Source organism: Balearica regulorum, chromosome 10 (assembly GCF_011004875.1).
Source record: "Balearica regulorum gibbericeps isolate bBalReg1 chromosome 10, bBalReg1.pri, whole genome shotgun sequence".
In the NCBI taxonomy this organism is placed as follows: domain Eukaryota; kingdom Metazoa; phylum Chordata; class Aves; order Gruiformes; family Gruidae; genus Balearica; species Balearica regulorum.
Genome location: NC_046193.1, coordinates 9,636,139 through 10,185,081, shown reverse-complemented (window position 1 = coordinate 10,185,081; position 548,943 = coordinate 9,636,139). Strand labels below are relative to the sequence as shown.

At 35.9% G+C, this 548,943-nt stretch overlaps 3 protein-coding genes and 1 long non-coding RNA gene across 24 annotated transcripts; 2 read left to right on the top strand and 2 right to left on the bottom strand.

Annotated features, from left to right (window-relative positions):
* The first annotated feature begins 4,241 nt into the window (after positions 1 to 4,241).
* Positions 4,242 to 36,312, top strand: TASOR (transcription activation suppressor). 6 transcript variants are annotated; one of them, XR_012837021.1, is made up of 24 exons: positions 4,242 to 4,762; positions 12,010 to 12,155; positions 13,282 to 13,374; positions 13,728 to 13,800; positions 15,167 to 15,258; positions 15,610 to 15,768; positions 17,068 to 17,195; positions 17,864 to 17,895; positions 18,591 to 18,696; positions 19,104 to 19,207; positions 19,319 to 19,422; positions 19,641 to 19,713; positions 19,850 to 19,924; positions 21,571 to 22,287; positions 24,076 to 24,518; positions 26,966 to 27,110; positions 31,200 to 32,020; positions 32,736 to 32,858; positions 33,428 to 33,587; positions 34,211 to 34,319; positions 34,496 to 34,674; positions 34,762 to 34,920; positions 35,285 to 35,478; positions 35,554 to 36,312. XR_012837021.1 is itself a non-coding variant. In XM_075762010.1 (23 exons), the coding sequence occupies exons 1-23, from the start codon at positions 4,405 to 4,407 to the stop codon at positions 36,114 to 36,116; spliced, it is 5,070 nt and encodes a 1,689-aa protein (XP_075618125.1). In that variant the 5' UTR covers positions 4,242 to 4,404; the 3' UTR covers positions 36,117 to 36,312. The 6 variants fall into 6 exon arrangements, 5 of the variants coding, with proteins under 5 accessions (XP_075618125.1, XP_075618127.1, XP_075618126.1 ...); XM_075762010.1 differs by lacking the exon at positions 35,285 to 35,478 and having other exon boundaries at positions 19,850 to 19,909; positions 31,077 to 32,020; XM_075762012.1 differs by lacking the exon at positions 35,285 to 35,478 and having other exon boundaries at positions 24,340 to 24,518; positions 31,077 to 32,020.
* Positions 36,313 to 36,459: 147 nt separating this feature from the next.
* Positions 36,460 to 61,313, bottom strand: CCDC66 (coiled-coil domain containing 66). 3 transcript variants are annotated; one of them, XM_075762014.1, is made up of 20 exons: positions 61,197 to 61,313; positions 59,859 to 59,923; positions 57,542 to 57,564; positions 56,330 to 56,747; positions 55,890 to 56,025; positions 55,621 to 55,724; positions 54,491 to 54,615; positions 53,502 to 53,678; positions 52,548 to 52,679; positions 49,662 to 49,915; positions 49,109 to 49,193; positions 48,192 to 48,353; positions 46,538 to 46,685; positions 45,965 to 46,087; positions 44,186 to 44,664; positions 43,628 to 43,665; positions 43,069 to 43,355; positions 42,461 to 42,588; positions 38,498 to 38,582; positions 36,460 to 37,840 (listed from the first exon to the last, which is right to left on the bottom strand). In XM_075762014.1, the coding sequence occupies exons 1-19, from the start codon at positions 61,205 to 61,207 to the stop codon at positions 38,499 to 38,501; spliced, it is 2,979 nt and encodes a 992-aa protein (XP_075618129.1). In that variant the 5' UTR covers positions 61,208 to 61,313; the 3' UTR covers positions 36,460 to 37,840; position 38,498. The 3 variants fall into 3 exon arrangements, with proteins under 3 accessions (XP_075618129.1, XP_075618131.1, XP_075618132.1); XM_075762016.1 differs by lacking the exon at positions 36,460 to 37,840 and adding an exon at positions 38,194 to 38,374; XM_075762017.1 differs by lacking the exons at positions 36,460 to 37,840; positions 52,548 to 52,679 and having other exon boundaries at positions 38,194 to 38,582.
* Positions 61,314 to 86,344: 25,031 nt separating this feature from the next.
* Positions 86,345 to 97,413, bottom strand: LOC142603145 (uncharacterized). The gene is made up of 3 exons (XR_012837020.1): positions 97,053 to 97,413; positions 92,724 to 92,797; positions 86,345 to 86,433 (listed from the first exon to the last, which is right to left on the bottom strand). It is a non-coding gene; the product is annotated as an uncharacterized LOC142603145 (long non-coding RNA).
* Positions 95,166 to 538,589, top strand: ERC2 (ELKS/RAB6-interacting/CAST family member 2). Of its 14 annotated transcripts, none has more exons than XM_075761996.1 (21): positions 95,166 to 95,438; positions 111,692 to 112,491; positions 166,945 to 166,968; positions 167,591 to 168,007; positions 212,433 to 212,507; positions 223,982 to 224,137; positions 230,173 to 230,340; positions 266,408 to 266,575; positions 294,249 to 294,386; positions 301,883 to 302,023; positions 302,569 to 302,709; positions 306,149 to 306,184; positions 311,803 to 311,832; positions 312,673 to 312,866; positions 317,999 to 318,010; positions 331,684 to 331,819; positions 372,229 to 372,389; positions 448,635 to 448,782; positions 466,433 to 466,567; positions 482,261 to 482,326; positions 538,453 to 538,589. In XM_075761996.1, exons 2-20 carry the CDS (start codon positions 111,835 to 111,837, stop codon positions 482,285 to 482,287), a joined length of 2,964 nt encoding a protein of 987 aa, XP_075618111.1. In that variant the 5' UTR covers positions 95,166 to 95,438; positions 111,692 to 111,834; the 3' UTR covers positions 482,288 to 482,326; positions 538,453 to 538,589. The 14 variants fall into 14 exon arrangements, with proteins under 14 accessions (XP_075618111.1, XP_075618110.1, XP_075618113.1 ...); XM_075761995.1 differs by having other exon boundaries at positions 331,684 to 331,823; positions 372,233 to 372,389; XM_075761998.1 differs by lacking the exon at positions 166,945 to 166,968 and having other exon boundaries at positions 331,684 to 331,823; positions 372,233 to 372,389.
* The last annotated feature ends 10,354 nt before the right edge of the window (positions 538,590 to 548,943 follow it).

Here is a 548,943-nt window from a genome sequence, read left to right as displayed (position 1 = left end):
CAGTACCAGGGAGTCACTTGGCAGAATCTTGGTAAAAGATAGGCCCAAAAGTGAACTCCAAGGTAGAGAAGGTATTTCTCAGTCGTGACTCCTATTCAGCATGACCACCCTGAACCAGGGATACTGCCTTAGGAATGCCTCCACAATAGCAGGAAGCGGGTTTCTTGAGGTTTCACAGAAACTTTAGAGTTTGAAAGATCTATCGGAATGTTTAGATGACAGTTTAATCAACTGCTGTTTTTGAAACTGATGTTTTATGCTGACACTGTCTGGCACGTAGATTTTGGGAATCAAGACTGACTGTTAACAGAGGCAGAAACTGAGTTCTATATATATATATGGAAGAAGATTTGTTTCCATTGAATATGGGGGTTCAGTTCCAGAACAGATAGTTCTTCCATATTTAATGCTTACTCATGAATACCGATTTTAAAATACTGTAATCTGTTCTACAAGTTGCTGCTGCCATCTACTGGAAATAATTGTGTATTTTTAGAGCTGATTTGATTACTTTAAGTTGTACATATTTTAAGATTTTATAGGTATTCATAATTATAAAATGAAAAACTCCGTATTTTAAGAAATACAAGTAGATCTTTTCATACTTTCACCTGTGGATCACAAATTTGTTAGAAAAAAATACTAGGTGAATTTCTGCTATTAATCCCTGCTTTTACAGGGACAAGTCGAGACTGCTTCCCCAATGTGCCTCACCTTTTACTATCAATAGGCATACTTTCTCCATGGTTGGTAAATGATGCTAAAGCTCTTTCCAAGTGTGTAAATTCAGTTTTATCTCTGAATTTTCTGAAGGTGCCTCTCTTTGCATGGTCTATGAAGAAGGTTAAATTATACAGTTCTCCTGTCTTTGATCTCCTGGCACCTAAAATTTAGTCAGTATGAATGCTGACTTCCTCAAAATTAGCACTTAAACATTTGAAGAAATGAGATGTGTTTTACATCACTAGAGTAATTTCTGGAAAGTGAAATAGTAATTCCTAGTTATTTAAATTAAACTGTAACAATATGCTCAGACTAAATAATATTTTGCATTTCTAAATTTGCTTTCATAAAAGAATACTGAGGTAACATCTGGAGCAAGCACCCAAGTTTGTTCCTTGAGCATGGAGTCCTATGCAACCCTCCCTTATAAATGTCTTTTATTTGTGGCTATTAATCTGAACTAAATCTGTATTACTAATGTATTACATATCATCTGATTTCAGAATCAAAGGGATCTGCAGCTGCTTTGTACTTGGGTGGGAAACCGCTTGGTGCAAGTCAGGGAGTCGTGGTTGAATGCTTGGCAAATATCAGAAACCACAGAAACCAGAAAGGTGACAGATTTTACAACCTTTTTTTACTTAAAACTATTCAACTATTCTCTTCTTATGGCGATTTTCAGTGAAGTTTTGTTTTGTGAACTGGGATTCTTGCTACCTATATCTGTCAGGATGTAAGATTCATAGTGGTGCAGTGATCCAGAATTGTTACATCATTTATCAAGTAGTACTTAGTAATTTTTATGATGATCTTTACCAGTCTTACGTTAATACATAAAATAATTTTGCACAACTGCAAAGATGTATCTTTTAAAAGCAAGTGGTACATTAGGAAAACATCTTTTTATGTTTGGGAAATGAGCTAGACTTCATACATTGTTTGGGTTTGTTATGATACACGCTTATGATGTTTATACTTCTCGTTATTGAACACATCTAAATACATTGTAAATATATGCTTTAGCATATTTTCCAGTATTCATTGAGAGAGAAAGTGATAGTAAGCATACTTCTCACAGTATACAGCAGTTTCCCACCCTATTGCCTTTTCTTTGTAGTTGTTTCTTTAATGCTTGTTGAATTTACCGGAATGGCTCTATAGTTGATTCATACCAAGTGGCTCTATTCCAGAATTACTGGAATACAGTGAAGATATGTAATTTAGACTCAATGTTTCTTCTGAAGTCTTTGAAATCTTACTGTCATATGGTTATTCACTGTCTGTGGATAGGTCTTCATCTAATGTGAACAGTAAGTCAATAGAGCTATGGTAATTCAAGCATAGAAATAAATGTCATGTGTATACATATACATGCAAAAATTATGTTTTCCTAAAGAAAAAAAAATCATATATACTTACTACATCTATACACATTAACTTCCTGGCTACTGGAAGACCTCATTTTCTTTTGAAAATTCTTTTACCCTGCCCAAAGCATAGATACATTTTTCTGGATTTTTTTTGGAATGAGAACATAGTTGGAAGGACCCACATTAAATAAATGTGAACCCATTTCTGGAAGAAATTTGTCTTACCTAACTTTAAAACACCAGTAAAAGAAATCCCACAGTGTCCCCAAAGAATTTCTTCCTGTACTTAACTCCTATTGCTAGACAGTTTTTTCTAACATTTAACCTAAATCTCCTTTGATACAACTTAAACCTTATCCCAGTCACCAAGGACATAGAGAATATTTCCTCTTCTCCCTTCTAGATAAAACACCACAATTTTTCCAGTTTTTCATACAATGCTTTAGATTCACGCAGCACAAAAGACTCATTAGGTATGTTCCCAGAAATTACAGCAAAGAGGGCTATGTGTAAAATGAGAGTGATGACACCAACTTAGCTCTGTAGTGTTTACTGCTCATTTGTGAATGCAGGCAAGCCAGATATAATCAAATCCAAACACTGATCAACTGAACTAGTTGTATATTGAAGATGTACAGAGTCTGGAAGTGATTTTCACAGCTTTGCCAACTCAAACTTAATAAAACAGGTTGACATGTTTGGAGGTGTATAATGGATCAACACAGACTTAAATAAGACTAGATTGGTATTTCCGTTTTTTTCTTTTATACAGAAATTCTATTTGAGCGAGGTAAAGCACAGCAAAATTATTCTGATAGTCTATCAACTCAGCTGTAATATTCTCTTTACCACCACTGAATCCTCGCAGAGGCAGGACATCATATTCTAAGGGAGACGGTCTTAATTTATCCATAGGTTGAACACTGCATTTGTGCGCTGCGGTAATAACCGCTCGCTAATTGAACACCATGCTTCTGCAATTAGATGTATGTTTGGTGTTATGTTTCTGTAATTTATGTAAATTATAGTTACAGATACTACTTACCCTATTTAAACTTGGCTGGCTCCCCAAAGACTTGTAAGAAGAAACTAATAATTATTGGCTTATCTTCTTTTAACACCCTGGAGGCTACCGTTAGCACCAGACCATTTGTGAGTTGGTAGGTTACTTGTATTTTCTGACTTACAGGTAATCTAAAAAGACATCAATAAAATAAAACAGCTAGGTTAAAGTATTTGTTCTTTGCATAGGAAAAACTTTGCATTTAAGCTCGGTAGCTGCTTCTGAGGTGCTTTATCAATGCAACTTTTTGTTCTTGGGAGTTGGTCGAGATGACTTCGTAAGTAGGTGGGCTGCTCTGGCAGGAGAGGAGCGCATGTGCCCTCTTCAGCTGGATCCTGATCTGCCCGCTCAGCCTCCTGCCGGAAGCAGCCCTTGACCCGACTGCTCCCGGGGTTCGTGCCTGGACAAGGGTAAGCCTGCTTACCCTTACGGTAAGCGTGCTTCCAGGGAGACTATTCTAAACCAGTGTGCCCGTTACTCCACTGCAGAAACGATGGGCCTGCCATCTGCTAGCTGTAGATCGAAGCATGTGGCGTTATCTCGAAGTGAAATTCTCTGTCCCTCCTCCCCACGGCGTGCCTGCCCGCCGCACCCCCTCCTGCCCCGTGCCGGCAGAACGCGGCCGTGGGACCCGCGCCAGAAGGGGCGACGGACAGCGGGACCTGCCTCGCCCAGTGCTCCCTCGGCCACTCCGGGACCTCGCTTCGGGCCTGTCTCCGGAGACGGAAGAAGGAGCTGCCGGTTCTCCGCGCCCACACCGCTGGTAGGAGGGAAGCGGGAAACGAGCGAGCTGCCTCTTTCGTCCCATCCGGGGCAGACTGCGGGCGGAGGGACCTTTCTCAGGCGCCGCCGACGGCCCGGGGCCTCGCCCGGCTGGCGGTGGTGGGGGCTGTGCAATCACTCTAAACGCTTCTCCGCACCCTCCGCAGCTCGCTCCCCCACGAGCCCCGGAGGCAGCTGTGGCGGCGCCCTCTATTTATAACTTCTGCCGCGAGCGGATTGGCTAAGCCGGGCTGGCTCCGGTCCCGCCCCATTTCTGTGCGCTGCCGCCATGTTAGAGAGCGGGGAGGGGGCGGCTGGGCTGCCATAAAGCGAGCGGACGGAGGGGGAGCAATAGCGGCAGCGGGCGGTGCATGGCGCTGGAGAAGGGGTAGTGTGGTGGGGCAGGAAGAGAAGGCGCGGGCTATCGCGCTCGCTTCTCGGCGATAGGAGCGAAGGGCGGATGCCGTGATCCCCAGTGGTGGCGAGATGGAGTCTGAGCAGCATCAGCGGACGGAGAGGACCAGCGCGGGCCTTCTCGGGGTGGAGAGTAATAGAGCAGGAGCCGCTGAGGACACCACACAAAATGGCGGACGCTCTGAGAGCAGTAGCACTGAGGAGGCGCTGCTGGTGGCTGCTGTTGCTGCAGAGGACAAGGTCCCCCCAAACCTCAGCATCACTAGCAGCAGCCAGCGCAGGAGCAGCATCTCAACGGCAAATGAACAACAACAGCAGCAGCAGCCGCCCAGCGGTGTGTCGGGGGGGCCTCCCCCTCTCCCTAAGCCCCCAGAAGACCTGCCTGTTAGGAGGAACTTTCAGATCCCCAGGAAGAGCAGAGAAAAGAAAGGTTGTTCCTTCCCTTTTCCTCCCTTCTTTCCCTCAATCCCCTCTTCATCTTATTCATTAGGCAGGCTCTTTATGCACCTCACACAACTGCATGCAAAATCCTGCGGGTGTGGAGGCTGTGGCATGGCTCGGACTAGCAAGGCTGCTGGGGATAAGATTTTTAGTGTCAGGCTTTTACATTTTTTCCTCTCCCTACCCCTCCCTCTTTTTCGTTTTTATTTTGTCACAAGGAGCAGGAAAAAAACCCAAAACTCGGCTTGAATTTCAGACTGTTGCTTTAAAAGGATGGAAAAGCTGGATACAATCAGGGTGGGCTTGAGTGTTGATCCTGGTTCTGCTTCTGGAGATGCAGTCGCATGCAGAGAAGATGGTTCTCTGGGACACGGACATGCAGAGAAGATGGTTTGCTTTTCTCTTCCGCCTGACCTCCTTGCTGCAGGAGAGAGGTGTAATCCTGTTTAGGGTAGAGTAGCAAACACTGTGCAGAGTTATCCTTCACTGATGATACGCAGAAGACTTCTTATCTAGTGAAAGTTCCTTACTTTGCAGGGAGGAAGTGAGCATCCCACGTTCACATGCCTTGCCTTGGAAGCGTTCCTCTTCCAGGTGTCCAGGGCTTGGGGTTTTTTTTTGGTTTTCAAGTAACTCTTTCTTTGAAAGCCTCTGGAATTTCTTGCTTTTCATGAGACTCCATTGGCTTCTGCTTATCTTTGATTTTATTACGTGGCGTTGAAGACATGTCTTATTTCCTCCCTGAAACTTACTTTGGTTCTTGACCTTTTGCAGCATGAGGTCGTTAACTTAGCATGTATCACAATAATACCCATTTCCATAGGCTTCTAGTTCCTCAGAGAAGAGTCTAACATCTAACTTCTTGAAATGCTTTCTTCTGTAAGGAAGAGATGAAGGTAGGTTTATTTCATTATCCAGTGTTTCCCTTTTCCCTCCTTCCATTTTTGGCAGTAATGTCCCTTTTTGCATTTTTTTCCCCTTTCTTTTCCATTGCCACCCCTGACGGGGGATGCAAGTCTGGCAGAGAGTCATTGTAAAAAAGACCAAGTTGATTTGGAGGGAGAAAAACCACCAGTCTCTTAATCTTCTGACAGAAAAATGTCTGGATAAATGGTGCTTCTTGCACTTCCATATGGCTGACCCAAGTGTGGTTACTTTTGAATGCCTTTAAATGTATCTCAGAAATCTTTACTACTTAACCACAGACATTTGAAGTTTCTCTAGCGTTTGGTTCCAATGTGAATGGAAACCTGCGAAATACCTTTCTGGGTCATCTCTTCATTTGCCTGTGCAGAACCATCTCCTATGGTGTGTAAAACGCTTTAGAATATACAGTTCAAACATCAGGCTTCTGTGGCTTCTAGGGTAGAAGGGGAAGCCATTCTTGCCCTATTTCTAAAATTCACGTACTAATGTCAAGGTCATTTGACCCATTCTTAAGGGCTTACTTTTTAGTGTACTTGGTTTTTTTTCTTTCCCTTTCAGCTTACAGAAAGCTTCTTGGACACTTTAATCATACTGGCGACTTACCGTTTCCAAAATTCTCAAAACAGACTTTTCTCCGTTCTGTCCATGTTGTTTTGCCGTCTTGTAGTTGCTTATCATCGCTGGTCTTACACCATGCGATACCGTAACGCAAAGTGCTGTGAGAGAGCATGCCATAGGCAAGACCAGCCAAAGTGAGCTAGCATAAAAACTGCCAACGTGATCTTTGAGGACAACCAAATTGCCATTGGAATTGGTATTGGCATTTGAGAAACGATGCAATTAAATCAGTTCTGGAACTAAACCAGAAGATTAGCTGCGCATTGATCGTCTGACACTGTAGTGGCATATGCTTACAACATGCTTAGTACCAGCTCAAATACCTCTCATTAAATTACAAAATAATTAAAATACTATCTGTCCCTCTCAGAAGAGCTCTTTTGACTAGATTCTAAATTCTAACATGAAACAATACACATGGAAGTTTCCTCCATCCTTCCTTGCGTTGGAATTGTCCTTGTTTTGCTCTTTAAATCTCCATTTTATTCCTGGACATACCACTCTGAGAGACACCTGCTGTCTTGAGTACAAAGACCAATCTGTCTTGTACAAACTATAAAATTGGTATTTGGGTGGGGTTTGGGTGGTTTTTTGGAGGTTTGTTTTCGGGTTTTTTAGCACCAAAAATGTGTTCTGGGAACAATTTTATACTGTGGAGCAATTAAAAAATTGAATCTGCAAAACAAAAGTGTAAGGGAGAAAAAGCCTACAAAACTGAAGATTTTAGCTACTTATTTAGCCTTTCTGGAATTTACCTCCACCTCCATTTGAAGACTAATAAGGGACTGAAAGTCAGCAGAAAGAACCTTGTTAATATGGAGAAATGCGTCTGGAGGAAACATACTTCTTGAAACTAACTGTGGTTAGTTGTCACAGAGAATCTTTCTTCCGACTTCCTTTTTTTTTTTCCTAGCAGAAGAATTCAGGAAACCAAACTGTAAAAAAAAAAAAAAGTTTGGCTTGTGGGATTTATTTCTTTTAGTGTGTGCGTGCATTTGTTTTCCTAATTAAAACTGTTTTGAAAGCTTCTATTTTCTTGGTACATACAGTTTAGTAATGGTGTATGCTCTCTTGACCAGCTGATCTTTTTTTTTTTTTTTTTTTAAAAAAATCTTACTACTTTAGCCAGTTACGGCCTCTTCTAATTTGATTGCCAGATCTTCAGATGTCCAAGTCCACCTGAAACTTCAAAGATCCTTGTATAATAGGATGAGGAAAACAAATTTTCCAGATAAAGCACTGAAAGGGCATTTTTTGACTTACTGAACTCTGTGAGTGGTCCTCATACCAAAAGGCTATTCCAAAGAATGCTTAAATAGCACCAGTGACTTAAGGGGTTGCTTGTTGGTAAAGGTTTGACATTTATTTCTGTAGTCTACCAGATTAACGAACGACTGCTGTTTCTCAGGCTGGCTGGGGGATAAAGGTCTTGCTTTTGTCCACGGAAGTCTTAGCAATACTTGTTTGGAGGTCTACATTGTCCCTTTTCTACTTAATAGTATTTGATGTTTCGTTTTGCCTTGTCTTTTGTCGTCTTATTTTCCATGTCTTTGGTAGAGATGCGTATCGGCCGTTTGCTATTTGCTATTTCTACATGGGGATTTTATTAAGCAATCCTTGAACTTGGCAAACACTTAGATCTTTTGAGAGCAGAAGACATTTTGGGCTGAAAAAAAAATCACATAAGTAACAAGTTATGGTTCATTAGCACCACAGGTTTTTGGTCTTAGTCTTAAAAACTGAAGACTTACAGAAAATTATGCTTCTTGATAGAGCTTTTGTAGCAGGAGTGCTTGTTTGTGAAGAGTGCTAGCATTCTGCCAACTTATCTGATAATGAAACAATTTACTTCATTTGGAAGTTAGATCAGGATCCTTTGAAGATAATGTTTCTTGTCTTCCACTTCTTCACATTCTGACTTAAGAACAAAAGAAAAAAACCCAAACTAATCCAAACCAGCTAACTTCAGTCTCAGTTTTCTCAAGTTGAAGCATCAGACAGCTGTAAAAGAGAAACTTAAAGCCCATGAGGAATTACATGGATCTGACCATCCAGTCTAATGTCTGTTCCTAGAGATATTATATTAGCTAATCTTAGTTTCCACCTAAAAATACATATGTTCCAGTATACTGGGTAGAAACTAAACAAAACCAGTATTTATTTACTTATTTTTACTTCTGTAAAACAAGCCAGCAGAAACCACAATAATTGACTTGTTATACTGCAAGTTAGTCCTTACACAAATGACAGTTTCGTTTATACGGGTCCAATAAAGCTGCAGCACACCCACATCAGGTTTGTCTAGTGAGCCTGAAAAATACATATGCACACACTGCTGGTCTGTGAAATGAGGTAGGACTGGAGATAAGCTTAACAATCTCATCCTTTGCCTGTGAACATAGGATTTGGTGACTGCTATAGAAGGTCTAGTTTAGTGCTTTTCAGGTTTTTTTTCTTGCTTCTGAATTCCTTTGTTAAGTGAGGTACAGGCCCTTCTATAGTGACCTTAACACAAGATAGCAGCACCAGTGCTTAGATGGCAAATTGAAAAGTCTTGCATTGTTAGTTAACTCAGTAGGTAATGTTTCAGGTTTTTAGAAAGAGCCTGAAGACTGAAGTGCCTCAAGTTCTGGAATATCTGCAAAAGTGGATTAGCGCCTGTCGTGAAGCATATGATTAGTGTGTTTGAAGAGTCATCCTTGAACAAGGGGAAAAAAGCTGATGCTACACACTTAAATTATTTGACTGTTGCACATGGTAATTTACCTGAAATTCAAAACTAAGTGACTTTTTTTTCCTTGCTCCCTCCGTCATTTGGCAACTCAAAAATGGAAATCAATAGATAAAAAAATTAGCAGGCTGCCCTGAATAATAAATGCTTAGTGGGTGCTGTGTAGTTCTCAGACTAAATGGATTGTCTGCCACTACTGTATATGAAAAGATGTTGGACAGACAGGATAAAATTTTGTGTTTATAAGTACTTTTCAAAACATAAATAATGTGTTAGGATTATACATTCAACAAATTTCACTCTCGTTCCTTTTTCTCAGTCAATGGATGACAGCTGATCATGAAGCCAATCGCTCTTAATTTATGCATGAAGTAAACTAAGGCAAGATTATATGTGTTCTTCACTGTCTATTGAGTGGGCAGTGCACATCAAAGGAATAGAAATTTATTTACCATGAAGTTTTTGGATTATTAAGTATTTTCCTACTAAAAGGAAGATGTAAGGTCTTGTTCTTGGACTAGGTAGATCAGTTAGGTAGAATCAGTCTTGTTTTAATGTTATGGATGTTCTCAAACTGAAAAATTGCAATCTCAGAAGTGACTTTTGTGGCCAAGTACTTATACAAAGGTAGCAACAGTGCTTCTAGCTTCAGCAGTATCTCTGGTGAACTTAGATGATGTTTGGGGTGTATGTTTGGTGAAGTACAAGAAAGTATATACATTATTGAATAATAAGTAACAGTAGTAGCAAAATGTACTTTCAGTCCTCTGCTAAGAAATTGAAGGAAAAAATCTCAACAATCTTTTAAAAAAAATCTCTCATTTGCTGTATTCCATAATTTAAAGCATTAGGTAGAGCTCTTCTCTAAATCTGCTGAGAGCTAATTGTAAAGTACTTTCTGTAGGTTCTCCCTACCTAAAGAATAGGGAGACCTGCTGTTCTTGAGCAGCTCTGTCTCAGCTCGCTCATCAGAACGTTTCACAAAGTAGGAAATGTTTAAACACAAGTGGGAATGTAGTTGACAATGTTTGAATGAATGACAGGATCTTAATTGATGTAATAATATGCCTGGTCCTAGATTTGCATCTGAGAAGTAGGCAAGACATTGTGCATAGTTTGTGGTCACTTCATAGCTAGTCCTGTGGAGTTTTCAACTTGCCTGGACTCAAGACGGAAGAAGTAAGCTGGACTTGACTGAGCATGCGTTTCTAGGCGGAAGGAGGGAGAATGGGTGAGGTGCAGTAGTGACTGTTAAGGAAACAGGGAAATTTGGACAAGTAGCTGGTAATGTTCTGAAGAGGAGCAGTCAATACCTGAAACTCATGCACTACAACACTAGGGTTTAATAACTCCTTGTCAGAAAGATCGGAGGTGTTTGGGGATGGGATGGGACAGGTGCTTTTCCAGTGTGTGTTTATCTCTCCTAGGCTTGTTTTATATTTTATTAGTAAGTTTCTCCCTTCAGTACAAGCACATTCAGTCTTAGTAAAACTAAGTTGAGAATTTCATTCACTTCCAATTGTCTTTCCTCCCATGTTGCTGTCAGCCTTTCAAGAATGAAGGCGTTGTTACTTAAAAGGAGGTTATATAACAACAGTTTCTTAATCACTTTCATAACTTCCACTCTTAAAAAATCACTTACTCATTGTTGTTGATGTTGGAATCATTGCTTTAGTTTGCAGATGTGGTATTACATTATAAAGTGTGTGTGTGTAAATGCAGCTTTTACTAGATAACACAGTTCAGTTTTCATTTAGAACATTTGTTTTATATTGAGGCTAATGCAATAAATATTTCCTGCAAATGAGGAAAAGATTACTATCTAAATCTGCTACCATATTATTTCATGAAGTTGGAGATATACTGTAAAGATGTAATTAATTTAATTTGCTGTTAGAATAATGGTAGACTTTCTTTTATGTGAGACTAGTACTATTGTAATTCATTCCTAACTATTGTAACTTTAGCGATTTTAGGTGGTGGTGGTTTGGGGGTTTGTTTTGCTGGAGAAAAATAGGCCCTCCTACAAAAAAAGCAAAAGCAGTCTCAGAAATATCTGTTGGGAATCCTTTCTGTCTGAAGTTTGCCAATACCACAAAAATACTGCACTTTTTGTGAGTATTTTAAAAGTTACCCCAGGGAGAAAACCACTTGCTTTACTGAGCTAGTTCAGTTCCCCCAGGAGTATTATTTTCCTAGACATTACTCTCAAAATCTGCGCTCAGATTCGCTGCTGGCCCACTCTCGCCTTGATCTTGTGATGAGTTTGTCACTGTCAGTACCAAAACACAACTAAAGAAGCTTGGGTGAAGAACTTAGGCAAAGATTTGCTCAGGTCAATTTGTACAACAGATGAAGGGCTTTTCTTTTAAAGCAGTTATTGTAAGGGATAAGATCATAAAGCATGAACACATGCAGTGTGTTTTTTTTAATAATAGCTTATTGGACTTCTTAAGACAGTATTGAATTTATTCATATTTAGCCTAATTACCATAAGCAAACAAAGAAAAAACCCCGTAACGGTTCTAGAGAGAGACTTAAGCTATGAAACTGTTGTTGAGGTTTTTATTAGAACAATTTGTTCCTAGTTCTTAATTAAAAGAGCTAATTAGTTTAATTAAAATTCTAAGAGTTTAATTACAGTGCTTTGGAATACATATACATTTTCAAAGCCTATATTGGGATTTGAGGTGCTTCCCTTATTAACTTCTGAGAACTAGTTGTTCAAGAGTATACCAAAAAAGCAAAAAGAAATGTGATTTTTTTTTTTTAACATGCTATAATTCTAAGCAACTTTTAACTTTCTACCGTAAGTTCCATCTTTTTCAAATATTGTAGGTGTTTGTATTCTACATAGAACTATGAACCATTCGTCTTTATGCACAAACTGGCAATGAACTGGAAAATTTTGAATTTTTTTCGGATGTGTATTGGCGCTTATTATTTTTTCTCTTTTATAGCACTCTTTCAGCCAGTAGCTGTAGGCTCTCGAGAATTTGAGGATGTTGTGAAGATTCTGCATTCATCTTACCTGGAACCAAGTTCAGCATCCAATTTTAATTACAAGAGAGCCAGCTTAGTTCATAGTGAACTGTTGGAAAAGGAAGTGAGTATATTTGTGACTTCTCTTTATGAATAAGGTACAAGTCGGGATTAACGGGATTTTTTTCTGAGTTGAGAGGCAAAAACCTGGAGATTATTTTCTACTTATGTGCTTGATATTTATTTGCAAATTCACATGCCCCAAAACATAAGCAGCTATTTTTCAGTCGAGTTTATAAAATCTTACCTGCCAGATACTCAAAAAAGACAAAAGGAAAATTTATATTTGGTACCGCTTGTCTCTGTGCATTTTTAGTTTTCAAAAAGTTTCTTAATTTTTATGTATTTTTAATAAGCTGGAAAGAGTTACAATGTCTTATTGGAAAGGCTTGATGCTTCGTGTGAATCTTAAGATTGAAATATTTTTCTAGTACTGTGTATTACATCGTCTCTGTAATTTTGTTGTTTTCTGAGAAGTACCTGAAAGAGTTGATTACTTGAGCTAGTAAGTGGAGCAGCTTGGATGAAGCACTTCTGTACCTTACCTGTTGTCTCTTAAATCCAGCCTTGGCTTGCTTTCATAACTGTGAAATAAATTTTCAGTGCCAAAAAGCTTCACTTACAGAGTAATAGAATGTATAATTGTTTTGCTGTAATTATTATCTTGAAACTGTAAGGTAGACTCAATAGCAGAAAAAAGAAATGCTTCAATAACATTTATGATTGATGGTTATAGCTAAGGAGTATTGCAACCAATGAAAACTACCTCTGTAGCAGTGAGGTGCAACTGCAAAAGTACATGCACAATGTAAGAGAGAATGGTCTGTTTCCTAAGATGAGAAAAAGGCTTATTTCTGGAATTTCAAAGATGATGTGGAAGGCATTAAGCTGGATGCTTCTAGATAGTTATACTACAAATATAACACTAAAACATTACTGCACAGGTTTGTTTGAAGAGTGTCTCTTCCTTCAAAGAAATAAATCTTTGGACAGATTAAGCCAATGATATTTCCCCTGGGTACAGTGTTTTTGAAATTTAATTTTAGCATACCAGAGTCTCGTTTGAATTATCTTTTGATTATTTTTGTACACTTGGATCTGCTAACATAGATAGGGCCTTAAAACATTGACACTTGAATGTGACAGCAGTAATGTGTCTACACGTGTTAAGAACTTTTCTGAAATAATAGTTCACAGAAAAACGCAGAGAGCTGAAATTTGATGGTCGCCTAGAAAAAGAGCTTTCTGAAACCTATGCATTTCTGATGGTTGATCGACCTCAGGTAAGAAACCAAAACTGCATATAGAATGCTTTGTCGTCTTTTTTCAATTAAGAGTTGTTTGGGTTTGGGGTTTTTTTTAAGATACTGGTGAGTCTGTGTAACTGCTTCATACTGAGTGTTTGACTTGCACAGTTCAACAGTCTGTGTAGGAATTCAGATAGTCTTCTTTATTCAAATATTCAAATAGTCTTACCTCTGGGTGGTGGTGTTTGCAAGGGCTTTGCGGGGGGCGGATTGTTTTTGGGTTTCTTCAGCTCAATCAAAATTCTGTAACTGTTGTTTCTTACTGTTTGTTCTGTTCATATTCTGGCTTTCTTGATAGACTTGCTTAAAAAAATGTCTGTTCTCTTCAGGTCCAAAGCATATGCGAGAAAGGGCTGCAGGTGGGCCATTCCAAAATAACAATTCTCGGCAGCCCTTCCATGGGTAACTATCTTTTGATTATATGTGCTGGTATTATTCAGTATGAGTTGGTAGATAATGTGATAGAGTTGTGTAAACTTTCAGTCCTTTTTCTGTATTTACTGCAGGAACATCACAGCTAGGTATTTTTAGCAAAGTAGATTGACATCAGAACATTATTTCATAACTCTGTTTTTGACTAGTTCATTTGAATTCTTTTCACAAAGGGAAGACCTAATTCTCATTTTGGCTTAGGTCAAACCAATATATTGTGTCTTCCCAGTATAAATCAGAGGCCAAAGAACTAGTGTAATCTATGGCTGTGTGCCTCTCTGTGTTAATACATACATATATGTAAATGCAGCCAGAAATACCTATTAGAAATGGTAGCTCAGCTATCAGTAGATAGAACTAAAGTTCTGGAATCCCCAATCCAAGAAGAGCATAGAGAAACTGAAGACTTGGAAGAGCCACGAGGTGTTAAGAGATTTAGAAGTGCAGGATGCAAAGTTCCTTTTGCAAAACTTTTCAAATAGAAAATTGAGAAATAATTTTGTCATCCTCTGTAAGAGTAACATGATACAGAGGTTCCAATATGAGTGTTGAAAGCAGAACAGATCAAGGGTGGGGAAAACAAAGCTATATGAGCATATAACTTTTTACTGTTTCAGCCAATAAAGATTTTGGACCAGTTTATCCAAGCAGTTAAATACAGAGTTGGAATGAGAGGAACCTAAGCAAAATGGATGCTCTTCTGAGTACCTGACTTAATTTACACTTATTTGATCTGAGGTAGTCAGCTAGACCAACAAGTGACAGTGTGTGTTTGAGGCCTCAAATCTATGAAATTATGGTTGAAATGTTGAAAAGGAAGAAATTATTTTACCTTTCTATTTGAGTGTCAGTTCATGATTCCAAACCAGTAAATTTTTGTCAACAGTGTAGGATGAAAGATTGCTGAGGATGCCAGTGTTTTCCTGCCTTATTTCTCAATCATACCTTCACTGCTTATCTCCACATTGTGCAACGGGACATTGTACAGAAGGACGTCAGCTGTTTAAATAGCCACCTGAAAGCAGTATCTGTATAGCCTTTGGGCAGGGCTTGTCCTCTTGGTCACAATGCTTTCAGTAATATGGGTGTGCTCCATTCAGACTGAGCTAGTGTCCCTGCTCTGCTTCATACTGCAGTTGGTGCAAGTAAACAGTTATCCTGCTGTCTTGAAGTTGCAAATTGTGAACATGCCCTTACACCTTTCTCTGATTATATTGCAGAAAGATTGTTGTATGTTTATTGTTTGGTATACATTGAGCTTTAATCCCATGAAATGCTTCTTAAACTTCTAATAACATTCAGCATAATATGTGGGGTTTTTTTATACTCTTCTCAGGTGTATATATCTCCAGGTATGCTGATTTATTGCAGCCTAATCCTCTAGAAAGTGGAGCAACAGGAGATGTGATTGTTTTTAAAATAATAAAGGTAAATTTTATCTTGTTTATTCTTGAAGGATTATATTGCTTACTGTTAAAATAAAGATAGTTTTAACCTAATTTATTGAACTTCCATTTACACAATTATCTGCTTATAGAGAAACTAGAACCCTAACAGGTTTAAAATCCAATGTTGACACTGAGCTTAAATAAAGCATAATAAATTTTTATAAAAGGTGAAAATGTCTTGTTTTCTTTGGAAGTTATGAAAATAATGTACTTCTATAAACGGCTTTTTTAATGGCCTGTTTTCATTTCCCTGCTCTTACTTTGGTATTTGAAACAATTCTCCAGTTTTCAGGAAAAAGCTTATGGTTGCAATTCTTCTGCTTTATTACAGGGAAAAATGAAAAGCATATATGACCACATTGGTATGAAAGCAATGGAATCAACAGTAAAGAGTGTGTTAGATCCAACACCAAAGCATGAGTGTCATGTTTCAAAGAATGCAAATAAAGTCACCTCCTTGTTGGCTTATCGAGCCTACGAGCTTACGCAGGTAGAGGAAAGTTGAGCATGCATTAACTTCTTGTTATATGAGAACTTTATGAACAGAACTTTTGAAATTATGGAGATAAAATCACTGAAGATATAACAAATACCGAGCATGCCCTGTAAAACTGCAGTCTGGGGTGTGCTTAGCAGTACCTCACAGATGCCTGTATTAGAAATTACAGAACTACATGTCAGCCCCTCCTGTTGTTCCCTTATATATACCTGGACCTGATGGGGATCTCCTTCAGAGTAGGATGTAGGTGGAATAGGAAATAGCTAGGAATGTATATGGGGACTGGAATGTAGGCTGGGGAGGAGAGGAGATAAAATGTGGAGTTTGAAGTGTAAAGTAGAACTGGCTAGTGGGCATTGCGAGACCCCTAAAGGGGAAAACATTGGCTAGGAGAGAATAGCTTCCCCCCCCCCCCCCCCTTGCTTTTTTCCCCTCCTTTGTTTCCCTTACCAAACTCTCAGGTTTGTAGATGGTGAGGGAGGAGAGAATGGAATCAGTTCCAGGCATCTCTGTTCCTCCAGCTGTTCCATCCCTGTTACTGCAGTAATCTGTTGCAGTCAGATTATTCCATCAAGTCCGTAGATTGCAGGATACTTACTTGAAAGCATTCTCTTCAGTATTACAACTTCTTTTGACTTCTCTAAATCAGAGCTGGGCACTGGATCAGATGGCTAGAAAATGAATGTATGTTTCATTTCTCATTACAAACTTGCCTAATTAACATTTTTCTTTAACATGAGAATTTTGTGACTGAAATAAGGATGGACTCCAGAACTCATAGTAATATTTACTTTCCTCGGTGACATTTTTTTGGTTTTGTTAATTGTCCCTTACCTCATCAAGAATATACTTTCAAATAAATGTTGCAAAATTATTCTTTCATTCTTGTTTAACTTATGAAGTAGTGTCCATCCTGTCAGTGTTTGATAAAGGAGGGAGAAGGAGGTGAAAAAATGACCTTAATGTTATAAAGTATATATGAGAATGGCACTTAAAAGCTTCCTTATTTTAGGTATAAGCTTTGAAGAAATAGGCTGTTGGTCAAAGGAACGTAAATGTGATTTATTATAGTAATTTATAACTTGCCTTATATACCATGTAATGTTTGGCATAATTCGGTTTCAAACAAACTCTTTATTTAAATTAACTACTCATGAGGTATATTTTTTAAGCTATTCCTGTGAATCAGAGTACACTTTTCAGTGAAGGAAGGTGATGGATTGTTAGTATATTTGTAAAATATGGTTTACCAGACTTTTAATTGAACATTGCATTCACTTCTTTTTCTAGTACTATTTTTATGAATATGGCTTTGATGAGATAAGGCGAAGGCCAAGACATGTTTGTCCTTATGCTGTGGTTTCGTTTACTTACAAAGATGAAACGGTGCAAGTACCAAAATTTTCGCCCTCATCAAGGTAAGCTAGGAAATGAGTTTTGGAAAGACTGCATGCAGTGTGAAGAATTCATAGCTCTTGGCAATAGCTTAGAATTGATTTAGGTGAACAGTGCTGAAATTAATGAACATGTCACAGGGACTTAGCATAATAAATACTTCTAATGCAAAGCAAGATGCGACAAAATTGGTTTTATGCAACCAGCTGGCCCCTGTAGGAAGCAGTTCTGCTCTTTTCACCTACTCACCTTCTGCTGAGGTGGATTCCCTGTATAAAGTGATTTTTCACTGCTTAACTGAGGAAATTCACAGACATAAAAATGTTCACAGCATTATCTTGCTTGATATTCTAAAAAAGATGTTCTGTGTACTTTGTCACTGAGTTCTTCACTAGTTTCATCTTATTGCTTGTGGAGAGAGTATCTCTGAATGGGTAGTGGATTGCAGATACAATATGATACCTTTGCTGATAGGAAGGCATCCAGATGTGGGGACTGTACTATATAACGCTAAAAATAGTTATCAAGATACTTAAAGTAGCACAAGATGCTGCAGGAGTGATAGCTTGAGGTTAGAGAGTGAATTATCAGTGTTGCTATTTTGTTAGACTGATAATATATCCTTAACGTAAAATTTAGTAGTCAGAAGTTTCTGTCTCAACCTAGTCATTATGTCTTGTCTTTTTGTTAGATCAAACAGCTTCAACACAGATAGAAGTTCAGGTAAGAATGATTTAAAGTTTACTGCTTTTACAATACAGACATGGAAAGTTTTGGACTTTTTTTCCGTATGTAGTTTTACTTATCTTTAACTGGAATGATTGCTTAGTTATGCATACCTGAGTTTTATCCTGTACCATACTGATTGTAGGCATTTCTTCCTCATATTGGATGATTGAACAGACCCCTTAATGTGTATCTTCTTTTACTAGAACTGAACAAAATCAAACATGTTTTTTCCTCTCCCTTCTACTTATAGCATAGTAAGAACTTATTTTCTGTTCCCAAATCTGCTGTTCAATGGCACTTCAAATAATATGATCCTCTGTCCTGCTTTTCTTTTGAACCACATTCAAGCAAAATATTAATATGTATGAAAGTGATTGACAACTAAGGTAAGGAAAGAGGGTATCATTCCACAGATGCTGGCATCAAGGACATGCTTATATAGACAGGTACAGGTAACATACTGACCTCCTTTACTCTGCTCAGAGCAGGTCAAAACACGATAGGATTGTAAACACCCTTTCTGTTACCTTTTAACTTACTATTTAAATTATTACTGTCTGGTCTGGTAATAGTATGAAATTTTCCCCAACTGCTTTTGGTGGAGATTCAGCAGCCTCTTTATTGCCATTTTGTTTCAGTCCCACCTAGCAAGTGGTTTCACTTAGTCTTCTTTCTCCATCTTAATTTAGATAAATCTAGCTATACATTATGGAGAGGGCAGCTTTGGAATAAAGGCAAACTTTTATGCCATGTTTCCTTGAAATCAGCAGCACGTCCTTTCCTTCCTTGCAAGCTGTGAGTATTACCATTTAAAGAGTAAGTTGTGTTAAATCTCCTTCTAATAGAGGTTGGTGAAGCTTGGATATATTCAGATGAAAATTTAAAATACACATTGATGAGACACTTTAAATGTGTCAAGCTAGACTCTTGAGTCATGCATGTCCAGAGCCGCTTTTAGTTCATGCACACAACTCTGTCAGCATGTCTGGTTGGTTGGTTGGTTTGGGTTGGTGGTTTTTTTTTTCCTTTGAAGTGACACATGCTCCTTTGCAGGAATAAACAGTGGCTCACTTCAGTCCAAGGAACTGATTTTTAAGAGCGTGTATTTGATAGTTCTTATTTGGTCAATGAGGGTAGGACTATGGGGTGGGGGGGAAAAAGACATCTTTATTTTTTTTTTTCTCCCTCTCCCCACCCTTCAGTCCTGAGAAGCTTGAGGTTGACAAAGTTGTGAGCATGGATCAATTGAAGAAAAAAATGTCACCAGCGTTGTTCTATAAAGAAACTTACCTAGGAGCAAGAGAAGGTAATTAGTTCTAGCTTAATTTTTTAAAATTCAGAATTTTAACAAGTTTTCTGAATCACAATTTTGTTTCTGTTTTTCTTACCTTCTCTTTCTACCCTTGTATCACGTCAGTGTTGAAGAATGGCATGTACTGTAGCCTTTATGAAGTTGTGGAGAAGTCCCGTTCTGGTACTCACTTGGAGGGTTTACTTCAAAAACTGGAGAAAGAGAAACTTGTGAGTTTCCTGTTTCTAAAAATTATATTACTAACTAGTAGTTGAGGTGTACTACAAGATCCATGATCTCGCTGGAATTCCTTAGTTGGCATATTCTTAAGTATTGTATCAGGGCACTTCTCTATCCATGATGGAATTTACCTTGCAGACAGTAAGAGTTATTCATAGTGAGTAAATGTCTTTGTTTGAAATGGTATGCTTTTTTTGCTTGAAAACAGGTTCTTGTGAAACCACTTCTGGACAGAGGATTTCTTTTTCTTCTTTCTCCTTGGCAAATGATGTCCCCTTATGGTATGCATACTTTTTTTGGGTTTGTTGTTTTTGAGTTGGTTTTGGGTTTGTTTGTTTTTAAAGGGAGTTGAGTTTTTCAATACTTTTGAAGCATAGTGTACGACTTCTCAACTGATGTTATTTTCTTGTGTTCTAGACCACCAAACTGGACGGCCCCGCGTGCTACATGCATTGTTTCTGTTTCCAGAACCTAGAGGTGTAATGAGCTCAAGTAAGTTTGTTCACTGTTGAGTATGTGCTTATTTAAATGTAGTTTATTCTGTTGAAGACTTTGTAGTCTTTTTTTTTGTAGTTGTAGACTTTGTAGTGTTACAACCTGCCTGTCTAAACTAGGAATAACAGTTTGCATTGGTTGTGGTGATGATGTTCAAAAAGCGTTTTCGTCACAAAAGTAATTATCACACTGCGCGTTTTAGGTTTAGTTGTTCATGTTTTAGAAATTTTGTTCAAACATCTTGATCGTGTATTCTAGTAGAACTGAGCATCAGTATTCCAAGAGATCTATGCATTAGTAATAACATTGCACTTCAGAGGTTTGAAGGTTTTCTTTAATCATCATATCATTAAGGACAAAACATCTGAAAGTCTTTAATGTACCTGTAACTATCTCCTTTTTTTGCATTGAAATACGCACCAAAAACTGAGTAAATGAGCAAAGAAAATATCGGTACACTCAGGTAGTAAAAAATGACTGAAAGGACTTGACTTTAGTAGAACTTTAATGCTTTGGGACAAGACTTTAATCTTTTGCAGTTGAAATTTGCCATAAGTAGTGCTAGCAGCAGAGTGCAGTCCTTTTTGGCCTACTGTGAGTTAGAAGTGATACTGTCAAAACATAGCTCTTCCCAGGCAATTCCCTTTTACAAAGAAGTTCTTGTCCTAAGTCTTGGCAGCTTCATAGATTCTTGCCTCTGTATTTCTTATTTTAATAACCCCATTATGTTTTTTTTATTTAAGTAACAATTGTGAACATTCAATCAGTTCTAGATTGGGTAAGAGGAGATATGATATAAAATAACACATTTAAAGTGCGTGCATGCCAGTTCCTTAAAATACTCCAGTTCTTGCTGCTGTGACATTTCAGAGATTTGTGAGCTCCAGTTTCTGTCAAACACATGGTTAATCACTGGTTTGAGACTTCAGAGGTGCTTAAATGGTTGAATGGAGAAAAGTTTCAGTCTGTGATTGGAAGGGGGGAAGAATGTGAATAAACAAATAAAATCAAAGAATGTGATTAGGGCTTCCTTGAGCTGCTGTTTCAAGGATGTGGTAAAAGGACCTAACAGCTTCCCAGGACAGGGAAGTCCTGCTCTTGACACATGCTCTGTTGCAGCTCTTCGATTTAGTGAGTTGTATTGCTTTGCAAAGGACTGTAAAAAAAACTCTGTAGGTTTCTGCTGGGGTTACTAAGCTGAATAATTTTATAAGGGTCCAGTGAGTTTAGAAGCAGCATAATGAATGCATCAGGATTGCATAGGAATGCTTCCTCTGTTCTTCAAGGGAGCTGTTAGGGTGCTGCTCAGTAAACCTTAGTATGTCTTTGAAGTGGCCTTCTTCTAGAAGGGTCAGTAGAGAGGCTTAAATGGCAATGATATGTGTATCTAGGATACAGGTTACCACAAAATTATGAAAATGAGCAATTTCTCATGACTATGACTAGGTTGACATTTAAGTAGACTTTAAAGCTGATTACTTCACAAAAAAAGTTCTTTCCTGGCTTTTGGGTCATTTCTCCACAGTCATTCCAAACTGTATTTCACCAAATATGTATAATACAGAATATTGCTAACTAGTCATCATTTATTTATAGCATTATGATTTGATTTTAATTGTAAATTCCCTTTTCTCCTATGGCAGCACACAAAAGTGTTCCATTTGGAACACAGAAAAATTCAACTACCATGGTATTGCACGACAATCAGGAAATCATTCCAGAATTCACAAAGTTTATTCAGTCTCTACATTTTGCTTTAATCCAGTCTCGTAAAGACGCTACTGCAGATTTCAATGCTGTTGTGGAAAAGTATATAAATGAGTATTTGAAAAGATGCTGTAGTGGCTCTGGAAAATATAGAGAATTTGTATTGTATCGGTATGAATCACGGTTGGATGACAAAAAATTTCTTTATTCTGCTCCAAAAAATAAATCTCATATTGACAGCTCCTTGCAAAACTATATTTTTGGTTGTGAGGCATATCAACTACCTGTTTCTAGAGCTAAGGAATTGATGGAGGGAAATCGGAAACTTCAACAGTTCAGTCCCATCTCAGATTATGAAGCCACAGAAGAAGACTCTGATTTTGCCAATGCAAAAAGCAGGAAAAGAAACTGCGCACAATATGAACCCACTGCTGCCAAGCGAAAACTGCCTCATTCTGGAGATTATGATCCCGATAGACTCAAAGAACTTATTAACTTAATCCAGTGTAGGAAAAAAAATGTAGGTGGAGATTCTGATTCTGAAGACCCTAGACATAAAAGTGGTCTGAAAAGGAAGCTGGAAAAACAGTCTGAAAATTTGCGGAAATACTTAAAAATGAGTGAATCTTCAGAGAATAGTTGTCAGTATGAAGGTAAGAAAGTCTTTGTTGAGAGATCCTCTTTAAACATTGTAATTCAAAGCACACTTAACTTTTAATCTTTTAAGATTGAATATTTTTTGCATACTGTGGATATTTTAATGCATGGTGGTTCATTTAAATATTTGCCCGAGATCTATCAATAGAGATGAAGCTTATTTTTATGTAGGTTGCCTCTTTCTAGGAGACAAGTTGTCATGGAAGCTTCTTTTTGTTCTCCCTCTTTGGAAAGAAGGCAGACTTCCAAACAGGTTGCTTAGCTGTGGAACTGTCCAGAGATTTTCTAATATAGAGTACTAAGCAGACGTGATATCGTAATGTCTTTTGCAGAGTTTGATTTTAGGCATTGCTGTAATTCTTTATGGTTCCAATACCCTGTATGATACCTAATCAATTTAGCTTGAAGGCGAGATTTAAACTTCTAAGCATGAGCACAGTTAAGTTTTGAAATAGCCAGTAATGTGTGTAGTGGGACAGGGGAAACAACTTCATAGTATTAAGGGTGAATTATTCTGTACATGAAATTATGTACATCGAAACGTCAAATAATTATCACAGGTGTTTTCTGATACTTACTTAAGATCTGCCAAAAAACCCCCTTTGATTTCTGTTTCCCTGACCGACCCTTTTCTCAGGGCAATGATATAGGCCTCCTTCAGCAGCGGGAAAATTGGGGAGAAGAGTGGCACAAAGAAGAGGGGGGTTTACATCAAGCACCAGTCATTCTCATGTACATGAATCACTTTGGAAGATGAAGTGGCTGATCTTAGGAATAAGTTTCCCTTTTGAGAGGGAGAAAAGATGCTGGCATGTGTGAATGGAGGAGACAGAGGGCAGGCTACATGCTAGATCTTGGCATTCCTGCTTGGAAGTCTGTGAACCTTCAGGTTCTTTTTACATTGATTATTAATGTAAAATATGTTAATGCATTTCTACCTGGCTGTAATCAGAACAGTATCTGTTTAAATTTTGACTGAACTCCTTAATGGGTACCAAAACAGCAACATCTATTTATGGTTTGATTTCCATGTTTTTCTACAGCCCTAAAAGTAATTTGTTTGTCTTGCAAAAAATCTTACCTAAAATATTCTGAGCTTACATATCTATAAACATGATTACATTTTTATTAGTCAAACAGCATTTAAACAGTTCCATATTTCCATATATGATAAATGAGTTAGGGGTTCATCAGATACTTAAAGTAGTTCCTTGGCCAGTCTCTTCCCAAGAAGAATAAATACCTATGGTATTTACTCATCTGGGGAGATGAGTAGAAGAACAATAATCCTGTTCTAAAGTTACATTTAGTATAAATACGCATGGTAAAGTTTTAGAATTGTGCTTAGTCTAAGATAACTTCTGACATTAAGATACTTACCAGCTTCTGGAGCAACAGTGATAGGGTGGAGAGAAGTAAATATTTTGCTCAAACTAATCTTTTTCTCTTGGCAAGCGATGGAGAATTTTACAAGGTTTCAATAAAATACATATATCATAGTATGTGACTTCTATTAAAACATAAAATAGTGTGGTATTGAGTGAGCTAAAAAATGTAATTATTTATCTCAAAGAGACTATTAGCTTTAGAAACTGCCCTTTTATCAATATCTACCTGTTTAATATTTTTTGTTAAGAAAATAAATGTACTGTATGAATTGATGTTAAAGAGTAAGACTGTGGGTATGTGGCAGTTGTTTGGGGGGTGTGTGCTGGTTTTGCTTTTTTTTTTTTTTTAAAAAACTTAGTAATGGATTACTTTTCCCCTCTTCCCCCTTTTCTAAGGGGGCAGAACCTCGGATTCGCCACACTCTGTTTTCTCAGTTAATACTGGTCTTGGTGGACATGATACTGACTTGAGGCAGCAAGATGTATCCAGCCCTGCTGTTACTGACACACATGGCCTCATTAAACTGCTTTTAGAAACGCTAGCTAGTGCAGGACACTTGGATTCATCGTTGGCACGATCTGTAAATCAAGCTTTAGGACTAAGCACTGATGAAATTGAAGAGGATATGAGACAAAAATATGAATATGAATCCATTCAAGCACAGGACAAAGATGATCATGAGCTTCCTAATACTGCTCAGGCTGAAAATGTTAACTTCAAGGACCCACAGAGCCCAGTGATACTGGAAGCTGATGCAGCGTGTTTACCCTACCCTGTTGATGTTGATCTACGGCTTTCAGCTAATGAAGTAGGCCTTGAACACACGCTACGTTTAAAAGTAAGTGAAACTGGCATGTAGGTAGATGATGATAATAAATGTACTATTTTCATGAATATGAGACTGAATAAAAAACCATTCTATTTCTTTACATAGGTAAACATAGATAAGAAGCTTTTCTGTTTGGTAGGAGCGTATACTGAAATTTTCTTAACTCTAAGTTGTGTATTCCAGGTTCTTTATGTCTACTCGTTCTGTAATAAAATTTTAATTAAGAATACCCGAAAGATGGAAAGCAGCCATGGTCGGTCTTCCTCGCTAGCTTTATGTTGTGTCATATGCAGCTGCTCCAGCAATAGGCAGCAAAACTGCTGTCATTCTTTTGCGGAGTGCTGTATATGAGGGTGGTTTTTCATGTTTGCTGAGACCAAAGCCTTGCATTTGTTTTTTGTCGCTTGTAGGAAAAAAGATACTTTGTTCTGGCTGTCACCTTGCTTATGGTGGTGGGATTTTTCAGCAATCTGTGAAGTTGTTGCATGGAATAAGTGTAGTGTTCCTGTAACGGTTTGCATCCTGTTTTCAATCTTCCTCTTCCTTCAGGGGTGATTCTTGGTCTGGCTAGGTTGTTGGGGTTTGCTGAACCTGAAACGCAGCGAGGAGAGAGTTGAGAGTTCCTCATCATATTATTGTCTAGCTCTTACTCTTCCCGAAAGTAGGTTTTAAGGCGATAGTTGCTGTTCCATATGAACTCTGTCTTAACAATGGTTGCAGGTCAGGCCATGAATGATTGTGTACTACTTGGTCTTTAACCTTATAGACCTGATAAGTGGTTGGGATATGACAGCTTATCATGATTGTGAAGTTCCATCTCAGGCACAGAAACAAGCCTTTTTTCACCAGGCTTGTCCCAGATCTAAGTTGAGACAATCTCTTTCAAAGTGTCTGCAGCCAGAATTCTTCCCTCTTCTCCCCCCAAATGCAAAGCAAAACCAAATATATCAGTTGTAGGCTGTATAATTTCAAGACATTTTTCAGCCTGTTGCTTTCTTGTCATAAGTAAGAAAGTGAAAGAAGTCACATTGCAATCTGTATTTGATATTTAGATTTGGTTGGAGGTATCTTAAACAAGAATGTTTATCCACAGGTGATCGATAGCTAGCGTAGAGAAGCAGAATGAGAGCTGTTTCCTTTTAATGATAGCTGTCTGTCTTGTGTTGATAGATTGGCAAAACTAAGTTGATTGTCTCTGGAAATGAAATATTCTTTATGGGTTCTGGACTATTATCTTAAAAACAAACAAAAAAAACCCCAATGGCATCAGCTTATCGCAGCTGACTGTTTCTGTGTGTGAGCTAGTGACCTCTTCTAGCAACAATATCTCAGGGTTAACAAAGTGATTCGTACTGCTTTACAATCATCGAGCATCCTTTTGCTCTAATTGTACTGCTCCAGTTTTGGGAATCGGTCTTGGTCCAGCCTCTTCAAAGTGTATTCTCTCTCTTACTTAATAGTAGCAGGCATTTTATAGGGCAGGAAAACTCCCCTCACTTTCGTGCACAAGTGAGGATCCTGCAATCCTCATCTTTCGATCTGGTACTGTGGAAAAGATGATGGGCTTGTTTCGCAGTGTCTGAGTGAGAAAGCATTAAGAAATATGCATAGTGGGAAGATCTTAAATACTCTATGGATATTGAAGATGGTTGGGGAATTGGCTGTATTTAGTTTTGGCGGGAGCAAAGTTGAAAAATTCTGAGCACTTAAACACACGCCTGGCTCTCTTTATGTGCCCTCTTGGTGCAGTGGTGTCTGTGTTCCATGCATACTTTTCATGACAGCCCGTAACTGGCAGAACGCCCTTTGAAGAAGGCTCTTGTGCTTAGGGTTCAGAGTGCCCCAGCTGCTTGCTCCATCACATGGCTCTACAGAGTGGTTGGTCTGTGGTCTCTGTTATTGAAACTTCTACACAAAGCCCAGTTTCCAAGTCATGGAGCAGGAAAGAGTTTGTTGTACCTGTAACCTCAGTGCTGTTTTGCTTCTAACCATCTGGAATGTGAGATGAAATTGGATTGTTCCAGGGCTTAATGCTAGTTGCAGGCAGTTCCTCAGTAGTGGCAACATCTCATGGCTTTAGTCAGCTGTCAAGACAACAGCCTGAAAAAGGCTAAGAAGCAGGCAGTTTTCCTAATTTTTTCCTCTCTTTGCCTTCTTTCCTCCCTGCCCCACCCACCTTCTGTACTCTAAGGCATGTGCTCAGGACTGCCTTATTTACTTAATGATAGACCATCAGCAAAGACATCTGTCTCAGAAATTATCAAACAGGTCAATTAAATATATAAGTACCTCATGCAAACATTTCCATGTTTGACTTGACTTGATTGACAGCAAAATTGCCAATATGCTGGTGAACTCAGGTGCGTTCTTACCATCAGTTGTTCAGAATGTAAAAGCTTGATAGCTACCAAAAAAAAAAAAAAAGTTTTGAGCTGACAATTTTTGTTGTTTTTTAGGAAGCAAGCACTGGAAGTGTAAGTAGTTTTGAAGACTACAGTCCCTGTCCTAGTACACCTATAGAACCTGTTTATCGCAGGCAACATTCCAACTCAACTAATACAGGAGAAGTTGGAATGCACTGGAAACTTATTCCAATTACAGGTAAGATGGGTTTAACTCCTATGTTGCTACAAATAGTGAATGAAAACATGTTCTAAAGGTTTGTGTCTTTCATAGATCCCATCCTTGGGTCAGATATTGGTACACAAGCATATTTATATATAGCCTATGCAGTTGCTTCTGATACTTGATTAATACAGAAATCTGCTGGGTTAAAAACAGATCCTGGTGGAGAATATTGCTTTGGGTACATACTGACATAATTAGAAATGTGAATGCTTGAGTATTTATCTGGTGAGGTACATAACTGTTTTGAATTCAGTGTTTGAAGTTGCTAGGTTCTGCTGAAAGATTGGACAGGTAGATAATTGCAACTAGTAATCCAGACGAGTAATGAATAATGTGTTCTCCTTATAGTAAGTAGTCTACTTCCAGCAGAAGAGCTTGGTGCAATAAGTGCTTCAGTCTTTGTCCTTATCTGAACATTTAAATCTTAAATAATCTTACAGAAGCAGCTGCTTGTTCTACTCGATGAGTCAACAGTGTCAAGTCTTGGAAGAGCATAAAAGCATGGATCTGAAGGATGTGGAAACTGGGCTGTAGGAATAGTCATCTAAGAGCTCTAGATTGAAGGCTACAAATCAAGTCATTGTATGAGTAAATGCAGATAGAATTTAACTGCGTTCTCTGAGTAGAAACTTACTGATTTCTGATCATGTTCCAGGAGTGCTGGAATCTGTCTCTTGTACACTTCTGATATCCATCCAGTCGTGTAGTTCAGCAGCTCTTTTTTGTTTGGCTGAGAAGGGAGGAGGGCAGGCGAAACAGGTTTCCTGTCACAGTATCCATAGGCCTTTCAACAAAATGACAGGGTAGTTCTGGATAACATTTTCCACACTTTCTTTAAGGGCCAAACGTCAAAAATATGTTCTGAAAGTTTGCTAAGTTACAGAGTATGGAGACTGAAGTTGTTTGGATAGGACTTTTTCTTTTACTCCTGGAGGAAGTGGATGCTGTGTATATAGACAAAGATATGGTTGCTGAGATAACTAGTTAAATGGATGATTAAGCATCTAAAAACTGTAATACGTCATAGTTGCTGAATGTGGGAGTTCAAGGTTTGTCAATTGACACATTGCAGTGTCATCTGTGAGACTACAAATCTTACTAGGAAAAAAAATTCTCTGAAGTGTTGTGGGAGGGAGAAGTGCTGTTCTCTAGAGATGAAAGATTGTCTTGAACATCACTGGATTTCTTGAGTTCCTGTGAGGTCATTTCTTCAAATTAGCTCTTGCTGCAATAAGTATTGACTAGCTCTGCAATATAGTCATGTAAAGGGGGCTATATAAATACCAAGAAACTCTACAAATGGTAACTGTTGCAGTCCCTCAGGAGGATCAGCTGTAAAAACATGGAAGTAAACAAGTGAGAAGAGTAGGTGGGATGGTTTGTGTGCGTCATTATGGTCTGAACTACTGAGCAGCTTGTATTCTCACCCGGTATTGAATTTTCATCAGAAAGTTAGATCAGTAATACACTATTCAGCAAGTGGACTCACTTTATTGAAGTACATCAAGTCAGAGGAGTCTCTAATGTGTTGGGCTACTGGCATGCGATTTTTAGTGGGCATATCTTCCTGTATAGTATCTTCTAGAGGGCTTTGAAATTTTATTCTAGGGAATTAAGATCAATTCAGTAATACAAAATTTAAAGGAAGCTTTGCTCTTTTCTGAAACTGCTTTCTAAATCTGATGGTTTCTCCATGTCTCTCATTTTTGTAGTAAGGTAGCTGTAGAAAGGAATTCAGAGAGCATCAATCTTTCTTTTTTTACAATTGCAGGAAGGCAAATTAGCAATATAATATTTATTCTTTTTAAACAAAAATATATTTTACTTTTGACACAGGGATCGTGTTCAGCTAAACTTACTTTAAGAACTTAACTCTTCGTAGTTTGTGACTTGAGGAGTGGGAGGTTTGTCTTGCTTCTTACCTGACAACGTCAGAAAGTGTTGGAGACAGTTGTTCATAGGTCTTCAACTCATCTGGACTGCTTCTGTATCATGTTCTTGTTCGGTTCTTCATGATTACATAATGTCAACTTCAGACAATGGTAAGCAAATGTGAGTCTTAGTTTTGAAAGCTACCTTCGGCACATGTGTGCCTTAACAAACCCATCCTAACTCAGTTCTGGTTTGAATTTGAGACTTTTCTTTGGTTTTAGACATTAAGCGCAAACATGGTGTTTGCTCTTGCTTATTCTTCCTTCTCTTCTAAGAGAAGATTAATGCATTAATAGACATTCTTAAGTGATGGCTTTTGATGACAAGTCATTTTGGATATGAAGAAACAGTATGTTCTAGGCTTTGTCAGGTGGTGTTTGAATTTCTGATTTCAAAATCTACCCAGGAATCCTCTTTCTGGAGTCACTGTAGAAGGACCTCTCTTAAGCAGTTTAGAATTTGACTTAATCTGCAAGGATAACTACTTCAGCAGCTCTTAAACAGCTGTTCTTTCTAAGATTGCTTTCAGGCAGTTCTCTCTTTCTTTCTTTGATATATCCAGTTACAAAGTGTTACCAACAAAGAGTATGTTTGAAATCATAAAACATGCTTTAATAGTTGTCGAATGTTTGTTTATTTGGATTTCGCTCCTTGCTCATGCATTTGTTTTTTGTGAAGACTTGTGACCCAAAGGTGTAGATCTATGAAGGATGCCACCTTCAGAGAATTCTATTTAAATAAGGGTAACTTTAGTTTAAATCATCCTTTTACTTTATTTTTTAATTCTGATTTTTTACACGTTAGAAAATATTTTGGGTTTCATATTCAGCAGTATATCTTTCTGTTTAAATTCTGCTTAATGTTTTTTAATAAAAAATCTTTAGCAAAAAGAAAGGCTTTTGTTTTTTAAAACAAAGTTTCTTTCTTTCTGGAAAAACCTTTGAAGAATAACCTAATCAGTTCTTAATCATATAGATCTTTTTTCCTAATACAGTTGTTACAGAAACTTTGCATGAAATCAGGATGAGTGGATTGGTTTTGGTTTTTTTCCAGTAACCTTAGGAGTTGAAATTTTACAAAAGTGACACATTCCAAAAGAATAGTAACTTTTAGAAACTGTCTATACTATTTTGATTATTGCTTCTGTTAGTTGCAAGCAGAAAAACAGATTTCTGGATTAGCTTTAACAATAATACAACACTTAAAGAAAGAAAGAAAAAACCCAAACCCAAAACTCTCAAACAAAATCAACAAAGAAATCCTCCTTTGAAGTATTTACAGAACAGGTATATACTGAAATACCTCTATGTATCTGAAATGTCTGTGTATACATATCATTAATTGCAACAAAGTGTCAAATTTGGTTTAAAAACAAAACCATAGTTTTGAATATGGATGGTGAAGAAACTGAGTGCTGCAGAAATGATCTGAGGTTTGGATTAGGAGAGGCTTTCAGCACTCCTTGCAACATGACTGATTCTGTGTATCAATAATTACCATAAGACTTATGTCCAACCTTTTAAAGCAAAAAACCTTCTGTTCTCAATTGCGAGGTCAGACATGGAGCTTGCAATTCGCAGTCTAACTCCACAACATAGTGTGTGGCTAAAATAAGCTTTTGAAAGTCTGAGGCTTGTCAGGTAGTAGCAAATGACAATATTTGAGTAATTTGTCACTCTGCTTGATTTCTACTTTGATTTTTTTTTTTTTTTTTTTTTTTTTTTTTTTTTGTAATGATGGCAGTTCTTGCTATGCTTAATCAGATGTTATCCCTGGGAAAATTACTTGTGTTCTGCTTTTTGGGCAAACTCTGGCTTTATTGTTTTGCCATCTTAGGACCTATGAAATTTTTTGTGCTCTGTACACTTGAGTCTTTGGATTTAAGTTGACTGGTGGGGGGACACACAACAGTAATGCTGGTTTAAAACTGTGTTGTGGAAGTTTTAATGTATCAGTTGTGTTACGACTTTCAACATGAGATGATGGTGATTAACTCTTCCTATATAGGTCTGAAATCACCAGAAGAGCCACTGGTGTATTTACCGCCAAAGGATGCCTTTCCTAATGACCCCCGGGTAATACATAGACAGAGAAGTTCTGATTATCAGTTTCCATACTCTCCATTTTCAGACACACAAAAGGGGACAGCAGAAGATGGACTTTGTACAAGACAAGTGGAGAAACTTGAAGATGAGTGTGGGCTAGCAGATCACCCTTTTACAACTAAGCATTCCATTAGTGCAATAATAGAGACTACATTATTAGAAGAATATAATCTCTTTGCAAGAAAGATTCAAGAAATTTTGCAGCAAAAGAATATTGCTTATGTTAGTGGTGTGTCCACACCAGTCTTCTCTGCCCGAGAGAGGATGATGAGACTTTCTGAGTACATCTGTTTACAGGCATCAGAGATTTCTGTCCAAGAATATATAGAGTCACTGAGTGAGAAGTTGAATAGTGTTATTTTGTCCTCTTCGTGCATTAGGCATACTCCACCCATTTATTCCAGTCCTGAATCGGCAGAAGTGGTTACTAATGCTGCACTGAATCCTCCACCCGACACGTTACCTGTTTGCAGGGACTCTGACGCGTCATTGTTACCAGAGCCATTGTGTAATAACGTGGTGGAAGATGTGGATTCTAATGAGCAACGTTCATCAAGCTTACCCTTAGTGAAGGAGGAAATAGATCTTGGGAATGCAAAAACAGAAGATATGTTGACATTGGATCAAACCTCTTGCAGTGGTGATCTGAGGGAGCCACCAGAAAAGACACAGAAATCCCCAGAGAACTTAAACATTTCAACCCAACCAGCCCTTTCTGATTTTATAAGCCAGTTAAAACCTGAAGTATTTAACAGTTTGGTCAAAATTATTAAAGATGTGCAGAAAAACACTGTGAAATTTTATATTCATGAAGAGGAGGAAAGCATTCTCTGCAAAGAAATTAAGGTAAATATGTTCTAGTTCAACCTCTCTATAGTGTTAAAATAGAACAGAGTGCCTTTCAAATCAGAATGTGTAAAACTGGACTTGCAAACATAAGGTAGTCTGAAACTTGTTTCAAAAAAGAGTGAATGATGAAAGTAGGCTGTCCTGTCCCATTTCTTTGAGCTTCTGAGGTAGTCTTGCTTATATTTAGCTGTTAGATAAGACTCTTTCTTATAGTTGGAAAGCAGAACAGGCTGTAGTTTGGTTCTTTCTGAAGATACTGCTGGGGGCAGCCTTACGGAAAAAAGATATCAAGGGCAAAACTGTGATAGCTTACCATCTGAGAGAGAACATGGAAAGTCGATGCGTGTGGGTTGGGGTTTTATTTTTCCTTCCCCTCCGGGAAATGGTACAGGTAACTCTTGCGGATTACTGGTCTTCTGTATTTAAATGTAGAAGATGAAAGTTGAAAGTAAAATAACAAAAACTTCTGGCTTTACTTGAAAACTCGTGCAGTTTTGATAGGCGGTCAGTTGGCCATTTATGTGCAATTCTGTAAGAAGGACTGACTTGCTACAACAGCCTATTTCTGTGTTCCTGCATCCTTCCAATGAACGTATCAGAAAGACAAGGAAACCGGTCTGTCGGAGATTCATTTGGGTGGAAAAGTTACTGTGGGGACTGTTTTGGCCGAACTACCTATTCACTTCACCATCTTCTCTTTCTGTGATGTTAGGAGTACCTTACAAAGTTAGGTAATACAGAGTGCCATCCGGAACAGTTCCTTAAGAGAAGAGCTGCTTTAGATAAACTGTTGATAATTATTCAAAACGAAGACATCGCCAACCTCATCCATAAGGTATTTCAGATACGTAAATGTGTACTATAGAAAGCTACTGCTAAAACATAGCGAGATGAGCTCACTTTGAGTAAGGCTACTTTCTCCTAACAACACAGCATTTAAAAGAGGTCCTGTGCTCTTTTGCCATTTGAGGAAGCAAAGATGGTTGTGGTCAATAGCTAGTCTTGTCACATCATATACCTGTAACTTCTGCCACCTCCACATATGTGCTAATGCAGAGTTATTCTTAGTAGTTGTGAAGGTGTACAGAGGCCCGAGTGGTTCTGCTTCAGTGATGCTCTACTGGCAAGTGAAGGCAGCTGCTGGATTCCCTTAGGTACCCCTCACAGCTGTGGTTTATGAAGCTGTGCTGGACAGAAAGTGAAATTATTCTAAGTGCTCAACTTCCATTGTCTCATTCCTGTAACATTTCTGAGAGAGCACCTCCCAGGCAAGAGAAAAAATAGTAATTCTTTGAAAATGTGTTTTGAAGTTTGATATTTGGTATTAATAAGCAGGAAAGTTCTGTCGTGGTTTTTTTCCCCATGATGTTTGGCATACCTCTGATGTGTAATGTTTCTAAACAGATACCTGGCTTAGTAACTTTGAAGAGGCTTTCTTGTGTCAGCTTTGCGGGTGTCGACAGTTTGGATGATGTGAAAAATCACACTTACAATGAATTGTTTGTGTCTGGTGGTTTTGTTGTGTCAGATGAATCTGTCCTTAACCCAGAGGCCATCACCACAGGTAAGTGTGATGCTTCCTGAAGCTTTAAACACAGACAAAAAAAGCCTAATATTTTAGTATATGAGAGAGATGCCGTACTCGTTGCAGTGAAGAATCAAGTCTTTTAATTTTTGTGAGGTTTTTTGGAGAACTTCAGCTAATTTGGGTCTGTCTCTTATGTCAGTGGCCTGTTTGGGGAACATGTGAACTTGGAACTAAGTTTGTGTTAGATTGTGTAGTTACGCATGTGGAACCTTTTATTCCTTACTACTCGATCCACAAATCCGCTAGGAAAAAAATACTGAAAAAGTACATTCTTTCACTTGTTCTTTATTTGAAATTGAATAGTTAATGAAGTTACTAGTCTTCTAAATGGGTATTTTAGCAAGGCAGACCCCGTAGGACTGAATTCAGCGTCTGCATAAGTAGATAGCACTGTTAGGCATCCGACCCACAAAAAAGCAGCTTGGTTGTGGAATGATGTTGGCTGATCAGGTAGGAAGAAACCCCAAAGAACTAGGCCAGTGTTCACCGTTGTGTCACTGCTTTGATGAAAACTGAAAGAAGCTTTATGTATATACTAAAGCAGTATCTTCAGTGTTCATACTGCAAAATTTAACTTCTATTCAATATCTCCAAAACAGATAAACTAAAACAGTTCTTAAAGTTTCTGGAGGATCTCAATACCCCAGATGGAAAATGGCAGTGGAAAGTCCACTGTAAGATACAAAAAAAACTTAAAGAGCTGGGGAGGTAAGTCGTGTTCTTCAAATACCAGTTGTCAAAATGCTTCAGCTTTAATTACGCTTTCCAAAGCCCAGTGAAGGAAAACTCACTCTTATGTTTGTCTTTTGACTTACTTGATTTAGGGTCAGTCTAAATGTTAGAATGATCTTTCTAATAGTGTGCTTTTTTCCCCCCCATTACAGAATGAATGCTAATGCCCTGAGTCTGCTGACCCTTCTGAATACCTATCAAAAGCAGCACTTGGTTGAGATTCTGTCTTATCATAACTGTGATTCTCAAACTCGAAATGCCCCAGAATTAGACTGCCTTATCAGGCTTCAGGCTCAAAACATACAGCAGAGACATGTTGTCTTCTTAACAGGTAAACCCAAAGTTTATGAACACTTCTCTCCCCCTTTTGGTAAGTGCTAAATAAATATTAATACAAATTCTCCTTTTATGTATTTAGAAAAGAATCTCAAAACACTTTCAAATTACATCGATAACGGAATAGTGGTTGCTACTGTTGATGACTTTATGCAAAATTTTAAAATTCTTGTTGGGTATCACAACTCTGTTACTGAAGAAAACAGCCTTCCTCCCTCTGATGCTCCCAAAAGACAATCAGGTAACATGAATGCACTTACACTGTCTTTAGTTAATTAGATGTGTGGGGTGGAGGTCCTTTATTCTTGTAAGTGAACACTACAGATGGCAAGGAAAACCCAACTCTCAAGCTACTCTTTTTCTTCTTTAAATGCTGGGGAAAAAGCAGCTGGGATGGAGCACCAAAGGAGATCTTAAATACAGAGTTGTAGCCTAACATGGTGTTTGAGAAAGTCAGATGTACGCCAAAGTGGTGTAACAGTCTGTTTTCAGGAGAAGGATAAACTTAATGATAGGTTTTAGAAAGCGTAACAGAAGGACTGAGATGTCAGTAATTGTACTCCTTTAATTGTCTGATCAAATACTCACCTGCTGTGTAACTTTAGATGCTGTTTTGACATTAACCCCTTTGGAGCTGGGAGTTGGGATTTCCCAACACTAAACATGAACACAATGCGCAGAAGCTTTTAGCATCGGAATAACTGGACACTCACAGAGGGTTAAGTGTGTATGTTGAGTAAGTGAACAAGAGTGGCAGAAGACCAAGACTTAAGTGATATTGGACTTACAGACCTGAAGCGTGAGTAGCGCATAGCTTTTCTAACAAAAGTTTGTATTTCAATAGAATAGGATTTTCTCTTTTTTCTTAATGTAGTTCTTGTAGAAAGCGATGAAAAGGATGAGGAGGACATGTCTCTGGATTCAGGGGATGAAACATCACAAATAGAAATCTGCAGTGATGCCTCTAAGTATGATACTCATTTGGAAGCTTTGCAGACAGAGGCCAAGGGCTCACATGGAGTAGATGCAAAAGCAAGCTGCTTATCAGTTACAGAGGTATCTCCTGAAGCACAAATTGGCTTGATGGAAGAGACTTCTAAAACTGACTTGGAAGAGATACAACCAATTACTTCAGTTTCTACAACATGCTCTGCTGAAGGAGAAAAACAGAGTTCAGTTGAACAAGCTCCTTTCAATAACTTCCAAGTTTATAGCAGACAATTAAACATGTCCCACCAGTTCAGTCACTTTAACGTACTCACTCACCAGACTTTTCTGGGAACAACATACCCCATTTCTTCTGCAAGTCAAAACCAAGAAGGAGGCAATTATTTTCTATCTGCCTACAGTCAGAGCATGGATACAGAAAAGTCATTGTCGCCTGGTGGTTGGGATATAAATTGTGATTCTTCCAGGCCATATTCAAACCAGAAATAAACTCCCAAGTCTCTTTTTATAAGTTGCTGTGGACTTTTCTGTTTCTAAAATGGTGGATTAACAATTTCTATTTTATTCTGGAACAAAATGTTTCTTGTCCTTTATCTCAAATGTTTTCTTGTCTTATTTAAATCCTGATGACCTGTACCTGTTGGAAGCATCTGAAAATTGAAATAAATATATATATTTTTTAACATTTACTGTACTTGAATTATCTTGTTTGTTGGCACTTTTAAGTTTCTACATTTGTATTTGACCTGTACCTGGCCTTCAGTTTGAGGTCTGTTTTAATGTAAAACTGAATGTTTGCCTAAAATGTGAAATGGCGAGGTTTTTTTTTTAAACTGTTAAGAGTATCTGAATCACTTTTCTTTACATAAATATCAAAACTTATGTATTTATTTGACATTTGACACAACTTTTGTACAAATGTTTTTACATAGCTCTAAGGCAGTGCAGTTATTTTAATGACTATATACTGGATTTTGGCTAAATACCTCAATTAGAGTAACCAATGGTGCAGTTCCATTACAAAAATCAAATAAACTCTTAATGCACAAGGGATTTGCTAACACCTTGTATTGTCTGTGGTTTTTATATTGTTTTCAAAGTATGTGAGAAACATACCCAAACTTTATTTCATGAATAGCAATTATCTTTGCATTTAATTTTGATACTGCATGCTTATTACAGCACCATCGGAGTGATCTTACAACTTTGTCTTGCCACTGTAATTACTGTAATGGCAGAAGGACAAACCTGATTTTAATGAGTGTGGTGGTTCAATTTGTATTACAAAAACCTCAGTCCTCTCCCACTGTAGTGTAATAATTACTGGTCCTTTCCTTTTTTATTTTATTTGTTTTTAAACTGGCATTGTCCTAAGTACAGAGTTTTATCTGTGTCTCTATCTTGCCCTTTTTAATTTCACATCTGCTGTGTTATAAACTTATTTTTCCCCAGCCAGTCTCTCTTACATCATCATCAGACTTGGGCTCCTGGAGAACAGCAGCTGATGGTGAAGAGCTGTGGCGTCTCAAGACTTAGCCTTGCCATCACACTGCTGGCTCTGCACGTACTGATACTTGACTCGTACGGTTACTGCTTTTGTCTTTAGGTTGTCCAAAGTCATATGTTTAGGGGGTTTTTGTCCCGTTTGTAACTTGATTTTAGTGCTTTTATGTTGGATGTGTGGTTTCATACCAGATGACAGTGGTTGAAATGACATGACTCTAAACTCACAAAATCAGTTAGGACAAATGTTACTGGTTAAAAAAGGGGAGCTTTTGAAAAAAAACAAACAGAATCCGTAGACTTTTCCCTAAAGTTGAATGTTCTTCTATGAACAGTTGTTTGATTTATTTGTTTAAATTAAGAACAAACCACTACTAGAGTAGTGTAGCAGTTGTTGCCTTCCCCCCAAACATGGCAAATCTTTTTAATTTTTTAACTCCCTTATACTGACAAACCGTAATGGATTTTGTGGCAAATGCTTCTACCAGCTTCACTGCCAAATGCAGGTTCTGACCTATGGCACGACTTGGCATCCAAGCAAGAGGAAAACGCGCCTCTCTTCCCTTCCCTTCCCTGCTGCTGAGAGGTGCCTTCAGAGTCAGGTTATGGCTAAGGACAGTTGCTGCTGGGAGGACACTGGGGCTGAGGTTTATCACATGATACCACAGAACAACTACCATGAACTCAGGTTATGCGTCTTCTGCAGAGATCTAGAAGAGAAACAGTTTTACTCCAGATTATCCTATCTTTTGAAGACTAAAAGCAGATTAATCTAAAGTAAACATTTAATGCTGATTGGACACATTGAATATGGATCTGTTAGGACCTTGTTGGTAAGAAAACTTCCTTAAACTGAGTTCTATGGCCTTGTTAAGTGCTGCTATCCTGTTTTAATTGAGAGGCGGGAAAGTTTATAGCCAGCACTTCTGTGGTCTTAAAATCTCTGATTACCTGAGTTAATACAGATTATCTAAACCTAAAAGCTGTCTGAATAGTTAAGTACAAGCAGTTTCATATAGTTAAAAATACCAACAGAGTCTTCTCAAGCCATTCAGAATCCACATTAATCTTTTATTTATCAAAATACATACACTGAGCTCTACACAACCCCATGTAACGTTTTCATACTATGTTTTGGTGGTTTGTATTAAATGGACATATGTCTTCAGGCCAGCACTGAAGACCATTCTAAACAGACACCATCATTAGTTTAATGTATCTTCAATGTGAAAAGCAACATGACCCTGTAATTATCGAAAGCCACATAATTTAAATTTTTCATTAAAAAAAAAAGTTCATAATTAATTACAGTAGCAAACAAAGTGCTGTGCCTTTACATTTTAAGAATTCAAGACATTAATATATACCTCAAAATGGCGAAATAAAGTTCTCGTCTTGAGCTGTAGCAGGAATCAGAGCAGTCTCCAACTCCTTCTGCTTCTGCAGGAGGCCCTGAAATAAACAGGAGTATAAATGTGAATGTTCTGTCTTCCTCATGCAGCCTGTCACTGCTTCATACTTTAAAACAACTAACTTGTTAAAGCTCAATGCTTTTTAAATACACAACTTTAAATAAAGCAGTACAACGTAATACAGTCAATGGAGAGGGACCTCAACATTTCCTGTCTTCTGCAAAAGACCTGAAGTGTGACTGAAGCAGAAGCCAGTTTCCAGGGATGACTGTGCAGAGGAAAAAGGATTTATATTTTTTTTTTTCCATTCTATCATTATCTAACTTGCTCATTCCTCTGTGCGTTATTACTACGGTTGTGGCATTCCGGCATATTCTTGTACAAAGCAAAACCTTGATGGGTGGCAGCTTTTAGTCTTAACACAACTTTTACTCTAAGATAAAGGACAGCATTACTCTTTGAACTAGAGCACTGGCCAGTGCTTTAGGATATGCATATGTACTTTCAAAAGGGAAAAGGTTCCTGCTTTGTTAATGGCTCTCATAAGTACTAGACAATAGAGAAATTAAAAATGTAATAAACTCTTGGAAGTGTATCCTTGGCTATGTGACAAGTAATATGTGATATAGCTGTGTCAGGTACATTCATAAATTTGAACTCTTTTTACTGTAATTAATAGGATTTTATATACCGATACATCTGGCCCCTTGGTGTCTAGCCATTGCAGATCTGTCAGAAGTAATTTGGTACAAAGGAAGGTTGTTTACCCCCAAAAAAAACAAACCAAAAAAAACAGCAAACCAACCAAAAAAAACCCCCCAAAAACTACAATGGTATTTTTCCTTCAGTGTTACAAGCTCTTTCTCGATGGTCCAGATTACAGGCTGTTGGCACAGCTCTGTACAGGCTGTGGAACTGGCTTCAGTGAGCAAAGCAGCCTGTTTGTTAGACTTAACTGCATCCCTCCAAAAGCAGCAGCTGCCTGCTTTCAGTCACTTGGTGACTTGCTTTTAACTAATCAACAGTATCTGCTATTTCAGTCCCTTTGTCAATAATTACTTTCATAGAGTGGTGTGGGTGGTTTTTTTTGCATTTAGTAGCAAGTTACAAAAGGTTATAAATTGCCTTAAATCAACACAGAGCTGAGGTGAGAAACAAGCAAGTAACACTGAAAGCTGGAACAAAGGCTATCAATCACAAGATTTGCAAAGGTCATAAAAAGGGCCAAGAGAAAAGTAACGTGAAGTATCTGTGTAGGCACAAGTAGTGAGGTCTGTCTTTGCGTGTCCTTGGACAGCCTACTGGCAGCTGGCAAGATCACTCAGCCCTTGTAGGCTACAACCTGCTGGCAAGTGGTTTTACTGCCTGAGTAAAAGATGCTCTGGTATGCACTGAGTGTATCTGGGGATTTTTGTCCTTTTTCTTAAACTTTGGCCCTTCTTTTTCACAAATACTTGGCTCACTTTGCTGGATAAATAAACTTAAGCTTACTCCACCGACTCTTTCGATTTCAGTAAGGAAATTATGAGTTCACATTACTGCTCTCACCTGAAATACAGGAAGAGAGTTGCTGCCTTGTAACAAATGCACTGACAGAATCGTCCCCCCCCCGCCCTGGCACAGGGGGCGCTCAGCTGCCCTCTGTTTTCACTGGTCTCTTCACGGGTCAGCCAGTTCAGCTAGACTGTTACTGAAGCAGCCTGACGGCCCTGATCTGTTGCTCTGGTTGTGGTGTATTTCCAAAGGCTAAAGACTGGGCAAACATGCTATGAAGCGCCCCCCCCCCCCCCCCCCCCCCCCCCGACAAAAGAAGGCTAAAGAATGGCCAAGTATGTTGTGAATATGTGTATAGTCTGAAACTGTCAATCCAAAACAGATATGCATGTAAATATAATTTTTTAAAAAAACAAGACTAGATTATCTTCTAAAATAGAACAGTAACCTCTGCTCTCTAAATTATATTTAAAACAATTGCATTACTCTTCCTTTCTCAATTAAATAACTGATGCAAAACAGGTATCACCTGTAGGAGTATACAATATGTAGGTATACAAGATAGACCTAAGTTCAACAGTTAATGTCCTAAATACATCTGCAGCTGGTAAGGTATATAAAACTTTACATGTTTTAAGTTAATTCTCTTCCAGAACCAAGGTCCATTGAAAGACTGACCTTAATGTTAATTTTTAGCCACTGTTAAGACCTGAATATATTAAAAAAAGCATCAAAAACATCTCTAACCTCCTGTCTCTTACATTTGCCAACATGGATATTGTCACCTTAAACCTCTTTAAATATCCATGGCTTTTGTTCACCTCAGTGAGCACAAGGATCAAATTGTGCTTTGAAGCTGGCTTCATTCTTAATCAAAATACCACTGGCAAATAAAGCCTGAATAAAAAAATACTTAAATATCTACAACTGTTAACAAAAATGTTAATGAGCATTGAGGAAGACCAGATCCAGTCAACCTATTTGGAACCATTAGAAACTGGCAACCTTTCAGTGTTCTTGGGTCACAACTTTTCTTAGTAACTTGGGGAGAGCCATGACCCTTTGTTTGCACAAGGAACTTGGCTACTACTGAAGCACCATGTCTGCATGGCAGAATTTCTGTCTTTCTAAAGCACAGCAGGTAAGTAATAGCGTTAACTAGCAGTTTTGTTGTACTTAAGTCTGTAAGATTTTCCTCCCTTTATTTTGATAATTTATGAAATTTTTCTCCCTTAACGCAAAGGAAAATAAATAGTGCTGCTGCTTAGCATTAAAGTACTTTTAGTACGGCGCCATTCAAAAACAAGGGAAGATACTGATACATGTTTATCTTTAGTGCTCTTCAAGAACAGAATGCAAACCTAAAAGTAAATGTGGGTTGTTTTTTTTTTTGTCTTGCAGTCCCCTGTCAGGACATTTAGAAGCACAAAAGGAAACTGCGTGTGATTGTCCAGATCTGCGGTTTGAATCTGCTATGGGCCACACCCTGTTGCCAGCAGGTAGAGTATCAAATTCACTCGTGTTTTAATAACTAGATGCCTGACAGTATTTTTCCTGGTATTCTGACTCCAGTCAGGAAAATATGTAACTTCATAGTTACCAGCTATAATTTTTTGTGCTTCTTTAATTTATGGCAATGTGGATCCTTAAAGACAGACTCACGATACTCAAAGTCCTTCTGGCAATCCTCAGATCTAATAATTACCAGTAATTTACTACAACTAGAACAATGTATACGAACGTACACAGGCTTCTGTCTCAGGAGCTCTTGTGTATGAAGTATTAAACTAAATTTCATTTTATATTCATTTACTAAATCTGGGTGATTGACAAATCCTGAATTTTACTTCTATGTGTTAACACAATAATAGCTATCTCGGAAGGATTTCATAAGCGTTCACACTTCAAATTTGCAAATTGCAGTATTTTTCCAGGACTGATACGTGACTATCACCCCACTAACTTCTGCACCAACCACACTGCTCTGTCATGACTGGCTTACCCCTGACATGCAGAAGTGAATTTTCATTAACAAGGGTTCTAGTGTTTTGTTAAAATACTATTCTTTTCCCCCTTGAAATTGAAACATTCTTACTACAAGCAACCCTAACTATCAACACCTGGAAACTAAATAAAGCCATTCCTCTTGGTTTCAAGTTTCCTCAGGTACTCCACTATTTCATAGCTAATCTAAAGACTAAGGAGTCCATAGTCTCTCTCCAGGGACAGTCCAAAGGTGGAAGTAATGCATGAAAAGCAAAATTAGTAAGAGGGAACAAAAGTAGAGGACAGGGCCCAAAACTTATCATATATGATGGAAACAGTAATTAAAGACTAATGCTTATGACTGTGTAATAGTTTCCAATGTTTGTTTTGACTTTAGTATATATAACATACATGTTTATCCAGTAACTTTTTGCTTACCTGGCGTAATTCTGACAATCCTTTGAGAATTGCTTGTTGTCTCTCTCTGATTTTAACCACATCAGGATTTAGAAGAGGATCTCTAACATGATCAGAGCTAAAAATCTGTCGTGGCGTTTGGTAAGAATCTAGAAGTAAATGTATATCGCATCAGTTCACAATATTCTTTATCAATTTTGTTTTAATTTTGAAGCAGTAGATTTTCACAGCATGTGAAAATCAGGTTTTGGTTGCTATCAGATTGTGATCACTATTTTAAAGTCAAACAAGGCTTACATTCCTAAACTCCAATCTATATACAGTAATACTGGAGAAGTGCAATCATACATCATTAAAAGTAAACAGACAGAAAAGACAGATAAAAGAATAAGAAATTTTGTTGCTTTTTTGATTTTTTTAAAAAACTTTTTCTGTGGGTTTTTTTTTTTTTTTTCAGTACAGAGTATAATTTGGTTGCATAGGCTTTCTGTACAGTGCTGTGAACACATGGGTTACTGTAAAATTCAGTCAAACCAGATACCAAATAGAATAAATTGTAGCACTTTGAACTAAATCACTGTAATATTTCTTCTCTTCTACATGAATCAGTTCACAATACATTTCAGTACCATTAAACTGTCGATACTGTGGGTCATGTGTTGAAGGTCTAGTCACTGGTGCATCTGGATCAAGATAATATACTTCATTTGTTCGAACATACGGAATAAATTGTGAAGAGGGAGGTCTTCCAGCTTCCGTAACGGGAGGAGAGGAGCTCCTCTGCTGTGTATCTGTCTTGATGTTTTTCTCTCTTCTACTATTGTTGTTATGCACCAGGAAACTGGGAGCATGTATCTGTTTTTGTTGTACTTGGTGTAATCTGTTCTTAACTGCTGGAACAGGTGGTGATTCAGATCTGTATGAAACAATTTCAGTTAAAAAAACCCAACCCAAACAATACTAAGTAATGTGATTAATTTTCTCAAGTAGTAGAGATAATCCTCAGAGGACAGGACTTTTCCTCATTTATTCTACTTTTATACCTGCAGTTCATCTGGTCTTGTGTTATTTTTCATAGTAGACAATTAGATGCATCTAAATTCTTTTAAAAAATTACAAGTCAGGAAAGAAAAGCATGTCTATTTCACTATTGTTTATACATTTCATTAACGCAGAGTATTGACGTACCTTTCTTCATTCAAATGATTCTTATGTAGTTGTTCTTCCTAGAAGAAAACCAAGAGAGTCAAAAACCATGGAGCTTTTTATTTTACTTTTATATTAAAAGCTTTTGTTTTTCTATAAGTTTGTTCTGAAATGCCAAAAAGACTATTTGACCTGAGTTCAGGAGAAAGGTGTTTATCAAAGATTAGCATTAGAGACTTGTGGTGTCTATGAACTAAATGAAACAAATTACAGGAGGATTTGACAAAAAAGAGCAAGTCAATGATGTCATTCTATCCTACACACTGCTTTCAATCAAGCTTCCTGTTTACAAAATAAATCAATAAATGAAAAAGAATAAAAACTTTGGAAGACTGAAATAACAGTAAAAGCTAATTCACAAAATATTAATATATTCTTCTGATTATGAAGAATGAAACAATGCTGGAATACCATTCTTTGCACAAAGGATGGTAATAGGAAAATTCTCAGTGCTTGAATTAGAGATGAATTCCCGTCCAGGCAAAACTGTGGAGGAAGGGTCTTAAAAATACGCATCATTGTTAGAGACCAAATAGTTACCTTTCTGACTCTGTGTCCCTTATTCTTCATATTTATTTCTTCGTGAGGTGAAGGAGACCTGTCTGAATAACCACCCTTTTTTGGGCATAGATTCCCAGGAGTATTTCTTTCTACTAACTGAAGCAGCTCCATTTGTCGTCTTACTTTGTTTTCCTCCCTTTGTCTCTGTAGCTGTTTAGGGTATCTTTCTGATGCTGGAATGTATCTTTTCCCTGGCTTGTTTATGTTCCAGTCAGGTCTTTTGCTGTATTTTTCTGAAGGTTTACTTTGTCTCTCTTTTCTTGCATACTGTTCATATAGATCACTGTAAATGCCACCAGTCTCTCTTCCTGAAATTTTATTTTTATCTATATACTGCATTTCCTTCTGGTCTTTTTTGCTGTTAGAGGTTTCTTTATATTCTATGGAAATATCAGGCGATCCACAACACACAGTTCTTTCCTCAGCTGACTCAGTGTATGCTGACGTATTAAAGTCATCTAAAAAAAAAAATCATATTTTAACTCCAAGTCTAAGGTATTCAAGTTACTTGTTTGACTTTTGTATGTGTATCAACCTACTATTACTGATGTTATTCAAAAATTGGTTGTCACAGTTTTATAATGTTTTTTAATCTTTTTGGAAGATAGATACCCTTAATAAGGGGTAAAGCAAACTTAATAAGGAGGAGGAAAAAAAAGACTGGAGAACAAAGGCAAGTCACTGTAAAGCAAAATTCATATAAAATGAAGCTACATTATTTTAAAATGTAGAATTCTATTTCTGTCATGGTACTCAAAGGTAAAATGCAAAACACAGCTTCTGTTTAGTTTTACCCCATGCCAATGTTTTGCTCATATTCACAGCACTGCTAGGAATAACTTACTTTCCTAATCCTTGACTTCCAATGTAAATATTTTGTTCAATTTTTAAACTACTAACAATCCAGCTTCTTTCTTTACTAAGGAGCATACACAAAAACATTATTTAATTTGTAAACTCTCCAAATTCACAATAAAATTTCTACCAGCACTGTCAAAACTAAAAATATTAATTATTGCTCAAAGAAATAGAAATAAAGCTTCTACTTCACAAGCGATAAAAAGCTAATAAGTTTCTAAATACAAGGCATAAAGTGACTGTAAGCTCCACTAAATCTGCTCATTCACACCTTATCTACAACATTAATAACTGCAGACTAAGTTTGAGCTGGGTTTTTTAACGATGCGATACAAAATTAAGATAAAGACTGGAAAATATTCTATCTAGATTGACCCACAATTCTGTCTGGGTATTTAGCAAGAATTGTAGAAAGCTTTTCTAAATATTTGAATGTAAGCTCTAATTTTCTAATAAGTCTAGTTTTCTAATTCCAGAATTATTGCCAGTGTTTCTGCCAATACGTTCAAGGATTCATGAGGAACCCAGCCCTACTCGACACCAAACCACATTATGTAAACCTGTGAACATTCAGACTGAAGACTACTACAAAGACATGTTTAAATGCCTTAACAAATTTAGTCCTACGTGGCCTGTGATCATGACTCTAAGTCAACACTACATTTCAGACTGGGTGATTTGATCTGTAACTGGTAAGTAACAGCTATATAGACATAATGTTTATTTAGATTATAGTGATATATTGCAATATTCCAACATACCTTTGTCTGTCCAAGTATTTATTTCTAGTTTTATTCCATTCTGAATGACAATGATTTGGCTTATTGCTGTTTCACAAATATGGTGTTCTACTGTCTTTCTTAAGGTACATCAGAGTAATTTAATTAAAGGGCTGCATACCTGTCTGTACAGCAGTGTCTTTCCGAGGAGAAGTCTGCTGATCAATGTGGCTCTTAATGTCATCACAACAATTATGACTCTGATGTGAAATGTCAGTATTACAATTTTCAAATTCTGTATCACCTAAAAAGAAGTAAGTAAAATTGTTCAATTTAGTAACGTAAGTTCTATTTAAACCATGCTATCAAGTTATCAGACTACTGTGGTTTAGAACTCAAAGCAAGACTGATAACAATGGTTCAGATCCTAATACTCTCCCTTTTTCAATGGAAATCTAATCGACAGCACATAGGTCTGAATGTTCCCTATGCATTCCTGATTAGATCTTTGTATTTCTTCCTTTATGTAATATAGTATTTGAAGCTTACTAAAATACAATATTCTCCATATCAGTTAACACTGATACTTGTTTGGAAGGCTCTTTAAATAAGCTGAAATGAAATTTGGTTCATGAAGGAGCAATTCCTGACCCAAATGCAGAAGGGGAAAAAAACCCAAAACAAAACCCACCACCAACTTGCATGCAAACACCAAAGGAATAGGCACACTGAGTATAAAAAGACTTGTACTTGCCACCACCAAGATTCTTCTGAAGATTTGAAATGTCATGTCCCTTCTGAGCCAAATCTCGAATGCGCTGTTCTTGTTTTAATCTCAGTGCTAATTCTTGAGCTTTCTGCATTGTCTGATAAAGCTCATTTGTTTTAAGAGTCACTAGTTCCTTTTAAAAAAAAAGCAAATATATGTGATCATTTATTTTGAGAATAAAATTAATAGGATTATTTAATCTCCATATAATCCTCAAGGTTTACATACATTCTTGTTTTGGTTAAAGCCTTTTTTTAAAAAATAAAAACTAAACTAGTTGAGTAGATGCAATATATAACATATAATTTTTATGACTATAAATTCAGAACCTCTGCTGTGCTGATGAAAGATGGTCAATCCTAGCGTTAAAAAGCGAGCACCTATACCCTCAAAGTTAGTTGGATATTTATCTCCTTTCTAATAAATTCATCTTTTCCTAAATGCCATCTGATTTCAGCCATCTATGACTTCCTGTACAGTGTGGTTTAATGAAAGAAAAGAAGCCTAAATAAAAATAATTAAAATCCTATCTTCTTCCTACTTCCACAGAAAGGAGACAGCAGAAGCCTCCCTAACAATGGCAGAACATCCCTAAATATGAGGGTTACAGTTTCCAGACTCAGCAGGTTGAAGGTGTAGGAGACTGAGCCAAGGAAAATCTCCTTTCCAAACTGCTATTACCATCTCATCCCCACTTCCTACTGCATTTGCAGGTGGAGAGAAGAATAACTCATAGCATGACATGTTTTGAAGGAACTGAGCTTATTACAGAGAAAGATGACTTTCCCTACTTTTTACCAGTTTGTTCTATCATCTACAGGCAGATGCTATATGTTTCTGTCCAGAAAATGCAGGGAAATCAAGGATCCATATTTCTGCAGGTTTTAGAGGGTGTGTTTTTGGAATCCCCCTGTCTTATGACATCATGGAATTCTGCTACTATTCCAGATATGAAGCAAACAGTAATAGCTGCTACTGTGCTGAAAGGAAGAATAAAACATCAGACAAGGCTTTTAACCTTCTAAAGACTCTTCTTCAGGTAAGAATGTATACAAATGCTAAATTTGTACTTACCAAAGGTCAAAATGTTACTTTTGGTTTAACCTTATATGAAAGGAGCATGTAAAGCTCAGCAATAGTTACAGAGGAGAAAGCTCTACAACACGAATTACTTTTAAAATTACTTTTCCAGAATATATTCTGAAAAGTCTTTAATCGAGAGTGAAAGCACATCCAGTCAGATAAAGTTCATGGTACTGACACATCTTAAAAGCATCAAGTTACCAACAACAACAACTGGATCACATACTTTGAGGTATTTTTTTTTAATTTAAAATTTGCACTTAAAAATGCCTGTTTCTGCATTATTTAAAACTACAATTCCAGATTTGCCAGTTCTTAACCTTTCTCTTCCTGAAAAGGCCCTTGTCCAAAAAAAGAAACCTGCCTTAAACTTGTATGGTGTTACAAGTTTGTTAATTGAGGAAACAGATTTTGGTTTCAAATGTCTAGATTTCAGATAGTTTTCATTTTCAAAATGATGACACAACACCATTTTGAAGGTGAAGAACAAGAACCATTTTCCTCAAACCCAGTATTATTACAGACCATCTGCAGTAAAGAAAATGCAAAACCACACCTCCTTTTGTTTTTGTTTCAGCATATCTTCTTCAAACTGTTTCTGCATTTGTTCTTTTTCTCGTGCTAGGCGCTGTTCTTCCTCTTGTTCTTCCCATTTTCTCCGCTCTTCCTCCAGTTGTTTCTTCTTCCGTTTTTCTTCTACCTGAGCCATTATTGCTTTCTAGAAATATCAGAAAAAAAGGAAAATTAAAAGATATAAAATTCAAGCTATTATAAGCTATTTATTCAGATACTTCCATATACACGTATAATAACTGGATTTGGAATTGGATTTAGTGGGGGAGGAGCCACCAGCCCAATAAAGCAGTTTGAAATACTCAGAGACAAACAGAAGTAGCTTTCTATGCTTTCGAAAATGCTTTTATTTTTCTTGTAAAGAAATGATAGTCTGATTTTTACCTTACGTACTGTAAGCTAGTATTTTGACCTAGCAGAAGAACAGTTTGACCAGAAAAAGCTCGTTACGTTTATACTTCTTTACACTGTGCCAGAGACATCATCATGCAGATACACCTTCAGTTAGCATGCCACAGCAGTAATGTAAATGACAGTAAAGCAGATAAAAATTTAAAGATTCATGGAGTGGGTACCTGTAAGTATCAGTCCTCTTGATGACAATGGAGACTGAAGAAAAATGCACACAAACCTACTAGAGCTCTAAAGACTGCCCCGTATGGTTTTTGATGCAAGAATTCAGTTACAAAAATGCAATCATCTCTGCACAAATATTAGAACAAAACAGTTGAGTCTGACTGACTGAAACACTGTTAAGCAACTGTAAACATGTAATCTGAAGCATAAAAGTCAAGTACCTCACTGGATTTCTGGTATTAAATCTCAGGCTTTGTTCATGTGACAGCACTACCTTTCATCCTTTCTTCTCATTAAAATAGTGTTAGTAAAACAGAAGTCTACCTGATGTTCTAACTGTTTCTGCCGCCGCCTGTCTCTCTCTTCAATCTGTGCAGGGTCCAGGAGAGCTGTCATTGAACGGAGAAAACTATGAACAAAGAAAAATGTAAATGTTTTTAATCATAAGGAAATAATCCAAAAGCCTTTCTTAATTAGGATCTAGTGGAAGGTGTCCCTGCCCATGGCAGGATGGTAGGAACTAGATGATCTTTGAGGTCCCTTCCAATTCAAACTATTCTATGATTTCAAGTAATATTTTCATATTGAGGTTATCCCATTGTATTAATTTACAATTATGAAATTGATTTTACTAAGGAACAAAGTAAGGTTATTTGCAGTTAAGTTTTATTAACAAACAATTGAAGCACTTGTGTCTTCAAAAGTGAAACAACAGGTATTTTTGAAAAAAGCAAAAGCCAAATGAGTAAGATCCAAAGATGAGATTTAAAGCATCTTACTCAATTTTAGTTTTTTGGTTTTTTTTTTCAATTTCTGAGGAGATATCAGAAACATACTGGCTGGGAAGATGGTTAGCCTTACTACAAAGCTCACTCACCTAACTTTCTGACTCTGTTCCAAAGCACTGCTTTTAGCAGCTTTTTCTGCATTTCCCACCTTTGAGGGCATGAGGTTGCCTAAAGCTGCAGGTGAAAAAGGGTGAATAAAAGCAGTCAGCTCCTTAGGGTCAGGTGACAGGCAAAGACTTTCAGGCTGCTTTTTGTACATTCCATTTAAGGGGTGTTGTGCATTAGCATTAAGGTGGTTCTTTAAAGAATCAAAATGCATTGCCCATCTGTCATGCTCTTCAGCCTAAATAAATATGAAGCAACAAAAAAAAAAAAAAAGGAAATGTGCTCAATTACACTGTTTCTATAAAGTACTGTTAACAAAACAGACAATACACATTTTGTAAAATAGGAACATTTGAAAAGCTCTGTTATGGTGCTACAATACAGACAGTAGTTAATGCCCTAAATGGGAAAACAGAAGTCTCTCTACTGCTTAAGATGCAAGCCAGATCAGAAATGATATTGCTATCCATATACTTGGTCAGCAAAAACATATTGCTACTATATTTCGGGGGAAAAAAAAACAACCAAAAATTAGAAAGTAAAAAAAAAAAAAAAAAAAAAGGAAAAATAAAAAGTTTAACATGGATTCCGACTTTTTGGTACTGCTTTTTCAATTTATATTACTATTTCATTCCATAATTTTTCTAATAGTACTGGGAACTGCTTGAGAGGTCAGTACCCTGTCCACTCTGCCATTATCTCCTCCTGTTGTGTACATATTCTCCCTCTAGTAAAATGAACAAGTGGCATCTTTTACACTGTTCTACATTCACCCCCTCTGTTTTACTTCTGGATGGTAGCAGAATTAATGTGCTTTGGGCAGAGATACTAATATCTAACTTCCTATTTTCAAATAGACAGGCCCATTATAAAATAAACCTTCTTTCAAAATCCCTTCCACCCACAGCAGCCACCACTGCTATCCTAGCAAAGTACCTAAAACTTTTGTAGAGGTAACATACTGGGTTTAAGTCTCTCTTCTTAACCACCCAGGCTTATCTTTTTGGCTCCGTGTTGGCAATTAAGACATTCCAATATATCACTAATAAAATATTTTTACCTATGGGGCCTTTGTTTTTGTTATAGGTACTGAGAAGGTTTTCTCTTCTGACTAATCCCTGGAGGGAATGGAGAATGGCTGCCTCAAAACTTGCATTCTGCAGGAAAAAACCTAACGTAATCTAATCGACTTTCTGGGAGGCTTTTCCTTAAACAAAAAAATCTCTGCTGTCAGAAAAGTTTCACACCTATTTTAAAAGAAGCAACAAAATCACAGTCCAAATAATGAGAATCCATATTATTCTTCCTTCTGTTCCCTGAGTTTTGTTCCCTTTGAATACTCTGTGATGTAGAAGCAGATCAGAGTAGTTGGAAAATCTACTTTATTCTTATGCAAGTCTGTGGTGCAATATGCAGAAGGGTTGAGAGTATAACACAAGACCTGAAAAAAAAAGATGTTGAAAACGAGATTAAGTGCACATTAACTTCCTTTCAAAAAGAGGCTGGAAGTGAGATTGTTAGGTTACTCACTGGTAACTGCAACCATCCCCACAGCACAGCTATCGAATTAAAAAACAAGGCAGCTAATGAAGGAACCTTTCACAGCTGTGTTCCCTTCACAGTTACAAAGCTCAATTTACAACCGAAATTTGATCCCTGCAACAACTCAGGAAATGAAAAGACTTGTGTTGTGAGTAGGTATGTAACCAACCTTGGTGACAAGGGGTTTTTTGGAGGGTAGGTAGGAAAGCTCTTTTCTAGTATTACAAACTCGTGAATTAAAATGAAGAATTTCTGTCCAGGAATTGTGCAATTGCTGTAAATGCTTCAGTAGCCTTTTAATCCAGAAGGCCACAGACTATAAACATTCATATCAATCAAGTTTTGGTAACCAAGATTCTTGTTACTGATAACATAGAACATCCCATGATGTGAATACATCTCATGCATGGTGAAAGATATAATCCTGGGGTTAAAGCTATGTACAGTAATTTGGAAATCTGGATTCTAGCAATAGTACAATCTCACTGCGTGTTTTTTCACTTCAAAAGACAAAGAGTCTTTGGAAGAGCGTGTCAGTATCAGGCCGCGTAAGAATGCAGAGTATTCCACTGACCTTAAAACTACTAATAGTAATATGTAAAGGAAAGGAGTCAGCTTCTATATGAAGAACCTCCAGGAGTAAAAGATATATTCACCAAATTGGCCAATAGTGACAGCATTAAAAGTCTCTCCAGCTATTCTACCTGCAAAGCAGGTCATTGGCCACAGTTTCCTTTTAGATCCAGCATAAGAGACCTACATTCAACAGCCTGGAAAAACTGAAGGGTGAAAAGGTAAGGCTATTTTCTTCAACACTTTTTGGAGTAGAAGTGTTTAAAAGGGTTTTGTAAGAGTATTAAAATAGTATTTCGAGAAGCAGGATTTGAACACCACTGTGATACACTGTATTTGTCTGTAATAATTTTCCCTCTCTTATCTGCTTCTGTAGTTTACAGGAAATTTCTTTCTACCAAGCATCTAGCCAGTGTCTCTACAACACCTTCCAAACCCTAGTGCTTTCGCACAATTGTGGAAAAGAAAAAAAAGTATAGTCATATCACTGTCTTCATTCCTGCAGGAAGCACTCTAACACATCACACCAGACACATGGTAGTAGAGTCTGTTCTCTGCCACTGAAATACTGGAACAGCTACTGGCTGAATGTTCAATTAGATGGCCCTATGGACATAGGGTGAAAGCCTGGACCTGCTGCAGGTAACTACCTCTTTGTTGCTATTTCATTAGGTCTACAACTTCATCTTTTCTTAGAACAAAAATGGAGAGAAAAACTTCTCTTATTGCAAAACATCCCTCTAAACCACAGATACCTTTGATAAATTAAAGTTTTCTTCTATTTTTTGTAGCTTAGCTTCTTCCTTCTGTTTGTCCAGCTCTTCAGGGCACTTCTTCTGTTGCTCAGGCTTCAAAGCACTAAAAGGTCGTTCCTGTGGCACAGCTTCCTGAAATAAGGTAAGTGCTAGTCTCTTCCTTGTACAAAAAATTCAATACCTTGTCTAGCCACATAATGGACTTGGCAGAAAACTTTGCCTTCAGTTGCTAGGCATCACTGGGCTGTTCTCTTGTGCAAAAAAAGGAGTGCAAGTTTCTAACTGTAGCTAGTGTCTGACTGCTCCATACAAATACTTCAGTTGTTAGAAAGAAACTGAATGAGCCAGTCTTTGAACGCTATTCTAACTATCACTCCCTCACTCAAAAACCCCCTTATTTATATGTATCATGAATAAAAATCCCTTCCTCCTTCCTATGGTTCACTGCTCAGTCTGTGTTCCAGGGAGATTCAGCACCATGATCTAATTAGTAGTGATCTGTCTCAAATTCTAGATACTATCTTCATTCTTCTGTTCCTGCTTCTTAATGGGTATCTGTATTATTTAACAAACTCCAGTGGCACTGAGAACTTCCAATACTATCTGACAAAAAACACTCTTCAATCAGCATCTACTAGCAATACCTCAAAAAGTACTTCTCAAACCTTCTGCCATGAATACATTTTTTTAGTCTTCTATTTCTGATAGGTTCCTACTTCTCTATTTCTTTAACACTTACTTAAAAGTGAAATAACACTTCAGCTCACACCTCTAGTACTTGTTCTTCACATTTGTCTTGAAAATGCTCAGTCTACAAAGCATCAACATTTTGATAAACATAAATTCAGACACGATTCTCTAGATAGAGCAAAAGATCTACTGAAGATATAGCTGTTGCCAATAAATAAGTAAAAAAAACCCCAACCACCACCTGCATGTAATTTAAAGTCTTACCCCTAAAACAAAGGGCGTACAATTGACAGCTGGTAAGTCAGAAGAACTGAAATCAGAAGATTGCCCAGCTGGAGCACTTGAAACATTCAGTGGAACTTGATTAGGCTCTGTGGTTAAAGCAGTTGTACAGACCCGGTTTTCCTCAGCAGTAATAATTGAGGCAGCTGGAAACATTATCTGCAAATAAAGTGACCACTGTTGTTTAAGATTCGATTTACTTAGCTCACCTGGTTTGTTTGTATTAAATAACCTTTAACATATAATAAACAAGTAAATTATACTTCTAGAAGCTGCTATTCATTAAAACTTCAGCCAAAGCTTGTAACTAAGCATCTCATATCCAGTATTTCTTAATTATGTACACTGAAACAAATTCTCATGGGGCAGAGTGGTAACTTTTCTAGGAATGCTGAATATGCCACAAAAAAAGCAATTTGCTTTTGCTGTAATAACTGATAGCAGGTACAACCCTAACTTCTGTTTAAAAGTAATCAATTTCACTAGAGAAGCAGTCTCATCTGAGTATAATATATTAATCTGACACAGCATTTTCAGAGCGACAGCTGACTTTTTAAAAGGCAGGTTACAAAAAAGTCAAATGGCTGTGCTTATTATGTAAGCAATCAAATACATGTGAGAGGTCATGAACAAGGTAAATAATTATATAACCAGGAATTTCATTTGAGACTTCCTCAAAATAGAACTGAAAAAGACTTATACCTTTTAGTTAGGAATCAGCATGGAAGGACAGGAATAGGTTGTTCATACTACAAAGATCTTAATTTGTGAAGCTACAAATTGAAGCAATAGGTATGCGTGAAACACGGAGTTGCAGCAATTCATGCCATGAAAGACCTTTAAGTGACCACTGAGACTGAATTCTACTAGATTTGTGTAGAAAAGAAAATATTGTATGAATTAGAAGTTGAACAGTTCTAGAACAGTGCTGTGGAAACTGTGTGCTTTTTAGTGTTTATTGATAGCCTTACCTTATCTGAGTCAGCTGTTTCCATGTTCTTTTTATGGGCTTTATTATTGCCAGGTTTTGCCCAGAAATAACCCACCTCTCCCTCCAAAGTTTCTTTCAGTTTCTTCTTCAGCGCTACCTGTTCATCTTCAAAAAAACCAAACTCTAGTAAGAGTTCCTAATACAGACGTGTAGCTGTTTGTTTTTTGGGTTTTTTTGTGTTTGGTTTTTTTTTTTTAAAGCAGCAATGCATGCCTACCCTGTAGTTTTGATTGTAAAATGGACTACAAAAGCAAGTCACCATTGTCTAACCAATCAGTGTAAACATGACTTTGCTCTTAAGAGGATGGCAGCTGAGTCTCTGCCCAGAGATGTAAAGGTAATCGGGGAATCTCTCAGAGAAGACTACAAAACACTGCAGGCTTAACAAGTCCCAGGGGAAGAGGGAAAACTAACAGAAATAACCAAGTATATAAATTCTCTCCATTTTATTATACCAGTCTTGGACTACAGCAATATTATTAAAACCAATGGAGCTATACATGGAAGCTACTGACAACACAGAATCAAACCCTGAAATCATATGGTCTACACCCAATTTGAAAACGAACTACAACACTCCCGCATGTGAATCATAAAAAGCTTAATTCATCAGAAAGAATTTACTATTGCCCTAAACATTTTTACTTTTCAAGAGATTCCCCTTGGTTGGTGATGGGGCAGGACTGAAACCTGTTTCAAGTTCAAATTGCAGTTTGATACATTTGGTCATGCTTGTAGATTAGGGTGACACTTTTCCCATTAAAAAATAAACAAATTTATTAATGATAATTGCTATCAACTACTGGCAGAATATGACAAAATCAGTAGCAAGCAACTCCTAAAATATGAAGCATAACTGAATATATTTATTTGTGATAGTATTTATTTGGTTAAGAAGCATTTTTGCAAGAATTTATACATAATCTTTGCATAAAATTTTGAAATTAAAGAATCTTTATCAGTCTTGGAGACTAATAAAACTATGTACTTTCCAATTTGTAGCAACTGCGCAGATGTAAGTAAATTTAAAAGATCGTAAGGAATGCAAAGTTTCTTGACATCCTGAGTGTAATAAATTAATTAAAAATATATTCTGTATATCATAAGTACCTAATTCCTTCTTCCATTGGGTCTTTCTAAATTCTAGTAAGGCTTTCGCCCCTTCTCTTTCACCCAAGGTACTAAACATGTCAGCAGGTTTCCAGGAATCCTTTCTAGAAAAAAGGAGGGAAAAAAAATTACCTAAAAAGCTAATCTGTTAATTTTAAAGGTTAACTTTTAAATTAGCATTTATAAAGATTCTTCCTGTGATTAAGAACTACAATATGAATCTTTATTGGAGACACAATTTTTGTAGACAATAACACAGATCTACGTACACAACTTTCTGTCCTGGCTGCAGATATGCTTCTTGTTTCCTGCTTGAATCAGAGTTAGCTTCATCTGGAACAGACGAAACTTCACAAGCTTTTTGGAGCAATGCTATCATGTTTTCCTCTGATGCCTCATTAGTAGCTGTGGTAGAATATAAATATATATATATATATAAAAAAAATACATATATGACCACTAAACTTTCTTCAGCATTGAGTAAATACTTTGAGAACAGCAGAAACTTGGAAATTGCCCACTATTTAACAAAACTGTTTTCAGCCCTGCTTGCACAGTTAAGGCACCTAAGTTACAACTTCATAGGGTATTTTTAGAATGGTACACTTAAAATAAATACTTATTTTCAGGTAAGAGCTCAGACTTTGGCACTCTAATTGCTATTATTATTATTGGTGGCAAAGAGCTGATCACCTCCATAGTATCTTACCCATTTCCTCTTGCTTTTCATTATGAGTCTCAGAGATGCTTCTAGTTCCTTCTTTTACAGTCATCAAAACCTGTTGAAGCTGTTCTTGTGTTAAACACACCAAGCTTCTTAGGTCTTCAGCTGATACACGTGGGTTTTGAGGTTTTTGTATAGTTTTTTTAACAACATTAGGATTCTCTGAATCAGGATATCCATTTGTGCTATCTCTTTGGAAAATCAAAGAGTGATCTTTAGTTGTGGCTTCCTGTGAGGAGTGTTTAGTAACTTGCAGTTTTTCACCTTTTGTCATTGATAAGCTTGATTCACTCCTTGGCTTTAAGTTTTCCTGCTTGATACAAGCATTTTGTGTTGACCTCAGAACATGCCCAGTATGCCTTATTCTCAATGCCTGTTTAGGTGCTCTGGCTTTATTACCCATCTGTTAAAGCAATAAGATTTTATTATATATTAACTAGAGAAATAAAATTGCATGGGTAACAAATGAGAACAATTGAAGCAACAAGTAAAGTAAATGTCATTGTTCTTCTCTGTTACATCAGTAGAAACTAATGAAATATCTTCATGAGCACTAGGAATACCTTGGAAGAGAATACAGCACCTAAATTTGAATACTTAAAAATGACAGTATGAAAAATAACTTTATGTAGCATAACATTTAGAAGAATTAATAAACATTCATTCTGCCTGCCTTTTCATGTTTCTGAAGCCTGGCTTCAAACAGGTCTATGTGTTCACCATACAGTCAGTATTATTTCAATCTTGATTTTTCCATTCTGTACTAAAGTTTTATCCTTTTCAAGGTCCTTGCTTGTAATTATCTCCTATGTATTGATACCTTTTCTGCTTTCTCTCCTTCTCATTCTAGTTTACTCAAAGACAAACTATATGACTAAATTAGAACTTAAACATGCTTCAGATCACTAATTTACCAGAATCCCTTTAAGATCTCTAAAAGATCTGATTTAGATGATTCCTTGCCATGCTCTAAGTTCTTGGCAAAGTAAAATAAAGCATTTACAAAGGTAAAAGTAGTCATAGAACTTTTAATTCATCCTTTTTAACAGCTATTATGAACCTGAGAAATACATTTAATAAATATCATTGATTACAAGTATTTAGACAGTTCAAATAAGTTCTCAAATTTCTGTGTTAACAAATTAACTACTTAATTTGTGTGCTCTAACAAAAAAAAAAAATCGTTTTTCCACTTACCTTCATTGCAGGCTTTGATTTTTCTTTTGGGAAACAAACACAAACATATGAGAGAAGTATTTAACAGCAACTTCCTCCTGAAAAACAATCTTGAGAAATTAGTAAACTGTTATATTCATCTGATTTTTGTAACGCAGGGGGAAAGTACTTTCTCCATAACATCTGCTCCAATTATATTATTTTTTTTTATTTCAGTATACACACATTAAAAGTACATTGGAAAAAGATATTTTCCAGGAACTATTTCCAGTTTTATATAGATCTAATAAAATTATTGTGCCAGTCTGATCCTCCCCTACTAATCATTCTGTTTCCCAGAGTGCCCTGTGGTAATGGCTTATTTTTGTTTGTTTATTGTGACTTTTCAGTTTGCTTTCTGTGTCACATTCTTCCAGGATAGTCCTTGCATCCAACCCCATCTTACTATATGATGTTATCTGTATCCATAGCTGACAGCCTAAAGAAACAATACTTACATAATCACACCATCTATTATTGTTCCCCTTACCTATGCCCTGAAATACTCTTCAGTTGTGTAACCCAGATCCTAGAGGATGCATAGAGGTGTAGTTGTCTCAAAAATAATACAAAGTACTATGTTTAATACTAATAAAGATTATAATACTGATTAATAGAAGGAATGTGGTACCTAACACAAGAAATCCTGCATATATGGCTAATGGAAAAGGGGGAGAAAACAGTAGAGATGATATCTTAGTGGAATACATCTGTTGGAAATAAAGCTTCTTCAGCTGCACTACGCAATTTTTGCTCTGGCAGTGGTTGTTGCATATTTTGCACTGGTAGGACCTATACACTTTTTTGCATTACTAATTAAAGACACTGGAGAACACTAACTGTTCTTAAAGTCTGCAAACCACGCTATTAGCAGTTTCCAACCTAGATGAACTTCTTAAAACTTGGGAGTATCTCAGCTGTTATCCTGCAGAGACAGGCATTAAATCTTGAACCATCTTGATAATATTTCAGTAGTGAAGGTGTTCTGCAGCCACATTTATCACTGGGTTCTCAAGCATTCAACCCTCATTTGAGTAAGTAAAAGTCACTTTTTGACTGAATATTCAGAAATTAAATAAAGTGGGATTTTATGTGCTGTGTGAACCCAACTTCTCTGTGGAAAGGTGAAAAAAACATAAATATGGTCTTTGCCATCACAGTGGGGAAGGTACATAATGTGGAACTCCAAAGTGCTGCTTACAGGTTGTTTTCTTTGGGTTTTTTCCTGTGTAAAACAGAAACAACTATCCCAAGTAGCAGCTTAAGCTACTACAGAATAATCCTACTTTAGCCCCCTAAGACTGTGAATGGTATTTGACAGTGCAGAAAACTGAAATTCAGAAGTAATACAATGTGATGCAATTTTTGACACAGTTCAAGGAAGTGCTATTTATATCAGTTGTACAAACACGTTAGTTCCTGGAGAAGACTGCTTGTTCAAGGCTAGTTCAAAGTCAAAGGTAATGCTTTATCTTAGAGCACTCTGGAATGTACATTGTCCCTATCCAGCAAACGATGCTAACTATCATTGGAAAAAGTGAAAGCTGTAGCATTGCTGTTTCAGAGGTGCTGCAAGGTTTTGTTTCCAATAGACTGGTATTCCTTACTGACTCAAAATACCTCGTAATGCCTCATTAGACAGATGTCTGGTAAATGCAGAAAATTAAATACAATTTAGAGGGCATTAAACGGAGAATTTCTGTAACCTGACTGCTATGTAGAACAGTTAGGGGAAGTGGACTTGTGTTTGTATACAAACATATGTCTGACAAATCACAAAAATAGAATTTGTTAATGCTTAATTATGAACATATACTGGAAAAGTCTATGGTAATAATGAGAGCTGGCCAAAATAAACTGCTTATTGACAATTATAAACTGCCAAATACCAAAGCTGCTTTAAAGTCAGAAATGTGACTGTAATGATGCAATTTTGTGTAAATTAATCAGCGCATTATTAGGCCTTTTTCCTTGGTAAATAAGGTGCTATAGAGTTACAGAAATTATGAAGTTATGCCAGTCAATATCTAATAGTACTTTTTTAATGAATGGAGAGACAAGCTGTAAGAGTCAAGACTAGTTGCCTGCTGTTCAGCAGTGGACAACTACTCAGAAGTTCAGTATCAACCTACTGTTTAGCATCAAGCTGGTGAGTAAGAGGACTTGTAAATAACAATGCACAAATATTCTTCCTAATCTGAAAAATATTTCAGTAAAGGTGTGTTTCATTTTGCTTGGATCTTAAGTAATCTTTAAAGCTTCTTGAAGTTAAACTTCAGATAAATAAATAAATAAATACCAGAAGCAGCTAAAATTAGCCTAGGCTTTCCATCCAGCACTTCAGTTTCAAGCTTCAGTCCGTCTCTGTAAAATGAGAGAGAGAGAAGAAGGGAATCTGAAATACTAAGTAACCTGATAATGGTAAGATTTTTACAGTGATACAATTGTACTTAATTATAACATTGTAATTACTGTTGGTTCAGATGCCCTTTCATACCCCAAGCTTCCCACATTTGGGAGAAGTTACTTAATATGAAGAAATCACCAGGTCTTGAAGAGGGTGTATTTTTATTATTGATAGTGGAAAATTTGGATTTGCATGTTACAAAGTAAATCTTCACACTGAAGTTGCCACTCTCTATTGTTATACATAGCAATATGTCTGCCTCAAGAATTTAATTATCCAACAATATAAACTGTGTGCTACCAAAAACACTAAACAAGTGTCCCTGAATGCCAGCGCAGATCACAAAGAGGGGCTGTATTCTGAAAACAGTTTTTAATTGTGCTTCCATGCAAAGTAGTCCACATTTTAGTGGACACTTTTCTTTCTTCCATGCATGAATTTGAGAAAATCTAATATAAATACTAATGTTCAAAATAACGCTTATCTTCAACTTGCCTTTCATTTAAAAAAAAACCCAAAAAATTAACACATCTAAAGCTTACACTTAACTTTCTAAATAACAGGACAGCACAGGAGCACCCGAAGCTGTAATTCTAGACATTCCGGTGGCATACGGCAGCTAAGCCGAGCCCAGCACCTATTCTTCTTTGCAGACGCTTTGTGTGGGCAGGAGGCGGCGAGACAGGATGTAGCGAACGCGGGGGGCGGCGGGGCCACGGAGGGGTTCGAGTCCCGGCGCAGGCACCGAGGAGCGGGCACACGGGCGCCGCTCGCCCTCGCTCCTTGCCGGCGCGCCGAGGGGGGGCTTCCCTGACTAAAGGGAACGCGACCGGCCGGGTCTGAAAGCCGTACACCTCGCTCACGCCCACGGATGGTACAGGCGGTCCCCTCACCGCTGGAACAGGGTGGTGCGGGTATCTCATCCCCCTAAGCCGCTTTGCAGAGCCCTCCCGAGCCCCCCCAGGAGGAGCGGCTGTCCACCCTCGCCTTTGTCAGGCAGGTCGCTCCCCTCACACGCGCCTCGCCGCGAGGCACTAAGCGCATTAACGCTGCCGCGCCGCGCGACTCCCCTCAGAGCAGCAGCACCGTCCCGCTGCGCAGAGCAAGGCCGGCGAGTTCCCGGGCCGTGAGGGGCTGGGGCCGTCCCTCCCCGGACAGGGCCACGTCCCAGCCGCTGGGAGCAGCTCTCGCTGCCAGCCCAGCGAGTCCCTTCCTCCTCTCCCTCCTTACCCCAGATTCATGGCTCTGCCCAGCTGCGAGGGGGCGGCAGAGGCTGGGCAGGCGGACAGGAGCTGCGCGCACCGCCCGCTCCCTGCCTGCCTCCCTCCCTGTGTACAGCGGTTGCCAGCCCCGCGCAAGGAGCCGGGAGGCGATAGGCTTCCCGCGAAGCGGCGGGTTTGCCAATGGGCTTCTCGCACACTGCGGGGTCCACCGCAGCGAGGCGTTGTGGGGGATGGAGTCCCGCGCCCAGGAGATTTCGCGTAAATCCGGTGCTGCCAACAGTCTCGCCGAGGCCGCACGGCAGTTACAGGGGGATTATCCTCGGCGCTCGAGCGGTGGCGGAGGGAGGCGGGGAGGGAGAGAAGATGGGTGCGCTACGGTGCGTGGGGAAGGACAGGGGCCCGGCTGAGCCGCGTCCGAACCGGCGTCTGCCTCCGGAGCGGCCCCTTTTCCTGAGAGAGTGGCTACTTCTCGCTCGTCTTCTCTTTCTTCTTTGTTTTTTTTTTTTTTTTATTCCCCCTCTGGTGTGGTTTTGACAAAGCAAGCAAGGTAGCGAAGAGGGCCATGTGACTGAAGATAGGGGAAGAAATGGCTGTCGGCGGCAGGCGGGTGTCTGCTCGAGCCGGGCGAGCTTCACCCGCCCGCCGGGTGTCCTGGCGCCGTGTGGGGAGCGGCGGCCTCGGAATCTCGTCAGGAGCGGAGAGATGGAAAGCGGAAAGTAGCTGAGGAGGGACAGACTCGGCCGGGACAGCCGGCTTGGCGGCAGTGCGCCGGTGTCCGGGCTGGCGCATCGGGAGTGCGGGGTGGGGTGTCTCCGGCAGCGAACCTCTTCGGGCGTGCTCTGCCGGGGTGCTGGCGAGGGCCGTCTGCTCGGGGGGTGTTTTTCATCAACTTCTGCTGTCTGTAACCGGTCGTTCTACTCGGTAGACTCTTTGGGGCTTGATTCGCTTTGGGCTACTTCAGTGGTTTCTGCGTGACGGTCCTGCTGAACTTGGTGATCCAGCCCTTTGGTTCCCGGCCCGCGCTCTGGGTGCTGGCGGGTGGCCGCGGTCCTTTCGTGACGTTCTCGAGAAGCGTTTTAGGAGCTGAATATTAAGCACCGTCCAGTCTGTCGTTTCGTTGGTATAGCTTCTTGAATAACGGGACATGTAAACATGCAAATTAAATGAAGCCAAGTTTTGCCTCATTTTTAGAAAAAACATCTTCGGTTCATATAAGGAGGATTTGGCTGTGTTGAGTATAGTCAGATTCAGTAAAATGCTTCAGAGCCCGTTTAGATCTTGAATAGGGGAATCTAATTAGCGTATAATAATTAAAAAAAAAAAAAAAAAAAAATAACAACTTGGCAATACTTGAGTCAGGCCCCACAAACTCAGGCTTCGCCTGTCTCATGCTCCAGTACAAAAGAAAACAATTAATAAAATAGTTGGAATGCAGAAGCAGGATAAGAGAAGCCGTAAATTAGGGAATAGTCCTTGGGTATGAACTAGAAAAGACACAAAGTTTGAGGCAACCTGATAAAGGGAGGCCCAACATGCCAACAAGCCTGGGACCATCTGGGCAGGATGGATAACAAGGTTGCTGAGCTTGCAAAACGGGGATAATGAAGAAGAGGTCACCCAACTCTGTACACTGAAGAAGAGGAGAAAGAGGAAGATTTGAGGAGGACGACCCCTGACGACCACCTGAGAAAGAAACTGCGCAGGCGTATCAGGACATTAGCATATATTCAGGAGTTCCCGGAATAATAATGAATATGTATTAAATGTATCAGAAACCTAATGAATATGTAAACTCTTTTGTAATATAAATCACGAACAATTTGTTTCTTGTCGAGACGCACGTTCGTGGAAATATCCCGGTGCGACTCCCAGCGCTGCAATAAAGGATACCTGCTTAATAGTCACATTGGCTATTGAGTGAATTTTCTTTGATTCAGATTGGCGACCCAGATGGGACCCTCTCTGCCCGGCTGCAGGACCCATTGAGATTGGGACTCTCTTGGGTACCCCCGGGGATTTCTCCGGAGAGACTCCTCTCCTCAATCGGATCACTGCGGGGGCAGACAAGGACCATCTATTGAAAGGTATTCTTTAAAGTATTTTGTTTTTATTTTTATTTGTTTAAGTAACTGTCTGGAGGTATTGGTTGTTTAGGAGTTTAACAGTTACTACTCTGTTTTTGGAACCGGTTGTTTGGTGGCTCCCCGTAGGTCGTTACGTTATAACGCAGGGTTGAGCGTATGCGGGACTGCTAGCGTCTTATTCGCATACATTGGGACAGTAACTGACTGGAGGTATTGGTTGTTTAGGAGTTTAACAGTTACTGTTACACACACACACGCACTTGTAACTGTCTGGAGGTATTGGTTGTTTAGGAGTTTAACAGTTACTGTCACACACACACGCACTTGTAACTGTCTGGAGGTATTGGTTGTCTAGGAGTTTAACAGTTACTGTTACACACACACACGCACTTGAAAACTAACTGTCTGGAGGTATTGGTTGTTTAGGAGCTGAACAGTTACAGTTTCAAGAATTTTCTTTTTTTTTTTTCCTTTCTTTTCTTTCTCAAGTATAACTTGAGGTGTTTGAATTTGTGTGAGTGTGTGAGACGTACAATCACGTACGAAGCGAGTGTGGAGTCCGGATCCGCGGTTCTGTTATCCCGCGAGGGAAACAGCCGGAGAAGGACGAAGCGAATGATTAATGATACTCTTGTGGGTAATTATTTAGATTAATAGTAGCATTGACATGTAAGTTTGGATGTCCTTTATTGCTGTGTTAAAAGATTAACTAAAAATCCGAATGATGCAGCCCCTGAAGTAGAATTGTTGATAAATGTGGGAATCAGAATATTGCTTTTGACACCCCAAAAATATTGTGAATCAATAATCATTTTTGAATGTTTATGGTATAAACAGAAATTGTGAATTCAATCTGGGACAGACATAGAGTGTGCTAAGTGTAAAGTGTGAACCCCTTGAGAAAAAGGAGTGTGCTACCGAAATAGTAAAGATTGTTTGTGGTTGGCGAGATAGTAAAATGGGAAGTAATCAGAGTGGAGAAGTTTTAAAAAACAGCCCAAGAATAAGAATTTGGAATATAATACAATGTTACAATTGATGTTGTTTTGTAGAAGGAAGTTAGAAAAGAACAACCAGAAAATGAAAGAGCGGAGACAGGCAGGGAGAGACAGGGAAAGAGAGGGTAACCTGAGAGCTGCACTGCAGGAAGCGTCAGCAAACTAACTTCAAGGGAGGACGGCAATACCAAGGGGGAGAGGCAGGGCCCCTCCAGCACAAAATACCAGTAATACCTTAGGAGATCATCAGTGTGCATATTGTAAAGAACTGGGACATTGAAAATGGGATTATCAGAAATTTAAGGACCGTTTTAGGGGTCCTGTTCCTACCAGTGCAGAGGTTCTGGAGGAGGCACGATAAGCAGCTCCCTTTCAACCTCAGTTCCCCTGAACTAGGTCCTGAAGGGGACCGGGGGAAACCTCCCCAGCAGAACCCCTGGCTACAGTAGAGCTGGGAAAAAGGAAAATAGATTTTCTTGCAAATACCGGGGCAACTTATTCTGTTAAATACTTATCAAAGAAAACTGAGCGATGATACAGTAAACATTGTGAGTGCCACAGGGAAAGCGAAACAGTGTGCCTTCTCCATCCTTTAAATTTTAAGCTCGGAAAACAATGGATAACTCACCAATTTTTATATATGCCTGAATGTCCTATACCACTCTTGGGACGGCACCTATTGAGTAAATTGGAAATGCATATCACCTTTAAAGATGGAAAAGTTCAATTATTAATCCCTGAATCTAAAGCCATTGAGGCAAGAGTTTTTATGTTGCAGGAGCAACCTAAGACTAACAAAGGAATTCCCGAGGAGGTGAAGAATACAGTGACATTTTTGACACGGGCTAATGAGGTCCCGGGTAGATCCAGAAGAGCGAAACCCATAAGAATTATCCTTAAACCTGGAACAAATCTGGTAAGACAAAATAATACCCATTAAAAATAGAGGCCAAAAAGGAATTTAAAAGGTTAATATTCAACTTTATAGAATACGGGTTGCTCATATAATGTAAATCAGAGTATAATACCCCAATTTTACCGGTGAAGAAACCGGATGGGAAGAATTATCAGCTGGTACAGGACCAAATTTGGTTTACCGTACTGGACCTGAAGGATGCATTTTTCTGTCTGCCCTTGGCAGCAGAGAGTCAGAAGCTGTTTGCTTTTGAATGGGAAAATCCTGAAACAGGCAGGAAAACACAATTAACTTGGACGGTGTTACCTCTAGGACTTAAGAATAGCCCTACTATTTTTGGGAACCAGTTGGTCCGAGAACTCGAAACATGGACTCCTCCATCTCAGACAGGGACTTTATTATAATATGTGGATGATTTACTAGTGGCTACAACTACTAAGGAGGACTGCGCCCAATGGACAGTGAGCTTGTTAAATTTTCTAGGATTGAGTGGATACAAAGTTTCCCAGCAAAAGGCCCAAGTGATTCAGCAACAAGTCACTTACCTCGGATTTGAGATCTCGGGAGGACAAAGAGAACTCGGTAAAGGTCGAAAAGAAGCTATTTGCCGCACACCATTGCCGGGAACAGCGAAAGAACTTAGGACCTTTTTAGGTATGACAGGATGGTGCAGATTATAGATATATAATTATGGACTCTTAGTAAAACCGTTGTATCAATTACTAAAAGATAATCAGTTAAAGTTGACCTGGACAGGAGAAGCAAAAAGAGCCTTTGAACAACTGAAAACAGAACTGATGAGAGCACCGGCTTTAGGTCTTCCTGACGTGTGTAAACCCTTCTGGCTATTTTCTCATGAGAGGCAAGGAATAGCCTTAGGGGTGCTGGCTCAGCAACTAGGCCCTTATAAAAGAGCAGTAGCTTACCTTTCTAAGCAATTGGATGAAGTAAGCAAAGGGTGGCCTGGATGTCTACGAGCAGTAGCTGCAGTTATCCTGAATGTACAGGAAGCACGCAAATTTACAATGGGCCAGAAAATTACAGTAATGGTGTCTCATACAGTTTCAGCCGTGTTAGAACAAAAAGGAGGACACTGGCTTTCCCCCTCTAGATTTCTGAAATACCAAGCAATACTAGTGGAACAAGATGATATAACTATAGTCATCACTAACATTGTGAACCCAGCTTCTTTTCTTAGTGGGGAAATCTCGGAGCCGGTGGTCCAAGACTGTTTAAAAACGATAGAAGCGGTATATTCCAGCCGTCCCGATCTAAAAGAGGAGCCGCTCCACGATGCCGAGGACTCCTGGTATACAGACAGAAGCAGCTTTGTGAAACACGGAGAATGCCAAGCGGGATATGCTGTGACCACTACCCAAAAGGTAATAGAAGCAAAATCATTACCTCCAGGGACATCAGCACAAAAGGCTGAAATCATTGCCCTAACCCGAGCGTTAGAGCTGGCAAGAGGGAAGAAGATTAATATCTGAACAGACTCAAAGTATGCCTTTGGAGTTGTACATGCCCATGGTGCTATCTGGAAGGGGACTTCTCTCTGCTCAAGGAAAATATATTAAACATGCAAAAGAAATTCTAAAGTTATTAGAAGCCGTAAATCTTCCAGAAAAAGTAGCTATTATGCATTGTAAAGGGCACCAAAAAGGTAACACCGACCAAGAGATTGGCAATAAATTGGCAGACTCAGAGGCTAGAAAGGCAGCAGAAAAGGGTAAAGTGATGGCAGCCTTAATTCCAGATGGTAAACTTCAAATTCCAAATTCTGATTTGGAGCCAGATAAGTATTCCAAAGAAGATAAAAAATTAATCAATGATTTAGAAGGTAACAAAGGAAAAGATGGATGGTTTTATGTTCCAGATGGACAAATAATAGTACCCTCTAATTTGTTATGGAAATTAGTTTTAGATGAACATAAGAAAACACATTGGGGTACAGATGCTTTATATAAACAATTAAACCAGAAGCTAGTAAGTTGAAATTTGTACACTAGTGTGAAACAAGTAACCCAAAGGTGCGAAATTTGTTTAAAGAATAACCCGAATACCTCAAACAAGATTCAGATGGGTGTAATAGGAAAAGGTAATAGTCACAGACAGTTAAATATAATCGAACAGACTGTTCTAGCAACACGAGTTAGAGGATTAGATCAACCCATACATCCTTTTAAACCCGGAGACTGGGTTTATGTTAAGAATTTCACAGGTAGACCATTGGAAGAGAAGTGGAATGGACCATTTCAAGTGCCTGAGCCATGTCAGTCAGGTAGAAGGATGGAATCAAAATCTACACTTCTCTCTAGTCCAAAACATCACTCAGATGCCTAAATATTCCAGCCATGGAATATCCTTAATAGGAGTTCCGCTTCCATCTAATGTCTCCTGGACAAATCCGGTTTATTGGGCAAACACCACCCTTAGAAAAGATTCCCAGTCCAAATGGAACCAGGAATGGAAGGTAGACGTGATGATAGCGAATTATACCTCAAGTAATAGTTGTTTAGTAAGTTCAGGAAAGGGCACCTTTGTAGGAGAATATTCAATTATAACAAGTCCATTTTTAAATATGACATTGATTGATCCTGTTTTTCAAAAGTTGAACTATACTGGACTCCCGGTCCCATTAGGAACGGGATGGTATTGGCTATGTGGTACATTGGCTATGAAGATATTGCCCCTAGGATGGAAAGGAGCTTGTACTCTTGGAGCTTTAGTTCCTAACATTACTATCGTTGACAAACTATACCCACAGGATGAAAGATAAAGAAAACTCATAACGCTATAGCAGATAGGTTTACTAAGTTCCATAGTTTTGCAAGGTGGTTTCTCCCATGGCTAGGGGTAAGTGAACTAGAAAAACTATAGTGAACATTTCAGCAGTAATAGAAAACATTGAGAACAAAACCATTGATGCAATACAGGCCTTGCAAATTGAAATAACTAGTCTGTCAAAAGAAGTGATTCAAAACCGAATGGCCCTTGATTTATTATTAGCTTCACAAGGTGGTGTTTGTGCAACCATAAATATAAGCTGTTGTATGTACATAGACCAAAGCGGTAGAATCTCCACAGATTTAGACGAAATCCGTAGAAAGAAGATACCTCATGGGGTTTTGAAGAAATTTGGCACAAGTTAACTTCCTGGCTACCTAATTCGACCTGGCTCCGGCAGCTATTTGGTTTTGTCCTGCTTATAGGACTGATGATAATCCTGACTTGTATATTAATACAATGTGCATTTTGGTGTAGTAAGCGAACTTCAGGAGAATACGAGAACTGGAAACAAAATAAGATAAGACACGCAGTAGAGTCAGGGAAATACTTTAAGAGAACATCGCAAAAAGAGAATGTATTGTAGGCCTTCTTGCGAAAGAATTCGCAACTTTAATGAAAAGGGGGGAATGAATAGGGGAATCTAATTAGCGTATAATAATTAAAAAAAAAAAAAAAAAAAAATAACAACTTGGCAATACTTGAGTCAGGCCCCACAAACTCAGGCTTCGCCTGTCTCATGCTCCAGTACAAAAGAAAACAATTAATAAAATAGTTGGAATGCAGAAGCAGGATAAGAGAAGCCGTAAATTAGGGAATAGTCCTTGGGTATGAACTAGAAAAGACACAAAGTTTGAGGCAACCTGATAAAGGGAGGCCCAACATGCCAACAAGCCTGGGACCATCTGGGCAGGATGGATAACAAGGTTGCTGAGCTTGCAAAACGGGGATAATGAAGAAGAGGTCACCCAACTCTGTACACTGAAGAAGAGGAGAAAGAGGAAGATTTGAGGAGGACGACCCCTGACGACCACCTGAGAAAGAAACTGCGCAGGCGTATCAGGACATTAGCATATATTCAGGAGTTCCCGGAATAATAATGAATATGTATTAAATGTATCAGAAACCTAATGAATATGTAAACTCTTTTGTAATATAAATCACGAACAATTTGTTTCTTGTCGAGACGCACGTTCGTGGAAATATCCCGGTGCGACTCCCAGCGCTGCAATAAAGGATACCTGCTTAATAGTCACATTGGCTATTGAGTGAATTTTCTTTGATTCAATCTTTTACTATTCAAGATGGCATTTAAGCTTATCCTTAAAGCCAAATGCTTACTGAAATCCTTCATTTTAAAGGACGTTAAGACCTTAAGATTTGTCTTCAATAGCGTTGCTTCTAGATGTAGTTAATTTTCTCTGGCCAAAGGAACCATATATATCGGGTGGATCCTGTAGTGCTTACTCCAGCTGACAGTAATAAAAGTTCTGCCCTTTTGAGACTACAGAAAACAAATAAGCAATAATAGAGGCTGAGTTTTTAATGTGTATACAAAATCTGCTCTCTGCCTTACTAGCTGAACTGCTTTGTTTGTCTTTATATAAAATTAACATGTCAGTAATCAGACAAAATTATGTCTTTTTTCAAATACTGTTTTGCAGCTGTTTATGTGGTATTTACTGATTGATACATCAGCTAATGAGTCTTTGAAACTTTAATTTAGGGGTGAGAACAAGGGAGGAAAAGAAAAGAAAACCTGAAGTTTTTCTCAGTAATGCACTACATATGAAGTCCCATGAAGCACAGAACATACAACATACATTGTTGATAATTGCTGCCTTTTTTTGGCTGCGTTATATCAGTGTCTCTGAATCTCTTACTCACTGAATCTCCCTGGGATGTCATCAAGAATAACCTCTGAACGTTGTCTCACTAATATATTGTAAGATCATCATTAAATTCAGGAATGAAAACTTGATAAAAGTGAGATGAAAAACCGAAAGAACACATACTTAACAAAGTCTATTGAACAGTGCTTTCCCACAACAACATTGAAATCGGGTTCTTATACATCAGGAAGGGCGTTGTCTTCTTAATTTGGATGAAAACATTTTGAACAGGCACCATGTGTCTCTGTACTGTCCAAGAATAGCAATTTTTGTAGCGTTCCATACAGCTACTTTAGATTTTCTTTCATTACTAACCCAGTCCTAGAAATACTGCTTTAAGCTATACCCTTGTAACTAATGCAATTTCTTTTTTATTTAATGGAGATCTAGTAGTTTTGTTTTTTTTTTCCCCAGATACTTGAGTTAGTATTCATATGTCTTAACTTTTCAGTGCACATTTTTTTTTTTTTTTTTGGTGGGGTCTCTCTTGGTATTCATAATCCCTTCAATTAATTTAACAGTGTTTATATACCAAATAACTTATGTTCTGTTTACTGCCCTGAAAACACTCAAAGTAAGGTGTTAAAAAAACCTTTAATCTTACTCTACTTCTTTCACCATCCTGCTTCTCCCAAAATTTAATTCATTGAAATGCAGCATTACCATAGAGAGACTAAATCCTAGTTTCCTGTAGACAATCACCTCTTTGCTGAAGGAGATGCAGAAGACAAGCATTTTCTTCTTCCTAGTCAGCTTGTAGCATTACAGTCTGTCTCTCAAAACATCACCTTCCAACTCAAGATATTGTCTGATTGAGTCTGTAATAAACAGCTCTTCACTTTCATGAATTTCGAGTCCCTGATTTCATCCCAACTCTATCTATCTGGTCACTATGTGATAAGAGCTGCAAGAGAATGTTGGTTTTTGATATGCAGGGCATGACTAGCTATGCAATCTTCACTGGTAATTTCCTTCTCATTTACTCATCTCATTTTTTTCTGGACCGGTCATGGCCAAGCAAAAGAAAGGGAGAGTGGGCGCTAAATCATTCTTCATGATTTTAAAATATCTATTTCATCCTATGCTTCACAATAGGTGTCCAAAATTAATAGATTTCTATTATACTTGCAGAATTTTAAATAATATAGCCAGCCAGACCTGTCTTCTGATTTTTGTTTGAGACAGCAGGTGGCAATATAGTTTCAAGCATCTCTCCAAAAGTTTAACTTTTTCATACAGAAAATCATCTTACAAGGACTCTAAACCCAATGTTTTTTCTGAAACAACAAGTTTCACGGTCCATTTGGATTTCTTTTTATTTTAATATTTTATAAATAAAACATCAAGTGTTTTGCTAGATAAGTGTGAAAACAGGTTCTTATAAAAAGCTGATAGTAGTTGATCAAATACTGCTATCTGTAAATAGAAGGGATTTTTAAATTATGTACCTGCTGATCTACTGTACAGCCTGCTCTTTTAACAAGATGATCCACAGAAATGGTAAGGTTGTTCTTCTGTTCATAGTGAACCTTTCCTGAGCTGTCCAGGATGATAGCAGTGTTAAGATAAAATAGTCCTTTTAATGCAAATCACAGAGGTTTCAGGACTTGGAAAAAAACAGTACTATTCTGTTCTTTGACTACAAATTCTGTTCTTTGACTAAAACTATCTAGAAAACATGTTCTATACATATGAAACTGGAGGTTGCAGAAGGGGATAGGGTTGAGGGTTACAACATGCAGTCTTAATAGATAATTAATCACAAGTCTGTTTCAAAAAGCCACCCTAGTATTAAAGAGCAAGGGTGTTGGCTGTAACATTATGGGGGAGTGGAATGCTTTCAAGGTAACAGGATAAACCTGTCCCCTATATTCTATATGTAATTTTGTTCTATATTTAATGCTGTTTGTAAATGAATACTCATGAAATGTTATGGAGAATTCATACATGACAATAGATTACAGGAAGGCTATAATACAATTGTACTGCTACATCACTATTCAGTTTTGATAGCTGCAGAAAATTGATCACTTTTTTGTTTAGGTTATACCAGTTCTACAGTAGACGTTTACAGAATCAAGAGTTAATCATGTGCTAATCACTGTGGTTTGGTAAAACTGTATGTACTTATTTTTGGTATCATTAACAAAAAAATTGAGAATTGGGGAAGTTGGAACAAAGTCACCTTTTAGCCCTCTGAATTCATCCTTCATCCGTACTTCCCAATTATATTGTTGTGCCGGTTTGCTCCTTGTTTTCAGAACTCTTGCCTCCATGCATGGGAACATTTGCATAACTTTTAGTCATTGAGATTATTGCTACCCTTTCTGACTTACAGGGAGAAATAAAAAAATTTTGCATTGCTGTATATGAAGGTCTGGTTAAGAGTCATTAAATTTTAGGGGTTTTTTAAAACCATTTTTAACCCAAATATTACACCTTATTTGCACAAAATAAATGTCCAAGGGTAGGAGAGGCTTGAGGATGAAAAAAGTAAGGTTTGGTTAGTCTAAATGAAGACATTTACTCATTCATTTACTTGTTCAAAAAGAAAAATACCATATATTTGATCCTGTTGTAGGGCAAAGGAATGTATCGAATGGCCTGTTAATTCACCAAAATTGTATCTTTAAGAGACTTTTATTTACATTCTGCCCTGGGATGCACATTTCATTCTCAAGTAAATGCTTTTATATGCACCATGAGACAAAAATTTGGCTTCCTCACTACATAGAACTTGAGCACATCTACTGTTCCGTAAGACTCAAATGGAAGAAAAAAGTAAAACACGTTTAAGTGAATTTTGTCAGTGAACGAGGATTTAACTGGAATGTACCTTTGCTCTTAGTTTGACTAGTAGTCTTATTGTAAATTCAATACATACAGCATATAAGTATCTCTACTCCTTTTCCTCTAATTTTAAATTATCTTGTTGAATTGAACAGGCTGTTGCCCTTTGGTAAGTCTTTTTATATCAGAAGCAGAAATGGTTTGGCTTGCATTAACAGATACACCATAGATGAAGTTGGCCAAAAAAATTTTGTGTACTACTTTATCAAATGCCTGAAAGACTTGCTATTTTTGAAGGGTCATGTTTTGTTAAGTGCAAGATTTTTATATAATTCAATGCAAATTAGCAGATTGTAACTTGTGTAAAAGGACTTCTGACACTGTAAAAAAATTATTGCTTCCATTAATGCACACTTGGTTTTGTATTATCATGAAGGCCAGATAAGTTCCTTTTTTTTTTCTTTTTTTTTTTTTTCTGTCCTTTCAAACTACCTTGGAAATTTTCTCCTGAAATACCATGTGTCATTTTCACATTAGGAGGCAGAATTCTAAAAATATCCAGTGTCCCTTAACTGAACCACAGTTTCACAAGGAGAGCATATGTAATGCTTATATATTGTGAGAAGAACTGTATCAAAGTATTTATTTATCAAAGCTGGAAAGGAGAATTACTCTGTCCCACAGCAGGACAGTTATCTATCTCATACTGAAACTACATTGTACACTAATGCTGATAGTACAAATTTTAAGGCAGTCTAATTACTTGTAGCCTATAAATTGACATACTTTCTTAAATGAGCAAGGAAATATAGGTATCTAGTGTACCTGCTATAATTTAAAATGGGGTTTTTTTTAAGAACCAATAAAGGAATCTTTGAAGATAAATCCTGCTCTGGTACACATTTTTTTTCACCTTTCAATATTTGTTACTATTTTAAATCATGGAAACCTTTCAACTTTAAGACAATTACTCTATTTTATTTGAGGAGTTTTAACATAGGTTGCATCGGATAGTAAAACTCCAGCCTTAACTTGTGGTTTTATCTTCCCTGTATCTTTTCACTAGATAGGAAATTAATTGCCTCCCCTGATATACGTTTTTGAAATATGTGACTATGGAATCTACATATTATCATTAGGCATTTTTTTATTTTGGACAGGACGCTTTAGCCATGCATTCCAAACTCTATGTGGATAATACATCTATTCATGACATGTCCCATTGTATGGACTATATTCTAACTTGCCATTCTTATCTGCAGAATTTCATGTGAATATTAGAATCCAACATAATGGGCATGATAGGAGTTGATGTAAAATATCTGAAGAAATCTAAAGACTACGTTTCCTATTATGGCTTGCCCAAAGATGTTACTTAAAGTGCTTATGCTTTTTGGAAGGAGAATAGAGGAGACAATACTTATTTCTATAGTGCAAGACTGTTGGAATGCTTGCAGGAAAAGAGTTACCAGGTTCTATTTAATTTCTAGATAAATTAATCACCATCATTCCTAAGTCCTTGACTTATAATTCCAGAGGACTGAATAAAAATGCTTTCAGGCTACATGCATCTCTCCTAAGCATCATGAAACACCATACAAAGCACTTCAATCACTCATTAATTAAACTTTCTAATAGCCTGTATAAGCAAGGTAAGAAGATGAGATTTCAGTGGGAGGTAGGTGTTATGAAAGTCCCATCAGGTATCTGTCTTGATCTCCAGACACATAAATACCATTAATATCTGTTTTTAAGTGACTTAAGAGAACAAGTCCCATTGATTTTTTTCAATCACTCATGAAAACCCCACTCTGAATTGTTATGCTTGTTTTCTAGGTGGATAAATGGATTGGCACAATGATTAAATTCAGCATCGTTAGTGATAGCTCCTAGAACAATGGGGGTTTGGCTTGAGACTGAGTTTGTAAATGCATTGACAATACAAATGCAGCTGAGAGGGTCCCCCAAGAATACATTTCCTTGGGACTTGCATATGGAATGCAGGCAGATTTGTTCTTGACATTGTTGCTGTGCGGGGGAGTATTTTTTAAATAGTTGAATACACTGCAAGTGTTGTTTAAGTCCATTAATCTCTGGGTTTTAACTTAGTTTTGGGGGGAGGGGATTCCCAAACCTTTTCAGAAGAACATAATGTTCATAGAAAGTGTATCCTTTTACCCTACAGTGACAAACAGAAATCATCATCCTTCCTCTTAATACTTGTATGTCGTTTCTGGGATACCCCGCCATTGCAGATACAGTAAAGTAAATCAGGTAAAGTAAATACACCTCCAGGTGTATTTAATTTTTCTTAATGAAATTTAGTAGTTTGAACTATAGAGAAGCCGTGTGTACAGGTGAGTAAACAGCAAATCCCTGTGGAGTGCTCTACAGAGGAGCATTGAAACAAAGATCACTGCTGAAGAACAGCAGTGCCTAAAGCTTGAAGATGTCTTACATGCCACCAGACAGGTTCAAATTCATACTCAGTTTCCAGGTCTTCAGAAGTTAAATGGGAAACCTAAACAGTTTTGGCCTTGCCTCCAGTACATTTTAGGGAGCATAAATTAAAGTTTTTACACTTGTTTTATTGATTGCTTCATGGAAAAGTAAACCGAGGAAAAGTAACATATCAACTTTATGCAATCAAATGCCAGCATGAGATGGTGTTAATCTTTAGCTAGCATACTTGACGATTAATGAAATGAACGTATGAACTGCATGCCAAATAAACTGACTGTTGAAATCAAACAAAATCTTTCTTTCAAGAAAATCAGTTACTTTTTGGCACTCCACTGGATACAAGACTGCATGTTCTGATTTAAAAATAGTATTCCAAACAAGAGCTTACGTGATAGCCATAAATTAGAGTTTATATCTGATATACACTAAGAAATTTTAAACACTAGAATATTTCTAAAATATATTCCTATGTAGCAGAGGAATGCAGTTTCTGAAACCTGCCTTTGTGACCAAGAAATGTGCAGAGCATACATACAATACTTTTGTTCTCAGTGTGGGGTATTACACATTTCCTCCCTTCATATTTATGGATTTAAATGATAGCTATGCTTGTGATTGTGTTAATAGGCATTGTCTTTGTATAACTTGTTACCTTGCAATGATTATTATGTGGAAGATTGGTACTTTTATGTTCTGAAATTTAGGCACAGTTTAGACCACCAAGAAGCACATAAAGAATGTAAAGAAAAAGAAAGTATGTGCTTACTGCATAAGCATTACTGAACAACATTAAAGCAGGAAGACAAACTTGGGAGTAAATCACCCAAATTTATGTAAATTGAAGCCTACGGTAGTCTTTTCCTTTTGTAACCTTCAACTCCCATCAGTTTGATTGGGTTGCAGCCAAATTCATGGGTGGCAAAAATGGCTGTTGCTCCAATGGAGTTGCACTGTATCAGAAAAACAGTGAATCTTACTTTCCTATTGAGATAAACTCTTTAATTAGCTTCTTGGGCTTTATACCATTTGCCATAAATATTTGTGAAGTATTTTCTATATCCAGGTATCTCATGCACACCTATGAATATTAACCTTTGCATGCACCGTTGTTTGTAGGAGTTGTTCAGAGTTATACTTAACTGAATATTCCAGCAGCCTCTTTTGGAAGAAACATTATTTGAAGTGTCAAAAAGACAAGTGTACTTGCTGCATATTTGTTGTCTACGCATGGCAGGTGGGACTTTGAAATTGCACATAGCTATACAAGGTTCTTATCACAGTCATTTCCTGTCCTGTTTCTTCACTTGGCAGTCTTAAATGAAAAAAAAAATCTCAAATACATCACAAAATTTATTTCAAAGTTTATCTGACTAAAAAAAAAGATTTGTGTAGTGTTATACTTACCATAGAAGTGGTACAAAGTGTAGAAATAGAACAGAGTGCATAGTAAGGCAAAAGGTTATCAAGCAAAGAATGGATTGTGATCTAAGTTAAGTACCTGAGTGGCTGCAGATTTTTACCAGGTTTTCTTTCTACATTCTTACTAGCAAAGAAACAAAACCTCATGGTACTATACTGTAATATACAGTGACTGTCAAAACACAAGAGAGTTGGGTCATATTTCTTACAAATATATTCCCCATCAAATGATGGGGAAGGATAAAGCTTGCATCAAAGTAACTGTTTTCTGGTAAAAATATTACAATTTTAATTACATAACATATGTAGCATCAAGTTTGGAATGTTTTTAAAAGTGAAATTACTAATGATCAGCCTATTAAGTGAGGATGGACTAGTGTTTCTTCTGAAGGATGTATCGTCTTTTTTTCCTAAAAATGTGTTTTGATATAGTTTATAATAAAACACTATAAAAGCAAAGATTACCACTTAACATTTCATTCTTGTCAGAAAAGCATCTCCTGCAAAATACTTACAAATGAGCCTCTTACTTCTCAAGCCTTGACTGAAATGCATTATGTAGAAATCTGACAACAGTTCAGCAGAATTTGCTTGCAGAGAATTCAAAAGAGTCTTCGATGTCTAGGCAGAAATTCACTGTACAGCAGGGAGTTCAGGTAGGTTCTCTGCATTTTATCAGCCCATGTCATGTTTAATTGAGATGTGGTAAGCATCTCAGGATTATCCTTTGACAGCTAAGAGGTTTTGCTCCAGGTTAATAAGCCTGATTTTTTCCCTTCCATTTTTCCCCTTAATAAAAATCCAATAGGGTCTCAAATCTTTTATTACTTTTCTCTAGGAGTCTTCTTTTGGATAGATATAACATGTTGCACCAATGCATACTTCAACTTCGTGCATAGTAACTGTCCCATGTGAACTGACTAGGTTCCACCAAATAGCAGAAGCATTTAATGTAATAATATCTCACAGTAGATATAAAATAAATATCTGATGTGAGGACCGCAGAAACTGTCCTCATAAGAAATCAATCAGTATGGATTTGAATATACACTAATGAAAGCTAAATTGAATCAATCAAAACCTTAGCAAGAAATAGCAGAAAATAACCACCAAATAATTAAAACAGTAATGATGTTTATTTTACTTGCTATCAAAGATGAATGATCATCATAAAGCAAGGAAAAACTGTAGTAAATCAAACACTTATAAAATAAACCTATATTATACTTTAAAATCTCAAAATGTCATCTTGAAGAGGCTGAAAGAATGGAGAAAAGGGGAAGAAAGTTAAGTCCTCTGCATACCAAAAATGGATCAAGCCACTGATTTTTTCTGAGCAAGCACTTGAAAGGTATGCAGATACATTTCTCCCCTTCTTTCTTCTTCTATATACATAATACTTTTAAAGTGCAACTTATCTTTAGAAGAAAATGTCCATAAATTGTTAGAAAACCCTAGGATAAAACCAACTATGTCAATTAAATAGGGAATGTATATCAGAGCTTGGGCAAATCATCATGCAGAGGATATACTAGGAGAAAGCACTGAAGCAATCAAACCAGCTGCAGAAATATAAAAGGAAATTACAGCTTTAGCAAATGAAAGTTAGTAATTATATTTCCATCAGTTTGTATTATATTGTTTGTCTTTTTGGGATAAGATTTAACTTACTCAGAATCTGAACCATTTTGATTTCTAGAACTGAGGCAAAGGGACTATTCAGAAGAAACCCCAAGGGAAAGAAAAAGCCTACGTTCATGTTGTAATGGATCATATCTGAAAAGTGAAAAGTATGTTCTGAGTTTCTGGGGCTTGTTGTGTTGAATTTTTAAAACCAAATTTTCAGGGATTTTAGTGTAAACTTAATACTGAGTTTTTTAGCTGCCTCGACTTGGGAAGTGAGGGGAGTTATGAAGGTGCTTATTTCTTTACAGGAAATAAATGCAGCTCTGTAGTATCAGAAAAATAATAGACATAGCAATAATAAACAGGAAAATAATAGACATAGCAATAATAAATGAACATCCTGAATAGCAGCATTAGTTAGAAATTGTGTGGCATTGAGAAATCAGCTATAGGTTGATTTTTACCTTCAAATGAAATAATGGAAGTATAAACAGGAGAGGAAATGATTGTCATTTATCTTGCTTTAAGATAAATATATTCATTTCTATAAATGGATATCTTATGTATCCATTTATTGTAAACTGGGAAGTGTTACTAAAGGAGACTATGCTGTCTTTTATGACATGACATTATCACAGGATGACAACATGTTAAAAATCCTTTTTTCTTCAAAACTATGTTTTGTATACTTTATCCAATTTTTTCTGATTGGGGGGACTACAGAAATGTTATATATGTTAAAATAGCCAGTGAGGGCACAGTAAATACAACTATTACACTTTATTGTAACATGACTTAGGAAAAATAGTTAATATACCATTGTGTTATTTAGGGAATATGTGATTGTTTTGTGTATTTAGAAGTTTTGTTAGGATGATCGATCTAGATTACAGCACTTTTGTGTGATGGGGAAGAGCAGCACATCCATGGGCCAGAGGCAGATACGAACAAGTGAACATCTCTACAACCATTTTCAAGGTGCTTTTGTGTTTTTGCTACTGTGATTAGGAAAAATCTGAGTGGACTATCAGCAGACTGAATATAAAGATACTTGTGCTGATGGATAAATAGTAGGATTTTCTACCAACTTCCCTTAACTGCTTTTTTCTTTCTACACTGTAAACAATGCTATTTTCGTAGGCATTTCCATATTCTCTTGTCCTTCCCCGTATCAGTATCTGGTTTCTTCCCAAAATTTCAGCACATTCTCTTTTCCTTCACCCTTGAGCTGTACATATGATTGGATTCATGCTTATGTTTGGGGGGGAAGTGATGCATTGTTGCAAACTTCACTTTCTGCATTATCTAGAGTAAGAAGAGTATGAAGGAAAAACTTACATGTCTCGTTAGCCCAATTTTATATTTGGTCCCATGGGTTTTCATTTGGTTGATCATTTATTTCTTTATGGTTGTTGATGAGAATATTTAACCCTAAATATAAGGGGAAAAAAAGAGATATGCTTGTCTTTTTTCCTTGCCATTTTGATAGTCTCTCTAACTGTATGAAGAATTTTGTTGGGGAAGTAGAATTTTATGTATATTTTCCAAAGACATTGATTAAACATTACGTGTTACACATGATGGCGAATCAGTCCCTCAATTATACAATGTCATAAATGCTCCCAAATGGAAAGTTTTGCCTTCCCTCCTCAGAATTTCACAGTTGTAATTACAGTTGGCAATAGGGGAAATTTCATAGATTTATAAGCTCTGCCCTAACAGTTCCATTTCCAGAAATTCCTAGGATTTCTTTCATATTTTGTGCAGTACTTCATAAATCTTTGACTAAATGGTGCATAAAAAAAGTTAACCAAAGCATTGAATTCCCCCCCCCCCCCCGCATTTAACAATAAAAAGGCTTTCAGAATTGGAAATGTTCTGCTTTTATCCTTATGTTGGTTTTAACCTGTCCAATCCATGGGTATAGTTGAAATGAAAATGCAGCGTAATGGATGGAGATTTAACAAAAAAGAAAAGGATGACCTAGGCTGATGTAATGCTTTCTCTCATCTTTTGTACGAGTCTTCCCTTTTGTCAAATTTTCTGAGCAAAGCTCTTACAATTATAGCTTGCTTCTTAAACCATGTTGGGCTTGAACTTGGATATATTTCAAAATAATTTTAATAAATCTCAGCAAATGCTACCTGCTGAATATTGTCATTTTTCATATATGCTTTAGAATTTCTGAAGATGTAAATTCATTTAGATGTAATCCTTATCAGTCCTGGAAGAGAGTGTTCATTATATGTGACAATAATTGTTTTGCAGAAAATTGGGAAAACAGCTTGGATCTCTTTAATGGTTTATGATTCAGTCCCACTTCATGAGTAAGCTTTGCCAACTGTTTTGTTTCTACCGTGAAAGCTTTATATATATGGGGGTGTGTGTATACACAGACACATATTAAAAATATATATATGAGGTTGTTCTTGTAAGTATACATACACAAAAATCTCTATGAGTATATACTGTATTTCTTTTCTGTTCATTCTTAAAGCTTCGTACTGTTGAATTAGATAAGCTTGAACAGAACATATTGGGACACTAGTAATTCAGGATATTCCTTTTGAACAGGCAAAGGAGCTTTATTAAGAAAAGGAGATAAAAATGTTGTGCCATAGCTTTCAAAAATGTTGTTCAGTGCTTCAAAGAAAAAGACACTTATCTAGCTACTACAAGATGAGACTGAACTTGTGATGACAAGCGTGACAACAAATCATCATGTTGCTTACTGTAGCTCAAGTCAGTCTGGTCTTCCTTCTGCAGTGATTTTTCTATACTACTGCAATGCAAGTGTACATCTGATAGTGTTCCTGTATTATATTCTGGAACAAATGAAATCTGCCAGCATTTATTCCAGTATCTACAAGAAATTGCTTCATACTTCTGCACATGTTTACAGGTTATAAAAAATTGTCAGTTTCTGAAAGGGTGTTCTGTAATGTTATGTCATACCTAGTGTTTTTAATTGAGTATGCTTTTACAACATGGTAATTCAGAAGCATACATTAGTGGATCACAGTAGTAAGTATGAGTCAAATTCTGTCACTTTTATGCACATTAAATGAAAAATAAATTGGGTTTAATGAGATTATTGCCAGACCAATGGAAGTGTCTAAGGAGTATCAGTAAAGTTGCAAAGGAGGAGGCTGTAACACCGACACAGTAATGACTATTTCTGTTTCTAACAGTGGTTAAAAATATTTTCCCTGAAATTTTGTATGATTAATCTTAGCCAAATGTGTGTGTGTGCGCGCGCTTTTTGACTTGTATTTAGGGAGTTAAAATACAGAGCTAGATAGGTCATGTGCTACTACTATGCTGTCAGAAATGCCCAAATAGAATGCCCAAAGATAGTCTGTGAAACAGCCCTATGGTGAAAAGCTAAACCACATTAATTGCTATGCCAGAATAATTGGGGTGCAACATTTTCCCTCCCTACTTTGCTTTTCCATTTGCAAAATAGGGCAGTATTATTAAACCATTTGGTAGGATTTTTCTTCAAATATGTTAGATTATGCTCTAAATGGCATCTCACTTTCATAGCATGTACATTCCTTTCATTTCCAGTAACAGACAAAAATGCAGTTTCATCTCATCTCTATGGCTACATGGTGTTACACAACAAGGCTTCTGGAAAACTGTGAGAGGTGGGCTTTTTTTTTTTTTCTTTTTCATTTTATCAAGGTAAATAAATGCTTTTGTTCAGTCTTGGGGGGATGCAAAATACTGAAAATAATAGTATAAGAAAGGCTACATGGTTCTTTGTGTGTATAGTATATAATATTTCATAAACGCTTTGTCTAACTGGCAACTTGAAGTACTGAAGCTTTGCACAAAAGCTATTTGGAAAGGGATTACTTACCCAGCCTTCCTATACAAACGTCACCCCTGATAGCTACTGCATAGAAGGGGTTAACACCTGTGGTCCGTATGTTGTTTATTCACTTCCATTTTTTCTTTCTAAAAAAAAGTTATTTATTTTATTGTGTTTTCTTCTTTCATGCTAAGGAAATTAACAACTTAGAGCACTTAAGATCTTATTGAATGACCTTTGTATACTTGCAAAGTTTGAATAAGCCAAGTAACATCACCATGGAATTAAACTAAACTTTTAAACCACTTGAGATCATGGAGATCATAAAATGCTTACACATTTGAATCTTGGTTTGGTGAATGAAAAGAAGATATCTGTGACACTTAGACCTGATTGTCACATGTGAAAAATAAAAACAAAAGGAGAAAATAGGGACAGTGGGACAGTTGGCTGCCTAAAGGGCAGAAGTTGCATCAGCAACTGATTTATGAGAGTTTTAAGCTCAAAAAATATCTTATGGGTGTCTCAGAAATGGAGCTATTTTTTCCTTCGTAATAAGCATGATACGGATTGTGGCAATGAAGACTTTCTACTCCCTCTTTCCATCTGTGTTCTACATCCATCTGTCATACTTTATCCCTGTTTAGATTGAAAATGTTCTGGATTTGTGGCAGTGTTTGTATTTACAAACCAAACAACCAATAGGCTGATTGCAACAGAAGCTGTGAGACCTACTGATATAATCACTTGGCAATAGGACCCCTGCTACAAGTAAGAGGCCATTTTTGTTATTGGAGTTGCTAAATTCTGGCATCTAATGCTTATCACATTACAGCTAAGAAAAAACATGGTTGCTCTCTACTGTCCTTAGGACACACCACTTCTGAATAATAACAGATCATCCAAGGGATGGCTGGAAACAACTGACATCTGAGTGAACAGATTGATAATACTGTTTAAAATATAAGACTTGGACTAATCAATAGAGGGGTTTTTCCTCAGATGACAAAGTCAAATGTCTAATTGTTACTGTATATGCAGGTTCTATAGTCTTTGCTGAGTCTTTAATTTGTTACAAACTGGATATGTACAGAAGGGAAAAAAACAAGGAAAATGATTTATCACTCTCATTTCAATTTTTTTATTCAGTACCATCTTGAATATTATTATAGAGGTCAGATAAGAACAAGGGGTTTACTTCTCACAGAGAGGCTCTTTTCCCCATATACTTAAGGATTTTTTACTAAAATGACACAAACCTTTATTTTAGATATAAAAATGCTAGTCCACAGTATACTGTTAATTTACCCAGTGAACTGCATGACAGCACTCTCTAGATAAGAATTGTTCCTTTTTCCTAGAGAGAGATGTATTTAATATAAACAGTAATTTAGATATATACTTACACGAATTATGACTCATAAACAGGTTGGAAATGTAAATAAATAAATTAGGAAATTTAAAAATAGCTCAGAAGTATACTTACTCTTTTTGTAAAAAGACTATGATTATATCAGTAGAGCAGCAGAGGGCAACATGGCTATTACATGAATCTGCACTCTGAAATGGCACCTTTTTTCTTTTTCTTTTTTTAAAGCTCTGGTTTCTAGTATCTGAACTTTCAACTAGAAAGACTGTAGCCTGATACTGTTAGGACATGAGAAACTCTCTCATACAACTAAGCCAATATTTTTCACTATGGTGAAAGAAAGAAGCTCCTTGGCTATGTTAAAAGATTCGATGGAGAGCTTATCCCTTCATTTACTGCTATTCTTTTCTGGGTGTCAGTACAAGTATTTCATGCTGTCACATGTGGAGCTGGACTGAGAACTGATCGGACCAAATATTTTATGCAGGGGAAAAAAGAGGGAGGAGAAACAGGGGCGTAATTTTCAGTGGATCACTTTCTTCATTTTCACCGTATAACCATATAAATAGTTATGCTGTCATAATGGAAAAAACTCTGGTGCAGCACCATATATGAATTGGTAGATCACTGAATAGATGGATAGCAAGGAATGCTAAACCTGGCATTGCTTCTGAAGTAATACATATCAGATTATGCACTCATTTCTGTCATTGTGGTACAGATTTTTTTTCCCCCCCCGATAACTTTGATAAGATGAAGTCTGGAAATGTCCCATAAAGCAAGAGTTGAAATATAGACCAGGCAGAGCAAAGACCAGCTAATGCTCATACTGGGAGACCAAGAAGAGACTGCATCGAAACTCAGATCTGCAGCATCACTGCACCTTATACGAAGAAGCAGTTCCTCCAAAGAAGTAGCTACTTCCCTGCTGATGCTGTTGTCAGATGACAGAAGAATGTGGTATGAACATTTTAAAAAAACCTCAAACCTTATCTGGAAAAGAGGCTATAGCTTCAGGAAAAAGCTAAATACTTATAATCTATTTATTTAGGTATAAATGAAATTGTTCCTGTTCACTGGTATGATGAAGCTTATTTTCTTAAAAGAGCTCCACTTACAAAAAATATGCAATTTTTGCATAGTAAATGAAGTGTCAATGTGTTTTTCACTTCATTTGAACAGTCATAAACTGTCATACTATTTTCAGAGACAATCTTTATTTAGTTTAAAATCTGTATTAATTTTATCATGACAAAATAAGCAATCTCCACCCATGCTATTCATCTAATCTGAATGGCATGTGAAGTTAATTGGCAGTGGGCTGTATGTGAGGCACATTTATTCCCCCCTAACAGTCTGCATTCAGCACAGCACTTCCACCACCATCACTTCCAACAAAAGTAACACCTTCTGATAAATTAATGGCTGAGATTCACTTAGTCTATTTTCTATAACAAAAATCTACAGCAGCATATAGAAATGGAAATGTTTCAGACAATTTAAAATTTTTTTATAGTTTCCCTTCAAATCACAGCATAAAAAGAATGTGTCTTATGAAAAGAGGGGACAAAATGTTAAGAGATTCAGAATTTTAAATGAATGAAACTTCAGTTTATGTTTCTGTAATAACAAATAGCACTGCTACTGCTAGAATAGCTAGAAACAGTTAATCTAGTTTTTGAGCACAGGAAATGTGCAGCCTTGGGGGTACCGGTCCACCTTGGGTTCTACTACAAGAAGTAAATAGCAATCTCAGGGATACTACTGTACCCTAAATTCCATTAAAACTGACTGCAAGAGGTGATCAGTGTAGGGATCGTCTTGTACTTAAAGTGCTGATCGTTGCTGGAATTGGACTAATAAAGACTAGTCCATCAGTAACTCAGTAGCTTTCACTTGTTCTTCTGATATCTATTTCATAACCACAACCATAATGCCATTGCAATATGGTTTTTTTTTCCTTCTACAAATAAAAATTCTGATTATTGCAGTACTTTATTCTGGTCTTTCCCCCACCTCCCTCATTCATTTCTTCTTTAGTTTATTTTGTTCTACTTGCATGCATCTTAGTCATTTCTATGCTTCTGAAAGTGTTCTACTTTCCAAGCTGATCTGCAAAAAAGCATCTCATGCTAATTAATATGGATGGGTTCGGTGACCACAGTTTAAATTTCAAATAGCAACGTACAGATCTTAACTATTTTCTGTTTTATGTAAGAACTGTGTGATTTTTGGAACACCTCAGTTTGAGCTTCAGTAGCATACAGAATTTGTCTTTTAATAACTTAGTGTAGGAGAACTACAGTACCCCGACCGTCTGCTTTATGCTGAACTCCCTGAAGCAGCCAAATTTGTTTTCTAGAACATGCTGCACATGCTGGGTGCTGATTGCAAGTATTATCTTAAGAGAATCACTTCTCAATATTTAAGAAAATTAGTCTTCTTTTAAAGGCATTTTTTTGTGCTTTTATATTCCTGCTGGCTTCATCACACCAGGAGGTAACTGACAAATAGCATCATTCAATTCCATAGCTGCCTTTGCTGCTGCATTGTGTTTATCAAACGAATTGGGAGGAAGAAGAGGACTATGAGAAATCAACAACCTGCAGCTTCTCAAGAAATAAAAAAGTCTAGAACAAAGAATGTAACTTCACAACAAAAAGAAAACCTGTACTATAGTGCAACCAGAGTGGTTTGTCTGTGTAACAAGATGGGAGCAGTGTTTGAGAAGGACCTGAAACAAAGATTCATAGCTTTGGGACACTCCAACGTCCTGCTTTTTACAGAGAACTCACAAAAAAATGAACACAGGTAGGAGCCCTGAAAGAAAGAGTAAGCAGAATATCTGTGATTGGGTATTTTTCCTTACCTTTTGTATTAGTAGGCATATGATATGAAAATTCAATAATGAGTGTGCTAAACAGCCAGTATTAGAGGTCTTGATGATCTAGTGGTTTATGTGCAAACAACCTGAACTCACCTTATATTCCTGCTGCTATGCCAAACTAAATCCTTTTTAAGCCTGATCTTCTTTCTTCACTTCTATTCCTTATAATACATTGTGGATCACCATAATCTCTGCTCTGTAACAAGAACACAGAAGTAAAGAGCCATTTCACTCAACTAATATAATTGTTAACTATTATAAATGGAATAAGGGTCGACTTCCAAAATACTTTGCTTTCTCGTTATGCTCCTGTGTTCCTATTTTTTCCTCATTAAAGGCAACACAGTAGTTTTGCTCAGATTTCCTTTTATTTCTAAATTAACCCTTCTGTCAAGCACAGGCCATAGTGCTGTTTAGGATCCTAAACAGGCAACTGTACTTAAACATCAAAAACATGAATCCCATTAACTGCATGAAAGAAGCAGGCAAAATATTTCCTGTGAGATAAGGTTTGTGCAGAGAGGTAATATGTTTTCTTAGACCAATTGCTGTAGCTGCAAAATATTTCTACTCATTTCCAGATGTACTCCTCTTCACAGCTGCCTGGTCAAGGTATTAAAAAAAAAAAGAAATGCAGTAAATAAAAATATATTTTGGAAAATCCAAAGTACATTTAAATAAGGAGGAGAGAAGTGTAAGTACATATAAATAAGAAGCAGAGAAATGTTATTAAAAATACTGCTGTTGTAACTACTGCCACCTCTTTTATCCCAGTATCTCTCTGGTTCCTCTATTCATATTAAAGATGGTCATATACAGTTCTCATACAACACTAGTAGCACAGTCTGCTCAGGGATCAAGAAATCATAGTCTGTGTTGTAGTCTGATCTTTCATGGTTTATAAAAATCTTTTTTAATTGAGCTATACTTCAGTGATTAATGCATTTATCCTCCCCTTCACAGCGGCTGCTGCTGCTGTAACATATGGTTTGCCTGTCTGCCTTTTGCTATACATACTTGCTTTCCAATTGCCCTAAGGATTTCAGAATAAATTCAGTACTACATGGCAAAATACTCCTTCATCCCAACATGAAAAATCTCATGATTTGTAGTTCACTCATATATAGGTGTTTTACATCCTGAAGGAACAAGAAATAGTTTTAGTGCATTGGTATTAAGCTGTATTTGTGAGGTTTTCTATTGCTTTCCTCTTACCTTCTCTACGGCTGATACATTTATAGAACTTTTGCACAGATATTTCTTCCTCTAGCTAGTAATTTCACTGAAGAATTTTACCAATACTTCTATTTGTTTCTATCACCTGATTTTTCTGGGAGTTCTGAATCTGCTCCTCAACATTTCTGTATGGCTTCAGCACAGATGATGGTTTTCTTCTGCTTTTTTTCATATTTGCCAAAGGAATACTGTGCTACTCACTGCTAATGGATTGACAAAAGTGTACATGTTTCTTCATTCTTAAAGGTGAAGGAAGGATAGAGCAACAGCTGTTTATAGGCATAATTTTTGCTTCCTATGTGTTTTAAGGCTTTTGTCATCTTTCAGCAGCTTCAAATAGGTTTTCTTCCTAAGATTAAGTCTAAACGATAAAAAAAGAAAAAATATGTGGCAATTTATACTACTACTACTATGATATATTTAATCCATATCCAGAATTGGTTGGAAACAAAATTATTAGTTATTTCCACTAAGTTTTAAAGTTTGATGTTTTCCTGGTTTTTCCCTTTTTTGTTGCTGCTGTTGGTGTTTTTTTGTTGTTTTGGGGGTTTTTTGTTTTGTTTGTTGGAGTAGTTGGGGTTTTTTTTTACTCCCCCCAGTAAAGTCAATTAAACAATGAGAAAGCCCACAAAAATGGAAAAAGGAGATTAGGCATAGTCACACATGTTTTTTTCCCCTCTAAACAATACTTTATCAAGTGATAACAAATTAAAAAAAAATAATCCTTGAATTTGCAAGAACCATGTTATGAGAGCCACCTTCTCCCTCATTGCACAGTCACACCTCGGCCATATTCAGGCTTGCAAATTGCATATGCTGAGATTTGCAGTCCACTAGAAATAGATGTGCCAGACTGACAAGGCGGAATTCCTGTACCTTAGCAGCCATTTTGTACCTATTTGTAGGGAAATGTTATATAATGTCAAGCTGACAATTAGAAAACATTTCTCTCTATTTTAACTTGTAAGCCCTCTCCTGTTGTCTTTTTTTCTATATAGCTTGATAAAGAAATAAAAAGTCATCAGTTCAATTTAATGTACATGTCCATTATTGTTATATATGTAAATTCTTCTGTTACAATACATGGTTGTGTTTCCATTACTGAAATCACAAATTGCTCTTAGTCAGAAAGATAGTCAACAAACTATACTAGTGGAATAGGATGTAAAAGTGGGATTGGGACAATAAAGAAAGCAGAAACTCTTAGGAGAGGAATGCAAAAAAAGACAATACTAAGTTGATCCCTGGATCGAAATGCCCCTAAGGAAGGCATTTCATCTGCAGTCATCAATACTGAAGTACGCTTTTTTTAAGGTGTATTTCAAGTTCTGAGGAGAACGTACTCATTAGATGCTTCTGTAGACAGCAGAAAAGAATACCTTCAGAATCAACCAGATGATAGAAAGAATTTCACCTACAGTTACATTTATGCTAGTAAATTGAACAGGTTCAGGAAGCACTTCCTGGCGCTGGAACTTAACTGTTAAATTAGAACAGTACCTATGATGTTTTGGACTAGATGATAGACTCCCTCCCAGTTCTCAGGCATGTTTTGGAAGTTGGCATAAGTTTATGTTCCCAGTAAGAAATCGTCATGGCAGTATCCTATTTTGGGAGCTGAGTGAGTCTAGTGGCATGAATCCAGATAATTATAAACCATTTCTTCTTTATGCCAGAGAGTGGTTCTCGATAACTTTAATTAAATGTGCCAGCATACATGTAGTTTACAGGACTGGTTCTAAATGGTAAAAATGGAAAAAAAAAAAAAAAAAAAAAAGACAGAAAAAGACCATTATCTTTTTTAGTTCTAGAATTGGTAAGATAAATGGACATAACCACTTGAAGTTAGATCCTCGAGTAGTGACCAAGTTTTACTCAAATGTGGGAGAAGTCCTGATATTTCATAAAGTCAGGGTGGTAGATGATTATCATAGAAATACTGATAGATATTTAATTATAGCAACATAAAAGGATACTTTCAAGTCTATATTTAACCTTTCTGTAAAGGTTAAACTTTAAAGACCAGAACATAGTGAAGTATTCAGAATGGCATGTGCTATTCTGTTTTGCAGCACTGACAAGAATCTTGATGACAAAAGTGAAATCCAATGGTTATGAGATCTTTTTATAAGAAGTTATCACTATAACACTAAGAATATGGGACAATAAAGTTAAGACTACTTCTGAAGATTATGGCGTATATGACAACTCTCTGGTTACCAAAATGTTGGCTTCCTTTCTATCTGGCCTTAGGTTCTACATTAAGCAAAAAAATATATTGGTACAGATAAAAATCTAATATCCTTGTGTTCTCTAGATGTTTTTTTACGTAGTATAACTTTGTGTATAACAAATACATCTGCTGAGAAAAGATGATGTACTGGGGGTGAACAGTCCTACAATCCTGATTTTGTTTGTACCTGCCAACTTCACCGTAGTGGCTGAGATCATAAGTAGGGAAGGAGATATCAGCTTCCTGCAACTGGAGAATTGAGAGGGGAACCTCAGTTGCCTTCAGATGAAGTGGCTCATGTTGAAACCAGTAAATACAAGTTTTAGTATCTAGTTGCACTTTTCAGGAATAAGGTGGGCATTTAAAAGCTTAAGCTTTGCTGAAAAGTCATTTGGACTTTAGCTCTGAATTGTCTAAACTGATTTAAAAAAATTAACCAGCATCTAAGAGTTTACTAGTCAGTGCTCATTTAGCAGCAGCTCTAGTATAGTCACATGTACAATAGTGGTAGCAGTAATACTTTTCAGAGAATAGATCCAACCAGGTAAATAAAGAACCATTGATAAAATTTTAGGTCTTAAAATATTAAACCTAATTCAAGATATTTTAAGCTAGATCTACTAAATACTGTTAGGGGCCACTTGAGTTTGAATTGTTCTAAGAAATATTTTTAGGTCTCTGAAATATATTGCACAGTTGATGTAAAAGCCTATTAAAAGCCCTATTTTGAGATGTGGCAGCTAAAGAACTTCTGGGAGCTGGGTATTTTTACTATTAAATAATTTTGCTATTTTTGCTCTATTTGCAAGAATGAAATTAACAGCACGTGCCAGAGTAGCTTGATTTCTATTCTGAATAGATTAGCAATGCGGTATATAATAAATTGCTTAAATTACGCAATTACAAAAAAGAATATACTTTCCTTGTTTGCTTTTGCATAATAATGCATTATAATGAATTCCACAATAGCGTATTGTGCATTCATGTATATCCAAGTAATGTTTTTCCATCCTCTGTAAAGTATGTGTCACTGTTAGATTAAAAATAAATAAATTATACTAATCATTTTGAAAACCAAGACAGCAGACTTTGATTAGTGATCTGTCATGAGGAAAGTAAAGAAGGAAACTAACATTTGGTGGAAACTATTTTATGATTCAATTTGACAGATATCTCTGTAGGTGGAGATCTGAACTGATAAAGTGGAAACAGAGCAGTCCTATAAATTACTGACTGACAGGTGCAACACCTCCATTGACTAGACTAATAGGACCTCATTCTGAAATCAACAGTTAAACAATTTTGTTTCAATTATTTTCTTTGGAGGTTTTTTGTTTGCTTGTTTTGGGTCAAGTGCTCACCCCAAGTCTGATCACCACATCATGGTAAATGCAACATTTTTTTTTTTTTTTCTGGAACCTTCAGTGTAAATCATGCAGAATTTAGGGTTGGATTTTTTCCTCTTTTCTTCCAGAGATATCAGCATACTCCATGTGAAAGTACTTTTCTTGCACAGTTCCATTAATTTTCTTCTTTCTGGACCTTACCAGTTAGGAAGAACTTGCACTATGAAAGTAACTTTCTTATTTGATCCTTGCTGCCAATTAGGTATTAATATGAATAAAGAGCACCAACATCCATCAAGACTTACTTTCTCTTCCAAAAAATACGTATATCACTTAAACTTTTTCTTTGAATATTATTTAAACAATGTATCATGGTAATATCTTGTAATAGTGATTTCTACTGGACAATTATAAATTTAAAAGTGCTTGTGAATGCAATAAACAGTTAAATTTTATCAAGGAGATTACTGTCACATTTATTTGCTTTGTACCGCAACATAGCATAAACAGAATTACTGATTCCATTTCTTAATAATAGTCTAATGTAGCATTATCCCATGTATTTCTGTTTTTTACCATCAAAACACAGGGGCTGACCTGCATGATCATCTCTTATTTCTGCTTCAGAAGCTCCCATGCTTCTAGTAATTTTCATGTCTTTGTGTTGTTTCTATTTGTGCTGTATTTTTGTTAGAAAGTAATTCAGTTTTTCATATATTAATGTAATACCAGAATTATTTTTTACAATTTTTAAATTTTAATTTTTAATTAAAAAGTAGACTGTTACATCATGTTCTTGACTTGGCTTCTGTAATAGAAAATGAAAGCTGAAAGCAACTCTGCCACTAGGGAAGCATGGATGAATACATCAGGGCCAGGTTCAATGGAATAAAGCTAAAATGGATTTTTCTTCAGTTTTTAAAGCACACACCTGCAGTTGCTTGCTCTGAATTATGAAGCAGCAGTGACTGAGCTCCATTTCTATTTGTATTTCTGTTTTTTAAAAATGAAGCACTAAACAGCATACATCTTCACCAAAACATGAAAGGGAGCTAGCTGCTGCTGAAGTGTTATTACCACAGGTAAGAAGAGAAGAGAGCTGGGAAGGATAAAGGGAAGCATGGGAACAGAAGACAATCAGTAACACTATATGTTTTCTAATGTTATTTTGAATTATTTATACATAGAATAACGAAACAGAAAAATTATGATAAGAGAATGTTTTATGCTTTCCTGTTTCCGAAATCAATATAGCCTAGGCTGAGGAAAATGGCAGATTTTAAAACCTGTATTTCATATGTACTTGAATTGTTTAGGGCCTAACTTACTCTCATTTAAATAAAAAAGAATTTTTCATTAACTTCAGTGGGGGTTTTACAGCTCTTGATGTATAAGTAAAAAGAACTATGAATATGCTGCATTTTTAAGGCAGAAAGCTTTTCAGTAAACAAACAAAAGTACGCTAGCCAAAAATGCATCTGAAGGTAGAAACTGTTGAAAAGTGCAAACCTTAGATACAGCATCACATGACACTTGTATTATAAATACTGGTTTAAGTTTTACAACAGACTGCTTCTCTCTAACAGTTGGCTGAAAGATATGTCTAGTAGTCAATGCATTGGAACCTCTCATAACAAAAACAAAAAGAAAAAAAAGTGCTAGCTTACTCACATGATCTGGCTTTCTCCTTTTTATGCTTAATGGTGCACACCTGCATCATGACACCAAAGACAACACAGATGTTCCTGTGATTAGACAAAAATGAGAACTTTCATCAGCTGCAAAGAAGTCAGTCTTAAATACATACCATTGTTATTATCCTACCCTTTGGGTTTGGATTCCAGCATTGTTTTGAATGTAAGGAATGAATATTATTGAAGGGTTTGGATTATGTGACCCTGAGGTTGTTTGCATGGATGTTGTTTTTATAATAAGTAGATTAGCTGTATAAATTCTGATTATTTTTCCCCCTCCGACCCTTTATTTCAACTGCACATTTTCTTAACAACTCTTTTTGAATACAATATGGCAAAATATTTTTTTTCCTAAAGCTCTGCACCAAATGGTCTTGTCCATAGAGGGTATATTCTGTTCTTTGGCACTAGTAATACTAACAGTCTCCCTGCAGATGGTCTACAGCTCCAAGATGGTTTATGATTAATTCTGCCACAAACTTTATTGAATGACAGCAAGCTTAATACATTGCAATATTGTTGCAATCTTATGGTAACTCTGTAGCGTCTTCCCCCAGTGATTATTCTTGAATAAGAAGAGTTTTAGGCAACTGGTCTGCTGTCAGAATGATCCTGGCTTTTGTAGGCTATCACAAGGCCTGTAACCTTTGCCAGTGAATGAGTCACAAAAGGATAAAGCAGAACCTGATGTTCCTGTCTTTTCATATAGACAGGGATGGGGTGATTGTTTAAAAAAACTGTCAGCAGCTGACACCACTTAGAACAAAAGTTCTGTCTTCATTAACAGTACTGAGACAGAATTGGTATTAGCAATACTGACACAGGTCTGCAAGATATTCTTACTGCACACCGAATCCAAATTAAGCACTAAACTTTTGAAAATGGACACATGTGCTTTGAAGGATTCAGTGCAGTGACCCGCATTTTATAGTGTTTATCCATTTTCTTACAGATGCAGACTTGCTAACTCTTCAAGAGCACAAGAGTACTTTCTGTTTGCTTTTTAGATCAAGTGAAATTATTTGTATACAAAACCATGTCCCTTCTTGTCAATTTCTCCAGGAACAGATTTTCTCTGTCATAACTTCCATGGTTTTGTAACTATTTTAACAGAAATGTCCTCAAGAAAATATGCAGGTTTGAAAAGGAACTGAGGTTTGCATTTTAATCATGGTTTGTCCCATTACTTTGAACCCGGAAAAAATATTTGCCCTATATTGTAATTATAGCTGAAGTAGGTATAGTAAGAGTATGTCCCTTTCTTGGGGAAATAAAACTTGTTATACTTTTACTGTAAACTGCATCCTAGCATTGTTTTCAATATTTGCATCTCTGAATAAATATTCATGACAACAAACTATTTCAACTGGCTTTGGATAATTCATACACAGCAATGAAGGGATTATGTTCATTTTAAACATGATTGGTTGAAATCAATTTCCTTTGACATAGTTTTTAATAGAAATTCCATAAAAGCTGTTCTTATTGATAATGTTTAATAGTGGCATGTATATGTGCATATGTAAGCAAGAGAGGAATAAAATACAGATTATAGTAAAATAACTACAGATCTGATGCGTTTCTTAAAAACATTGTTACAGCAAAGAGGTTGAGAAGGGGCAGATAAAATACATTTGCGAAATTCTGTGTAGGGTAAGGTATGAATTTGGATTGAAGCTAAGGACTGAGGGTGATCAGTTATGATTGTATCAAGAACAATTAAACTAAAAAAAAAATTTGAGAAGGGAGAAAAATAGAAGAGGAAAAAAAACTTCATTACCTAGGATGAGGAGAAGTCAGTGATATTTATAGGTTTCCCCTCACTCCCCTTAATACAAAACTAAATAAATAAAATCTCAGGAGTAATTTTTAACGCAGTGTACAGTTTTCTGATGAAAAAAGGCTTTGCATAACAACTCATCTCCTGCTTTTTTTTCCCTGCATACTATTTTTTTTAACACAAGCAAATATGGATGTCATTTTAATTTACTTTTACACTTAAGGCAAAACAGATTTAGATTCCCCCCCCCCCCCCCCCCCCCCCCCCCCCCCCCCCCCCCCCCCCCGTGTATGTATGCACATATAGTAGTGGATTTTAGATATCGTGTTCTTAAGCACCTGGCTTTGAACATTTTTGGCCTTCAGTGAACAGGGACAGGAAAGCAATTTTTCCTTTGCAGTTTTACGCAGATATAGGTGTATTTTTAGGCTATTTCACAATGAGTAACACACTTTCCTTTCAGACGTCTACTGGGTGGGGACTGGAACCCATAGGTTTGCAATGAATGGACAGTGTCTACGCTCCGAGAAATCCATGGGGTTGCAGTGTGTGTGCTGCTGCCGGTACTCTCCGCTGGCTGTCAGAGCTTGCTGCTGCCCCCGGCGGCAGGCCGCTCGGCGCTGATGAAGCCCCAGCTCCTCGGGAATGCTGGGAATGTTGAGTCAGGGACTGGCAACCCAGACAGCCGGGCTCGCAGCTGACTGAGGGAGACCCGCTGAGGGACAGAAAGACGAGGGACAGGAGCACACAAGCCTCCCCCGACTGCAGCGGGTTCCTTCTCTTCCTCCTCTGATAGGCGTTCGGTTGCTCCGGCTCTCCCTGCTGCCTCCTTCCTCAGCGCAAGAGATGTCAGCTAAACGTGATGTTGTAAAATCCATGTGAGGACGAAAGACAGATGCAATGATTTGAAAGGTGAGAAGCTTAAACAAGAATATGGCTGTAATACAGTACTGTATATTTATTGTGATTAAGGAAATTGCTATATATTGCTTTCTACAACTGTCTGGTAGCTGAAACTGGAAATGAATTTGCAGAACAGTCTTTTTATACTGCTGTAGAAATACATTGTAATAAATGGGACCAAGTGCACATCTTATTCTGGTAACAGAGTGCCTCTCCCTACAGAATCATCAACCAGAAACCTCTCTTGCAATTTCTATTAAAAGCAGCCATAGGAGTCTCATTTTTTGTGCCCATGTTTAAAAATATTATTGTTGTTAAAGTTTTCTAGAACAGAATTGATGAGCTTTGGAAATTCCTAGCTTTATACCTAAATACTGGTTAATGTTTGGTGTTTTAAAAATTGTGTCATGAAAAAGGTGAGAGATTTCTATTCCCTTCTAGTGGCTGGCAAATGGAAACCAGAAACTAACAGGATATTATTTTGCAGTTATATAATTAATGAATACTCACTGGGGACCCTCATTTATGATGCTGTGTGATTTTTTTTTTTTTTTAAAAGATCATTTTAGGTTTGGCAAGAGTGATGCATATGATAAAATCCATGCACATATTAATCAAGGATATATATTTTGCTGAGAGCATGAAGTAGTAATGTAATGAGGAAGGAATATATATATTTTTTATTAGTGTGTGATTGATTTCTAGGCGGCTACCTGCTAAGCCTTGTGATGGATGGATGGATGGGAATCTACTCCCTTAGCAGCGAACTGATATTTCCCTTTTGATGGACACAGCAACCGACCACTTGCATTGGCAGATACAAGCTCGTTGCAAATAAGCACGGCCAATAAGTGCAGTCAAGAGGAGGGCAAAGCCTACTTGTCAGGGTTAGTTTTCTGGTTGGCTTTTTAAATCAGTGGTTTCACGTAACTATTTGTTTGGGATTTGTTTTTATTTCCGATTCTCGTGCCCCCATCCCTCATGTGCATGTCCAGGGCGGCCACCTCGTACGCAACCCCTTCCCGGCAGCTCCACCGAGAGCAGGCCCTTCTCCGGCTCCCCCCCTCCTTCGAAGGGCGGGGAAGGGGGGGAAGGTCCCCCCCTCCATCAAGGCGCTCCTCCGCTGGCACTTCCATTTCCCTGTGCCGAAGTCGGGGACGGAAAAGATCCTCCGTCTCATGCCTGCCACCACCCCCGCCAGCCTCCTCGCCGCCCTGCTCTGAGGGAGGATGCTGTGCAGATCCGTTACCGCCCTCCTCCCACCTCAGGAAATCGTACAACTCCACAGCGTTGATTCAGCTACTCTTTCCAGGGCGCGGGGAGATACCTCCTGCGGCCCTACGGTTGGTCGCTTTCCAGCCCCAGAGGCAGGGGTCAACTTGGGACTGTCCTCTGAGTCTTCTCGTCAGCGAGGAGTGAGGAAGCCCGACCACCTTCCTGGACCAGCTTCCCCCACAGACGGCTGTGTCAGAGCAGCGCGCTCGCCCCACACCTGCGTCTCTACAGGAACCCCCAAAGCAATTATTTTGCCAAAGGAGGTTTCCTTGAATTCTCTTAATAGAAAGGACACCACCCGCCCCACCGCTGCTGTTGCTGCTCGGGCGAAAGACACCCTCTATGTACCTCGGTGCGGACCGACCCTCCCGGCCGTACCAGCCGCGCGCGGGGAGCAGAAAACCAGGCAGGCTCGCTTTTCGCTGGCACTCACTGCGGGCGGGACGGCAGCGCCGCTTCGCCCCTCCCTCCTTGGCGGGCGGGGCGGGAACGCCCCAGCTCGCTTAGCTACTAGAGGGCGGAGGTCGGCGCGTGCTGCCTGCCGCTCGCGGAGCCCGGCGGGCGCTGTCCACCTTTCCACAGGAGCCCGCGTTCGAGGGGCGAGGTTCCTTCACCGCCCGCTTCTCAGTGCCCTGCGGCCGCTTCGTGGGGTCAGGTGTTTTGCCATCTTGCTTAGCTCCTAGTGCTGGCTGGTATTTTCTTTACCAGTTCTGTGGAGGAGTAAAGGCTCTTGTAGTACCTGTCCCTTCATGGTCTCATCTACTTGAGCAGTGCATTTCCCAATTTCTTCCTTTCCCTGGATATGAAGAGGAAAAGGTCCCTTTTTAGGGTCTATTTTTGCACACTGGGAGTGTGTAATGGTAAGTTTCTCCAGTTCCCTTAAGGAATATGTTTCTGTGAGAAAAGCATTGTTACTTTTTTTTTTTTTGATGTGAGAAACTTACAGTGTAAGTCTTGGCTTTGTGGATGACTGTGTTAAGGGGTGTGTGTGAAAAGAGCTCTTTCCACATCTATTCAGTGCTTTAAAAGAAGCCTTTCCATTACTATAATTTTTGTTTGAAAGCTCTGTGCAAAATGGTTTTCAAAGGGATCAAGGTGAGTTAGCAATTTTGTTTTTCCTAGAGGAAACTGAGGGGGGGAAGGAGTGACTTTCTGTCCTGTGAGTCAAAGGAACATAAGCGGTGGACTTGGTGGTGTTAGGTTTACTGTTGGACTGAATGATCTGAAAGGTCTTTTCCAACCTAAATCATTCTATGATTTCTTTTTCCAAAGGAGTAATGAGATAATGGCAGTCCCTGAGATTTATGGCTTCACAGCTCAGGTAGAAACTAGATATTTAAACTAGGGAGAAACAGTGCTGTATCTCTTAAAAGTGCACTCAGAGTGGAGGGGGATCTTCCAGTTAAGAATGGAAACATTTCTTATTTGTTGGGGTTTTTTTTGTAGTGCTAGTCCATTTGTACTATGTCTTCAAATAGACTTTTTTTTTGCACCACTAAAATTTCAAATGCAAAGGGAAGGAGATAAAGTTTTGCTAGTGAAAGAGAGAGCAAGTATGTGGACTGTCCTCTTTGTCTTTCTCTCAGAAATGCCATTTGTTTACTTGAGAGTAGATGGTAAAAATACTGCTAGAAAACAGTCAGAGTAAATAATTTTGAAGGGTAGTGCTGAGGACTGAAAGGTTGTTTCTGTGTTGGAGACAGTATTTTTAGACAGGTTTGGAGGAAACTTGGCTGCTGTTACCTTTAAATAGCTCCTATTTTAATCCTGCTCAGTTGGTGGTGTACCTAGGCTGATATGCTGTCTTCCAGAATGTGGAAGATGATACTGTCTTATTTTTTCCTTCTTTACTCTAGCATTGAGATCATGTGCTCTGACTTTCTAATTGTGTGGATTTTTTTTCTTCCTATACCATGAAGTTGGTTATATGAATAGAAAGTATCTTCTGTCCTGAACTAAGATGCAACCCTTTTTCCAGTAGGTAGAGGATTCAGTTACTGAAATGGCTTCCTCCTTCCCAACCATGAAGGAGAAAGTCAGCATGCAGAGGCATCTTTTGTTCTTTCCCATCCTACTGTGTGGAATGGAGTTCCTTACCTTAGAAATTGTGTGTGTTTCTTCTTCCTGAGCATTGACCTCCTTTTACCTTCTGTTAGTATTTGAATGCCTTAGTATACTCATTATACTTACAATACTCTCTCTTGTGGTTAAGCTGCATTTGGAGGAGACCCACCTTGCCACCTCTTCTATTCTGTGGGTAGTTCTTCATCTCCCCAGATTTACTGGTAGTCAAATTCTGGGTCAAATTCTGCTTAGTGGTAGTGTAAGATATAATTATCCAGGCCAGTCACCCCTGTTATTTCTTGCCTGCTCTGAAGGCTGTAGAAAAGTGGTAAGGGAAGGGGTGGCCCATATTCTTAGCAGCTAAATATCAAGTGAGCACATTCAGCCATCTTAGAATGTCAAATATACCTGATATTTAGAGAATTAGCTATTCAGCATGCATGTTTTCATAAAAGACTACTCAAGGTGATTTTCTTGCTTTAGAAAGATGACTCTTGCAGACCTTTGAAGGATGGCTAACAGAAAAGAATGGGTTCACACCACAGAAAGGGTGAGGCAACCAGGCTGTGTATCACTTCCAAAGACAACATATGTTCTCCCACCTGTATATCTTATGATGTTTATTATATTTTTATCCACTATGATGCATTTGTTATCTTCTCCATTTAATTTAGTTTGTAGGATGTCCAGGATATATATGGAGATGGTTAGTCAGATCCACCTAGAAAATACTGAACTGTAATACTGAACTTTTTTTTGTGTGTGCAATGTGACTGCTCTTTTATTTGTGAGATTCTGTTTGTTTTCTCCACTTTTAGGATTGCTTTAAAATATTTTTGCAATGTAAGTTTTAGTTTTTGAGAGGTCTTATATGTACTTAGCAATGATGAGGTTGCTTCAAGTTATTTATTTTGCAACATTAATATTAGCTTATATTTTCTACAAAGTTTTTGCAAAAGGACAAGAGTTAATTTAAAGCAAAATGAGATTATAACTTTGTTTCTGAGCTTTCCTTTGATCAACTGTGATCCTCAAAAAAAAAAAAAATTACCTAAATGAACTGCATAGTGCTGCTTCTGGGTGATTTAAGAAAATGCAAAGGCAGATCAGCAGAAACATCAGTTAAATCTTTTTCTGGAGCACTTGGTATTTAATTGGTCACCTTTTTTGTTATGTAATGCATTTTATAAAGAAACAATCTTTTTGAAATAAAGTGACATGGATTTATGTTGGTTTGTTACTGCTTGCATGTAAGGTGTGACCAAAAAAAAATTTCCTTGGAGAGTGGTTGTGAACTACTTGTGGGGTCCAGGAAAGTTTGTAAGCATAGATATCCAATGTTTGTTTCTGTATGAAAATGGTAATGGTTTTGATGGATTAACATTGGTAGTGTAGTATTGAAGTAGTGTGGTTGCTTTCTCGGCTGTTCATCTCGGGGAGTTCTTATGATTCATTTAGTGATAGCAGCTATTCCAATGCATAGCTTTGGAATATCTTAAATAGCCAAATTTTGTTTTGGAGTAGCTGCAACAATTAGGAACACCAATCTCATCTCCTTTCAGAGACAGTCTGTCAGGTGCTGAGCTCTGATAAAGGAGAGAACAGTAGCAAAGATGTTTTAGCACTTCTGAATAAGGCTCTATTACTGTCACACTATTTTTGTTCACAGAAACCTGGAATTCCTTCACAATATTAGAAGTATAGACTTAGAGATGGACAGTTTACATGATCGGAAGGTTGTATATCCCTATGACCTCCTTAATTTGTAATGATAATAATGAGGGAGAACTGTAGTGTCAGAATTTCTGTTCTAGGATGGCAGATGGAATGTGTCTAAGAATTTGAGATATACCTCAGAGTTTCAAGTTGTGACTGGGTGTGTGGGTGCCTTTGTTTTGGATGTTTAGCAAAGCCTAAGCTTTTCTGAGAAGTTTTAAGATTAGGTTTTTGAAAGGGGATATTGATTCTAGACTATCTCTTCTAAACTGCCTTAGAAACTCATTCTTGAAGGCTGACATTCATTGTAAATGCTTCAGAGTAGTTAACGTGGTTTCCTCAATGACCAATGTACTTTATTAGTTAAAGTATCCCACTTTCAACAACTACTGTCTCTTTTTTTTTTTAAGCTTCTCACTGCTTGTCATGCTGATTATCCTATCCTTCTAACTGAAGTCACAGTGCAGATGTAGAATCTAGCAGCTAAATTCTATAGAAATGGAAAATTATGAGAGATTTATTTTAGAGTTAAATCACTTAAATATCCTCTCAAATTGTGTGGGGAAATACCAAGGAATGGTGAAAGGAATAAAAAGATCAGTGAAAAAAATAGTATAAGTATGTGTAAAAATTATGTGCTGCAGTTACTGGGATAACTGAAGTTGATGTGGGAAGTCACTAAAGAAAGCAATGTCTATAATGATTGCAGAGCTGGATATATAATGTGCAATTTATTTCAAAGGAAGTGAAAGGAATGTAACAAAAAGTCTCTGCCATTCCTGAACTTAGTCCAACAGATCACACGTTGCACAGGGCACTGGTAATATGTGGGACAGTTTCCCTCCAAGTAAATAGCTTGGATCACTTAAGATGAATGCTGACTTATTGGTCATATTATTCTACTGACTTTGAGAGGCTAACAGAACACACTTTGGTGACTTCATTCCAATTCCTAATGGAGATTTATTGTGTCCATACTCATGGCTACACTATTTGGCATCCATTTGGATTGTCTCATTGCAAAAATAACGAATTGAATGGACTTGGAGACCACAGTACTTGAATTCTCAGGAACTGATTTCTGTTTGTCAATTATGGGTTGAATCCTGTTGGAGATTGTGCTGATGCTTCTTCAGCTTTCAGTATTGTTAACTAAGCACTCTTCCTGGTCAGTAAAATTAATTTACTGGTAATCTGCTAAGATACATATTTCATTATGTCTATGGTATGTGCAATGTCTGAATAATTTAATAACCTTATAAAACAGCTTAGGTCTGTGTTATTTCTGTGACAGTGTGGACTGACATACGGTTTTCTGTAGAGCATTCTTTTCCTCTGTATTGCTGTTGAACTACAATTCTTGCCACTTTGAACAATTCAGATTAGTGGACAAATATGACATGGTAAAGCATAGTTGGTCTTTTTGTTGACTGATGTCAACTAATAGTGCAAGAATGAGTACTCTCAGGTGCTTCTCTGGAAGACAGTCTGCTGTGTAAAGGATGTTTATTTTTGATGGCTAAATATTGGCAGTCATGACAAACCTGGGTTTTCATTTATGATGTGTCTTTTTCAGAGACCTCACTTGAAATCTGCCTAGACAATTTGTTTTTCCTTAAAGCATTTACAATAACATCTGTCATCAATTTCAAATGTTCACATCAGATGCCCATAAGGACTTATAAATTGCACTTGTAAGTTGGCATGATTGTGCTCAGCTAAGATGAGTTTGTGTCAGCGCAAAGGTGGAAGATTGGGTTGTGCTATCAAGTTGTTAATAACCAACAACTTGAGGTTGGGGAACACTCTTCAACATTTTCTGTGAATAAATAAATAAAAAGGTAATTCCAGAAGTGCAGTGCTTTCTAATGGTTCCAGGGTGCTGATTATATACTGGATTGAGAGGTAATCCACTAAATCATTTGCATTGCTTACAGAGCCTGTAAGTTCCTTGGAGATCTTTGATCTAAACTGGCTGAGGCACAGCCAGTTTCTTTTTTTAGCATGATCCTAAAACATGTGCATACCCTTATATCCTAGTGAAGAGAACAGAAAGGAGACATGTTCTGCACATTTTTGAAGTTTGATGGCTTCAAAGCATGCTGAATACACAAATGTATGCTTTTTGTTTTATCATTTGAGTATGTATATTACTACATTTGAATCCAAGAAATGTAAAATGCATACTGGATATTCAGGGTTGCTAAATTGTAAATATGGTAATATTTAAGCATTCTAAGAAAATTCTGGAAGTTACACAGGTAGTCTTAATAGCTGATCCTATGACTATTTTGTTGATTTCTTGTGAGAATGGAAGCTTTGTAGCAAAACCAAAAAAATATAGCTTTATGCTGGAAATATATAAGCCTGTGTTTAACAACATTCATGTGAATGTTATTAACAGCCTTAGTGAATTCAATTGAAAATACTCCATTGTGTAGAAGTATCTCTAATTTCTAAGATAGGCTTATGAGTTTTAAATGCATTTTAAAATGAAAAGTATTACATTAATGTAAATGACAGAATATTCTTAAACATACTTAATGTGAAAATAGACAAATTTACAGGTCTTATTACAAATTCAGTCAATTTCCTTTTACATTATTTTAAGTTCTTAGGTTTTATTCCTAAAACAAATTATTGCAGTCTTTAATGTGTGCGTTTCATAAATGTATGTGTTATTAGGTAAACAGCCGTATGATTCAAAGAGTGTTGGTAGGAATGTTGACAATATAGATGTTTGCTGTTGCAGGAACATGTGTAACAAGGTTTGTTGTTATTCTACCTTTGTGGCCTTATTTGAAAAATATTGCTTATTTTGGCATTATCAAAACATTTCTGATGCATCAGAAGTGTGACTTTTCCTATTGCAGACATAACTTTTAAGGAAATATGTTTAATATCATATTTTTCTTCTGTCATTCCTGAGTATTTAACCCACTCTATTCTGTGTCTTTTATTGTTAATCTCTTATAACCTTATTTGCTTATTTGCAAGGGGAAAGACAGATAATAGATGTCATACAGAGTGCTTACAAAAAGCTTTGTTTGAAGTGATGTCTTTAGTATAAACACACATATAAAACCATATTTTTATAAAGGATAACTTTTATGAATCTCTTATTTGTACTACTTTTGAAGATCATGGGGTTTTTAATACCTGAATTCTAAGAGCCTTTTCTGCAAGGTCTAAAGAATCACAACATCTCTCTTACCATATTGGTTTCTTGTTCCCAAATTTTTGGAGTGATCCTTGACTTATCTTCCCTTATTGCATAATGATGTAACAGTTGATGTAACAAACTTCTGCAATAATATTTGTCTTCCTAAGTGAGTGTTACTTGCTCTCACAGTGGACTGTGTTAGTCCAGAGTATGTGAATGGAAAAAATAAATGCACATAATTATTATGTAAGAAAAATAAAGGTTTCTGTCAGAAGCACAACTCGGTGTCATTAGCATGCATACAATTTAAAGAGTTAACTTTTTCAATTAATCCTCACCTCCCTCACATTTGATTGAAGAATTTAGACCATAATTTGCTTTGTCAAGGGTTCAGTTTTCCTTGCTCATAAACAAGGCAGAAGAAATGTAGACTAGGCGATAAATTGGCAATTTCATATTGCTAATGTGAATCAACCTGCTTGTTTCACTGTTTATTGTGTACAACTTGGATGCTCCATGAGCAAAAGAAATGAGATTGTAGCTAAGAAAAAGCAGCTTGGCTACTTAAATCATAATATACATATATTTTGACTTAAAATTTTTGTTAGTTTTCTTCCTTTACCCTACTATTTTCTTTAGCTTTTAAAAGTAACTAAAAAATGGAAATTCAAGCTGAACTACATCCTCATTTGATTCTTTACATATGTTTTTAATGAAATATATGTGTAGTATTGCTAGGAAAAAAATTCTTTAATACGTCTGGAATTGTCTCTTGTGTCCCTCTTGAAGTTACTGATGGTCTGTAAAGAAACTTTAAAAGCCTAAAAAATTAGGCTTTTATCATTGTCATGTATAAATAAGAATTAGCATATTGCTTAAAAGGGAAAGAAAGGTAGCATTTCTTGCCATTTTAAATTTAGAAATAATAGAAAAGACAAGACTGGTCTTCTAGTTTTTGCTAAAAAACTTCCAAGTTTTCTTAGATCATGTTTATTTTTAAGCTCTAACTTCTCAATTGAAACAGAAAGATAATTCAATCTATAATAAAGACAGTGTTTCTGTAAACTGTTAAATAGTCATGCAAGTTCGGTAGATTTTGGCAAAAGCAAAGCAAAATTGTGCTACTCATTAGGCATAATTTTTAAGTAATCCTGAAGAATGCTGTATATTTTTACATTTTAATATTTTCCCCAAAGGATACTATTATAGTAAAAATTTAAGACAATTTTTTATTGTTGTTTAATAGTCATTAAGCTAAAAATACTATTTGTCTGCTAAGTGCCTTAGAATAATCTTCCACAAAAGACTGGCGTTCATAAATGCAGGCTTGCATTGATAAATGAGATTTCTTGTTGAGAAAGAATAGGAGGCAAGTGATTAACAGTTGCAGGATGGAAGGCACAATGAATACAGACTAGGATACAGAATTTAGCACACAAGACATCTGCATACCTGTAAAGACTAAAATATTAGACATTCTTTCTCAGGAAAGACAAAAGCTTGCCAAGCCTTTAGAAATACCTGTGTATCTAGAGAAGGTCATTATGGTGCTGGAAAGTTGAGAAGACTAAAAAAGCTGAAGAGGTGCAGACAGAGTTTTAGAATGTATGTGTTTCTATCCCTTATTACTATTATTAGATAGTTTTTGTTGGGGTAAGAGAGTATTTAATACTTTAAGATTTAATTTATTTTAATAAAATCCTTACTGTTTGCCAGAATATGTGTTTATGGAACAGAACTTTGAGTTTCCTTCCTTTTGTGGTGCCTCAAATTACAGGGAAGATGAGTCCTGGCAGAGAATATGGGAGCACTATCTTCTACATATCTTATTTCTTCTATTTTGTTGCTTTTGAGGACCTGTATAGTACTAAACAGTTTTAGACAGTTTGGAAGCCATTGAGTATTTTAAAAATCAGATTGATAATTTCTGCACTTAACTGTCACGATGTATTATTTGGGGAGGATAGCTGTAAGGAAGGGGTTCCCTTAAAGCTTTTGGTAGCATTGCAGATGTTTGAGCTCTTGGCTGAATGTTAATATTGGCAAGTAGCTGTGCAAAGCCATTATGTATTTGGCTAATATCCAAACTTACTGCTGACTAGGTGAATCTGGCCAGAGGAGGAGACACAAACTCTAAATTAGCCCTGAGCTTTCTAAGCATAATTGTCAGGATTGATTTTTTTTTTAAACCTCTGCTCCTCATCTGTATTTTGGTGGCTGTTCTGGCCTATGAAGATGGTGTAAATGGTCAACATGTGAGATGTATTGACACAAAGTCAGAAAGTAGCTCCATGTTCAAATACTGGTTATCAGTTGATGATAAACAGTAATGCTGACCCTTATTAAACTAATAGTGTGCCCTAGTCTGGGGGGGGGGGGGGGGGGAATAATCAAAACCCCTCCAACAAACAAACAAAACCAAACGCAAACTCCAAAAATCAGGAGAAGGAAGAAATTGGGTCTCTTTATCCTTCACTAAAAATGTTTGGCTGCTGTTAGTAATAAAGAATGATTGCTGATACTTTAGGTTTAGTAGTCAATGAGCTTCCTGAGCATAGTCTGAATATTTACTCATATTTTCTGTTATGGGAATATCTCATGAGGAAAGGTTTGCTACATTCTGTTGTCTCTGGCTCTATATCTAGTTACTGAATTTTTTCTACTTTTCTCGGTGTCTTACAGCACAGTGTGATTTGAGATTTTTTTTTTTTTAAATGAAGTTGTTAAATCTGTTGTGGAATTAGCTACATTGTGTGCTGTCTAGCACCTGCTTGTTAGTGAAACCTCTAATGTGAAACTGTTGAGAACTCTGTGTACTGTGGCTACATGCAGAATTGGTAGCAAAGTTCAACCTGTTACCTGTTTTCAATGGTTTGAAATATCTGATCTAAGACTGCTGGGCTGCTTAGGCCCAAACATTTCACAGGACAGACATGGAGTGTAACAACATATTGTGAATTTTTTTTCTGAACTGAATGAAGGAAGAACTTAATATTTTCATTAAAATCAATTCAGACACCACAGGCTTTGGTTTGGCAAGATCTAGTTTCCATTTTTTCTGAACCGTCGTGATTCAAAGAGCTCAGGAAACAGGCAAGATAGCCCCCAGTCTGTTCTGAGGCTAAACTACAATGCCTCTACAGGTTTTTTGGACTTCTTATGAAAAGATTGACAGACAAAATGCAGAAAAATCTCACTTGCTTTAAACTTGGTTATACTCATTTATTTAAATAGCTTAACAAAATTAATTTGGGGGGGGGCAGGGTAAGAGTATGTAACCAGTGAAAACCAGAAGTTACAGGGTTCTGTGACGATAGTATTTCAAGAAAACTGTAATGATGTAAAATGTACAGGTAATGCATTTAGAAAGTAAATGGAGACAGACCTTCCATTAGCATCATATTAGAATCCTATGTTTTAAATCTTTATAAAAATAGTTAAAAGGCAAATAAAATGGGATGTCAGACATAAGTGATGTGGATAATGTGAACCCATGATGTTATTGTCTGCAGAGTGCAGATGATATGAGGCAGAAATGTGGAAAATAAGTTAAGCCTAAGTTAGAACAGCCACCAGGAAGTATTTTAGCGTGAAATAGACTATTTCTTATTTGCTATGGGATTTTCAAGGCTGATGAGAGCATGGGGAGGGAGGAAGTATCTAGTGTGAAGTAGATGAGCATCTGTTTTTTCTAGTACTATTAAGTTGATTTGGATTTTAAAACTCAAAATAACCTTTTATGGGAATATGCATGCAGTGGGTCTGCAGTCTGTCCCAGACCAGACTGAATGAATCTGTGTGACTTACTGTCTCAGGAAAGTTTTTAGGGACATACAACCTTCATGACTTGTAATGGAGCTCCTTTGTGCTTGCTACTGCAACATCTGCAGCTTCTGGGCTTCTGTCAAGAGGGAGGTTTGGTCTCTTTTGGTTCTGGGTATGCCATTCTTGTCTATACAGCTCTCCTATCCACTCCGGTAATATGAGATTCTTATGTTTCTGCTTGATTCTATTTATCTTTCTTTCTACCCCTCGCACTATGGTGCATAAGGGTTATGCTTTAGTTCAGCAAAACCATCCTTGAAATATTAGGTGAAAAACAATTGCTTTGGAGTAATAATTTTTCTCTTCATAAATTAAAATAGCAATGTAAAATCAATTCTGTTTTCAGGATATAATCATCTATATTTCACCTGCATGCTCTAAGTTCGAGTAGAATGGCTCTGTGTCAGCAGGTTCTATGGCAAGATGGGAGAAGGTATCTCCTATTTTTTTTTCTCCAGGCAGTAGATGATAATCTGTATGGCAATTGTTGAGGCCCTGAGGCTGATGTTGTTTCTTCATGCCTCCAATTCCTGATGTGTTGAGACACACAGTAAATCTTCCTGAAGCTAGGAAGGCTCCACGTATAAGCAGTAAAGAGTAGAAAATTACATAGGTACCTTTCTCTCCTTTTCCTTAAAACAATGGTACATGGCTTCTACTGTGTCTGAGACTTTCACAGCTGTAAAGAAAGGCTCAAGGTTTATGCTTTCCATGTGTACACCTCCAAAAAGCACACTTTCACATGTTTTCCTTTTCTCAAGGTGTTTGAAGAAAGTCAGTCTGCATAATTTGGGTTGTAGAAGGTAATGAATTGCAAATGAGAACAGAGATAAACTGTAAGAGTTTCTTTAAATCAGGATTTTCAGCTTTTGATATGAGTGCTATCACTAGTAACCCATGAAAGTAAGAAAACCAAGCATATTGTCAGTGTGCTTGCACTTTCTACATAGAGGTCTCAATCTTGATTAGAATATTTTTAGGGGGGAAAATAAAAATAATTGAAAATGCTGTGGAGATAATATTTCTTTAGTTAGTGGTGTCTTACTTCTCTCTTCCTGTTTTCAGAATTTTCACAGGCATACGAAAATTATAAATTATAAATAAGTATGTGAACATGACTATTAAAGTAAAGGAGTAGTCCACAGAGAAGTTAGCGCCTCTTTGGATGAGGGATGATGATTCCCTTTTTCAGTAGGTCTCAATGGTAAGCATTGAGGTGCTAAGCAAAGTAAAAGTTTTACCTGCTTTGAGATGACAACTTTTCAAAACCTTACACAAGTAGAGAAAAGATGACAGATTACAACTGATAAACTCTAAAAGGCAAAACAAGTACTTAAAAATACATACCAGAGACATAAACAAAAGGCTAAGTAGGATATTAAGTGACTCAAAGAAAGCATAAATTACTTATTTATCAGACTGTGGCAATGGAAAGGAAAAACAGTATTGATGAGATAAGGGTAACCTGCACCCATGTTTTTAAGGATCAACAAATCTGCACCAACCTCTACCACCTGGCCATGTATCAAGTCTGCTGTATCTAAAAACATTTGATTGTATCCGGTTTAAATTGCCATTGACAGTTTGTGCTAGCAATCTTAGTTTTTCACCAGGCCAGTGTTTGTGTTTTGTGTGGGTTTGTTTCGGATTTTTTTGTGGGGTGTGTGTGGATTGGTTGGTTTGTTTGTTAAGTGGGGGAGAATTGTGTCAGTCCAGAAGGCAGTTGCTTTTGCTCAGGATCTGCCATGAGCCAGTAGAAGGAAAATGATTTTCATACCCAATATCATGCGAGATGCTCTTTGAAGGAGCTACAGAACTCTTTCAGGAAACTAGAAATATACAAGGATGGATTTCTCAGAGTGCATCGAGTGATGTTATTTGACTGGAGGATGGCTGGCACTGGAGAATTAGGATAAGTAATTGCATTGCCCCCAGTCACTGTGAGATATGGTTTTTATTGATCAATGCATTGAAGTTGAGATGGCAGAAAAGCTGCACCATTTTTCTGTGGAACAAGCTGTGGGTCATCTCTTGAATGCTGGATGACAACTGAAAAGAGGGGCAGATTTGGATACTCATGATAAAATATCAAAATTTGCAAATGCAAATCAGCAAGTTACATCTGGTTCATTTAAATCTGTGTGCCTTGGGGCTGAATTCTGGAAGCTTTAAGAGGTTTTCATGGCTCAAGAATTGGATCAGGCTTTTGCTTCTAGAATTACAAATATTCATGTTGTTTTATGAGTGATCCTGAAGTAGGAAAGAGTTGCTAGAATGTAATTTTGTATCTATGGCTTCCTAAATAGTTTAAAACCTACACTTTCTCATTGAAGTAGGTACCCTAATTTTGCTTTAAGCATAGCCAAATTGTTTGTGCATGGGAAAAGTGGTAGTGTTCTATGACAGAATTACTGGTCTTGTTAATATAGTTTGTATGGAATGATGTTATGTTAGCTTGTTTGATCCATTTTGCCAAGGGCACTGTTTGCATTGAAATGAATTACTTTTAATGGCACAGCAAGGGTGCAATACAGAGTTTTGTGTTTCCAAATTATCCATGTTGAATAAATACCATGCTCTTAGTGGCATTGTCATCAACATTTCAGTGTAGTGTAGTGCTGTGCCTTCCACTTCTGAATCTTGTGATTCTTGACATGAGACTCTTGTGACCTCTTGGAAAAGAGGTGAAAAGTCACAAGAATGACCACTGTTGTATAATAGTAGTTGAAACATCTCAGCTAATTCAGATGCATACTGGTAATTCAAATGAAACAAAAAAGCTTTAGATTATGCTGGCTGTTAAACTTGCTTGGTGTACGCTGTTTTCATCACTACTTAGAATTCATATAAGCAATGTGGTGTATGAGTGTGTGGGATAATGAGGGGTCAGTGGAGAACCAGACACGCTTCTTGTTTGCTGACATCATTAGTATCTGTAATGTTTTATGCTAATATTGTTCTAGGATTTAATATACCAGAGCTTATTGATAAATATGACATCAAATCATCTTTCTGCCTGTCCCTGCATCAACACTATTTTCACAGCAAATGTAGAACAGATGTTTTAAAATACTGGAAATAATGTATCTATAGGTAATGCAGATGCCTTGAGGGTATGGTTAAAGACTACCGGATTTGACTGAGTCCAACTTTTGTTCTTCTTCTAGTTAGCTTTGAAATAAATGGTACTAGATCTGGTTAGTGGCCACCAATTTAATTAATACCACAAAGTTATTGAAATGGTCAGACTTGTTTAAAAAAAATTCAGTAGGCCTACCTAAAGTCCTACTGTATGTTGATATTTATGCTATGTAAATTTAATAAACTTACTTGAAACTTGGTAGGTGTATAACGATAGTATTGAAGAATTTGAAAACAGAGCATTGTTCCACATCTGTCTGTTTGGCTAAATAAATTACAAGGATAGTTCTATCAAAGTAGTAATACGATATCCACAGGAAATAAAGAAAAATGTATTTCACAAACACTCCTTTTTCTAAATGAAAATCTAGATTATTGTCATGCAGCCTTTTCCTGAGAAGCTTATTAACAACAAATATTAGGAAGCTAGTACTTCATTGAACAAATAATACTGTGTTGTAAGACATTATAATTGTTTAGAAGGAAATATTCACTCAAATTAGTTAACTTTTCTTATTAAAATGTTTTTACTGATTACAGTCGAACTATTAGAAACACTGTTTCCTTGATCTCTCTTTCCTATTCAAAAGCCTCTTTGTTAATCCAAACAAAAATTAAAACCCTTGCCTATTTCCTTGTTCTGTCTTAATCTAATATTATTACTGAATTGCTACTTTTATATTGTCTTTTGAAAATGTAATTTTGAAAATACCTTAGTTTGGGTAGTTCTTAATGTCAACAGCAGCTTTTTTTTATATAATTCCACATGGTCAGTCATTTAAGTCCTTTAACATATCAAATAAGGTATGTTTTTGGGCCTATGTTCTTATTGTAATGTGTTAAATTCAAAATGTCAAGATATTTTCTAGCAAGAAAGAAATGAACAGATTTTTCTTCTGAATGGAATTAGTTTGAAAATACATTTTTAACAAGTCATCCTAAATACAAAATGTATGGTAAATCTTATTGTAAAAGCAACTACTCTAGGAAATGGGTTACTTTACAAGCATCATATATCAGAAAATGAACTTACTTTCCAAGAGGAAAACTTACTGAATTTTATAATATCTTTTTTCAGGTCTCTGACTTTGGAACAATAGATTTTTGCCTACTGGAAGAATGCAGTGAAACTGCCAATATTTCTAGCCGGAATTATAAATTTAATATTCAACTTTAGCATTACTAATTTGTTACTAAATAGTACCTCAAAGTAGAAGAACAATGTATGGAAGTGCAAGAACAATCAGCAACTTAGAAGGAAGTCCCTCCAGGTCTCCTCGTTTGCCAAGATCTCCTCGCCTGGGCCATAGGCGAACAAATAGTGGAGGAGGAGGAGGAACAGGTAAGACGTTATCAATGGAGAATATCCAGTCCCTTAATGCAGCCTATGCAACATCTGGACCAATGTATCTGAGTGACCATGAAGGTGTAGCTTCTACTACTTTCCCAAAGGGCACAATGACTCTTGGAAGGGCTACAAATCGAGCTGTGTATGGTGGTCGAGTCACAGCTATGGGGAGCAGTCCGAATATTGCTTCTGCTGGACTTTCGCACACAGATGTCCTTTCTTATACTGATCAGCATGGAGGTCTGACCACATCTTCACACCATCACCACCATCAGGTTCCTTCTATGCTGAGACAGGTTAGAGATAGTACCATGTTAGACCTGCAGGCTCAGCTTAAGGAACTACAGAGGGAGAATGATCTTCTCAGAAAAGAACTAGACATTAAGGACAGCAAGCTGGGATCCTCCATGAATAGCATCAAAACTTTCTGGAGTCCTGAGCTAAAGAAAGAAAGAGTATTGAGGAAAGAAGAAGCAGCCCGAATGTCAGTTCTTAAAGAACAAATGAGAGTTTCCCATGAAGAAAATCAGGTAAGTAATTCTGGAAGTTTATTTCTGTTGACTTACAGCTAAGTACCTGATGTTTTGCTTATGGTACTGTATCCTATGCTGGAACAAGTTTGACATTTACAACAAGAATTTTATGTCTTGATCCATCTGCCTCTGGCTGCTAAACAGTAGGAAAGCGCATTAATAAGAATCTGAATGCAGGTTATAATTTTCTTCATGCATCATTCTTTCACGTTATAGCTGAAGAGAATGATTGTTTTTCACTACCCTTTTTCTTATTTTTGAAACTTTCTCTAGTGCTTTTTTGCAGCAACAGTCTAAATACACTTAGCAACCTTTTCCGAAGAGGTAAAGGAGGCACCTATGCAAAAGCATAAACAAACATCCAGAGGCATATTTTGTATGAGCCGTGTAGGGATTTAGCTGTTCATTTCTTTTAAGTTGAAAGAAAATATGATATGAAATCTGCATATGCAACCTTCTGTAATTCTAAGTTACAGAATGAAGTTGTGTTTTCAGCAACGTTTGAGATCTGTGTCTTAGAAAAAGAGTATCTTGTAAATACCTATTTCAAATACTTCTATTCACAACATAACATTCTTTTCCCAAAGTTAAAATACTTCAGTCTTCTTATAATCTGGATGAATAAAGCTATAAGATAAAGCTTTGAGACTCTATGCCGTTTCACAAAGCTATACGGAACATTGGCACAGAATAGATCAAAAAAATTCTCTTATTGCTGTCTCCACACACTTTTTGGCTGCTGGGCTTATTTAAAGCTGCTCCTTTTTATACCATCTGTTAAGTTCCCCAGACAAAAACATAATCCTGTGTTTCTCTCACTTCCAGATTCCCAATCTAAACTTCTTTGCTGGCAGGCAGCAACAACTGAATTTTTTTTTTTAATTTACTTCCAAGTTTGTGATCATCAGGGCTTACCACCAGACTTTGCAGCTCTTAGGCATGTCATGAACCTAAGTATCTATGGAACTAACAAGCCTGATAGCAGTTACATCAGTGGGAAACTGACTGGGTCTTCATCAGGAATTTAATACAGTGAATTAATTTATTATTTTCTAGTATAACTTGTGTATCTAGATTGACAGTAATAGTTACTGAATATTTATTTATAGTAGGTGCACTAGGATGCTGCTAGAACTAATATTGTCAAAAACATGTTTGGAGGTTCTGCTATTCAAAAGCCTTATTGTTTAGATGTTCTAATGGTGATAGTTGGTGTCACCTTAGCAGTACAAGGAATATTATAATACACTGTTCTGGTAGCCTTTCTAAAGGAAATGTCACATTAGTATCTTGTCTTGGCATTTTGAATCTGAACCTGGTATTTAGATACTTTTGTCACCTGCCAAAGTGGTTATGTATTTGGCTATTTTTTCTAGAAGCTATTCCCCCCATCTTGAGGGAAAGTAAATTAGTAACTCCATTACAAGTCCTCCTATTCTCTCATTTCATAGAACATTATCTCTCTTTAACAAGAGCTCTTATTTTCTTGTAAGGGCAAACCTAACAAAATAGAAAAAGAATGTATTTTATCTATATATTCAACATGAATTCTTACCCTATAATAAAATAACAAAGACTGAGTAGACCAGTATTGCATTGCTAGCAATGTCCAAAAGTTCATAGAATAGACCTAGTATTCAGTAATATCTCCACCAAGCTCTCTTTATGATCCAGGTACAGTTTGTGTGCTTAATAACTCTCAATGGACTTTTCTTTGAATTAAGCCAGTTGCTTTTGGACCAATGTAAAATTCTAGTGTCCACAGCTTAACAAGTCATGTGAAGAAACAGTGCTTTTCCTTTGTTTTTGCACCAGACTTTGGCTGCTTTTGCTAGGATTTCCTGTTCCTTGTACTGGAAGAAACATTAAATAGTTGATGTCTGGTATAGGTGGCACTGAGACTGGTAATTTTATAGGACATCATCATCACATCTCTCCCTTCAGCTCTTTTCCAGATAGGAGAATCTTAGCATGTGTGATAGTTCCTTTCATGAAACTGTGACATTTCTTTGATTCTTCTCTAAATCTTTTTCAGACCTATAACTCTTTTTTTGAGGTGAGGAGACCAAAATGGCTCAGTCTTTCATAATACAGGTGTAAAATGGATTATGCATTGATGTTATAGTGTTTGTCCTTTTATTCTGTACGTCTCCCCCAACAATTCCCAACACTCAATTTGCTTGTTTGGTTTTTCTACTGCTACTGAGTACTGAACTAATATTTTAATGGGAATATTTATCATAGCTGAAGAATCTCACCAGTGGTTATAATCAGTTTAGATTAAAGCTTGTTACACATGAAGGTAGGATTATTTTCACTTGTGTGTAACTTCACACTTATCTCCCTGAATTTCATCTGCTGGCCCTTGCCTAGTTCCTTAGTCTTGTAAAATCCTTTTTTACATTTGGCTTTTGTCTTTACTGCCTTGAATAACCTAATATCATGAGGAAAATGTCATCTTACTGTTCACCCTGCTCTCTGGGTTGCTTAGGATATGTCAGACAGCACAAAGCCCAGCCACAGGTTCCATCAAAACTCCTCGGGGGCCTTCTGTTGGTGTTATGACTTGACCATGTGTTTCTGCTATTTCGTCTCTTGTAATCAAATATTTATGCATGAAAGGACTATCCTTCTTATGTAATTGCTGCTTAGTTTTCTTGTAAGCATTTGGAGAAGAGCCTTTGTGAAGGAATGGCTTTGGAAGACCAAGCTGGCTGTGTCAGCTAGTTTGTCAGTCTTACTTACCCACACGGCAATTGATTCTTTCAAATAACTAATTTCAATTAAAATTATAAAAAAGCTATAATTTTAAAGAAAAAAGTGATGCGATTTATCACATCTATACTAAAAAGTGATAGATCTATCCTGGTATGTCTGAGGGTTAGTGGCTTAGGAAACTTCCTTTCTTAAACACTGAGATATTTCTTACTGAAACACTAAAAACTATTTTCAGATTGGCTGTGGATGATGAAGTAGACCTTGAATGGGGTCCTTAGTCTCAGCCAACTTTGGGAACTCCCAGGAGACTAGAGAAGGGCAAAACTAACTGCCTGCCAAAAAAAAAAAAAAGTGAATTAGTAGTTAAATATTTTTATTGTGGCTTCTGGAAAAATATTGTGAGAACAATCAAAGAAAATTATTTGTAAACAGTATTAATTTTTTTAAAAAAATTAATTCTAAGATAAGGAATATGGGGAAAAATATAAAAAAGACTGACATTCTTGGCAATTCATAGTGTTAAACAAATCTGATTTTCTTGGATGACAGGAAAACAGGGTTTACACATAAGGAAAAAACAGTAGTAACAATGACATTAGGAAAACTATGTTGACTTGGAAGATTTTGATTAGCAAGCTGGTGGGAAGCATATGAGATGACATTGCTATTATATGGATGCCTATCTGATTGGAAGACTCTGTCAAAGTGTAATTATCAATGATTCATGGTGAAATTGGAAAGATGTCTAGTAGCATCTGGTAGGGATCTGTCATATGTTTGAGTCTTTCATCAATGTTTTGAATGATGGATAGGTATTACGCACCCAGATAATGTCAAGCTGGGAGGGTTAAAATCATGCTGGAAAATAGGATTATAAATGAAAACAAATTTGGCAAATTGAAGAAATAGCCTGAAAAAGTTGGATGTATTTCAACAAAAAACTAATAAAAAATTAAGCCTTTTGGAAACAGAGACCCAGAAAGAAATTTATGGACAGTAACTTGGACATTCCTGATCTTCTTTTGAAGATTATTTTACTTTTGAAAATGTATACTTTGAGCACCTTTTCTTTGATATTACAACCCAAAGTTAGTTGTCTTTCTAGTCATCTCTTTTAGTCTTTGACATATTTTCTCACAGCACGTATTAATATTATGGCATATATGGATTGATTATATACATCAGGGCAGGAAATACTCCAAATGTTTTTAAATAGTTAAAGTGGTTTTTCATCTTGGAATCATCGATTTGCAATTTCTCAATCAGAGATTTTGCATTCCCCAGCCCCAGGTAGATAGTTGTTCTCTCTAAGATGTTAGAAAGAAATTCTTTACTGTGAGAGTGGTGAGGCACTGGAACAGGTTGCCCAGAGAGGTTGTGGATGCCCCATCCCTGGAAGTGTTTAAGACCAGGTTGGATGAGGCTTTGGGCAACGCGGTCGAGTGGAGGGTGTCCCTGCCTGCAGCAGGGGGGTTGGAACTAGATGATCTTTAAGGTCCCTTCCAACCCAAACCATTCTGTGATTCTGTGAATATTGCTTGAATGTATTTTATAGAAGAGTTAATGTAGAAGGTTTCAAAGGAGAGCTGGAGGCTGGGGTGGAAAGAACTGGGAGGACACAAGAAATTACTCAGCAGTATTCATTCCCAGCATTGTTTCCTCTCTGGGGCGGGGCAGGGGAGAGCGGGGCGAGGTGGGAGAACTAGCTTATCCCTGTGTGGTCCTAAGATAACATATTAATGTTTATCAGTTGACATGCTGCTTTTATGACATTGCAATAACTGAATTAGATTTACTGTGACATTTTAAAAATCAATTGTAAACTGAGTTGCACAAAATAGTACCTCTTTTGCCTACTTATAAATAGAATTATTTAATACTACATAATTAATATAAAATGAACCACTGCGTGCAGTGAACAGTGGTGCTCTCTTTCATTCATGATATGGTTGTATGTTGTTGGAAATAAATGGTGAGTTTGAGCCTTCTTTTTTTTTCCTTACAGAAAAGGAGGTAATTTTAATTTGCTTAATGTGTTCTTTGAAAACATTTTATAAGTTTTGATCTTCTTTTGAAGTTTCGTTCCTGTCCTGATACTAGAGGAGTTTGCTTCTGATTAATGAGATGAAGAGAAAGGATGAAAAGGATAGTGAACTGTTCCTCTGAGAGGCTCATAGTTTCGAATACAAAATTGTATCTGTAGCAATATGAATAACTTATAGATGCTGCAATTAAGAGAACAGAGCTGCTAAAATAATCAGGAGATAAGGGTATGCATATTCATGAAGTCAGAACTGTGAGTAGCTATTCAGTGTTATTTCACATGCTCTTCATTTTTACTTTGATTCATGACAAATATTGAAGTAGAACAATACACTAAGAAAAATATTCTGAAAGTTGTTTTCCTTCTTTGTATTAATTAAACCATTCCTAGTAAAACTTTGATTAGGATTTTTGTAATGTATACATTCTTAAAAAAAAACCAAAACAAAACCAAAAAACCCAAACCAAAATTCAAACCAAACATACCATACACTTATTTTGCTTTCTGATGCATTGCATGTCATACCAAGAATGTTTTAGTCACCTTTCTGCCTTGTAAAAGAAAAGGAAGCAAGTGCTGTAATTTAATGTGCTGTAGCTTTGCTAGCTTATCTGGGAACTAGTCAGTGGAGTTAAAAAAATTTTAAAATTGTATATATTATTTATATATACATGTAAAACTATATATAGTTGGGAAATATTATTTATTAATATAGCCATATTTTCCTAATAACAATTTGTTATTATTTATTGTTATTAAATATGCATGCATCTTTAAAGAAGCTCACTGCTTCTTAACTTTACCCAGTGGTTTCTATGGCTGGGATCGACCCTGCCTGTTTCCAAACTGAACAGTTCATTGCTTAGACCCTGCTGGCATCCTCTAAATGCAAGTCAAATGAAGTTGAAGATCTGTTATCTCCTCACTCTGTCCACTTCTGAGACTATTCTTCATCTTTTTTTGAGATATTTTGTTTGTTCATTGAAATTCTGGAGGTTTGATTCTAGTGGAATATATAGGGAGTTGCTAGGAACTGGGTCTTCACTTTGAGTTCCCAGATAAGTATTTATTCCTTGCTATGCATCAAAGTATACACTTGATTAGTGGCTGGAATGGTGGCCTCCCCATTGTTCCTAAATACCAGAGATGGTCAGGGGAGTTTTTTGGAGTATAAATACCTTTCAGCTTGTCTCATTGTCTCTATGCAAATGTGTGCAACGCTACAGATTTTGAAGCTTATTGTGAATATTTCTGAAGTACAAGGTTACTCACAAAAGGTAAACTAGTAAACTGAGAAATGGAAATGTTCTGTCTGTGTTTTACTATGCTTCCTGAGATGTTATAACATTAATAAATTAATAAGAATTTAAAAAAATACCTGATTTTTTTTACTAAATACGTCTTGTTTCAAGAAAAAAGCAATCAACATAAATATTTTCAACTCAAATTTGTAATATAGTATGTATGACCAGTGAAAGTCTATTTTAAGGTATTTTAAAGCCAGTAGGTCTAGCATATTCATTCACTTTATTTTCTGTTTTTCACTGTACTGTTGTTTCCCGCTTTCTTCACCTTTTTTTAATACTTCTGTCTTAAGAGCTGCATGCATACTTGTTGTTTTTAACTTTGTTTTGGATGCTTTCATTGTTTTCTTCATTTATATTCATGTACATTGATGGAAATTTAGGTAAGTGCAAAATATTTCTTTACATTTTTTAAATGAGCTATAATGATTAAGCATTTAAATGTGTGGAATAGATTAAACTTTCATTATAGAGCAAAACTTTATTATCTGAAGATGAAGGTATAACGAAACAAAAGTATATCAGTAACTTTTTCTCTAATTTGAAAATAAAAATGTTTCTGTCAAATGGGAAGAGGCTAAAATAGCAAGACACATCTGCTGAGGAATGATGGTATATAAGTGGTGTGACAGAGGGAATAAGCTATACTAGAAGGGTATGTGTTGTATTTTATGCTGCTGTTATTGATAATGAGGAAAGGCTACTAGCCCTGTGGTGGGGAGTGGAAAGAGCTAAGGAGGTGGTCATAATACTGTAGATACTGCTTCCTCAAAATTTCCTTGGATAACACAAAAGTGTTTAAGGGAGAATGAGGAATGTAATTATTTTTAACTTTTTCCTTTTTTTTAACTGTGGGGTTTTTAAATCTGAAAAAGCTTGGTAAGTACTGAGCTAGAAAAAGAATAAGGGGGATGTGTCCCTGTAAGTGTGCAAGTACTTGCTTAGTCTTGAGTGAAGCTTTTTGGTGGTATTCTCATTTAGATAATAATATGCATATATAGTAGAAACTAATACTCTATGCTGTATGAAAATTATATCACATGTTAATGGTCATTCGGAAAGGAGAGTAATAATTATATCCTTTTGTGCATTTTTGAGATACAAAGAGATCTGTGGAAAGTAAATGTTGATTTTATGTTCTGTTCCCCCCAGTATTTGAAAAAAGAGCATGGATTTTAGTCTCTAGGATCTGCTGTGTATAACCAGCTGAAGGAGTGCATTATTATATTTCAAACAAAAGGTACTTTATTCATCATGTTAGAAACTAAAATTTGTTGAAAAAGTGATTTAAACTTAAAATAACATGAACAAAAGACTTTAGTCAGTTAGGTCACTTTTTTGGTGATTTTTCTTTTTTTTTTTAATGTGGAATATAGGTCATTCTCAATTTATGCCAGTGCCAAAGTGCTAGCATTTAAAAAAAAAAAAGTTACTTCAATTGTGTTTTGAAGTCTTAGAATGAATGTCAATGAGCGTTCTTTATAAAGAAGCATAAACAAGGCCAGTCATGTTTTAAGGAAAGATGGATTGACTCTATAGCAGAAACAGCATTCCAGTAAAAGGTGTTTGGAACTGTGTAATGCTGTGTGACCCAGAACTGTGATCTCATCAGTTTTGAACATACTCATATCCTTAGCTAACATTTGATGGTACATCCCTGAGATACTACAAAAAGTGCTGCTGCTTATGTTGTCGGGTTTTTGCCCTGTATGGTGATCATCTGTTGCATTTAAAATATCGCATGAGGAGTTTTCTGAAAGGCTATAGGGTTATTAGTTGATACTTTAGCTGAATTTAATAATTTCATCCTGCTTGTTAAATTTCACTTACAACTTCAGATGGATACTGCATTCTACGTTCCTCATGCTGATATGTTTTTGAAGCGTGGTTCTGCTGTTCAACAGTGATTGTTGTGTTGCTGTGTGGGTAAAATTCTTTGTGCCAGGATTCTGACAGAGTATCAGAGATGACCAGTTCAAAAAAATATAGATCTAGCAGAGAATAGGTTGGGATAAAGCTACCTTTAAGTTATCGTTGCTTTATGCTTGTAGCACTGATTGAAGGTGTTTGCTCAGTAGATACTGGTAAGCCTCAGCTCAAGCATGGCAGCTGCTGGTTTTGCTGCCTCCTGCATTAAATAAGGGATCAGTCCCGAGCAGGCATTCTAATAGAGTACTTCATACTCTCAGGATGACATAAAGTAGATGGGGACAGAGGTAATTGTTTTGTATATAAACTATTTCAAGTTTCATTACTATTGGGAGGTATTGGATACATCACATGAATAGTAAACTAACTGATAATGCTGGAACTTATTTTGAAAGCAAGGCTTACAAAGCAAAATACAATCTTCTGGAGAACTTAACTAAACACTTAATCTCATGAATAATACAGTTTCTCACAGATATTGTAGATAATACATCGAACATTATCGTTGCTGAACTGTCCCTGCAGTTTGTGGGTTTTTTTTTAAAAAGTTTATTTCTCTGTTAGCTTCTGTAAACTGGTTTCTTTCCTGCCTTTAAACCTTGAGGTTTGAAGTTAAAAAATAATGCTGGAAATGACACTTAAGAATTTTCAATTATCTGAAGTGGGGGAGAGAAAGGGGAGAAAGTACTGAAAAAGAGTAATTTCTTTCTCACTATACATTTTTAGTCTTTACTGTTTCAGAGATTTTTCCCTCATTTTGGTCCTTTCATCTTGAATTTCCTGAGAGTTGTCCCCACTTTATCTACCAGGTAATCAATAATGCCATATTCTATTAGCCTGCAATAGAAACTCCACCCTCTAGGCTATTTCTGAAAAACACAAACCTTTTGGTTGTGCTGCAAAGCATTACTTTTATTTATTATATAATTTAAAGATAAACTTGCATGACACTTCCTAACCTTTCTCCTTTCTGTTATGTTTCTGAGTTCATAGATGCATTTCATATTGCTGTGTTGGGATTGGGGGAAACTTATGATGGTGACTTAACCTGTTGGCCACTGATTAAATTTTCTTCTGAATTGTTGCATATCTGGCAGTTATGGTTTGTTAACATCATGCAGAGTCAGATTCTGACTTTACCTGTTGTTTGCCCTGTTCAAGGTGTTTAACATTCCTGACTATAGAACTGTGTATTTCCCTGGTGCCAGTCAGTCAGTTGTAAAAGCTGTCAGTTGTAAGATATGATTTACTACTTATGTTTATTGCTAGAATATCTGTCAGTTGAGTTAGCAAAGAAACTAGCATTCAGGAGCCCTTATTATATTTTTATAGAGAATAGCTTTGGTTCAAATTGGATTGCTTGTAGCAGGAGCAAATAACTCTTTTGAATTTAGTAATTTTAGAATATTTGGCCTGTGGGATGGGGAAATTGTATTTACTTTTTGAATTTCCTTAAGCATCTGCCACAGTATAGTTATTCTTCTTACTCTTGGTGTTTGAAGATGATATACAAAGCTAACAAAATACATGTGAAAAGAAGGCAGTAGATTTCATGTGAAGTGCTCTTCGAACCCTGAAGGGAAAAGAATAAATGATCCTTTTGCTAAAAGGAAAATCCTGAGGCAAATAAATGTAAATATGTCAGTGTTAGAGACTCAGAGAACTCTGAGGTCTCATAGGGTAATCTCTATTCCAGTTCCATCTAGAATTGAATGAAAGTGTGAGATCACCACCACATCACAATTCTGTAGAAGAAAAGCAAAGGTCAGCAGGAAATAGAGAAAAAACGTAAAACACATTGGGATGCAGCTTCAGAGGAGCCTGAAACAAGGTTGTCTTTTTGCACAGACTCAAATTTTCCATTTAATCGACTACAGTATTAATTGTACAGAGTACCATTGTCACTGCAGAATCTGTGTTTGAATTCAAAGAAAAACAACACAGAAAGAGGCAGGGGGTTGTGCTTTGAAAATTAAATACTTCCCATGTATTTTGTTTTAAATCATGTGTAAACTGGTGTTGTATAGCTCTTTCAATTTGTAAGTAGAAAGTCTGAAAGAATAGTCCTGTTAGTGTGAACTTTTGTCTGTGTGATATTAACTCCAGATAGCTAATGGTTACTGATAAAGCACAATGTTCATAACTAATTAAATGAAGAAATGCCTAAATATCATGGTATAGTATTTCTGCTGGATACAGTAGGAGGTGAAATCGTGGGTTGCTATTTAAATTTTGTACCAAAGCATTAATAAAATGTTACAATCCAAAATTGAAAAGACTGTTTGAAATCAGCAGATCTGTGATAAAAGCCAACTGGTTGTTGAAATATATATGTAATTATACACACATATACATACAGATATAAAATTATATGTATCTTGAGATATTCAGAATGTTTTGCGCTCAGGATACTACCAAATTCCTTCCCTGTGTCAAGAGTTTCCACTGTTCTGAGTGAGAAATGAAGCTCTATCTCTTTGAATTTTAGGGGAAACCAAAATTCCCAATTGCTCTTTATTTTACAACCAAAATTGTATTTCTTCCCATGTGACTCTGAAAATGTACCTACTTGTCAGCACAGCTCTCTGGGATATGGAGTATATGTTACCTACGTAAAAACTATTTAAAATAAAAGTTTGTATTGAGTTTGAGGTTAACCTAAATACATCTAGGTGCGCATTATATTGTCTTATTTGTTTTGATAGGTATTGTAAAAAACCTGAAGTGAACCCACAACTATCTTATATTTCTGGAGATCGTTAATACTGTCATGAAAATTACAATATACCACTGGAATGATATTACAGTATTCTGGAAATCTGTAATTCTTCCTACAAAACTTGTGTTCAGAAAGACATTGTGTTGTATGCTGGTATAAGTTTTATTAGGAAGTTTATCAGAAACTTGAGAGATTTGTCATAATTATTTAATCATTGGTTAACAATAACTGCTTAGACAACCATCGCCTTTTGTGGATAAAATGTATTTATTTTCGTTTTATATTATGATTATTTTAGTCTGTTTATTGCTCTATTTATAAACTATACTTAAACCTCATATATTCTTAATTTGATTGAAATGTGGAAATGAATGAGCTGCATAATTGCATAACTGTGTGAATAATCTAGTACTTTCCTTACACTAGAGAGAGATTTGGTCTTCTGACTCCCTAGTGGAGTTAAGGAAGGGAGGAGGGAACTGTAGAGTAGAAAGCACAAAAATTGCTTAAGAAAGCAAACCCAGGCATTTTTCATCCTGTTCAGGTAGCTCTTCCCCTGAAGAGGGAGAGCTGTCAGAATGAGAACTTGAACAATTAGACAAGAATGTTCATGATAGGCTATTCCATCTGAATACACTGCATTATCCTGACTTCAGAACTGCAAAATGAATAAGCAGTGCCTGTCTAGCAAAGTCCAAGAAAAAATATTCCTAAATAATATTTTAGATAAGAGTTTGTTTTCTTAAATAAGTATATAGGTATAACCATAAAACATGAATTGAAGCCACCAGTAATAAACATTTTAGGTTAAATAGGTAGGCCATTGTCCTTTTCAGAACTCAAGTCTCGTATAAAGCAGTGCTTCACTGTGTAGAGAAGTGGTGCCATCAATGGTTAAGCATAATATGGAATAGCAGAAGGAAAATTTTGCAAATTTGCAAGAAAACAAAATTATCTTTAGGAATATATTTTTCCATACTTGTTTCAGCTAGAAAGTTTTTTTTTTTTCATGTCACAGTGGTCTCAGATGAAAGTGGTAGCTTGATCCAGTTGGAAACTGAATTTGAAAACCTGTGGTTCCAAAATCTCTTCTAGGTGTTCATTTCCCAAGTGTGTTCAATTGAGTAATTTTGTTTCTGAATATGCAAGGTGGAATCTACTCTTTATCTGATATCTTTGAACTAAACTTTTGTCATAACTCAGGGGTAAAATATATTTTAAAAACTGGTCCCATATTTATTAACTTAAGAATTTGATGACAAATTGTGTTATAGTGTTGTTACTAATATTTCAGATATTTTGACACATCTGAAAAAAGAAAAAAAAGTAGAGAAGTAGTTTGGAAATAAGGCATCTTTGCCTTACACCAAATTAATCCCGACTTCTATTATTATTCTGTGTGGGTGTGTTTTTCCCCCCCTGCCTTTCTATCCCTCCAAATCTTCTTTCTCTGCATTTGCTGCATGTATCTGCCAGTTTTGGAGAATGGCATTCTTGTCCAGATGGTATTGTTTGTTCAGGATTACTTTTTCAGTCCTCCAGTGGGTACTAGATAATTGAAAATTTCTGAAACTCAACATTATGACTTTTTTGAACGAAGTCCCATCATGTGTAGAGTTTCCATCTTTACATTCTGATGAAGGTTTACTCTTAGTAGCTTTCAGAGCATTCTTTTGTCCTTTTGGACATCCATTAGGAATGGGTGATTCAGCTTGTAGTTTTGCTTAGAGAATGTTTCACTTATTTAGTTTATTTCTTACTCTTCGCCTGGTGGGTTGTGACTGTATTTCTTCACTATTTTAATACCCAAACCTGAAAGTGTATCTGCTTTGATAAATGTGTGTGGTTTAATGTCTTCTGACCTTTGCCATCTCATTCTTTTTCTGCAGGACTTTGGATGTTAGTGGGAGGGGTCAGAGAGCACTTGCAATGTCACTTTATTTTTGTGCTAACCAGCAATCTTGCTCATTCTTCTCCTGCTGCTTTTCCCAATACTTGTCATTAGAATTTGTATGTCTGCAAAATGTGCTACATTAGCGACAAAAGACTTGGGTTTCTTTCTGTGGGTTAATTTTCAGCTGGATCACTTCCCTGACTGCTCACATCTAGTCATGTGCAGGTGTAAAGCAGGTAGAGAGTTGAGTGGCCAAGAGTAGGAGACGAAGGTGGGATCTTGAATTCTGGCAGCAGCTCAGATTCTGCTGCTGAGCCTCTGTGCTACTGAGGCTTGACTGCCTTTTAGCACATAAGTTTCTTGAAAGAAAGCTTGAATATCTGTACTATACTGCAGTCTTTGTTTCAGACATACCTCAATGGATAGAGAGAATTATAGACTACCTTAGGTATTTCGTACTTGCATACTTCCATCATGAGAAAATGGTGAATACTGATATTCTTGTGACTGCAGTGTACAACGCAATTTGCCATTGAATTACATTCTCTTTGGCAGGTCATTAGTGTGTTTTAGCTCTGATGTAGTCTTTGGAGTTTGCCCTGAACACTTTATTTTCAAATGTCTGTAAATATTTTTTATTCTATCTTGATATAATCTGAAGGGTTAGATTTTTTTCAGTGATTTGATTAAGATAAGTCTTTCCCTACTATCATTGGAATGCTTGGGTGTTTTTCTTTTTTAAGATCTTGGGTTAACAGTGTCTACAACAAATTTAATTCTTTCAGCTTTAGAGGTTTATTTTCTTCATACATTGTTTTCTAGAACTAAGTAATTATCTGTTTTTAATAATTATCTTAACAGATGAGGAATTCTGTGCAGAAACAAACAGTTTTTAATAAAAAAAATTCTAGTAAATATATTTTGATATGAAGTATGTATACTCTTCCTCTCATTTATTGCTTAAATCATTTTCACCAGATGGTAGAAAATTCTGGAAAACACAAAACAGGGCTTGCTGCTGTTCTTGTTTTTAATTCAGCTCACAAAAGGCTACTGGGTGGATTATGTGTGATCAAGAAGAGTGAGTCAATTTGTATAAACTCCTTATTTATACCAGTTCCAGATCTTACAGATTCAGTATTATCCTGCCCTTTTCTGTTGTGCTGTTCAGCTGTGATTGTGCATTTTCTTTGACTCCTAAATTTAAAGTCTACAGAATCTTGAGGTAGTAATACCGCACTCTAGAGCATGGCTACTCACCTGCTTTTCCCAGACTGAACAAGCTCAAGCATATAAATACCAAAAGAATAACTGTGTTTCCTCTGCATTGATGCTTTCAATAGTGTGGTCATTAAAAGCAATGTTTCCTTCTGTTTCACTGTGCAGGAGATAAAACTGTACCAGGCATCAGTCACATTTGGGAGGATAAAAAGCTTAGGTGTGAGGAGTTGTGAAAAAAAGCAAGGTTTCAAAGTTCCACAGACATTTGTTCTTCCCTTTTCCTATATAACTTAGCTCCATGAGTAAGTACGTGGAGTGCTGCACTGCAGGATCAGTTAACTGAAACAAGCAATTATTTGCAAACATAGATGTGGACATAATGGAGGACTTTGTAAATATTTCTAAGCCATTATAATGAGCATAACAATTGATAAACTGCTGTTCAAATTTAAAAGGGCTACTTCTTCCCATTGGCAAACGGTTGTCTAATCAAAGTGCATTTACACTGCTTTCTTTATAATTCAGGAAAGAAGAACATCCCTTTTCTGATAATCTGGAGCAAGTCCTGCTGAGTCAGAGTGAATTTGCCTTATCTAACAAATGAATATGAGAAAATAGATTATATCTGTTCAAGTTGTTTAACTTGCTGCTTATAGCATGAATTCACAGATATACATAGATTATTTAAATACTGAAATCAGGCTTTTCTTTTGTGTCAGGAAAAACTTAACATCTGCATATAGATGGAGTAAGAAAGACTTTGATATAAATTCTAGAACACCGCCCCCTTCTCCCCAAACACTCCAAAAGACAGTAACTGGTCTATAAAAAAAACCCATGACTTGAGATATTCCTTTCTTTTGTTTTGAATACTATGAAGTGTAATTGTTTAATGAAGGCTCTAAACAGTATGCAGCAGATGAATGCTTCTATTATAAAATTATTCTGAAATTTTGAAATTTTAGATGTGAAACAAGAAAACCCAAACCAAATCAGTTAAGAAATAGTTTCCTTTTGAGATTAAGAAATGGTTCTGGTTTTGTGTGTGAATTTTGTATTTCCGACAGTTATTATAGGAGAATAGAGAGGGTGGATATTCTTGTGTCATCTGCAGAGGCAAGCAATGAACATCTATATGAAATGACTTTCTAGAGTTCTAAACCAGATTTTGCTGTTTTATCTTTCATCAAAACAGTAATCCAAAGAAAAGATTTGTGATTAATAGCAACTTTAGATCAGTACATTTGCAACTGTTAGATACGTAAAAGTGGTGCAGACCATACCATTAAAAGAGAACTTCATAATTCAGCATGGCTAACTTAATTGATTATTTTATAGAGTCACTTTCTTTTGCTTTTCTATTAAATTTTAGCTAGAAGTTGATTTTTTTTTTTTAGCCCAATATGTATCACAACTCTGCTACTCTGTAAGCAAAACACTGGGTAAATTGTTGTTCAGGTTTTTTCCAGAAAAAGGATTTCCTGTAATACCAAATTTGGATGAAGGTTTATTTCAAATAGGCCATTAGTTTCTTTTGTATTTCAAGAAATTATACTGGAAAATTTACTTCTGCTTCCATGAACTCATGTAAAACAAATGAAAGAAGAAAATAGGTGGGAATTCAGGAGAACTGAGCAGTGGCTTTGGCAGATTCCATAGTAATGCTCAACAATTCTAGTATCACTTATAATAGTGTACAAAGATAGGTAACTGTACATGCTTCTGCAGTTCACAATGCCATTTACCAAACTGACAGATAAGAATCTTAAGGAAAATAGAGCAGTCTGTGATAAATGCTATAAAGAACAAGTATACACCCGCACATTTGCAGTACTTGTATTTTAAAATTCTGCCTCTGCACACCTATGTTGTTGAACTTTGCATTTCAAATTGATAATTCTTGTATATGAAGCAATTGTTGTGATCTGCCTACATGTTATTGAGATGATGTAGGTTTTTTTCTTTTAATATCTTTGAGTGTTCTGAAACGTGGTTTCTTTTGCTTCAGCAGTCTACCCTCCAAATTGACTAGTATCCAAGCAATGAGCTAAGTAATTCTGAACATAGTCTTACAGGTTTCTGTAGTGCTATTCTATTGTAGCTTACATTTTCTTTTAAGCTGGGCAAAACGTGAATGATGCAGCAAACTAAAAGGCTTTAGTAATGTTTCATATTGAAAGTGGACTCTTTCAGTTCTTTGTACAGGAATCTTTAGTACAGCAACAGCTAAATTATTTAAAGTATTTATGAAACAAATGTTTCAGATGATATCTGTATTTCTGAAAATTATGATGGCTTAATTCTAGGAACAAAACACCCTGTACAGCAGCTAAAGAGGTTCATGCTCTGTTGAGTATGGGCAGCTGGAAGTACTCACAGAATAAATGTGCTCTTTCTTGGTTTTAGCCTGTTGGTGGATCTAGTGTAAATCTTGAAGTTCTGAAACTCTGTCAAAGGTTTCATAGCTTCTAAGCATATGAATTCCATTCCTGCATTGCTTTTGAATATGGATCTCTGCCATCAAATCACTTAATTTGCCTTCATCAATCACAGAAAAGTATTTTTATACTTTAGTGACTGAGGCTTTGATTTTTCTAGTGTGAAATACCACATCAGCCTTACATCAGCTCAGAGTATGATTCCCACTATTTTAGTTGCATGGATTCTTGCAGTGCTGTAAAGGATTTCATGATTAAATATCAGTGAAACTGAAGCCAAATCTGACCTTTAAGACTACTATAAATTTTACAAAATAAATATTCCCATTAATCTTTTACTAATATTATCCTGTTTGAAAGTTCAAAATTTAACTCTTTATAGTCATTGATTACCAAAGTATAAACCTGGAGGCTTCATAGCAGTAGAACACAAGAACAGTGATTGTGCCTACAAGAAATACTTTTCTTGGTGTATCTGATTCCTTACTGTTAATTTCAATTTTTTTCAGCTGTAGCTGATGATTTTGAATCATTCTGTAGAGTAGTTCAGTGCCTTCAAAGTGGAACTGTGAAAAGATGCACTTTCAGATCCCCCTTCTGCAGCGTCTGTCAGTTCTAGTTCCTAACTCTGTGCACTTGGTAGTGAACCCAGTTAATTTTTTTTAAATGATCTTTAATGGCAGTCATAAAATTAAGGAAAGATGGTGGCTACTGATGCCATCTGGTAGGGGAAAAACAGATTGAGACAAACAGCCCAACCATTTCTCTCACAGGATGCACATGGGGGGGAAAAGATTCTGCTGATGAATCACACCATTCTATGATTCTAATCAGATTCACAGGATCAATTTTGAATAGGTAAGGAAGTCTGGCTATTGCATAATATCTGTACTTCATAGATAATATGCCCTATTTGGCATCAGACCTACAGTCTCTTAATAAAGAATATTAATTTCAACCTAGATGTCATTTGACGTTCTTTTAGTCTTCTGGTTAGCCCACAGACTATTGATGGATACTGTGCTTGATAAGCTATGTCTGCCACTTTTCCAAGTTCTTGTTTAAATCTAATTAACCAGGTTGACTTAGAACAATTGTGGATTTGCTCTGATTTATATGCTGTCCCTTTCCTTCTGTGCAAGGAACATGGAACAGAAGAATAGTTTTGCTGCAACCTCAAAAGCTTATTTAGATTTTAGTTCACTTTTAATTTTAATAAAATAACATCTTAATGTTGAATGAGTAGATTGTTTTCCCTTCAGAACTTTGGGCCAATAAGTTTCTCTTAACTGAAGATGAGAAACCAAGACCTGAAAGGGAAACTGCTGTAAAAAGATAAACTACCTTGCAAAAATTTAATGCAACAAAATGATATTTATTAAAATGTCTATTAACAGTAGCAATAAGAAAATTTGCATTTAAGAGTGCATAATGCATAGCTAGTAAAGTAATTAACAACTAGAAAATGTAATATTCATCACTAATTTGATTTTTAATGACTTTGATCATTATCAGACCTACCTTTTCATAGAATAGCTAAACAAGTTATGAAAAAAGTATTTAATGCTCTTAAAATACATATTTCTGTTTAGGCTGCTGTTCAAACAGTTCCATGCTGTCCCTACTGTATCAAAAGGCATACATTTTGGGAAGTTTTTGATTCTTTCTGATTCTTTGTGTTTAGGAGACTGTTTATAGTCTACTCTTTTAGTTTAGCATTGCCTGTGTTAAAAACCAGAGCTTATTTGTGCTTTCAGTTACTTAAGCCTCCAAATGTTCAATAGCACAGATACAGTGTACTCTAAATTCCCTGGCAACCATTAATATTCCATCTGTAGTTGCATCTTGGTACATGTTATGACCTGAGCCATGTTCAAGTTATGCTGGCTTTCTTCTGACTTATACCTTGTACCTGATTTTTTCATGGATCAAGAATAAAAAATATACCTAAAAGTAATAACCCCCTACCAAGCTCACTTCATAGTTGTTTTTAAACAACTTAGGTGTGGACCATGTTCTCTATCTTTTAAATTAAATATTGTCTTCAAAATATAAATACAGGTGATCTGTAGGATACATGATAAAAGCAAGAATTTACCAACTAATTTTTAGGCACCCAACACTTCTCTATATATTTTTGTCTTTATTCTTGTGTGTAAAATCCATAATAATTAGTTGTTCAGGGACCAGGAATTCCCCACCTATTGTCAGCACAATACCTCTTCAATAGATGAGTCATACTTCCTTTTTATTATGTTCTTTCTGGTCCTATGAAATTTGCATGCATGGTTGCACAGTGGCAAAGCTTTACTGTATTTCCTTAATGACAAGTGTCTTCCTTTTCCCTTTAACAGCTTTATTAATTAATAACTCAATAAAATAATTCTAATTTTTTCCTAATATCTTAATGGAGTTGTGTCTTTACCAGCACATAAACAGTATACCTACTCTCTCAATAAGTAGTATGGAATATCCTATTACACTGTGTGATTTCTGACAGATACAGGTCAGATTTGCCTGGGCAGTAGGGGGAATTTTTAACCATATGGCTATGATTATAAACTGTGACAAAGAATGTCTTGCACTGTTTTTCTTTTTCTGTATGCAAGATAGGGCCCTCCGGTGGGTTGACCCTGGCTGGGGGCCAGGTGCCCACCAGAGCTGCTCTATCACTCCCCCTCCTTCACTAGACCAGGGAGAAAAGCTATAATGAAATGCTTGTGGGTAGACATAAGGACAGTGAGAGATCACTTACTGATTATCGTCATGACAAAATGGACTGAACTTAGAGAGGAAATTAATATAATTTATTACCAAGCAGAACAGAGCAGAGCAATGAGAAATAAAAGCAAATCTTATACCGCCTCTCTCCATCCCTCCCATCTTTCTGGGCTTAACTTCATTCCTGGTTTCAACCTCTCCCCCCCCCTCAGTGGCACAGGGGGATGGGGGTTATGGTCAGTTCATCACATGTTGTTTCTGCCACTTCATTCTCAGGGGCAGGACTCCCCTGCTGCAGTGTGGGGCCCTTCTCATGGGAGACAGTCCTTCACAAACTTCTCCAACGTGAGTCTCTCCCATGGGATGCAGACCTTCAGGACCAGAGACTGCTCCAGGGTGGGTCCCCCACGGGGTCACAAGTCCTGCCAGCAAACCTGCTCCAGCATGGGCTCCTTTCTCCATGGATCCACAGGTCCTGCCAGGAGCTTGCTCCAGCGTGGGCTTCCCACGGGCCACAGCCTCCTTCAGGTGTCTCCATCTGCTCCAACGTGGGGTCCTCCATGGGCCACAGGTGGAATCTCTACACCCCCTCATCCTTCTTCCATGGGCCATAGGGGGACAACCTGCCTCACCATGGTCTTCACTATGGGCTGCAGGGGGATCTCTGCTCTGGTGCCTGGAGCACCTCCTGCCCCTCCTTCTGCACTGACCTTGGTGTCTGCAGAGTTTCTTACATCTTCTCACTCCTCTCTCCGGCTGCGAAAGCTCCCTAACTTGTTTTTTTTCCTTCTTAAATATGTTATCACAGAAGCGCTGATTGGCTTGGCCTTGGCCAGCGGCGGGTCCGTCCTGGAACTGGCAGGCATTGGCTCTATCAGACACAGGGGAAGCTTCTAGCAGCTTCTCACAGAAGCCACCCCTGTAGCCCCCTCCCGCTGCCAAAACCTTGCCATGCAAACCCAATACAGGCCCTTAGGACCACAATGCTCAACCCTAACAAAAATTTGAAGGCAGAGAGGACCCTCTGCCCATTTCTCTTTTAGGATAAAAGCTGCAGTGTACCTTTTATTAGAAATGTTTTCTTACAAGCTTTTGCAGCTCAGCAATGCCTAGGTACAAAATATGCACAGCTCCTCTTTTCCAATCAGTTTCAAGACCCAGCTATTGCAAACCTATGCGTATCCAGTTTTCATGGCTAGAGGAAGTCTCTGTTGTCTAGGGTTCTGATGGGTATATTTAGCAAGCAGTGAACACATGAATGTTCAGCATTCAACACATGAATGGATATAATTTAACATATCAACTTACTATGGCTGCTTATTTCTAATGGAAATTCACAAAGCAAGTAAAATGGGAAACTTTTCCCACAAATGAACTACTGTTACCTTTTTTGGCTTTCTCTTTAGACACCGAGACGTAACAATTTAAAAATGGTTGCAAGAACAGACCATCTGTTGACATTTTCAATATGTTGATAGGAGAGGAATGTTTTACTTCAAATTTTTTAATCTTAATCAGATAAAGGCTATTTTTCTTTGACTAACTCTTTAGTTATGCCTGAGCATAACTAGCTTTCCCCTTGATCATTCCATCAATATCAATACATACACAAAATGTCTGGAATAGCTGCTGCTTTAGTGTATTGGATGTCTTTTCACATCCCTTAAAGCATATCTGTTCCACTTCATGGTGAGCTTTTGTGTTTTGTAAGCTGAAACATGAATATGTTAATGATATGTCACTCATGCTTTATTATTTGCAATGAAATGGTCCAAAACAATAAGATATGTTTTCTGATACTTCTCAGAATATCATAGAAGTACATTTCAGATGTCTGTTCACCGAAATCCAGTTTTACATTGGCTGTTTTGATTCTTAGATGTCTATAATGCTCTTTGCTTCCATTAGATGGTTGGCAGCCTTTGGCAATTCCAGGATCCTTCTTTGTGAGACTAAAAATATCTTGTCACATAAAAGTAGTTTGAAGACTGACTGCTGTGTCATTTATTGGGGAAACTAACAATCTGGGTAGTTTGGTTTTTTGTTTGGTTGCCCCCAGCCCCGTCTTGTGTAACATACTATTATTCTCTAAACTGTTATGAGATGGAATATCTTGTTTTGTTGAAACTTTAAATATTTTCAAATTTTGTGTAAGAATGCTAAATAGTGGGTTGTGCTTGAGTGGCTGCTGTATCAAGCAGCTGTAGAAAGTGAAGATAGGAGCTTTACATTTTTTTGTAAGAAAATACACATCTATTCCCTTTGGAACTGAGCAAGTATACAAAGCAGTATTCACATTATGAAATGTGCAGATCTAAAATCATCTTCCTAGGGAGGATCAGTGAACGCTTTGAGGCATCAATGACACTGACTATGTAGTCAGGCCCATGGCATCTTCTAAAGTAGCCTGTAAAATGAACAGTTTCTCTGGAATTGAACTTCTCAGTAAAAACAGCATCTGCAGAAGTTATTCATACATCTAAATATGCAAACATTTTAAAATTAAGTCTGAGGTAATAGAAAATATCTGAACAACATATAATCTGAAGTAATTCCTGAAAAGCATGTCTTGAGGTTAGGAAATAAGTTCATCCGAAGTTACCCTGTTTCTTGTTTCCAGGTTTACATTTGGAAGTAACTGGAGTATTTTAAAGATGATCCTATCCGTGGTTTAGAAAAAGAAAAAAAAAAAAAGGAAGGTACAGATAAGCACTTTCTATGAAGACAAATCAAATTTCTACTCACAACCCTGTAACTGTAGTTTTATTTTTTAAAACAAGAATTTAAAGGATTTAACTCAATGTTCTGCACTTTAAAATTTGCATAATTTTTCTGAGAAAACTTTGAATTAATCAACTAAAGCAAAATCTATAGACTTAAAAATTATAATATTTGAGTATTTTCTGGTTGTTAATTTAACAGAGAAAACAGAAAAGGATTTGAAAACTATTGCTTAGTACAACTTTCTACCTGTGCATGCAGGTATAGAGTTTTATACAGAGGAAGAATAAACTAATATTGCAAATTTAAAGCAATGTGAGAAAAATAAATTGTCTATGCTTATATATAGTACATTCATCAATAGCATAACTGGAAAACATAAAACTATTTCTGAAACCTAACTGAAATGTTGTTGGTAAGAAAAAACAAACCCACCAAAAACTTGTGGGGAGAGTAAATTTTATTCCTCTGTGTTTGAAACAGAGGAATTTCTTGGCCTACCTCATGGCAGAGTGTGAAATAAAATATTCAAACAAGCCATATTTTTTTAATTAAAATATTCAGTTAGTGTTTTGTCAGTGGAGCAATGGGATAAGGCATTTGAAGGGGGGAGAAAAGATATAGCTGGCATACAGAAACAGCCAGAACTACTGTTTCAGGATTTGGTACAAACTCAAAGAGGTTTTCCTTAGCTCTTACTTGTTTTCTTAAGTGCCATACGTATAGGCCATTTCTTTGTTGTATTATCAGATTTTACCAAATCTGTCTTTTGGCAGATCAGTTAAGTAGACCGATTCTTGAAGAGATTAACTCAAATTGCTAAAATCATGTTGTTAATGACTTTTCAATGTTGTGGATTAGATGGGAAGCACTGCAGTTAGGTAAAATGATGGTTACAAGTAAATGTAGCACCACATCTGACCTCAGTACTAGTGCAGGAAAAGCTGGTGAGGATACACTGATGAAAAACTTGATATCCTAAATGCCTAGTTTGTACTTTCAGAGAGATGCCAAGAAAGCATAGTTATCTTGATTAATGCCAGCCTCAGGTGTACTGGAGACAGAAGCAAACTCTAGGCACACCTGAGGGGAATATTAATTAGCACTAGCATACCTACTGTTCTGTCTTGAGTACTTAATTGCTTTAGCCCAGATGAGAAAAGTTATTCATAAAAGAGAATTTAATGACTGTATTAGAAAAATGGTTGTGAATATGAACATAAATTAATCCCTAGAGTAACTTGCTCTATAACATGAGATAGGGAATGTTTCTGCAAATTTAGCTTTATATTTCACATACTAATTTAACTTTATTTTTACAAAATATTAATGCAGTTTGATTTATTTTTTTAAATGCATAACTGACTCCTTCCAACATATTAGAGTAGTATTAAAATATTCATTCAAACACTTCGTTAGGTGTAGAGAGAGGTGTGTATTTGATGGGTCAAATCCCATGGCCCTAACCTTCTGTTGGGTGAGGTCATGTCTGCCACTAAGAAATGTTATCACCCAAGCTTTTATTGTCTTTCAGCTGCCAGCTTTACTGTGCTGCTGAAGCACATGCATGCTTGGCTGCTTTTGCTGGTGTCTCTCCGCAAGGAGAGACATTGCATTGGCAAAGGTACTGTGCGTGGTGGGTAAGAGCCCAGAGCTTACAGCTGCTGACATTGCTTTATTACTGGAGTGTGTCCAGGCTGGCATTTTGCCAGCAGCTGAATGTCAGCTTGAGGGTTTGTGTCATTTGTGAAGGTGGTTTCAGTGGAAGGAATGGATTTTGCCTGCCTCATTTTGAGATATTCTGGATATTGCAGAGGCATGGCAAAAAGGAGGCAATATCTTATGACCAAAATTGGCAGTATACAACCCATCTGAAATCCAAAAAATATTGAGTGGCCATTTTGAACAGTTACTTTAAAATTGTTCATAATTTTTAAAAATTTAATTAAGCAATGAAACTTTTTTCATTAGGAATACTCTGTTACAGATGTATGCCTAAAACTGAATTTACTATGCCCTGAGACTACTTATATCATTCTTACTGTGCACAGAAGCTGGTGACATAAATGTACATATGGTTGAGGAAAAATGTGGCTGTCATCATTGAATGAGTGTGCGTTGAGAGATGAGGGCTCTGACTTAAAAAATTAAATGAAACTATAAATATATTCTAATAAAAAAAGTGAATTGAAAAATTGTGAACATCATTTGGTAATTTCTAAATACCTTTTGTAACTGCTGCTTGTATTTTGGTAAAAGAAAAACCCTAGTCTAATAGCACATAGTAGGGTAACTTCTGAGTAGATCTGGAATGCGAACGTAGTCTTCATACTAAATACAGTAAGAAAGCAGGAGTGTATGAAGGCTCTGGCTTTTCATTCCTTGAATTGGAGTGAATGCTACTCATACAATGCCACTGTTGGCAATGTATTTTGATATATCTTTTCTTCAGATAGAAAAGAATGTTCATTTTAAAATTAGTTTGTGCTTTGAAGGGAGATGGTGGAAAATGCCTGGGGAAATTGGGAGCAGATCTCACCAACTTTAGCTATTGAATTTGTGCTGTGAAACTCTTTTAAGGTCTTGCAAAATCCCATCCTAAAGGAAAACATCAGTTTTGAAGAAGAGATGCAATACGTACTTTATAGCACTTAACCTTTCACAGTCATGAAAATGTAGCAGTGTAGTAACCAGGAGGAAGAAAGTTGCTAATTGATTGCATGTTATATATTAGTAATGCTCATTCACTTGCTGTTAAAATAATACTGAGAAAGTATGACCCAATTCTCCTTTTATCAATAAAAATTAAAACCTTCTGGAAAATTATCTGTACAAGACCTGAGTATTTATTGGAGTGTTTGTTTATAGATCTCTCTCTTTAAAAGCTTTTCTATTGGTATTCTGAATCATCCTATAAAAACAATTTTGTAGGACTTTGTATTTTCTGTTTAAAGATATATAAAGGCATACTCTGTTTCTTTATATATATAAAGGACTTTCCATACATCAAGGAAGCATATTCATATTTTTATGTTTTAGTATATGGGAAAGTGCTTTAATATTTCAGTTTAGTGTAGTGGCAATGGCATATTTGGAAAGCTTATTCTTTGTCAACAGTCCAATTCATAAAATAGTCTACTGAAAAACATATGTTTTAGTTCTATGAAAATATGAAGTATGATATCACATCCATGTTATATCAGTTGAATCAATGAATGTCTCAAAAAACCTTTTACTCCTGTAAATAATACTGTATTTTCTCCACAAATACCTAAAAACCCTTTCCTGATGAGATTTTTTTTTTTTAAAATACACGTGTTAACTTTTTATTAAAATGCAGTGATTTTGGTGGTTATGCAGCAAGAACAGGGAAAAAATGGTATGAGTGCCTCAGAAGTTAGAAATGGAGTTGTTTATTAATTTATGGTGTTTGCTCCATGCTGTAAAACATGTTTAATAATATATTGGCCCAAGAGGAAACTATTCAGACTCTACAATGGTAAAGCGGCTGGAGAGTTAAATGCTCCTTTAGCTTTTACTTCATAGATTATGATCGAATTCATAGATTCATGTTTCTCTGTGACAAAATTGAAATGGAGCATTTTCAACTTCCGGTGCCAATTTTTGATGTGCCAAATCTAACTACCTTCAGTCCTTTGCTTTCCAGAAAACTACCATCTGCTTCACAATTAATTGTAAAGAGTTGAAGTCTTGCAATTAAAATTGGCATTTCAACGATAGTACTGTATTATTTTTATTGAATGTTTATTTATTTAACAAAGTGGTAGTCAGATTTGCCAATCAGTACCCCATTGTGTAATGTGATCTAAAGCCCATAGGAAAGGACAGCTGTTAAGAAGTATTTAGATTTTCTTGGACAGATTAGAAAAAAAATATTTTTGGCAAATTAAGATTTTTTTTGTTACATTTATTGCTGTGTTTTTGATGTGATGACATCATCAACTTCCAGTATCATATTCAAAGATAGTTACTAGTTGGTTTTTCTCTATCTTCTCTTTTGCCTAGGTTGTTCTGTATGTATGCAGGTGTAAAAAGAAAAAAAAATTGGTGTCTCCATTATGTTTGTGCTCAAACTTGCTAACTTCTATCTTGACTATTGCATATTCACTGCTCTGTCTCAGCTCCCATCTTGCTTTCCCAGTTGTCTTTTTATGCCTCTTTCTAGGTCAAACTCATTTCCACACCTGCCATATTATTTCCCCCTAGGCTTATTACTTCTCAGTGAACTCTTTTTTTTTTTATATGCATTTCTGTATATCCTTTCAGTGTTGCTTCTATCTGTAAGCCCGTCCTATAGTTAATATTTCTTCTTATTATCTATTTTTCCCACTTCATGTGCCTTTTGCCAGCTAATGACAATTTTCCAGTTTCAGTTCCTTAATAATATTTTCTCAGTGCTTTCTTCTAGCTCTGTCATGCTTTTTGCCTCACAGATGTTTTAGCATGGTTTTTGTGCCTGAGATTGCCTATACAGTTGGACAATATATCTTTGTACAGATCTAAATAAATATTAGGGTTTACTTGAATGAATTGTAACTATTGCTTCTGTCATCTTCTTTCTATTGCTATCACTTTCCCTGTGAATTGCAGTGTAGGAGCGTTTGCAAAACCAAGCTTCTGTAAGTGAAGGAGTGTAAAGTATTTGATATGACTCCTGGTCTCTCTTGTCTTAATTTTTGTTTTGCTAACTTAAGATTTTACTAGACATTTGTATGAGGAGGGAGGGAAGAATATAATTGTGCTGGTTTTGGCTGGGATAGAGTTAATTTTCTTCACAGTAGCTGGTATGGGGCTATGTTTTGGATTTGTGCTGAAAACAGGTTTTTATTATTGCTGAGCAGTTCTTACACGGATCCAAGGCCTTTTCTGCTCCTCGCACCACCCCACCAGCGAGTAGCTGGGAGTGCACAAGGAGTTGGGAGGGGACACAGCCGGGACAGCTGACCCCGACTGACCAAAGGGATATCCCATACCATATGATGTAATGCTCAGCATATAAAGCTGGGGGAAGAAGGAGGAAGAGGGGGGATATTTGGAGTGATGGCATTTGTCTTCCTGTCACCATTACGCATGATGGAGCCATGCTGAACACCTGCCTGCCCATGGGAAGTGGGGCACAAATTCCTTGTTTTGCTTTGTTCGTGTGCGCGGCTTTTGCTTTACCTGTTAAACTGTCTTGATCTCAACCCACGAGTTTTTTCATTTGACTCTTCTGATTCTGTCCCTCGTCCCACTGGAGGGAGTGAGTGGCTGTGTGGTGCTTAACTGCTGGCTGGGGCACAACAATCATGGTCTGGGAATGATGGTAGAGGTAGGCTGTGCTTCATCTGCAGTTTAAAAATAATTATTATGAGCCAACATAAGTGTGTTACTGAATGTTGAGAGAAATAGTATGACAGCAGAAAGGAAAAATATGAAACAGATGTACCATATGTTACTGTGCATTTGTTTTCTATAATAAAACCATGGAGCATGCAATAACAAATATTCATTAAAAAAAGGAAATTTTATTTCTTTTTGCAAGGGTTGGGGAAAGCTCCAAATTTATATTTCAGCTCAATTCAGAGGCACTATCTCTATGCTTGAGCATAGTGGTTACTGTATTATAATCACTGATGATGATTTTTTTGCACTTTTTTTCTATATGCTTTTTCGCAGTTGGGAAGGGCCTAAAATGGGCCTCAAATGCCTTGAAGAGCTGTAATAAACATTATTTCAACAAGAAGGGACATGCTTCTAGGTGCAGAATTTGTGGCCAAATGTACATGTATCCCAGGCTATATAGGTGTTCCTAGGGAAATAATGGGTTTTAGAAGGCCTGTATGGCTATTATGCACTGGAAAGTGGATGCATTTGCTAAGATTTCCCTGCCGTTTCTGGCTCTTTAGAAGAGCTTCACTTATTTAATGCTCATGTTGTAATTGCACGTGAATATCCCAATATGCAAAGTGATCTTGAAGTTCATTCAATGTTTAGCTTGATAGCCAAGAGAACTTCACTCTGACATGAAATAAAAATAATCTTTGCAACATGTTACAAAGTACTTGTTTTTATGGACAGTAAGATTGATACCATTATAACTCTAAGAATTTCCTATATAGATCGCTTCAATTCAGTGGCTAGTTTATTTGATCATGTAAGTTTATTATAGCAAATTTAATCAAGTTTTCACTGCTTGTAGTAGAAAATAAGGAGTAGTGGAATACAGTCAAGATGATCCAAAGCAGGAAGAGGAAATTAATTTTTTCACTAACTATGAGCAAACCTTGCTTCGTTTGAGATTTAATGAACCTTGTGATTATTTTTTGGGTGTTTTATTTTTGTGAATGAATTCAGATTGGCAGGACAGTGCATTTAATCAGAACTGAGAGGGACTGATCTGTTATTTGATGCTGCTCTGTAGCTACTTTATGTAGTATTGTAGAAGCAACAGAAAGTACTTCACAGGCTTTTTTGAGGTCATGGAATTCAGTTAAAGAATTGCTTTTCTCAACCTTTATTCTAGTCATATGAAATCTTATTTTCAAATAAAGGCATAAAACCTTATCCAAATTGGCAAAACTTAATACCTGTCAATGACATATATTCTTCATGTTGTTATTGCTACAATTTATTTCTGTAAAATTTCCAATTTCCTGCTAAAAGCAATGAGATTAGAGTAAAATTCAACTTTGAATTTTTGAACATAGGAAATTTGAATGATAGTCTTACGGTAGGTGTTCTGCAGTACCTCCACGTCAGAGATAATTTTTACAAAAAGTGAGCAAAAGGGAGTCTATCTTTTCTGTTAAGAGCATTTACCGAAAGTGGCGTCAAAGCTTCTGTATTGAATAGACTAAAATGTCAGCCTTTGATATGTATGTTTTGATGGATAAAAATGAGGCCATTATAGCAACCCCCTTAGGAGCCACAAGGGGTCCTTCATTTGTTATCTAAGGAGTTCTGAATTTTGGTGTGCTTAAAAGATTTTCATTATGTGTGCTTCTTATTTGTGTACACACAAGTTATGGTGTCTAGCTGCTGTGCTGATTGGCACAGTAAAATAAATAGAAAAGAAAAAAACCTAGTTTTATAATACTGAATTAATTTCCTATATTGCTTCTGGCCACTTAAGATCAGCTGTGATTTCTGCTCTGAACCTTGTTTTTTGTTGGGTTCATGTGCTTTTTGATCTGCATTGTGAGACCTAACATCTTTTATTGCCAAGTATAAAGCTTGTAACGGCTTCTCCTGCCTATTAGTTCCTATTGTTACCTAACAATGAGTTGAGCGCCTATGGCTTTGCTATTTCACCAAAGGTTACTGGTATTCCAGTTATTTCAACTGTTACTGCTAGGTAAGCAACTGAGACCCATCATCTAGGAAAGAAGAAAAACAAAAAAAAGAGAGAAAACTGGTTTTTGTTTCGTTTGGGTTGGTTTTTTTGGTGGTGGTTTTGTTTGTCCTTCAGAAAACTGTTCACTGACATTATTCTGGCATAATGTTTCAAGAGAGGATTGTTACACCATGTAGGTATCTAGTCTTCCTATGCAGATGGGCAGAAGAATTTTTTTTTTCTAAAATATTTGAAAATATTTTATTTTGAAGAATCCTATGTTGGGGAATACCTTTGGGGGGTTCTTGAGACTTCACAGGTCTCCTATCAATCTCCCTATCTCACTTCTGAGAAAGTTAGATAATGAATTGCATTTACAGACAGAAAGGCTCCTGATATTTTTACTTGAGAACCATTTTTTCATATTTAGTAATGACAACTTGAGATTTCACTTTCACCAGTGATGAAGTGGTCAGGAGCAGTATAAAAGACAAATACAGTTTCTCTGTGCCTGAAAGATCTATGCATATCCTTACTTTTTCAGTTAAAATTAATATTTCTGTCCTGTTAAACTATTTTCCCTCTGGGTGTAGTATCTTATGAATAGCTGATTCCTCCATGGACAGTGTGATTGAAAGCTTTGTGGTATCATCTGTTGACACTCTTCTCTCAGTGTATTTGGTATGGGACAGACATAATCTAATGCAGGAGGTAGGTGAATAAATGGAAAAAAAAATGAAATCACATTCAGTCTTTCAGTTCTTATTTAGGGAAAATCACTGTGAAAAAGATGCAATGAATGGGCTTGCATTAGAATTTTTTGTCATTGTTACCATGTTGCTGTAGTCTTTAATAGGAAATGTGTGAGAAAACTTTAGTTGATATTTTGAAGAAGTAGGATTAAATTTCCAGTTAATTTAATAAATTATTTTCCTAACTTATTAAAAAAAAACCCTTTCATTTGTATTTCACTATTAAGATGTTACACATTTCTATTGTTTACCACCTGTGGAAACACATGACTAGCATATATTGTTAACACATTCTAAAATTAGTTTAGTATATGTGCAATTGTAAAGTACCAATAAATTCAGATGTAACTCATGTGCAGCTTTAATACTGAGTTAGGAAATTTGCATGCAGTATTAGCTTAAAAATGACAGGCAAATAACTTAGTTCATTTTAGAAACTTGCAAATTATTCCAAAGTGTTAGTGTATTTCAACTAAGGTGTAATAGATGTACCATATTTTGATAAATATAGAAGGCAGGTACACTGTGACATTTAAACAATTGTAGTGTGTCGCATTTTCAGTAACAGACTTGCAGTATAGGCTGCAAGAAGAAAATTATTTGTTTGCCTTCCAATAATATTGCTAAGAGATTACAATTAAAACTGAGGCTTGCTTGTGAGAGTAGTTGGGCAAAATAGTTTAGGTCTCAGTTGAAATAAAGGATAAAAACATACAAATGGTGAAAGATAACATAGAAAGATGGGCAGGGAAGAGCTAGTTTTGTATTCAAACTCATCCAGCCTCTCATAGTTACAGGTAAACATCTATTAGAGATTTGGTATGGAATAGTCCCAAGAGAATATAATGTGCTGTTTCTTAAATGTGTTATTTTTTAATGTGGAGTGCTCTGTGGGTCAAGTGTTGTCCCTGCAGCTCTTTAATCATTTAAGGCCATAACCGAGTACCTCAGTACCTGCAGGAGCCTGGAGAGGAGAGGACTGTATAGGACCTATACAAAACCCCTTTATTGGAGAATTCTCCTCTGCAAGCTATTGTCTGCTAAGTAACAATGGAGCAATTTAAGAGATGCTAAAAGAAGTGAAAAGTAAGCCTGGCTCTATTGATTATAGATTCACAGGTGTAGTTCTCGCTTAGGTGACACACCGAAAAATGGGCTGCTATTGTACTCGTTAACTGTAGGTGGCAGGAGAGTTGACAAATATCTACGTACCCTTGCAGATAATTGTTCTTACTCTACTATCAGATAATTCATTGGTTCTGTGGCAACCTGATCATAGCAAATTATTTTGTATAACCAGTTGTCTTTACTATACAAAAGAAACTGTCTAATTTTAGTTGGAGACATAGAAAAGAATTATACCTTATGGCCAGTCAATGTACTGTAAATTCCTGGCCTCTTTGTCCATGGTCAACTAGTATGCTAAGTTTTGAAAACAGTGGTGTAGAGAGATTTAAAAATACTTATTGTTATTATCTTTCATGTTATGATATGAGCAATGTTCCGTGGCAAAAATTCCACAAAATATGGAAAACTCCAATTAACTCCATAAACCTACAGTTTTTCTACCAGATTGAATGTAGGAGTAACCGTATTCCCCCAGTCATTAGAGTCCAAACCTGATAGAAACTGTTTTGTTCATGCTTATTTGTATCATATTATTCAATCACCCTTGTGTTTGTGTATGCTAAGGAGTCACCGATTACCGAGATACTAATGATATAGTTGGTATAGTCATATAGTATTTTGAAAAGCTTTTTCAGAGTCAACTGTCAAAGGTTCTTAAAAGAACTAATCTGATGTGAAATGAAAATTCCTTCATGTGCATTAATCACTTGTAGAATAACTCTCATGGAATAATAACAGGTTGAAATAAATCAGGAGGATTGCTTATGGAGTCCAAAAGGGATCTTGTCAGTTCAACATATTACTTACATGAAAAAGGGAGCAAAGAGTATGGTGACATCTTTTGTTGATGTTCTTAATCTGACTAGAAAGAGTTGCAGGAGTGTACTGAATGAATGTATAATACAACTGTAAATTAAATTCAATCCTAATAAGTGAGAAGTGGTGTGCCTGAGGGAAAAACAATCGTAAATTTACGTAGGCAATGATGCTTACTGGGCTATTAGCACACAGAAAAGAAGTTTTGGGGTTATAATAAATTTTCTACTGAAATGTCAGTTTGCTCAGTACAGTCAAAATTTTAAAAAAAAAATTGAGGAAAAAGGAATGACACACAAACTAGAGAACATTGCAGTGACAGTTATGTTTTGTAGCTCATCTATGTCCTGAGTTATCTGCAAGTTCAGATCCCCTTCATCTCAAAAAGGATATGGTGAAACTAGAGAAGGTACTACTAAGGAAGGAAGGGTAAACAAAAATATGGAAGGTCTACTAAGGCTGGAAAAGGGATGACAAAAGTGGGATGTAATAGAAATCTGCAAGACTTTGAGCAGCATGGGAAAAAAGTGGGAAATAATTAATATTTCATATTCTCATAAAATGAGAATTGGGAAATACCAGATGAAGGTAGCATGATCAGAATTAGCAAAAAGACTTTTAAACAAAAAATGTAGAGTTAAGCTGGTAGCTCATTGCTGCAGGACTTTGACTTCTACAAATTGAAAAAGTCATTAGATAGATTTATAAGGGTCTTTCAAGGGCTGTTAAGCACATAGATCCCCTATCTGGACCTAGAATTCCTTGAGCTGAAGACCACTGGAAACTGCGGCCCCCTCTGCTTCTGTCTCTCATACTCTTCCCTAGGCATCCAGTATGGGCTGGCTGTTGATCCAGTACAAAAACATCCTACACTGTCTCAGTGTAGGAGCCCCACTGTTGCTTGCCCTTGTTCAAAAGGTGGTTCAAAGATCCCTTTTTTTTTTCTTTTTGTTTGTTGGATATGTAAGACATTTTCTCACTAGATCACGCAATCACAATCTTCTCTACAAAAGCACAGAAAAAAGAAAGCTTTTAGGTTGTATTTGAACTACATTTAAACTGTGGTTACCCTTCCCTGTCCGTAAATTTAAAAGATGAATCACCTGTGCAGACTGTATTCCAAACCTCTCACTGATCTTAATAAGAACAGAGTGATCATACACATAAATAAGGTCATCAATGAATGGTGACATCTTCTGGGCATATACCTCAGTCTGTGTTGCAGACATTCTTTCATCCTGGTTCTCTCCACCAGGAATTCTGTCTCTAAATCAAGAGGAAGAAGTGCCAGAAGGACATCTCTATCTGGAGCCATGCACACAGTGAAACTAAATTAATTGTCAGCACATTTACAGCAGATACTCCTTGTTCACAGGCAAATTGTGTTAACTCGCTTCATAAAAGCTGTTCAAATGCTAAAAAATTTCAATCCCTAAACAAGAGTTGCCACTATCAAATATATGCTTAATATCAAAACTATCAAGTTGATCAGTTAAGGATATTTTAGGAGACTGTACATTTGGGTTTAATAAAGGTTACATTTTATTAGGGAAAATAAAAATGTTGAGGTATGCCATCAGGTCAGGATTATTCTGACCTTTATAGACAAAGCTTTCTTGAAGTGGATACCAGCTATCTTATAAAGCACTTATGTGTGTCCAGTGTCTTGGATTTTAAGTACCAGAAATTATTCAGATTTAACATATGACTTTGAATTAAGAAAGTAATGCCCTGTTCAGAGGAAGGAAGACTGTCAAAAGGGGTTTTAAGTTTAAAATGGAAAGGCCAAAAATGCTTCCTTTCTCTGTAACTTCTAAATAAGCACATTTTGATGTTTCTTTCTTATGTAATGTAAATTTGGATTTTTCTGCTTCCCAATGAGGAGTAAGAGCCAGCAAAAATATCGATATTCTGAACAGTTTAATTAGCCTAAGCTATTGCAGATATTGACATTATTTCTTACTGAAAAAAAATTGAATATTGGCGGGTGAAAGTGTGCTATATTTGGGTAATATTTATAACTAGCTACAGTGCATTCATTTATTTATTGAATAGTTTTATCAGATGCTTGCAATGAATCAGGCTTCAGGACCAGAAAAACGTATCTCTGCATCAGTAATAACATAGTCTTCTGGTATTTTATCTCATACAATTGAATTTTAACACAATAAAAACTACAAGCACACTTTCTTTTGTAGGTAAGTACATAGTTATCAAACTTTTGTCACTGGGATAACTTTCAGCACAGTTTCATGTTGAACAAACTTTAAAAATATGAATTTAGTATAGAAGAATACACAAATGAAGTTGCATAGTAATTCTGAGTAGAGCGGCTTGATTACTAGGGTTTATTCTTAAACTCTTAGTTAAACTTAACAAATTTAGCTGAACAGAGCTCTAACACCAGGTTCCTGAGATGTCGTGTCAGACTACCCAAGTGAGAAATTATCAACTTGTTGCCCTCAACTTATAGACTGTTGCATTTTGTTTCTAGATATTATAAGGAAAAAAGGTGATAAAAGCTTCTGCAGAACAAAATATTAATGTAAAGTCTATTAGGTTACAAAAGTAATTAAAAAAGTAATTAAATGTATAATTTTTCTTTGTTTCCTGATATGTCTGGAGCCATTTTCTCCTTGATTCTATTTTGTGGTAGTTAAAAATAAATGATCCAGCTGGCTTAAGACTTCTCACTGGGCAGGTAAACAGTTGGTGTTACTCTCCAAGGAGGTCAGGATATTTTGCATTTCATCATTTCTGGAATTTATCTTCTATGGCCCAGCTTGATTAAACGTCCTGTGGCACTAGAGAAAAAAGAAGCAATGGTCTTAAAAGAAGAAAAATATTTTTTGACTAATTAAAGTTTAGGACTGTGCAAATTTAACTTCTTCTTCCCCCCCCCCCCCCCCCAAATACTTCTTGTGCTGAACAGAATACAGACTAATCACAGAAGAATACTTGCTTGGAAATATAAATTATTTAATTATTTTATTTGGCAATTTTACTTGCGATAAAGAGGTGAAAGGTCTAAAAAATCAGAGAGCTTTAAGCTCATAGACAACAAAGCATTGTGAACTTGATGTGGGTGTGAAAGCCACAAAAAATATTTTTCCTTGAGGGTTATTTTTCCTTCTTTTTGCAATTGAAGAGAACCAGCAGACCCCTACAGTGATGACAGCATCTCCAGTTACCCTTCTGAAAGGAATTTTTTTGACCAGTGCACTATGTGGGTATCCTTCTACTATTTCGTCTCTGAAATAACTTTCAATTTCCCCCATGCAAGTATAAGTAGATTACACTATAACATATAGACAGCTTCTAGGATTTGAGTGAATTGAGAGATGAAAAGGAACGAGGCTAAATCAGATACATTTTTGCATTTTACTGTAACTAACAAGGTTTTCATATGTAAATGTGCATACAAGGAAAGGGTGTGGGTTTTTTTTGCAATGCATAGCCTTTGTCTTTGAAAGTAATCAATAAAAACAGTGCTTGAGAGATTTTTCTAGAATTTGCTCTGTCGATAAGAATTCATTGTGATGAACAGTTTTGGAACACAGAGGAAAATGGAATGGTTATTGACATCATTGTACCCACATAGTTGATTCTTATTGAATATCGATAGCACTTAATCAGGATTTCTATAGACTGTTTATCAAAGGGAGAAAAATCCTCTCTAAAAAGTATAATAAGTTTTACTAAGGTTTTGCCAGAGTGCAATATTATGGTACACTTTTCTATAAAGGCTTTTTTCATGTTCTCAAAAGTTTCAGAGTAAAAATGGCCTACACTTTTTTCTTTTAGTAGACAAAATTAAATATCTAGGACTGAACTTGTGTTCCCAATATGACTGGGAATATTACAGAGAGGATCTATGTGACAGATGAATCATGGTAGCTGCTCAAGGTATTTCAGTAAGATGACAGTTTGCAGAGGGGAAAAAAACAAACCCCAAAGAGTACCTTTGACATGGCTTGAATAGATCGAATGTGCTGGGTTTTTTGTTAGAAGTGATACCAAGCAGTTCATTATTCCATTGAATTTTGAATTGAGTAAAGTTATTAAAGTATGAAATAGACCTTTGAGCTGCAGCTGTTTGGTTCCTTGCTGCAGACATCAATAAGGTCGGTATGTCATGTTTGTGAGTAAAATTACAGTTTTAAAACTGTAACTTTTCTTGTCATCTTGGGGTTGTTTGCTTTTTTTAATAGAATAAGGGAAATTAATGATAATACAGAGGAATTGAAGCAAGAAGAGAAGTAAAAGCATTGTAGAATTATATCCTGGTTTGTCTTAGATTTAAGACAAAATACTCTTCAAGTCAGCTTAAGACTTGACAAAAGGTGTGTTCCATTGGCCACCTCTGTGCTTTTCTGTGATCATTTGATGTCTCTATCAGATACAGAAATTGATCATATGAAAAAAAAAATAAAGCCTGCAATGGAGTCTTCTGGCTGTCGTTCTGGCAAGTGTTCCTATTAGAGATAAAAGGTAGTGTAACACGTTTTAAGCTCTATTTTATTCTCACTTCTAGGACTTCTCATCTCTCTCTTCTGAACTCTCTGATCACACTTTTTGAAGCCTACTCCTTTTCTCCTCTGTCTTTGAACACACTGGCCATTCTGCTTTTTGCACCTCTACCTCGTTGACTGACAGTTCCATATCATTAAGCGGCATCATTTCTGAAGAAAGGGTCTTAATTTTTTTCTTGTGTTAGAAAAAACCTTCTAATAAATGTGCATAGGATGGCTTCCTATTGTTACTAGCAACTTTATCTTCCCCCTGTGGAGTAAATTGGAAATAATTAGCCTGTGATCATTAATCCATTTGTTGGTTTCAGCAGCAACTTGATCTACAGGTTGCAATTAAAAATGTCTACTCCGAAGTACAAAAGCACAGTGTTATGTTTAATGTTGGTTTCTCTGTGCATCTCTAATAAAACATGTCAGTTGATTTGGAATAATACCGTTTTGTTAAGTAACTATTCTGTTGTCTCACGCATTTTCAATATAGAGCTATACAAGCTTGCCTTCTTGGGCTAATAGAATTCTGACTGTAAAGAGACTTAGACAATATTTACAGAATTAAACTAGCTTTCCCCCTGCCGCCTCCTTGTTTTTCAGGGGTTCTTTTTGCTTGATTTGGGTTTGTTTTGTTATAGTGACTGATACAAGTTCTCACTTATGGTGAATTATGTCCTCTAGAACTTCCTTTGGATTGGGCTTTCTGATCCCCTGAGTAGCATAAAGGTATAATTCAAAGAATTCTGGTGCATATTTTACACCTCAAGGAGCATCTGCATTACTGTACACTTCCTAGAAGGTGACATAAATGCATTTACTTCTTTATAGATTGAGTGAGAAGGCATACTGGAAATTATAGGAGCTGTAGCATGTGGCATAGTGGAGAGCAATTCCCCTGTGATTAATTCTTTGCTGCTACTAGTGATCTCATCTGTACAGTATCAGAATGTATCAGAGCAGGGCCTCTTCCAATTCTTAGTGTGTTTAGATGGCCCTAAATTAGAGAACTGTAATTCAACATTTTATTTCTTCTGGCAGTAGTGCAGTTGTTTGAAATATTAGAAATATTTCTGTGCAATCAGTGCACATAAAACTGTTCAAGAATAGTGGAATAAACTATTTCTGTTACTAGGAACGTGGTGTGAAAATATCACCTTGTAGAATGGTGATTCTCTTGTTTATTAGAGAAGGAATTTTAAATTAAGGGCTTGGAATCATCTTTTCTGGATTTGATGTGAGAACAAGTAAGTATTGCTGATAGTGATAGCTGGGCTAAGAGAAGACATTATAAAGACTAGTTTGGAATATGGGAAAAAGACTAATGCATCATATTGCTTGTCACACTCTTCCTTTAGTTGTAGTGCTCTTTTTTTTTTTTTTTTTTTTATTGCCATATAGGCTATGGGGTGGTGGGGTGGGAAGGGGAGCACTTGTGATTTCAGCAGATTTCCACCTGCTTTGCACTTAAGGATCAACAAACGGCAGCCAGAGCAGGAACAGAATGAAGCTTTATCTCCCTTAGCCTTTATTTAGAAAAGTATATCCCATAACCTCTATATAGAAATTAATTTACCTTTTGATTATTTTCATTTGTATTTTCAATACTGTCTTCAGTTGACCAGATTATTGTGTAAGTAGCTTGTACTGAAAAAAAGTATATTTTTCCCTAGAATTCTCCTAAAATTCTAGTGTGGAGTCTGAATGATATCTGACATAAGAATAATTTATCGTGCAATAATTAAGTGATATAAGAACATGAATGAAGTGCAGGACTGAACCTAGGTAGTCTGCCTTCTGGGAGATTAACTACAGCAATGTGTGAGTTACGAGTTTGCTAGTTTATTTTCAGTCTTTTATGAAAGTCAAGATAGAAATTATAATCAGTGTTGTGAAACAGAACTCAGAAAACACTCTAATCCTTCAAAGGAAGAAAAACATTTCTGTTTTCCTTGAGAAACATTTTGTATGGGCACACCTGTCTCACTAAATAATAATTGCCAATGCAATCTTTGAACACATGTAGAGCAGAAACATTAAAACTTGAAAATCTTTGTAACACCACAGAACAAGCATAATAAAGGATCATGAAGCTTTCTGTTTAAATCAAATGTCTAATGAAAGTTGGTAGATTAGTTGCATTCAGTCATGAAGTTTAATTCACTTTTATATAGTTATATTTATCTTAGAAGTGAAGTTAAAAGCGTGTGTAGCACAGCAAAGAAGACTGTGTTTCTCTGATGTTTATAATTGTTACTTGATGTTTTGCTTTCAACCTAATGATCTCAGTGGAGTTTCTCTCTCTCTAAAGGTTAAACTCTGAAAAAGGTATGGTTTTAATTCCCCATACAGGGATATTGTTATGTGTGTACAGTGGTTCACTGCAAAGCAGTGACAATGCATCCCATCACTTTGGGTTTTTGTGAAGTGGATGTAGTGATATTTATTTAAATACTGAATAATAGGTCACTTTGTCTATCAGATTGTGAAAGACCTTTAGACACACTGGGGTCCATTATGCAGTATGTTTTGCCTATCATAGCTGACATTTATTGTACATTTAAATTGCTTCAGAAATGGCTATAAGGGGTTTTAAACTATTTTCCAACATGATAGAATAATTTTTTCCTGCTCATTTTTGTTTTCTATTTATTTTTACTAGTCATCATGTCTGTGTGTGTACTTGAGGAAGTAACAGCCCCCCTACCCACAATAACACAGATGTTCAAGATTTTGCTACTATATGAGTTCTACTGAAAATACAACACTGTGGGAAACAGTAAGGTTAAAGGAAAGCTGCAACTGGAAAATGTGTTGAGCAAAGACGGATATAAGAGTGAGAACTTGTTGCAAATGTGTATCTAGAGAATATGTGAATGAGAAGGGAGGAATCGGAGGTAGATTCAAGCAAAATAGAAAGCTGTAATGCCTGTTCATATGGTTAATATGCTCCATCTCTTGTGTGCTGATCAAGAGTAAGATAAAATGATTCTGTTATAAAAATGCATCTGAGCAAGAATTAAAAAATAGAAAGATATAATGTTACATAATTTCTTAAAAAGTTGAAAGAGCCCATATATTTTATTAAATTATTGAAAGAAGCTGACAGCTGAGCAGGATGCATGGAGTGTTTTGGCTGACAACCTGAGTATTGATTCTGTACTCTCACCGCCTTTTATACAGCATGGAACAAATCCTCTCTGGTCATACAGTGCAAAAACAGGGGATTAAGGGAGGATGTGTTGAAGGGGATATTCATTCTGATCACAAATCTGTACTTAAACTGCAATGAGTTTGCATTATATAGCCAGCAGATGTGTAAGCATGTGATTTGAGGAAAAAACCCCACCCTAGCAGTTACAACTAAATAATCCTTTTGTACTCCAAGGTGGCTCTAAAATGCCTTACCCACCCCACAGATCTTGTGGTGGTGTTATCTGCAATGTGGGGTAGTGGAAAGGAAATCAGTAGTAGTGGTGCGCTTGTGGAGCTTGCGTTGCTTTTTGTGAATATAAGGCTTGGAGCACAGACCAGATCCTGAAATCACTTTACCTTTTCTTGCCTTAATCGTTGTTTTGTTTTGTGTCCAGTTGAAAAGTGATTGCAGAGCTTTAATAACTCCTTTTTTAATAGCTGTATAAATGGAATAGTCTTACAGCATGCTTACCTAAAAGCAGTTTGAGAAATAAGGAAAAAGCATGATACAGTAGACTGTTGGACTCTTGGCAGAAAAGAAGATAGTGCTAACAATTTAAAATTCAACACTGTGGAATGCATTTGGCCCCAAATGACCCTTAGTACTTGTTTGTTTAGTTGGAGTTGGCATCAAAAGGCTCTCTGGAGGCTTTTGGGCACTTCTTGAGTTTGAACCACTACTAAATAGGAGACCATATGGATACACTACTATTTCAGCACTGTAGTAATTAAGATTACGGTATGTACTTGGAGGAAAAAGAATCCATCAGCATACAAGAAAAGAAAAGTGGTGATGAGTGGGAACATCATAGCTGTAAAGAATCTTCAAGTAGTTCAAAATGGAATATTTGCTGCATTCAGTAGCTACCCTGTAGTGGTTTAATAGTGGATCTGTAGTCTTCGCTGAGAAATTTCTTGCTGTTTGTGGGTTAGTTTCAAAATCATACCATTAGTTTGATATATTTTTTTTCCTACAGAAATATACAACAGATTTTATAGATCATTTAAAGAATGTAAGTCAGTAGTACTTTAAGTTTTAAGTCCTAAATACTTAACTGCTTAATTAAAAGTCAAGTAAGCATTTTGTGCAGTAGCGTTGAATGATGGTTACCGAGACATACTGATTTACCAATTCTTTGATGTATGCAGCTGTACTATTTTTGTAATTGCTGCTTAGGAATGAAAGTCATCCCATTTTAAAACATGCAAGTAAACAGTGCATTTGACTGTTAGTGTTTGCAGTGCAAACAGTGTGATTGTATTCAGCATTGACTGACCAGGGTTAGTGTAACCAGGGGAATGAAATAATTTCTAGCTTAGAAATATTGTGGTTCTGTGTCAGAACTTGGAACAGAGTTAACTTGATTTATTATTAAGTGTGAACTGTAAGTCAGGGTTTAGTTTTGAAAAACTTCTATGGGGAGAAAATAACCCAAACATTTTTTTTTTCTTCACTGTAGCTTTATACATAGTTTTGGGAAAAAATAGCAGCTCTTTTTGATTAGTGAGAGGTCAGCCCGTGAGTTAAGGTTTTAAACTTAAGAATTAAAGGAAAGTTACAGACTAGTAATGCTTTGATGTAAATTTAAACAATATTGTTGTTTAGGGATCCTCTGATCTTCATTTAAGTAATTCTTGAGAGACTACTTGGCTAGGCACTTGGAGTGCTCCAAATTAGAGGGCATTTTGCTACTGAATTTTAAGTTCAGTTGTGTCTCATGTTTGCTTTTTAATGATTATCCTTTGCAAGGCAATCCAGTTTCAGACTCAGGGTTGAATTTTGAGTTTCTACAGATACATCTGTGTATTATATATTGAGGAATATATGTTTGGATTTTATTTATGGCTTAGACTGTTAACTTTATTTTTCCATACTTACAACTTCTAATTCTTATATAAATTTAGTTTGTTTATTTTAGGAATGTGACCATGGCATTTCCTTTGTGTTTTTGTGCTTGTTAATAATTTTCTGCAGGATATGGATTTAGTGCCATCTTGTGGGAAAACGTAATAACTGCAGATTTTATGACAATGTACTGGATTCATTTAGGCCATGAACAAGATACTCCTATTAAATCTGACAAGAATAAATATAGCTTTAACAAAGCTTATTGTGAAACCAAAGTCTTCCAACTTATGAAAGCATATTTTTGTGAACTGCATAGACCTTTTGAGCCCCAAATGTTGTCTCCTTGATGATTTTTCTTTCCTGCTGATCTGTACTTCAGTAACTTAGGATGAAATATCTTTCCAGCTGGTAGTCTTGCTTTGTGATGCATCATTTTTCTCTGTTGGATCTAACTGAGCGCTGTTTTGATGGGAGCTACTGAAATCTCTATATTGATTTTTTTTTTTTTTAACTGTAGCAGAACACGTAGTTCTTTTCAAATTTGTTTCAATGGGAAATGATTATGTATTATGGTTAATCAACTCACAGTACTATTCCTAGTGGAGAAAAAAATTGGAAGCTGAAGAGTGGTCTTTTATATATTTTTTCCTGATTAAAATATAGCAGGGAGAGGTTGAAATTGGAACTTGATTTGTCACTTTTGTATTTCTGGCTTACTAAAAGCTATGCTTGAAATTGTCATGCGAATAACATATGATTTTTCTAGTGCATTATAAGAATATAGCTAGTAAGTTTCAAAATCAAGAGGTGGAGAGAATAAGGTCATATAAAATGTTGATGCCCCACTCCCACAGGTGTCAGTGATGCTATGCATTTGTCTCGTGTGTCAGTGAAGATTTCCTGTATAGAAACTTCAAGCACCCATTTTGCATGTAAATTAATCATGTATGCTTGCAATGCAGTGCTGAGGTTTTGTCTAGTATTCTATCTTTCCTATTCTGTGTCTTTCAATATAGTGTAAAGTAATTGCTGGAATCTTTTTGACAAATTGAAAAGCTATATCAAGCTGTTACATTTTCCTATATTGGTTCTTTGATATGATATGCAAAATGTTAACTTACAGTATGTGCCATATTAGGTCAGCTGAGAAACAAACACATGCTATATATTATGGAAGTAATTATGTTAATATTTCTAATGTAATTCACATCATTCAGTGTTATACTGATAATAGCAACCACATCTATTTCAGTCTGTTATGACCTTATTATTGGAAACACTATTAGACACCTTTATAGTTTTCCTTTATGTGCTTTCTCGTTGATAGCTTTAGCAGAACCTGTACTATGCCCACAGAAATTCCTGTCCTCAGATTTTATTTTAATTTTTTTAAGTGTAAGAAGTGGGATGTTTTTCTTTGGAGGCAGACTGCAAAATAGGAAGCCCAGTTCACACAATTTTTATCTAGTAAAAAGATTGGTTTTATTTTTATTTTTTCAAATAGTGAGTTTTCTACCAGAAGCCCCTAAACTTTATAGCAAAAGATCAAGCAGATAAAGGGAGCGACTGAAGATCAAATACTACAGGTTTTCTAGTGTCTGAAATGTGACCTTATTTACTCTCAATACTTTCATTTTCTAAGTAATTTCTTGACTCAGTGCCTCAAGAAGGAATTCCTTTAATGTAGCTGAACCTCAGTTTTTGAAAAATAAGAAAATAGTAGGCCTTTTTAGCATCCAAGACTTTTGGTATTATTTTGACTGAATCAGCAAGCTGGACAATATATTCTCTCTTTTTGGACAGTAGAAGCTACTTGCCAAATATTTTTTTTTTTTTTTGGCTTATCAGGCTTTTTAAAAGCGGGCAATCAGAAACAATGCATTCTCAACTTCCTCTTCATTAACTGAAGTTTGCACAGTGGTTCATACTGAACTGGTGTTACTGACTATAATCTCATGGATATACCAGGAAGAAGGCAAATATAACTTCACAGATTTTTCAAACAGGCGCATTTCAGCGGTACGTGACCTCAGAAGCAGGAACAGAGCTCAGGTCCCTATGACAAATGCAAATTTTAATTCACATACACTCTGATTTTTTAAATAAATATTCCCCGTATATGCTTTTGGCTTTCATTTCTGGGAGTGCTGTGATCACTGCTAAACCTAATTTCTTCTCAAGCCCCAAAACAGCATTGAAGAATGCTGATCCTATGGCATTCTACAGCTATTGGAAAAAAACAACAACCAAACAAAAACCCCAAACCAATTATGCACTCCCTAGAGTTTTCCTGAGAAAGAAAATTGCACTCCAGCAGATCAGTAATCTCTGCTGAAATATGACAGGGCATATGCTGCTGATCCATGAAGGACATAGTATGTGATTTCACTGTAAGGGGAGTTCTGCATTTTTTCTTAAAGAAACCAAACAAACAACTCCAAAATAACCCCACAAAACCAAACCACAGTTCTGCCCTCTCCCAACATTTGATTAATCAATTTCTTTATTGATGACATAAATTTGTAACTGATTTTAGGGAATAAAAAAAATTAAAACTTGTAGATATGGTGAGACTGTGACAAATAACATCTTAATCATTTTTGAGAAACATTTGTTACATGTTGACAGGTTTGAAGACTGGGGAATGGTCAGTAGCCTTTCCTATTGAAAGTTCATTTTGTACCTCTGCTGCTTTGCTCATTGGTTTGACAAGGCTGACAACAGGAAAGAATCTCTTCATAGCCTCTTCTTACACTGTATAATTTCTGGTGCCTGAAGAAGTCCATGTCTATTGCTCATCTCTTCTGAGTAATAAGCAGTAAACTGATATAGTACAGTTAATAGCATTTCATGGCAGCTGTCATGTATTGACAGTATGAATTACTATAATTTCACTATGTACAATATTTAGTATAGGAAGTGCTCATGGAAACTCTGAAGTATTGAGTATTTTGGTGTTAGAAGGGTTGTTTTTGTAGTAGCACTGTCATCCATAGGTGAAGGCTGATGATCTTCCTGCTCTTTATTGGAGGGTACAGTCACAATGGTTCAGAACATCCCCTGTTCCGAGCTATTGCAGAGGTATTTAAAATCCCAGTATGTTTGGGACCAAATACTGTTTAGAATTGAGCCCTAGCATCAGGGATGACTGAAGTACTAGAGTGCTACTCAAAGGAAGTAAACCTTGGGTTAAGGCTTTGAGAGGTTGAAATTTTTAATGACAGCCATGAAAGATGTCAGATCATTCTATGTAAATACTTTTTTTTGCTTATAAAAAAAGATATCCAGAGATATTTGAAATACCAATATCCTTGAAAATTGCGTGAATGTTTGCTCACTTGTTCTTAGTTATTTGGCTCTTAGAATTCCTATTTAAGGCTTCTGAAATGCTATTATAAAGCTGAATCTGTTATTTCCCATTAACATGCTCAATTATACATGATCTTAATTTGACAATGTTCTGGATTGTCATTAATGTTCTAAGTAATCTTCCTTTGACATTTTTGTGGCAGAGAAGTAATGTGGTATCATCTTCTTGAATTTTTAATGTACCATCTATATATTGCACAAAAGTTATTTTCTAAGATTTATATATTTTTCTCAAATAATTTGTTGGAGGTTACTCAACGTTTTTCTTTAGGCAATTATTTAATGGAAGCAGTTGTAATTGTTGGCAATCCAAAATATTTAGTATTATATTTGCAAAGCTCAAAAACAAGTGATTGACCTAAAAGAATTTTCTATTTAAGCAACAGGTTAAGGCCTTTCTGAGAAAGACTGTGTGCACTGGGCTTATTCAAAGGCATGCAGATGAGAGCTGATTAATGCGTAACACTGCAAAATGGTAAAATACCACAAAAGTATACTGCTGGTTTTCTAGGTGAAAATGTTAGAATGGAAACACTAGAAACAATTTACCTTAAAGGATAATAAGAATAATTTTAGTAGTGACTTTGATGAATGAGACACATGAAATAGACCAGACATAATTAAAAGCATTAAGGCCACACTTGTTTGATCTTGCTGGTAGAAAAAAAACAGGTTTCTTTTGGCTCTTAAACAAGATGTAAAGCAGAGGTGCTGACCGCTTATAATCATTAATGAACCCATATGGACTTTCATAAAAAGAGGTTTGTTAAAATTTAGTGTGTTGGCTAAATTCCATTTGATTTACTTGCTTACTCTGGGTATGGCACTTTTCATGTTCTGGGCATTAAATAAATAATAACCCACTAATTATAAACATAAGAAAAGAAGAAGATAATGCAATCTTGATAGAGGCAGATAATGTAAAAGCTTGACTTTAAACATCACTATGCTGGAAGAAATCTACTTCGTTTATGGAAACTTGAACTTGTTAGAAATCAGGGAGGATTTTTTTTATTTCCTCCATTTTTTGGTTAAAATAGAAACAAAATTTCAATCAGATCTAAATACACAGTGCAGAGTTTTGTTAATGAACAACACTTCAGACTTTTTAAAAAATTTTTTTTCACAAAACTTTAAGAGCTTTGTGTGGGTCTGCAAGTATCTTCTCTGAATAGAACATACTGAAAATACTGGATAATTTATTGCAAATTGTTACCTTCTGAAAGTGAGTGATTATTACTTCAGTAGTACATTTATGATGTTGAGTTAAATATTTTTTGATGGAAAAGTTTTAATAGCAGAGAAGGCAATCCTAAAACCAAAGGCTTCCAGAAGTACCAGACAGTGCATCAGCAGAATTGGAGACTTACTGCTCTGTTTAGATAAAGGGCTGAGGAGATAACTGGAAATCTGCTATTTTGTGAGAAGAGAGCTAGGAACGATTTGATGTTTTGCTTTTTGTTTTTCTTTTCATCTTGTACCTCTTCGTTAACAGTGGGGTTTAGGGGTGGGGCTCTGGCAGGGGTGGAATTTTCTTTATTCTTTGGAGAAGAACTTGAGTGCTTTTGCAGTCTCCTAGACTTCTGCTGTGATGATGTGAAGCTTTGGGGATTCCATTCTGTGACTGCAGTTACTCCTGGCATTAGCTGTAGGATTGAGATTCTGGTTATCTGTGGTAAACCATAGGCAGTCAGAATATAAATTGAAAGGATTACTTATGTAGAGCCTAGGTGATGTGAGGAATCTTGTGTGGGGAGGGTAAAGGTTTATGGTCCCAAATTGTCTAAAAGCTTCCTTTTGTGAACCTTAAGTGCTTCAGTCCCCAAAAAGAGTGGAAATGATTTATCCTGGCAAGAAAAGAGTATCAGAGAAACTGCAGTGCATTAGGGGATGGAGGATTTCTCACAGTATATAGTTTCTTTATCTGATGAGAACAGTTTTTAAATAGGAATACCTAAGATTTATCTTTGAGTGTCCAGGACTGCTAAAACTTGCATTATTCTTACCTGGGTAGCCAATGTTACAGACAGAAATTTTTTTGGGAAAAAAAACACAACCTGCTTTTCTTAAGCTAACACTGATTTTCATGTTATTTTGTGTTTTCTTCCCAGTAAGTTGTAAAAAGTATCTTGAAACAGATTCTTGCAGACGTGTTCAAATACGTGCAAATTTGTCTTACAGGTGATTTTCAGTTTACTAAAATACTATTTAGACATTCTGGCATTGCTCAGCCCTAAAAACATAATAGCAGCATTTTTCCAAAGGGAAGAGGGGAAAAAGGGAGGCCACAATTTTGTCATAACAGTATAATTGGTCTGTTTAAAAATTGTAATAGTGCCAGTAATTATCACCTAAATATCAAGCCTTGTATTTTGCTATGATACTGATGACTTACATGTTTTAATAAAGCTTTTTTTAGTAACTAAAGAACTTGATGTGGGCATTTTTTGTGAATGTGTATCTTTGCAGGTTACTACTCTCAAGGCTTGCTTTGACTTCTTGCATTTCTAAAAGTCCCTTCATCTTGGCCTTCTTGTTCTTATGATTACAAGCTACAAGATGTGACCCATGAGTATTAAAGTGATTTTTATCAATAGGAGAAAATATATAGGTTAATTAATTTCTAGGTTAAAGGAATTGATGACGAAGGTTGTATTGAATTTTTGCTTTTGAGATACTGACTACTTTATGCAAGGTACACCATAAATGAATTCCTATTAGTAAATATAAACTGAGGTAAAATGTACTTTCTCTCCACAGAGATAGGTTTTCTATGTTCTGACTTTGATTAGAGCTGGTTGAATACTAGAAATCCTTCATTGAATAAATAATTCAACAAATAGTATTCAGCTAGCTTACTTCAGGAAAAAAAAAAGGAAGTATTGCATTTTAGAGGCAAGGTGAATTTGAAAGACCTACAATGAGATCACACAGCACAGAAAGCATTGGCTATGCTGGAGAAATGTAGTGGAAGAAAGAAGGAAGGGATTATAGGGAGAGAAATTGCAGACATACAATTAGTTTTTTCTACCCCCAAATACTCCAAATTAACAAATGAACTTCAGTGCTTTAGAGACGGATTTGTGGTACTGTAGATTTCTATTATGAAGAAATATTATTTGACAGAATGACAAACTGTATCTGTGATAGCAGGCCTACTTAGAGCAAAGGGCAAAGCAAAGAAATGAAAAATGACATCTCTCAGCCCACAGCAAACCAGGGAATTGGGAAAGAAATATATTTACAGATTGTGTCTTAAGAATTAGGTGCCAAACTGCTATGAAACTTGCAATACTAAAACATTTTAGCCTACAGTTACCCCTCAGTTATAAATGGAGATGCATTTTTATACAATGACCTCAAGTCTTTAGGTGATACTTTCTTTCCTATCTTATTTGTTTTTCACTGAAATATTTGTGCGAGATGACTCAGAGAATCTGACTCAATAGTAATGAAGTCTGATAGTTCAGATTAAATATAATATCTGTATAAAGAAATACAGATTTAAATGTACGTGACAAGGTTCTTTAACTTGCAAAGCACAGTATTAAGGGTAAGCTTTATTTGACAAGGCACCAAATTTAAAAACATAAGGAAAGAAAAATTAAGCCAGTAAACAAGAATTCTTCCTTTTCAAACACATGGTTCTACCAGCAAACAGTGTTATACAGAAGTTGTTTTATGTCTGTTGCACCTCCAGAATTTTTATTGCTGAAAATGCATTGTGTGCGTGGTCTGAATTTTCTGTGATTGCTCACAAATTACATCTGTCTTCTCCTTTCATCTCTTTCTGTCAGGTCTGTCTTATTCAAGCAAAATTCTTGTCAACTGATCCTCAGTGGTGTTGTTTGGATGCCAGAATTATAAATTACATTAGACAGATGAGCAAATAAATGGGAGAATCCATTTCTTAATTTGTGCTGATGAAGAAAATATCTCCAATTCCCTTTTTGTTTTTTTATTGCAGAAGGAAATAAAGATTTGCACATTTGTCCTTAATATTTAGTTATAAATATTTATAAGTATAATGCTCATACTTGCTTCAGTAGTATAACTAAAGTTAACATACAAATTGGTTAAGATGCAGTTCATAAGAAAGCTTTTTTCCTCGTATATTTGCCACTGTCAAGAGACTAGACTATATCAACTGATGCAGCCCTGTAAATTCTATATTTATATCCCAAGACACAGGGTGTTTTAGTTAGTACATTTTATTCCTTTCATTGCATGCACCATAGAGATAATGTGATCATGCAAGGCTCCTTATTAGGATATCCCATCCCATCACGAAGTTAGCTGCAGAGACTGCTTAAAACAATCATCCATAGTTTGAAGAATAAATTCAGAAAAATACTGTGTTAGACCATGCCTTTTCAAAGGCTATAACAGACCACAAATGACTGACAAAATCCTTTATCACTTCTATGTGCATTAATAAAAGGGAAAAAAGCAGGAGTATATTGACATGTTCAGTTTGGTTTGATTTCCAGCTCTCTTAGAAGTCTGTCATGACTACATCCTGATGTGCTCTCATGTATTTCCATAGTTCCAGCTGCCTGGTGTAAGGTAAGGCACTTCAGCCTTACCTCACATCCCACTTTGTAGTGTGGGATGTCTGTTTGCTGGACCTGTTCTCTTCCTTCTAAACTTGCAGGGTTTTGTTGTCAGTTGGTTTTCACTTTGTCAGATTGGACTATCACATTATATGGAAATTCTGACATTGAGAGGACAGAGACTGTTATCACAGTAGTTATTACTTCTCAATTGTTGTAAACCCAGGTAAGAGGGTCCCAGAAGACAAAGCTAATACATTTTCCATTGTGTTTGGAGTGGGAAAGAAACAGGAGAACCAGGAGCTAAAAATGGAGCTGTGAGAGACAGGAGCTAGAAGTCAATGAAAAGACAGTGGGGGATGAGAGGGAGAATTAGGGCATTAGGTGGGGAAAATAACATTCAAGTCCAATAAAGTAGCTATAGCTCTTTTGGGATAAAGCACCAAAATATCAAATCATCTTGGCTAGATACAGAAATAGTTGTTTGAAATCTACTGGATGATCTTGCCGTCACCCCCTTTACTCATAGTGCTGTACCGAATTATTTAGAGCAGAAACTGTCAACATACTTGGAAACCTTCAGCAGCTCTGGTGTGCAAATTTGAGTGATTCCTGTCTGAGGGATTAGCTTGTTAAATTATCACTACATTAAATAAAGCTACAAGCAATTTGTATATGGATGGATGTATTTTTCAAAATCCATCACTTGATGATAGCGTAAGACCACTTTCTGCCATCAAATCCTTCAGGTTGGCTTTCCCAGTCAGACAGCCACAGATATAATTTATTTCTTTCTTGACCTTACACAAGGTTTGTCACTTCCTTCCATGTTAGCAGCAGGTAATTTTTTACATGTCAGTATATTGGATTCTTCAACATGTTCTTTGCTTTTGGTGCCAGAGTGATGGTGCAAAGTACAAGAAGCTGTGTACTTCTGTAGGTGGACTAGCAATTTTAAATCAATGAGTCTCCTTGTGATTTTCTTTTCCTCCACTGTTCACCATTTATCTAAGGCTTTGGGATGCTCTGAAAGTGCTTATGTGCTCTGGCCTAAGGCATACTGTGGCAGGACAGTTCTCTGTAGGCAATTCCTTTGGGAATACCCAGTTAGCACAGATTAGAGGAACCTCCTTGTATAGAATGTGAATTGGAATCCAGGAAGGGCCATTAATTGATCTTCCTTTCATAGTTTTGTTTCAGTTTATGGGGAAACAGTTTAAAACCCTGCACTATTCTTAATTCAGAGAAAGACTATTGGAACCTCCTGTGTAGTTCCATGGATTGCCTTTTGGAGTTGGGCTATAGAAAAGTAATGGAAAAGTTTTGAAAGAATGATTTATCTATTACCAAGAAATTGGCATGGAAATATTTCTGGTCAACTGGTCTGTTTTTAATAGACATTATGAAAAATATGATAGATACTGCATGGGTTTTTTTAATCCCATAAAGTTCTATGTCTATGTAATGACAGCAGTGTGACACATATTCACAGCACTCCTACATTCCTCCCCCACTGCAATTAATTATACAATTTCTTCCCACCCTCACAACACTTGTTCATTCCTTTTCTTAGCTAGCTGCAGAAAAAAAATCTGTGCCAGCACTAGTCTAAATTTGGTCCATCATATTCAAAGAGACTTCGAAGTCTTGAAGGTGTACAAAAAAGGATTCTCTTATGTCAAAGTAGCAGTAGTCTGCCACAGTTGAGGCTGTTAGTTTTAACATAAATATTGAGAAGCAGCCACAACTACTGTTGTGCTCAGTGACAAACATGGTTATGGGTGGAACCTAAGAACTGCATAAATAGGTTGCTGTGGGACAGAAAAAGAAGTTATCTCATTTATCTTAACCAGAATTGCTGTTTGAGTTCTGATTTCTAATTATTTGTGTGTTGATCCAACAGTTTTGGCTTTTACAGCTTGCGTTCAGAAGGGCTGTATGTTAGCAATGTGTATGTTGTTTGCTTTTATTTTTGTCTTACAACATTTTAAATATTTTAGAAATGAGTTTCCCTTTGTTTAGCTAGTGTTAAAGGCATATAGGCATTTAGTGTACAGGGACTGCTTGACTTTTAGAAACCATTCATTTGTAAATAGTTTTTAGTATCAAGGAATAAATATTGTCTAATTTAACACAAGGTGGATGTATCTTAAATCATTCAGATTGGAGAAAACAATTATTTTCTTTTGACTATTTCTAGACTACTGGTAGTTGCTGAATATTGCTGTTGCTTAGTAGTCAACTAACTTTGGAATGCAGAGGATTTAGTTTACTGTGCTTATGCAAAGTAAATTTTATATGTGTGTTATTTCAGCCAGCCATTTTTGTCAAGAATGTATAGATACGAGCTTCATTCTTCACATAAATGCCCTGGGACTGAAACTATGGCTAAATGCTGATGTGGATGCCAACTTGAAAATTAATTAATTAAAAGGGAAATTTCTTTGTATAATGTTGAATGAAATTTTATTTGATCAAAAGCATTTCACTTAGAAAAATTCTAACTCCATTAAAAAAAAGACAATTTAAAAGAGTATGAAAAAGTTTAAATCTGTAAATTTCTAACTTGCTTCTTGAATTCTTCTGAGCTTTTGAGAAGTGCTATTTGCCAAGCTTGATGCAAAGTTATGAATAGTTTTAAATGGATACAAATATATTTTTCCATAATTACTCGTGAAAATTTTAAACCAAAAACTTGGTTTAAGCTCTAACCAAGGCTTCCTTTCATAACAGGAAAAACAAGTAAAGATGCATCAGATAGGTTAGTTATGATTCCAAGTCTGAAGTTGTAAAAAATGAAGCTGTTTCCCTAAATTATAAGATCAAATGAAAATTTTTATATAAATTTTATTTTTTATTTAATTGTGATATTTTAAGTTTTTGTCACATTTGCAACACACAATTTCCTTTGAAGCCTTTGAATAAAAATGTATTTTTGTAAATGGAAGCTGTGAGTCTCATGCATAATTGCTTTCTGTCAGAAGCTGGGGTTTAAGCACCACCCCCTCCTACTCTCCCCAACCAGTAACAACAACAAAACCTGAACAGAAAAAAAAAAAACCCTCTTCCTTCAGCTTCAAGATAGAAACGTGTATTATGAATTCTTAAATACTTTAAAAAAAATCCCTTACCAGTCGTGCCACTGAAACAAACGAGTGTAATTTTAATGCAACATCATCAGCTAAGCTAAAATGCTCTCAAAGATGAGAATGGAGATACTCCAATGTATTCTTTGAGGTGTCTGTCACATTTTTTTTTCTGATAATTTACTTTTTTTTAAAAAGTGAAATGATACTTTTACCTGATCCCTTGCCTTTTCCATATCAATAGCCATATATTGGAGAATGCAATGTAACATGAAGGTGGTTTCTGGGTGTCTTTTTCCTTTTCTTTTTAATACTCTTGAATCAGGATTTCATCCATATTTCTGCTCTAATGCTAGTGAAGGAAAATGTTTTCCTGTATGAAGGAAACTAGTAATCTCTTTAGTAAAAGCTGAATTATTTTTAATTCAGTAATTTCAAGCATCTATTCTCCTCTGACTTTGTGTTACAAAGCTACAAAGGATTAGAGAATACACTAAGTCTATATTTTCTTACGCAAGATGTCATTTAGTTTGGAATCATCGCAAAACCACTGTATTGGCTGGTTAAGGTTATCTACCAAATCACGCCCCTATGATTTTGCATAGTGGAAAAAGCATTTAAAAAGAAATGGATTTGATTCTGTTTACTTTGCAGAATTACTGCCTTCCCATCTTTTCATTAATTCACTCAAGATAATAATTGAATATCATTTCTGTACTATTTGAAAATTTGACTGGGATTTATGCACTGAATTTCTGTGCTAAAACTGTCAGTCTTGGGGTCATAAAGACTCAGTATATTAGTAGATTTAAAGTGGGAAAATTGCTACATCTAGAGGAGTTTTAAGGTTTTTTTGGAGTTTTTAAGTTTATATAAATAATTAATAAGATTATGAGATTGAGAACAGATCAGAATTACCATTAAATAAAAGCAGAGCTGTAAAGGAGTAGTCTACATTTGTATGCTCTTAACTGAGTGTGTGACTAATAAAATGTAAATATTAAGAGAATTAAGATCTGCATGTTAATTACAACACTGCTATTTAATGATAGAACAGATTCAAAGTGTCTAACTGTACAGAATTCTACCACTGGCAATATTTTTTCCATTTGAAATAACTGATAAAACATATTATTTCAAAAGGTTATTTTCTTAAGGTTTTGCTTTTTTCAGGTATTTTAAATTATTGTCACAAATCGACAGCTTTTAGAAGTAATTGTGCTAAACATGAAGGTAGTAGCAAATGAAAGGAAAAGCCTCCCATACTGAGTTCATGTGTTGTTTTGTGTGTGTGTGTGTGTGGTTTTTTTTTTGTCTGGTGGTTTTTTTTGGTGTGCGTGATTTGTTGTTTTTGTTTGTGTGTGTGTTGGGGTTTTTTTTGATCTGTGTTTTTCTTGTTTGGTAGTTGTTTTTTTTTTTAGTGTAGGGTTTTTTTCTTTTTAGAATGTGGAGTTGCAGAATGGCCATTATTGCAAAAAAGTTTGGTGCCATGCATTTAAGTCCTATAATTCCTGTAATTAAATGTCTTCTGGAACAGACTGTGTGGGTATTCAGGAGTTCATATTTCCATAAATTCAGTATACTGTGTAGGCAGAGAGTAGAAGGAAAAAAAAATAAGAAGCAAGCCAAATTGTCAGAAAGAAAATTAATCTGAAATGAAGATAATAAACCATAGTAATTTAGGATAATTGTCTGTTCCAACTGCAACATGGGCAAAGTCCTTTTTTGGTTTGTTTCATGTTGAATAAGGAGTGCAAGATTTACCTCTTGAAGAGAGAAGGGCCCCTGTACTCAGATGTAGCACAAATATTTTGGGGCGAGTCACTAGGTTTTGAAAAGCCTTAAAGTGTGAAAGAACAGTAAGATTAAAATAGGAATGTTGTTATTCACTGTGCGATTAATTATTTCAAATACATTTTACTTTGTCACATCTATTGATTACAGTCTGTCTATAGGTTTATATATTTGGGTACTGTGAAGTTGTTGGTGCCTTTCTGTATAACTCAATAAAATTATTTTTTCTGTTGAAGGTACTTTTTTTGTTGAATTCAGTTCTTTCTGTTGAATCTCCTTTGCTTGCATCTGACCTTTATTTATGTTGATTTTGCTTCATTTTTTCATTTACCATGCTGTTCAGTTTTTGGATGCCAGGAGAACAAAGGTTTGTCCACTATTTGCAGTCAATTTATTTTTCAAAATTCAGTATTGCTTATTGTGTTTTTTGTTTGCTTGTTAGAGATACAGTAATCCTGTTTACTAAACACATTCATAGCTTTAGTTGCCAAAAGAAAAACAACCAACCAACCAGCCCCAACTCAGCCCCTCCCCAAAGCCCCCTTCAATTATAGTGAGTGCTTTGATTAACTTTATAAACAACAGTACTGTTGAGCACCATGAAGGGCAGAATTACCTTTAGTCTATGAAGTAATTTAGAAAACATGGAATACTGAGTCTTTCAGCTTTATAGGTACATATTGACTGTACTAATGGATGTGTCACTGCCTAGTCTTTGGGTTTGTTCGTTTACCTTTCTTTGCTATTTATTTTATCTGTAGCTGACACTATTTTTTGTGTTGTCTTTTTTTTTCTAGAAGCACTTGAAAGATATCATTACCAATAGTCATATGCATTTGCTGCTTTATAAGGTCATTTGATATACTTTCATCATTGATTCTAATGAATTTTTGTAACAGCGTACAACAAAAGTTTAATCAAAGACTAATGCTACAGTCAGATCCTAAATTTATTTTTTTGTCTGTCTTTTCTTCTTTTCTTTATTGCAGCATCTGCAAATGACAATCCAGGCGCTTCAAGATGAGCTTAGAACCCAGAGAGACCTTAATCATCTTCTCCAGCAAGAAAGTGGAAACCGAGGGGCTGAGCATTTTACTATTGAGCTCACAGAGGAAAATTTTCGAAGACTTCAAGCAGAACATGATAGACAAGCTAAAGAGCTTTTCCTATTGAGAAAAACACTAGAAGAAATGGAGCTTAGGATTGAAACACAAAAGCAAACACTAAATGCCAGAGATGAATCAATAAAAAAGCTTCTGGAAATGTTGCAAAGTAAGGGTTTGCCTTCTAAAGGAATGGAAGATGACAATGAGAGAACTCGAAGGATGGCAGAGGCTGAATCTCAGGTTAATCATTTAGAAGTGATTTTAGATCAGAAGGAGAAGGAAAACATGCATCTTAGAGAGGTAAGGAAAAGCACATTTTTTTGTTTAAAAGATATTGTCAAAGTACTTGCTGTTTTAGAAATACTCTTTAGAGTATCTAAGAGTTTTCTTTTTCTGCTCTCATTTTTTCTTAAAACAAACAAAACCCACAAAGAAATACACAAACCAAACCATGCATTTGTTTTACATCGGTAATAAATATACAGCAGGACATTTGAAAGTAAGTATAACAAATTATGGAAGAAAAGTAACTTTATTTGGGGCTTGTTGTCTCTGACATTGCTTTGTGTAGTTTCTGTATTCTGTTTTCTTTGTATTTTGACAAATCAGTGTTTGGCAAATGAAGACTAGAACTACTGAAGAAGGAATTAACACCTGCTGCTGTAAACAAAATAGTCATGAATGCATGATACTTTTGATTTTTTTTATACCCCTTGTGTTTGAAGTAGGTGTTTTAAAATGTTTTGCCTTTCATATAAACAAAGGCTTATGCCTATGTGTATTTCTAATGTATTTTCATGTGTGCTGCAACTTTTTGGGTAAATATACCACATAATGTTGCCGCATTAAAACACTGGGGTGATGACTGCACTGTACTTTGAGAGATTCTTAATTTGATTCCAATCCCACCTGCACCAGCTGCCCACATCACTTGTGAACGCATTTTTGGGACTGGATTTGGGATAATTGAATTAGTACAGTTGAAAGGAAATCTGGCCTGGTGTCAAGCCCATCTGCCCCTCTACATTCCAGCAGCCCGTCAGCATTATCATGTGACTGGTGTCAGGCAAACAAGACAGTGAAAGACCCTGTTGCTTCCTGCTAAGAATGGTGAAAATTGCAGGGAGATCAAGTACAAGGTACCCACGTTAAGAGAAATCAGAACAAACAGGTCTGTTTCCTTAAACTTGGCAACGGTGTAGTCTGATTTAACTTCCAGTCTAGTGAAAACACCAATTTGCCTGGGAAATCAAAGCATGGATCAGAATAGTACAAAAGCATAGAAAACTATTATTGGCTCCTGTATATCCCTAAACATATGAATGCTAGAGATTAAGAACAGCTATTTACATCTATGGATGTTGTCGAAATGTTTTCTTTGCTACTGACAATTTCTTTTATATTTAGCTTATGGCTACTTTAGTTTTCTTTTTTTTTCTCCTTTTTTTTTGTGTGTTTTCTCTAACCTAGAATATGTATTGAGGACTCAGTGGTACCTGGGGCCTATCTGAAGCTTGGAAACTGGAAAATTTGCAAGGCACAATGATACATTTCAGTAAAGGTTTTTTTTTTTTTTTTTTGGTGACAGTATGGATCCTGAATATTTTCACAGGCAGAATTTTAATTAAAAAGTAATTCCACCCATTAATGAAGTCTGAAAGTCAATGGATTCTGAAAGAAGTTGCATAAGGAATTAACAATACTGAGTCTTTGATGAGGGAGGATTGTGGGAGAAGTTCTATAAACTAGCAGACAGGTTTCTGGATTTAATCTGCTATTCTCATAGTACGTACAGTCTGCTTCAGATGGATGATTTGCTATTTATTATTTGTTTTGTTATGTGATTGTTTGTATTTCACCTGTTGTACCAGTATGATTGAGTTTGTGAATCCTAATTTGGGTATGTATTGGACTTGAATAAATTTACAGCAGAAATTTGAAGAAAGTTTCTAATTAGCACAGTACTTGAGAGCAGTGAGAGAAATAGAACTAGAGGATGGAAAGTAGATAAAACATAAGCTTCCAAGTAAAGTCCATGGGCATCCAATTAATTGATTAGTCTAAGAAATGCTGAAAGGAGATCATATTGCTGCTTGTAGACTGTGCATGTTTCTCCTATATTTATACAGAATTAGTTTTATGTTTCAGAGTTCCCCCTGGATTACCCTCAGGGAGGCCAGGAAAAAAATGTTTCTCCCTTAATGTATATGAGGATATAGAAGTTGTCTTTCCTCTGGGCTACTGCAAGTATAGAATGGAGTTTACTGGAGTTTCTGCTTAGACATGCTGATATGCCTTGGTAACTAGTCAAGGTTTAAAAATTCACTAGGTTTGCTGTCTGGAATCTGCCCATGTCAGATTGGCAGGAACTATCTAGTAATTTGTAGATTTTGGCTAACAATTTCCTTGCTATTATGAGAATTCAAAGTTTTGGGTGAAGTCTGTGTCTCTGGCTCTTTTCTTTTTGCACATGGTATTTATGGGTTTTGAGTTTTTTATTTGCCTGCAGATTTCAAGATTTTGTAGGGAGCTTGGAAGTGTGATGTGTAGGGTGTATGAACTCCTTAAACCTAAATGTTTAGTAGGTGCCTGCTTGTTTTTCCAGGAATCTGGATTTGATTGTTCAAGTGAGCTCTTGGAATATGTTCTGATGTTCAAATTTTTACTTTTGCTGCCTTGTTATGGGAAGTTGTCTGCATGCTTTGAGGGAATATCAGATATTCTGTATAGTTTTATCTATTTGTTAGAAGTCCAAATGGATCAACTTCTGATCTTCACGTGTAGCTTGGTAAGTCCTTGCAGTGCTTATTTGAATTGCTGTCACTGCATGTAGTCTTCATCCTCCACAATACAGTTTGCCAACATGATAAAAGAGAAATTACCATGTTGAATCATCTGCAGTAGTCTCCTCAGTGGATTGATTTTTTTTTAACCAGTGTTTGTAAGTTTTCATCCTAACTGTGTAAATGACCTTGCTGAGTTACTGGATATTTTTTTCTCTATGCTTTAAAAGTAAACTGGAACTTGGATACATTTTTAATGAATTCAATTCATGGGTTATTTAGTATTCACTCAAATTGTGTCAGTCTTTCTATATCTTTAACAAAATCTTTGTCATTTTAGAACTTAATCTAAAATATTCTGCTTTCTGTATTTTTCCAGGTTAGAGTATAGAGCTTATGTGTTGACTATATTTCTGAGAAACTAATATATTGTCATGTGTAACATACTGTTTGATCAAATCCTGAACACTTGTTTCTGGTTTTTAATTAGTTTTTCCATTTGACTTTCTGACACTGCACTTGAAACAAGTTAAGGAAGATAAACTTCGTTGTAGTAGCAAATTAAGTTATTCAATGAACAGAGTTTTCTAGTGTGTCAATTTGCCCTTACAATGATAGATGGTCAATGCAGTCTCCAGCAGAAAGAGCGCTATCTATGAAAAAAGCTGAACATGGTGGAAATGAGATTAAATGTGGAAAAAATAACTGAAGACTACTGATTTTCTGCAGCTTCAATGCTATATTAAAAAACTTACATAGATCAACTTCTCATAAGCTATGCTGTTGGTATTTACTTTAAAAATACTTTCAATCTGAAGTTTCTCAGTTCTTGAAATGTAATTGTGTACCATTGTGTTACCTTTTAAATCTTAGCTGGAGAAAGGACAAGTCTTTTATGTATTTTGTTGAGCTTTTGAACATGTTTTCCACAAACACAACCATATTTTTCTCCCTTATGCTGTTCCTTTCTTAGTTCTTTCAAATAGTGCCAAAGCTGGAATCTGTCTTCTCTCTTGTTCATTCACAGTCTTTTAGATCTCTCAACATGGTGGAATAGAAAGCTAATGGATGAGAAGAAATTGATTTTGTTGTTAATAATCACTGGTGGGTGGAATTTTTATCAAATCAGAGAATTAAACTAACATGCTATGAGAGAAACTGAACCAACTGGTCATGAAACATTGGCAATTAAGGACACCCTCTTCTACACACTCATGTCTCCAATGGTTGTCAATTTTATCTCCTGAACATGCATGCCTCTGAGCTCTGATCGTACTAGGAATTGAATAGTAAGGGATATGTTCTTTGTTATTCCGGTCCTGCTTTTGTCTAGCTAGTAATTTTTTCAAAGTTGACTTATCTAGGTAGAGAGAAATAACTTTCTTCTTGTCCTTCAGTCTCTACCACTTTCTTAAGCCATTGATTTTTTTTTCTTTTGTTGCTGTAGCAGAATTTCACAATATAACTGCCTTCAAGGATCAGGAATTTCTTCAGACCTTAGATTATATTTCTGGGAGATATACAGGTAAGCAACATACAAAGAGCTAGTGTACCAGAGGCACAGGAATAACTCTGGAAAGTAAAACAACCCTTTTTTTTTTTTTTTTTCTTTGCTTTTATATTTTTAGCAGTTTTGGACTGACTTTGGCATATTAACCACCTGGCCCTCAAAGATTGTACCTTTCTCCAGTGTACAGTCTACTACATCTTTAAACTTTGTTTCAAGGAGTATAACTTATGATGATAGGTTTACTCAAGTTTTGTGTTTGATGGTCTTAGGAATGGCAAATTTGAGGCTTATTGTACAGGAGGGGGAGGAGGACACTTCAGTTGAAGTTGGATTCCTGCTCTTCTACAGGAATAGCAAAGAATGGCAGTGTCAGTAGGGTTCATTAAAATGTTGGGAAATAAGCTATGCAAAAAATGTGATTAGACTTCTTTCCATGTATTAAGGAATTTAAAACATAGACAATAAGCTTTCACAAGGATAGTTAGATTCCCAGCTTTGTGATAGTTACAACAAAAATTTCCTTAGTTGCTGATTCACAAAGCAAGTAAAAAAAAAAAAAACCCAAACCACCTCTGAATAGCAATAAGTATGAGTATGTTTCTGCTTTGGTTTTGGAGATGTAGCCTGTTGAGGAGAGAAGGTTGAGCTCTTTTCCATGGTTTCTGAGAACTACTGCCCAGTTTGCACTCAGTTTTCCATTACTGAGTTAGCCTGAATTCTGTGTCTGTAACTAACTAACCTCACTCAAATATTTTTCTTAATGTTTTTCAAAGGTAGCTAAATCTTATTGATATTTTCTGAGACAAAATGAAATAGCATTTGCTTTGATAAGGGAATAATGTATCCCGTATTCTTTGCAAATACACACACACACACACACACACATAAGAAAAAGGACATTTTTGGGCTGGGCAGTTTCCCTGTAAGTATGTTAATGGTTGAAAATCTGTCTTGAAGCCATAATGTCATACCATGGCATTCTTCATGTTCAGAATTAAATATCATGAAGATCACTAAATATACATTCTTGTCAGAAAACACAAGATGTCTGCCTTAAAGTTCTTAAATTAGTTATCACATGTCTATTCTAAAATTTTAAATAAACATTTTTTTTCAATATAACTTTGGGAGAACTGTAGGTAATATGGGAATTTTATCATGTGGAAATCTATCACAGATGTTTGGTATTACTTTTTTAAACATAGTGACCACACATTATTTACCCTAAGTACCATTAAGTATTTTTTTATTATTGCTATTAAAAACTTGCCTTAGGCGAAGTCCCACTAAATCTCTAGTAAAGTCAAATGTTAAAATTCCAGCAAGTATTTTATTATATATACATACACATATATTACACATGCCCTTTCTATATAACATACAATTTCACTAAAACAGAATCTGAGATTGTATACAGTTTTATATACACATTTTAACTATTTTGCATGTATTTTTAAAATAATGTTGTTGCACATAATTTAAAGCTACAGCTTTTTTATATTTAGTAGAAAGAAGAACAGCACAGCTTCTTTATTATAATTTTAAGTGTACTTTTAAACTTTCAAGGGTTTTTAAAAACTTGCTCTATCTTTGAACTCAGCTTGGTCAAATAACGAAGGCTGCTGATAGGATTTGAACTGCCATCATGAATTAGTTATTACATGTTTTTAAAGTTATTAATGGAGCAAAGTTCCTTCTTCCACTGTGAACAGAACAGATGCCTTGCAGACTTTTGGTGTTTACTGTAAATGTCTTACACTGGAGCCACTAGTAATTTACTAAGGAAATGCTTTATCGACACCAAACGTTTCTTCCCTGAAGTTAGTTGTACAGATTAACAACCATTCTAGACTGAACCTCTTTATTAGGTTCATTACTGCCTCTTTCCTTTTATTTCTTCTGGCTGAGTGCAAAATATTAATCTAATCATTTGCTATAAAGACAATTACTTTCTATCAAAATATCAATAGTGATATGTGTTTTTAAGGTGACCTCTTAAGTATACAGAAGGACTTTGCAATGTTGGCAGTCACTCCAGACACGAGAAAGTAGACAGAACCTGATTATGCTCTAGAGAACAGTTATTACTTCTAACATAGCCCATTCACATTTTGTTATGCCCCATGATATTCTTGCTAGGGTGCTTGGTTGCAATAGTTTCTGTAAGTCCATGTAGAGGATTAGAAAGCTTTGTTCATTTAGAAATTAGTTTCTTTAAAGACAGGATTGCTCTCCATGACAACATCACCAGTAGTTTGGAATCTAGAATATCAGAAAAGTGTCAGTTTCAAACTAACATGTCTCAGAGTAGCAACTAAATACATTATTTTAGTAAGAGAGAAAAACCAGATTCATTAATAAGCTGGGTTTCCTATGCCTTTAAATATGTGGAGGTGGTAAGTGTTGATCCTGCCAGCATTCCTTGGAAGTGTATCCTTTAGAAGGTAATCTGGGGACTATCTTGAATTGCTGTAAAACTAGTATTGTCCCCAGATGTGGAAATACTATCTTTGCATGGCTGTTTGCTCAGTTCACACACTTAAAACTTTCAGGCTGCATGTAAACATTTTAGAGACTAGTCAATAATGAAACAGAGAAATGTTCAATTTTCATTTCTGTCGTAGGTTTTGTTTCCTTTCATCTTCTCCCTAATATCTTTTAAAGTCTGTTCTGTAAACACGCTGCTACTCATCTTTGTGGCAGTAACTTCATTATAATGTAATTAATTTTTCTCTAGCTTCGTCTTGTCTTTGTTCATATAAATGAAAGTAGCTTGCATATGTGACTCACAGATTTGACATGTTGATGTATTTTCACAGAAAGAATCAGAACTAAATTTACAGTAAAGAGGGGAGTTGATTGCCTGTATATATTTTTCTGCTTTAGACTCTCTCCTAAGTGCAAGATGATGTACCCAGAGTAGTTAAGCCATGGAACAGATTGCCCAGCGTTGCTGAGAAACCCTATTGGGATGAGGAGATACAAGACACAGATTGTAAATCCCACAAAATTTATGCTCATAGCACAGTTTATTATGCTTAGAAGTGCATTTGAAAGTCATTTGGGCATATTATGCACCATCTTCAACATTTATCTTAGAATTATTTTTATTTAATAATTCTGTTCCCATTAGATAATCCATAGCTAAGACTTTTCTTAGAACAGTCATTAGAAAAAGAAAAAACTGGTCAGAGAGAATGTGGAAATTTGCCACTCCTACTGAAATGGAACTAGACTGAGAGCGATCAGGCATGTCCATAGTCACTCTGCACAATGTAACACCTAGGCAGTGCTATTTGATAGAAGCCATGTTTCGTAATCACCTGATCCATTCAGGGAGAAGTCCTGCAATCCTTAGCACAAATACAGGGTGGGTGGAAAATGGATTGAGAGCAGCCCTGAGGAGGACTTGGGTGTTGGTGGACAAGAAGCTCAGCATGACCCAGCAATGTGCGCTTGCAGCCCAGAAAGCCAGCCATATCCTGGGCTGCATCAAAAGAAGCGTGACCAGCAGGTCACGGGAGAGGATTCTTCCCCTTTGCTGTCATGAGACCACACCTGGAGTACTGCATCCAGCTCTGGGGCTCCTAATGTAAGAAGGACATGGACCTGTTGGTGCAAGTCCAGAGGAGGGCCACAAAGATGATTGAAGGGCTGGAGCACCTCTTCTATGAACACAGGCTGAGAGAGTTGGGGTTGTTCAGCCTGGAGAAGAGAAGGCTCTGGGGAGACCTTAGAGCAGCCTTCCAGTACCTAAAGGGGCTACAGGAAAGCTGGAGAAGGACTGTTTACAAGGGCAAGTAGTAATGGCCTTAAGCTGAAGGAGGATAGATATAGATTAGATCTTAGGAAGAAATTCTTCACTGTGAGGGTGGTGAGGCACTGCAATAGGTTGCCCAGAGCTGCTGTGGATTCCCCCTTCCTGGAAGGGTTCAAGGCCAGGTTGGATGGGGCTTTAGGCAACCTAGTCTAGTGGAGGGTGTCCCTGCCCATGGCAGGGGAGTTGGAACTAGATGGGCTTTAACGTCCCTTCCCATCCAAACTACTCTATGGTTCTAAATCATATTTCTATCTTCTCAGAGCCTCTAAAAAAAAATAAAATGAGTGGTACTATGTTGTTCATATATAATGAAAATAAATAGAAGGGGAGAAAACAAACATCACTCAAGATTAAAAAACAAATACAGAAATCCAAGCAAAGCACCGAATTATTTAAGATGTAGTTTTATTGTATACTTAGCTCATCATAAATAATGATTACCACTTGCATCTCCTGGGATCAGTCAACTCAAAATTAAGGAAATACTTCACAGAAGAGCATGAATGTATCTTCCAGAACTTCAGCACTCTAAATATAACAAAAATATTGATCTGCCCACTGAACTGTGTTGCTGATAATGTTTGCATACCTCACAATTTATTTTTAACAAATTATCTCTTACTATTTTTTAGTGTAAAACTCCTCTTCTATAGATGAGGAAAATGAAGCAAAAAGTCAGTCAGCAAACTGCCCAGGTCTCAGAAACCAGAGAAAAGGATCTGTATGAGTTTCATGTGCATTCCCTGACCATTGCTAGTCATTTCAGTCCACAATACAAACGGAACTGGAGTTGTTAAAAACCGAGTGTCTTTACTCAAAGATTTGAATTTAAAATAGAAGAAAATATTTTAACATACTAATGTGTTAAACAGGTTTTGTTTAAAACATGAGCTACTAGAAACTGCTGTAAGCAACTATGGTCAAATCACTTTAAGGAGGAGACAGCTGGAAATGAACAGACTTAGCAAAAGGGTAGTTCTGATAGTTGTGTGAAGAGTAGACTCTGGGTAAGAAAGAGGATTTTCAATTGTTAATTTAAGATCAGCTGAGTGCTTGGGGTGGAAGAGTTGCCCTTAGATGTAAGATTTCTAGTACAAGCACTGCTCCTTGCAAGCACCCTGTTTCAGGCCAGCCAGACCTGGAGACTTTATCAGATTACCAGTTCTGCCTAGTGCAAAGCAGTTGGTGTTTTGTGTATTTTGAAAATTTAAGGGGATCAATTAAATTCCAGGTGTGTGCAAGAGTGTACATCCTTAACATCTGATAACTTTTTGTTGCATCACAAGCTGTCTCTTGAGGGGAAGACCTAATGTTCTGAAGTGCTATTTTCTATTTTTCTTCTATTATTTACTGTCTTTTATAGTCTTGTAAGATGATGCTGGCCTGTTTTCTAGTAAAAGGAGTGTAGGTCTGATAACATAGCATTAATGCAGGTTCTAAGCTATTCTTTATATATATATAAAAGTTTTTCAGGATGAGGTCAAAGAATTAAGGCTTCAGTCAAGTAGGTCCTTACTCATGTGCTGAATTAGTGCTCATACTTCTCAAAGCAATAAACTTAATTAAACCACATCTCTCTAATCTTCTGCTTACACTGGACACATGCTCAAATGTGTCCCATTTTTGCTGAGTCCTACCTGCATTGTACCTCGTATTGAGGTACAACTGACTGAGTCTACTGGGGTTTTTTTAGCTTCCTTCAGGACAGTAGCTGTTGGACAATGTTTAAGTCAGGATATAAGATACCATATCATTAGTTAATATGATCTCTTATGGCAGATGCTGTCTTCCTACTTAAAAACATTACAAAGAAATTAAGGCCATACTACTGAGCAAGAGTTAGAGTAACAGTCATGTTGGGTGCACTTACTGCAATTTAAAATTAGTGACCTTCAGCCAGCAGGCATAAGGAATTGCAAACATGCTTATGAGGTGGATCTCAAACCTGAGCCAACATTTTTAGTCTGGATATATTGTCTTGTAACACCCTAGAAGGGAAATTTTAAACTATGTGTAGCAACATGAGCTTTGCCTTTGTATATGCATGGCCTATCTCAGTAATAAAAGAAGTGTATTATAGGCAGTAGAATATGGCTAATAATGTAAACTCTTCCTGAAGTTTCACCTGAAACTCAGTTTGATGAAGGAAAAGTTTTAATGCTAGATTAAACCATTTAACAAAAGAAGACTTCTGATTTAGTGAACAGATGTAAATTTCTTGTTGAAACAGTCTGACCCCTTTCTTCAGAAGGAACATATAGTCTTTGATCTAGAGGACCTGGAATTTCGCTAGTCACTAATTAGCTGATAATATCCTAATTTTATAGATGTATTTATTGGCTTGTGAGATAACCTTGACTATAGGTCAATTTTTTTTACATTGACAGCTTGAGCCTGATAGTCCAACATGATTATAGAGCTCTCAATATATTTGCAAATATAAAATTTGATAATGACTATCAGTATATCCTATCTCACTGTAAAGATTTGGTTAAAATATTGATGAATACCCCCTATGTGCTCTGAAAGACATATCCACCAACATTATGGATATGTTTGAAAGTACTGAGGACCAAATCCTGTTTGTGGTTTTTTGTGAGTCAAATGAGGTCAGTGGGATTAATCGAGTGACTTGAGGTGAATAGGATTAGATTTGAAAGAATAAATGAATCCAGACTTTGTTACTGCTTGGTAGCTGCTTGGTTACGCTGGCTGGAAGGAAGTAGTTCACTGTAGCTTTTCTGTAGATGGAGCTGACTTCTTCACCTGCTTAGCTTATCTCCATTTAGCAACACATATGTCATCAAGCTCATGTAAAAGTATGTTGGTTTCTCTTCAGATTATGTTCTTCTCCCTGAAGCATAAAGCTTTAAAAAACATCAGACAAGACCACTCAGATTTTTTAGAGCCATTTATGTATGATGAATATATTTAGAATAGTTACTGGTTCTATGTGTTCCTGTGACTGTTTCCAAGATTAAGGACAGTATTAATATAGGCAGTTATATGAACTCAGGGGACTACTTACTATAATGCATATCTGTAGGGTTTGGGCCATTGCCTGTTCCTTCCACTTTCATACAAAAGAGTCGAGCAATATTCCTGCTGGTCTATTAATAACACTTCATACTTGTAGAAGGAAATGAAGTGATAAATAGAAACGATATGCGATCTAGGGAAGTGTGAATCAGACATGTTTCCCTAATTACTGAAAGAGGAGTGCATATGCAACATGTTATTATAGACCATAAAGAATTATCGATTTTTTTGGGGATGTAGAAAGACAAAACTGTAGTGTTTCCTACTCTGTAGACTCAGGAGGTATAAAGGGCATATCTACTATCGTATTTATTGCTCTGCTTTTTACACTATTTACTTAAATTTATTCTTTTTAAATACACATTTGTGGTCTCTCCTAGACACTTACGATACTGGAAGATTTTGTATGTAGTCCAAGTTTCATTGATATAGTTCAGAAGAAGAAAAATAGTCTAATAATTGACATAGAGAAAAATGCTTAGCCAACTTACTGCTATACTTGGTAATTGCAAGCAGGTTCTTTTTAGTGGTGTATCACTGAGTTCTGGCTAATGTATTCCTCCATTAACAAAATTCTTATGCTGCTGTTGCTCTGCTATGTTGGCAATCTGATTCCTAATTCACTTCAAACAGCATTTCTTGTGAAAGTATTCCAAATAGGGTTAGTAAAGGGACATCTTATTAAAGGCAATGTGCTTCACACACTATTCTCCTTTAAAATCTGCATTTACAGAATGCATTATTTTCATCTGTTAATAGATGATTAGCTGCTAGATATATATTTCTTTAGTCACACTGCTTTAATTGACTTTGACTCTTGACTTCTTTTATTTCCTGGAGTATAAATCTATTTACAAGAATATGTGGATCTCAGGTTTTAGATTTATAACAATGAATTTTAGCTAAAAGATGTGGTTTTCTTTGGCTCATTATTTGACTCAAATGTTGGGAAAAAAATTCTCTTAACATGCTATCTTTAAAAGGAGAACTTGAGTAATTTCTAAGTTTGTGATACCTTTCCTGCAAATAGTGAGTTAATTAAATTTCTTTTTCATTATCAGCTGAATTTTTACAAGGTTTATTAACTAAAGCAGTGGCCTTCAGATGCTGAACAAGAAATAGTACACTGTTTACTAGATATCTGAAAGTATTGGGGGGAAAAATGTGTTATTAACTTGTGCCCTTATTTGCCACATAACTTTTTGTAACTATTGATCATATTCAGATGATATTTTAAGGTTAAAGCTTAACTGAGTTCAGGTTTCTCTTGAAGTGAAATTGCTTAATTCCAAATGTATATAACCCATAAGAATTAGTTTGTTCTGCAGGATCATTTTTTACAAGAAACAAGTGTTTGGTAATGAAGTCATGCATTTTCTGTGGTAGTTATATGCAGAATGATTCAAATTATGGTTCAAATGGTTCGGTTGTGTCTGTCTTTAAAGTGTGATACTTGATGTTTCTTCACCAGTCATTAACAACATATCCCACTTGTGAGGGAGCTGAAGTGCCATACTTCAAAAAAGAAGTATGTTTGTGCCAACAAAAAAAGAAAAGATGTGTTGTTTCTGCCATGCTTCCAAAGCATGACCTACTAAACTAAGTTTATAGATCTGGCTAATGTAGAAGAGGTTTTAGTCACTTTTATCATGTTAAATGACCAAATAACCAATGACATGTTAGGCAAGCAGTACATATTAAAATTTCTATTAGAAATTACTCTACAGCTATTATGATTATGCTATTATTTTGCAGCATTATTGATGCTAAAAGAAAGGTTGTGTGAAACTTTTAATGAATTCCTAGAGGAAGTGTTGTATGAAAACTGGAGGCATGGAGAAACTTGGTGTATTCTATTTTCATATATCCTCTTGTCAAGGAGTGGAGAATTTAAAAAAGCCACATGTTAGGCCAAGAGTAGAGCATATTTTTGTTTGATTTGTTTGCTTTTTCAGAGTTCTTTCCTTTTGAAGTTAGCAATTGGTTTATAATCTACTGCCATGTAACTTGCTAACTAGAGAGTACTTTGTGGTTCACTTTTCTGTTAGCTTCTGATTCTGCAATCATACCTTTCTTTTAAGATGCTTGTGTAAACTGTTGATCAAAATCTAATTATATAAAAACAAAGATGTGAAAAAGTATCTCCTGAATAGTTCTAATGTTGGCATTTTGAATTACAATGGGAACACGATAGTCCTTATCTCATTAAAACATCAGTGCAACTGTGCACATGCTTGTATGAATAATCCCAGTGAATATTGTATAAAATTGCATAGCATAGGGAACAATATTAATCAAAGATCTAATCTCTCTTCTCCTTATATCACAAACCACTCCCCACTCATGGAGATTTGTAATGAGAACTGAGAAAAGTTAGTAGTGTACTTTAATACCCGGCACCATTCCCAAACATCGCTTCTCCATTTACATACACCTTGCTTTGTTTCCTCTGGAGTAGTTAGACTTCTGCAGATGTGTGTTTTTATGGATATGCACTGTGAGGTTTATGAAGATACAGGCTTCCAGGTATACACAATTCATTCAGAGTTGGAGGTCATAGACTTTCAAATTATGCTTGTCACTTAAGAATGTCCTATGAGTAGTTGTGGCCTTGAAGTGAGATACTAGAATCTGCAGCAGGAGTAGTGTATTAGAGGTGAGAAACTTTGTCATTCTACAGTTTCAAATGTAGTATCTCCTCAAAAAAAAAAAAAAAAAAAAAAAGGGTGGTGGTGCTGGAGAAGGGTGCCTAGATAATTCCTCTAAAATCAGCTGGCACATAGCTTGATCGGTTCACATCCTACATCTAAAGGAGGTGGGGTTATTTTGGTCACTAGATGGCACTCTTGAATGAGGATTGATTTTCATTGTGATTTTTCACAGATGATCGTGCCCTATAGGTTGTTTTTCATTGCTCATTTTACAATGATAGAATTAAAAGGAGGACTACCTTCATTTAAAGTCGATGGAAAGACAATTTCACAGAGATTTTATGGTAGTCTGTAAACTTAATGCAGTTTAGAATAGCTGCATCTAGGAATCAAAGCAAGGAGACTAAAAAGTATAGTGCAGCTCTCAACAGAAAATACAAAATCAGGCATTCAGCCTGAAGGAGTTAGTGGAATTCGGTCCCAATGTGTTAGTCAAGGTTTGTAATTTACTTTAATTTAGAAAAGTAAAAGAGCAAACTAAGATGTCATCTTCCTCTTTTGAATGGATTGGAGTTTCACCATGATATGTGCTCTCATTCCCTTACTGCCGTAACACGTCTCTACACTGCTACTATGTGATTGGGACCTGAAGGGTGGATGGTGGGAGAATATCTCAAGTCATGCTGACATGCCTTGCTGCATTTCAAGATAGGCTTGTAATACTTAGCTTACTCAGAAGGGTTTTTTGCCTTTTGTAATGGCATGGTAACACATAACCATACCGAAGAAGCCAAAGGCTGCAGATGTATAGCTGTATAGCCCATCACATAGTTTTTGATGTATTTTGGATCCTCTGACATGAAAGCCGATATATAGTTATAACTTTCAGGAATATATGAAATACTTCCTATAATTACTTCATTATGAAAAATAAAGTACCTGTCATTAGATGAGAAGGCTATGTAAATATAATAAAATTAAATAATAAGATGCAACAAGATTTTTAAAAAGCTGATTTCTTATTATCTCTGGTAGGAATTGTAAATCTAAATCTTCCATTCAAAATTTAATCTCTTATCTGCATGAGATATTCATTATTCCTTTATTATCTTTGTGTAGTAAATAATACTTAAATTACTGTGTTTCTTGAGGAAAAAATAGCTGGGACTTACTCAAAACAGCAAAAAAGATGCATTGTTTCTGTTAAAAAATGTAAATAAAGTTCAAATGAAGGCTCTCTTAGATCACACAACAGGTCTTTGTAAATTTTTAGTTTTAAAATTTATAATCTACTCAAAATACAGGGGACTTTCAAGATGAAACTAATAGCATAGAATATATGCAAGACATTAAAAGAATTTCAGAACCAGATCCTATAACAAGAGAGACAGAACATGTTAAGCAGTTAGTGATTATTTGTGGGGGAGGAAAAAAACAGAACAAGGAAATAAGCAGAAAAAAGGTGAATCAGATTTTTTTTGTACCCTTCCACCATCAAGATTTTTTGGCCAAACTGCTAGGCGTTAAGAGAACTTTCAGCGTTTCTAAATGCATCTCTTTACTCCTTAATATTTTCAGTACTTTACTTTGTTTAGTGCAGAAGCCTCTATTCTGTAATGTGGTTAAAACTAAACCTCATCTAAAACCCAGGAAAGTAAGTAACATAAAAAACCCAAACAAACTAATTTTAAATTATGTGACAGCCTTCTTTCTTATGTCAGTATACACAGAACACTGGAGCAATAGGAATAGGGATTGCCTCAAACTTTTTTCTTTCTTTTTTCTTTTAAACCTGTGGTGAGCAAGGTAGTAAAGCAACAGTTTAGTCATCTTTTCAATACTGCTGTAGAGGGTCCAATTACATCTTTTTGAAAGAAAAGTTTACTGTTAAATGTCTGACAATTATAATTTAATAATCTTTTATAGTGAAATACAATATAATTATTATGAGCTGGTCAAGTGTATAGGCAAAGTATGATAGCATATTAGGGAACCACTTATGGTTATTCCAAACTTTAGCAAGTTTTTAGCAAGATCTTGAGTTCAAGCAGCACCAAAGAGCGCTACTGCATCTTGCAGTGTAAAGCTACTACTGAGACACAGGGGCACCCTCATGGCTCCCATATTCCTTGTTTCAAAACTGTGTTGAAGAAGCTACTATCCAAAAGAAGAATGTTTTCAGTGAGAAAGCATATTAATATTCTACCTCTTAAGACTCATAGGCTCTATCATTTGTGATGAATTCATCTGTCCTAAATGAGTAATTCAACTTTTTACTATTTACATTTTTACAAGTGATTGTGGACGTGTCAGATAGATGAGAACACCCAGTATACTGCCTGCTCAGTTGTTGCCTTTGCTGTCATCTATTAAACATTCATTTTGATGAAGAATTGCAGTATCCATACTGATAATTCCATAAGATGTAGCTTTCATTCTTCACTTTGTTGGGTTTTTTTGCCTCATGTAGAAGATGCTTTTGGAGGTTTTTGTAGCTTGAACAAATAGCATAATGGTGAACGCACTTGTGTTGGGGATTTTTTCTGATTTTGTAATGCAGTTACACATACATGCCACAAACAACTTTTTCCTTTTATAGAGCTCTCTCAGGAAAGCTTTCTCACAAAGGAAGTAGAATCTATATTCTGTTTAAAAGTATACCATTTTAGCACAGGGGGAAGGATTTTTATTGCAGATGCATTGTTATTCCCAACAAAAAAGTTGGTCTATTTCAGAGCATTGATGGAATGAACACCTGCATATTTTAGAGTCAGAACAATCACTTTGTTGTGAATTATTCCTGACTCACTTGGAGAGAGTCATTTTCAGCTCTCGACTTGAAAAAGGCATATTTTCACATAGGAGTACATCTGGCAGACAAAAGATTTTCTGCTGATAACAAATCTCAGAAACCATTATCAATATAATGTTACCCTTCAGCATCTCAACAGTATTATGAGTGTTTACAGAGGTCTTGGCAGTGCTTACATCCCATATGCATCATTAAGTCATAGCATGACTGGCCAGAAAAAAGGAAATCTTACCAAGATATTGGGAACAGGTAAACATATTCCCTCCTGTGCATTTTTCTTATCTCAAAAAAAAAAAAAAAAAAAAAAAAAAAGGTTCATTTTGACACCAACTCAGATGATAGAATTTATGAAAAGAATACTGGACATCAGGATGGTGAGACAGAGCTTCTGGAAGGATTCCAAATCAGGGCTACTTTAATTTGTTTCCATTGAGCCTTTCAGCAGGAGGGGTTTCTTGTCTCTGTCACATGTAGTTGGAAGTCTGGTGCCACATGCAAACTTGTTCTTCAATTTATTAGCCATTTTTTTCTAAATAGTTTGCATTCCAGAAAAGTCTAAAAATATTAGTTTCAATCTCCAGAAAACCTGGGTGTTTTTTTGTGTCTGATGGAAAAATAGAGAGTTAGAATGTTGCATAAAAGTTCCTGTCCTTTTGCTCCTTTGGAAACAAGGAAAAAACATTATTAAAAGATGAGTATTCCCAGTGTATGAATTTATGGTGGTTGAGCTTCACAGGAATCTTTGATTCAATTTAACATTGTGGAGTGTTAACTAATGTAAAATGTACTTGAGTATTTCCTACAATCTCTTCCTGCTAGAATCGTTGGGCAGTATGACAGTGATAAACTCCATAAATAATGGGAAGTGTAGGCTGTGTAATTACAAATGCTAGCAAGCAGGATTTGGAACTGGTATGTACATCACCATGTTGTGATATTTGTGAAATGCTTACCAGTTATTTAAAACATGCTGACAGTCTTAGCAGAAACTGTCCAGGGAAGAGAAGCGAAAGAACTACCTTGATATATTTAGTTTGCCAGTTGTGGGGGTTATCCATCTGTGGATTCATTGCAAACCAGAATATCAGAGTTCTTGGGCCTATGGCTGGTCAGAGATCTCTAAGGGATGGTTTTCTGAGTCAGTGGTCAGGTTAACTAATACCTGCATTCCTATCATTGCAATTATTGTGGCCAAAGCAGCGCTTGAGCTAGCATCTCCTGCATTGACATGACCTTAAGATTTCCACAGCTGTTTCAGCTGGCTATAGAGGCCATGTTCAGTAATCCCATAAATCAGATTTCTTGACTCTGCAGGACAGATCCATTTGACACCTGTCTTCTCTCCTTATGTTTAGTAGCATACTTTTTGGATAGATATTTACTATAGAAAAGTCAAATTTAGACATTTTGAGCATGAAGGAATTTACAAATAAAGCTTGTTATGTCAGATTGGAAAAGGTTTTGTACATGATTTGAATAATTACATTTGCCATTGTGATAGCTAAATTTACTTGACTGTATTCCCTCCAGGTAAAAATTATTTATTGTAAACTTGGCAGTCATTAGCATTTCTAGTCCTTCAATAGACTGCTGCATCTTAAGGTTGCAGTGACTCACATATTTATGGAAGAGCTGCAAGAATTCTTTTTCCACATGAATGCCCTCCCCTCCTTTTGCTGATCTGAGTTTAATATTCCAACTCTAATGTATTGAAGTCCTTTGTCTCCCATCCCTTTGATAGTGGAATTACTTTAGCAATAACAGTATCAGCCAGTATCAGGGTGAAAACAATTGAGAGTTCTGTCCCACTTTGGTACTCTATTTCATCATGAGGTGATCTTGATGAAGCTATACTCAAAAGTTTTGCCCAAGATAGTTTCAGAATTCCACATTTAATAAGGTAATATGCTAACCTATATTCCTTCTGAGACACATTCAAATTATGAAGAAATTATATGTCACTTCTTAGATATCAGAAGAGCCTTGTTATTTGAAGGTTGTGAAGCTCTACTTCCCTAAATGGTTGGTGCTGTTGAGATAAAAAATTTGACAGTCTCTCTGAATAAGGCTTTTCTATGAATTATCTGGCTCTGAACATGTTTAGAACTTTTCCAAGTGTTACATGCTGCTTGGGATTCACAGGGAAACGTGCAAGGACAAGCAACTGAAAAAAGGAAAGTTTACCAGCATATCTGTCTTCTGGGTTTCTTTGAGATGCTTTGACCCTGTATGTATTCTACTTCCTGCTCCCCTCTCCTTATCACTTCTACTCTCATCTGTACTCAGAGCATAGAAAGAAGGTCATGCCTTGTTCTTGCATCTTTTCTACTGTGAGTGTGGCGAGGATGCATGTGCAGACTAAATAGCAGCTGTTAATGACTCTGTTGTAGGTGTATAAAGCACATGAGTAGCCTTGTGGGACTGGTTGGCTGTCACACCTGTCTGGCTACACAGCTCGGACTTCAGTTACTTCCCAACCTCCAATCTAAAAAGCAATTACTTGGGAATGATGGCTACACAACTATTATACAAACACAAACAGAAACAACAGAATCAATGTAACATACAGAACACAGATTTGAACGTATCTTTTTCAAGTGAATTTCCTGGCTATAGGGTTATTAATAATAATTACTTTTTCTTTTATTTCTTTCCTCTAGACCTGAAAAGTCCTACCTTCAGTTTCAGGAGTGTACCCAGATATTTTTGGGGTTGACAATTCCCATCCTCAAGAAAGGAAAATTAATTTGTTTCTATATCAGTCTTCAGCTCATAAAAATACAAGGCACCCCTTTCCTACTTCCCCTTAATATTTCTGTACATTCATGTACATACATTAAGCTGAAGGAGGGTAGATTTAGATTAGATATTAGGCAGAATTTTTTTTATGATGTGTGTGGTGAGGCACTGGAACAGATTGCCTAGAGAGATTATGGTAGCCACATCCCTGGAAGTGTTCAAGGCCAGGTTGGATGGGGCTTTGGGCAACCTGGTCTAGTGGAGCATGTCCCTTCCAACCCAAACCATTCTATGATTCTAGTTTTTGTCACTGTAGTTTATTTAAACACCATCAAATTACATGCAAAATCTGCTACATATTAACTTTGTGTATTTGTTGTGTATGATAATTTGCATATTTGCTTTTCCGGACACTTCACAATTGCAAAGGTTTCTGTTATCCTTAAGCTGAAACTCAGGAATAACTAATAGGATAAAGACTGTGACAGATATTAGGTTATAAGTGAGAAACATTTTTCACTAATAATTTCAAATACTGACAGAGATAAGTTATTTCACAAATCTCTGTTAAAGAAACCTTTTCTAATGTAAGAAGACTGCTTTTTGTGCAGCCCCTTGATGTTTTTGGCTTATTACATAGACTTCATCCATAGAGGAAGAATCTTGATTCAAACTTCAGAAATGCTATTCTGAAGTGCAGTGGGAAGTCTGCTAATACACTTGTTGCAGTCATAGTGTGCCTTAACTGCAGATTGTTAACTCACCTGCTCTCTGGATCATAGACATAGAGATGTGGATATTTTCATTTTATGTTCATTTACATTTAGTTTCAGAACCACCAGTAAGAACTTATGCATATGTATTTTAACTTTTGGTCTTTGTCAGAAGTATATTTGCATGAGTCTTAAAGTAATACAGTTTAAGGCAGCATTAGGGTTCCCTCATGTTTCTCCTTTGCAGTAGGATATGAGTAGATTTTTATTTGTGAAGTGCTATTATATTAGTATTTGTAACTACTTCAATTTTATGATAATTAGTAATTTGATTTTCAAGTTGGTATAATAGTTCTGAGGTGCTTTGCAGTTTAGGCATTTTCAGAATAGTAGCAAAAATTATTATTGATAGAACTTCTGCTCAGCACTGTAGAGAATGAACATACTTCCCTTTTAGTTAACCAGATAAAAACTGAAAAATCAGATCTTTTTTACATGAAACATCCACTATTGAAGTAAATGCAACTATGACTAAAATATTGATATTCTTTTTGTCAGAGGATTTTCTCATTAAAAATATTTTCTCAATAGTAAGATATTCTTTATGCTTAATGTTAAGTATGCTGTCCCTCACCGTGGCTTTGCAATTGAATAGGAGTTGTTAACAGATACTAACTAACCTTTTTAAAAATTCAGTGTAAATAATATACCATGTGTAGCATTTTATATAATGTGATATTTGTGGTATTAATGGATCTGTAAAAATGTTTTGGGTGATGATTTGTATTAGTTCTTTTGCATGATAGGAACACTATTTGAATGCCTTATAAAAAAGATGGAATCTGAAGACAGCCAAATGTTCTTTTAAAGATATTTTAGGCAATCATTTCATTTTTTTTCTGCAATGTAAATTCAAACTCTGATTTCTTTTATCTGTAAAGGTTTTCTACTGATTCTCAGAAAATGATAGTGCATGTGCTTCTGTCGCATTCTTTTCCATGTTTACAAATGCAAAAGTAATTTTTCTTTAGTGACACAGTAAAATTTAAATGGCAGAAAGAAGAAAGTGGTTGATTTTTTTGTTTGTTTAATTTAGGATGGTAGAGGTTTTTTCTCTATAGGGTACCTATTTTGTATGCAGAAATAAAATTAGACTGTCTATATTTTGCACTAATTCTGCATTTTGCATGTCTTCAGAGCTCTAGACATCTAAATTGTTCTTTCCACCCTTCAAGATTTGAACCACTACACATCCAGATTCTTGGTGTAAAATAAAAATAAATTCAAAAATTGATATTTACTGTGGTGAACAGACAATGCATATATATAGCATGTTGAAACTGTGCATACTCTCTTATAGAACGCCTTGCAGCTGTGGACATATACTTAATATTTTTTCCAGTGCTTTCTTGAGTGAACAATCTATCAAAATTTTGCTAGGAAAAGGAAGTATCTTGAAAAGTTTTCATTATGTTCTCAGCTGCATTAAATCAGTGGTATTAAAAGAATGGATTTATGCACTCTGGTACCTGAACAAAGTAATCTGTAATAGGATTCTTTCACTGTGATGACAGAATTGCAAATTATTATGAACAGCGTAAGATATTAAGTAAGAGACATTTTGTATTTCTCTTTGCTAGCAAGTTCCTGAAGGACGTAAGATTTTAGATCTTGTCACACTCGAGGACAGTCTCACCTAAACTGGAAAACAGCAAGATAAAAAAGGAGGAAATAGATGGGTAAAGAACAAAGCTCCTTGGGATTGTCAGGGACTGGCTTGGAATCTCTTGCAAAGAAACTGAGTTAACGATTGACCTTGGGGGAAGGAATGAAAATAATGAGGTGTCATTAATTTTTCATAATTGCCAACACTATAGGTGATAACTGGAAGCAATATATTGTTTTGTCTTGAAAACACCCTTCAAAAGCAGTTTTAGATGCCATTATAGCATAACAGACAAGCATAAAATTAGTGTGCTTATATAAGAATCTGTTAATCTTGTCTAATTTAATGCACTGAGAAATCAAGACTAACTGTTGTGGGGTTTATTTTGTTGTTTGGGGTTTTTTAATTTTTTTTTTTTAAATGAGCAATTAATTCTATCACTTGTTAATGGAGGAAAGTCTGTCCAGCATGTCTTAAGTGTTATGATAAAATAACTCTGAAGTAAAGGATGGTTTGAAACTTTTTTTTAACACATGGGCTGTAACAGTGCAGGCTATGATTTTTTAATTTTTTTTAAGTGAACCATCTGTTCATGTACTATTGCTGAATAATGAGAAAAAGGATAGAAATAGAGGAAAGGCAAAAATATCTGAAGGTAACAGAAGTCTTCTACTGCAGCTTGGACAGTGGCATGTAAAAAATACAAGCTCTTCACTGACTCTTAGACTGTGTTGACATTAGCATAATAGGGAAGCATAACAAGAATAGCTTTAGAGAGCTAAACAGGTGGTACTGAGGATATTTTGGGGAATTTATGCTAGATTTTTTTCTTTTTTTTTTTTTTGAAATTTCCCCCCCATCTCTGCTCTTTTCTTCCAAGAGAAAGAAAAGTTGCTTTTATGTTTTTGCTCAAATATTCACAGTGTGCTAGATGTTGAAGGAAAATATAATTTGACAAGAACTTGGAAGTGAAGGTACTCATTATATGTGAAACTTGTGCTAAAAAACTTTCAAAGAATGTTCAGTTATAATTTAATCAGAGAAATTTTCAGAAAATTATAGAATATCTTAAGTTGGGAGGGACCCATAAGGATCATTGAGTCAAGCTCCCTGCTCCTCACAGGACTACCTAACACTAAAACATATTACTAAGAGTGTTATCCAGACACTTGAACTCTGACAGGCTTGGTGCCATGACTAGATCCTTGGGGTCTCTGTTCCAGTGACTGACTGCCCTCTTAGTGAAGAACCTTTTCCTAATGTTCAAGTTGAACTTCCTCTGATGTAGCTTCATGCCATTTCATGAATGTTCAGTTAGGTTCTTAAATCTTTTTTTTCATTCTAGAAAACTCTTTAATAGCGGAGTATCTCTCTTTCTGTTAAATGTCTGTTTCTCCTTTTGCTCTCTCTACTCTCTTTCCACTCAAAGCAGGCAGATTTTAAAGTATTTTAAAGATTTTTTTTTCCATATTACTAAAGTAATGTTATAAGAGAACAGTCACGTACTCAGAAATTATGCAGCTTTTATACTGGTTTTATACTGGTTTTCTGTAGAACCTCTAATGCCTTTGTCTTTACAGAGTATATGCTGTGTTTCCACAAGACAAAACTCTTAATGTAAAAAAAATAGACAGCGCTCAGTTGTTCTATACTGGGATTAGGTAGTCAATCAGTGGGGGTTCTTTTGGGAGAACTTCTATGTCATTTTCTCTAGAAACTGGAAGAACGTGTATTGAATGAAGCTGGATAAGAAAAGAAATAGTGGTATTATAGATGAAAGGGGTTATACGTGACTTCAGATACAATGCTTCTTCCTGGCTCTGCCACTGTTTCTTCTTATTGCTGGCCCAGTTGTTTCAGACAGAGCTTTTGCAAATATCTGCTTATTTGTTTGTGATTTTCTGGATTATCATCTTTCAGATCCTAAGAATTCTGCAAATGCTAAGTGTTTAGAATTGCAGTTGAAGTCATTGGAAGTTGCAGATAATTTATTGTTGGGGAGGAAATGATCAGTCATCCAGTGATTGGGGCATCTCACACTTTGTATGGTGTGAACAGCTCATAAATGAGAATCACAGACCTGACTTAACAGCAAATAAAAACATTAGTTAGGAATCGGTGAAGGGTATTTTTTCTGAAGTAGCCACATAAATAGTGGAGAATAAATATGTAACTCTTCAGAATAAAATTCAAAATGTAGCAGTAATTTACACTTTGATTAAATTACATGTCAAAAAACTTTTAAGGGCCTGTTCATTAACAAAGGAGTGGTTTTTATTTTGTTTTTGAGAGAAATATAAAGATCAAAACTATAAAAGTTATGGTCTTTAATAAGTTTAAGACACATCGTGCTAGAGAAAATCTGATGGTTTTACAGAACTGTCTCTGTAGTCCATTAGGCTGTAGTATTGCTCTTTCATAATTGCTATTACTATAATACGTTGTTTAGTTCATGCACACCATGTTTAGTCAATAAACCAACATTCAGAGCATGTGGAAAGTTCATTTTCCAGAGGTTTTGGAAAAATCTAATTAGATGAGATAATGTAGTGTTACGGTAATGCAAAAGCTAAAGTATAAAATACATTCACTTGTAATCTGAGCTCTACCTAGACTGCTTTCTGTTAAATGTTTTCTGTTGGAAATTACTTGCATTAAAAATGCAGCAGTGCTTTCTGATGAAGGAAACCCCTTTGTATGATGCTGTTCTTGTTACAATTTTAGTTAACAAAGTCTTGAAAAAAAAATTTATTTCATAACTTAGAACGTTCAAGACTCTTTGTTTTCATGTAATGTTACCAGTGCAGTGGTCAGAGAAGTAGAAGAGATGTATTTGTTCCAGATCTTGCTTGGTTTCTTTGAATAGGCTCTGCTGGTATTTCAGGACACTTGAAACTTAATAGGATAGGCTCTTTAATTTCTTTATGGTTGGTCTTGCAGGACTCAGGACACTGAGTAAAATTTGAGAAATTAATTTGAAAAAAAATAAAGCCATCACAAGATACGTTCAGGGCCTGGACCTTTGAAGCCCGGTCAGCTTTATATGTATTCATGTGAAAGTACAGCATTTATGCTTAGATAATGTGCAAATCTCCTACCATGTGCAAAAACAGGAGAGAGAGTTGTCTTTGTCATAGCTCAGTATACCACTAGACTCTAGTCCTCAAAGCTCTACTAAAATGGTACATGCTTGTTACACAGCAGCTCAGGATTTTCCAGAAGTACTGGAGTGAAAACTTACTAGCTTTATAACAGCTTGACAGAAGTTCTGCATTCATGGGAGTGTCATATTTCCCAGAGGAATATTTGAAAGTTGGATGAACAATAATCTAATAGGATTTTTTTGGGTGTGTGATAGTGTTTTCCTAATATAATAAATTCACTCCCTAAGAAAATGAGAGGGAGTAATATTTATGTAGGAAGGCACTCTTTTCGGTGATGTTTAAAATTATAGTGACTGCCCTTTATCCAAGCCTGAGTCATTGCCCACTTCATAATTTTGATGCCTCTCTGGAAGACAGGTACGTGCAAGCTTCCAAAAAGTTAATAAAATAATAAAAGGATTATTGGCAGTGATGATGTTATATTAAACAGTCTTGGAACAAGGGTTGAAACTGAATCACCTGGCTAGCTGTAGAAACTAGTATGTCCTCTGTGTACTCTAGTGAATCTGGACTGATTTCTGCTCAAGGAAGAGCTTTCAGCAGAAGAGGTGCAATATGCTATCCAGCATTCTAGGGTGCTTTCAGAAGGGATTTTTCAGTCTTAGCAGAGGTAATCAGTAGATGTGTCTTTTAGTTGCTCAAGAATTTAAGGAGTGGGTGTAATGTACTCTGAACATCCTTATTAAACTGAGTTCTAAGTTCCAAGAGGAAGACAAAGAACATTCTTTAGTTCAGGCAGATCTTAATTTTGAGCAAAACATTTTGTATCTTAGTGCAGACAGTATTAGAGGCACTTCTGAACATGTGCAGAAAGGAAGTGATAGACATCTGCAGTACCTCCCACTGTTGCAAGGAAGTTTTCATGTAAATGTTTTGGTTCTAAGTACCTATATATACAAATTACAACTAAAACTCAGAAAGCCTTACTTTCGAAATATCCCACCTTCCAGCCATGAGAATATTCAGATCATTTAGTTCAGATTTGAATTTCTCTGATTCTGAAGGGTCACAGGACTTTGAATAGTAAGAGAAGCCTGCGAGGTTATTTGTATATGTTGTGTTATCTAGAAAATAATTTGCCTACTCTTTCCATTTATTGCGGCTGTGTATGACTTGTTCTTCCTCTGTTGTTTAGTCCTTACATTGGGGCAGTGTCTCTTCTCAAGCTAGAAGGTTCTGGTTTACTGTCACCTGGATCCATATTTAATGACCTTATAGAGCTAATCTAATAATAGAAGTACGGATCCTGCTTTTTCATCAGCTAGTATTTGTAGATAAAGTAAACTTTAAAAATTTAGATAAGTAAATGTAAATAATGACTAACAACCAAACATGGATATAAACATCTATATTTAGATGTTTAATTGAGCATAACCATGCTGATGCTTGCTTAAACAGTGTGCCTACAAAACTTTGTGTGCAAGTATAGCAAACGTGTAACTAAGTATGAGGAAAACCTACGGCAAGAGTAAGGCTGGAGAGTGTTGAGTAATTTAAGGTAAAAATCATCCAGATGAATTGTAATTTTTTTTTCTTTAAAAAAAACCAAACACTTAGGCCCCCAAGAAATTCAGAGTCAATGCATAAGCAAAACCCCAATGTGTTAAATCTTATCTTTAATTCTAACTTGTAAAGTATTGTTTATTGTGAATAAATCATTACAAACTAATTGTTAACTATCAGATAAGCTATGTTAATTCAGAGTATTTCCAAGAATGGATTTTGAAAGCTATTCTGTTGTAAAAGAAATTTTGTAGCATTCATATTGCTCAAAAAAAAAAAAAAAAAAAAGATATTGAGATTCAGGACTCATTCCTATAGATAGGAAAGGGAACCAACATGTCCCTTTTGTAGTGAAATTTTGAACCATGTTCAGTTCTATTTTCTTAGCAAAAAACCCTCATTAACTTGATCATTGCTCATTTTGTGAAACATTCATTGATTAATTACAATGAACCCCATAAATTGGTACTTATTCTGTATATAGGGATTTTTCTGTATGCATACATCTGCAGATGGGGAGAGCATCAGGGTGTAGCAGAAGAACTAAAGGGGGGCCTTCAGGGTGGCCCGCTTCTTCCGCTGAACACAGGGTACTGGTCATGACTGCACCACAGAAGTCCTACAAGCCTTTCTGTGGTAAGTTTGCTACAGTGAATTAATTATTTCAGTTACACTCATATTTACATTTGTGATCACAGAACTAAAAACTTGTGCATGTATCTTGGAATATTTTTTCCTAATTTTTCATTTAAATTTACTTTATAATTATATTTCAATTTCTATGTTTATCTTTTGTTTTAAGGGGTTGGATAGTGATACGAGCTACAAATCAATTTAGGGTTCTTTTTTTCCTTTTCCTGTCTTGCAGATACTTATCATCTGGTAGGAAATGCATTGCGTACAAGAAGGGTCAGAAAAAGAAATTGATGATCCCAGCCTGAAAGGCTAAATTGAGGCAGGTAATGATACAGTTCCTTGGTTTGTAATTCTTCCCATTTGATATGAAGACTATATAGTAGCTGTGTCTTAGAATGCATGATACATATTAATGAAGCAAACTACAGAATCACAATCCTTTTACCTAGTTGCTCTGTAAAAAAAAATTAAAGCACCATTGTACTATTCTTTCTCTTAGATCACCCCTGTGATGAGATCATCCAGTGTACCACCATTTTCCTCCTAGAAAACATGGACGATAGGAGGATCAGAAGCTGCCTGTGAAAAAAAAGGATTATGTTGCACTCATTTTTTTTTTTCTTTAGAAATATCTCCTCATGTTGTAAACTGTTATAAAGAAACTGCTATCATCCAAAATTGCAATAAGATGAAGAGCTTACAATAAAAGTATATAAAACGTAGTTACTTTAAAGTATGTTTTTATTACAAATGCAAAGAAACTTTGGCGTGATTTTTTTCATAAAATGATACATATCCAAAACTGTGCTTACAGAGGTACGGTATGGAGGACTTGAACAATGAAAGAGACAAGTGCATATATGTGACCTAACTTATAAAGATGTTCTATTTGTATGTTTGCTACTAAATGTAAATAACATCCATTTTCTTTTTATTACCTCTAAATATAGTGAACCTGATGTAAGATACCTCATAGTATCTTCTTCCATTCTGTTATGCTTAACAGAATTGTGTATGATTTCATCTGCAACGACTTTACTACAGAGTGATGTCATTGATTAGTATTACATTTGACTTGCACTGATGTAAATAAGGAAAGAGTCAAACTATTGGTTCATAGAGACCTACTGACTGCTGAAGTTCAGCCTTGAAATTCTGTCTTCTAAATAATGGCACACAGCAATATCCAAATAGTAAATGAATAATGTATGTAAAGGGAGCTTTTAGCATGCTGAGATACTGACTATGGACCTGTTATTGAAGAGGTTTCTGTTAGGTAGGAGTTGCTGCCAAGAATTTTTGACATTTGTGGAATAAGTCCATCAATTGGCAGGATATGTGAATAAGTGATTTTGGAAATGCAGGTTATGTGGTAAGACATAGGGGCCTAGAAAATCTGCTAGACTGTACTGGGAGAGTCCAGAGAGAGCTGTAAATAACTAGGTAGTATTTAACTGAGAAGCAATGGTGTAAGTAAACTATGAAATAAATTGTTTCTGTAATATGTCAACAGAATTATGTAGTTGGCAAGTTTCCACCAGGTGACTTTTTATACTGTCTAGGTTTCAGTTCTTACTCTACACAGTTTCTCTCTTCTTTGTCTAGTTAGCCTACATCTTATAGATTTTAACCCTTAAACTATTTATAACTCTTTGTTTTGAATTATCTTATGCCAAAATGTCTTTATGTACAAGCTTTGTTATCTGATGTCAGCAGAGCTTGGATAATAGTTGTTAATAGTCTATTGCTATATTTAGTTAAGGAAAATCTATCAATTCATAGAGTTGCTAAGCAAACTATTAGAATTTTTTTTGTCATTTATTTGACAGTATTGTACACTGAGAGCTTCTAAACACACGGTAAGTAGCTAATTAAAAATATGGAAGATATATGAATGGCATTTATACACAGACTGAAGATTTGGCATGTTCAGTCAGTAGCCTGCACTTAAACCTCAGTGACAGAAATATAAGATTCAGGCTCCCTGGTGATTTACGGAAGGCCTAGACTAAATTCCCTGCAGGGAGGTTTGGGAAGGTATAGAAAGTAAACTATTATGTTTGAAAGGATTGGTAGGACTGACCTTGTCTAAGCCTATAAAAACTTGATATGAAATAAATGTGAAATGCAACATCTCAGGCAGTATTAAGATAAAGAAGAGTTGCAAGAAATGAACCAGAGAGAATGGACTAAATCAGGTTGCTATGCTCACTCTGTAGTGTGAAGGTAGTATGAAAAATAATAGTCAGTGTGAGTTATGGAATCCCTAAAGAGAAGTGTCAGCATTAACAGATGCTTAACTCCCAACAGGGAAGTATCAGAAGAAAATCGGATGGATTGAAGGATGGATAAAGCATAAGTGCTTTCAAGCAAGGGTTGATACCCTATTGCAACCTCAGAGCATAGAAGTTTTATATTAACATTATAATCAATAAGTTAATAATGTTCATATTTATGTTCTAATAACTAGGCTTAAGACTGAATGATGAAACAAAAGTATTTCATCTGCTTAAATATAGTGGTCTATATAGTGGAAACTTGGCAACAAGTAATGTAAAGCAAATGTTGAGTGAAATTTTACTCCATCTGCGTTGTAGTTTTCACTTGGTTAGCACCTTTTACTCAGCTATTTCAGAGAGCTATACATTATTATACATACATTAATAAATACATTATTCAGTGAGATGTATTATATTTTGAAACTAATTTGTAAATAAAAGGCAGGAAAAGGATGGTTCTCCTTTGTCATCATACATATTATATAGTCTGTGTGTTGACACACAGACTAAGGTTTGCTCTTTTTTCTATTCTGAGTGTTAGGTCATAGAACATTATAAAAAAAAATCATTTGGTATGTGCTTATCTACAAATCTTTATTATACTAATTTTATCAACAATATAGACTCTGAGTTGATAATGCATTTATTATGTGATAAATAGAGATCAGGAATTTTTCAGATTTGCTTTTCTTGTTATGGCTAGGGATTCTAAGCAACAGATTGAGTTTTCCAAAGATTATTGCTCTTTTTAAGTCAAACTATACAAATGCAAATCTCCATAGCAACACTGTAGATTCTTTTGCTAACTTGTGCTCTTGCAAATTTGCTTGTCAAACTGAAGGTAGTTTCACAGTTGTATAAAACCAGTCTATGTCATGTAGTTAGAATGTCGAAATAAGATCAACAATTTTAATGGCCATTTTGCTTAGAGTAGCATATACTGTATATCCTTTCTCACTATCATTGCAGGTATTTTATATGCTTGGCTCATTTGTGTTCTAAAGTGTTCTAAAGGGGAATTTTAGCTAGTAGTTGTACTACATGGCATATGTTCAGTTTAAGACAAACGTGTTGGAGAAACAGCTTATTGACTGAGGCAACTTTAACATGATTCTTTTAGTATGTTGAGAATTCTGTTTCTATTCTACAAATCTCTGTTGACTAATAAGAAAACCAGCATTTACCTATCATGGGAATTACTAGCAAAATGACCTGTGCCAATTGACTCAAAATGGCATAAAAATAATTGCTCCAGCTCAGAAATATTTTAATAAATAATGAGTTGGAAATGGTCATCCAACTCGTGTAAGTAAATAACCTGAATCAGTTATCGTGTAAAGGTATATATTGCTATTAATACCATGATTCTGTGGCTAAGTTAGATTTGATGTTGGCCGGTAATCCTAAAATGACTTGCTTTATCAGTTCAGAATGAATCTCAGTTTTGTGATAAAGGGAAACCATCGAAGACATCCTTTTCAATGTCAGAGAGACCTTCAGAGGAGGTTACCACTGCTCTCTGTACCCATGGGTGAGAGCAAGAATGGAACAAAACAGATAGATGTTGCAGGGCGATTAGTGTGACACAGCTTAGCCTCCCATGGTGCCAGACTTCCCTGACACCACTGGGAAGCAGTAAAGTGTATCTCCTATGCTGCTCAGAGACTATTAAGCTGAAGAGAAGCACTGTGTGTGCTTTCCTCATCTCAGGAGGAGGCAGCACTGTGGATTCTAAAAATTGTGAGTCCTGATTACTGCTGTCATATAAGGTATCCTTAATGGACTATCTATACATTGTCTTTCGCTTTGGTAAAGAAACGGTTCTTGAGTGGAACTTATGGGGCTGTGCAATCATTAGATTGGGCAGATGATGTAACTCCATGCGTAACACTGAATGTGCATAGTGACCTACCTTCACACCTTAAAATGAGAAGTGGATCTACTGCATGATCAAAATGCTGTTGGCATGGCTTAGTGACAGCATGTACCTGCTTATGTGTGGGAAACATCTGTTTTTTTATTCATTAAATAGATGTGCATTTGGTCATATGATCAGTGATGGGCTGCAAGTTTTTCAGGAAAATGGTAGCAGTGTGCAGGCTGGCATAACTGTCCAGTAGGCAGAAAGGAAGAGACTGTGGGCTGAATAAATTGTTCTGGTTTCCTACATATACTGGGAAGTTTCCCACTCTTGATGATTAAAAATGCTCATTTTGTGGAATAACTACTGCTATTCTGATGCTGATGTCTATACTGAAGATAGTGTGAAACTTACACAGTTGTATAAAGGTCCACGTAGATGTCTATTCAATAGTGCTGCTGACCAATATGTGCAAGTCTTGCATAGTAAAAGCTATGTGTTACTGGTGCATAGTAAACTGGGAAAAATAATATCAGATTACTAAATCATGCTGTAGCTGGATCTAGTCAATGTTACGTGATGACTTGACATTCGGAAACCATTTTTTGTCTTGATTTATAGATAGATCTCATTGAACTGGACTGGAGGGCCAAAGGCAAAAAGTTTAAGTTGAGACTTTTAATGGCTATAACCCGTCTACTTCTAATATATTCTTCAGTTCATCTGTGGGACAGAGATCTCATGAATATGCATATGCAGTTAACTGATGAGCAGAAACAAATCTATGAGGAGCAGTGCATTTAGTAAGATATAGGTAGTAAATCTTTTAGTTTTCTGAAAGTTTCTTGTATTTGACAAACCATCTTAATTTCTTCATGTCTTTTTAACTGTTTTTATAATTTGTAGGGTTTATTTATTTATTTATTTTTAAATTAGGCTATGAAGCTTTTAGTAAAAACAGTTACTAGAACGTACCTTGGAAGGAAATTAAACCTAACCTATGGATGACCTGATAGAAAATTACTGTTATATTGTTTGCAGTTAAACATTTATACCTTGCTGTTTGTGATATGCAAATATATTTGTGTATACCATCCTTCTCTGTACAGGGTCACAAGATAGCAGAAGTTGGTGTAGGGGACTGAATTACAACTGCTGCAGAAACTATGATCAGGACTTTACTGGCATGTATGTGTAATGGTTACTTTTTTCCACTAGTTTACATTTACGTTATGAGATGGGTCAACAGCTAAGTTTATCATACTCTTCTGATTTCCACAGACATAATTTTGGAAAAGTTATTCAACAAAGCATTATGTCACTGTGTTCTAATAATGTTTTTGCTTAACTTTCTTTGTATGTAGATGGTGGTGCTGTTCTTGCAGTCATTTTGACATCTTTATGATATGATCTTTCACAGCAGAATAGTTTATGTTTTACTCTATTTAAGACTATACTGTACTTGAAAAGTCTAGTTTCAGACCAATCAATTTCTTTCTGGTGTGAATCTGTTGAAGGCAATTCTACTTTAGTAAACTATGTTGTTGCAATTCTTTGCTTAGTATCCAAATACTTTACATAGTAGGCAGCTGGATATTTAGGCTTAAACATTGCAGTAGCAAGAGTAATAAAACATACTAGCTTTTGCAAATTGTGGTCCCAAATGTTGGGGGTGTTTTTGTTTAAGGTGGTTCTGAGAAGAGGTATAGTTTTAATGGACACAAGGGTTTAATTAAACTACACAACCCCATTTAAAATCTCAGTTCATATATTGCAGAAGATATCCAGGACTTTTTAGGAAGTGCCTAAACCAGAGCCCAAAAGGGTTGATGGCATCTTGCCTATACATGCCATATTTGCCTTAGACTAGGTAAGTCAAGCTCTAATTGCAATGTACAAGCAATAGTAGGTGGCTTAAGTGGCTAGGGGACTCAGTGTCTTTCAATGTGTGTTCCTGAACTACAGTATGCGAAAGCAGATAATGATTGCTAAAAATGAAAATGTTACTAAGGTGTAAGGGAAAAAAAGGTAATGGATGCATTTAGATGCATCAGTGTTGGGACCCCATTGTGAATCATGAATTATGCAAACCTAACTGAAGTCAGTCTATTCACTCAAGCTTGTTGAAGTAATGGGCAGAGCAGGCAGTTGCCATGATGATGATCTGCCTGTCCTTGTCTATGCTGAGAAACTGAGAGTCATCTAAACCTGAAAGCCTTCCAGTGTCTCCAGCTGTGTAGCGAAGGGTTCAGAATGTTGAGTGGCTCCCTTCTTGTGACAATGATTTTTGCCTCAGCATCTCCTTGAAACTCTAAAAGGAGTGTTTCCTTTGCTTGTTCAGATATATTTTGCTCCCCAAAGCATGAGAGGAACAGGAAGGTGAATGGGACTTCTCAAGAGAAAGGAGAAATGGTAAGGAAGAGAAAGCTGCTGCTTCTAGGGTGGGAACTGAGGTCCCTGCAGCACCTCCAGGCTGGACATGAGCATTACATTGTCCTGTGCTCCACATAAGAGAAAATGAGATCTTCTGAGGAAAGGTGGTCTGGATAAGAGCAGAAGAGAGCATTAAACCTTTGCCCTTGACTGTTACTCTCTTTCAATTCCTTTCTTCTCCCTAAACATCTCCTAAAACAAGTATCACTCTGAGAAGCCTTGAGCTGACTCTGGTATTATTTTGAAACAAAGATGACATAAAATGTTTAAAAACCAGTAATTCCAAGTTTTTGATTTTGAAAATATAGACATAGAAATCAGATAATATCTAGCATGTAATTTTTTTCTCAGTATATTAAAGGACTTTTTATTTGTTGAAAATATACCTGTTGTCTTCAGCCCTTCTGTGAATCTGGCTCCAAAAGTTACCAAAACAAAACAAACCCTATGGTTATACTGAGGTAAGTTTAGTGTCTAAAAATCTAAAAAATAGAAAGCATTAGATAACTCTGGTTTGTCATTGCTACCACTTCTGTTTGTAACATGGTGGGATTTTTTTTTTTACTATATGTGGTAATGTGTTCTGTACAGAATTTGGTATCCTACGTCATCATGTAGTTTTTCTCCACCTGTCTGTTTTCCAGTCTTACCCTGTTTATATCATCACATGGATTCCCAAAGTCCTGAAAATTCTCCTTTAGTGTCTGATTTTAATAACAACTGATAATACCAGTAATTTCAGTGGAGATTCTTTTGATTTACATCTTTAGAGAAAACTAAGCATTTAGATATTTATGATATCTATGCATTCAGCATTTATTTTAAGTACTGACGCACAGCAAAATGTTTTTAATCTGTGCCTTGGCCCCTGGGCTAGAGATATTCAGGTTCAGCATATAGTTACAGAAAAGATGCAGTCTCTAAACTGTGTAAGAAAGTGGTGTCTTGCTGCTTATATTGCCCTGAGGTAAGGAAAAGGAATAAAACAAGGACTTTTTTTGCTTTTCTTTAAAAAAAAAAAAAAAAAAAAGGTATCTGGGAGGGGAAGTGGCATTGTTTTGAAGAGACAACATCAGATATTTTTAGCTCTGTCATAATTTTAATGCAGATAAGGATCTGTAGCATCTTTTATGCAGTGAGAAAACTTTTTTCTGATCATATTTTCAGTTAAGGGGTGGGGTTTTTTGTCCTCATAAAAAGGGAAGACTGAAAGAGGAAACTTGAACAGATGGATTCAAGTAACCAAGCAACACTTTGTTTCCCAGGCCATGAAAAAATAATTGGAGCAGGTGCTAACTGGATTTTCTCTTTTTTTTTTTTTTTTTTTTTAAATTATCGTGAGCCGATGTATGAACTTCTGTTTAACAGACTCTTGACAGACTTCATAGAATGATAAATATTCATCTGGGTGATAATTACTTGTACAGGTTGCTTACTGTGTGACTTGAATGGTTCTTTTCTGTAGTTATGGTAGTGCATAGTATAGGCGGCAAGCAATACATCACAACTAGTTTTTGTAGATGACACTGGTGCTGTTTGCTTCACTGCAATATTCTCATATACAATAACTCTATATTACAATATTCTGATTTAAGTGTATTCCTGTAATGATGCATTCAGGCTCTTCTGCAGAATATAAGTTTCAGAGTAAAATGAGGTTCTGCATTCTCAAATGTTTAGACACTACCCTCTACCTCTTCCCTGCTGAGAAAGAATGACTTGGTTGGCGTGTCTCAACTACAGGTAGATCTGCGTTGAATTTGTGGGTTTGGTTTAGTTTCTGGCAGATGCAAAATAGGATTTTTTTTAAAAGGTCAATGCAAAATACTTTTTCTCCTTTTATTTTGGTGTGTGTTGTGAATCTTTTTTTTTTTTTTGGCAAGCATAAAATTTAGATATAGGTTAAAAAGCATGATTCTTTAAGAGTTGCATTCTAATTGTTTGTTCTGCAAAAGATCAAAGACAATGGAAAATAAAAGCTATTTCAAATATTTTTTCCCAAACATTTCATTTAACACTTTGAAAAATTTTGATTGCATTAGACTTCTAAAGTGTTTTAAAGATAGTTGAAAGAAGTATATTTCTGTTTTCTTAAATGTTGCTTACAAGCTTTTTCTTAAAACAGAAAACACCCATCCCCCCAAAAAAAAACCCCCAACACCCAAATTGTATGAAAAACTGTCCATCTCTTATCCAGAATTGGGTTAGTGCTGTCATGTCCCTCTCTGTCATATATTTGCATAACCTAACAGCTGTATAGAATTTCTATTAATCAATGATCGTTCTTACTACTGTCATCCATACAAATATGTACACTTATTTATTTCAAAATAATATTATGTTGCACACTCAAATTTTATGTAGTGGAAAAAGAGAATGAAAGAATATTAATGTTTATATGATATATTGTTAAACACGCACCCACACACCCACCCCCAGTTTCTATGGGTATGGAATATAGTGCTTAGGCAACCCTTTTGTGCATTAATTTGATCCAGCAATCCAACAGTTTTACCAGCACATATATTAACTGCTTGGGCATGTAGGGATCAAATTTGTCTGAATATCTAGGTGAGATGATTTTGTTAATTAAGAGCTTTGACATTCTGTTACATGACAACGTGATAACTGTAATCTTTATGTTATAAAATAATGATGTCTGATTATTCATCTACCAATATCTCCAAGTCCTCCTCTGTATGGCTGCTCTCAATCCATTCATCCATAACCCAGCCTGTATTGATACCAGGGGTTGCCTCGACCCATGTACAGGACCTTGCACTTGGCCTTGTTGAACTTCATGAGGTTCACACAGGCCCACTTTTCCTGCCCATCAAAGTCTGTCTGGATGGCATCCCTTCCCTCCAGTGTTATGAGCTGCACTGCTCAGCTTGGTGTCATCTGCAAACTTGCTGAGGGTGAACACAACTCCACTGTCTGTCATTGATCAAGATATTAAATAGTATTGGTCCCAATACGGACCCCTGAGGGACACCACAAAACTTTGTTTGCATTTAAAAAATAGTTGCTATAACAAAGAGCCAAGGAACTTACACATTTGAAGTCTTATTAGCTCTGATGTTTGTTGGCTTTGCTGATTAAGGCCTGATGTTTAAATATTAAATAGCCTAAACCAGCAGTAATTTTAAATGCATGTAAGTAAAACCCACCCGTATTTAGAATAACACTTCCTGGAGAATTAGGAAGCTGAAAATCAAAACCATAAATGATTTTAGCTAGTGATTTCTTTGAGCGAACGTGAAGACAAGACAGACAGTAAGGGATTCACTAAGAGGTAGTCCACAAAGATAATAACAAAGCAGTATAGCCATTAATAACAAGTATGGATATTAGTAGATACACCTATGAAACTATGCTTTTCAAAATTGAAGTCCCATGCTAATCAATTTAAAACATTACTGCAACACGGGGATGTGCATCACACAGAGAATGTCAACACTTTCCCTGGTTGGCTCAGGCTGTTGGCGGTGATACTCTGATCAAGGATTGATGTTTTATCAATGTGAAGTTTATAAAAGCAATTTCTATGAGAAAAGGTGAACAGCATGTTTGAAGTTCACGGTATATTAACATCAGCTAATACATTAGTCAGTAAACTTAGGAGATCTGTCCAGCAAGTGTGTGAAATATGTAGTACTTCTGGCTCTGAGTAGTTGAGTTTCACTCTGGTTTTGGCACATTATTTTGCTTCCATTTAAGAAGTAACATTTAAATTGTTTTTTCATATCCATTCAGTCTGAAGAGGAGCACAGATGCAGAATAGAAGTTAAAAAAAATCACTGGGTGTGTGCATAGCTTGGAAGGTGGGGAAGGCACTAAAATAGATATTCCCATTGTCTTTTTGCTTTTCTAGAACAGAACTCTTACATTTCAACTGTTTAAGGAAACTAGCAGGATGTTAGTTACTTGAATATAAGAACTCCTAATAAAAAACACTGTTTTCTTCTGCTTATGTGAACTGACCCATAGAAATACCACAGACGCTGTATGTTGACACTGCTTATAACATCGTATCTCACAGTAGTGTACGTGCTTTAAAATGTGGAGGTTTTTTATGAAGAGCGGAGCTGGCACACAGCAGCATCTCTGTTGTGTGTTCTGGATCTTAGGATCATATTTGGTAACCTTTGCTGTGACTTTACACTTTTAAGCTTTGCCTGTCTACTTCTGATGGCAGGATAGGGAAGTCGACTCTTAGTTATGCCCTAAGGTGGAATCTCATTATTACTCCGTGGTTAGTATTGTGTTACACTTATTGTAAAACTGATGTGATATTTCTTTCTTTTTCAACCTCATTAAAAAAAATATTTTATGTGTTCAAACTTCTGAGGAGGAAGGAAGGAGTAAACAGTTTTGGGGAGTAGAAGTAAATCTTTAAAATATTTGATTTATTGGATAAGAATTTTTTAAACACTATGGATTGCATAAAGGATTTGTTATGATAAGGATTTTACATTATTAGAATTTTAAGATGTGATTTTAAAAAAATTTCTAAAATTTTCTAAAAAAAACCCCAAAGCCCCCACAAACAAAACACACTCAAATAAAAATGTCTAAAAATCTTGGTTTATAACTCCCAACTATGTTTCATTCATGTATCCTAAAGTAAATTAAGCGAATCCTTTTAGTACAGCTGGGTTGTTAATAAATATCTGTTTTAAACATTTAATTTTTTAAAAAATGCTTTTCCATGCAATTTTTGAGCTTCATATGCACTGCAAAGAGAAAGTTTTTTAGCCAGGATGTTTTCAGAGCATATGTGCTTTGCAGAATGTTAGCTGGGATTGGAACTTTTATTTTCTGATCCTAATTGACTACACCGAAAACAAATATATGGGCTTCTTTTACTTGCATGCGCTTGGGGGCTTTGTTCTGGGTTTTCAAATAAAATTAGGATGGGGGAAAAGAGAGAAAACTATTTATCATCAAGTTTCTTTCTTTGAAGATATTTGTGAAGCAATAACATTTCCCTTTTCTTAACTTTGGAGAAGTAATTTTGGTAGGAGAAAAAATGATTAATTATATTGGGCAAAAAAAAGAAATGATCCTCTAGACATTTTGTTCCTTCTACAAAGACAAGAAAGAAATCTTTGAAGAATTCTGGTGAAAGTAGAGTTTCAGTAGCTTTCAGGAAACATTCTATGTACTTTCAATTAGAAACTAAATTGTCCCACGTGCATTTGAAGCTCCCTACACAAATCGCCTTTTCACTTGAAACTTTTTATATATGATCTCTTGGCAGAGAACAGTCTTCCAGCATGACAACATGCATGGTTGCTTAAGGTGTTTTTGACATACAAGTCAAAGAAAAGCTGAGTTTCTTAATGCTCAGATTATTTTTCCTTATCGTCTGTCTTTAGGCATATTGGTAAAACATATCATAAGCCCTTCTTTTATGCATGCATTCAGGAATAAATGGAAGTATGATGATTGTAAAGAAATATTTTGGCTAGTGATTCAATATAGTGGTTTTAATCTGGTGTAAAAACTCCTTCCTCCCTCCCACCCTTCTTCACACCCCTGAGTTTTCTAATGTAGGCCAGGAGTGGCGTCAGAAGCATTGTTCAAGAGTAGTACTGAGGCCAATGAGATTATTGCTAGAGTTGTTTGTGGTGCTGGACTATTGAACTTTGTTTTATAGTTTGGTGGTGGTGCCAAATGCATGCAATTTATTCCTGTATTCTTCTGTATTCATCAAAACTAGTATTTGCCTATTTATTTGAAAATGCTAAATGGAGAGAGAATTAGGCATGCATCTGAGTATTTTGCTTAACTGTGAGAACTTAATAAATTTAAATATACCTAATTTACAAAGAAACTCATTCTCTAGTACAGAACTCGTATTATAGTTTCCCGTAATTTTTTATTTCCTATGCTTGTATCCACACTTTCATTTCTTCAAAGTATAAAATTTGTTGGGATTTGACAAAATGTCTTCAATGGGTTCTCACAGAGTTCAAATACCTATGGTAGTGGGTTTTTAAAAGATGACCAATGGTAATGTGATTTTTGGAATCCTTCCTAATAATAGAGGGGTGGGTTTTTTTTTCTCCCTACACACTGGAGCCAGACACGGAAATTTTCAGTGTTGTCAGTTTATGGTTTCCAGAAAGATAAAGAGTTTGATCAGGATTTCTTAAACGTACTTTCATCTAAATTACTATGAGACCATTTTGGCTGAGGGTAGATGCGAAGATTTAGAAAACAGGAAAGAGAAGATAAGCTTATCTGTTAAGAATAAATTAATTCCGATATGTTACATTTTTGTAGTATTCTGGTTAAATAGAATTTGATCAGCCTTTCTAATGGTATTTTTGGTTGAAGAAACACTACTGTTTAGACACTTCAGGTAAGTGGCTATGCTTTTACTTAAATTAATTGATCAAAATATTAATATACTGCTGATTTAGATTTTAAAGTTCAGACAAGCTGATCATGTAGAAGCAATACCAAGGCTTTCTTTTCCAGGAGAATGGAAGCAGTCTGCTTTGAGGTGTCTGAGAGAACTAGCAGCTCCTACACTATTGCCTGCTGTGATTTACAGATGCGTACGTTTTGCCTAGGAATACAAGAAGCTATATTTACTGACACAATTGTTTCTCATGTCTTTTTTTACATTGCCTTAGGTATAGTTGCTGCCATCTTTAATCATCTGTCTTCTTCCAATGGTTATTTGATTCTGATGTCTTTTGTTCATATTATGTCTTTATTTTTTATAAATCTTGAATTTCGTGTTACTTTTTTAAAATCTTTTGGCTTATGATTCCATTTTTCTTCTGTTCTTTAATCAGTAGAAGCTTACCAGCTGAAATGCAAGCATTCACTGACAGTTTCATGATACCATCTCTAAACTGCCCATTTTTCTGAAGTCCTTTTCTTTCTAGAACTTTGTCATGCTATTTTAGGCAATTTTATGTCAATAGAAGGTAAAACCTTGAACTGCATTAAAAGCATTGGTGTAGCCTTTTATTGAAGAGTTTCAGCTCAATCTATCTCATCTAATCAGAACAACCCATGGTCACTGTTGTCTTAGGAACCTTAATAAAATACATCAGAAACAGAATAAAGGGAGGATCAGTTTGCAGCACCTTGGCTTTCCTGCAGCCAAGTGATGAAGCATCTTACAATAAAGCTGGAGTAAAAAGGCAGTTTTCAGTTTTTAATCAGTATTAGGCTCAGACTATGCTATGTAGTGTGGATTTTGAATGCCAGTCAATAATAAAATCTTGCAAACTCTTGCTATCAATTTCTGAACAAAAGAACAGGACTCATCTTCCACCATTATTTTAGGAAGTATCTATGATATAAACTATCTCTTCTTGGGATTTTTTGATGTTTGTTTAAATTAGTGGTAAAACTGTGTGCTCAAGTTACTTTTGAGGCCAACATAAGATGTTAATCTAATATCCCAGAAACATGTGGAAGGAGAATGAAATGGCCATCTTTGGTTTAAGACTCTTTTTGGTCTAAAAGTAAAGATTAGAGTAACCTTAATCTGAAGAAAAAGATTTGATTATGTGTCAATTTTGTGTGGGTGTGTTAATCACCTTGAACAACTAAGCATCATCATGAAATCCAATCACAAAGTGATTACTCAGAACTACTGCCAATTGCAGTGATACAGATGTTATGTAGGGGATATAATGAAAGTGTAATTTCGTAAATGAGTACATCTCTGAGGGATTATTAGTATAGACCTTGATGATTGCAGAGATTATGGCACAAGTATTTTATCATGGATATAAGTATCAAGAGTTCTATTCAATACAGTTCAGGTTAAAAGAAACTATCCCTGATGTATTGGGGTTTTTTTGTTTTTTGGGTTTTTTTTTTTTAAAGTTTTTTTATTAGACTCCTTAGGTTTCTTATTAAAAGAAATTAAAAAGACAAAGCAGTGTTGTTCCAAAAATGATGTAATGGATAAAAATCTGGTTTCTTTAGGCTATAAGGGCTTCCTGAAATGTTCAGAATATCTCTTGCTGTTCAGGCAAATCTGAAACCCTCTTAGATGACCTCAGATACTAAAACAATCAGTATAAGGTATCATGCACATAAAGTGGTAGTATCCTTGAAGCAGTACCCCAAAAGAATATCCCTGAATCAAGTACCCCAAAAGAAAAAATGCGTACATAGAACAACATAAATTCAAGAACTGAGCCTTGTGGGAGTCTCCAAATATTTGAATCTGATTGGAAGAAAACCCACACAAAATAATAAAGTGGGAGTCATTTTCTGATCTTCTCCAGAATCCTAAAGTCTGCTTCATTTTACCGTCAGGGATAGAGAAGAAAAGCTTTTAAGTCAGCCAGCAACAGATTGATTCATAAAGCAAACAGGAAAAGTATTATGAGGCAAGGCTTCATACTATGATAGACATCTAGGAATACTCATCTTTGGCAGTCTATTAATCTTTGGCTAAGGGTGTGGAAACTCTGGTTTGTCTCCCTGGGTAATGTGTGGAATCCTGTTTATATTCCAACTCAGTTTATGTGGCCTTGGGGAGCAAAGTCTGGTCTTAGAATTAGCTGTAATTTTTGCTGATCAGATAGCGGTATAACTGGCCAACTATTTTTCCGTGACTTTTGTAGAACTGTATGACAAATCTATGACATCCTCTTATTTTCCAAAACATTTCTGTAGTGAAGGTACTTGTTTCATCTCAGACAAACAGCTGGTGTTGATCGAGGGATTCTCTGTATAGGTGATTTGTAAAGATTTCTTTCTTTTTATAATGTGGGGACTTAGTTGTACATTTAAAAAAAAGCAACCAAAAAAAAAAAAAAAAAAAAAGGAAAAAGGACCATTCAGATATACTTTTTCATAAATGCCCAGTGCAAAATTAGAAGTTCACTGTTGTCATATGTTAGAGGTAGTTTAAATATACATACATATATCTGCAACATATTTAATGTAATAAAAACCATGCAGACCTACTTTAGGTATGCATTCAAACACTTGCACCTAATTGGACTCTTGCAGGCAGTGCTGTGGTTTATCAAGTTATCAATAGGCTCTTCCAGGTCAGAATCTAATTTAACAGTTTAGATAAACTGTTATGTTTTTGTGCATCCTTTCTATGGAAACAGCAGAGTGGGTAAAATAGGCAAGACAGAGCATATCCAACTCTTTCTTCTTTATAGTGCCAGGGTTGCTAAGAGCTTCAGTTATTGAGGTGTTGTTGTTAGCTTTGGTACAAATAGGGAATGAAAAACTGCCCGTGGGCCTAGACGTTTGTGGGCTAGGATCACGAACAAACAAGAGGAGTCTGAAAAATGATACCAAACTGATGTGATCTAAATGGTCTGAATTTACCAGCCATTTGACCATAACTTGGCTACTTAACTGTAGTCCTACAGATCATAAGTATTGATGTATTTCTGTATACATAAAATTTTCTGGTACCTATGAACAGCTTATTTTATTTTAACCAAAAATGCATGCCAACCTGACAATTCTGGGATGCGTGTCTTGATACTATGTCCTGTCACATACTACGTTTCAAGTTAAGTAATCTATGTTCAGTTAAATGGAGCACACACAACTAACTTGTTTCTTTCAGTTATTTTAATATATTAGGCCACACAATTTTTTTAATGTATTTTATAAAGATTTTTATTATCAGTAGATTTTAATTTAACAACATGCCGCAAATCACTCCTACTACTTAGTCTTTAAAGAGTGGTTGTTTCTCAATGTCATCGATAAGCGATATGCTTGTTGCTAAACAGAACGAGAAACTGATTGATAGTTTGTGATAAAAAAAAAAAAAAGACTTTTAAGATTGTGGGTTATAAGGTAGGCTAGACCCAGAAATGCACTAGGATAGGCTAAGGGGGGGCAGGATAATAAATGTGCACAATCCATAGTTGATTGTATTTTTGATTGTTAGTCTATCAATTGATTGTCAGGTTGTACATTGTTCACTTCACTCAAGGAAAGGGGATTTGAGAGATGGGAATAAAGATAATTACGACTAATAATGTTACGGGTTTTTTGATGATTCCCTCCTCCCTGAATTTATGAGGATGAGCTGGGAGAGGCGTAATTTGGAAGACAAAATAGTTCAGGTTCTGGAGTCAACTAATATCTTTGTGGTGAATGAACCTAGCTTCCCAGCCTATCAAGCATAAATGTATTTTTCATGGTTATGAAGTTAGTTCAAGTGTGTATGTGGAGCACTGGGGTAGAAAGAACAAGGAAAGACATAACCATGGCAGTCGTGTCCTTTAGAGAGGAAGGACTCTGAAGGACTAGAAACAGGACTATATCTGTCCTGTTTCAGTTTTGTTTTCTAATAAACTACTTAGATGGTTTGCGTAAGGGGTAAAAACATCACCAAATTCTTAAATTAATGGTGTTTCATTACAGCTTTACATTGTTCTCTGTAGATATGTGAATTTTTTATTGAGATGTCTCATACCAAAATACAACTCCAGTATTTTATAAGAAATCGAGTGCTGCTGTCTTCATAGTCTTTTTTTTATAAAGACCAGTAGACATTAATTCTGTTAACTGTATGTCTTAACTAACACAATCTATTTTTCTTTTACCTGTGGATTAAGATGCATAAAAAATAGTATGAAAATGTGAAAACTGAAATGTAATTGCTACTGTGGAGAGTGCTGCATCAACCCACTATATAATTATTATCCTTAAAATGTCAAATTTAAATATGTCTTTAAATTGCTTATTTTAGATATTAGAGGAAAAACTAGGAAGAAACTACATTAAAAGATTTTAAATGACTTAACACTGTTTGAATTAGTAACACAACTGAATTAATTAAGTTTTGATATTTAGGCAGAAACAGCAGCATTGTATTTGGACTAAGAAAGTACTTGCTGGCTTTGTCACCATTGACATTAACTATTGATAGGGGTTTCAGAAATAGCGCATGTGCCGTTAGAGTTGACTGTAATATAAGATAGGCACTGCAGTGATGTTAGAGGGATTACAGAGAGGGAAGCACCTGTAGCATTTGGAGTTACAGTCTTCTAATCATCAGGCTTTTATTTTGTTGTAATAAATTCATATGAGTGATTAAAATAATGGAAAGATGAGTCGTCAGGCTTATTTCTATCGTGTCCCTCCGCAGGAATTACACAGAAGAACCCAACTTCAGCCTGAGCCAGCAAAGACGAAGGCTCTTCAAACAGTTATTGAAATGAAGGTATGGTCTTTGCATGTTTTCACATATATTATTTTTGTAGCATGAACTGCTAGGATGCAGTTAATTTTCCTCATAGCAGCCCCTACAGTTTATGTTTTGAATTTGGGACCAAAACAGCATTGATAACAGACTGATGTTTTAGCTGTTGCTGAACAGTGCTTAAGAGTTGAAGCTTTCTCAGTTTCTCACTCTACTCCCCCCCCCCCCCCCCCCCCCCCCCATCCCCCAGCAAGTAGGTTGGGGGTGGGCAAGAGGCTGGGAGGGAACATGGCCGGGACAGCTGACCTCAATTGACCAAAGGGATATTCTGTACCACAGAATGTCATGCTCAGCAATAAAACTGAGGGGAGTTGCGGCATTTGTCTCCCCAAGTAACTGCTATGCATGATGAAGCCCTGCTTTCCTGGAAATAGCTAAGCATCTGCCTGCCAATGGGAAGTAGTGAATGAATTCTGTAATTTGCTTTGATTGTGTGTGCAGCTTTGCTTTACCTATTAAGCTGGCTTTATCTTGGTCCATGAGTTTTCTCACTTTTGCTCTTCCAGTTCTCTCCCCTGTCCCACTGAGGGGGAGTGAATGAGCAGCTGTGTGATGCTTTGCTGCCTACCAGGGTTAACCCGCAACACCTCAATTTGTAACTTTTACTATTAAATCATTAAATATTTCCTTTTACTTCTCAATTTATTTTGCTGTAAAGCTAGGAATAATTAGTATTTCTTTCTGCTAGTCTGTTTTCTTAATAAGCCTTGATTAAAAAAAAAATCAAGTGTAGCATTACTGAATAATGAGAACCAAATATTGCTTTTTAAAAAGACTTGCTGGGGGCGGGGGGTTTCAGGTGAGCCAAAGTAGGTGGAATAAACTGACAAACAGAAGCAAACACAAACTGTCCAAGGCTGATGTAAAATGTTTTCCTTCTTGATCTTTAAAAACAATACTTCTGCTTGTGGTTATTTGGCCATCATTTTATGTCTAACCTAAGGAAAATATTCATTGCATTAGCAGATATGACAAAATGTGATGAAACTCCTGTCTTAGTCCTGAATATAGTTTCCTCTTTTTGATATATAATATTACTAAATTTTGTGGCTTCCCCCCCCCCATAAGCAAAGATAATAATAATAATAATTTAAAAAGTGAAACCTGATATTTTCACATAATTCTATAAGTCTGGAATGTACGTCTTTAAGAAAAATACCATGAGACTTGAGATAATTTGTGAGTTGGCAGTGCTGCCTGAAATACATTAATGGTGGTCTTTCATTTCAGTCTTAAAAGGAAGTGCAAATTAAAGGCCTCATTTTGCCAGTGACTTCTGTTATGAGCAAATGAGTTCAGCATGTCTGAACATTGTGGTAAATACACAGTTACAACAACAGCAGGACTTCATAAATACAGTATCTGCCTTTTAACAGATAATAATTAGTTTGGATTATGTGAGTAACAAAGAAGGTACATTGATTTCAGTATTCCAAGGCAAATACACATCAGAAGATGGACCTTCCCTGTTTATTCTAATTCAGAAGTCTATGTATGAAAACTAAAACGTGTGTTTACCCTAAGTATATGGGAAAGCAGGATGGTGGCTGAGAAACTTTTTTCTTTCTATTAGGAATTATAAATGTAAAAGTTGTGGGATACCGAGATAGTGTGTTAGAATAATTTATGGTCCTTCCTATGGGTTATTAACAATGTGAAGGTTATGTTGCAAAATAATTTGCAATTCCTCTTCCTGTACCAAAGCTCTTTGAGAAGAAGAGGGGCGGGGGGGGGGGGGGGAGACATGACACAGAAGTGGCACACATGATGCCTGTACTTGCAGCGACTCTGACGGTGTCTGTCCCTGCAGACAGTAAAGTCTTTTCTGTTTTGTTTCCTGGGAGAGTTGGGAGTGGTGTGATCTTCCACTTTTTAAAAATCTGATCTTTGTAATGAGGGCTTTAATTTGTCACAGGTGAGGCTGTAATGTTGCTGGAGCCTTCTGATGCGAAGCTGCCTTTTGGCTCTGAGGCACGCAGTTCTTTCTTTTCCTATGAACACATGCTCCTTTGGGGTTGCTGTCTAAAATAGGCCTAATATTGAAAAGAAAAAGGGACAAATGTAAGATGCTGAAATCCACATGATTAAACAGCAGTTTTCATTACAAGTTCCAGCTCTGGAATGTTTTCAAGTAAATTTAAGTTGTCTTAATCCAGACAGCATTTGTTTTGAAAAAAATGTGGAACATTTGTTTTGAATGATCAAGCACTGAAGCAATAATTTCCCTGCAGTGTTGAGGGCAGAAGGAGGGAGAAGATTACCCTCTAATATGGCAATCCGAGGCCATACACTCCCCCATGCAGAGGCTCCAAGCAGTATACATTTCTCTTTACCACACCCAACCCCTTCCACCCCCTCTCCACAATAGCTTTTCTTTGAGTCCCCTCCCCAGGCTCCCCCAGGCTCTGCCAGGAGGCAGCTTTCCCTCCTTCATAGATCCCTCTATTCTTTCTAGTGGTTTTCTTTTGTCCCTTGCCACTGCTGAATGCCTTCTATCCCTTTTCCCAGTCAGCCCTCCCTTTCATCCAATGAAGTATACCCATTTCTCCTACCTATCATCTCATATGTGATTATTTTTTGTCCTAAACAGCTTTTCTTCTGCCTGTCTTTCCTGTCCTGTCATGGTCTTCATTTCTCTTTGAAAACTTTGCAAGTAGTTGCCTTTTCTTATAGCAATTGTAGTTTCTACATAACTGTTGTCTCCTTGACAAGTCTCTATCTTCTGTATGCTTATTAAAAAAAAAAAAAAAGGCAAAAATTTTGAAGTGCATATCTGCCCAAAACAGCGAGTTACATCATGGAACTCAGTGCTCATAGAAGAGCCACCAGAACGTTTGAAAATATTACCAAACAGTGAAAAACTTTAAGAACTTAATTTTGTGTAGTTTAACAAATAGGAAAGAAGAGAGCAAAGAGATTACAGTCTGTAGATACCTACCTGAGATATCTTCATTTAAAACAAAAAAAATTCTCTCCAGTAGTGAAAAAAAATATATTGCAAAATACAGTGTGTGGAAGCGAGCTGTAGCAAATGCACACTAAAATATGGTCGGTATATGTAACAGCATCATTCATGTAATTGTATGACTTATAAAGGGAGGTAGCCTAGTTTTGTTGCAGTGGTTGCTACTTGCTTTGTGACTACGGATATACGTAATCAAACAGCATTTTTTTTTTCTCATGCCTAAAACTTTGTCTGTTTAAGCATAAAATAAAGCCGGCACATTGAAATTCTTTCCTTTAATTGCCATTGCACCCATGCATACTTCTTTGTGTATTGTGTGCTGACACATGCCATATCACTGATGTCTTTGAATATCAGTGATACCCAAAGTTAACACTGATTAATATAATAAAAAAAAAAAAGAGTAAAAGGAAACACACTTTTCATTGTTTCATTCTTTCAATAAGAAGTACTCATGAGCACATGAATCAGATCAAAACTTGCTTGTCTCTTATGAGGTGCTACCTGGAGTAGCATTGTATTCTGAGGTCCCCAGTACCTCTATTCTGAGGTCCCTGTTGGAGCAGGTCCAGAGGAGGCCGTGAAGATGCTCAGAGGGCTGGAGCACCTCTCCTATGAGGACAGGCTGAGAGAGTTGGGGTTATTCAGCCTGGAGAAGAGAAGGCTCTGGAGAAACCTTATTGTGACCTTTCTATATATAAAGGGGAAAGATGGAGAAAGACTTCTTACCAGGACCTGTAGTGACAGGACAAGGGGCAACAGTTTTAAACTGAAAAGAGTAGATTTAGATTAGACACAAGGAAGTTGTTGTGTTTGGTTTTTGGTGGTTTTTTTTTTTTTTTTTTTTTTTTTTTTTTTTTTTTATGATGAAAGTGGTAAGGCACTGGAACTGGTTGCCCAGAGAAGTTGTGGGTGCCCCATCCCTGGAAGTGTTTAAGGCCAGATTGATTGGGGCTTTGGGCAACCTGGTCTAGTGAAAGATGTCCCTGCCTATGGCAGACAGGTTGGACTAGATGATCTTTAAGGTCTCTTTGGACCCAAACCATTCGATGAGTCTTCCATGATCTTGTTCAGACAGTTCTGGGCTTAATCCAGTGATATTACTTGAGAGAGAAAATCAGAAACACGTTGCCTACAGATCTGGAATAAAGCTCATCCTAAGTATAGGGTATTGACTATCCTGAAATTATATATAGTCTAGCAAAAAGAATTAAAAAGTCTTTAAAAATGGTAAGCTGTAAAGTAAATGAAAATATTTGTGGTTTACCTTACTTACAGAAAGAACCATCTTTATGTATTGATCCAGCTTTGATATTTCAGGTATGGGTTTGGTTCTAAAAAAGCGTGTATGTGTGTTTTGCAGTGCAACGTACTCTGATTAAGATTGCATGAACTTTCACTTTCCCTTGTCTTCAAAAATAAACCTGAATATTCTCTGTATTAAATTGACAAAGTTAAAAAAAGTGTATAGTAAGAGTAGTCATGTGTGGTCTGTTGATACCATGTGTGCATAGGTGCATTTAAATACAAGTTTTATTAAATGTGAAATTGCAAATAATTGCTTCTGATTGCTTGTTGAATGCCCTACAAGCAAGATTTTTCACAGTCATAGTTTAAATTTATCAGGTGTTTGAAATGAAGAGTAGCATTCCATTACTTCTTGTTTCAGAGTAAGACAGACTGGAATGCTCTATTATTTACAAATGTTTTGTCATTTTATTCCCCCTCGTGTTCAGGAAATGTACTATAGCACTTTTGTTGTAAGGACTGGATATGTAAGATTCATGAAACATTATTGTGGAAACTCATTTGTAGAGTTTTATTTTATTCAGCATCAGAACACATACTAATTGTTTCATGTTCCAAAAGAGAGAGATTTCTGCTAGGTCCAACATAGAACTAGCCTTAACCTCTCTCTCTCAATATCTGCAACACTATTCTAATAAAGGAGATGAGGAAGAAGCATTGGTTACTGCTGGAAGGAGGGGATAGATTAGGGACAGTACCCTGATCTATATCACAAATCCTGCTATAGAATCTTGTGTCTTTTAACAGACTTAGATGGCCTGACTGGAAAAATCTGCACAATTGTTGCATTGCTGTAGAACTCAGATGATGTTTATTAGTACCAGTTAATACTAAGCTGCTTCCTTAATATTACTGCAAAGGAATCTTTGTGATTCAACACAGACCCACATAGTTTTTTAGAATGCTGCTAATGTGGATAAGTCTTAGAGGTTTGAAGGAAATACTGCATCTGTTCCAATTTCAGTTTCTGAACGATTGCCAGACCCCGTGCCACAATATGAGCTGGTTGAGTTTTCCAATTGAAGTTTTCTGTGGGAAAATGCTGATTCAGCCGAGTCAGAAGATTTTATGTTACATAACTTTGTTTTTCACTCAAAACTTAGTGAAAGCAAAGCTATCTAACTTCCTGTCCATCCTGTAAGTCAGCCCAGCTCCCTTGTTTTAGTACCCATGGGGAGCTCCAGGCTGTCTGTATTGTCTTTGACCAACGAGGTTCCTCACTTTCTAGCTGTTGTCCAGACACGAAAACTCAGGTTTCCTGGGCAAGCCAGCAGCCTGTCTGGTGTATTTGCAGAATTGCCATGTGTTCATACATAAGGGACCAGTACCTTTGACTCCTTGAACGGTCTGTGAACAGAGGTGATGTCTGGCTTCTCTTCTGTCTTGTCATCACTGATGTTTTGATAAATTACTCTGAAGCAGATTTCAGTCTTCAAAATTTGTGAAATTTCTGCCTTCTGTTCCAATAAAAAGTTCATACAAAACTGATAGTGACAACTTTTCTAGAGATAGGAAAACTAGATTTTACACAGCATGTAGAGATTGATTAAAAATAAACTTTTCCTTGGAGAGTTCAAACTTGTGGTAAAGTAGAAGTACAGAAAATGCTTCCAAAAGTCATGTTAGATATTTCTCCTAAAGCTTAAATGTTAATCTGTGATGTATAAGCCTTCTAAAGAGCATAGCAGGCTGTGCTATAAATAATTTCTGACATGTTATATTTACAAATATGTAAATACAAATGCTGTACAAAAAGCTGGACTCTGAATCACTTAGCTGGACAGATTTGCTGAGGATTATTCCTGGATGACATGTCATTAACAGGTCCTGGCAATATTAATATATTTCAGTGTAAAATCATTCTAAAGTGCAGTGAAACTTAGGTTTTGCGTTTATCTTCAATAGGAGTAGAAAACTTCTAAAATCAAGTCTGATGGAGTGTGATTTGATTGTAGTATCAGTGAGAGCTCCAATAATTTTTTGTTGTGCATAAGCCTTGATAGCTTTTAAAATTTTTTTCTCTTTTCTTTCAGTATTTATCTTTTTGTGCAATTTCTCCAGATGATAAGATTTAATGAAAACTCTTCCCCTTTCTTTTTTTCATTCCATCTCAACCTTTTATTTTACTTTCTTCTTTAAAAAAAAAAGTTTATGGAAAAGTGTTTTGTGAACAGATCAGTCAATCTTAAAAAAGTTTATTTTCTGTCATGTGAAGGGCTGCTCTTTTAATAGAAAGATTACTTGGTTTTTATGATCAGTCATACAACCTTTGCTCTATGATACAAGTAATGCTGATTCCATGGACAAATATTAATAAAATTTTTAGGATTCTACTATTGGAAATCTGTCACGTTAATAATGTTAGACTAACATACTAAGTAATTTAAGTTGCATTTTACCTGCAAAACCTTGCAAAGTTGTTATTAAAAAATATCCAACTCCATAATTATATTAGATATAGGCATATAAACTAAAAGATGGTTGGAAATCTTCCAGATGGAAGGGAGTGGTGGTATATGTGTGTGGTGGGTTTTCTGTGGTGGGTTGTTTGTTTTTAAAGTTGCATCCCGAGACAGGTCCTGTGTGGTTTTTTTAATTGATTTTTGGTGGTATACTCTTATATGTTCTTTCTTTGAACATACCCTTCAAGAAAGGAAAAATATGTACTGCTGATTAAGATTATAATCAGCATTTTCAGTATTGGATATTTTCCAGAAAAGAAGCAGGTAGTGAGGTAAAAGATAAGAAAAAGCAAGTTTTACATTCCAAGATTTTTTTTTTATTATTTCCTTTGCATTCAGGCACTTCTTTCTCTTTTGGCTGAAGCTCCTTTTCTGAAATGGGATGCAGTTAATTTGGAAACTTGTCAGATGCATGAAAGTGTTTGTTTGGTATTCCCCTTCAAAGTGCTTTGCTTTGCCTATATGGCATGAAAGTATGTTTGCTGTCATGGAAGATAGGTCTCCTCAATGTCTATTTTAAATTCCTTTGTCTTGAGATTTTTTGAGAACTTTTGGATCCTCTTATGTCTCTGAGCTCTTGTCTGGATTAAAACACATTGAAAAACTCTTCAGACAGGAACTATTTGCATAGTTGTACAACCCAGAAATATATCTGCCAGTGAAAACTGGTATGTCACAGTATGATGCAGGTGAATGAATCTGCACTGAGCAGCAGGCTACCTGTATTTTTCCCACTTTCACAATGTTAGCAGTAGGCAAAATTTGACAAATCTTTTTTTTCCCCTTAACATCTTATGACTTTTATTTAAGTGAGAATTTGTTTTCTGGACTTTTTAAGTATCTGGAAGGGAGCTGACTGTGCATTTATCAGGGTTCTGATTCACACAAAAATTTCCTGGTCATTTTGTATGACTGTAAGTAAGTGCTTATCCCGCTGTTCATTTTAAAGCCATTCTCTGTGTATGGTTGAACTGGTATATACATACCTATATCAGTATAGTGTTGTTATTAATTTACTGTAGTTTTGATTGTGTGATTGAAGAAAACTGTTTAATGAGGGCATGGTCTTTCACAGAAGAATTGTGCTTTTACTCTGATGCTAATTTTCAACTAACTGTTTTGAATGAGATTATTTCTGTGTTCTACTGCTTGCTACAGTCATAGAATTGTGATTTTTCTGATGTTTTCAGTGGAACGGGGTTTGACTGAAAATGTGTTTACACATGAATAATAGGAATTGGATCTTAAAGACATGTAAATTTAATTTTTCACATTACTTTTGTTATGAACAATGCAGCTGGTTCTTTACAGAAGAGAAAAGCCAAGAAAGAAGCACTGAAGTCTGCCCTACTTTAGGGAAACACATCCATCTGCTTCTACAATTAATTATATTGTAAAACAATTTGTGATTAATTATTAAGGCATTAATTATTAAGGGTGCTAAAAATCTTAATACAGTATGCTAGTGAAACGCTGAACACATTCCAGTGGCATCAGATATTCAGGCTGTACTACAATTACTGTGGGAGTAATGACAGAGAAAGAATATTCTTTCTATCCCATTGGAATTCATAAGTATTTACCTGCAGTATATTGTGTGTCATGATTGCAAAGCTGAAAAGAAGAGATAAGATCAGGGCTTTATCCTGTCAGATCTTGAAAAACCTCTAGAGATAGATGACACCACCTCCCTGGGCAACCATTTCCAGTGCTTCTACTCAAAATATAACACTTGTAGGTACTGCAAGGCGCTACTTTTAGGTCCCCCTTGAAGCCTTCTCTTCTCTAGGCTGAACAAGCCCACTTTCCTCTGACTCTTCTTAGAGGGCAAGTACTCCAGCCTCCCAGCCCTTTTGGTGCCCCCCTGCTGAACTTCAGTTTCATCAAGTCTGTCTTGCACTACGGGGCTTAAAACTGGGTGCAGTATTCTACATGAAGTATAATGAATGCTAAGTAGAAGGTGATAATCTCCTCCCTTGATCTGCTTACTGCTTATGTTCCTGTTAATACAGCCCAGGATGCTGTTTCCTTCCTTTGCTGCCAGGTCACAGTGCTGGCTCCTGTTGAGGTTGCTGTCCACCGAGATCCTCAGGTCTTTTTCAGCAGAGTTGCTCCTCAGGATGCAGCCTGTATTGACCCATGGATTTGTATGGGTTGAGCTCTCACAAGTAAGCCGTGACTGAGTCATCACTGTTGATAGCCCTCTAGCTTGAACCCTGTCATTAAGCACAGAGGCCTGAGAGACCTTGTCATTGAAGACTAAGGCAAATACTTGTTTCCTACATAGTTTAGATTAATTTAAACTCAGTTGCTGTGATTTTATGAAGACAGCGTGGATAGATTAATTCTATGTAGACCTTCTAATTGGGTCAATCTGTGTTGTGATTTATCAAACAATTATGTGACAGCTTACTTTTCTAGGCATACTGTCTCTGTATCCTAAATACTTTCATTAAGGGAATTATATGGGAAAGTTCTTTGTGGTTCATTGAGATATATAGGAAAGCTCTTTGTGGTTCATTGAGTGTGTTCATGTGACATTATTTTGCAGAGAAGCTGTGAAGTTCTAATGTGAAATTTGATGGGACTGTTTGACACTGCACATGTAGAATCCTCTCACATGGCTCCTATAGCATGAATTATTGTTTTTGACTCACTAATAACAGAAAAGACGTGGGCAAATAAGTTTTTATTTACCTTATAAAAGAATAGTAGTATTAACTACAGCAAATACCATTCTTTGAGATGTGTTGTCCCATACAGGAGTAGGATTGGCTGAGAATGTGTCCTTTATTTCCTTAGTTGAAGAGATAAAGGATATTAAGGATATTCTGCTCAGGTACTCTAGTCAAAAGTATCTGTGTGCACTCCAGAGTGTTTGGTGAAAGAGCATCACCTTCTGAGAGAAAAATCTTGAAGGACTACAATTGCTGTACATTAAATCATGGTATTTTACTTTTAAAGGGAATTTCTCTGGGAGTGAAAATTGCAAGGAAAATGCAAACTTTAATTTCATGTTATGAATACTTCTCCTGTCAGATCTTGGAAAACCTCCAGGATTTCAGAGTATGAATATTTTTACTTGTTTATGAGCAGCTTTTTGTACTGCAAACTAAATAGTTACAATCTTTCCTATTCAAAAATTTCTATTAATTTAACTAATATAAGAAATCAGAAAATAATAAAAGAAAAATTCTCTCAGTCTGAGACTTATTATTGATTACAAAGATAAAAGCTGAAGTATTAGAGGAATGATAGTGTGCCATCTAAATGACATTTAGTCCTTACATAGTTTTGATTCCAAATGGATTTGTAACAGCGGTTGCCAAATCTCAAAAAGAATCTGAGTTTCATTTTTGCTTTAGTACCAAAAGTTCAAATGCTTTTTTGGAACTTTGTCCAAATTATTCTGTGTTTTAAATGGCTAAATTTGCCTAGCTGTATTATGAAAAAAGGTATTACAGGAGTTCTGGTTTTGCTTGCTTTTAGGCAGCCTAGAGAAAGCACTGGTGTACTTTTAGAACTCAGGAAAATAAAAGTAATTTTGAAAAAAGAAACAGAAACAAACTTGTAGTTAAGCAGAGCGATTCAAGCTTAGCTTGTCTTGCTTAAAGGATGAATTAAATTTGTAATTTTTCCCAAAAATTAACCTTCTAGATTAATATACTAATCTTACTGAATCAGATTTTGTGGTTTGGTTGTGGGTTTTTTTGGTTGGTTTTTTTTTTTTCATTGACCTCAGTGGAACAAGTACTTCACTCCGATCTCTGACTTTTGCTGGGTGGTTGCTCCTTCACGTTCTTGAACTGATTGCCTGACCATCTGAATCACAGTGTTTGCAATTTCTTAATAAATGTCTGCAAACAGGGCCTAAAGCAGATTTCATAATGAGTCATTTTGCAATGCTCTTTTACACAGAAAACTGTAAGAAGTTTGTGTAATCACTTTTTTAATCTTTCTGACTCTCACTGAAGAGATACAGCCAATTGCCAAATGACTGGCAACAACAAAAAAATCACTGCATGTTTTCAGTGCTGTGCTGGCACACATGGCAGCCATTGGCCATAATGTAGAAAATTTTTAGTGGTTGTGGTTTTGTTTATTTTGGGGTTCATAACAAAAAGTGCTAAATCCTCTCCTACTGATGTGGCTGAATTAGTGGAAGAAAAGTATATGAGGAGATAATCTTTCTTCCTCTTGACAGCAGGCAGAACTCTATGGAAATAGGGAAGCTCAGGCTGAGTCACATAATGAAGTGGCCTGTCGTCCTGCAGTGATGTCAGACTGGCCTCCCTAGGCTAAACTTTGTGTTTAAGAGCTTGGAAGAATAGTCAGGCAAAGTAAACAAGGTATGTTACCATGTACACGTGTGAAATAGGGCATCTTCCATTCTCTCTTCATCCCTAACTGTGTAGGAATGAAGCCAGGATTTTGACCAGAATGTATTCTCTACAGACTATGCAACAGACCATAGCATTGCACGTTTCTTTCTGGTGGTGAAAGAGGTCTAAATTCTACATCTCTTTAAGTCAAAATCAATAGAATTACTCTTGGTTTATAGCAGTATGTGCAATCTGTATTTGTACCATCTATTTTTGCTGTCTTATTACTTGATGTTCATGCAGGTACAGATATACTTCTGTTACACTTTAATATACATTTTGTATAATTTTCAATACTCTCTTTTTTTTGTAACTTAGGATACGAAAATAGCTTCACTGGAGCGCAATATAAGAGATCTTGAAGATGAAATACAGATGTTAAAGACAAATGGAGTTCTGAATACAGAGGACCGAGAAGAAGAAATCAAACAAATAGAAGTTTACAAGAGTCACTCAAAGTTCATGAAAAATAAGGTAAGATCTCTTACCAAAATAGCTTAATGCTGTTTAAATAATGGAAACAAAAGTTTTAACTTGACTCTTTTCAACACAAGCAGCTCTCAGCATGTCTTCTTTTGGGAAATCTCTACTATGCAATACTCGGTAGCTATGGATGAGTGAAGCATTTTGGATAAATACAAATGTGTTTATGTTTTGACTTACAGAGCAGGCTATTTTTCCACTTCTGTAGAGCCTACCATAATCCTGAGTCTATACTGTGTTCCCTTTTCACTTTCTTGTATATGGTGCTTTAATGTTGGTTTTTTTTAATTAGTTAATAATTTTGACTTGCACCATTTTGGCACAAATTTAATTGTGCATTTTTTTGATTTTTAACTGTAGTTTTGCAGTAGGGACTGCTGTTCTATAGATGATGCCTAATTGTAATCTTCTAGAAATTTAACAGCTTGCAATTTGATGACTTTGTTTCTAGAAAATACCTCTCATTTCAAATTATTGTACATAGATAATTATGAGTGGACCACAAATAGATAGTAAATGTGTAGCGATGTAACATATTTTCTGGTATCAAGCTCACAAAACGCTATTACTTGTTCATTATTTTAAAATATATTGGAAGTAAAGCTTGATGTCTAAATTGTTGATCCAGCTGGTCTTTTTACCTCCTTTCATTTTGATGTGCTCAGCTGCTATCTAGGTAAAGATGAGCGCTCCTAATAGGTTTTTCTTGTGAGTTCTAATATTTATTTTCTGATATTTTAATAATTGCTTTAAAAATTGTTAATAAATGTATAGAATCATAGAATGGTTTGGGTTGGAAGGGACCTAGAGATCATCTAGTTCCAAGCCTCTGCCGTGGGCAGGGACACCCTCCACTAGACCAAGTTGCCCAAAGCCCCATCCAACCTGGCCTTGAACACTTCCAGGGAGGGGGCATCTACAACTTCTCTGGGCAACCAGAGTCTACCACTAGTGCCTCACCACCCTCATAGTGAAGAATTTCTTCCTAATATCTAATCTAAATCTACCCTCTTTCAGTTTAAAACCATTCCCCCTTGTCCTATCACTCCATGCCCTTGTAAACAATCCCTCTCCAGCTTTCCTGTAGGGTCCTTTAGGTACTAGAGGGCTGCTATAAGATCTCCCCAGAGCCTTCTCTTCTCCAGGCTGAACACCACCAATACTTTTCAGCTTCTCATACTGCCCTGCAAACAAGAAGGCAGGGGGACACCCAAGAAGCTGTGAGGGGGCACAGCCAGGACAGCTGACCCAACCTGGCCATAGAGATATTCCATACCATATGATGCCATGCTCAGTATACAACTGGGCGCTGGGCTGGGACGTGGTTCTGCTTGAGAACTAGCTGAGCATTGGTGCCAGGTGGTGAGCAATTGCACTGTGCATCATTTGTATATTCTTCTTATTATTATTCTTCTTCCTCCTCTTCTTCTTCTTCTTCTTCTTCCTCCTCTTCTTCTTCTTCTTCTTCTTCCTCTTCTTCTTTTATTATTATTATTATTATTATTATTATTATCCTTTTCTGTCCTATTAAACTGTCTTTATGTCAATCCATGAGGTTTTTTTCTTTTATTCTCTCCCCCATCCCACTGAGGGGGGGAGTGATTGAACAGCTGTGTGGTTGTTTTAGCTGCCTGCCAGATTAAAACATGACAGTAATTTACAGCAAATTCCTAATGCATCTTGGCAAATCTGTTGATATAAAAATAATGTACAAAGCCTAGTATTTTGTTAACAATCTTCTAATGTTTTTGAGAGGAAAAGCTTCAGCATATTTCTGTGGCACAGAAAGCAAACGAATGAGAAGATGATTAAACATGCCTTGTTTTGTCACAGTCTTCTGATCTTTGACAAATGCCACATTCTGACAAAACTTTGTCTGTTTTCTTTCACCAGTCCTTTTCTTCCACTTAAAATTGAGATTTGCAGCCTAAGATATTATTTTTATCATTCATCTGAGAACCTTTCAAGGTGGGAAAGTATTTATGTAGCTGTCAGCAAAAAGATCTTATTATACCTGATCTGTTGAACTTTAGATTATTGATAAATTCTGATAAACAGAAGTCTTGATTGATGGCAAAGAGCAGAACAAAACTCTTCTCACAGCTAACAATCTTAGGTGCTATAAAGCTCTTAATGCTTCACATTTATTCTTGAAGTATAACTTGTTTTAAATCTCTTCTTGATTTAAATAAATGGGAAGGTGTTAAATGGAGGCCAATACTGAATATTATTTATTGTGAGTAGCAGAGAATGTTAAGAAGTGTTCCTTTTCTTAACTAATTCTTAGTAATATTCACTTTTTCCAAATATATAGGCTTTCATTTTGACTTGCAGTTACATACAAGTTGTAGAAATGAGAAAGAAAACTTGCTTAGGGTTTTTTTCCCTTGCCCACTTGATGAGGTATCTCCCTGCTCTGTTTTTGAAGGGATAAAAATTGGCATCACTCACACAATATAGAAATTGTCAAAACAAGTCTTAAAATTTTCATGACTAAGGGATATGAAGCTTGAAATATCTTCATTCAGCTTATGAAGAAAACATATAGGATGGTATGCATTAAAAAAAATAATTTCTGCTTTGCAAGACTTCCTTCTATTACAAGAGTTCGTCCTTTGACTAGCAACCAGATATTTAAAGGAACACTGAATTTTTTCAGATGTCAGTTTGCACTCTGGAATTGAAGTAATTTTTTGAGTATTAGAACTCATATGCTATTTACAGGAATGAGTATGAAAATCTAGTGGTAGTTCAGTACAACTTCAGCAAATTACCATTATGATGAGTTTTAAGAACTGATTAGGGTGTAACCAGGCACTCTGTCATTAACGTCATTAACATTGTGTATAAGAACTGTTCACACTGTAGAAAGGAAGCATGCAAGTTCTAGGTGATCCTGTAGAATAAATATACAGGAAAAGCAGCACAGCATTTTTTTTGTGGATAAGCCCGGAAATGTGATAAACACTTTAAAAATAGGCTTTGACCAGTATAACCTGTAGAATCTACAGATAGACTTGTAGACTCTACTGTATGCAGCCACTTCATTTGCATTGCTACTGTTTTTTCTTTATTTAAAGCCTTCACTTTAAAAAGCAGTTGTCATTTGTCACATAAGACCAGATCCTTATGATGCGTAAATCAGCATAGTTTAATGGAATTTAGCCCATTAATTTCAATACACAATATTCAGCGGAAGAGCTGTTTGTTTGTTTTTCTTTGTTTCCCAGTTACTCTATGTAATGTCATGTAAGATTTTGGGGTGGAAAAATAATAATGTAAGAAAAAGGATAATGGTTTTCTGGTAGTGCTATTATCTAAGGAACTGAAATTATGGGAGGTGACAGAGCATCATAGATTGAGAAGGGAGACAAAGGAACTAGGGTTTCAGGAAAGGAGGGAAAGCAAGATCATATTGGGCAATGTTGAAAAAGTGGTGACAGGCAAATTGCACATATGACATATGTGAGGTAGTGGGAAGGTCAGGATCAGAGGACAAACTTGGAGTTCTTTAGATGCTACAGCACTTATACCCAGACTCGTAGGTTATCTTTGCTGTAGTCTTTATAAAGTACAAAAAGATTTTTGCCTTTGTCTTTTTTTGTATTGAGTTTAGGAGATCCCATTAAATTGTGACTGTTGGTCTTCCACAGCACTTAAGATATAGCAAAGTGGAAATGTTTGCACATCTGGTGGAGACAAATTTATTTCATGCCCTGTTTTAATTTTTTTACACACAACTAGATAATGCAGATCTTTAAAAAATCAAATATATCCAGGTCTAAAAATGTCTTTTAAAAAGTTATGTGGTTTCTTGTTATGACTTTGGTATTTTCAATACTTAATTTTTTTAAATTGAAGTTTTAGTACATTTTCAGCATTAAATTTTAATAAAACACAACCAAAAAGCATAATTATTCAATACATTTTTGTGTGGCTTCTTTTTGTATTTTTTTTTTTTTTATTTGCAAGCTTTAACACATTTTTAAACTCCTGGCAATTTGTAGGTCTTGTAGCCAGAACTTTATACTAAACAGATTCTGTTTCTAAACCACAAAGAACATACCTGCAATGAGAATGAAGTGGTGGTTTTTTGTAGGGGTTTTTTTTGTTGTTGTTGATTATTTTTCAGGGTGTGGGTTGTGTCATGGAAAAAAGCAGCGAGTTTCTAGGAGAGGTTAAGTGTCTGTGATGTTCACATGGGTCTCATGTAAAGCATGTGATGTAATTCAGATTGGCTGCAGATCTACGTTTTGTCTTTATATCTTGTAGACAGATTTTCCCATTGTTGATTTTGTATACATTTTTGTCTCAGTTGCCATACTTGCTTACATGCTCTGGCAAGGGATGGAGGAAGGTGGTTTGCTCTCAAGAGAAAGTTTTCTCTAGCAGTTTCTTAACTGCGCTCTTTACATTTTCTTGACATCTGTTTTTTGTACGCTCCTTTTCTTATTTTGATATTCTCAGAATGTGAAGGTGATTGCTTTTAGTGCCAGTATAGATTCTTGATTTTATACAGTAGCTCAGAGGTGGCTAGCCAAGTACCTTAACCAGCTAGACAAACATACAGTATTTATGAAGAGAAATAAGGAATAAATATATTAGGACATGCATATGGACTATAGTAAGGATACACCTGGAATGCAAAACAAAACAGAAATATTTTGATCAGCAGAAAATGTTTCCAGTGACTGTGCCATACAATATTGAATCTGTGAAATATTTTAGTATGTGGATCTTTAGGATGTAGTTGAGTAGGATCAGCCTGTGAATACATATTTTTTTTTCCTGGGGATTTTTGAGTCACCTTCCATGTAGCCCTTCTAGATTTCTTGCATCCCAAATGTCTGTTAGGACGCAACTACTGGGAGAGAATGGCAAGAGCTCTTCTAGCACTTCTCTGGTTGTTGCAGAATTGAAACTTGAATTTTAAATAAAAATATCTAGGCCTTACAGTCATCAAGAAAACTTCCCAAATACAAAGGAAGTGTGGCTTCTCTGAGTTATGCAGATTCACTGAGGCATTTTATTTTAAACAGTCCTCATGAGATGATGTATCTGAACTCATCTTATGACCAGTGTTACTTCACAGGACTTTAAGAGGAATAGCTACATGTCACCTAATCCACCAAATCCACCATCATTTAGCATCATTCAGTGTATTGTTCAGTGCTTTGTTCAGATTCGTTTATTCTAAATCCATCACGCTTCCACATTCTGTGGCTACCCTTCCCATTTATCATTGGGGAAAGGGAAGAATAATCAGAATTCCATGACGTTTACTGATGAAACTTAAATATGCTTAAATTCAGAAGCTCCTTCTTAGTGACTGGGTTTCTGCTGTTTTTCATAGGATATGCTTTTAAAATCTCACAGACCTTTCACTCTGTGGAATTTTTTATAACGTTTTCCCCAGACTTCTCTTAAGTTAATCTCTTTGGCTTGACTTTGCTAGTACCGGAGAATTCCACATGAACTGCCAGGGAGGAAAAAAGGAGGTGGGAATGGTGGGCAGCAACACATTTGCAAGAAGAGCAACGTTAAAATTCCACTTTCCTAAGATGCCTGCTTTTCTTATAAGACTCCTAAAAAACCTTGATTTAATCTGGCCAGTGATAATTCACAAGAACCATACTGTTTGAAGGAATAGGTTATTGAATTTTATACTTTGATGAAAACTTTTTTCCTATGCATTTTTTGCTGTCCTGCCAGACTTGCCTCACACAGAATAAACTCCTTTGAACTTAAGTGAGGTTCATGGTGAATTTATAGGCCAAATCATCATGTATAATCTTTAAGAGTTTCCTTTTAACTTCTGCAACAGCAGGGCAATCATTCTTAAGACAGAGTATGTTAAATTACAAGAAACTGAAGTTATGAATGTCAAAAGTCTGAATCTTAATTCTCTTCCAGAATTTACAGGTGTCTGAATTGTCATATCATGGTTGTTCACACCTCTCAGATTTTGAGTGCAACTATGAATTAGAAATAAAATTAATGATCTAAACTTTTCCCCCCCTTTACAGATTGACCAACTGAAACAAGAACTCTCAAAGAAAGAATCAGAACTTCTTGCCTTACAAACTAAGCTTGAAACCCTTAGCAATCAGAATTCAGATTGCAAGCAACACATTGAAGTGCTTAAAGAGTCACTTACTGCCAAAGAACAGAGAGCTGCCATACTTCAGACAGAGGTATTGTATCTTCTAATCATAAAATGCAATAGAAATAGTTAGTTAATAGCATGTGTCAAGGTGATGATGTGTTTGTTGCAAGTCTGTGTAGAAGGCAGTTTGTTAAAGAATAGTGAAATAATTTAAACACCTTTAAATGCCAATATATTTGGTATATATTTTTGGTAGCACACCAGTTCTTATTCTAGAATTTTTTTAGAAGCACTTATAATCATAAGAATCATAATCACAATTTTAAGAAAATGCTTGTGCCTAATTCTCATTGGCTTCAATGGGGGGAGCTGGGCCTTAATGACTTGATTGTTGTGATTTCATTCCTTGCTTCTTCATCTATTAGTTGACTGAGTTTTCCTTTTGGTTGCTCTGGCTTGATGCTGCTTTTCTACTGTGTATTTCTATTCTGAGGAGTGAAGCTACTGCTGTATTTTGAAGGGATCTGTTGAAGAGTGCATGATATTAATCTGTGGTTATTGTTTTGAGTGCAATCAACATTTTTTAAAAATAGGAATATTTTCAATCTTCAAAACAGACCAGTGCATTAGTTATGCATGTATCTACAAAGTCAGATCATAAAAATATGGGTAATGGATGCATGGTTGAGATGGTTGTCACATTTGATGCAACGTGTAAGTCCAGTGTTAAAAATCTCATCCATTAGTTCATTTCCTGGGGTTTTAAAAAAACTTCATAGACTTGGAGCACACAATACTGATTAGATTGGTTCCTATTATAACTGTTTCATTTTATTTTTAATGTGTGTACCCCTTTCAAGAAACAGAACTGTGAAATTCAGTCATACGGTACAAATAGTTTCTATTCAGAGAAGTATATTATTTAAGGTATACAGGAATCTTACAGAATGTTTCAAATTTCTGGCTTACAAAGCTCTAGGAGAAAAAACAGCCTAAATGCTTCATTCTCATGGAAGCAGGAAATAAATATCTCTAAGATTCTGATTATCCCTCTGTGCTGTAGGTCTTATCCTCCATACATTAAGAAGATACAGATGAAATCTTGGAATTTCCAGCTTGTGTTTAATGGGCCAGCCAGCATGTGTGTATAATACAAAATAATCATAATAGAGCAAGAGTAAAAGCTCCAGCAATTTTGAGATCTCAATCTAGCTTTTGAGTAGTAAATATTATATATTTTAAATTTTTGTCTGTGCAAAGCTGTTTTGCAAGGTTTGTATTACCTGTCATGTTGCTGAGGCTGGTGATGAATTCCATTGGCTCTCCACTAATTTGATTTCCTAATTCTTTATCAGATCGATGTGTATTCAAGGCATTACAGTCTTATGGCTGGCAGATGGGCAGTGGTAAAAAGAACTGAATCTCCAGTTCTCTTGATGAAGGGCTGCTGGGATTGTGCAGTCCTAGTGGAGAACCAGTTGGTTTCTGACGAGTATTCAATTCCTCTTCTTCCCAGTTTCTACATAAGGCAGTTGAGCTCGAACCTTTTACATGAAGCAATTTAAGTTAAAATTAGCTGTAACTGCCTGTTCATGTGCAGGTGAGATGTATGGTGGAGATGTGCATCTCAAATCTGCTGAAAAAGATCTTTACTTTTATGTTACAGCTAGAAATAAAGCACACTGTGTACCCATTAGCTTCTCAAACCAGGACTTATCAGGAAAGAACAGTACTTTTGTCTGTTATTTTAAAGCATCAGGGTCGCAGGCTGTACAGCTTTCCATCTAGAAGATTAGATATTCAGGGTTAGATATTAGATATTTAGGGTTTCTGGAGTTAAATAATATAGAAGGTCGCAAAAATATATGGCTAGTCTGGACATACTTTTCACCTCTTTTGAACAGACTTTGAATCAAGAGCTCCTTAAAACTACTGAGCTATCCAGTCTTCTTTCCTGGAATAGAATCTTATAGCAGCTTTCAGCTCATAAGAAATGCACTCATGTAACCAAACACAGGATTTGTCATAAATTGCTGTGTAACTGTATGAGAATGCTACTTGCTTTCTCTAATGATCACGAAAACAAGTGACAGATCTCTGTGTCCAAACAATTTCACAGATTAGAAAATAAGATTTTTCAAGGCTGATGTGTGTGTTCTAATGATGTTCTATTGTTACATATTTTTAAGACCCTCAGGATTTCGACACATTCCTTATCACCCTGCTGTACACTAGGGAGTTTTTCTGATTAAAAATGATTGCCAGGATCTCTTCTCTACAAGTTGTGTTATAACTTCCAGACTGGGTGTGCAGTTTATTGGAGAGTCTGTTAAACTGTGAGCATTCAGGAGAAATGTGCTGGAGCTCTGAGCAGCACAAAAGCTGGACAGCAGCTGAATTTGTAGATTTCTACGTCTATTCCTGTAGGCCAAAGTTCGTTTTTCTTATCAATATTTAAACAAACCAGAAAGAATACATCATTAACATAAGTAACAAGAAGACATCTCAGTAAAAATTAATTACATTGGATGCCATAAGTTTGAGAGCTGATCTTGTTCCTAGTGTTAGTCAGTTATGAGATGGTTAAAAACAGACTGGTTTTGCTACTTGCATTTTTTTCTTATGCTGGATGGAAATGCCTCCTTTTTTCTCTTATTTCTTTTGCCTGTTTATTTGTCCTTCTTATATTTTGACTGACTAGTGGGCCAATATGTGGCAATAAGAATTAAGTATTTTTTTTGTTTCATTGTATGCTTTGTTGTACGTTTCGATTAACAAATTCATACCTTCAGGCTACATTCTCCTGTTACATCCTGCAAAAACTAAATGCGATACAGCAAGAAAGGAAAATTAAAAATGATATCTTAGAGTTAAATTTTCATGAACTCCCTTCATACCTACTCTTAGTTTTATGGGGAGCCTTGGTGGTAATCACTTTGCAAATATCAACTCCATATAACTCAACGATGTCTGTCTTCAGTACTCAGGAATATCCTGTATTTCAAAAGCACCTTTTACATTTCCCTTTAATCTTTAGTTTGGAGAACTCTGGGGGAGTAGAAGGAATGTTTATCTCATATGAATCTTTACTGAAAATGTTACATGTGAGAGGCTAAATGTGGGCTAATTCCAAGTATCAGCAGAGGCCATCGATGTTTTGTTTCTGGTGTATGTATTAAGCTGTGTTAAATTAAATTACAAAATAGCAACAAATCAAAAGCTCCTCTAATGATGCTCACGTTTCCTGCAGAAAATCCAATCCCTGCAACAAGAGAGCCATGACAGGATAGAGGGGCTTTCTATGCTCTAAAACCAGGATCCCTCTTACCAAAGACCTGAAAATGAGCAAGGGTCATTTATGTGGTGATCAAACACGTGGCTTGCCGGTGTAGATAGGTGACGAATAAAAATACTGCTTTGCCAGCTGGCTCTCTCTCAGACCTGGGTTTTAAGCTGACAAAACTAAGGCTTAGACTGTGCTGTGGAGCAATCCAGCAACGATTCTAGACATTGCAGGTTTTGTTCTCTGCAACTGGGAATTGGGAAAAGATTTTGTTTGCTTAGAGCAACTGAATCTTCTGTCTCCAGGCCTCAGGTCTTATCTAATGGGAGGGCAATGAGCTTCCAGCAGCAGATGGGAAAGCAGCTGCAGGCAGATGCAGGGTGAATGGGAGTGCTCCAGCAGGTGGAAATCATTATGGAAGGAATTTTATACTGGACAAGCTATTGTTGGTCATTCCCAGATGAGTAAAGTTAATAATGTTTTGGCCTGCACTAAGCCATGCTCCTTTCTTCCTGCATGTCCATATTGTCTATTTGTAGAATAGATAGTTTTTGTTAATTATCACTGTAGAATTTTATGCTGTCCTAAAACATGCTTATAACCTGCCTTGAAGGGCTTCTTTCTGGAGGTGAAACTATCAAAGGCCAGTTCTAACCCTGAGCTAAGGTATTGATAGTTGCAGTGACAACTTCCTGAATAGGATTACTTTGTAATCACCTTGTTGTAATTAAATCAGCATAGTAAATCCTGTAATTAAAAAAAAAATCCTCAACAGGATCTCAGTTACTTCATAACAACCCTTTTATTATTATTTAGCTTAATAATGGTATTCTGCAGGTTATCTTCAGGTTTTGGAGATGGCAGCTATATATGATGGAACAGGATGTAATTCATAGAATCACATAATGGTTGAGGTTGGAAGGGAGCTCTGGACATCACCTGGTCCAACCTTCCTGCTCAAGCAGGACCACCTAGAGCTCATTAGCCAGGACCATGTCCAGATGACTTTTGAATATCTCCAAGGATGGAGACTCTACAACCTCTCTGGGCAATGTGTGCCAGTGCTTGGTCACCCTCACAGTAATGTTTCCTGTTGTTCAGAGGGAACCTTCTCATTTTTAGTTTGTGCCCGTTGCCTCGTGTCCTGTCACTGGGAAGCACTGAACAGCCTGGCTCCACCTTCTTTACAGCCTTTCTTCAGATATTTATACACAATGATAAAATGCCCCCTTCTCTTTTCTAGGCTAAACAGTCCCATCCCATTATTTTTTGCATCATTTCAAGTCTGGAATTTTCATGATGTCAACAGAATTAGCTCAGAAAATATTACTTCTTTTAAAAGTATAACTTAAGTTTGAGCTAATTCTTACATAGCTGGTTTCAACGGTCATAAATGAAGTGTAAGCAGAGTTATTCTTAATCTCTGCAGAATGGTGACTGATATTGAGAGGCATGACTAGTGTATCTGTTTATTCAGTTAGTACTTTTACATGTATTATAGCAGATCATCAGAAATAAAGAGACATCTGGACTTTTTTTATGAGTATAGTTAATTTCCTTCAAACAATGGTAATTGGATCAGATTTCAGGTACAATGGCACTTTGTCACGTGATGTGAGAAAATTTAAAACCAACAGCAAATAAGTTAAGTCTAGATCTAAACACGATGTGCTTTTTGCACAGTTTCTGTTGTCCCACTGATGTCAGTGTTTTGGGGTTTTTTTACTGATTTATTTGACTTAAAAAGCTATCATTTGAAGTTTTTATTGACAGCTGAAACAAAAAGATATAATCCTGTAAAGCAATAAATATCATGGTGGCCAGAGTTGGGAGGTCTGAAAATGGTTTATTGCCAGTAGGAAAAATGTTTGGAACCAGTCCTTAAAAGATTCGCTGCCTCTGCTATGTGCATTTTGTTCCATTTTAAGGGTATATATGATAATAGTGCCAAACTATGCAACTTTTCCTACCCTAATGTATATAGCCTTTGTTTTGATTATCTCTTTATTAATGATGTGAAAACCCGGAAGTCAGATAAAAATGAGCCAAGGTCAGGCTACTCCAGCTGCCGTCACTCTGCTCCATAGAGAATTGTTAAAAGGAAGAATATTAGACTTGCTGAAATTTTCCTTGCTGTTGTGAAAAAGCTATAGGTGTTAATTTTTAAATGAAGCCTTGTAGTGTAACTGCAGAGGGAAAGAGGTTAAACAGCATGAATGATCCTTTTTGGGGATTTAAAAAGATGAGACACTACTATTTATATACTTTAAAAAATGGTAGACAGTACAGTTTGAGACTATATTTGCGTATATTTGCAATGACTGGCACTTAACTACTGCTCTTACAATCAGGGAAAAATGTACATAAATTGATGCAAATAAATTAATTTCAGCTGGGTAGCTCAGTGGAGAAAAACATTCATTTCATAAGCAATTCTGACACAAACATACTTAGCACTTTATTAGTGTATCATTGCTTTAGATAACACACCCACAAACTGGCAGGTGTGCTGTTTGAAGGTTAATCAACTGTGAAATAAGTAAATGTCTACAAAGAAATTTTGTAAATTGTGAGCATAGCCCTGTCAATGGAGAAAATGGATTAGAAAGATATGTGAAGTCCGTACTGTAACTGAATACTCATGTGTTCAGCATATATGTATAAATATAGAAAACCCAATAAAAATGAAGAGGAAAGGTGATTATAGTAGGTATTTATTGCAATCTGTTTTTTCTTTTAAACAGATCTGTTTATAGAGAAGGGCTGTGAAATGATTGACTTCTTGGCAGTTCTTAGTTTGCATAAAGAGCAAATAAAAGTAGGAAAAAAAAGCACAAAATACTTGAAACAAATACAAATGCTTTATTTTTCTTTCTGTTACAATGTTGATATTTGATGTTGCTTGAAATGTAAATCTGCTTTTAATTTTATGATAATAATGGCATAGCTACAGTTCTTTCACTCTCATATTTTTATTTTTCTAAGTTAGAGCTTTACTTTGAAATTGTATTTTGCTATTGTTTTGTGATTTTTTTTTTCTCTTTTTTTCTTTTTTCAAATCAGGCTGGGTCAGATACTTCAGTGTGGTCTCTGCTGTACTGCCAGTGTATTGTTCTGGTAGATCTGCTGTGCATGCAAAGGAAAGATCACCCATATTCTGGAGGCCTGTGTATCATTTACTCTGTTACTCCACAGCTGTTCACAGCTTTCTTGACAGTGTTGCGTATTTCAAACTGAGCTTTATCTCAGGTGGAATTTTTTAGCCATTTCACTTTTTATACAGCTCTCACATTTTGAGGGCCCCTGTGACAGTTTAGAACTGGAGAGAGTAGCATAGTGGCAAGGCAGTAAATTCAAGGAGTTAAACTGAAAGAAGACTTACATGAGCAAAATTCTGTATTTAAACAAAAGTAAACTGTGAAGCCAAGTTGGGTTTTGTTGGGTTGTAGGTTTCCCTATCTGTTGGAGGATTTTAAGACTTGACTCTTCAAAGGCACATCAAATAGCATGGTCTGATTTTAGTCTTCTCTGTGCTTTGAGCAGGAGGTTGGACTGGTTGATGTCCTGAGACCCATTCCAACCTCAGTGACTTTACGGTACTACAAATGAAGCACTCTCAAATACATGATAGGTAATGCTGTCCCAAAGATGTCTATTTTCTGCTTTGTGAGTTATATACTTGCATTCATTTATCTAGAGAAAGATTAAATCTTGATTTATTTACACCACCCCACCCCCAGATCGAATCCATTCTCGATAATAGCTTCCAACGTTCTTTCTTTTGGAGATACCATTATTTTTATTTCATTAAAAAATTGAAATGAAATTGCCCGAGGGAAAGGTGACTGAAAGAGTGGAGAGTTCCATTAGAAACTGGTGCCTGGAGACAGGAAAATGCACATAAAAAGAAAATGGCAAAGATGTACAAAGAGGCTGTATGCTCGCTGTGTAAAGACTTTATATAAGTTGTTTGGGACAAATAGTTTAATAAATGTTAGATTTATCTTAATGTCAAAACACTTCTCATTCATTGTCATCTATTTTATTTAATTGAAGTGATAAATAACTGTGGTGTGCCTGTGTCATTTCCCCCCCCCCCCCCCCAGTTCTTAGATTTACAGAAAATTACCTGGTTGCCATTTAAAACCATATTCAATTAGACAGCTTTAATGGGTTTTTATAACTGAGCAAAATTTACTATGATAAATTTTACTTCACTTAGGCTTGATTCTAGTGGATGGAAATGATTAGAAAAATATTAGTACTGTTATCTACTGATTTAAAACCTTTGCTCTAACTGGACATGTTTTGAGAGTAACTTTGATAGGATTGCTTCAGAAATGATTCTATGTATACTTTAACTATTGCTTATATTGTAATTAAGTCTAAAGGGGTCCAGTTATGATCCTAGTGTATTGGCACTATACGCAAAAATGCAAAGAAAAACCAACCTCAAAATAGTATTGAAATTTCACCAGGTAGATGCAAAACCAAGGGGAACAGAAAGAATTTTGTACATGTGCTAATTAGCATAATAACTACTAGACATGACCCCCCCAGTCTGAAACTGTTAATGATGTTTTGTGCATATTGCTACGATGATGAAGTGTGAGGAGAAGTTACTGAAGTAATTTTGCATATTTTTGGGTTTTACGCTTGACAGAGCTGTGGAAAAAGGGCTAGAGCCACTTAAAGGAAGACATGAATTAAGTCCGGTGACTGAAGGGAAATGGGGGGCCATGGTTTGGTGAATAAGCCATGAGTGGCCTTAAGGCCAGAGACAAGTGGATCTCATGTTTATAAAAGTGAAAGAGGGAATGGGCAATGTGGCTGGTATTTTGTGTCTGCTATCTTGGGATAAAAATGAAAGAAGATAGCAAATCATCAATGAATCTGATCCTTGTGTAGGGTACATACAGCTTGGTAAAAGTTTGCTATACAGAGGTAGGGACAAGGCAAGCTTTTTTACTTCTTCCATAGGACCAATGTAAGGGTTGTGTGTGGGTTGTTTGTTTGTGTGTTGTTTTTTTTTTTTTTTTTTTTTAATTAATGTGGGTGTTAAGAATGCAATGCAGGGATGTAATGTGGGACAGTTCAGCCTTTGTGCTGGGACTAAGGCCAGACACTGCAAACTGTCTTATTTTTAATTAGTGATTCAGTTTGGAAGCATCCTTGTTCAGTGAAGAGATCTGCTCTTCCTAGCATAGATAACAGAGGTCTTAGCTCACAATTGCTCTTAACCCCAACATTCAAGCCTGCAGTAGGTGCAAAGATGCATTCTCAGCCTGTCCGCTATCTCTGCAGAGGAAAAAATTGTGCTCACAGCAGAAGCAGAGTTTAGTAAAATAGGAGATATGGCTCATTTGGGAAAAAAACCTGCAGCTGTGGCCAGCGAGAAATCTTTGCATATGCTCATACTGACAGTGGACCTCAGATGGCTCTTTTGATTCTTGTCTTGGTAGGATTCTGAATAATATTTTCCTTATAGGCTATGCAATGTGTGTTTTGATTTTTTTCCTCTTTTGTTTTTTTCCACTCCTTGTTTAACTTTTAGAAGGAAAGAAATCTCTAGGTCTTGGTATCACAGTGGAAAATGGAAGTAAGAATCTAAGCTTGTGAAGGATCAATGGTTTCACAGGTGACCTGATAATATTTAGGAAAACCTCTAAATAAGACCAGCTAAGGCAAACAGAAGTTGTATACTTCATGTCCTAAGTGAAGTTTATATATTTATATATATATAAAATTATATATAAAATGATATATTATATAATTACATAATAATTTACATTCCTCTAGTACTTTCCATATTTAAAATCATCAAGTAATGCAGGCTGTGAGAATTTTTGAAAGATTTGTCATTGTTATAGGTAAAAAGTATTTACAAATTATCTCCTGGAAAAGAATTAGCAGCTGCATTTACTCCCAAATAATTTGATTCTCTCATTTTTTGGTATGTTTTCAACTAGCTGGTGTGGTAAACTTAATGAAATTCCAATTTTGTGGCTTCCATTTTTGTTTTTTGATAAACTGAAAGCTGCTTTTTCATTTTATAAATTGGATGAAATAGAAACCCATGCATAAATATACTGTTTCATTTAGACAAACAAAGGATAATGCATGTGTGGCAAAAGCAGTCTTTCTGAAGTAGATTTGGTACTTTACAGCTCTACCATGGTAAGTCATGGCAGTTGAGTTGTGCAACCTTAAGGCTTTAGTAAATAAAAATCCTTGTGGACTGTTGGCTGGCACAGACATGTGGGAACAATCGTCTTAGCTTCCAGTTGTTGCAGGGAGGAATTGCAGTTGTGCACAGTGAGCCATGAAAATAGTGCTCAAATGCTTAAAAAGAAGCTGGGCTAAACAACTACTATGCACAATAGCACCTAGTTAAATAAGGATATTAATGTTCTTAGAGCAAAAATTTTTAAAGATACATAGTTAGTGAGAAGGCTGTGAATTTAAATTAATTAAAATCTAAAATATTCTCAAAGGCAGGATGCTATTTAACATTTGCTGGACTTGACTAGGTAGAAGTGCTTGCAACAAACTTCTGAAGTTATCGGTCTCTGAAAAATGTTCCTTTTTAGCTCTTTGGTCATGTAAGTGGTTAACAATGTTAGCAAACTGTTGAGTTAGTTGACTGTGGTGCAGTTTTCCATTTGTTTGATTCTTTGATACTTTTCCTGTGATTATTTTAATGTATGGCATTGTAACTTCAATCTTAGCTCTTCAAACAAATGCTTTGCATATTTGTGTTTCCTGTACAGGATCATATACCTTCTCCCTGCTAGCATTAGTTACATTATTTCTGTGCAATAAAATTTGTAATGCAGTAACACTTGTTAAAGAAACAGCATTAGATGGCATTAAGTAACTTGAATCTGTATAATTGCCTTTGGTTTATTATCTGTTCTGCGAAATATAAAGAAGAAAGGCTTTGAATTGTTCCCTCTGTACTTCTGTGTTGAATGTGCACTCTTTTTCACACAGAAGATTAATTTACTCCGATCATTCTCAATGTTAATTTCCATATTTTTGAGAAGGAAGTGTGGGATGTAAAAAGTGATGAGAATGCCAAGGTTTGCTGATGTTGTTATAAACACCATATATTTTTAGGTTTCTTGCTCTTACATGATCATACCTGTGTCCATTTCACCAGCTGTAATTTTTTAAAGACTCTGGGTACATTCTGATGAATTCCTACTGTATACTCTTTGCCACAGATCTGTGTCTCTGTGTTTGAAAGGTTCTTGCTTAACAGTAACTGTGAATATTTTCAGTGTGATAACACTTTTATTTTTAGAGAAGAAACTATGTAAGCAGTGCCATGCTAGAAGAAATAAAGGTTTAGAAAAGTGGAAAAAAAGGTTTTAAAAATGCAAACAAATATTTCTGATGCATTTGAAGGAATAACAGTTACAAGAGAAAGAAAGGAGAGGAGATTTTTGTCAAGTATTAATAATAATCTAAAGCTTCATGAAGAAAATCAGGTGTTCTACAGAATCAGAGGAAAATGAGTGAAAAAGAAGCATGGAACTGTGGAGGAGGATTGCAGAAGATGCTACTACTTAAGAGGTCTGGGATAGGAACATCAGCGCTGGTGTATAGAGCTGTTTAAACGTTGTCTGCACCAGTAGAGTTCTGCTATAATTAGTGTTAGAAATGTATTTAAGTATTGTAGAACTAAGCCCTAACAAGATAAAATCAAGGGATTAGAAGTCAAGTATTTGGAGAGTTTTGAAAATGTTCATACTAGTGTAAAGTGGATTGAGAAATAGATCAGAAGATAGAATAAAATGGATAAGGATGCTTTGGTTTCTGTAGGAATTCTTTGGCTGCCTATTTTAACATAAGGAGTCAAACTGCATTTGCAGAGGCAAACCTTAATTCTGACATTTTGTAATGTGTGGTGTTGATTTTTTTCCAAGTTCAGTAATAATTTTCCTTTACAATAGGTTGGTTTTGTAGATACTCATATATGGCTTGTGAGTTGTCATTGCCTTTGCTAGGTTCACTTCTGTGTTTCAGTGGAAGTAAGTTTGATGCAAGCAAGGTGCTTGTCAGATGCTATTACCAGAGGTGGCTAGAAATAGGCTGAAACAATTATGCAGATACTGTATTTATGAAGACTGTTTTCTTTCTCATGTCTTCTTGCTTTTGTCTTTCAAATTCTTCCTCAGGTCGAACAAGCATTACAGCTGTTTCTTATCTTTAAAGACTACTTTCTTCCAGCTGCCCTACATTGTGAGCTCAGGCATAAGATCGGTATAGGGTGGGAAAGACTGAGGAGCTTGTAAATAAAAACAGTTCTGGATCATGTGAACTGCATGCTTATTTTCCCCTTTAAACTGCTGAAGTTCCAAGAAAACACTTAAAATACTTTCCATTAGTTTAATTACTTTTACACGGTATCATTTACTCATTGTTTTGAACACTGTTAGAGCAACACTGAATTGGATTCTGGAATAGATTATAGTATTCATAAATACTATAGCTGTTTCCTATAATACCTAATTGAAATGAAAATCAGTATCTATTATATCTGCCCATTTCTATATATTCATAATATTTTGCTGTTTTCCAAGTATGTGTACTGTTGGTGGTTGGATTTAAAACATATTTGTAGCAAGATCAGAGAAAGTTACTTCCTATTGTAAAACATTTACAGTGTTTTTCAGTAGTAAGTTTGGAGGAACATTGCAGTTGAAATATTATTCACTAAGGCCACTAATGTTGCCTTAAAACATGGGACAAATAATAAATTAATAAGAAGAAATTTTCTGGTAGAAATTACTACCAGTAGTAATAGAAGTTACTAAGATCCTTTTTCTTTGCATTTCTGCGCAAAATGTTCATGATGCTTGCTTGCAATATCCAGTCTAACAGAAGTGATTCTCTGGTCAGTGGCTGGCATGGAAGATGGATTACTACTGAAAAGATTTCTATTGGAGGGTCATCCTTCAGCTTTAAATTTAGATATATAGCAAAATCACGTAAAGATAAGCAGAGTCCTTACAGGGCAAGGAAGGAAAATGTAGAGGAAAAAGTGTTCAGGTATATTTGAGCTCCAGATTACACTGATCCTTTACATGTTTCAGAACTCTAAAACATAACATAGTGCACAGTTTGTAATGGACTCTGCGCTACATTGAATTTCAAACAGAACATGTATTTTGTGTCTTGGTGTTATTCCACATTCTTTTCTGTCTCTGAATATTTATAGATAAATTTCTCTGCTTTGTGTCAGGAGCATTAAAGTTCCTGAGATTAGAGAGTATGAAAGTAAAAGGTTGAAACCTGAATTCTCTGCAATACCTAGTCAGATCCACGTTATTTGAGTTGCAATGAAGTAATCTTTTCCCTTACTATTCATTAATTTCATTTTTGAGGCAAGTGTAAATTTCATTTGACACTCTTGGCTAGAAGAAATTAAATTTTCTTCATTTAATAGACACAGATAATTATGAAGATACTTAATTGTGGAGCTGTTTCATCTACATAGCTGATATAAGAGAAAATTGTTTCTCTCTTACTGGTGGTTTTTTTGGGGGTTTTTTGCCAGTTTTATCTTTCCTGTAAATAAGGTCCTGGCTGACCTTTCAATAGAAGGATTGGTTTGCTTCCTTGTTTATTTTGAAATGTTGCCAGAAATTAGGGGGGAAGGGTGAAAAGGGAAGTTTGCTTTTATTTTATCCCATTTTAGGATTTTATGCGTGATTTCATGAGGTTGTGGTAAATACAATAGTACATATTTAATACAGCTTGTAGGTTTACGTTAGCAACAGACTGGAAACAATTGAGAGTAGTTTTCCTAAGCATAACCATAAACATAATGAAGTTTATCCTGCCAAGTGTCAGGCCACAAATACAGACAGACACGTGTGGTCAACCTGCCCTTCGTTTCTAGGAAAAGTGCCATTGGACCAAATAAACTAAATTTAAATCGGGCAGGAAATCTTTGCCAGACGTGACCTAGACTCAGATACATTGGTGACTCATGGTGGTTGCCCAGCCCTGCAGCTGTGCTGGTTTATGAGCCAGGCAAAAGTTCAGGCCTATCTGCACTGAAGTGCCAGTTGCCACTGTTATCTCCTTCTCTTCCAGCATGATTCTGTGTACTGGCGGTCTGGCAGTGGGCTAGTTTACTATGTGACATCTTCTGTCATAAATTTTGAAGCAGTCTGTCACATACCTAGTGAGAGGGTAAGCTTAAATGATGCATTGTGTAGATGTGGCACTTCGGGTCATGGTTTAGTAGACATGGTGGTGTTGGGCTGATGGTTGGACTTGATCTTAGAGGTCTTTTCCAACCTTAAAGATTCTATGATTCTATGTTTTTCCTGGACAATACATGCTTTCAGGAATTGTTAAAATATATGAGAATGTTTTGGTACCATGCATTTTTATAAATGATCACTTTCGTATAACTGAAATTAGTTCTCATTCATCTTCCTCTAATTATGAAGCTTAAATAAAAAGCTACTGTTCCAGTAGTTGACCAAGCTTGTGGTAAAAAAAATGTGTTTTTCTATGTCAAAGTGGAATTTCCATGTTCCAGTTTTCTCATCCCTTCCCCAGTGCACACTTGACAAGAGTTTGGCTCTATCTTCTCACATCCTCCCACTAAGTAATTGAAGTCAGCAGTAAGATCTCCCTGTCGCTTTTTCTTCAGGGTCCACAAACCTGGGGCTCAACCTCTCCTGGTATGTTTTGTGCCCCAGTCCCATGACCATCCAGGTGGGGTCTCAGTTGGACTCACGCCAGTATTTCAGTATCTGTCTTGTACTGGGCAAGTCCAAACTGGGCACAGAGGTCCGACTATGATCTCATGAGTTCCAGAGACATGCTCCACACCTCCAAGGCAAGTGCTGCCCGTTCCTCCTGTTATTTGGCTTTTTTTTTTGGTGCTGGTTTACCTATCGTTGTGAAGAATTTTGTGTTCCGATGCATCATCAAGAGAAGCATTTCTAGAACATAGGTTCAGAGTTGCAAGGTGTTATCAATTCCAATAATTATTATTAGACATACATAAGTCCAAGAATTATTATCCATGTACAGTTCTAAGATAAAGTTTGATGAAAAGCTTGTATTTGATGTGTTATATAGCAGTTCAGTGTATTTAAAAAAAATACATAGTAGTCTGTCAATAAAAAGAGAACCTTTCCTATCCAATAAAAAACTTTGTCTCAACTGCAGAATAAAAATTATTAGGAAAATTATTTCAGTGATTGTATCTTATTTTCCTCCACTGAGACAGATGCAGTTTTTATGATTTGAAGACCAGGGTATGTTTTTCAAACCTTGCCTTGGTTAGTTGCAGTGTTATTGGTAGATGGGTTTTCTTGATGTGTTTGTGTTTTCCCTATTTGCTTCTGTGGGAACAGTGAGCAAATGGTTTTGGTGAGTGGCATGAAAAGCCATGACACCAATTTAAGTCAATCTGATAGCACTTGCTGTCACCTGGCTTCATCTCTTCATGAAGGAGAAAGAGATCCAGGGCATGGATATGTGGCTCTCTGCTTCCATCTCTAGTTACTGTACTGAACCCCATAACCAGTTCACAGAGAACAGGAATAAAGGCACGGTGTACTTTGAAGTTCAGGGCCTCTCTTTGTTTCATAATTTTTCAGCTGGCTGAAAAGTGTCAGCAGTCACATGCACATGGGGGCTGGCCACATGGGTAGGAATCGTAACAGAATTCAGATCCATTATGTGGGATTTTCCCCATCTAGGAAAGAGTTCTAGCATGTCTATAATAGTTTTATAGTTCTGAAATGTGGTGGCAATAGTTAATGCAAAATGTTAAAATATAAACAATCATAATTTAAAATGTCAAATGCAGCAGCTGAGAGGGAACTCAGGATGGCAGCTGTGATGTGCCATATTGATAAATCAAAATCATAAATTCAAAACATATGTTATGATCTCAGTAATGTAATCCAGATTATTCATTAGAGGGTTACAGTTGTGCTTTTGAGCACTAGAAGTTTACTGTGCCTTTGACATGATGCCTCAATGTACACTAAAGGTACAGTGAGGCTGTGTTGTGATAAACTGTATTTGTGCTCAAGTGCTACTATCAACCTAAGCTTTTATTCAAATGAGATATACAAATTTGATTTAAGTGAAAACCAATAAAGATTCTTATTCCATAAGAATTATATTTTCTTTTCTTTGTTGCGTAAGATGCAGACAGAACTTTAAGGTACCAAAGCTGGGGGTGGGGGAAGAGAAGCTACTTGCTGTGGTAAAGCCTTAGAGTGTGAGAGCATTTTTATACAAGTGCTGAGAACCTCCTGGACATGATTGACTTATATTAACTTGATTGCTTTTTATCAATTGCAGCTGCTCTATTTAGCATAAAAATGCAAAACATCCAAAAATCATTTGCCTTGCAGTGTAGTAGAAAGATGGTTTTAGTTAGTCTTTAAGATGTTTCAAATGTTTATTCTACACAGATTCTCTGAGAATGGATCCAGAACATATCTAGTTACAGAGAATTAGTACAGATATTGTAAACTTTGAGAAAATTAATTAAGGAAAATATGTTGCTTTATGAATTACATATTTAGGATTTTGGTATTTTTCCTTTTAACTGTGTTAGTAAGTTAAACATTTCAAAGATATTTGTTATAGTGGCATAATCAGGCATCTGCTGTTAAAAGCTAAAAGAGAAAGACTAGAACTTTTTGTGTGATGTACAATTGTCTCACTCTCTCAGTCAGTGACATAGTTGAAAGAGAAATCTTGAAGTTATGTAAAAATAAATTTCTTTCTAAATAAGGGCAAAAAATTTTAAGCCAGTGTTGAGGATTGCAACCCAGTGTTGAAAACTTGACCAGGGAAAGGCCGCTACTGTTATTTAAAGGCCATGTTCTCTATATTGAGTTTTGAAATCTGATGTCCATTTGAATTTCTTTTTTTTGTAGGACTGTACTGCGTGCAAGCTCAGGATCCTGTCTTTATTTCAAAGGTTTCTGTTTTTCAGTGGCTTAATGATTTATGTAGCATGTCACCTTGAGGCTAATTAAGCGCTTCCTTGTATTCCTTGGATGCTTAATGTTCTCTAATTCATATGAAAAATGTTAATGCATATAAAACTTGTATCATTTACTGTCATTATAGCCAGCAATCATGCTGAAGAAGGACCCTTATTGTTATGCCAAGCGATAGGTTATGTTAAAGAATGAGATTACCCGAAGTCAATCTTTTGTATGCTTATAAGTGTTTTTGATACAGGATGCCTACACCTGAGGTCAAAAGCTTTTATTATTCTTTAGATTGATATACTCTTACATGTTCCAAGGATAATGATGCCAGTTTAATTCTTTAGACAGATTTGTGGAATTAAGATGTTCAAAATGCAAAAATAGCCAGTTAAGGGCATACTTAATGGTACAATTTCAGTGGCTGAACGCCTGTTAAAGGCAAAACCTCAAGCATTTATGTATACATATATATAAAATATGAAAGTTTGTACGTATATATAAAGAAATCCCAAGAAAATATGGGAGCTATTTTATTTTATTGCTATGAAAAGACACCTTGTGCTCCTCAGGTTTGTTCTTCGTTAACATTAAAACTCACATCTATATACATCATTCAGCAAATAAAGTTTTAATTTTCTTTACTCCTCTATTAGGTCTTGCAATCCAGTACAGAGATGAATGAGGGTAGAGGGTTATGTTTCTTCTTGCATAAATAATAGAAGGGCTTAGAAAGTTTCAGTTACAGGGGCACTTAATTGCATCTGCACAAGTTTACAGGCAGACTGGAGAGGTATTACTGGGATATAATATATGCAGAAAGAACAAAGGTTCACTTTCCCATCCTAGATTTAATTTTCAGGAATGATAGGCCTAAAAAACTCCCTGTTTTTTCTAAAGTGAGATGGAAATCAAAGAGGCCAATACACCCATGTATCTACAAATATGCTCTTGTAATGCAATCTTAAGGTAGATCTATATTTAATAATTTAATTAAATTAAATTGTACGTGGTTGGTTTTATTCTTTAACTATTAGCTCTTCACTTTTAAAAAAAAAAATTCCTTGCTAAAGGAGTACTTGGAAACTAAATTCTCTGAAACATCATTTTAAGCTCCAAAGTGCTTAAGCATTTTGCCGTTCAGTTGAACTGTGTGATACGTGTGTCACTGCATGGGATTATATAGGGAAAGGCACTAAGTATTTAAGACAGCTTGGCAGCTATGGAGAGAAACATTAGCAGTTCTTTAACATGTCCTTTTTGCCTTACTGGGTTGGAAAGGTGGTGGTGGTTCTGTTTATGGTGGGCTTTTTTTTTTTGATGGGGTTTTTTTTGCTTTTCCTTGAGATGATATTGTGATACTCATATGTGCAGATAAATATAATTAAATTTGCGTAGTGCTGGATCCTATGTAGTTAATCTATGGTAAACTTTACATTAAGATGCCTTTTGTGTGGGGGCGTTGTCCTGTTTCTTGAAATGTATCTTTGTTTTCCCAATCTTTTGAGGAGGTTGGAAAAAGCAGCAGAATTTCACCCATGTGCAGAATAATCTGTGTCTGGAAAATAGATTACTTTCAGAATGCTTTCCAGGAAAAGAAAAACAGATGAGGATTGATACTCATTTTATTTATTTGTTTGTTTGTTTATTTTTAGAATTTTCTTAAAGAGCAGATTTATAAGGCTCCATGTTAATGTCAACTGACAGAGATTGGGGAATGAATTTTCATACTCAGGTTTCATTTCCATGACTAGTAAATGTTCTTGCTCGAAGCATCTGCTTCTGTCTTAAATTACTTATACCCTGATTTTTTTAGCAGTAATATTTGTTTATACATGAATATGCATATACATGTATATACATGCACTGTATAGACTAAAAAGAATATACACTATGTATACTATATCCACTGAAAAGAATATTAAGAATGATTAAACATTAAGCATTTTAAAAAATTAATGTTTCTTCCATGTTTTCTATGATGTAATGGCAAAATCCTTTTCACAGTAATTTATATCTTCATATTTAAGGATAACATCAGTTGAAAGGTTTAAAATCCTAGAAGGTTCAATCCTAGAAGTATTTCAAAGACATACTTTCCGGCACAGAAACATTCAATAAAAGTCTTTTGAACATGTTCTATTAAAAAAGCAGAAATTCGGGTGATATTTTGTATAGAACAAAATAGTTATTTAAAGTTTGCAACTTCATTGCTAGCATAGGATTTAGAATAGAATTTTACCACTTCCATTCCCAGATTGGATTGCAAGCTTGAAACAAATAGTAAAAATCCATTTGTATCTAGAGTAAAACCATACATTATTCTGAGTGTCTCCCTTTCAATTTGCTATAAAAGATTATTTCTCTGGAATAAGGAAAAAACCTTTTAATTTAGCCATTTTTAGAGAGCCACTATGCATCCATCTTGCTTATGAAACCTGTTAAATTAGACTAAGGCAGTACTGTTCTTTCATAAGAGTGCTAATATTGGTAAACCAAGAAAATATGTTATGTCTAATCTAGCTGAACCTTAGTAAGGCTTTTCATGCTGTATCGAAAGTTATTAAAGTGGGAGAAGATTGAGGTCAGTCCAAGAATGGTAGAATTGGTGAAATATTGGCTAATAGAGAAATAATATAGATAGTATGGAAGAGGAAAGACCAGGTTGGAGGAAATTATTGTTGAAGCATGTCAAGACCTGATATTGTGATGAGCCTTATTTAATATTTTCATTGCATAGCTTACCAAACTTTGGAAGCACAATCGTAAGATTTTATGGATGTGCAAAGATTGGAGCCTCTAGCAATGCTGAGGAGATTTGGGTGATCCTGAATTCTGGAGTGAGAAAAATGGATGAGTGTGCTGGTGTGAAATGCAGGGTTATGCCCCCCTGAGGACTAGAAACTGGACTTCTATAATGTAAAGACTGAGGAAAAGGTAGTAATAGTGTGTTAGTCAGAAGATTGCTGTTAGTCACCAATCAAATGTGGCTGTGGAAAATCTAATCCTAAAATGTATCAGGAGAGAGATTTCTGTTACAGATGGGGGATATTTTAACGTACTCTGTGAGACCTCATCTGAAATGCAGTTTATGGTTCTGGTCACCCAGGTTCAAGAGAGAGTAATTCAGGATGGGAAAGGTGCAGAGGAATGTTACAGGGATGATCAGGAAAATGGAAAAACTTTCTTATGCTAAAAAGGCTTGGCTCAAACGTGTCATTGTATTGTTTCATTTGCAGGGATAATTTCAGCCAACTCATTTTGCTTATCACTACTGTGAACTGGTGACATTCTTCTTTCTTTCAGTTATATATTTGCTAAGGAATGGTAATTTCCAATTCAGGGAACAACAACAGGAGTCTCAACTTTATTGTTTACTTGTGGTAATCTGACCAGACTCTAAAATACTTTTTAAAAAAATTATTTTGTTTTTTACACAGTAGACTTGTCAGTCTGTGCTCAGAATCTTGTAGCTTATATGTTATTTGATCATTTAGTATTATTTACATGTCACAGTCCGGCATTCCAACAATTTGGGTTTGTTGGGTGGAAAAAATCTGTAGAATGTTTCTTTCTCCTTCCTCCTTTAAAAAATAGAATCTATCTGTCTTTACCAAAAATCATCATAAAATTTTTGTTTAAACTTTTCCCAGATTCACTTTTTAGAGCAAACCGAGTCAAGAATAGGTTTCATTTTGAAAGGCCTAAAAAAAAGAATTATTTTAAATGTCCATTTGTGCATATTTTTTTGGGTCAGCTGACCTTTTGCTTTAAGCTTTAAAAAATAGGAAATTTTTCACAGGCTACTTGAGTAGGGGTACATTTCCCTTTCTATGGATAATGATCAGATTTCTACATAGTGTTTATAATAATAATAATGCTAGCAGAAATTGGTCTGGAGGATATCTACTTTTAAGATGCTGCACATCACATTGCATTTTTCCTTCCAGTCTACTATTCTAAAGTATAATAGCAGTTCTTTAATGTGTCTATGAGAAGTCTTGAAAATACTTCAGACTTCAATGGGAGAACTGTCATTATGGGACTCTGGATCTTTCCTTGGGAATTCCTAAAGGAATCATGGTCTTTCCAGAAACGGCTCAAGCTGCCTGCCTGCTGTCCTGATTCAACACTCCATTACCCCATCTACTTATTCTTTTTTGCCTTTGTGGCATGACACACCTCAGGTTTTTTGTGCCAGGTACTTCTCAAAGGTTTTAACAAAATGTTGGAACTTCATAGTATGTCTGAGAGACAGGTATAGCAATTACTATGTTGTTATGGACTGGAAAACTGAGCAGGACAGAGTAGAACCATCTTGCTGATGATTGCCTACTTGAGGTATTTTCTGAAGACACTAATTCCTTGTACAGAAGATGATAGAAGATGTCATGTGGACCCTTACATGATTATATACTTTATTGTATTGACTACATTTTTTTTCTCCTCCTGCATTTTCTCTTCCTGTTGGTGACAAACTTTTGCTATAAAAAAAGGAAAAAGAAAAGAGAAAGAAAACACATGGAGCTTATATGTGTATTTATATATCCAAATTAATTCAATGGTGTTTCACTTTCTGATACATAATGATGACAAGTTAATATATATGAATCATTTATCAAATATAATTAGAGTTTTTGTTTTAGTTTTGACACAAGTTCTTCCACAACATCAGTTTTGTATCTTGTCCTTTCCTGTAAATGGGAGATTGTTGACATGCTTTTGGGAGGAAGTCTGAACAGAGAACTAATTCTTAAACTCTCTAAAAAGCATGTATTCATCATATTTTAATCTTACTATATTTATTTCATTATATTTTTGATCTTCTGATTAGTTATGTTGAATTTTATAACACCTTGCTCTTTTATAAATTCTGTTGAAACATATCCAATGTACAGATTATACATTTGACAAATATTACTCAAATTAGTGGTAAGACTTTTGCTAACAAGATTTAAAAAAATAAAAGTAGTAGTAGATGGAAGGTCAATGAATTACAATGAATTATTGCATCACACTTAAATTTTAGCTGAGTTCAGTAAAATGAAAAGCCTTTTAAAGTGGTTATTTTTTGATCCTTTTACAGTTCTAGTAGTCCTCATTTGATGAGTCTTATTTTAGGGAAGGCTTTAATCCATTTTATGGATGAACGCTCTCCCAAGCCAAGGATAATGGAGATAAACTCAGTTCTGTATACTCTTGGTGGTTGCTATGAGATAATTAGGCTATTCTGGAAAATGCTGGTGGTTTTTTTTGCCCACTAGGTGCAGTCATATGGTTTTATTTTGTATGTTGGATATTCTACAGAGGTGATTGCCAAATTTGTAACTGACCTTGGGCTCTCTTAGGGACCACCATTTTAATCACACAAAACTAGCTGAAAAGTTTGTGGATGTTATTTTGTAGCTTTGTGCTGTGAACCATTTTTAATGACCATTTTAATATCCAACAGAGTTATGAATTTTATTCCTAGGCATTTCTTTTGAAGCTGTTTTGCGGGACTTTCTAGAGGAATGAGATTGAGGAACACATTGTTTGCCCTGGGCAAAATTGTTTTCTGGTAGCTAAATAGTTCTCCCACTGCTCCATTGATTGTTTCTGCATCTTCATTATGATATATAATACTAGTTATGTTTCACAAATGTATTTTTCCTTATAGCAAATAGTACATTGAATCATGTGTATGTAAAAAAACAAAAAAAAAATCTGGGATGCCTCTGCAGGATTTAGAGGGCCGTGTTTTACAAGTCTGGGATTTGTTGTGTTGTGGCAGTCTGGTTGTATTAGATCTATATTAGCCACATTTTTTTTCTGATTATGAGCTTTATAGATTGGAGATTCCTTGAAGAGAGCTGGGAAAGGGGGAAGAAGGACAGATTTCCTTCATGCTATTCCAGTGTAGGTGATTGTGGTTTAATGATTTTTCCATGCTGGCTCTACTGCAGCTCAGGATGAGTGTGGATACATAGTTGATGAAGTTTCTCTTTTTTGAAATGTAATAAAGTGGACACGATATCTCGTATTGTCTTGCGCATTTTGGGGAAGGAAAGAATATGATGGTGTCCTGGAAATTACAGTTGAGATATCTGTGGGTTCTAGACTTTCTTGTACTGTGAAGAATCAGTTGGCTTGTATTCTTATTGAATTGGTGTTCAGCTGAGGACTCTTTCTTTAGTCCCTGTGTCTTGGCTGTCACTCATGGTTCTCCTAGGTTGCAGGGCTCTTTCTCTGAGAGTAGTTTTTGAGAGTTACTTCTTTGCTGATTCTTTTTCTGTGAGTATCCCTTACATATTTGACAGTGTAAGACCACTTCTGTGATTGTTTTCATATCTAACTTTACATAGATTGTTTAGTGTCAAGACTGTTATGAAAACAACACGTATCAGTTTTGCTTTATCTTTCTCATGCAGATGCTATATATTCTGTCCTGAGTGTCTCCCATATGGAATATAATTGTGGTAAACTAGTAAACGTACAGCTTCCAGCTGAATAATAAATAAATGCAAGATCACATCTTGACAAGTCTCTGACTTGCTGCTAGATGATCTGGCAGACTGGATTCAGTAAAAGTATTTGGCAAGCTAATCTCTGTTAGTATGTTAGGAAGCCTGCAACTGAAACTTCTGTCTGATTTCATTCTTGCATAACTTTTTATTTTTAATTTACCATGTGACCTCTATTATAAGCACTTTATTTAGACAAAGAATAAAGTTGTTGCTCTTATGTCCCTAGTTCTCATCTCATGCATTTCTTTGCAGTATTTCTGAGTCTCATTATCTTAGACTTTTCAAACACTTAAAATACGAAGTGAAGCTCTACCATTTCTGTGAGTAAAATGTCTTCTCCAGTTCTACGTAAAATACCTAAAGAATGTAGGTAAATAATAATAAAATACCACAAGCCAGCACAATCAGTGGAAAGTGATCATCCCCCTGTACTTGGCACTGGTGAGGCCCCTCCTTGAGTACTGTGTTCAGTTTTGGGCCCCTCACTACAGGAAAGACATTGAGGTGCTGGAGCATGTCCAAAGAAGGGCAACGAAGCTGGTGGAGCGTCTAGAGAACAAGTCTGATGAGGAGTGGCTGAGGAACTGGGGTTGTTTAGTCTGGAGAAGAGGAGGCTGAGGGGAGACCTGATTGCTCTCTACAACTACCTGAAAGGAGATGGTAGCTAGGTGGGTGTTGGTCTCTTCTCCCAAGTAACAAGTGATAGGACAAGAGGAAATTGCCTCAAGTTGTGCCAGGGGAGGCTTAAATTGGATATTGGAAAAAATTTCTTCACTGGAAGGGTTATAAAGCATTGGAACAGGCTGCCCAGGGAGGTGGTTGAGTCACCATCCCTGGAGGTATTTAAAAGACCACAAAGATGTAGCACTTAGGGACATGGTTTAGTGGTGGACTTGGCAGTGCTAGGTTAATCCTTGGAGTAGATTTATCTTAAAGGTCCTTTCCAACCTAAATGATTTTATGATTCTAAGTGGTTTGGGAGTCTGTTTCCAGCATAAAAAAGTAAATATATGTGCAATGTCTAAGATAGGCAAAATGGCTGCATTTCTGTTTCAGTAGGAGTACAGTCTGCTTTTTTTGGTTGAGATGCTTGTTATTAATAAAATAGTTTAACGCTAGCAATATTACCAAGCCTTGTCATTTTCAGCTGATGGGCTGTCTACTATCTGTAAGACTTACAGGATTAAATTAATATATATGTTACAGCATTTCACAGAGCAATTTCTTAAAGGGCTCAGAATATCACTGAAAAGCTATTAGTTTCCATAAATCTGAAAACTACTGAGCCTTCACATTTTAAATCTTGACTTGTCTGTTGAGTCTTAAAATCATAACATTTCAAATGTGATCTAAATTTTATTTCTATATGATTTTCTTTCTTTTGAGTTTTTAGATCTTGTTTTTTCTACACTATCATAAAGACCAGATTTTTTTGTAAGAGTTTCAACACATTATTTCAGAACTGAGATTTTAAGAAAACAAGTAGTTATCACATGACTCACAGTATGCTTTTAATCTTGTTCTCAAACCACTTGCAAACTAGCCTGGTAAAGTTACTTATTCTAGGTACTAGCAAGGGCTTTGGCCGTACTAGATGTTTCCTGACTATTCTCTGGTCTCAAAACTAACTGACATAATACATATGGCTATTCAGGTATCATCTCCTAATATCGATGTGAGTTGTGAGTATTATGTGAGTTGCATGTATTAAGCATTTTCATTCCTCTGGAAAGATGTTTTAATCTTCAAGATGCCATAACTGGAAAACTAAGGTTATACCACACTGCTAAAAAGAATCATCATCATCTGAGTTTGAAATGCCTATTTATAGGTCATTTATAGCACTGAGATTACTATGGACTTGATACAGAAGCATTTCTTTTAGTGGTCTCATTGGTCAGAAATAATCAGTGTTTTTTTTTCCCTTAGTTCAGAAATAAACCTCATATATATATAAAAAAAAATCCTTACAAATGCTGGGATCAATACCATGTTTTAATCTTGATCTGACACACACATGTACTTATTAAATTATCCCCTAAATCAACCTACCACCTGCAGGAAGCAAAAGACTTTGCTGTAGATGGAGTTCATGTTGCCTTTGCTTGAAACAGACTTCCCATTAAAACTCTCTGTGGTATGCGCTTTGCTACTCAAAGAACTATTTATCGCTATTTATTGTATCCTGAATAGTGGAGAATGTTCTTGCTGGGAGATCTCTATCATTTTTAAAATCTTATTAATGTTTAGTAGATACAGAGGTAAACTTTTAGCAAGAATGTACCTTACTACATGCCAGAGTAGTCCTTTTAGTGTCCATTTATGGCACTTTCAGTCCATATTAAAAAAAAAAGCTTTTAATATTACTCACTAATTATTACTTGCATCAAACATTTTAGAAGGTATGGTTCAACTCTGTGCATGGAAATAAAGATCTGTCCTGAGGTAATCTGTTCGTACATAACTTCTAATTTTATTTCTAGAAGATGTAATTTAATTATCTAGTCTCTTAGTTTTCTCTTATTTCTTGTTTTAGCAGATCCGACTTCTGAATGCTATGTACATTGTGTACTTGGCCTGGCAGAACAAAGAATGTAAAGTAATTTAATTTCATTTTTGAAGTTAATTTGCAACTTGTCTGCTAGCACATATATATTTTTCAGATTTAATACTTACAGAATTGAGCCAGCTAGGGTTTGTTTCACAGACTTTAGGTAGGATTTCTCTACACAAATGCTTTATGCCGTTTGGTTCAGACCCAGTACATTCAGTTTGGTTGCGTCATCTAATTCTTACAATGGAGTTGTTATTTTTGAACCTAACCTCGAGTATTGCTAGTCCTTAAAATGGACATTGTAATCACAGAGGACTGGGGAGAGACACAAAAGGGGATACAACACTGAACTGGTGCAGCCAAGGAAAGAGAAAGCATGTCTGATGCATATAATATCATAATCTCATAAAAATATTTCTGCTAGCAACCTCAATGTTGTTTATTAAAATAAAGGCTTGTCAGCTATAGATTAGAGTTACTTTTTATTTTGTAAATGTTTTATCAAAGCCATTATAACCAATGTAGTATTTTGCTTGTTCTAGAAGGCCTTAGAGAACCAAAGGTTTGGATTGAGGACAAGCGATTGGAACTAAGTAGACCTGTAACACTTGCTGATACTCAAAGCGGATATCAACCAGCTGATGATCTCCAACTAGGAGATTATGGAGCTTGGCTTGTTGGGAGAGAAAGGATGTTACTCTCAGCTTTTATATTTGGAAAATTTTAGAGGTGATTTTTTAATCAGAGAGATTACAAGTAGTTAGAAGCTTATTCACTCTTGAGAAAAAGGCAGCAGTTTGCAGAGAAAAGGCTATAACTTGATCTCTGAAAGAACGCAGGGAGGAGAGATACAAAAGCCAAAATGGACTATTTCTTGAAGAAAATGCTGTGTTATATGTAAAGTAAACAATATATGTTTATCTTACTATTTTAACCTCCTTCTCTGTTGGCTGTGTTCTCATGAACAAAAAAAAAATAAAAACTGCCCAAGCTGTTTTATGTCTCCCGGTATGTGAGCTGGCCATAGATCCTGGAAGATAAGCTTATAGCCAGGCTGATTCCAGCTGGACCTACTGATGTAGGAATGTCTGATAAACAAGTGGGTGGCACAGACAGGTGTTCCAGTCTCAGAACAGAGTGAGTCATAAGATTGTCCTCTGAGAGATGTGTCTCACTCAAAACATGTGAAATTGAAAGCAAGCTCACAGGTATAGCTCACCCCTGCAAGTGTAACAGGCTCTCCAGCTCAGCTGGAGAGAGGTTTACCTATGGGCACCTCCTTTGTTTGAATGTTCTGACTATGTGCTTTTTGAAAAACACATCTGCTTGGCTATGTCAATGATTTGCAATAACTGACCTCTACTATTAAAAAAAAAATTAAACTGAGAAAAACAGTTCATGTAAAAATTCTATTTATATCATGTATAAAGCTACAAGATATTTACTGATGATTCTTACACTATTATGGAATTCTGCTTTTTTTTTTTTTTGGTGAAGCAGTTAAATGCATTGGCATGACTTTAAAAAAGAACATTGTGGCCTTTTAATTCACTTTCTATTAATCTGTTACAGTATAATAAAATTTGGATGTTGCTGGAGACAGAAATTTCAAAAGTTAAAAGCTTGCAAGATTGACAGTTTTGTAATTTGGTTTTAAGTATTTTGAATTTATAACTATCATTATGTTGCTAAATAACATTGACTCTGGAGTGACTGACTTCCTTTTGCAGTAATTCAAAAATATTATGACAGCTACAGTTTTATAGTGAGCATAAAAATCAGTGAGGTAAGTTCAATGAGGTAAGGTTAGTGTTGGAAGTTTTATTAAGAAAACTTTAAGTTTTAGCACATAAGTTACAATTCCCATGTGTTTTCCAAAATTTGCTGGAACTGAGCTGAATATTAAATTCTGAACTTTGCACTGGTTGCTTTAAACTACCTAATTTTAGTGGTAGGAGTAGGCAAAGATATAAATTTGAATAAAACAGCTGTTACGCAGTTGGCTGCATTGATAAGCTACATGTGATCAGAATTCCTTGTGGCATATAATGTTCTGCAAGGATGAGTTTCAAACTGCCCGAGGCAACCATTTATGTTTTGGCTACAATCCCTGGTTCAGCTAAAGCCTTTTCTAGTGTAGTTTGACCAATCAGTATTACCAATTTTCTCTTTTGAAGAGCAGCATAATCTGGTCTAGTGGAAAAAAAAAAAATGAAAGAAAAATCAAGATTGATTAGTAGATATGGTGGCTGGCTAAGCTATCGAGGAGGGAGGTTGGGGGTTTGGTGAAACATGAGGGTGCTGTCTTTCAAGGAGTAAGTAAAGGAGAGTAACTGTATTTGCTGCATTACAGCATCAGGTGGTTCTCCTGTTGTACAGAAGGATTGAAAGAGCTTGTGACAGTGATTCTGTGAGATTGTACGCGTGTTTTGCTGATGGGAACAGCCAACACTGTCTTCTGTTTATGAACCATCTTCTAATGCTGCTTGCTGTCTGTTCCCCTCCATTACAATGTACTCAGCTGCTTTAAACCCCTCTCCTTTTGTCAGTTTTTAAATACTGAAGTAGTAGAAAGACGATGGTAGTATAGGGTATCCTTTAAAGAACATATAGCCTGTTAACTATCAGCTCTAGAGTAACATAATTTACTGAATTAAAATGTAAACTAGAGCAACCATAATACTCAGAGTAATAAGGGTGGGAATATTGTTGAAATAATGCCTGAAAGCGGAGTTTTCATCTAAGAAGGGAAAAAGCTAGCTAACTCATTAAAGTTTCAATTTGGAACAAGAATGTAAAGCATATTAATTGTATAAAATTCAAGTGTCTGCAGCTTCAAAATGTGGCCACATTCTGCCTTTTCTACCTTGAATTTTATGTAGAACAGATGTTTTTGAAAGAAATTAATATATTATACTGTGGATTACCAGGTACAGCCATTGCTTTGAAAAACATCATGTTTATCACATCAGACTGAAAAATGCGGGATGAATATGACAAGGGGATAGTTTTCATTTTATTGTTGTATTTTAGAATAGGGTTGGGTGTGGGGGGTTTTGGTTTTTTTTAATTAACTGAAGTGGTCGCTTAAAGGATGGCTGCATGATACACTAAGAGAGCAAACAGTAGCACAGAAAAGTGTCAACAGCCCTGTGAAGCCTGTAGTGATTATTGGGAAGGGAGAGAATGATAGTACGAAAGGGGAGAAGATTGGCGCTTGCAACAGGGGTGGGATTAGGAGGGAGATTGGCAGTGGGTTACACTTTGCCTTCACTATTACCCTAGGTACTATAGTACACTTAATGCTCGACTAGTAAATTCAGAGTTAGTTTAAAAAAAATACAGGCAAACCTTTGCTTTAGATATATTTATTTATGCTGGTAAAATAAATCTTAACAGTGAAACACAGTAGTGCTTCTTTATGTTTTACTTCCTCACAGAGGTCCATAACACTAAAACCACTTTCATAAATGCTATATATAATATAGCATATAAGTTAAACAGTTAACAGTAAGGAACTTCAAGAAATAGAAGTCACTTCTGGAGCTGGTCATGAGTGGCAGGTGATGATATGACGATTAATAAAATTCAACTTTGAATTTGGCAATTTTTGCCACTTACATGAACTTTTCTTTTTAATGTATAACCCAGTTCTGAAGTTTTTGCAGTGTGCCGTATATTTCCAGAGCAAGTTACAGAGTTTATTGTATTAAATAGTTGAAATAAGTAGTTGCTGAGGAAAAAGAAGTTAGGCAAAATTAAAAAGCAATTTACTTGGACGGAGGTCTTTGAAATGCTTTATGTGTTAGCTATCAGATCTGGTTTTGCTTTATTTTTCTGGAAAATGATGGTGTTCTTCAGATTGCCAAGTTTTACTAGTAAATGTACTGCCAAAGCTTGGGAAAAATAAGTCAAGGACTCTTAAAATTACATAGTGTTGAGTGAAAAGCCAAAGAGAGGGTTTTTGTGTACCAGAAGTCCTTATCCTTTCAAATGTAAGAATATATATCTGATGCTGTAAAATGACCCATATTTAATTTCCTTTCAAACTATATTTAAAATGCCATAGATGTAAAAGGAGGAGTAACAAAATGGCAGACACTTCTCACAGTGTACTGGCATGCTCCATTTAGAATACTTCATTGTTTTGTTTTTTTGGGAGATGTGATTTCACATTACCATTTTCAGGGTAGAGATAATTTCTAATATTGGCAAATTCATACTGGCTATAAATGAGGTATACTTTGCTTCTTGTCTTCCAGAAGCTGATTTAACAGCTTTTTGATTTTACACCATCTGGAGGTTTGTATTTGACTTAAGAAATGATGTCATACATGCTTAGCACCAAACAGATACCACATAGTAAAAGGTCACATGCAGTTCAGGCTGAGGTAGTTTTATTTCACATTATGAGAAGTATTAAAGGTTTGGTTCATGATTACTGGAGGCAGAAAGAAGAATTTAGGGAAGGAGAAAATGACTGACATAGCCAATGTTCTTGTAAACCTCCGCATTGCATTCCTGTGAATAGAAAATAAATCTGTACACCTAAGACCACACACAGTGTGAGTTGCCTATTCACTCTCCCAGGCTGGCACTGGCTCTGAGTTCTGCTTCTCTGAAAACTCACATAGAGCACTGATTTCAGAATGGCTCCTCACTCTGTATGTTAGTTTGGGGGATCATATACCTATTCTATCAAAATACCTGGGCTTCATTCTGTAGGTGGGTTTTTGAATTAAAGTGCTCTGCTTTATCAGTCTCAAGATATCTGGCCACAGGTTGAGGAGATGTAAGCAAATAGAGATACATTTGGCAGATTTTTTTTTTTTTTCTTTTTTTCTTCCCAACATTGGTGTCAAGACACAGTCTAATTTCAGCTCCACGAAAAATAGCTCCTGGAGGGGACAGCTAGAGGTAATTCTGTTTCCTGTACTTCCAAGGAGAAAAGGATGACACAGATCAAAAACCGTGCTGTGAATATTATCCTTTTCTGATCTTAAAGGTTTTAGTCTGAGCTCTCATGTGGACTTGGTTTTAATTATAATATATAATGGTTAAAATGTTTCTGCACAAAGGGGGGGGGGGGGAAAGGAGCATCAAATAAGGTATTGTCTTAGAAAAGAACAGGAAGATGTATGGTTTGCAAAAGATTCAATCTGGATCAGAGATTCAAACTAAACGTGGGAAATGCTATGTCAGCAACCCAGATCACTGGCAGCTTCTCATCATATTTGAGAAAGATTTCTGTTTTACCAGGAAGGTGAAATTCCTTTAAGAAGGAATTTCTTTATGATTCTGTGGAACTCAAATTCTAGCTAGAACGGTAGAACATTTGCTGACCTATGGTTCATTGGGAAGGAGCTGGGAAATCAGTTAGTTTAACGTCCTAATTATGACATTGGATTTGTTGTAGCTTGAGGGTGACATCACGGACTTCTATAGAAGTGTCAGAGTCCCTGACAGAGAATGTGTGGTGTAAGCTTGTCTTTTATTTCTCTGTGTTAGTGACGAGGGTGGCCTCTTCAGCTCTGGAGCAGCCAGAGAGGGAGGAGTGGGGGTAGAAGACACTAGGACTGGAATGGAGGGTCTGTCACCTACGGCACTTCCAACCGCAGCCTTACTCTTTCCTTCCCAGTGCTTGCACTGTCCTTGTGTGAAGTGGGGTTGCCAGGATTGAGATTCTTTGGCTGTTTCAAACATTTTTGAACATTTTTCTCAGTGCAGTTGAAGTTACACTTCAATTTTGCTTTTAAGCTTTTATTTCAAGTTACCAAGGCTAGAAATGAATTCCTAAATGAAAAATGAGAGTGTCATATTAAGAACGATCTTTTGTGGTAACTGGGGTTCTAGGCAGAAGTTACTTACCACTTACATCTAAATATATTCAGATCTTAAGAGCATGTGCAACTTCTTATGGAAGAATGCAATTCATCTCAAACCCATGAGCGTTCATTAGTAAGTGTTGAAAAGTTACCATGGAGCTGTAAGAATTGATCTAAGGTGTCAACTATTTACATGAAGGCCTGTAAAGTAATCTATTTATGGCATTAACAAGAAAACAATCTGTTTCTGCATTTAGAGTCAGTCCAGGCAACTTTGAAATACTAGGTGCCTGGTACTCCATGGCAGAGTTGGGGCTATTACCCTTGTGCTAACTTAAAGGTTTTCACATGGCTGGCCTGAATGCTAACCAGTGAAAGGAAAGATGGCGATTACAGCTCTGCTGCAGAGTTCTGACTGTGTTTCTTTTTGCTGTGGAAGAAAAGCACCATGCACCTTCTCATCGAATTTATGTCTGTCTTTGGGGAAATAGAAATAATGTATTAGTTGCATTACGAGCTGGCTGGTGGAGAAAGGAAATGCAGAAAGGTTCAGTCATGTGGTGCTCTTTAATTAACAGCTGTGTGAAGGCAGGATTGGGGCCTGAGAAACTGGAGTGGACAGGGGTCTGCTCCCTTTTCCCACACAGGTTGTCACTCACGGAGTTGGACTTCAGCGCCATTTACTCATCCTCTCAACCCTCCTTGTGCTCCTGAGTTGTAATGCCTAAAATCCCCGTTCCGGAGTTGAATCCAGTGAGCGATGATGACAGGGTGTGTGGGAAGAAATTTGTGAAGAAGAGTGAGAATTGTCTGCTTGGCCCTTGGGGTGGGGACTGGGCGACTAGAGAAGAAAAGACCATTGACTCAGAAACTGCCTGGTTCAGGCAAGCAGCAAAGACCTGTATGCGCACATGTGGAAGCTACTGTGTTATCCAGTCACTAGGGAATGGTATCAGTGCTTTGTTAATCAGGGGGTCTAATCACCTTCAACTCCCTTTGACTTCAAGCATTAAGCTTCTGCCTAGTGGCAGTTAGAAAATGAGACTTGCAATGACTCAAGAGAAGCCCTTTTGGAGCTCCTGCTGCAATGTTATGACGAGCTTCTCAGCTGCAGCTTAAAGGCCCAACAGAGATTTTTGTGATTTGACTTAAGGGATCGCTTTCAGACATGAAGCAAGTAAGTGATTAAATATAAAGAAGATGTGGTAATGAGTTTCAGATGAGGTCTCTTATGTTTATTAAAAGAGGTCTGAAAGTTAGCTGCTACTACTATTTCTTGTTTTCTAACTTACAAGGTCATCTTTGAACCTCATACTGCACACTGCTTACAAACTGCAAGATCCTATTACTGTAATATTGTAAAAAAAAGTCTTAAAATAAATCCAGTAGAATATAAATCTCTTTTCCAGTGTATAGAAAAGCAATGAGCCATTTTAAGAGCAGGAAGAACATGCGTTTTGAGATCCAATAGATCATCTAAATTGGTCCCAAACCAAGTTTTAAAATGGCATTGCAGACTTTTGCTTTGAATAAATTTAGCATTACAAAACTCTGAATATAAATAAAAATAAATTAGATCTGCTGATTGTTTTGTACTTTACTAATATTCTGATTAACTAGGAAAAAAGTGCTTAATACATATGACCCTTTCTGACTATTCCAACTGCAGAACTTAAAAATGCTAAACTAACATTTGTGACCTTTCAGTTACTTCCATCTAGCTTTTTATTATGAATAACCTTTATGAATTTCTAGGTAATATGAACTTTAAACCCTTGTTCTTTATTTTGTGACGTTTGTATGTTTGAAATTTGGATTAGTCAATCTAAAATTTCTCACTTGCCTGACTTCCTGCAGCTCTCTTGTAGATGGAGAATTATTCTAGGTTGCCACATCATATATTTTCAATCCAAACCTTGTCTTCTCAATGGTGTACCTTGCAGCCAAAACAAGCCTGTGTGGGTCCACTTAATGTGAACACCTCATGGTTTCAGAGCTGCAGAAGAAAACAGCATCAGAAAAATGGCCTCTATTCAAGGAAACCTGTCTGTGTAATAACAAATGATTGCAATCTCTTTATCTTAGTTCTCTACTTTGCCTGAAATTATAATGTCATTCTGATGGCTTGCAAATCTTGCAAAGGTTCTCCATGCCCGTGCTGCCACCTTGGTGTGCTTTGTGTGCTACATAGCGTCTTTCTGGGTGGAGCGGAAGGGCAAATGTAGAAGTAGGTCTATAGCAGTATTTTTAGTATCTCCTCTCCTGGACTCTAAGTTTCAATGTGTTAACCAGCCTTCTGGAAAACTGAAACATTTTACTAAGAATAAACTCCTTGATTTCCATACCCCAGGCTTGAATTTGGGAGTTTGGGACTGCACAAGGAACGCAGAATTGAATCCATAATGCTTAACATTAACAGAGGGTTAGTTTTGTTGATCTTTTATGATGTTTAAAAGTGCTGCCAAAATGTCATGGGTATACTATATTTTCTTGTATTATTTTATTTACAAATAAGCCTTCAATACTATGGGGTTAACATTAAAAAAAAAAAAAAAAAAGTGTCTCTCTCTTAAAAACTTGGTATATGATGAAATCTGGTTTTTACCCAAAAATATCCCCACCCAGTGTTCTATGCTGTGTGGCCTGTGAGCTGCTCAGGGATTCATTTGTAACTGCATACCTGAACCAGAATGTGGAAACAGGTGTGATTTAGTGGAAATGCTCACTGAAGGGACCAATGCATGTAAAGTGCAATTCTTGCAGTACTGGTGGTTAAACGCAGACATATTCAGTTGCTTTAATGAATTGAGATATCTACTATTTTATTACAAAAATACCTTTTATTACAAAGGTATTAGGAGTAGAATTTTATGTGATGGATAATTCTTTCTTTGGCATTAATGAATTAAATTCTGTCCCCTATCCCCCAGCATATTTAGGTTAGACAAAGAGATTGATAAATATATTAAACTAGAGAGATGCATTCCAATTCAGTTTAATTTCTGCTTTTTTCCTTTACAATTCTTCTTTATTTGTCTGTTCAATGTAGCCCACCCTTCCGTATACTTTCTTTTAAACATTCTTGTAGAATGTTTATACATTTCAGTGAAATGTATAATTTTTCATTTTGCTAATTATCAAGGTCAGCAAAGATTACATGCATCATATTTTGAACCCCCTACATTCTACAGTCAGTATCTTTATATTCTTGTATTGTTATAGTATTGATTCCTAACTGTCTTGTTCTTCTCTACTATATAAAGCTGCACCATTAAAACTTGCAAAAACTCATTTTCCAGCTCTACTTTTTGTTTGCATTTTCACCTTATGGTTTCACCTCCACTTCACCATCACATCATTTTAAGACCACTTAAGTATTCGCTTTATTCCATTTCATCATTATATTTTAATTTAAGGAAGCTGTGACAAGATTTCTTACTTTGAATACCTTTTTGAAAGTTCTTGAGAGCCAGTAGTCGGAATAGTATATTAGAAGTTCTCAAAGATTGTATCAATGAGCATCTTGACAGTGATTGCTTCCTCTCCTCTTCACAGTGTGAAGAGTAACACCTTTTCCATTTGGAATCATACCTTGCCTTGTGGTAACTACTCTAGGCAGTGCTTATGTAGAAAGGTATTACTAAAAAAGGTACTAGGAATTTGACACTATGAAATAGGATTGTTAAATCTACTTGAAAAAAAGTTGCTTTCCTATCTAGCTCTTTGTTTCTTCCCCTATTTTGACATTTTTTGTGTGTCGCCACCTGGATCCTTGCGTATACGCCTACTGCTGTGGCCTTGTCTGTCTATTCACATTGTCTGTACTTTCCTGTTTCTTGATTATACTCCCCAAAGAGCCAGTTCCTTCCTCCTCCAGTTCCTTGAACAGGTACCCTACCATTTACGTTTTCCTTTTTCTTGCCACTTTGTTCCTTGCTTCACCAAATATTTTTCTCTTTTTTGACGATGATATTTATGCTGCTGTCCTTGAAGGTGGCTGCTGCTTTCTTCCCTCACTCCTCCTGCTTTGTAATGGAGGAGAAACATCTATTTTTCCTCCTTATTTCCAAATGCTTTTATGAGTACCAAAGCTTTTAATTGCAATTAGCAGTACAGCTGCTTGTATAAGCAGCTGTGTATAAATAATAACCAGTATCAAGTGATCTATGGATTTTTTCCAGACCACCAGCAAGTATTTGCCTGACCATAATTTGAGAACTGTTTGAATTGTGTTAAGAGAATAATAAAATTGCATGCTTGAGCATTTATACAGCAAGAAATGAGAAAATCAAGGCTACGTACACCTTCTGGGCTTTTAGACTGCTTTTTAAATTTTTTTTTTAGGGTTTCTAAAGGAAAAAAGCAGTTATGCAATGCAGGGCAATTTGGTGAGGTTCTTAACATTTCTGCTTAGGAAAATCCTTGGAATATCCCTTATTTTGGTTGGTAGTGATTTGTGCTTACTACAGAAAAGTACAGTAAGGCCTATTTGTTAAGAGACTTATGTGATATACACCGGACAAAAGTGGAGCACCTTATCATTTCTCTATTTGACATGTCTCTGTTAAATAATTCTGTTTCTAGATTACTGTTCTGTGCCCCAACCTGTGTAGTGACTGTAGTATCCGATTGCCCACTTCATGGCTTTAATGTGTAAATTAAATACAGCATACAGAACACTATTTTCAATGAGTTATATATTTCATAATTCACGATGGGGTTTTTTGAGTCCTTTATGCATATTTCAAGTTAGGACTATTTTAATGCTGTTTCATATTTTGACTATTTTACTTTTTCTATTCATGCTTTGGTGCTAAGAGTGCTTTCATTTTTTATTACATTTTAACAAGTAAAAGAATCTCAGTCCAACATAAAGTTGGAAAATCGACATAGAAAAGAAATAGAACATTTCTTAAGTGACAAAAAGGGAATTAGTAAAAATAAAATGTGCTAATGACCTTCATTAAAACATAAATGTGTTTGATTGACTTACTGTAGGTTGATGCTTTGCGGTTACGATTGGAAGAAAAAGAAACGTTTCTGAATAAAAAAACAAAACAACTTCAAGACCTCACAGAAGAGAAAGGAACCCTGGCTGGAGAGATTCGAGATATGAAAGACATGTTGGAAGTAAAAGAAAGAAAAATTAATGTCCTTCAAAAAAAGGTAAGATCACTGATGAAAGGATGTGTTGTAGAACTTTTGAGGCATGTTTAAAGGAAATATATTTATTTCTTATAGTGTTTTAATATATTTAAAAAATGCAAGGAGTAAGTCTGTAATAGTCAAGTAGTTCTCTAATATAAAATGTGTTTCTGTTTTCCATGGGATTATTTCTATAGTACTGTATCTTAATTATATTATATCACAAAAATATTAGATGCTGCAGTTTCCACAAAATTAAATGAAAGTCCTAAAAATTCTGACAAAACTTCTTGTTCCTCAACATGCGGGATACCATTATCCTTACTAACACTGATTGCTACTCTTTCCAAATAATGTAAATAAAATGTGTGGGACTGCTAAAAGATTAGGATAGTGCTTTTTTCTTTAAAGACTTTTTTTTGGAGAGAGAGGAGGGGAGTGGGGAAGGAATGTAAATTAAGTCAATTATCTGCTTTTCCTGTGATCTAAAGACATTAAAAAGGGAGGTTGTCTCCGAACAGCCTTATTAGTCTTATTTCTAATTTTCTACAAATTTAGCTAACTGCATTACTCTCTTCGGGAAGTTGAATTTAATCTTTATAATTTCCACTTGGAGGGGGATGAGGAAGCGGAGGGAATTTCCTGGAAAGGCAGCTCTGCAAGGGTTCTGCTTACAGTAGGAGAGTGTTTATTTACCATATCCTTTTGCTCACACTCACAAAAATATTTATGCTAGTAGTTCTGTGTGTGTTGTGTGTATCACTGTTTATCGTATATAGATGCACTTGTGAGCATACAGATATATGGAGGAAAAGTTCCTGGCATCAAATACATTTTACTATTACTTCTCCCCTCCTTTTACAGCCACTCAAAGAATGTCCAGTCCTTACTCTCTATTATTATGTAGGTGGTTCATGTCACTGTGGTTTTCCTCCAGCATTCATATAGGGTTCACATGGTCTAGCTGTGCTTCTTTCCGCAATTGGTTAAATGCAGTCTTTGAAAAGCCAAGTCCTTATTTTCTAGAAACTGAGAAGACTACTTTTTCAAGCCCAGGAGATAAGGCCTATCAAAACTGGAATATAGGTACTCATCTACTTCAATCTTATTTCTTAATGTTTGCCTTGTTAGCAATGCTGATGAGGTAAAGATAACAAACTTCAAGCCTTTTATCCTGGGCTGAATACTAATTACTTTCGGACATCGCTTGAGAATTTGAAGAAAACAATGTGTCTTTTCTTATGGTTTGTATTCTAAAAAAACCCCAAACAAACAACAATTTACAGTGGGTCCTGTATGTAGATCTTGAGGAAATGGAGCAGTGGGAGGAATGTGGATTCAGTGATTAAAATTGTGCGATAAATATAACTTATCACAGAGCTGTCAGCACTATCTGTCATGGCTATGTGCTCAGAAATATGCAACATGGTGTGTTTTTTCTGGTTTTAATACATCATGTCTATTTTATTAGAGCTTGCAGATGGTCTTGCCTCTTTTGCACCTGCTTCTTAATGAAAATAATCACTCTCAAACTGCGCTCTCTTCACTAAATCATAGAGTAATGACATGTTAGCCTTGTGAGCTCTAGTATACAATGTGATAAATAAATCCTGCTAACTACTAGGTGCAAAATCAGAGTAGGTACTAAATTGATTCTTTAAAACTGGAAGTAGCATCTGAATATTTTTTTTGAGGTTTTTATTCTGGTAAATGTGCTTCATCAGGGGATTTCTGAAGTTCAGTTTTTCTGCTATGGGCTAAATACTGGGTTTTAAAAAAAGGGGGAAAATAGTTCATTTACATCATGTAAAAGTTATGCATAGATTTGCTTCTCTGAAGCATTTTTAATAACCACATTATCTTAATATGTAGATGTTAGCATGCCCCAAAATACTAATATCAGTTCATCATTACACCATTATTTTGTTTATAGGAAAATAATATCATATTTGGAAAATACACTTTTAAAATTACCCCTAGGTCACATATTCAGCTTTGGATCATTATTTTACTTGGGCCTTGCTTCCCATCTGTTTGGACATAAATTCACTCACAGATAATTTGACTAGAAAAAAAATTGATTGAATTATTGTCTTGCTCTACTCACTCCTGTTATTTAAACAAATCTAGAGTATGATACTATAAAGGATGCTTTCACTGTTTACTTTTCATGTGTCTGGTGTACAGTTCTGAAGTAGAAAATTCTGTATGTCACTAATGGAAATCCAGGCTTTTAAATTAATCTGGAAAACAATAAATCTACTTGTCTAGTTAACCCAAGTGTTCAACTTCATTTTGGCAGTGCTTATTGGATGATGAATTTTCATGGTTAGCCTCCTTGAGTGTCCCAGCATCCTTGGCAGCAGATGCAATCTCACCTCCGAACTACAATTCTTGCATGTAGAAGGGAAGATATTTAGTGTCTACTTTTTTTCAAGAAGCTTTCCTGGCATTTAGTGCCTTTCTGTTCTAGATAATGTTATCCTCACTACATGAAGTTATGTGTCCCAGGGCATTCATACCTCAGAGTCTTTATGTTCTGTCAAAGGCAAAGGGATCACAGCTCCTTTTTGACCATAGGCAGCTTGTTCATTCAGTCATGAGTTATTTCAGAAATACATTGGGTTATGTATGGTAGTAATTCCTAGTGCTGTAGTATTCTTATCGTAATATTTTTGAGCAGTAACTTTTCAGATAGTCTAGTAGCGGATGCTGTGCTTTAAGAAAAAGATTCTCATGTACATCTTTTCTCTCGAGCTTTGACAACATACCTTTCCAATAGCAACCCTATATAAGAATTAATTTAGATTCAAAAGTATTTAATGTATATTGATTGCAATAATTTTATCCTTTACTTGAATCTAATTATACTTTTATCCTTTAGTCCTTGCTGGATTACATGTGCCTCTTGTATTCCTCCAGTTTTTACTCATCTTCTCCTTCTGACCTTTTGGCCACTTCTTCCACTGTTGTTTGCAAGTGATGGCAGCCAGACATTTTTGTGTCGAGCATTTAGAAATGAATTTGTCCTCATCGTGCACATATAAGTGGAGAATTCAGTGGGCGGAAAGCAACAATTACCGGGCCCTCTAGTGGATTGTCCTGCCTTGACATACCTTCTTTCAGGACAACTGCCCTGGTTGTTGTCTTATTCTCATGAAAACCCTTCTGAAAGTGAAGGAATTGCTTCTCGTTCTTCTTCCCAAGTTCTCCCTAGATTTTGCTGACTGTAATATTATAGCACTCGTCTCTATTTTCTTTTTTCTATCGGTGTATTTTTATTTACTTTTGATATGAGGACTTGTGAATAACCATTATTTTAGTGCCTTCATTTGTTGATGCAAGATAGATGGCTACATCTCTCTCCACTCAGCCTGAAGTGCTTCATTAATGGTTATTGAATGGTATTCAAGTAATTGAAGAAGGAAGAATTTATATATAGTGCTTAAAAATATTTCTGTCAGTAATAACCTGAAACTGAGTAGGAAGGATTATGTAACTTGGAAAGATGCAATTTCTAATTCTGAATTTCTATTGTGTACATGACTGTTATCTGCCATGTTGAAAAATATGAAAGAGACCAAGCCAAAACCAGGAAAGCTCCCTTTCAAAGTTGGAATTGTTTCTTCTCCTTTCTGGATAGCTGTAACACTTGGAGGACAGGACAGGTTCTGCTGAGGGCCCCCTACCAAAGATGTGGAAAAAACAAAAACATTGGCAACAAAACAGCTGTGGTGAGTCCCACAGGATGACATAGGAACACACATAAGACAACATGTGGCATAAAAAATAATGGGCTAGATAATGAGCTGATGATGCATTTTCATTCCATGCAGTGGTTTTGGTGTAATTTTTGACGAAATTGAAAAACTGCTACACTATTCAGTATAATTTGCAGGCATGAGAGAGGCCCAGCACTGGAACAGCGTGCATTTAGAGGATTTGGATCAAGGTAGATTGGTATGGAGTAATAATAAACTTATGTCAATGTCAGAGGTGCAATATTACTTAATATTTCTTTCTTTTAGAATCTTTGGCACCACTGTTCCATTTTAGTGCCAGTAAAGTTGGGTATGCTGTTTTAATAGCCTTGTTTAACCTGGCAAAGCTAGTCTTACACCTCATATCTGTCAGTTTAGCATGCAGAGGGGCAGACCTCAGAAATCTTTATGTATTTCTTACCAGAATGTGCAAGTTCTATGAATATGGGCGAGCTGTAGGCTGAAGGGCAAAAGCGCTGAACTGAGTGATGATTCTTTCGTGTCCCTTTTTTGCTCCCGAATTTTCTCTTTCATACAGTGGCTCTACTTAGTGTGTTTTGTCCTGTAGGAATCTGTAGATATTTTTAAAAAACCAATTATGCACTTTGAAGTAAGAGTTTCAGTGTTGAAAACAGTAGCTGTTGAGACAAGAACAGCGTAGAGGATGTAGACCTGGATCATATTAGGACAACAGCTTGTGGAAATTCTTTTATGGGGACTATTATAAAAGAACACCATGTAAAGGGGGCTAATATAATATTCTGCTTTGACTTGCAACATAACTTTTCATGTAAAATGTTACAGTTTCCATCTTTAATAGTTTAAGCTTTGTGATTGATGAAGTGCTACATGACTGAGGGCCCTAACATACCAGCTAATTAGCATTTGTAGGAAATGTCATAAAGTCTTAGTTCTCATGAAATAATTGGAATCTGTACTTGGAGTGGCTGGACTGTGCACACTAGGTGATATTGTCCAGTTTGTGTTAAATTAAAATGTGTTGTAGAATTAATTGTATGCATTACTGTTAGCTGTCTCCTAAAAAAGAGGAAATTTACATACGGTCAGATTAGGAGTATATTAGCATAAAGAAACGAGTCCTTGTGCTTAGAAATTTGCATCCGTATTATTGCTTGATGCAGGAATTCTGGCTGAGAACTGAAATGGAAACTTTTGAATTCAGAATGATCCATTTCAAGATCAAGATCAATTTCTTTCATTTGGTCTTAACAAGTAGAAAGTGCAAGCACATTGCTGATAGAAGATGCCTTGGATATTTTTTTTCATGGTTTTAATCTGTTAGGAGCACATTTCATAATTCCATAAAGGAGTCATGATGGCATGATGAAGGATATTATTATTAACTTCATGAAATTCTATCAGAACACCGTAAATAGACTGTTATGTGAACCGAGGTTTTACAATTACCAAATCAGAATTCTATTATATTTCTGGAGTGAGATGACAAATTACAAACTAATTAGTTGTTCTGTAAAACAGACCAATGTTTCAACTGCAAATTACCAGTATTGTTAAAAAAAATTAGGGAGTCTTTCTGGTGTAACATGAAAGTTTTGATGTTTCAAAGCTGCTGTGGTGACTGCTGACTTGTGCATTACATTAAGAAATATTTCTTCTAATAATATATGCCCACTTTAAGGATACAGCGTTCAGTGTACTGCGTATTAGAAAATTGTACTTTGGCTGCTTATGCTTGCAGCTTTGGCAAATCATATTGTGTTATTCAGATAAGGCAGTGTGAAAGTGAGATTGAACTAAATATAATCAATTGTTCATCTGGGGCGGTGGTGATATTGATCCCAACATATTGTCAAAAAAATTGATCCTCAATGATTCTGCCCAATAAAATGCACCCTTGGGACCCTTAAACTTTGCATGCGGTATACATCAAGGTTATCTGAATCAAGCCTAACCAGTGCAGCTGTTTGGATGCTTTTGGCCTGTACACTGAGACATGGAGAGCAATGTCATTAAGATCAGAGGCAATGATCATTTTCACTTTCCTTTAGCTTCTTTAATTTCCTATTCATTGTAACACATTACACTTCTAAGTTTTTGTAGGTTATAAGAGGTCACTGGAAATATGTGACTTAATATAGGTTCACTTAGTGAAGCCAACCTGAATGATCATCCAACCTAAAACCATCGCTATGAGTTTAGGTAAATCCGTGTACCTTGAAATTCATGATGATTACAAAGTTTTCCAGGCTGTGATTGAATCTACTGTCTTTTTGTATGAATTTGCTACTCACTGAAGCTAGAAGCCCAGCATTTTGTTGTTCCCCTTACCCCTGCTGATGACCTGCTTGTTACTGCTGCTTTTGTTTGTCTACACTTCACAAGGAGAATAGTTGGATCACACACTTCTGCTTACTGACCTGTTTGAAAGTAAGAACTTACCTTTGTAGGAAAAAATAAGTGAATTCCTCAAATGAAATTTCATGAGATTGCAAAATCTAAAAACTCTTTTATCTAATGCCAGTTCTGTAAACATAGTAATTTTGAATATCAGGTGTATTGTAAATCATGGACCGTCAAGTAAGTGAAGAAATATTGACTGCACCTAGTCTTGGTGTTAAAGTTGTTTGGAGATCTGCTTATAATCATGTCTGAGTAGGTCTCCTCTTTTATCAATGGCAGCTGACAAATTCATGAAATGGCTGGAGATGTTTGTTACCAGCTTTTTGGAAAAAATTCAGAAGAGTCACTAGGTTTCACTATAAGTAGCTGAAACTGCAAGCATGTCTTAGTTTACAGTAATTATTTCCCCAACATGAGGGGGAAGCATGTGTTCTTTGGGATGGCCTTCACTTAGTTGTCAGAAATACTACAAGAAGCAACATGTATGCAGGTTTTCAAGAAACAGGGTCAGACTGGAGTTGGTCAAACTAGTCTGGTTCATGTACCAGTAATATACATCTGTGAAGAGGTAACAAAGGAACCTGTTTGCTTACATGTTTGAAAATCCTAATTGTATTTTAAAATCCTAAAAGTTAAAAATAATAATTTGGCTGCCTTTGTATGCCACCCATGGAAAACAGGGCATTTTGTATATATCATTTATTTCATTTTGAAGCCATAGGGTAAGAGATTGTGAAAAAGTACTAGTTATTTGAAGAAATAGGCTGAAATAAATGCTTTGAAGAGATGCTGTCATATATTTATGCTTGTGTAGTTTTTAGCAGAGCAGTATGATACTATTACTACATAGATTATTAACTAATACATTATTAACTTTCTAAATGTTATATATACAGAAAGGAGGCAATCAGCTCTAAGATCTAAAATATGTAGTAGTACAATATATAAATGAGAAATAAGAGATCACTTTTTGGGAAATAGTAAATGTGTATGTGTATATCACATGTATTTAGAATTTTAAAGATAAATCCTTAAGTGTAAATAAAGTAAGTTATTCCAGATCAAGTTATGCTAGCTAGTTTTCAGGGATCTTTACACGCAGCTCAAATTAAGACAATTGAATAATTCAAGACTTGGGTTATACGTAGCACTCAGAAGTGCTCTTAAAAGCAGTATGCCATTTGCAAAGTAGGACTGAGCTTAATGAGACACTTACATAAGGGTTTCACACTGGTAGTGTGACACCAGTGCTGTTGGCGAGGAAGGAAGCTGCCATTCAGCTCTGAAATGTCAATACTAATTAACAAAGTTATCTTTAAATAACGTTCGAAGTTTTATTCATTCCAAGAAAGCAGCCAACTCACATGCTGGGAATTTTAAGCTGTGTGAAGAGTAATATTTTCTTTTCAATAGCGTTGGAGGAAATTTCTTTTGAAGTGTGAAAGAGCTGAATTATGTGTAGTGTGCCTGGGCAAAAAGAAAGTAAAAGTTATTGTATTTGGGAGGTGCAGAACACAAAGGAAATATGGATGACTACTTACATATCCGAAAAAGAATGAGGGAGAACCAGAATTGCTTAAGAGAAGAAATATATTTGAATGTGAAATAGCGTTCCAAGAAATGTAATAGAAGCCTGCTGATTGGAATTAAAAATAAGGGAGAGTGTTAAAAATGTAATTGAGACTAATTTTATATTAGAGAGGTATCCCACTGTTTCCCCCTGTGTTCAGATGCTGAATTGTACGCTGAGAGTAATTCCTACTTTCACTGAAGTCAGAGAGTTACTGTTGGCTTCATGTCGGTTTTCACCCTATGCTGCAAAAAAAGCCACCAGCTCCCAGCTTCCCCCCAAAACATGAAATAATCAGTTTTCCACAACTGCCTGCTGAATGAAACTTACAATGGAAAGCCCAAAGAGATCCTTAAAGCTAATAATATCTCCAATTAAAAGACTGAGATGAATTAACTACTTAAGTGCTATTGACTTCTCTCAAAACATTGACAGGACAATTGATTTAGAAAGGAAAAAATGTATATAACAGTCATTTGTAAACAAATGCAGATGTTTTCCTAATAATTTTTGGATAATTTCTTAAACTGAACTAATAATTGGATTATTTTTGGAGAAACTAGCAATTTTAACCTGAAATATGTTTAGGTATTTATATAGATGATTATTAACATTCTATCCAAATGAAAATTGAAAAATCAGTAACAAATACCATATCTGTAAGAAAAAACAAAATTACAGCATTTTAAATGCTGAGGCTGCTGTGCCTTTTCTCTAGTGAGATATACTCGCAATCAAGTCATGACTTTTTTTGAATTTTCAGCTGCTGACAGGGTGTGCATTCATGTGATTCACTGCTCTTGGAGCTGCATCTTTGAGTGGCAGCCTGACTACTTCCTAACTATCTCAACATGACAGATTCAGCTGGTTTGACACCTGCCGGCTGTTTACGATTGAATTCTTGACAACTCGTTTATAATGACACAAAACCAGATCCTTCAAAAAGTAGCCCACGGAACAAAGATTTTCACAAGCGCAGAAGGCTTGTATGTCTTATTTACATGTGAGTCTTTTTCTTGGAAGCCCTTTCAAGCTCCATGGCGACTAAGTTGTGGTGGGGAGGAAGGAGATCGGGTGGCTTCTCACCTTTTCTGACTGACACAGACCTTGAAAAGGGGATTCACAGGAACATGCTGCAGCTGCCCCTCTGAATGGGCATCCATTTCTCTGTGTGTGTTGTAACTGAGTATAGGAAGAACTTTTTGCCGGGGTCCAAAATTTAGATCCGCTGGATTAGGTTACTATTTTGGACATATTCTGCAGTAGAATACATAGATATATATTAAAAGCATAGCTCTAGCTTCAGAATATATAAGGTGGCAAGCTGGGAATAGGATGCCAAGTAATAGTTTAAAGCCGCAGTTGTTTCATTCTGTATATGATATTTTCTTACATGGGATAACTGTGATTACACCAATATTGGTAGAGATGTTAAACTCTTATCTTTTTCCTTTGGGATACTTAAGTTGTCACCTTCAACACAATCCTTTGTGAAGCTGGGAACTGTGCATCCTGTGAGACTAGTCTATTTGGAGATGTTAGATGTACTTACTGCTACGTGCATAGAGGGAACAGCTGTTGATGCTACTAGTTTGGGGAGATTTTTGTTAATGCTAGAAGTATTTCAAAGCTGTAATTACTTCCTGCTCAAGTAAAGTGAGGATGTCATTTACAGAATTGAGCAAACAGAATATTTGGATATTACTTGTTTTCACTTGAACAATTGCAGCATTTATACTGGCATTTGGTATATTAAAACTGAATTTCAGGCACAGTTCAAAGTTTGCTAACATGCCCTATATGCAAAGTATAATGATAAATTTTAAATCTAAATAAATGGTCCATATGATTCTGTATCATAGTTATAGTACACTGTTTCAAACATGTTGCTACCAGGTTTTTATTAATGATCCTTATTGCTTTTTAGCATATTGTAGCTAAGAATTGCTAGAAAATTGTGAATAATAGTTTCAGGAAATGCTTCCAAGGAAAATAAGTTTCATCAGCTTGTTAATTATCATCAGCTTGTTAATTATATGCAGTAAAATCCACGAAAAGACAGTTTTAAATCTTGAGTGATTCAGAAATGTTACATTTTATGAATGATTTTGAACCTATTTTGACTGAGAGATTAATGTTTTTGTCATGGTCTCATGCATGAAATATTTAGCAATGTAGTGATTGAATAACTTATTAATGTGATAAACCATCCTGACCTTACTCTAAAATAAGAAAATAGATCCCACTGCCCTTGTTCATCTCCTTGCTAGGGTAGGCAATTACAGTTGATCCACGACTTGACCTAATGTATATCCAAGTTTGTTATATCTGGAAATAAAAACAGACATTTCCTAATAAATAGAAAAAGTAGACTTATGCATTAGCAGTTGGTTTTTACCAATTTTGTAGTAGATTAAATTTCTACTCTTTTGCTGGCATAGAATCAAACACCTTAATTTATGCATTGCTAGAGCTCCTTGATGTTGGCAGTCATGCTTTCCTGGTGGTATTCCATTGCTGTCTATCTGACTGAGCACTCTGTGACTAGAGACTCTAATACCTTAGTCTATTGCACATTTTATCACTCTTGGAAAAGCATCAACCCTCACCTTTGAGTGGAGCTCTTATTGGCTTTATGAAAGCATGAAGTTCAAAGACTTAAGAGTACGTATGTAGATAAGTTTAATGGTAACAATAAATGAGAATTGTTATCTTCATACTTCTCCCTTCATATTATTGTTACCAGATGTAGCCAGAGCTAGTGGTGCCAGTTTGGTCAGATTGCTTTGATAATTCTCTTGTTGCCAAGTAGTATGTATTTCTTGGTGGTAGAATCAGCAGTGGTATGTTTGAATATGAGTAGAATAAATCCAACTTTAGAATGGAATCTAATTCACTTCCTTCTAGCACACCTGACTTTAATTTTTAACACCTAGCCAGGCACAGTGCTAAGATCAAAGTGCAATAAAGAGAATGGAGTAAAGCAGTTCTTGGAAAGTAAAAAGAAAAATGGCATAACATTGCATAATCTTTCATACATAAGAAAGAAATATTCGGCCTATTTGCCATTCACTTAGGAATAAATCTGCAGTAAATTTACTAAAGGTAGTGATGCCAGTGTAAACCTTTATTTATCTGGGAGAAAAATCAGGCCCGCTATATGTATTGCCTAAGAGATACCTTGATTTGACAGCAGAAATCTCTATTCATATCCCCAGACAGGTGGTGTCGTTCGTTGCTCTGTGTTTAACCCCATGCCAAAGTGACTGTATGCCATGGGAACTTCTATACAATGCTTCTGTAATGCCTATTGCTGGTCTTGAGTGAGGGTGAGAAGCTGCTAAAGGTCCACATGAATTTGTAAACCATTAATCTAAAGCAACTGCTTGTTGATAAACAGGATTGAGAGTATGTAAAAGCCCATTTTAAATTTGAGTGAAATACCTGCTGTGACCTATCCCAAAATATTAATTTATGGTAAGTCTGGATTTTTGTTATGGCTGTCATGGGAGCCATAAAAAGCTTGATTTGAATGTTTATTTTAAAAAAAATTCTGTGATTTTTTGAGAGTTTCAGATTTTTTGCATGTCAGGAGGTGGATGTGATAGTAAGCAGCTGAACAAATGTGAAGAACTTCAAAGTACAGAATCTAGACTACATAGGAAGGTAATAGAAAACAGGAGTTTGCTAATTTAGTTGCAAAGGAGAGCATCCCTGTGAACTATCCATGGGAACTAGTCTTGTAAGTTGTGTTAGATTTACAAAACACGATTTCTTCCATGACGTTTTATGTGTTCAGCAATTTTCATTGTTAGCACTCTTCAACCATTGCTAATTTTTGTATACTGTCATTTTATGAAATGTAATATAATTCAGCCTCTGCCTTGAAGTGTATGAATTGCAACACCTTCCATGAGTCCCTATAAGTCATTCCAGCTTTGGGCAGGGGGAAGAAGAGCCACCTCATAGACAGCTAGCTGCAGGCTGGGCAGCAAAATGAACCGATTCATACCATCATCCTTGTGAATTGCCTCCCCTTGGGAAGGCAGGGGCATTTCTCCTTCTTCGGGCATATTGTAATGCTGACAGCAGTGTTTAATGCTGACAAACATATTTTCTTCTTATTGAGACCTGTGCTACAAGTCAAGCTAGGACGTATTTCTCAGTAAGGGCCAAATCCTGTTATTTTTTGGGAGGGGATCAGGGATGGGGGGAGGATGGCCAGTGCTGCAGTCATTGGTTATCGCTGTGCCTTAAGTGTTCTGCTGGAAAACCTGTTTAAAAAAAAAAACAAACCCAAACCACAAAAAGGCACAGGAACAGAAGAGGAAGATTTGCTTGGTTTTGCTTAAGTTTTAATATACTATTTATAGAATACCTGATTAACACTCATAGACTATCTGATTAACTTTTTGTAGTAAAGCTAAAATAGAAATCATCTGAGTAGAGCTGTAGAAAATAATCTCTATATATGCTTAGTTCTGGAATAAGCTCTTCCCCGTGTCTGACAGTTTTTAGTGTTGAGCTGGCCATCGTTCAATCATTTAAAAAGTCCAGACCATTAGTAGTATCTATCATCTTCTGAATGGGAGACACTGAAAATGGAAGTGTTGTCAGACTATTGCAGTGTCATTGTTAAACAGCGCTCAAGTTTTAAGAAGAATTTTATAGTTAAAGTTAAACACATATTCTTGAGGAGAAAGCCTGACAAAAATTAAGTTCTGTAACAGTTCTAATGCTTGCAGAACTACAGAGATAAAGTAGTCAAACTGTGTAATATATTTTGATATAGCCGTCATCTCTAAAGGACTTCAAGGTGTCCTTAACTGAAAACTCCTAAGTCACCACTCTTCTGTCAAATCCCACCGTGAGCGAGGCATGTGTTTCAGGTAGTAACAGAAGTGAACATGGAGCTACAAGGACTTAACTCTGCGGGAGAGACTACTGCATCTGAAAGTTGCTGAAACTTCTCAGCACCTTATGTAAATCTTTAAGATAAACTTTTAAATATCTGGTTCAAAAAGCAAAGAAATATACATCAGAGAAAAAGTATTACAAGTGTGTTATCAGTTTTAGTGTAGTATGAGGTCAATGTCACCGACATTGCAATAGCAGATGACCTCCAAATGCATCTTCAGTATATTACAATGAATTTTCCTGTAATTGCCAAAGGGACAATGAGTGTTCTTCATGGATCCTTTCATCAAGGCTACATTGATTAATAAATCCCAGGCATCAACAACCCAATGAAAAACTGAGTTGGGGAAAAAAGTATTTCTCTGTCATAGATCTACTGTATAACTTTTTTATAGTTGATGATATTAGAATCAGGTTAAGTTGTACATACAAACCGGCTGGTTTTAGGAGGGGATACATGATAAAGGAAATTCAGTGACAGATTAAAAAAAAAGAAAAGACATTTTTTCATACTAAAAGCAAACCATCTTAAACACAGAACTACTTCAGATTATTTCTACTTCCTATTCAGACATTTATATGAAAGCATTGCTGTGTTACCTTTGCTGCTATAGAAAATCTAAACTGTTCAGCAGATGTTGATTAAAGACATGCAAGTTACTGCGTTTAACATTTCAGTTTAAATTCAGTGGTGCTTTGATAGTTTAGACGTAGAAAGGCTGTGTCTGGCCTGCAGTAACTAATGGTGAAACTCTATATGTGCATTGTCTTTCGTGCAATTATAGTGCAAATATTAAATTACATCGCATAGTAATAAGAATCTTAGTTCTCTGATGAACAGCATTTTGAACACTTCAGCTCTTAATTGATATAAACCTATCTACGTTGACCATATGTTAATTGAGAATGATTAAGAAAAGATATCTTTAAAAGAAGGGTGCAGGGAGATATGTTATCCTTTTGCAAATCTTTTCTTTCATGTGAAGTCATTAGACTGTCCCTTATATGAATACAGACATCCTCTGTACCAGGGAGCTTAAAGGAAACTTTCCAATAGAAAGGGTGTTGTTATTTCTGATTAATTCCTGCCTAACTGTTTAAGCTGTGCTGCTGTGGTTTTTTCCTACGTTTTACCACTGGCACTTAAGGCAATTCATATGCAACACTACCATGTGAAATTGGATTCTCTATTACAGGCTCTTGAATGCAATTTCTAAGGGCAGGATGCTCTTCTAGTACAAATCAACATAGCAGTATTGAATTCATATAGCCATCCTTTATTTACAGTAGCTAGGAGGCAGGCCTGTTAGTTTTACTTTCAATGTAAAAATTTTTGCTATTACAATTTTTTTTATTCCATTTAAAATTATTTTCCATTTTTAGGGCTTCTCTCCTCCCTCTTCAACCTGTCTGTCCCCTTATTCCTTACTCTGAGAGTAAGGAAGTGTAAAGTTTAATATTTTTCCTCTGTTGATTTTGAAGAAGTATTATATTATTATTTAGAATATTTTGCAGAAAAACTGGGAAATGAGAGAATATTGAAAATCGCTGAAATAATTTCATAAGGCCGTAAGAAGAGGTATGTAATTAAGGATTAAAGGTGACAGAGCAGTTTTAAAGCACTGTGCTTGCACTTTTTTTCCCATCAGATGTGAAATGTTCTGTGATTTCTATACAATCAATTTATCCTTTACAATTAAGAGCAGTAAACTTATCTGAAAGTCTCTGTATTAAAGAAAGAATGCTGAGAGTTCTCTCTGTTCTGGAACAATCAAATAAAGCTTACATTGATTCTCAAGTGAATTATCTGTCTGTACTTTTGAAGTCTTTATACCAAATATGTTTAATATTGTCATACAGTTCTATGTAAAAGGTAGGTTATGAAACTCTTAATATAAGGAGATATATAATTACTGTTATAATGTAATTTATGGCCAGAGTCTTCTAACGAAATTAGTTGTAGCATGCTGCGGTAAATGTTAGACAATTGTAAATGGTCTGAGTTACACTGTCCTATAGAACAGTGGGATGTTTAAATGTGCATCTATTTTGCTTTTGTCTAGACTCTTGTATCTTTTATAGTTCTTCATTGGAACAAAAACTATAGGCATTGCTTAAATGACAGATGTATTGAGTTTCAAATTCAAACCTTACAAAGCATGTTAAATATATTTTTAAACTTTCCAGGAAAGCAAATAAAGGTATTCTTTTCTTTCAGTCATGCTGTTGATTCAAATGGTAACCCCAAGCCATCAATAGAAATATGTAGTGGTGTTAGTAAAAACAAGACAGATATTCTGAGAGTATTACAATACATGTGTACCTAAATTAAAAGTATATGAAAAATAGGCAAGAAAAACTGGGAGATTATGATTGAGTTTAAATTTGGTGTTAATTTGTTGGATTATCTGCATAGATATATATGATATCTCAATGGAGCAGTGACTGTCTAGGCTAGAAACATTTCATTAGTTCTGGAGCGAATATTGAAAGAATGAGCATAAGGAAGCAAGAATAAAAGTAAAAAAAATCCTTCAGGTAATAAAAAATTCACTGCATTGATTACAGTTGGTTGAAGAAGTATGAAAAAGGATAAATGGGCAACAGTTAAGATGAGGAAAACTTACTTGGAGTGAGAAGGCAGATTTTTATCTCAGATATGGCCACCTTCAAAATTTTAATTTAGAAAATATTCTTCAGTATTTCAGTTAAGGAAAAGGAAAAGTTTAAATGAATATGGGGAAAAAGAAATGGTGATTAGCCTGAAAAAGAAACGTGGAGAGTTAATGCCCAGGAGTCTGAACAGAGTGATTAATATCAATTAAGAAGAGTATTAGCAATGGGATGTGGTAGTAAAATTTGCCAATATTTCTGTCTGCAGAAATAGTGGGTAGCAGAACAAAAGATAACTTCTCGTGTCATCCCACTTGAAAAAAACATGCTTGATTTCAGAAATCTCATTGCCAGAGCAATGATGTAAATGTGAAAGAGTTAGACAAAAAGAATAGTTAGAGACCTGACAGGGACAGATATCTGGCTAAAACTAATAGAAATTAGTTTTTTATTCTAATATTATGAAGTTATAAATATCACAAAAGAAGATAAATTATTTTGGACAGTGTAAAACTTAGAAAGTGAGTAGCATGAAATTAGATTGACAAGGAGATCTGTTAAGTGATTGGATAGCCTTCAAATGGGGAAGGAAATTCAATTACCATAGGTTTTTCAATGCTAGGTGTAACATAGGCACAGTCCTGGAAAGGATCTTAAGAATATCATAGTGTGTTCCACTGCCCACAAGCAGGATTTGAAGGAGATTCTTACAGTGAAGGAAAACATTGCATTTTCTCTGGGGATTATGCCAGGCTTCCAGCCTCTCTACACCACAACCTGCTCAACCTTTTCATTTTGGAATGAAGTAGAGTTTGTAAGGTTTCTACCTGTTATTCAGAACTCTAGATGATGGCTGTTTTCTGTAACAAAAAATAAAGAATTTGTCTGGATGTCTGTCTGTTTTCCTATCTTAATAATTTTTCTAAGTATGTAAAATCATAACTCAGGATTAGGTTATGGTAAATCATTTCTTCTATTGCTTTTCTAAACTCTTTTTAGTCTTTTACTGATGGAGATTCTTTTACTGCCTTGTTTTCACTGATGAATGCTTCTCATTAATTTATCAGGACTATGTTGCTCTTTAATAACTACATTGACTTTAATAACATATTGTAAAGTGAAATAATTTTATTTAAAATGAGTTAATATGCTTTTTAGCTTCTTTTTTGTGATACTTTGGATACCACAACCTAAATGTACTTTCCGAACAGATTGGTTATCTATTTTAAAGCTTACATTATTCTTCTATTTCTATATGTATTTCCCTTTATATGTTTGTATTTTAAAAGAATGCACACAACATATGCATCTGTATTGGGGTTTTGGGTTTTTTGGTGGTTTTTTTTCCCCTTTCTTTTTTTTTTCTTGTAGTATTTCCCATTCATGTTATCCTGCATATTGATTTCTCTGTGTTCATTGCTCTGGAAGACTTCCCACACTACTGTCTAACTGTCTCTTGCTCTCTTTCTGCAGCTCTAGAGGTGTCTATTCTTACTCTATTTCCTTTGTAGCTTCCCTTTTCCGTACTCCCTGTTCTAAATATGCCAAAGCAGCTTTTTTTCTACATGTGAGTTTACATTAGCATATGTTAGAGTATATATACTTCTCTGGCTTGCATACGACATAGTGTAACAGTTTTCCATGTAAAATCTTCCTGAAAAAATTCTCGTGTAAGCTAACACATCCTATTTTATATGCACCTATACTGAATAATACAAAACTGGCCCTGAGTAGCAAATTGTCAGATGTCTTCAAATAGTTGAAATGTAGGATGGAGCAGAAAGGTATGATTTTTCATGGTTAGCTTGGAGATATAATACAGGTCATATTTTTGGGTGCTCTCAATGTGCACTTGGGCTAGACTTCAAAAACGTTCAGCAATCTGTCATTACCCTGTAACATGTAAAATGTTGTGAGATGTAGGAATTCATACTCAAACAACCCAGCTTGAAAATCTGGCCCTGACTATATACAGACGGTTGTTATAAGAAGCATTAGCTTGTTAAAAATGAATGTCCACCTCTTCGTATGTCATAACTGGAATTATGTGTTAGCCCATTTTCTATTATTATGTTTACTATCTGGAAAATACCTATTGAATTTTGAATTATATCACAATAAATACATATAATGAGAGCAAAAGCTTTTCAATGGATGTCTGACAAGACTGTGAGTCCTGCTTAGAAGAGTCCAAGAGTCAAGCTGTTTTGTTCTGAGAATTTATTGGTCCCTGAAGAGAAGGAGACAGAGACTGAGTATTTCCAGATACACAAGTGGATATTATCAGCCCAGGCTTCTTTTGGCTAGCTTCCTGGTGAAGGTTAATTTTAGCATTAAGTTCCAGCTCTTTCTCAGCTGGAGTCTGGCAACAGAAGCCAAGCTTTCAGTCCAGGAGCTCCTTTCTGTGTGACAGCCTTCTCCTCTCTTGGCTCAGTTTGCCCACTGACCTGCTTTTATAGCCCTGTAAAAGTATCAGCTGACTTGAGGGCAGATCCCTTCCCTAAGCAGCCCGAGGGAAGTTTTCTTCTCTCTCTATGAAAACTCAGCACACATGTCTTCTTTCTTTTAATGCTTGTTGATTCCTCTGAATCCTTCCTGTACCCGTACATTTGAATCATGTATTGTGGAAGTAATCTAGAATCTCACATTAAGTAAAAATGGGTGAAATATTTCCTACAGTGATTGCACAATCAAACAAGCAAACATCCTTGTTTTGGTTGAAGAAGAAAAGGTATTTATCACTTTGGATCCCCAACTGTAGTTGCATTTGCTTCTATTTATTGATGCAATAGGATGCTCCCAGTTTCTACATGTAACATGTTCATGAGATAGTAGGCTGATATTTCCAATTATAGAATATAGAAATTTTTTTTTTTCTTGTCGCATATAATGACACTTTATTGCAGGTACTGACCAGAGAATATGACTGCATATTCCCAGTAAATGATATACATTTTTTCTTAGTCATCAACAATTCATAGGTTCTTTTCTTTCTTTCTATCTTTTTTTTTTTTTCCTCTCCTGAATTAAGGAGCACATATATTTTCTTTTTTTTCTTTAGGTAAACCTCCAGTCCTATTGGATTTTTTTTTTTTTTTTTAGATACCATAATGATACTTCATGCTTCTGAATTGTTTTCCCTAAGATTTTACTAATACTCAGTTGATACTCCATATGGTTAACGAACTGAATCATACAGAACATATAATGACATGGGAAATACTTGCATGTTATGCGAGTAGATCTCTTGATTCTACCACTGACTTATTAGCTTTCCTCAGCCTACTTTTAGGAAAGTTTAATTACTGTGTAACATCTGTTCAGAATTTTGATATCAATGGAAATTTCATGTCTTCATTAATCATATCCTTTTTGTTCTTTCCAGCTTTACAACCATACTGTAGTGCATGTGTTCAGGGGACTATCAAATGGATGGGTAGACAGACTGAACGTAGGGGACTAAACTAGTATCAAGAATGTCTTCTAGACCTTAAAATATCCCTGTATCCTAAATCACTTGCTCCTTAGGACAGAGATTAGTTGTAAGCAAACCAGACAAAGCACTTGTAGTAAGTTACAATATAAAAGCAATTATTAGTCCCATTCAGGTGACAGAGCCCTACAGCTATGTGTTTCTGTGACAGCTAAGAGGGGTTCAAGGGCTGAAATTTGGTTTTTAGAGCTTCTGTGGAAACTGGACTTAAGGTACTGTAAATCTGTGAAGACCTTATTTCTTTTCAGGTTACTGTATCTGTGAAGTATCTGAGAATTCTGAAAACAGTTTATTTAGTTAGCAAGTAATGGGAAAAGGAAATGTAAGAAATGCATTTCCCTATTATTTTATGGAGTTCTGATAAAATATTTGCAATCAAGGTTAATATATTACTACAATCATACTATATTTCAGACACTGTAAAAATACAAAAATATAAATAAAAATGAGTTCTGTTTTCCCTTTCCAGAATAACAATTAAATATTGGGACCAATTATTAACATTTCACAGAATCATAGAATCATTTAGTTTGGAAAAGACCCTTAAGATCATCGAATCCAACTGTTAACCTAGGTATAAAAATTGTATATGAAATTTTCAGCCTTATTTGTTTATTTAAAATTAAAGAAAAAAGCAAATCGAGACTGAAAGCCACATTGGAAAATAAGTATCTGAATTCTCATTAATGGCTTTGAAAATATCTCAAACTTTGCAGTTTGAGAGAAAAAGACATGAAAGATATTTCTGCAGAGCTTGCTGCCATTACTAATAATTTGAACAGAAAGTATAACATCTACAGGCAGAGGAATCCTCTGTCCTGGTTATTCTGCTCTCTTCTCTTGGAGGCCTTGTTGGTGCTAGTGGGGAATTCAGCATGAAACAGAGGAATTGGTGGAGTTCTGGTGACAGACTTGGCAGTTCATGGGTGAGAGAGTCACTTCTAGTGCTGCCATGTTCTTCTAGTTTTTATTTTCATGGTTCTTGGAAACTTATGTACCAGTCAGTATTTTTTCTGGGCAGTCTTTTGTTGAGTGTCTCTTGTTTAGGGATGATGATATTAATTTTTTTGCAGTAAAGGTATTTGATGACATAGTGATGGAAGTGGCTGAAATATTTCAGACCATTTTCAAAACATATGTGTACTGACTTTGAAATTATTTTAGTTTTCTGTTTGAATTGTAGGTTTTGGTTTTGTTCATACACACACACAAAAAAAGTTTCTATCTTGAAGTGGAACTAAATTTAATCCCAAGAAAGCTTGAATACACCATTTCTCATATTTTTCTTAGAAAAGTTTTTTGACCTGATTATTAGGTATGTAATGTTGATCCTTCTGATCAAATCAAATTATAACTGCCCTCTACTTTTTCTTTTGTGTTTGCTGCTGCTGCTGATGTTTGTTGCTTACTCCTTCATAGTTTTTATACCTCTCTCTTCCTGTCTCCTGTTCTTTTTTCTTCATTTCACTCCTTGAAAATTCCTGTCTCCAGATGTCAGCATCTGTGTAAAGTCTTGTTTTTGTTTGTCTGATATTTTCTTTGTATTTGGTTGCTACTACAGTTTTTTGTATTCAGTAGTAAGAACATTATTTTTTCATCCAAAGTATTGTTTTCTGTATTCTGGTCTTTGGTTGCATATTTGTTGTATTTTCCAACTCTTTCTTTTAAAGGTGTGATGTCATCTTTACCTGTCATCTTGCATGTCCGCTTTCTCTCTAATTGTAGTATCTTCAGATTTTTTCCTTATTCAATTGCATAAGGAGTTAGCCATACACACTGCATAGCTTAGTTCTTTTGAAGAGCGTATGCAGTTAATCTCTCATGTCCTGTTGACACTACTGTACCTTTACACATTCAGCTTCGTAAGTTGTTGCTTGTGAATAAACAAAATTCAGTTGCCCTCTCTTTTCTGCATTATTTCATACCAGATGCAAACATATAATACGCATACCCATTATATCAATTTGTTTTTCTGTTAACTTTTTATGTGGGGTAATTTGCAGTATGCATTTTAATGCTTTGTTTAGTATGTTAATGACAGTTTTTGCAAGTTAACAAGAAATTGGAGATAAATACGTAAGTGAAGAGCTTTCATAAATCTTGTATAGTACTGGAATACAAATGGTAACAAAAATGAAGCAAGCACTCTTTCTTGTAGCTCAGGACTTCATCTGAAATCACAGTGCTTTTTTTTTTTTTTAACAGAATTTATTCTAGCCACTGATCAAGGCAAAGATCAAATTTTCATGCAGCCTTTCACAACTGTCTTTACACAGAGTCTTGCCTAATGAAATTACTTATTATGTATTTAGTATGTCATCCCAAGACCTGACATTTGTTCTCTATGAAATGGTACACTTGGCTTACTTAGCATGTTAGTGCATATTACAAGGGACAGCGTAAATCCATGGGGTATAGTTTTCCCATAAGTTTTTGGTTGTCAGTGTTAATACTGTACAATAGCAGCATTTTGTAAGTATAGAGAAAGGTATGTCTTAGGTAAATTATTAGTTTATGTTGTTTTATTGGAGCTGTTTTATACAGAATTGTTTTTAAATGACATTATATACATTAATACAATAAATAATATAACATTACCCAGCAAAATATGATCAAAAGTAGAGCTGAATTGATTTCACCGAGGAAAAAATTAATGATGTCACAAATGCTTCAATTTCATTTGTGAAATGATGTAATATTTTATATTGCACTGTTTATGTGAAGGCACCAATTAGAATTTGAAGCCTTATTTTGTGTAAACATTGTATGAACTAACATCCTCCTGGCCCAAAGCACTGGCTACTTTGTTAGAGACAAGTTTGCATGTAGAGATTAGCAACTTCAAATGAAGCAAAAGGGAAGATGATTCTATTTTATTGGATAAAATGGGCATGACCAGGTGGTTCTTAATAATGTAAATGTAGTGGGTAAAAAAAAGTCTGGTGGTATAAGAATAATGAAGAACTATGAAAGTAAGTTTTCAAACCACAGTGTTAATCTGATCAGCTGTGTAATCCTAATGGCAAAAACTCAATGAGCTTGAAGAAGCATAAAATGCATTGTATAGAAATGTTGTGACTTTGGAGGGAAACAATGTAAGTGTACCTCCAGAAACATATTCTGTTTACCTTTTTCTCTGTTATTTTTTTATTATGGGCTTACATCTGTGTTTTAAGCTTGTAAAGTAGAGCAAAATTCTGAACGATTGTTTTCTTTCTTTCTTGGATTATGTGAGTTGGGAAGGTAGCAATAGGGTAATCACTAGCTCATGCCACTTCTCTATTGCTCTTGTCATCAGGTTAATGTGAGGGCTGATGTCTGAAGCAGCATTTGCTTCATTAGCTCCCTTGTGACAGTCACTGTGCAGCTGCACTTTGCTACTTTGAACTGTAGTCCTGAAGGAAGTTTGAGGTAAAACCTATTCTATTCAGACAGATCACTCATCTTTTGTGAAAACCTTACAGACCCATTGGTTTGGAGACTGCTTTCTCCTTGGGCACACACTGTATCCATGGTTGAAAATATTTTACGCAACCTAAAAGGTTATGTAAAATTTATGGACAGATTTACAAATACCTTTACCAGCTCTGATTTAGTAATCCACTGTCATAGTGACAGTGTAGGATTGAGCTGGTCATATGCTTTGGGCCATCTAAAATCTCTGATGTTTAGGAAAGACTTTTGTGGGGCAAAATAACACAAGACTATAAAGCTAAAAGATACTGTTTGAACCACGAGGTAGGTTGTAATCTGAATTAAGTACAATGTTGCTGTATTACACCAATTTGGAAGGTAGTAACAGGAAGGCACTCTGGAAATATTTTAAATTGAGAACATATTGTGCAATAGGCAACTATAGGTAAGAAACTTTATTCTATTAAGAAATAATCAGGCATTTTGGTAGCTATTGGAACTGCTTATGCACTCCAAGAGTATTTTATCATGTCACAATAAGATGAGCAAACTTTTCTACAATTGCCTTGGTAAAGCCAAAGATTAGTGCAAACCTTACACTTCAGTAAACATATTTAGTTGCAAGCAGCAAAACCCCATTTTGTAATATTTGAAAGGGTCTTATAGTATATTTTTTCAATGTAAAATTTAATTTAATTTTTAGAATCTAAATATATATGTATTTTGACTTTTGAAAAGATATTCCTAATTAGTGCTTGTCTGTCTACCTACTTAAAAGGAAGAAAACCAAAGTGAAAGTTAGTGGTACCGAATGATGAAGCACTTTTGGGGCTGGTCTCTTTAAAAACAAAAGACAATTCTGCAATGTCAAACTGTTGAACCAGAAGTTGTCCTTCAATGAAGTCATTTTGTTAATTGAAATCCTGCTTAAACTGAAAAATATATTTAGGTTAAATCATGAATGCTAGTGGAAAGCTATGGAGCCATAGCTTCTCCCTCTGAAATTCAAATAGCTGCTGTAAAGCCTGTTAATTTTAAACTACTTTGACTGACTTGATATTTGATAACTGTACATAATTTGTTAAACATTTCTGGCTAAAAATCTATAGTGCTTTCCAAAACCTATACCTGTATATTGAGCTTTCAGGTAGTAATATTTTTACAGACATGGTAGGGAAAAATTATTTCAGTTTTTTTCTGGGCATTACAAACTATGCACGTGCACACACACATAAATGAACCGAGATGTTAGGACATCTGAAGAAACATCTATTTTACTGAGTCACTACCAAAGCTGGTTTTATGTCCTGTTATATACTGAGATGTTTCTGAAAAGGACCATAGGAGACAGAACATTTATCAGGAGTGTTACTAATAAAGATAAATTGTGTGTGAGTAGATATTTAGAGTATTTTCATTTGAACTACACCTAACTATTTTTTTCTGTTTTGATTAATAGTTACGTATTTTTGTCTTTTGTTATGTTTATCTATGAGGCACCAGCTGAAGTCTGTGAATGAATATTAAGGTTTAAAGTAGTCATAGTTAATGCTTAGGTTGGATGAATGCGAATACTGTTGTTTATTAAATCTGTTTCTCATATTTCTCATAATTAACTGTTTAAAGTAAAATGTAACAGTGCTTGAGAAATTGTTCAGTAGAATTTGTTTTCTTAAAATAGTAAGACTTTCTTTTAGTAAAAAATGAAAATGATATATACAAAAGTTCTATGTGCTCCACTGTTTCAATTTTTAGTTTAAATTTAAACTAATCTTATATTATTGATCTACTTCACTGAGATGACCTGTGTTTTAATACAAAACAAATCTCAGAGTTCTGCCTAGAGAAATTTAGAATAGAGCAAAATGAATTTTAGGATTAAAAAAGCCAGTGTTAGAAAATACTTGTTGTCTGAGTTATTTAAAACGCAAATACAGAACAGAGAGGAAAATATATGGAACTAAGTTTAAGTATATGGCTTCATGGTTTCTCTAGCTAGGCCTAGGAAGTCTCTGATAAATTCTCTCTTACACTGTCTTGAACTCTCTTATACTTTAATGCATATCTTTAAAGGCAAATTGTTATAGCATGGAACATTTTCTTGCAAATTCCATAGTACAGTACCTTAATTTTGATAATGAAAGTAATTTTCTTTTGAGAACTTGGGTTACTGTAGAATTTTAAACCTTGTCTGTGGGTGAGATTTAATTTAATCCCTTAAGTATTTAAGAAGCATTCCTGAGACTGTCGCCAAAAAGTGACAAGATTAACACTTGCAGTTTATTGACAGGATGCCTCACAGAAAAGATATTTATCTGTAAGGGTATTGTTTTTTTTAAAAAGGAATAAAGTCTGTCTTGAGCTCTGGGAATATACACGCATTCTGAAATACAGAAAGAATGGAGCAGGTTTTTTTCATACAACTCATGGCACAGGGACATAGCAGTTTACAGAGGTAAGAATTACATGTTGACAAAACTCCACAGTAACTAATTTCCTATCAGATAAAAATATAAGTGCTTGAGGATTAAGAAAGTCTTAACAGTCCCTGTCATAAATTGGATTCAGGCATGCTCAAAACAAAGTCATTATTCAGCAATAAAATTGTATCCTTACATATACGCCTGTACCCAAATATATGTTGGAGAACGACAGAGGTTACCGGAGGGTTTGTTGTTCTTTCTGTGTTTAAAAAAACCTGGGAAGAACTAAATCATATCTTGTGTTCCAAGATTTTAGCATGTGAGACTGCTCAATCTCTTTGTCTCCTGTAATCTTTTTGAGAGAACTCTGTGATTAACTGGTCATAAAATCTTGTCTGCATTAGCAGATCTTTACTAATCCCGTGCCCATCCCAACAAACAAACAAATACTGGGCGGTACGGATTCTACTTACATGTACCCCAGTGTGGTCCTGTTCCCATCAAAGTATTTCCTTCAGATTTATATGGCACAGATAGAATAATCAGATCCTTTCCTCATATTTTATCTATGGACTATGCATTGAATGACTTATTTTAAAGCAGTTGTGATTCAATGGGGATGTTTTTAATTTGCTGCCTGTTCTCTTTACCTCTGAGGAAAGAATTTTGTAAATGCTGAATAATTTTAGAACATGTTTTCTTGGTTAAGGGTTGGATCATATTTTAAATTAGTTTTAAGAGGAAGGAAATCGTGTAAATGCTGTGGAATTCAGATAAGCACTGTGCATAGGAAATAAGTACTTTAATTTAGGGTGCCTAGAATTGGTAGGTCAAGCTGATGATAATAAAGGACCAGATCTTAACTTTGTTTCAAAGAATATGTAATCAATATTCACTCTCCTGTTTTATTTCCTTTTTGCTTGAGAATTTATTTTGGTGAAACTGAAATGTGCAATTGCTTAAGTATTCCACAGGGTGTCATGAGGTAGTTGTTGGAATCATTAATACTTGGATGAAAGTAAAGAAAGAAACATAGTGTGCAGTCCTCTGAATGCCAGTTAATGTAATTTTAGATGTGACTAATACACATGCCATAAAATAAAAAGTTCTTAACTCATTAACACATATATCTTATTTCTGTATCTGTATAAAACATACACACGAAGAAAAATATTACAAGAGGTCATTTACAAGAGTGAACTATTCTGTCACATCTTCCCCAAAAACCTTTCTATACATGTCTTAGTATTTTATAGGTTACTGAGCAAGTGGAATCTTTGACCCATAGCAGTAACCTGACACACCAAACTATGCATACAAAAAAAAAAAAAAAAGTACAATACTTGTATTTGCCATACTGTTATAAAGAATTTCTAATTGGAATGTGCTCCTCCAAATGTAATTTCAAATTTTATTTTACTTTTATTTTTAAGTTCTTTTAAAATTTAAATTTATTTAAACAAACTTTATACAGTGCACACAGCTATACTGTGGAATTTATGATTTGTTAATTATAGATATATATGATGTGAAAACTTAACTTCAGGTTTTTTTTCCTGCACATGTATAATGCAGTAGAAGGAGAATTTTTACCAAAGTATCCCCCAAATTAAAGTGCGTTTGATTATGGTGATCCATTTTTGCATATGGAGACCAAATTTTTATTGACATGACTGTTGACTTCATGACACGTGTCGAATTCGGCTTCAGGTTTGTAAAAGAATTTTTAAATACAGTTTAACAGTCATTATGAAGGTTCCTGCTTCTGTTAAAATCTGAATTGCTTTAAATGGAAATGACATTGGCCATGAGAAAAATTGCATTACTTTATGAAATGAACAGCAAAACCCCATTCATTTCAGTAGCAAGAGAACATGATCCAAAGAGTAAAATCACTGATGAAAGTAATAATTGGAATCTCTGTTGACAGTAATAATTTGTCTAATTTTAACAGCATATTTAAAACCAACTTTGTACAAATGATACCTTATGGATTTAGGCATATTTTGTTGTATTATATGAAGTGGCATACTAAAATAATTAGTTATTTTTCTTGTTATTATTTATTTGTGCTAAATATTATGGAAAAAATTTTGGTTTTATGTCAGTGGCGTAATAGTGAGTGGCACTGAGAGCGTAAGATGAAGGGAGTTTGATTCTTCTGACAGACAATTAATAAAATTGTACACATGTGAGATACCACATGTCCTCTCTGCATTATGCCCGGAAGATCATAGTGTCTTACAGCCATAGAAGGTGTTTGCCGTGGCAATCAGAAGCTGAGTGCTTCTCTTCAGATTTGCTTCCAAAATCCACATAGTTCTGTGGATAATTTTTTGTGCAAAAATTTTCTGACTTAACCACTATAAATCATGACCTGTGTAACAAACCAGTATGTTTATAGGTATCTTAGCAGTATGCTGAAATACTTGCTAGAGGAAGAACTAGACCTGTTTAAAGCAGTTTTACTGTCCAAAATGTAGTGACATACCTTAAATCTTCATGGAGATGAAAAAGGTGAATGGAAATGGTGGCCTTTGGGTTGGTTGGGTTTTTGTGGGGGTTGTCGGGGTTTGTTTATTTGGGTTTTTTTGTTTTGTTTCTGGGTTTGGTTTGTTGAAATATAAACATCCTGATCTCTGTCCAGGTGAGTTTCCTTTACAGCAGGGCATAGTAGAAGAAGAGGTTTTTAGATAGGTAGATTATCATCTATCTTCTTCCTCAGTTTAAGGCTCACTGAACTTGCTTTGCCTCTTCCTTTCTTTGTCCTCCTTATTGCAACTGGAATAATCTAAAGGGGTAATTCCACACGTGCTTTGAATTTCTGAGGTAATGCAGGACCTTAAACTAAAGTGATTATTATCAGAAAATATTTAAATAATAGAATACCTGACTGTGTTGAGATTTTTCCTAGAATTTATTAGAAAATGATACTTTTTAGCAAAGGAAAAAAAAAATAGAAAGGACAGAAGTTAAAAACTGTTGATATTATTCCATGGCAGTATACTGCATGTGTTATCATATATGTGATATGTATACATTCAATTGATCCTGGCACCCAAGTCTCTCTTCGAATGTTAAGAGAAGGTTGATGAATATTGTCATCTGTTTTTATTTTCAGATTGAAAATCTACAGGAGCAACTTAGGGACAAAGACAAACAACTGACTAATCTAAAAGACAGAGTGAAGTCATTGCAGACGGATTCTAGTAACACAGACACGGCACTAGCAACATTAGAAGAAGCTCTGTCAGAAAAGGTAACGTTTTCTCATGGGAACAGCGTTATGTGCTGCTCTTGTGGGTGAAGCCTGTCCAGAAAATGTCTTTTTAAGTTGGTCTGGCACCTGTAACAAAGCCTATGGGCCTTGTCAGGAAAGCAGGTGCCTCTGTTCTGGTAGGATGAGCAAAGAGTGATTCCCAGCTGATGAACTGAAACAGGACTGTGAGGTAAAGGATGTCCTTTTAAATTGGGACACAGTAAATGGCCCAGGACGTGGGAAGATTTTCCCTTAGTCAATGGGATGAGTGGTTGTTTCCTGAAAGAAATGAAAGGCATGGACACCTGACGTAAAGAAGGTAGAATTTTTGGTATTTTTATGGCTTTGTGATCTTGATTATTCTGTTGTCTGTTAAGAGCCAACAGCAAGGGACTGTACCAATGGTTACCTTGGCTTTCTGTTAACGCTATTGATTTCCTGCACTTAATTTATAAGAGAAACTGTATTTCATAAAAAAGTGGAGAATTAGTTTTTTCTTTAAAAACTATATGACTTTAATTTATAAATACCTAGCAGAAGGCATAAAATTGGACTGTTTAAATTGGTGGCGACGTTCCTACCAGTTTCCGTGAGGTCAGGGTTTTTCTTTCAGTTGTCTTTGAATACAAGGTAATCCAAGTGAATTTATATGCCAAAAAAATTAGTACGAGTATCCACTTTTTGCAGCTCACTGATCTTAATATATATCGTTTACATGTGCACAGGTGAGTACAACTAATTAAACTATTATGTGCCATTCTGCAGTGTGTAATCTTAGGAAAGTATTTATAACTGTATATGACTTTTAAATGCCACTGTGGTGTTGGCACTAACACCTGAAATGCTAATGTTGGATTTTTTGATTTCTTTGTATGTTTAATCACCTGACTAACATTTGCGTGGTTAACAACAGTGAAAAAAGTTGGCATTACTATTACTTCTGTGGCTTCGTACGGATAAGCTTGCGGCATTTATGCAGCAGAGAACATACAGGCATTTTGTTAATCTTTCACTGCTAATCTGGACACAGTGCTCACCAATCTCACAGGGTATCATTAAAAAATGACACAAAATACATTTTAACCTGGTTTTCCTCCTTGTAAACTGTCTTTCTGGATTGGTCTACATTGTCACTTTCCCAAAATGCCCGTAGAGGCAGCTGAGCGTTTAAAACAGTGCTTTAACCATCACGCTACTGTTGTCAATGCAGAAAGCAGAGCGGCTGTCACACCACAAAGTTCTCCTGTGCGACTGAGCATGAAGTAGATCGTCAAAAGCCAAAGAAATCTTGTATCCACTTTCTGCCTCAGGTATATCTGCAGCACTTTGCAGAAAATGCACTTATGCAATACTTCTTAGCTGGGGCAATTTGCTAAATTGCAATCTGACTTCAATTGTAATGTATTTCTCTGTTGAAGATACTAAATTAATGACAGTTTGCAGGACTCATAGTAGAAGCAGCAAGTGTGGAGGTATTGAATAGAACATGTATAGTAGTCTTCTCACTACCAGAAATAGAAAAAGTTAAGTAGTACTGGGTTAAAACTTAACCCAAATTAATGAATGGCAATTAATTGTTTTCAAGTCATTCTGTACCAGCACCATTCTAAAACCTGTTGAAATAAATTTAAACTAATAAATAAATGTAAAAGTTTTTTTTTTTGAAGAAGTTTTGTATGTATCTGAAAATAAAATAGTCTGTTGTTGTCAGACATACAAATTGTAAAATTTTACTAAACTCAAGATGCATTATTTCTGAATATTGTAGTGAGGATTTGTCCCAGTGTTTGTTTAAAAATTGCGCTATAGAATTTCTTTGTGTATATGATAACTTGAAATGTGACAACACTAGAGACCCTGAGGGTATGGAAATTTTATGTCAAGCTTAATTTGATTGCTGTAATAAAGGTTCAAAGTCTGATAAGTGATGCTAGTTTTAATGTTTTGGAAAAGCTAGATAAACTTAGATCCTTCTCTGAAATGTATTTTTGCAATTCATGTCTACTTCATTTGGAATTGCATGGATATATATGAACAGACATTTAAAAAAAAAAAACCCAACAGTGTGATTAGTGGTTTTTCCAAGTGGAATTGATTAGAACTCACATGAGGTCCCTAAGGTTGAATTCTGCAGTCAGCTGAGAATGGCATCTTTCCTGCAGTGTTTGCAGGCTACTCTGAGACACACATACAATGAATATTATGGGATGTTTTCCTCTGCCATAGAGATTTCTGGCTTTGTGCAGCTGATGAAGGCAATGGCATCTTTTGTAAGCCAATGCTTTTGAGAAGTGGCGTGAAGCTGAGTTGTGCCGTGGTGTCTGGTCACTGTTTCAATCATTTATGCCGAGATTGTATAAAAGTTAGGTGGCAGTATATAAGGAGAAGAACTCTATATGTAAGTGATATGCTTATCGTTCTATATTACTTCAGAAATACTACTTTGTTAACCTAAGGAAAAGATACACAGAATTATTAAATAGCCTTTTTCCACAAATGAGCTTTATACCTTAGAGTGCCAATTATTTTACAGCATGCCCAAATCATTATGCAAGTTGGCATTAGTCTCTCTTGGAATAGGAATATATGGGTTGAGTTTTTATAGAAATTTTTTATTTGTTTGAATTTGTGTAATTTTCCCATGACTATTTTTCTGTATTTTGAGATCTGTAAGCTTAACTAAGTTATTAATTAAATCATTAATATTTGTCTAGTTTCTGAAAAGATACATGACAATATAGCTCCTACACAGTTACTGCATGATTTACAGTGGCTGGCAGTCTAAGTAGCAATATTGATGATAAACTTTAAAATCTAGAATATAGAATATCAGTTCCAAAATACTTAAATTATCGTCCTGTCCTTTAAGTTAATTGGCTAAATTTTCTTATGAGAGAACCATGTCATAAAAATTCAACTTTGTGATGATTCTGATAATTTTTTTTTTTTTTAAATTTTAATGTGTGACCAGTCACTATGCGCTACTAGGAAATCTTTTTATAGTTGGGGAATGATTACTATAATGGATTTAAAAAAAAAAAAAAAGAAAAAGGAGAAAAGCAACACTGCAGAATAGAACTAATATGGGCTTTTGAGAAACAAGGTTCTTGATCTTAGAGCATTAGACACAATGAGGAGGAAGTTTCCGAGGTAAAAGCATTCGTCTGTATGATTTTTACTGTACAGAGAAATCATGCACAATTTCTTTCCCATTGTAAGTTTCTTGAAGGCCACGCTTTCAAGGGTAGGTTTCTCAATCTTAAGTGTAGTCTCTGGGATGTACTTACACATTGAAAGAAGCCAGTATGCGTCTTCTAGAAGTTCCAGGTGAACTATTATGTCCAGCTTTCTTCTGTCCTCTGGCAGCTAAATACCTTAACAGTTTATATACGTGTCTCATTCCTATTTCAATTAATTCTAGCTGCTCTCAGGGAGTAACCTTTCTTATCCCTATTTCCGTCAGCAGTAGCATTCTTAAAACCTACAGACTTTATCAACAGTTTGCTGCCTAGTTTGGAGCGATATCATCTTTATACTCTGAGATTAGGCAAATTCAATAGGTTTTAGAATTTTAATTAAAAAAAAAAAATACTCCAAGAGCATAATGGGAAGCTCTTTTAAATATAATTTTTTTTATACCAGTTTAGTTAACCACAATTCACTAAAATTGAATTTAATTGCTTTTCTTAGTCTCTATGGGAAGAAATAAGTACTAAAACATGATCGTATGATATGAATGAATTATGAAGCTTTTTTTAAAGTCCCAAATTCAAATGTTTCAGCATTTATGGTTTTCCTGCATTGTTCTTGAAAATACTCAGATCGTGATTTTGGCTCTGAATTAGAAAATATGGCTCCTTATTCTTAACGAAAATAGATTTTTCCAAGTAGATGTCTCTGATTTTCTTTTTCTTTTATATTTAGTGATTAGGTAGCTTGGTAGCACTAAATGAGAAATTACTGTTGACATCATAAGACAGGATCAAAATTTATTGAAATTGAATCCTTTTAATCTTTATATTTTTTCAGCAATATTGGTGATATAATTTGTTTTCTTGTCAGGAATCAGAAATGAATCAGTGCAACTTCAGTCACTTCTGAGTGCATTTTAGAACTAAATTGAAAAAAAGGTATTAATTTAATTGCTTACCCCTAAATTTGGAGCCTCTCCTAAGCCATGAATATTCTTAACAACAATAAATGTTACATTGCAATAAACAAAAAATAAGTTCACTCTTACTAAAAAAAACAACAAACATTTGAAAATCAGAATATGCAAAACTGCTATCAGCTTCCTTGATGTTTTAACAAGAAACTTTTCAAAGAATATCTCAGCTCTTGGACTGGCCCAAAGCAGCTCAAGAGGTTGCTTTCATGAAGCTGATATTTATAAAGTTGGTCCTACTGTAGCAGCATACAGCAGATAAGCAACTGAGTATGTCTGATAATAGAGCTATATGCTGTGGCAATTCAGTTCCTGCTTCTGTGATAAAGTGCAAATAGATTAGACCTGTGAGGTCCTAGATTAGTGCATAAGTAAAGCTCGCCAATGCAAGTAAGACTGAAACAAGAACACATTGTTGGGATTTCTGCAAGTTAGCTGTTAATCAGGAAAACATGGTATATTAGGGCCTTTTAACACATTTTTGACATTTAGCCTTATGCAGCTGACAGATAAATTAGTCTTCTTTTGTGATTGACTGAGAAAAAAATTATACTGTTCATTAATAAGATGAACTAGTGTTATGTTTCATTTGTTACAGAAGGAAAAAAAAAATCATTTAGGTAAATAAATCTTCAAGAAGGAATTGGTGTAAAACTAAGTCTGAATATAACTAGGTAGATTCTGAATGTTTATTAAACTATTCCGCTTAGTGGAGACTGGCATTTTATATTAATATTCAAGGGATCAAGAATTTATACTATTTGTTACTAGGAATAAACTTGAAGTTAATATCCCATATCATCCTTTTCTTGCATAATCTATATAGTGAAAGCCAGCTAATAGTAAGATTAAAAGAAAAAACCACAACTAGTACATTTGGTGGTTTGTCATTTGTGTAATACTCAACAATGTTGCTGCTGGAGGTCCTTCATTCTGTAGGAATGTATTTCTACCTGACACCCCGCCATGTGTGAGTCCAAGGGAGGTTTTGCTGTTGGGCTGAAGGAATCGGTAATTTAAAATAATAAAGTATTTATTCAGTTCATACAGAAACTGATTATCAGTTTTAAACTGTAAATGTGCAGATAAATATGGCATTTAAATGATAGGACAGTGAATAAATGGGAGATCTTCAACAGATGCTTAGTAACAGGCAGATATATAGAAGCTGAAAATACAGGGGGACACTTATGGAAAACTTCCCTGTCTTCTGAAAACATTATGTGTGGGTTCCATTTATCTAGTAACTAGTTCCTTTGCTACACAGTATGAAAGGAGGAGCAGACAACAAGCAGAGGCAATGGACAGTTGTCAGCAAAGTTGCTTATGATATGGTCAGTATTACAAAGGTATGAATTGTGAAAATGGGGGGACAGAGACTGAGCAGAAGAGAAACAGCCAGTGTTTGAGGTACGGAATCTAGAAACTGTCTCTGCCTGTTCCACAGAACCAATGAGACTGGAAAAGACCTCTGGAGGTTATTTAGTCCAACCAAGCTGCTCAAAGCAGGGTCGTCTAGAACAATTTGCTCAGCATCTTGTCCAGCTGCATTTTGAATATCTCCAAGGTTGGAGACTGCTGGGATGAAAATCACAGCCTTGATTTTAGGCTCTTTTTATGCGCATAAGTGTTGACAGTTGGCTTTTTGCAAAATATGCCTTGGGCTTTAAAAAGCACAGGAGCAATCTTCAGAAGATCCTTTAGGACTTGGAGGAACATCATACCCAGTGTATGGAGAAAATTAATTAATAATCAGGATTGTCTGAATAATATATGCTTTTTAAAAGATGCTGTTACTACTTAAACTAACTTTGATAATGAATTAATAACCAGGATTTTCTAAACAATATATGCTTTTTAAAAGTGCTGTTTTTATTTAAACTAACTTTGATAATGAATTGTTTTTTTTCTTTCATTATAATGACTAAGTTTATTATAAATCAGAAGGGGATGCAGAACTGCTGAAATGTTGCTTGCATTGTAATGTTTGTTGACATATAATAACCACAGCTGAGAATATATTGATATGGGCAAAAGTAAACTTTATGTATATGTGTAGTGTATGTGTGTGTGTATCTGTCTCCAGTGTGTGTCTGTGTATATATATGGCAGTATAAGGAATCATGGATAGAGGGAATTAGCACAAGATCTTCCTTCCGTCCTTCCTTCCTTCCATCCTGTCCTGTTCTATGAAATAGTATTTTAAGTATTGATCCCACTCTTAAACTCCTTCTTGGAGATTTCAAGTGTAAGTATAAAAGGACTCGAATAGGATCCGTGAGCATACTGATGGTTCTACCTGAGACATGCCACTGGCAGCGTACAACTTCTTCAGTCAGGATGTAATTTTGTCCCGTGTCGATTTAACTTTCCTAAATGATGTTGCTTCCACTGCCCCCTTGACTACCACTTCCAAAATGATACTAGTAGTTCACCTGATACTCTGCTTAAATTGACCTATTCCCAATACAAATGCAATTCTAGTGGTTATATTATGTTGCCCTAAATATTGCTCTCTGATTAGTATTTGCACCCTTCCAGTATTGGTAGAAAGTGATTTTGAAGAATGTAATCAAAGCTTAATGAAACCATGCTACTGCTTCTGCTTTTTACTTATCACCCTTTGAATTTGTCACCTGATCTTTGACTGATGATTTTCAGCAATCTTTATAATAGTAACTGGAAGTCTGCAAAATATTTTTAAAAAGTGTTTGAGGTTAAATGTGTGTAAGGTTACTGGTTAATTAAATGGAGAAAAATCTTCCTTTGGATATCATCAGTTGTATCAGGGTACTTCTTCTGTGTCTTGGACAACTTTTTTTTTTTTTAATCCTCTCAAAATATAATAAATGTAAACTGTAAGGTACTGATAGTTAGCAAGTGATTGATTTCTAATTAGATTTGGAACCTTTAAAACTTCTTGCAACCACTAGCATTGAAAAAACCCACAACCAAATTCAAGCTGAGTAAACCAGTCCTGTCCTCTCTGTTTTGAACTTTTATTCGAGATTTCAATCACTTATGAATACAGGAAATACACTACTGAGATGAATAACTTTCTATATCTATCACAAGACTAAACATATTCATATCCATATAGATATTTAGTGAAGTTTCTTTACTATGTTACTCTTACCAAGTATTTAAAACCTTGATTTGATGTTTTTGAAATCAGGGGAAATCTTGCATTGACTTTAATAACATTAACTCAATCATCCTGTGCTTCTGAAGGTTTTTTTTTTTTTTCTAAGTGCTACTTCATGTAAAGAAATTTTATTCTGTCTTAAAATGATTCCCAACTTTTCCATTTTGCATTTCTTTCCCTTGTTAGGAAAGAATAATAGAGCGCTTGAAGGAGCAAAGGGAGCGAGATGACAGAGAAAGACTTGAAGAAATTGAATCTTATAAGAAAGAAAATAAAGACCTGAAGGAGAAAGTTAATGCTTTACAAGCTGAACTGACAGAAAAAGAGGTCAGTCTTTTCAGTAAACTCTATGTTCTTCTATCTATGTTGTTATGATGAAAGTGCATTAGGATTACTCTTGAATAATTTTAAGTAATTCTGCCACTTCAGTGGTCAGATTCTGAACTGCTATTTTCTTAAGCATTCTTCATAGTCCTCACTTTTGTACGTGAAATATTGCTTCAGTTGTGGCATAGTTGTGTGTCATTATCTCTACTTTTTCCTTTACATAAACCTTCGGTAGGCTCAAATATTCCATTGTTGCTGCTGTTTTCATTTGTCAGTTAGAGCAATAGACTTCAGAGTAACTGTACCTCCAGAATATAATGTCAACTCGTCTATTATGAATGTTTCTATGTTTCACTACATGCCAGCTCCTGTGATTCCAATTGGTTGTATTCTCAAAATGGTGTCTTTTGCTATCAATGCTTATCTTTGTGTCAACTCTTTTTGGGGAAGGGGAGGGGGAACAGGATCCAAGTGATTACTAAGTTGGCAATAAGTTAGTGTCCCGGTGACTAGGAATTAACTGTTTACTCTTGGTCATTTTTCAGTCTAGTTTAATCGATCTCAAAGAACATGCATCTTCATTGGCATCAGCAGGGCTGAAAAGAGACTCCAAACTTAAGTCTTTAGAAATAGCCATAGAACAAAAGAAAGAAGAGTGTAGTAAGTTGGAAGCACAGTTGAAAAAGGTAAGTTCCATCTTAAAACAAATGACAACAATAAGAAAACCAAAAATCAACATCCCACCCCCTCATTTCCAAAAGATGAGCTTATTTACTCTTCTGGAGTAAATCTATAATCTACCCATCTCTTGCTGTTTGCTGATGCTTGCATCAAATGCTGCTAAATTTTTAAGAGGCTTGTACCGAACCCACTAGTAAGCCTTGAATTACCTATATGAGGGAATTTGGAGAAGCTGCTACAAATAGATGAACTTGGGAGCAAGACATTGGAGGGAAAGTAGAAGGGCAGAAAGAAATTATCAAACCAGCAATTTGTATGTATACGAATTTATACTGCTATTAGATGTAGACTAGAAATGTTTGCAGTGTGGGAAAAAATTAAAGGCTCGTCCAAGAAATGGTGTACTTCCTAGTCAAAAAAATTCTGCTTCCAAAATGGAAACTCTAGCCAGGTTTTATTCTGGCATTTTTTTTACTTTGGTGAACACGTTTGTGATAATTAAGCAAAATAATGCATAGTTTATCTCATCTAGCAATTCAGTATTTCTATTCAGCAAGTAGTGGAAGCAAGCATTTAGAGGAAAACACAAAATCATATATTTTATAACATGGTTTTATTTAAATTGATGTATTAAAATAGATTTTGCTTAAATGATTTGCAAGTTTGTTGATGCCTTTTCTACCATACGTTGTTTCTTTGACTTTTTTCTGTGTCATTTGGTAACGTCTGCTCTCATTGTTCGAACACCAATCTCATGACGTATTTGATGAGTTGAGGCATTATGTTTGCCTTCTGCAATTCATGACTAAGTGTATGTCAAACTTTTTTTTTAATATTGCTATCTAATGTTTCATTTTCTAGAAAAGAATATTTATTTGTTCTATGAATGTTACCACCGTTAGGATAATATTCTGACGCTCTTTTTACCCAGGTTGAGTAGTGTCCTGCTCTGTGTTTAAGCAGTGTCTCAATAGCCTTACCTATGAAGAAGGTATTGCAAAATATATAAAGGATACCAGAATGTAAACCTTATACTTCTATTATTTTTTTAAATTCAGAACGAATAATTGCAATTAGGTGCCTGTGTTAGATGTTTAGCTGTCTAGAGGAAGGAAGGGAATCTTTTTCAATAAACATATACAAAAGCTTTTAATGGAAACACAACTACTTTAAATGTGTGATAGCTTATAAGTGCTGTTGATGTCAGAATTAAAATATCCAAAGCAGCTATTTCTCTGGAACCCCATTATTTTGTTTTCTTTTATTTAAAAAATGTGTTTGTTTACTTTGCACTTCACTACAAAATGTACTTCATTACAATCTGAAATATCTTATTTTCATTTAAAAAAAAAATAGTTAACCCCCCCTAAAATACAGATCATTTTAAAAAAAAAAATCCTCTAGAAGGACTTGAAATCCTAAGTCAATCTTTTATGACTGTACATATAAACACATCATACAGTCATGGAAAAATAAGCACTTATAAAAGTCAAAGAGTGTCTGAGACGTCTTTCTTATAAAAAGGGAGTATGTTCTCTATGTATAAATACAAAGGATTATTAAATGAAAGTTGAAAACATAATAGTTTTATTATATCATAAATACAGCATAAAGCCCCAATGGAAATTCACCCAACATTTGTAGGAGACCAGGTATTTCCACAATAAAATGTAGTTACAGCCTTCTTTGTGGGCATGTTTAGTTGAACAGAAACAGTGACTGTTAATGATAGTAGACTCCAAACAGTAATTTTCAATTCACATTTTCTCTAATAAAATACTTTATATTCAAACCTGTAAATATCCTGTGTTAAAAGTAATTGGTCCCCAGAAATCTACCTTCACCATGTTTTCACTCCTTAGGAAACTAACTGAAACAGAAATTGGGGTTATTCTTGCATATGTCTGCATTAGAGTAGGAGGGAACATCAACACAGTTTGGAGTAAATTAGCCTGCGTGTCCCATAAGTGTACTTATGTATGAACATTAACCACTAAGGAAGCTAGAAGGAATGGGCAGAGTTTATATCTCTTTTGAACTCCAAAGGGCTGTCTGTTATTTTGAGAAGTCTGAAAGCAGCTTACACTTTACTCCTCTCTCTAAAAATATCATAGAGAAGACACTTTTCACTACAGCATTGTAAAATCATCATAGTTTACTGTTGATTTATACATTTTAACAGATTATAGTAATAAATATGAAGACAGTATTCTGTGCACGTTTGCTGTGAGTTAGTTTTCCATGAGCACTAATGGTAGTAAATACTATGCCTGAAAGAAAACATGTAACAAGGGGCAAGTCCAAACAAAATCTGTAAATTAAAAAAAAAAAAAAAAAATTAAAGTTTCTTTTCCCTTGTTTCCTCTCCTTCCTGTTTTTGGAGAGAATAAGATTCATTTATTTATAGTAAAGATGTTTTTGAATGGGTCTGATTAGATCCAAATATTTTTCAGTATTACATAACTGGATTGTTTGCATTACAGCAGGAGAAAACATGCTGATTCTAAAACCACTGGTTCAGTTTTATAGAGTAGACACATTTCAAAAAGTCATAAATAGGATATTTGTAAAGAGTAATTATTCATGTGATTGTGCCATATTTTGGTACACAAAATAATGTTTAAAACCATAGACATGCTTATTAAACTTTTTGTAACAAAACTTATGGATTGAAATTCATAAAATTAAAAAAAAAAAATCTTAAAACCCAGAAGAATGCTCAATGCTTTTTTGCCAAAATTCCACAGACTTTTTTTTAACTTATTTTATATTGCTACTAGTGAAAGAACAGCAGGAATTACCAAATAGGTAGCTAAGTGTTTTATATATATATGTGTGTGTGTATATATATATAAACTCTTATTATCCAATCTAGAATTTCCTCCTTTTGTTGTTTTTCATTATCTTAAATTTACTTGCTTACTGACATATTTGCAGTTGCTAAAGTACTTTTTGCCAAGCTGTACTGTTTGAAAGTCATTCTGCATAGAAAATTCAGTCTTGTGTTAAACAAAAGGAAAGTAATAAATTTAATGATACAATTTAATTAATCTTTTATTATTACCATCTTTGAAGCTTTGGTGATAAATTGCAGCCTCAGCCAAAAGCACTTCTCGTGATTCATTGCTTGGGACCAGCACTTAATGTATCATCAAAAGTGGACACCTTTCTTTATTTCATGGGTTATTTAACTTGAGAAAGGGAAAGTAACACAAACCTTAAATTTCTTACTCCAGCTATTCTTTTTTAGGAGCCAAAGTCAACATTTATGTTTCCTCAGTGCCTCTCACTTTCACCAAGGAATGTTTAGAATCTTAAATTTCTACTTTTTTACGACAAGTTCTTCTGTGCAAATGCACTGGTTTTGTTGAGCTAATGCTGTTTTCCTGGATCTTTCCTTCTTTTCCTCTCTGTGCTTCACTCCCTTCCAACTTTGCAATGTAGCAAGCTGAACAGTTGTTCAATCAGATGTACAATCCAGTAAGTTCTTTTTTAAAATGCCCGCTGTAACATATGAAAGCATGAGGATCTGTTACTTTACTGTGTTGTGCTCTTCCTCTGTGGAGCTTTGCAAATTACTTCTGATGCTCACTATGCTATATTCATTATATCCAAATAAATGAACTTTGTGGACTTCAAGGCCATTTTAAGAATACAAAATGTATTAAATAGGTACATACAATATTTTTGAGAAACAAACATCCTAGCCTTTAGGTCCTCAACTTCTCCATTAGAAAAAGCATGCAGATGATTTTTTTTTTTTGCTTTGCTTTTTACTTCCTCCTTCTGCAGTACTTTATTTGATCCTTCAAACTTAAATAACTTCTAATTTATTCATCTTATCTTAAGTGACCGAGTTGATTAGGTGAATAATAATATTTAGGAAGTGACTGGTTCTATTGTCAAGAGTCCATATGTTTAAAATCATTCAGATCAGTTTTACTCATATGCTGAATGCATACGGGCTTTTATATATGTTAAGAATATGGAAATATTGTATTTAATCAAAGAAAATGCTGAAATATAAAATGATGAACGTGAAGGGTAGTGTTCGAAAAAGCCAAACAGTATTACTTTGCTTTAATTGTACAATATCTACCCTTTTGACTTGACTGTGTTCCTTTTTCCAATTTGAGGAAGAACAGTAACAAACATTCTCTCTGCAGAGAACAGTTTTCATTTTTTTGGCTGAGACTGTTACATTTAAAGTGCTGTGAGCATCACAGGACAGAAAACATGATGTAACTGTAATAGCAATTTACAAGCTATAGTTTACATAGTAATCATAGTTGGAATTACCATGTTGTTGGGACAGTATATATAGAAAAACTGTTTTTGTAGCTTAAGTAATGTGATACTCTGCATTAGGGAAGGTATGGCCTTCCCTGAAGTCAGTGGGAATTTGGCCATTAATGTCAGTGGCCCAGGAATCCAGCTTTGGAGTCTATTATTGCTAGGTTTTGTAGCTTCTAACCATGTAATGGATATGTCATGACTTATGCATGGGGAAAGAGAGTCCCACAGAATGTGCTGTATTTACTTTTAAAGTTATTGGTCAATTGCTTTTAGAATCGAAATTGATCCTAGGTGGCATAAGACCTGATATTATCACCTCTACCATCCAGCACTCTTCTGGTCAAAGAACTTTCCCCTTTGAATGATAACTCCCCCCCCCCCCTTTTTTTTTTTTTTTTTGTATCGTCTTGGATCACCTTTGTGATAGTTATGTTTCTATTCATATTGTTTGCACTCCTATTGTGCATGTATTTTCAGACTAGAGTATTTTGTGTTAGTTTTTCTCTTGATTTTCGTAAATGCTTTCCAGTCATTTTTTCAATATTAATTATTCTGCTGTATGGAATTCGTTTGTTACTTCCTAGTCTATTTGTGTGTGGTATTCCAAAGTCAGTCAGATTTTGCTTGTTTTTTTTTTTAATTTATTGTATCTACCTTTACATGCTTAATTTTCAAAAGGACAGCCTGTTGCCAGTTCCGAAATAATGGATGCAAGATCCTTTTCCTTTGGCACCAGGCAGCAATTGTAGTATATCCATGAGACAGGTTTTCTTAAATAAACTTTTCTTGCTCATCTTCTTTATTCTCCTATTTATATATATACACATTTACTTTTAACAACATAAGTAGTAATGACCCTCTTCTCCCCCAAAACCACCTAAGGTCTTCAAATGGAATTGTGATTTGATTGAAGTTGATGGCAACATGTTCTTTGACTTCTACAAGGCCGAGATTCTTTGAGATGGCATAATACCAGTTACTTTTTTTTTTTTTTGTACTGCAAATCATTATGATACTTTATTTAATAGAATGTTTCCTTGCCAGCTTTTTTTTTTTTTTTTTTTTTTGAGAATAATAGTGTTCTAAAAAAACCAGATGGCAATCTAATCTTAAAACACTGAAGTTTTAATGCTCTGTTGTTTACATGTGTCAGAAATAACGGTCAATCTCTGACCTCTTTTAGCCCATGCAGGAATATAGCATTTTTTTTGTGGTGGAATGTGTTTTTTCCACTATGTCATAGAAGTATCAACTCCAAGACTTTCACTTATTGCTGAATCTACTGTTTCTAAAATACAGCAATGGATAGAAGTATTTTATTCTTAAACACATTTGGGTACCAAAGTGGAGATGATACAGAAGGGATGCAAATCCTGCGTACTCTATAGTAGATGATTTCACAATGTATTCACCTAGGTGAATAAGATAGGAACAGAATCGAGCACACATTTCTTCCTGTTTGTTTTGCAAGGTGAACTTTTTGAAATACCCAATAAATTCTTGTGCAAAATTGATTATAAGAAGTTACATGACTGGTTTTGTCCTGAATGAAAATATAATGATGTACTTACTTTGGAGTTCTGGTGAACCTTCTGAATAGTAAAGACTTAATTTTCCAAATGCTCCATCAGAGCAATGTCAGATTAATTTTTTTGTAGTCTCCTTAAAATTCAAGGGGCTTTTATTTAACTTCAGGGACTGTTCTAAGCAATTTAGAGTGGATTCTGCAAGTACTGTAAATTTTAAAGTGGCAAATTTTTTAAAAAGTTTATTATTGAAAGTAATACAATTTGAAGGATCTTACAAAGTAATTTCTTGCATGTAAATTCTACTGTTCCATTTTTTTCGAAGTACTTCGTTGATTTCTGTGTATGTTTGTGTCTGAAGCTTTAAAATTGAAATACTATATCTATTCATCCATTTCTGTTATGCAGAATAATGCATGTATGATTGTACCATAAAATTTTAATAGATAAATAATTCATGTTGCATGTCTGTGCCACACTATTACAGTGTTTCTGTAGGAAATTTGTGGTTTACATAAGGAAATGTTACTTTACTTCTAAAGTATTTCTAGGACTTATTAAGCAAATATCAGAACAGATACATAATTGCTGTAAGAATTAGTGAAATTCTAATAGTAGAGTGATATGCTATTTTTATTGAATTGTAAAAATAACATAGAACAAAGTTGAAAGACTGACAGACAAAACATCGTAAACCAAGTGTGCTAGTTTAAAACTAGCCTGATCTGCACACACAAGTATTATCATTTACAGATACAGTTTGAGATCAATTACTTTGCATGTGGATTCATGTGATAACCATGCAGCTTCTGGTCAGGAGTGATCCAAGCCTGTCTCCCATAGCCTGCAAAACAGGCAAAGAAATCTGCCCTGTCCGAGTGGGAGCAGGGTCAGTATCAGCTGAGCTGCCTTTCATCTCCTTTGGGCCTACTGTTTGACCTCAAAAGTCAAGTTCCATCTGTCAACAAATCACCTCTGATCTGTATATAACAATTAAAAAAAAGTGCCTAGTTCAAATCCAAACACATCTTTCAAAGCCATAAAATATAATGGGGCTCTTATAAGTAATTCTATGCCTTTGTCCTGGGAATGTCAGATGGATTGTTTTGCTCTCTTGTAATAGCAGCAGCTTTGTTTGCAACATGAGGATTCCCTTCAAGGGACTCATTGCAAGTTAGAGTACCACCTGCAGAAAGCTCTTCTTAAAAAAATGTTTTATGTTCTTTCTCTCCCTTTTTAACTAATTTTCCTTTCCTTCTTTAAGGCAATGCCCTTGTAGAAATCTGATGTCGGCAAATAGTCCAAACATATTCTATAGGAAGTGCATATAAAAGTAGAAGCAGCCAATTTAATTGATTTATTATGTGACATTATGGATAACTGTGCTGCACCTCAAAACCCCGTATAGCTCAGATACTTAATCATATTAGATTTAATCATATCTTATAGGTTCCACTTCCTGTGGAGAACCATAGGGAAATACAATTACCAAATTTGTGCTACAGAATTTTCCAAAAACACATCCCATAAATGGGATGAGTACCACAGAAAGCAGAAGAATTGAAATGCTTTCGCAATGCAATGTTAATTTCCTTAGCATGTTATTGAGCAGGGGTTATAGGGCTACACTGAAGAATATAATTTCTATTTATTATTTCAGGTGAAAGAGTTATAAGGTAGTTATAAGATGTGCCGTAGATAATTTGTTCAGTACGTTTCTGAGCTGCTGTGTGACAGGGATATTCTATGATAGTTGAACATTTGGCACGTTTGCATTGGTGACACTATCATGTTCTTGCCCCGTTATGTATTTTCATCATAGAAAGCCCAGTGTGGCAATGAAAAGAAAAAGATACACCCCGCCCCCCCAACTTCTCTATCTCTTCTGCATTGCTTCTTGTCCTGGATTAAAACTAGGGTAGTAGGGTAGAGGTACTATGGAAAAAAAATTGAGCTGAAGCTGAGTTCCTCTATGCTAAAGTAAAGCAAGACTGGTTAGAGGCAGGAAAGTGGGTGTTTTGCCTGTTTATGAAATGATGAAAGCAAGGCAGGAAAATGACTGAATTATACAGTAAAATGAACAGAAGGGAAAGAAAGGTGATGGGGAGGAATATGAAAGAGTGATAGCCTCTAGAGGGGAACTGTGAAATTCTGCATTTACCCTTAGGAGAGGAGGAGAAATCTGAAGAGCAACAGGGAACAACATGCTCTTTGCATAGTTTTATTGGTATCTTAAAGGTGGGAGTTGGGTTGTTTTGTTGTTTTTTTGTTTTGGTTTGGTTTTTTCCCTAGAGTCAATTTACCTTTACTAACATATTGGAATTATTTTTATTCTTTGCAAAAGAACACTTAGTGTTCATTTTGGAGAATTAAACATTGTTTAATTTCTTAATAGAGCTGATGGAAAATTGAAGTGGTTTGCAACTGGAAATTGGTACACAGTCTTTCACATAATTGGCCCTGAGTCTGAATATTGCATTTACTTCAAAAAAATTACACAGCTAGCTGAAAGTAAATTTCTTGACATAATTAACACCCACTATAAATCAAAGTTGATTATTAGAGCAGAAAGATTTATGAGGATGAAAAGCAATCTGCTGCTAGCATCTCACCCAAACAGAAAAGTCAAGATACTCATTGGATGTTACCTTGAAACTGGCTCAGTGTTAGGAAAGTCCTGTATCTGTGTAGAATTCAGGCTGGAGTATGTATTATTGTCCAAAATAGAGAATTTGAAGGCTTCTCATGTCATTCCCTTGGCTTATTTTGGTAACTAAATATTTTTTTCTGAATAAAAATTTTGCAGTGGGATAAATAACACTTACAATCTACTATCTTTTTTCTTATTATCCTCATGCTTAAATGATATGTTACATGCAACCCCCCCTAAGTTTCTTCTGTAGTAATTTCAATTTTTTAATTGTTGTATTTATACTAAACCCAGATGTGTTCTTTATTTATACAGAAAATTTTAACCATTGCAAAGATTACGAACCTTCTAGTATATCTAGTTTGTATTAATTCTTTCCAAAACACGCATGTTTTATTTTGATCTGCATTTCTTTCTTTGCTTGCTTGCATTGTCTATTCCCTGAAATTAAGAAGATAAATAAGTCCACGTCTTCTCTGCGTAATAAGATAGTTGGAGGACCTTCAGTTCTAAATATCCTGAATTTCTAGAAAATTCCTGTATATTAAGAGAATGTTATCTGAATTTTCTATGTTTAATGTGCACTGCCTTAAACTACTTGTTTTTTCCTTGCCTGCTCTTTCAAGATGCCAATTAGGAATAATGGGAAGCAAGGGGTAGGCTAAGCATTGCAGTGCATTGTTGTTTCCATCTGTCTGTGATTATTCCAGCCAACAGTTTAAAGCACTTGATGCCAGATCATGCTCCCATTGAAGTTAATTGGGGTTTTGCCATTAGGTTTGATGGGAGTAAGATTGGGCTCTGCACTGTTGTTGTTGTATTCATTGCGTTCTTTCTTGTCTGTGAAACTGCCACCCATCCATGCATGTGTTTGCCAGGTTTGTGCCGTTTTCACCAATGGGCTTGTTCTTCCGATGTTTCAGGTTAAGTATTAACAATAAGAGAAAAAGGATTATTGGGTAAAATGTCTGCTGAAAGCAACTTCTTGGCTTACTGGTTTGCCTTTTTAAAAACAGCACTGCATAAAAACAATTTCTTCCTTTAAAATTCTTTGTGTCAAACTGCATTTGAAACTCTTGGTGATACAGATTACAATATGTATATATGTATCTGTGTGTGTGTATATATGGGGAAAGGGAGAGAATATGCTTTATTAAGAATTGTCCTATATATTTGAAACACTTTAAAAGCTTAATATGAATTAAATGAACTACAAGGTGATTTTTTTAATTTAAAAAACACCCTTAAAATATGTCACTTTGATATGTAAAAAACCTTAATAAATCCCTCTCCCCTCAGAGTGATAGCATTTGATAGAATTTTAGGCTATGAAGATATTTTCATTATAATGCTTCTGTAGAAAATATTGTCATCAGACAGAAATACCGATAATCCTTTTTAATGAAAATTTGAACTCCAAGATTGAAGAATCAAAGCTCTTGAAGCTATATAAATTATTGTCATCCTTATTTTTTTTTAAAATATTGATTCTGAAGGCTCATGAGGCTGAAGAGGAGGCACGGATGAATCCAGAATTTGCAGATAGAATGAAGCAGCTTGACAAAGAGGCGTCGTACTATAGAGAAGAATGTGGCAAAGCTCAGGCTGAGGTTGACAGACTTCTAGAAATACTCAAGGAAGTAGAGAATGAGAAGAATGACAAAGATAAGAAAATTGCTGAGTTAGAAAGGTAATTCTTGTATGATTTTTTTTTTTTACATTGAGTGGCATTTTTATTTACTTGATCTTCATTGCAGAGCAGAGGAGTCAAGTAGAATATGTTTTTAAACAGAATATTTGTTATATCTTGTAAAATTGAATCAGCAATGAAAGAAAGATGGCTACCTGAGAATTGCATCACCTGTCTGCTGATTTTGGAACAATTTAAGGTTTCCACTTTTTAAGTAGTCGTCATAAAAGGAACACATATAGGAAAAGCCATAGGCACTTTACAGTGACAGAAAACGTTGTTGGGGAACAACCCTGCTATTCAATAACTGGTAAATCAAAACTGTCCCCACATGTGTTTCTTTGGTGTGAACGGCATCACTAGTTCTCAGAGATCCTGAAAAGAATTGGTAAGTATTTGTAACCAGTATCGTAACTATTTAATAATACTTGTAATTATTTCTCACTGGTTCTGTAGTCTTTGTACACTTCAAATTAATATTTTCTGATGTTGGCCAGGCAGTGTTTGTCTTATTTCTGGGAAGGTTGCACAGTCTTTCTTTAATGGAGGCAGGAGGGTTTGGGGATCCATTTGTCTCACGTCCCTTCATAACTGATTCTTGAAACCTTCTCTCATATAGTATGCTGCAATCTATTTAATTGATAAGCAATTTCTGTGGATCTAAAAGGTGAACATGATGAAGTAGGAAGGCTTGTGATCTATAATTTTTAGTAAATGTTAATATGATTTAAATATTTCATATAAAAAAGAGATAAAGAATTGATATAGATGGGTAGATTTATTTGAATTAAATTGGGAATTATTGATTACAAATCAATGATTGCAAACAACCAAGGAATCAAGAGATGCAGAGATATAGCTATGACCTTGTCAGCATACAACCTCTTATTGCCTGAGAACCCTGTAATGGGTTATATAATGGACAGAATTTTCTATTTTTGTATTAATCTTTATCAGTGAAATTTTGGGACACCAATTTCCACTCTGTTATCATTGATGAGAATGTTGATCCTGAACTAACTTCTCAGAAAATAATTTGGTACCACTAAGTACAGACTTTTTGAACAGGATGTACTGTACTTTGGATGTGATGGAGTAGTTAAACTTTGCTATGAGCCTTTAAGTGCCTCTGTAATGCTTACAGTAAGATATCTGTGGCGTCACCAGTATGTTGCAATTTCTGGGAATCATCATGCTCTAAAATTTGTTTGTGAATTCTATTAATTTTAATGCAATTTCTCACTGGATTTAACTTAGGTACAGCTTTCAAGATTAATTCCAAATTCCTATACACACAGTATATGTAAGTTAATTATTGTAAACTAGGAAAAAAAAAAGGATTTACATAAAAATTGTTGATTATTGATTTCATCAACAGAAGTTACTGCTTTTACTTGGTAATGGAGTCTTAAAGCTATTTTCCACCATGCTTATGCAGGCACAAATTTGTTGTTTGGTACAGTAAGGCTAGCAATCTGCCAGCAATATAAAGGTGTAATAGGGAAATATTTTTAGAGAGTGGGTATCTAACCCTTCTTACTAATCAGGCTCAACTTAGGTTTCTCTAAAATTTAATTTATTTTCTCTCTCTCTTCCTTATTTTCTAAAAACATTGGCCTAAAGATCTAAATCTGTATATAACTGTGCCACCTGTTGGTGTCCCTAGAGAGGGAACTTTGATGCTGAAATTCCCCTTTCTAGGGAGTTAGGTGGAGTGTAAATTGCTGTAACATTTTATGAAGTGCTACTACTTTTTCTGCACGTAATGGCTACTTGATTGGCTCATTATTGAAGGGAAGAGGTGGAGCCAAAGCTCAGTTCACCCACTTTATGGGAATAAAGCATTGTGAAAATGACTACAGCTTTAACAGAAGCATATTTGAAAGTGTTCTTTCCTTCTTGTCCCGCTGTTTTGTAATTCATATAGTGTGCTCTAGGTTGCTATTTTCTCTCCTTACTTTTTCTCCTTTTTTTTTTCTTGCTCAGAAACAGCATATCTTCAACATTTCCCCAAACTTAAGATGCAAAGGCTTCTCTGGGGTTTTATATGAAAATGAATGCCTTTTGAAATGTGTTTGTTGGTTAATAGCCTGCTGGGATCCATGTTCGTTGCTATGCCAACATCTTTACATTGCCAGATATTTGCAACAACATAAATTCTGAAAATTTATAAACAGAAATTTCTGAGGAGTTATAATCTAGAGTATTGCAAGCTATGGTATCTTCACAATATTTATTATTTTCACATATAAATTCATCAGCACAATGAGGTGTACTTGTATAAAGTTTGAAAAGTAAAAGCATTTGTAATAAAGTTATTTACAAATTCCAATAATTAAAATGAGATGATGAATACCAATGTTCTACTATTTATCAGGAAGTATTGACACACAAAGTGTCAAATACTCAAGGGCAAAAATATCTGCTTCAAGATATGGGCAATTAATTGTATAAGTATATGCTATTTGGCAGATGAACATTATTAATAATCTTGAAGATTTCATATGAATGGTAATTCTTTTGGTTTTAATATGATTTTCTTGCCTCAGCAACTATCACACTTCTGAGTTGCATCACTCAAGATTCGTGATTCATACTACTCCTCATGTATACAAACATGTTGGTTTGTTTCTTAAATTACTCCATATATATATTAATTTTGTATTTTATGACTTCTTATTACTACATAGGAGAACCAATTCCTCCTCCTATACTAAAGCTGTTTGATAACTTTTATTACATCTTTCATGATTTATCTGTTTGTAATGAGAACAGGTTAAAATTAAATGCAATATATCCCAGCATAATGTACTTTCAGTAAACTTAGCTTGATGTTTTTGGTTTTCTTGATGAAGGAAATGTGTTTGGTGTTTTTTTTTTTTTTTAAATAATGTAAGTGAAACTGGGTAAGATAGTAATCAGCTTAAATTTTAATGTGAAAGGCCTAGCCAAAGGGAGGTAACTGCAGCTGAAAAGGAACTGTCAGGATGGAAGGAGTATATTATTTAATGCTTTTATTAATGGTGTTAGAATGAAAAGTATATTTATGACATATGCTAGGGAGTTTGAATAATAAAATTAAGTGAAATACAATGGCACAAAATGCATGATTGCGAAGTTAGGACCAGTAAGACTGCCTGCTGTAAACTGAGGATAATCCTTGCTACGGTTTAGGAAGATTGGGTGAATTTGCATGTCGCAGTGTCATTATGAGCCATCTAAATAATGAAGCAGAGATTAAAATAATGAGGTGTGAATCTTGATATGTCAGAATAAATGTCTGCAATAAGGATAGAAAGGTATTAATGTCATCAAACGCTAGCAAGACTCCATGTGGAATGCTGCTTTATACTTCTCATCAGTCATGTTGGAGAAGGTTGAGTTAAACTGGAAACAGGTGCAGAGAGGGCTGGTAGGGTAATTAAGGCAATGGAGTGCTCATGTCACAGGAGGAGTCTAAACAACAGTGGTTTGTTTCTCTGGCAAAACAAAGGCTCGGTAGGGATGCTTGTTCTCTATAAATATGTGAAGGGGTAAGCACTGCGGTGAAAGAAGAGTGATTTAAGTAAAAGAGTGTTGACACATAATACAATGGGTATAAATTATCCATTAATAAATATGGACTGAAAGGAGAACGAAAGGGAGAAAAAGTTTTCTAATTCTCAGAGGAATAAAGGCTCCGAAACAGCTTCTGAAAGAAACAAAGGGAATGAGAAACCTAACTGGTTTTAAGATGCAGCTTGATAAATTTCTGAACCTGATTATGACATGTGGCTGCCTGCAATTGCGTGCTCAAGTTCAGTCCTCAGAATCAGATTATTCCTCTTACAAGAATAGTATGTTGTTAGCAACCTGTGTGCATGTCATTTCTGTGTTAACTTTACCTTAATGTTCTACAAATATCTATGCAACCTCATTGTTTATATTGAGTGGTTTCTTAGGGATGAGCACTATAACAGAGTGCTCTCAGAATGCAAGAAATGCAGGTATCCAGTTGCCTGCGCTGTGCCCTTTGGACTAAATCAGAATGACTGGGAGAAAAAAGAACACTGGATGGGTGTGTGTGAAACCGAGGATAAAAAGTTGCGGAGAGGCCGCCCTTGCTCATGGGTCCAGACACTGTAAACAACATTCCAGCTGTTCTCTGGAACCTCATTTAATGGGACAACAAATTCCATGCAGGAAAGTAGTGTAAAGCAGTAGTAGAAGAGAGGAGCTAGATTAGTAATTACTTTCTCAGGCAGGGCCATATTTAAAAATCCCTTGTTGCCAATTGCTTTGAGTGCCCTTACTGGAGAGACCAGACTGCCTATCAAGCTGTTTAACGCAGTTCAGGACACAGTGGTCTCTTAACTTTAGACGTGCCCAGGGACACAGAAAGAGTTTGGGCAAAGGCTGATAATAAGAGATGATAGAGCAGGATTAGCATGTTACCTGCCTCCTTTTCTGTCTTTATTTGAAAGGGCACGTTAGGTATTTTTTAAGTTATCAAACATTGGAGTATTTTCAGTTATGAAGTATTAACCTTATTTGTGAGACTGAAGAAGAAAATTGCTGTCAGAGTTGGAAGGGGCTGTATTTCCTGGGGAGGCTAATCTCTGTCTTTGATTACCAAGTACAGTGCTTTGTGAACTTCTAAATGATATATTTGAACAAGCTACCAAATTGTTTAGCTGTTTTGGCTTTCATGGAAAGACTTGATGAACGTGGGTTATCAAACCTATGTTGCTTCAAAAAAAAAAAAAAAGACTTCATGCTATATGATGAGACATTTGTGTGGCAGCAAACACTACCAATATCTAACTCATTTATTTGTTCCGTTCAGTGTGTGCATGCATTTGGGTGGTTATAAATATGGATGATTTTCCACAGTCCACAAATGACAAGGTGCGGCTTTACTTTAAAATTTCTGTTTTATTCAGTGCACAGCAAGGATACTGCTATGGAAATTTTATTTTACTTCTTGCTTTCCCTTCCCTTTCCTTTTCTTTTTTTAAAATAAAATCTGCTGATATAACATCTGCTTGTTATATTTTTAAAGAACTAATGTGTTCCTCCCTTTATTCTCTTTTGCTGTCTTCCTCCCTATCTGTTTTTCTCCAAACTGCTGCTTTCACCCCTACTCCAACCAGCTTGACTTCCAGGTCAGTATTTTCTGCTCTCCTATTTAATTGCTCCTTCCACAATGAAGGTTTTCATTGATGCTTCATTTATTTGGCCATTTTGATTCCATATTAATAACTTCTGTTTGTCTTTTTTGGTTTTTGTTTTTATTCTGCTTGTCCTTGTTGTGACGTTTTTGGTCATTCCACTCCTAGATCAGAAACTTTACAGTAAATGAATGCTTTTATCAAAAGTCCATAAGAAAAATGTTTACTAACAACATATTCAATTCATATGTTGTTTTGTGTGAAGACTTTTTTCTTCTTTCGGTTTTACATTGATTATCTTTGTTTAGTGAGTTCAACATTGGGAATAACTTTTTGGTAGATAACCCAACCCAATAGGTAATGGATTGAATAACAAGAGTACACAGGGAGATTTATACTTAAAATCAGAGACTTATTCTTAATATTTTACTGTCACCACTTTTACTGTTATTGCAGACATAATAGGATGAGTTGGAGTGGTTCAGCTTCTGGTTCAGAAACTTTAAGCTGTTTGAGCTGGCCAGATTCTGAACCAGCACATAACTGCAGGCGAGGTGTATGTATGTGTGTGTTTTATATACTGTGTTTGTATATAGCATCATCTAGTCAGATTCATGTTTGCCTTTCTTCCAGATTTTAGATCAGGTTTGCTAGTGTTTTTGCTTGTGCACTGTTTTTGAGTAATCTTGTCATCTTACCAAGTATTATTACATGTCTGGTGGTGCTTGTTGAAAGTAAAAATTGATCTAGTCAACTTTTTTTTTTCTCTTAGTAGGCCTTGATGTTAATTTTTCTTTCTCATGCTTATGAATGGTTGTAAAGTGTAAATTGGTGAAGTCTTGAAACATCTACTTGGTATTTTAGAAACTAGTAACTTTAAATGGTTTGGACTACAAGTTCATCTATGTCTTCCTTTCCCCATGTGTTTCAGAGTGTGGCTTTTTTTTCCTGTGAAAGGTATTTAAGACAGTTCTGTATTCTTAAGCTCATCCCTTATTTTTCAATTTCTGAAATTGGTGACTGAAACTTGCACAAAGTTTTGTTTCCTGTGCTGAAGAAGCTTTGCTTTAGGCAGGAGCAGACCTGATTTTCAATCATTATCAAGGCAGAAAGTGTTTACTTCTTCATAATTGGACTGGAGTATAAAGGAGAGTGTATACTGCAAAGACTTTCCAGGAGGATTTCAGGCAGTGAAGTTTTGCATTTGCAGATACTGTTCCAGGTATCAGGTTGCCATGCAGCACATTTGACTAGAGTCATGGCAAATGTCCAATCTGCCTTTATGATGTGTTCAGATCTGAAGTTTTCAGAATTTTTATGTGCATGTATACTTTTGTACAACATCATTCTCTATTCATATAGAAGCAGCGCTTGCCGGTTTGAGAGAGTTTTGATATCTTAGTCTCAAAACCAAACACAGTTCACATTTCACAGTTCAGATGCGTCAGAGTTGTTTCTGATGTGGATGCCTTCGAACTGTATGGCAAAAGATGGCTCATTATGAAAAGATTGATGAGTTTTTTTCCTGATGTGCTTTAACGCACATCACAGTCGCAAGTTACTTTCCAGTTGGAAAATTGTGTTTCTGAAATTTGAGGCTTATTGATTGTAGTCATGAATCAGATGAACACTTTCTTTTAATTGTCCATCTATTACAAGCACATTTTAATGTACTTGAATGGATAATTATAACACCTGAATTATAAAAAAATACTTAATTTATTTTCAGAATCTTTCTTTCTTCCAGAAATTAATTAAATGCGTTTACTCTGGAATTGACTATGATGAAGTTATTGTCTGAATGTGACCACTCTGGCATTTCTATCAGAACGTACTCAACATTGATTGAAAAGTTCTCTAGCCAGAGAGAGCTTAGAGAAAGGTATTATGCTATGTCATTATGGTTGATTTCACTGGAATCCAATGATTAGTATGCAGAAACGTTTGTTCAGCAGTTGGAGGTGCAATTTCTGTTATGTTTTATTGACCTAAAAAACCAGCTGACCTTGCTGAAGCAAACTGTCCTCATAACCCTGCCAGCTTTCATCCCTAGAGTCCCAGATAAGTTTTAGCATATGATTAGAGTTTATTGTGGGATTTCAGTGAAGTGTTAAGTTTTCACAGCTTGAATCATCATTAAGGTCCAAACTTAATTTAAGAAACAGATCTATTAATTTCTTTAATTTCTGCTAATCAATATGTTCTTGAGCTGTCATTTTGTTCATCTGTATTTATATAGGAGTAGAATGATCAGAAAAATGCTGCTTCTGTTTTATAACATGACTGGCTGTTGATACTGATGGCATGATGGCAAACAAGAAAATTGAATACATTGGTATACTACCCCCTCTGCCCCCATGTGCATCTTCCTGTACAACAAAAAAGAATGTTCTGAGCACAAGAATCAGTACAGTAACTTTTTTTCCATTTAGATTACAGCAGGTTATATACTTCTTGAACTTTTCTGATTGCAGATAAAGAGGAGATGGATATTTTTTTCCATGTATAATATACTCACCAGTGCTAGAAATTTTCCCACCAACCTCTGATGTTGGCCTTCCTAATTGTTTCCGTGGGAGGCTAGAGCTCGATGAGATGTGTAAGGCAAGGTTTAACAGAGTTTTAAATTTAACTTATGAGCCTTCCACAGTTTTGTCAAATGTCAGTTTGATGGTTCCAAGGGCAGAGTGATATGTTGTTCAAAGATAATTTCCCTGGAGAAATTGAGATAGTGTACTAATGAAAACGGAGAGAATCTGTGATATACATTACTCTTCTGAGAGACTGGTTATTCTGAGTGAGAAACATAGTTGTCACATTGGATAACAGGCAGATTGTTGTCATGTCTTTCTGTTTTAGTTTGTTTGCTACATATACAGAATAAACCTTTTCACATTGTGGACATTTTAACATTTAAACGTTTTGAAGGAGATGAAGTTTTGAGAAGAGGTTATTTAAATTTATCTGATTACAGGTGTGGTTTTGAATTTGTGTAAATTTACATTTCATTTTATTTAAGAAATATTACAGTAGAAAGCTTATTTTCTTGGAATTCTGCTTTCTTAAAAAAAAAGTAAAATAATAAGAGATTACAAAATAAGCAGAAATCATGCTGTAAACAATGAAAAGATACACACAAGTCCCTGGGACAGGATAATGTGTTGTTGTTCATTTTTATCCCACTTACACCTCAACCTGACTGCTTATTTCTATACTTTGCCCTTTCAGTTTACTTAAAGGCATGTAGAGGTTAAAATAATAATTTGAGAAAACTAGAAATGGATTATTTAAGTAAGGGAGGATATTTTGTAATTTTTCAATGATGTGCTTGTTTTTTTGGTTTTGATTTGGAGTGTAGACGCTCTGTGGGAGTAAATGGATACGCAGCATAAACTGGATATGAAAAGAGCTCTACATCCCTGCAGGAAAAATACCCACTTTGGACTGGGTTGGACCTGACGCCACAATGCTGTGTTAGGGAAGAGAGAACGTAAAGAACTGTTACTCTTTCTGTTTCATGGTTACTACTTTCAAGACAGCAATATTTCCTATGCTTCTGTAGACCTGCTGCTTCTGCTAGTTTTCCCCAGGGGGAACATCCACAGAGCACGTTTCTTTACCTCTTGAATGTGTGACTAAAGTCGCTGTGCAGCACTCCTCTGGGGAGCTTGGGGACTGTCTGGGCACAATGCTGTCAGGATTCCCACTGCGCGCTGGAGGGGTGTGTGTGTGAAGAATCATTGTGAGATAGCACAGCTTAGCCTCAAAAAGCTGTGACTGAAAAGAGACAGGGGAACTAAATTTAGGAATTGGGCTGTTGGTAGAACCACTTCTTCCACTCGCATTGCTTGCTTCCATAATGCAGGAGCAACGTGCCTGGACAACGTGATTGTGACTGGATTGAATTTATAATAAGGGGAAGTTAGTATGTCAAAACAAGAAATCATGCAAAGTCTTCCTGATTTATTTGGAGGTCTGAAGAGGCTACTGCAAAACACGGAAAGTTTCATTTACGTATTGAATGATAATGGCTGGATTGATCCTGAGAACTGCTAGGTTGAGGCAGGAGTTGCAGTTGAAAGATTTGATTCAGAAGGAAATTGCAATGAAACGTGAAGTGCAGCAGGGGAGGTTTGATCCTGATTGCTGTCAGGCTGAGCTGGACATGCCGTGGAGCACTTGGATCTAGAGAATAACTGGACAGAATCAGGAATTTGTGGGATTTGGTTTTGGGTTTTTTTTTGTTTGTTTTTGGTGGTGTTTTTTGGTGTGTTTTGAAAGGAAAAAAAACCAAAGAAAAAAGCCTATCTGGACAACAGCTGGAAAGGACCTGATAAAGCAGCAGCAGGACTTCAACTCCTTGGTTGCAAATATCAGGCAACAAACTATTTCCAGTTAGTGGTTACAGTTATCGCTAACGGTATCAATTAATAAAATAGCTGAGCAAGCAATTGCCATATTAAATCAATCAAATATCCTTCTCATCTAGTGTCTTGTCATCAGTGGTATTTTTTTAATTTTTCTTAAAAAAAGCAACATCAGAAGAAAATGCAGAACAATCTTTGGTGTACAAGAGAGATGTGTGACAGATGAGTCTTCTGGTATGGATTTTGCACATGTTCATATAAAGTATCCAGTAAGAATGTGCTGAGAAAGACAGTAGGGCAGTGCACTGTGTTGGAGTTTCAGTGGTTGCAGTGCAGATATGTGTTGAAACAAAGTGATATGAACCATGGTTTGGAACAGGGTTTTAGTAGGTCTTTTTCATTCATGCGTTTTCCTCATGTGGATATTTCTAGGATCTCTCTAGGGCTTTGGAGGGAACTGTGTCAGACTAAACACTTAAAGATTTTGGAAAACTTCCCAGATTGTGTGTTAGGTAAACCCTTCCTCCCATGTTTTTGTCTTTTAGGTGAGAAATATTTCAGTGACTTCTGTGACACTCGCTTTATTTCTACCAGGCAGAGTTGTTGGTTCTCTCAAGGCAACAATATCTTTTTATGGTGCATTTGGAGGCAGAATAGTTGTCACACTGAAGCACTGTCATAATCTGAGTATTAGAAATCTTAAACCAGGCTTCAAACATTTGAAATAATGAGATTTTGGGGGCGGGGGCGGGGTGGGAGGAGAGGGAGAAAGAAAGAAAAAGAAAAAAGATTATTTGAACTTATGGCTTTTTTCTTTTAACCCAGTAATAGAATTGCCTTCTGTTTTTTGAGACCTATAGATCTGTGTGGGCTGCAAGCTTGCTGCTTTGAGTGAAACTGAAATAGCGATGTAGTCCATTGGTAACAGGAGCCGGGAATGTAATGAAAACATTCAATACACTAAACTTCATTTTTCTTAACTGATAACTCTGGGTATTTACAGCGTTTTTGCATTCAAATGCAGAATTAGGGATGTGGGAATCAAATTCTTTGGAGATTTTAAAAATATTGTTTGGTTTGGATGTTTTTGGGTTTTTTTGGTCAGTTGTTTGTGCTGGTCATTTTGATTCCAGTCCTTTATATCAATATAGAGAGAACAGAGGATGCTTCACAGTTCTCCTGATGAGTAGATGGATTATGAACTGTGACCTGGAGTTTGTTGTAGTCTCAGCTTCAGGTGAGTGGCAGAAAGAAGACCAAGCATTCTTCTTCAGTAAGAGATGAGAATATTAACTTCTTGTGATAATATTCTCTGAGGTGTGTAGCCGAATAGTGGCCTTTGTTACCAAAAGATAAAGTCAGTTTGGCCAAAGTTAACCAGAGAGTCTTATTTTCCTTCTTCTCGTCTCTAAAAGATTACAAAATTTTTCGCAGTTGTCACAAGCTTGTTTCATCAGGGATGGTCTTACTGTCCCCCGTTAGCCTTCCTGGCAGCAGGGGCAATCCAGGCCCAGTGTGACAACATTTTCCCATCTTTCTAGGAGGCATCCACTCAAACCTTCTTTCTCATCCCATGTTATAATAGACATGCTAAGGAAGCTGAGCTATTCCCATTTATGTCACTGTGGGATGGATATTTTTTTCACTTACAAGATCAGATAGCACCACTGTAAAAATGAAATTGTGTCACAGGGTCAGCTGTAGGGTGGTGGGTTATGTTGTTAGACAGTTTAGTAGTTTAAACAATTATAAAGGCAATTAGTTTAGGCAGCTGAAGTCTTGCCCCTGTTCCTTTCCAGTGGGAAGTAGAGAGGGGAAAATATAGTTCTTCTATAGAGAAAAGGAAAAGAATGGGAATAAGATCTGCTAGATTTTCTGCTTTGGAATAGTGACGGCAAGAAGGGCAAAGGTGAGACAGGACAGACAGGATTTTTTTGTATAGGATGGTAATAGGTTAGACAGACATGCAAAGAAAGGAATCCCTTGGAATCTGGGGATGAAGTATTCCTCCAAAATATGGCGTTTATGATAACAGACATGGAAAAAATTCTGGGTTTTTTCTTTTGGGTCTGTCTAAACAAAAATCAAGGAATCTTGAAGACTCCCAAATTCAAAAGAAGCAGAAAATGTTTTTTTTAAATGATGTAATAGCTTTTAAATATAGAATGGAGCTGATTTATGCCAATGTTATACTTTAGTTCCAGATGAATCAGTATGAGGCATGCTCTGCTTAAGGCAGACAATTATCTGGCTCCTTATATTCTCACAATTTGGGTGCATTGTATAGTGTTATCAAATGGAATAAAGAGGCTGTGCAGAGACAGTATTACAAGATTTGGCACCATTTTTAACAAAGTAACAGGTAATCATAGCAGCTTCATCATCAGACTGTTGGAATAACCAAAGAGACAAACCCCAAATGAAATAATTACTTTGGTGGGGGTAAGATATTGGAAGTGGTAAATTGCTTAATTATAGCTTTGGGACTTTCTTAGGCTCCATTCCACATATGTTGCTTCTTTTGTGGGTGGAGTATGTTGTATTGGAGGTGAATATGCACTTGGTGTGGGTTGTGGATCATTTTTAGTAGGGCATTACTGGAACAGTTCACACTGGTGCATTTAGCCCTGCAACATATATGCATTTTTTTCTATGTTTTAAAGATTCCCTATTGGGAGAACCAGGGAGATGCTTTGTACCTTTGTTTTTCCGTTTTTGTTTTTTGGTACTGCAGTTGTACCAAACTAGATTGATTTCAGTCTAGTTGGATCTGAATTTTAAAGAACTACCCTTATGTTGATGTTTTAGTCTTGATTCAATAAATCAAATGGGAACCTATGTGTACTGTCATTTTTTAAGACAGTGAGAACTGAACTGTTGGAAATATTTCTACTGAGTCTTACTGAAGTAATGTACTTCAGAATGGACATTCACATGGACAGGATTTACAGGATCAGGTCTTCTGCATGACTAGCTGCTGAGATCCAGAGTGCCTAGTAAAATGTTAAGATTAATTTTATTGCTCACATACATGAATTGTTTGTAAAGGTGTAACCCGTGCTACTCAGTGTATGCCTAGGACAATAAGTGAAGATGTTTGATTATTTAAAATATGTGTACAGGATTAAATGTTAAAATGTATTTTTAAGATTTTCTTATTTTATAGACTAGATTGTATTTCATAACTCACCCCACCCCTCCCAAAAACATGCTTTGGTAAGTTTATTACACTTTTTTTTTTTTAAATTTGTTCAGGAGTACAGGTTCTGAACATACTGGATAATTTTTTGATTGACTTTCAGACAGCTGGTCCCATTGTAATGCTGTTTAATGCGATGAAAATTATTACAGAGACATACTCCTTTAGAAAATGTTACAGATTTTGCTCTTGGGAGTATTTTGCATGTCTGCATTTTTTGGATGCTTTGAGGAAAAAAAAAATCTTTATGAAATAGAGTAAAGGCTATACTAAGCATGTAACACTTATTTTTGGCTGATGTTACCAACTTTTTGGCCAAACTACCCAGGTGGCTAATTAAAGCTAGGAATTTAATGAAATAGTGAAAGAGCATGATTTTTATAGCTATCAGAGATGAAAGCATTGGAGTTTAGACAACAGTTATGCACTACTGTAAAATGAAAGCTGAAAGATATGTATATGCAGAAACTAAATGATAATATTCGTCTTAAAAAGTTGGACTGAAGGAATTAAACATATTGTAGTTAGAACTACAAGATCAATTTGTATCCTATTCCAGAAGAACAAGAAAAAACCACAAACAAACGTGGTTAAATGTAGTCATTACAATTAGTGATATTCATTCTAGTAAGAGCTAAGTGCTACTACTGTTTTGATACTTGTCTTTCTGCTGATCCAGAGTCTGGGTCTCCATGACACTGATGTCTATTTCTTACAAAGACATTTAAATTAAAAAACTAAATAGAATGAATGGTTAGTGTAATCAACGTAAGGGCATCTTGCTCTTTGCACAGAAAGATTAAGGTGCTCTAGGTTCTTTGGTCCGGACTTCATAGGAGACAAAGCTATAGGGCTGTATAGGAATTTTTTGTCTTTTCCCTTTACCTGTCTTCTTCAAATCTGTGATATTCTAAGTGTACCTCAGTATTTAGCAGTCATGGTTTGGTGGTTCTTCAGCAGTATCAGAAATCTGAGCTGCTACAGTGTATTGATTCCTGTGTTGGAAGTTTAAGGCCATTTTTCTGAACAAGTTTTTGGATGCGGAGAAAAGCTTGTGGGTCGAGATAAGGACAGGGAGAGATCACTCGCTAATTGTCATCACGAGCAACACAGACTGAACTGAGAGAGGAAATTCATCTAATTTATTACTAAGCAAAATAGAGTGGAGGAATGAGCAATAAAATCAAATCTTAAAACACCTCCCCACACCCCTCCCGTCTTCCCAGGCTCAACTTCACTCCTGGCTTCAACCTCCGTCCCCCCTCAGCGGCACAGGGGGACGGGGAGTGGGGGTTACGGTCAGCTCGTCACACGTTGTTTCTGCCGCTTCTTCATCCTCAGGGGGAGGACTCCTCTCATCGTTCCCCTGCTCCAACATGGAGTCCCTCCCATGGGAGACAGTCTTTCATGAACTTCTCCAGCGTGGGTTTCTCCCATGGGGTGCAGACCTTCAGGAGCAGACTGCTCCAGCATGGGTCCCCCACGGGGTCACAAATCCTGCCAGCAAACCTGCTCCGGCGTGGGCTCCTCTCTCCACGGGTCCACAGGTCCTGCCAGGAGCTTGCTCCAGCGTGGGCTTCCCACGGGGTCACAGCCTCCTTCAGGTGCCTCCACCTGCTCCGGCGTGGGGTCCTCCACGGCCTGCAGGTGGAATCTCCACACCCCCTCATCCTCCCTCCATGGGCTGCAGGGGGACAGCCTGCTTCACCATGGTCTTCACCACGGGCTGCCGGGGGATCTCTGCTCCGGTGCCTGGAGCACCTCCTGCCCCTCCTTCTGCACTGACCTTGGTGTCTGCAGAGTTTCTTACATCTTCTCACTCCTCTCTCTGGCTGCAGAAGCTCTCTCTAACTACTTTTTTTCCTTCTTAAATATGTTATCACAGAGGCGCTGATTGGCTTGGCCTTGGCCAGCGGCAGGTCCGTCCTCGAACTGGCAGGCATTGGCTCTATCAGACACAGGGGAAGCTTCTAGCAGCTTCTCACAGAAGCCACCCCTGTAGCCCCCCCCGCTACCAAAACCTTGCCACGCAAAACCAACACACCATAGATGACGTTGCTAGATGTTTTATGACAATTGCTGACTGGCTATAAAAATAGGAACACAAACAGAAATTTAAATTTATTATCTGAAAAAGTGTCATTAACCAGCCATTTTAATGTTTGGCCAAGATTAAGCATCTGTGTAAAGTGTGTGCTGCTTTTTAGACTGCTTTTTTGCTTCTTAAATGTTATGAGCTCAGAACATCATTTCTTTAAGGCAAATGTGGTGTTGGCCCTACTTCAGCGTGCTCTGGGCTCAGGTACTTTAGAACTAGTTTGAAGACTGCATTTCCAATTATGTGAAGTTTGTAAAGTTACAACACAACATAGTATTCTGTAATAACTAGTTTGAGATGACTGTAGTGCCTAGTTCAGTGGCTACAGAATTTAGCTCACTATAAGATAATAGATACCCAACTTCAAAATTAACTATAACAATGGGAAAAATCAGAAAGCTGTGGCTTTTGTCTTACTGCTTTGGGACAGTTAGAGTGTCAAACAAAGAGTACTTTTGCATGTTTTAGTACCAGAATATGATTATTTTGTGATGGTAAGATCAATTCTACTGCCCAGACCCCTGCAGCATACATCTCAGATTTTGAAGACATTTATCTTAAACAGTAATTTTTTATTTATTTTATTCTGTCTAATGAATTTTGTGGTCTTATAACTTTAAATTGAAACAGTGTAACAGAACATGTGAAACGAATTCCTCATGATAGAGTAACGTAGACTCAACTATGCATATCAGCATAGCTACTAATAAACTATGTGGATATTTTATATCCTATATGGTAATAGCATATGATATTTTGTGCTGATTGTGTAGTGTTCCCAAATATTTGTCTCTTTCTCATGCACAATTTTTACTTATCCTAATCTTCTATTTTAATCAAAAGCATTTCAGAAACAGAGCCATATGAAAAAATACCAGAGCAAGCATACTCAAAAAATATACTGGATCAGGGATTATATTTGATATATTTGCTGTTTAAAAAAAAAATCGGCGGGGAATGCGTTCTTGTATTTATTCCTCTGTTGAACTCCTCCTGTACCTTTACTACAGGCCTAAAAGAAAACTGCTCAGCTAGGTTTTTTTTAACTGTAGCATTTTCTTTTCATTTCCATAGGCATGTAGTCAGTTGTGGAAGAAAGAGAGGCTACGACACAGCTTTCTTTTATTTCCTTCTCTTCAAGATTTTGCATATTTCAGGCACCAGATGTTTTCCTTTGCAGCTTTGCCATGTTCTGCTTTTCAATGTGGCATTAGACAGAAACTAAAGTGGGAAGTTGTGAGAGGGAAGGCTGATGAAAGAAGCAGTTAGCATTGGCATAAAATTTAACTTCTTACAGAGATTAAGTATAAATTAATTTATCATTTACTCAGCATTAGATTGGAAACCATTTTATATTTTAATAGCACAAAGTCATATTACACCACCAAAATTTCTGCCAAATACCACATTTATATATGAAGTTGTGAAAGTATTTTTTTCTAATACTGATTTTGCTTTTATGCTGCTTATGTCTATGCTTACAATTATGTGACACAGACCCATGAAAAAGAACTGATTTTCACTTAGAGTTGCACAGAGCATCTAATGTGTATTTGAATACTTGATTTAGAAAGAGAAGGGGCATCACTCTAAAATTCTTGAGGAAATTTAGTGAAAAATAGACAACCCAATAGCTAAACTCATTATATTCTTTAAGTGCTAGAAACAAGTTTAAACTGGAATATGCAATTTGTGGTTGATTTTTATTAATCTGTGAGTGTAACTTTGACAGAAATATCCCTGCTGTTTTTAGCACTGTCATGTTGTTTGATTATTATTGGTTAGCTATGGCACAGTGTTGTGTTTTAACAAAGGTTAATTTTCTTAAAAACACTATGATAAAATACTGGTGATTTGTGCTATACTCCCAGGCCTATTGATGAAGTAGGTGTCATGTAGGCAGCTTTCCTCTGACCATCGTGTAGCGTATTTTTTTTGTTCTCAAGTGAGTTTAATTTGGGGATTTAAACATGATGCCAGAAATCTACTGAGACAGCTGTAGTGCTGTACTGGTGGTCTCTTTGAGCTGGGGAAAAAGATGTTATTTCTTAGGAGTCTTGTCATTTGGTTAAAGGTATGTCTAAAGGGGAGGGAGCTTTAGGTGTATAGTTTATTGGAACTATATCTGGGTACTCTAAAAAAATATTTGAGAATATTTAAGGAAGATACCAGCTAAGGTCTTAAAGTCTCTAGCACTGCAAAATGCTAACTCCTGACTAGAGTTGATTCGACCTGGGGAAGCTCAGCTGTTCATCTTCCAGTTGCTGTTTTGTGTAATATAAAAATGACTGTACTAAAAATTAATAAATTTTAGAATGATGGCTTTTGATTCTTTTTTTTTTTGTGAAACTGGTCTCTTTTCTGGTAACAATTCTTTTCACTTTCTGGTATGTACAATCTTCATGAATTTTACTTCTAACATTAGAAAATGAGTACAAAAGACAAATGCTGTAAACAGACGATGTTAGGATAATCTGGTATTTTTGTACCTTAACAGGCTGATGTAAACTCTTGAACAAAACTATAGGCTAAATCTGGTTTTTAAATAGAGGAATTCATACTTGTCTTTTTAAAAAAATTATGTGTGAGCTTGATGTAGATTCTTTTCAAATGCAAAGATTTTTCTTTGCATTACTTGTACCCACTTTTATTTTTCTAGACAAGTTGAAGTTTTTTAGTAATAATAGATTAGCTTTTCTGTTATGTACTGTACCTACAAACTTGTATATGAAATATTTTCTAAGAATTTTTAATACCATGATAACATTTATTGATTAGAGATTCATTGTTAATTTTTCAGTATAAGTAAGTAGTGAAAAAAAAAAACAGTGGTAGGACAAAGAAACCAGTAATAGCAGTAAATTTAACCTCATTTCTTTAGCATAATAAAATCAGTGCAAGAAATATATTCTATAACTTTACTTTTTTTTCACTGAAAGTTCTAGTGTGGAAGCAACAGAGATATTTTCAGTGATCCTTTTAGGCACTGAATATTATTCTCTTCGTTTGCCAAAATAGGATTAGTGAGTAGATCTCATTAGGAATTTGCACATGACTTTATTTTTATATAGATAAAAGGGAGCAAATTCCTCAAAGTCAAAGAAAGTTGGGAAAATAATATCTAAGAATCCAAGCAGGTAGAAAGCATTACTGCAAGGATATTTTTTCAGTGCCTGCCAGGCAAAATTAGCTTGCCTTCTTTCTTTACAGGATGTATGCTAAGTATCAGAATCAGGAAAGCTTCTGGTAACTTAATGAATAAGATCCACAACAAAAGATAATTAAACATTGAAACTTTTTTAAACTTGAGTACAATCTTAACAAAAGAAAATATATAACGGTGGTAAAGATTGTTTCATTTTCATTAGAAGTTACTCATAAATCTACTTGTTGATAATATCTGTAGAAAGAAGTCCAATATTAAAAAAGATAGAAATGTGATGTTTTTGTTATGTACAAAGCTATTTGTAAAGGCAGCCTTTATTCTTCATGGCATGTTTATGACCTGACCTCCTACCCCATCACACTTCAGTCCTCAGAAACATTGTATGTATAGTCCAGGTTTTCAAAAACAGAATTTCAGAATATACATTATTCATCACCTTCATGTTCTGCTTCCTCTGAAATTAATGCTACTTAAAGCATCCATTAAAATTGCTCCTGAACTCACTGAGTATGTAAAGATGTTGGATAATATCCCTCTTTTACAGCAAAAATTTTTCTGCATAGTGCTTAGAACATGGATGAGTATTTGTGAGCAGATGATAAAAAAAGAAAAAATCTTATAGACCCAAATAATTGCTTTACCATTGTATAGTCTGATGGTATTAACAGTGTTTTGATATGCCATCTTGAAAACAAGATGAAGTTTTATTGTTTACTTCTGATACTTGACATACTTGTATCTGTTGGTGAATCTATGTCCTGTGTCATAGTCAATTTATAGAGAAAAAGAAGTGATTGCAGTCATTAAAACTAATGCTTATGCGTATACAATTCTTAGACATATGAAGGACCAAAACAAGAAGGTTGCCAATCTGAAGCACAATCAACAAATGGAGAAAAAGAAGAACGCACAGTTGTTGGAAGAAGTTCGTAGGCGAGAGGATAATATGACAGACAACTCTCAACATTTACAGGTGAGTTTTTCAACTGTTTTTTAAAATCACCAAAGTACACTTCTGTTTTACTGTGTGTCTTCCAGGATGTATAATGAATCTCTTCCCACTAAGACCTGGCGGCTTTTTCCTTTCCTCACAGAGAATGCACTGCTGACTTCAGTTGCACCCATGAAATAATTAATACTTGGGGTGAGGAAAAAACAATAGAATTTGAAGCCCTCTCCTCACCAGGACTGTATTTTACTTATTTAAAAGCAAGTCATTACAGCTCGCTTTGAGGAGAGTCAGAAAATGGAAGGATAATTATCCTTTCTGTATTGTATTTCTGTGCTATTCACAGCATTATATCCACAAGCCATAGTGAGGTTATATAGTGTGGTTATGAATGTTCAGCATGTTTGAATATCAATTTAGTTTTTCAAGAGCATACAATTTCATAAAGAAATTCTGCCATATTTTCTAGTGTGGAGATTGAAGGCGGCAACATTTGAGATACATGATCCCCTTCTTGTTCTGTGTTTTTAGATGTAGCTCTTCACATTAAATTCCACTGACTGGGAGTATAATTCTATATCAACAGGGATATCATCATCTGATTGCATACTCAGATCATTTAATGAATGTAATTTAATCTTATTAACTGTATGTACATGCATATGTAGTGGGTTAAAAAAGTGAGGATAACAGGGTAATGGTGAATTTAGAATCCTCACCAAAGATAATTTTTATCTTATGTACTTAGTCATAACATAAAGGAGCACTGGAGCTATAGCTGTCTCATTTGACACATCTCTTACAATAATTACTGCACAGTTACTACATCAACAACTTTTTTTTTTACAGTTGGAAAGAAAAGGTTCTCCTATCTCTTTTTTTTATTATTATTATTTTTTTATTTAAGAAAGACTGAACCTTATTCTAGGAGAATTTCTGCAGTTTGTAAGTTATTGAGTTGAGCTGGTTAAAAGATACGTTACATACTAGGTAATTTGTATTAAAGGCCACAAAACAAGTTTGATGCTGGACTTAAAAATTATTCTCTGACCATGAAAAACTATGAAGAGAAGTACTGATTTCTGTAAGCAGCATCAATATCTCCGTACCGAGTGTTTGTAGGCAAGTCTAATTTACAATAGAAAATATCAATTTTTGCCTTGATCTGGTTAATGTAATGGATTTCTGGAAAATTTCTGATAGATGGGAATTTGACCCTCACGTGCTTCATATGGTCCTGTATTTCTCATGTGTTCCTATATGCAAAATGAAGAAATTAACACCACACCTCTCTTCAGGCTTGCGTTGGTGAAACTGTATGTCAGAATCAAGTACAGGAAATGATATGTCATTTATGTATCTGTGTAATGTTATGTATTCTTTATAACCTTGGTCGTTACATACTGATTTCATCACCATACATTCTACTGCTTGTGATGTGGTAATAAAACCTTGTGAAGTATTTGGTCTGACAATATGATATACTAAAATTAAACTTCAGTGATGAACAGCTATTTGTAATTAATGTAGTTCAGTAAAAAGAATATATTAGAGCTTTATTTTTTCAGTATTATTTTGGAAATCTGTCAGAGCGGTGTGATCACTAGAAAATCCCTAGAAGTCATTCCTAGGGTCTTTGATGTAACTGCTATGTTTGGAGCTTTCAAGTGGTAGACCCATTCTCGCCACATCAAATGGAAGCAATGTGGCTGCATAGCCTGAATTTAGAAAGAGAAACCTCGTCTGGTGTATAGCTCTTCTGTGCTGTTCACTTGCTGTAAAGCATTTACACACTAAGAAGAGTTTATAAAACCCAGTTAATTAAGAACTGTTATTTCTCTGTTACTATGCCTTAAAATGTTAATATTTTAATATCATGTACTCCAACATGTTACTTTCAGTTATGTACGTGTGTATACGTTGTGGCCCATGCTACACTTGCTGACCTGCTGGGAAAGTGAAAAAGAGAGGATCCCAGCTGTGTCTGCCTATCAGTAGATGCTTTGCATTCCCCAACTCTTCCTCCAGTAGCTGCAAGAATGATGGGACGAAGTGAGTGTTGGTTGTCTGCACTGCCGGCGTGCCAGAACAGCCAATCCTGCCTTCTCTGGCATGAGCAAAACAGGCAATCTGCTGCTCTCAGCAGCCAAGTCTCCATCGCTTTTGCAGAAGTACTGGAAAAGATGCAATAAGAAAGCTAGTATAATTGTCCACAGACCATTCAGGGAGTCATTCAGGGCAAACTGAAGCAATCAGTTGAAGTGCCATCCATTTTGTACAGCTCACGTAGGGGCATTCAGCTGTCCACTTGCTTTCTGGTATGTTTGAAGAAGTTCAGCCTGGAGTTTCTTTGAAGCTTCAATAGTATGTAATAGATCCTGAGGCTCGTAGCATCATGTATATTCGTGACGCTTTTCGCTATCTTTTCAGATAAAAGCCTGTCAGAGCTGGTTCATATCCTAGCATCAGCGTTTGCAGGTCAAGTTTGAGTCTCTGATGGCTCCATCTCACAGCACTCCAGAGCCACCGCTGAGATGGAGAGTGCCCTGGGATGCCCAGGGAGTGAATTCACTTTGGTCTCCCTCAGCTATCAGCTATAATTCTGAGTGATGCTTCAGGGGTGGTTTTGGGGAGTTATTTGGATCACTGTAAAATTGGAAACATCAGGGAGCCAGACTTCAGATTAATTCTTGGGAATGAAGAATAGTTGTGAGCTTTTTTGCTTTTTCCTTCCACAAATCAAGGGCAGACCTGTGCAAATCTTGCCAAATGTGATGGTCATATATTACATAAAGCATCGCAGCAGGAGAGCTGGCCCTTGAACACTTTATCATGAAATTTTTTGAGAATGGTGTATTTAACATGCCTTCATTTTTCTGTCTTTTTTGTCCATCTTAAAAAGATAAGCCTTTTTGAGAAATGCTGAGCTAAGAAATATATAGATATCATGTCATAAATTTGTGCATAATTCTTCAAATCTCTTTGCAGGATCTAGAAATGCTATAGATGTGAGAGACGTTTATTTCCTGAGATGCATTTTTCTTGATTCTTGTATGGAACATGTTTGTTCCAGTAACATTGTTACCTCAATAGAATTGGGAAAGAAAACATTTCCATAACATTAAGAACTTGAGTGGGTTTGGTTTTGATTCTGATTTTCAAACCTGCTGTAATAACAACAAAGTCCTTTCTTTTCTCTAGAGTAAATAAGAATGTGCATGTAATAATCATCCCATATGTCTCATCACATAGCCTCAAAGGAAATTCAATGTATGTTTTTTTTCTGATTATACTTTTCTAAAGTATCAATTTAATAAGTGAATTGAACCTTATGGAATCATATCTGTACTAAGTTCAGAAACACTGCTCTGTGGGAACTTTTTGCAAACTGACGCATACATGTCACGAGAGAGGTGCAGGCATGAGCCTGAAAACAAAGTTAAAAAGTTTAATACCTGATTCTGCTCTGATCTACACAGCCTCTGGGTGTTTCCACCTTTTCTTCTGATTTATCTGCTGGAAAAGTCTTTAACTCTCCTAATGTTTTAAATGCTTGGGTTATTAGTTACAGTTCTCTCCTAGGTAGCTTGGATTTTCTTTAGGCAGAAATCCACATGCTGAAAAGAGATATTTTACTGAAAAAATTGTTTTTGAGTGAGACAATGTGTAGTTCTCATTGATTTCAAATATCATACATAGGGAACTTGAGCAATGCTCTCAGCCTGAAGTACTGTGAAACAGATTGTGTACGCACGTACATTTTCCAGGTATAAATATGTCACTCTTTAAACACAGGCCAGCATGTCAGTCTTGGTTTGTCACTGGACATACTGAGGCAAGGCAAGAATTCTAGTTTTTCAAGAGTTGTGTAATGGCTGGAATTTTAGTCTTAGGTAATGAATAAAACAGAATCAGAAGAAAGTACTATCAAAAGAGATAGAAAAACTAGGTAGTTAATGGTACTGCTGTCTAATTCTTGCCATGTGAATATCTGTGGTATCTTACTGAAAATAGCTCCCAAGAGATTTCACAGCTAGTCAGTGTGAATCCTTAAACTTGGATTTGTTTCTTTATTTTTCACTCTGTGCTTCAGCATATAAGTTTAATCTCTGTAATAGTTCTAGAAATTAATTTATTATGATTTATCTCTTAATGCAGTGCATTATCTCAGAAACTTCGAAACTATAATATTAATAAAAAGATGAAGCTAGGGAATGAGATGAAGTCTTGCAAATAAAAATGAACAGAGCAGTGTAATCAGTTCAGAGACAGAGGAAACAGTTGTGACTTTTGCAGACAGGCATTAGTGTATGTAGCTGACATAAGGCAGGAGAGAATTCATTGCATAAACACACAGCTTTGTATTCATTAGTGCTGAAATACATATGCAGTGAGAAAACTCAACCTTCTAAGAGGTTAAAAATAATGAGTTATTGTACTAAAAGTGAATTCTAGTTTAAGCATGCATCCAAAGGTGGACCTATACCTCTCTGGAAGGCTTTAAGAATTCTGAGAGTTTAGGAGATTCTGTATATTCCTGTCTTCAGAAGGCTGGTTGTTTTGTGGGGGAAGATGGAGGTGAGATTGAGATTTTAGCTTTTACAACATTCTTCTCTGATTTCCCCAATGTGCATGCATGAAATGCACATTATGGTCTAGCTCTGATGAGTAGAATTGCTCCCTACCTCTCATTCAGTTGTGGGCAGAGGATAAGAGGAAATAGGTGACCACTCTTGATGTTCCTTTCTCAATATTGGGAGCAGACGGAACACACAGATGAGATATGATGGAGATATACATACAGAGGCAAGAGAAGGGATAAGCCATGACCTGCAATGCTTGTGAAGATCTTACCTTGCTAAGGTTTCTGCTATCACATACAAATATTTTGAAGCAAAAGTTCATTTTTTTGCAAGTCTGTATCAGGGTCAGCTGCAACAGTTCTTTCAGTCTTTGTGTAAGATAATAAAGAATCATAAGTTTTTGGAACCAGCTGAGTGACACATTCAGATGATGGGGTAAGGTACAGCTAAAATGAAGTTCTCTCTTAGAAGCTTATTTTTATTATGGTTGTAATGAGTTAAAAACTTGTTTTACCAGAACTTTTCTACAATTAAAGCAGAAGCTTAATGATGCACCTGACATTTAAGATTGAAGACTCTGATGGTCTTGTGTTGTAGATGTTCTATTGAATATCGTAGCCCATGCAGAAATATTTTCAGCAAGAGGCTTATTTCCAAAGTTTCACACTAAACTGTAGTTTTTTTGACTGGATACATTTGTTCAAGCTGTTGCAAATACTTTTAAACAAGTGACTTGATTCCAAGTGCAAGTGAGCAATTTTTTAAATTTTTGTCAAAGTTCTCCATATATAGTCTATTAAGTTAATGAACTAACATACAAAGAAATGTAGAAGTATTTTATGCTAGTTTTCTGTAACACATCTACTTCTAAAATATGTTCTTGTATGCTTCTGTTTTTGAACTATAGGTTCCTTGGGGACTGTGAAGTTTCGCATTTGAGTGGTTAAGCTGAAGTTTGGTCAATTTGTAAGACAATTAGTTTTCATTGTTCATTCATCAAATAGTTTTACCCTTATAAAGCAAGAGTTATGTACTAGCAAATGGAGAGAACCTAGCACAGTAGATTACACAATTGTGTGAACTGGCGATATGTTCACGGGTACTTCCTTTGGCGTTTCTCTGCTTCTCTAATTATAGCTGGATTTTGCCAAGACAGAGTGTAGCTAATAACTACAACCTCAAAAATGTCCAGCCTCCAGCAAAATGTATAGCTTATTATGAATTTCACACAGTTCAGGGAAGTTTTTTTTCCTCTTGTGAATATCTAGGAAAAATGCAGGAACTGCATTTTCTTAAAGCAGTCATTTTCATGTAGCTGAACATAAATTTTTAATAGACATTTTGAAAAAGTAAGACTTAAGAAAAATATCATTTTCTGTGATGAATTGATAACCAATCTATAAAAAAATCTTTGAGCAGAGGCTCAGACAGTGGGTAACAGAAAAAAATAAATAAGTCTGTGATGATGTAGTGCAATATATTAAAAAATGATTATCAGGTTAAAGTGCATACTTACAAAAATCAGAGTAATCAATTCAACCACACATAACTCTATTGAAGACACGGCTACTGTACTTATCTTCAGATTTCTAACGTAATATAAATTCAGATTCTAAACATGGATGGACATTTAGGAATTCTCCTTCCTTGGCCTGTGGAAGTTCCATAAGTTGTGGATAAATTCCATATGTGTTGCTGAAATGTGTGTTGAACGTCAGCCAGTAGTTTAAGATTATGTTGAATAAAATATTTCTAAAAGGTTTCACATGAAGAAAAGTATTTGAGAGTCTATGGAGGGCAGGAAGGTTGATTGGTAGGTCTGAGGATCAATACCAGAAGTGGTTTCTTTCTTTGGGGATTTACTTTGACATTTGTTTTCATTGTGCAGTGTAATCCCCAGAAGCCAAAACTACTCTTGTTATAAAATGTCCCTATAGACAATCTGTGAAAATCTCACTTGAAGATCAGTTTCTACTAGACTCACAGTCTCTTACATCTTTTTTTTTTCTTTGTCATAATTGGTAGACTGACAGAAGTGACTCAGTGTTCTGTGCTATGTTGTTCTAACCAGCTGTAATATAAAGTTTAGTGGGCAAAACATTATCAGTACAACTGTTGTACATAGCTGCCATGCCCTTTCTTTTGTCTAGAGTATAACATTATATAAGTATGTATAAAATAACATGAATTTTATTCTTAGTACTATCCCAATTCATTACTTTTGGATTTTTAAGGAAGTACACAGTATTATAGAACATTTAATATAATTATTAATACAACCTTTGCACTATTACAAGGACTTCTAGAGCATCCCATATCAGAAAGTCTGAATACTGATTTTCTCATCTTTCTCAGTTTCTACAGTTAAGTCAGACACACAGTTTTTCAGTGTTGTCTAAGTAATGTTAATTCACTGACTTCAGTACCCAGGAGTAAAACCTGGGCATCTTGATTTGTAAAGTTAAATCAGTATATTCTAATATAATTTTCTAGAAATCTGTGAACTGCAATTATTGACAAGTATTTTCTGTTTAGATTATGTAAGTTATTTCTACTATGTCCTTTAATAAGTGCTTTGTTAGTTGAAAAGGGCATATATGGCAAGGCAGTGGAAGAAAAAGATCCTGCTGGAAAAAAACAAAACTGCAACAATAGGAAACAGGAAAAATTTAATGTGATACACCTTTTTTTCTCCCCCTCAATATTTAAGTAATAACTCACACATGTGGGACTCCTGTAGTCTCCAGGGGGCAATCACATTCAACATGCATCAAAAGAAATAGTTCAGTTAAACCAACTCTCCCTACCCAGCAATAATTACCGCAGGTTTACACTGAGATATAGTTGCAAAAGGTTAGTCAGTAGGGCATCTGCAAATCAAGTCATATGTCAACTCTACATCAATAACCTCATTATAATAGATGTTAGTATTTCAGCACATGACTGTCCAATATAGTATTCCACGTATAGTTCATTTTTAACTTTTATATTGACTTATAGCTTGTCTAATATTTTACTAACTTATGTATTTAAACACTCTATATTACATAAATTATAATCAATGACAAAAACAATGATTTAGACTGAAATTCTGCAAAGTGAAATTGCAATAAAATGTCTGACCTTATTTGTGTAGCTGTCTTCGATAGGAGATGAATATCGGAGGTTTAACCCTGTAATATAAAAGCAGTATAATGGAAATTTGTATCAGTGTTGATTTTCCAATTTAAGCATTGCTTAAAAATGTTACCTATACTTTTTTTATTTTCACTTTTCACAAATGAAAGCTGTTTTCCAATCTATAAACTCGCAAAAAAGTATTTGTGTTCTAGAAATACAACTCATTAGCTAAATTCTATGCAAATTGTATCTCTATATATTTTGTTATATTTGTAGCTTATCCATGGGGTATAACGTTTTTTTTGTTGAAAGCTTGATAGGCTGGATGAAGATATATAAAGGTTTTTCAGAAACCTGCTTGTGGTCTACATCAAGCTCAGATTTCTAGCTAGTTCCATAATTCGGTCTTGTTGTATTTACCTGTTTGTAACCAGTGCTAGCTATTGCTGCTGTTTGTCACTCTCCATGGATCATTTTGAATAGCATGCAAGTCTGTTACTAATACATCTGGTCAGTAACGAAAGTTCTGCTTGAGGTAAGCCTAAGTAGAATTATTTTGGTTGGTTGCTAATAAGCCAGATTTATACCACTTATCTGTCATTACAAGTGTTCTGTAATAGCCCTATCCGCTATTACTTACAGACTCCCTTGTGTTACAGACTGAAAAGAGAAGGGAAGTGAAGGTGCTTCTTTACATAATCTTGTCTAGAACACGCCTACTTTGGGAAGTTTTCTTAAAATTATTTATTTTAAATGTATCTTTGCTTTGAGAAGCTTTCATCTGATAGATTTCATTAGAAGATTTTGGGACTGAATTTCACTGTAATGCTTTGCTAGTACTTTTTTTTTAATTGTTTGGCTTTGGTTGGGCAGAATTTAGCCAGAAAAAATGAGTGATAAGTCAGGGGAAAGAGGAGGTGATTTTCAAATCAAGCTGAACTATCGGATCTTGGAGTTAAAGAAAATATACTTCACTCCTAATTTAAACGAATATAAGGTGATCAGATTAAACCCAATTAGAAACAAACAAGTATTGGCCATCTACTGAAATTCGTAGTCACTTAGAGCAAAGCCATATTTCAGGGTTCCTGGCTGTTTTGCAATACATGGAAGTTAAAACAGTATGCACAGGCTGCCAGAAAATACTAAAAGTAAAGGTAAAACTTTTAGTGTTCAATTAAGAAACCAGACATTGACATAGCATGTTTTGTTAATAGATCTCGAAGTATTTTACAGAATAGAGATGTAACAAATATATTGAAAGAATCTGAGGCATAAGGAATAAAGGCTAAGTGCAAGGCATCCCAGATGGCTCATGGCACCATTAAGGAGCATACACTTAGTCTTAGTCTATGCAATATTCCATTTGCTGGTCTGAACTGTTAAGTGATAAGATTTTGAAATGGTGTGTTACTCATGATACTAAAAATGTTTGGTAATGAATTGCTACTGATTGTGGTACTTAGTGCAGGTGAATTTGATTATAGTTTTTGGTCCAGTAGGCGATTGGAAGATTTGTCTTTAACATGTGAAAGACAGACAGGTACATACCATGTTAACTATTTTGCAGCGACTGGGCAGTTTTACTAGTCTCTGGCTTCTCTGTGGATGGTCTATAATAGCTGCATATGAAGAAAGAGTACTGCCATTTGTGGTTTAAATTTCTTTTACAATGGATTCAGCTTTTTTTTTTTTTTTTAACCTGGATTATCAAGATAATCAGATAATTCAACAACAGCTCTAGAGTGCATTACATCAAATTTTTAGAAGGCTGAGGTTTATCTGTTCTTTCGTTACAGCTAGGATCCTTACCTTAGCAAGCATTTCTTTGATCCTCTACTTCTGTTTGTATTTTTCCATTTCTCTTTTTCATTGGGAAACAGTCTGTTCAGCTTTCTGCAACCTTCCCTAGAAATACCTTGGAGAAAGCCTGATAGGTTTTTGGATGTTCTTGAAGTCCCAATGTTTTCCCTAAATAAATGTATTAATACAGCTGGAGTTTTTTTCCATGACACCTTTCATAATTGTCCATAGGGAAAAATTAACTTAATTTAAAATATTGATGAACTATAAAAATGTTAACTGAAACAGCAAAACTATGACAGAATACAGAATTTTTTCATATTGCCTTCTAAAAAATACATTTCGAGTTATTCTTTTTATTTCTGTGGATATTTTAGTGACATGAATTATGGTTTTACAGATGCATTTGTTCTTTAGTAGGATGGAGTTTTATTAAGCAATATTATTTGGTATCAGCCAGTCACATATCTTTTCACAGTTGCATATTGGCATAATGAAAGAAGCATTTTACACCTAGTCTTTATCTGTCACATACCTTTGTCATATTGAGAACCAGCATAATTTATCCATCTAGAAGCTATGACAAAGATAAAAGCCAGGTGTATATGAACGCCTCCCCCCCCTTTTTTTTAAAAAAACTTCAAAGGGACAGTATAACAATGTGAACAGTGTGTCACATGAGTGCTATAGTCCATTTTGAAGAAAGAATTTTGTGTTTTCCTGCATATGGGGTGAATTTCTGGCTCTAGTAAAGTTAATGGGAATTTTGCCACTGCCTTGTCAGACAAAGATTTCTCACATGAAGAGAAAAATAATTAAAAAAACCATGTACAGACAAAAAATAAACTTAAAAGGTCATTGAGAAAGCAGATCTCAAGTACAAATGGAAACAGTCCATTGTCATTCATCATTTACATCTGATCTGTTGACGGCAGTTATAATTTGTGAGAAAGTCCTTCTGCAGTTAGCTGTAAGGTTTGTCAAGATTGGCTTTTCTGTCTGGGTGTTCTTTTTTAAGAACATTTGGCTGCCAAGTCCTAACAAATATCATTACTTCTCTTAATACAGACTTTAGAAAAGATTGCTGGAAGGCTGCTGTCTGGTTCTGGTGTTTTCAGCATAGGCATCTATCCTTTATGCATGATGGCTTTGTTCCCCTTTTTCTTATGAAACTGATAAACAGGAAAGTAGGGCTATAAGCAGGTGTCATGGTTTAAGCCCAGCTGGTAACTAAGCACCATGCAGCTGCTTGCTCACCCCTCTCCCCAATTGGGATGAGGAGGAGAATGGAAAAAAAAACTTGTGGGTTGAGATAAAGAAAGTTTAATAAGATAACAGAGGAAGATAATAATAAAAAATATAAAACAAGTGATGCACAAATGCAATTGCTGCTTACCACCTGTGGAGAAAGAAGACAAACCCTGATGTCCAATCTGTTTCTGAGCAGCGATCTCGCCTCCTGGCTAGCTTCCCCAGTTATATGCTGAGCATGACGTCATATGCTATGGAATATCCCTTTGGTCAGTTGGGGTCAGCTGTCCTGGCTGTGCCCCCTCCCAACTACTTGTGCACCCCCAGCCTACTCACTGATGGGGTGGGGTGAGAGGCAGAAAAGGCCTTGGATCCATGTAAGCACTGCTCAGCAGTGACTAAAACATCCCTGTGTTATCAACACTGTTTCCAGCACAAATCCAAAACACAGCCCCAAACTAGCTACTATGAAGAAAATTAACTCTTATCCCAGCCAAAACCAGCACAGCAAGATAACTGGTATCTTAAACTCCTTCTCTTTTGTATGTTTTCTCTAAATGTGAAATAAGTGTATTGCAAGAGGTACCAGAAAGCTAGCATATAAAACAGCACCTAATAGCTTCCTACCAAGAAAACTTTGCTGTGAATACTTTCATGGGATACCTGGATGAAGGTATCCTAAATCCATTGTGGAAGGCTATGAATTATTAACTATACTTAGCTGCCTGCCATAAGCTGTGTATTGTTGGTTCTGTAAGGTGCTCTGTTCCAGTTTCCAACCACACACTGACAGGGCAGTCCCTGAGGAGCCTGGGGCTGGGCAGGGGCTTGGCTGCGGGAACATCAGAGCCCAGGCCCTCACGAGGAGGGATGCAGGCAGGCTCCATGGCGCAGGCCTGCAGCAGGCCAGGGCTCAGCGCCAACCCGCAGGGCAGGCCAGCCACCTCCTCAAGGACCGGGAGCACAAGGCCACGAGGCACCAGCTGTGCCCTCACCAGCTGGTCCTGTCCCACATGAATCTCAACATGGTGGACAGAGCTGCGTGCTGGTGAGAGGGTCCATCCACAGTCCCAGGTGTGACTGGTGGTGAATTGGGTCTAAGGGCCATCGTTAGCCAGGCAGGAGGAGCAGGAGATGGAGCCAAGGCCTGGCTGGGGACAAGGGGCTGCCATCTACCCTCCAGGTCCGCTCAAGAGATCAGATACTGACAGCTGAGGGCTGAGCTCTGTCCAGGGAACAGGGATGGAGACAGGTAAACCTACATCACAGTTCTGGCAGATGGATTATATATTCTGTAAACTGCTTCCTTCACTTTACTGTTGGTTTGACCAAGTTATTTCCTACAGAAAACTTAAAAAAAAAAAAAAAAAAAAAGTAAGCATAGGAATCCTTTAGTCTGTAAGGGGAAGTGCTGAAAGGTCAGGACTTTCTGGAGCCTTTGTATGTCCTTTTCTCTGTCTGTCTCCTCTCTTACTATTTTAGCCAGGCGGTGCCCACCAGAAATACCCTGTACCGCTGAGGCATACCTGATTGGAAACATCACTCAAATACAAAGCAAAAGCCTCAAGAACAAAAAGCGAACGTTTTACATAAAAATAATGCTTTAATTTAAAATAGTTGAATAGTAATCATTCAATTAAACCATTTTCAGTAATTGAAGAGTTACTATATAGTCTATTTATTTTCCCTGTCTTTTACAATGAAGAGCTATCAGATTAATAGTTTAACATGAGATTTCTGAGAAAGGAATAAGTAGTTTAAATGGGTAGTCTTTAAATCTGTTTGTGTTAGACTGCAACTTACAGTAGATTTAGTTAAAGGACACAGACATAAGTACTTCATTTAAATCAGCTTTCTTACAGTTCTGAATATACATCGTCAAAGTTCATATATAGGTGAAGCTTTGCCCTTGCATGGCCGGTGGTTGAGGTATGTAATGTTGATTTTAATGCAGTAAACAACTGGTGTGTAGACTCTGTTGCATATGTTGAAAATGACATGCACAGCTATCTTGAAGCATTACAGCACATTTTCTTGTGGTTTTGTTGCACTTTTTCCTTGTGAAAGGAGTCTTATGAGAAATTAGAAAACTGCAGTTTCAAATATTGAATGTGCTCATGATATAGTAATACATTTACCTTTTTACCTTGCAGGTGCTTTTTCTTCTTCCTCTTCCAGGATTAATGCTCTAATTACACTGTTTGGTGCACATGTATTAAATTCTCCTTCACAGGTTATACCACGTGTGCAGTGACCATCTGTCCTCTAACACAGATATGGATATAGCAAGTGTAAACCTATCTGCCCCTTCTAGCAAGGTTCTGAAGTCTGGTGTCTTTGGGTGTCAGTTTCATTTTCTTGTCCTCTTTTTTTTTTTTTTTTTAAATTTTTTCCCCTCAAATTCATTGTTCCCAGGACTAGCTCTTGAGTAAAAAACAGCTGGCCAGATGTCTCATGTAGTGATTGAAAGTCAGTAAATCAGGCAGAATGTAACTATAGCATTTGTGCTTTAAAGGAAAGTGTAATCAATAATGAATTCAGAAAGGAGTTAAGTTTTTCACAGTGTTAGCATGCTGCAAAATAGCTCAGTGTTTTCCTAAAATTTGAGATGTTTAGCACTGAATATGTATTCAGAAGGAAAATATAACTTTTCGACTACCTCTTAAATGTAATAATTGAACAAAATCTGAGTCAAACTAGGTTCATAATATGAATATGTGAGCTTTTACATATTGGTATGAATTCTGAATGCCACAAATTTATTTATCGTTAATAAATTATGTAGACTACTTCCATATATGTAGAAGTTACAAATTGTGGGGGGAAAAAGAAGTGGGGTTTTGTGTGTGTGTGTTCTGGAAAGAATCTCTCTTTGGTCGAATTAATATTTGAAATACGGACGAATGGAAGTCTGCTTAAGAGAATATGAATTTTCTGAGGCTTTTAGTCTCAGTCACATTCAGTATCCATATTGCTGTTACTTTTTTTTTCTGCCATCTAAAAATTTTGTCCACTATTAAAAGTATATAAATCTAAAATTTGAACCAATTTTTATTCTGATTTGTCTTTTACATATATAAAAGGTTTATTTATTCCTCTACACTTTCTCAGCCATGTATTTTTGTCAAAAACTTCATTAACGTTCACTCAGAGCCTTGTCTTTATTGTTCATATCTTTTAAATGATCCAAATATCTTTATGTATGTTGGCAGTATCATGTCTTCATATTTTTGTCTTGATTCCCAGTGTTGAATACCTAAGGAATTTTGTTTTGGTGCATCTATAGTTATTAACAATCAACACATTATCATTCTTCATAAACCAATGCAACAACCTTGACAGATGCCCCATTCAGAGAACCTGCCAAGTTCTTTTTTTTTCTTGGTGTAAATGAAGTTTCACAATTCCTGAGGTAAAGCTTGAAAGCAAGCATAACGCAGCTTGTGTTGTCATATGTGGTACAGCTGTGGTGACTAGCACTGATATTAACTGCTGGCACTTTAGTCTCTGTAGTTGTTCAGTATTTTCAGTCAAATAAAGAAAGTGAATATTAGCCTATGCTGATTAAATAAAATGAAATTGAAACCTGGTTTAAAAATTGAGGAACTGAGAGCAATGCTGTAGCAGTTGACATTTTACCTGGACTCACTACAAGAACCAAGAAATACATTGTATCTGTGTAAAAAAATAAATAAATATGCACAAAATTAAGTTAGTTAGTCAAAAAGAAATTAAAAAGGAGAGGCAAAGGAGTAAAAGCTTTAAAGGCATCATGAAGGATATTTAAAGAAAATTGTGTTGGCTCAGAGGAAATGGATACCACCTATCAAAAACTACTTTAGGAAGACCAAATGGAAACCAGCATACTTAAACAGCAGGATAAAAGAAGCTATCAAAAGCAAAAAAAAAAAACAAAACAACTTTCAAAAATCCTGAAATTTATCCACTTGAGAAAAATAGAATCATAAAACCTGGCAAGTAAACAAGCACAAATAGGCAGACCATGACATGCATGAAGCACAATAAGGAGTAAGTCATGAAATGCATTCAAACTAGTAATTTTCCAATGTGCAAGAAGGCGGAAGCCTGCCAGAGAATCAACAGAGCCAAAGATAATTAAGAAATATAAAGAGTGCTTTCAGAAAATAAGGTCATGAGGTCAAAAAATGAAGGAAATTTTTCTCCTGTGTTTACAGAAGAGGAGCTGGGTTAGTTTCTGCTTCTGGAACTCCTTTTTATGGGCAAAGTATTGGAAGATTTATCTCAGAGCAAGGCTACGGTAGAAGAGATTACACAATAGTTACCAAAATTAACAATGCCATCATCATAGCATCAGTAGATCAGAGCATCAGAGGACAATTCAGGTTGAAAGGGACCTCAAAGGGACCATCAAGTTCAACCTCTTGTTCAAAGCAGGGTGAGCTTGTGGTCAGGCCAAGTCGCTGTCAGAACCAAGTAGTTTTCGTTTTAAACTTCTTGGAAATTAGAGGTGAAATATATGAATTTATAACTCCAGTGTATAACTTGTTTAAAATTTCCTTTTTACCAGAGGACTGGAAGATGGCTAATGTGCCATCTGTTTCTAAAACGGCTTCCACGTAAATTTTGGAAAACTACCTCTACGTATGACATCTCTATTGGACAAATCAAGAGAAATTCTGTTAAAAAAGCAGAATTAGTGGGCACATAGTATGTTGAAGAGGCAAAATGCCTTTCCTAAAATTAAGTCATTCCTCATGTGTTCACAAGTCATGATATTTTTCAAAAGTCCCATAAGAATCTGTGTTGTGACTGTTCGGTGTGTTTTTAAAAGGCCTGGAAAAAGAGAGTGAGTAGTTTAATGAAATTCAGCATCATCCACTCCAAGACCAAGGATTGTTTCTTTGATTGTGCCTCCCTGCAAAATCATAGGAAACTGGATAGTACTTAAACATAAAACCCATAAGTCATTTAAAAAAAAAAAAAAAAAAAAAAGACAACTGTCATGGAATAAGAAAGCCATTAAGACATGAAGCTATGTAATCATGTTACTAAATGCAGTACTGCTGGCAAAAAGCTTAAATGTTACAGGGAAGAGTGTAGTGAAAAAGCTTATGCAGAACAGAAAAGAACATTTTGGCAAACTCAGGCTGATTTATGATGGTAGGAGGAACTCTGTGGGTTTGCATGGTTTTGACCCTAAACCTGCAAAAATATGTTGGATTTGGCAATGTTTCACTTGGAGTTTTTGGCTTCCTTTAAGCCCAGAAGTCAAAGCAACATTTGGGATATGAACCAAAGCCAAAGAAAAGGTTTGGATGAACCATGCATACCATAACAGCCAAGTTTCACACAACTCTAATTATCATAATGGTTTTCCCCTTTCTTTGTTTCTTTACACTTTTTTCCAGAGCTGCTTTTCTATTTCTGAATCTTAATGGATAGGAATCTCTATATCCAGTTAAAGTCTCTTTATGTGCCTAAGGAGATGAAAAATGAGAGCTCAAAGGTTTTGTGTCTCATTTTTGTATTACAGCAGAATTTGAACAAGAAGGTTGTTCTGAAATGTTGACGTGTCTTCATGTCCCTTTTGGAAGTATTTTATTTTGTCTCTTTGGAAGTGATAATGTTAGATACTTGGCCTTCCTTGTGTGTTTCAGAATATGAAATGACATAATTAAGACATCCAAAGCACTGAACAGTTTAAGAAAGGGATATAGTTTGGATTCTTTCTACCACTTATTAACAAGTATCTCTTAAATACTAGTAATATAAATACCACTTTCCATGGAGACAGCCGTGCCTGTACAGTAAACGGTGCATGTTCTGCATCTCGTTTGGATCTCATGAAACTGCAGGATACGATATGTTCAAGCTGCTGGTCTGAGAAATCGTCTCAAATCCATAGTCTTTGTATGCACATCAGACACTATACATATGGTAAATGATAAACATACCATATGGGATTTGTGAAGTTAAGACTATCAAATTCCTCCTCCCATTATTTTTTCTTACATTGTATGGTCAAATCAAAAACATATTATTCTTCACATTATTAAGGGGTTATGTTTGTGGCCCCATTTATAAGGTTACAAAACTGATCATGCTTTAAGCTTTCCTTTGGCTTAAAATTTTCCTGGTTACACTCAGGTTTTCATTTAAAAAACAAAAAAAAAGGGTGTATGTGTGTGAAGTTTGCAAAAGTTCTGCCAATTTTTGAATTATAGAGTTCTGAAAACTTCACATGTAACCTTAGGCAAATATTACAGCTCAGAAGAGCTGAGTTTAAGTTTCATTTTGAAAACTTATGTTTCCAGAATTTTATTGTGTGTATCATGAACATGTTATCTGGAAAGAATAGTTGCAGTCCTGACAATATCGTGATTATATATGCAGTTTCATGATAGTTTATTTTTTACATTGGCTTTGTAGCCTGGAATAACTTGGTATCCTCAGCTGAACTGTCAAGTGTTTATCTAAAAATTATAAATTTAGTATCTTCTTCTTCACTTACTTTAACATGACAAAATTCTTCTAATTTTACCCCCAAATTGAAATCAGTTTAAAAGAAAGTGGGAAAGCAGTGACCCCAGTAAATTATGGCAATAGAAATCTGTGGGTACTAAGGGAGAAACCAGAAAACAAACTCCTTGCAACGTTCTTCAGGAATTGAGGAGAGGGGGAAGACACATAGATGTTGTTACTCTGAATGCTGCATAACCAACCTAATTTCTCTTTTGCTACTTGTTTTGAAAGCAAGGACTGTATCTCTGGAGTGCATTGGAATGCAGCACTATTATTGTGTCCCCTTTCCATGGTAAGTCAATAGCTGAAACAGATTAGGGAGAGAGACCCTTTCATGCTACGTGCATCTCTGTGGTTGAATGCTCTCTCTAGGTTAGTGCAGACCACCTTCTGCCTTTTTTTTTTTGGGGGGGGGGGAGGAATAGGGTGGGGCAGGTCCCAGTAGATTTCTGCTCCAACTAAGAATAAAAAAGCTGGAAGTATGTTTCCTTTGTTAGATTTTCTATGTGAAGATTAGTTTTTCAGTGAAAGATCTGTGTGGAATTTGTAAGAAGAGATATGGCTGGGTATTGCTTGTTACATGTGGAATATACAGCTATTTCTTTCCATGAAGATGCTACACATTTTTCTTCTAGACATGTCACACTGATGCTGAAGAACATGTGGAAAAAGTTATATTCCAGCTTTATTTTTATGTCCTTCTCAGCATCGTCTTCTCCAGGGTCAGGCAGCAGAGAGAAGATTCTATGTGTGAAGTCTTTATGTAGATTCATAAACACATAAAAGGCTTCTGCACTCTTATGGTAACACTCCTGACAGTTTGGCCCAGTAAATAGACATTTCATCAGTGAGGGGTCTCACTGAAAACTCTGTAGGAAAGAAGAGTCAGATGCTTAATATTGTAGTCTTGGGGGAACTGGGGTAGAAAGTTTCTGAAGAGATATGGAATACTAGAAATACATAGGGTTTATATGAAATGTCACATTACCAACATACAGGCTTTTCAAATTAATTATTTTTTAACTTACAGAAATACCTACTGTAAACAATGAAAATGTCTATTTCTTTTTGAAAGCATTAGTTAAGACACCAATACAACTCTGTAGCTTTTAATAATGGACTTAGCTAAGTACACTGCACAGAATTAAGAAAGTTAGCAGCTGAATAGAAGAATCAGGAATGACATCAAGAATCAAGATTTCCACTTCATACATAATGAACTGATCTCATCACTTGAGATGGGAAAGCAGCACATTGGGTGTAAGCTGTCCTTTTTCTCATTATACTTACTAGTTAAAGGTACAATATTATGTTAGAAAGGAGAAAAAGATACACATTTGTCTATAGGGTGGCTGAGGTGTATACCAGAGCTGACTGGATTCCTTAATCTTACAATCTGTGGACCAAAAATTTCATGGATGGGAGCCACAAGAGTTACACCTTGGAAAATCAAAAGTAAGGAGGTGTAAGATGGGCACTTGGGATTGTTTACCATATAGGAAATGACTCTCTCTGTAGGGGGTCTGTAGGTGAATCTGCTTTAGCCATGGAGCTGGCATATAAATCAATCTCATAATTTTAGCTGATTCTTTTCCTTTCTAGCCAGGGATTCAGATTACCCAGCTGTATCCCTACTGCAAAGCACTGTTATCAGTTGTGTAATAAAACTCTATCACGGGAACTTTTTTTGACCTATCCACTAGACATGTGGCTCAAGAGACAGTCTGGAAACTCATTTCACATACAGCCAAAATGTGCCTTAGGATAAGGAAGACAAGCAGGTATAAGTCTTGACAAGTATCTGTTTAAAGACAGTAAAAAAACCCAACTCAAAGGAGGAAACTCATTTAACGGAAGAACTAAGCATCTCCTGCTCTTGGCAAGCATGAATTTGGACTTGAAGTTTAACTGAGCTAAGTCTGATCTCATTAAAATAATCCCATTAAAATGAAAGGATATCTATCTCACTGATTTCATTGGCCCTTCAATTATGCAGAACAGAAATAAATTAATATTTTTTTAATATCTGCAAAAGTAAAATGGATGCATGTGGTACTGCCATGTCTCGGAACTCTTAAGAGTCATTCAATGCATGAGTGCATTGAATGCATTCAATGCATCCTTAAGGAGGATGGGCTTTAACTGCTACGCAGGTATATAGGGTCAATTGCTCAGTTACTTAGGACTTTAGTAGAAGATTAATATAATACATTTGAGACTCCTGGTTTACATCCTTTTGCATACCACCAGTTAGTTCTGTACTTTCTAAAACACTACAGAAATATGTACAAGAATATTTTAGAATATCTGGGACTGAAGGAAAAAGCTAAAAATATTATGCTTGGATCTTTGTAAGACTCTGTAAAAGACATTTATTTTTTATAGATTTTTTTTCTTTTACTTTTAAATCTGAACAAAAGCCTTAAACTTTTGTACCTGGAGAATAATTTGTAAGATATTCTGTTCCCCCACCCCACCCCCATGCTACAACAGCATATCCTGAACATGAAAACAACGTCATGATGTAAGTCACTGATGGCTTGTAAAAGCCCAAAATAAACTCTAGACATCAAGGCCCATAATCCAGCCAGCTGGTGTCTTACTTTCCAAGGAAAGAATCCAAAATGGCAGCTCAAATAACTTTGTTTCAGGAGCCATCTGAACTGTGGTGCAGTATCTTTGGAGACAAATTATTTCCTGAGATTTTCATATGATCGTTACACTTCGGTGAGTAATTATGAATGTAATGATACAGTATATATACATTTTAATTCCCAGTGTTGTCAAGGAAAAATGTGCATGCATTAGTGTAACATATTGTGATTTACGGTAGGGCACTTCTATACACATTACTGTATACTAGAGGACCAAGAGTATGTCGGTTCTTATCTGTCTACGCACAGCTGTATTTAAGCAACGAATACACATTTCTATAAACAGCTTGATTTATAGACAAAGTTGGCCACTGAGAAGTAAAGATTTCCTGAAGGGTAGGAGACATGTCATTCTTCTTTGGTTTAGTGGGGAGATCACAAACTTCTGGCTCCTGTCATGGCTTTTGGTGTTCAGTACTAAGCATTTTACTCTCCATAACACTTGTGAGTCCTTTTCAATTTATAATATGTTTTATCCTCTCCTAAATATTTGTTTTATTTTCATGAAACAGAGAAGTGCTTTTAGTACTTTTATTCATTAACTCTTTGATAGACTTTCCTGATTTTAAGTGGAAACATAGAGGAATTTGACTTACATTTCTTTTCCTATTTTGGTATCCTTAGCTGATTAAGAACTGTAGTGGTCTGGGCAAGAGTAATTTCTTCACTTTGTGCAAAAGAATGACTGAGAATGTTCTTCTAGATAAGAATTTTTCTGCATTTCTGTAAGCACTTTTCACCCTGAAATTTATTTTTTTAAAAAAAAATCTGGTTCCATATAAGGTTATACATTGCATTATTAATGCTCTGAGGCTGAATTAGAGTAACCTGTTTGACATACCTGAGTGGTTTTTAGATATTTCCCCAGAATGAATATTAGGCTGTGAGCCATGCACAGCAGTAGCTTTAATTAACATGTCTGCAGTATTTGTGATTGGTCCCTGCAGCTTGGGAACTAGTTCTGTAGTTCTGCATCACAGCTACCTTCTGTGGGTATTATTACAATAATTATGCCTTCCTGATGAATTGAGAATGATTGTTGGCAGCAGTGTTTTCAAAGAAGGAATCATGAGCCTTGACATCATTCCTGTCCTTCTTTCATGCAACTAAAACGCGTTAATCTTTGCAACATGAGAACTGACACACTGGATCAGATAAGAGATGCATCTACTTAATTTTTTTGTCCTGGTCAGCAGAAAAAAAAAAAAAACTTTAAGTGGAATAATACAATAGTTAGGGCATTAAAAAATAAGAATAGACAAAGTGTTTTTTCCTCAGTATACTGTCTCAGGTTCTACCAGTTGGTGGTTTTAGGGACCTTTTGAGCTGGAAATAGCATATATATTGTTGTGTTTAGAAGCTGTAGAATTTATAATCAATAAAACGTTTAAAAAATTTTGGCAGTCATTTTGGGGCTGAGAATTACCCGAGATCCTTGAGCTGTGCAATTTAAAATGTCATATTAAGAGTTTTTCCTCTTATGTGGTTTTTAAGCCTGTTGCCTAGTAATGTCCTTAGGTACCCATAGTTCTTTAGCTGTGAGAAATAGTGAACAACAGTTCCCAGTTCACCTCCTCTATAGCATTTATGGTCTCTCCTTTTTTAAATAGTGCATTTTCCAAGCTGAAAAGTCCTGCTAGAAAGTCTGCCTTTTCTCATTGCAGATAGTTTTTTTTTTTTTAAAGTTGCTTGTCTTTCTTAACTGGGAGAGTAGGTTCTTTTGAAATTATTTTTGGCAGGTCTGGCAAATTTTTTCTAGCAATTCTTTTGTGTGTTTTATGCTAGAAAATAAGATAAACATGTTTTATATATACCTTAAATTAGAATATCATAGATAAACAGGAAGGGATGTGAAGGTATCTTTTAATGTACCTATAGTACAAAGTGACTATCAATGATACTACTGTTATTTCTGAGAGAAGTTTGTCTACCTTGTTCTTAGTGATCTTTGCAATAACCTTGTTCATGAATTATTGTCCACAGGTATTAAAAGATTTCTCTAATAACTTAGTCTGTTTTTTCTGTAATTTCAGGCAGTTATCTCTCACCTTGTCCACAGTGAACGTAGTGAACTGATTTTTTTTCTTGTCCTCTGTGATGGCCTGTATCTGAAAATGCATAGCATATTCCTTAGTTTTCTCTTCTTGAAGTTGATAGACCCTAATTCTTTCAATCTTACCATACAGGTTATATTTTCTAGTTTTCTTATTGTCCTTGTTGCTTTTCTTTGTAGTCTTTCCAGTTTGTTCACATCTTTGAGTGGATAAAATTGGATCCAGTTCTCCTGCTGAGTTCTTGCCAGCGCCAAAGAAAACAGGATTACTACTATATATACATCTTTTCATATTGTGTTTTTTGCAACAACATGACACTGTTGACTTGTCACCTTAGTGTCTTGATCCTTTTCTTTAGTAGAAAAAGACAACTTCATCAGTTATTTCTCTTCCTGGATTTGTGGAGTTGATTAATTCTGCTGAAATGGTTGACCTTGCTATTCTCCCTATTACATATTTTTTTTCCCAGTTCAGTTCTCAGATTTGGGAAGATGTCTTAAAGTTACATTTTTGTTTTTCATACTAATGCTATCTGCAAATTTGTAGTCTTAGTATTTTGGGTTATTAATAGAAGAAAGAATATCATATGGCCCTGCAAAATCTCATTTTTTAAAATATCCGTCTAGTTTAAGAGTGATTTGTTGAAGGCTCACTACAGTTTCCCAACTAGTTTGGCATCCATGTTATGTAACTTTCACTTGGATCATACTTTTCTTTAGCTTGCTTATGTGAATATCTTGAGATTTGTTACCAAATGTGACTGCTACTCTTGTCCTTCCACAAAGCCAATTATTCTGTCATATGAAAAAGTCTGATTCATTTGACATAACTTCTCGGGAAGTCCATGTTGGTTCTTCTAGGTGTTTACAAATAGTCTGAAGCAAATTTCTTGTTCCAGTAATTCTCAGAATCAAAACTGACTTATCTATAATTCTCCAATCTTCCTTTTTTTCTGATAAGATCAAAATTATACTTGTCATTCCCTAGTGTTTTTGCTATCACAACTGTTCCCCAAGAGTTCTCATTAACTTTTGTTTTCTACAGTGCTGAGATTTTATCAGCCGTTTTTATTCCTAGGACAAAACTTACTACAGCTAATATTAAAACATCTCAGTATTCTGTTACCTGTTGCATTCCCCCAACAGTGATATTTTTCCTTTTTTACTAGCTATTTCATCAGCGCTACCCTTAGGTTAAGAGTGATATAAAAGAGCATCAGCCTTTTGGTGGTCTTGGCATACTCATTTAGTAAATTTACAGATGTGTAAAAGAGAGTGAGCTTAATAGAGTTAAGCCTTACTCTTTCAGTACAGCTTTAGTAATTTTGTTTGTATGTGAGTTGATTTATGACATTGTTTTAAAAGTTTGCAAATGAAAGGGATAATGCTGTCTCATCTAGTACAAAATGCCTGGACATTAAAAGTCAATAGGATAGTAGAGAATGCATTTTATAATTATGAGACTTAAAGATCCCAGTGGGGCTTGATATCTACCAGCATCCAGTAACTTTAGCACAGACAGGTGGTAAAGGATGAGGGAAATATAGTTGTAGCCTCAGGCAGATACTCAGCTCATGCAGCTGTTTCATGCATTCTGGCAACATGACTCAGTTAAAATCAAATAACATTCCTTATGCCAATATTTCTTACCTGCATATGAAACCAGTTGTCTTTCATTTTGCAAAAACATGATAATTCAAAGAGCATTAAAAAATGTACTGTTTCTCACACAGAATTTATATCTTGCAGCTGCACACTAATCCAAGTGAAATGGAGTAGAGTTTCACTTTATCAGCCAATCATAACTTTAAACTGTTTTTACAATTCATTGTACAGTTTTTAAAGCCAGATTTAAGTCTGTATATGAAAAATAGTCTACTTGATGTATGAAACCATAGATTAGTCAATATGTATTTAAAGAAGTACTTCAGTAACAACAGAAAAATGACTTTAGAGAATTTACAGACTAAACTCTGAACGATACACATGGAATGTAAGTGTTATGCCATCAGTACAGTTAGGACTATGTGTGAAAGGAGTAGCTGAAAAATATAGTTAACTTGCTTAAATAATCTCTTGTAGCTGTTAGATTATTAGTCTGTCCCATATCCTAGCTGCTTGTTATGCACCAGGTAGAAGACAGAATGAATCTGTTGTGTCTGGGTATGGCTGAACCTGTTCGTTGTTTCCTTCGTTGGGGTCATGGAAGAAGATGGACAAACAATTAAATTCCTTCTTGTGATTAGATGTGGCATGTAAATATGCTAGGAGATTATCTTTGTCCTCCCAAGACACTGCTGAGAATTCAGTTGCATCTCTCTATTGGGAAAGCTACATCTTGAATCCCCTCTTAGGTATGATTAGAATTAAAGAATTAGTAATTCCTTATATTAGGAGGAAAGGAGGAAAATCATCATAATGCGCATGTAGACAAGCACTTCTTGTCTACACGCCAGTGCCCGAGTAGTGGCTAATAGTCTATGGCATAGATTTGGGACTGAATTGTATATCCAGAGAAATGTTGCATACTTCCTCTTCTCTATCTGAAAGTGTCAGGAGAATTATAAGATATTGATTTGGCCTTTTTGTCTAACTCAGATGAGAAATTTTTCTTGTATCAAGATTGTGTTTTAACAGGAAGAAAAGGATTAGAAAAACTTCTGTTGCCATTAATTTAAAATGTTCTTTCACACTCATATTATTTTTTAACATATTTTTGGTTCTTCAGCAATCTTTTTATTCTATACATGCTCAGATAAACTTGTTTTTAATATGTAAAAAGGGTTTTATGTATTCTTAGAGGGTTTTGGTACTTCAGGAATTAGTCATGTGGTTGAACAATAAAAGTTACAGAAATGAATGTATGTGTGACTGTAATGATCCCCATTTACACAACACATTTAAATATACTCAAACTGAGGTACACCCTCATGTACTGTTCTGCTAACAAACTCTGACTTAGAAAAGACAGCTCCTAGGAATAAAAAACTATTCAAGTTTTATGCCTACACAGTTCTTTAAAATTCTGTTTACTATGCCAGATACATTTTTTTTTAATTGATGCCAGTTATGATATTTGTCTATTTTTGCTGTTATCAAGCTGTTAAACATATTACTATTCAGCATTTTTGTGTGAATAATGCCTTTCCTATTTCAACTCTCTTTTTTTAGAAGTAACTTCCTGCTATAACAATATTTTCTGGAAAAAAGTCAAGAATACTTAAATACCTTAAACAGGTTTTACAAGTTAACAATTCTGCTATAATTAGTCTTCAGGCTACCTCTGGCTCCATGGATTTAAAGCTATCAGAGTTTACTATTTTGTGAAAAATATGTTTTACTTTGTTTGGACATGCTTGTCATAAGTTTCTCAGTATATCATTATCCTATAAAACCTCCCACTGGCAGTGTCTGGAAGAAAAAAATATAGTGTAAACTACAGAAGACCTAATGGCAGCTTCCTGCCAACGTTCATTCTTGAGTCAACAATGTTTGTTTTTGTTTTTGCTTTTGTGAAAATATGTCACAATCTAGTCTTTCATATAAGTTTGCTAGTTTTATTTATCAGCCCAGTAGAGCATTTATCCACATCATCTACTTTCCCCTATTTTTTTCTCCTTTTCATTCCATGATATCTGTGTTTCTGGTCATACCACCAGTGAGTGTTTGCACACATAAATTATACACCTAAAACCACTCATCACTAGAAAATTTACTGCTTCTAATATCTTTCTCATGAACAGTTGTGTTTATTTCTGAGTTGACTTCTCTGGTAAAGACAGCAATGCTCTTAGCTTTGGTTCAGTTCTTTGTTTTTTCAAGACTCTCATTTTAGATATTACAGTGTATATGGGACCATGTGGGCTTTTAACCATAAGCCTGTGCTGGGAATATTAAAATGGTTCTAGTTTATAAATGCAACTCTGAATAAAAATAATAGTGGATTGCTATCTGTATTAACTATGCTGCTTCTACCCTGCTGAAGCCAAGGGCAGTATGTGGGAGCAAAATATATCCTCCTGGCAGAGGATATAATTGACTTCTTTTTTTTCTTTGAAAGCCTATTTGGAGAAGGCAGGGGGCACGGAAGAAGGTTGCTGTCCTTTAAGATAAGGAGCTTGAATCTTCTTTCCTGTGTCTAGGAAACTTAGGTCATTTAGTTTGGGAAGTCTTTTCTCTTCTGGACCTTTCTTTGCAGCTTAACTACTAATTCTACTTAACTAAAGTAGAGACAGATACTACAGATATTGTCTTGGAAAAGTAGATGGTCATCTTTTCTCCTTTTTTTTTTTTTTTTTTCCTTTTTTTAAACTTTAAACATTTTTTGCCAGTATTTTGGGGTTTTTGAATATGAAATACTTGGTGTTTTTGTAGTATCACACCAGCACAGTAAGTTAATAGTTCTTATTATTTCTGTTATCATATGGTACTGTGCATTTATAGCAGAGGATCACTCTTTTGGAATAGCTGATTCTCCCCTCCTCTTGAGGTGGAATGTTGTATAACGTTACATGAAGTACCATGAGATACATCTCAGATTCATAATGCAGTACAGTAGGATATCAGTTATTCACACAACTTGTATGATACTAAATTTGTCTGGGTCACTCAGAGATTGTATCGTGAAGAGTCACTGTCAGACAGGAAGACATGAACAGCAGGGAAGTTTGGATAACCAGGATCATACTGTAAGTATTTAGGGGTTTTGTTGACCAAATCCATTATATGTAGAAAGGCTAGCTATATTTCTTTTTTGTTCGTTTATAGAAAGCGTCTTTAATATTACACTATCACATGAAGTTACTGAACAGATGTTGTATTATAAGCCATTGCTTTTGATCTTGTCATGAACAGTAGATTTTAGATAAGTGGCACCAGCACAAAAAAGACCCCAGACTGAAAAAGCCATCTTACAACAGGAGAATTGTTGAGCTCTAATTTTGAATAATAGTTTTGTAAACATTGTAATCATTGTGAACAGGGGTTTTTAAAAAGAAAAAACGCCTAAACTGTTAAGTTTTAAGTGCCCAGCTCTCTTCCTGCATAAGAAAATATTCAAAGCACATCTGGTATGTATTTGCTTACCACTGTTGTCTTTGTGTCTTTTGTCCTTGATAGCCCAAGGAAAATGGACAGATATGATGATTTCATATAGCATTTTATTTCATTTTATTTTTTACTAGCCTTAAAACACTATTCTTCTCAGTATCCCTTATACCAATCAAGATAAGAAAAATCCAACTTTCAATAAAAAAAAGCCTGAATTTGTCTAAGCTGTGTTGCCTAAATGAATGAGAGTTATTAAAATCTCCTACAGTCTCTGTGGACATTTTGCTTTGTAGAGGTTTTTGCTGTGGAATTCATCTTAGAGAGGAGAAGGAATTTGTATGTCATGTGCATGTGAGTGTACTCACTGAAGTAATTTTGAAGGTCTTACGAATGCAGTGAGAAACTGGAGAAATTAGGTATTTGGGAATGGAAATTGGTGGTCTTCCAGGCAATATTGGATCTAAGAGTGCTAAATCCTTTAATAAATAAACCTTGATTCAGACTGGAATGTCTTGGCTTGATCTTAAAGGTGATATTATGAGGGACTTCTAACTGTTGACTAGCCTCAAAGATAATTATCTGCACATTCCAATCTTGTTCTGCCATCAGCAGTGCTTGAGGTCTAAATGGACTAAATGTTATTTCCACTAGAAATATATAATATTTAAACTATCCTCATTCCCAAACATTTCAAAAAATATTTGTATCTGACTGGAAATACAAAGAATAAAATAATTAAATAACTATATAAACTGCTTCTTAGAGTCCTGTGTGCTTATAACAGGCATCATAATTTCAGCCACTGTAGGCAGTTTTCTAAGAACATCATTATGTTGTGAGCACACAGTCATATTGCTGATGTTACTATTTTTGTTAGACTGTGGATGAAAGAATGAGTTTTTCTTTGCTGAACAACATTTTGGAGGTGAGAGCTCTTAAAACACATCAATACAATGTTGAGGATTTTGCTCATAATGCAGATCAGATCCTTAAGAAACTTCATTTACTCTATTATGTACTGGAGCTAATTTGACACACTGAATAGCCCATCTGAAACAGTATGTATGTAAGTTAAGCATTAAAGAATCATGTGTCTGTATCAAGCACCTTGAAATGGATGGAAAAGCTCTTCTGCCTTAAAAACACTACCTATGTAATTCATAGTACATAAGTGCTTACTTAATAGATGATAAATGTAAGATTTTTTTCTTTGTTTCGTAAGTTTTACCTATGCAAGTAAAATAGAAAATTGATTCTTTAAAGGACTTAACTGCTGTGGGACAAAAGTGCGCACACAGTTGAGAAAGAAAGCAAGCGTTAATTTATAACATGCTATGTAAATATGTATGTATGTAAATGCACTCTAATATAGTTTAATGTATCCTCACTTGTGGGATTGTGTTCCTTGGATTGGGACTCTAGATCTTAAAAAATACTTGAAACACACAACTTGATGTGGGCATAGTAATCTCTATGCTCTGAAACCGAACCTGTCTTTGGATGAGAGGGACTTAAGAACAATAAAAGATATGTCCTGATGAGAATTATTACACAGAATAGGAACAGTGGCAGGGATGTTAGAGGGTTTTTTTTACATGAAAGGTCAAGCAGATTCAAAATGTAGTTCTCATCAAGGCCAGTTTAAGCCTCCCAGCTGTAAGTTTTCCAAGTTCTGTCATTTAACTCGTCGTCTTAATGCCCATATATTTTGCGTCGACATAGAGTGAATAATATCAACTTGTAGATCTGCATGTTTTCTGTTTATACTCTCTTGCTCTCCTGCATTTTGCCTCATGTGGGAAGAGGCTTGGGAGACTAAGAAGGAAAACAAACTTTTAGCTGAGGAATAAAAGGCAGTTTATGCTAGTTAAAGATTCTGTTACTACTTTTCCTTTTTTTCATCTGGTGAGAAATACTGTTCTCATCAAACTATGCCTAATATATGTTGCCCAAAATGGTATTTATAGCTGCATAAAACTTAGGGTCTTATAGAAGTGCCCGTTGCTTTGGTATCTAAATAATCTTCATACAAGAACAGTTACAATAGTAAAATCTTTAGTAAATTCCATAGAGCAATTATTTTGGTTGCCCAGTTCAGGCCAAGGCTTTATAGTGCAGTTTCTCTTAGTTTTCTTATTATAAACTGATTATTACTTTATCTATACGTAAGCTTTCTTCATACTACCTGTAAATAGAATTTCTGCATCTAATGAGGCTGCCTTTCATAAGGATTCCTGTTGTAATGTAACCTGAAGTGCAGTTGAGGAAGCATGAAAGCTCTTTCTAAATGTTGACAGCTGCTGTTTTTCAATATTTATTCTAGCAGATGGCAAAACCTGCTTGTAATCACTAAATGAGAGAAGCTGTCTTACCCCGCTTGTTGAGCATATAGCCCCCAAAAGGCTGAGTAATAGCTACTTGGTAATAGTTGGGAAATCAATTAACTTCTGTAGGGAAGATCTGTTAGAATATTTCAACTGTCGTATCTTTGGGCTGAGAAGAAAGAAAGGCAAAGACATTTAAGTGACTACTGAGCAGAATTTGGAACTGAAGCACTCCAAGAATAATATGGGGAAATGTTCCAATATGACCTAAACCAGGAGATTAGGAAGATGAAGTGGAAGAGGGACAGTTGGTTCAGCAAATTCTGGGAGCTTGCTAAAGAGGCAGCTCCATGATATTTATTCCATCAGAAGCCAAAAGGGACTAGAATGGACATAGAAAATTGAATTGCAGAGCATCGTAGTGGGCACTCATGGACAGTTATGAGAGGGAAGAAGCGACTGAATTCATAGAACAGAGCACTAAGTACCATTTTCTATTGCCTTTTTCTATTATTTTCTTGTACCTGGTAGATGTTGGGATAATATAAGTACTCTGGAATAGTATAGTGATAAGGTCACTAGGAGTGTAAGTATTATGATCTTCCCCTTTTTCAGTCTAGTGAAACAAAACCTGTCACTCAGTAGAAATGCATTGCCAAATGCATATTTGGCTGTTATATCAGTAACTGCATAAGGGGAGACAAACAAAAAGTCTAGGCAGTGTAACTTTGAGTTAAAATATTTGCATTTTTATACTTGGGCCAAACTCTTACAAACTGATGTGACAGAATTGAAATCTCTGTTTCCTTTGCAGGTGATGGAATTGTTTATTTGACAGCTCTGTTTCTTCATCTGGGCATCCTCACTAAACCTTGTTTTGGTTCAGTGATAGTCAGACAATGTGGTTTTGTTGCTTTGAAAAGAGCAAGTTCTGTAATTCAGCATCTTCGTTTTTCCCAATAATGTTTTTATTAATTGTGAAATACAGCAGCAGTTAACAAAGAGATGGAGATGAATTTTTCAGGAGCTAACCTGGAGTAAACCCATTGTTATAAAGTCTCTTTACTTCCTCTTCCTTCCTTCAGATAGCGATTGAGTAAAATTTTTAAGTTTCAGAAGGACAGTGTATTTTGGGCTATCTTCCTGCCCTTGTCAGCGTTCTCTCCCTCACCTGATTTTCTTCTCCCATCTCTGTAGACATAGCGAGCCGTTCCTACAGTTTCTTTTCTGCATGTGCCGTGTGTATATAATTCTGCATGTTTTGTCTCTTTGCGACTTTGATCTGCAGCATCGCATGCTGCCTGTGCAATTATGTGTAAGGATCTGTTTAGTTGCTGCATAGTTTCCTCCTGAGCTAGTGTGCTGCAGCATTGTGGAGGCATCTCTCTGGGCTCTGTTTCTGCCTTCTCGGCTTCTGCTGAGTGCTGGCAGCCCTGCTCTCGGAGGCACAGGCTGTGCAACCACCCTCACATCTGGCTCCCTTTTTGCACAAGTAGTATTTCCTGAGACTGTTGTTGAGTTCAGTTTGGCATCCTGCTCCTCCAGCACTGCTTCTTCCTCCCACAGGGAATTTCTCTCCAGCGTGTTGATTGAGGGGAGGCACTGTGATCTGTGACTGATTTATCCAGTGAGCTTATTACTGTGTGGTAGGTGTGGGGATAGTTTCTTGAACAGGGAGCTACTATTTGAGTAAGATTTCTATTTAGTGCTCTGAAAATTTGACATGCTGATTTTAAACTGCCTTTATGGAGAAATTCCTGCTGACAAATTCTGGGCTGACAGTTTTGCTCCATTGTGTGATCATTCCTAGCTTATCGTGTGTTAATAACGGAGTCCAGTTGTCAGATGTTTTGTTGCTCCTCGCAGGCCTCCCCTGACTGTCCGATGGGCTGTTCTGTCCTGGGCACTCATAAGCACTTCAGTTCTCTTCCTATTGGCTGGTCTCTTCCTGAAGTGACCATCCAAAGCAAGTTTTAATTTCTTTCTTTTTTATTTTTTTTTCCCCCCTCTAAGAAAGATTTTCTGCTAAGGAACCTTTTTCCTCAGAAAAGTACCAGAAATGACACAAAATGTATAGCCTTTATTTTTAGAGCTTAAGTGCAGCTTATTTGGCCTATAAAGACAGAGCCATTTGGTAAACTTGTGTTGCTTATGTTTGTACCATGTCTGAAACAATTAACTTAGTCAACTGTTTGTAGTCATGCTCCATGTGTTCTCCTGTGCTTCACCCGTGGCTCTGGACAAATTTGAGTAAGGATGCAACTACCAATTGCTATACCAAGTATTAAAATTTTTCTTGATAAGAGTGATCTGCAGATGGGTGTGCCAGCGAGAACTTGGCTCTTTAATGAATAGCCATAGCATGACTTTTCTTAAGGTTATTTGTATAACTGATAATGCATTATATACAATAAGAATTAATTTTAGTTTTTAAACATGTAGCATATCCATGCCAATGTGCCTTTTGTAGGTGTGCCAAACCAATAAAATATTGCATAAATAACTTTATAGTAAAAATGCTATAGAATTAAGTAAACAGGGAAAGATTATCTGCATTGAGAAGAGGGCAGATACAGCTTCCTTGGGCATTCAATACTCACACCAACACTATGTTTATGTACTATGTACTGAAGATGATATCAAATTTCTTTGGTGCAGAAGCTATAGCTTGTTACCAGTTGCATGAGTCTTTATTTATATTGCTGCATATTAATATTATTTAGCTTGTGTCAAAACTAGATAGGAAACCATATTTTCTGAGGTTTCTCACCTAAAACTATCCAAGTATTTTCATACAATAACATTTTCACTTTAATACATCTTTATAGCTATTTCACAATATGTAAACACATTGTAGTGTGTGGAGAAACTCTTATGTACATAAACAACCTGTTTGCAGTAAGACTTTACAAATACCATGTGAATCTCTGGAAATATTCTAAGGGAGAAGCATTTCTAACTTTAATAATATATTGGGATTAAGGATTAAAAGCAGTAGGGAAGTAGCTTTGTGCAGTGTAACCTAACAAGTGTGCTAAGAATCAGCTTTTGGCAAGAAAACTCCCAATTTGCCCTCTCTCCCTGAAGTTGACCTGGTGGATGAAATAGTAGATGTGTGTATGATTCTAGGCATGCCTTCTCCAAAGATCAACATTTGTACACACTTTAGTCACCTTTTATACGCAGTGCTATTGACATTAACCAGAGAGGCCAGTCTGACAGCGCTGTACTTTAACACCAGCTAAAGAGTTGCTCTGCTCTACTTGCATGGTTTATCTAAAAAGACTCAACACTGAAATCACACAGCGTAATTGTTTTCAGTCTACAAGAGTTCTCTTCCAGATACAATATCCTGTAAGACAATTGAGTGTCCTACTGAAATCAGCATATGTTCAATAGGTAATTTGATTACATATTTTTTTATACTTCTGAAAACATTAGGTTGAGCTCTGTGATTTATCAGTATATTATATCTAAATCTGCTTTCATTTGTGCAACTATAAAACACCTTTAATGCTACTTTTGTAATTAGGTTTGTAAAGTATCAAACAAGTGTAAGTTAGAGCAGAACTCAGGCCACCAGCCGTTTAAAGCAATCACAGACTTGCTCAAATGAAGGTCAATGGAAAAAGAGAGAAAACTAGTAAGATATGTCAAGAAAATAATTCCTTTCAAACTAAATGAAAAAAAAAAAAAAAAGATGCTACTTTTTTTTTTGGTAAGAAGCAGAATTACACAACTGCTCAGGTGCTTGGTCTTGTTTCCATTACAGCGCCTGCCTGGGTGACTTCTAGAGTTGAATGAGGCCAAGAGTGAGTTAGGCCGTGTCTTGGACAAAGAACATTTGTTGACTGATTCTCGCAACACTTTGAATACTGTATCTTTATTGTCATGGTCTGAGAGGTTTTTTTCTAAGTTATATAGCATTGCAAAATCAGAATGTGATATTACTCCATCATATAATTGTATTTTGCTGCTAATGAAAGAGCTTTTATTTGGGGTAAAACATTCCAACTGCATCTGCGAGGAGTATTCTGCCGTTTTGCCCATCCTTTTCAGTTTTGCAGGAGGTCACATTCACATTCTGACACAGAGTATTTTCTAGTTGAAACTAATTGAGAATATTATAACTGGAGGCTAGTTGTGTTTCACAAGATGAAGTGTTTAAATAGATGATAATATTCCTGGGTCAGCAGGAGAAGCATAATTTTGAGAATAGTTTTTGTTTTCATCTGTGAAGAAACATGACCCTAGAGCACAGAGGTTAACGTTATTTGTACCATCATTTTTGTTTGATTTCATTGAAAAAATATATATGCACATGTATTAAAATGTTTTTGTTGTTGGTTTTGGTTGTTGTTTTGATTTGGCTTTTTAAACTGATTATTAATTATATTTAACTGATTATTACCAATATTTTCCAAAATTATTTCATTATGTTTTTCAGTTATAAGTGAAATCACTATAATAATTGGAAGGCACAATAATGAATCCAAGAATTACATTGTTGTGGTCCTGTATTTTATTGAATTATTGAGGTTTAGAATAAAAGATGATCAATGTTCTAACTGCCAGTATCAAGACAGTTAATCATTTTAATACAGTTCCCAGAACTGTCTTGCAAAATCTTAGATTAACTTAATAAAGACTATTACATTATTAGTCTTTCCAGATAGGATATGTTTTTCTTTTAATCTATGGGACTCTGCTAAATTCTAGAATATTTTTATGTAGAGATGGACGCATCTCTGTCATAACACCATGCTAATATCAATTAACGTGACTGGTAGCTACCATGGGACAGCCAGCAAAGAACTAGTAAGGAAACTAAAGTACCTTCGCTCCCTGACTGTGGTCCATACATGGCTAGATGGGAAATATGTGCTCTATCTATACTGTCTCTCTTTATCTGAGTAAAACTGAACCTCATGTATCATTAACGTAGCACTTACCAAGAGGATTAAAATATTTTAAATCCTCCTGCATGTAATAAAATAATCTCTCAATAAGTTTTCCCATTTCAAATTCTGCAGCATGGCATCCCATTTGATAACTATGCAGTGGTGTTCCCATGGAGATGGCAAGCCATTTCATGAGGATTGCTATTTCAGTGGCGCTGGTAATTTCTGTTATATTACCACTGCATTGCTGGTTGATATCAGTAGGCCCTACTTGCTTAGTCTATTATGATATTAAAAAAACCCAACAAAACCAACCCCAAGTTGGAAATGAACTATTATCCTGGAATTTATAAATGTTCTACTTAATTTTCTGTCAAATCCTTCACTTGTGATGTTTATTTTAAAGCTTATATACATTCTAGACTATGGTTACCTTTTTCTTCTCTAACAATATCCAAAATTGTGAGAGACAACATGTGTCTAATTTCTTCATTTGGAAAGGTTCAGGAGCATCAGCCTCCATAGATATACTGATTTTGTTAGACCTGTTTCCTGGGTTTAAAAGCTGTGATGGAAGAAGTCAGAGGCGAGGAATTTGGCTATGGATGACCAATGGGATGGGAGGAGAGTGAAGGGGAGGGTGACAAAGAATTTATTTCCATGTCTTGCAAAGCTCAGTATGACACTTTGCTACGTCTGTTTGCTTTTGTGAAAAACACCTTTGTAATGAAGCTGTTTAGGCAGTTGTACACTGGAGAAATTCCCATTAGAAACAGAAAGAAACAAGTTATTTACAAACCATATTGCAGGACAGCGTTGGCAATTTTAAGAGCAGTGAGTCCACATGACGTGTGTTGGACCTCCTGGAGGTGTGTAATTGAATTAGTCATGAGATAGAGTGGTTCTCTGCGTGGCCAGCAGCCGCTGGTACAGGATCCTGGGATGCCTGGCACTCATCCTTCACTGTGCAAAGCTAGGCAGTCCATTAGTTAAAAAGCTGAAGTCTCCAGCCTGTGAGTCAGAAGCGCTGGTAAGTGGATATTTGTGTGTACAAATTCAGGTTTTTGTCTGTTTTCCCTCATCTCTGGGAATGTGTTATCTATGTCCTTTTAGTCCAGTGACAGATTAAATCTGTAGGAAAGCCACAAAGAGAAATTTAAGAAATACAGTCTTTCCTTTTTTGCAATCTCATGCTTAATCATGGGGGAAAATCCCAAATACAGTTTTTATTAATTAATCTTCACAGAACTGAAGATAACTGAAATTTATATAGTGTGTAACTTGGCAAAAAAAAAAAAAAAAAAAAAAAAGGCATTTCCTTAGTAAATGGAAGAAAGCAAGCACCTTTGAAAACAACTGGATGGATTTTTACACTGTCTGGCTTATTATAAAAATGCAGCTCACATAAACCCATACTGGATGAATGTAATAGTTTGTTAAACCTTTTTTTATTATTATCTATAATGGTTAATAGTCTTGTATTAAAGAAAAGTGAAGATTCTGTAAGTAAATAGTACGATTTATTTATTTTACTATGTAAAATTTATAAATGATCTATGTGTACTAGCACAGGATTAGATTTTAAATTAAAGTTGTCATGGAGTTTTTGTATAGCTACTGATACTTGAAAAAGTCAGTTATGGAAATCCCAAACTCTTGTATTTATCACTAATGTCGTTGCTAAAATGAAGTGCCAACCCTTTAAAGATAGTCATACTAATAATACTAACCTTGATGGCTGGAAAGTTGCCAGCTTTTCGTCATCTTGCAGAAATATATTATACTTGAACCGAGAAAACATGCAGTTGTCTCTCCCCCCCCATTCCCGCAAACTGGAGCAGTATTATGTTAGCATGAGTTGTGCTGAGCCGAATCCAATCTGGAATTAAGAATGCTCCAGGGCATTTTTAATAAACTGTCATTCATTTGAACTCTAACCTTTTTTAATTTGCAGAATCTGGTAACACAAATGTACGCTTCAGCCACATTAATTTCTTTTTCTTTTCTTATCTTGGTGTGAAACACTGCTGATCGGACTGGGAAATGTGAAGCTGTGGAAGAAGTGGAAGTGTTCGTTTAAAATAGACTCACAACGAAGAATTGTAGTAGTTTTGTTTGCTGGTTTTCTGCCATTCTGAAATGTAAACTTAATTCTAGAACTGATTTTAATAAAATCCTTGAAGTGCTGAGGTCAGTTAGGCTTTCTGAAAGTATGAAAAAAATAATGGCTTTTATTAGAAAATGCAAAGGATAAAATGAGGCCATTGTCTTGCAAAGGGGAAGAAAACCCAGTTAGTAACGGATTCTGGGCATAGAGTACTGCTAGCAAAGAACTTGGTGTGCAATGAGGTTCTCACGGTAAACTCTTTCAAAACATGAATTCTTATTGATTCTCTGGCTGGTATCTAAAATGGCAAAGTTTGTGATTAGCAGTGGTTAGGCTAAGAGATGGAGCCGGGACGGCCTGAGCAAGCTCTCAGGCACTGAGCGCCCCCCCGCAGCCCCTCGCGGGTGAGGAGGTCAGCCCCCCGCAAAGCAGAGGGGCGCGGGAGGGGCTGCTCCGCCACCCGCCGCCCTCCAAAAACCTCAGCATCGCCTGGACGGTGACAGCGCCTGCCCTAGCTTTGGCACATGGAGGCGTTTAAAGTGCTGCTGGGACTTTGGAATGTGTTACTATCAGCAACACTGACTTTGAGGGACTTGTCTTTCTGTGTAAATAAAGGTCTTAAGGATGCGTATGTGATAATTAAGGTAGAATAGATGCTTCAGTTTGGGAGGAAAATGGCTGGATGAGATATTACAGGTAACAAATACGGTCATGAATACAAACTTTATCCTGATCCTTTGTACAATGATAAGAAAAGTAAGTAAATGTGCTACTTGGTCATGATTGAACTGATACTTCCATAGGGAACTCAGTCCAATATCTGGAGAGGGGGAAAACTGAAAAGAAACTGGAAGGCAGGACCATACCAGTGCTTTGCAGAGGAATGGACTCAGACACACATTATTCTCTAGATGAAGTGCCCTAAATGCAGCAAAAGAAGCATTTGCCATAGGTCAGAAAGCTAAAATTTTGCACTAGTAGTACTGGATTCCTTTCTGTTTCTTAAAGTAGAACTAAGAGGTAGTAAATGAACATGAACCCTTAATTTTTTTTTGCTGTCATTTTAATTCTAATATCAAAGAAGAGAACATGTGCTTACATTAAGAATTCGATTGACATTTTACAATGCTTTTCCCCTCTTCTATATTTAGAGAATACTGCCTTCAGTGTTTTAAGTTAATTTTCCTTTGTAATATATGTGCTACAGCTATGTAATAAACATGCTAAGATGATTGCGTGTGCAACTTCAGCATTCACGCATTTACGTTTGATAGTAGTTGATTAAAAAAACCCTAAATCAGTTTCTTCTGCACATGCCTGCCAGTTGAATTCTGCTGTAGGTGTTGGTGAGAGTTAACTGGGAAAACATACAACTCTGAACTTGGGTCATATTCAAAAAAAGAAGGAAGAACTAGCTGGCAAATATTGTGTTGAAAGTGTAAATGAAAGTATAACTTTCAAGTCTACACATGTTAACGATTTGTGGTTTTAAAAAGTTTTCATATTTAAATTTTTAAAGGTTTTTTCTCTCTCTCTTTTAAGCTTTGATCTCTCTTGTCTGGTAATATAAGAGTATGTTTATTAATACACATTAACAAATCCACAGCTTTGTTTTCCACAAGTCTTTAATTCCTTTAAATGTTTTAAAATGTAACTGATGTGATACATCAGAACTTAGGTGAGCATTCAGTCAGTCAGCAGGTTGGGTACTAAATTCAGCTGAACCTGTAGGAAAAGGAGGGCAACGATACTAAAGATAATGGAAGTGCTACTCTTCTGCCTTTTTATGTTCTCATCTGCCAAACAAATCAGGAAGTGTGGAGTGACTCAGTGTTTAAAGATATTGTCTCGAAGCAAGAGTGTGTATGAATGAATGACTTTGCAGTCTTGAATCCTTACTACTGTTTCCATTAATGTATGTTGCCTGGAATTAACTAACAGGCTGGAGGCTCAGTGGAAACTCTATGCAGTTTTTAAAAAACACAAGGACAAGCCTAAGAAATAACCCAAGAAAACAGGGTTGTAGTAGTTGAAGCTTGTTCTTGTTGGAGACAGCATGGGCTTCTGTTCTTGTACTAAACCAGAAATCAAGTATCTGGTGTTATATTAGAAATTGAGTATATTTTTGAAGAAATATGATCTCTCTCTTTTTAAATTTTTTTCCCTAGGATATAAGTGCAAATCCAGCTTTTTTTATTTTTTTATTTCCCTCAAGTATATTTTCGCTTTGCTGCTTCTACTGTGAAAGTTCACTAGATAGTAACTTTACAAAGATATCTAAAGCCTTCGTTTTTTTCACGGTTTGCTTTAGTGGAATCTTACACCTGCACAGACACTACTGCACAGTTTGCACTCCTTGCTACTTCACTTATGTCAGTATTACACTGGTTTTACAGTCTGAGTGGAAGGTTGACATCAGTAGTTTCAATGTTATTGGTAATTCTGATTCTGCATTCATGACATACAGCTTCTTATGCACTGAAGGGTATCGGGTGTGTTGTAGTGTTTCATTGATCTTATTAGAGTGTTTATAAAGATGCAGATGAAGCCCATGTAGAAGGTGTAAGTAATCAGTGTATCATTTTCAAACAGGATGTGAGTCCTCATTATAATTTGATGAAGACTGTATTAATTTTGCTTTATTGAACCTGTTATATAGGAGGCAATGTGTGTTCAATTTGAAACAACAATATGTGGCTTATAAACACTGATTGCATGCTAGTAGGATGTAGATAACAAACAATTAAGTATGAACTTGGGAGAAAACATCTTATTTTCTCTGTAGACACACTGATTATACGACTGGAGTGCAGTATTGTCAGACTTTCAATACAGCAGCAAAAGTGAACATTTTTCCATGACTTGCATAACATGAACAACTGGAATATATCTTCTCTCCCATTTCATTTTGTTTAGATGTTCTTCCTGAAGTGTTGGCTAATTTATAAAATGTTAATATTTGTACAAAGGAGGTGAGAAAGAAAATACAGGAAATTGGACATTCGTTATTTAAATCATTATATCTCATCAAAACAAATTAAATCTGTTGTTTACTTGCAGCTTTTAATGTAAACTGTATCATTTGAATAGTGGGAAATCATATTGGTGTCTGTTTGTGACCCTCTAGTTCTGTAAATGTGATTCACCCCACAAGTAAATTTTCTGCTGCCAGACAGGTGTCATGTCATTCTTTAGTGTGTTCTTTAAATAATGTGATAGAGTATGTCATACATTTTTTTTACTTCTAAATTCTGTTTTCTGAAAAGATGAAGATTTTCTGAATTCCTGCAATAAGTAATTTATCCTACATCCAGTTGACATTTACTAATGCTAAAGAAAGAGTGGGATCACCCTAACTATCCTTTATTTCATACTCAGAGATTCTCACAGTTGTCATGAAAAAAATAACTTGGTTATTAGAGCAGTAACAAACATTTAAACTTCAGAATCATAGAACAATTTGGATTAGAAGGGACCACTAAAGGCAATACGGTCTCAACTGCTGCTGAAAGCAGGGATAACTTCAAAGTTGGATCAGGTTCTCCAGGCTTCATTCACCCAAGATCTGAAAATACCCAAGGACCGGAGAGTCTTCAGCTTCCCTGGGCAACCTGTTCTGCACAGAAGGGTTGTGCATCTTTTGATGAAAAACACATGGATTGTCATGACCAGTTTTATATTAAAATATATATCTATGCATCTAAATTTTCTGAAATTACTTTTATGATTAGTTGCTACCACCCTGAATTTAAATAATATAAATGGTGCAGAAAATATTTATAGATTGTGTCTGTATGTGGCAGTGGCCCAGGCTAAATAGGTTTCTGGCAATCTGTGTTAGTTCTGTTTTGTATAAATGTTGCTTATTACTCGGTGGATTCATGGAAACATTAAGATGTTTTGATATCGAAAGACTACTTTTGTTGTTAGTTTTTAAAACAGTTAAGATAGGAATGGATTTGAACAGCCATTTACTTCTGTGTGGTTTATTTCTTGCCCCCTTTTTTTTTTTCTGGATTTATATGGATTTAAGATTTACTTATTGTAGAGAATACGGAGCTTAAAAAATTTCTCTCTCTCTTAGGTAGAAGAGCTGATGAATGCACTGGAAAAGACTAGACAAGAATTAGATTCTACCAAAGCTCGTCTTGCCTCAACACAGCAGTCTTTGGCTGAAAAAGAAGCACATCTGGCTAACCTGAGAATAGAGCGAAGAAAACAGCTTGAAGAAATTCTAGAAATGAAGTAAGTACACTGGTTTATCTAATTTCTGGAAAATTTAAAATTACTATTTTCTTGCCATAAGAGAAGATGTTTTTTTCTGAGGTTTTTTTTCCCTATGTATATTTTCAAGTCTGAATCGAAGGTCTTCTAATGGTTGTGAGACTGTTAAATTCCTTTTTAAAATATGGAAATGCAAACCTCTTCATTTTGGAAGTACTCAATAAGTGACATGAAAAGAATTTTTTTAAAGCTGTCCTTTGTTACATGCAAATAAAATATCAGCACGGTATAACTTCCATGAGAAATTGAGGGTCTAAAGCCCCATCTTTCAGTGGGAATTCTATGCTGGAAGTTCTGTTAGTGTCAAATTCAAGGAAAGGGATTTATTGACTTTATATGGATGGTGCAAAGTTTATTGCATTGAATTGGTTAAAAAAACCCCAAACCCACAAAACTCTATTTGGATACACATTATCACTATGTATAAGTGTACAGAACTGAAAAAAAGAAGATAGACCTATAATTTAAATCTAAATTTCTACCCACGTTAAAGGTAAATATCTATAATTATGATATGTTAAAAGTCTGACATGATGTTTAGAATTGGCAAAAATGAGTGAACCTGTTATGACTTGGCTAGACTGGTAAGTGTGTAGTTAACATTCAACAAAGAAAATTGACGGTTGTAATTTTGAAACTTTTTTATAGAGGAAGGGGAAAAAAAACCCCAAAACACTTAAGTCCTATATGACTTCAGCTAAATTGTTGTAGATATCCTTACATTTTAAAAGAAGGGAAATAATCACAAAAAATATTTTAATGATGTTGCTGTAATCAAGACAAAGTGGAAATGGAGACATATGCTTACTAGAGTTTTATAAAAGTAGGTTTTAAGAATGGTTGCCATGTAATATAGATGCAAGAATACTGCAATGTAAGCATGAAGGTTTCCAGTGAAATCAAAAGAACTTGTGCTTTTCTCTTAATGAGGTCTATATCTATACAGAAAAATGGGAGCATATATGAATTAGAGTAGTATATGATATTATATTCTGTAATAGATGCATTGGGTTAGTTTTCTGATTTTCTTTTATCTGTATATATTAATTCACCTATGATCACTCAGATGCTCAGTGCCAGTATATTTCATGCATCATCTGTTTTCTGTGTAGTGCTTTCTTTGAGTGCATGCTTGTTTTTCATCCTAATGGTAAGATTTTTGTTTCTTTTTATCATAATTTTCAATTATTGAGCAGTAAAGGGGAAAAAAAAAAAGCAGTATCTTTAATTCTGTTTTGGGTACACAGAACCTCACAGAACTCCGTCTGGGAAGTGAGGTTGGCAAAAACTGGTGAAGTTTGACTATTGTCTTGATAAAAGCTGTTCTATTTTATCCATAAAGGACTGAGTGGATGGTACTAGTGATGAAAGACCCAGTATCAAAGGTCCAAGTTAGGAACAGTTTGGAATTTAAAATGAGATATAAACAAAGAGTGTCTTTTTACAGTAACAATTTTTGAAGTAAAATAGTAAAATTAGAAGAAAATTTTAAATTAGCATCCAAAAAATTAAATTAATACAAATGTCTAGTGGCTTTGTTTTCTTTGAGTAGTCATTAATATATTTTTTGTAAACAACTTCTTATTTTTCTTTTTTGCCTTTGATTTCTTAATTGCTACTTTGTTAGCTTTGTAAGTATATAAACTTTTTCTGCCATTATCTTTTTTCTATCTTCAAGTGAAACAATTGTTCATGTACAGTTTTCATTTTTAATCGTTAACAAACCCTTCTAACCTGTAATAATAAAGTACAATTAATTATAATGCATACTTCTTCCTACTTAGGCCACAGAGGGTTACCTAATCCTCTACTAGGTAGCTTTCCCAGCTACCTAGTCCTCTGTCGTTCCTTCTAAGAGTCTGATGCTCTAACTCATACACAAATCACTCCCCCTGAAATCTTTGATTCAGCTAATAACTTAGAATTAGAACTAACTTTCATTAAAAAACCGTATATTCTATTACTATATTTAATCCTATCCTAACTTTAGTTTCTGTAAAATGTGTTACAAAGCTGAGTTCATACTGGAGATGGAATCAGACAGAACTTGTAGTGCTTGTGGTGAGATGTAAAGAAATGAATAAGGCTCTCAGATGTCAGGATGGTTTTGCTTGTCTAGGAAATAGGAAATAGAGTTAATGAACAAAGCAAAATACAGAAAATCACAACACAATATTACTAAACAGAGAGAACAAATACAATGATGACAGAAATTCACATGATTTTTCACGTTTCATTTTTTCACGTTTCCTTTTTTTCTTTTTATTGCCTTTTTAACAACATTAGTATTCAAAGAAGCAAAAATGAACATACTTATTCATTTTTTTGAGCTCTGTGTACAGGAAGGGCAACTTGACTGCTATTACATATAAATTAAATGTAAATCTGAATTTCAGATTCTTTAATAAGATATACTAAACAACGTAAATTGATACATATGTATTAGTACACATCTTTTAGAAATAATTCAGATAATTCATCACAGGAGTTTAATTTTTGAAATTGCTCACTGAAATAAGTGTATGACAAACTTTATAAAACTGCTGCATTACAACAGAAGATGCTAAATATGGCATCACATTTTTTTAATGAATAAAGTATTCTCAAAAACAGTTTGTAGAAGCTAGCTAAGACCCAGCCATCCACTGACAGAATAATGATAATTCTGTGTTGTAGTAATATAGTAAAATAGCGTGTCTTCTCTCAGATATTTTAAGATAATTTATTAATTGGCAGCATTGACCGTAACTTCTATTTATCATTTTTTTAATTCAATATTGAGTGATTACAGTTTTTGGCTGCTAGCTTCCAGTTAAATAGGCATGAACTGTGTGTTTAAGAACATTCATGATGATTTCCTATGCTTTTATTATGTTCAAGTTCCAAACATAACTCTGCATTCTAGGCCCATCTGGCTGACATTGCCAAGATCCATCTTAATTTACTGGCTACAATCAGTTGTCAGTTTTAGATAACTTCTTCAGTTGGCATTACATGTTCCTATATACATTCAGTTATTTAAGGAAGTTTAGAATAAGAATGGATAGCAGCTGAATCTTGTTCATTATCTTGTTGGTCTTTTTGAACTGGAAACTGGATAAGTACCCATTAAATGAAAGGTAATTGGATGGAAGGAGATAAACATTGTTACTCTTAAATTGATGCCAACATGTGAAAAAATAAGATTTATTTTAAAGAATTCCAAAGCGTTCAGTTTGGAGAAGGATTTGCATTTGCATGTTACTTTCTAAATATGTGATCCCCCCCCCTCCAAGTCTATAAAAATATTACTATATTAGTTCTGGAGGAAATATTTTTGTTATGGTCATATTATTTTAGCAGTGCACACATAACTCATACTGACATTAATGGAAGTTACGCATACATGTTAACAGTAAAATGCAGCATGTGTTCAAATCCATCATTTTGCCTAATTGTCTTAATGCTTTGTGCTCTTTCTATCTCTGAGCGTAAAAAAACATATCAATGCACTTATTTTTTAATAAGTGATAATTTAAAACAAATACTGTATTGCAGTGTGACAAAAGGCATGTTAATGTTTTTAAAAATGCATTTATCATCTATAGAAAGTTTTCAATTGGCCTGAACTTAAAAATCGGTAGTTAGAAATATATATCAAGACTACTTTTCCTAGACATGGTTTTTGTTTTCTGAGAGTCCTCAAGAAGGAGTACAGCCTACTGAGAGCTTCACGAGACTTGCCTGGAAAAGCTTATTCATTTTGTAATATGAAGAGCTTGAGGGTAGGAGAAGTTTCTGTGCTGTGATGTGTGGATTTTGTTTCAGATGTTTCAGAAATGCCGTATTTGTGGAGCATTTTTTCATGACCACAAGGCATCCACAATGCTTTCATGCAGATGTGCTTTCCTATATGGTGGTTCCTTTCCTATATGGTGGTTCCTTCCAAAACTCATAAAACTGCTTGTAACAAAATTAGATAGCTGAATAGATAGATAAATGAGTATTTATGTAATATTAAAATTGCTTTATGTGAAAGAAATGCCTGTCCTAATGGAATGTGGATTTTACATTATGGAATAGATCATCTTTTAAAGAAATGGTTGAAATTATTTTCCCTTTGAAAGATACAAAGTTTGACCTTGAGAGCCAATTGTTGTAAAAGAAAGTCTAATGGCATGTGAGGGAAAAGATATTAAAATCATTATCACCTTTTTTGTTATTTCAACTTTTAAATTATATGCATGTAATCTTCAAGGTGCAACCACCAAAGTTAAAAACAAAACAAAACAAACCCCCAACCCCTAAACCCCCCCAAAATTTTGTAACCAAAACTTGGGGTTTTCTGGGTTATAAAGGCCTTAAATTAACCTTCTGTGGTGTTTACTCAGAAATATTTAAAAAACGAGATTAAAAACCCATTATTTCCTTGTGGTTTTGCATTAATTTGATCTTTCAGTGACTTTGTTACATGTGACAAACAATACATTTAGTAATGAGTGACCATGGAATTAATCCCCCAAAAGACTGAGCTTCATGTTTTGACTGTGAATTCTTAATTTTTGAGATCCAGCTGCTAATTACCGAGTGTTTCTTTTAGCAGTCAACTCAGTACGCTCAGTACTCTTTCAGAGTATCCTGAATGAAATTCTTGCCAAGAGTTTGAAAGGTAATTTCCTTTACTTTGATAGAGTTCATGCCATCACCTGTGGGTATTGCTAAATCAGTTTTGTTGGAAGTAACTTTGCCCTGAAATTCACTACAGATATCCAGAAGAATATATATTTTCCCTTATGTGGAATAAATCAGATTACTTCAGTAATGAAGCATTTAAGATCTCCTAATAAAATAACCAGCTACTAGTCCTTTCATTCAATAACAAAAATAGAACATTGCTGTGCTGTCAAAAAAAAATATTTTTAAATTAGATTTTGCAGTAAATTTTTTTACAGTGACAGTATAAAATTAAACATCCTTTGTTTAAGAACGTCCACCTTTTTTTTTCACTGAAAATAATAAATGAATATTGCTTATCTCTGTTTTTCAGTATGTTTAATTTATTCATTTAACAGCACCTGTGTATAGTCAAGGATGAAATATTTGTGGGCAGAAGGGGATAAAAATGTTTTTTCCGCAAGCATTCAGTCCCACCAGCTGCCGCTCTTTGCAGAAGTGCTGACCACATTCTGCACTTACCTGCTGGGTTAGGGGTTCGGCTGCTCGGCCAAACACGGAGAGGGCACTTCTGTTTGCCACTAGATGCCAGTCTCGGGTGCAAGACCATGGTCTGGATCTGCTTGGTTCAACAAACTGAGTATGAGCAGTGTCACAGAGTGAGGAGGAAACTTCTCTTGTTGCAGGGAAGAGGATATGTCTTGTCAGTTTGTCTGTCCCCTGGTCTCACTAGTCCCCTCCTTCCTTTTCGTGCAGGAAATTCAAGCATGGGCAAGTACACAAATGGCCTCAAGTGGAATTTTGAGGATATTGTGGGGATGAAGAGGGTCTTTGAATGGGTACTGGAAGTCAGGGATCACAGCCTAAGGGGAAGACTGTGTAACATGTAAAACTAGAGAGTCACAGTCAGAGATTGTAGGGAAGTCAAAATGCTTTATGAAGTACTAGTGGCAGAAGTATAAGGAAGTTTCCCATTCATCTGGTTTTCTGCAGACATACCCCTTTTTTCCATCTATAAATTTTACTGGAGTAGAAGTTGGGGATTTCACATCTGTGTAGCAACTCAGCAGGAGCTGCAGCTCTGACAAGGGCTGTTGGATGTCCAGAGAATCTAGACATGTTTCCAGCACCTGGACAAATCAGCTCATGTCCCTGCCTTACATTCTCCTATTGCTATTTCCATCCATCACCATCTCAGACTGGCACTTGGGGAGGAAAAGGGAGAGGAGCTCTGCATGTTTTCCTTTATTTATGCCCTAATTACTCCACCCCAAGAGGTTCTGTCACCCGCAGGATAGTGGTTTCTTTCTCATTGCTGTGGGTACAGCTATGGTCAAAAGCACTTCTGAAATCTCTGTGTGAGTAGTAAATCCAGTGCATCTGGAACATTTCAGTGTAATTGTGTATGCAATTCACCTGTTCAGTGCAAACACAGGCCAGAACCATGACACTCATTGATGGGAAAATCCCTGTTGAAATTGTAGGGACTCTACTTGCATGTAGTCATGAAGTTAATTTCCTTTTTTGGGGGTCTTCCATACAGCAGCAAGGATAAGGAAAGCAATATAGTGAGGTAGGAGAAATTGGTAAGGTGATTTAATGTTGGAACTACTCTTTGAAATTGCTGGGAACTCACTCTTTAAAACCACTTGAAACGACAGCTTCCCTATAGACACTGTCTGCTTTTTGGGGTTGCAGTCAGGCAGTGCGTGCCCCCTGCCCCCTTTCCAGAGAGGAGAGCAAGAAGGTAGATAACCATTTCTCTTGCTGGAAATTGAGGTGTTCAACTAAAAGGTGTGGGCAAAGAATGCTCAGTTTATGCTCCTTTTTTAAATGCTAGCATATTCTAAAAAGAACCAACACCTACCTTGGGGATAGTTCTAGGCTAAATTAGTTGTAATGGCTGCATGACATTAAAGAATACTCTTTGAATTGAAGTTTAAGAAGATACACCAGATTTCTTAGACTATTAATAAAGTATTATTTTGAAAGTAAGATCATTTTAAAATCATTTTTGCTACTTGGTCAGCTCTAATACAGCCTATATTTTGAGAAAGATAGCTATGATAATTTCTCTAATGTGAATTCTTTAACATATCTTTACTTAATAGGTTAGATAACAGAGTAGTGTATAAATAGCTGTGGAGAAAAAATAATTTTCAGAAAGAGTTTAGTATTTTTTGTAATTTTATTAGAGGGATTATTTTGACTTGTTTCAACTGTGGTAATGTACACTATAAACATGTTCAGTGAATGGTTAGCAAGTTGATTGTCTCAAAAATTGTACCATTTCGAATGTAGAACACTGGGCTGTTTTTTAGTAACCTGTGGACTGCTTCCATTTAATTGTAGGATTCATGCTGAGAGTGTAGAGAGTCATATCCCAAGTTAAATACAAACAAAACAGCAGGATGTTGATACAACTGTGACTTCCATAGGAAGTAGTTAGAATGGTAATGTGGTCTCCTTCTAACTTGGGTGGAAAGTCTCTTGTGACTGCTTTTGCCCCACAGACCTGTAACACAGCATGCCTTGACTAACATTTTTGACACCAACTTGCAAACACCATAAAGATTAGAGAAACCCAAATGAAGGCTTTGTTCTCTGGAACAGAAGCTTTCTTGACTAAAATGAAGAGATGTTTTTCTTTTGTAAACAACGAAAGGGCACAAAGCAATAAAATGTTTCTCTCTGTGAGAATAGAATGAGTGAAGTGTTTACATGGCAAAGCGCTTCTCTTATTTAAAGACATACGAATGTCACCAAGTTTCTATTCACTTAGGAGTCTTGTATGTTCAGACTAAGTGATAGTATACTTTGATTTTATTTTATAAGATTTGTGATGTTTGAAATTTCATCAGCATGGGAAGAAAGTGTGCCATTTCTTTTCTTCATTTTGTTCTTAAGGTCATAATTTACTTTCAAAATAGATTGTCACCTGCTACTGAAGACTAGTTAGTAAGATCAATTTAGGATTTCTCCAAGATGTGATGTGAGAGGCCATATTTTGCCTGCTTTTATATGGGTATCCAAGCAAAGGAAGCTGGAGCCTCTCCCATGTTTCCTGTCCCCTCTAGATGGTGGGAAAGTGCAGTAACAACCTTTTCAAAGAGTTTCCCTCCCAATAAGGCAATGTCTTCCTCTCTGTTATGGAATGGCAGTAGTGCTGTAGTCACAGAAACAGAAACGTTGCCTGAAGGTGAACCAGAAAGAATTCAAACATATTCCAGACAATGCGTACTGTGGTTATAATAAATTGGCGTACTTTTCTGATTGAGAAAATGGGTCTGGATTTTGACCAGCTTGTTTTCTTCTTCTCCTAAATATTTTGGCTTAATTATCATATGTTTTCATGAATAACGTTGTCAAGAAACTATAGAAATTTAAGCTTCTGGCTCTCTAGTTGTAAAAATGATCTGCCAGGTTCCTATGATCCATATGGTTTGAGGCAGAATGGGACTTTGATGGTAGTTGCCCCTCTGTATCCTAGTACTGCACTTTTCTTTGAGATTTTGTTGTTGTTTTTCTCTTCCCATGCAGGTACCTTGCCTCAGTAGAAAAATAACAGTCAATACTCTACCAAACATTTTATGTTGAAAATTCCACAGTACTATTTAAGGGTTTTATTCCTTGAGTACTTTCCCTGGAACTTGAATGGTAGAGAGATCAAGGGGATCCTGCAGCTGGTTTATGAGGGAGAGACTTAAAGACTCTTCACTCTAGGGAGGGGAAGGCAAGGGGAGGATATGTTTGAAGTTTGCAGAATCTCAAAGGAAGGCATAAACTGAATGTAGAACTGTTGTTTATCAGATTCCCCAGCATAAGGAACATCAGGCACTTGCTGAAGTTAATCAGTGGTCGATTTGAAAGAGAGAGAAGTGTTGCTTTGTGGAGTGGTTGGTTGGTGACCTTCTGGAACTTGCTTCCACAGAAGGCAGAGTGGCATCAGCTGGTTCAAAAACGGGTTAGACAAATTCATGGACAAGAGATCCACAAATAGCTACTTCTTTATACTCTTTGGCTGTTGTTCTTGAACTATGTTAATAACATTTATTTTCTCTCTGAAGTGTTAGCTCTTTCCTCCCACATTGCGCCTTTACACTGAAACACACATAGTTAATGATCAGATGATTTTTAAAACTTTTTTTTTTTTTTTTTTTTGGAACCAGTTATATGAAGTCAACTAATACATTCTGGAAAGATTAAAGACCACACTTTGAATTGCCTTTTGCATCTTCTGTTGCCCTGTAATGCATAAGTAGATTTACAAGATGATACAGGTGACAAGTGATTGTTTCAAAGTGCAGGTTATAAGAGTGAGAGATGACAGTTACATTCTTTAGTGATTGAATCACTTAGAAGACAGACAGACTTAACAGTGCTTCAGGTTTACAGGTGTCTCAAGCTGCTTGAAGGACTTTGAGATGCAGAGTCTAGTCTGTTGAGTGCTGCAGAGTCTAGTCTGTTGAGTGCAAATGAAAATTTGAAGAAACAATTGCAATTGAAAATCATTACATTTGCTTCTCGTTTTTTCCTTTTTTTAAAAATCAACTTTAAAATGCTCTTCTGGTTTTTGTTTGTTTGTTTTTAATTTATAATGTATTAGGGTTCAAAATATACCAGTTTATGATAAATCTTGATTTATAGTGTTCTAAATTCATGTGAGGTGGAATAGTACTCAGAAAGGAACAGTGATGAGAAGGATAGTATATAACAGTGAAAAGGGCCTCTGAGTTAGTATTCAGTGAAACGTGGACAATGGTAAAAGGAAGAGGGCTGCACAAACCTGAAGAATGAAAATCCAGATCTGGACTCTTCAAAAGCAAAGGTCTAGTTTGAAGTATGTTTCTATTTTGTAAGGAAATTTACTATTTTTATCTAAAGTTAACTTACTGGGGAGTTTAGCAATCTTAACTTTTTAGACAAAGAAGAAAAAGTATGTATGCAATATTGAGCATTAAAAACTTTTTGTCTGGCTTCTATTGCACAACTTTTTTTTTTTAATTATTATTATTGTGAGAAAATACAAGCAACAAAATCATTTTACCAGAAGAGCAATACTATAGAAAAAAATTGTAGTCTTGATCTTGACAAAGCTATATTTATTTTAAAAATACCTTAAAAGTGCTTATATTAGTTAAAAAATTAGTAATGATAAAAATGATGAAACAGGATGGCATTTGTTTTGAAGTTCAGCCAGCATGGGAACGCGAAGGCCTCCACCTCTGATAATATACTCAAAACAACAAGTGGCTCAAAAGACAGAAAGGAAGGAGTAGGAGGCTGAAAATAAAAAAAAAAAAAAAAAGAAAAAGTTAGGCTTCTGTTTCATGGAATTTTTTTTAAGCTGACTGAATTACGCCCTTGTCTACTGAAAACCTCTTAGTGTAATTCCCACTGGCCTCCGTGACACCTAGGGCAGTGCTGATCAACTGCAGGCTCCCATATTCCTAACCTCAGCCAACTGAATATTATTCTAGCAGATGTTTCTGCATTTTAGACCTCAAAATATGATGGGTCAGGTTTTTTGTTTTTTGGGTTTTTTTTTCCTTTTTCCAGTGGCAAATCTTGCATACTTGAGACCCAGGACATGCGATTCAATGGTAGAAATTATGAGCTGAGGGTCTCCCCAATGGGATAATGCTGAACTTAATGTAAACTCAGATCTTTGAAAAGGGAGAACCAAAGAAATTTAAAGGTTTGGATCACTTAAACTAAATTACAGGATTATTGTTTAATATTGTATAAAAAGATAAAACATGCTTAGAAATGTATATGATGATGTTTTCTATTAAAAGGAAAAGGTCTTATAAAGTCAGAAGCAATCAGACAGGAACAGCTTGCTTAGAGCAGAAGGGAAAGTTTTGGTTAGTGTTCTCTGCTTTCCCATTACTCCTTAGGTGCTATGAAATAAATCCACTGCTGCCTCCTTCCTGTGCTTCCTCATTCCTCCCCTTCCCCATGCCCCCCGGCAAAACAAGTACTTTTCAGTGGGCTGTGGAAAAATAAATCCAAGATCCTATTGTTTTCTTTCTTCTGATTGGGTTCTCTCATGTCTAATAACATGCAAGATGTGCTTGAAGTTTTGCTCTCATGTCTGAGAACGTCATAAAGGCTCTGTAATGTGCGTTCCCTCATGCTTTGTAAGGTGTGAGCTCATGGGGCAGCCTTTCTGTCTGTGAGGGCATAAGTAAGATTTACTCTTTTTTCTGACTGATAAAATGACACCTGTAAGAATTTATTGTCATAGAGGTCTGTACCTCTATCTTGAAATGAGTCAAAGAGTTTCTCTCTTTTGGGGAGGGAAACACACTCATACCATATTTTAAATCCAAGAGAACTTCACGCTATTTGTTCTGGTGATGTTTATGGCCTCACACTGAACTGTGTATAGCTTACTGATTTAGAGTACGATCCTGACAAGACTGATCAATACTCTTTATTAATACAGTGCCAGGCATAATAGGCTCCCATCCTTCATTGGCCATGAAGCATTACTGTAATAAAAAAGATAATAATAAAAACATATGTTATCACTGTCAACACTAAACAAAGTGAGTGTAGAAAGATTGTAGTAAAAAGAGAATTCTTCAAATAGCATTGGTAAAATATGGCATAGCACACAAAAAAGTGCTCAAGTACTGAATTTCTAATGAGTAACACCTCTCCTTTCAATGCTGTGCTGTTTAGCAGAGACTGACAGATCATGACTTATGGGATGACAGTGGAAATTAGGATGAGCTCATCTCAATTTTCTCTGATTGTGAACAAACTTGGCTATGTCCACACTGTTGTGCAGTGTACCAGCAAAGAAAAGCCCTATTTAAGAAGGTACATTATTTAAGAAGGTACATTATGTAAGTCTGTGCTACATCTTATTGTCAAGCTGTTGTGTTCAAGATAAACATCGCCTTAAAAGGACACCTTGGCTTACTTCCTTAAGGTGAAGTGGCTTCAACTGAATAGATAAACTTTTCAAGGCCAAACACAAGCTTGGTGACAGCACAAACTTATGCAGAATATTGGTAGTGGAAAGATTTTTTCAATTGTTGATAAATGGGAATGTGGCATTTGTAGTGGAGTTTGCATGATCCTAATAGGATTACTATGCTTATTATGTTGCATTTTAGTATTTAAAAGTATATTGGGGGATACACATGAAAGACTTGGTATATTTTTTCCCCTCATATTTAATAGTGAATTTCTCAAAACCCATCCAGTTTTAGTTTTGTAAATATGTAGGTACTAAAGGGGAAACTGTGATTCACAGGCTTAGATTAGAAATGTAATGTTACTTTTTTGTGGTTAAACTCTTCCTGTTTTCTAACCACTTCTACCTCAAACATGTAGTTTATCTTTGTTGCATTTGACTCTGACCAAAATTAGGCCACACAGGCCTCTGAGAATCACCATATTGCTAAAAACATTCTAGTTACAAGGGATTCTTCTTTTTTGCTTCCCAAGAAAATCCTCTTGCATTCTTTGAAGACTAGCTTACATTGTTCTTACCCTCTAGGTGGTAGGGAAAATGTAGATTGGTCTAACAGAAATAGTCATTAAATGTACAACTTTATTCTTATGCTTTTCAACCCCCCTGAGCTTTCTTATGATTAGGAAACAGAGATAGGTACTGAGGAGAAAATGTTGAAGGTGGGTTTTGTAGGATAGGAAAGGTAGGTCACCTGTGTGTGCAACACAGAATCAAAACTAGCCTAGATACTTTCAAATCCTTACACTATGTGGATTGTGAATATAAGTTATTGAACAAAATTCCCCTTAAATCTACATCCATAAGAATGTAATTTCATATTCTGTCTTATTTCTTTAGGCTGGAAGAGTTTTGAGTAAAACTCTGCAGTCAGGTTTGAGCATATGACCTTATTGCATCTATCAGTGAGTGGTAGTGAGGGGACTTCAAGGTAGTTGCATTCAGCTATCAGCGTGTTATGGCAAGCTATATTCCAAAGCCTGATTAGGAAGGAGTGATGCAATTAATAGGAAGAGCGATCTGAACTTTTAAACCCCCTAAAAGCTCCAAAATACAGAATTGTCTCATCAGTATTTGGAGGATTTACCGTGTTTGATAACTTCTGACTATTTTGGTGAGCTGGACAACCTCATCTAGGTCTTATATGACTGTCTTGAGAAACTATTTTTAGTTTTCTGTGTGGTCTGTAAACAAAAGGTAAATAGTTCATATGTGTGGGGTTTAGAGCAGGAGCTGCTGTTCAGACTAGCGTGAAATTCAATAGCAAAAAAGTAGAGATTATTACATAACACTTAAAGAATAGAAGCCCAAGAAGTGTGGTGGTACATCATCTCACACCCAGCAACTTCATACCCTCTTAACAGAGCGGAAAATACTCTGACAGTCATGAGCTCAAAGAAAAGACTTTTCACTTATTGAAAAATATTTAAACTTTCAGCATGCGTGGAAGAAACTTGACTGCTTTCCAGCTTTGTTTTGGGTGTCCATTACCCTCCTTGTCCCCCTGGATTATTTTGTCAAAAACTGGAAGAAAACTGGTGAAGTGAAAACAGAGTCTTTTTGGGGTTTTGTGGCTATGCATACATGTGTACCACCCACCTACCCGCTGCTGCCCCTCCCATCGGACCCCTCTTAAAAAAAAATAGTACAAGGATCCAATCAGGATGAAAATTACCTACAGCATTTTCACAGTTGTATTAAGAAATATAATTTATATTTTTTTCTCTGTTAGAAAGATCTCCCTTCAACACTTCTATACTGTGATGTTTTGTTTAGTCTAATGTAGGTTTTTGTTAGTATCTAGCCTAAAAATGAATCTAATTAACAGATGAACTTAGGAAATCCCTACTGTAATTTGGCAACTAAATGAATGAGGGATATCAGTGTATGACAAGCAACTTCCACTTAAGGCTAATGTAACTATTACCTCATTAGAAGTGCAACTTTACACTCTTCAAATAAAACCTTTATTGAATTTAAAATATGTATTTGACAAAGGACTAGCTGAACTTACTTGAAATTGGCTTTTTGAAATTATGCTGCCTTTATTGATACTGACTAGCTTTACAAATGTTTATCTTAATCATGTTTTATTGTGATTAAAAAAGATTGCAGATACTCTGCTATTTCTGTAAAGTGAGCTGTTGGAGCTTTTTTTGTTAAAGATGGGGGTAGGGTACAAAGAATAGTCCAGCTCCAGAGAGGAGGCCCCTCGCAGGCCATATGAATCCACTTACATGTAAATTGCTTGTCTATATGAATTAAGGTGAAGGTTATGAAAGAACTGCATTTCTGTGTTTATTGTAGGATTTTTGACAGTCTCTTTCCTCTTTCAAGTAAATTTGGCTTAAGTCCACAGTCAGTACAGTTTTAAGTAAACTCCTCTTTTGTTACATTAACAAGGTTATAACATCACTGAGGCAGATTTCCAGCTGCATGAATTGAGGCCTAAGCATGCAGACTGAGGGGATAATTAAAACCTTAGGGTGGGTGAGTTAAACTACCAACTAAAATTGGATAAAAGGCTAATTGTCCATAGCAACATAATACATGTTTCTAAATACCTGTGAAATAAAGATAAATATTCGTGGTCTTTTAATTCCTATCCGAATGCTCAGATTCAGATTGTATTTTAGGGCATAACAGAAATCAAGAGGAAGTAAATAGAAACCCAAAGAATTCTTTCCCAGGTTTTGTTGTATTTTAGTTATTAATTGAAAAGAAAGAATTATTCTGAAGACTCCAGTGGTTTTCTGACTTTCTTTAGAATACAAGAAGCATTTTTGTGTAGGAAGTATGAGCCTTGCTGTGTGATACAGTATATCAGAATGGACTGGTCGGTGCTTTGTCAAAATTTGTCATATCTCTTTTTCCTTCCTCCTTTTTTTCATTATTAAGAGTGGAGTTACATACCTTTGGTGACCTTCAAGAAGATGACATAGAGTCAGGCAAGATGATACATTACCACAAAGTTAAAAAAACAAAATGGGTTGTAATGGCAGCTTGTACTGAACTAAATGAATTGTGAAGGCCCATTTGTTATTCATTAGGAGAAGCAGAGCAGATTACTGTTCTGCCTTCGTAGGGAGCCTTTAAACTTAAGGTCATTTTACACTAGTACCCTTGTGGCATGGACAGCGTTTAATACATTTTTAACAGCTTTTACATTTCCATGGTTTGCAGCAGTGCTGGTTGAATCATTTCTGTAATGAAGGTGCTTTAAAGTAGTTTAGAGTTACTTTGGGGGAAAAAACAGGAAAAAAAAGAAATAATTGGGTTGATGAAGTGACTTTATATACTAAAGAGCTAAGCATGCAGAACGTACTGCTATAAAGTAATGCATGCTGATTCCCACTGCTACAGAAGTACATCCCTGGGGAACCGTGGGGGTTTTTTGGTTTTTTTGTGTTGGGGTTTTTTTTTTTTTTTAAATGTAAACAGAACTATAGTTGTTTTTTCACACTGCTTATTCCTTTGGGGAAGGAAGGTCTGAGGATAGAAATTTAAGGATATTTTTTGAGCTATTTCTGAGTTGCTCAGGAGTCTGATGGAGAACATTCAACATTTTGGCATGTTTTGGGGAAGTGTGCATACTAACTGTCTATCATAACCGTTGATGTGGGCATCTAAGGAACCCAACATAAAATGAACGTGGAGTGGAGGGTAGAATTTTGCTGATCAGAATAAATGTTGATTATTTCAATACCTGTCATATGGTTCAGTGGTGCTGTGGGAAGTCAAAGCAGAAAGGTAGGTACCAATATGAAACAATCTGAGAATAATTTGTTCGAAAGTGCAGAACAAATCTAAAATTTCTATTAGCTTAAAGAATGATTTATAATTCTAAAGAAAGCTATAATAACCCCAGTTAAAGGAGGTAATCATTTCACAAACTCACGTTTTATTGTAGACTATAGTCTTTCTTTTGCTACCTTTTAATTATGTTGTGGATTTAGCTGTCAAAATCCATATTACAGTGACTTTTGTTCAGAAAATATTGGAACAAAAATGATGCACTGTGTTTGAAGACTTGTTTACAAATAAACTTAATTAAGAAAATATTAATTAAAATGTATGATGATACTTCTCCCAGCAGCCAGTCCACCCCTAATTTCCTTTTTCTTGTTTAGCAGATTAACAACATTCATTCTGTACTTCATTGCAGATGGCTTTCACTAGAATTTTTTTCTATTGATCTTACTGTTTTGTGAGGATAAATTTTGACAAAATATATGTGGATCACAACCAGCATATGAGAAAGAAAAAATGACTCATTTTTTGACAGCAGAAGTATTTTTTTTCTGAGATTTTGAACATACATATTTTAAAGCTGAAAGGCTATGTATCTTTAGAAAATAGAAAGCTTTAGATAACATTATAAATGCAACAATGATTGCTTTCATTTAATATCAGAGAGATAGCAGAATGTAAGATACTGTGAACTCTATAAATCTTGTTGCTGTTTGGACTATGTATTATTTCAATAAAATTAGATTATTTTAATATAAGTTTTAAATGTTCAGTTGCACCAGTAATACTGACTTTTCCCCTAATAGAAATATTTGTCTTCTTTTACCTTTGCACTAGCTTCATGTAGTCATTTCTGGTTTGTGAACTAAAGCTGTTTTAATGAAAACTACTTTAATCTCTCTTAAGTTTTTAAAAGTTCTTCACACATGTGAAAACATAGACTGTCAATATATGTCCATAAAATATCTCAAGAGTGGTGGTGTTTGGTCAGAAAATGAACCCCATCACTTTTGTTATTTTAGATTTCTGAATATGCAGTGGAGGGACTGTTATCATCCCATGTCAAAGCAATACCCTAAGAAAGGCATAGTGCCACTACTTTCATTTGTAAAACTCAAAAATGAGAACATAAAGACTTCTGTGAGCCATGCATACTTACCATAGGAATTCTGAACTGGGATATAGTATAAATTCCATTTTAATTTTATTTTTTCAAACTAAATACATGTAATTAATGACAGCCATATTTCATTGCCTGAAACTGGTGTTTATTTTTCCTTTAGATTACCTTACAATGTTATTTTCATGTTTGTAACTTATTTGTCAGAAATGTAAAGTAAAGAGCATGCTAGTAAGAGGAGAGTTCCAATATTGGGCTACCTTAATTATAACATTATATTACATAACTAAGATACTTTAATGTTCACTCAGGCCATTTAACATAGAACTATCTCCCATGCTCTCTCCCCAGTTCCTTCAGTGCTCTCTCAAGCTGCTTCTAGTGCAGTACTGACTCAAACACCTCTTGGGTTGCCGTTGCTTGGGCATCTTGTTAGCGTTTTCAAACAGGTTTTGTAGCAACTGTGATCAATGAAACACGAGGTAGCCAGAGCAATTCTTATGTGTCTCCAGAATGTTCTTTGCATTGTGTGATGTTAGGAGGGTCCCTGTGACAGTAGTATGCCAATTGAGGCTTACTTAGAATAATTCCAGATGTTGATTCTACCCCTGGAAAGTGATACATTTAGTCACATGTTTTGATTCAGGCAAGAGTTCCAGAGTTTGAACAGGTTAAAACCAAAACGAAACAAAACTTCAAACAAAATCTCTTGAACATAGGCACGAACAATTTATATAAAAAATTCCTTTGAACGCTGGTATTGCTCGAAGTGCCTCAACACTGTATGTCCCATTTACATAATTGTTACCTTGCTGGAGCCATACTGCAGAAAGATGGGTCCAGCATTTTCACATATGTGTATTTTCTCCTTTTGATAATACTTTTCCAGCAATCTCTGTGTCAGGTAGAAGATTCAGATGCCCCTTCAAAGGGAAGGTTCCATGTTTGTTTTCTGTGCCTTTTTGTCAAGTAGTAATTGGGACATTCTGAAAGGCTTCCACATGAAATCACTGATTTTTGACATAAAGAAAGGAATAGTCCTTAGTGAATTTTATGCCCTAAGAATTAACCTGTGGTTTAATTTTACCCTTTTCTGGTTTCCAGAGGCAACCAGACTTGATGATTCAGGATTTCTCTTTGAATCCATGTTCCTGTCCATTTTATCCCCAGGTTTTTTTTTTTCTTTTGTTAAAAATAAAGATTGTAGCTACCTTCTGAGTCACTTGACTAATTTCTCTTCTTTTTCATTTCTTCTCATTCCCTTGACAAAGAAATCTAACAATTTCCTTTTTGTTCTCTTTTTCAAGACCAAACCACACCTCATACAATACATAAAATTGTTCAGTTTTCAGAGAGAGCTAGACTTTGTAATTTTACCATAAAGATTGTACTGATATGTCAAAAAGAGTAGAACTTTAAGGCTGCTCTTTATTTTTATCATTTCATATATGTCGAGGAATGCACAGGTGTTGTAACTGGGGCTGGTCTTTGTAATTTGGTGTCTCAAAGCTGGTCTTTTGTGTATAAATGTTACAAAGTAGTTGCAGTACTGAATCATATTTACTAGTCCGCTTGGCAATAAATAGGAGAAGCTTGTTTGTTCTGGTCTGTTTCAGGGTTTATTTTAAAGATTAATTTAAGATCTAATCTTTTACACATAATGACTTGTTTCATTTAAAAATTGCAGGAAACTTGTGAATAAAACCTCTGTTCTTTGGGATATCTATATTAGTATTAACTCTCAGTTCAGAGGCCACACACCCCCAATCAGATAGAGCAAATCTTGACCTGCAGCCACTGCCTTAATATTCCTCATAGAATACAAAAACACAGAGGGAGTTCATCTGAACACCTGTGTTGGAGATAGCAGAAAGACAGAGAAATCGTGAAATAAGTTCTTTTGGTTTCTTCACCTTCGGGAAAGTATTATCTCACAGTCCATAATAATGGCTATTGAATCAAGTAGAGACACTAGGAGGAGAAAAATGTTTTCAAGAGGGGATATCTATGTTAACATCCTGTTATATGGAATCTGTTCAGACCTCAAAAAATAAATTAATATTCACTAAAATAAAACACTGAATTTGTCTCAGCTCATCTTAAGTTATTTTTGTGCTTGCCTTCTGTAAATAGTGTAGGAAAAGAATTCACTTGTAGAAGTGTTCACAAAACCACTAAATTTTTAACTTGTTTTAAATAATGGTGACTGTGTGTGTGCATCCTTGACTGAAATTTGAATATAAAATTTTTCTACCCCAGTCTATGGAAAGGTATGTAAAAATCCCAGATATAGATGATATGGAAGCCTACTTTTCTAAGAAACAGCTTCTTTCCTACCCTGCATTTTTTAAAAGTACCCACGTTTTGAAATAGTATAAGCGTATCTATGGCAGTTTATTTCCTTTGATCCTATGCAAGTCAGCCCTCTAACGGATCTAATACATCTGGGCAGACTGACAGTTTTACCTATCATTCATAATAAAGTGGCTCCATTTGCTGCGGCACCAAAGAGACGTGGTGTGATAGGATTTGTGAGAAACTGCTAATGGGTAGAACTTTGCAGTATGCCTGCTTCCATCTAGGCTAGATGAATCTATGCTAAAATTTCTATGTAGATAACCAAGTTTGACTAAATAGATATTAAGTATTACTGAAAATAAATTGAAAATATTATTGAAGAGATAGACAAATGGTAATCCACAGACAAAGTCTTGCAGAGGTTGTGGTTTATTGTGAGATTCTGACATTGCAAAGCAAGCAGGGGGTTCTTTAAAGAGAGTGTAAGGAAGATAGCCTGATTTGGAGAACTCTGTATTGTAAATGTGGCAAAACTATGAAAGGCTGAAAGTCCTCTTCAGTTACATTCCTTCAGGTGGTTAACCCTCAGACTGATAAGAACACCAGATAAAAGATTCACATTGAGAGCAGACATCCTGCCTTGCTAAGGAAAGAACTGATTTCTGTACCAACCAGTTCTTTCGACATTGACCATTGTGGTTGGAGCATGTTTTACATGGGAAAGACCGTAAGTACTTCTAATGTAGAATTCATATGAAAGCAAATGTAAACACACACAAAAAAAAAGATGTGATCTAATCCCAACTCTGCTACATCAGGTGAACCACAAAGCAATTGTGCTGAGGTCTCATAAAGGACAGGCATGGATAGTATACAGTGTATTAGAAGTCTTTTGTATGTATAGGCAAGAGTTTATAGTGGCACAAGGTAAAGAATAGCAGATTCCAGGTTCCTACTTGCCTGATGTATGGAATGCTTGAGAAAACTCCTATGGTTCCCTAAGTGAATGGAGCAGTAGTGGAACAGGAGCACAGCTTAAATGAACTGCACAGTAGTGTACTGTGTATTCCTTCTGAAATGATAATGTGCTACACTTTGTAGGTATGTGGTAGTAACAATCCAAAGTCATTTATATTATAGTCAGATAGAGTCTAGAAGATGAAAGTGAAGACATTAAAGAGACAGATCATATACCTTGTTCCTTTAGAATTAAGATGCAGAAGAGGGACAAACTTTGGCAAAACAAAGGGAAATATTCTCCAGTTGAGAGCACAGTATCTGCTATCTGAAAGCTGGTACAAGCTAGCATTTCTCCCATTGCAAGATAGCGGAATTGTCTGTGAAATTTTAAGGCAACAGAGGGTTTAAGCTGTATTCCATTCAGAGATTTTGACAGTATGACTAGCTCCTTAGAATCACAGCTAGAACAGTCTGGGCTTAGCAAAGCATGTTTTCTTAAGGAAAATAATAGACGTACCAATTGTTGTCAGGAACCATCATGTCAGTAACATGTGGTGAATACACATGTGGTCAATAACTATTACGTTAAAATTTCTAGTATCAGAGATCATTTTATTCCCACTAGTGGAAATGAAAGATCTGATATTCAACTAGATTATAACTAGAGTTTAGGTCTTGTAAGAGAACAAAACAAGCTCACAGATTTCAGTGGTGAAAAGCTTCTGGTTAAATGAAGTGAGCTGCAAGGAGCAATAGTCATGACACAGTTGGGCAGAGACAGATGTACAGATGAATAACCAAAATTAATAGCAGGCACCCTTAAAGGGCTGGTTAATCTGCCAGTAGAGAGTCTGTCTCTTTTCTACCCACTAGTACATCAGCTCATAAAAAATACAAATGAGCCCAATAGCAGCAAGAGCCTTAAGATCTGCTTCCTCATTAGTGAAACTTCAGAGAAGCATTTCCTATGGCTCCATATCTTTTTCTACCTTTTAAGAAAAGTTGTTAGCAGGAATGTGTAGACTGAGTTCTTGCGGGCGGGGGGAAGGGGGAGGAAGTAGTGGAATGAATCTATAAAAGGAAGAGTTTATCTTGGATTACTTTGGCAAAGAGAATATTTAAGCATTTTAATGATGAAAAATATATTAAAGTGTTTGATAAGTGCTTTTTATATGGTAGAGAATAAGAACTGTCTTGTGTGGTTTATACTTTTGTTCATGTTGTAGCCCACTGAGAGCAGCAGTGCTAGTAGATCGTATGTGATACTATGTTCATTCTTATGTATTAGGGCTGTGGTAGCAAATTCTCCTGTTCTGCAGAACAGGGGCCAACCCAAGGAAAAGTGATCCAAGGAAGGGCTTTCCTAACAGCACGGGAAAAGTTCATGCACTGTAAGTTGTGCGTGTGGTGTTGAGGGATAAACAAAGTTGCAGATTTGGAGTGGGAGAAAATGCCCTTTTCGGAAGCAGAATAGCAAGACAGGGGAGAGCAAGCTGGGAAAGAAAAAAAAAGTTCAGCCTTAGAAAGATTCTGTTTCATGTAGTTGTGGAAGATCTGGAAAAAAAAAATGAGATGGACAACTGGAAAGAAGAGGTCACTGGTCAAGAGGTACACTAGGGGTTGTTCAATTGTAATGATAACTTGAACTGATAAGGTTACTTAAGGGGGGTTCAGTCAGTCCTCTAAAGAGTTCAGCAATCTAGCACTGAAAAAGCAGAGGATGTAAACAACTTTGGTCCCTCCGTCTTCCTTCTGAAATTGCCCAGTGAAAGCTAGGAGCTTGCTTCAAGTGCGCTCTCACAATTTATCTTCTCTTTGACCTTCTGTTTGGATGTATTGCCTAATATATAGCAATTGCCTCAAAGCTATTTGTAGTCATTTTTTGGAATTGTGTGACTAGTTATGTGACTCACTTTTTTTTTTAAAAGTCGCAATGTAAGTTGTTCCCTGCAAAACAACCTAAAAGCAGAATTGTAAAACTGGTTACACATGTGTTTAGTGTCCTGAATTTTATGCCCGATTTTTTCCCTAATGCTACATAATAGATCACGATGATCTTACTCCTGTACAATGTAATCTTTTTCCAGTATTTCTGACTGTAACACTGTTGTTCAAATTGGTTTGGGTACTTCTTTCTCTCCTTTTCCTCTTCCCTCATAAATAGTAATCACAGAGTTACATGTTCCTGTATTTCTTTTAATGACCTAGTTTATACTTAGCAGCGGCTCTTACAAAGGCATTCAGGTGTCTTTCCCCAGGTGATATACTCTGCCCCCTGCACAAGATCTTCGACTAGGTATTTATCCACACTCATGTTTAGAAGAAGGGGCTACCATGCGTGAAAGATCCAGATAACAATAGCAATAGAGAGCAACAACACATGTTTGAAGTTATTGCAGTGATGTACTGACTTGTAAACCTGTATGATTCACCTCAGAACTTTTTTCGTTTAGTTTTGCAAGATCTTTGTCAATTTGTCTGCGTCTATCTGCATCTTTAAAACACACACACACATAGATTTTTGTATTTGTTTTTCAGTGATGTGAAAGATCCTTTAACCCCCCTCTGCTATCTAATAGGTTCAGAAATTACTGCTTTTAAAAAGAGTTATTGACCTGATGGAGTCAGGAAAATCACATACTTTTAAAATCAAAGATTTTCCATGTCAGCAATATTATTCATTAGCAATATTATTCATTTATCTAAATTTATACTTAGACTATGTTTAAGTACTCCCTATAGGTCTGTAATTACCAGTTGACATGCCAATTCCACACAGATAAAGTGTCAAGAGCTTCTGAAGCTTTCCTCCCTCTAGGGAACCTCAGAGACCAAGAAATGTAGTGACTATTTAGAACAAAAGTAGTTGTATAACTTTGGAAACATTAACAACATTTGTAGAATTATTTAAATTGTTCCTATTTAAGGGATAAAAGTATTTGTGTTTCCTTACCTGCCTTTTCTACACAACAAATTTGTTAGCTGCCAGTTCCATACCGGGTTTATTTATGTTTGACACAGTGGGGATGGCCTGCACTTTCTCATCCATCTGCCGTATTTGCATAACCTTGCAGAGTTAATGGCTGCCATTCTGACAAATTAAGCTGGTTTCCTATGTCTTTAATGGATTAAGTCCTCTTGGACAAGTTATACTTTATTTTAATCCGTGAATAGTGTTTGCTAAGTGTTGTAAATAATACATTCATTCATTTTATTCTATTGACATTTGACTTGTATGCTAAAAGACATATATATGAAGACTACTTAAAAAATATGGAACAAACCAAGGGGTTTTTTATCTGTATAAAGACAGAATACAAAGACCATCCATGTTTAATAGAAGAAAAAATAAAATGCGTTATGCTTTAGTTACTGTCAAATATTTGAAAACGTTTTGGTTGTGAGAAAAGTCATACTTTTGAAGTTTTTGATTACATTATGGTAGAATTTTACTTGATTCCTGATTTGTGTGATGATTTTTTAAAATTACGTAATTTACACAGTGTACTCCAAGTGTAGAAGCATTATGTATGATACATGTGATAAACAAGTGGCCTGGCAGCTGCAATAACATATTGGAGTTGTAAATGTGGGTAAACAGGTTAGAGGCAAAATATCTGAATTGAAAATGTATGTTAATGTTAAAAATGCCTGAAAAGGTCATGTTTTGCAGCTAAGGTCATATTTTAAAATCATAATCTGTGGGAACCAAACAGCATTGAATCTGAGGCAACATCACCTACCTACTTATAGAGTAGTATTTTGATAATTAAGTGATCAATAATGGACCTATTCTTGAAGCATTCTGATGTGATAGAGAGGTAGTGTTTCTGCCATTTTTACTCTACAGATAAACAGAGATATAAAGCTACTTCTTTTTATGAAGTTTTTTTCAACGTGAGAATTAGGCAATACGTTATTTTCACACTACTTCAGGCTGTGCATTTCCTACTTCACTGCCTGTGCATTTCCACAGAAGTGCATCTGGGGTTTGGGAATGCAAATATGCATCTCTGTTCATCACAGTGGCATTCATTTAGATAAATGAGATTTTTTTTAACTCCATGAAGTACACATATAGTGTATGTAATGCTTGGGTTAGAACTGCTTTGTAATTAAAATGTTGTATTTAGCCACATAGTATGGCTAAGCGGGGAGGAATTGAATTGTTCCTGGCTACCAGACCTTTATTCAGTTCAATAGACCACACATACACTGCACTATGATTTATTTTTTTTTAATAATATGTCGGATCTCTGGCAGTGTTCCTAAATTCTGTATGTTTTGTGTGCATGGGCTTATAAGCTCACTCTTCTTTGTAAGCAAATCTGAAAATTCTGTTTCTTCCAAATAAGTCCTAGGCATGAGATCTCTCCATGGACTAGAGTAAAACAATGCTATTTGTGAGATATGACATAACAACAAAATATTAAACAGGAGCTTAATTCTCTCCATCCTACTCTGGACCATGACAGTGGGCCTCCTGCTGGGAAATACAATGATCTATTATTAAAATGACAGCCCCACCTAGGGAGACAACAGCCCGATTCAAAGAAGAGAGCCAAAAGTGCCTCCACAACCACCACCAGCAATTGAGATCAGCTGGTGCACTAACAATCACTTGATTTAAACATCTGGTGGCAGGACTTTCTCAGTGGAGGTCCGTTGACTGTGGAATCTTCTTACACAGACACATACATCGTTTAACAAAGCCAAAGTTTCTTTATCCTCAGGGTAAGGCTATTTCCTTTCCCAGGCAGCAGCATTTGCTGATGGTTCCACCGGCATCCAGTACTGCATTACAAGAACTGTCCTTGAGGAATATAGCCAGCGATGGCAGAGGACGAGCTGCTCCGCAATGTCAGTTAGTATTCTTCACCAGCTCTCCAGAACTAGTAGACCCCTTGAGGGAGTGCAGTGTTGGAAACATTTCTTATTCTTCCCTGGGAATTCATTGTTCTTGCACGTTATCTCAGTTTTACAGAGAGGTGCGCGCAGCTGGGAGATAGGAAGTCAGAATGTATATGCTCTCCTCTTCTGCATCCTAGAGCTTGTGTTCAACCGCCCAATTTCCCAGAGTGCTGCTTTAATCTCCTGAAAATGCAAAAAAAAAAAATTTATTTTGCAGGTGTAATTCTCCAATGCTTATTCTGAGCTTTATCACACCTATAAAATATGTCTGTGTTGAAGAAAACATTTTAGAAACACTTTAGCCTACTGTGAAAAAATAACCAAGCTACGACAAGCAGTCAGGTTGCAGTGGCAAAGAGAAGACTGTGTTACTTTTCCTTGCAGCTGTGGCCTGGTGTCATGCCTCATGGAGGTGGAGGGGGGATTGCTGTTCTCCCAAGTTATCTATGGACAGTAATCTCTTTTCCTAAAGTTGAGTGTTTCCTTTAGGATCAGGTGAAATCTGCGATCTTCATCATTCATTTGGTACTACTATACATATTTCAAATTATGAGCTACTAAATTAAACATAACATGACTTATTTCACAACGTGGCTTCTTTACAGCATGTTAGGAAATTAAGACCACACAGTGGAAATAACATTCAACACAGATATGTGAATTAAGAAAGAACCAGGAAGGAGGAATTAATAGGTATCCATGGAATTATGAGGTAGCACGACACAGAAGCGTAACACAGCAGTAGTACTGTAATGTAGATACAAAGCAGTACAATTCCGCCTCCCTGCCTCCAAATCTTCTACTTTGCAAAGTAAACACAAGAAAGAAGTTTAGCTGAAGAAGATAATTGTGTATTGACGTTTGAGTGATTTTTCAACCATGTTTTAGCTGCTTATCTACATGGTGAAAATTCATTGTGAAGCATATGATAAGGACATGCTGCTACTCTTAAAATGTATGTAAAACTTTAAGTGTAACTCCAGTCTGGAGCACTGCACTGCATTAGTTTTCACTGTGAAAATGGAAAAGGAAAAGCTTAAGTGAGGAAAATTAGAAATGTTTTCTGTGCTACGTTCTGTTTGTTGTTGGAGGCAAGTATTTTTAGTAGCCCAGTACTGTGAGCTGTATAGTGCCTTAAGTTTTTTTTTTTCTTTCTATTCTCACTATATGCATATTAATGTAATAGAAAAATTGACATGATGTCTTAGAACCAGCTTTGATCTAAAGACTCTGGTAGAAAGTACGTGCAAGTAACTTTCCTGTATCTCTCTCAGCTGCTTATGAATGGGAATGACAGAAGCCAGGACACCACTGCATTTACATACAGCATCCTTGAAGTGATGATTAAATTGAGACTTCTATTAATTTCAGCAAGCAAGTTTAAAAAAAAAGTCATATTACCAACTGCTCATGTAGTTTTATGTTTAATTTTTTAATTATTTTTTGTGTACTTCATGAAGCTAATTTTACACACGTGCTTCGCAGTGAAAGAACAATGCTAGTTTATATAGAAATAAATATGCTTTTGTATGTTAGTATAGAGGGAAATATGCCATTGGCAATACCGCAGAATATGTATTGTTGCTGTTTGGGGAAGGTAAATATTTGAAAGACAGGAGAATTTCTCCCTAACACTCTTCAGCGTAGCCTTCATTTAAGTTGTTAAAAATTTGTTTTACATTTATTCTAGACTGAAGTTCACTACACGTGACTTCTAATTCTTTTTGCCTTGTTCTTTTGAACTCAATTCTGTGCTTTTGAACAAAAGAAACCAGAACAGAATAAGATAAAATTAAAGATGTTTGTGTATATAGTGTGTAAAAGAAGGATGTTCTCTCTCATACAAAGAAAGAAATAAATGTTGATTGTTGGAGGTATTTAAGATAATACCATATTTATTTCTGGAAAAAAAAAGAAGTCCAGGCTTAAAAAAAAGGGGTAGAATTTTGTTTTATTAACTTCCACTAATAGCCCTTATTGAATACATGCAAATAAAACAAAAATAAATGCGAATAGCAGAAGTCCAAAATATTCTTGAAGTCACATTAGCAAATTTAACTAATATCCACTCTTATATAAAACAAACACCAACCTTCACCACCTTCCCTCAGGCATAGTTAGAGAGTATTGGAATGTGGTTCCAAAATGGCACGTGTCTTTGCAGTTCTAATATCATCATTATCCAATAGATACTATCCCACAAGTGGGAAAACAAAAATGTATTCCAGAGCCTTTTCTGCTCTCTACATGTGCGGTAAAAAATTTCCGTGCACCACATGTCTCTCTACTATATCTGTATGGTATCTGCCAAAATAAATATTTTATTCCATTTATTTTTAGTTGGTATTGCACAGGTCCTCCTAAGATTAAACAGTCAAAGGTCAAATAAGTTGAGATGAACTATAGTTTTAAAATAGTTGTGCTGCTCATAATTATGTGTATAGAGGTTTTTAGATATATACACATATACGTACATACATATATAGATACACATACATACTTGATTAAAAGCCGAGGATGTTTGCTCAGCAGAGAAGCAAAACCATCATTATCTGATTGTACATGGAATCCAGTGGCTACTAATCAAACCCGGGGCTGCATCTGGTTAAACATACTTGGCATAGACTTGTTACAATTAGAGGTTTTGCCATGTCAAGGGAATCTTTCACTCAAAGCAGCGACCCATATTGTACTGAACAAACACATGAGTTTTTAATTGAGAACAATAGCTTAACAAACCACTTCCCAGGACCACTGAAAGAAAAATATGTGCCTGTGGCAATTCTGGCACTGAATTGTGTTTATTTGAATCCGTTTATTCCAAGCCAGGGTTCAATATACCAAGCAAATAAAAAAAATTTAAAGTCAACATGGAAAACAAAGATGAAGTGAGAAAAATATAGTATGCTGAAATGTAATGCCAATCTGTAGCCGAAATACTTGTGATTTAGCCGATCTGTGTGCATATGCTCGTGCCCTTGCTGCTCTTTTGTAACTTTTAAACCTGGAGATCTACACTTAAATTATTTTGTTTCATAGTGTATGAATTTTACAATGTATATAGCTACAATGTAGTATGTATTTACATTATAAAGTGAGCATTCAATATAGCTTTTGTTATATAGAATTTATTCTACATCCGTATTTCACCATACAACTTGATAGAAATTATTGTATATTTAGAAATAGCTGAAAATGGTAACGAGTGTGATAAATATTAAAGAACAAAATGCTTAGTTTGGGAACTTAGGTATTGTATACACTAGCCAGGGCCCAAAATGTCTAACTAGTACATATGGCATTCTAAATTCAATAATATCTAAAGTCTGAGTGTATCTCTGATGGTATAAGTTAGACCAAGGTAAACGACTGAAAAAGAACAGCAAAAACTCAACACAGTATTTATGATACTGGAGTAAAGTTTAAGATATTTTAGTTCTGTTTGTTTTTCTACAGCTTTCTCCGGATTTTGAAGTCACAGTTTAATAATTTTTCAACTTGAGGTTTTTAGTAGAAAAATATTATCATCTGCTGATTACATGCAGCTGTAAGTAAAGTTGGGTACTCAAAAAAAGAAAGCATCTAGATTAACTAACTTTTAAAAGCATCTAACTTTTAAAGGTTCTAATCCTAATTTTTTTAGGTTTGTCATCTTGACAGTTGGTCTGATACTCAAACCTGTAGTTCTTGTCTGGACTGACACGTTGGTTCAGTTTCTGACTCGTGTCTGGAATGAACCAACTTCATACTAGCTGGGGACACAAAGGTACAAGGAGGAAGCAGAGAGGAGAGTGAAAGAGAAGGCTGGCGTGGACTTGAAAAGGTATATGCTGTGGTCACTGTGGCCAGTTCAGTTTGCGTGTGATACAGCTTGGGTTAGTGGAGTGTTCAACTTGTATCGTAAAAATGCTGTAGACAGTGCTACAAACAATGTGGTAAGTCTGCAAATATGCACAATGAATCTATAATAGTAAAGAAGCAGAATCTTAAAGGTGAGAAAAGTGTTATGGCAATGCAATGTAAAGTTTCTAAAGAAGGATGGCTGTATTAAGACAGTGGAGTACATGTAGTTGTGTGAACTACTGACTCTCGGAGATGTCATGCTTAGGAAGTCCTGCCAGAAATAACTGATTGTGAGAGATGCATAATCCCAAAACTTGCCTAGCTGAGCAGAAATTCGAGGCCATTTTACCAGGAAGCAGTATGGCCCATTCAGTTGCAGATCTTTGTCACACTCGGATTTTTGTTTCAGGAGACAGTAAATGCAGTTTTAGGGTAGTTATTAACAGACCAGTAATGTTATAAAGTATGAATGCTGTACAAACTCACCTTTATGGTTCTTTTTTTTTTTTTTTTTGGTAATCGTATTTTTTCTGGCAGACCGTATTCTATATCAGATATTGTTTGACCATATGACTATTGTGCGCTGACAGCCAAGAGGGCAAACCGCATCCTGGGGTGCATCAAACACAGTACAACCAGCAGTTCAAAAGAGGTGATTATCCCACTGCATTTAGCATTGCTGTGGCCTCGCCTTGAGGACTGTGTGCAGTTCTGGGCCCCGCAATTTAAGAACAATGTTCAGGTACTTGAATGTGTCTAAAGGAGGGCAGCAAGGCTGATGAAAGGGCTAGAAGGCATGTCCTGTGGGGAGCAGCTAAAGACTCTGGGTATGTCTGGTTTGGAGAGAAGGAGGCTGAGGGGTGACCTCATGGTGCTCTGCAGCTTCCTGAGGAGGGGAAGTGGGGAGGGAGGTGCTGAGCTCTCCTCCCTGGGATCCAGTGACAGGATGTGTGGGAATGGTTCAAAGCTATGTCAGGGGAGGTTTAAACTGGACATTAGGAAGTATTTCCTTACTGAGAGGGTGGCCAAACATTGGAACAGGCTTCCTAGAGAGGTGGTCGATGCCCCAAGCCTGTCAGTGTTTCAGAGGCAGCTGGACAATGGCCTTGATAGCATGCTTTAACTTGTGGTCAGCCCTGACGTGGTTAGGCAGTTGGACTAGATGATCGTTGTAGGTCCCTTCCAACTGAACTATTCCGTTCTATTCTATCCCTGCTGTATTTTAAAAGAAGCATTCCTGTCCTCCTGCGAGTCACTTAAAATTGGAATAAACACTGTATTTCATAATGAGCGGATGAGATGGAAATGCAGTTGTTAACACTTCAGCACTTTTGCACCATTGGGCTCCAGCACTGCACAGGTCTTAGGGCCTTTATAGCTGTGGTGTTAGTTTTGTTAAAACAAGGCTAAAATGTTTTCCTACTCAAGGAAACGTACACTACTTTCTTGTATCATAATCAGTATGTATGTGTTTGTGGTTTTGTATCGCAAATGCGGTTTCACTCATTATTTTTAGTAGGATTATATAACTTCTGTGTTATATGATAATTTTGATGCTGCTGCTGATGTTTACATTAGAATCTACTGCAAATAGTGTTGCTTAAACTTTGTGGTGGGTGATTGGCAGTGAAAGGGACTTGAACTAGAGAGTGGGGTTTTTTGCCCTGTGGGCATAAGACCTTGGTAATATGGAAAAAGTAACCTAATAAGTAAATTACTTGACTGGATGATTGAACTGCTAATATTCCTGTTTTATTCTTTTATGTAATAGTGCTAATAAGATAATCTTGAAGCAAGAATTCATTCAAGTAATATAAAGTTTGTTTTATCCTGCTGCTTGCATGCAATCATAGTAAGTCACTGCAGCTTAGAATTTTCTTATTGATTTCCTGAAGACTTATTTCAGCACCGGGAATCTCCCCCTGGCTATAGCATAGTTTTTTATTACTATTTCTTTATGCGTTTGTCCCAGAATGAATTCCAACTTGTTGACAGCACAGCCTTGTACTAACAGAGTAGTAGACCTGAAATATTATGATAAAACTGAAAAAAAAAAAAGTAGAGGCATACACTGACTCTGTTTTATTTAGAAATTACTTATCTTAATCATGTTGTTTTTTTCTTCATTTTTAATAGGGCATGTTTTTAAGTTAGTTTGAAAATGCAATAGTCAATAAGTCTTACGTTAAACTTTTGTACTATAATCTCAGTGGATGGAGTGAAAATGTTGGTAAGTTTTCCATGATTGATTTAACCCTCTTGCATGTCTTAGCCTCCCTTCAGACACCCTGTTCTGGCTGCAGCTGAGTCTGGTTATGAAGTTACCTCCTCTAGTTCAAGACTGCATGTTTCTGCTCTGCTAGAGGAGACTGCTCTCCTTTAATCTCTTTGTACTTGGGTTTGCTTCCTACCCTAGTTCCATCAAAATGATCAAGGTTATTTTAAATTCTTTAACAATGCTTAAACATTTTTCTAAACCAGATCATTTTATAGAACCAGATTTACAATTACATTTGTAGTTTTAGTATGAAATCTGAGGGGATGTGGGTGTTCCCTCACATGATACTGAAGGGAAGGTATGCAGTTAAGATTAGAAAATGGAAGTTGGGCAGCTCCATTTAGCAGGATCTTCAGTGCTGTGGCAAGTGAGGCTGGTGATGCAAGCCAGCAGGGAATAGGGTTGGTCTGCTTGTGCTCATGTGAGTGTTTGAAATGAAATTACAAAACCATGAGCTGAAAAAATCAGTGTGTTTGCTGAATACTGGTTATTCTACCAATATAAAATAAGGGCAAACGTCAGCAGTACAGATGGCCTCATCTTTTCCTCCTCTGGACAGCAGAGAGTGTTAGAGGATGGTTAGGATTTTGGGTAGATTGGCAGGAGGAAGGATGCACACACTATGAAGGGGAGGAACTGATCATTCATTTTTAGGTCGTTATTTACTTGCAAGAATCCTTTGAGCCAAAGTGAATGTTAAAGTCTGTACCGAAAGCCATGTTTGCAGTGTACATTAGTTAGTTGTATAGGTTAAAGTCGGAGAAATCGGGAGCTGGAGAGCTACTCTACTGAATCTTGCAGTGTTTGTAAACTAGGATGAAGAGCATGTAGAAGATGGAGTCCAATCTTACGTAGTAGTAGTAGGAAGCAGTAATGGACACAGAGTTAGGGTTCAGAAAAGCAGCAGATGGATGGCTACTCTAGTCAATTAATCTTGCATAATTTCCTAAGCTCTGATGGGGTAACAAGCCTACAGGGGGTAGGAACTCCTCTTCACAAAGAAGTTTAACTTTTTTTACTGGTCGTATATGTGCTCATTTCTAATTTGTAGCAAATTAGAAAAATGATGCTGTTATGGCATCTCTTGTTATCTTTTGCATGACTTGTTTTTGTCATGGTTTGTGTTTGCAAACCCAACTGGTGCATGCAAAAAAAGTTTCCTTTTTAAAACACTGCTTTTTCACTCTTCTTCACTACTCAAACCAACTTCCTTTGATTGCTTGTTGTTACATGCAGCACATATTTGCTGTCAAGTTGTTTCTTTATCAAAGAGAAATAGAATGAAAACCTAGATACTTTTAACAGCTAATATCTGGTATTATAGGACAGGCTCAATATATACTTAAACATTTGCAATCTACCGTTTTAGAGTAGCAGCTATCTTTCAGTTTGGGTGGATAGTAGTAAAAAATAAAAAATGTCACCTATACAGTGATGGGAGATAAATGGTTTAATCTGGGGAAATTATTTCTTTGCTGTAATCAGCACTACCCATTCTGGAAGTTCTAGAGTGGCTTGTGTAATCTCCTAAAAAACCATTAGGAATGTTTTTATGATCTGCTGTAGTACAATAGCTGAAAAAGTCTCAGCAGAAGGTCTCCCCATCCAGTAAACCTTTATTGAGAGATCCATTAGGCATTCCAACATTCTGTGATTCTTGGACCAATCTGTTTGTTTGATCAGTTGTTTTGACATACTTTAAATCAAGATCTCTTCCTGCAGCGTAGACCCTTAATATTTTCTTTTGCTTACTGCTGCTAGCATATGTGGAAATGAACTCATGTACCCAGGTGGGTATTTTCTCAAAGGTAACGTAGGAGCTCGTACTATAGCTGATGTTTGTCCATGGCTTGCTTGATTAAAACAGACATATTACTGCTTCACCAGCCGTTAATCTTCATCCTGCTCTGTTAGTAAATTGTTCAAGCATATCAGCTTGCATGATAAGGAGATGAAGAGAAAAAGAATAATGTCATGGCCACTATGTAGAGAGAGTTAGTTCTGTCATTAGTTCTGTCTCAGCAATTTGTGAGAAAATTGCATAATCATTTTTTATCTCACTTTTTGACTTTCAAAAGTGATATAAAAAAAAGTGTCCTATATGTGATCACTCTAAATGATTTTTAAGTTTTTTTCAGGCTTTGAGTGGGGATATAATGTTCCTAAAAATATATGTATGCACATATACCTAAAATATACACAATGGTAACTGTTGTTATTCCCATAATCTTGGTGAACTAAACAGCTCTAAAATATTTAATGACTATTATTTTGTAGTGGAAGATGAGCTGACTCTTTGTGAAAAGCCTCAAACACTCCAGGAAATAAAGGTAAAATAAGAATAAATTAAAAACTATCACTTTTAGGAAAGGTAACACTGCATTACCTGAAAACCCAGCCATTCAAAAAATCCAGACAGAACAGCAGTGGTTATTGAGGTTATTTGTGTACCCAAAGTTGAAATACATGATTACTGTTTTCTTGTTACTAACCTAAAAAATGTAGTGGAACAGCTGAAATGCCAGAAAAATTATGAAAAGTTGGGAGTTGAATGTTTTTTCTCCTGAAGTGATGGATGTTTATTCTTGTGAATTTTGAAATGCTAAAGAAAGTTGAAGTGAAAATGGGCTGCACAGGCAAGTCTCCAAATGTGACATGTGAAAAAATAGAGCCTTTAATATTTATATAGCAGAATATATTTTGTTATTGGAGTAATGAACTCCGGAGAGCTAATTTCTTTTTGTGAGTGATACTCACTGTTTTCATCTTAACTCACAGTAAACCAGCTCATAATGCTGGTGACAAGAGAATAGTCTTCCCAGATCCACAGGGTATGACTTACTCATTTACTGTAACCCACCGTCCTTCTTGTTTCTTTTGGCATCATCACAAAAGACCTGCTTTTTTTCAAATATTTTCTTGATCCATCCATGTTCTCCTACCTTACTAAGATGCCATAAATATAGAAGCACCTCCCTCTAGTTTTGTACTGGCAACTTTGTCAAGGCAAGTTAGTGCAAACCTAAGCAAGCCAGGGTACTTTGCATTGATTCTTCATGCCTCAGTGAATATCACCTTTTGTAGCTGAGGTAAACTTATGCCGTTAATATATTCAATTGCAAGGACAATTTTCTTCTTTCAATCTGTTGGTGTTTCATAGGCCACTAAATGCTGCATTTTTCTCATGCTCGCTGCTTTTAAAATGACAGTGTGGAAGTAGCACACCATGAAGTCATTGGCAAGTTTGGCTTTGAGTAAAGAAAACAGGTTAACACTAGCAATTTTTGGTAGCACTATCATGTGAATTGTAATTAATTCAAATTTTAAGGAAGAGTAGTTTCAAAGTATCAATAAAAAGAAATACTACCCTTGAAAACTGCAGATTGGAGATTATTTTACTGTTATTCAGGCAGTATGGTATCTCCTAGCAAAATTATAGTGCATGTCAATTCAATAATATATGGTGAAGTGAGGAAAATTTCATTGTAGTCATGTTACTTCAGTATGCACAGATGAGCTCTTCCATGGGCTGTTGAGAGAGGGTCATTCATCACATCTTCTAATGGAAGTCATATGTTGTGGAAATGTGCTTTAGCTGTTCCTATCTAGGAGAAATAAATATACATTGAAAGGTAGAGTTATCATTTGGAGATAACAGCATATAAAGGAGCTTTCAGTCATTCTCAAAAGAGTTGTGGGCCTTGCTCTAGTTCAGAGAATGTATTTTGTAGAGTCCTTTCAGCTGCATTAATTAAAATTCATTTGAACTTGGCAAAAGAAAACTGAAAAAGGAACTGCTGTCCTGGTGATAGGTATGCGTTAGAATCATTGATATGTTGGGGTTTTTTTTACATATAGTCATTTAGCTGTGCATCATAAAAAGGGCAGTACATTTCAGAATAATAAATGAAATAATTAAGCAACATATAAAGCAGCTGTTGTGAAGGAAAAGCATGTATCTGCATGCATGTAATGCACAACATTAAAGCACAACTTTTTATTTAAAAAAAAAAAAAGAGATTTCAATTCTCTTATGACTGATTCCAAAGTATTCCTTGTGTTAAAAAACAACAAAAAAGAAGGCTGGTTTAGATGCTATGGGTACTGTCATGTAATCATTACTAGAAAGTTTAATAGGGGCTAAAGCATAACTGACTTTGCATTAATGCCATATAAAGGTAATTATTTAATCTTGGTAAAAATCTTAACTATATATTAATGGATATTTTAAAGTACTTTTTATATTTTCTTGTCTTTTTGTGAACTGTATTAGTTTTAAAATGAGACTTTGTTTTTTAAGTTGAGAAAATATATATTTATACCTCAGTTAGCAATATGTTGTATACTGTATGGTTAGATGACCTAGAATGTGAGACTTAATGGAACATAGCTGGAGGTTATGGTTAAACTCAGTTTTATTATAGCCATTTTATACACTGTTAGGATGATTTAATTAGCTAATAAGCAAAGGAAGTTATTTCAACCCTCATCTGTTAAGAGGTTGAAAGAATCAGATGGTCCATATGGCTGCATTTAAGCTTCCTGTTGTGTATTTTTTTTTTCACAGTTCAGATATCTTCTTTGTATTAATCTGGGGGATCAAATAAGCCAGACATGCCTTAACTGGCACCAACAACAAAGACAAACGCCTTGTAGCTGTGAGACCTCATGAAAGCCAGACTTTGGTCTCTTTGACCTTTTTAATACCATTTACACGTCTACAGAGTCTATTAGTGACATTTTTCTTAAGGTGGAATTACTCACCTTTGAGCTCAGTATAAGTTGAGAACCAAAGATTAGATATTTCATATGGCACAAAGTAGATGATGTTTATAACATAGGTTTTATTGAATGCACGGTGCTTACATAATATTTAAGTAAACTATTGTAGTATATGCATGATTCCTATTTCTTTTGGAATTTTATTTCACTTAAGGTAATCACTAAAAAGAACTTACTATAATGGATAAATAGCTCTATGAAGCACTCTTCCGTTCAGGCAGTTCCTCATTACGTGTAATTTTCATGTTCAAGAAGAGATCGAGGTCTATCCTTTAACAATACAAATAGTAGGTCTGCTGCACATCTGAATTCCAGCACATTTAGTAGTTGAAATAATTACTCTTCAACTTAGTAATAAGTTACTTAAAAAATGGAGCTGAAATGCCTGTAGATTTGCTACGAGAAGAGGAAGTTTGGTACCTTGACATCTGTTCCCTGGAGGAACAAATAGTCTTTCAGTTAGTTTATAGCTTGGCACACTACTAAAATTCGGTTGTCTAACTTTTTGAATAAATATTTATGAAGGGCGCCCTGCACAGTTTCATTGTGAATTAAGAAATATTGGCAGTTCAAGTGATGTAAATCTACAGAGGACCAGAGACAAACATTTCTTTTGATCTTTGTCTTACTAAAGCCCTGTAAAAATGACCAGAACCTGATAGCATAGCCTGATTTCATAGAGGCTGATGTGCTGAATGTGTCCTGTAGGATGCTGAAAATCATGCTTTTGCTGGAAGGCTCGTTTACAGGTTCTGAGCAGGTCACAGGAACAGGTCTCTACCTGCAGTTTTTCAATATGATTTTGAATTGCTTTGTGGAAATATATTTCTTCTAAGGTAGTTGTGAAAATTAGTTCATTCCCTGGAAAATTTTGATGAATCGTGAAATTTCAGCACAGCACTGCAGACAGCATGTTTTTTTACTGTCCCCTCATAATATTTAAAAATATTTTAGAAAAGTAAATAAAGAAGGCATTTTGCCTTTCGTACACATGTACCCATAAAACAGCAGGAGTAGGTTTTACTATAGCATGATCTGCAGCTTTTCTTTAAAATCTGTGTAAACTAGTAGAAAAGACTGTGTTTGTCTGTTTGGTAGTTAAGAAATCAACATTTCTGTTCTGGCATTCTCTGACTTGAGAAGCTTTAATGTTTCCAGCGTATCTTCTAGATATGTTAGGACCACAGATGATAGGCAGAAAAAGTCAAGCTGCATGTATCTTACACAAGTAGAAATAAAGTAATGCTCCTGAGTTCTCTCTTACAATTTTGTATGTGAAAGGCATATCCTGTTACATATATTGAACATTGTGCAGACAAATTTTGTCATCCAATCCTTGTCTATTGTCTCATTTATTAAGTTGTACTTTTGTATAACAAAACCATGGGAATCCTTGCTTCCAATGTTGAAGTACGTTGACTGACATGTCTTAGTGATCTCAAGGGTAATCCTTAATCGTAGCATTGCAATAATACAGGATGGAGGTCAAATGGAGTGATGACCTGCAATTTTTCAGCAGCAGAAGGCCAATACAGGCTTGCCGTAATGGAAAGTGAGTTGTAAAGTGCAGGCAAATTCAGCAACAGGCAGGAATCAAAATTATTTTAGTAAAAGCATCAGTGTGTGACCACATTTTACTAATCAAATAAGCTTCCACATTTATCGCTATGTAATTATTTTTCAGTTTGTCCAGTTATGGAAAGAAGGGATTGGTTTCTTCTCAAAACAAGCAAGTTTTGGTTTTTTACTCATTTGTTTCACTCATTTCGCTCATTGTAACAGAAAGAAAGGTAGGGCTTAGGTTCTCACAGTATCAGAGAAGAAGGGGTATTGACTTGATTTAATTGATTGGCTGTGGTTGAATCCACATCCTTCACCTGCCAGGAGAATGTTGTAACCTGTGTGCTGGCAGTCAGTCTCTCCTAGAGCTATTGCAACAGTGTTCTGGAAAGAAAAAAGAAATAACACTCAATGTTCATGGGAGACCTGGGTTCCAATCCTTGTGCCAGTGGATTAAAAGAAAAAAATAAAAAACATTTAACCCTAATCCTTCAGTTACTCTAATTGTGTTACTTTCCTGGGAAACATTTATTTTGTTTTATCTAGATTGAGTCTCAGTTTTTGTCCAAGCTTCTATTGGACCAAGGTATTGGGAAAACAGAGGAATACTGAGATACCGAGTTCTGTTTCGGATACGAGGTGTTGCCTATGATCAGCGCACAGATGGCACTTGAGTATGTTGGTTCTATCATTTTGTCGCTTTGCCACTGAACTGCACCTCTGTATTGAGTTCTGTCTTTACTTAAAAAGAGAATTTAGTCCTGTTGCTGGAAACCTCTGTATTGGGAGTCTGTGTAAGTGTACAAACCTGCAGCCCCAATCCATGAGAACAGATTGGATTTCCTGGGTTCTTTTCTAAACTTTCAATTGACAAAAAACCGTACTGTATTCAATATAGTGATCTCCCTCATAGTTCAACACAAACCCTTAACTGCAATCTTAAGAACATCAACAGATATTCAGGGTTGACATATATACAGTTTAGGTCTGTGGTATGTTGTGTGTTTGTGGGGGAAAGCATGAGGTTGTAATTAAGCTTTTACATTGTACTGTGTGGAAAGATTAATGTGTTTGTCTGTAGTGTGTTTCTTCATCACTGGGAGACAGGGGAAGTTCTTAATAATGATGACAAGCCTGTCACTGAAAATATGCTGTTTGGGCACTGGCATGAAATTAAGTATTGTCCCATAATTTGTCATATCCTGGGTTTGCCTTGTGAGTGATGCATTTATTCAACTTTTTTTTCTTTTAACATGGAATTTTTATTAAGAAATTTGACACTAAAGAAAAGGAAGACTAGTACTGCTATTCTTTCAATTTCAGTTCTTGTATCTGAAATTTATAATAGAATATTAATTTTAACATTGCATGAATAAGGGAAGTCCTGCAAGATATTTGATCAGAAACTGCTCCCTATTTCCCGAATCTCAGATGTCAAAAATGGAAAACAACATTAAATAGTTTTTTAATCATGAATCTTGTAATTTAGGTTATAAAAGATAATTTTCAGCATGTGTTTATTATCCTAATCAACTGCTGTGGTCATGGGCAATGGTCTGGAAAGCAGACTGGAAGAAATATGGAAATATGCAAGGAATATCATGACTAAGTTGGAATACCACTGCAGTTCAATTTAAATGGCTGGAACAAGCTGAAGTAGTACTGTCACACAGTAATTAATTGAGGAGGCGATAATAATAGAACAGTGTTTACTGAGTGAAATTTTGTAGGTATTCTAACTAGAGATACTTAAAGTTTATTTAGGAAGTGGAGTAAATGTTGAGAAAAAGGTAGCTTAAAGGATTTGAGAATGTTAGAAAATGAGAGAAGAGAAACGTTAGGATGAGGAAATTGTTTGCGATTTGTATGGAAAATGGAAATACCAATTATAAAGCTGAGTCAGTGAGGAAATACTGGAGAGAAAAAAAGGTTAGTACTGAGATGCTGGAAAGAATTGGGGGAGGCAGTACTAAACAGCAGCGCTGTTTGTATATAAGTGCTTATTTTAATGTAAAATATCTCAAAACCAATTTTGTTCACCACAGTGATACTTTATTTGTAAGTAGTAACCACCACCTTTTTCAGTCATTCACTGGATTATAATAAATACTCTGGACAGATGCAGTGGCGTTTTATCAGTTAAGTGAATACATATTGGAGTTGTTTCTACTTAACATAGTTCTAGTCTTTTTGTCAGCAATAAAGAACCGTACATAAGGTCACTGTTTCTCATGTGATCCTGTTTTTATGGTTAAAAAAAAAAAATTATTGCCTTTTAGATCTTTGATATGTGGCCTATGACTTTCCATGAAAACTGCCACATTGTCATCACCAGTGCCAAATCCTTCATCCCATAGAGAAAGCATTTATGGTGCAAGGTCCTAGACTGAAATGATGTGAATGATGTCTGGAGAACAGAAAGTTGAACTGTTCAGGAGTAGTAGGCCCTAGCTTGGGTTCAGGAGATGAGCGTAAAGTAGAAATTAGTGTCTTCTGTCTCCACCCCAACAGTCCGTCTCCCTCTGATTTGATTCCCGCATACTACTGTTCCTTCATGGGGTCCTAACATCTTGCTAGTCTGCATGATGGATTTTTCTTGTACCCTCTGGAGGTGAACATGTCTGGTTTTATAAGGATGTTTCTTTTCAGCTGGGAGCAAAGGGAATTCCTTATGTTCTACATTCAAACTGAGCTACTCTTCCTTCTCAGCATTGCAAAGTGGCAGGTATGAGAGCAAAGAATGGTTAGGTTTGTTGCATGGATTTCACACCTTATGAATCAGATGATAGATATTAATATTTATGATTATCTCTGTATTTCAGTATATTGTAGTGATGGAAATTGTCATGAATATTATGAAATTTTTAATGGTGGGTGGTGATGATAAATGCTTCCATAAATCTGTTGTGCTTTTAACTTCACATTATATTTTCAAATATTTTACAAAGTATTTTAAACATTCTACACTACTGGCAAGCAGAATTTATATGACAGTGTCCATAATGATGGATGCCTGGGAAAGCCAATGATAAGGAAAAAAGTCTTTGCTAACAATCATAATGGAATTACATAAAGTGATATGTGTATGAATGTGGCAGCAAGAGCACTGTGTAAAAATAATTTAGCAATAAATTTCTGTGTTTAATTATAGACAGATTCAGACCAGATTTTTTTCTTCCCAGGCATGCCTATCATGGGAGAGATATCGCTGTACTGGCTTTAAAAAAAAAAAAAAAAAAAAAAAAAGTCTAAGAAAGAAAGAAAGTTTCTCATGAGTTTTACTGAATTAGTGACTGAACAATGCTTTAATATACCAGACCTCTCTCTGAGTAAGAAATATTGCAATAAGTTATAAACTTTGTTCAGCTCTGAATTATGCATTGTGTACTTAGGCTATACTAGACCTATAGTATGTTTATCTGTTGACTTCCACTAAGATTTAGGGTCTATTTTGACTTAATAACTTGCTTTATTTTGTTTGACATATATTTTATGTCTTCCATGTGCATGGATACATAAGATACACAATCGTGGGTGAGGGTCTTGAGAGAAAGTGCAGCACTAGAAGTACTAATAATAGTGGTTGTAACATAAAAAAAATAACACATCCCTGTTTTTTTCTGGTATCTTGTCACTCCTTAACTGGTCTAGAAGCCTTAATAAATGGTAAGAAGCAGAAACTGAAGAAGTTATCTTATTATGCTTCTATTTTATTTTATTTGGCAACTCCAAAACATTAAAAAAATACACATATATCACCATATCCTGCTGGCACACAGCTGTCATGTTCAGTGCAGAACATCACTTGACAAAGTGTACTGCTGATTGGCACACTATACTACACCTCAGTCTGTGTTTCTAGTATTAAAAATGAGGTTAGTGAACAAGTCTGTGCAGCATATGAAGTGCTCTTAAGTTTACATATGTTTAAATTGCGCTTATTTGATATCGGAGTAAGAATATATATATGATTTACAAAGCAAAAAGTTTTCAGCAGTTTGATCTTTGTTGTTAAATAGAGAAGGACGAAAGCTAAACTAACCTACTGTGTCTATAAATTCTTTTTGACTTCTACATTCTGTATGTATTTTAGATTTTTCACATGTGGCTTCCTTTTACTTTATGGTTTATGAAGGAAGTCAGGGGCAAACTGATGTTGTTATGGACCACTCCTGTTTCAGTGTACTGCTGTAGCTAATCACTGCTTTCTTGGAGATGTATATAAGAAGATTAAAGAATAAAAAATGTGGACTTTTAGTGGAGGAAGTATAATCCTCTACGTTTATTAAAGTTTTAAGTGAGGTGACAGGGCAATCCTTGCAGTTTTGTCAAAGATGATAGAGGAATAAACAAAAAGAAAGAAAATCCCAGAAACAAACCCGAACCAAGGAAGTAATCTGTCCAAAGACAAGTTTCAATTCAGTGGAGTTCATAGAGAAAATTTGGAGTCCTGTGTTGTCTCCCTTTGGTCTTGCCTTTCTGACGTGGTGTGTGGCTCCAGAAGCGCTAGCAAAAGCTCTAGTGAGAGTCTGCGTGGGGAAGGTGATTTTACAGAGTTAGTGTGGGTATCATTTGGCTGTTCAGTTTATTTGAAAATCTGGCTACTTTCCTGTCCTACACCACAGATGAACAGCCCTGAACGTAGGGCTCTCCTTGTGAGTACAGAGTTGTGGAAGATCTGACTGGAGGTGTGTTTGTCCACCAGGTTCCTTTCTATAAAGTGCATGGGCATTGAATGACAGAATCTGAAAGTGCAACGCATTTTGCAACAATGGATAGAAGACCAAGTGAATGCTATGAAGTGAATATCAAAAAATACTTTATTCCATAGAATAAATTTCTTTATGTACAGAACAGGCCTTCTGCTATAGTGTAGAAATGTCCATGTTAGCACCAAGAAAAGGTTATGAGTAGTTGGTTCTGTAGGTTGTTTGTTTTTTTTTTTTTTTTTATCAAGATGGATGGCATGATAATGAATAACTGACACCAATCTTCTCCTGTGAAACTTTGGTATATGCATACTGGTGTAGAAGATGGACATAAGTGATTTTTACAAATGCTAGCTCAATTTTAGTGGAAGGTAGTTAGGAAGGTTAGCAGGAGTGCAGTGTCAGAAACACTCTTATTAACTGAGGATGATCTTCCTGTTCTATAGAGCGATGCAAGTTTGAATTCTAGGAACAGTTTAACTGCAGCAATACATCACTATCTGAAACAATTAACCTTGTCAGGTCTTGTTAGCTGGGATCAGCACTCTGCTGGTGTAGCCACGGTCCTCCTACTTTGGAGTTACTTAATTTGTGTTAGGTCATGGCTGCATACAAGCCCTTTGAGGCAGCAGACATCATGTGAAGCAAGATAGACTTCACTCCATTCTTGCCTTCATCTAATTTTTCAACTGCATTACCTATGGATCTTGGTTTACAAAGTGAATTTCACCTTTGTATTACTATGTTTATCATATTGTCTGAAGTTGTAGTTTTTGAAAGGCTAAGGAAAAAGCCTGTCTGGAGAACAAGCTATTAAAACACTGAACTGTTTGTGGAGACTTTGCAATGGAAATATCATTTGTCTTCCTATGCAGTGATCTCAGGATCAAGCTGAGGGTGATGTTCCAGTCAATGTAATATGATTTTTCCTTGCTTAGGCAATATATCCTTTTTTAAATTATTATATATTGATGGCTGAAAAAGAAAGCTTGACGAACTGCGGTGAAAATAACATCCCCCCTTGAGAAAGTTTGTTTGATAAAACGGTGACCTCCTAATACAACTTCAGTATTGCACTTTCTAAAAAAAAAAAAAAAAAAAGTAAAAAGAAAAGTTTATGTCCACTGTCCCTATATTTGATCAAAAGAAATCAGAATTGCTGAAAATAGAAACTCTTCCTACCCTGAAATTAAAACCATGGCTTTTATGATGTCAGGATTTTGTCCAATATTGTGTCATAGTTTTCATATACAAAATGAACTTTGAACCCCTATTTCTCCAATGCAAAATATCAAATTATAGTAAATGTCTTATTGTAGAAATTGATAAGAATTTCTATGAATGTACTTCTGCGTAAAGACCTGTTAATTTTTTCTACTGCATTTTGAATACTGCTTATAAGTTATGAAATTACTTTGGAGATGCCAGAGTTTCTCTTCTTGAATTCTCTTTGTGAAGAATTTCTTATTGCTTTCTTTTGCGTGAAACTGTATTTAAATAGAATTGCTTGCATATATTTAAATATCATTCTAGATTATATATTTGCATATATATTTCCATAAAACAAGATCATATTTTGAATAATTATAAATAAATATTGTTCAAAGATGGCATGGGAAGTGTCTTAAGTGAGGATAAAACCCAGTCCATGCGTAATAGTAGGCTGGCTTTTCAAAGGAAATATGTTGTCAAACAAACACCTACTGCAAACATCCAATGGATTTGCCTCACCTGAAAGGTGCAGCACTGACACATCTTTGATTTATTTGATTCTCCTTTTCTGTTGCATTCCTCTAAAAAAGAAAAGACAGGGTTATATGGAGCTGTCTTCTAGGAGAGTGGAGATAGCTTTTTCCATGGGGAAGAGCTAAGCATGGATGGAGGAAAAAGCTTGGAGGGGATCTCTGGTGAGGACCAAAGAGACACAGCAGGAAGCAGGAGTTAGCAGTTTAAGCAGAGACTGCTGAGCAGAGCTGGAAGCAGCCCCCAGGCCTCAGAGAGAAAGAGAGAAGGAAAGACCCTTTCAAGGGAGCACGGGAGACTGGCTGGATTCTGCACCAACTCAGAAATCCTGGGCTAGTATGGATACAGTGGACAAGAAAGGGAAGATTTTTCTTAGCAATCTTTGTCTGTGAAATGGCACATATGTTTATGAAGCCTTAAGATGTCAATAATGGATGTACTATGAGTTAATTAGCCTGTCATAGTTTCAGAGAATAGATTATGTCCATGGCTCTTTGTGTTCTCTTGGCATAGATGCATTAACACAATGCTTTGCCTGTTTTAACACATGTAACGATCAGTAGGAGTTCATTTGCTTGAGTTTATTGAATCATATACTCCTTTGGAAGATATTCTGCTATGTATATACTGGTTTTCATGTTTGGGTTCCTATTTTAATTGAAATAGGACTGAAAGAATGAAATTCAGCTTTTCTGTGTGGGACTATGTAACATGTCAAGAAAATTAAATATAATACAATTATTTTGATAAAATACGGGAAAATTATAGTTAATTTATGTGGTCTTTGAATTACTTTGTTATCATGATAGTGCTGCCATACTTTGGAGCTCAAAGATGGAAGATACGGTCATTTAAATATATTGTCTCATTTGTTTCTTTGTTATAATTTCTGTTAGTTTAGAGCAACTGTTTTTTCCCCATTTTATTTTTATGTTATTACAAATTTTCTTCTGACTTTAATTTTACACTTTTCTTAAGAAATATTTGAAAGTAAATACTGTTTTTAAAATTTTCAATGGAACCAAACTATGATCCACTCCTGCCAATGTTTAAATATTGCTTAATTTTTAGAATGCAAATACTTCTGTTGACTTTTGTCAAGTGCATGTGTAACCCCCAGCAGAGTCAAAGCTTATGGGTGTTCCCAAATGGGAGATGTAAACATCATTATTAATAGAGCAAATGATGCTTAATATGATTTTTAGAAGAAAAACAAAATTCAGTGTTATTTTGTGATACTAGTAGAGGAAGCTTTGAATTCTCTGTTTAAGATGGTGTTATAAAAGTTGAAAGTGTTAGAATACAGACTTACCATATATAGTTTTTTAAGAAGAAATGCCTTGTGCTAGGTGAACAGAGACATTATTTATTGAGAATATACTTCTGCACAGTAAGGCGTAATAAATCCACATAGAAAAGCAGCCACAAAATAATTTTACTACTACAGTTGGTGTCCTGGGCCAGATTAATCCCTGTTTTTTTTTCTAGTAGATCAGTAGAATGGCACTAGGGATTAATTTATCCCTTACAAAAACACCCATTCCTCAACTGTAACTCCCAAACCCATCACCTTCTCTTGTATCAGAATATAGCCAAACATCGTGTATCTATGTATATATATGCTGATTTTACGTGCCTTTTGACAAAAGTTACCATAACATACTATTGCTCATTCTGTGTATGCCAGATGTTGTAAAAAATAAAATGTTTAAGCTAGAACTCTGAACAATGAAGAACTTTCACATTGGATATTTTTGCATCCCTTGAAATCCGAATACCGTAAATTACAATCAGTCCTACTGTATAGGGGTTTGTGAAAGCCAGATTTCCTAAGTTATTTAAGCAGGATTAATTTTTTGTAGTTGTACAATGTGTTGTGTTAAGGTTAGTATCTCTGGTCTGCTGTATGAGGAGCAAGCACTGACTTCTAATGGACAGATGATGTCTACTAGGTAAAAGCTTCAGGTGTCTGAATCATAGTACCACTTATAAGCATGAAAAAATTGCTATCCAAGTTCTTATAGTATAACATTGTGTAGTTAACTCTTGCAACATGCCCAGCGTGTTCCTATTTTGTAGATTAGAAGTGATATAGAGACAAGACAGATTTAAAAAATTGTGCATATATCTACATAATTAAACAACAGATCAGTAGAATTTTCTAAAATGACTGGGTCAATGATGGAAAACATTTTGATGACATATTCTGGAAGTTTTATCAGTACTAGCTTTTGTGATTCATGCCCTGGGTCACCTGTCATGAGCGAGTTCCTATATGAGATCTATCACTAGATGTAACAGAGATTAATGAATCTAGGTAAACTTTTCTTTCCTCTGAAGCAGAGGTGTCTTCATTACTCAAACTCTCGGGAATGTTTGGTAGAAAAGCTGAAGACAAGGTGCAGCACCGTGTTGAAAGCATGTGAGTTTCCAGCACGCCAGTTGGTGAACAGTTGAGATGCCACGGACTGGCTATTGCTTACCAGGGTATTTTCTTAAAAAAATCCATTGAGTTCCTAACTCTATCTTTAAACTCTTAAATACTTTTTCCTAATTTGCCTTTAAGTAACTTTTGCAAAGTAATTTGTAGAATGTGGGACAGAGGCAAGAGGCACATCATTATCTCATGCCTGATGTTTTAGCTGTACTAGACAGTTAATACCGAACATGTTAGTACTAGACTAGTTAGTACCAGACATGAGGACATGAAACATTGTGAAACAGTGAAACAGTGTAACAGTGTTCTGGAGAAATTTATAAGAAGGCTGAGAGCAGGTGAGGAAATCAAAGATGAATGCCAATTTTCAGTCATTGTGTCCACAGGCACATAACGGCTCTTTTACTGTGCGTGTTATGTTAACGGTTCAGCTTTCTCTGAAAGCCCTGCCCTGCCTGCAGTGAACAAAGATTCATTACCTCAACTCTAGCATACCATGTCTGCACTGTAAGAGGTGGTGAGTTATTTTCCTGTTTTCATCATCTGCCTTCAAATGTGCTTAATGCATTGCCTGTTGACAATAATTGTTTCCTTGATAGCCTAGATTTCTTTTGCATATGTAGGCAAGGATATAAGAACATAGAAGAAATATAAAACTGTATCTTCTTATACAACGTCAAAATCTCCAAATAGCATTAACTTATGCAGCAATATCACGGATGAGAGACGTGATACAACCTCTGTGGAAGCATTTTTATGATTGCAACATGGAGACAGGGTATATTTATTTTTTTTAACCTTCAGTGGTATCAATACAAGATTTTCTTGTGGTATTGTAAGAGATTAATAATGAAACTGCATTGTTACTTCGCACAGGATCATTTCAAGATATATAGAGAGATATATATTTACACAAACAAGATAGCTGAATGTTAGTGGAGAGTAGTCTATCTCAGAGATAGCTTGAAGGAGTTTATTGATATTCTAAGTACTTAACAGACCAGTTAGTCACATCTATGTTCTAAAAGCTATGAGCTGCAGATGAATATTCAATGTTACTTCTGTGAATTAAAATTATTTCTTATTTATGTGCCACAATTCTTTACTACTCAGCATAGTAGTGAGTAATGTATAAATAAATAATAATGAGATAATAAATTTTTGGAAAGTAAAGTTTTTCATGAGAGGAAAATACAAACTGAATGACTATCGTAATTGTAGGTCTTTTTAAATTAAGAAACAAAACCCCTGCTAATATTTAATTGGGACAAAATTAAACTAGAAGACAATTTTTTTGTTAGTTCACAATTTTTTTTATTCTCTGGCTGTGTTTTGCAAAGTTCAGCAGTCAAGCATGACTTAAGGAACAGTAAAGTTCCCTTAGGGACACTTTGGGGATTAGAGACATACTGTAGTAGAGAATGTAAACACGATAGAGCAAAAAGCAAGGTCAAGCAGAGCACTGTCTGTTAGCAGAAGATCTTAAAATTGATTCACTGCTTCTCTATAAATTCTCTCTGCAGAGAAATAATGATCTCTGACATATAGACTGGATGATCATTCTTGCAGGAAGGTTTTTGCATAAAGTAGTTGCTTAAGGAGACTGGAGAGATGACACTTTCAAATAATCAGCTATGTTATTCCAGTTCAGAATTAATGGTCAGTGTAAAGCCTTGTTAGACTTTCAAGATGAAATGAATTACTGTAACCTATGAAATGAATTAGTGTAACCTAAAGATGTTTCTAAATTTGCTAGGATTATAGATTTATGTTGTGCTTTAAAGTAGAACATAAAGTGAAGCCCAGGTGAGGACTAGTGCAGTATAATTGATCTAAGGTAGCAATAAATCCCAAACTCCTTGAACTCAACTTTTGGCCCCAGCATCAGAAGTTACCATTTATTTGTAATATAAAATTGGTTTACTTTAGGTGTATTGATTTTTAGAGCAGTCAGGCATCATCAGTGTCAAATGTGTGTGTTTATCACCTCTTGTAAATTATTACCAGCATGACTTCAGTTTGGAACACTTCGGTTTGTGTCTCCCCGCATTTTTGAAACGGGTAGTGGGCCTGTCTCCTGTGGACAGCACAGAGGAGTGGCTCTGATGGATGTTCTTACGTGGGCCTGAATTAACATCCGCTGTGGAAGAGGCAGAAGTGCCACGTGTGCCTGCTGATGTTGAGGTTTGCCACTGGCAGTATGAAGGATTACAAGTGTTTTAATTTTCTAAAGTATCCTTAACATGCTACATTACTCCATTTTTCAGGTGTTACTCTTCCATATATGAAATCTGTCTCCCCTTCTACTCATCTTTTCTGTCATTTTTAAAGTTGACAATTCTTTTTTTTTTAATGTTTGTAATTATTGTTTTTCTGGTGTGCAAAAAAATATTGCCTACAGCATCAGGTGGATTTCCAATGATCTGCCAACCTCTCTAAAACTTTTAAATACTTGTTTTGTATTACTGAGGTAGAAGACAAACAGGTAATGTACTTTTAAGTCAAGGAACAGAATAGAGATGTCAGAATACTGAAAAGATTGATAGTTGCTCTTACTTGGAGATTAAGTAAGATTCTGGGGAACATGAAGAATGTTACAGACTATTTGTGACCCTTTACCAACTCCTACAACCACAAATAGATGGGGATTTCAGGGAGAATCTTACAAGTAAGAATCTTGCTGTTCCTGACCAGCAGAGCACTTAAGCACATACTTAGCTGTAAGCATGTGGGTAGTTCTGCTGAATCCAAATCTGGTTTGCTTATGAGAAAGCATATGTTTAAATGCTTTAGTGAATAGGAGCAGACCACTCTGTGGCTTTCAGGACTTGACCCTATTAGTCAAGGAAAATAAGCTTAAAGGGATTCTGTAGACATGGAGTATAATTGTTAATGGTGATTGCAGGTTTTTGATTAGGTATTTCTACACCCTTGACTCAATGAGCCATTACGGTCACTTGCTTCTGTTCTGACTTGTACATGTATGTATCACTTTTACAATATTTCTCAATTTTCGCAGTTGTGTCTTCAGTAATTTGAAAGAATTCAAATGACAGATACAAAATTTCTTTTGCTAGTTATAACTAAGTGGCACTGGATGGAAATAATAGGCAAACTAGGTTTGGGGTTTTTTGTTGTGTTTTTTTTTCGGGGTTTTTTTTTGTGTTTTGTTTTTTTTTTTGGGTTTTTTTTTTTTTTTTTTTTTTTTTAAAGAGAGGTCATGTCACTGCAGGGGAGAACACCACATTTAGGTGAACAAAGGACCATATTTAATTGCTGTGTTTCAAATATATTACATAATGAAACAGTTCCCTTTCAGAATCTCTGGAATAGGGAAGTGATGGACATTCTGGACAGTGAATGAAATTCTGGATAGAGAAACGATTTTGGCAGCTTTGGTCCAAGTCATGACAGTGAAACCCACTGACCAGACAGCCCATTTCTCAGGTGCTGTATATGGCACATGCAGTCAGGGACTCCGGTGGAGAGGTCTGAGCTGTTAAAACAGGACCATTTAGAATAATGAATGAAAATCAAGTATTTGCAATTTTTCACTTGATCTTAATTATTTTCCCTAGTCTGTATAGACCATTAAATCCTTGATTAGTGCATAGCGTGGTTATTGTTACCACATTTTTACTTTACTGAAACAACACCGTGAAGTAACTTTTACAGTTCTCAGGTTTTAGATGGATCTCTTCCTTATAATATTCTGTGACTCCAGGACACAACATGCAAGTTATTCTTGATAATGTGCAAACATTATTTTAATTTCTGTTATCTCCAGTGTGCTATATATATATCTCGATATTAATCTTTCATAATTGAAGTACCTATTTAACACTTCTACTTTTTTTTTTTTTTTTAAACTAGCTTTTATGGATGCATCTGGGGTAAAGAAAAAATTACAGCTTTCAGAAAGTGGCACTAATGATGGAACTGTTTGTATAAGTGAGTTTTGGGAGCTAAAATCCATCTCTAGCTACAGTTCTTTTAGCAGTTCTTCCCCTGCAGTGAAGTTCAGTGGGATCTGTACATAGGGATGGCTTGCAGTAGAATACCAAAACTTGTTACATTACACAATAATCCATACCCAATCTTAAGAAGACAGTGGGGCTAGTGAATAAAGCTGCACTCTAGAAACAGAAAACTTCAATGTTGTTCCTGATTTGGTTTTTTGCTATTTTAAAATTATTTCAGAAAAGTCAGTTTCATCCTTTATTCCTATTTTTCCTCTTCTTTGTAAAATACTTTGAGATAAAGGGAGGAAGACCTGGGTGTTAATTTAGAGAATATTTTCAGGAGTCTGTTTTGCTTCTTCTTTCTCTGAATATTATCACATAAAAGAAAATATTTTTCTTAGTGTTCTCTAACTCCCACTTATTTAAAAAATGTCAGCATAAATATAGTACTACACTTGTATCTGATACCGAGCAGTTTCTCAATCAATAAGATCACAAAATGACTGAAGAAATAATGGCAGTTCTGTGATGTTTAATGTCTTTCCATTAGAATTACTAATTTAAAAATGCTCATTTGAAGTGGAACTGGCAATAGTCTAACTTTTGTAATAGAGATTGCATTTTATCTGGTGGTTTTTTTGCTTTATTCTCTATTACTAAAATAGAGTATGCAAATATATACTTTATTGCTGCATCATACACATCTAACTAATATCACAGAATCAATAGGTTTGGAAGAAGGTACTCTATATAAAGCAAACCTGAAGATTTAGTAAGCTTTGGGTCTATGTTTAGCTCATTCAGCTAAATGCAGCTGTTTTGCTCAGTAATGGGTAAGGGTAAACACAGCACTGCCATCTTACATGCATGAGATCACTAAGATGGAACTTTTATTTTGGATGATTTTGCACTGCAGATTAATCAGCTGAACACAAGCTGTGCAATTACGGGTTTACTATATAGCATAATCAGCTTTGAAAAATTAAGCGGGGTTGATGCTGTCTTTGGGGAAGCAGTTTGGAGAACAGCAGTATAACTGGATGAAGAAAAGGTCTGATGTTCTCTTTTATTTATTCTAATCTTGCTTTTCCCTGTTATCTGTACCCTCTTGGTCTGAGTCATGTACCTAGTCCCATTGGCTCTAAGTAAAAAGAATTTGATTCAATTTTAGTGCTTGCTTAAGTAACAGGACGGGGTGTCTCCTGAACTCACTTTTGCTCAGTGCTTCAGTCTCCTTCCCTTGTAAGTCATTCCATATGTTTATTGTACGTGTCAAATTGTTCAAACTGTTATTTCTAGATTGTTTTATTTAAGATTTATTTTTAAACTGGCAAATACAAATTCAGTGAGCATGCCTCTGTGTGGACCAGTGTTGACACCCTGTGGCTAACTAGATTAAATCACAGATGAGTATTTAATAGGGATATCCTATGGGACATCTCCCAGACTTTATCTACTGCTTGAATACAGTAGTCTCGTAGCTGAACTGTGTATTAACTCTGCAGCATGTTTCTGCTCTCATTTCCTCAAGGGTATATGTGAAAATAGTGCAATAATATATTGAATAACAACTGAATTTTATGGCTACTTTTTCCTTATCCTGATTCAGTACCTTTTAACTACTTATATGCCAAAGTAAGAGCTGGTTGCCAAGTGTACAAAGGCATTATGTGATACGTGGTGAAAGTGTCTTTTAAACAGTCATAAAATCAGTGTTCTATTCATTGACCATTCCAAACATTCAGTTACAAAATCCTTAAATCTTTTTTATTGCTGTTGTGGACACAGCATTTCGCTGGAAATTGTTGCTATATAATTTATTTTATATCTTAATGCTTGTCTTTACATTAAGTGCAGTGCTTCAATCTTAAAACATAGCAGTAAATTCAGAGTAGCACCACTGAATGCAGAGACTTTAGTTGCCTGGGAGTAAGGTGTACTTTTAAGCATTGATAAGAATGTGGATTTTTAATAACATCCTTTGCTTTAGATTTAGTACCTCATGTGAAAATATAAAGCCTTGTTATTACTTTATTTTCATTGTTTAGCTGTGTAGTGATGGCTTAAAAAATCATATACCACTCAAAGTGCTTTTTTGTCACTCTTTAAGGAAGCTCCATAAGTGAAGCCAAGGAATAAAGAAAACCTCAGAATAACTTCACCTTTCACGAAGTCAAAGACTGAGTTTTTGCCAATGCAGTTAGTGTGTTCGTCGAATAGTCACGAATAGGAAATCATACCCTCTTCAGGCACTCGAGTAAAATGATGGTCCTTATAGGATAACCAACCTCATGGACTGTTTCTCATCAAGAAGTGCAGTTTTTTTCAACAAGCAAACACTCCTTAATACTTTCTCCTCTTCACTCATCCCTGCTCCTCTTTCTCCACCCCCCCACCCCCCCCGATGCACTCACACTTCCACAGGGAAGAGCCTCTGCCAGGTCTCATGCGCTGCCCTGCACACAGGAAGGGTAAGAGGGAATCTTTCAAGTAGGCAGGTGCCAAGCCATTTAAGAGTTTGTAGATCAAAACTAACACTTTCCGTTTCACCCAGAAGTTGGCTGACAGCCAGCGCAGGTCATGGAGTATTGGTGTTAAGATCTCTGTCTAAAATATACGACTTACTAAATGGATTGCTGTCCTTTGCATTAGCTCAGATTTCCCCTTGCATCAGTGCTAGAGTTGCCTCGTGTTGAGCACATTGCAGTAATTAGCCCAAGAGGACACTTTAGACTAAATTCTTACCTAATTTTACACCCTCTACAGTGCCCGTCATCCCAACGTATATGGAATGTAAATCAGAACAGAGTTATGCTGTTAGTTGTTGACATTTGGCACCATTTTGAGCAGCCTTTTCTCTATAACTGTACTAACTAGAAGCCTTTCCCTCGTCCTTTAATCAATTGTATGTCGTCTGTTTGTGGACGTTTTACTCACTGATGCTACGTGACTTATGTTATCCATTAAGAATAGTTACTAGATCTAGTAAAACTTCCAGGATTTCAGATATTTTTTTATGATTTAAAGGAGTACTAAAAAATAACAATGCATTTTCTTGGGTCAACAGAGGGGGTTTGTGGCAGCGCATTTTGGGAAATAGCTAGTTGAGCCTTTTGTTCTCCTTATCTCTCCATGGGTAATTCACTGCACCAGTCACTGAGGTAAAGTTAATTTAATACGGTCCATTTGATATTTCTCCTTTCATTGTAACCCATAAGACTGGTCAGAAAGCTGCTCCCACGGAGTGCTCCATGGGTCCCTGCCACCCCCCAAACTATCCTCCCACTTTAAATAACACCATAGTCCAAAAGACACTGTCATTTCAAATTTATGCAACCCGTGCTGCTTTCACTGTACTGAAGATTTTTCTTATGGTTTTGAGGGAGAACAGGTCTGCCTTGCTAGCTTCCCACCCTGTCTCCCTTTAACCTCTCAAATCTCTTTGCCTAGTTTCAAGTTTCATTACATATGCTTTGACCAGCTCTACTTGTTGCCAGTTTTAGACTTTTGCATTCCAGTTATTATATTCACTTGGGAATAAAAGCTTGATGTGCTATAAATTTACTTTTCTTTTACAAGAAACAGAATATAGTTATTTGGAAGTTAATCTATCGTCCCCATTTGTCTGATAACCTTTGGGCTGTTTTTTTCTTTAAGAAAGTGAGTGAAAACACAGTTCAGTGTTCTTCTAACAAAGTATTTTAGTATAAGAAACCAAAGTATGGGGATTTACTGTATTTTAATATATCCCTACAGGCAAGGGACTCTGAGACATAGCATTTAGACATTTTTAGACAAAGGACAACTCATTTAACCGAAACACAATGTGAGTTCTCTTTTAAATTTTTTTTTCTTTTACAGTGGGAAAATATATTTCTTTTTAAGTATGTTACTCTTCATAATCCTCCATAAAACTTGAAAGTGTCAGTCATTTAGATAATTGAAAACATATAATAAACTCAAGATTTATATTGTTAAATTAACTACTGAGTACATTTAAAGACAAAAAATTTATAGCAAAAATGTTTTTTTCCCAAGTCTTTTTTTGCTTCTAATTATGCTCTAAGGAGAAAAAAAAAAATTACAGTTAGTGAGGTTAAAATATTCTCTTCTGTTTAGTCTTTCATCTTCAGTTTTGAGAAGATGAACTACCATGTTTATCATACTTATTTTGACCTTAACCTTTTTTTAATGAAAGAGACTTAAAATGTCCCAGCTGGTATGTCTCCCACTGTTGAGAGAAAAAAAAAAAAAAAGAAGAAAGAAAACTTTGAGTAGTTCTTCCTGTGCAGTAGTCCTAGCAGGATGAATAAAACCTAATAACGTATTAGGCAGAGAGTCAGTAGTACTGTTGTTTGGAGATGGATTTGAGAGATGTCTTGCCTCAGTTTGTTATCAAACCGATAATAAAACAGTGTAGAGAAAAAGTGTCAGAAAAAATATTAATAAGTGTACTAAAGCATTAAAATATGTTTCTTTTTTAGCTTTATTGTTTTGCATCAATAAATACAAGCCTAACAATCATCATAACATCTTTACAACTTTTAAGTTAAGGTAGTTGGACTCAGTGCAAGGTTTATGTACCAGACCATTAAGTTTGAACTAGGACAGTCCCTGTGATTTTAGTGGAATTTACAAAATCTGTACCAGCTGGAGATCTGATTTAAGGAGCCATATGTATACCTGTACACCTCACCTATAAAAGCACACTTAAATTACAGGTGAGAATTGGTTCTGAGAATATGTTCTCATACTAATATCAAAAGGGCATCACTTCACGTAAGTCAGCAAATTCTACTTTGGTGCAAAAATATTGCAATACAGAGATTCTTTTTTCATCAGTTTATGATTTTATTTTCACAAGTTTGAATAAGGAGATGAAGTATACTTATCTTACAGGCTATATCAGATGTCTATATTGAATATTGTCTGAGAGAGTGCCTCTAAATGGAGAAGACCTTGCTCCAGATCGCTTCCAGACAGATGTGGAAACCAGCATGAGGCTGCCCAGATAACGGTGGCATTTGGTCAGGGTCAAAGATGAGAAACAATTCAGTGCCTTGGGTCTTATTCTTGTGAAGAGCATTCTGTTCTGTTACTCAGAACTTGAATTATATGCTTTTCCTTTTGGGCAGTTGCTGCAATTATAGGTGTGTAAATAACACTTTTTGCTTTGGAACAAAGGAAAGAATCAAGTAGGTATATGCTGTAGCCTATGAATAAGGTTTAGAAGAATACATTTTTGGAACTCCTTATAGGAGTACTTCACCTAAAAGCTGTTAGTAGCTACATGCACTAGCTGTGTATAAAATCTGCATATGTTGCTGATTACGTTATATGCTGACATAAAATTTTATCTGGATAAAAAGTTCTATTCTCATCATAGTACTTGAAAGAGCATTCTTCCTGACTCCATTAAAATGGTCCGTGCTTCATAGTGAGTATGACCGCTAATTAGTGCAGTAGAAAGTTTTTGAAAACTGTACTTAGATCTTAGCAAATATATGACCTTGTGCATTGATGTAGCATGTTGATGTAACATGGACTTTACTCAATGTGTTCAGAATCCCTGGGCAGTTCCTTTGGATTATTAGTGGTGTCAGTATTTCAACTGTTCAGCTCTAATATCTCAGCTTTTCTGACTTTTCATTTGAAGCTTACGTATGGGAAAAGGTTAGCATGTTTTCTTTTAATAGGACTAAAGTCCTTTAATTTACATGGCATGCTTGAAGTTATGTTCAGTCGTGTCAGTGACATGGAAGGAGCCATGACTTCTGTCAGTCTTGTGGCATTAGCCTGCTAAGCCTGTTTTAACCTGATACACCACTGTAACAGAGGGCCAAATAGTTCTGGGTAGGAGAGAGATTCAGGACTAGTACCTTAGCTAGCTTATTATTTTTAGTAAAAATCGTAAAATGTTGATGGAGTGAGACTGGCAAATTTGTTTTTTATGAATGATCTAAAGTAATTATAGGTTAATATTCCAGAAACTGTCACATATTTTTAAAAAGGTATCAGGTAGCATTATATTTTAATGCAGTGTCTTCCAAATAAGAAAAAAAGAAAGAAATGAGATATAGTTATCTAAAAAGTATTTACTTGAAAGCTGTCAATGTCCTGGTATCTTGAAAAAAAATAATCTCAGAGAGTATTAAAGAAATATAGCATATTTAAGCATTAGATGTTCATTATCATATAAATAGATATCCTAATTTATATTTCTCTTTGTGATGCTATTGCGTAAGGGACAGATAATGCTAAAATGATGTTTAAAAGCTTGATTATAGTGACATTATGCAACAGTCACTTTTCAACACAGTTATAGTGTTTCAATTTGCAAATTTTACATACTAAAAAAAAAAAAAAATCAGTCTAGCAAGCTGCAAACTTTTAAAGACTTTAAATCTGCCAAATTATAGCCACTTATTTTTGCCTGACATATTTTCAGCTTAGACCCACATAGGGGCTGCCAAACTTGTTTCTTTTCATTACCTGTTCTATGTCTGGCTCGAAGTTTAGATTTTAGAAAATGGAAAAAAGCTGTTTGTGAAATCACAAGGCTCTTGAGCTCTTAGTTTCCTCTTAGTATCAACGTTTATTTATTTAGGTTTGGGCTGGGTTTCAAAAGATTGAAATTGGAAACAGAGAAGGTGACTCTGAATACCATTTATCTGTATGTAAGCGAACATTCAATGTACATTTAATTTAAAAAATTGCTGTTTCCTACAAGAGGGAGATATTTTTCACATTGTTAAAACATTTTTAGAGGTCACTAGGTGGTCATGTCACCAGCAGGGAGTTTTTGTTTGGCAGGCTGCATTAGCAGTTAGTAACAAATGCCTCCCATGATTCTGCGTTCAAAAGGAGTTGCTTTGCAAGTAACAAATACTTACAACCTGAGAACTGAAGTATAAAAAGTAGTGACAGGGGAAAATGTTTGGAAATGTAAAACAGCATCTTTAGTGGCCAAATTGGAGTGTGTAGGGAGTTGGAGATTACATATCTTCTCTATACTTGAGCTTGGAGTTTACAGAAGCAATAATATTTTCACTACTGCAGTTATGAGTCTCATCGTTTCTAGTTAGTAAAGAGCTGTGAATTCACAGCTTACAGAAGTCCTTGGTTTGGGATGTAATTAACATTTTCAATATAGTTGTCATCAGATCATTCATACTCCTTTTAATTTTTCTTTCCTGATATGGTATTTGCATATTTTATGAATGACTATAAATATTCTTACAATTTTCCACAGATTTTAATTGTTTTAAAAAGTGAGAAGGAATAAAACTGAATAACACCAAATGTGTACAAAACGTTTGGACAAAGCTACGCTATGAGAGAATGGAAGCCATGTTGGAGAGTTGCTTTGTAATCTCTTAATATGTTGTCTTTGTTGATTGAGATATGGTGTGTAAACATTTGCTAGTGAGAGAAATATTAGTATCTAGAAAGTAAAAGTACTGTGAGTTGGACTGAACATACCAGTTTGTTATATATGCAATAAAATTAATTTACAAACAGATGTTATTAGTAGCTGGAACAGTGATTTCTTCCTTCAGCCATAGAGTTCATTTAGTTCATTTCTTCCTGATGAATGTAATACAGAAATTCTGGTTATTCCAGTGTATAATTTAGGCCCATATCATCTCACCATGCAAAAGAAAATGGGGAAGGGCTCTAGAAGATAATGCCCATGGTGATGCTACTCTGAAGCGATTGCTTGACTTTCTTAGGACTTCATTGGCTCACACCTAAGCTCTGACCCTGACACCCATCCTGTTCCACTGCTAAGATCTCTGCAATCCCTAGGCTTTATGCAGTCAGATGCCCTCAACAGGATGGCTATATTTTTCATTTATCTGACGGTGTACGGAGCAAGGCCGTCTTTGTGGGACAGTGTCTCTTGTTGGACACATAGCCTGCCCAGTTGTGTTTCATATGAGGTGTACCTTCTAATGAGAGTCTGCAAGGAATGGACAAAGCCAGAACCAGAATGAATTGGACACATGAGATCTTTTCCTTTGGCATCTCAAAATACTTGTTTCCTTAAAACAGAGCTTTGCACTTCTCAAAGGGAACCTCTTGTTGATGGGCAGTGCTGAAAAGTATGAGAACCAGGAATACCTCTGAACTATGGCAGGATGAGATCTGTGTGTAATCCCATCAACTCAGCTTTATACTTAACCTCCACAGGAAGGAAACTCTAGAATATAAGATAGAAGAGAGCTGCTGTGCCCTCTGATCCTGTGACCTTGTAAAAACCAGGCCTCCAATCTGGATGAGCCGAAGAATAATGTGCGCCAGCTGTGCAGTCTAGATGTAGCATTGGGAACCAAGAGTCTTTGACAAAAAAAAAGGCGCTTGGAAAGGCACATTAGCCCAATTAATACCACATGGTGACCTTATGAGGACTAGAGTCCTTGGGGTGCCTTTTCAGAATTAGACCTGGACCAAATCTAACAGCTGGATTTTGTTTACACTAGAGGGTTGCTGTGGTTTAGTTAGCTATACTATTGCTTGTCTGTATTGAATAGGAAAAGACCAGGTCTGGAATTCTCAATATCTGTATTTTATTATACTCAGAAGACACATTCTGATAATTTTTCTGGGGATTCCTGGCAGGAGCAGTATGAAGCTTAATCCCTACCTCAAGCTCTGCTGTACTAGATTAGCTCATGTATTGCTATGGTTAGGGCTAGAGAAGATACAGAAGAGTGTTATCTCAAGTCTATGGGCCAGTGGTACTTCAAGCAAGGAGCAAAGGACTTCTGTTTCTCATGTGTGAGTGTTACCTGGTTGCCTAAAGCCTGCCAGCAAGCTCTCTTATTTCCTGTATTATTATGGGCATTCTGTTCAATCAGAGATGTTGACCTTGTCTGACTCCTGAGATCTATGGTTATGCTTCTCTTCATTATTGTGGGCTATAATAAAGGCCTAGAAACTGTGACTTTTTCCTTGGTAATGGCACAGTCTACGACTAATGAGATTTACTTAAAATATTTTCTTGAGTAAGGTTTCCTAAGAGTGATCTTAGCTGATTGGAATAAGCAATATTTACCCAATCCAAGAGTTCCATATCCTTTTGTAGGCTTGTCACCATTTTAGTTTCTGTTCAAAACGGATCTGCAGGATATTTTGAATGTTTTTCAAAAAATTAATTTTTCATTAGGCTAAAGAAGTTGCAGCTTTCTTAAAAACATGTAGGCTCCTATTGCCACATGTACAGTATGAGATAATTTGTAATTTGGTGGGTTTGTATTTGTATGTTTAAGAACAGAGTTTGAGTAAGTCACCTCGAAGAAGATAACTAAAAATGGATCTATGAAGTGGTAAATGTTGGTAAATGCTATTTGTTCTTTTGGTAGCTAACATACCTCTGCTTCTCTCCTCTCCTGTAGCGGCTGAGGTTTCACTGCTGGAATAAATTATTTTAAGGTGATTGGTGTTAGATCCATCCTTAGAAAATGAAGGCCACAGCTTTTAAACTAGAAAATGTTATCAACATCTTTAACAGATCACCAGTGAGATGCAGTAGTCATTGTCAGTAATCATTTCTTTGCTGACTTGGAAAAAGTCATAATTGCTGAGACTCTATTCTGTTACTTGAAAAACTATGGCCTCCCTCAACAATACAAACTTGGTTTCTTTGAGAATTTAAGCTGTTTCCTGAAAGGAGGTGGGGGCACAGTTGCGGTTCTGTCCACCTCTCAGCTCAAAGAATTGGTCATTTTTAGGTATCGCGTTGATTTTTGGGAACTGTTTTCAGCTGATATTTGTTGCACTGTGATTTATTCAGTTGACTGTACTATGACTACCTGATGTTTAGTTACCAGATAATGACATAAACCTAATGATGAGGTACTACACAGTAGTGCCACTCTGCCAGGTAGGTTTTAGGTTTGTCCAGTTTGTCCATCAATTGTCTGTGTATCAGCTGGCTGGAACTGGGGATACTGGGGTGCATGGGGCAGAGATTTCTGGCTAGCCGGCAACCTGGCTTAGTGATGCTACAGGCACAAGTGCAGGATGCAGAAGAGCTGTTGGTACTGAGGTAAGTGGAAGTGGCAGCAGTACCCGCTAAGAAAAAAGGCAGGTGGCAACAGCCCAGGGTTGTGAATGGGAAGAACGCCAAGGTGGATCACTCCATCGGGCATTACTCAAGAGATTTGCAGCTGCAAAAAGGTTGGCAACTAGTGATGTAGATTACATTTGGATGGAAAGACTTAAAAAATTACTATACATTCAGCATTCCAGGTCCAACAAAAATTCACTGTCTAACAGCATAGGATTTGATTATAACTAGTAATAGCTATTCTATGTGTTGAAAAAAATGAGGAAATATCTATTAGCAGTTCCCCCTTTTATTATAATGCACATGTGTCTTATAGATTGCATTGATTGCAGAGTAGAACAAATAACTGTATTATATGAGTGGCTGAGACAGTAACTTCTTAGAAAACATTAGAAATTATTTATTTTGGAGATATTGTCAACATATGTGAAACTATGTTCCCATACACTACGCTGATTTACTTTTCACTTAGGTAGTCAGCACTGATATGTTAAGTTCCGTGTTCTTCAGCTCTCTTGCTTCAAGCTAGTCTGCTTCCTGTAAATGTGAACTGAATATGTCAGCCTTTATAAACATCATATGCACTCTGTTCCTCCCAAACAATTGTAGCTGTTAGTAATTGTTCATTACAAAGTAACTTCCACTAATGTTCAGAATCATGGAAGTAATTTGGGGAGAAATACACTTTGTTCTTTTGTACTTAAATAATATGACTCTCTGCCTTAAGGATAAGCTCAAGTCAACATTAACTATGGAATCACGAGCAGTGTTCACATAGTATAGTTTTAAAATGAGCAGAACAGCCAAACCAATTATGTCTTTGCCACATTTTTAATACTTGATTGTAGCTTTTAATGTTTTAAATATTGTATTTATTAGATTTTTACATAGTGTTTCCTACTTTTAAAAATACCCCAGTTCTTTATTAACCGAATAATTGGTTTCTATTGTTAAATCAAAAGTTTTTTGTAATGAATACAATAATAGCCTATATATGTGTCTCTTTTTGGAAGAATTGAGGCAGGCATAGGTAAACTTTCTTAGCACCTGATACTGACCTGAATTTTTGATTTTATTTAATCTTCTCTTCCAGAAAGGATAAGGTTGCATTCTTTCTTTCAGCATCTTTTTGGCAAGTTTTTTATTTTCTTATTTGGGGAAATAGCCAGCTAACATGGTACTCATATGCTTTAAAATAATTTCTGGAATACTGCAGATCTTTGTTGTATTTTGAGAGTATGCATTTTGTTTTGTCTTGGACAGTGCATTCAACAGAATAGCTACCTGCGGAGTTGAGTTGTACTAATTAACTAGTTCCCTTTTGCATGACAGGAAAAAAACCCTACATCTACTTTTGTATCTAGGCTTTGATTTGGTTCTGGCTTCTCTGAGCTGCTAGGGTGCTATTATTTCCTGTACAGAATCTCTGGTCATTGCAGACATTAACAGCTGTCGTTTCATTTCTTGTAGCAATGGCACTTACTTCTATTAGCATTCCTCCTTCTAGTGGCAGCTCATCTTAAAATCGATCATATTATTTGTATGAGTCACAAGGCCACCCGGATAGCAATTTAAGAGAGCATTTTCCATAGCACCTCCTTCTTAGGCTCTTTCTGTCACGATTCTTTCCAGATGTGCTGTTGATTCAGGTAATGTTCAAAATCCTGCTTAGAAACATCTTATTTTTCTGTTGTCTTGGAATCTAGAACTCATCCAAGGTTATAGTAAGTGTACAATTTTGTACATAGTTTAAAAAAAAAAAAAAAATCAAATCAACCAGCAAGTTTCCTGTATTTGATTCTAAGCAAACCTTTTTTTGTTTGAATTGGCTGGTTATTATTTTTCCAAAAGCACTATTGATTTTTGTTACCTTGCCTTAGGTTTTGGAAGTAATTTAAAGTTTTTGGCTGTACCATAGCCACTGTAGAAATTTAGCAATCTTTATTAATTTAAATGTTCTTGCAAACTTATCTCTTGCAGAACTATCCCTGGAGAAACCTGATTGTATGAATTTACTGTCTGAACTGAGTACTTTCCAGTTTTCAGTGCTGAAAGCTGCACTGCTTTTTTTTTTTTTTAACTGGAGTTTAAATTTGGAGGGATAAAGTTTCTCATCACTGTTGAATGTCATATTTGAAAAGGAAAATTGAAAATTGAAATGATTTGCATCCTGCATGATGCTTCTGTGCTGTGCTTTTATTTTTCTACTGTAACATTCTTTTAAGCTATGAAATTTATGCCTGTGTTAAAATTCAAGTGTACTATAATATCTTCACATCCTCTTTGCTGAAAAGTGTCATCCATCCTGATCTAAGCATCAGGGTTTCTAATAATAATCCCTTTTGATTTTGATTCTTTCAATCCCTTCTGATTTTGTTTCTTTAATGGAACAATTTATCCTCTGCTTTTGTATTGCTTTTGTAATGTCTAGTACAGGTTTAAGTAGCTTGGCTGCCAAATACTAAAGCCTCCTGTAGGTTTTGTTGATTTATTAAAGAGTTTTTAAATTTTAGTAAGATCATAAACATCACTTTACCAGTGTTCTGCAACAGATCTGTATATTTTTCTAAGATACAGCCATCAAAAGTTTGCAAAATAACATCTAGATAGTATTTTGAAGTTCTATTATTGAAAGTATTTTGGTTTTTTTTTAATTATTGATGGTTTTTCAGATAACTTCTCTATGTTTTCTAAAGCTCTACCTTAAAAAACACTTTGCACACTGATCTCAACATATTTGCTTTCTAACAGAAAAGTCATTTGTATCCTCACATTAATGAAATTCAATGAGGAGGGGAACTCTCGGACCTTGCAAATCTTGCAGATACAATGAGGTGGGAGGGAAACACTGCTTATTCCTGTCGTTTTCCGTAAGATAAAAGCAGAAAGAGTGAGGAGGAAAATACTGCATTCTTCGTTAGGAAGAAAAGATTGGAAAATATACACAAGACCGCTATACATGGTCCTGTTAACTCCACTGTCACTTTGAAGATTACAGCAGTGCATTCATTGCCAGCATATATGTGTCTAACTGATGAGTAAACTCAGCTGTGTGCCATCTGGATGGATCTCAGATCCTACGGTTGATGGAGACATGACTGAATGACTACACACATAAGTGTCTGAAAGTCTAATGCCTTGTGACAGGACCACAGCTTGGTCATAGTTTTGACATGGATCTATCTTTTTTTTTTTAAATCCCCACCCCCCACACCCCCCCCCAGCATTCCTCAAAGATGAGTGAAAGGCTAGGAACATCTCATCAGAAATTAAAAGATCTACATATAACTCCCCCCTTGCAGACATGCCCCTTTTCCAGCTAACTCAGTGACTTTTGAATGGCGGCAAACTCTATCCAGTTTCCACTGGTTCCTCAGAAGTACTGTCTCCTGCCACCCCTGCTTGTAACCTGGGTGTCTGTGCAAGCTGCTGGCCCTCAGCTCCCTGCTGTGCTATCTTTCTGTGGCCCACCTTGCAGGCTCAGTAGCTTCTTCAGAAAAGGTCTCAATATCCCCTTTCCCCAAGAAGATTCACCTCAATCAGTTATTTTTAACATATACCTGAGAATACCCAACTAGAAGAGATACCTTCTGACATACACCTAGCTGATATCTACAGAAGGGAGTGATCTAACTATGGAAAATGCTGATAGTTAAAACACTGACAAGGAGAAGCAGTTTTATTGACCTACTATCGTGGTTCAACCCCAGCTGGCAGCTAAGCACCACGCAGCTGCTTCCTCACTCCCCCTGTAGTGGGATGGGGGGGGAAATCAGACGAGTAAAAGTGAGAAAACTCATGGGTTGAGATAAATGCAGTTTAACAGGTAAAGCAAAAGCCACATGCACAAGCAAACCAAAACAAGGAATTCATTCCCTACTTCCCATGGGCAGGCAGGTGTTCAGCCATCTCCAGGAAAGCATGGCTCCATCACATGTAACAGTCACTTGGGAGGACAAACACCATCACTCTGAACATCCCCCCTCTTCCTCCTTCTTCCCCTGGGTTTATATGCTGACCATGACATCATTTGGTATGGAATATCCTGTTGGTCAGTTGGGGTCAGCTGTCCTGGCTGTGCTCCCTCCCAATTCCTTGTGCACCCCCAGCCTACTCACTGGTGGGGTGGGGTGAGAGGCAGAAAAGGCCTTGGCTCTGTGCAAGCACTGCTCAGCAGTAACTAAAACATCTCTGTATAACAAAACCATCTCTATATTATCAATACTGTTTCCCGCACAAATCCAAAACAGCCTCACATCAGCTACTATGAAGAAAATTAACTGTCCCAGTCAAAACCCACCCAACTAACAGTAAGTGCCATAGAGTTTTTATTTCTAGTTCACTGATTTTAATAATTTTAAAAATATCACCAAAGAATTTTTCCATCAATGTAGTCCTATGGATTAAGTAATTTTATTATCCATTTTTATAGTAAAATTTGAACTAACTTGATCTTAGCTCAAAAGCAGACTTTCTTTGCTCTCAGAGTGAAAGTCTCTCAGTTTTAGAAGTTTTGCTAAAGACGGTTAGAAATATTCAAATCAATAGAGAACTTCATGTATTAGTCCTGTTAGTCTAGTATGATATGTAAGAAGTTAATTGTTGATCAAGACAAAACATGCTACAATTTTTTGTGGAACTATCTTAAAATATCCAACTACTGTTATTTCTCTTACTATGGCTCTGTTGCCATTCAGACATCCATCTTGCTGGGCACTGTGCCTTCTCTCTGATACAGCTCAGTGATATACATTATGCCTCTTTCATCAGCTTTGAGAAAGTCGGTATGAACTGTCTTCACTGTGAGTCAATGTGTATTATGTTAGAACTCTAAGACTGTACATATGCCTTTTTTTAAAATGCTTCCTTAGTCTGAAACAAATTTTGAAACAGTTAACCCACCAAAGAAGATCAATGAGCAAACTTCTTTATGCAAAGTTGAATCATATGATGGTCTTCATGCTCCTGGCAATGCTTGTGAATAGCTCCGTTAGCAGGGAAGTCATATAATTAAACATCATGTGGTATCCTATCTCTTTCATTCCCAATCTTTTAAGATACTAATTAGAGAAATATTTCTGTACTGTTGTCTAATTCCCTCTCTCCTTCCTCCTAAAATATCTTATGCCTGCTCTAGGCTTTCATTGTCTTTACTGATACTTTTCTATTTTATATTTATTATTTCATATGTTGTGTTTTGGGCGTGTAGTATTTTATTAAAAATGAAGGGGTTTTTTAATTGAGGTAAAATGATGTAGGCAGGGTTTGAATAAATGTTCTCTGACAAAATGCCTTTAGGCACTTAGGTCTTCAGACATCCCACACCTAAAGGAATGGTGGCCTGTTAGTTTGAGAATAAATATCTTAATTATTTCCTTTACTTAGATGCTGAACATTTTTTAATGTTAAGGTTAATAGTTGCTTTTCTGTGGCTTGATCATAAATATATATCCAATGGTTCCCAATATAACGAAATCCTCAGAAATGGTATGTCTGGAGCGGTATGTTTAAGTTTATTCTGTACCTACGAATACCTTATCAAATAGGCAAATTTAACAAAAATACTGTAGTTTTAAAAAATAAAAAATGTCGAGGTGTAGTAATTTGTAGTCTTTCCTGTATCTAATTAAGCTATGTAACAGTTTTAACATACTCATAGTGTAGCAATAAGTAATGGATGTCATCTTGTTAATAATAGTAATGATGATTCCGACTTCACAGATTAAACTAGAATAATTAAAATATTAAAACTGTCAGCCTATTTGGGGGGGGTGTGTGTTCAAAATTCTGAGGAGTTTCTTAGTTCAAGGCTAACATGCAGAGTTGTACTCTGACATATTTGCGCCTAGTGGAAATTATATGACACTGGTTGACATAATCTCTGTCTGACACCCTATTTAGTAAGTGAGCATTTCAACTGTGCCCTCCGATCAGTTATCAAATATGAATTATGCACCGCCAAGAGAGTACATTTTGTTAATCATACATGTTCAGGCAATTTTCGTTCTTGAAATTGCCTTCTAATATACTGTAAAGCTCAAGGCATAAATTCTAATACATATTCATATTGATTTCTATATGTTGTTTTAAAATGGAGCTAATTATTCCCTCTGTGATATACTTTAAAGTTCAATGTAATCAACATTGGATTTTATGAGTTTTGTTATATATGTTATTCAAAGGGCAGCTGCCTGTAAATTTGTGGAAATTAGAGGGAGGGCCTTCAGTTACTTCTTTCAAAATCAGACCAATCTTTTTCTTAAATTTTCAATGGAAAGGAAGGAAATAGATTTTAGTATCTTTTTATTTGTGTTATCTGTTTGCCAAAAGGATAATTTTGTTGATCAGCATTTATTAAAAGTTGAAAGAAAGCCCTTCTCATTCTTTAGCATAAACATCTACTTTGTAACAAATGTCCATTTGGAATATATTGTCAATTCAAATTAAGAACAGAATGCAATTAACAAAAGTTTACGAGTTTTTTAATATTCTGTCTCTGCATCTGAGTTTTATGTGTCTTTGACTCAAATATTTTGAATTCTCTGCAAATTCATTAAAACAATAGTAACTCTTAATGGTAACTTTTTTCCAAGCTTAAACATTTATTTGGCAGTTCAAAAACGTTACCAAGAACTATATTCTAGAGATCCAGCCATCCATCCTGCAAAGTACTTTTATCTTTGTCTTCTATAAACACAAAAAGCGGTGTTGAAGGATAAGGAGGCTGACAATGACAGATTACCTATAGTTTTGTTTTCCTGTTTAACTTAGGTGGACTCTGTGCAGTGCTATGTTCTGCTGTAACACAATCCCATGTGTTCGGATGCCATTGTTCCTGTTCGCAGCAGTCCCCATCTCTGCGCTGTATTGTGGTATGGCATGAAACCGGCAGCGGTATTTTAACCGAGCGCTGGTTGCATTCCTATGGAGAAACGTTCAAAGACAAATGAACAATAGGAGTCAATTCTAGTAAAAAGCTGCAAAACCCAGAAATAATTGTTACCTTCTAACTTCAGCTGTGTTTTACAGCACTGTGAATTCATTTTTTTCTCTGCATTACTCACAGAGTCTGAAGCTTGTTATATCTACTCATGTGTGAGCAATGCCGCCCATTTGAATGAAATTATAATGCAGCAGTTATTGAAGCATGATCTATGAAATGATGACGTAATTGCTTTCGCAGATGAATATGTCTTTTCTGAGGAGGTCTGCTTTACTTAGCTGTCATTTCTAAAACATAAATCCTCGAGACATCAGAAGTGCAATGTTACAGGGCTTGAAAAAGTTCAGAGAATTCAAAGGGCAGCTGAGTGCCTACTCCTTACTTGAAAATTAGCCCCAAAAGATGGGCATAAATTTCTCTTTGAACTTGTACCTTTATACTGGATGATTTTTGTTTGCTTATCAAAAGACCTATACGTACATTCCAAATTGCTGATAAGGAGAAAAGAAAGGAGTAATTTAAAATTGGCAATCTGAAGACAATACTGTTAGTGGGAGATGCAAGGAGAGGTGTGGTTGTGGGAATAGTGAAACACAGAGAAGCAGCACTGAATTGTGGCTCTGGGCAGGTAAACTGGAGGAAAAGGACAAATGGATAAAGAAAACAGCTTTTTCAAGAAACTCCTCAGTGATTATTCAGAATCAAGTCCTCTCCTTTCCTTCTTTGCATTTACTCTCAAATTCCACAGTAGGGACAGCTGCTTCTTCCGGTTTCTGCTTGATTCTAGCCTAATGCACATATACGCCTAATACAGGTGTAATATAGGGACTATTTGTTGTCTGTCTCACACAGTGTAAGCTTTGAGATCTCCTCCTCACACCCGCTCCCAGCAGAAGTCTTGATCAGATGGTACATTCAAGGTTTGATACTCAGATAACATGAGAAAAGGTGCCTGGTGGGTTGGACTGGTGGACTGGGGTGTGTAAGAGCGGGGCCCCCCGTCTTTCTGTCCCATAGTTAATGGGGTGTCCTCTCAGCTTCCTGGTGCGTTTGGGCTGTGGAGCGTCAGTAGTTCTCTGTGCCTGCTGTAAGGGCGCCAGGCCAGTCTGAAGTGCTATTTCATGCTGGTTGTTTCTTCTGAAAGTATTTCACAAGGGATTGTTCTTTGAAAACAGTGCAAATTAATTGTTCCTTTAAAAGAAGTAAGCTATAAATATGCTTTTGTAAAGCACATTTAGTCAGGTAATTGGAGACAAATTTTCTGTCAGCCTCAGACATACAATTTTTGGATAATCATCTAAAATCAATAGTGACTGAATTTACATGTTTGTGTCACACAACTAGCTTAGTCTAACAACTCTGTTGTTGAATATACAGATTTTAAATTTCATGCTTGTGATCAGTATGTCTTGTTTTTAAAGAAAAAGCTTTAAAATACTATAATATTCTGAAGTTTATTTTCTAAAATGCATGCACATCCATAATGGATTAACAGCATGTTTTAACAAACCATTTATTTGCTTTAGGAGTGACAAAGAGAAGCTGTTTCAAACAGGATCTCTCATCACCGTCTATCTCTAGTCACCTCCTACTGAACTTAAGGTTGAATACTGGGGGTCATGAGGGAAAGAAAACAATAATTAAAGGGAAAAAGTTGATTGAGCTGTTTTTTTTCTCCTTCAGTACGATTAGCATGTGAGAAGCTGGCTGAGTACTCTACTGTATATCATTAGTTCAAACATTTCTGACTTGATTTAACTTTAACGGTGACTTTTTATGTTGCATTTCTGTATTTTGTGGAGAACGGCTTAAGTAGTAAAGGCAGTAAAAGTTCTTGTTTCTATAAATCTTAATCTTGGAATTCTGCTGGATTACAATTGGACTGTTTCTAAGAACTCGCCCCACCTCCCAAAAAGTTGTCATGAGTTCTTTTATTAAAGCTCAGAATATTATTCTTAGACTAACAGAGGTGGGGAGTAAAGCAGGAGTGTTTACAGAGTTCACTTCTAAATTGACTGTGATAAGTGGCAATGCAATGTATTATGATTAGAGGTTTCTGGGAGACTCTTTAAGAAGGTTAACTGCAAGGCAGCTCTCAAAAGAAAGCATTTATCTTAGTGGTCATCCTTCAGTGTTTTATACTACTGAGATTTTTTTGTGGGTGGTTAGAACCATTTTTTGTGTTTTATTAGCTGTATCTTGAATACCTCCTACAAACTGAATGACAGTTTAGGGTTATTAAATCTGTTCTTAGTACATTTTTTTATCCATAGTTAATCTTGACTAAATATATGCTAGCGAACAACCCTTTTTTCTCAGTTGTTGCCCATATTTGTTAAAGAAATTATTCCATTTGACATTTGTTTAGGCTGCAGTTTGATAAAATACTGTATACAATATACTTTTTCAGTTTGGCATTCAACAGGGTCTTTCATGGATTTATTTCTTCTTGCATTATCTTATCTTCCCTTCCAGTATGCTAAGGCTTCTTTTTCATATTAAGTAATTTTTTTTACTCCAAGACAGACGCTTTCAGAAATGCATACTCTATATCTGTGTTGCTAGAGATCTACAAGATTGCGTTTTTCAGGTGTTAGGTTACATTTATAATTGAGTTGCTTTGGTATCATCTGCTTTCTCTAATTCTATGTATGGTCTTTTTCTTTAATTCAAATTGTTCTTTAACGCTTCTTCTAGTGACTTTACTAAAAGATTTATATGATATTATACTTTTTGTTTGTCTAAAAGCCATGTCTATTATCAGATTCATAGTTGATAGATCGTCCAAGGAGAGGCATCTCCATGTTTCATTATCGCTGAGGAATGGCCTATGAAGTATAAAGTCATTCTAATCTGTAATTGCTGTCATGGACATTTTCACGGAAACTTGATAATTCTCAAGTTTTGTGTTGTTCTTTCTCACTATAGATGTAGAAAATTAAATGTAAAAGGTCTTCCAGTCATAGGAAGGCTAGCAAGCATGTGATGGAAGAAGATAAAACGTGACATTAACTCCAAGAACTACTGTCTCATTTGAGACACAGAGTAAATTAGCTTTAAAACATCAAATCATTGAATAATTGGATTGCTGGTGAGGTCATGTCTTGGGGCAAAATTAACTATACCCACATCATTTCTAACAAGCATTTGCCTAAATTTTTCAAAAACACTTCCACTGGCAGTGACCGTCTTTCCCCAGCAATTTCTTCCAGAACTCAATCGCTATTCATACTTCCCTGCCATTGTCATTAGACCTTTGCCAGATATAGGGAGGAAAACACCCACAACTTTTTCTCCTGCAATTTATGCACATTCTTCTTGTTCTGTGTGCCATGGATATGGAAAAAAATATTCTATTTTAATTTGACAAAGCATTTTATGTTCTCATTACCATCTTGCCGCTCATAGACTATTTATTATAGTTTTTTCCAATGTTTTCTTGTCAGTCATTTCTCTGGCTGCTTTTGTTGTTCTCCCTTGAATAGTCTCCACATTGTTCATGGAGAATCATATCCAAACTGGATTCAGTATTTCAGCTAAGATCTTTGCGAAGTCACGTAGATGAAAAGATTCACTTGTCTTGCAATCTGTTTCTGTTTATACTTCACAGTTTGATGTTTGCCTTATTCACAGCAGATCATTAATGTGGAATTCTCCTTAGTTTTCTAGATGGCATCTTTGGTTTGTCAAGACATTTTTATTCCTTTCTTCTTGGCACTTGAAGATCCTTGCAGTCTCAAGTCTCACTGAAATGTAATAAGTAGATTTTCTAGCCCATCATCCATGTAGTTAATGAAAGCATTAAGTAGAGTAGAATCCGGAATAGTTTTGGGTGGAATACCACTTGCATAAATACATTAATTCCTGGCGTGAGGAAGGGACTGTTCCTTTTGTCTTTTCTTTTGTCTTTCAGTATGAAATGACATAAGATATTTGTGCATAAATAATAATAAATCTTATGACTAAGACATTTGTGCAAGTTTCTTGGTACTTCTCACTGGAATCATTAGTACCTTAAGCTCTGATCTTGCAGCTGCAAGTGCACTCATTAAGAGACTGATATTCATTGCCTTTGTATTAAGGAGACTAACTTGCGGTAGTACGTTGCTTTGGGGTGGAATGCAGTCCTCCTTTGCCAGGAGAGGAGAAGTTTCATTTCATGAGTTTTGCTTTTCCACGGAAAATTCTCCCTCTCCTCCTTGTAATGAGCAACTATATTATAGTGGAGGATATATAGATTTGGAATCCTAGGAATTACTTCATGTGTGTCAAAGGAAAATGTACGCAATAATTACCAATGTGGAGCAAATGCTGTTAGATTTAACATATGTTCTATTAATCTGAGAGTTTACCTAATTTTACTGTGTACAGTTAGAGTGATTTTTCTTGGTATTAAAAGTACTACCCTGTTATTTGTATAACAGATTAGGTTGCCAAAAAAGAGGAAAAACTACTAAAAGCAAAAAGGATTACTCTTTATAAATACTACTGTTAAAGAATGTCATTTAATTCTGTGCTCTAATAAATTATTTTAAAATGTATTTTATTACCATCATTTATTAAACAATAAGGAGACATTTTGGCTGCAGATGATAACATCTCTATAGAACTGTATTTGGATAGTCTTTTTTTTTTTCCTGACACAGTAGATAATTAGGAATTATAAATTATGCTTACACTCTTCAGCATGTTAGCTGGAGGTTATCAGACTGTATGTTGTTCTTGGTGCTGGTTCAGGTCTCGAATTTCAAAAATTCTTGCACAGAAATGCAAGAAGTTTCAGTTTCTAGCACTGAAGCAAAAGTGTATTATTCACCTGTAAGATTTAGACGAAGACCTTGCCACCTGTTTACATTTCTGAATCAAGTTTCTTCATGTTTGTAAGTGAGAAAGTCATTATTGTCAGCTGTTTTGCTGGCATCTTAGCCTTGTTCCTAGTGGTCGGATAATCTAATTTCAAATGTTTCCTACAAAAATGGTGATCTTAATTTTTAGCAGGGTCACTGGGTAGCTGAAACAAATTGCTTCTGTTCACCAGATTTTGTTCTTCCATAGGAAGCCTGAAGTATGTTGACAGGGTAGCACAGCAATTTTCAGAGACGTTGCTAAACCTGTGTGTGCTATGTAATAAATGAGATATGATGATGTAGAGCTCTGGGTCTGCCCCCGCAGGCTGCTTCATAAATGCTTGGATCTCTTCACTTATGATGCCTCCACAGCATGAGCAAGGTATTTTTCAACCTCTATCTCCCAGGGACTTAGTGGTGGAACTGTAACTCTGGTGGTATGCTAGGCCATGCACAAGTAAAGGAAGCCATTTCGATTTCTTTAGATGCCCTGTCACAACCTGCATCTTTATTTTGTGCTCTGTAAAATAATAATAAAAACTGTTGGGTCTCTCTGTCTTCCCTCTGTATTGAAGTAGTTAATTGCTAAGGATATAAGCAACCAACATGTATTATTTGGTAGAATATACAGTTCTGCTCTGCTGAACTCTTGTTAACCCGGATGCCTGGTTAAATGCCACCGGATTATATATTTGAGGATATTACTGTTCAGATTATCCATGATAATAGACACAGATAATAAGCCGACATACTCCAGGAGTATGTCTGTGCAGACAGATGCAAGCTTGCTCTGCCCACACTCTGAGCAGGCTGTATGTGAGCCAGTTCCAGTCTGGAAGCCATCAGCTTGTTGTGTGGCAACTATGCCCAAGCTAAAAAACACCTTGTCTTTTAGATAAATGAGGCTTTACAGCTTCTGAACTGAAGCTGACTCACATTCAGGCCACTTCAAGAGTACTGGCAGTGTGAGTTTGCATTCAGCTGCCCATCTGTGTAGATATATTCATCATTCCACATTGCTGTGGAAGGACTTCAGTAGAAATCTCCATCCTTGTATTCTTGTGCAGTCATCTCTGAACATTCGTAGGTTTAAGGCCTCCTAACTCCACTTACATTTACTATAAATATAAGAATTTAAAAATATATTGACAATAATTTTGTAGGGCCAATTCAAACTTGTGTTGTATTGTGAGTTTGATTCAAATCTTAGAGCGTCTCAGTGGAGCACTTATGGAGTCATATGACAGCAGCTATTTTACCATGGCTATGAACCACTATTTCCTGGAAGTGTTTGGTATGAATCATTATTTCCTGGAATTAAGTGTTTGGTTACATATTTTCCCAAGTATTTTCCCAAGATAGGAGAAGTAGTGTGCTGAATGGAATTATACTGTGAGCCCCAAGACAATAGAGAAAAAAAAGTTGTTGTTAGCTTTCCCTTGCAAAAATGTTCTCATAACTTCTGGCTGGCTTTCATAATCCCTCAACACCATCAGCTGAGAAAAAGCATGCTAGGGTCTGCAAAATCTTCTGGTTTTGTGGCTGCAGAATCCAGAGTGCAGATTTTTTCAAAGTGTATTGACTGGCTCTCCTCTCCTGTGGAAGGTTTTACCTCATCTGCTACTTTAAAGTGGGATTAGAGGGTGTTGCACAGTTGAACGACCACAAGAACGTGTCATCATTTTGGCTGGCAATACAAAAAAGATGGATGTGAGTGAATCCCATTATCAGATGTTGAAATGATACCAAAGAATTCAGGAGTTCTGACTCTTCTTCCTCACTGGTCAGGTTTGTGTTTTCAAACACAAACTGCCGATTTTGAGGCAGTGAAATAATCTAAACTTTGGAGGAGAAGTAAAATTTCAGTATAGCTTCATGTAGTTTTTAAGTCAATTTAAAACCTTTATTCTGTTTGTGGCTTTTTACAGCTGTAATGTGTTACATATAATAAAATAACATTATATATATCATTAGAAACCTCATAGATGGCAAGTATTTACCATGATGTTTGGGATTAGATGAGCAGACGTATTGGGTCTGGTTGGGATGGAGTTAATTTACCTAATTTAAGAATTAATCTAAATATATTTAAAAACCTTGGAATTTCTGAGATGTAGTTTTCTTTACCTATTTTCATTCTGAATGTGTTGGGTTTTGATGGTTACATAAATGTTTATCTTCAGATATTAAATATATTTATATTTCATCTGATAGTTATGGTATAAATAGGTTTGTATTTTGCTGTTTGCCAGAGGTTCCTACTTTACAGCAATGATTACCATGAATTAAAGATTAGGTTTTAACCTCACTGGTGTTGCAGACAGGTCAAATGTTTGTCCTGCGTATCCTGAAAACCAGAGGAACATCGTGAAATCATTTTTAGAGAAGGTTTTAGAAGAAGAGTATTTTACGTCATAATGCAGTGTGCTGTTCCTTTAAAGTCATAGAATACCTGCTGCTGACACTTTCTGTCAGAAAGCTGATGGTATCACCCCTGGAGAAAACCCACCTTCTAGGGTTAGGAGACATTTCTAAAAGAGAAAAGTACAGACTTGTATATCAAAGGTACTGCAGAGAGCCAGCTGAAATTGTGTTACATTTTTCTTCGTTTGAGCCAGATGCTCAGGAGAGGGCATATTGAGATTTTATATGGTGCATAAATTCTCTGCTTTCTGCAAGGTGAGAGGAATTGTTGAATACGGTAGCAAATCAGCTTTCTTCTATTTCAACACATTAAAAAGTTAAGATTTTTAATGCAGATGTTAAGGAATTGATATTGTATTTGATCACAACACATGAAAACTCCAACAGTCTTTTACAAATTGCCACACAGCAAGTTTTATGCATTATTATGAGGTTTATAGAAAACAATATACCTGTATCTCATTTCAGATTAGCATTATGGACATGTGACCCTTTGATATATTATTTTTTCTTTAATACCTGTTATTTAAAGTAATTAATAGCTTTCATTTAAATTAGGACTGTTGGAAACTTATGGCATTCTCTTTTAAACATCATTTAACTGTGATTAGAATGAAGAAGACAGAATAATAAATGAGACTATTTAAGTGTATGAATAAAATGCAACTGTTTATCTAAAATTGATTCATGTCTCATAACTTTGAGAGTAAAATAAATGAGTTGTTTTTCTTTGACTCCATCAGAAATATTGTCCTTTAAATATTTACATTAATACATAAGGAACTTTGAAATAAAAGTGAAATAGCTTTCTTGACATTTTTGCTGGCAAGCTGAAGGACTATGAGAATTCCAAACTTCTAGCTCACCTTGACTGTACGAAGTTCAGGAGCCATATTCTTACATTGGAACTTAAGGTTAATTTATGGCTCATTTATCCATGTTTATTTTTTAATGATTGATCTTATATAGTCCTGGAGAAAAGCATAGGCCATAACACATTCTGTTCTAAAAGCTATTAAGTGTTACATGCTTTTTCTTGGCTGATAAGTCATGGTCTGTCATTGAATGCGTTGCAGAAGATGAATATATTTCTTAAATAAGGGACCGGTTATGGCCTTGCCAACGTGAGCATTTTAGAGTATAAGAAATAATAAGATACTGCAAGATCTGTGTTTCCAACTGCATGTTGTAAAAATTACCTTTGTCATATGCCCTCACAAACTATGATGTGACCCTGCTAGCTTCTATGTAATTCTATATGTTTCTGAGTGCTGTAAGTTTCTGTTTGCTTTATGGAGATTGAGGGGTCAAGATTCCAAAGGAAAAGATTCCTCATGAACAATAAGATCAAGGAACTTCTTTTCTAGATGTTATATTTTACTTCTAGAATTACAATTTTGTGGTAACACAATGAATAATAATAAATCCATAGGAAAACATATAAGTAAATGTAAGGACGATGTCCAGAGATCTCTGCCCTGAGGTGTCTAGGGTACCAAATTAACAGGATGATATAAAAATATTTTTATCTGTATCACTTTGCTTTTTATTATTGAATCTGCATGATTTTAATAATTCATAACAGTTTTGTGTAAGATGTTCTAGAATTTGGGAAAGTGAATTTAAAAAAATTCACCAAACACCAAAGATTTTTAAAAGCAAGACATTTCACAGAAATATTGTTAGATATCATATTGTAGTAAAATAGACTGAGGTGAATGTCTTATGAAATAGTTAAATAACGAAAAATCTTTAAAGAGAATTTTTTGGCTAAAAAAAGACTTGACAGTGTTTGCAATTAAAAGAGTGTTCAGAAGGTAGTTGATTGTTCTCCCAGTGGTTAAAAGAAACACCTAATGCAGTATGAAATAGTAATATATGTTCTGTTTTAATGAGAATATAACAATTTTTATTTTATTTTATCAGACAGGAAGCTTTACTTGCTGCAATTAGTGAAAAAGATGCAAACATTGCCTTGCTTGAACTGTCTGCTTCAAAGAAGAAGAAGACTCAAGAGGAAGTAATGGCTCTTAAGCGAGAGAAGGACAGATTAGTACATCAGTTAAAACAGCAGGTGGGGAGACATTAATTTTCATGCTTTCATGGAATTTTCATTTGTACTGTTTTATTCTAACCTCATATCGAAAGTCTTCAAGCCAGGTCTGACATATGACAGCAGTTATGGAAGGTAGGAGGTGTTCAGTGTAAGTGTTTCTGTATGGCTTCTCTGTGGTTGATAAGCATTTAGCTGCACGTTTGCCTGGCTCATATTATGTGCAGCCAATACGCTTTCTGTTTTCCCTCCACATATAGCTTCCAGCCTTCTTCATTGTGTGGGACAGAGGGGAGCAGGTGCTCCTTGCCATAAAGCAAGATCTATCCGTTCCGTTGACTCTTTCTAACCTTCTTCTGTTCAGTTATTTGCTTACCTGTTGAAAAATAATTATGTTTTCAGAAGGTTTCGGGCTTTCTGAGAGGTTATCTGGAAATCGTGATTATCCTTAAAAGAAGTTCTCAAATGGGTAAAAAATCACCCTGTCTTCAACACTGTAAGTCATTTGGGGTTTTAATAAAAAAGCATGTAGTTACAGACTCTAGAAACAGATTTTTATCACAAGCAAATTTAATTTATGTTCTGCTTTATTAGTGAGGAAAATAACCATACTAGACATGGTACACATGTACCAGACCCAGTACATAGGTCTCTTCTCCGTCTACTTCCAGTGTTTAACAAAAGTCTGCATACTGTGCAGTGGGTACTCCGCCCTGGTTTTTAAAAGGTAATAGTCATAGCCAGAAGAGGTACTGTAGGCGAAAGGATGAAGGATGTTCAGATAACCTAGGTACTAAAGACCTGTGCTGTGTGACATGGATGTTGTTAAACACCTTTCCTCTTTCAGAATAGGTAAAAAAGATGAGAAAGATGTTTTCAGACCGTGTCTGAAGGTGTTGTATCTGATGTTTTGCTTTGTGTGATATTACTGAATTCTGTGATTGTTGCTTGAGGAGGAGGAGGAGAATACCATCTGCAAAATCTTTCTGGTCTCCTTAGCCTGTCAAAGTAACCACTCTGCTGTCAGTCAGTGGGCCACTTTACAAATGAGCATGTCATGTTAGTAATCTTTAGGACATACTGCATAGTCAATGTTATGACTCTTTATTCTGAATCATGCATTAGAACTCCATGCACTCAATAACAGAAAGTTAAGGAAAACCCTTGCTGCTATGCTAAATTCCCAATAGCTCTGACCTCATGCATCTAATCGTTAGAGCTTTTTCCCACAGGTCTATAAAAATAGGAAACAGCCCCTGAGCATGAATTTATCATCCACTCGTGATGCTGACTTCATTACAGACATTCCAGCCAAGTACCTGTGTTCCAGTCATGATGCACTCATGTCTCAGGTCAGTCAGCTGGCCAGGAGACATTTCACCCAAAATTTATATGCTAAATAGGCACACGTGTCTTATGCTTTTTAGTACTTTATCCCACTGTGCTGCATCAGAGCAGGTGATGTTACATTCCAAATAATTTTAGGGATTTTTGGTTTGGTTTCCTTTGGAAAAGAGAAGGCAGTTATTTTCTCTTTTAGATTCCTTCTCTTTTCACCTGTATCTTTTGTTACTAAAGAGTAAATGAATACACCACTCTGCCATGTTTCATCATACCTGTCATGGATATTTTTAAAAGGTTCATCAGAGACTTGGGCAAACTGTGTTTTTTTCATGGGTTTTTTGTTTGGTTTGTTTGAATTTGTACCTTTAAGCTATTGCTGAGAAGTGTTCAAAACATTCATAACTTTCTTCAGACAGAGTGAAGGGGCAGCAGAAGAGGATTGCTAGAGAGGCATTGTTTTGGATAACTTCAGTTAGAATTGTAACCAAATACTTCAAATACCTCCATTATTTATAGTGATAAAGATCTTCAGTAAAGCTATTTAACTAGATTAAATTGATGCCAAAATAATCTCCCTGTTATCTCAGACACCACAAAAAAAAAAGAGACACCAAGAACAGGAATGTGGTTTAACTAGGTCACCACTTTATTACACTTAAGAATTATCTGATAATAGAGGTTGTAGAGATCATTCATACTTTAATCCCTTTGGGGAGAACCACTGTCAACCCCCAAAGCTTTGACACGTGCATCTGACGCAAAGGCTTGTTAGTGCTGCTCTTCCTTGCTATGGCTGTGCTCGGCAGTGGGGGGAAGCGACAGATTCCACAGTGTGTGATATATCAACCCTGTTCCTCAGTTTCTTTGAGAGACGCTGTCTCTCAGTCTATTTCTGATTCACTAGAACCTCAAGTGATCATCTGCAGCATCAAAGTTTTTCTTAAGGCCTTATTTGTCCCATTTCCACAGCTGTTTATACTGCTGAAAGAAAGAAGAAAAAAAGGCCCAACTTCTCCAGCCTAATGTGATCATGAGAAGAGAGAGATTTATAAAAATTAAAAAATGACTCACTACATAGTGCTAAACATTAGGCCCCCAGATCCACTCCTGTTCTATACTGTAGGAGGAATTTTTGCTTTGAGCGGCAAAACAACATGGGGGGCAATGATAAAAATCTATATTCCCTTCATGTATATCCACAATAGCAAATCGATTTTTCATGCTTCTACCTATCCAGTTGAGCAGGAAGCCTTCTTCTGTTCGTGGCTACAGGAGTCTGAGAACTTATCAAGGCAGCAGGGCAAAGGATGTGAAATGCAGACCTTAAATAATCCAAGGAGTTTCTTTTTATGTTGCTCCTTTTCATGCTGCTCCTCACAAAGGTTCTCTGTCTTTCAGTTAGTGATGGGAAAGCTAGGCTGCATATGAAGCACTGTGGCTGAAAATTTTGTTAGCAGAGCATCAGTAAGAGTAGGCTTTCCCTGTTCCGCAAAGAGGCATTGGCTGATAAGAGTAAATATGTTGCAAACTCCTTTCTCCTTCAGCATCTGCAATTCAGACATTTATTCTGATATATTTATATCCTAGAGGAAGTCCCATTCTCGATTTGCACATCAAATAATGCATCTCCTGAACATGAAAAATACTGTTGTATCTGTTCTATGTTGCTACAAAATTGCTACTATTACAGGTGCATCAATTTTAGGAGATTTCATTAAATGTAAAAATATTTTCTACTGTGTTTCAGAAGAAAGTTGGTTTACTTCACTTATTTTTCTGATTTCCTTTCACTATTCCTGTGCTACTTCTAATGTTCTCCAAATTTTGCTGAGAAGTGTTCTCTTCAGAACCAGACTTTCATTTCACCATTGTGTTAGACCTGCAAAACAGAAGGGCAGTTGTTGCAGTGTAAAGCAGCAGTTAATAGGGATTATGTCTTAAATCATGTAGACGAGCCATTGGGAAATCATTTGTAATTATTTTAGAGTGCTAACAGAAGTTAGAAATTTGCTTGAACATAATTTCACCTTGCCTGGAAATCTACATGGACTGTTGTAGATGTAAGCAAAGCTCATATAGAAGCAACGTCCTAGAGTTTCTTTAGATCATCTTGTTATATTTTCCTCATTATACTGCAGAGTTCATGTGGTGATGCTACAATTGAGCTTCTAATTGCATCTGTTCTCCTTATGTCCTGCATGTCTCCCAAGAACATCTTGTTTTTCAAAGACTTGTCATTATAGTAAAGAAGCAATAATTTGAAATTAGCCTTCAGTCAGGATAAGCTTTACCATTTGATATAGAAACGATTGTTTCAGTCAAGTTTTATTTTGTGATCTTTATAGACAGGTAAATCACTTTGGCCTGAGTAAGCTGTTGTGTAACTTCAACCATAGTGCTGAATCATCATATATCTGACAGTTTGATTTGCTTTTTGCTTTTGTTTGTAGTTTGGGGAGTTTCTTTCTATCTCAGAAACTCTCTGAGTCTGTTTCTGCTGCTGGCCCTTTCAGTGGCATCCTAGACTTTGTCAAGCAGTTGATAAACTGCAATTCCATATTTCCAGCAATTTCAAATCATGCTGTACTATGGATCATTGCAATGGATGATACCTAAAAAAGCGCAACGTTATACTCCAAGCCTAGGACGCTGGTTTGCTCTTGCTATTGAAGTGGTGGCTTCAGTGTCTGAGACAGGATCGCTGTAGCTTGGAAAGTCCTATGCTGATATGAATAGGTAACTTCAAAGGGCTTTTCTTTGAGAGAGCTACAGAGGCTGTTTCTTGAGAGCGAGGGAGAAGGAGAGGTATGTATGCGAATTCATTAGAATCCAAGATTTCTGATTGTATACATGAAATGCCCAGGAATATCCCCTAGTGTAAGAAGGGAAGTCATTATCTTCCTCTGGAAAATCCTGTTGATGAAAATAAATTTCTTAGAGTCAGAATTTTCTTTTATACAAAAAATGTGAATACTCCTCCTTTGTATTTCCCTGTGCAGGAGAGGGCCAGCTACTGCTCTTTCCTCTAAGTCTGATGAGGCCAATAAGGGTTGCAATTTAAGGGAAGGGCTTTACTGGATGTACTTTGTAACATTTGTAGGTGCTTACCTAGTTAGAACACCAAAACGTTTGCAAATTCATCTACTGCTACTCGGAATGCTGTACAAGAGCTGTGGTGGCTCCCACCATGTGAGGTCATTTGTAGGCATCAAAAGCCTGCTTCACATTTAAAGAGATAGGGCATAGTATGTAGGAGATGTCTTAAAGGTTCAGAAGGTCAATTCTATTAAACTCAGCAGAGTAACCCAAAGTATTGAGGTTACTCATAGAATTTTACTGTTATTGGATTAAGGCCAGAAAAACAGATTCTATCGCTGCGCTGTAATGTATCGCAGACTTGCACTGAGATTGAATTGCTTAAATGCAAATGTAGCTGCTTTTACCACAGAGTTACACTGTGCAAGAACTTTTCTAATCACTCTGGTAGGCTCCTGAAGCATCCTGGTGTATTTTGTGTTTCAACTGGAAGCTTCTTGGCTCTCCGTAAGCTTCCTTAGGGTTAGAAGAATATTAACATTGTGCCACAGGCAATAAACATGAAAAATTCCATGAGAGGAAGAGAAGTACCAAGAGCTTTTCAATATCTAGGAGTAACAGGCTATTGACTACAGAGGCACCATTCTGGCAAAGATACAACAAATACAGTGTACTTCCTGCTTAGGCATGAATATTCTCCTTAGTGTATCCATGGCATAAACTTGATGTTATTTTATGTCTTTTATTTTTAATGTGGTTTGTCTTACAACAGTGAAGTCAGTTATGACTCAGTTTGGAGGCAAAGTATTTACTTCCCAAATGCACATGCCCTCCCAACTCAAAAAGACACCAGTGAATCAATTATTTTTTTAGTCATAAAATATCAATGTGGAAAACATTGACAAATGTGCTGATTTCCATTGCTTGACAGTGCCTACAGACTGACAAAGGACATCCCAATAGTAATTTAAACTAAAATAGAATTAAACCAGAAATAGAATGTGTTCAAAAAAGAAAGTTTAAGTCTCAATTGCAAATTTCATGGTTTTTTTCTCTTTTTAAATAGTTCATGACTCAAATAGCACCAAATATGCAGTTAAATGCCTTTCTCCACTTTTTCTATTCCAATTGTTCTGGCCTTTGGGAATGTCAAACAGATTGTAAACTACTAAGACATTGATTTTTGAAGTAATTTGTCACAATTCTTCACACTGAAAAAAAAAAAGGAAGCATCTCAAAGAAAGGAAATATACTGCCTTCGTAGGGGAATGAGACCATAGGTGATTTATTTTAAATATGAAGCTACAGATGTACATATGTTAAAGACCAAAATATTATTTATGTGAATGAGTTGAGCAGTCTTTTTATGGATTGTGACTGTGTGGCTTTTACTTACATTCCTGTTATTTCTAAGCTGGAAGAAACGCATTGGTTTTATCTCAAGTGCTGGCTGGCTTTTAGAGGTTTTTTTCACATTGTATTTTGATAACCTAGGAAAAATATGTGTATCACAGTGTATCCACCTGTAAAATTAGTAGTAATAATACTGACCTCTGTGTTGCAAACACCTTCCCATAAGAAATGAGCATATTTAATGATTTAAATACAATTGAGCAGCTGCAATCTGTCAGTTAAATATTTATTGTTTAGTGGTTTAAATAAATGGGAAACATAGTAATGCACTCCCAGAAAAACAGCACCACTGGAATTGTTTTCATTCATGCACCAAATGCTGTTTTTTGAGAGCCATGGAACTTTGTAGTAGGCTGAAAAAGCCTTTCAGAAATACAGTATTAAGCAAGATCACCACGAGGGCTTGGCTGAGTGATTACATAATATTTATAATCAGCCCAGCCAAGATTCCTTTTGAGAATTCTGAGACAGCTATTTTTAGAGAAATGTGGATAGTGATGCAATCCTTCATTAAGTAATTAGCTTCAAGTCCATTTTTAGAACATCTCAAGAGATTTTGGAAAGAGCAGAAGACACTGCTATGTTACTGATTCACTCTGAACTTGGATACTGCAAGAAAATTTCCCAGTTGCCTCTTTTCACTTTTAGGATATAGAGCCAAAAATGTAAGTGGAGTTGGCCAAAATGCAAGGTCTTCTAACTCCTTGAGAGCATTTTATTTTTCTTCTCAAAACATGAAATTAGAAACCTTTCCAGCGTTTTCAAGACTGCAGGTGTACAGAATACTCTGGCCAGAGGCAAAGCTGGTGTTTGGCAGTCTTCTCTAGTCTATTAGTTCACTACTCTCTATTTCATCACATGAACATATTGCTAATGAAACAAAAAGGGAGAGAAACAATCAAGGAATTTTAAAAATCTGTGTAACCTTAGTTTCTCAGCAAATTAACCACTAGCAATATTTTCTCCTGCATGCAATACATAGAAGTATTTCTTGCTAATTAGCATCCAAATATTTCAAAGAACCCTTTCAGCAGCAAAGGAGCAAAATGAAATTGAAGGCAGCATGTTGTATTATATATACTGTTCTATAGTTATTGTTGCATTATATATACTGTTATGTAGTGAAGTACGTCAGAAATAGTGCTAATGTGATATTATGGCGGTGACATCAAGCACTCAAGAATAAAAAAATACCCCATTATATTTTCCCTGTTAGATTAATTCAGCTGTATTGTATTGTGTATTTTATGATATTGAAAGTGTTTATGTTACTGTATAAGAAAAAGAATAGGATTAGAAGTTGTTGTGATTGTGATTCTGGCAACCCAAAGTATTCTGCAACACTGTGCATTAATTAATTGCATTTAAACCCTCCAATGTTTAACAAGTGTGGGAGCAAAAAAGCCTTGCAGTGCTTTCATACAGCGTCTGTAGACATTGTCATCTGTAGACCTTGTGATCAGTAGCGCTGTCCTGGTATTGTGTTGGTTCCTAATCACTATTGCTTCTGTTTCTGATGTTGTCAGACTAAGTTAACGTTTCTGATTTCCTTTAATTTCATAGGTGTCAATATTATAGGAGCACAGAATACTACATTATTATTACCATTTATTATTACTATTATTATTATTTACACAGATCTACTTCAGACAGAGATGTATTGTACTGTTGAGTCTAAATGTTACTGCACAGTAAACAGAATCCTGTAATGAAGCCGTTCACAGGCGTACTGCAGACATATTTGACCACTGTGCTATTTTTTTTCCTCTTCTGTGTATGCTGTTTAGTATCACTTGTAATATTGGTCTTACTCAAGCTTTAAGCACCTAACTTTGAGCAAAGGAGTAACCTGAGACCCTTAAATTTTAGGAGTTTTATTTTTGTTGAAGTTATGCTACACAAATTCTTTATTTTATTTTGGGCAGATAAGAAAAGATGTTCTAGTAACTTCATATATTGAACTCTCATATGAGGAAAATCAGTCTGGTCATTTTTTCCTTAAAAATTCTCAGGCAATATAGCAAGACGGCTATTAATCTCTCATTGTAAATGTGTCTGTTCAGATCCATTTGATGTCAATACAAGCAGCCCATGCATTCAGTGGCCTTAAATTTATTTGCTATCTTAAAAATGCTTGTAGTTATTTACTTTTCTATTAATGAAAAATATCCTACGGCAGTATTTCTGCATGTCTTCACGTTTGGTCTTATTCTCTTCATTTGTAATCTAAATTTTGAATCAGTACTTTTGAATCTGAATCTGTAATTCTCAATTTTGCCAAGTAGAAGCATCTTAGATACAAGCCCAACGTGGACAGATTAGTGTAGGGGTGAAACAGCCGAGTCCCACTTCTCCCTATAGCTCCCTAATGCAGCAGACTCCGTATTGCACAAGGGAAGAAAGAGAATGTGTGTGTGTAGCTAATAGCCTTTGCCCAGATCAAATTAGTTAGTTCAGAAGAAATGTTCTGTGTTGGAAAAATACTGAAAAAGTTGGCAGTGCTCACGTAACACTTTTCACATATTCTCAGTAAGATTTGACAATTTATATTATAAAACTCGAAGGACTCAAGTCATAGCTGGATATGGCATCACTTTTTCCTCTTTATGCTCTCATGAATCCAAATTCTTTCGGACAGTATTTTTACACAAACATTTTCCAGTGAGAGAGGCTTTTTCTTGCCTTGTAGCCTATAGCAGTCAGGGCCTGAGGACATCACAGGCCTGGTACATGAGTCCTTTCCTGCTTTGTAGTTGGTGATCTGCTTTAAAATCCGTTTCTGTTTGTTCTCTGTTCAGAGGGGCTTTTTATTCTTAAAGAATTTATATCATATCGTAAGCATGGCCATGTCTAATGGCACCCATTTCACTGGTGATAATCTCATTGTGAATTTATACCAGAACCTCTCAATAGCTATCGCTGTCATAACGCACTTTGTTCGGGCAAATGGTTTAACTCCACTGAGACTGAAAATCTTAAATGGAAAAAGTAGGTAATGTAGATATAAAATAATGTACTTATTAACACTGGAACTTTTGTAATTTTTGATCTGGCTAGCCCGATAGGTGAAAATGAGAAGTATCTTGGATAAGAATAGTGAATATGTCTATTATATAAATTAGTGAACTCCCAAGCCAAAAAGTTTGGGGTTTTTTTCTTCGTGAGATATTTTTCAAACAAATCCTTAAGTTCTATTACAAAGTACCCATGATAATAAATCTAAATATAGTTTAACTATATTTAACTACTTGATCTCAAGTACAGTGCTAAGTAGCCAGTTATTAAAAAAATATTGTAGAAATTGGGTGTCAAATTTTTCTGCATCTGTGATGGTGGATGAAACTTATTATTTCTATAATCTAGCATCAAACAAAAATTAATTATAGGTAAGGTGTCTCTATATAGCATATGAAGACAGTGTTGTTATCTCTGTTTCAGTCCATGTTCCAATATACCATCCATGTGTTGAAATTTTATTTATCAATTTTTATTGCATACAATGGAAGAAATGTAGTAATTTAGGCTATATTTTGTGTATGGTACAAATGAGAGAGCTGGGCTTGGTAATGAAATTGCAAAAATTACAGCTGAAATGAACTATTCAGACATTAAAGACACTGAAAGACAATCAGTGCTCCTAACCAGAGATTTGCAGTTTCCAAGGTCTTGTTCAGCTACTGAAGTTTCTGATTCATGTCTGGGTTTAAATAATTATTATGGAGAAGTGTCTTTTTAATGAGTTATTTCCTGTTGTAAAAAAAAAAAAAAAAAAAAGGAAAAAAACAGAGAACCTCACCTTCTTATGTTGCTTGTCTTCATTTAGTAGGACCTGGCCTGAGATGTCCTCAGGCAGGCACTGTTTCAGAGCTTTAATTATGCTTTTAACCCACTTCTTTGTGTCTATGTTCTTACATACTTCTATGTAATTACCATGTTTAGTAGTAGGACTCAGACAAATACTTTTAGCATGACTTTAGCCTATGCATTACTGAGTATGCTGTATTATTACAAGATATTTCCTGCGCTTCAAGCCATACTTTTAATTCACATAACTTAAAAAGACTTCAAAACCACAAACTCTAAATGCAGAGACCGCAGCTAAAAAGTCATGGACCATGTTCAAATCAACGTAACGTTGTTCAGTCACAAGTGTCAGGAAAGTTGAAATTTGGCCTTAGTACTTTAGATAAGTGTCTGCTTGGCACTTGGAGCTGCTGCCTGTCTCGTTCTGCCAAGTGTCTAATATCCCAGCTGGTGTTTGTGAGGCTGTTATCCTTCAGCTCGTGAAAAGGCAGACTTACTATGAGCTCTAACTTCTCTCGGGATAAGTTAGTCGCATTTTGTAGTCTTGCAAAACAGCAGGTGTAATAGTTGTTAATATCAGTTAAACAGTACTCTAAAAAAAGAACTGAAATATATGTAAAACTTTTATGCTTGTGTTCAACACTAAATTATCAGATCCAAGTCCTTGAAAAGATCTACACTGGAAGCTGCTTTCCATTGCTGCACAGAAGTTAGAGTATCTAATTTGGCCAGCAGTCACTTTTGTATTTCACCTGGGAGGACGGTTGGATTTTATGAAAACTCGGAAAAACACTCAGTACTGTTTCTTAGTCCCTGTTCTCTGTCCTGTGAAACTGGGGAGGGCAGACAGGGCCCGAGGAACAAGTTACATGCATGTTACAAATGATAAGAATTGTAAGATTTTAATGTAAAACATTACATGAATTAGGTTTAATGTATAACTAGATATGGATAGGAAAAAAGAAAAAAATGTATGCTTTCTTAGCATAAAATCTTTACTGTGTTACTTTACTTATGCAACAGGCATATCATTAATGAGGTAAAAAAATAAAAAGAGTTAAAGGAGGAGTAGCCAAACCTTTCTCCAATAAGCTATCATGCACACTTTTAGCCTGCATGCGTCCTGTCTCTCACACTTTCCAAGACAAGTCATATACTGTAACAGGAAAATAAAGACATGCTTATTAGCCCTTTTGGAATTTTAACAGGGAAAAAATTAATTTTGTTCTTCAATGGAGGGGGGAAACAAAGCAGCAAAGCCCGTGTTAAAATACAGTTAAGAATAAGAATATAAGAATAGATTACATTACAGGGATGTTATAAAAAGAAAACGCATAATTAAAGCACTCAGTAAAACATAACTCTACCCCATAGTGATGCATTCCAACACCCATACGGTTATGATTATGATAGTTATTTAGCATCTGGAGTTCCTACTTAGTTCCTATGCTGTAATGTTTTTGTTATCTTTTGGTTACTGATGAGTGCTTGCAAACTTATAGTCTTCATAACTTAAGGTTTTTTTCTACTGGAATTTTCTTGGTGTCCAAAAACTCACTGCATAAGCAACAAAAAAGGCTGAATTGAATATTATCATATATTTCTAATGATTGAAGACAAGAGTATAATTTATTCTGGAAATAATTAGCATTATGTTGCTAGTATTATGCTGTTAGAAGTGGCCTGAATAATTAGCATAAAGTACTACAAGCTCTGGGATACTTTGAAGTACATTGAAGAATATTGAAGTCCACTTCTTCCATACAGCTCTATCTAGTATTGGCAAAAGATCCTTCAAAGCAATGGCCAATTAACAGATCGTTCGGCTTATGGAAAAATGATGCAAGTCCTTTTGTCAATACCATAGTTGGTGGATATATTTTACCAATTTGTCTCATTTAATCGTATGTTGATTCAAGAAGTGTGCTACCATTAAAAAGAATTGAGAGCAGTCTCAAGGTTAGGCTTTTTCACAGTAATAGCCTTGGAATTATCCTTTTTTCTTCAGCTAGATAATTAGTGAGCCAGTGCTTAAAAATCTCTAAGTATATCAAGAAGTTTAAGCAAAAGAAATTTCAGCTGAAACTTTGCAATGGAATCTCTCTTAAATCTCTTCTCTAGATGGCAAATTAAGCTCACTATTTGGCTTATCAAATCACTTTTGCAGGATGCATGCATCTCTAGTAAGCTTGAGGTGCTCAAAGAAGGTGGAACTAAATGGCAGTGATGTTGAACATGGTTTTAGAGGCTCCAAGGTTGGAACTTGAACTTGTTATTTTTGATCTCAGAAAAATATTTAACGATGATCAGACAACAGAAATGAAATAAATGGAAACTTGCTGAAGAGTTAAAAAAACCCCAAACCAGGCAGTGAACTTGATCAAGTTCTAGAAATACAGGCTTTACATAGCATTTAATTTTAATTTTCAGTGTAGCCTGTGATGACTTCTCTGGTTTTAGAAATCACCATAAGAGTTACTTAGAAACACAACATTCTGTGTTGCCTTCTAAAATGGCTTTTGTAGCTACTTTCCCAGACTGTCTTCCTCTGTTACACAAGCATTAACAGTCTACATTGTGGAATATTTTGTAATTTTTAATGAACAAATATATGCTGTTTTCATAAAGTCTTCATTTTGTGCAAACTGTTACAGTCCTTTAACATGTTGTGAGTGATGAATGTAATTTGGTGAACTTTAGGGATGTTTAAGGCCAAGTACAGAATCAGTTGTCCAATATTTAATTAACTGTAACTTATGAAGTAACAAATCAGCTATAAATTGTATTCTGTGGCAGTTAGCAACTTTTGTGTTGTGCAGCAGTAGAAATGATAAGAAATTCTTCACTTCATATGATAACAGTTTTCAAAGAATGTATAAAACTATTGTTCTGACATGAAAACTGATTTTATTTGGAGAGAGTAAGTACAGAGCTTGCTTAATTAGCAAGCATTTTGTTAACCCTCAGCTAATGGAATTCAGGCCTGAAGCAGTGGATTCATACTGGAAAACCAATTGCAGTTGCATATGATTTCATTAAATCCGGGGTAAGTCCACTAAGTTTATGCAACTTCTGGATAAACTTGGTGAATTATATAGTGTTAAGCACCAATTTTTGAGATCCTTTCCTTCTGGATTTCAAAGTTAAAAAAAAAAAAAAAAGATTTTATTTGTGTTTTCTAAAACTATCGTCTGGGGGGGGGGGGGCCCACGAAAAAGCTCAGATTAAATAATTTATTAGTAAAAATCAGGAAAACTGGAACTAAACATCTGCCACATGAAGACCTCAAAATGCTTTATGGAAATATTAGCATGCCTATTTTCAAATAGTGAGACTGCAAGAAATAGGCGTTCTGTGTCACTGTGAAGACAAGAAGAGGCCATTGCAGAATCAAAGCTAAGATGTGGGTCTCTAGATTTTAAATTCCATGCTTTAATAATTAGACCACAGAATATCTCCAGGATAGCTTGTAGGCCTTGTATCTACCTCCCTCTCATACTATACAGGGAAAAATCCTACCCTGTTGAAAGTGAATATTCTAGAAATGTTTCAAATTCCATTTAGTGAAGAGAGATTGAGAAGAAAATCCAAAGTGAAGTAATAACTATTGAATGGTATTACACCTATATCCCAGAGCAACAAATCTTACTATTTTTCCTCATTTGAACCTCATTCATGAGAGTTTTGTTGTTAACTTGATCCAGATGACAGATCAAAGCATAGTTCCCTATTGCCACCTTGCTAAAATATTTTTTAAAAGACAGTTTTAATATTATAGTTTTACAGTTACAGATTGCTGTTAAGCTATTTAGTCTGTTACCAGTCAATCAAAGACTTTTATTTCACTTCAGTAGATCCTTACTTAAACTGAGCAGAATTTTAGGAGGACAAGAAATATCTGTCAGTTTTCTTACAATGCTAGATCATAAATTCTTTGGTAAGTGGGTTAAAAATTCAGTTACACATACCATTCATGACCTTGACAGCTTAGCAAATAGTGATATTGAATGATCAAAGACAACTGTTTCAAGCCCTAAGGGTTAATATACCTGTGCACCTAGATTTAAGCTGTTTTTAATTCCTCTATCATTCCTTTATTTCAAAATGGATGCAGTATTTATTGAATGTAGTCAATACAATTAAAGCAAAAAAATCTGAAGAAAAATCTGTTTAGATTAAAACTAATAAGGCTATACATGGTCTGTGGGAGATGCAGTTAATTAATTGTTGCATTTTACAAGTTAACTTTTTTTCTTTCCTAGTATAAATCTACATTAAAAACTGCTCCTTCTCAGGTGTGGGCCTGGCGTTCACCAGGCATTTTCAAAAAGGACTGTTGGTATGATAATATTGTTGTCAGAGCTGTGGTTGTGTAAATTTTGAGAAACTCCATTTTCGGGAAAACCGTATCAATAATAATAGTTTTGAGAGGAAAATGTGAACAATGTTTTGAACTATATAAAATAGATATTTCAAATATTGAGTGACTCATGCAGAGTAATATATGATCCAAAATATATACGACACAGTTTAAATGTGTGTACAATCATCACTAATTTTCACTAGTTGTGCATTCCAAGACCGAGTTTCCCGATCATTCAGAAAAGTCATATTGAATAATCTGTTGGCTTTCAAAAGTAATGTAAGAAAAGGTCTTGGATGCTCTTGAATAGGAAATTTTCAAGTATGCTGAAGATGCTGCAGGAAATTATGACATTGCCAAGTCAGTAGGAGGTATTTTTCCCATGCAGTCAGTACTGAAGCAGTGTCCCAAAGTGTTGATATGGGACCCAGACCATAAGGATTTACTGTCTGTCTGATAAACCAATGTCCTAAAATGTATATGCCTTTCTGTGTGGTTGTGTATGTGCTTGTATGTAAGTGTGAGGATGTGAAGCCCTGGGATCCTGAACAAGTTCGAATGTGGTTAATTAATTTCTCCCTCAGATAAAAATATACCAGGCATTTCAAAGCCTGCTAAAGATTAAAAGAGTTAGCAAGGTAAGCAAACAGATTACAGATTTCTGTTTAGAAGGACCTACAAAGGATTGTATTGTTCCTCTGGATGGCTTTACTTTTGTTCCTCCTCCAGAAATCCTCCTGTTCATCCTCCTCAAAAGTCCTGCTTTTAAAATTTTGAAATCATACCATGTTTTGTACCTCTTAAATGAAAGCTAAGCATACCTAGCAAATACAGTTCAATGTAGAAGTATAGTTCTCTGAGAGCAGCTACAGCAAAGACAAACAGGACCTCAAAATCATATTAGTTATTGTTGTGAGGAGCTAACAAATAAAACTAAAAAGCTTTAAAAATAATATTTTGCAAAATATTTAACATCATTTTAAGAAATTAATGGCAATCACAAGTCATGTAAAAGTTTGGATGGTTTGATTATCACTTGAGTGGAAAAGAAATTCTCATTTCACATTTCTTATATATTTTGCTTCCAGAACAGGCACACTAAAGGAAGCCTACTACAGCATTAACATTTCTTTGTGCACATTTTACTGCAATCTGGCATCCAAAAGGAAGAAACATTAGAAGTGGTTTATTTATATTTCAGCACCAAATTAGAAAGATGACATCATTCATTTACAGTTCTTATCCCATGACACGTCTAATCCCCAACACCTCATTACAGGGGACACTTTTAGGATTGCATATATCATCTTGTTTAACTTTTGCATTCTTCTATGGAATACAGTTGAAAGGTAGGAAATTTAAGGCTGTTCATTGATAAGAAAATAAACTAATAAAATGTTAGGAGCTTCCCCAAAGAGGCAGGATATTACGGTGTTTAGAGTAGTGGGTTATTATTTGTCTATTAATTCTCAATCTTTTCCACTCTTTTGTTCAAAAGGCCTTCCTCTTTGAATCTAAAGACAAACAGACCAGCTATGATGATTTTGATTGAGTTGGTCTTTTGGCAAAATCAGTAGAAATTTGTAGCTTGCATACTGCTTTATGCTCCCATCTTCCTATCTGGGAGGGAGAAAATGAAATGATTCCGTGTGTGCAGTGTTAAAAAATGTGGAATGATACCATACAGTTCCAGCGGAATTCCTGTTCAAAGGAATTCACCACTTGAGCTGTGGAGAACATTTTTTTCTGTAACACACTGAGATGTTCTTTTAGTGCTATAGAGATGCTCACAAAGAGTCTGACAGTGGCTAAAGCGTGTGCACACCCAATCTGTGGTTGATCCTATATCTTGTTATTGTGGATGCCTTATGGGGTTGGTTGGTTGGTTGTTTTTGCTTGAACTGAGTATGCATCCCCTCCTGTAAAGCTATGATCCTTCTAATGGACATCATGTGAAGTGCTCGAGAAGCATCGTGACATTTAAAACAAAAATAATTGCTAAAAAGACACATCAGGCTTTCCTGTGATCCCTGTGGTTCATAGTTTTCCTCACATTAGATTTTGTTATACTTCAAATATTGTGTAGTATGAATATTTAGTTTGATTTTTTTTCCCAAATATCTTTATTTAATAGCAATCTCTGAGTTTTTGTATTTTCTGTTAAAATACACTTACCAGTGAATTTTTCCCTGTGGAGATTTTGATAAAGAATTGTTCTCATAGGAAAATCAATTTACAATAGTCCTGGAAGCAAGTTTACCACATACTAGCTATGGGACCCTAGCTATCTCATGGGTACTTCTAATTGGAAGCCAGTTAGACCTGTTAATACAGGAGCATACCCAAACAAATGAGTTGTTTTTAAATTCATCTGTTTAAGCTGGTCCTTTAGAACTCAGTTTGGGCAAAGTCCTGAGGTAACGTGTTTAGTCAGTGTTCTCACTGGAGTCAGCACGAATCCTACTGCCTTGGAGCACGGGTAGAACTAACTGTGGCTTTTTGCAATTGATTTCAATCTCTTTTTTTGTACTGCTCACCAAGAGTGTCTATGTGCGAAGTAGGCTTGTTTGTGCTGGACCAACTCAAATGATGACCACATAGAGAATTGGCACAAAGTAGATAATGTTCCTTCAATAGCAACCTTTCTCCCATAGGATTAGGCTACCTTTCCTTCAGTCATCAGCATGATATTAATTGTATATGTCTCTAATTGATTCTTCTAATTTTGGAAGAGGTCTTTGAGAGTTGATAGCGTTTTATTCCGAGTTTTGTTCATGCAAAAATAAGTGAAACTTGGTTACAGGTTAACAAGTTTGCCTGAGACAGCCTTCAGACCTACTAACAGAAAAAATAAGTACTGAATCCACTGGTCCTGGGCAATTGGTGTAAGATATTTTTTTTGTATTATAAGCCAGGTTTGAATTATTTCAGTCTATCTATTTCATGGCATGGAATAATTGTAATACTGATAAAGAGCAGCGATGTATCTTGTTATCACATGATGACATAGGATTTATTATCTGTACACAGCAGTAGCTGAAGTGTCCAATCTTTTTTTTCAAGATCAATATCTAAGACTTACTTTCCTTCAGTAATGCGTCAGGTTCCATAATCACTTATTTCTCTAAGTGCTTGTGTCTATATCAGTTAGTTTTCAGATTCTTTTGACTTACTGTTTAGCAGGGTGATCCTGGTGTACAATTAAAATATTTAAGGCAGAATAGAGCTTTTAGCATAACTACTCATGATTGTGGTTGATGTGCCTCAGTAGCTAACTGTAAATATTTGAACTACACATAATATTCCTTTCAGTGAAATTTTACAAGTTAAGGGGCAAGACATAATAATAGACTGGACAAAATAGAAACCTGTTCTAAAATAGTAAATTCAGAAAAGCTGAATGTCTTTGTCGACACCCTTCAAACAAAACATCCTTGATCATATCCTTTTCTGACTTCTTTGTGCAATTCTACTCATGTGAAAACTGAGACAGAAGATGTGTTCACATACTTTGTTATCTTTTTCTATTTCTGTTTCCTTTTCTTTGTGAGCCAGCAGTCTGGACTTCTATTGTTAGATCCTTACAGCTACAAAAAGAAAAAAAAAAAAGAGAGCGAGCGAGCTAAGAAAGAGCTAAGATCTTCCTAAAACACTGTTAGAATAACCTATTCCGGCATGTAATAGAATTGTCTCACTTTACATCTTCAACAGACACAAAACAGAATGAAACTGATGGCAGATAACTACGATGATGACCATCACCACTACCACCACCATCACCACCACCACCATCATCGATCTCCTGGGAGGCCACAACACTCCAACCACAGATCCTCTCCAGATCAGGTTAGTCACCTCTTTCTTTTTTCGCTTTCAGTTTTATAATTTTACTATTTTGATATTTCAAGATAAAATAAATATTCCAAAGAAATAATGAGATGTGTTCTTTGAACTGAAACTGACAGCTCTGGTATTTATTTCCATCCCTGAAAACATTTAAACTTTCTGGCTTTTTGTCTGGTGTCTTACATTTTTCTTCCTTATCTTTCTTTAGAAGTTTTGCAGCTATTTTCAGCATTTCATAAGTCAACTTTTTCAGTAGAAAATCGGTGAAAAATCTCCTACTTAGTGATTACTAGTGATTTCAGAAGTATGCACTTTCTGGAATAATTTTTTGTTCATTTAAAGTAAATGGATTAATCATTAGTATTGAAAAAACTGTGCAGCAGTTCCCTTTGGCAACTTGTTAATCAACGGTTCTAAACTGTTTTTGAAAGTATCTTTCTGTTGAAGCTTTCAAATAACAGATATAGCTGAAAATCAATAGTGATGCATTTTTAATTAGGCAAGATAAGCTAAATTCCAGAGATGTTTTAATTTAAAAATGCTGACTAATTCAGTATTATTCTTCTTAGAATATTATTCTTCTTAGAGTCCAGTTTTTCAGAAAGGGCAAATAACTGTCCTAATAACCTAGTCTTCTAGAGTACGTTAATTCAGCATCCCAGCATTAAACCTTTTCTCCACCCAGGTTGAAAAAACATCCATAAGCCCAACACTGGTTTGAGTTTGTAAATTTCAATATTTATTTACAAATAAATACATTTTTAAAAAAACAGAAATATTTTAAATATGTCAATCATTTGCTTTTATTGACAAAATTTTAAAATATTAATTTGAAAGTTAAGTGAAAATTAAAATACAAAATTATTAAAACAAGTTTACTGTGACATAGTTTTAAATTAATACTTACACCGTATGTGTTTGGAATGAGGAGGTCGTGATGTTCTGTGGTTTATTAGCATTCCAACACTTTGTCTTTTGGAATACTTTAATGTGGTTTTTCAGATAATGTTGCTGTCAATAGGCAGCAATTTGCTAAGTGTCCAGCGTACAAGCTCAGTACTTGTGGTTCATAGACTGGGTGAAGCAGACACCTTGACCGAAAAGTGTATTTTTTGGATGTGTTTGAAACCAATGTTTCCAGACAGAAAATGCCGTGCCTTTTATTTCTGGAAAGCTTAAAGACCTGATCCACCAAAAATAAAGTATCATCTGCTTTAAATTTCTACTTCTAATATTGAGAATAGTGGTGTAGTATTGCTATAGCTATTAGTAATAATGTTACAGTTGTTTGTTATAGTTAGTTATCGTTATAAAGCTATAGTTTTGAAAATAATAAATTATTTAATTCATTATGTAATTATATAAAATATACATTATATTTGTAGATATACGCACCAAAGTAGTATTTCAAATTCTAGTGACAACTTTATCTCATCCTTAAAGTACCCTACTGCCAACGAACATGTTTTCCTAATTGTTTTCTGAGGTGTCTGGGTCTGATACTGTTAAAAATTTGTTATGGTAAAAAACAGTGTGTGCATGCATGCATGCACTTATTTTAGATCCTGGAAAGTCATGGAATAAATTATTAATCAGTGAATCCATAGAAACTCAGTAGACTTTTTACTGTTTGTTTTCAGTAGCTTGATGTCTGTATCAGGCTGTATGAAGGGATCTCTCTGTCCACCTCCATGTATATCAGATCACTTTATACTTGCTTTGCCCTTTTCCTCTTTTCCTAATCATCAACTGGTAGTTCCTATCCTAGAGCAGATAAGCTATTTTTACGTTACATTGTTGAAGATATGAGATTGTTTATCGCTATGTACTCACTTTATTATTGCACTCCTTCCTAGGTGACAGTTTTGGGCCACTCTCTAAGACAGAATGCAGGTCTAGATGGCTGTTACATAGCACACCCATCCTATATTTAGTCTGGCTGTATTTGTCAAGGACAAATTATGTCAAGCAAATCTAATTTCCTTCGATAGGGTAACTGGCTTTGGGGCTAAAGAAGAAAGTGGTAGCAGTGACATACTTCGAATTCATGAGACCTTTAACACTGTCCCTCCATATATTTGTAATATACAACTAATATGCATAATACATATATTTGTAATATACAACTAAATACATTAACTTATAATGTAATTAACATGTAATGTAAAATGCATTACAATAATAAAAGCTATAACTATAAATAATACTATTTTAATTTCATTAATTATGAAATCACCATGAGATGGGTGTGCAACTGTTACAAATAACATGCTACAGACCAATTTTCTGTTACTCATTGTCAGACAGGAGGGACATTTACAACAGGGTTCCAAAGAGGTCTGTCTTTTCTCTGCTTCTGTGGAGTATGTTTTTAGAAATTATTTCAATGATGAAATAGAAAAAACTGTGAATATTGTTGACAGTGAACCAAGCTGCGAGAAGCTGCAGGCATAGTAGGAGCAGTTAAACTGCTCAATAAGCTGCTCCAGTTTCAATAAACTGGAGAGAAAGTCTAGAATAAGAAATCCGAAATTCAGTAAAGACAAGTCCATTTATGAGGGAGAAGTCACGTGTACTGATAAGGCAATATCATGGAAAAAGGAATCTGGATTGCACATAATATATGGCAACAATGGAATACCATTGCAATGAAGTTGGATCTAATTCTGGGATAGATGTAATACTGGAAAAGAAGCAGGAAGCAATTATTCTGTTCTTTTGAGCACTAGTGAGACCTCATCTGAAAAGCTGTATACAGTTTTGATCACCATGCTTTAAGAAAGATAGACAAATTAGAAAGGGACAAAAGGAGAGCAACAAGAATGATAGGAGTTTTAGAGAACATGACCTATGAGGAAGGCTTAAAGAACTGAGTTTGTTTAGTCTAGAAAGTACTAAAGGGGAGACATAAGTCTTCTAATACATAAAATGTTGTTGTAAAGAAGACGATGATCAATTGTATTCCAGTGCCCACTGGAGAAAGAGGAGGAGTGGTAAATTTAATTTATACGAAGAATAACTAGGTTAGTTATTAAAAAAAAAAAAAAAAAAAGGAGAAAAAGGAACCTTTTTCACTATGAGTCTAATGAATCTGTGAGTCAAAAGAAAATGTGGACATTCTTTCATATAGATGTAATGGAAGCTCCTTTCTTGGAGATTTTTAAGAACAGGTTAGATGAATATCTATGGCACATGATAATAGCTTTATTTCGTTCTGTGCTGGTGCATTGGCCTTGGAGTATGTGTTCTGCTGAAGTACTGCCACCTCTAAATTTCCACAGACTCTGTGAACAATGGGTTAGTTCAGCAAATGTTTACTTGTAAAGCAAGCAAATAGGAGATCCGTAACAAAATACTTCCTGAAATAATAATTGAGAACAGCACAGTCAATGATAATTTTGAGTGAACTCTAGTCATTGCTTTAGCTTACATTTTCATTTTTTAAATTTCTGTATTATTCACCATTCCATATAGCAGTCTTTTGTACAGCAATTTGATTACCATGTGCCATACAAACCTGTATTTCCCATTCAGTAGTGTGTTACACACAAGTTCTAGATAGTGGATTTTGATGACCATAATCCAACATACTGCTAGTGATTCGAAACCACAGAATAAATTGAGAAAATAATAAACTTGCAAATCATCAGAGGGCATTTTTAATTTTGTAAGGAGACAAGAAAGTGATGCATATTGTAACATAAATTCCATTTAATTTAGTGAATGCTAGGGAGGGGTTTTGAAAGTTTCCTCACAAATTCTGAAAAGAAAGAGATAGGTGAATGTGCAGTGTTACTCTTGAAACATTTCTCATTTCTATGAATAATACTGGATTTTCTAATTTATATGTTACATTTATATAGAGAAATACATGTATGTTATTATATATGGCTGTAAAGGTATGTACATGTGCATTCGAGTACATATTTGTCAGGAACATTAAGACATTTCCCACTTACTGATGTAAAACACTGTGTATATGCTACTGTGAGCGTATACTTCCTTTAAAGAGAATGGTGTATTACCAGTGTCTTGGAAGGAAAATACGCACACGTGCTGCTTGAAATATGCTTACCTTTTACATGGTGCTATTCAGTTCAGGTATGGACATTTTTTTTAATGGTCATATTTTTGTTATAACTGTTACTCGATATCATATCCTGCTACGGGCAGCATGTGGCAGCATGGTTCTAGATGTAGCAAAGGATAGGATCTCTGACTTCTCTTGAAGGAACTAGTTGGGCATCTTTTTTCAGATATAAGGGTTTAGGTCTTCTGGCTGTTGCTAGGGACCAAAGCCAAGTTTCCAGCTACTTCTTGCCTTTATCCCCTCTTTTTTTGCTCTTCTGTTTAGAGAGAGGTATAGGTTGGCAATCTTTTTTGCCCTTGTATGTCTGGACCTAAACTCTGGGGAAGATGTGAGAAAACTTCACAAGCAGTAGGAAGACTCCAACTCTCCTCTGCCCATACACATGGCCATGTTACAGTGAGTGATGATGTGTTCCCTAGTTATATTGATGCATCTGAGTTTTATTTGATACAAATAAATTTCTGGGGATTGAGTGCTGCCACGTCAATAACATTGCAATATTAACCATTTTTACTAGTCTTTAAAAAACTTGGAAAAAAAGATAATTTTGCAGCTTTGCACTAAAAACTTAAATTTTTTCTCTTCAATTTTGGCTTGAGAGTTGGCAATTGTTCTTAAATTCCACCTGGAAACATTTTGGCAGTCAGAGTGTATCCTGGAGTGCGGGTGTAATACTCCTAGCATGAAAATGAGCTTAATAAGCATTCTGTACTAGGTTCAGTTTCCAAGGAGTTGTAGTGTGTAGCCCTTCTAGAGTGCATTAGAGTAATCTAATCTGGATCGTTGCATCCAAGATCTATCTGGAGCAAAAAAATCCCATGGCTAGATAAATTTGAACTTCCAGATTTAGAAGCTGTCCTGCCCCATAGCATAGACTTCATCACAAAGCCTACTGTCCATCTCCCTGCCTATCTTATTTCTCACCTCTACATACTTACTGTTATTCCTTAAAAACTTTTTCTCTTGGCCTCAGTTGCCTACCTCATCTTTCAGTTTTCTTCCTTGTGCTGAAAATGTTTTGAAGGAAGTGCCTGTTTGTGTCACACAAGTGACTGTGTGCTCTTGAAGCAAGTTGCTGTTGAAAGTTGATAGGAATTAGCGCATTTGTATACCCTGCCACAGCTGCCTTACTGTACTGCAGTCCTTTTGTCATTTTTTTTTCTTGCACTTTTAGTATCGTAAGAGGCCTGTGAGTTACTAACCAATAGGGAATTCTGTCTCACTAGGACAAGTCTGGTCAAATTGAGACATCTCAGTCCTTTTGGTTTTCTAATCTCAGAAGCCTTTCTTGCCCCTCCATATTTGTATCCTGTTCTGAGTTTCAGGCTCTAGTCACCCATATTCACTTACTATTAATTTCTGTATGTAATTTACATTCCTTGCTATCTCTGAAACAGTCCCTAACTTATTGGCACGTATGACAGATCTCTAAGTCTAGGATCGTCTCCATGTAACAAAAAGCATTCTTTTGCTGTCACCCAGGACTTTCTTGTTCAAGTTCATGAGATCTTTGCTATGTGGTTAAAATATCCTAAGTTCAAGTTGCTGCTTATGGACTACATAGTAAAAAGCTGTACTTGATTATTTAAATTAAAAGCAGCATCTCTACATAAAAAAGGGACTTAACAGAAGTTGCATAGGTAATCTATGACATGTATGTCTAGGATGCACTTAAGTTTGATGATGGTGTGCTTAATAGGAAGTGATGCTATTTGAGAGGGCATATGGAAGAACTTGATTCTGCATCCACACCGTGGAAGACTGAAGGTATAACATCCAAAGAATTTTCATACTTTAGGACTTTATAGTCAATGCTGATGATTAGAAGAACTATCAAATCTTCTTACTTCCCACAGTACTGGAGATTTTTTAAGACATAAAATGTAAGGTGTTTCTCATCTCATAAGAGTTTCTTGAATTGCCAAGCTGTGGTTGAATCACATGCTTTACTCCATGGTCACCTTGGCTACAAATATATTTTAATTTTGTTTCATGATAAGAGATTATATTCTCATAAAAAAGAATCTGCTTTTTAGATAAATACGAATATCACAGGGCATGCCATAAGGCTGTAGGAGGTGGCTGCTTTCTAAAAATTTGGCCCTATTCTTAGAAGCTGTAATTGAAGATGGAATGTCACGTGGTGTCATAAGCACGTAGCATGTCCTTTTACGTCTTTTAATCCAGTCTGGCTACGTAGAGATTTTGTTCCTATTTAAAACATTGTTGATGGTCCTTCAACAAGACAGTGGTGTTTAGAAGTAATTTGTCATAAACTCACCATCAAGTTTTCCATTACTCTTAATTCTCATCAAAGAAGCCTAAAAGGTAGTTCAAGGTTTCTGAACTATCCTCCTATCTAAACAAAAACTCCTCCTTATTAGGACAGTGGTGGGGGAGTGTGTCTCTATGAAGCTTACCTTAATGCCACTCTGCAGTCAGAAAGCCAGCTTTTAAAGAACTATCTGATAACTGTCTTAGTATTAAATATGTGTCATTTTAAAAAGATTTTTTTTAAATTATGCTGGTAAAGTCATTCATTTGAGAAAAGAAATCACAGGCAATGATGCACAAAACAATATGACTGTTGCAAAGTAGGAATATGCCGCTAAAAACTTTTTGAAGAAGACTGTGTGGTCTCAAAAAAATTGTTTATTGGTTTGTAAAGTGGTGAATGGTCTTGGCAACAGGTCTTTGTTCATCAGCTGAAACTGCTAAATATCCTTGGAGTTGCTGAAAGGTGATAGGTGAAAAACTCTGAACAGGTCAGATGGGATTTTGTTTGAGATGGATGACTTTGAAATCAGAGCCACAGGACAGTCAAACAACGATTATTATTTTAGTGTCACAATTCTGATCTGCAAATCACTGTATTGATCCATATATAATTTTAGGGGAAAGGAGTGCATTTGTATATTTTGGCAGCCCTGGCTGTTAGCACAATGCCTTATATTCTGTGGCCATACTGGAAAATTGCCAACCTCAAATCCTGAATAGGCCTCAGGAATATTGAAACTAGGATTTGTCTTTAAAAAACCCCACGAAACCAAACAACACAACTTAGAAGGAGGACAAACATAAAACAGAACAGATTATTTTAGCTTATTCAAATAACTATGGTTACTTGAAAAGTGTAAAATTCTTCAAATTTCTTTGGAATGTGAGTAGAAAGTTCAATCTGAGCAGAAGTTTGGTATTTGGAAAACTGAAATATCATTTTTGGGAGTTTTTTGCAACATTAAAACTTTGTCTTTTAGATGTTCAGGAAAGAGGAAACTAAAATAAGGGGAAAACCCAAAGCACCAGTAACATTTTAGTATATCAGTGATATGATATAGCTGTTTAATGCAGTAAATTGGAATTATTGGCTCCCTCCTTGACCCAGATTTTGGTGTGTTTCTTTATCCTGTATGTTTACACGTTGTATTTGGGCAGGTGTGAGCTTGCTCTTGTCTGTTTGCTAAATGTATGTGAACTTGTTCTGCTGGTGCCTCAAGCTGCAAGGAAGCACGCAATTGCATTAGCACAGCGCTGAGCCTGCACTAAGCTCATTGGAGTCACATGGATTTATTTAATTTAGGAATTTGGGCAGGGCAAGGTTTGCTTGTCGGTACATTCGGTATAAACAATCCCAGGCATATCCACTGTAAATAACAAGTATTGTGCTGAATTAATTAGAGTTTTGAGATCTCAGGAGTGCAGTGCAAATTAGTCATATAAATGCTTTCACATTTTTAAGTATTTCCTCTAATTTTTCATCTTTGCTACACATTTTCTCCCTCCGGAACAAAGAACTTGTGATTCATATCACACATTGTTCAGACTTGTTGAACTGAATGCAATAAAATCCTATTTGTATCACAGTCACCATTAAAAAGTCAATTTTTCAATGAAATTGTATGCAGTTATCATTGCTATATTGTTTACTATAAACACGCTACTGAATGGCAAATACTTCTTTTCCAATGAGTATGTAATTTCTGTCTAAGCATTTCCTAAAAGTCAGTAAGTGTTATCATATGCTTATTTTGGTAGATGCAGAGAATTTTTCGTGCCTCTGACATCTGTCTAGGATTGCTATCTACTTTACCCTAAAACTGAAATAGTCTTCCACAGAGGCTTGCCCACATTTTGAGGATAATGTTATTGGTTTCAAACCTAAATTTCATTGTAGATTACATTGTACTTGTGATGGAACAACAGAAAGAGCCTTGAAATTTGGAAGAGTCTGCTCTGACTTTGAAGTTACCTTTCAGGAATACCCTAGTTCTTGATTTTGGTGTACTGCTCTTTTACAGTTACAAGCATTGTGCTCTGTGCAAGGTTTCTCATTTCAGTAAGACAGGATAGAAGTTTGTAATATTTGTTAATGTTTTTGTTATTCCTACCTCTTAATCATAATTATATTGTAGCCAGATGATTTTTCATATACCTTTTAATTATATTAAATCTGTAATTTGAATAATAGGCCAGCTAAACTGGAGCTGTATTAAAAGCTAGAAGTAGAAAATAGGTTTTGCTGTCTATGATACCTCCAGGAGATGGATTTTGTATATTGAAAAGTTATACCTCTCCTTTGCTTACAGAAATGAATTTATTTTATGTTTTGAGGTTTAGTGAATGTGATATAATGTATACATACTGCTCAGTGTGTATATTTATATATATCTATATTTATATGTTAGCTTTGCAGTCTTTTCCACATATGGAAGAATTTTTTGAGATCATGTTTAGCTATAGAAACCTCTCCCCCTCACTTCCCCTGAATGTGTGTGTTAGAATATACAACACTTATATAGAGGTTTACATTTATCTTCTATTTCTTACTAGAAAAATTAGCTGCCACCATCATAGTCTAAAATAGGTCTTTAGACCAGCTGAAAGAGCCAAAAATGCATTTCTGGGAGACAGTAACTTGATAACAAAAGTTGCATATCTGGCGCTGGTTACTTAAGTGAGATAACATGTCACAGACTTTCACTACAAAGGGGACCATAAATTTTTGCATTGCAAATCTGATTTCACGGACCACTTCTTGTAAGAAGCATTGGGTTTCCGCTTCATCTAGTGATAAAGCTTTAGAATGCATGAGTATCTGGTGAAACATCTTATTCATGTTAATGCTAGTCTGGGTGTTGTAAAGTAAGTGGTCAGAAACAACCTTTTGCTTACCCCCATCACCAGTATTTATGTTTGATTTTAACCCAGCTATATACAACTAGAACAAATGGTGAGACGGGTTTTATGGTCATTTTCATAATTGGATGATACATGGTTACTTGTGACCCCTTCTGTTATGGATAGGTTTGAAAATAGACCTGTGGCATAAATCCATATTACTGAAGCCATTTTTAAGATTTATTCAATTTTGAATATACAAATGAAACATAAAATGAAGACCTTCTAAAACTCTGCACACCAAAGCCTTAAATGAAGCCACTGTTAGTCTTTCCCCTTTCCAGTTACAAGCTCAGTTCTTCAAATCATTCATGCACAAAACTCTTCTGTAGTCAATTGTTCTGTGTATGGAGAGTTAGTGAGATTAGTCCTCAGCTGTTTGCTCCTAGAAATTGAGTAGCAGATAAAAGTCTCTCTAAGGTCTGAAAGATTCTGATTTTAAGCTAAGTTCTTGATTTGAAAGAAATGTCATTACTTAGTAGGTAGATTTCTGTGTCACAAGGGGAAATTAATATTTGTAAATGTAATTGTTTGCTGTAAGTAGGACAGTTTCACAGTCCAGAGCCAGTAGTTACATGTTTAATGACCCATTAGTAGCCACAGATAATAAGGAGAGTAGTGTAAATCAGTCATCAGAAAGTCAGTTCAACAGATGAGCAGGTTATCACTAGATTTATTTAACTGAAGTTAAGACATTAATTCTTAGCATGCCGGCACTTGAAAGGAAATGTGATGAGCCTTGTCAGGAAGGGTCTTCTATTGTGGGAAGAGAGCCAGAAAAGCTTAACTCATCAAGTTTTTAATGTTGCCTGTGTTGCAAAAGCTTTTGTCTAAAAGGAGATTACGATTTTATTTTTTAAAAAAAATTTATTTATTTAAAGAAAGGATTTTATAAAGATACTTGCATCCCATAAAAGTGAGGGGACGTGTGCAGTACTTCAGCTTCATCGAAGTATTTGCTCTCTGTTTTTTGAATCAGAATCACTACATTCTTCATTTCCGGTAACCAAATTTTATACACCAGCAGGCTTCATAGTAATGTACAATCTTGCAGTCTTTGATTGCATCTGCATTGGGGTTTTAGTTCTGATTGAGTGCAGATTTGAATCAAATCTCCCAATCATTCCCACTTACTGCACTATGGTTCATATCCAGAAGTGGTGTTGGAGTGGGCACACTGAATTTCTTTTTGATTTAATTTAACTGAAAGATGCATTCCAGGAGGTCCCTCAACACACTGAAATTGCTAAAGGGAAATCAGTCTTGAAGCTAGAGGAAAATCCAGAATATCCCCCAAGATAGGTGTATTGTACAGATGCCGATTCTCAGTACCAGTTGTATTGGCTATGGGTCTGTTGCTGTTGCACCACGCTGCTAAATATAACCTCTTGCAACCATTTCATGTTCAAGAGTATGCTAGATGCAAAATGATTATGAATAGGCTTATAATTTCTAACATTTGAGTATTACATTTTTTTTAGATATACTTAATCGTGTAGACCATGATTAAAGTTATCCCTTGTGTCTAATGCTGTGTAATGTAGCCTCTTTTATCTGAAGGTCACTGTCTCAAATTTACTACTGAAACTGCTGAACCTCAAAGGATTGATGGCTGAGAAATATGCCTGCAAAACTTGTATTGAGATACACTAATAAAACAGAAGACATCTTTATACAGGCTTTCTACATCTGTGTAGTATTTTCCAATCACTATTCTTTAAGTTCCTCCTCTTGCTAGTTTGAAGCTGGTTTTGAGGTTTTGGCGTTAAGTTTTGTTGCAATTGAACAAACTGGATCAGACCAAATTTGAAAAAAATGGATCAGAACAGTAAATCTTATTTATTAACACCAGATATTTCTTTTTAAGATGTTAAGGAAATATGATTAGTAGTAGCACAGACAAAAGAAAGGATTAGCAAAAGGATGAAATAAAATCAATCAATTAATAATCTATAAATAGCCCATGTACAAAGGCTTTCATAGCATTTGAGCTTATACCACTGTACTGTACTAAATCTATGTCCAAATTAGAGACTTGGATGTCAGTCCTAAAAATAGAAGGCATTCAGTCTTAAATATTTTGAATTTATAATAATTTTATAATAATTAAGCATGCATACTAATTTATCAATTCAAATGGCATTTCTTGAATATTTTTTTCACCTTTTGCTTATCTGTAATCGAGATTTTGCTTTGCAGGTTTTGTCATTGAACTGCTATTCTTGACCCTGTAAACCAATGAAAGATCCAAGTTTAAAAAGCAGTTAATGTACACAAACATTAATCAAGAATTCCTTGATTATAGTTTATTGTTTGAAAGAGCCACAGATTAATGATTCTGTAGGATACACACTGATATGAAAGACTAAGCATTCTTCTGGAAGCCTCTGAACCAATATTAATAAATGATAAGGCATAACTGCAGCTTTTATTTGGCTTCACAGTATGTCAAGAACGCAAAAAAAGTTAATGAACATAATTTGTCTCAGAATATCAGCGAGGAATTCTGTATTCTCTTACATTATCTGTTTGCATTGAGGTACCAAACCTTAGTTTCTTGATAGAATAGTTTATTCATAAGACCAATTAAAACTATAATCCTGATTGATGGTGCTTTTGGGTAGTTGTTCCTATCTATACAGAAAAATCTGTAAAGCCTGTAACACTAAATTACACTATTAAACATCTACTCCTCAAAATGTAAGAGGTAGCAGAATGACAAGGATAGTTGAGTCTTATCTCAGTACTTTGATCCAATGCACTGGAAGGAGGAAGGGCAGGCTTGAAAACAACCTGTCTGCATAATGGCAATAGTAAGTGATCAATGAGTTCTTTTAATATTCCTTTATGATCTTGCATCTGTACGTTCTAACTTCTGTTACATTAAAAAGTGGCTGCACATGTAATAAAATTAGGGTTCTTTGATTTAATTTTTTTTTGGTTTTTGTTTTTTTTTTTTTAATGAAAAAGAGGGTTGATATTCTCCGATATCTGGAAGAATGTTACTTTTCTCACATAATTAGGAAATGTTGGGCTTTTTTGATAGGGATGCTAAGTGGGTGAGCTCTGCTTAGGTTAGTGCAAGTCTTAAAGTACTATTTATCTTCTATAAATAATTAGTGTGTGGAATTAAAAATGAGATATGAACTTATTTTCTGGGACAGGTATAAATCAAGTCAAAATATTATATAGATACAGTTTTTTAAAACAAGATAGTACGTTGAGACTGGTTTTGAGGTTGCTCTTAGTATTAAAAATTTAAAATCCATTGAGGTTTTGTTTTTGCTGTTCAGTGGTCTGTCAAAACAGATCACTGTGTTTAATTTTTATGAACTTGCTAATCACTAAAACTGGAAAATACGCAATAAACTCTTTGTGTACAGAATAAGATCATAGCACAGACATTCTCACTCAAACAGATGTGAAGAAAAAGATGGAAAAGGATTTTTATTAATTGTAGATGTTGAAGGTGAAGTGGACCATGACCATAATGTGGACCTGACCACTCAATAATTTCTTCATTAAATCTGTAATTTTTTTGAATTATTTTGAATAGTTAGCCGTATCTTTTAGAAAGTGTCTAAGTCTTGACATAAAATCTTCAAGTTTTCCAGAACTGATGCACTATTGAAAAATGTACCATATTTTCAGCCTAATTACATCCTATAAATCTCTATCTAACTTTTTATCTGCTAGAGAGAAGACCTGTCTCCTTTTCAGTATGTGTTAGTTAATAATGATCAAACAATCTTTGCATATTTTCTGTATGACCAGTTAGGTTGAGACTCTTGTTTCTCACTGCCAAGTTTATTTTTCCGTAATTTTGTAGCTGCTTCCTGATCTGGTTACGGTCTTGCAAATATTCATAAAAGTATGACCTGAGCACCAGCTGTGTAATTATATTAATGGTCTTATGCTACTGCATAGAGACACAGCAAACTTTCTGGGGTTTATTCCTTTGCCTGTATTGGTCCTTGTAAATTCAACACTGTATCACATGTTCACTCTTGCCATGATCTGTAAAGCCTTTTTTGATATCATCGGTTTCAGAGGCATTCCCCTGTATTCTAAGTTTGCCCTATGTGTTTTCAAATGACGACTCTCTATACGTGATTTCAGTCGTATGCGTATGTGTCTGATGATAACATTTATGCAGCTAATCCCAAATATGTTTGCTTTTCCAAGCAGTCTTTGTCAGACTTTTCTTTCAGATCATGAGAATACAGAACCTGTTTGGGATGAGAAAAGATATCTGCAGGTCCCTTTCCTCCTCCAGCAATATTCGTTCTATATAGAACTAATTTTGCTGACACTGTCTCTTGTGGCACATAACCAGCCTTACAGAATTCGCAGCATATTATTTCAAAGCATTTACCTTATCAAAAAGAGTCTCTACATAACTGAAAAAGATAGAAAGTTATTTTGACAGGACCAGTACTCAATAAAGCGATGGTGATTGACATTAACTGAGCTCCAGCTTTTAATTTATTGCTTATTGTATACCAGGATCAGTGTCAAACTATATAGTCTGTATTTTCCCATAATACTCTTTAAAAATATTTGACAATATTTGATTTTTCAACTCTTCTAGAATTCTGCCAAAAAGAGATCACACAAATAATTGAAGTAAAAATGAACCTCTGCCTTTTGAAGAATTCCCATGCACTCAGCAGCAAAACAGCTGTATGCGGTTACGAGGAGTCATTTGGAAACCTACCGAGTTGCCCATTTTTGTTGATTTTTGCTGTTTTTAAAGATATCACCAAAGATTAACCTAATGCATTCTGTTAGTGAAATAGGATCAAACTACTCAGTGGAAAAGAAATCCTTCAGTCTTTCTTCAACGTTTTCCCTGGAAAAACTCTTGTCAACTTCCAAGTCAGTTCAATTAGCATTAGTAGGCCTGAATAAAAGTAGCGCCTGTAGAATTCAGTGGGAAGGACTTGTATTTTCAGCGAGGTGAACCCAGCTCATTGGAAGTTTTACAGAATTTGTCCCTTTGTTTCAAAAATAAATAAGAATATTCAGGCCTTAGTGTGTCTTTGCTTTGCGGTGTTCCAAGTCAACTGTAAAAAATTTACCCACATTTCTTCTGTGTTAAATGATAGCTAAGTTTATAGTGGACTGTCAGATTTCTTTACTTAATTCAGCAACATGCAAGACATCTATCTTAACATCTGGTTTTTAATAACAGTTGACATCTGGGAGCTCTTTTTTATTCCAAGAATGGACTAGGAACAGTAGTGATACTGGCAGTGTATATTTTCAGGCTGAAATTCCTGTCCGTTTCAATCATAATTAATTACCATTCATTTTATTTAGTTTTTAGATTTAATTAAGTGCCAGGAATATGGTATACCAGCTAACTTTCAAAGTTTTGAAACTATAGAATTTAATTTTTTTACATTTCTAAAATATTAGTGGGTGAATTTTAAGAAGATCTAAAATGATAAGATTTTAATTTACTGTGAAATGCTGAGTTAAATGAAAAACATTGTGTTGTGCACCTCCATGTTCTAGAAGCTGAGTATTGCATCAGAATTTGGCATAGTAGAACTATAGATAGATACAGATATGCACATACACATCTGTGTGTGCATAGATAAAGAGTCATTGTGAAAAACATAGTCTTCAGTAAACGTATCCAGAGAAGAACGCTTTGCTCTCCTGGTTTAGTTTGGGGTTTTTATTTTGTTCTTTTTAACTTCAGGTTTCTAATAAATGTAAAGACAGACCTTCTGCTTTCAGCATGTCTACAGTAAAATAATCCCTTTTAAAAATAAATTCATGAACGTGTTACAATTTTTTGTATTTGCCAGTATGTTATCTATCATTAAAACTCTAAATAAATGAGTAATCCTAATGGGTCAAAAATGGAAAAAATGAGAGAAACTGTCTAATAGTATTCAACAATGTGCAGTGTTTGAGGATTGCTTAAAAAGATAGATTTAATTAATAGTGTGTTGGAAAAGTGTACTTTGCTAATGATAGATTTTTTGATTCTTCAGCAGTTTTGTATCTTTTAACCTAACAGAATGTAAGACAATGTGATTATAGCAATTACTTTGCTTACTTAAAAGGTTTGATCTGTTTCTGCTGTCGATGTTGGTTTGAATTGCATGCAATTAAAAAATAGATAATCTTTTAATATTTAATCGTATAATCTACTTCCTACACACTGTTTTAACTGGGTGGGAAAAATGTTTACGTCACTGTTCTTGTTTGGTTTTTTTGGTTGCTATAGATGCACGTTCTTGTATATGTAACACAAACCTGTTCAGTTGTTTTGGCTGGCTTGCATTTAAAAAATAAAAGAAAAAAAGCCAAGAAAATTGTATTTTATATGCATGAAAATAACTAACCTTTTCTTCTTTCATTCCAATGCTAACATCTTCTCTGTGCATCTCCTGATGTCTGGCACACAGGATGACGAGGAGGGTATATGGGCATAGCCGTTCCTATAAACCAAAGTTCCAGTTTTGTTTTGAGGGGTGAGAAATTCTCTTTTCTATCTCTTTCAAGTTGCAGTCTGATTTTTATTGTTTTATTTTAAACTGCATGGAGCTATGTGTTTTTTGACAAGTGATTTTGTGAACCCTGTAAAAAATGTTTTCTCATATGCAACGAGCAATGACGAACTATGTCTATGGTTTAAGGGTTTAATTTTTTTCGTAACCTGTTGTGGCTAAAGGTGTAGGTAGATACAAAACTTTAGGAGGAGTGTATTTGTATCTCTTTGTATCTGTCTAAACTATTTCCTGTTTTCAGTAGAAAAGAATTTCTTTAAACTAGTATTAATCTGCTATATCATCTCAAAAATCCCTATAAGAACGCTGTAATATCTTTGCAGAATGAGTATGGAAGTTTGATATTTAAGAAAGTTAACCACAGATTAAGCATGCAATTTTACTGGAATAGAATTTATAATATGCATGGAAAAAATGAGACTACCTATTAAGCTAAAATGTTCTACTGAAATTTCAAAATAAGCAGCAGATGCTTAATAAGGAAGGTATCTGTCCATGCAATACTCTTTGCCTGAAATAATCTGATGGACTAACTTCCATACAGCAATCTGGCTGTGATATTTCAGAGTACAAAGTGCAGCTTATTTTGTTAAGTCTTTCACTTATGAGTAAATACAATATTGTCACTGTGTGTCAGTTATTGATCAATGCCTATCCACTTTTTGGTGCTTGCTTTTGGAGCTGTGGGTAATTTGGAGCTCAGGATCACTGTGGTCTCAGCATTGCTAAGGCCATCAGGCCTGGGGTTTTGCTCGTAGAAAATGTGGCTCATGCCACTACTTCTTACTGGAACAAATCTGTCTACTGCAGTGGCACTGTTCAGAGGAGCAAAATCTACTCACATGAGTAGATTTTATCACATTTTTAATGTGTTATTAAAGTTGCCATACTTTATATTACTTTGGCCCCTGTCACCCCAAGTCGAAGACTCTGTGATTTGTTTTGTTTCCAGTAGTATTATAAGCCACATTACAAGTCAGTCCTTCCATTTGACAGTAATAAAATCTCCAAAATAATTGTCGTTGTTATATGCTTATTTTTTAGAATAGTTATGAGATGCAAAATTAGTGCTATCCATAATGAATAATTTGTATTGTGTTTTAAAACTATTAAGCTGTTGAATTTTTCTATCACAGAGAAGTGTAAGATTCAAAAATTTTAAAATAAAATAATGGGCACTCTGATACCACGAACATTTAAAAGAAAGCAACCTTGGTTTCTCAGAGTATAGTGTTAAACCTTTTGGGGTTTTATGCTTTCCGATTGAATTTTAAATGTCATACTTGTACAGGTTGTATGTGTAGACAACTTCTGTGTTTATGGGCCCACATTGCAAGTGGTAACAGTAGGAAAGGATGTGACTCATATTCTAAATTTTTTTACACTTTCTTCTTTCCTGAAAATAAGCAGCCTTAAAAAGAATCTGGAATTGTTCTTTTTCATATGAAAATGTAAAAAAAGGTTTATGGGTTTTCTTAGTGTTGTGTTTGAAGTAATTAGCAAGTTCTGTTAACTGCAGCTGCATGATATTTTAATAGCAGTTTATGATGTTATTTAAAAGTAATGTAATTTTCAGCTGTTTGTCAGCATCATTCTTCTGTTTTGGGTGTGGAGAACAGATCTTTGTTTATTTTCCAGGCCCATATATATTTCCGATTTCAAAACAAGCATTCCTCTCTGACTCTTTTGTTCAAATGCCAACATAATTTATCAGGTATCATTATATACGAGATCCTTGACAAATAACTTGGTGCTGGTTTTTTTCGGGCAGGGGAGCACTGCAAAGGTAGTACAACAACTAGCTGGTAGCCGGCATAGCGTGTCCTCCAGGCTGAACTCACGGGTAGACCTGTCCTTGTAGGCAGAATAATTCCTGAGCCTAGTGGAATGGCTATCATAAGGTGAAAATTCATGTCATAGACCTCCTTCCCTAGGGGAAGAGATCATTTAGGTCCCAGACCTATAAAACTTTCTGAAAATACAGGTGGTAATACTAAATTTTCTCATATACACTGTTAAGAGCTGTAAGTATATCTTACAAAAGAGACGCTTACAAAAGATATACTTACAAAAAATGATGGATGAACTCTTTTGTTTTACACAGCCTTGAGAGCTGACAGTCAGACTTGGCTTTCTCCACTCATGTAGCTCTGCAGTGGGGGTTGTTCAGGTAGAATTGAGCTACGTAGTTGTAATAAACGAGAGGAAAACTGGATTTAGTTCTCAGAAGTATTCTTGAGGAGTAAAAGTTATGACATAAACTACTTTCCAGGTCTTTATTCCTACTTTCTGATGTTTGAGCAGAGCAGCAGTTAAAAATTACTTGATTGTAAGATAACTCTATGGTATTTTCTGCCACATAGACTAAAGCCCTGGATCTGTTAAGGAAATGAAAATTTTGGATAATTGGATCATTTCCTGTTTCTACTTACAATCAATACTTAGAATCAAAAGTTGATACAGTTGAATCTTGTCTTTGTAAAATACATGTTTTTCCACTTTTGTTTGCTTTGTAAAAAGTCTGGACATTATAATTAGCTGTTATAACTTGCTGTATGACACTCCTTTTATAACCAACTTTTATGATGCTGTAGTTATGAATCGAAAGGAATAATGCCTGTGATTTAATTTGGAACATTTTAATAATTTCTATTGCTATTTAAATAAGACACACAAGATTTGTCCTGGATGCTTGTGGCTCAAGGCTAAATGAATTTAATAGCTCAAATGGTTAGTAATCAGGGTGAAATGAACTGTCTTGAATGTTGCGTTACTATTTAAAAGTGGCATTGTTAACATGACTAGAATATCCAAGTAAGTGATTACAATAAATCCATTTCTGTGCCGAGTTATAAACCTCTAGGCATAAACTTCACTCCAGAGCACTCTATCCTGTGTTTTTGACAGTGCATGTAAGAGGAATCTGGATGCTCTTCTCACCAAAGCAAGGTGATAAAACTCCCTGAACAATTGCTCACCACCAGGAACGAGGGCTGCACAGTTCACTGGGTTATCTTCGTTGCATTGTGGCTGTAGGATTAGGCAGGACGGGTCCGACTCTCTTTGCATGATAGTAGTAGAGTGGCTGAGTGGTCGAACTAGTGAACTTTCAGCAGCCTGTTGAAATAGATCTGGAGACTAGATAAATGGAACGGGAAGGAGACGAAGATTTCATCTTCGGAAACTGATTTCACTCTTCATAATGTAAGGACTCTTAAACCAGACCTTAATTCATGTTGGTTTTACCATTCTTCCTCTCACTTTCTCCTGATTATCATAAGAAGTAGTATGGCTGAAGGAAATCAAATCTCTCAGCCAGCTGAGTGTATACTAAACCACAGACAATACAATCACATTGGGTGTATATCTTGTTCAGAAAAGCTTTTCGTTTTTTTTTTTTTTTCTGCAGACTTCTATCAAAAGCTAATTGTGAACATGAGAAAACCAAGAAACCCAACGAGAATGAACATGAGGGATATATTTTATGTTGGAGAGGAAAATATAATTTTAGAAACTATTTAATTTTAAAAGTATTTGAACTGCAAGAATGTGGATTTTTAGAAAAAAATCCTTCACCTTACTTTTCTATAGTTTGTGTATTTGCCATAAGATTTAGTTATACAGTTTAAATTATATAAACTATGGATGCAGCAGTTCCATTGCAACACACACTTTTGGTTACGAACCAAAGCATATCGATGTCCTTTTAGAGTCTCAAAGACACAGTTGTTTTGGTTTAAAAAACTTGTATACAAAGTGTACAATAATTTTGAAAACTGATTATCAAGAGACTAAGAGAAGCTTAATTTAAACTTTGTTACAGTAGTATAAAATAACTGATATGCTTTTGAATTAAAGTTGATTTCTCTTTAAGAGGATTTTTTTTCCTACAAAACCAAAAGCACCTGAGACAGCAAAATGTTTAGCTTCTGAACTTGTTGTGTTTCAAGTCTAATTTTACCCTGATTATATAGTCTTACTAACATTGTCGGTACCATGCAGATAGCCTCATGCAATCAAAAGTTTTCCTGACGCCGTGAGATAGCGCTCTGCCTAGGTAAGGATAGTGCAGGCTGGTCCTCCAGTTCTGTTTAAAAAGTAGTAAGTTAAAAATCAGTGAAGTCCTTTTAAACGTTACCACTTCAGTGCTCAAATACTCCAAAAGAGTGACATGAAATGACGGTGGAAATGTAGAGTGGCAGGACAAGAATGTGCTGTAAGGTTATAGGGAGCTCGTTACTCATTAAGGAGCAGATGAGGTGTTCAGGGGTATCTCGCTGCCCAGCAATTTTGGTAGCACATGTAGCTGCACTCGTTGGGGCTTGTTAGAAACAGGATCTCTTCCCCTCTCCTTGCCCTTACAAAGGAAAATAAAAAAAAAAAGAAAATCAGGAGGTGATGATAAGTTTTAAGAATTAAGCGCTTATAGCAGTCTGTCATGGGTAACTGAAGCCATTTGACTTGCAGAAAATCTGCTTGGCGGCAGAGCTGAGGTGTGCAGGGGGAACACAAGGGCTTGTTTTTTCCTTTCCCATTCCTACCACTGACGTGCAGCAGACTCTGGAAGAACGGTTAGGACCATCTGTGTCTGTAACAGAAATCAACACAAAGCTGTTTATGCCGCATTTTGTTTGTACAGTGCTGTAGACTTTATTCTTTGTCAGATGTGAAGTAAATCAGATGTTTTAAAAGATGTTTCGGAGTGTTTGGACAAGTTTATTGTCTGTGATATCCTTAGAACAGGGTTACCTTCCCACCTGAAGCAAAGAGAAACTGAAGCTTGTGTCTGGCAGCAAATGATGTCTGGTGGTTTTGAAACTAAAATCATAAAGCTAGTGTGCTAAATTTGGATTCAGGAGCTGAACATAAAGCCTGTAATTGTAAGATTTTGCCTTAGTAGTCACTGTGGAGGCATTTTTTTGGGAGGCATCAGTGTCATTCAGTAAAAAACCAAAAACCCTTTAAAGCAGAAATTGTCTACAGAATGGGTGAAAGAGTAGAGCTTCTTAATTAGTGCTCAGGCAAATATTCACCATTCATTTCTAATTATTGGATGTGTTTTGGATGTGTTTTCAGGGAGGAGGAGGAAAAGGCTGTTTTAAACCAAATGTGGTGCCTAGCTTTGTCTTTGTTGAGCTGTGGTGAACAGTTTTCTTTCAAGATGTCCTTACTAATAGCAGTGTAAAGCATAACAAAATTTGGTCATGTTACTATATAAGGATATGTTTAAAGACATTAACTATTAGCTATTGTTCTGCTTTTTTGTTTTCATTATTTCAAGTCAAGATTTTTGTAAATTATTTATTTGTTTATTTTTTATGTTTGGATATTCTGTTTAGCCTGTTTTGGAAAAAACATGTTAACTTTGAAATGTGTCTCAGTAGCATGCAAAGCAATTGAAAAATAAGGAGCATGACTGTTTGCAGTGTTCGTTTTAATTCTTTCACAGAGTGTATGAATACTAGCTCTATGCTTAATTAGCTGCATGGGTGTTGCTACATTGACTGGAGCCCAAGGGCGTTTTGGATTTGTGAATTTTTAGACATGATTGTTGTTTGACTGCAACTTGGGTTTTACTAAACAAAAGGAGGAACCTCCCTAGGAATGTTTGTTTTGCAAACTAGGGACAGATTTATGACTAGTCTTCATTCCTGTTAAAATATTTTTATTCATAATGGAAGACATTTATAATTTTTATTTTAGTTGGGAAATTTTATGTTTGCTAAAAAGTTACCTTTCTTTTTTTCTTAAAGATGTCATTACTACTGCTAGTATTTTTGGGTATAAATTGCCCACCATCAAAGACAGGGGGTTTTCATTAAAAGTACATGGAAATTTATTTAGCTGTGTGTATTTGGTTATGTTTCATTGATTATACACTGGAAATACATGAATCGCTTGACAAACATGAAACTTTTTCTGTGTTTCCTATGGAATGGAAGGTAAGTAAAGATGATCAGCATTGTTCTTTTGGGGGAAAAAAAAAAAAAAATCCATCTGTTGCAACACTTCTATGGTCAAATACATTAGAGTTAAGGTCAGAAGTTGAAACCCTGTGCCCCCTGAAGTTAGTGAGAGTCCTGTTATTTATTTCAGTACTGTTAAGTTTTCACTCAGAGTAGTTTCTTTTGATTTGTTCATAGTCTCAGTAGAAAAACATCTGTGTGTGTGTATATATACGTATTCTCAAAGCGATTTGCACAAAGTAGATGTCTTTTACTTTACTCTGACAGGCATTTATCTTATCTTATCCTTGGTATTTATGAGACACCAAATCACCCTCATGTCTAGCTATAGAACTTTATTACATAAATTAAATAGTTTTTTGTCTGTCCCGTCTATGTTAGCTGTGTGAGCCAGGCCATTCTGTCTGAACTTTGGCCTCAGCTTCTTTACTGCAGGTGCAGGAGGTGTGCAAACAGTCTGAAAAGGTAGCTGCTGAGCTGAACTTCAAAGCTTTTGATGCAGTCAGCCTAAAGACAACAGTCACAGGGCCTGCAATCAGCAGCTGTCCTCTTTTATAATCTTCCATAATAAAAATAAAAAACATACTAGAGCAATTTTCAATACCGTAGAAAGTGAACAAAGGCAGTGTGTATTTTCAGAGCTAAACTTTGTTTCAAAATGTTATAGTTGCTGTAAACAGGAGTAGGTAATCACTGACTTCACACTGGAAGAAGTAATCAAATCATCTAGAAATAGTTTAATATCTGAAGCTAAGCCAACATCTTGAAAATAGTAGTGAAAATCTGCTTTAAAGGGATGAATTCAATGATGAATTGCATTTTGCTGGATTGCACTTCTACATATATTCATGTGAATGTGAAATTGCTATTAGTTGTTTCGTAAACAGTTTCAAGCAGTTGTTTGTGAATATTAGAGTATGTGAATATGGGACTGACAGCACAGCATTCCTCTTGGAAGTTCTTGGATCATTTGGAAGCAGAAGTGCCACATGACTTAAAGACCTAATCAAAGTTCATATGACTTAAACTTTTGAATATAGGATTTTACAATTGAATACTAAAATTTGAAAAAAAAAGTCGATTTTGAATAAACATGAGATTTATATAAATTGCTGTGGGAAGCTTATGAAAAATACAAGAGAAAATGTTCAGTAGAGTACAGAAAATAATGCCGAATAAAAATTATGTAGTATCTCTGTTAGTTACAATGCTATAATGCTGCTTTAAAAAAAAAAGAAAAAAAGAAAAAAAGAAAAAACCTTCCTGTGCTGACCTACTTAACATCAATGAAATACCAGTTGTCATTGCATATGTCTCTTGATTTCCTCAAGGAAAAAGCTTGGATAGGTGATGACTGCTATCCTAGATATCCAGTCCTACCAGCCACAAGGCCTGGAGCCAGTTTAGAGACACATCCCTGTCTCTTATGCTTCAGGTTATTCTGGCAGCGGTTTCTAATGCAGATTTTCAGATCACACACATGCAATAATTGAAGCACTTTGTCTGGGTGTGGTGGCCGGAGCTCAGACTGAGCTGAGTGAGTTGTAGATGCAGAGAAACAAAAAAAAAAAAGGCATTTGGCTGTTGCAGCCGATGTGTACTACTTGCACAGCCATTCCCGTTTTCTGCCAAAGAAAAGGCATTGGGCGGGATGGAATTGTCTTGAGTTTGAGCCTTGAATCAGTGACTCCCTGATTATAGGATTAATTTATTAATAATTCTATAACAAAGAGTACAATACAAAAACCTAGGAAAAATGTTTATTCATGCGATTTAATTAAGTTCAATATCAAGCATTTTGGGAACGTTGCTTTGACAACGTTATGCTATTTGTATACTTGTGCTCTAATAGCAAATATTAATGTAATGGATTAGAAATAGTTAAGGAATGCCTGTTAATATCCCTCATTTGTCTATACTGTCCCACTCTAATTAGGCATCCATTTTTGCATCAATGTTCTCAGCTGTTCAACAAAAACTATTGTGTTAATTGCCCATTTCAAGATACCACTGGGCAAAGAGTGAATTTTTGATGGAATATCCCCACAGATGGCAGAGTCTTGCTGCTTCATTTTGCTTCTGTTTTGATCTTTGCTTTAGAGACAGCTCACCAGTGAAAATGTTTATAGGTCTGTGTTCCACGAGAGCAGTGGTGATTTCACTGGTTCCCTGCTGGAGCCTGTCAGATCCTCTGACTGGCCAGATCATGGGCTCTTCTTCAGCCTGGCTATGAGTTCTTCCAAACTGAGCCAAGCTAGCTGAACAGTTCATGTATTAGTTTTATTTTAAACCAAATCTTTTTGACTAAAATAAGCAAACTACTCATTTGAACAGCTTTACTGGAACAGTTGAAGAAATCATAGTCTTAGAAGGGAGAGGGACAAGCAGCTGGAATCTCTTTGAACAGCATATCTGGATGTAGATGAGGATATCTGTCCACAGCCTTAGGCCACAGGCAGAGCGCTCTACAAACAGCTGTGCCAGTTGATGATGTTATTACCACCCACCCTTATGTGCTTATTACTACTTTTCTGCTCGAGATTGTTACCCTCCCAGATCTCTCAACAGAAGAAATCGTTCCCATCAATCCCATCTCAACTTCCAGCAAACTGAGCCAGGTTAGCTTAAATAGTGACGAGTGCCCATTCATCAGGCAAGCCTGTTTGTTGTTGCCTGGCGTGGATTAGAGAGCACTCTGACATTTCTGACTCTGTAGTAACTTCCAGCTGATGGTTAGTGAAGAGCAGCTAGTGGTGGTAACATCTTCAAGTGGAAAAACTCAGTCTGGCAGAGAATTATGTCCATAAGTTAAAAACAAAAAGACCTTTACTGAAATCACTTTATCTTCAAAGGCTCTTGCACCAATTTAGGTAATCAGGTTATTAAAATAATTTAAATTAAACCAGTGCACTTTTCTTGTTTAACTAATCAGAATCAGAACCTCTTTGTTCATTTTGCAGATAGACATATTTTTACCAGATGCAAGCATGGAGATCGGTAATAAATGATATTTTCCATTTTATATAGGAGCTATAATTTTGGATAGTAAATCTGTGTTAAATTTTAGGAAAAACAGTTCTTAAAAAAACCCAACCAAAACCCATTTTAGATAGATCTTGCAATAAGTCTTTAGGCCAGTCATATTAATAATATGATTAATTTTGTCACACATAGTTCTAGGACTTTGAAATGCATTAGGTGATAAATCTCAAAGCTGAAAGCTTTGCTCTTTATAGCAGATCTTAAAGTCTATCTATAAGTGTTCACGAATGACTACTGTTCCCTAATGTGGCTGAGACCTAAATTTTTATTTGTTGGAGCCATCAAAGCAGCACAGTAGAGTCACATTCTTTGTGTAGTGTTTTACATCTGTTGACCTGGCTCCTGCACGTGAGCTTTTCATGAGGATTCATTTTAGGTCTAAGAATATGGATAGGGTCAAATGTAAACACTGAGGCAAGTTTTTAATGATTTAGGAATTCTGTTAGCTAGGATGATTTTGATTATGGCAGTTAGAGGCTTTAGGTCTGACTTACATTCGTTCTATACCCCATAGGAATTTATACCTGTATAAGTACTAACAGATCCTAACATTTTGATTGAATTAAGTTGTGTTCAAGCCTTCTGGATTGAAAGTGCTCTGTGATTGCCCTTACATTTTTTAATGTAGTTGAGTATTATATCCTACCTGCATTAATTGTGGGGAAAGAAAAGGATAAAGGTGAAAAGCTTTACTCCATTTGCAAATTGTTTTTACACTAGTTCCTGACTAGACTTGGTTGGCAAGTTGGACTTGCCTTCAATGTCATGACACTGAAAGAATTTATTACAACTCTCTAAATTTTCTTCTCTACCCAGCTATGCTGTAGTTATCATTTAAATCTGTGGTTAGAATTAATGGAAACATAACTCCTTATCCACCCTATTTAATTTACCCTCAGTCATGTTCTGTCTGAGGCTGACAAAATTGTTGAGAAATTTACATAGATCCTGCAGCTCTCATTTGTAAAATATTGACGAGTGGTAGGTCATCCTTTTAAAAACTGCTAAACATGCTTGAAATGTTTGCTGTTTTCTCCCAGATTTGTTTACCAAACCAGATTCAGTTTTTATTGCATCTTTTAGGCAATTGTGGTCATTCATCTTCTAAATCTTTTTCTTCATTTGTATATTTGCTTAGTTTCTAAAATCAGCAGCAGAAACTTTAATAAGAAACTGTCTTATTATTAACTATTTTATAATTCAAATGAACTATTTTAGAATTGCAGTGTTGCAAATCAATTTACCTTGAGGCTTGTAATGTATTTCCAGTGTGTAATTAACAGATGGAAAAATATTTAGAACTCGAATTGCTATTCATTTGAAGAAAAATGACAAATGCTAAAAAAATATCTGCAACTAGTAAAAGTTTTAGATTTGAACCTGTTAACCGAACATGTCTGCAACTGAGTGCAAGAGAGAGAAGGGCTCATTCTCAGAGGGCTAATTCTTTCTTTCGGTTACATCTCTTTTACTTGTTTAATAAGTTCACTAATTTTTAATTGGAAGAAATGAAGACCTTGTTCAAATATTGCAGTGTCTTAGAGTACCTTGTCTTTTTGTTTGGTAGGAAAGAGGAGTCTTACTATGAAAACTGCTAAAGCTGTATGTGAATCCTCCATGGATACAGTCTTATTGCTTGAGGAAAACTTGGGAAAGTTTTATCTCAAAATGGTCTTTCAATATAAGAATCAGAAGAAAAATACTCTTTCTTTCCCTCTTGAAAGCAGTGTAGCTTCTAAGAATGTATTTTAAGACAAGCTGAGTGAGAACCCTGCCTTAGTTACAGAAAAAAGATACCCTGCAGAGAAAAAACATGAGCTCTCTAGGTATATTTAACTGCTGTTAGCACCAAGGCAAAATGAATACTGTCAACCGTACTTTTACCAATGTACTCTGTTTTTCCTTGAGGATTGATCGGTTTGAATGTCCTGATTCTCTCCTTGACTCTGTCTGTCAAACTTTGTTCTGATGTTGAAGTAATCAAAAGCTACATGTGTTGCAGGATTTCGCAAACTTGATCTTACAGGTTTAACTTAAATATTGTTTCCATTTTGAAGTCTGTCATATGGGTGTACCACAAAGAGTGTTTGGTTTTAGCCCTGATGTCTTGGGTGGTGGTATGCAGCAAGTAACAGAATACTTGGAATAAAGAAAAATCCTGAAATGAATCCCTCCAGCTATGGGCCAGTTGAGAGCTAGGGAGACAGGATGTAAAGTAAAACCCGTAGGTCTCCCTTTGATCAAAGGATAGATTCCCCACCACCACCCAGCAGGTGATTAACTGTAGTTCATTCTCCCCTAAATGGGATTATTGGACAAAACGAAGTATCTGCGTAACACCCATAAAGCAAACTTCAGTTAATAAACTGGTGTTAGAAATATTTCAAATCCTGTGTTTGTGCATTCGTATTCATGAAGTTACGTGATCTGATGCGTGTAAGGTGCTACTAAATTGTCTTAGAATATGAGATTCTCTAAAGGAAGAATTACTAAGCACCTTGTGAAACTGCGTTTTTATTTTCAGAAAACAAGCTCTTTCCACAAGTAAATTGTTGCATATTTTTCAGTTGTGTATGCTTTCTGTATCTGGAGAAATTAATTAATAGTCAACTGCACCATGAATTTTGAGTATGGTGAAACAATGATGTAGGGTGTGGTTGTGCATGGTTTTATATGCAAAAGCCGTTCAGAAACGGACTTGACCAGCTGGAAGATCTGTAAGCCACGGTCTGTTTTTTACTTCAAAAGTAATGACAGTGGGTGTTTCACTTTGGTTCTAGAAGTTTAATACTGGGTTTAGAAATCTCTATTTTCTCGTGGTTTCATCTAATTTTATTTAGAACATGCCAAGTGCACATTTGTTGAAGAGGAAGGACGTAGCACATCAAGCCACCACTGTCCTCAAGAACTTAGAGTTCAGTAATACACGAATGTCAGTAAACTCTGTTGTTGTCCCACTGACTTCTTGGAGGACAAAATTTCATGCAAGAACTTTTAAAATGGAGAGTAAGTCAGCTGTGCTGTTCTCATTTTCATGATTATGAATTGCTTTCCAGTACAAATCAGAATATAATGACTGAAATCTAAATATAAAACACCTCTGCTGTATTTCACTGCTAGTATGATAGAAAAATCTCATCAGTAAGTGTCTTATTAATAAGTAGCCTGATTTGGGATGTCTGATACAACATTAAAAAAAATTTATTGAAAATTCACTGTAGCACAAATATTTTTATATGTAAGATAGTCAAGCCATCCCTCTCACCAAGCAGAATCTGCCACATACCATCATTCAGATAATGTATTTCAGAAAATGGAAGGCAGTAAGCTAATTACTAAGCAAACTATTCTTTTTCATAATTATATTATGTGAGATGAAATGTAGGTATACATATCACACATACAGTTTTTGGTAGGATCCTGCTAACAATAATTAACTATAGTATTTATCCTGTTACCCAATTCTTATTAATATCATGATTAAATTTTTGAAACAAAGATGCATTGTTAAATTCTAAACCAACAATAAATAAATACATCTTAACCAAAAGAGATGCAAACGTTCCAGCAATGAAGTGTGGATGTGGTATTCTAGAAAATAAAGCCCCAAAATCTGTCAAAGTTGTACTGGATGTTGTCTTTGTTACAAGACTGCACTGTGGTTGCTACAAATTGTGTGCTTTGGTATTGGTATTGTAATGCAATTTCAGCAAGCTTCTGTGTAAGAAAAATATTGTTTATCAACCAGTCAGATCAAAAAGCAGTAGTTGGAATATAAAACCTCCAAATCCGCAGGACAGGTGTTTGACAAATTAATGTAATTTAGTAAGATGGAATAACAGTGTTTTAAAATCTTAATTACTTATTGGTTTTTTCTATATTCTTCCCACAAATGGTGGGTAGAGTGTGCAGAGTTTGCAAGAACCTAATATTCTCTTGGCAAATGTTTCAAAGATTAATGATCAGGTAGTTCCAACACTGGTGTTTTTCAATGATGAAAGATGAATAAACCCTTTGTAGCAAGGAGAAGACAGGTGCTAAGATGCAGAACGATTTATTCTGTGTATTTTGAGGCTTTTTTAATAGTAGAAAAGCTGCTTTCTTCTTCAGTGACTAGTTTTGTGTTGTTTTTAAGGTTTTAGCTAAAGACTTCATCTTTCGTGCCATACTGCTGAAAGTCCTGTCATGATATAGCTTAACAAAGCATCACCATGTGTCCTGATGTGCCATCCCCACTGCCAATCGCTTGGTACCTAAGCAGATAGGCACTATCCTGACTGTCCTGGGGGTGAATTCTTGTTTGCATTTCCTTTACAAAAAGCCTGCGGTTGTTATTACACCTGCTGGTGTTCGGTGTCACTGACCTCTCACCTAATGTACAATCAGGTGCTCTTTTTTAACAGGCAATCTGGCATTCAGCCCACTTAAATTACGTTCATTTGTCATGTACTCCTATCTGCCAGCAAGCAAACTGGGGAAAAAGAAGGTCAAAGTAGGGATTTTTCAAATGTAAATGTTTCCTGGAAGCTGCTGTTGAAACTTAGACGTGTCATTCAAACTGCATGTTACTGCCTGCCCCCTTAGCGAGCTAATTGTCCTTTGCAAGTACTTGCTTTTCCCAATGTCTTTGCAACCGTATTGCGTGAAGTTGTTGCATGCGTATTTTTATTGCCAAATATTGTTGCAAGCAATAAATAAATCACTTGGCTATTTTAAAAGCATATTTTGCCCAGATGCTGCTTTGAAATACTGGATTAAAAGGGAAAAAATTAGTTTTAAACCACTTACAGGAAGTGGGATCATGCAGGAGGCTGGTTTCATTTCCAAGTATCTTCTTGCAGTCGATGCTTTTATATATGGAATGTGTGCAAATTTATATTACAATATGATATTAAATCTACATTTTGAAATGATTTCATTTTCTCCCCTTTTATGGTTCGGTGGTGGGGGTTGGCTAATTTAGTCACATGGGCCAACGTACGAGTAACATGGTGAGGTGTAGATTCTGGTAGTAAATGATGTTACTTCTTTTAAAACTTAGTGGTAATTAAATTCCTGAAGAATTGTGTGGATTCTGTCAAATTACTAAATGTTTCAATGCCTGTGACAACACTACAATTCATATAAGGTAATGATCCTTGAATCAAGATTATCACAGCAAGATACAGCTGTCCCCAGGAGCAGAGATGGAGCATGATGAGGTGGCAGGTAATATGCTTTCTTCCTTGTGGAACAGTAGTTTATTTTTAGTTTTGCCATTCTCATAAAGGAACTGAAACTTCATCAAATAACTGTATACAATTGTGCTTGCATCAAAATTTAACAATTTTGGCTAATGTGCTGTCTTTTGCTTCTGCTTCTTCATTTCCACTGTCAGTAATCAGGAAGGAAGATAGTTTGGGGTTGGTGACATGTCAGTGAGAAGGAAGAGATTGGTTCTGAAGTTGGGAATGGCTTTCTGAAATGGGAATTCTGCAGACTGACAAAAAGAGATTTCTCCAAACCTGTGATTGTTGTGATTGAGAGACAGACATGCTGCCTGGTGTGAATGTTTCCAGACAGGTGGAAGTAGGAAGGAGCTGAACAACCTGGCCAGGTTTAGCACCAGGATGGAGTGCAGCTTGTTTCACCAAGATTGAACATCCGAGGTGATGGAGTGAAAAGTTGAATGACAAAACAGGTTATTTGCTTTATGTCCAATGAAAGTGGCAGGTAAAATGTATGCTACAGTTAGCTTTAGGGATGGAATTAGGATATGGGGAGAACAACAAAGTGCGGAGACATATAAAAATAGTCATTATTTCTTTACTCTCTTCAAGTTATTCTTTGATGGATCTTCTCTACCACGTTTTTGAGGTTCCCTTTGTTTCCATTTTCTCTTGTTACCCTTTTCTTATGTCTCTACACATTAATCTTTGGATAATCTCACCTGTAAACACAATTTATTTACTATATCTCTGCTGATAGATCATAATCTGCATTCCTACTCCAGGTCCAACTAAGTGCCTCCAAATTAAAATCATGGCTGTTGCACCCATCAGGTAGCTAGTTATTAGTTTGAGGAAATATGTCTGAAATAGGTAAGGTACCTTCTGCTTCTGTTTACTTACTTTCATTATCATTATATCATAATCTGACTTTTCTAATATTATTTATTAATTAATTTGCTTACATTCCCCAAATAGCCAAACTACCATGACCTGTAGTTTACTTCTGCAGGCACATAAAATGAGCTGCGCACAGCTGAAACCTCAAAGTAGGAAAGTGGAGGGAGGTGAGGTCTAGAGCACAGAGGAAGACCAAGTTTTCTTTTTCTCTTTGTTGTGCCTGTGTTGTGCCAGAGCAGCGTTTGTTTTGATGATGTTTACTTTAGGCTATGAATATGAAAGCCCCTTTAGGAAATTGGCTTCCAGCTTCCAGAATACAGTTGTTTCATTCATTGCTAAAGGTAATACCTAACACGTACAAACTGTCTGCTACTCTACATGAGTCACCGCATGATAGTCTTAATACAAAATAAACTGGATGGAATTTAGTCTGGATGGAGATGTAGTGTACACATCTTGCCAGCCCACAAAAGAATCTTCTGATGGGGTCTTTCCAGTGAGTTAGACAATATATATTAGTTATGTTACTGTAATAAAGAATAACCAAAACTATTTCAGTAGAAAGAAATAGTCATAATTGGCACAGTGAGTTAAATTATCTTCATTCATCTACAGACGAGAGTACAGAAAAAAAAAAAATAAATGGTGTAGATATAGCAGATGTCAAGTGGAGAGATTAAAGAAATCCCACTCTTGGCGCACAGGGATGTTACCTAGGTATTCAAAAGATCAATTCAACAGTTGAAATCGTTAAACACCATCTTTCAAGACTTAAAATTCTTCTCCTACAATGGATTTACGTCTCTGCCTTGTGAATTCTGTTAAGGAAGACATAATTCATGTCCTCAGTAGCTGAAGAACAGGTCAAATTTTAAGCAAGAAGCCCCAACAAACTATTAAACCAATGGTATTGTAAGTGCTATTATTTGTTTCAGATGCTTTTATTTGCTTTTGTGAGCTAGCTGTAGCATATGAGCAGTGAGAAAACTTTTCTTCTTTCTTCATAGCTTTTTTCAGTTCTCAAAAAAGCCTTGCTGCCTCAGAAAAGCCTGAAAATTTGTTCTTTTGATCTCCAAAGTTAATTGAAACTACATTGGAAAACACATTTTATCTGATTTTTCTTGTTGTCAGATATCTAGATTAAACAAGACAGATAAGCAGGCCACATTTAGGTCTTCATTTATTTTTTTTTTTTTTAAGAATTGTCCAGTAGTAGATGGAGAATTCTGACTTATATAATGGGGTTAGATACAGAATATAAAATATAATGAAACATGTGATGATGTTATAAATTCCTTAGAAACTGCTGTTCTGAGAGGGTGAACAAATAACAAGGTCATATTACATATCATATTAAATCATATATATCATATTACATTCCAATTTTGATTTGAGGAAACCATTATTTTTTTTATTCTACTATTCTTAGTATTTTTCAAATCTTTCTGATTAAGAAGACAATCAGCATAATTAAGGCAGAAAATTATGCATGAACAGTCACTTTTAAGGAAGTTTTCACTTTTGTTACATAATACATTGTGAGAGTAAAAAAAAAAAATAAAATTCAAGGTTCATAATACCCTGTCGTTTGTTTTCCAGTTGGTGAAAGGTAGAATAGAGTCTTAAAGAGTTTGAAATGTCTTTCCAGAATTTCACAAATTCTAAATAATTTTCAGGAGGTAAGGAGGACTCAGGAAAGGTGTGGGAAGTTGTATACAAGACAAAGTCCATTACTTTTTCCTTCAGTGTGGGTGAATCATCATTGACACTATGTTTTTGATTTAAAAGAGCCAGGGGCTTGTCTGCCAGTTGTTTTCTCTGCTGGTCTATCCAGTCTACAAAGAAGGTGAAGGGCAGGTGATGGGCAGAAACTTAGGTCCACTCCAAATATAGCTTATTAGTAAGAATCCTTCTGACTGTTGTCCCTCCAAACAGATGCATCATAATTTCTGTTTGTCTACTTCGCTGTAGAGTATGAAGAAGAGATTTTAAAAAGAACCTGTTAGTATAGAGTGCACAGTATAAATTTACTCCTATGAAATCAGGAATAACTCAAGACTTCTGCTGTGTGGCAGAATAAGAATTCTAAATCCTTATTGCCGATTTCCAAAGCAACTGCTGAAGTCAATCTTAAACGCTTATTCTCGCTTTAGCAAGTTCTGGCAGAGATGAAGTTGTATTGTATAGGACATCTTGTGTGATATCCAAAACAGGACAACAATTTGGAAACAGTGTGAGAATTTGGTATTTATTAATCCGTAGGGTGTGCACATAGTTTAAATAACTTTACGATGTGAACATCTATGTGCTTTAGAGCCAATAATCAAAAGCTTTGCAGATTTAGGAGAAGGAATTCCATTTTAAAACAAAATTAACATGTCATAAGAAAATCTGAACATAAAACTGGAATGCAGTATGATATAGCACACCGAGGCTTACATTTCCAAATCCTTTTATGTACCCTTTTCTGAACACAAAGCCCAGTATGTACATGCAGATTAAAAAAATGAATCAAATGTAAGTCAAGCTTCAACAAAGCTTTGTGCACGTATTTTGCACCTGGGTTTGAAAATACTGGTTTCTCTAAATTACTGTGACTCGGTGCATTTACGTTTATTATCAATTTGTTTTACAAAATGTCATTGACAACAGATCAATGAATCACATGCCTAGAGGTATGAAGAAATAATATACTCTTTTGATAGCTGCATTTTTGTCATTTGAAATCTAGTACATTTCCCTTTTCTTCTGATTTTCTTAGAATTGGACACTATTTGCATTACTGTGGTGTAAGAGGTGTATCATGGTAAAGAATATGACCAAAATGCCAGTACACCATCAAAGAATTCCCAGTGCTAAAAAAATGTGAGAGGGTTTGATTCACCAGATTTAAGCTTTCTTTATGTCAGGGCAGAAATCAGGTCTACCAGATTCCAGATCAGGTCTGCAGTGTATTCCCAAGGGTTTGCCACTTAGTAAAAAGAAGGCCTGTTGTGCAGAAGCCTTAAAAGTATAAACTCAGCTATTTTGGTTTTGTGGTTAGGACAGTGCTGTTTATTGAGTTTCCAGGTAGGAATCTGGTAGGTTATCTAGCACTCAATAAATTACTGTATGGCCATTGAGCTAAAAAAAAATCAAGATGCTTACAGTGTCATCATTGGAAATTAGTCAACTAGTCAATCTGCTTATTTAAAACAATATTATAAAAACAACGAGATGGCTTCTGGCATAATTTCCTGGTTCTATAAGGGCACATTTTGATTTGCTATTCGTATTTACAACAACTTCAAAGAAAACTAATTAATTGCCTTGCCGTACATGCTACATTTTGTCGGTTTATTTTTATGTTTGCAAGCACACTGTAAGCCTGAAAAAGTAAATATGTTGTGCTGATAAGGTTAATGAGTTCCTCATTGTTTTAGCTTCTGAATGCTTGACAATTTGACCTGCATTGAAACATAAATATATCTGTTTGGGGTTGAAAGAATAAATGACATGGCTCTTTGTTTAGTGAATAAGATATATTTTCTAATATACCATTTTATTATCCTATCATGTTCAAGGAAGTCTAAATCTAAATTCCTTTGGTCATTTGGCTTGACTTTCCTGCCAGGGTCAGGGGAATGAGTAGTTGTGCCAAAGTTTTTTATTCATCCCTGTTTACACAGAGTGACTGGAAGCTTTCAGAGTCAATCATTCCAATCACTCATACCTGAACTAAACCCACATGAATGTAAATCCATTTGGCATTTACCCATCCCATTTAATTTGCATATTTAGCTATATGGTTTGTATCTTTTTTTGTAGGCATAGTCAAATGCTGTGTATCATTTTGTGACACTAGCTTGACCAGTAGCATCCTCTGTGAGTCAGTGAAAGAAAGAAGGGAGTATAGAGGACATACTCAGGAATAATACCTCAGTTTGCTCTTCATCTGCAGTTTAAGCAGATATGTGCTGGTGTACGTGTTAGTGAATGTCTCTTTAACTAGCTGTGTGGTGTGAGGGCCAACGTGATGAGGTAGAGCATGCCAGTTTTCCTTCCCAAAGGATCTAGTTGTTCATATTGGCAGGAAGTTTTACTTACCAAAGTGGTTAGCAACTGGCAAAGTGAGCACATCCAGGTCTGAGGTATTCCTTACACACATTTCTTCATGGGAATTTCTTGTGTTAGCAAAGGTACAGTATGCAGTGTGATTAATATTCTGTTTTATTTATCAGGCAAAGAAACAACTGTATGAGTAAGGTCAATATACAGTAAAAGTTATTTTAGGTTGAAGGTCAATATGTTGGTCCTTGTGGTTGTTTGTTTAAATCTTTAGAGATTTTACGTATTAGCAGCTATTTCCTGGAAGCAATAGGAATGATGTGAAATCCTAGAAGGATTTTCACTTTTCATTTTCCCTATCTTCCTTTTAGAGCAGAATGGTATTCATCCTCCTAAAATTAGTTCATTTCTTATGCTTCATTAGTTCACCTTCTTATGCTCATATAACTTCTGAAGACTTTATATTTTGCATGTATTAAAGAAAACGTGAATATGTTTTAAAAAGTACACAGATCTCATTCATATAAAACCTGAACAAAATTAGATCAATTGAAGTGTTATGTTTACAAAACTTTTACTCTCTTCTCATTTGCACCAAATATAAAGCTACAGCAGGTCCTCATTTAAGCTAGCAAGTGCAGGGAATTCTCTCCTTCCTCTCATGGTCATGATGTCTCAATAACCTGTCCTCAGTTGTGGTTGCTTTTCACTACTGCATTTGATTTAGGACATTACTTTTATTGAAATTACCATGTTTTAAATCTTTTGCCTAAAGGATCATGTTTCTCCAAATAATTCATTGAATGATAAAATTAATTCCTACTCTTATTTTAAAAAAAACCAAAACCCAGAAAATTGTTGTAATCTTATCCAAAACAGACATCCCCCTTGCACCAAATAGCAGTTTTAAGGTAAATAGAAATATTTTATTAACAAAACCCCCCTTTTTTTTCATGTTGTTGTTAACATTAAGACACACCACAGTTTGTCTTAAAGGGTTTTGATGGGACAGTGTTGTATTTAGTAATTTGTAATCATTACAACAGCCTAGCTGTTGAAAGACCATCTCTGTGGTTATCTGGAGGAGATCAAGGTGCATCACCTGTAGAACAAGGCCTTGTGTTGGCTCACAGCTGTCCTTCTGGAAAGGGAGCACAGGACTTTGAAAGAATGTTACTGCTAAATCCATCCTTTCACCTCCGTTACAAGCTTTCCTGTATGTGAAGTTTAACTGCAGATGAGTTATTTCCACAATAAGGCTCCTGTGTTAGCGGTTTTTAAGGCTTGCTATGTGTTCTGCTATCACTGTTTTCTCAGTGGGATGACAGCAGCTGTTCTTTGATTGAAACATGAAGAAAGATGTGTTGAAGTCAGATAACCATCACCGCTAAAGCAGCTTTACCTCCCAATTTGCTGGTCTTTGTAACATGGCTAGTAATAAGGAATGCTGAAATTGAGCTTTGTACTTGATTTAAATTATAGTCTTACAAGATATGTGTAAATCTATCTAAAGAAATTTTTCTTCCTGTATCTCTGCTTTTTGAGACAAAATGCACTTATGTGTTGTAAACTAAAAGACACAGAATAAGAGGACATCATCTGACCCTTGGCAGTAGTTCAGTAGGATTTTTTTTCTTGTCATTCCTTATGATTATGATTTGCCTTTTTGACGACTTATCAATCCTCTTTTTTTCTTTTTTTTTTTTTTTTTTTAATCTGACATGATTTGTGGTTGGACAGCAGTAGTTTTTTACCTTCATTTCCAAAGCTGCACTTGTAAGACCACATTCAGCAGCAGATTAATGCTCAAATACCTTGGTTCAGTTTTCACAGTTGCTGCCAAATAGGCCTTCTTTCACAGACCATTTTATACTTTGTGATACTTGTAATTAACAATTACTTATAGCAAGTCTGCTTCTGTATTCTGCACAATGAAAATTAAGCCTTACTGATACAAAATACTAATGAAGATAAGCAACATGAAAACTTACATGAAACTTTCTATCTCATTTTTTTAAATGCTGTGAAGTATAGAGGGCAAATAATCTGCTGGTGAAATGATCCGAAGTGCTTTGGCAGATACTGAAGTTTTTCAGAATTTAAGTAGGGCTAAAGAAATGCTCATATCTGGTTTCTTCTGATCTCATTTGAGTTTTGGTTATGTACAATGATGAATGGCATTCTTTTGAAAACAGAGTACCAGCTCTAGTGTCTGCTTAAATCCACTGGATGCCATTTAAATTGCATTAGGAATAAATGCATCTGGTAAGGTATATTTCCAAACAATACATGAGATGAGAAACTGATCTCCCACCTTTTTAGTGACTTTAAAAAATACGTGTCATTGCTAAATTTCTTTGCCAGGGGATTGAACTAGTAAACTTTTCAATTCATCTCTAGTCTGGGTTTGATAAGTGATTGAAATTGTGTTTCAGTTTTAGTTCAACAAACATCAAAGCATTTTCAGAATAACAAAACTTCATACTCAGTTGCAGTTGAAGTTAAAAAAAAAGATTAAAGTTATTTTAAATAGGGTTTAGCTTGTTTCTTTGATGATCTATTTCTCATCTTTCTATTGTGTTTAAAAGAATAAATATATTACTTCGGTATTTTAAATTTACAACACATTCAAATAAGTATTTTCTGACATTTGCAGAAGCTGATTTTTGAATCTTTGTGAACTGCCTCATGTCTGTATTGTTGTAAAAATTAACTGTCGCCTATTGATGTACATATAGATAACTTTGACCATTACCCCAAGTACATTTTTATCCCTTGGAATCATTAATTCATACACTGTCTGTAGTCTGGGATAAATTATTCTCAGGGCTAAAACTTTGAACAAGACATATTTCTTCTTAAGATGAAAACACCCAAATCAAACCATATCTTACATGAGGCTCCTCTTATAGTATTTCTACAAACTTGATACATTGCATAAAACTGAATGGGAGGTCATCTTCTTAAAAGCATCCTCATTTTATGCATCAGGAATCATTTAAGCAACCGGAATTTAAATAGGGATTTCTTCTGAAGAAGAAATCATTTAGCATCCAAATGCATGTTAAATAATGTATTTAGAAGATCTTTCAAAAATACAAGTGGAAGTTAATTTAATTAAAACTTATTCAGAGATAAGAGGATTATGCTTGACCACTGGTAGTATTTTTATGAAAGAAATACTAGTGATGAGAATTTTTAAAAAATGTATATGGGTCTACCTGTGTGAAGGTACTGATTAACCACACAATAGGAAGAAAATACTGCACAGAAAACTAACATGAAAAGTTCACATTCCAGAAAATATTAATAGATAGAAAGTTCCTTTCTCTGTTTTCTCCTTTCTCTGCCAATGCCCTGTTGAAGAGACCTGTCTTGGTGTTTTGCACAACGTACATATGATGACTCATGATAATAGTAGCAATAATTGTAATTTTGCTACTGCTACTAATAGTAATAGTAACAGTAGAAGCTTGTCTTCTCTAGAGATGCTTGTTTCTACTAACATTTGAAAGTAAGAGTGTTTTGTGTTGGTGTATTAGAGCCCGTGGACTGAGAAGGTACCCATTGTGACACTTTAGAGGAACATGCCTATTTCAGCTACCTGCAGACTGCTATGTGACTAGCTGCCACAGGGCAAATCACAAATTTGAAGAAAGCATTCTAATCTAGGTTCTTCATTCTGTTCCTTTCTGGGACTCACAGAGCCTACTGTCTGTAAAGAACTTCAGAGTGCGCAGAGGCTCGAGGGGGAATGAAAAGAGGGAGTGAAGTAGAGCCCCCTTAGTGGGAAAATCTGGAGAAGGGTTTGGTGAAATACTGAGAGATCATTCTAGGAAAGCAAAGAATTTACAGTACATTTAGAGCACATAAAGAAACTATGCTTTATTTAAAATCCTTCAAAACTTTAATAAGACTTTAGTTCATTTCTGAAAAGGTCCAGTGTCAGTTCCAACCACTTAGCCTAATGAAAAGCAATTAGAACATCCCTGCTTGCAAAGAGAATTTTCAGACTTTTTTTTCCTTCTTCATTGTTTTTAAGCAGACAGACTCTAAAGTATTTTGGCATAGCTACACTCACTGTATCCATTATCACTCTTTCTTTTCTCTTACATATTACTGAATGTAAACCAAGACATTTTTAGCCTCCCTGGTTTTCATTCAGTTTTTCAAACAAAGTGGTAGTGACTAAACCAGCTCTATCAGCCTCTCAAAGAGGCCAATTTAAGCTTTGGCAACTTGCCATAAACATAAAAATACTATTTATTCATTTATTTTTGGGGGGAGGGGCTGACATGAGGCAAGTGCCCCTTTCTGTTTCTTAAACAAAAAGAAAATTTCCCCTAGCTTCAATCTTCTTCAATGATAAATAATTCTTTTTCAAATTTGTAATTTAATTAAATAATAGCAATAATTAAAAGTGTTGAAAGGAGATTGCTGAGTACCCTAAATAAGGTAGAAAACAGGTAAGGTAAGAAATAAGGTAGAAAACAGGTCTCATGGTATTTAATTACATTGTATTTATATCCTAGTGGTTAAAAAAACCCAACAAACCTATGTGTTTTGTTTGCATATTTTAGTCTAAAAAACGATTCACATAGATTGTTAATATTCAGACCTTGTTTAAAAGAAATATCTCTTTTGTTTGCTGTTTCCAAAGTTGAGCCAGTATTAGAACTTAAAGTTGAAATTCCATTTTGAAATTTTTGATATGTAGCTTTGACTCTGTTACCCAGTTTCGGTCTGTGCCCCTGCTTTGTTCCTAGGTGTGATGCAAATCTTGAAAGGGTCTATTTTCAAGTCCTGGTTGCATTTGTAGCTGGGTAGCATTTTCTGGTGGGACTTCAGTTCATGGGGCTAAAGTAACGCATCTGAATTTCTGAAAACAGTTTGCAAAAATCACACCTGATTTCTGAATCCAGCCCATCAACTGCCTGTTTGGATTGAAACCTGGTAATCATTTTGCCCTACTGTGAATTAAAAGACTGACACCTCAGCTGGTCTCTGGTTTTTATTTTCCATGCTGTAAATGGTGCTTTTTAAGAAAGAGATTCTCAGTAGCATTGCTATCACAATCATTTGCTTTCCCCCCTATTTGCTTTTTCCCCGGTCAAAAATATTTGTGTCTTAAACTATGCAAATAAAAGTCTATGGAATGAAAAAGGCATATGTTCAACTTAGTAGGATCATCTATGGTGTTCATCTTTTAGCATAATTTTTAAGCAGTATGGTGCTTCCTTTGAAACACAAATCAGGGATTTTTGATGATTTAACAAAGTGCACAGTATGGAGGAGTGACTGATAAAAGACTTAGAAGCAGATGTGAGCCAGAATACAAGAAACCTTATGTATCATGGATAAGTTATTACAGGGATCCTTTGAGGAAAGTGATACACTGTTGATTTTAAAGGTTAGAAATAGCATCCTGCTGTATTTTATACTTTTAGGAATTGATATAGCTGCACAGACTGTGCAGACTATGAACTGGTCCCTATTCTTACAGCATAAGTAACATGTCTTTAAGTATTACCTAGACCCCATTTCCCAGGTGGCCTCTGCCATGTGTAACTGCATGGTTCTGATAGGATCAGTCTTAATGAAATAGAGCTGACATTTCAGTATGTTTCTTGGAGCAAGGAAAGATGCTTACTGTATGTTTTTTCATACTGCCTAAAATAATGACCACAGAAAATTCACCCTAGGTAAAGTGAATGCTAACAGTTGGTTCTTTCAGCATGTTACTAATGTCTAGCTTCTTATTGGAACAGGAATTTATATAATTTTCAATGTCAATGCTCACAAATTGTGATTCTATAATGCAGATTATCTTGACTATTCATATGCTTTCTCTTTAACCACTTATTCTGTCATGCTAATTTTTGTTCTAGATTTTAGTATGACATTGATTTAGAACATTTTCTTGCCAGAAGTCACACCACCACCACCACCCCCCCCCCCCCCAACCAACACAACCAACAAACAGTGACAGGACTATTCAGAATTTAATGCAGGATTTAATGCTTTATGGAGATGAAATTGCGTGTCACTACAGAACCAAGTTATCCTGTTCATCAGGTTGCAAAGCTGTGCTGCTTCTGGTGGTGGTGGTCAAATATTCAGGTAGAGCTTAACACAGCTGCAAGGTATTGCATTGTTACTTAGATATGCCTTTGGCCCAGGGCTAAAGCTGGGCTTAGCATTGTGAGCTACATGTGGGCATAGATAGTCTCTGGGAGATTGGAGCTCCATGCTTATGTACCGACAGCAGCCCACTCCATGACAGGAAATCAGTGTAACGTTTCCAAATTACTGCCAGGTTACAGCAGTCCATTCTGGAGGACACAGTGCCTGTGTCGTGGTGCCTAGTAGAGTCATAGATAAGGAGAAAGCTTTGTCATTTTCTAGCCAGGCAAAAGGTGCTGCTTATATAAGATAAGTGATGGTAAAACAACACCGAGATGCACGCTGCTCTAAAGAATAGGTGTGTAAGCATCCAACATGCGTGAGGTGAGACACATATCCTGGTTACTGCAATCCCAGTCTTACCTGTGAAGAATTCAAGACAGCTCCTTTTTATTCCAATATATTGCTTTATCCATTGTGAAATCATTATGATACCACTGCTTCTGATGAAAAAAGTTAGATTGCTTGTCATACTAGTGGTATTGCCAATGTCAGCTTGTCTCCAAATTACCACATTTTTCAGGAAGGTAGAGCTCTTTAGTTTCATATCTAACTTAGGCAGTCATTTTCTTCATATTCTGCCTCACTTAAAAGTCTCCATTGTATTTTTTGCTGGAATCAGTATGTTTTAATTTTTTCCTAAACTATTCAGTCACATTGCTAGTTTTATTTACCTCTTGGTGATTTTACTCAAAATGAGGTGTGGCTTGAAGTGTCTTGGTTCAAATCTACATCATTTAAAGGTGGATAGGTACCCTTTCTGGATGACAGACGTTACAAAGATAAACTACTGTCATATGCCCTAATATTGTTTCTAAAGATGATTTAGCAAGTGATTAGCAGAGCTGTCAGAATTAGCTTATATTTATTTCCTAGTCTGGAAAGCTTTTTTTAAGCCACTGACTTGTGTCCCTTTAATTCTAAAGTAGCAATCTCTTCTGGTTCCTGTAGGGAGATAAGGCAGAGATCTCTGCTGCCCAGGAGGTAGTTTTTGAAGTATGAATGCTTTACCTTTAAAGAATAGTAATGAGAAAAATGTCAGTGGAAAGGATTTTCTAAAGTAAAATTTTAAAAAAAAATCTGTTACATAAGACATCATGAAATAATATTTTTGGTTACTTTGTGCTATAGATATATTTTTCTTGCAAATATTTGCTTTGTAGTGATTAAAGACATGGTTGGCCATTTGATTAGTTTCTGTAGAGTTCTGTTGCGTGTGGAACCTTAACTAGCCTCCACTTAAAATAATTTACTAAAAGTTGATATCTGGATTCCTCATCTGAAGTTTGTTGTGGAAATAGAATGTTTTCTATATTACTGTTAATAATTACTTGGACATATGATCAGTGTTAAGAATGCATGAAGATGACTATTGTAGTTTCAGATCTGTGTGTGTTGATTTAAAAGAAAAATTGACACAAGTTAAAGAAAATTCTCATAAATTGGAGCTCTTGGTACCTTGCTTTAGTAGTTAAACCCTATATACTTGTTCTGGAGGAATGATTTGAATGATGTAGATTTTTAGAGGCAAAGCTAAACAGGAATTTGTGAACAAAATTAGATTTTGTTTTTTACTTTTTAAGTGCATTTTGTTGTTGGAGTTTCCATGCAAACATATGAAAATGTGAAAGAAGGGTTTTAACTGAGAGTCTAAGAGCAGTTTTGGAAATTAAATTAATCACTCTTCCTTTTAATGACAGATTATGAAGATGGTTTAATCTTTCAGTGTGAGTGTTCTACTGACAGGTTCTCATGTGAACAGATTAAACATCCATCTGAGACATTTTTATCGTATTGATTCATTCCCTTGGAAGAATGCAGGCTTTTACTTATTTTAGAGATGATTCCAAGCAGTTTGTCAAGATTACATCTTGCATGTGAATTTTAGCTGGGATTACATTACATGGGAGTGACAATTTTTAATAGGCATGGTTCAGGTGGTACAGCAGAAAATGAGTAGCTCAGTTTAATGGAAAAAGCTAACATATATACATGTGTAGCAAGCAGCTCTAGGGGAAATCTATAGATAATGTATTTGAATAGTGCATGCGTACATAAAAAGTAATATTAAAAAAAAAATTACGCTGGTTTATGTTCTTAGAGAATAGGCAGTTGTATATAAACCATCCTCAGGTCTGGGGCACTTCACAACCAAGTGGCAGCTCAGATCATTTTTAAAAGCATGTTCATTGATGGACAAAAGGGAATAAATACTTTCTGAGCCAAACTTGGCTAATGCTCAGTATTGCTGTAACACTTGGTCCCATCCTGACAGGCTTCAGGCTTAAATCAAAATGTTACATAAAACTTTGAAATTAATATTTTGTTTAAATTTTCCACTATGCCTTATCATGAATAGATTTTTACTTAAGATGATGTTCCTGTGTGAAGCTGCACGAACTTCAGTCTTAGATGAGGTTACTCAGGCCCTTGTTCGGACTGAGATTTGTTTTTTTTACTGAGACCTCACAGTATATGGTTAGTGAAATATATGGAAACATATAAACAGGTAATACAGAAGTAAGAATAATTTATGTATTTGTCTATCTGCATTTCATGCAAGCAAGGATGTAGCAGGATGTTGTGGAGATGATGATAAACTACCAGATGTAACGGAAAGGTCTTTGCTGGCATCACAAGTGCTGTGTAAATGATCCCTTCTCAGCAGGAGGACTTGGAGCTTGTATCAAGGAGACTTTAATTCATCAGCACTCAGTCAGGAACAGAGAATTTAAGAATCAAACTTACCTGCATATCTGGAGATCATTAAATGCCCTTTTTCTGTAGGAGATTGAAATGCAGTGACAGGAACAGAGCACGTACCTTCCTGGTGACTCCACCAGTGCCAATACGCATTGGTATGTGAATTTATTAGAGCAGTCAGGAGAACCCTATGAGTGGACCTCTTCTCTATATTTGGAAACCCTGAATCCTGTCTGCTCAGCCTTCATTTCTCCCTTTAGGTTACTAGTAGCACTGTACTGGCCAACTAACAGTACTTCCTACTGTCTGTTAAGAACTCACATGATAGTAACTAATTTGATGTTAGCCAGCTATAAGGCTATTTGATTGTAGTAATTTTGCAATAATTATTAAATTCTTCTGAAGGAGAAGAACTTTAACTTCTTTAGCTTCAATAGCCTGGCTTGTCCATTTTCCTAGCTTCATAAAATAGAAATCAAATGAACTTGCAAAACTGTTTAATTTTAAAGATATTTCATACGAGGGTGAGGCATTCTAATTAATCTTAGTTTATTATTTTACAGCCATATGATACAAAAAACTAAAAAATACATCTCAGAAGACAGTGATGGTGCTTGAAAAAACAGAGATAGAACAATGAATATGGAAAGTACAAAATATCCAAGAGGTTTTTTTATTGTCCACGAAAGCTGGTCTAAGTCTGTTGGTGTTGCTGTGAAGGATGCTCCTGCCCTTTCCTTGACTCCTGGCTGCGTGGTCTTTTTGCCACTATTAGTACTCATGCACAGCTTACAGTTCTGGCTGAACACTGAACTTTAAACCCCCCCCCCCCCCCAAAAAAAAAAAAAAAAAACCAGGAGAAAAAAAAGATTGCTTTATTGAATCAGTGAGCTTATCCAGCTCACCAGTTAGCCAAATGAATCGTGATGCTGAAAAAGGCCAATGAGGAGAACTGCATGGCTGTGACTGGGAGGTGGAGGAGCAGCGAGAGGGGGCATTAGGAAGGCAGGATGTCCCCTTTTAGCAGGAGAGCAGATAAACTGAAGGCAATTGTCAAATGATAGCCATTGGTATCAATTGTAATGTTTGTGCTGTATATAGGAATATACTGCTAGAACAAACAAACAAAAAAATCCAAGGAGTTTGGAATACTAACATGTTCAACCAATATGGGGTTTTTTGTTTCCTTTAAACAGTTCACTAAGATGAGGTCTTTGCATTTTACCTACATAACCAATTCTTTAAAGGTCAAATACAAATTCGCCCTGTAATATCTTTACTGATTCAGCATAACGAAAATGGAGTTTTCCCATCGATGCTCAAAATCATACAGACTGTTCTTTCTTTGGATAGATTTCAGTTGTCATTTCTTATATATAGCACTTGAAAAATTATTTCTAACCAGAAGCTGAACTTCTGTAACAAAGTGCCTATTCATTAGACATGATATTTCCTGGATATCAGAAGGGTATCTGCAATAGCCTTTTATCAAAGAAAAGATAAGATTCCTCCTTTCCCTGTGACTGAGCCAACCCCAGCAAGGAGCAAATAGGGGAGTTCTGTAAGAGAGTTTTGTATCCTGTCGCAGGTAAAGTCAATTGCTTTTCATTTGGCATTAATAAAACATTTTGTTGAGTTGCAGTTTAATGCCTAGCAACAGATGTCTTTACCTAGAAATGCATTACATATTTTAATGTTGAGATTTATTAAACATGCTTACAATTAAATTAGTATTGGATTTAAATAGCATTATTTTTAAACACATAGAAAGTGAAATTGCTGGTGTCTTCCATTTTTCACAACTAGACAATCATCAATATGTAGAGCCTTTTCAGTGAACACTGAGCAACAGAATGAGTGAAGTCAAAGCTGATGGAAATATAATTAGTTCTACATAATAGGCCATACCAGTTATAGAAAAAAGGATTTGAAACTTAAACAAACCAAAAATACATAAATAAGTGACAGCCGTTGGTCTGCTGTAATTTACATTCCAATAGGTGACCTACACTGTAAAGCCTCCAGTGCTCAATAAAAACAAGAAAAATGTTTTGGTTTTTTTGAAGTGGTTTGATTTAGACATTGCTTATTCATGAATCTTTACCAAATGCTTATATTCAAATTATGTACGTATATTGCATGTATGAATAACTATTTTTAATGGGGAGTGGCTGAGAGGAATGTAACCAAGACAAAATTTGGAAATAAAAAAATCATCACAATAGGACAGGTCAGCAGAAAGGAGTGGGCTTTGTCCATAATACACTGGTGCTGGGAGCATGAGAAGGCAGATCCTGTAGGCAGGTGTCAGTTGCCAGCAAGAAAAGCGGAGGGCTGTGTGCATATCTGTTGTAACTGGCTGTGGATTATAGCATGCACAACCACATCAAATGCACCAACAGTGCACAAAGCACGTCCTGTATCTTCTATCATACCACATACTTTTCAATTCTTTCTTTGCTATCTATTTCACTATCCCTTCAAACTATTTAAGGATTCTGTAATATTTCAGGATAAAAATCAATCTATAGCTACTTTGCAAATATGTATTTGTGGATGGGATCTAGTTAAGTCTTGATAAAGTCTTGTCTGGGTTGACTTAAATCTCATCTCTTATCCTTAAGAGCTCCCTTGTACCACTTTATACTTCTAGACACATCTGTGTTCACCTCAGTGTGTAAATAACACTCTTCATTGCCTCTGAATGTAGTAACAGTGCAAAGATGTCTTAAGTAGCATAAGTGGGTTTAATCATAATATTGGGGAATAGAAGAAGGAGAACTCTCAGGAACACGTGTGCTAAGATGTGGATGAAGGGAGGGGGTTCACTTACATTTTCTTTCATGTATTTGGTTGCAAGGTGCTGTCAGCACAAATTCTACTTCAGTAGATGATTTTGGATGATCAAAATTTAAATGCCTCTTCCTTTTTTTCTGTTTCTTCTAAAATCTGATATTCAACCCTAGTGCGATTATACTTAAATTAATTTGGTACACTGTTTCAATATTTGGATGTATGAGAAAAAATGAAAACTTGAGTTAGTCTGCCATAGGTTCCTTACCATAGAATGGTTTGGGTTGGAAGGGACCTTCAAAGATCATCTAGTCACCTCCCGCCCCACCATAGGCAGGGACATTATCTCCCATCCACCGACATCCTGCTCTGCAGTTACAGTGTGCTCATTTTAGAAGCCCCGTTTTGCATACCTGAGTTGGTGTCTGCGTGCGTGCCTTCCACAGTACCGCATTGCACATCAGTTCTCCCCTGAGAGGTTCCTCTAGGTGTAACATTATTCTGATCTCAAATGTTTTCAGTTGCAACCCCTACACCATTATGGTAAAAATCTTTCTGTCCACTTTTATAGTCAGTAACTGCCAAAACATCAAACAAATCTGCAAATACCATGGCACTCATGTTTCTTAGAATATGCTTCCTTTAGACCTAGGGGACCACAACAACAACTCATGCATCTGTGATGTGCTGATCCTAACTCATCTGGGCTATCCTAACTAGCACCTGACTAAAATGTCTCTGTCCTGGAAGTTGAGCCTTAAAGTCAAGGCTACTGCCTCCCTTGGCAGAGCTTCTGTCTACCAGGATGCTGTTCAGATAGGTGGTGCATATCCATGCAGTACAGGTGTGTTTCTTTTTCACGTGTGTGACGGCAGTTACACATTCTGCTTCCACAATCTCAATGTTCCCTCAATTAAATAACTTTTGTGGAAAAGCACATGTTACTTGGACATTGCAGTAAACAAAGAAGCTTGCACATTGTTTCATATTATTATATTATTGCTAATTTTTATATATTATTTCATGTGCTCTATACATTAATTTGATTATTTTGGTATTAATATGACTAACCTTTGATTAATTTAATTTTACCAGTGGCAAGCAGGTTAGAAAAATAAATGGAAAGGAGGATCACTGCCAGGCTATGTCAAATTTTAGGTCTTCCAGTCTTGATCTGTCACTTTCAAAAAAACCCACCAAGACCACCACCCTCTAATTTTGTGAAGACATTACAGTCTATTAAGTTAACAGTGTAAATGTTTGTTTAAAGAACAGTTTTTTAAAAAAAAACTTGTCAGTGACCCAGTGTGATAAATAATCAAGGCTAGATTAATTTAACAACTGTATCCAGTCATGAAGCCATAGGTCATAAGAAGTTTATGTGAAGAATGCACAGCCATCGTCCCAGGCACTTGCACTGTGGAACTTACGAGCTGCAGGATCCAGCTCTTACAAAGTTTTGACTGGATTTTGTCGTATATACAATTGGGGAGTGCTTCACAAGCATGAACGTTAGCACTTTAGTTAGGATTAAGTGTTGCATGTGCCAAACTGTCTTCCTGTTTTCAACATTTTTCCTGACTTAATTTGGCAGTAGGAAGACGTACAGGGCACATTGGATAGCTGTTGCTACCCAGAAGAGATGAACTTAGGAAAAAGGAGTGGTTCACTTTCCTTTGATGTTTGCATTGTAGCTGATTGGATTAAATTAAGTGTAAAACTACTGATGCTAGAATAGGATGAGTCTGACTCGGTGTCTGCTGGGAAAGTAACCAGCAAAGGGCCTGGAAGGGAATGGAATGAAATGTTCTCTTTCTGCTGGAGGGCTGCTGAAATGGGACCCTATCTTACGGTGGTTAGACCAGTTGTCGTTCCTGAGCCTTGGAAAACCCAGCATTTGTTCGGTAAAAGGAAAGTGCGTTGGTTTTGTGTACCTCAATCCAAGTGTTGTAGGCACAGAAGTTCTACTGAAAAGTGCAGTACCCTGTCCTGCTGTGGTCAGAGTACTAACTGTGGTTAGTTACGCCGTTCTGTGTACGTATAAACGCACTGTTACGTTCTATGGAAGAGTAGAAGGATGATGTGTGCTTTTCAGTGGCTGAGGAAACCAGATATACAGTAGCATTTCAGCTCCTTCTAAAGGGAATGTAAACTTTTTTTCTGTAACAATAACTGGCTACTAAGTCCTTACTTATTATAGATTATTTTTTCTCCTAGTCCTATTTGATGGGGACTTTAGAAGCCTGGGTGCTAGGAATACCAATTCTTTCGAATCCTCTCTTAAAAAGCAAATTGAAGACGACTATCTACTGCTTTTTTCTCTACCCTCAAAGAAGAATTTATTTATGGGAAAACAAACATGTCAGTGTTCCACTGCGGACTGTATCACCACTCGATGTTTTATGTGCCTCAGTTGTTGTGTTTTCAGATTGTAAGCCCCAAGGGGCAGGGACCATGTCTTCTTTTGTTTATATAGCACTGAGCCTACTGTCAGCACTCTATAAATAAGAAGTAATTATAGTGTTATGCACCCATGTATTTTGAAAGCTTGGGACTGCTCCTGTTGAAATCCGTGGAAATTTTTCCCTCTTGCTTCAGGGACAAAGGATAACATACTGTATTAGCTGGCTGAATTTCTTTTACATTGCGGGGGGAGTATTTACATGAGGAAAATAGACTAAAAACTATAATGCATCCTTTTCAACCAAGGTGCTTTATTTTGATTATGTTAAATGTATATATATGTATATATATAGGAGGTGTTGTGAATTAAAAATACCATTTCAAAAGATGATAACCAGTTTTCCAAAGCTAACAACTTAGCTTATTAATGCGATAGTAAAATAAGAAATGAAACTGCTACCAACTATGGAAAATTGTAATTAGAATGGAAAATTCCATCATTCTACTCAGTAGACACAAAGGTTTTTCTGAGTACAAGGACTGCAGAGAATACCAGAACAAGAATGGGAAACCTGTTTTGAGCTACCATGTAATCTAAAAGGCACACCATTTTTTTAATATATGTGAAACATACTTTAATGCTGAGAGCTTGTGTGTTAAGGTTCTGCCTGAAGTGAAGTTTTACGGCCAATTTATAAGGTCTTGCAAACAGGAGTTTACAGTGGAAACAGTGACTCTTACCTTAATTGTAGCAATGTCAATAGCATTGCTGTAATGAGCATCTGGCTACATTCCATCTGTTGACCACACCAACGGGTTTTGTGTATCATAAAAGAAGTGTTTCCCCTCCATATTTGATTTTCCACATGTCAATCCCTCCTACGCACTCCAGCCCTTTCAGTTTATTGGAATCCCGACGTCTGAGCTGTGTAGGTGATGGAGATGGGTGTTTGCTCACGTGATAGAGACAGCCTGGCCCATGCAGGCCTGGTAGCACGCTTTTTCACCGGCGTGACTTGCCCTTGTCACTTCCCCACTGCCACCTAAGTCGCGCTGGATACACATGGTTGATTAGCCTGTCAGTTGCATGTGGCGTATTAGGTTATGGATTTGGAGAGAGGAAGCGGCACCATGCTGTAAATGCATGAGGTCTTGCAGCGGGAGAGCACAAGATGAAGCCAAAAGAATGAATTTCGTGTTTAACACATGAGACTTGGCAGTTATAGTTACTGGCATGTGCTTGGGGAAGCTTCTATTTGCACTTGTACAAGGGAAAAGTTGTGCATTTCAAAATGTTACTAAAACCAAACTGCATAATTTTAAATGAATGCTGGGTAATTTCAGTTCTAAGTTCCTTTATTTTTTTTTTTTTAAATCAAAGCAAGAATTGAATAAATGCACCTACTAAAGTAGGTAAAGAATTTGGAATAAAATATCTTTTGTATGAAATACAAATAAAATATCTTTTGTATACAGCAAATGTTACCCAGATGTATACATAAGGTTTCACAGCAGTACGTACAGCTGCCTTTGTTCTTCAAAGGTAAATCTATTACTAGAACTTTTAAAGGATGTTCTACTCTCTTCTGATATCAGTGGCTCTTCCATCTCCTCAGAGGTGAGATGCTGTGAATATCCAAGCTGCTCAACACGATGACAAACTTGCCACTTTTAACTTGTCAATGTTTGGGGCCCAGTGCAAAGACAATTGATAACGAATTGTTGTTATAGACCTGTTTATCTGTGTTCTAATATACAGAGCTTGTTTTTTCCTGAGCATGGAAGAAATAAAGTCAAAGTGCCATCCCTGCTTGATGTCCTATCCTGGTTTGGGCAGCATTCAGTCCACACGGCTATCCAGGTCAGAGTCTCTCTAGCTGTGCTTTACTTTCTCCTCATGTTGGTCCTGTGCTGGTTTTGCTGCTCCTCTATCATGTATGTTAGCTCCAACGCCAGTCACTGAAATGACTTTCCTTTTTTCCAACATGCACACATGCACTTTTTGCATATTTTGGAGATTGTCCTGGAGCTTTCCCAGGTCTGCTGTCTGAAACCTAAGACACACTTCAGGATCACCAGCTTTGGTAATATGTTGCCCAAGCGCCTTCTATTAACTTTTGTGGCAGGTTTTCATAGGAACCTCTTGAACCCCTTAGAAAACTTAATGCTGATATGCCTGAGGAATATGTATTACAGTTGTGTTATACATATAGTGGTTGCTATTTTTATACTATAAGCATATCAGTTTGGGCTCTGAATCTCTGGTAAAGTTAATACAAAATATATTATGAATATCTTTTATCAACTCATTTAACCTAATTAGATTTCTAAATAGTAGTCTTTAGGTCTTTGGGAATTCATTGTGCATCAAAATATTGCTGTAGTTTTGTCCTCAAGGAACATTCCTTGTTTTCTATCATCATACCTGCTTGCTTTCTGTAGAGCATCTGCCATTAATGCAGTAGAAAATTAGAGTCCCATGTTTGAGGATGACAGCTGGTCAGTAAACTTTGTCGTTGAGGTGCATGGGGCAAGTAGCTACTTAATCTGCATATTTCTTCCAGAAGCCATCATTACCCGATACACTTCACTTTTTGTGTGTAGGTGTAGAAATAGTATTATTTCTAAAAGTGTGAATTGCTAGGATTGATATCTAGTTTTGCTGTTAAGGCTTTTTGTCTCTGAAAGATAGTTTCTTGTTCATAATAAGAAGGTCTGTAGGGTGTAAGCTGTAGGCACACTGAATGTTTTCTCACAACAGAAGATAAAAGAGTCTTTATCTAATAAACCTTAGCAGGAGTACTGATTTTTGAAATGAGGAATACGATAATCATAGCTGTCATTATTCATACAGACAGCGGTGAATAATTCCTCTCAGTGAGGGTCGCTGCTCAATTAAAAATGTGGAGACAGGAGAGGACTATTGAAACAAGAGGCTGAACTCGGATGAGATCCACAACTTAACTAGCGTTCCTTGGCTTTGTTGCGTGCACTCCAACCACATGCCATGTAGTTGTAGCAGAGCTATTAATGTGTAGTTTACATTACTGAGCATGTTATGGCATCCTGGATCATTTTGTGCCTCCTCTAGTGATGTCTCCCACGAAGTATTTGATGTGGGAAAAGCTTCCAGAATTTAGGAGTGGAAAAGAATTTTTTGCCTCAATTAGTTACCGTGCCTGCCTCATAACTGATGATAATGGCTCTGAGAATATAGGGAGCTAATCAGGCATGGCAGGCATGCAAGTGATCGAGAAGGTCAGTGCGTGAAAGCGTTCTACAGTTCTCACCTCGTTTGCTTTATACACCAATCTGTGAGTGTTGTTGCTTTTCCGTTCACCTTATACTTAAAAAGAAAAAAGTATTCCAAGCTGATGATCAGAAACAAAATATGAAAAAAAAGGATAAAGACATACATCTATTGTGCATCATATTGATTTAGAAAATGTTTTGTGTGTTTAGGGAGAATTAAAAGGCAGAAGTATTATTGTGTATAGTGGCTCTCATTTCCCTGTGTGGCATGGTATTGTATACACAGAGTTTGGCTCCTTACTGTAACGTACCTCAGTCAAATATTTTTGTTTGCTACTTAAAGGTCTTAGGCATAGCAATTCAAAGTTGGGTTATTTATTTATTTGCCATTTTCCTTGATGTACTCAGAGAAGATAAATATTCAAAGAATCAAAGACTTAAAAGACGCTTATTCTCAAAGCCAAAGGTTTTGGAGTCTTTGAGGGCTGGGTTGATATATCTGTTGGAACAACAATAAACAAGTTTTGTTTTATTAAAGCCAAAATATTTTTCAAATGTTGGTAATTAAATTGAGTCCATAAAGAAGCTAGGATATTAATATCAAGGGTGGCTGTTCCAATATTAGGAGATACTGGCTTGCAAGATTCATAATTAGGAACATGATTCAAATCTCTTGTAGCTATACCTTTAACCCAGACCCTACTCTACTGTCATAATTCAGGTCATAAGCAATACGTAACCAGGGCATGCCAGTTGCTTTTGTGTATTTTACTTTATAATAAAGATTTCAGTATATTATGTGTATTGCTGTAGTTGACTATTAATCTGTTAATAGCAGACAAAGTTCTAATACATTTAATAATTTCTAGTATTTCATCACATCATTCAGACATTGATACTCTCATTTCTTACTCAGTTTTATTCTTAACTCTTCAAGTTGAAATAAATACAGTGGCTGGAAACTAGGGAGTAAGTTGGGATTTACTTGTACTTGAAATAATTCTTTTGTCTAATTTTTTTCTCAGGAAAAAAAAAAAGAGATTATGATTCTTGTGTTTCTCGAGTTTATTTTCCCCCCTCATGTAAGTGTATAGGTCAAACAGCGGAGGAAAGAAACAATGGTTTTGGTAGTTCTGAACTAATGTATCTAACCTAGAAGATTCTATTTTTTATTATTTATGATAAGTGACACACTTTCTCAGTTTTTATCACTTTAACCTTTAATCTTTTGACCCACATCTACATATAGATATATTTTTAAAATATTTTTTGTTTCCATCTTTAATTTTTGGTATTTTCATATTGTCAGCTAACTTATACAATAGTATGTGATAAGACCATTCAGAGCAAAGATAGTGGCAGTACACTGGGAGGTAAACTTGAGAAATGACAAACAAATATCTGGATCTTAGAATGAGTCATGGCTAGTGCAAATAATTTTAACAAAGCAAGCCCATTAAATATAGAGGAAAAGAATAAATTTGTGAGAAAGGAAGCCCCATGGATGTGAGGCTTTTTGTGGTTATATTTTGCAAAGTGAGAGCAGGAACAGAGAAAGTGGAAATTGGCAATATGGCTCTCGCAGGACGCAGAAATAAAAGAAGTCTGATAACTGAAGAGCATAAAGCGGACAGGACAGATCAGTCATGACTGTGAAGGAAAACGGGGGATGAAGCACTTAGAAGCCACTGGCATGACATTCAAGGGCTAGAAATTGCAAATATCCTGGAAAGGGGGAAAATAGGTTGACAATTTTTCAAGAAAGAAATTCAGCACTGTTCAGAGACCTCAGCAAGTGCTTGGGCAGCCAGAAACAAGGAAGGCTTGGAGAAGCCTGGGCCAAGGAGATTGCTTTGTACACCTCATCCAACCTGACACATCCCATCATGGGAGCCTAATGAGTCACTTCCATGAAGATGAGGCCACTTAGGATGGCTGGAAACTTGTGATGGAACTAATTATAGCATATATTTCACACCCAAAAAAACCTGACAGGACAGATGAGAGAGAAACTTGTAACAGGGAAGACAATTAAACATCAAAAAATTGTGGTGGATTCTCTGTCATTGTGAAAACCTTCATTTAAGACGGTGTGTTCCATCTAAACAAAAAATTCTGGATCTGTTGCACAATGTCATGGAGGGACATTGGCTTTATCAGTTGTTTTCTCATGACTTTAACCATGAGGGAAGTTATACAAAGCGAAAGACCTGGAGAAGTGTTAAGAATTTCATCATAAAGTAAGGAAGATTTAACTTACTCACGACCTGCACACTGCTATCCTTCAAGCTCATGCACGAATACACTCTGTTTTTTATACACCTTTTCATACTCCCTTTAACAGGGAGTATAAGGGAGTTGTGGCTAGTTTTAGAATTGTAGCTAATTCTGATTTCATTTAGAATTAGCAGGTGATCTGAAAACATTTGGAAACACTATGTTTAAATGACTGTTGCAGTCCCTTTTTTGCCTTCGAAAGTATAAACCTAAGAGGAAAACAGACTCTGTGTGTGATATAGGAAAAAGAACAGAGGAGTGAGAAGAAAACATAGTTGCTCAGTCGCAGCTCTGTAGTGGGAGGTAAATAGAGCAATGTCTGATATACTGTCTTCACAAAAGGAAAAGAAGGAGCAGTGAAAGCCCAACGCCCACGTTTTGATCTGATCTCAGATACTTGGCATATGGGAGAAGGTATCTGCACAGGCATGATGGTGGAGAAAGTGATTGAAGTGCAGCCTTACTTTCTTCAAGTAGGCCTCTGTACAAATTTTGTGGCGTAATTTCTATCCCAGAATTACAAATAGTTGAATGCATTCCTAGTCAGTGGATTAGTTTGTGTAATGAAAGAGCTTTCGTGCTGTAATACTTCAGTTGGTCTCTACTAGTGCTAAAGAGGTAATTATCGCTCTTACTGTTTTCCAAGTTGACAACCAAGGGGGTTGAAAATGCTTTTTCTGTCAGATAATGTGCTTAACTAGCTTTCAATGAAGTTGCATATCATGGTTCATTACCCCTTGAATTTTTTTGCAGGATCTAAGGCGGCTGGTTTAGTGACTAGCGGTAATGTATCAGTGCAGATCAGCAGCAGATAATTTAGTCTGATCTTGTTTGATTTCATGGGTCTCCTATAAACTTTGTTTCCACATACCTAGCAGCTTTAACGGACAGACATATGATTTCAAGCTGCTAAACTTCAAGGACCGTTGTAGAAGGGGCAAGAATGCATGGTGGAGGAAAAAAGGGTGGAATTAATGCTGAGAAAGAATTTGACTCTGGCTTCTACACTGTTGCCTTTCATTTTTAGACATTTCTACACTGAATATTATACATTTCTGCATCTGTTTGTGGTACAAAAAGCCAGAAATGAGATGACTAAATTTTAATAAATAAAATGTTTTCAGATGTATATAGTACTTCATGTTCCTCTAAGAGGAAAAGAGAAAGTTCTTTACAATTCTAAATATAACTTAATAGCTACAGCTAAGGGATTCTTGAAGTCGTTATTATTTAAAAGTAATCTTTGTAGCAATAAAGATACACCTTTCAAATATTTAATTAATATAGATTTTCAGTGGGACAATGTATCCTGCACTTAGCTGGGGTTTCAAATTGTTGATCTCAAGGTGTAAATGCACTAAAATGTGTTTGGGTTTTTTACCTTTGAAATTAAAAAAACCTCAAGGCTTTTGTTATTTCACTTCATAAAGTTAAAAAAAAAGTCAATATCTTATACTTACACTCTTTAAAAAATGGAATTTTGATGCAGAAATTAATGGGCTAAAAGTTAAGGGAAATGCAATATGCTAACAAAGTTATCCTCCACACACCATCATCCTTGGGAACCAACAATTTTGAATTTTATATGAGGCATTAATTTAATGAGGCTGAATTTTCATAGCATTCTCATAGAATAAAATATATAGTATCTTAGCAAAAGAACAGTCATTCCCAAGAGCCCAAGGAAGATAAAATGTGTTTACATTCTTATGAATGGTCCTTGCCCTACGTAATAATGCAATACACTTGCTGAATTCAGCAGATATTTTAGACAACTGATAACCTTTTTTTGTCAGCAAATCTGATTTTTAAAAATATTATATTTTAATTTTATAATTATATGTTAACTGTCAAATACTTATATTTCAAATGGCTGCAATTGCTGTCATTTCTTCTACTTAGTTGTTTTTTCTCCTCTTATAGTAAGCATTCACAGTCAATAAAGTAAATAATAGCAGGTGACCATTATTTTAATTTTAAACTGGATTAAGTTGAATCAAATTTAATAGTGGGATATGTGTAGAAGGAGCCAAAATATTCTAACAGAGATCTATCTGGTATTAACCAGGGATTGCAGGGTCTCACTGTTATGTGCCTAAGAGCTTGGTGTATTTATGGAGTGTAGGATAGTGGATAGTTTCCTTTTAGATTTTTTACAGTTAGACAAAGTGTTACTGGTATGAGCAGGTATTTCCTATATGCAGAATAGGAAATACTGCTAATACAGTTAATAGCCCAGCTAACAGAAGAAAAAAAAAAAAAATAAAAGGAAATGCTTTAAGGGCCCTCATGGTACACTGTAGTATTAAACACATGGCAGCCTACAGACTCAAAATAAAATCTTACAATTTGAGTGTGATGTCACTGGTCAATTATTTGACAGTGGCAGCAATACTGATAGTGATATCACACCTATGAAAACTGGAATGCATCCAGCTAGGTTGGAAGGTGTGATCTACAATCCATCAATGTCAGTTGAAAATCAACCATTACCTTTTACATCAAACTATAAAAGCAAGTTTTACCTTCACTGCTGAAGTGTAAGGGTGTTGTTCAAGCAGCCCATTCTTTTTAGGTATTTTGTATATATATGGGTTATGCATTATGTTCCTCTGAGAGGCCATTGATTGCATCTTTAATCATAATCAATATCTGGTGTTAATTGCTACTAATAACATGTGCTCTTTTAAAATTTAATAAAATAAATTTAATAAAATAAATTTAAACTTCACAAAGTAATTTGTAAAGAGGAACTATTATGTTTCTATTTTGATAAACTGAACTATGAGGATGTTGTGGAGGCCCCATCCCTGGAAGTGTTTAAGACCAGGTTGGATGAGGCTTTGGGCAACGTGGTCTAGTGGAGGGTGTCCCTGCCCGCAGCAGGGGGGTTGGAACTAGATGGGCTTTAAGGTCCCTTCCAACCAAAACCATTCTATGATTCTATGATGTTATGACCTGAGGTGGCTGTGCAAACACTTGAGAATACTTGTTGGTAGTTCAGGAGACAAGGAGAAAAATTGGGACTGCTAAACAGTGAAGGAGGGGATTATGAGATGGGGATTGGAGAGCATGGTGGAGGTCGGAGTGCGCAAGTAAGAATGATTGAATAGGGAAGATGGAGAGGAAATTGGAACTGGCTGAGCAAAATCCCTAATGGTAGTAACTGAAGAAAGTCCAGAGAGATGAGGATAGCTACAAGTTGACCAAGTAGTTGATGCTGATACTCAGGTAAATGAATGCAATAATGTCATAATAAAGAATGCTCTGGAAAAGCCTGAATGAAATTATTGGTTTTGTTTTGACAGTAATGTTTGGATAGCATTCAATTAACCAAGCTTGAAAATAAGATGTATGTCTAGTTTTTCATGGGCGAGGGACTGACATCCATTGCGTGTACTGATTGACGCAGGAGTCCAGAGGAAAAATATCATGTGCAGGATTAAGGACTGTATCATAACTAATATCTAATAAGGTACAAAATTCAATTTGAACAGATAATCTTAATTCTGGAACGTTTTACATTTTGCTTGTTTCAACTTGTAAGCTGATAATGTTGTTATACCATAGAAGTTTTATCTCTGTGTGGTAATACATGTTAAGTAGATTGTATGCAAGGTAGTAGACAAACTTCTGGAAATTCATTGTGTAAATTTAAAAAAAATAGTTGATCTGTGTCTAGGCTTTAATCACATTGTGCAATTAACATTAAGATAGGTGACAGAAAGAAAGATCAGCTTCTCAATATCTTTTTAATCAGTAAAATATTTGCTTGTTCATCACTGCAAGCGGTTGAATACACAGCAAGGGATTTTGCTAAATGACAAAAGCTGTAATGTGAATTTCAGTGTTTTATCTTCAGTATGTGTACCTGTATCAGTCATCTTTTAATTTTTAAAATAATTATTTTGAAATAAATTCTATTATTCTGATAAAACACAGTTTCCTCGAGTCAGCTGCATAGCCTGACAACTTTTACTACAAGGCCTAAATGTGTAAACATTGACAGGTAGTTCTGGTTTGGGTTTTTTTTTTTTTTTTAATCTACAAGATAAAATCTTGAACTCAAAAAAGCAAAGTAAATACAATAAACAGGCTTAGAGACAGCTGTGTGTTTTTAAGAAGAGAAGGAATAACAAAGGGTACATCAAAAAGCCATGGATGATGTGTTTCAAATAAGCCTTGGTGCGTATGACAGTTCTCTGGTTAGGACTTTCTCATAAAGGTTCATGGTAGAATAACTTAGAGGTGGAATAGAGTACTGTCAGAATATTTGGCTTGTCCCATAGGCAATTTTTGAGGCGATACAAGTATTTAATTGACCTAAATATGTAGAATTTATTGTCCAAGAAGGCAAGTTCCATGCATCAGCAGTGTTTACATAATAATCATTGTCGGAGTCCATGATGGGGTTTTTATTTGGCAGGATCTGGTCAGTAAGTTAGTATTTAGAGTCAACATGAAATCAAATGAAATTCAAGAATACCATTTTGTGAGTCTAGTGCAGAAATCTGAAGTCTATAGTAACCAGGTTCTACAGCTTGTGTTGCTAGCAAGTTAGAGGGTGCCTGGTTATTCTAAAAACTGATGCTGATATTCATACTCTCGATTTGGGAAATTTTCTGTGTCTTAATTTTGTTCATGTCATGGGGGCAGCTTTGTGCACTAAAAAAGCGTATAATTATAATACATTGCAAGCTATTTTGTAACAAATCTGCAAAGTACGTGCAGTCCCGCTCTTTCAGCAGAGGCTCCCCTTCAGTTAGTTTATTAATAAAAGTCCCTTTCCTAAGACTATCCTAACAACAATTACTATTTTTTTTCTGAATAAGGAGATTAGCATTCAGCCTAGTGTAAGAAACAAATGTTTATCCTAATGACCAAGTATAACTCTAGAGTTATAATCAGCAAATGTGTCTCTCTCGGTTTCAGCAGAGGTTGAGAAAACCTTAAACAGTGTTTCCCTCTTCGTATTCCTATTGGCACAGGCTATGGAGCACCTATTAAGACAAGGCTACGTACATCTCTCTAAATCTTACATTGTTAAAGACTGCAGTTGTTCTTGCAATTATATTTCTTTGCAGAGCTCTATGCACAGATTAGATGCTGCATGAGCAATAACTGACAGTTCATTGTGTGCGCTACCACCTGGAAATATTGGTAAGGACAGTCAATGAGGGGGAAAACCATCAGTGATGCTGTTTGGATTCTGTAGAAAGAATTAAGTAATGATTTTTTTTTACTAGATTTTTAAAAAATCTATGTTTTCAAGGGTTTTTTAATTTAATTTTTAAAGTTTTCTTAAGGATTTAAACATAAAGATCTCTTTAAATAAAGTAGGCTTTTAGTGGAAGAATAAAAAAAAGAATCTAATGCCACCTAAAAAAGCTTCAAAGTCTGTCTGTCAGGTTCTTTCTGGCAATGAAGCCCTCGCATTATCTTTTTAATGCTGAAATCAGTTCAAGTCAGTGAAATTTCTTTAATGAACTTTAGGGCACATCTTCAAAGAAACCTGCAATTGAACCTGTGGAAAGGCCAATGCCTTTGAACTGTGGAAAAGAAGTTTATCCTAGATTAGCCTGATCTTTTAGTTTACTCTGCCTTCTAATCTAGTAACGAAGATCTAAGCCTTAAGAATACCCCTGAACTGCAGTGACAACCTAAAAGTAGTGTATTGTTATGGATAAATTCATTACTGCCCTTAGGTATTGGCATTTTAAGTTTGGAAGGATAACAAAGTTGTTTATTTTGTACTGTGAACATGAACATACTGGGTCTCCCTGAGCACTGAATTTTCTTTAGTTTTGCTACTACCTTATAAATTGAAAATTTAACTTCATTTTGTTTTTATTCTCTCCCACTGTACTTCCATCCAGTTCAGTCTTTTATCACCCAAATGTGGAACAATGTGCCTTCAAATGTGAAAGAAATAACAAAATATGGAACAAATTATGAAGTGATGGAGAAGGGAAATGCAGACGTCTATGGAAATAAGTACATTAATGCATAGGCTCTGATGCACATAAGTCTGTTTTGAAGGACCCTTCACTTTTAGTTTGAACTTCTGCTTTTAAATTTTACTGTAATATGATATAACATTTGCTTTTGTGAGTACTTGAGGAACTTTCAGTGTTAACAGTATTCTTTTCTATAGAAATTCCATTGGATTTCAGTTTTGTATTCTTTCCAGGTTACAATAAGAAAAACATGGAAGAGATTTTTAATAGAAAAACAACACTCAGTGGTTTTCAGTTGGCAATCACAATGCCTCTGCTGCTGCTTTTATTTTATTAAGTGGAACAGGTCAATTCAATATCAGAGCTGATTGTGTTCCTTCACTGGTCAAAGTGAAAATACAGGTTTAACAAAAAATTAAGTGATCACTAGTTTCTTCTTTTCAATCATTCTGTGAAATGTCTTTTAATAACCATCTCATTTTGTGGAATCAAGTAGGACGAGAATGGTTATCACTCAGCTGGCAAAGAAAAATACACCTTTTTTGTATAAATATTGACTTCCATAACTGACATTATTTGATGCCTACTTTTAATTATGGATTAATAAGAAATAACACCGTGCAAAAAGTACAGAAAACCAGAAGTAGCTAGAAAATCTCATGGACAATCAGATGAAAAAAATTGCATTTATAAAACTGGATTTTTGAAGAGGGGAGTATAGAAGAAAAGAATATAAAATATGGTTGAAGGAACAGAGAGTAGCTGAGAATTGGAATTATGTATTTATCCAGCATTGAAATGAAATGATGCTGTATTTCCCTGTATTGTATTTTATTTTGAGATTAAATCCTCGACCTATTAAAGTCAATGGGAATTTCACCACTGACTTGATGGACACTATTTCACCCTTCACCTGTGAGAAGCAGTTTCTGCTTTTTATTATTATTTCAAAACGGTCCTTCCTTTTCTTCTCTCATTCCAGTTTCCTAAGGATTTATAATCTCTTGCATCAAAAGGAAAATTTTTCTTGGTATATACTGTGTAGTGGAAATCAAGCACCATGCAAAAAGCTAGCTGACCTAATGGGCTGGTTCCAGCAGAGCAGACGTTTTGAATCTGGACTTTCTTAGTTATTGAGGGTATAGGATTTTGAATGCTTTTATCCTTTTATTGGTGAATGCACTAAAGTGCATGCAGACAGAGAATGTTAAAGTGGCAGTCAGATAAACTTGTTAAAGCAGTGGGAGTTTTTCCTTTCTTTCTACGTGACTTTATCATCACAGTGGAGTTAAAAGGCAATTAGCCCTTCAGCTCTTTTCTGGCCAGTTTATTGGCATTTTACACACAACTGTTGAATAGACAGTGCCATATTAAAAATTCCAGTGAAGCTGGCCTGGGGATAACAGACTCTAAATTTCAGGTTAATGTAGGTTTCCTTGAGAGGAGCTATTGCCAAAAAGCTCAAGTAAAATTATCTAAATACAGTACCTATGCTGCATGTACTCATAGTTGATGGAAAATTGTAGTAGTCTTGCTACATGCTGTGTTACATTTCCAGGGAAATATTTTTATAAAGAGTGTTTGATGAAAAAGTTTATTCCTTTAGTAATAACAGGCTACCCACTGTGTTACTTAAGGCAATGAATATAGTGAGTAGAACTATACATTTTCATCATAATAACAACAATTATACTTGCTTTTCATTTCTGTAATTTTCATCCGAGGTCATTAAAACGCTTTACAAACATGGATTAATTATTTCTTTCACTATATGATTATTATGTCAAAGTTTTGACCAAATTTAGTCCAAAATTTGTGGTGGTATTTGTTTTGGTTTGTTGTTTTTTGGGTTTTTTTTTTTTCCTGTTGTTTTTGGGAGTTTTCTTTTTGTTTGTTTGTTTTTTTAGAATTGCAAAGGAAATATTGTGGGGGTTTTTTCTCATTTCAGTGTTACTAGAAAATCTAACATGTCTTTTGCAGTTCTTGCACCCCAAAATGTTAAGCACCAAAAATTGGTTATAATTTGTCATCACTGAGGAGAATGAAATACAGACACAAAACACATAAACTCACTACTGGAGAGTAAATTGGAATTTTCATAGTATTTCAGTTTTAATCTGCTCTTGCCAAAGAAAATGGGAGGGTTTTGATAGACTTACTGAGACTATTATTGGGTCTTAATGATGCATTCATTGCTTCTATGAAGAAATTTTTTAAAATAAATTTTGTAGCTGATTCTAATTTACTGATGTTAGAACAGATAATGAGAAAACCATTGAGGTCTGTGTGATTGAAAACCAGATGGTAAAAACAAAGGGTAGATCCCCTATTTTTAACCTGACCATATGCATTGCTCAGACTCCTCCATGCTGTATGTCACCTAACTGTGAAATCAACTAAAAGGCTCCAAAAGTCCAGCCGGTTTGTGGATCAGATCCATTTCAAAATCGGGGGGAAAAGCTGGTAGGTCTAAAGAATCAAAAGCCATATTTTCACTCTTTTTAGTTTGCATGGCCATTCCAGAGAAGGCACTCAGATTTTGTTCAGCGAATAAGCGAGGGATTAATGCTCCAATGTGTTTTGACAATAAACAAAGCAAAGCAAACCAAACCGCTTTCATTTGCCTAGGTATATAAGCTAGCAGCTTTTCCTTTCAGTGCGCAGCCCCGTAACTGGAAGTGATCCCGAGTAACCACAGCCTTATTTTCAGTGGTGAATATCTGTACTTCAGCTGTGACTGGTAAGAGCTCAAACTTTGCTTCTGATACTGATGAGCCATCATTAAAGTTGTCTGTAACTTTTGTCTTTTAATACAGCAAATTTATGTTGCAAGTCACCAAAATGGCTTCATTAAATGGACATTACCCTGTAAATAAAAGTGTGGAAGTTAGGAGGTGCCAGATTTAAAGTAGCTCATGCAATTTTTGTTTTGGTGCCCTTTTTGGTACATGTTACAGCGCTTTCCAGTTATGCAGCCATTTACTACCTTTTCTGTAACACCTCACTGCTCTTCCATGCTTGCTATCTGTTATGCTAAATACATTCTTGAGCTGCATATTAAATGAGACAGTGACCGTGGGAGAGACAAGCCAATGATGTTATTGGTCAACTTAGCCCTATCCATTCTCTTGCTATAGAGATCTTACATGCTAACAAATTGTGTAGACCAAAATATAGATATAGAACTTCTATTTATTTCAGTCATGACCTGTCTCAGGTGTATAGAGCATTCAAAGTACCTCAGCGCAATGGCAACACCGCAGCTGTGGTAGTAAAAGTATATGGGCGTCAGGAGCAAGACCAGTGCTGAAGCATCAGGAATGGTGCTGAGTTTTAGGCCATTTCTAACAGTTCTCTGGGCTGCCTAGGCAAAAGTCGCTTTTTACCATCTCCAAAATGAGGAAAATAAAACATACAATTTTATTTTATAGAGATGTGTCAAATACAACATGTTAAAGTCTATACAACTGTTTCAGAAATGAACAGGACTATAAAACCCAAATAATTTTACACAAGTAAGCTTAATGCAGTAGAGCAAACGACCAAGACATCTGCAACAAAGAAAGACTTTTGAAACTGTGCCCAGTGTCTGTGCACCATCTTTTCCCACACAGATAATAATGCTCTCTTCATATCACAAAGAAGATGCAGAAAGCAGTTTGTTAGTGTTCCAGAGATATCCAGATAGGGTGAGGAGCAGCACGGAGAAGCCCGGAAGCAAATTGTGACAGAGTTTCAGGGCGATGCTTAGCAAAGGCGGCATTTTAAAACCTGTGGTAGTATTGAAAGGCAACTTCACTCTGTAAGAAACATTTAGCCTGTGAACAGAATGACACTGAGATCCTAAAGTTAAAAATAATGTGTGAGCATTAGTTAGAAATAACCATAATTTATAGACACCAGGGGGCAGAATTAAGGTTGCAAGGACAGCTATAAACCTGGCATTTCCAACCATCTGAAGGGCTATTTATGTTCAGACTCAAACACACAGTTAAATGTTTGAATGGTGTAGAATTTGTTGCAGATAATGTTCTACGTGTTTCTTTTGTGGAAACAAAAGCACTTAAGTACACTTGGAAGAGAAGTGTGATTGCTCGTATATTAAAAATGTGAATTTAACTAAAAGCTAATTTTAATTTGTTTCAGCTAATGTCCATCACATTACTTTTTGTGGATAAATTAGTCCAGCTTTCTAAAGGAAAAACATCAAACAAATCCTTTCTCGCAAGTTAGACCTCTCTTTCTTACTTTCTGAACTGCCGAAAATACTGCAGATAACTGCAGCTTTTTATTTCCAACCTGACCTTCCACGTTCTGAAACTAATTTGCCATACTGCTTCTCAAAGTCTGCTCAAGGACTTCCTTTAGCAGAGTAATGTGGTTCTTATTAAGTACATCCTATAAGACCCAGGAGGATTGCATGCAAAGGAAATAAGACGGAGACACAAATGAATTTCCATCCTCCAGTCAGATATATGATATTGATGACCAGGATGTATATGAAGGATATTGTAAAGAAGACAAAGAAAAAGAATTAAAGCAAATGTCTGACAAATTGGCTGTCTTCATACGCAAAGATGACAAGTGGTCTATACAACTAACTAGAAGAGATGTAGGCATCAAGCCAAATAGTTATATAGTCAACAAGTCTCTTTGAATCACATGGTTATATGTAACCTCTCTTTTAAATAAGGCCTCACTTTAAATTACATCATCATGAAAGACTTAAAAGCCGTGAAGTTTTACATGAAAACTGATAGTTTCTCTTAACTCCAAATGTTGTTTTTCACTGGCATGAATTTTATATTTTTACCAGAATACCAAGATATTCTGTTAAAGTGGACCTTCTTTAGTAGATTCTTTCCCTAGTTTTTAATTAAATGCACCAAATGTCAGTAATTGTGAAAAATAGCAGATTTCATTTAAAAGTCTGTTTCTTCCTTTAGTTAAAATTTTTCTATAAGGTGACAAAATATTTTCACATTAGGATAATTTGATGGAAAAATGCATTGAAATAGCTTGAATATAATATAGTCTCTATAATTTCTGATGTTCTGGTTCTAGTGTGTCTTGCCTAATGTAGCTAAATATAGATCTCAGAGATTTTACAAGGCACTTGGTTGATGAGGAAGATTTATACTCTATATGTGACTCAGTGCAAGTGTAAATAAGTGAATGGACTCCAGAACTATCACTATTATTCACTTTATTCTTCAACAACATGCAGAATTTGGATAAGCGGGATTCTAATATGATTTTCCTATTAATCTGTTTTAAACCGTGAAATCTGATATTTTCACCATGACTAACCCATGAAATTTGTCAACTTTGTCTGTGATTTACACAAGCTCTATTTATAAAGAGAACTTGTTTGAGTCCTAAGGCATGGAATATTATTTCCCAGCATGCTTTTAGTGGCTTTTTACTAATAAGTATAAACAATATGTGCTCATTGACTATATTATTATTTCAAGATCAGGAGGTAAAACATGAGGAATGTTCATGAGTATATTCCCCTAGCAGTGTATATGAGTCTTAAGACATTAAGAAGAAAATAATCTATCATATCAGAGTTGGTAAAAATGGTTGTGATCATAAAGTTTACCTAAAATAATTGGATAACTTGCCTGTAGATTAAAAACATATGTGATAGTTGTATGTCTTTATGCTGTAGGCTTTAGAATTAATTGCTGTCAGCATAAAACAGACCAAACAAAAATAGATTTGCATCAGTTCTTTGTAATGGGGGGGGGAAAGCTTGAATGACAGTGAGGATAATTCTATTTTGTATTTGGGGGGGAAATGGCTATGCAACGTTCACATACTGGAGTGCAATTTGCTATATATGGAAAGAATAAAGATCCTTTATGTAAATGTAATAACATGCAAGTAATACCTTCAAAAGGGAAGAAAAAAAAGTCTCTTGTGTACAGAAAGTTAGTCTACTCCAGCTGTCCTCTCTCACTTTGTGGGGGAAAGACGTTTGGGGAAAGGCCAAAACACAGATATTCGCAAAGCATCCAATTTTTAGTTCAGCATAATGTCTTAATCAGCTTTTACAGAGCTGCTCTGCTCTGTACCAAACATGCTATAAATGTGCAATACATCCGTACATGTAAATAAGTCACACTCCCTGTGGTGATGAGAACAAGATGACTACATATTTCAATAACTGCACAATGCTGCAGGTAATAGAGAAGTAGAATCGTCTAGTTGATTTTCAGCTGAGCGGGGGACTAGAGCTGAATACTATGGTTATCTCTACATCATTTCAAATTCCTGATCGTACAGCTTTATGAAAGATCTCCAGAAATCACACGCATCATACACAGATGGCCAACTTGTGACAAGATCCATAGGCTGGAGCCAGCTAGCAAGAACTTGATCTGCTCTGTAATCTGGTCTTTCTCCAGAAGAAGTGACCATAAATCTACTTACATGTCCATCGAATGATCAAAGTACAGACATCATCTGTCATCAAGTGATGCAAAATGCCTGTTTTGTGATCAGATGATAGGTGAACTTGTAGTCATGTGCTGAGAAAGGGCTCAGGGAATACAGTCTTTAGGTGTCTTCTGCAAATGTCATGATGTTCTTATGTGATTGCCCAAGCCATGGCAGGGGAACTCTGTGTCTTTGTGCTTCTGTTTGGCCTTTTCTCTGTCCTGCCTGTTTAATCACTATAGCTCATGTTCACAAAGGCACAACTACCTCTTAAACTGATTTCTCAATGAGAACAGTCAACTGGATAATTGCTAACTGGAGAACTAATAAGGCTTAACCAAATGCCTGTGAGTTTCCAGAACGTACAAAGCCATCCCTGATGCAGAAGTGAATTCAAAACACCTACTTACAATCTCTAATATTACAATTAATCTCAGTATCAAATAAAATTAGCAGTTGGTGAGTTTAAAAAAAAGAAGAGGGAAGGATGGAGTACTTATTTCTATAAACTGCAATTAATCTATGGAACTTCTTGCTACATGATGCTGTGAGTGCCAAAGTTTTTACTGGTTCAAAAAGAGATTTGATTAATTCATGGGGGGTGGGGGTGGTGGAAATCCATCAGAGGCTATTAAATGCTGAGATACTGTTTGCAGTGCATAAAATCTATGCTGTGAAGGTTGCTTAAACTGGGAGAGTATACCAGGAGCCACCACAGGAGAAAGCTGCTGTGGTGGATGGACCGGTGGTGTGCTCCTATGTTCTTTAGCTCTCTACCAGGCCTCCTGCGGTTACCTCGCCACTCAGAAATTCTTGTCTCACAATGTTCTAAGAGTCAAGGAGAAGTTCAGCCTCTACTCCAGGCTGGAATCTGTTCTTGACCTAAGAATTATAATTTATTTTTTTTTCAAATTTACTAAAGTAATTAGTCCACAAGAATATTTTGTGGAGGACAGGGAAGAATTTGGGGAAGACAAAGGAATGTTTTACACATAGTATTTTGCACTTCCCTAGCTAAAAAGCAATTGAATAAATTTTCTTCTGGTTGCTTATGGCGTAAGATGGAAAGTAAGTGGAATCTCAGCATTTTAAAAAATATTTTGAAAATGGCGTGATTGAAAAATAGATGTTTAGAGTGAAACTGTGATTTTATAAAATCCCATCAAATCTAGAAATCAAAATGATCTATTGATCCTTTTTCTCATTAAGTGCATCTTAGTTTAATATCTCAATATATCTCTTTACAAATGCAGCTGTTCCCTTCAGAACCTTAAAACCTCTCTAGTGCTACTGCTATAATATGGAATTTATGAATAATCAATAGGGTTACAAAAATTCTGTTGCTTATTCATTCTAGATATCCTAGATAATTGGTGCTAATATTTTTATGTCTGTTTAATATACATAAACTTGCTCAGGACAGAATTGAAGCTGCATCAAACTACAAAAGCTTTTGTCTTTATCCACTTACTGAATCCTTAAGCAAATACTCCTGTGTTTTCTGCATTTAGGCTCTTAAAAATTATTGTCTTTATGTTATAAAGGATTCCATTTTACATGATTAACATAACATGTTCATATAAGACAAAATGCTCTCCAGTGTAAATTACGTCTGCAGCATTTACCTAAAAGTTTGTTGAGTATGAAAGTTCTGCAGCAAGGCCTTTTCCTAATGCATGCATTTATCAGCTGAAATCTTGATTGTTTTGCCTGTATTATGTCACTCACGTCTGGAAAGCACAGCATCCTGCTGTTTGTGAAGCTGATCTCCTGCTGCTGTTTAGCCACTTGCAGGATTCTGTCCCAATTCCTCTAATCCACTCTGTTTCAATAGCACCATATTTGGACTCCTTCACACATTCTTTTGCTGCTCTGCTTGGGATGCTCTATGAGCTGAAATAGAATTTTAATGTTCCGTTCAAAACAGAAGGAACCTTTTCGTTAAATCGGAGCATAAGGAATAATCTCCTCCGTTCCCTTGGATAGAATTTCTGTACATGCACTATATTATTTTCCTTCAAACTATTGTCCAGAAGTTTGGGGCACAATTTCAAAATATTGCTTTACTTTATATAATCAGATCCAATTTAAGGTTTAATGTTGCAGTAAGGCCTGCTACCATCTTAAATTGTTTCTTTCCTGTTGTAACTCTTCATTCAGAGAGTGCTCCTTGTTTCCATTATGTCAAAGGTTTACTGATATCTTTTCGAGCTGCTTGTGCAAGTCAGGCCTAATTAAAGCAGAGAACTGAAAGGACTCCAAAAACGATGTTAAAAATGACACCAAAACAGGAAGTGCACTGTAGAGATTTTTGCCTTACTTTCAAGAAGTCAGCAAAGATTTGCGTAGGTATTTTGCCAGTAGCTATTTTCTGTTCCCCACATAAAACAAGGTTAGAGAAAACAACTTAAAGCTTGACTGCTATACCTGTATATACGTTGTCTGTCACTTTACTTCACAGCTAAGCCCATTAACTTTGGTAGATCTATTTATGGCTAAAAGAGCAATTGAAAAAACAGGATAGCAGAATGTGATCCTTTTTAATGTAGAGCTCCTAGGCTTATACTTGCTTTAAGAATTGTTCTTTAGTGCATGGGATTTAGTTTACTGAAAAATAAAAATGTGGTTGAATTATGATGCTCATTTTACTCTCTGAAAAGAAAGAAGTTCCTCGGACACAGTGTAATATTGCATGAGTCTCTGTTGTCAATTTAAAAAAATTCAGGACAGTAGATATAGCTTACCTAAGTGTATTGAGAGAATAAAGACATTATCCAGGTGAAAACCTATTTCAATAATTTCATAAAGCGTCTCTCACTTGTACCAAGCTTCCAGCACTGGAACATTTAGAATGTTTTTTAGAGCATGTACCATGTTTTTTCTAGCTGTAGCTTTCTGCAGTCCAGAGTTCCTTCGGTGTGCTGCATTATCAGCGGCAGGAGCCAGGATCTGATGAGAAACACCGTCCCGTGAATGGGGTTAGAGATGGAAGCAGAAACTGGAACAGACAATGGCTACAGCAGTTTGATAATATATAAATTACTATCAAATTTTACAGCTAGTAGTGGAATGACAAAGATAACGAAGAAAAAAGGGCAAAGAAAAAGACTACAGAAAGTCAAGGTGAAACAGCGAGAGAGCTAGAGAAATATAGGAGGAAGCAAAGGAAACCATACTGAAGAAAAGAAGTGAGACAAAGAAAAGAATAATATATGGCCTCCTTTTTTGCTTGCATTTGGCAAGTAACGTGTATACGATTTCTTCACAGATGTGTTAACATTTCTAATGATAGAATCATATAAGAAGGAAAGATGTTTAGAAGTTTTTATCAAGGGATTTATTTTATGTAATACAAAATGAAGAGATTTGTAAGCGATCCATCTCTGCAATATTAGCTTGAAGACTCGTGGTTCTGCTGCTCCTTCTCTGTTTGTACTTTAAAATTAATTGAAAGCCTCATTGTTTTGTTTAAACTGTGAAAGCTTCCAAGGTCAATGAGTGAGGTAATTGACCTGCCTGTTGTAGGACAAAAATATGTATGTTAAATTGCATAATTAGTTTTAATTACATAATTATGGTGTTTAATGTGTGTGGGTCAAAGGTTACTATTACATTTACAAGTCATGGCAAGAAACACAAAAATAAGCAACATAGTTTAATTCGGTATTTCTTTGGGTTTTAAAAAAGGGGTCCACTGTGATCTATCCTTGACCTTGGATATTTGATGATTATAGCAAATAATATATTGCTGTTACACTTTTTGGAATCATAGAGACACCTTTGTAAATGTCTAAGTGACTTTACCAAAGACTTCATTTAGGTTTAGAGTACACGAAAGTTAATCAACAGTGGGAACTCAACTGACAGCAATTTAATCTGATTGGGTAAGGTAATTACATGATTACCAGGAGTGTTTATATATGGACAAGGATATTTTTATTGGAAAAAAAACTAATTGCTTTCTTACTGAGAAGAGAAAAAAACAAACAAATTTGTTGTCACAGGTTAAGAGGACATCCTTCATTCCTTGAAATAGCTTCTTTTCATATTTTAGTGACAAAATGAACTCATAATTCTTTGCAAATTTGCACTGGGATTACGTTATGGATTCCTCTGTTTCTAAACTAGAAACGATGCCATCATTAACTTGTTTTGTTTAAGAAACTCATTGCTCACACATTAATTGTGTGATAGCCTATAGATGTCATGATGCTTGTAATTCATGATCTCTTTTACTGTGTGTAAACACTGTTGCTTAAACACAGGTTGATTTCACCAAACTTAAACCTAAAGGTCCATTATACTAATGGATATTCCTGGGAAGGAGGGCATTATTTGTTTTTCTGTGATGGTAAAAAAAAACCCACTATGTACAAGATAGGTAGGTAAAAGATGATGTTCCTAAATGCTAGAAGGAACAGTCTGTTGACTGAAAGTCTGTGGAGGGAGTGTTGGGAGATGAATCTTCATTAACAAACATTAACCTCTGTGAATACCTCCCTGAAGTGGACTACAGGGTAGAATCCCGTTCGTTTGGCTAATAAGTAGTGGCTTGTTCCGAAGCCTGTTTAAATAATGGGCCAGGCATGGCCATGGCACTTGGTATGGTTGTATTAAACACCAGAAAAAGAAACTGAAACTTCTAAGAATAACTTCATATCTCATCAGTAACTATTGAATATATTCTGCCAATAGAAATGGGATACAAGCCTCTAAAGGCTACCTGCTAAGGAATTAAAAAGTTAATGAACTAAATATTAAATAAGAAATAAATGAATTTTTAGAATGAACTATATGGGAAGAAGTTCTGTGATACATTCCATGTTATAAAAATAATTTGTTCTCTCTTTTGCTAATTTTTCCCTAAATAAGTTCTTTAGAAAGTATTACAATTTTTAATTGTTTTTCTAAACCAGATGATCCAGTCACTGTTGGAGGCACATAGCCACGGCAAAATCTCATGCTGTACATTGATCACCTGTCCAACCTTTGCCTAGAGTGTGATCCCCAGTTCCTTCAAGAGATCCATCTTTACCTGTCTATAAAGAAGAAGAGGAGGAGGGAGACATCTGGGATATTCAAGTATCAAAGTTTAACACCAGAGCAGGTTGAATCTCAATTTATATTATTCTCTATATATGTTGTTAGTATTGACTTGGATATTTGGCTGAAAATTTTTTTCAGTAAATATATGGTATGGTCTAAGGTTTTACCAGCATTAAACCTTTTTTGTTTAGACTCCTCACTTACCGAAACTACATGTGCTTTTTTGGTAGTTCCATGTCATAAGACTATATTCAAAGTCATTCTGCTTTATGGAAGTTAGCTGATACTGAGCACGCCTGGCAGTCTGTACCTGTCTCTTGAACATGTGTCTACCTCAAAGACCAAAATGGCTTGTTTAAAACTGTTCAGTGTGTACCATTCTGTATTTAGCACACACAACTCAATCCAGGTCCCTGGCAAGCACGCTCATTTTCATTCACTTGCTTCAGGCAAGTTTAACTTGCTTCTAACTCTTCCTCTTCCATTTCCAAGAGGACTTTGATATCCACAAACCAGACAAGGTTTCGCTTACTGTCCTAAGGACTGCCCCTTTAGGAGTCTAGCACAGCCCACACACACTCCTGGAATATGTCCAACTTGTTCTTTGAGCAGAATGTGAACCTCTGACCTTCTGGGCCTCCGGCAAGAGTGCTGCCTACTGAGCCACCAATACCCAGGCCATCAATAAGTTTTAAATGCCAGTTGCAGACTTCACAGAGATAATGACTTCAGTGTGTAAAGGTTTTGTTGTGGAGGCTGCAGTCTCACATATGGCGTGACAGAGTAAATATGCTAAAACCATAGAGCCGTTGCATAACTTGCCTTGATACAACAGGTTTTGTAATATGTTTCAAGGCATGGAATATTATTTAAAGGGACCCTGTTATGTAGGCTTAGGCCCAAAATGAAGCTATTATAAAAAGAATGTTTAGCAAAAACGGAAATATGTCCATGAAATTGTTGGAGTGGGAATTTCAGGGTAAACTTGCTTGGATTTAAACAGTCGCCTGCATGACATTGCACTGTTGTGCTAGGGAATGAGAACCAGCAAATGAAAATACTATTAACAGCGAATCATAAACTGAAACTGAGCAGAATTAATATACGAGAAGTCCGTTACTATTGTTATAACTTCTTAAAAATCTTACCACATCCTGAGAAAGATGAGATGAAAAAAATAAATTCCAACTTAGTAATTCAAAGCAGTATTATTGACGCAGGTAAATAAATGTATTTGCATGTTAGTATTATTTTTAACCTTCTCTCAAGTAAGTTCTTGGGGTTTTTGTACATATAAAGCAAAGTTAATATGAAATAAGCTTTAGGGTTTTGGCACTTTTTTTTTCATGTTCTCTATTTAACATTTAGCTCTAAAAGCATACAGAAGACGTGTTGATGTTTGCAAAATTCAAACTGATAAATGCAATTATACAAAATGTTATTTATAAACTTAGATCAAGAAGGAAAACGTAGCCAGATTGAAGCTAGGACTTACATTATTGAAAGGCCGTTAGATAAATTGCAGAACCTTCTAAGAAGCAAAAGCCAGGAACCCAGGACTCCTTTTCCCAGCTGAGTGCCCAAATCACTAGGCTACAGACTCTTGCTCCCTCTTGTGTTCTTTCTCTGGCCCAATGAATCTTGAATTATTTTCTGTACAATGATACAGTTTCAACAGGAGAGCTTTAATATATCCCTATCCTCACCCCCCTGTTTAACGCAGCCTGTAGCCTATTGATTAGAACATTCTGCTAAGAGACATTGCTTTGAGTTCTAGACTGAAGAAGGGATTGAACCTGAGGATTTTGCTTCTGGGATGAGTAGTCCTGCTGCTAGGCTAGGAATGACTGCTGTTTATGTACCATTTTACAAAGAAATAGCACCTGAAGAATTTTGTAGGAAACCCACCTGGTTGGTGTTTATTAGGCTGGCTTAGGCCGGCTTTGAGAACACCTGTTGGATCAAACTCCTCAGATCATCTATGCAGGGGTGGGCTTCGTTTCTAGATGCCAGCCAGGCTTAGACATAAGCTGTGCAGGGAGAGGTTCTGTCCTGGCCAGGGACGTAAACTCTGGCCATGCGCGGAGGCGCAGCTCCTGTGTCTGGCCTGTCTTACCACAGAAAACTGTATTGGCTTCAGAGAATAGACATCTCCTGGATGAGGGTAGGGGCCTTGAGGATCACCATTTTGGCTGGAGGTGCCTAAATTCTCCTTGTGTCCCATTTTGAATTCCTATATTTTTAGGCCTGTAATTAATTTAATTTAATAGCTCCTTTGAATGTTGAACTGAGGGATTTTATTTTTATGTTTTTCAAACATAAGTTAACTTTAAAAGAATGTGTTATTATTAAGGTGATAGGAAGAATTTGTGGTTCAAAAGTGCGTTGACAGTTATGAACCATGGACAAACACAGTGGGTTTTGAAGCTCTAAAAAGTGAAATTGCTTTAAATGTGTTAATGCTTTTCAGTCAGTTCTGTAGAGCAACGTGCATTAGATCTGAAATCAGGAAGTCAACTCAATTAGCTGCATTACAGTTAAAAAACAAATGTTTGTCAAAATTTCTGACTGAATTCTAGGCTTTTTTTTTCCCCCCCCAATACGTATGTTTTTATTAAGTCCTGCAGCACAGGTCCTTATTCATGTAAATGCATTTATCTGCCTCAGTGGAATTATTCTGGTAAGTCAAGTCTAAGATCAACTAGGATGAGTCTGGTTTTCTTTTTAATAGAAATGCTAATTTTGAAAATTACTTCTGTAAATTATTTTTAGTCTGAAGAACTACAGACAGTATAAAATTAGAACTTTGGACTTCCTTGGCAGTTCTTTTAGTATTGTTTCTACCTGTTTAAAACACTGGAGGTGTTTTCTGGCAGTAGATGTATGAGCTAGTTTGGTATCCAAATGTATTACATTGTGAACTGTTGCTGCTTTGTAATATGGTAAATTGGGGCTGGGAGTGGTGGGAATAGAAACTTATATTCATGACAGGCTGTTGGTTTTAAAGACAAGTCTTTTTCTGCCTCGCTAGTGTCTATTTTCATTGCAGTGGAGCTTTTCATATGGTAGGATAGCACTCAGCACAAGTAGGAAGGATGCAGTCTGTATCCTGGTTATTGACTGAGTCGATTTATGTGCGGTTCATTTGGCAGCATTTATGGTTCCCCACACAAGACTTTCACTGTCTCATAATCTGTCTTTAGAAGGGCTACCATTTGCACAATTTAGCGCTATCTCTTCTTTCACAATGAACAGAAGTTCAATTGATAAAGACTATAAGTCAACATCAAATTAATGATTTTGTGTGCGCGGGGACCTACCATCATAGGGAACTGCTTAGCACCGTGTTTACTTGATCGCTCCAGAGAAGCGGCTGTTTGTCAGTATGTGAAAGGAGGAAATCTATGGGTGCTTAGATACCAGTGTTATGAATAAATTGCTAAAAACCCATTGCAATAACCCACATAATGACAAAGAAGGATAGAGGGGACTGAAAGAAAACTGGAATTGGAAAATTAAGTAGGAGAGTGGAGAAAACAGAAACATTTCTACTGAAGGGAAAATTTTTAAAAGTGATGACTTGATAGAGTGGTAAACTTTGGAGGTAAGTTGATGTCTTCAAGAATGAATAATTTTTGTTAACTATGGATAAACTATATTACATGATTCTAGTTGATTTGAAGTGGCATACTTTTGGAAGCCTTGCATAAGGCAATTATAATATTAAACAGTTGTGATCAATAAGCATCTTCATAGAGTCAGGTAATAGTCAGATGGAAGACAAGCTATAGAAACGAAAAACAGACTTACGGTTAAAATCACGTGAAAACTAGTATTTAATTTGGGAACAGCATATTTTCAAGATTACAGATAGGAAAGAAAAAAAGAAATCACAGTAAAGATGACTCATATGTTAATTAAAGCTCAGATTAAAGTCTTTATCCTCCCAGTTATAAAAATTGTCAACTACATTGTCACTTAGCAAAAAAAAAAAAAAAGGTAGTATGAATGCTATTGTGTTTTCCCTTGACCAATTTTAAATGAAAATGGTTTTCATTTTATTGCATATTTTGTTATTTTTATTTTCTATGAGAGGTTTGTTGATGGATGATTCCCCAGCCTTAAATTACTTGATATCTTGAACAGGAAAAGATTGCATGGCCTGGTCTCACTGTCCCCTCTTTATGGTTGCCACAAAGAAAAAAAGGACTGTGCACAAATGCCTGAAACTTATTTGCATTTGCTTTTGGAAATACCGAAGCTGCTAGGGAATTTTTCAAGTTAACAGAGTTTTTGACAGAAATTGTTGCTTTATCAAACCTGAAATCTCTCTCATATCAAGGGTAGTTTAAAGAAACTTCCTTTAGGAAGTTTTAATTTCAAATAGCAAATAACTATTTTATTGAAAATGGAACTGCTCAACAAGAAACTTTGAGAGAAATCTGCTTTACAATACCCAGAGCCTAATAGTTAAGGCATTATCCTTTAAGACATGTGACTTTGGTTCAATTTCCTTTTCTGAATCCAGCTGAATAGAGACTTAAACCCAGCTGAATATCTAATGCATCCAAGGCAACTGTCATTACCACTGGACTATTGTCTGTAATAGGTTGGCTATCTCTGCTTTTGTGGAAATTGTGAAAGGATTTGTCCTAATACTGACAAGACCTTTCTGAAATCTCCAGAATTCTTATAGGCTAGGAAAGAACCTTTGTGCCTGGCTTTATTAATAACCCCCAGGCTCTGAAGAAATGCCTGTAATAATCATTATTTTATATATTCATACCAGGCAACGTTTATTAATCTGGACTCTAAACTAAATCTCAATCTCAGACTCCATATAGAGCTGTCTTTCCATGCCTCTGGTTATTCCTGTCAGCTGTCTCAGGTTTTTCTCTGTTTTTCCTATATCCACACTTTTAACAGTTCGACCAAATCTGCCTAGCAGTAGTACTTGGGATATAACAGCAATGAATTTGATTACATTTTTCAATATAGTTTTCTATCTCTGTTTTTGCACCTCATACTTTATTATGACAAGGTGAACTCATTGGTGATCACTGTTGAAGATGCTTCTAGTTGAAATGTGCACCTACTAAAAAAAAAATAAAATCTAAACCCTGTGTGTTGGTTTTGTGTCATAGGTAGTTTGATTGTCATTGGGACATTGTGTTAGAAAATGGAGTTGATGATGTATTCTATTAAAGTACAGGAATCAGGATTGTTTTGTGCCCTGTCAGTGTGTAGGTATTCTTCTGAGATTACCAAAAGGGATCAGTTACCTTGGTAATGTGTCCACCAATATTTATTGTGTCTATTTCTTTACACAGGCTAACAAACATTCATCATGTGGGAATGTTGGTCCTGATCAACTTGAGCTGAATTTACATTGATGACCTAAAGGTTAAAGTCTGTATCCCATTACCTCTCCCTTGGGCTGTCCAGTCCCCCTACAACTGGGTTTCACACCATTTTTAGTTTATCAGCGGCTTTGGATGAAGAGCAGTCTTTAGAAGCGTTGATCTGACAAATACCATTGATGTTCCTAAAGGAAAAAAAAAAAAAAAAAAAAGATTTCAGTATGACTTTTGCAGCTTGTCAATACTTGATGAAGAAGGCTCTGAACAAGTATTCAGATGCTGGACTAATAACTTAACCAGCCTGTTAGATAGCTTTAATCCAGTCATATGGGAACATAATACAGTGTAGCAGCCCAGTGAAACATGAAACTATGAGAACAGCTGAATAAATTTAAACACATTTTTGAACATTCTAACCTTTGTCATAAAAATCTGATAATATAGAAGAAAAACTAATAACACTTTCTTTTGGTTTTGTTATTCTGTACAGTAGTTGAGAAGACTTAACATTTCTTGTGGTTGCTGACTTTAAAGAAGTAGTGACAATTCCTAACACTACTTTTTGCCCCATATGAAGTCTATTCTTTTTCACTCATTAAGGAATGAATCTGGTTTCTGTTTTATTCAATATTGTATATACATCTCACCCATAAATATTTAAACTAAGTAAATATAGTATCTTAAACATGGAATATGCTTTCTTTCTAAACTGGTGGCTGTGGGGGAAGGTAAAAATATTTTAATCAGAGACCAGTGGTCCCTTTGGAAGAGGAAAAAAAAGTGTTTTGCCTAAAAATTGATAGACTTGTGCTTGCTGTAGGGCAGCAAACTTTTTACCAGATTATACCTATATTGTTATATTTATATGTATAAAGTTCAGACTATAAAGGATCTATAGGAAAGGGTTTGCAGATACTCACTTCAAAAACACATGGCTAGATTTCAACCCCTATATCTGGGGCTAATTTAATTCTTCTCCATTCAAAGTGCCTCACTCCTGCCTACAAATGCAGACCAGATTCTCTGGTAATTTTCTTTCTTGGAAGTACCGTCATTTTATTCCTAACTGGGAATAGCATGAAATGGAAATACATTTATGACTCTGCTTAAAAACAAACACTAAACAAAATAAAAGCAGGGATAATCTGAAAGATAGTTCCATAACAAATTGATGCAGAAAAATGCAGAAATGTGAAGCATATTGAAAGGTACGCAACTGACATTTTCTCCAGGAAGATTTCCTTTGGCAAACTGGGGTTTGGAAGCGGCATAATGTGGCATACCTAGAGTACTTAATTAATTTTGGCTTTATTGCCAGTCAAAACTGGTAATGCAAATTCATGGTTTTAATTTGATCCATGCAAGTAAAGTTCAATACAAGTCTAGGGATGCAGCAGGTCTAGATCCTATTCTTAAGATACAATTAAGAGAGTTGTAAAAATAAAGTTTCATTGAACTGAATACAATGAATAGTGGGCATTTCTGCTTTACAATGTTATGACTGTGTGACTCTGCTATGTATATCCCTCACTTTCCTTCCATATATATTGTACAATCTGAACTGCTGAGGGATGCTGAAGGTTACATCCTGAGGCACAGTTCCGCTGAGGCTTTCTTGAAAAAAAAGTCAAGCTCTTTGTTATATTTTGGAATCTGTGGTTCAAACTGTAGCTTGTGTAGGTAGCTAATGGGTTAGACCAGCCCTTTCAGTAAAGTCTGGATCCTTTTGTGGCTAATATATCATTGAAACATAAAATAAGCTTTGATTATAAAAGGTATGTTCTATAAACAGACAGTTACAAATATAGCACTTCGTGTTTACAAGGCAACATCAGACCAAACCTTAAAAGAGAAATGGAAAGTCGATAATATTTTATTATTCATTACAGAGACATAGTTAACTGATCAATATGAATCTCCTTTGTTGAATTTGATGAGGTTGCAGAATTAATTTTAAAGGGGAGACAGAAGTCCACCCTATATTTTAACTGATTTTTATGTCTAGACCAAGTGCCTGAACTGGACCAGTGGTAAAGACTGTTTTAGTTAAGTTTAGCATTGCTTCTCATTTTTCTGTTGTCTTTCTATCAAATAGAAAAAGATGATGTGAGAGAACATAAAATGGTTTAATCTCTGTTCTTGTGGAAAACAGGAGGGTAGAACAGTATTTTCAACAAGATTCAGTGGTTATTGTTGACTTTTTTATGTTAAACCTGTGGAAATGGAAATCAATGGCAAAAGCTTTATTGATTTAGAAAAGAAAGATTGGGACGTTAGTTTTGCCCTCTGCAATTAGATATCAAAAAGATGGTTTTTCGGTGTAGAGTTTTTGAACAGCTTGGTCTGGCGCTACACCTTCAAGATCTGCTGGTTGAAGTGTTACAGTCATTAATCCTAAATTCAGGGAGGATTTCCTAAGAGTGTTGTTTTGTTCTCCTGCATACACTGGCAGATACAGGGAGAACAAAACCTTTCTTTGGTCTTAGATCAATACTGTAATGAAAATGCAAATACTTGTGTATGTACAGCTCCCATAGAAGCACCATTCACACATTGGTGGGGTTTTTTCCCCACTTTGATTATCTGTACCAGCCCACAAATTCAGTCTGTGTTGGCACAGAGCCCTCAACATGGAAAAATCAAGACAGCAGGAAAGTGTCCTGTCATATCTCCCTGTGCTTTTATTTCCCGTCTCTTCGAACTGTCCTCCTTCTGAAAGCTTCCACTTCAGCTATGCAGTTACTCTAAGTACTTCCTTTTACTAAACTGGTGAAATGAATGTAGACTTCTGAGCTCCAAGTACCATTTTCATATGAACATAAGCTCTTTTTCTCTTTGTGGGCATTTTAACTCTGCTGTACAGAATGAAGTATAGTCCCTTTGTCTGTAGTTGTAATATACTTCATTAGTTTCCAGAAGACAATAACTTGCTTTATTCCCATTTTAGAAGGATTAATTATACTCAGAAAAAGTGCTCAAATAGCAAACAGAAAAGGAAACCAGATGTTGCAGAGTTATTTAACCAGTGTTATTTGTGGACAAATATTTAAGCTATGCGGCTTAATTTTTTTGTGGAACCTTTGGAAGCTGGCTACTGAGTAAATAAAACATCCAAAGTATATATGAAAATATATTTTACTTGATAGTATCACTCTTTTACCTAGCTATTGCAGGTAAATACTTTATCAGTTCCTGGGCAACAAATTTGCAAAAGTATTTGATTAGAACAAGAACAATCCCCAAGGCACATTGTGTATAGAGTCATAATTCATAAATAGGCTTTTGTTGCATAAGGCACAGTTGCACGTTTCCAAGAGTTTCAGTGTTCTGTGTGCTAATGAAATGGTATAGCGATAAATCTCTGTGCAAATTTGTTTTTCTTATAGATGCAGAATCTAAAATAATGAATGTTTAGAACAAGCAAATGAATTCATCATCTGAACACAAATATTTAGATGTGTTTCAATGAGAGCAAGCTCCACTTCTGGAAATGGTGTTTTGCAAAACAGACATATGCAATTTCCCTTATAGTAATGGTTTGTATAGGCAGTTAAAGTCATATTTAAAAGTTACCATGTGTTTCTAAAGCTGTTTCTATCTCTTTTAACTAATTTTCATGTCATTTAGTACCTGTAATATTTGTAAGACAGAGTTCTAAAGCATAGCGGCTTCCTGTTCCAGGCATTATAGGACAAACAATATCAGTTTGTATTGTCCCTTCCATCATTTCTATGTTCTTGACATCTCAGAAATCCTGAACTGTGGTATCTCCCCAAATTTGTCTTCCAGCTGTCTGCTTGAGCACCTAGAGCTTGTCTTCTGCCAACCACTCTTGTTGAAGACAACATGCCTCATGTCATTAATGGAAATTATCTAAATGACAAATGCTGCAATATTCCGGTTACTACTATCTCAGCACTTGTATGGGTATGCCTTATATTCAGCTTTGGCAACCTAATTCAAGGACGCACCTTATCCTTATTTTGCCAATTTGCTCTTTTAACATTTTTCATCCGGTATTTCAGTGTCTCCTTGCTCATAGCCTCTAGTGGCTCTTCATTCTCATATGTGGTCTGTCTGCTCTGTTCTCCTTTCCCTCTACAACCTTTTCCAGCTGCAATATTCCTTCCAGGCTTTCAGCTTCATTTGATTTATTTTCAAGCCTATCTCCAGCCTCTTTCCCCTTCTTTCCTCTTTCCTCATTAGTAACCTGCAGGGTCTTCAAGCTCTCTTTTTCGAAACTTAAACCCCCACTTTCCCAGGTTACATCATCTATCTCCTGCCTCTTCAGCTTTTTTCCTGCTGTTCTCCAGTGGCACCCGAGGTTTGTAACAGTTCTGTTCCAGTAAGTTTCACCGTTCTGTTCTGACCTTACAATTTCCTGTTATTTGGTCCATGCAAGTGCTCAGCCTGATGGACTGTGCGCCGAGCATAGTCAGAGAAAAAGAAAGAATGTAGTTTCTGTCATCAGAGATGATAAGAATCTGTTCCTCTTTTTATAAAAATGGGTTCCTGTTTATGGGAACCTGTTATTGCTGACAGTTTATTGCAAAGAGGCATCATTCTTAAATGTACATTCATCTTAAGAAGTTTGTGCATTTTTTTTACTATATGCAAGAATTGTTTGCTTTGTGTAACTATTTCCCTTGTCTAAATGTAACTTGCAGAAAGTGATGATAAATGTTAAATGGTTCTTGTAAAACTGTTAAATTGTCACTTTCAAAACTTAGTAAAACATTGATGTTTTCATTAGACCCCAGCACTGAGGAATGTCCGGCTTTCATCATAACAGAGTTGTTTAGTTCCATGTAAGTCTAAATACTCTGCCCTTGGGAGATATCTTACTGTCACCTGCTCCTAAATTGAAAATTATTTGTTCTGCCACAGGCTTTTTTGTTGGGTTGTTGTTTTTTTTTTAAGAAAGGAATCTTTTTCTTTTTTTTTTTTTTTCTTTAACAGACATCTTTGATGTGGAACAGAATCCCTTCAATGTAAAATAAA

Excerpts from the sequence above, each read along its gene's own strand:
- TASOR (XM_075762009.1), top strand. The coding sequence starts at position 4,405 with ATGGAGTCTGAGCAGCATCAGCGGACGGAGAGGACCAGCGCGGGCCTT. Across the intron at positions 19,423-19,640 it reads AACTGGAGAAAGAGAAACTT|GTTCTTGTGAAACCACTTCT; the intron begins GTGAGTTTCCTG and ends GCTTGAAAACAG. Across the intron at positions 24,519-26,965 it reads AACACACGCTACGTTTAAAA|GAAGCAAGCACTGGAAGTGT; the intron begins GTAAGTGAAACT and ends GTTGTTTTTTAG.
- CCDC66 (XM_075762014.1), bottom strand. Across the intron at positions 56,748-57,541 it reads AATCAAAGCCTGCAATGAAG|ATGGGTAATAAAGCCAGAGC; the intron begins GTAAGTGGAAAA and ends TTGCTTTAACAG. Across the intron at positions 49,916-52,547 it reads AAAACTTTAATTTATCAAAG|GCTGAAGAGCATGACAGATG; the intron begins GTATCTGTGGTT and ends ATATTTATTTAG.
- ERC2 (XM_075761996.1), top strand. The coding sequence starts at position 111,835 with ATGTATGGAAGTGCAAGAACAATCAGCAACTTAGAAGGAAGTCCCTCC. Across the intron at positions 224,138-230,172 it reads CAAAGTTCATGAAAAATAAG|ATTGACCAACTGAAACAAGA; the intron begins GTAAGATCTCTT and ends CCCCCTTTACAG. Across the intron at positions 230,341-266,407 it reads CTGCCATACTTCAGACAGAG|GTTGATGCTTTGCGGTTACG; the intron begins GTATTGTATCTT and ends GACTTACTGTAG.